Source organism: Vanessa tameamea, chromosome 26 (genome assembly GCF_037043105.1).
Source record: "Vanessa tameamea isolate UH-Manoa-2023 chromosome 26, ilVanTame1 primary haplotype, whole genome shotgun sequence".
Classification (NCBI taxonomy): domain Eukaryota; kingdom Metazoa; phylum Arthropoda; class Insecta; order Lepidoptera; family Nymphalidae; genus Vanessa; species Vanessa tameamea.
In genome coordinates, this window is record NC_087334.1 from 5,009,724 (window position 1) to 5,515,299 (window position 505,576).

General features: G+C 32.2%; 6 protein-coding genes across 16 annotated transcripts; 2 read left to right on the forward strand and 4 right to left on the reverse strand.

Annotated features, from left to right (window-relative positions):
• The first annotated feature begins 36,459 nt into the window (after positions 1 to 36,459).
• Positions 36,460 to 316,725, forward strand: LOC113393825 (latrophilin Cirl). Of its 3 annotated transcripts, none has more exons than XM_026630904.2 (24): positions 36,460 to 36,734; positions 201,553 to 201,993; positions 300,405 to 300,594; positions 303,620 to 303,726; positions 303,872 to 304,080; positions 304,187 to 304,340; positions 304,894 to 305,025; positions 305,270 to 305,411; positions 305,647 to 305,807; positions 306,483 to 306,590; positions 306,810 to 306,940; positions 307,075 to 307,234; positions 307,589 to 307,756; positions 307,865 to 307,987; positions 308,267 to 308,448; positions 308,953 to 309,080; positions 309,227 to 309,452; positions 309,914 to 310,079; positions 310,183 to 310,397; positions 310,530 to 310,627; positions 311,020 to 311,188; positions 311,534 to 311,713; positions 313,360 to 313,653; positions 314,690 to 316,725. In XM_026630904.2, the coding sequence occupies exons 2-24, from the start codon at positions 201,633 to 201,635 to the stop codon at positions 315,533 to 315,535; spliced, it is 4,650 nt and encodes a 1,549-aa protein (XP_026486689.2). In that variant the 5' UTR covers positions 36,460 to 36,734; positions 201,553 to 201,632; the 3' UTR covers positions 315,536 to 316,725. The 3 variants fall into 3 exon arrangements, with proteins under 3 accessions (XP_026486689.2, XP_026486705.2, XP_026486697.2); XM_026630920.2 differs by lacking the exon at positions 313,360 to 313,653 and adding an exon at positions 312,299 to 312,662 and having other exon boundaries at positions 314,690 to 314,961; XM_026630912.2 differs by lacking the exon at positions 313,360 to 313,653.
• An 856-nt stretch (positions 316,726 to 317,581) lies between these two features.
• LOC113393745 (growth/differentiation factor 8-like) lies at positions 317,582 to 335,062 on the reverse strand. 2 transcript variants are annotated; one of them, XM_064219080.1, is made up of 3 exons: positions 334,779 to 335,062; positions 323,784 to 324,199; positions 317,582 to 319,604 (listed from the first exon to the last, which is right to left on the reverse strand). In XM_064219080.1, exons 2-3 carry the CDS (start codon positions 323,904 to 323,906, stop codon positions 319,221 to 319,223), a joined length of 507 nt encoding a protein of 168 aa, XP_064075150.1. In that variant the 5' UTR covers positions 323,907 to 324,199; positions 334,779 to 335,062; the 3' UTR covers positions 317,582 to 319,220. The 2 variants fall into 2 exon arrangements, with proteins under 2 accessions (XP_064075150.1, XP_026486573.2); XM_026630788.2 differs by lacking the exon at positions 334,779 to 335,062 and having other exon boundaries at positions 323,784 to 324,629.
• A 23,015-nt stretch (positions 335,063 to 358,077) lies between these two features.
• Positions 358,078 to 366,419, reverse strand: LOC113393779 (glycine receptor subunit alpha-2-like). Of its 6 annotated transcripts, none has more exons than XM_026630829.2 (9): positions 366,292 to 366,419; positions 364,016 to 364,276; positions 363,522 to 363,705; positions 362,701 to 362,927; positions 362,303 to 362,385; positions 361,341 to 361,475; positions 359,886 to 360,062; positions 358,844 to 359,049; positions 358,078 to 358,308 (listed from the first exon to the last, which is right to left on the reverse strand). In XM_026630829.2, the coding sequence occupies exons 2-9, from the start codon at positions 364,102 to 364,104 to the stop codon at positions 358,135 to 358,137; spliced, it is 1,275 nt and encodes a 424-aa protein (XP_026486614.1). In that variant the 5' UTR covers positions 364,105 to 364,276; positions 366,292 to 366,419; the 3' UTR covers positions 358,078 to 358,134. The 6 variants fall into 6 exon arrangements, with proteins under 6 accessions (XP_026486614.1, XP_026486640.1, XP_026486622.1 ...); XM_026630855.2 differs by having other exon boundaries at positions 364,016 to 364,259; positions 366,292 to 366,389; XM_026630837.2 differs by having other exon boundaries at positions 366,320 to 366,383.
• Positions 366,420 to 369,647: 3,228 nt separating this feature from the next.
• On the reverse strand, positions 369,648 to 375,070 carry LOC113393520 (uncharacterized). Its single transcript, XM_026630461.2, has 4 exons — positions 374,679 to 375,070; positions 372,784 to 374,295; positions 371,478 to 372,236; positions 369,648 to 370,720 (listed from the first exon to the last, which is right to left on the reverse strand). The coding sequence occupies exons 1-4, from the start codon at positions 374,743 to 374,745 to the stop codon at positions 369,696 to 369,698; spliced, it is 3,363 nt and encodes a 1,120-aa protein (XP_026486246.2). The 5' UTR covers positions 374,746 to 375,070; the 3' UTR covers positions 369,648 to 369,695.
• Positions 375,071 to 381,177: 6,107 nt separating this feature from the next.
• Positions 381,178 to 444,971, reverse strand: LOC113393635 (endothelin-converting enzyme homolog). Of its 2 annotated transcripts, XM_026630637.2 has the most exons (15): positions 444,772 to 444,971; positions 429,606 to 429,716; positions 392,198 to 392,363; positions 387,606 to 387,818; positions 386,539 to 386,752; positions 385,813 to 385,885; positions 385,043 to 385,363; positions 384,773 to 384,870; positions 384,389 to 384,552; positions 383,915 to 384,097; positions 383,599 to 383,760; positions 382,850 to 383,039; positions 382,287 to 382,417; positions 382,001 to 382,140; positions 381,178 to 381,472 (listed from the first exon to the last, which is right to left on the reverse strand). In XM_026630637.2, the coding sequence occupies exons 1-15, from the start codon at positions 444,802 to 444,804 to the stop codon at positions 381,296 to 381,298; spliced, it is 2,376 nt and encodes a 791-aa protein (XP_026486422.1). In that variant the 5' UTR covers positions 444,805 to 444,971; the 3' UTR covers positions 381,178 to 381,295. The 2 variants fall into 2 exon arrangements, with proteins under 2 accessions (XP_026486422.1, XP_026486430.1); XM_026630645.2 differs by lacking the exons at positions 429,606 to 429,716; positions 444,772 to 444,971 and adding an exon at positions 400,540 to 400,624.
• Positions 444,972 to 445,300: 329 nt separating this feature from the next.
• On the forward strand, positions 445,301 to 502,996 carry LOC113393662 (dihydropyrimidinase). 2 transcript variants are annotated; one of them, XM_026630670.2, is made up of 14 exons: positions 445,301 to 445,515; positions 480,894 to 480,988; positions 492,606 to 492,790; positions 493,120 to 493,196; positions 496,980 to 497,177; positions 498,056 to 498,202; positions 498,454 to 498,580; positions 499,677 to 499,782; positions 499,977 to 500,125; positions 500,320 to 500,507; positions 500,699 to 500,783; positions 501,303 to 501,446; positions 502,214 to 502,336; positions 502,830 to 502,996. In XM_026630670.2, the coding sequence occupies exons 1-14, from the start codon at positions 445,474 to 445,476 to the stop codon at positions 502,907 to 502,909; spliced, it is 1,746 nt and encodes a 581-aa protein (XP_026486455.2). In that variant the 5' UTR covers positions 445,301 to 445,473; the 3' UTR covers positions 502,910 to 502,996. The 2 variants fall into 2 exon arrangements, with proteins under 2 accessions (XP_026486455.2, XP_026486447.2); XM_026630662.2 differs by lacking the exon at positions 445,301 to 445,515 and adding an exon at positions 479,159 to 479,285.
• Positions 502,997 to 505,576: the final 2,580 nt, after the last annotated feature.

Below are 505,576 nucleotides of genomic sequence, written 5' to 3' on the forward strand. Positions count from 1 at the left end.
TGCCAATATGCACGAGCTGTAAGAAACACTTACCAACGGATTCCCATCCTGCCTTCCATTAGTAATTAATACAAATATTTAAATAAGAAACAGCTTTAGTTTGATTAATTATTTATAATTATTTACATATAATATTATTTAAATATCGAATCGTTCTCTTTCACGGTGAGAAGGCTACCTTATTCCCTAGCGCGGGTGCACACGTGGTCGCAATATTTACATTGAACACGCACGCTGCATATTAAACCCTATTTCATGGGTAACTCTGGCGAGGGTCTTAATAAAGCGGTGGAAAACTATGAGCGACCTTTCTGACCAAATTAATGCTCTACAATAACTCCACTTTGGGTAATTAACGATCTTAACTTACTTTATATGTTCTTTTTCAATGATATGTAAGTCAGTAATAAATGTTAAACGTGATATTCAAACGTTACGGTTGAAAACGTCGTCCCTTAATTTGACCTTGAACTTTTTCTCCGCACCTACAGAAGTTTATCTTCAAGATTTCACACGCATGACAACAATGAATTATTTCTCAGTGCAACAATCTTGTTGAGCGTTTCTTGACTACTGTCTTGAAACCCAATTAATATATTTATTCAAGTAGGCTTGTACACACTTGTGTATATTTATTTAATGATTCCGAATGTATGTCGAATGGAGATTCTACCGCAAAGAACCGGATTGAAACTCAGGTTTTATTTACTATTCTCCACCAATCAAATAACATACTAGTATGGATGTATCTGAATTTTTTTATTATAATTTTAATTTAATAATTAAGTACGTATATTTAATTCAATGGGTACAAACGCCTGAACCAGGCCGAGCCTGTGTCGTTTCTGATGACGTTATAAATTAAATTCATACATTTAAAAGTGACATGCTAAACATACTCGTAGTACAACTGGAAATAGTCTATTGTCGGTAGTAGACGACAATAAAAACTTTTTTCATCTACGTACTTATTAAGTATTACATTTTGTTCGGTTAGACTAAAGTAAATGCGAAATACAAACAAAATGTTTTTAGATAAAATTAAGTAAAAATATTTTTTTTTTTTTTTGGATTTTATAAAATTTAATATATAACGAGATTATTACTGTAAGACTAAACTGTGTATTTCTATATATATACGTAAAAACTTTATAAATTAAATAATGGAAATAAAATACAATTTAATTTACCAGTTCGACAATCAACACAACACTCCAAGGTCCTTGCTCGTCTATATAATATTATATTTAGTACTATGCCTTATTTATTAATGTTCGGTAACATATATATATTTTATTAATTAGCAAAAGTAAGATATGTCGCGATTACGATGGAGTTAGCCGTGTATTTAGAATTGCAAGGTGCACGCCAACTTGATCGCACGATTAGCATCACATTTGCAATTGTGCCCTTAACATACCAAATATCCACACTTACCACAAAGTATCACCATTACCATATTTTGTATTTCAATTGTATACAAAGTTTTTTTTGTAACAAAGGTCTTAAACGTGGTTTACAGTAGAGTGAACTGGCATAAATCGTCACGTAAGGAAAATCGTTATGCCCCTCGAGGGGATATTTCCCTTTCTTTGTTTTCACTCTGTCTCTTTCTTTTGTATTTGGTTTTTTGTAACATTATTTAATTTTTTTTTTAAATAGCGATAGAACCTTCTAACCGGGTGATCAACGTCACATTTGTATATTTATCTATTGTTGAGACATTGTCAAAGAGTCTAACAAGTTTTCATTAATGGAACTAAGTCTTCTGGATCTACGTTAAAAATGGGTGTTTCACAAGGATCAATTTTGGGTCCTTTTCTATTTCTAGTTATATTTTAATCTGGTTGAACCAGCGATTCAATTCAAGCAATCGACCGCTATTGGCGATGGTACAAAATTTTACCACCAAGCTAAATGGTCTTTTGGCGTTAGAAAATTGATGTCGTGATTCACTTGTGATGATCTTTGAGGGCTATTATATCGCGAAGACATTTTCTTCGATAAACGTGAATCGTTCAGAAAATTATTTGTAATTAAATATCTAAATATAGTTTAAATTCCAACAGAAATATAGCGTTTAGGAGCTCTTATTCAATCAATCATAATCATAATTGAGGATGTCAAGTCGAAACGACTTCAAGCACCAAAATTTACAAACCTAATTCCGAGAAATCGTTTTGAAGAGAGATTCCTTTAGATTATAGTAAAATTGTAAAAGGTTAAACGTTACATTTTCATAGGCCATCTTTGATCAAAACGCGTCTGATGGTAACAGTTTTCATTTCTGAACTTGATACAATTTTTGCACACCTCGAACTCGAATCGGAATAGTAGCATTCTATTACACCTGAAAGATTTTCGATCCAGGCAGCTTTAATGTGATAAATTATTTGAAAAAAAAAATTACGGGGATTAAAATAATTCTACGAAATGTATGTGTGTATTAAAAATATATACAATGTCTTTAAAACTCAAGGAATTTAGATAGTTTTGTTTTTTTTTTTTCAAGTTGTAATAGATTTACCAAAATTATTTTTTTATAGATGATTTACCTTACTGGTTTGAAAAAAATTGTTCCCCTCTATATATGTTCCCTGTTCTTTCTTTGTAAATAATGACTTTATTAAATACGTGGAACTACATAATATAACTCAGTAGTTAGTTAGCTTTTGGAAAAAAAATATCGTTACTCGGTTAAGGCCAAAAGATTTAGATTTTAGAAAAAGATTTTGGAGCTGTGTTGTCTTGCAGATTTCCTTGCGATGTTTTCCTTCACCAGCACGAGACCACAAATTGAGTCCATAAAAATATCATTAGTGTTTACCTGGATTTGAACCTGCGATTATCGGTAAAGTCAGGTGTCCTACCAAATGGGCTATCTCGGCTGATAACATTGACATTTAATCATAAGTATAATAAGCATATTGCAAACTCAATAGAAGCCTTATAAATTAATTAATACGATTCTTACAAAATGCTTCTATTGGATTAGGCAGTAGGCTTGAAACGTGCCGAATACTAACATCATAAGCTTATCTTTTAATATAATAAAACTAACAAAATATACCTCCTTCGTACATATTTATATATTTTAATATCGACTATTTACGTTATGTTATTGTAGTTTTTATTATTCAGGTTAAATAGATTACTATATTGAAACGTTGTTACAGGTTCAGGCTTGAATCTGACCATTTGGATTAATATCCTCAGCAAGCCTGAGGAGCGTTCCGCTGAGGGCGGTATCAAAATTTCACCCTTAGGCCAGCTCTTCTCTGACACTTATGTAAAAACAGCAATGTTCCTCTATAATCTAAATGCGGCTTAAAATTGCAAATGGTACTCCAATGTCCCAAAGAGCGGACCAGCCACCTGACGAAGAACACCGAAAACGCGAGCGAAACCGTGGGCCACAACTAGTTATATAGGTTTTTTTATGAATTTAGAGTAATTACTTTTACTTTTTGTGTTTGTCATAGTGTAAAATTATTATTTGATATTTTGTTGATGTATTTTTAAGCATTGTATCGTAAATATCTTCTTAGCATAAACATTTACTGCCAGAGAATGCCTTGATAGATACAGGCCTGTATTTAGTGCAGTATATAAAATAATGATGACAATATCATCCTGAAATTCTTCGGCCAAAATTAGGCATGATTTATTTATTCCCACGCTCTCATAGTCTGATAGAACGGTAATTGGTAAAGGATCACCACACGATACTAACTTTATATAGAACTAAATAGACTTAATCCAAAATGTTCCTAACAAAATCAACCAACTCATTCATAGATCAACACATCAGGTCATTTTCCTCACAGGCTTCAGACACGTGAAAAACTTCATTCAACTCTCGGTCATTGACCTCGAAATATATCAAATTACATTGGGGTATTTTATTAGTTTAAGATTGTATTACGTTTCCAACCATTGATATACTAGTTCAATGATTTCATTGGGGTTAATGTAGTTTATTTTATTAGCAACAAAAATGTCCATAGATTTGAGTATGAATTCAATGTGATTTAATTTAATTTATTTATTTTTTAATAGAGTTTCACCGAGTTTTTCAGGTTAGAGTCTACATTCCAAGTCAGTGGTACGTGTATCTTAACATTTAATATAATTTTATAAAATAACGGTTTAATGAGCTTTTAAAAGTCCACTCGGATAAAGTATATTTTGATTATGAGTAGCCTGTAATTGTCCTAATGGTGGACTAAGATCTTATCGCGTTTTGATGAGAAGGTTAGTCTCACCGTTATTACCTTTTTATTTACTTAGTGGCATCCTTATTCATGTTAAAAATACGAAATTGAGTTCGTTTGTCACGCTTTCGCGTCTCAAATGTTTTACCGAACCAAAAATATACATACGGTACCTAGCATCTGAATATCCCCCACCAACTAAGCAAGCTCCAATTGTAATGACTGAGCGCCAAAAAATCGTGTAAAGTTTGATAGTTATATCTCTTTACATATTCTATCATTATGTATGCATGTGTATGTATGTATTCATGTATTAAGTATAATATAAGATCGTACATATGTATATATACATATTTATGAAGTAAAATATTGATTTGATATTCACTTAGCGATGTACGCTGTCATCGTTATCAAAGAAATAAATTTTGTCCCGCGTTCTAGTGAGATTACAGAAAGATTAATCTCAAAACATTGTTTTATTTTCGAAGTGCGCCTATTTATAAACATAGTATGGAACGGTCATTAGGTACAACGAACGTCGTTGAATATGCACACACGGAATTTTAAATCTTATAACAAACACTATAAAGACCAAAGTCTTTTAGAAGGTTATATAGCCTTGGCTTACCGTACTAGTTAAGTATGAATTGCAAATATGTGGGTGGAGCGTGGGCATAACAGACGGGGTGTCCTGTTAAATGATGTAGACTCGGCTTAAAAATTACTTTCATTTCAATCTTAGTTCTTATTCCGACGTCATAAGGCATACCACTGTACAGTGCAAAACTTGTGTGGTTTGAGAAATGTTTGACTAAATTTTGGTTACGCGAAGGACGTTCTTATTACACATATATTTAGAGAACATTTTATAATGTATCAATTTGTATGTATGTTTGTTGTAAGTCATATTTATTTGAATGCAAAGGGAATTTATAACATTATACCATTGTAACTGTGACTGTCGCTAATTTGTTTGAAGGCTTGAGATACGTTGAAAGTGTTATTTGATAGCGAGATTTATGGATAAACGATTGTATTGGAAACGAGGTAAGTGTTGCGGTATTTATACATACGTGTGCTGAGATTTATCGCGGGGAGATTGCTTTAAGTTGAAAATATTAGCATCGTACGATCTGATTGCAGGCAATTGGCTATAAATCAAACGTTTTGTATATAAGAGTTTTAATAGTTTGAATTTATGTCGGTGCAGAACCATTTTACACACATACGTCGATAAATGTCACAAATCAAATGAAAATTTCGTTTAAAATTGAACCGTAAAATTAACGGTTTTAGCGTTCTAGATTATTGTCTGGCTGTTCATAGTGTTAAAGCTCGAGTGTCCCTTCGGAATCATTTTACAAAGTAATATATAGTCGTGTCACAATATATTTACAAGAATATTGATAATTTGAATAGAGACAGTGTTATATCACAAAATTATATCACAAATTGTCCGACTTCGCAAAATCCATACTTACTTCCTGGGTTTTCTGGAGATTATATAATTTTTATGGGTCAGTCAAATAGGCCACTTGATTGGTAACCGGTCACCACTGCTCATAGATATTGGTGCTGGAAGTAATATTAACCATTTCTTACATCGCCAACCTTGGGCCTGTAGTTATAGTGGCTTGGCACGTGGGTCGCCAATATCTATCAGTTAACTAATGCGCCACCAACGTTGGCGAGAGATAATACAATAAATATAATCCTTACATGTATATGAATATTCTAAACGTGTGTATGTAACTCCTCGTTAACGATTGGACCCGATTTGGTGCGATCTGGAATTACTTCCAGTTCTATCAAATATAAGATTCTATCAACCGGACGAAGCCAGGACGGGCAGCTAGTATATTAATTTATTTATTTGTAATTTATAGCACTCCAATTAATGTATTATAGGGAAATATTCTGACGTCAGCATAACAAAAAAACATAGTTGCAATGATCTATTAATAATTATTTAGAAGTAGGTTCTATGATTTACGCAATATAATAAGATTTATAGTATAATGGAGCCTTCAGATCTACAATTTTAAATTTCCCAGCGGCTTAATTGAAGGCTATAAAGAGAATAAATGATCGGTACCCGCACAAATGCACACAGAGAGATAGCAGTAACGACTGTCCAGTGACACGCAACGCTATAAAGCGAGATTGAAGCGATTTGTTGTGCGTAAAATCTATAATATGAGCAACATTTGCGCTTCCGATGCGGTTTTAAATGTTTTAATTCGAGTATATATAAAGCCAAGATACGTTGGTTCGTAATAGGTAGCCGTCAGAAGTTCTGCACGGCTTGTAATGTTTTTGGTGTTCTGCACCCAAACGTAAACGGGACCGTATTACTAAGTCTTCAACCTCCGACCGTCGATCTGTCAGTCTTTCACCAGGCTGTGTCTCATGAACCATGACAAACCAAGACAATTGAAATTTTAGCAGATGATTTATTTCTGTTGACATATAGTAACAAATACTAAAAAACAGAATAAAATAAATATATAAGAGAGCTCCCGTTCAACAAACGTGATATTTTTGCCGTTTTCATAGATAATGGTAGTTCCCTACCATTTCCCTTCCCTTTGTTTATAGGGGACTCGCACGGCCGATTTGTTTGACTAATATACATTAGACAGATTATATCGATATTTTTAATAGAACTGTTACTATTAAACTGTTTTGTGCTTTGAAAAATTCAAAATATATCTCCAAAAACACGTCATATAGAATAATTACAGAGCAGTCACTTGTGCCGTATAGCACTAGTAATTAAAATAAGCCTCATTAACTTAATTATTAACCTCACTTATTATCGGTGAACAATATACATTTTATTAAACTATTATTGTGTTTTTTTTTTTTAGTAGTATGAAAACAGAAAAGGAGAAGAACGGGGCGAAGAATAGAAATGCAAAGAAGCAAAACATCAACCCGTGTGCGGCATACTATTTAAAAAATATATAGCACTGCACAGCTTTCTTACCAGTGGTTGGTAAGCATAAATTGTCGGTTCTGGGATATTTGAACGTAAGAAGTGATAGATGTAATCGGTTTCATCGTGATGGTCAATGATCGAGTTTGATATCAGCTCTACATCGAGAAGCTAGGTTTATATTCAATCCAAACTAACTAACATATACGTTACGTTTTAACGTTGGTAAGTATACGATCGCGTACAAATATATTCTAGATTCATGTTCCGGGCTGGGCTCGTAATATTTTATTGGGTTTCTCAGTCGTGATATTACCAGTGGCAACCCATAGCCCGCCAACTCCCAGTGTTAGAGTCTCGTGCCTCGAAAAGAACGTTGAACAGTCGGTCCTTCACTTGAACACTTTTCGGTCACGTTGGATCGTTCAGATCAGATTATGACGTGAATAGAAAGTGTAATTATTTGTAATATCTACTGTGCAGTTGATTAATCTTTCTTCAAAAAGTTACCTCCCGTTGAAGTTGAAATTCTAAGGATACTAAATCTATACTAATAATGATGATGAAATAAAGCTTTCAAGACCAAATCACTGCACGAAATTTGATGATTTTAGGTATTATGTAAGCTTGGGGGTTCTAAAACGAAAATTAAGACGTGGACTGTCACTAGATTCTCATATTGTCAATTAACAAATGCACGACGGTTTTCATCCGATGTAAAAAAATGCAAAAAATGGTAGTAGCAGCCTGTACATGTCCCACAACTGGGCAAAGGTTTTCTTAAAAAAAAAAAGACCTGGAGCCTATCAAGTTTCTTCAAACGGATACACAGTTTAACCGACACCTGAAGAATTATCTCGATGTTTTCATTCGCCACGAGCAAGAGACAAATTGTAAACAATCAGATACCAGAAAACGCTTCACGGTTGGTTACGTTTACCCACAGTTATACCCACGGCCTTAGATCTCAGATCGACGTGTTCCATCCCATGAGACACATACTTGCCTTTATTTTTTGCTATAAAATAAAAAAATAACCTTTGATAGACTACATTTCTATTGATGATTTTATTCATTTTCTTTGAATAATACCGACTCAAAACTCAGATCACGAATTTATGACGACCTAGGTATCATAAAAGTGGTATGTTATAACATACAACGAAATCCTCGACTTCGTTCGGATAAATGCGTGTTAATTTTTCACTATATAAAATCAATAAATTTGTTTCAGACCGTCTGGGTAGGTAGCCACTCATTACATATTCTACCGCCAAACAGCAATAGTATCGGTGTGTTCCGATTTGAAGAGCTGTTGTAACTACGGGCATAAGAGGTGTCAACTCATAGTGGAGCAGCATAAGGTCAAAATACAACTTCTTTTAACATACCTTTGTTACCAAGAAGTGAGAATGTTTCAGACTGAGCTTTTATATTATTCTGTTGTTGTTATTTTTACCTATGTATTGAATACTAAGGTGCCAAGATGGTCCAGTGGTTAGAACGCGTGCATCTTAACCGATGATTGCGGGTTCAAACCCAGGCAAGCACCACTAAATATAAATGTGCTTAATTTGTGTTTATAATTTATCTCGTGGCTCGGCCGTGAAGGAAAACATCGTGAGGAAACCTACATGTGTCTAATTTCAACGAAATTCTGCCACATTTGTATTCCACCAACCCGCATTGGAGCAGCGTGGTGGAATATGCTCCAAAACCTTCTCCTCGAAGGAGGCCTAATATTGATGAATTGAATGAACTCTTTATGTTATATAGATAACTCATATATTTTTAACTTTATTAACAGACACAACAATAGACGTTTGTTATATATAGATATATAAATGACCAGCAAGAAATAACTCCGGAAGGCTAATCAAGCATAACTATCTATTTCAATAAGATGACCATGAAATATAATTAAACAGGACATTTTATTATCTAAAATATTAATATTAATAAATAAGAATGAGCCCAGTGGTTCGAACGCGTGTATTCTAACCGATGACTGCGGGTTAAAACCTAAGCAAGCACCACTGAATTTTCATGTGCTTAATTTGTGTTTATAATGAAAACATCGTAAGGAAACCTGCATGTGTCTAATTCCAACGAAATTTTGCAACGTGTGTATCCACCAACCCACATTGGAGCAGCGTGGTGGAATATGTTCCAAACATTCTTCTCAAAAGAGATAGGAAGCCTTAGCCCAGCAGTGGGAAATTTACAGGCTGTTAATGTTTATGTAACTTAACCTAGCATCTGGTATGATCAGCAAACCCACCTGCTTCGCAATAAAAACTGCGTTATGGGAAGCTGGACACCGGACGAGATGGAAAAATATCACGACCGAACCACCGCAGGGTTTTCGAAGACACGACCTTCAGTGATGAAGAGAACGACCAGGAAGAAGAATAAACGTTCTTTGTAGGGTCTACATTATATATATGTAGGGTCAATTGTACTCGTGCAAAGTCAGGGCGGGTGAGTAGCATTTAATGGGGGTATTTTAATGTTTTTATCATTCTAATTCTTTCTTACTTCATAGTAAGTTTACTGAGTATGTGTGATTGCCCGCGGTTGCCGTCACGTTTTAGGGGTCGTCAGGTGTTAGGTATAAAAATGTTCTTTTTTGGAATTCCAGCTTGTTTCATCAAATTCGGGTCAGTGGAAAGGCCGTGAAAGAGCAACGTGAGTGACCGACAGAGCTACTTTCGCATTTAGTAGACGGACAAATAAGCCTCCAGATGGTAAGTGTTAACCACCACCTATAAACATTGGCCTCGTAAAGATTTTAACCATTCCTTACATCGCCAATGCTATGGGAACTAAGATGTTACGTCCCTTATGCCTGTAGTTACACTGGCTCACTGACCCTTCAAACTTGAACACAACACTGCTTGTCGGTAGAATATATGTTGAGGAGGTGGTAATTAACCAGAAAAGCTTGCACAAGGCCCTACCACCAAAAAACATTTCCTAAAACAGAATTTTCTAAAGAATTAAAAAAAAATAAAAAACAAAAAGTATTAAAATTCATGTACAAAAATGCAACCGAGCGACAAGGATAGCTAATTTAAAGGAGACAGAGACAAGAGATAAAGCTATTAACTTAATACCCTGTACATACATAAATTCTAATTTCTAGTGCAATATATAACAATTACGCTGTAAATGCTTCAGCTCTTAAGGTTCGTCTGACCTATATATAATGTTAAAAGGTAGTTTTGCTTTGTAGGAGATATTGTGATATGGTAGGTTGAACAGTCAGTGTGGTAAGTTATCTCTGCCACCTTTAACGTGCCATTTAAGGAATCCATGTCGTAGAATAACATCAGGTTGAGATTTGTAAGCCATGATGGTTAGAACACGTGATTCTTTCTCGAAGATTGCGGGTTCAAACTCGGGCTAGCATCGGTGAATTTTCGTGTGTTTGAACGTTTATAATTTCACTTCAAAGGGTGGTGGAAAAAAGTTATTCAAGTTTATATCCAATTGCATTAGACAAGTATGGTGGAATCCTCTCCAATCCTTCTCTAAAAGAGAGGAGGCTTTAACCCAGCCTCTGCACTTAATTAATTATTTATATATGAACAAAGTTGTAAATATACTTACATTAGTAAATCCTAAAACATACATGGTCACAAAAGAAAATTGTCATCAGTAGCGATCGAACCCGCGCCCATTAATACACAATGCTACTAACCAACCATCTAATAGGAATAATAAACGCACACATGCAAATAAAAAACATTATAATGAACAAACACAACCGTACTACACTGTTATTATACCTACAGATAAAATATTATTATTAAGATAATTATTACCGAAAACAATATTCAGCAACGCGTAAATAATTCATACCTATTTAATATATGAAGTAATGGACTAAGCAGTTCATAATACCAGATCTATACGATAATTAAGCCGACCACAATTCCTAATGACGTTACGAAAAAAACTTTGAATGCTATACGAAGCTTATAAAAACTTAGTAACCCCTCCGTCAAAGATTATTTAAAACTAGACGCGACGCGAGCGTTCAATACACTTCGCTTAGACTATAGATCTTTCAAATGTAAGATGCCAAACAGTTCTTGATTTATATAGCTTTGTTTATAAAATACTGTTGTACTTAACTACTTATATCTTAAACGTACTTCGATAGTCCAATAATAACTTCGACAACAATCAAATTTTTACACGAATTCATTATTAATCACAGTTTGTTTTAGATTTTAAATAATGTTTCAACAAGGTTTAAATTGTTAATATTTTTATAGGAAATAATTTATTGTTATTATATCTTAGACGAGAAAAATAATAGCTTATCATATTAGATCGATTATTCTGTATCCTTTATCATACTGTTTTTTTTTTAATTAATAATAACAATGACCCAAATTAATTAAACAGTTACTAATATTCCTTACACCTTTTAATCTTGTCACTTGTATTAGGAGTGGGGACGACAATAGCCCCTGGTCAGAATCGATCCTGCGACTTTTTAGAACGCTAGACGGCCGTAAACAATTGCACTATTGACGCTCAAAAATTATATAAGATATGCTTCTACATAAAAAAATATTATTTCGTAATTGAATAATTTCATTTTAGATGGAACTTATCTTTTCTTATATTTTTTTTTTTTTGTTGATAAATATTCTGTATCTTTTCTCTCGAATTTATATCTTACTATAAGAAATTTTATTATACTTAAACTCCAGGGTTTAGTTATAGTAAGATATACGAGTATGCTTGTGTGTATAAAAATATATATAACTCTTCGGTGTCCACATGAACGGAATATGATAATGTTATCAGTAATCTAGTATATTTACTTTGTACTTAAATACTTAACGTTGCACCTGCTCTTTATTTGAACAAGCATTATATGTTAGATATATAATGATAGTTTAATACATAAGATTAATGGGAATATTATAAATAAATTAATATTAAAACATTTATAAAGACAAGCTATTAATTTAAAAAACTAAACTATAGAAAATAAACCACCTCTTTGTAACGTTTATATGTTTATATAATATGTATTGCCGCGAGATTACATATAATGTCTTGAGACAATTTATAAGTAATTAAAAGAAAAAAATTATGAATTCTCATAAAAATAATAGACATTAAAATCTCATCTAAATGTTTCAACTTTAATAAAAGTTTTTAAAAATGTCCGTGACTATCGATCAATTTATAAATAGCAATGACTTTTGTTCATAATACAGTAAAAAAATTTCCTTCGAAGTTAACAATCTATATTAATTGTTCATATGGATAACTTACTTCTATTTTTCTATATAAATAATGAAAAAAAACAGATTTAAAAAATTATAGAGAAGATTTTTGGAAAATAACAAAAACAATTCCTTTTAATTTTTTTTCCAAAAACAAATTTATGAATTTAAAAATTAGAACATTAATTTAAAATATACCTTATAAACTCCCGTGTGATTTAATAACGCCGCATCTGCGAATTCTTATTCTACAAGTCTTGTACAGTCACAAAAAAACGGTTATTGAGTAGACTGCTGTGCGAAGATGAATCGAATATTTTTGAATAGACAACACGATTCGAAGCTTGACCGTTGCTAATATGTCGAAGGAGATAGATGAAAAAAAAAAATGTTCTATAATTAAACAAACAATTTTGAATACGTTTGATGTTACGCTTGTTTTAAATTCTTTTGTTAAATGACATGGAATATACAACAGTGACAAAAAAGATTTAAAGAATTTTTTTTTTTATTTTTGAAGCATCGAAAACTAAATTAATTTTATATACATCACTCATGTAATATCTTAAAATAGATTTTAAATATTTACAAAATATTTATTTAAGTTCCAGTTATAATTTACTTTTTTAAGTTAACAATCATATTTGAACTTGTTTAGTTAAACTTATTTGTTAAAACAGAGTGAATCATTTCAATGATCTTGTTTATAGAATGAAATTATTATTAATGTAAATTTTTGTATTGTGTACATAACCTTTTTAAAAAACATATTTAATTAATATATTTATACCTAATTGTTACTGAGCAGTTTTACTATTCTGTAAAATGTTGTCAATCGACTTACGATAATACGACAATATAATTACATACATCGATCCTTAAATTTATAACATTTTAAGGATCCACGCAATGTGTAATATAAATATTCAACATTTCATTAATGAGATATGAAGTGATATCTCACAGAATAGCACTGCTGTAGAATTATTCTAAGTAAGTGTATGAACAAAATTAAAATTCAGCAAAAAACACGGCCCTGAAATATCTGAATATTATTTGCTACATTTATCGTACTAAAAAATATTAATTAAAACATTTGACGGGTTTGGCATTAAAATAGCATTAGTAATAAGTAGGCCAGTTCATTACACGAGTGAAATACGAAGTGACTTATAGAATAGCAGCGCTGATATTTATTGATGATATAAATTCTTAATCATAGAATACTAGTACTTTACTTGTCGTACAGGATAATTTAAATTACATATAATTTTTTAGTTACTTGAATATGTATAGTATGTTTGATGCGATCGCTATGTTTTATAAAATTGTGGTGGTTTGTGATGTTTCATCACAAATACCGTCAGAAAAAGAACTTTACCATTACAGGATTTTATGCATATGCCGAGTTTTTCTTGTGCTCCGCTCCGTTAGCTGCAAATTGAAGATTTTTATTCGAATATAAAATTAATTTTATCTGTTGTTTTCTATTTTCCTTCATCTGTGATTCCTCTGTCGTTAAGTTTCACTCAAAATAAAAAAAAACTTGCAAAAACATGTTGTTGCAAAAGTATTATCTGACCACATGTTCTCGTGTACTTTAGGGCCCCGGAATGAACTAAGGCGCTCCTGTATAAGTCTGAAAAAAATATGCAATCTTTTTTTTTACTATACTGAAAAAAAAACCGAGATCAAACCAGTGGTTACAAAATATCTCAAGCGAAAGATTGCGCATTCAAACATCCACAAACTCCGCTGAGTTGTCATTTACGTAATTTATGTTATTTTTATAATATAATTCATCTCATGATCGACGTAAGGGAAAACATCGTAAGAAATATGCATATGTCGCATGAAATTTTGCCATAAATGTAACCTTCACTGTACCAGCGAGTGGGAATAAGCTCAAAGCCTTCTTATCGTGAAAGGAAATTGCGATTACGAACAAATAAAATATACAGGAATTAGTATATGTTGATTTCATCGCAGGATAATCAAAATTTCATTATACGATATAAAATCTACCACACTACATGGTATATATGACATATTTATGAATATATTATAATTTCTGATCAGAAGTTTCCTGGAAGAGATCGCTGATTCAAAGTTTAGATCGCCTGTTACATATGATGCAACTTTCGTGTTGTAACCAAGACCTTGCAATATTTTAACTAATACTACATTTTACATAAATAGCCTGTAAATTTCCCACTGCTGGGCCAAGGCCTCCTCTCCCTTTGAGGAGAAGGTTTGGAGCATATTCCACCACGCTGCTCCATAGCGGGTTGGTGGAATACACTTGTGGCAGGATTTCGTTAAAATTATTCACCGCCGAGCATGAGATGAATTATAAACACAAATTAAGCACATAAAAATTCAGTGGTGCATGCTTGGGTTTGAACCCGAAATCATCGGTTAAGATGTACGCGTTCTAGCCACTGGGCCATCTCGGCTCTTTTGAATTAATACTATACCACTGGGTAATTCAAATTTTTTTTCTTCTAAAAAACTATATTTTTGCAAAATTAAAAAAAAACCTTATAAAATGACGATTTAAGTGTTTGTTCAAGCTTACCGTTCAAATTATATTACATTAAATATCTTCATGACACTTGGTGGTAGGGCTTTGTGCAAGCCTTTCTTGGTAAGTACCTCTGACTCCTCACATATTGTACCGCCAAACATCGCTCTTTACTGATTATTGTTGTCCCGATTTGAATGAGCCATTGTGACTACCGGCACAAAGCACATAAAATCTTAGTTCCTACGGTTAGCGGCGCATAGGTCTTTTAAGGAATGGTAATCTTACGGCGCCAATATCTATGGACGACGGTGACCAGGTTATATAAAAACAAAGATATTCAGATATTCTACCGCCAAATAACAATACTCTGTATTGTTGTGTTCCGGTTAGAAGGGTGAGTGAGCCAGTGTAATCACAGGCACAAGGGACATAACATCTTAGTTCCCAATGTTGGTGGCGCATAGGTGATGTAAGGATTGGTTAATATTTCTTACAGCGCCTTTGTCTATGGGCGGTGGTGACCACTTACCATCAGGTGGCCCATATGGTCGTCCGCCAATCAATGCCATAAAAAAAGAAAAGAAAATTAATATACATATATTTACCTATTTATGGAAATATTCTAGTAGATATACACTTTGCTTTTTTTTAATTTACTATATATAGGCGGACAGTCACCATCGCCCATGGACGTGACCGCTGTTAGAAATCATAAAAGTCAAGGGATCATCGTTATACACGGAGTGATTTATATTATAAACGATTTTGGTTGGTTATTTTTTATAACGTCATAAATATGAATAATTTCTTGCGTCCTCGTGTGTACGTTATTTTTGCGTCAGTTATTTTAATATATAGATAAGGCGGCACTGTAAACACGACCCATTTATATCTGATACTATATTGTATTATGTTTATCGTGGGAAGAGTCGATTGCTGTACTCTGTTATATAAATATTGTTATAATATATTATCGGAATAGATAAAAGTTATATTGAATTCATTGTATATCGTACTGTACTTACATATTGCTGTGAGTTAAGTGGATTACATATTATTTTCTATCATTTATGTTACAGATATTTGTATTTTATTTTATGTACTGTATGTATTGTACACTCGTAATGTTTTTATTCCAAATTTTAAATGGAAAAACTACGAAGCGCGGCTACTTAAATATATTATGAGTAAAAAAAATCTCTTCTGGTATAACTGTAACAAGAAAAAAGGTCCAGGTGCTATTAATAATATCTAGCATTCTCTTAAGAATATTTACACAGCTTAAAAATGTGTTACAATAGTTAGCTGTTTGTTTTCATACTCGCTTAGTTTATGATTATTTGACAATAGAAAAAAAAATGTTTTTATCGTACGGATCACATCTTATGTATTTGTTTATTAGGACAACCAACAGTAGATACATAATATTACATCTAAATAACAATAAAATTACATTTCAAAATTATCAAGGCAAAAGTTCTACTACTTACAGGTAGTCTCACCATTCAATATCGTATTATATAATATGTATTAAAAAAATATAAGCAATAATTAGAGATGAGAAGTATAATACATTTTATTAACTATTATATAATATAACCAATAAAATATACCATAAAATTAGAAATGAGTACAAATCAAATTCTTTATTTTTCGATTAAACTGAGGGCGACTGTCGTGACATACGTCTAAATCTTTTACTTGATTACTGATGGTGATGTATAGCAATGATATTCTCGATATGATAGATTTTTTTCCTAATTGCGTTCAATATAATCTGGTATAAAAGAAATGACTCATACAACGGGAAGTTATGTGAGGGACGTTTAAGTTAGAATCTTGACAAAAGTTCCGGACCGTCAATATCATTGTTAAATAAATTAAATAACAATTTAATTGACATTATTTTTCGTCTATTCAACAGAATTTGTATACTAAAAACATTGCATATTTCATTATAAGAGTTCAAATGAATGTACATATGTTGTAGTTTCAAATTTGAACACGATTGATAACGAAAAGTAAAACAAAAAAAGTTTTGCTATTATAATCTTTATCCTCGATGGACAATATTCTAAAAAAATAGTCGATATCGAATCATCATCAGCTGTGGTGTGTTATGCTCCCTTCCTGATCAATCAAATACTAGCTTTTACTATGAATACGGCCTTGATGTTGATTATGACCTTTCTAAATGTAATACCTACCACCAACCCGCATTGGAGCAGCGTGGTGGAATATGCTCCATACCTTCTCCTCAACGGGAGAGGAGGCCTTAGCCCAGCAGTGGGAAATTTACAGGCTGATTATGTTTATTATGTTATATGTAATATAACATAATAATACATTTCGCAAAAAAAGGGTTAAACAAAACACCCATGAAGTATTCTTATCTAACCGGAATCGAACTCTTGACAACTGACGCAGAAACACCGAAGAGGTGAACGTCCTATCCTATACTTACCATAAATTATTTCAAATAACATCGTAAATATTGTGAGCGAAAGAGATAACAATATTTCTGTTTGTACTTACCTTAATCCGTATTTATGGTAACACCACAAACAATTGATAACAAAAATCCTTTAAGACAGGATTCCATAGATCAAAGTACGTAAATAAATTTTCTTACTTGGTCCTAACTAACGAGGCATTTAGAATGCATTTTATGTCAAATAAAATAACACGTGCTCCGACAATAAATAGATCCCGAGGACGATTAGGGCGGTGTGATTGATAAGCGGCAGCGGATATTCATTAAAATTATTGCACATGTTTTACTATTCGTTTGAAATAAAATAAAGCATTTGTTAACTTTTTGTTGTTTTATTATTATTATTATTTTGAGGCGTATGTATGCAATTGTCCGCTTGAATACTTGTAAAAATATAAATAAGTAATGGTAAAATGATTTGGTCTAAATGCAAATTACATAATTGTTCGTGCAAGCCAGGTGGGGTCAACATTATTCAATTATCCATTCACCATATATTCTACCGCCAAGCAGCAATGTGTATTGTGTATTTTTGTGTTTCAGTTTGAATGACGAGTACAGGCACATGGAACGTAACATCTCAGTTTTCAAGGTTAGTGCTGCATTGGCGATCCAAAAAATCGTTTGAATTTCTTACAGTACCAATATATATGGGCATTGAGGATACATACCATAAGGTGGCCAATCCGCGTACCTATACTTAAAAAAAACTATATACAAAAAAAAAATCTTACTTTTTTTTTTGGTAAAGTTTTATATCTAGCCACTGCACATTTTTGACTCGTTTAACTAAATTAAGTATTACTTGTTTATTATTTTAATTAAAATTAAAAAATATATTAAAAAAAAATAGTAATAAACAGCGGAAGTGTTTAATACGCGTTTCTATGTTATATGTCCAAGGGCTAACCGTTAGCGCGGTCAACAGCTGCATTCACTGGTGGATTAAAACAATTGATTAATTCAAGAGCGCGCTGAATGGACTCCCTGGACGACTTCCAGATGCCTTAGACATGCAACTTGTATCACCCAGGCCATCTAGCTGTGTTCATTATAAGACTCAGTGTATAAACATTATTTTAAGACTAGGTCTCGTTTCTTATTTTTCCTAATGCATCTTGCACGTAAACACGAACAATTGTGTTTTTTTAATTTAATTCTCTATTGGTATTTATGTATATATATATTTAAATAACTAAATTATATATCTAATTAGAGTGTCACGCTACAAAAGAACTGAAAAAAACGAGCCAATATTTTTATCTCGGTGTGAGTAACAGCTACGCTTGACTCTCGCTGACGTCATAATACTTTACTAGTGTGCGTGTATTTAGTGTTTAACTAAAATATTTTGTGAGATTATCTTGAAATGTTTTATATGTAAATTGCTATAGAAAAATCTGTTATGTGTAAGTCGAAATTCGTTTTGTGTTTATATGACATTTTTAAATATTTTTATGTTTGATAAAATTGATATGCGAAAAGTTTTATATGGGTCCAAAATTTATATCAACTCAGTGGTTATTTATACTTTAATTCACATAAGAATTATTAAAATTAAAGCCTTAATTACATATCTACAACTATCGACAATCAAAAATACTTAGTATTGTTGTGCTTCGGTTTGAAAAATGAGTGATCCAGTGTAACTACAGGCACAAGGGACATACCGTCTAAGTTCTCTAGTTAGGTAGCGCCAATGCGATGTAAGGAATAGTTAATATTTCTACCTAAGCCATAAAAAAATACATTAACTAGGATAGCATAAAAAATAGCACAGTATAAGTATTACAATTAAAATATTTGTTTCATTATTTAACGCTTGACCAGCGACATACTGTATCAAATACAAAATAAATAATGTATTTATATTTTCACCTTGAAACTAGTTTTTATAAGCCATTGTAAAGTTCGCGAAGTTCGGCGTATCAAATTACATGAAATTATATCATTAAAAAATGTCACTTGCATCAAAAAAACAGCCCAAGTTGTTATCTGCGGTCAACGATCGGCTTTTCTCTCGAGTTTTATGAGAACATCAATTTTAATCGATTCATTTTAAGATAAAAATCGTGTAATTATGGTAATGACGGTGCAATTAGGACGTATTAATTACGATTACCGTGAAAGGGAAGATTTTATGAAACGCTATATTGTTAAAATCTTACGTGTTATATAATGTTTATTTTATTTTCGAACGTTTGTCGGTTCTTTCTAAATACAACGTCTGTTGAATGTAATCATTTTTTTTTATAATTATCAATTCAGAACGCATAATATTTAAAATAATAATAAAATTACATTATACTAGCTAGACCAGCGGATTTACCCACGCCAGTAAAAACTTTACTTATATCACAAAAGTCCTCACTCCCAATTTTACCCCCTCGTGGGATCAATTAAAAAAGTAGCCTCTTTACTTTCCCGTGACTAAAACTACCTCCATAACAAATGTTATCTAAATCGGTTCAGCTTTTCAAACGTGAAAAGTTAACAGACGCAGTTACTTTATCATTCATGGTACAGGTTCTTATAAGCCCTTTTGAATCTACATTCGGAACAGTTCGTCGTGACGTCAACTCCATCTTTCCGAAAATTTTTGGGTTCATATCTTGTTTAATAATTACCTCATTTAATCTCGAAGGTGTAATATATTGAAGTTGATTTTATAAACTGTTGAGTTAAACTTTTGTTTTATAATATTTGATTTCATAATATGCTTTTAATTAAAATTTTATCATATATCATCAGCCCACATTCGTCCACTGCTGGACATAGGCCTCTCCAAATGCACGCCACTGTGGTCTTTCTTCGGCAACTCGCATCCTGCCGACCAGCAAACGAGGCTCTGGCGACCGACTGATGGCGGTAAAACCATTAAAAAAAATTAGGCGTTGCTAAATACCACAGGCCGGTGACGGGCAGCAGCGTCACCGGTGCGAGAAGTTGCGTCCTGCGATCGCCAACCCGCCTGCCCAAAGTGGCGATTATGGGCAATACCTCCAAATGGTAAAAAAATTATCATAGAATTTATTTATTATATATAACTGGCTTCTCGATAAAATAGTTAAATAAAATGAATGCTTGTGCGTTTGTCGTCTATGCGTTCCTTAACCATTCATCCGGATAGTGTTGAAACTTTGTTAAGTTTTTTTACGAACACCTAAAATTTTACTTGGTATGATTATCTTTGAACTAGCATTTTATGTAGATCCCTATTCTATCCTTCTGAGCCCTCGACTGTTAGCTATGTAAGAAGCTAACGTAAGATTACAACTATATACTATCGAGACAATTATTCTATGAAAAACCGTCGGCAGACGTCGTCGCCATGTCTTAATTAATTATCCTTCATAACCTTAATTTGAAGTTGACAATACAAGAGCTTAGATCATCCAGCAGTTCCAATTTCTAATTGCTAACTGAAGATCGCGGTTCAAACTCGAGCGTCACATAATCAAAATATTCTTTATTCAAGTTGGCTTATAGAATTTTGAATCGTCATGTTAGAGTGTTGAATTATATGCAAAGCTACCACCGATAGAAGAACCGGCAACGAACTCAGTAGTTAGTAGTCAGTAGTCTTTTCGACCATTTTAATTAGGTAGTATGTCAGTAAAGGAGAATTAATTTTTTATATATAAAAATAAATTCTCCTCCTGCCTAGAAATCAATTAATACTAAATCCACGCGTTTTAATCTTTATAATTTAATATTTTATTGAGTAATATGCTTTATTTATCAATGTTTTTTTTGGCATGAGCTTTAATTTTTTTAATAGGCTAAGTTAAAATAAACTGTGGTAACTTATTATAAAAACGGTAGTAGTCATATCCTTAATAAGTATTTATAATTATGGACAGCGTGGTCGAATAAGCTACGAACGTTCTCCTCGTGTGAAGATAAGGTCTTAGCCCAGCAGTGGGATATTATTACTTCGGACTTATAAAAATTCTGTTCAACGTAATCTAGTGTACTCTCCCCTTGAAATCGTCAATTAACGAATTTATTTTGGCTGGAAAAGGATGTCCTGCTCGGTTCGGTAGTTAGACTCTCGAATTTATTAATAATTTGTTAACTTCCCGAGCAGGATTTGATATTTATGTCACTATGGCATAGCGCACGGCTTTTCACGGCCGCGCTACATGAACATTGTGCGTGTGAAAGACGTGTATACATGGAAGACATATTTCTAGCGTGCTGATTTGTAATTGGTATTTGGATGAATTACACTTGTGATTATGTTAATGATAACCTATTTTAGACGTGAATGACAAACCCGTAGATTAATATTAATTTTACCACAGACAAGATGTAGGTAGGTCAAGAGCAAGTAGGACTCGCGCACGAAGTGTTCCGTACCATTATCTATAAAAACGGCAAAAAAATCATATCTGTTGTATGGGAGCTCCCTTACATATTTATTTTATTCAGTTTTTTAGTATTTTTTGGTATAGCGGCAATAGAAATATATCTTCTGTGAACATTTTAAGTGTCTAACTACCACGGTTCATGAGATAAAGCCTCGTGACAGACGGCAGTCGGACGGACGAACGGACAGAGGAGTCTTAGTAATAGAGTCCATTTGACCCCTTGGGTACGGAACCCTAAAACATCCTTACATAAAATTGTAGACGAACTTTTTGTATTATGAAAAAGCTTTCGTTTTAAGCTTTTTCATCGAAAACGCCGCTATTCTAAAACCCTTATTTTTTAACTGTTGTCAAAGGTGACTGACCAATTAAGAGTTATTTATACAATATTTAAATCTAGTATTATTAAGCATTAAGCTACTAGACTAAGCAAAAACAAAATACTCTCTGAACTTTGACAATGATAAAGAGAGATCAAAATGTCAAATTGAATGTCGTTCAAAGTGGTTCTCCATCTTTTTGCTCAAATTAAAATTTCTTTATCTATGCTTTAACCGGTTCAGGACCTGATCTGAGCAGAAAGGTCGAATGAAACTAAAATTGAGTTTATGACAGTTATTAATTATATGAAATGGACTTAAGTCTATAACTACCATTAGGCGGTTGTGCTATTTTCAAGCGAGTATCTAAAAATCAACAGTTCCAGGTGCACTGGCACAGGTGTTTGCGCACACACTTGTGCACTACATGTCCTGCGTAGTAGGCTTGTCTCCCATAAGATTGCGTGGCTGAATTCGGCCGGACGATATCATCATCATACATATGTTTATAATATTTCATTAGCGCTAATTCAGGTACATATACAGGTCAGTACTTCAGGTTCGTACATTGTGCAAAACCTACAAGTTGAGCAACATTTGTTGTACAAGTTGAACAACCAACCAGCGAGCTGAACCACCCCGAGAGGAATGGAGGCGTTTTCCAGCAATGGGACATTCATGGCATATATTCAAATCATTTGTAAAAAATACATATTATTCTATATAAGATAACATAGGAGCTAATACTTGTTGACTTCTAGGCAGGATATATTGTATGCATATATAATTGTATTCAACTAATATAACTTTATATTTTAAATGTTGAAAAATAGTAACTACTGAGTTTTTGCCGGTTCTTCTCGGTAGAATCTTCATTCCGAATCGGTGGTAGCTTCACTTAATATAGTTTTTAAAATGACGATTCAAAATTGCTTATAATAGTCTACTTGAGAAAAGTAGTTTTTTCAACAAACTTGACGATCAATTTAATACTCAAAAAACAACATGTTTCCCTTTAAACTTTAACACAAAAATAGACTTACATATAATTACACAATAATTACCAATTTATCTCAATAAGTTATTAGCTAAATTTAATTAATTTCGCGCCATTGTTTGTAACTATACAAGTAAAGTGAAATTAATTATCATCACATACCCTGCGATATCTTTGTTCTGTTGAACTGATTATAGTCAAGGTAAATTAAATGAATTAATGTTTTTGTATATAATATATTAATAATAATATGCAAACAATAGTTGATGTTTACATCGCTTTGCTCGAACTTTTTTTTTTATAATATTAGTAGACGGCCAAATTATACCTAATACATGATGGTACCTAATGGTACCACACTGCCCATAGACATTGGTGCTGTAAGATATTTATAACCTTTCCTTAAATCATCAATGCGCCACCAACTTTGAGATACTATATATTTTATGTCTCTAGTTACACTGGCTCACTCACACTTCAAACCGGAACACACACTGGGTACTGATGTTTGCCGGTAGAATATCTGATGAGTGGGACGTATCGAAGCCATTCAACCTATTATTAAAAAGGTTGACTGTATAAATATTTCAAAAAATGCTTCATCTCTAGAGGGGAGGTCTAGCTTGATGCTTTTACACAGCAGAGGGACATTTACAAGCTTTTACTTAGATACTTACGAAATACTCATAATCATGTTAATCGGCACTTAATATATAATAACGTTATAGGCATAGGCAACCGTGTGAGTTTAGCCATTATTGGATTATCTATCTTACCTGGTGTGATACGTAGACTGCTGTTGCTACTTTCAAGAATCTATATAATGTTGATTCTCAAATAAATGTTATGTATGTTAAGTATTCCCATTGAACCCATTAACCACATCTGCACTGTTCAGAGAGACTGCAGGATAGTGTTGATACAACGCATCCGAGCCTTTTGCCGTGTTGTGATCCGCTCGCGGCTCAGCAAGGCTCTTCTCAGGGGGCGAAGGTGATCTCGCCATCCCTGCAGATCGCTGGTGCGTACAACAGTGCAAGCAATCCGTTGCGGTTGCCGTCCTCCGCAGGACTACTGTTGTACTGGATTTGCATTAATTTCCAACCTTCGCATGTATCGATAAAAACTCTCGGAGTACAAGGATGCCATAAAAAATGTAATCTTCACAGTGTCCATATATCTGGTAAACTTGGTAACATATATGCTCTTACTGTCAATGCCTTTATTTATCATTCGTTCATTAATTTCGCCATTCCCTAACCATTGCTAATGAGTATTACTCTTGGATCGTAGGACTTTATATTTCCCAGAAACCGTTATTGATTAGAAATATAAATTATTTTAATTCTAAATACTAACAATCTTAACAAAGATGTTTCAACCTACGGTTGTCAGCGTAAACATTACATAAATTTCGGATGTAACTTTGCATTTCAAATGAAGATTCAAAAGTGCTTGTAAAGGCTCACTTGAATAAAGGGAATTTTGATTTGATATGTTACCAAAATATAGGTCATAAAAACAACATATCTTTATATACATAAATCTTCTGTACGAATGTATGTGACTGAATTACTCCTAAACCGATATCGATTGAATTTTTTGTGTGTATTTGAGTGGGTTCCTGTGTGGTTTGGACTGGATACTGTGAACAGATAATAAATACAATTCTTATTTAATCAGGTAGTAAATTTAAAAACAAAATCTGTTTTTAAATTTACTCTAAATAGAGTCTTTATCTGCACCATAAAATAACATCGAAATTACCGAATTAAAACAAGATTATCTTTGATGTCACACGAATTATCATATTTTAAAACAAGGTTTTATGTGATGATACCACAAAACGACTGCCCACTTATAATTAAAATCAAATAAAGACCCGTTTATAAAATATTATTAAATAGCCCGAAGCGCCCTGACAAATGTTCTTAGTTAAGAAATTACAAACTGCCATTAAATAATTTCTGAAACGAGTAGTGAGACAGCCCTCACAGGGGAAGTCTTCAAGGTTAGGTCTTAATTAGGCTATTCGTTTTAAGGACCAAAGAAATTTGTTCTGAAAGTGATTTTTTTTTGAAATTCAGGATCATATAAAAAAAGATTTAAAGGAGATTCTATTTGTTAAGCTTATAGGGAAATATAATAATTTTGCTGGCAACATTGCTCGTTCAAATGAAACGAAATATTGTTAAATGTATTCATGTAATAAATAGAATAATGACATACATAATTAATTGTTTTATAGCACCGATAAACAGTGTATAAAATCAATAATGCATTTATAGCTAGTGGTAGCTACAGGGTTTTTCTATTCCTGGTCTCTAAAAGAAAAAGAGGTTTCATATAATTTATATTATGAAACACATTATGTACAAAAAATTTAATTTAAGTTATTCAAACTGAGGTCTTTGCCTTTTCGTCGCCTCATTGCGTTCTTTATTTTTTTAAGCTTATTTTTGTCTGTATTTTACCGTGCTAAAATATTATTAATCGCCGGTTCGTACACTCGACTGAAAAGCCGTTGACAAGGAATGACGGCACAATCTCGCATGTGTCCAATATCCTACAAAACGAAAGCGGAACGAACCGATTCGATTTTCAAATTTTTGACGGTCCACTTGACGTCGCGTCGGGCGTCACTTGTGTAATTACACGCGCCTCCGCTGAAGCGCTAGTGATGGCAATCGACGACAGATAATCTAAAATATAGATCATGATAAAGATAACACAACTAAATATTAGGTGACTAAGCGAACTTGACCCGAGATGGCCCAGTGGTTAGAACGCGTGCATCTGAACCGATGATATCGGGTTCAAACCAGGCAGGCACCACTGAATTTTCATGTGCTTAATTTGTGTTTATAATTCATCTCGTGCTCGGCGGTGAAGGAAAACATCGTGAGGAAACCTGCATGTGTCTAATTTCAACGAAATTCTGCCACATGTGTATTCCGCCAACCCGCATTGGAGCAGCGTAGTGGAATACGCTCCAAACCTTCTCCTCAAAGGGAGAGGAGGCCTTTAGCCCAGCAGTGGGAAATTTACAGGCTGCTAATGCTAAAAAAAGCGAACTTAGAAACACTTACCAACCTAAAGTCTTATGAACTTGAGTATAAAAGCATTCATAAAAAAAAAACACAAGCTTTATTTATTATTATTAACTTTAAAAAAAATTAGAATTGTCAGAAAACAACACAAAATTACCCTTAAAATAAAAGGAAGATCATTTATATATACCAAAAATAGATAAGTACCTAAAATGCATTATTGTGGTACACCCATTACCAAAAGCCATTGCTATTAAGATTGTTGTTTCAATAAAAACAGAAAATAAACCCGTTTCGAAATACTTGTTAAAATTTAAGTCTTTATACTGAAGGTATACATTTAATCAATACATCACACTACTGATTAAATGGACCGAATATTTTATATGCGGAATTTTTCTATTAAGGTTTTTTTTTAATACAATCGTGCAAATGAAAATTCATTACCATGTTCGAAAATATAATATGTAAAAAAATTATCGGTACATGTTTTAAACTATCTATCTATTATATCTGTTTGATATCTTATTTCACAGATATTTTAAACAGAAAGTAATTGCTAGATTGTTATATTAAAAACATCTTTACGACAACAGACTTGTTAAAGGTTATTGTATTTTATAGATATAAAAAATTCATTCGTATCATATTTTTGCAAGATACTTTTACTTCTCAAAATGTTTGGCTGCGATGGACAGACAATTGTTTATAATTAACGCATCATATATTTCACAGTAACAAAAGACATTGTAAATACAAATGTGTTCAGTAATTCGGGTCATTTCACAATATCTGTACGTTAAATTAAAATAACAACAAAAAAGAGGCCATTACATATATATTACTTTTAAAAATCTTTTCAGCAACATCTTCCTTAGTTATCTTAAGAGTATAGTTCAACAGCACCTTCGATAGAGCTACAAAATCTTTTCGAGATTTATAGCGCACATCATTATGTACAAATATCAATGAGCCATGAGCAATGAGCCTCTGGGAATAGCATTTACCTACTAGGTTAACATTTCGAATGCTCAATAATTCAAAACGTTCAAAGATCTGTAATGAAATATTTTGTAAAAATCCAAACTAATTCAATTTCGTGATTTTTCTACCTTAAGCTTTTTCTACCTCGTTTAAACTAGCGTTTCTTAAATTCTATAGTAATTATAATAAATGTAAATTGAATTATTTATTTTTGTTAAAAATAAGAGTTATTATCCTTGTTAACTATATATATTCAATCATTTTAAACATATGTTACTAAGGTACCAATCATATCTTATCGAATGGTATTTAGTATCATCTGTCAACTCTAGAGATACATTTATTAATGTTTAACACGAAATTGCTTCTACAGCGGTGAATCATGTAATGAATTATATAAATAAAAATATAATATCAGATTTATTATAATTTCTGCATCTATATTTTATATTTATATCTCCTTATCACATTTTTATTAAATTTTATTTACTTAAGAACAAACCTTGATAATTTCAAGTTGTTTCTTCGTCTGTGAACTATTTCGTTGGTTTTTTTTTTCTTTGCTTACTTTTTCTTGCTTTTGTGTAGCTGAACGCAAAATATTCTGCCAAATCCACGTACGCACGATAATTCTTTGTTTCTATAATCTATGAATAAATGAGAAACCATTTATTTTGTATTCCTTATTGAAAAAAAAAATTAAACAGAAAATGCTGCACGTTTCAGAGGTCGTTCAAGTATATAATATTATTATATGAATACCTGCACCTCGCACTTTCGCCCGCTTTTTTAGACTATTGACGTGACAGGCGTGAATTTCATGTCCTTAAGTTTAATAAACTTGACACTAAAAAAAATAAACACAATGCGAAGACGTATCAGTTTCATTTTTAAAAAAATCCACAGATTAAAAAGAATAAAGATAATCGATATTATCACGATCCGTTTCTCGTATAACATTTACATACAACCATGTCAAAAGGAAGTCGATCTCAATCCAAGGATTAACTTCAAAGGTTCGACGTAATTCAGAAAATGCGTTTTTACAGAAATACCCGCTTTGACGTACAAGATTTCGTCAGCAAATTGCGGATGACAGAATTTTGGGGGCTGAGCCGATTATTCTCTATCTTGTTTCAGTGGGTAGGTCATTTCACGGAATTTAGATTTGACAAGTGATCGAATGCGACCTCCTTTGCGTGGAGGGAATACATAGTTTTTCATTTACATACATAATATTATAGTCTATTGATAATTTAGATCGTTGAAAGTGAAAGGCTTATATGGAATTGTTAAAGTTAATTGCAAAGTTGGTATAAACAAAAGGGGACCAAAGACATTTTACATCTAGATTTAAAATATTAGACGCCATAATAACTTTACCAGTGTAGTGGTTTGCTTCTAAGGCCATAGAATCTTTTTTTATGACATAAGTTGGCGGAAGAGCAAATGGGTCACCTGATGATGTGATGATGTAAGTGCTCACCATCGCCCATAGACAATGGTGCTGTAAGAAATATTAAACATTCCTTTCATCAACAATGCGCCACCAACCTTGGGAACTAAGATTTTATGTCCCTTGTGCCTGTAGTTACACTGGCTCACTCACCCTTCAAACCGGAACACAACAATAGTGAGTGAGTGGTATCTACCCAGAAAGGCATGCACAAAGCCCTAACACCAAGATAATCAGAATATTTTATACTATTCATTGGAATATGGCAAACAAGTAAAGTTTGGTCTTAGGCCTGAAATGTTTGCTATCGTTCACATTTGCCTTTCTCTCGGATTATGAGAGTGACGGAACAAATAATATACTATATATTATAACTATATATATTCTGCGTGGTTCGCTAGCCGTTAGGTACCTTGAGATTGACGACATGCCCAAAATTGGCCAGAAGAACAATATTATTGTCATCATTAGGCTTTCATCATATTGATCTTAGATTAATATTGAAGAAGAAATTAATTTATTTTTATGTATATACGAAACGCCAATTTAAGAGAAAACATAAGAAAAAAAATGTTGTTAATTAACTCGCTGGAAATATAAAGTTTTCGGTATTTAAGTAACTAGGTCTCAGCAGTTTAAATATTTGACATCCTAGAAATATTTAAACTAAACTAAATTACTGTAATGTAGAACATCTATATACGTCAGCTTGGCTCCAGCGAAACGAATTAATTTCCGAATCCGGTAGTTGGAGCCATGACGATACGCGTTTATTCTGTGTACGTATATATTACAATTTCCTCATATTGAACGTAACACTTATTTAAACTAGCTACGCCTCCCGGCTTCGTGGGTAGAATAGAGGGTCTTAAGTTAGCAGAGATTTGAAGTATGTACCGTATTTTTACTAAATAGTATGAAAACCAAGCCTAATCTTTCTTATGACTATCATGACGTCACCCCAGGCATACTTGAACATCATAAAAAAATATTATAAAATTGGTACAGCTATTTACGCAACAAAATTCTTACCTATGTTAATTAATACTTCCATTGACAAGTCTAGTTTGAGCCCAAAGTTTGTGCATAGCACATAGCACAAACTTTGGACTCGCTTGGTCGGACGGCTTGTAGTATCTAAAGTGGTCCAAATCTGTGAACTACTCTCGCTTTGAGGAGATTTGGAACTATCACGCTGCTTAGCGTGATAGTACTACGCTGGGACTTAGCGGAGAAACATATGAATTTCAATTAAATTAGTCACATGCGTTTTAACCACTGGGCCATCTTGTATAAGAGGTCTCAGTGAGGGGTCTACATAAAAGATTTATCTCGTAATACTTATAACTCTATTGGTTTGTGAGTCAATAAAGCTCCCAGTCGATATTATTTATTTCCGATTCCTTCAACAATCATCGTATTCAGCAAAATTTACCCAAAAACCAATGAACTATACACCTAAGCCATCCTTATAAATAAATCACTCTGTTTATTGGTGAAGTGAAGAAGCTGAAGTTTCAAAGTAATTTTCATACGGTAAAATTACTTTGAAACTTTTGGAATATATCAGCCCTAAACTAACAAGGAACTAGGCCTCGGGTGCTCAAGGAAGCGATGGCTGGATGTCGTGAAGCAGGACATGAGGGTCAATGGACTTACACAGGATAACGCTAAAGACCGTGAAAAGTGGAGTAGGCTTGGTCGGAAGGCAGAAGCTGGCAATAGCCGCAATTGATAAATGCCATGGTCAATTTCCCTGGTTTCCTTCCTCTAAATCCGGCCCTGTCTAGAAGTAACGTAGTCTAAACATTTTATAGTATGTAGGTTCACTTATAATTACACTGAACTCCACGCGGACGATGTTACGGGCATAGTTTGTACATAAAATAAAACATATTAAAATAAAACACGAACATTTGTTGAATAGTAAGCTTAATATTACATACTCGTCGAGTTACACGTATTTAATTTAATAACTTATGTAGCGAGAATTCATTTAATTGCATACAGATAAAAAATATTTTTAAAATCGGATAAAGTTATACTTGTTAGTGTTACCAGTTGTGAAAAATATCAATCTAGTTATTTCTGAATTGCTTTATGGAAGCTTGTCTGGGACCTACTGCTACCTAGTAACAATTCATAACATACTACCGCTCAACAGCAACAATTAATGCTGTTGTATCCTATTTTGAAGAACGAGTGACCCAAGTAGATATTTCTGCCCCAGGCTGTTCGCACTTTGACGATGTAAGTAATCTAATATTTCTTTCATCGCCAATGTTTATGATAGTGGTGACCACGTACCATCAGGTGATATTCTAGTCCTATCTATTATAAATTCATTAAATGGGTGTAGTGTCAAATTAAAAAAATGTCAATTAAAAATAATACTTTTTTAAAAATATTTTTGCAAAATATTAACCACTCTACTCAATAAATATAAATGTTGCCTAACGGTATTTGATTAAATATACATTTCTCCCATTCCGTCTTCATAGATTTGGCATAAGAAAGAAGAAGACAGCATTATTTCAATCAACACATCCTAAACTAAATTTATATATAGCGTCGATAAGTTTTAGAAAACAGATTTATTTAACGTTCGAAGAAATAAATACATATTTTTACTTATTAAATAATTTTAATTATTATACTATAATATTAAGTCAGTTGGTACAAATCCAGGCAAATATCTCGCTGTGTTTTCAAGTGCGTAATTAGTGTTTATAAATTACTAATTTTGTGCTCGTGAAGGAAAATATCGTGAAATCTTGCATGTATCGAAATTCAGCAACATTTATATCCACCAAAGCGTTAAGTGGCATGGTGGGTAATGACCCATTAAACAGCCTGTATATGTACGGAATGTTAGGGCGGTCCCTCACGAGTAGTAGTGGCCTATAAAGTACAATCTAAGATTCGAGTTTCAACATTTCAGCATTAAGTCACAATAAAAAGATTCGATTTTCCTTCACCTTATGGTGAGTGGTTACCACCGCCCGTAGATAATGGCGCTGTGAGGAATATTAACCATTCCTTACATCGCCGTTGCGCCACCAAAGGGAACTAAGATTTTATGTCCCTTATGCCTGTTACACTGGCGCACTCATCTTTTGAGCCGGAACACAACAACACTGAGTACTGTTTAGGGGTAGAATATATGATGAGAGGGTAGTACCTACCTAGACAGGCACAAAGCCTACCAAATACAAATAATTCAAATTCAAATATCTTTATTCAAAATATAAGAATCACACTTTCTTATTGATTCAATTACCTACTACCGATTCAGAAAAATATACCTCAGACCTGAGAAGAACCGGCGAAAACAATCAAATCGATTCTTCCCATTGATGCAATGTTACAACGTGTATGATTACTGGTTACATTGTAATGCTCGAATCTGGACTGTAGCAATACAGGCGAACGCCTTCAGTGAGGAACCTTCCTTAAGGAGCAAGTAAGTGGATTAAACATGTTTCTGTCACGTCGTGGGTCCTAGTAATTACCTAAATAGTAAAAACAACTTCAATGCGATTCTCTTGAGTTACAAAAATCTTGCTGATTTTTTAAATGGTACTATATGATGAAATAAAGTCCTCCTTTCGCGAAAAACCAATTTTTATACGGTTTTCACTAATGGACGGAGTGATTATTGAGGTAGGGATAGGTGTATAATTCATTAAGATTTTGTGTAAATTGATTGAAGTATCTAATTATTACTGAATGTTGATATATATATATTTTTATGTAGACCCTTAATATACCCGTGCGAGGCCGGATAGCTAGTAAAAGATAAAAATTATATATATTAAAAAAAAAATTACAATTAATTAATGTTCTACTTAATTCCTTGGGAATTATTTTTTAAATTTTGTCTGTGTGACTTGGTATCCTTTTCAACGAGTATCTGACAGTTTTATTAATCGTAAGAACAAATGATTTGTTAAAGCAACGATTCTTAGTAATGGTTTATATCAATGTATTGGTATTGTTACTAACTGCTCGTACCGACATCATATGCGAATAAATATATTTTAAAACAAAAATTTGGGAACCTGCCTTTGCAGTGCTATCAATCTCAACCATCCTCGGTTCCAAAGAAACAGAAACAAACAAAATCATCGTTCCAGCCATTTAAGAGTATAATGTCACTGTGTAAGTGACCTTATACTGTACAGAAGTTTTTTTTATATTTATATAGGTATGTGTTGATTGCTTCTACACTAGAATAATTTAACACATGCTAGTTCCAATTCCACGTAGTTTCATCAATAAACATGATTGATTCGTGACAAATTATTTACATTAATTTTATTTTAATTAACTTCATTATTAAATCGTATACGTATGTGTGCGTTTATGTACGTTTGAATATATAACAATAATATACAAGTATGGAACAAACTTCAATGTCAACAATTCAGAAACACAAATTACAACTAAGGATTAAAAATTTAACAATCAAAATCATCAAAGATCTAAAAATCAATAAAACACTGAATATTTTGTGATCCATTAGCCATTGTACACACTCCACTCCCCGAAATCCTACTGGCTGAATCATATTTTAAAATGGACTCTATTATCATAGCAATACGGGATATACGTGTTCTGTAGGTTGTTACGAGCCCGATGCGTTTTATCCATCCATTTAGAGGATTTCATCCGGCTTGCGTAGGACCACGCGTAAAACAATCTGCCTTTGAAATCTGGATTGTAAGCTCATTGTTCGGTTTTTGAACGTACTTAAAAAAATAAAAACGAATGTAAATGAGGTTTTAATACTTATTTTTATTATAACAATTAAGTATATATTATAAGATTTATGTTTTAGTTCATTGGTCTTGGAATCTTGTCCAAAAAATGTAGGTTTCCTCATGACGTTCTTTTAACTGCTGAGTACGAGATTATTAGAGCGTGTATTCGACACTGAGCTGTCTCGGCCCTTTTTTGGTAATGAATTTATATAATATATACATAATATATATATATATATATATATATATATATTATATAATAACAAAATAAATAATTATATATATTATATATGTTCTCATAAATTATATTAGTGATGACGATAGTTTGGTATTATGTGGATATACAAACTAAAAGTTTAAAGTTTTCGAAGGCTTGGCAGATGGGACAGACTTCATGGGATCCAATATCTCATGAAGTCTGTCCCATCATCGTAAATATGTAAAGCCAGCATTTTTTTATATATTAACATAATCTTGACTAGTAACTCCTGTCTGTCTGATACGCATTCATATCTAAACCACTGAAACGAATTTGATGAAAATTTGGTATGAAGCAAGCTTGAACCCAAAACTACATACCCAAAACCAATGACCGCCGCTCCCTAACATGCTGGCGAAAACTAGTAATAAGGAAAACCATAACTCGTACAAGTACATCACGTTATAATTATTAAGTATATAAAAAAACTAGTTGTAGCCCGCGCCTTCGCTCGCGTTTTAGGTGTTGGTCGTTAGGTGTTAGGCTAAAAGCCATACTTTCCTAGTTCATACTTGGGGTTCAAGTTTGCTTCATAACAACATTCATCAAAATCAGTTCCCCCCGTCAGTCAGTACAAACCGTAGCCTTTGTCCTTCGCCGGATTACCCCTCGAGGGGTGAATTAAAACTAGTCTTTGTCTCCCGGACTCAAACTATCTTCATACCAAATTTCACCTAAATCGCTTCAGTAGTTTTAACGTGAAGAGGGAACAGACAGACTTACTTTCGCATTTATAATATTAGTATAGATTACGTTAAAGAAAAAAATATCGCAGGTACTTATTAGTTACTTTGAGATACTTTATTGATTATTATTACAGTTGGAACGAAAGGATGCCTTATTGCATCAAGGCATCTGCTAGCCTAACTTCAAACGAAAAATATATTCATGTAGTCGCTATGTAAAAACAGTAAAAGTACAATTAAATATATATTTATAAATGTAAAATTAAAATAAATTCACAGCCTGCAAATGTCCCACTGTTGGGATAAGGAACCTTCTTTCCTTTGTTGAGGAGGTTTGGAGTTTATTCCAGCACGCTGCTCCAATGCTGGTTTTATCCCGATGTTATCATTCACCGCCGCGCACAAGATGAATTGTTTACAAAAATTAAGCACATGAAAATTCATCGGTGCTTGCCTGAGTTTGAACCCGCAAACATTAGTTAAGATGGATGCGTACTCCAATGCGGACAACTGCGCGATCTCGCCTCATTATACATATATAATTATGAAGATATATGTTATATAATTATCCAAAACGCCCCGCACGCCATCTATTCTACGATGATGAGTGTCCAGGGGCTCGGCCCAGGAATCTCATTCTGACGAGGCCCCTAAAAGACCGATATATCGGCTTAAGCTGTTTACTTTTTCTAAACCAGATGACGGTTAGATGTAAAAAATATATCGTTATTGGTCTCATTCTCCATACACCCGCAAGACGAAGGTCCCCGAAATGGGAAGAAGGTCCTGCTTCAGTTAGAAACCACAACCAAATTTCAACACAGTGTTCACTCAATGTATCTCAATTTAGTCGCGGGTTTGATCCTGACCCCTTATGCAATTCACCCCCACTTGAAAGCTACATACGCCTTCGTGTTAAGTTGATGGATGCGCTTACTACAGAGGTTGGTTTTCCCACGGCAAGGTCAGAGGTGGCAAATGGAGCAAAATTTTATTTGGCTATTAGAGGTCGACTAGCTAGTTGGCTAATCAAGGTCTCCGCGGAACTTGAAAATTTACTTGTACCTGTCCAATATTGAATCCGTAACCTTTAGCTAGGAGACACGTGTTCTATCCAATAGCCACCTCGATACTTAACAGCTAAGCTTGAGATAATACAAAAGTATGGATAATTACAAAACTCGGTCAAACGTTATTCAGGTGTTCAAAATTACCAGGCGCCATCTTGTGTGCTAATAGGGGTTTATTAATATCATAAAATTCCTAGCTCGCCTCTTAAGCTTTTTGCTTTTAAATTATTGCCCTGTATAAAATTTAATCGGCGCGCAAGCACGTAAGTGAATCAATATTGGGGATTATATTTTGGATGGAATTATTTGGTGTAAATCTTATTAAGCCGTATATCAAATAAAACTTTCTATTATGCATATATAAATTCCAAGAGATAATATCATTTTTATTTTTTCTTTATATTGTCTATGATATTTGACAGTCCCGTTAGTCACAGAACTATGTTTTTAAATATTTCCATTATCTGTACATATACACATGTGAATAGACTCAGTGATTATGATTGTCAGATGCAACTTATTTGCATGTTTTTATAATATGACGCATTTTTTTAAACGTTTGTTAAGCATAAAGTTTAATTCCTTTGCTTATTAATTTTAAAATTAAAACATTTAAACGTTGTAATAACCGAAAAACAATAAGCGAATGGGTACCACTCATTAACGAAACAAATTTCTACTTTTTTTATTTCGTAACAAAGTAGGTATTTGTCACAGTAGAATCGGCAATTTGAAACGACTTGTTACTTTATTCGCTTATATAAAACTCTTATATAAAGAAAGGTTCAATAATAAAACTAATATCGAACCACCCGTACGCTATAAGTTTGATTGCAGATAGAAATGCAACGATGCCCGTCCCGGTAAGCTTTGCTTTGCTATAGACGATGGCATCAGTCGACCACTACGAAATGGAGGCTTCTATTATCCTTATCTACGCAGTACCGATGCACTTCAATCAAAGATCCGAGGCCGCTGTAGGCCGACGCACTCGACATAACACGTGCATTACTCACGAAATATTTTCATAAAACCGAACCAAACGCACCCGACTGTCTTCCCCCTCCCTCTCTCCCGGCAAAACCAGTTCAGTTCGTGCCCGGCTGCCGTGCGCGTCGGTTGTCAAATTGGGGAGTGTCGCCGTCGCGTTGCGTTACGAAAAAACATATTTTGTACCATAACCAAACCAGTGCTGTGGATTCATTTGTGGTGCTCCTGTGAGATTGTGCCATTTCGTATTGTGATGTTTCGTGTTTCAGATGTTATAGTGTCGGATTTCTCTTGAAAAGAGTGGGACGGGTTCCGCCTGCCGCCGGACGCCTTTTCTCTCGGAACTCGGGATATCATTAAGGTATTTATTGTTACACGAATTCATTGTTATAAGGAATTCTTTCTACGACCCTTATGTAGTTAAATCGATAGCTCCGATTCGGTTTCGTATGCGAGCGAGCAAGCTTCGAGTTGTAATGCGTCGGTATTGAATCGCAGATTGTGGATAGTGTTTGTGGATTTGCATTGTAGATGCGCGGCGTGCTAGTGTGCGGTAAACACAGCCTGGCAGCGGGTTCGAGTCCAGTCCTGAGTGGGTGACTATTAATTAAGTCTCGGTAACGGTATCTGTTGGCGTTGACCCCCGGCCGTCTTGCTGTCCTTTAATAACACTTGATTATACTTAAAATATTATTCTTTAACTATTAGAAGTCTATAATATATTCTCGTATAAGTTTTAAAGTGAGAAGTTTTACGTTTTTATTTCCCAAAGCAAAAAAAGTATGACTAACAAAAAACTGTTTACTATGCAACAAACCACAATTGCTCCTTAGTGTTAGAGTATCATTACACATAATATACAAAACATCGAGGAAGATATAAAACAGTATTTACATACTTAAATACAAAATTTATTAACTTTTTGCAATAGATGGTGTCTGCGGCTTCAAAACAATATCAATGCTAAACAAAATAAAATAAAGTACGAACTTCAATAATATAATTGAATATTAAATATAAATTTGTAGGTACCTACTGATTTTTTTTCCTTTTGGTGCCTTGGTGAGTTGAGCTTAAAATAACATAATTAGTTTAAAATAATGCTGCGGCTCGCTTTGTTTTGTAATATTCAATGCCATTATCAATATGTTTTTTTTCCTCTATTTCATGACGATGGTATAATGAATTCAACCAAATTTATGTGTCGAATAATTATTTATTACTTAAATAAGTAAAAAATATTAAGTTTTAATAAAAAATCGTTATATAGATAAGTCACAAAAATCATTTGGTAAAAAGTTTTTCTGAAGTATATGATTTGATTTAGCTATAAAAAATAAAGTAAACATAAATATTCACAGCAACTCTCAAAGATAAAGTCGTGTATCTGGAATACTAAAACTCTAATAGGTATATGAAATACCTGATCTAGGCACTATTTGTGTTCAAACATTTTCACTAATAAATATTGACATACTATAACAAACATGATTGAATATGTCAAAGTCGTGACATTAGGTAATTTCGTTTCATTTTACGGAATTTTGTCAATGATCTTAATTTTAAATCATAGGTCAGTTTTAAATAAATTAAAACTACCATAAAATATTATAAACTTTCGAAATGTTACGTGTTGTTGTAAATTGAATGCTTCGTTCATTCGAATTTTTCGTCAGCTTATATTCTCAGGAAATATATTTTTAACTAAGTTTGGTTAATATTTTTGTGGGCTGAAAATTGTCAACGGAATACCAACCAAAACCTTATTAACGAAATTCTATTTTTGAAATAATGTAAATGCAATAAAATAGTCAAATTTAAAACGTCATGTTGGATTATATAATAGACTTAGCAAACGTTGCACTCGGCATGCACGTGGAGTGGATTTTCGATTCGCCCCAAGCGTTAATTTGCCGCGTAAAAAAATCTCGAATGTGTCCGGAAACATGTCCCATCGCTAGAACAGATGTCGACATATGTCGAAGCACTCGAACAGGGCTAATTGACTAGGAAAAATAAAATTGTGGTTACCTTTTCCCCGTCGCGTGTATGCACATTTCGACGTATATATTCTAAATTTCTAATCTGTTCCTCATTCTGTTAAAAACGGTCATCATAACATCACCAAAAGTTTATAACTACATGACCGAAAACATTTTTTTCACAAAGGAAAAAAATAACATATTTCACCTAAAAGTGCCTTTAAAAACAGTTATTATTCGTCAATTTTAAAAGTCAATACAACGTAAAGCTTCGTAGCTTAAATTATGTAATGAATAATTTATTTTAACAAAGGCATACAATTTTGTATTCATAATACATTGTAAAAATAATAATTAATGTATAATATAATTATATGTTAGAATTGTTCTGTTTACGAAACAACATCCCTATTTATGACATTCATTCACTATTCGAGTAGTTTTTAGTTCATATTTGGAAAAAGTCAAGATGCTATGATTTCTAAATGTATTTAAAATTTTACATTCCAAATTTAAACGTAACACTTATTTTAAAGAATGTGGGGAGCCTGTCATATGTACGATGTAACGCCCTAAGATTGATATATTGTGCATAACATTCTTATGCTGAGTTCGGTAAAATTTATGTTCCAATGTATTGGATTCCGTTCTAAATTTAAAATTTAATTTCATAATTGGAACGTTCGACGTATTTTAAAAACAGCGATTTTATTTTAAGAACTTTCGAAGAAGGTAATTTTCAATTACCAAATTTAAAAATAAAAGTGCTTAATATTATTTCAACTGAATATGTAGGTAGGTTCAATTTATGGCTCAGTTATGGTATAGGTCAGTATGATGAATGATCGCATACATATATAACAATATGTTGTAACTTTTTTTATAAATGTCAGAAGTTATAATACCGTCTTTATCGGACTGACATTTAACAGTAAAAAAATACTGGATCATCTATTACCGTTAGTCGAGCGGTCACTGTTGGCGACCACTCAAGAGATATGGCAGTGATGTGAGATATAGCTTAGCCCATGCGTTCTGTAACTTATTCGAAAAAGAAGGACAAAGGCGGTACGTTTTTTTAATCTTTAAAATGTTAACCAATATTGGTAGAATGGTAAAAAATAGAATTATATTTATGAACGAAAGGATATTTTTGTGAATTGCCTATATTATTATTGCGCTATTTTTTATTGCGTTCGCGTTCATTTTTATCTATATTTTATATAAAAATATAAATATTCCATTTGATAGACGATAATAGTGACACGGGAAATGATGGAACCAAATAACCTAAAATGGCGGTTAATATGTTCAGTTTAAATCTCATACCTAAATTATGAAAATAAAAATGTCGCTCTGAGTTACTATTACAGTTGGTTTTGTTTATACTACAGTGATAAGAAACAGATAAAATACAATAAAGCTTATATAAAATATACGATTTTATTCAAGAATAACATTCAATAGATGTTTGACATTGAATCATACGTTCATAAAAATCATAGCAACGACCAACGATCAAAAGTCCAGAAAGGGCACAGAAAATAAACAAATATAATAAAATGTATTTCGTTTAAATTTGAACCTTAACACCATCGTTATAAGGTCTAGTAAACCATCTTTGATTGCCTATATGATATTTATCATAGATTCACTTAGGTAATTCGAAGCCATGTTAAACTTGCTTTCTAAGTATTTATTAAGCAATGAAGATTTTACTACTTAATGTTTAAGCATTTTAGTGACGTCATGATAGATGTCTTTAAATAATTAAGTTAATGTCTTGTGACTTTAACTTACACGTTTGATATTGTTGTGTGCGCATTTCAATTTTTACTTTCGTGCCATAATCATACTTATTGTTATATTCTGAGATGTGTGTGCGTAGTATAAGTAAATAAATTATTAAAATATTTTAAATATTGCAACATTTTTCTAATTTTAAATAAAAATCGTATTAAATCAAATGTGATTCGAATGAATCGTCATTTATAAATTCGTTAAACGTGAAGCTACTTTAAAATAGTTTATAATTATATAAAAATCCGAAGAAGTTTTTATTACTTTCTAATATTATAAATGCGGAAAATTATTGCTCAGTCACGCCAGAACAGCTGAACGGATTTAAATGATATTTGGCACATAGATATATTGTAGTCTGGAATAGCACATAAGTTACTTTTATTTTTATACTTTACCTGCAAGACCGCGCCACCTCGCCTCTCACGCGGGCGAACTGCAGGCGGAATTTAGTATTTTATATTGATATTTATTCTTTATATGCGTGGTCGTACATATTTTAATGTTCAGTTCACTTGTTTATATTTTTTTAAATCTACATATATTAAATAATTGTCTTTTACAATTTGAGCCGAGATGACCCGCTGGGTTCAACATCGGGCAAGGTCCAATAATTATCTTGTATGTTATTCTCTGTTTTAATAATAATTAATTTCGTGCTGGTGCGTAAAACTTGAGGAAACCTGCATGTGTCGGACGAAAAAGTATAATATGATGTCCATCTAGCTGATTATATCCAAGGCGATCATTTTCTAAGGAGACTAAATAACTTCGCAGGATTATAGCGTAGAAGTTTGTACGCAAACATAAGTATATTTTATATTCTCACACTATCATTTCACAGCTTTCCGTGTCCAGGATTCTGACGCAAATATCCTAGCCAATAATAAAGTCGAAAGAGACTTTTTTATAATATGATGGATAGGTGGACGGGCTAATGGATCACCTGATGGTAGGTAGTCACCACTACCCATAGACATTCCAGACGTCCAATGCACCACCAACCTCAGGCGTTAAGTTAGTATATACTTTGTTTCTCTATTTACTTTAACAATACTAAGTATTATTATTTGGTGGTAGAATATCCGTTGAATAAGAGGTACCTGCCAAAACGGGCTTGCACATACCCTACCATCAAGTAACACTTAAAGTATTTACCATAATATTTTATTGAACAAAAAGTTTGATTCATAATACAGATTTGAAAGTAAAATTCTAGGCATTCTCCAAAACAAGTATTCCAATATGTTAAATATCGCCCTTTATACTAAATTCTCATTTAGACAATCAATACCATTTTGAATATAATCAAGATATATTATCTGTGACTAAATTAAAAAATATCGTAGATAAAATTTAAAGGTCGTTAAAGATACAATTTACATATGCGTTCAATGGTATCTCCTAATGGACCAAAGCTGGATCTTAGTTCTTTAATAAGAATATTTATAAAGATAATTATACCTCGTTACTGTGATGTTTGGACATAATATATTTTTATAAATTCCTTCTAATTCACTTCGGGAATATGAAGCCGCGACCACCCAGTTAAGATCCACGTGTTTCATTCGCTAGGTCATGTTAGTGCTTAGTACACGTAATTCAATCCATCACAATTTCATGAGCAATCTCACTGTCAACAGTCACTTGCATCCTGTGGCAGAAAATAATCGCTGCATCTGTATATAATGAATATTATATATATAAATATGTCATAATTACATCTCGTGCGTACCACAGGCATGCTTCGTATGAAAATCTACCAAATATATCCAAATGTATTATTAGGGCAATGTGGTGGAATAAACCAAATCGTCTCCCCAAAAAGAAGAGAAAGCCGGCAGAGGGATATTAGTTAATTGTTTTTTTTACCATTTAAAAAGCAGGTCACTGACACCTCTCATTGCATCGTAGCTATTTCGCACAATAAGTCTAATTTGTTCAATTTTAATGATGCAAAACAAAATATAGGTATTTTGTTTATTTTATAATTTAATAGAGTTCTCAATAAACGAAGTCAACAGTATTTCATCTGTATTCGTTTGACCTCTTTTAAACTTTCGTATCTAGATTTAACACGTGTTTGCTATCTAAATAAATTCTGCCCCGTTTAGTTTATTTGCAAGGTAATCGACTTCACCTATTAATAAATATAACTTTGTTATTTTAATTAAATTTATGATCTTTTTAATAAAGAGAAAATATTATATTAAAGTTCTAAATACTGACGAGATTCCTACAGATCCTACTTATTATTATTATTATTATATTATCGGTAGATGGACGAGCAAATGGACCACCTGATCGTAAGTGGTCACCACCGCCCATAGACAATAGCGCTGTAAGAAATATTAACCATTCCTTAAAGCACCAATGCGTCACCAACCACCAACTAAGATGTTTTGTCCCTTGTGCCAGTAGTTACACTGGCTCACTCACTCTTTAAACCGGAACACAACAATACCGAGTACTTCTGTTTCGCGGTAGAATATCTGATGAGTGGGTGGTACCTACCCAGACGTGCTTGCACAAAGCCCTGCCACCAAGTATTATGGGACCATGTAATATTATATCTTAAATATTGACAACAAAAGTGACAAACTGATTACACAGGAATCAGTGTCTATTTAGCGACCACATATAAAGTAGAAAATTATTTCTTATATGTCATTGATTTAATAGAATATTACGTACTAGTGGCTATTGGGTACGCAAAATCAACTCAGAATTTTTCTCCCGCAAAATAGCAATGCTTTCTTAAATATAGGGTGAGTCCAGTATGCGGGCAGAACATCTTAGATCCCCTGGTCAGTGACGCATTGACGGTGTATGTAACGGCATGCACTTTTCATACTAGTTTCTATGGGCGAACTACTCAGCAGCATCAGATAGCTTACTGATTTGTATTCCAAAAATAAAATAAAGACAAATATAATATATTTAACTTCAGAAAACATAAGAGAAACATGACTGACTATGAATTGACATTAACATTCGTAAAACAGTAACCACTTTTAACATTAAACAGCTTATTTCGTTCCAAAAATAAACTTGGCAAGGCCTTAAATACATGAACTGAAATACGAATTTTGCAAAATAATGAAACTTAGGGAATATTAAATAAAAATAATGATTGATCAAGGACAGGATGTTTATGTAATAGGATACACGTTGAAGCTGGAGAACACTGTTGAAGCATTACAACGGATGTGTCCCGCATTATAGCATTAACAAGTAAACTGCCTCAAGTTGTTCAGCTAAGTACAATTAAGCATACTTATTCTAAAAGATTAGTCCGTAAACGTTCACTTTCTTAAAGGTCGCATTAATTGTTCCAAGTAGCTAAATTCTAATATACTGTTTACGGTAAATTTATAGATGAGAAAAAATATTCAAATTTATATTAAATTTAACGGAAGTACTGGTATAATTAGTGTCACCCCGGAATTCGATCTTTCTTGACAAATTCTCATCCTTAATGAAAATGTTCCAGGAAATTTCTTCATTTTCCGTTAAAGATTTTATCCATTCGTATTTATAGTTTAAATTTCGCTTAAACCGATCCAGATTTGACATCTGATACAACGATTTTTAATATCTGACTGAGAAATAAAAAGGGTTAAAGTACTTTTTTGAACTTTAATTTCATCCCATAATCAACTAAACTTAATAAACCAATACACGTATTGGTTCTCACAAGTTCTAGTTTATATTGGATAACTATTGGATAACCTTTAATATAATCTATGGAATGTTCTAGAAAAGAAAGAGCCGTGTAAATAAAGTTATCGAGGACTGCGAATAGAGAGTTTAAGCTCGAAAGATTACAAAGCAAAAGCCCGATTTTCAATCTACCAATCAGCTGAACAAACGATCGATTTACGTAACGTCGCTTCACGGGTTTTCTCGGCGAAAATTCCGTCTGCAGCCGATGTTTTCGCTTACGTTAAAACACTCAATATATTGGCATGTCTCCCTACAAACTGTGCAGGATTTGCGTGTGAAAGAAATGTAACCGTGCCAGCGACAGGATCGTTAAATTCGGGAAGATTCGGCTCTCTTTGGACCATCTTGCTGCCAATGTTTTACGAGTTTTGTATGACTCCGAAATCGGTTGGAGGATATTTCCGGGAACTCGTTTGAGAAGTTTGTCGTCATCAAAGTTGGAAACTGCGACATTAAATTAGATCGTGTCCGTGATTCGTCTCAATAGTCATGAGTTCTGTTTCTGACGTTTATGATATCCGTCTATATATTAAAACGAATTATTTTTTCCTAAATATTGACGTTGGAATGCTAATATAAAATACAAGAGATTATTTTCTAATCTACACTATCGTTCGTAATTCCACTGTCATCGCGGGCAATAAACATCAGGTAAAAATTCGATCCCAACTTGTCCCTTTGGGCGAGGATATTGTATCTCTTTCGCTAATTGGCTCGAGAGGACAGAGCTAGGTATTCCCGTGGAACGAACGAAACACGAAAAAGGTATTTGTCATTTAAAAAGGGCAAAGAGCAATTCAAATACAAATTAGGCATGTTTTAAAAAAATAATCGTGCACTTTTATTTTCGCTCCGAAAAAGACGCTCTAAACGCAATCAACTCGCCTCTTCTGCTGAGTTAAATTGAGACATTGAATGTATCCCATTTTCTTTTCTCTCCAATTCCGCGCCAATAGCAAAAGTAAAAAGGTTCGCCGATACCACCAACATGGAAGGCAATATACGACCTCGTCGGAGAGAACCATTTCCTTTAATGTTTTCATGAGTCTCCAGAACTAAAGACCGTGTAACATCGTATCTGTTCGTTCCCTTTTAATAGCACAAGAGCGAACAAACTGCCAAGTATTAAGTTTTATCAACCATCTGCACGAATGTCACGTCTTTATTACTACTTATTCTTTGTCCTCATGAATGCAGCGGCCGCGTGGTGAGGATAGAAATATTATTGCGTCCTGCTCTTAACTTGTAGTTCTTTACCGCGCTTGAAAAGGCAGGGTATCTTGCGTCCCTCTCGGGCATAGGTGTTCGATTGAATAAAAAATGGCGTACCTGAACCGGTCCCCTGACATGTTTGTACATTTTTCTTACAGTTGTGTAGGGATTTTTTTGTTACGAAATTTTCGATTGAGATAGAATCGCGGGCATTATTAAAAAAGTTTCTTGTGTACAGCGGCTTTCTAGGTGTACTTGATTTTCTACCTATTTGTTGTTTTGCTTTCTGTTACAATAAACTTTCTCTTTTGATTTATTTTGCTAACGCCTGTTCATTTATTAAACACAAGATTGATGATTTACTTTTTATTTTTATATTATTCATCATAATTATTCATATATTTTTATGCATTGAAAACAATATTTTGCGCAAAGGAAAATGATAGCATTGTTCAAGAACAACAAATAAAAATAAAGAATTACGTCAGCTGACTTTGTAAGTGACCTTCGTGTATTGATTCATAATTAAATAGTTACTCTCATATTTCCTTAACACTTAACAAAATCTATTGTTAAAATTACATATATGTAATGTTAAATATAAGTAAGCCAGTAATCATCTACGATTTTAATAAAGTCGTATTATTAAATTCTTCAATGGTAAAAGTAACAATAGAATCCACACCGAATGAGATCGAACGCTTGACATGCAGCGCAATTTAAAAAGTAAAAAGATCCAACATGGCGCCCGAAGTCACAGCTGACTCAGCGTCACCTTACGCTTTCGCTATTGTCCTAACTTTTGCTAAGCGTCCAATTGTTAGCATTGTAACATGTAATAGCTTGATACCTTTCGAAACTTACGAGAATTCTACGTTACGATTGTTATTATTCTTAATTTAAAATAAAATATAATACATAATTTAAATTAATTTACATTATTCATACATCCCGATCACACGGAGTAGAGTCTATAAAACTACTTAAACTTAATTTTATTATTTCAAACTAAATATATAGAGATTTTTAAGGCGTGATTAATACTCGTAACATTAAAATATTATATGCAATGAAATAAGAAATATTGAATAATTAGTGATACTGTCTGGCTAATTTATTTAACAGCAGATAATACTTAAAGATTTACAGATAACATTCATCGAAATCATGAACTTTTAAAAGTCGGTCATTATGTTCCTACACCGAGTTCTGCCCTACCAATAGTTTCTATTCACATTGTTACAAATATGCATTGACGTTTCGATACGCCCAGCAATGACGAAATCTATACATTCAAAGGTTTCTTTAGGTGTAAAAAATCTTTTCTCTGCGTGAAACGGATCTGTGAAATAGAACGACGTATAATTCACGCCTGATCAGTCTTAGGCAATTCCATTTCTCATTTTATTTCTAACCCATCTGACTACTATAGGCGATAAGTTAAGTTTATTATTTGAAGTTCGACTTAAACGAGAAACTACATTCGAACTCATTCTATGTTTAAAATATAAACTTCACTTATTAACAGTCATATTAACAATAGAATAGATAACAATTTTAAACATCCCATTTTTTCTAGAGATACTGTAGTGTTCAAGTGTGTAACCATGTGCATTCTGAATTTCCTGGCTCCTATAGTTAGATAGAACAGCAATCCGGCACAACCTTAGAGAAACCAAGGGCAAGACCAACGGCATTGCGTGGTTTCGGGATACAGAAAAGTAACGCTGTCGTTTTCTTAACCTGCTACTGAGAATTTTTGATATTGGCACGATCTGCGACCCGAAGTGGGGATAATTTTTTTTTTTAAGATGATAAACACATATGCATGATGTGTTTTTTTATAGTGTTACTAAATATATATATATATATATATATTGTAGATGTTAAGTCTATTGTAATTGTATACGCATATTGATACGTTATTTTAATAATATAATTACTAAATTTACTTAATACTAGATTTCAAATTTAAAAATATATTATACCTCAGCCAAATTTATCGACCTCATTTGAAATAGAAATGGTTACAGAAATAAATTGCCGAATCGCTCAACATCATTGCTTCGCACAAAGAGGAGGACAACTTAGAGGTTATATTTAGTTAAGTAGACGAATGGGCTTGAATCTGATTAATTGGAGTGTTTTTTTTATCAGCTATCTTCAAACAATACGTTGCGTACTGACCTGATTTCCTTCAAGTGTCTATTGATCAATCCGATATCTTGATACGATGACTTCGGCTCTCTAATTACAAACCAACGTTTTGTAACTTTGATTATGTTGAGCTGAGGAGTTTAAAAAATAGACATGGAATTGCCGTAATATGATTAATCTTCCTCACAACTTACTTATTAAGAAAGATTTTCTTTATTTATGAACGAAATTTTTGGTTGACAATTGTTTTCTTGTAAGCTAAAATATTTCAGTAATCCATTTGACGATATGTCCTAATCTTGAGAATTCGAAGCCACATTTGAAAAATATTAACAAGCCGTTGAAGAAGTTCCATTGTCTAACCTATCCAGGTCAAGCGAGACTTAGTAGAAATCGAAGAAGGCTTAGGAACGAATGAGAGTTCCATGCAACACTTGGATCTTAGTTCCGTAAAAATAGGTTGAGGACTGCCTCTTACACACAAAATTGAGAGTGGTTCAGAATATCTTCATTCATAACGATAAATAGTCGATTTAAAAATGAATTCCAAACGTACAGGCCTAATCCGTAGCTATCGCAAATCTAGTTTTTAATATAGGCACGAGTTACGACTTCTGAAATAAAACTCTTTGTTTCTTAAAATCATTTCTTACTTGTTTATTAAACTGTTATCATTGTTCTAAATTATGCTCGTTAAAAAACGTCATTTGCGATATTAGTAGGAAGGGTAAGCGATCATTAAATTAACATGCGAATGAGTCATTTCTAGTAATTAAAACAATTGGAATGGAATAACTACGCCTTGTGTAAAAGCTTCCTTTACGAAACAAGGTAGAGCATGCTCCTTTAAGGACAATCATTTTGAAACAAGTCACTACATGTTCTTTGATTTTTCGAAAAAATCATCAATATCTGCAACTCAATTCAGCCCAAGGATTAACAAGCTAAGTTTTATAGATATTTAAAATTTTTGCAAGACTTTCTTGGATGTCAAATCTAAGACAGAATTACGTTTGCATGCAGAATTTCTTTAAGAATGTTAAATTTATAGTTCGATCCAAAAATATAAAAATCCCTATGGTTAGAGTTTATTTAAATTTTCAAACCGATATTATTTTTGCCGTTACAAGATTGAGACTACCTGCAAAGGGTTTTAAGATAAGCGCGTTTGTTTTAGAGTCTGCATTGTTTCCTTATCGGTATTATCACTGCCTATTTTTGCAGAGGATAAAATTTTTTTTCATGGAATCGATGCCGACGTATAAAATGTTTAAAAGTTTTATAATATACAATAGCTGTTATTTGAAAACACAACCAATAGAGAACTATAACAATTTAAGTTTCGTAAAATACGTTTTTGGTATAACTGAGGAATCATTGATTTTATTTTACAAAGATCCCACTTTACATAATTGTATATTATTGAAATAATTATAATTGTTAGAACTAATTATAGTATACATAGTTTTAAATGACCGAAAACCATGCTACTGACGTAAGCTTAAAAAGGATCTTGTCAAATATCTAAAAATCTTAATTTTTTTCGACATTTACACTTGAGAAGATCGAATTCAATCACTGTCTCAGCATAGCACAGTTCTTTTTTTTTATTAATACCAAACAGACCAATTATTGGTCAATTATATAATAGTATTCAAATTAGTAGAAATGCCAGTTGATTTTTTTCAAAGGTAATGTCGAGAAGAAAATTTATAATATCAGCGAAAGTCATATCAAAGGACGTCTTTTAGGTCATAGGAAATACATCGTTGTTGTCCCTTAGAGCGTAACCCACGTCTAAACAGGCTTCTATTAATCTTCGCTCGACTGCCTCAGAAAATAAAACAATGGTTTTCATTAGGTATTGGGAAAGATCTGCTACATAGTCATGTAATTACGTTCCTTTTTTGCATTTAATTACCTCACTTGTAATGGTTGTCACTCACACAAATAAAAATTGCCCCTGCAAATTGGATAATTCTTACGTTTGAATGTTCTGTATCACTGAACTGAGCATTTATTCACACGATAATAAAGCATGTTTCCTAAAATGCATAATTACTTTAACAACTTCAAATTGAGTTTCGATTTGGCAAACACGAACTAAATATATAAAAAAAACCGTTATCTAATAATCATCATAATCATTTAAAAAAAAAAAATACGATACAATTATGTATGAAATCATTCGAATGCAAATCGTGATTGGTGAATCATTTATCTGCGACTATTTCGTCAGACATTTCATTTAGATTCCAGTTACGTCAAGGTCTTATAAACAAATGTCTAAGTATTAATGTTTTGTAACTATAGGTTTAAATCAGTTACCTAAGCAAAATTGGTCTCAGCCTTTGACTGCAATTTTGGTCCTTCACTCCCCTTTTTTAATCGTCCCTAAGAACCGATCATCGATACAAACTATTATTTATTTAATATATATCCGAATCAAATCAAATCAAATGTATTTTATTCAAGTAAACTTCAGAATGAAGCGTTTTTGAATCGTTAATATTTAAACACTACCACCTTTTCAAAAAGCAGCCTCCAGCGAGAAGAAACGGCAAGAAACTCACATAGTCGCATTTAAAAAAGAATAGATTTACTATGCTGTTTTTCACAATTAGTGTGCAATTAGTCCTGTGATGGAACCCGAGCCTATATCCAGGCGTTTTTTTTAAATGGTATTCTTATAATGAATAATAAGATTTATTTATTAAGAGTAGACTAAACAAAAATTGCGAAATTGATTGTATTTTCCGTTATCTTATTTTTATAGATTAGGAAATCTTAACATACGCTGCTTAAAAGTATTCGTCAGAGTTGCAAATTCGAACTCGAATATTTAAAATAGTACCAAGTATTTCTTTTTCTACCACACCTTTTCTAAACGTGCGACAAAGATAGAATATTTGAGTATAATTTACACGGCCCTTAAATGGGCGCCATAAATCTTTTATAGACGGTATGAAACATGCGCTTGCGCAGGCATAGGAAAGATGTGCCGACGTGATAAAAGGTATAACGTTGTTGGCTATTTTTATCCTAAAATATTACCGCACATATCCTGTCTTGATAAATAATAAGCTTTTACAAGATTTTGCTCTTAGATTTTATGTAGATATTGCCCGACTTTAATGACAAGGAACATTATACCTCATTTTATTTTAAATTATATTTAAAAATTTATTTGACATTATGCCCGGATTGTTCCAGTGGATTTTACATGATTATATATTTAGAAATTTTGTTAAAAACTAGCCAAGGAATTTCATTGAGTAAATCTAATAAAAAAAATCTTTAGATTTGATGAGTTCATTTTAATAATTATTTAGTAGATCATTAGTAGAGACAAAATTAAGACATTCGCAGATTCTGCTTTAAAAAATATTGATAAAAAATATAACGATAATGTAATAAAAAGAAAATTCGAAACCTGTTTAACAAAAGAAGCCAACAACGGAGTATACTTAAAACATCACCACGGCTTAAACAAGCATCTCGTAACAGTCCACATCATCGCCTGTCAACTCGTCGTTTCAGATACTTAAGCAAAATGAACTAGACAAAGAAATTCAGGAATTTCAATTTTAATTATCATTAAAATTGTTATATAAAATACAGTTCTCAGCGAGACTCAATTTTCTCCAACTTTGAGTCTCTCTTAAATATTACATCGAGTTTAATTTTAATATAACTTGTTTGAAATTCATCAACACAATGTAAGGTTTCTTAAAAGAATACATTTCGTTTAGGGTCATAGAATTATATTACACTGGAAAATAGTAGCTGTAATGGACTTATTTTTTTATAACTGATAAAAACAAGTTTGATTCTATGAACGTCTGAGATTTACGTAATAATATAAGGAATCTCTATGATAGAAACAGCAAGTCTGAATAAAACAGACATTTAAACAATAGAATAGCGCTATAAGGATTTCTTTTCAAGTCTTCGAATAAACCCTAAAAACTGAATACGTATTGGAAGCCAGACCTATTGTCTCAGACAGATCAAGTAATCTTAAATCTGCATTAAATGAGCGTCTGAAAAACAAAAGAAAGATGGATGGTACTATGCATTGATTGTAAGGAACTATTCTATATTATTAATATGTCATTCGATTTTTTTTTTTGTCGTAGAAGTACCATTATAGTTGAATTTCAAAGCAGCGTCGAAAGATAAAATTATGCTATTGACGATTTAATCCCAGGATTATACATGACAAGTACAAATTACTTTGAACGCACCGCATGCAAAAGTTCATGACGCATTGTGGCGATTAGATTATCGTCGTACCGTCTGTTATATAATTAAACAGTGTAGGTTTAAATGATGAACTTAGAGCGGTGATTGTTTTAAAAAAATAAATAAATAACAGTGAATATGTTCAGATTAATATTACAAGTTTACCATCCAAAAATTTGTTTAAAAAGACGTGTACGTGTTTCTTTTATTAACGGCTTAGATTCAAATGCTTATTATTCAGAAGTACAGAAGGGTTGGGAAAATAAAGATTTTGATAAAGAAATACATTATCATGACATTTGAATCTTTAATAACTTGGAATATTTCGTCTTCTTTTTATTTCTAATGCTTTTGGTTAATAATTAGCGTCCCGTAAATCGCACCAACCAAAAGCGCAGACGTTATAAAGAATTTTGAACGAGGTCAAAGCATTTCACTGTTTCGGATCATTAATTTGACACTTGGCACGTCACTGTACAAAGCGAGACGCCCACAAAACAGCGGGTTAAAGGTTGACCATCTTTAAATGCTCAGAACACTTGAATAACTCTTTGTTAATGGATTCGTAATGAGTGAATGCACATAAAGAAATAATCATTAACCTACATTTTTCACTACTGTAACGACGAGCTGACAGCGCGTTTTCTTAAGAGAAGTACAAGATTTTCGTGCCCCCAGATCCCTTCTGTGGATTGGTTTTAAATTTTAAATAATCTTTACGAGGTAATCAGTACCAAGTTTTATTGTTGACCTCGACTAAAATATCTTAATGCGACCATCATCCTTCACTAATTTCTCTTTAGTGCGACCAAAATCTAGCATTTCGTATTCTCAGCATTCCGCACCGTTAATTATTTTTATGAAACACCGCAACTTTTACGAGGTTCCTTTATTCTTCGATACCCAATACGAGGGATTTTATGCCGCAGCGCCAGCACCGTTTTTATGAGTCGTTTCGTCTCATCGTCCAGTTATCGATATGTGCAAGTATTAAGTTTAACAACCGTCCTGATTTTCCACTACCTGAGGGAAAATAACCTAGATATTTTCCTTAAATTACGCAGAAAACCTATCGCATATTTAAATATCGTAATATTCAATAATAATAATATATGTAAGCTACGCCATTGAATTATGTGAATATCGTATTTCAAATAAGTAGAGGATTTATATGCCAATGTAAATCGGCCGATCATTTCGGGACCCAACCAATTTCGTTTATGTAAACTTCGAGCCCCGTCTAACACGTTCAGGAAAAAACTAGTATGTGTTAAGGAAAGGACGAAGGAATATGCGTCCTGAATGCCTAAACCTACGAAACTAAAGGGAATCACTCGAGGAGACTTGAGAAGTCGATCAAAGTGGGATTTGCGCTGAGACCCGTTCCGACCCGAACGAAGAGGGTTACTTAAGTCTTTTAAATTGAAATTTTGTTTTTGTTTATTTAGATTGTCAGGTGAGCTCCCAATCTAGAGCGTATCGGAAACAGCTTTTTCTACAATACTTGAAATAAAATGCTAATTTTTATTTAAATTAAATTCAGTTCTGTATTAGTTTGTTAGAATCGAGTTTCAGGTGAGGCCTGTTTGCGGAAACTCTTAAATTATAATTTTCTTTATTATTGTCTTTTATCATTGACATCCCTTAGTGTCGATACTTCTCGAAGTTAACCCGTAGCTACAACTCTAATATGCTCGTTGAAATTTCGCTGCACCGACTGTTTCAAGCGGGACTAGACTACATTTGCATAACTATTTTATCTGTATCTTGTTATTCGTTGGGTTGCAAGTTACATGCAATCTTGATAATTAAAGATTTATACGCCTGTCTTAAGGCAAAAACGCTTTTCCAATGAGGTCTCTATTGTAATGGAAAATAGTTATCTGGAACGCGATTGAAGGTTTCATTTCGTTCTGAAACACCAACAATTACACGTACACGAATTAATTTAATGAATCTTTAAGAAAAGACGTATTAAATTATCACTAAAATGATTTCTTTCGTTTCAAAAATAAGTGAGATTCAGAAGCGTCATTGTGCTCAAAAATAAATCAAAGATAAACATTCAAGTCGACACGTTCCTTTCCTAACTTAACCGATACTGGCACTTAATGTCTGTCGATGGGATGTTTTTTAAACAATCTTCTTCATATATTATGTTAACTAGACAACCATGTGGCACACTGTTTATATTCCATTTAGCATCATATTCTTTTTTTCACGGACATAGAGTTGAAAGTTGTGGAACAATTGCAATCGGGTCAAATGGCATAGCCAAGACTTCGTCAAGTTTGTAAACGGTGTTTTGTTCCATTGTAGTTTTTATTCCCCCGAGTTAAGAATTATAAACGGATCAACGATTGAATGGTTGGTTTTGTTAATCGGAAAATAGACGTCGGTCTTTGTTTGCTCCCAACAGATGAGTAGCAGCCGAACAAAACAGTTCGGGTGTTAACGTTTTCAAACAACAATTTTTGGTTCGTTAATCCGTCATCAGTTTGTTATCTGTTTAGAGATTTATGAAACATTCTATTTATTTTAAATTAATGAACTTAGCTATTATTAAATTATAATAACTTGTCCGAGATTTATTAGGTGAAATAATCATTCATTAGTCTTGCTAAAATATTAATTTTTTTATAAAATGTAAATAGCAATAATTTATTAGGTATATTGATTTGATTAAAGTAAATAAAATATTAATGATGTTAGATATTATTTAAATATACAGAATATAATAAAATATATATATTATCTTACAAGATGTGGTGGTAAAAAGTGTGCTAACTTGAAATTTGAATTCGCCCCTTATTACATATAAATTGTCACGAAAATACCATTTTCAAATAAAACCCCATTCACTGGCGAGTACATTACTTTTTCACAGCGTTTCCCCGATTTTTTTTGGATGGAAAAGGCTCTGAAAAGGACCACTTGAAAAAAAAAAAAGTATGAAAAAACGCGGTATCCTACCGGAAGTCTGGTGCCGGAAGTCACTAGGCTTCCCGGATGTGCTAGAGGGCTCTCTGAGCCCCGAAATTGTATTTATTCGTACATGCGACCTCTGCAAAGAAAGTGTATCGAAACAACCCCGTGGGAATTATTTATAATTAAGACCTTTTCATTTTTGAGGTCGGACCGCAATTTAGGAGGATAATGGGAGTAATTTCTGACTGTATGTGTGAAGGTATAAAAATAAAGATTAGCTAACACAATGTAGGTCACATTCAGAATCGAGGTACCAAGTTTCTAAGAATCTGTTTTGTATGAGGTTTGGTGAAATATGCTTCGACTTACAAATATTTAAATGCTAAGCAATTGAAAAAATACCTGTCCTAAGTGTAATGTAATATATGAAACAAAATAAAAAAATTGTTCTTGAAATATTTGCACTAAAGCATAAACCTTCGTAGCCTCAAACTAAATTGGATGGCGTTTGTTTTGAGGTCCTTAAACAAACAAAATAGCAGAAAGTGTGGCTTCGTAACTACCGTTTTGTGAAAGCCTATCTCTGAAACGGCCACGGCCACTGTAAAGAACTTATTTCCCTAAAGGGCAAGTAGAATTATGCCCCGTACTTAGGAATATTAAGCTTAGTATACATGTATATGGCCACAAAAAATAGTACTGCTAACGTCGGAGTTTGAATGAAAATTTTGCGGGTACCAAATAGTTGTGTGAAATGATAGTACTTTCTGTATTATGTTTGCAACTAGTGCTCGCTTATTCCGTACCGTAAAAGTTTCCGAATGCAAATTGTAATGAAGTGCAAATATAGCCACAATAAAATAATTTCTGATGAGGTATTTTAAATACTTGTTTTGATTATGTATGTTTTTTTAAATACCAAATTCGAGGCTACCTGATACGTTTTATTAGCACGAACCCGGTTTAAACCCAGAGTCGGGATCTGCAACCATATGAGCAAGCCAAAGTGGTCTTATATAAATTTCTATATATAAAACCGAAAAACATCGTTAATAGGTATTTTTCCTTCACATAAAGTAGAATAAATCTTATAAATAAAACGTCGTAATAAGGTTGAAAAACGGCTCAGCGAAACTAAACTAATTTGTCGCCAATAACAGCCAAACCTAATGTAACGTGAAAGCAATAAAACTCAACTGAAATAAAAATCCGTACAGATCGGAAATATGCCGAGTTCGGTAGGTTCGGCTTATTTATTATTTTTGTTTACAACCGTGTCAAAAGCATGGCACGACGATCTATCAGCGCTCGCTGGCGGACGGCCAAGGAAACTATTTCAAACTATTCAGGCGACCGTTAATAGTTTTACTGTTGTTGGTCGGCGAGTGTGCTCCGCGCTTTGTAATTAATACGCGGCAAACTGAAGAAATGACACGAGCGACTTTGAAATGTATTAAAAATAGAAGTGACATAAATTTTTTCGTTGATTTTATCGTTACTTGTTTTTGTGACGGCTCTGACATCTGTCCATTAGCTCTGATACGTATATGATTCAGTACTACAGGTTGTTTAACATTTTATTATTTGGGCACATGAAATATATATATTAAAATTTAATTTTGATGAAAATATATTTTTACGAGATAAATTAAACTGATGTTTTTATTATTTATGACAAACATGTTTTCGTTAGGATTATGAGTTATGGTTGGATTTATTTCATTTTCATTTCATTTATAATATTATTTAATAAAAAATCATTGCGTAAACTGTTTCATAGGCAGGTAACATTCTCTAACGATATTGTTCAAAACATCTACATATACATAGGATCTCTAAGCAACGATTTACGTTGCGGTGAGAACGTTGAGTGAGCAAGTGTAATTACAGACACAAGAGGCATTTCTCCGGTTTTACGATTAGCGATGTCTCCTTCTAACATTACCTATGCTAATACAAAGCATTTACCATTTGATGTTTTCGGCCAATGAGAAGCCCTTAAAATTAATAAAGTAAAAATTACTATAATAGTTTTTATTAAATAAGTTTAGTTAAATATTTGCCTCTAATTTTGATTTTCTTTTATGTTTTTTATAAGTCGGTATTTTTTTAAAGAATATGGTAGGAATTTTAACACTCATCATCCAATAGAATTATCAGTAATGAGTGGAGTGAATGACCTGAGGAGAGTGAATTTTGCAACCGCAGGAGATTTAAGTGTGCAGGCCTCTCGTACTAGGGCTGACATTAGTTTTATATTTCGTAAATAAGAATAACAAATGGATGATTTGTGACGTCGTTAATTTTGAATAGATAGAGTTTAAGCATTTAAAAAAAAACTTACAATAAGAAGATTTAAGAATTGCCCGAAGTACAAAACATCACTTAAATAAAACAAAAATTAAATCGTTATAGATTTAAAGACAAATGTAACGATTAAACCCTTTATCATAAAATAAATAGATTTTATAAACATATGAAAAATCAATAACTACCAAATTCAATAAAATTACATTCATATTTTGATTATAGGTACTTAAACACATAACAATAGCCGCATTTCGAGATACCTTAATAGAATGTACTCTACTACAAAATGTGCGTTAAGTAGAACAAACAAACCGTAAACGAGATTAAAATACAATCAACGCATCTGAAAATTTTCCCAATCTAATCCGCAGTCGAGGCCAAAATCCACGCGCTTTTAAGTGAAAGATCTCTGAGCACATAAAAAGGTAATCCGAAATATTGATGGTGTTTTTCTGACCGATATCCTCCACGGCGGCATTTTGTAAGAGACTACATAGGACATATAATTGCACAAGTGTGTTCTGTAAACAAGCAGGACGGCAAATGCGACACGAACCGAAACAGTACATGTTCAAGACACGGTTTCTCAGCCAAAGAGTAAATTTCTTGCAAAAACTCAATTTTTACCTGCCAGTAAGTTGGCAATTACAACCTGGAGTTTGAATCGATAACCTCAATATCTACAGCCCTATCAGCTATCCACAAGAGCTAGTTGGATATATTATCCTACTCTATTAACAATCCTAATTAACTCCGCGCTGATCATAAACGAAGTCGTAAAAATAGACACCACTTAAATACAAATACTGAACTGAGATAGAAATGACGATGGAACAGGTCTTCCAGACGAGAACCACTGAATGCTTATTTCAATGTGTGCTTACAATTAAATATGAATAACACCTTTGTTGGAAATAATGCTAAATTCTAGAGGAGTATTTATTTTAGTAACGAACGCCCCAAACAGGTTTCACAATAAATATTATGTTTAATGACGTCATATCAAAATTTCTTGTCAGGGACAGGAAATTTCTAAAAGTTTAACGACTTTTCACCTGTCAAAAACCAACTGAAAACCTTTATTGTAATATGCGAATACTTCAGGCAAACGAGGTTAATGCATTGAGTATTAACATGTAAAATAATATATTAATGTGGGTACTTAATTAAGCTTAATGGAGTAATGCGCCCTGTATTTTGGGTACTTAACGTTAATGTTATTCAATAAAGTTTATGATTTCTTATAAAACAGAGAGTTCAGGTGCAGGATCAAAGTTTCACTTGTATTCCGAGGCACAAGATTGTGACTCTGTTAACTTCCTTATCGTTATTAAGAATTTTATGGCACAAAATCTCACCAATTTTTTATAAGATCAAGCTGGAATTTGAGCCAGGATTACTTACAATATATATATAAATATTGTTAAGTTCATAAATATTGCCAAGATATAAAACATATAGAACATTTTTTTTTTATATTCCATTTTCTCATGAATTGTTAAACATTTTTTGTAACATTTTTGGATAACGAAGCCATTTCCATCATTAATGCTGTCAACCCTATTCGAAGCATTGGAGTGCTTTCATCGACTCTTTCGAATCTTACATTTACGTCCCCTTTCTGCGTGCCGGAGAACCGTGCGATGTCTGTACGTCTACATCTTAAAGGAAAACTTATGGCTTCGCTCCTACTGTTTTTATTAGTCGCTTCCGGCCATTTAGTCACAAATGTTTAGGTTTATTTGGCGCCTGCCGTTATATTGCGGAAGTCATCATTGGTGACATTTAAAACATTTCATGATTACAGTAAATCATCTATTTTAAAAAAAAAGCATGATGCTGAAAACGTTTTATTTTCATCTATAACATAATTGTGATAGGATTAGTTAAACCGATTTTTCACTAGAAAAATCGCCTAAAAAAATTTGGTACATAATATGTTACACTACGTATTATCTCTTTCTGTATTTTTTTTTCAGAAAAGTAAATAAATAGTTAATACACGTGACAAAACATGCTTAGCTACTGATAAAGATGTGCCTTATCTCGAAGGGTGAAGGGGAGGCGTGACCACTTCAGCAAATTGCTTTGTCCCTTCACAATAACGCGCATTGGTGACGTATTCGATTTCTTCTGAACAATAAAACACGAGACTTTTCTTACATTTTAACTTATGGGATAGAGGATCAATACTGAATGTATTGGGAATTTTTTTTGCTTATTCTACAAGTTTAGATCAACTTTTGTGAAGATAAATTTACCAGCCACCAAGTTAGTCAAGATGTGAATTAAATTGATATAGCGGAAATAACTTCGGCAATACCTTTAATATTTAGCCGCGGGTTCAAACTGACTTTCCACGTGTTTCTCTATTTTCAATACACGAGTCTAAAATTATTATTTTTAGATTTATGAATATTTTACAAATTCACAGTCAAACAGCGTGCGTTATTAAGTTTCATATATTTCAACATAAAAGGAAAACATAAGTTTTTTTTAAATAAATATTCTATAAAAGTAAATGTAGTATTTAGTTTTAATAATAAGTTTTTGAAAACATCAACTTTGAAGACGGAGAGCGTAGTTTAGCCCGTAATGGCACCGATAAAACCTTAAAATTCTCTCAAATATTAGCGTTGAAAAGTGTCGGTGTCGATCGAGCTGCTTTTAGTAAACTAGCGCATTCTGTATCTAATGGCAAACGCTGAGACGAGGCCCGTGATCTCTTTATTTAATATCTACTTTCGTTTTGACGTGGGTCTAATTGACTTTTTTCCATTTAAATGTCACAGCTTTTCAGCTCATCTCTGAAAGTCAATTAATGTTTTTTCGACAATGTTTTCGAATAATCGCTTTTATTGTTTTAGCTATTTTGAGGGTTGAAAGATACTTTATTTAGTGATTTGAATTCAAATACGTATTATATCAGGTTTATTTATGAAATTTATGGATATATTTACGGAACCTTTCTAAATAAATTATCATGTTGGATAAAAGCCAAAAAAGATAAATTCATAGTTCTGATAACTTTATAGATTATGAAACTGTCTATAATGTAATTAGAACATATTTTAAATATTATTTGTGTTAGATTCCTAATTCAGGCTTATAAATTTTCACCTCTATTTTATACCAATTGCTAGAATTGCTAAAACTTATATTTTCCAAGTGCAGTCGATAAAATCAGGACCTGGAGGTGGAGTGTCTTAAACGAATTCTGTCGATTTTCGAAGCCAGGCATGCCTGCCGAGGAACAGACGTAATCCCCAATCTCGCAAGTAAACACAGTTGTTTGCAATCCACTCAGGCGTTCTGATACCTGACCCTAGGTTTTCCCTTTAAATTTTCCCTATCTTGCCAAGATTACTTTATAAAGTTAAATTATCTCCTTATTTTTAATCATTCTATCTTGTTTATCTTTCTCGTTTCAGCTAAGATTAAAAATGCTTAACATATAACAAAGTAGGAAGTACTAATTATTTTGTATGTTATTTCAGGTAATGTGGCCATTTATATGCATTCAACAACACTAAAACTTTCTGGTAAGTTAAAAACATGTTGACAAAGTATGAACTGGAATGCATTTAACTTATCACTTTAAATCGAATGTCATTATCAAACAGTACTTGTCGGTCAACCGACCGTGCAAACTAAATATAATGTTCGAAACATATGAATCCTACAATAACCAGCCGTAATGTGTCTATTAGTGCGCAGGAGTTTCACACGAGACTAAATTAAAAAACCATCAGAAACGTATTACAATTCACACCTTACCACCCGTGCGTTAGATATCAAAACTATCAAGTAAATCGGAACTCTATTTAGTAGAATCTATGGTCACAATTACGTTGTATTTATATTTTCTATGTAACTAGCAGATATTCTACTTTCAATTTAATGTGAAGAGCAATAAAGTTGATATCAGATAAACTAAGATTGCCGGAAACGTCGAGGTTGAGGCTTTAAAACTGGTTTTTTGTATTGCATTAAGTTCAAAGAAGAGATTAAGGTTTGTTTTATAGGATTTCGTTTCCACCGGGATAGTTCTGAATTTAAACGTTGTTAGCCGTTAATCTTTATAGTAGAACTTCTTTATTAGATTGATTTTAATGGATTAATTGTTTGACCGTTTCAATTTAATGATGTTTAATATTTTCCCCCATAATTATATCATACCCAGAATTAGGTACATCATACATTGTAGGACCACAATTGTATCTATGTCATGTCAGTGATAAATGTATATCCAGAAATATTTTACTGTCATTGCGTTATAAAATAACACTCAACAAATATATTCGTTTCCAAGTAATTCAAGTCCAGTCAGGAAAGTTGGCATTAAGAAGCGTTGTTACTTTGCTTTGCCCGTCACGTACTTACAGCTTTATTTAGTTTTGTGACAATGTACAACTTACTTACACGTTCCATTACTTGTACAGTCTATTTTGTAACATGTTTTTTTTCCAAAACACAATAAAAACAGAATTTTTTCTTTGCTTTTAAATTTTATTTTGTTAGAATTTTTTTCCGTTCTTTCAATATTATCATAATTTATGAAATATCTCTCGTATAAAATTTAATTATGCTAACGGAACAAAATTTAATGTTGATTACATTATTTATTATTTAATTATTGATTATTTAATTATTTTATATACATAAACGAAAATATGAGATTATCTCTGTCTATTGGAAATCAGGATTTTGTTTTATTGGCATTTTATTAATAATTCGAAGTATTTAAATACATGTCTGTATTATAATTTAAATCGTTTTAATATGACTGCCACGGAAATGCCTATTATATTTATTACAAGATTTCGTAATGTTTATTTTTTTATTTAGTTTATTTACGTTACCTATAGTGGCTATGATCATATTTGATGTGTCGATATTAGTGTATTTCGTTAGCTATGACTACAAACCCAGATCAAGTTTACGCTTGTTTCAGGATGAAACCTGTATTCATACGACCTACTTGAGAATATTAGTGCCTACTTTGTACCATTTCGGAGTTCGTATTACGATCATTATTACGTTTGCTTTACGGGACATTTTATAAAACCTTGTTAGTGTACAATTTATTTGCCATATACATCCGTTCTTAGGTTTTAACTTTTACATTTGACTTATAATGTCGTTTTATTGAGTTCCTTTACATAACTTTTTTTATATTGAATTTAATTTTTGATCCTATTTAATTAATATCGGAAAAAACTAGTCTGAAAACTTATAAAAAAAAAATTAACTATCACTGGGTACCTATGCAAAGTTACAAATTCAGATGGAAGGAAGGAAGACCTTTCCAATTATATTAAAAAAAAAGACATTTTATCGTAAAAATACGCCCGATACAAAATTTTCCTTATTCTCTTAATAATATAATATAACGAAAAATTGTGTTTATTATTCGTTATTCTATCACGCAACAAAAAAACAACTGATGGAGGAAATTTTTTAAAGATAATTTTGTATAAATTTTCTGAGGTTATTTTTATCTCTAATATAATATTACTTTATGCGGATGACATGAAAATTTTCAAAATAATTAAGTCGCCTCGAGATTGTTTATTACTTCAAACTGATCTCAATAACTTAGATAATTACTGTGATAAAAACCTTTGACGCTTATACGCCAATATTATTTGACTATAAATTGCAGAATACCGGTCTGGTCAGAGTTTCTGAGATTAGAGATTTGGGTGTTTACTTAGACCATAAGCTAACTTTTACTTATCATATTAATTATATAACAGCTAAAGCGTATCAAATGCTAGGATTTATTCTAAGGTTGACTAAGGAATTACTTATTATAAAACGCATATAAATAAAATCGAAAAAATTCAGTCAACATTTTTGAAACATTTGCGATTTAGAGGTGGCTTTTCCGATAATACTGAAAATAGTGATATCTCTGGTCTCATCCCGTTAAACGTGCGTAGAAATATAAGAGACCAAATTTTTTTTACATAAAATTGACCATAACATTGTTCAATCTAAGAGTCTTCTTAATAATGTACTTTTTAAATGTCCCCTTAACGTTAGAAACCAAACTTTATTTTTTGTACCCCTTTGTAAGTGTGACTATTCAAAGAATATGTTCTTGTTACGTGCGTGTAAAAATTATAACATACATTGTAAATAATTAGATATATTTAACTCAAAAAATACTGAATTTCAATTTAGTTTACGTCATATTACTAAACTAAACTTTCTGTTTTTGTTTTTATTTTTAATGTAAGTTGCCATTTGTTTGTATTAATTTTGAGTGGAAACTTGATTGATTTATGTGTTTCTTATATTTGTTTTTTTTTACTATTAAGTGTAATTATAATTGTATGTTTCCCAAATAAATAAATAAAATAAAAATATCTCAGAAATTTAAGGGGCTGAAACCGCTGATTAATAATAGTGTGCTGTTGTTTCGTAATTCACAATTACCTCTTGTTTCTGAACCGTTTAACTAATCTGACTCTTCATTGGTAAATAACAGCTGATGACGCAATAAACGACCAATAAGAGCTTATTACGTCAGATAAGCATACCTTACTTTGCTCATAATTCAACAACTGTTTACTTTCATAGTTATAACAGAGAAAATAAATTCAACGTCAAAATATATAACTGCCAGTATTTCCAACATTATTTGACATTAAACTGCGTGTTCTTTTTTCTCTGAAAGAACTATTGTTTCAAATACCCTGAGAAATATAATTTGGACTAAATCGCTTATAAGATTATTCGTTTCTACAACAATGATTTAAATAGCAAGCGATTCTTCCTTTTCATCTCCATTTAAATTGGTAACATTTTTAAAAGCTACATCTTGTATCTCTGAAAAGACAATATCATTCCGAGTTCGCTATTACGACACTTTATAAATATATTGTAATAAATTTCGTTTTCTTATCATTTACTTCTTGGTGTCTGACTATATTCGGCAAATTACCATCAAAAAAGCGTAAAACATCAGGTTCGAAGTCCGAACTAAAAGCTTGTTCACATTTACATTAACTAATGCGTTATTAAGATATAGTATGTTTTTTTGTTATTCTTCGAACGTGATGTTTTTATCTTTGTCTTGTAATGTTTCTTTTTTATATTCTTACTAAAGAATTTTAGGATTGTGTTCAGTAAAGAAACTCTTTATTTGAAAAACCATTGCTTAAAGAGACTCATGATTAAATTAATCATTATTTTAATCAGTATACATTTATTCATCTGGAGTTGCGTATATTGTGTATCTATTATAATAAAATTTAAAATAAAAATTGTTAAGGAAAAACTAATTTAAATATTATAATAAATTAAATAACACGTAGATAAGTGTTATCAAGAAACAAATATATTAAAATGCGACTTCAAACGTCGGGTCTGTTTTTTTCCCTCTCATAATTAAAATATATAAATCACCACATTTGAGATATTGCTGTGACTAATGGCAATAGTTCACTTTGCGAAGCATGTTGGCAAATTTGCATTAATGGTCCGAACACGAAATGTGTAGACTACTTTTCCTTTATTTTATTTGCTTATTTTCACGTATATACCAGATTCGGTTTTCCATAAATTTCGCATCTTATTATTAACGTAACAGGATCTACATCAAAGGACAAAAATGCACACAACTGCCGATACTAATGTATTGCTTTCTTATGTTCTTTATCATTTATTTATTTATTTGACGACCTCCGTGGTCGAGTAGTGTGTACACCAGTTTTCGTGGGTACGCCACTCCGAGGTCCCGGGTCCGATTCCCGGCCGAGTCGATGTAGAAAGTTCATTAGTTTTCTATGTTGTCTTGGGTCTGGGTGTTTGTGGTACCGTCGTTACTTCTGATTTTCATTTTTAACACAAGTGCTTTAGCTACTTACATTGGGATCAGAGTGATGTGTGTGATGTTGTCCATAATCATAACATAATCAGCCTGTAAATTTCCCACTGCTGGGCTAAGGCCTCCTCTCCCGTTGAAGAGAAGGTATGGAGCATATTCCACCACGCTGCTCCAATGCGGGTTGGTGGAATATACATGTGGCAGAATTTCGTTGAAATTAGACACATGCAGGTTTCCTCACGATGTTTTCCTTCACCGCCGAGCACGAGATGAATTATAAATACAAATTAAGCACATGAAAATTCAGTGGCGCCTGCCTGGGTTTGAACCCGAAATCATCGGTTAAGATGCACGCGTTCTAACCACTGGGCCATCCTGGCTCGTGATGTTGTCCAATATTTATTTATTTATTTATTATTTATTTAATAGGCGGCGGGACACTAAGCATCGGTCATAAATAAAAAAATAGCTTTCTTGAATGAAGAATATTTTAAGTTAATTTGATTTGATTTAGATGGCGTCGTTGTAATATTTGCGAAAGCACGAATTTTATCAAATGATGCGATGTCGCTACGCGAACGTGCAAGGCTAAGTGTGATTTTACACATTTCTGTCTCGAGTTTGATATCTACATTTCTTAAAAACCCCTAATCTATAAACACATACAGTAATCTCAATTCCAGAGAATATCCAACTACTTAGGACATATCATAGTGCTTAAGTATGTGAGCACAGGTGCACCTCTCTATTCTCTAGCACTCATAATCCGATAGGACGGTAATATAACACGACTGGAAGGGTTCAGGTGCAGAAGCGGCTTTACGTCCTATGGAAATTAAGCATTGGCAATTTCCAAACTTCAGGCTAGAACATATCTTCAAAAAAAAATCTTTGCTTTAAATAAATAAACTTTTTCTACATCGACTCGGCCGGGAATCGAACCCGGGACCTCGAACCGGTGTACACACTACTCGACCACGGAGGTCAAAAGCTTTGACCCAGCAAAACCCAGGACTTTGGAATTTGAAACGTATTAGGCTAGCCACTAGCCCAACGGGGCAGCCAAATATATTAATATATTATAACTATACCGGTGGCTAAAACAAATGTGATTGTTTGAGATTAGGTCATTAATTACTGTTTCTTTACACATTCCATCGCTTTATATAATCATGCAACGTTATAAATTTGTAAACAACTGTTATCTTTTCAAGGCTTAACAGCTGATCCATTTTTGAAGAAAAACAACTCTCAAAGAATAAGAGATAAATTACTAATTCCAAGGACGAAGTTTCTAGAAAAAAAAAATTAGAGCTTTATTCCAATGAAACGTACATTACATTTTGTTTATAATTTCGATAATGTTATCTTGAATTATCTTGGTTTTTTGAAATTACCTGTAATTAATAAATAGGTATATTAAACTAATTTTATTAAGTTTAAAAATTGTTGTTAAAATCAAAGTGTTAGTGAAATTATCCGAATTTTTTAATTTGGTTTAATTTAAATTATTAATTTAAAAGTATAATTACATTAATATTTCGCTTATTTTAAAGTTTCTAATGAATATTAAAAAAAAAAAACAATCGCTAATGTAATTTTACATTTTTGTTCTAATTTCAAATAGCATCGAACGACCAGTTGTCGTTTAACAATAAAACTAAAATAAAAAAAGAATGAAATTAAAAAAATAATACTGTGACTAAGGAGAAAATATTTAAGAAGAGCTATTGAATTGAAGTTGTTTTACATTGTATTTAATATCTTGAAGATGAGATGTGTGAAACATAAAAGCAGAAGAAGCGACCTCGTACATATAAAGCGCGTCTTAAGAAATAATGAAAGAAGAAAAAGATGAAAGTGTCATCTCGCAAGACAATACAAGCTAAGACAGGCGACTGAGAGTTAAAGTTTTCATTTTCCCCTCCAGAAAAGTTAGTATAGATTTTTTTTTTTAAATCATTCAAATGTATGTTCCATTTTTAAAATGTGTTCACTTGAATGTGTCTGGAACTTTCTTCTTTCTTTGTTACTGCTGGATTTGAGACATTAATTAAGTTAGTTTTGTTTAGTGCACGTAAGTATTACTGTTTTGTTTTTTTTTTAAAATAGTAATGTACTATATTACGGTGCTGTTATGTTGTATACAATATGAAGAAAGAATTAAAAAGCTATTTTTTTTTAACTTTAAGATTGTTACTAGTTGCGTACTAATAGCGGATATCAGATTTCGCATGGGAAAAAATCATAGAAAAAGTCCCCTTAGATAATCAATATTGGTCCCACCACAAAACATTTTTAAATAATATGTTTAAGGAAATATCGTTTTTAGTGATTACTCGGATTACTTAGCTTTCCGCTAACAATCGGACAGGTCTCGCAAGAAAAATTTTAAGTGTTCACGAATAAAGTAGGAAACTGCTAAGTGTTGCCATAAATCACGTAGAAAAACAGCGTTGGCCGCCATCGCCATTCTGCTTTAATTCAATGCGGGCTTTTACTAACTACTAAACTATTATGTGGATAACTAAAAAATACGATTAAACTACTTCTTTTAGTATTCCTAACTATAAAATTATATATTAATATTTAATCCATTATTTTACTAACAATTTTAAATATTATTTTAACATTCATCATTATTTTGTTAAATTTATGTATAAAATAAAACAAATAAGATTTATACATTTTTGTTTTAAGCAACGTTAGGTAAAATTACAAAGGTCATACTCGAAGCAACATTTTTCTTTATCGTAGAATAATAACCTATAATACATTTTATTACCAGTTTTTTTTTGTGACTATTACGCATTGGCTGTTTTTTATAATAACAAAAAACATTATTTACGACTCATAAAGTTTCATAAAAAATAAAAAAGCCGCTTAAAAATATAATAATGTGTGTTACAGTGAACTCTTTTCCTGTTAAAAGTTATTTTGTCTAATGACATAGGTAAGTTAGTTTTGTTTCTGGTATGACAGTGTGGCTTTTGTACTGTGTACATACAGCCGTATAACACGATTCACGTCTTTAATTAAAAGCATTTTGCCTAATTTTAATAGAACGTTTAAACAAACATTGATTTTGAATATAGAACATCTAATAACTAAAGTACTAAAAATAACTGCCTAAACCTCCAAATATAATTAAATTCGAATAAATAATGATTTTGAAAATCGAACATGTTCAATTGCTCAAGGACTAACGTAACTTTTAAAAAAACTAATCATGTATAGTTATATTCAAACAAACATTGATTTTGAAAATCGAACACGTTCGCGAACTAAAAAAAAAAACATACATCGCACCTTTAGCTCAGCACTTTCACAGATAAAATACATTACGAAGAAACTACATACATTATATATTCAACTTGGAACTAGTCTCTAAGGACCGATGGGAATGAATACACTTTAATTGAATACAAGATCAGAAGAATTCTCGCTAGGTTTAAGTGTTAAAAGAAAAGACAACACGCAATGTTTTTGCATGGAATGATTTAAATCTATTGCATTTTGTACGTACATTTGTGTGTTTTAACGTATTAAGCTTTCGCTTCTTTAAATTAGTTGTATTCGATTCTTATTTTAAAATCTTTTTATTTAACCATCTTTTTTGTTCAACGTTTATCGAAAATATATTGGACTATTAATGCAAAAATGTCTTAACTAAAAGTCCCGATTTAAGATACAGCAAATAAATTTATAAGTATATAGGTATATTACTAAAAATAAGAGAGTATAGATAGATAGATAGATAATAATTGAATTTATTTATTCACAAACAAATAGCTATACAGTGATAGTGAAATCATTCTGACTCAGAATGTGTTGCGGAAAATACCGCAATGCTTGTAATTCTGCCGACAGATAATAAATGCACTCCAAGTAGTCATATAAAATAAACTATAAGTTTGAATTAATTGTAGTATTTCATATGCCTGTCTATTAGAATATTCAAATATAACCGTTTTTTTTTTTTTTTTTTAATATAATATCAATGGTTACCATCGCTTATAGACAAGTAAGTAATATTCATCCCATACGTCGCCAATCTTCTACCATCCTTTGAGACTAAGATGGTATGTGTCCTATGTGCTTATATGTACTTACTCTGACTCAATAACTCTTCGAACAATAATATAAAAATAATAAGTATTGCTGTTCGGCGTTAGAATACCTGATGAGTGGGTGTTTCTACCAAGGCGGGCTTGCACAAAGCCTCTACGAAGTAACACTACTTATTAAACATAATTAACACAAAGCAGACAATTTAAACTTACGACCTTTTGCATCCACAGTCAATGACTAAATCTTTATTCAAAATAAAATCATTACCATTTCGGAAATATCTCAGACCTGAGGAGAACCAGCTAAAGAAACTCAGTGATTTTTTTCTACAATTGTTATTTACATTGTATTATGTAAAACAAATAAAATCATTATCAAAGTTTAATCAAATAGGTTCTTAGACTTTTGAATCGTTCTTTTACAAGATTAAATTAAATGTAAAGGTACCGGTTCGGAATGTACGACGGGGAACAACCGATAAAAAACATTTACTCTGTTTTATTTATTGAAATACGTGTATTCATTGTTTATAATTATATTTATTTTAAATGTAAAAAAATCAACTTACAGTATATCCAAATTTCATGTTTGGGTAAAATAAATCTATACTTATAAAATCATATGTCCTGAATGGCTAATAACGTATAATCAAAACTGTTGTCTAAAAGGCTACACGAATCCACCAAGAAAGGATTTTTTGAACATTTAAAGGATGAGAAATGAGAGGGATCATTTTAAATGAATTTTACCCATACGGAGTCGGGATTTGTAGCTTGTCTTGTATAATATTTTTGTATATATTTATTACACATTAAACATATCATCGTATTTTTATTGGATAATGGTAAAAAAAAGTTGTATTGTAAAAAATAAAAGCTTTAAAAATACAAATTTAATCGATAATGTTAATCGACTTTTCAGAATCGATTTGTTTGTATATTAAATTCATAAAACATAAAGATGGTTGATTAAAATATGTAAATTATTTTGTTTGCGCAAAGAGAACCTATAAAATAAAACTTTTTTAATTTACTCACTAAAATTACGCAATTATGCTCCAAGGCTTGATTATTATTGTATCCTAAAATACTGCTCAAGTACCTTTTAAAACTTTCTATATTGTTTGGCGTAGAGAAAAAAATGTGCCTTACATTGTTATTAATATTAGAAGTAGATTGAGTTTTATAGTAATACCTATCACATGCTGTGGTTTCATTTCTCATGTTAAACACATATTCGTGTGTCTTGAGGGTAAAACCGACCAGCTTAGATCAAGAAAACGAAGGTAGAGACAGAAACAAAAAGTGACTTTATTTTACACTATTTATATCTTTTTTTAATTATAAATGATTTCAATAACCATAAATTTGGATACAATACTGTTGGGCGTTCCGTGACGGACACATTTTTTTGTCCTGTAAATATTTTTTATCAAAAAATTGAAATTCAAGCTTTTATTTTATTTATATTAAATCAATGAATTGTTCTCATTGAACTAGATTGTCTAGCGATAAAACTGTGTCCAAAATATCTTGATTAAATGGAACTAGTTAAATCTGGTTTTAAATTCTATAGAAAGGTTTGACACACATATTTACTGATGAAGTTTAGCTTGTGTTGTCGCTGTGAGCTATATGTTGATCTGGGCTATTAAATAATTGAAAATTAATGTGATTAATTGGCTCTTCTAATTATATATTTTGTGCAGATAACCAAGACGTGCAATTTCTCAATTTCAAAATTTTTTCTGCCGGACACTTAACGGCGTGTGTTGTGTGGACGACAAAATCCCAAAAGAATTGAACCCGCGGCTCGTGTTTACTATTCAATTATTGCTCAATTTACTTTATATCTTTTCTGATCTTATCCTTATTGAATACTTAGCTTTACCGATTATGAGTAATGCTCGTAACATAATAACCATTTATTAATTTTATTTTATAAACATAATCGGATTATGTTTATTGAGTTTCATATTGCAAAAGGCACAAGGGAAATCGGTCTTACCGTCTGTATTCGTTGACAATTATTGTATTAATTTCAGTAATGATTTCGTTTTTAATATCTTTGTAAATTCATATGTGACTTTATAAATTAATTTGATTTATTGGATAAACGTTTCTATTGGTGGAATAAATCTGTACTTTTGCACGCATTTAAAGATGATTATAATACACGCACATTACTAATACTATCGAAATCATCCATCGTCGTAATCTACAGAGATTGCCAATGACTAGAACAGCAAAATATTTGACCAATTATCGAAATCAACTCAAGGAAAATACAGGAAATTGACGAGCAAATTAACTCTTTTTATAGTTAGAAGACTTTTCCCAACATTTCGGGTAGTTTTTGAATTATATAACAACCGTGACATATATTGTCACAAGATAATAATAAAATGTTATTACCGTAATATATGTAATTCATATATGTTATATATATTAGTTTCAAACTATCTATTACTCAGCAACATATAGCAACCCGTAGAGCTTAAACTACGAAGTGCGAAATACAATTAATAGTTGTGAAGCCTCACCCCGGAACTGATTAAGGAGATAGAGAAAATAGCCGGCCCTAAATCAGTAAGAAAAAACGCTTATTGGGAAACTTTTCATGGCCACAGTTCCCTGAAACAACATTAGAAAAGGTTAAAGGTGGTTATATTGTGAGAGCGGACGCGGTCGCGTGAGCGTTTATTTTAGATTCTCCTTATTTCAAAACATCAAATGTGTGTTGATTAGTTCGATGCTAAAACCATATCATCTAAAATTTAACATCTTACTTATTTGCGCATTTAAACAACACGTTATAGAAATTGATTAATCAATAAATCAATATACCTATACATTCCTACTGAACTTATGATTATTTATTGCTACTTATGTCATAATAACATTAACTTAAAATTATAAACTTATATAACACATAGAAACATTTATATAACTCTAGTGTAAATATTAATATACAACACTATCGTAGCTTAACTCCTTCAGAACGCTAGAAGTTTTTAAGAGAGCTAAGACTGGAGGTTAAGAATCTTAAGTGACGGGTCAAAAACCACCCGCGGTCGCTCATTAGAGTGCAATGGGGTTAGTAGTGTAGCCTAGAGTTTTACGGCGATTTCCCCATGGGTGCCACGGTCTTCGCTCTTTCTCTTCGTTTAATCGTTTGTGGGTTTCGGCTATTCGTTCAAGTTATAAATAGCTCAGAACATCTTAAATCTATTTACTTATTTACGTTTATTGCTCTGCCTAGTTTTGTGATATATGTTACGTCATCCATTAGAAAATATATATCAAGTATCACTTTTGAATTATATATTTACGAAACTTAATGATGCACCTAATATAGAATAAGTTTTCGTAAGATTAATTGTATGCAATAAACAAATCAAAAGATAAGACATAAAGTACTAAAACAGTAGTAACATTCTCTTGATTAACAGACAGACCAAACTACGCTGGTTGTAAAGTTATTTTATACTGTATGGACCATAATGCTGATATATTCGAATATAACCTTTGCAATCATACAATCTTCGTATATATTTGATTGAATCGTAAACACCAGATGTAATATAGATAAGTGCAGATTATTATCAGATAAAGGAAGAGCGAGACAGATGTAACAATAAATGAGAATATTAAATATGAATAAATTTATTATTCTCTCGCACAATCCAACGATTACGTAATACAGCGAGTAGGTATAAGTCGGGACGAATCAAATGATTATTTTATTAATCATAATGTTTCTTTCGACTCTATGTATAATTAATTCAATATCATTTGTTAATGTTGAATTTAAACGATACTTGACATAAATAATGGATTTCGAATCGAACGAAGCAGATTAATCGATGTTTTTTTTTTTTATTAGGTCTTATTTGTAAAAACTTTGATTTATTAATTATTTTAATACTATTATAGATTTTATAGTTTAACACAATACGATATTCAATTCTAATTCCTTTTACTATTAAGTAACTATGTCTGTTACCTCTGAACCGATTTAGATGATATTTCGGAAATTGATATGGAGATAGTTTGAGTCCCGGGAAAAGGAAGGACGTAGTTTTTATCACGGAAAATTATCCCATAAAGGTGTGAAAAGCGGGTTAGAAGTGGGGAATCAATGAATGTTATATATGGTATATGGTGGTTAAAATGGGGAGTGGAGATTTGAATATTATAAAGTTTTTTAAATTTCAGACGGGTAAATCTGCGGATTCGACGAGTTATATTATAAATTCAAAACTTGATTTGTCTGTCACGTCTTAACTAGTAAACAAATCATCATAAGATTTTGAATATACGTTATCATAAAATTACAGAGGGTGCCTAACTCCTTCCCTGACTTATTTTGGTCTATCGATTTAAAGAAATATCACAGTCACGACAAAGACCGACGAAAGAAGTTTAATGGATTTATTTTTTCTGTCTATAATTTAGTTTTAAGTAACAATATATTTTTACATAAAACCGTGTGGCCCGTAGGCAATGATTTCATTCCCACATAGTGAAAAAAGAGAGTCGAAGAGTATTTAATAATAACAAACCAGCAATATTTAATATACCCAGTAAAAGATAACATTTGCTTTGTAAAGATAACACACATTTCAATTTAGCTTGTACAATTAAACAATTATTTCGGTAAGCCGAAGCACACAACTAAGACAAAAGCAACTGTAGCGCCATTAGTTGCAAAGCTGGTTAACGTTACCCCTCGCTGGAGAAATTTAGCAACTAATCGCCCTAAAGTTTTACCACTTCGAGAAACGCCCGTGTGGTCGGACTTTTGAGTTAGAACGTAAGTAATGATCGTTGTTTTTTTTATTCGGTTCAACTGCGGTTTTCAGCGAGAGTTAGATCTTCGAAAGGGGTTAATTTAGCAAGTGAGGAAAGTTACTAACGAAGGAAAGAAAATCGGTGTTCCTTTGAAATTGCTAATAAATGTTATTAGTCTTACAAATTTCGAATTTAAACTAAATTTAAATGAATATTTCTCTTCTAAACAACACTGTATCTTATTCTAGACAATGTAAGAATATAATCAAACTACATTTAAGAAGTGTAAATACTTCACAGTTTAAATTATGAAATAAAAATATTCTTAAAATCTTCTGAATAACAACTAAGATCTAAAAAGCATTATAGTTTGAATAGTTGAAGTACGTTGTACGTTACAAACATTCTTGTTCGCAAAGAATATTTGTGTAAGCCTAGCCATAGGTAATAGGATTTGCCTAAGCTCATTACCTGTAGCCACGGTTGTAGTTTTCAAGCTACAGGTAACAATACTAGGTAGACATTGCTTTGTGTTCTTTTATACTTTGTTATATGTACATCATTATATATTTAAAATGTGTTGGTAAATATTTATCTTTTACTTGGTGGTAGGATTGTACAAGCCCGTCTGGGTAGATACAATACCGGGCAATACTTAGAATTCTTGTGTTCCAGTTTGAAGACTTACCATCAGGTGGCACATTTACCAAGCTCAGGCGAAACTAATCGGATTCGTATTACCAGTCACGTCTGATTGTTGTTTTAAATAAGAACTTTATTTCGTGAAATCGTTTAGACGATACTTAATAATTTCGTTAATGCCTCATTGCTTTTAAAATATTAGTATTAATGTTTATTCTCGTTTACTCCAATCAAAAGTACTATAAAAGGTTTAGAGCTGAATGAAATGTTCATTTCTAGTGCTTACTCGAAAATAAATTTCGTGACAGAGTTTAAACAACTCATTAACGCAATCAAAGGTCACCTTGTTTACTCAGTAAGTATTTTGACATGTTGCTTGAAATTCAAGTTTAATAACAACGAAACTTTCAGTAATTTAACTTGGAATTTATTTGGAAAGTATTTATTTAAGTGTATCAATATATAATATTATTAAACATGACGATCGCTTATAAAATAATATATTTTTAAATCACAGGTTAAAAATACATGCCATTAAAAAAGGTTATATAAAAATGTGTGAGACTAATAATCTATTAGTAGAAAAAAAAGTTAAATTTCTAAGCATATATACATGATCACCTTGAGTTGAATTCGAAGAATTATTAAACTGTTAATTTAACGTTTCACAGGAAAACGTTCCGGATTCATTTCATCGTAATCTTATGCCCTTGATACGAGATAAATATTTTTATTACATTTAGTAGCAAAACCTGTTTTGCAATCGTATTCATCTTTGGCAAAGAACATTGGCCTCTTTCCAGGTTACATAAAATATGTTCTTTTAATACTAATACATTTATAGGATTAAAATGATAAACGATCCTGCGAGAAAATACTATGCAAAATTTATTATTCCAATTTCCATAGTCGATTTAAAATTGCATTTTAAAATGTTTCTGTTTCTTATGTACATTCATGATTTGCATTTACTTGGTCTGGGTACCATCCTATCATCGGATATTCTTTCGCCAAACAGTAAGATTTAGTATTGTTGTGTTCCGGTTTGAAGGGTGAGTCAGCCAGTGTAACTAAAGTTAAACTTCCCAAGGTTGGTGGCGCATTAGCGATATAAGGAATGGTTACTTAATATTTCTTAGAGTGCCATTTGTCTATGAGCGGTGGTGACCACATTCCATCAAGTGGCCCATTTGCTCGTCCGCTTATCTATATCATAAAAAAATAATGTTTAATATTTCTTAAAGCGCTCATTTCTCTGGGTGCTGGTGACCGTTTATGAGGTGGCACATTAGCCTGACCGCCTTTTAAAGATTTAAAAATTGACACTTAGAACATGTGAATCTTTATCAAAGATTGCGGGTTCATACTGGGCAGCGTTTTTCATTTGCTTATGTTGTTTTTAAAATTAGAAACATCGTTGCGAAATAATCTTTATTAGAAGAGCGCGGCGTTAGCCCAGCTGTTTTTTATTTACTTATACAGTGCTAATATATTTTTTCTCATCTGTAAAAATAAGTATCCGGAAATAACTCAAGTATTTCCGCACAATGGACTCGATTCTTAATACTTAAGTGAATTCAGTGCATTGTTTTAAATCTTTTTAACTAAGAGGATTCGTCTCAAAGCCCAGACTTTAACACTTCAATTGGTAGTTATAATGAGAAGCTTTCCTCGACTTTTTAATGAATCGTTAAAAATATTCGATATTTTTTTCAACTATTGAAAATACTCATTAAATTTCTCCAACAATCTTTTGTCTTATCGAATATAATTAGTTACTATTGAAACGGCTGTTATCGGTTTCATTGTTACCGAGTTTGAAAGTTCCTCATTATTCTGTACTTATATCCTCGCTGTGTTATTGATAATATAATTTATTCGTTCCATATTTTTCTGAAAGGATGTCAACAAATGTCAATATTAATAACGATGAAAAAATAAAAAATAAACTTCAATTGTTTTTTTTATTTTAAATTTATGAGGCAATAAAAAAAAGTATTATGCTTAAGTATAAATAGAATATTTACCATTTTGATCGACACAATTTAATAAAAATAATTGAAACAATATTAGATCACGAATTGACCATGATCGTGTTGCAGCGAGCAAAAAAGCGGATCCAGTATAATAAAACGCATTTGCGGCTAACCGCCTGATTTTCTCTAATACGGTTTTAATTTTCATAAAAGCTCTACAGTTTTTCTACAGAAGGTCGCCACCTGTTACTATAAAATTAAATGATTGGACTGAATCGTCTTCGTATAATTTCAAAATTTAAAATTAGAACGTTATCTTTTATGGCATTCGGTGCTATTTCGTTCGTTACTGCGAAAGAATATGTTCATATAGGTCCATGTTTTTTGTTCTGTTTTTTGCTTTACTTTTTTTAACGTGAGCTCGCCCTAGCAGGAAACGTAGTGGCGCGGTCGTTCAGAAGTGTTTACATGTTTGTGCCTCGACTGTTTGGTTTGGTTCTTTGACTGCATTTTAGGCTGCATGCGGTTTTGGCGCGAAGTCGCCGGATGAAGGTTTTTTGTTCGTGCTTTAAGTGCAGATCAAATATTAGTTAGCTTATATGATTCGTTGATTTTATTTTTGGTACAGATTATTTTTGGACTTGACAGAGGGTTGCCTTTTTAACTTTTTGATTAAAATGTTATCCATAGTTTTTCGTTTACTTCGTTCATTTGTTACAAAAATACTTACCTGCTTGTAAGTTATCTCATCTGTAAAAAATTAAATAATTATTGATGATCACGTCATCAAGTGCTAGCTAGTACATTCAATCTTTGACAACAATAATGACCTTAATATTTAAATAATTGGAAGCATCCTAAAGTTACAATGCACGATCTAAATACCAACAAACTAACGGAAACAACGTAAGTCACGTTTTTATCTCATTAATGGTTCAAACTATTTATCTTTCCATGCTGTCTCTGTAACCATTAATATATGTCAAAACAGCTCTCTAGCTTCGAGAATGGGTATGTCCAGTGTATATCGTGACGATATATTTATAGTCATCGTTAAATATATTCAAAATGATTTGAGATCTGCGTGTCTGATGATTTTTATATTCTGTTTGAATTGTGTATCTGATTGATCTTATTCATTTACATTGGTTTTGAATTCATCATCATTCTCTTTTGCTCGTATTTCCATTACATTGCCAATATTGAGACTGTCTTACAACGGTAAGACAGTATCTAGTTACACCGACTCAGTTACTAGTACAGATTGAAACATAACAATACAAATCCTTGTTCTTTAGCAAAAGCTAAATATAAATTACGATTCTTTCTAACTTTGGACAATTTTTTTTTTAAATAATCGTTTAATTACAATGTTTAGTTCATTTTATCAAGACACAAAATAATACGGCACAACGACTTACTAAAAAGTAGAAGAAACCTACCACCGAATTAAAATCATTGATTAGAGTTCCAATTTCTTCGTTATAATTATGAAATAATTCCATGATGTCTGTTATTTTATATGATTTCTTAAACGATCCTTTCAAAATAAATGATAGCTCTTGAATAATTTATTATTAAAATTTACCTGAGTATAAAACAGTTGTTGTTGTTTCTTAATTTTTTCTTATTTGATTTCATAAAAGGGATCAAATTAAATAAATTCTATCAACTTGAATTCATTGTGAGTTTCAACTTACTTATTTATCAAATATTTTTCTTTCAGGTAACAAACAATTTCAAGTACGAAACGGCTGAGACTCGATTTACGGGAAGCCTTTTTTGGCAGTGGAAACGTAAGTTTTAAATAGATTTAAAAGTAGCTATTACTCGCTCGTTTCTCTGGACATTAAATAAGGGGGGGGGGGGTCTGGAAGAATAGTTTCTTGTATTATAATTAATAAGGCACTCTTAAGATAAAATATAATGATATCAATCGACAGACTTTCCCACATTACAAATTAAAAGTAGCTGACGAAGGACAAGACAGACAGATGTGATAATTTATCTTTCGAATTGTCAATCAAAACTTTTTATATGTCAATATGTGTGATAAAAGCCATTAGATTGGGTCGGTATTATGCGCTTTAATATGTAAATTTCTTGTTAGTTCTTGGCTTTTTATACATTTATATACAAAATAATCGAATACATTATCAGTTTTAAGTTGCTTTTACTATATTTGTTCGAACTATATGAATAATATCGATATTTTTTATATTATTATGATATATAATAATCTATATATCTGTATACATGTTATTTACATATATTTCCTTTATCACGTGAATACGTCATGAGACTATTAACAATCGACGTGGAATCGTCGTCGGAATTCAATTTTTCAGATTTGAATTTTACTTAAGACCCGCGAAGCGTGCGGGTAATATTCAAATTAGAGCCGGAAACATCGGCTAATTAATTAACATTTCCAATTCATCCTATATTAATCCATGGGGTGACATGATGGATTCAAAGAAATTTTGTTAACGATTGACTAAAAAAAAAAAATTACCGAATACCGACGTATATTGGAGGCGTGTTTCTATTACCTTTAATTTTATTTCTGTCAAGTCATATTTTAAGCTTAAACTTATAAAATGCATTATTAAATAACTTTATGACGCGATATAAAGGTTTACCATTAATGTATTTATTAATGGCAAAAAAGCTATGAAAATAACGGTTAACACTATAAAATCGGATATTACGATCGAATCATATCTTTGGGGATAGAATTATGTGTATGGATGTGTAGGCGTTGATATTTCAGAGTAGCTTTATCTCCTTTACGGTGATAAAATAGACCGCCAAGAGTTTGAACGTGTTTGGAAACAGACGAAAACAATTGTCCATTAATGTAAACATATTTTATATGGTATCAATGTTATTACAAATAATTCTAGTAGAGAAGTTAATTTCAATATTTGGTCGAGTATAATTCATTTTCTCAATATTAATAAATGTATATTCGAATTCATTAATTTCGTATTTTTTAACACAATGAGAAACATTAACAATCCATATTGTGGTTCTAACATCTATTTCTTCATCAGATGCACTTATATGTACACGACTTTACAACACACCTCGCCGTCCTAAACTATCTGTTTGTTTTTATGTTCATCTAACATTTTCTTGTTCGTTTATTGCCATTTTATTGTCTACACGATTTATTAAAGATTTCGTGTTATGTTAACCACGTCGTATAATCTCTGTTAATGTTTTTGTAAACATAACTTTAAGTCGTCTTTTCTTCGAGTCTTGCAGCAAATTGTGTACAATGTATTTGTATGTATTTGTTTCTATACAAAGTATTATTACTATCTGATCTGATATTGCTTTAATTTTTATTTGTTTACTTAGCTCCGTCTCAAATTCTTGTCGCTGCAACCAAGTTTTTTTAGAGAAAAAAGTAGATCAGTTTTTATTACAATAAAGTTTTGTGGCCAAGCTCGTACATTGTTCGTTTTATATTTCCTTTGCTTCCGTTTTGAATGTCCTTACTTCAGTTAAATCAACGTCGCGACTACATTGGGAACAATTTTAGGGAGATCCTTTTTGTTCATACGTAACAATACCTACTTTTGAAAATTGACTACTATTTAGTTTCCTCTTTCTTTGTCAGTTGAACGTTCTACGCCATTAACACTTTAATTATTTTATTGTAGGATTTTTACTTTATATATGTTTCTTAAATTATATTTTTTTTGACTTCATAATAATAATATATTTTTGCTTTTATAACAAGCTATTAGTTACAAAATTACAAACATTTTTACAATTTTGTACACTAAAGTTGTCCGAAAATAATGTTAAATTGAAATAAAATACCGAATTTTATCATGGAAAGAAACACCTATTACAAAAAGAGACTAGTGTAAATGAAAACATTATGCAAATACTTTAGTACAGTCGCCGAGGAAACTTCAACTTTTTATCTTACTTTTAAACGACATTATCTTCAAAATATGATAATATTACAAGGGCAATCTATGCACAAAGCGCTCAGTACCAGGACCGTGGAGAAATTTGTCAAGGTTCTCAAAGTAAACTCTAAGGGAAAAACTACCCTCCTGCTTCGGAAAGATAAGGAGATGTAAATTACGCTCTTGGATGTTAAACGAATCTGTGAGCTGCTTTTGAAGGAAATTAATGTCACAATAACAGTAAGATCCTATGTTTGATAAACTTCTATGTGTTACGCGGAGTTACTCGATGCCATATCTCCAACGATTTTTGTCATAGTATTTTTATGAGATACATGAACGTCTGATATTATTATTGATGTAGGATTTACTATTGCTTGAGATTTACAGAATTGGACGCTGTTCGACTGAATATATTTATATATTTCTTCAGAATATGGTTTTATATTATTTGTGACACGGCGCCAAGTGGCGCTGCAGCATGTCAGGGTCTTCACTGTTCAACTGCTTACGATGACAATTAGTAATATACACATACACAACTTCCGCCAAGTTTTGCTAGTACGATATAGATATTGAACTATGAATATAGGTAGGTGCATTAAATATTTTTGATTTACAAAACTTGTGTGTATTTAAATAATTAATGTCATGTGATTTAAATTGTTGTCTAATTTTATATGGTTATTTTGAGGTGTAACGTATTAATTTTAAAAGCTTGGGAATGACCTTTTAGTGTCGTAGCCGTTACTTCTTTATTATTTAAGAGAACCTTTTGTTCAGGTTGCATAATAAGCTCCTTTTTAGTTGCTTAATTTTGCAGCGCTATCATTAAAATTAGGAGAACGTATAATGAGCCATTTATGTATGTTTAGTTACACGACCCGTTAGGTTTACTTGGTCGCGAGTTCTGTCTCTTATATGATTTAATGTAACTTTACATAAAACTTGATACAAAAAATTTAATGCTAATTTAAAATAAATCTCACGTTTATTTTTTTATCATTGGCATAGTATATATAAACAGTGTCAATTGGTGATTTAAGGTAAATAAAAACGGACATGACAGACCAAACATGTTATCCCACCAAACTAAGACTTAATTGAGTTATCCGAGAAAAGAGCTTATTACACAACATCGTGTTCACATCTTAACTTTGTCGGTTTATAATTAGTAATAATTTATCTACACAGAGACACAATTTACATTTAGGAATTTTGAATGCCGTTCGATATTTTAGAATTGCCGATCTTAAATTAGGACAAATTCAAGACCATCTATGTAGTTGTATATTTTCGTTTCCTTAATCTACTATACAGAGCCGATATGGCCCAGTGGTTAGAACGCGTGCATCTTAACCGATGATTTCGGGTTCAAACCCAGGCAGGCACCACTGAATTTACATGTGCTTAATTTGTTTATAATTCATCTCGTGCTCGGCGGTGAAGGAAAACATCGTGAGGAAACCTGCATGTGTCTAATTTCAACGAAATTCTGCCACATGTGTATTCCACCAACCCGCATTGGAGCAGCGTGGTGGAATATGCTCCATACCTGCTCCTCAACGGGAGAGGAAGCCTTAGCCCAGCAGTGGGAAATTTACAGGCTGATTATGCTTATTTATTATGCTTATATATAATCTACTATTACACACGCCTCTTCGTTCAGTTATCAACACGTTTGTTTAAATGTATGTGTCATCAGATATAATTCAATGCCGTTCGATATTACATGACTAGGTTATTGTTCCCTTATCTGCACAGTGGTGCATGATGCCCTAATGTGGGACAAAGTCGCTTTATGTGCCGTAAGATAATTTCAAAGGCAGGAATAGCGTGCAGTGTCACAGTGTTTGTCGATAAGCTGTATAAAATTTACTAGCTCTTTCTTGCGGGAAATTAGAGCTCTATCGTAAAACGCAACAGCTTGAATCTTTGATATATGTAGAGATTAAAATTTGATCAAAGACTGATCTTGAATTTAATAACAGAAATACCTGCAAATATAAATAAATAAATAAATATTGGACAACATCACAAATATATAAATAAAAATATTTGAAAATGTCCCTTTGATTTGTAGAAAGGTAATATAATTAGATTACATGAGTATAGCTAAGGTTAATATCGGTTAAGTTAAGAAAACGACTACATTTTTAATTTGTATAAAAAGAAATAGACAAAACTCGTCGTTTCTACTTCAAAAAATGTTATTATAAATCCCCTTAATCGTCAAAAATACGGACTTTATCAGATTTACTTTAATCCTGTAGCAAGAATTCCTTGCGATTGAGCCGTGGCTAAAAGTTAATGGACTATAAAAATATGAGAACACTAGGAATAACGAAGTTTTATAATACTCTTACTAAGTACCAAGTAAAGATACAAGTATATTTAATGTTATACGTAGTTTATTATAAACATTTTAACTGGTTGTTGGGTCAAGTGTACGTCTGTTCTGCTATGTAGGTACCTTTCTTTAAGTATTCTTTTTGTTACTAGTAATTCTATGTTCTATGTTCTGATCAAATTTATCGGCATGTCAGTAAAATGGAGTTTAGTAAAAAAACTATATATAATAAAGTTCATAATCAATTATACAATTAAAATCTTTAATAGATTTAAAATTTCATGCTTTACAAGATTTTATAGATGATGATGAACAATAAATGTTTATAAATATATGACTAGCAACTTAAATTAAATTTGGAGTATAAAAAACAGCCAGATCTTTGCCGGTTCTTGTCGGGAGAATCGACCTTCCAAGCTTGTGGGAATTAGCGTTAAGATGTTCGTATAAGCCTATTAGATCTACGAGAATATTTTGTTTTTTAATCTATGGCTTAGGATTTTGTGAGACTATTTCATACTAAAATAATTTGCAACGATTAATAAAAACCTGCATCGCTAAGAATATTTTCCACCGTTTGATTCATATTAAATAATATATAATATTAACATTTGATTCTTTTAAGTTAATTATAAGTTCATAAGTTGATCCGCTCGTATTACCAGTTTTGTTTCGAGATTGGTATCTGTCAATTAAATTAGCTACCGACTGTAAAACTATATGATAGCTTTTATGACGAGCCCATTAAAGATTTTCTGCTATACGAACTGTAGTAAGAATTCTTAGTAGTAAAATTTTAAATGGATATAGTTATTGAATATTTATTACCAAATTATTGTCCGTTAAACTTACTTAATTGAAATGAGATTTTCTGAAGCGTTACTTATAAGATTAACGAATATCTCATCAATTTTATCACGTTATAAGAACCTTTAACTGAGTTATCTTTTGTTATTTTTTTTTTTGTCAGTTTTATTTCTGGTGGCATAATAAAATGTTAATGAAACGAATCTTGAATGCGACTTGATTATTCTCATTCAGCAAACTACCAAGAAAAAGCATTCGTTTACTTTCGACATATATAAGAATTTCGCTCATAACTTTAAAATTTATGTCGTCAATAAAAGAGTCGCTACATCTAAATAAATGCTGAGGCACAGTGGGTGCAAACGGCCGATAGCGTGGACAAAAAGATTCCCCTGCATTGTAAGGAAGGCACAATGGCGCGCGAGAGGCAGACTTGTAATTACTATTTTCCTTCTGCCGTCTTTTCAGGGGTATATTTTTCAGAAAAATGGAATATACGGGTTTCCTTTGTATGAAATTTCATATCGGTCGGGCCAATGTTCGATATGCCTCAATTGTGTCTACGTCTATTCTTTGATAGTTTGATATGTTTATTAGAATTGTTGCTACATGATTTCTATTTGGTTTCAACAGATTCATATCAAATATTTATTTTTTTGGCCAAAATTTTACCCTTTTCGATTTACGACAAAATTTATCAATATTAATTCAAGAATGTTGTGTCTGAATGTTCACACATATAATCTTCTTTAATTTTAATAGTCAAATGGAAAATGGAGAACGAAGTACCTGACAAATGAATGCTAGTTATAAATTAGTTCAAATTGCTCAGATGACTTTTACAAGGTAATTAAGAACAACTAACACATCCCTGTCAAACATTAGCGTGATTAGTGACCCAAGTTTATTTGTCGTGTCACAAATTATCGAACTTTGAAAATATATAGGTACCATTTTTTGACAATTTATTTACATATTTACATTTTGTTTTTGCTCTGATTAGATTCTAATAGAAGGTTCCTCAAAGACCTTTAATTCAAAATAACATACTTCTGAATCAAGATCTAGAAATAGATACTTTGATTAGTTTTGATAATTTTCTTTATAAATCAAATGAAAATTTACACCAAATAATAAATTAGACTAACACTTCAAGAGTCTGTAAAAATATTTTAATAGAGTTTTTAATAATGTTAATAAAGAAAAAGATATCTTAAAATAATTATGCTCTGAAATAGCGAGCGCCAAAGGACTATTTTGTTGTAAAAGTTTTTAAGGATTATTGACAACTTCTAGCACAAGGGATATTTTTAAATTTAAAAAAAAAATGTAGTGTAACTTTATTAAAGTTGACAGAATATTTTAAGTTGAAATCTGTGAATAAACGTAGCTTATAATATTCTTTTAATATACGTAATAATGCTTTATTTCAGATTTTAATTTTCGTTATACGTAAAGTACCCGTAATCTGGTAAAGGATATGCACAATAGCTATGTTCAAGAGAATAAAGTGCACTTCAAAGGCAAATGACAGCATTGAACCGATCTCACTGCTCGGATATTTAGCTGGATGGCACATCTGTAATTACAGTGCATCGTATACAAGACTTAAAATATCTCGCCGCTTCGAATCATTTCTTGTTCCTGGAATCTTGGCGTAAATGCCCTTAAAAACAGGCAATTTTCAACCTTATTAACTATTATTAGCCGATGTTTAGGTGACAAAATGAAAAAAACTGTATACAAGTTAATAATTACAATAACATTACACGCTTTCTGAACTTACACCGAGTTGTAACGTCAATTTAATGTTCTTACTATCTTTTATTGGTGAAACCTTTTACATTTAAGAGTTGAGGTCAAATGTGATGTGACTAATACATATGGACAAAAAACATAAACACGCTACTTATTACCAATAAAAATTTGAGAGAACAACGCTTAAGTGGCATTTAAGTGTCAGTCAACTGGCGTTTAAGACGTTTCTGCTTGAAGCGTACGTATGAGGCGGACTGGTTTGGTCGAGCCGGTTGGGCTAAGTGTAGCGACTTAGTAACTCGGTACGGATACTCCTTTGTGGGCACATTCCGATAGATACGGCCCCGGCCGAGTGAAATGCGGATAATGAAGAGCGGTTATTGTGATTTGTGTGGCATCCGAGTTCGGAACTAGACATACGTTGCAGCTCGTCCTGTACTCTCGGATCACTCGATTTATGCCCCCGGCCGCGTCTTTAACATGCTAGATGTGAATAAATTGCCCGCACTTAAAGCTGCCGCTGGCGCGTTTTGTAAAAAAGTTACGTGTACAGAAAGCAAATGGAATGAACCTTTTTTTAAGACACGACGCGGCGTGAATCTTGTGTTATTCAGCCTTAAAAAACCTCGGAGCACGCGGCCCGAAATCGGGTGTTTTACGATTCACAGATAGGGTTATTTATATTGGGTGTTTTATTTAATAATGTTATCCGAATCGTTGTCGTTAAACCCGGTAATGTTTTGTCGACTGCGTATTTTAGGTTCTTTAAAAAGGAATTCCGCTTCGCACTGTTCGTTAGTGGATATTTTTCTTGAAACACCTTATCTGGTAATGATCATGATTACGCCGGGGTTTCGGGTTATATAGTGGCACTTTTAAATTTGATAATGGAAATTCGCATTCGAATTTACAAAATTAACTTTTTTATTTATTTAAATCTGAAACCGGTTTTTAAGATTTGTTTTTATTTATTTTATTTTTTATCGTTTATCATTATTACTAAAGACAGAAGGAACGTACTGTTGTAAACATCACGGAAATCTTTCACTGCCTGCATAATGTTGATTTAAATAGTGTGTTGGCTGCTGTTGCCGTGTTCTTGGAATCTCTTGAATATCTAATGCTTCATCCCCCACTGTTTCTTATTAGTGTTTTAAGACCGTTGCACTTTGTTTAATTTTAACATCATGTAAATTAGATATATCTTCGTCTAGGCCTATTCTGTGTAATTGATTTCGAAACATAAAAAGCGCTCTAAAGTAAATAAATAAATACAGCTATTTATTTAATTGAAATTTATACTTCTAAACATAAAAAATATATTTGAGAAACGTAAAAGTTTTATTGAATTGATTTAGTACTTAAAGTAGGATCATAAATTGAACGAATTCATTTTATGCTAATGATTAAGAGTATCGAATTAAAACATTTGTATGTATGTTGTGGGTGTTTTTTATATTAAATATAATTTATGTTATATCTCTCAGAGATGCATGCTATTAATATAATAAGGGGCCAAGAGTTCAAAGATGATCCGATGATAATTATGAAATGTTTACGAACAAATTGACTTTGTCTGGTTTTATCGCTTATTAACTGTATTACAGCAAGAATTGTCTTTAATATAAACAAGCCTATTGTATTATACTACAAATTTTGAATGTATATTTGCTACAATTGCTTTAAGTAATATATATTTTATTCAAGTGGAGTTTTATAATCACTTTTAATCGTCATGTTCATTGATGGTTTTGCATCTAAAGATACCATCGGTTCGAAAATTAGATTCTACCATGAACAGATAAGCAACTCAAAAGTGAATTTCACTCTCAAATGAAGTTAAATTTACTTGGTAGTAAAGCTTTGTGCAAGCCCGTCTGGCTGGGTACCACCCCGTCATCAGATATTCTACTGCTAAACAGCAATACTTAGTATTTTTGTGTTCCGGTTTGAAGGCTGAGTGAGCTAGTGTAACCACAGGCACATTGGCGATGTAAGGAATGGTTAATATTTCTTACAGCCAATACACGCCACGCTATCATCTAAATAATCTTATATTGAGTAATTATGTCTTGAACAATTGATTTAAATTAACTTATCGGAAAAGTTAAACTATAATGTGAATCTTCAAACTGATCACAAGTTTATGAGAAAAACATAGACCTAATGCTATTTGATCTGTAGTCATTTATATTTGTTATTTAAAATAACAAAACGAGAGAAATTTGAAAACATTATACTTCGGAACAGGAAATTTTAAAAAGAGAGCATCCACTTAGAAAGGATTTTGGATATTTCTTCTTTAAGAGGGTTAAATGGGAAGTCTATGATATTTAAGGGCAGCTATATAATATTCTTAATGCAATATACCTGCAGTTATAAAACAACTGCTTACACTAGATTTCATGTAGCAAATAGGAGTGACTTAATACCAATTCAGTCGTGTTTTACGCCCAGTATCATGTTTCTATTGCAACGATGTTTCCATTAAGGCTTTCCATTCCCCCTCGTGCTTACAATATAAATTATCTTTGTAATTCAATTGAAGATATATCTTGAGCTGAGGTTACCTTGGTGGTTAAAATGTAATAGTGAAGACTTGATTTTTTACTCAAGATTGTGGATTTGAACACAATTATTGGCAATTACATTGGTAGCGGAACATCGTAACGTAACCTAAATGAGTTTGATGAAAATATGCATTTGCAAATCTGCTGTGTTAAGGCCTCCTCTCCCTATGAGGAGAAGGTGTTGGAGCATATTCCACCACGCTGCTCCAATGCGGGTTGGTGGAATACACATGTGGCAGAATTTCGTTGAAGTTAGACACATGCAGGTTTCCTCACGATGTTTTTCTTCACCGTCGAGCACGAGATGAATTATAAACACAAATTAAGGACATGAAAATTCAGTGGTGCTTGTCTGGGTTTGAACCCGAAATCATCACTCACCGAACACATCTCGGCTCATCACAGTGTTGTGTTTGTTGTTGTTTGAACATAATATTATCGTTAGTAAAATAGTAGTTGTCTGTTCGGGATGGATTCCACTCGCTCGCCAAATATTTTATCGCCAACACGTCAACAGTGGATTGTTGTGTTCCAGTTTGATGGGTGAGTCACCGAGTGAAATTACCAGGCAATACATCATCATACAAGAAACATATTTGATTCAATGGTGATTGTTTAGTGCTATTGTATAAGGGTTAAGGTGACGATTTAGAATCAGATGGTATCAGGTGTACGTATATATTTAGTTAAAATAAATTTCACTTCATGTTCTAAGATAGTAAAATATAAAGGACACTTAGCTCTTTATATCCTTGTATTGCGCTATACATCCGATGAAGAACCGGCCTAAGTGATGTGGGCCGTCATAATAGGACACATCCTGTATTCGTTCCTATGTCGTAATACAATTTACTGTAATCACATTAGCCGTAATGACATCAGCTGTAATCCTTTTAACCATAGACAGAATTATGTAACTAGTTTTTAGTCTATGTTCTGAATACTCTGTGGTTAGTCCTGAGACTATGTCAAGAAATTGTTGTGATTAATTAAATTTATTTGGATATGCTGACTATGGTATATGTTTTTAAGAACGTTTATTTTACGTTTATTTATCTATAAATTTAAATAATCTAAGAATATTTTTAGATCTTACAAAATGTTAAACAATATATTTTTTTAAGAACTTACGAAAAATACTTAAATTGTTACAGAACTGTTTGTTTCTCTTACATGCAATGTTATTTATTTATTTCGTTTCAATCAACATAAATATACGCTTTAACCGTAGCGTTCAATACCAATTTTTTGTCATCATTTTGCAATTTAGACTGTGAGGCTGGCTGGCAATACAAAACAATAAGCAGGCACATTAAAACGACACAAATAAGATATAACAACGGCACGCACAGCGCGTCTATGTTGATATAATATTTAAAAAAAAAAATAGTTTAAGCGGTACTTAGAAAAGCATGACGTAGTAGAATTTCGAATTATTAACAATGGCAACATAGTTTGTAGGAGTCATTTATGAGGCTTATATAAATAAACTATAAATTATATAAAATTTTTAAAGAGTTAATAGCTCAACGGTATCCAGGCCGTCTGCGATGTAAAACTCGCAGATTCAATTTCAAACTCTTGGGCTAATATTGTACTCATTCTTATGTGTATTGTGTGTGTATCGATACAGTAATAACCAAATAAGTTCAACTTTTAATAGTGATCATATTTAAAGTATAAAAAAGGTATTTAATATCACTCAAATTTAAAACAAATTTTACGTATCAACTTAAACATAAACAAAATTGTTTACATTCAACGCGCGTTACGCCGAACCTATTGTTTTAACGTTTAAAATTCATGAGAAATATTTTGAATATATTTTATGTGTTATTCGCGTTGCATCTCAAGTTGACTGACGTAATAACAGGTGAGGATTAACGCGGCGGTAATTAGGTAAGTGTTGTATCTTAAGCGATTCGATGCTATATAATTACCATTAGCATTGAATAACACGAATGCTTACCTATCCTAATATTATAAATTCGATACTGAATTTACTAAATTGTTTGTTTCTAACGCTCTCGCGTCTTAACTAATCAGCTGATCATCATGAATTTTGCAATATTGTCAGGGTCACACAAAAAGACATAGGGTACCAATCTAAGACCTGTCTTCTCCATAACACACGTGGTCCATATTTCTTTTTTTTATGGCATTGGTTGGCGGACGAGCATATGGGCCAACTGATGGTAAGTGGTCACCACCGCCCATAGACACAGGTAAGTAAGAAGTATTAACCATTCCTTACATCACCTATGCGCCAGCAACCTTGAGAACTAAGATGTTATGTCCCTTGTGCCTGTGATTATACTGGCTCACTCACCCTTCTAACCGGAACACAATAATACAGAGTACTGTTATTTGGCGGTAGAATATCTGATGAGTGGGTGGTACCTACCCAGACGGGCTTATACAAAGCCCTATCACCAAGTATATCACGCATCGTTCGGAAACTAGGGCTATTAACTTAAGAATGTCTGAGATTTGTCTGAGATTGTCTGAAATTGAGAAAATGCGTTTCACACACGAAACCACGTAGCGCAGTATGGATTTAATGTCTCGCTATTCTAATAGTTGGGTTCAAACCCCAGGTCGAGCCGAACAAAATTATAGGGTTTTTCTGTCAAAAAAACTCTCAGGAACCGGCCGAAGTCTGGAAGTGTGCACACTCTCGCGCCTGGAAGCTGATGGTCAAGCTGTTGGTCCTCCGCCTAAACACTCCGGTCGCTTCAATTTTGCCGTTCCATCGGATTACGAGAGTAAGGGAATTGAGAATGTACTCTTGTGCAGAATAACATCCAGCTTAGATGGCTCGTCTATAACATCCAATTGTAAGGTATATATTAAATATATTTAATGTTACATATATTATTCGTTATTTGGCCAAATAAACGATACTAATATTTTTATCATAAATTCTTCGTCACTTTAAAGTGAAATCGGCCCTCTGATCGCGGACCTGTCAGGAATGCATGCCCTCAGCGACCGGACATTAGTACGACCGACGCTTTACAAGCATGTGCACCTGTTTTTGCACACACATACCTGGACGATTATCTCTTTTGAACGTGAGCTCGACTTCGTTGACAGTCACAGGCACACTAGGGAGAACTCTCTAGAAATACATAATTTATCATATCGTAATTGACAGTTGTTCATAAATTTATATTTTCTAAAACTATAGAGAATTTTGTCCTAATTATTTAAAGTTATTTTGTATAGTGAGTCATGTTTACATAGAAACAGCACGATTTGTAAATATTTAGAATAATTTTGCACACCTTGCAATATGTCGAAACAAATACAAGTAACTGCCTTCCTCGATACATAGTAATGACTGTTACCTACTTCAAACAGTACTCTACACCGTTTTCAACTTTTTTAGATTTGTATCGTAGAAATGTCGTTTTAGTTTTATTTTATTTATCAACGTTAAGTCAAATTTTACTTCATTCAATATCTAACAAGCACTTTTGAATCGTCATGTTACAAAATGCCATCGTAACTCAACATCTAGATAAATCATTTCCACCTTAGGTATGTTAAATGATTATATATTTAGCATGAAAATCAAATGAGTCATGTTTAAGCAAATTTTGCACGATTTGAAAATACTAAGAATAATTTTGCACACCTCGCAAAACATTTGGAAACAAATATACAGTCTGCCTTCCTTGATACAAAATAATGAATGTTTCAAACTTCGAACAATAGTCCACACAGTTCGATAACATTATAACCATGGGACTCTGTGCCTTATTCCGTGTGAGGTAAAAAATATTTTTCTATTAATTCAATGCGTGTGTTATTGTACGTTATTTTATATGCATATTCTTCTGGCTCTTTTATTACGGCACGTCAGCGTTCCTGCTAATATAACTTCGTTTATTAACTATTGTTATTAGTGACCTTAGTATAAGCAAGCGTGAATTGGTAATGAGGCTTTGTTGTGAAAATATTTATTTTCGAATCTTTGAAGGGTGACTTATTGGTTGAAACGGTTGGGTTTAATATTATAGATTTGTTCAGGTATCGAATATGATTCATTTATTTATTTGATGCAAGCCCAGTCTGGGTAGGTACCATCCGCTCATTAAATAATCTACCGCTAGACAGTGATAACGCATGTTGCGTTTGTCACAGTTACGTTTGTCGAAGTTAAAACTCACTGACGTTTTTTTTTTTTTTTATTTTGTTAACGACAAAGATATCGTCCACCCGAGCCCTATTTTTTCTATCTTTCAAATCAACGTAATCTTATATTTTTGTTAGCAATAAATGACGATGGTATGTTAAAAAAAATATAGGTCGAATTTCGACCAATGAGCGACCACTATATTAATACAACATTTTATTATTGACAGCGCGTCTGCCAATGAACGCTATATAATGTTACCTGCAAATGTAAATAAAAAAATATACAATGGCTCGTTTGCTAGCTGTCATATTAAAGTCAGAATATATTCGCTCCATTTGTTTCTAAATAGGGAATTTAAAAATTCATATATCAAAACAAACGCAAAAAAATTATGATGGACGAGACGTGTTACCGATATGTAGGTACATATAAAAATGTTAAACTCCGCTGTCAAACTAAAATATATTAAAAATCAGTCAAACCGCAAAAACACAGCAAATACAATGTATTCGATTGGTATTTTATTACTCGACAGTTTTATTGAACATAGTAATACAAATCGACGCGAGATGTGTACAAAATAAAATTTAAAAAAATATATTTCCGTCCTTGTTTCGCAAGTAAGAAAATATACGCGCTGGAAGGAGACGGCTTTTTATGGCCCAATGGTTCGAGAACCGATTGTTTCAGCCAAAAACATTTATTATACACCATCAAGTTTTAAAAACCCGTGTAACGTGACACCTCAGAAACAAACGAACTCGTTCAAGACAAGCGTAAATGTTTGTCCGAACACGCGCACAGTGGGCGCATAGCGATACGGCCTGGCCGTAAATTCCCTCTTGCCAAAGTTAATATAAAACGTACTTAAATTATACTCAAATTGAACGTCGAATAAAATGTTTTAAAAAAAGAACATTATTTTGAAATAAAAAAAAATTTCAGTTAAGTTTTAAACGGTTATGTGTATTTAACTAATTAATTTAAAATATTTCATTTTATTTACATAACTAATATTATTTTTGTATTTTAAAATGTTAATTGTAATGTTTTATTAAAAAGTTATTTATAAAAAATCTATTTACTTTGAAGTGTTTATAAAGTTTGTTACTTTATAAACTTATAATTATTGTAGTCGCTAGTTTAAATTTTTTATTTTAACGTCGTGAAATTTAATTACGTTTTTAAATTAATTCTTTCGATATAGAAGTACCTGTACGGAACGAAGATATCGAAAAAAAGTATTGAATTTAACAAGGGTCGGATTTCAAGGGTTGTTTATTTGCATCTAGCCCGTCAGAATATCGTTAAGCTATTTTAAACGTTAACGACATGAAAATAAGATTTATATTCGATCAATACGATATATCAGTCTTATTATTTCACATGTAAACTTGACAACTAGTGATATCGTTATTTGCGATATCTTATTTTTTTATTCAAGACTCCGTAATTTTTTCGGTACCGAAACAAATTGCTTGTTTACTAAAAAAAAAAAAAATTTTGTAAATTGGGGTTCGAAAATTGAATGAAATATTTTGACCTATTTTAGAAGTTTCATTGTCTTATTTTGAGTATTTACGAAATATTTACTTTCGTAAAATCGAACACTTTGAATCTTCTAGGTTTAAATTAAATTAAAGTCACCGTTTCGGAATGTATAATTCTATGGAGAAAAAACAGCCAGACAGTCAGAGGCTACTTTTCTCACCAATCAAATTACTTTAGGTATCTATTACTTGCTAGGAAATTAACGAATACTAACTCCAGACTTTTTATCATCTATGTAACCTTATATTGAATAAACGTTATTTATTAATGTTTTAGTGAGATTTAAATATTTATTATCTGGCATAGTATTTGCGGCATTTTATAACAGAAACATCTTAACTAATGATCACGGCCAGCGGTGATCACTTACCATCAGGTATCCCATTTGCCAGTCCGCTGTAGTTTAGTTGCCAGTCCGCTGTAGTTAGTTGCCAGTCCGCATGTAGTTAACATGAAATACAAAATAAATAATAATAGTTTTTCTTTACTTCTAGTGTACATTGCTTATAAATATTCTACTGATACTTTTTTCAGCTAAACTGTCATGCGAATTTTAGTAGCTATTCAACATTATTAAAATAAAACAGAAGGGATGGTCGCGTGCTGATATTGTATTAAAACGAATTATTTCAAAGAGCTCTTCTTGGGCCAACTGATATATACTAGAAATACACCTTTAAAATGGGTCGGGTTTTATTTTTTTAAATTCATGTCTGACGGTTTTATTCCAAGTATTAAAAGTATATTCGGTGTTGTGATTGTGTTACAAACATATTGTTTGCCGCATCTCGGTCAGTCATAAAATTAAACGTAAAAGCGTAATGGGAGCCATTACAGAGTTAATTTGCAAGACGTTTGTCAGGGAGAGTTTACGAGGTACGTGACTGCTGAAAATCGGTACCATTGACCATATATTCAATGCTACAAAGTAACTAAATAGTGCACGGAAGACTCGTTTTTATTGCCTAAACATTACGACTCAAACTGCCGTAAAGTGTTCTAGTTTGATTGATTGCTGAGTGCAATCATCCCTACAAAATTGAAACACGCTGATTTCATGGTTATGCGCTTGTGATAAGTTTCACTTTGGCGTGTAATTATAGGCGAATTTGTGGTTAACTAGTTGCGTGGTACATCTTAAAGTGTTTTAATGGGATATAATGATCGTTCTTATGTTTGTAAATGTTTTCTTAATGTTTTATTGAATAGAAAAGAGTATAAACATTTACGCAGTGTTTTTAAGAACTTCTTCCATACTTCTCTGTCGGACGTCATCTCACAAGTAAAATTCTTTCTAACCATATCGTCTTTCACACAATCCATTCATCGTTTCTTTGGTCGTCCCCTACCTCTATATCCTTCCACATCCATTCTTAAAACCTTTCTCACAACATGGTCCTCATTCCTCTGTCAAAAACTCTAAATTCGAATGAAAATAGATACGTATAACATTTTTTGAAGATTGATCAACGCTTAACGAATCTATGAACAAGTCAAGAGCCAAGTGATGAATTATCGCATTTGGGTGCAGTCGTGAGTATCTGATGATATCAAAGTTACCAGCTGCATTTCTATTAGGAAGACGAGCGAACGGCGTCCTTGATGGTCATTTATGATATATGTCTTACAGGGACAAGGTGTACCGGTATTGCCTCTGTAAAATACATAAATAATATCTAATATCGTCAATGAGCTGCCAATCAGGACACCTAGATGACTCCCTTGAGACCTATAATTACATTGGCTCACTCATTACAATTGGTGAGTGAAGTAACATCACAAGGTAAACGAAGAATAAGTATATACTTTTGCATAAAGCTAAAGAGTTTTTTCGTTAAAACGCACATTGAAATGCTGATATATCTTTGTATCAAACGACAGATCGGTGACAATATGTTAGTTTGTTTTTTTGTCAAATTACCATGAAATCTTTCATACATATTATCAGGGGTACAGAAAAGCATCCAAACCATTACCCACCCAAACATCCGAAGCGAACGAACACTAGAATATAATAATAGTTCGCACAACAAATTTTATATTTAATCATATAAAGGGATCATTGACCTAAATATGAAATCGGTCATATATTAACTGGAAGGGGCCATTACTATATAATAATGTATTAAAAGTCAACGTTTCTCAGACGTTTAATTAACTTGAGTAGGTGCAGAAAGGTTCCGTGAAGAGTCATTTCCTTGCTTTATGAACAGACGTGAGCGTATGAGAAGTAGTTGAAATGGTGTGCTTTTTTTTTCAGTCAGCTCGTTAAAATGAGATTTTCATGTTTAAAAAGTCAACTAAACTAGCACCCTTTAGCTTAAGTATTGTTAAACACGGCGAGTTAATTGTGTTAAATAGGGCAACTTTTGTCTTAATACATACAAGTTATAAAATCTCCTGATGTTTTTACTTATATTGTAAATGCGGTGGGATTTGCTAAGTTTATACTGCAGGTCGTATTTAGGTTATCAAATTGCGGGTAGATTTAGTATTTAATAATATAAATATCAGATAGAATTCGTATATATATAGTTGATGGTTATAGTTAATAATAAAAAAATAATGCTATTAGTGTTCGTTCGCGGATCCGCTCAAATTTTGTAGGATGGTCATCAGGTGTAAGATCAAAATAAGTTACCCGTGCTTGCAGTTCAACCTTGCTTCATACCAAATTTCACCAACAGACAGACATATTTTCTTTCGCATTTATAATATTACATATACTACATACAAATACTGGGCTACATGTCCACAAATCCATTTCATGACATTAACAGCCCGTAAATTTTCCACTGCTGGGCTAAGTCCTCCTCTCCTTTTGAGGAGAAGGTTTGGAGCTTCAAGCATATTCCACCATGCTGCTCCAATGTGGGTCGGTGGATACACATGTGGTAGAATTCCGTTGAAATTAGACACATGCAGGTTTCCTCATGATGTTTTTCTTCACCGTCGAGCACGAGATGAATTATAAACACAAATTAAACATATGAAAATTCAGTGGTGCTTGCCTGGGTTTGAACCCGCAATCATCGGTTAAGATGCACGCGTTCTAACCACAAAGCCACCTCGGGTCTTATAATACATATATCTACGGATTAACATGGCCATAGCTCCCCATTGAATTAGCATTATGAGGTGGGCTCCCAAAAACTTTCTTCAAAAGAAGTTTTACATTTTCATTAACAGCACAAGCAATAATGTCTGATCGGTTACTTCGAGATTTCTGGACAGCCGCGACGTCCATCCACTGAGCCACCAAGGTGATTTATCATCTCAATGATAATGTATTGAAAATTTACTCAACTTTGAACAAGGTTTGTATTTATGCCATCGTAATCGTCACGATCTCAAATTGGCAGAACGAAGTAGGTTAAACGACTTCGACTTCCCTTACGCCGTTTCCTCAAACCTATTAAAGACAAATTTCGATGTCTCAAAAGATTTCGTACGGTAAAATTTTACGAGCAATGTAATTTATCGACATACTGATATTATATGAATATAATTTCGAATTTATTATCTGTACATAATAATTCCATCGATTTCGATTTCGAATTGAAGTACGAATACTATTCGTATAATATTCATGATAAACTATGAAATGTTTTACGAATTTTCTTGGTGGTAGGGCTTTGTGCAAACCCGCGTGGGTAGGTACCCACTCATCAGATATTCTATCGCCAAACGACAGTACTTAGTATTGTTCTGTTCCGTTTTAATGATTGAGTGAGCCAGTGTAACAACAGGCACAAGGGACATAACATAACAAAGATTGTTTCCAGCTTTACATAGAAGCGATCTACATAAAAACATACATAAATCAATGCGATTCTGAATGTATTCACTTCGTATTTCACTAGTGAAATGTCGACAATCGAGTTACGTTCATACGCCATTTTGAAACCTGTATACTATTAATTTTATAATTGTTATGGTCAATATCGCATATCAAATTCTGATACGCTCATGTTCTGCGGCGAATTTCGAGTTTCTTGTTACATAACACCTTGTTTAAAAATATTTGGAACATAGGTACTTAAGAACTGCCCTTAAATTTCAAATTCATCAATTTGCAAGAAATTAGTTTGTGATCGTAATTCTGTTACGTCGTATAATTGAATTGAAGGTATAATTGCTTATTATTAATTTAACTGTTTTTTAAAAGGGGCCATAGACGATTTATTTTAATGCTTGAATACCAACCAACCAACTAGAACCTGACCCTAGTTGTTACAAGATTCGATCGTAAAATAATAATTAAATTTTATATTCTCAGAGAACGGAAGTATTTAGCGATTACCGAGCGATAATTATTCATTATAATTACTTGTAAAATATTTATGGGCTATTGTAGTTTTACGAGTTCCTCGCGGTCTCTGGACCGTTGCTTAAAATATAGTATTTATGTATTATAATTTCGTTGTGGACCCCAAGATTTATGCCCCAATAGACGCATGATTTGTATCCTGGTATACTAAACATTAAACGGAAACGTTTTAATGATAACGTTCATTTATTGATATTTTATGTATATTTTACTGTAAAAGCTCGAACTACGGTCAATCCTAAGATTTACCAATTCTTAATGGTAAATGCCCAAAACGGTTTGCGATTCGAACTTGAAATCATGTCGTAACGTGTTATAAAAAAATAACCGAAATGAAAATAATTTAAATAAGTTAGGTCAGGTTAGTTATTTAATTATTATCGTTTGATACCTAAGGTTTTGACTAATAGTTAATTGAAATAAGTGATTAAGAATTACTCATTGTTTTATTCCTACAACCAACATCTACCAGCTGACAGCGGTAAAACATATATTGAATTCAAATGGTAAAAGCCCGAAAAAATCCTCCCATTTTCAGAAATACTTACATTTACCAACTCATATCGATAAACCCTAAGACTTCCTCTTAAATCCTAGGATTTACCTTAGCTCGAGCTTTTACAGTAACATATACATGTTAAATGTATACGTTTCTCTTATAACTACACTGACATAGAATAGATACGTCATAGTAATTTCTAGAAAATTCTATAAATTTAATGACGAGACAGACAGTCATATAAAAATTAAAAACATTTTTTTTGTCTAAGTAACGATGACCGACATTAGACGACAACTCAAGAAAGCATATGACGTAACAATGCTAAATATACACGTGACGTAGACAATTCATGTGATTTCACAAGCGCGTTAACATCACTAGCCAAAGCGTTTATAAGATTAGGTATTCTTGGTTATAAATTTTCTATTATTTTGACATGACGCTACGTTTAGAAACACCGAGCAACTGTTCACGTTCACAAATAACACGACCTAGACGTCAATCACAACATTATCACGTCTAAATATTGTAAGAAATCAAGGAGGCCTTTAGCTATTTTTTATCTGTATGAGATTTGGTCCAAAGTTTTGAATATGAGTAATTAACAAATGAAAAATATTTTAATATTATTATAATTATGTCAATCTATATAACGCTTCTACAAGGTTATTTGTTACGATTTTTTGCACTCGACTTCGGTATACACTTTTTTTTTGCAATCGTTATCAGCATGTACGAAGGTGTGAATTTAATTAGATCGTGAATTTATTTTTTATTAACACTGACCGGTTAAGTTAATCCGTCATTCATTTTAAAAATTAAATTATATATTTTAAATTAAGAATGTTGTTTTATAAAAATTATAAACTTCCTATTTGACGCCCTTAGTCACTCGTGATTTGTAGAGAAACCATTTAATTTATATTCTTATATATTCTTATTTAAATAAATACATTTATAAAAAAAAAAAAACTTTCTTTTTAACTGAATTATATTTTTTAACCATCAAGATGTTACAGATAAAATCAGCTTGGATTTTATGTACTTAATATTTCATTTACCATATTATATGAGATGAAACAAATCAAACACGTACACGAAAAACAGAGAATCGAATTTCGGGGCAGGAGTGTACAAAGTTCTATAATATTATATAAATGCTCAAAATATTAATAGTCTTACTTATGTTTTTAAAAAAAATCTAAACTCAAATATAATTATTTTCATTAATAATAATTTTCATTATTTATTTCATTATTAATAAGAATGTAACAGATGTTTTAGATTCTGAACAACTTACTATTTAATAAAATTAATTGATTGAAATATGTACAATGAACTCCTGAGTCAGCTATACCGTTCAATGACCCCAAAAAAAAAAATATTCGCAACTTTTGTCGAAACATAAAAACAGTTAAAAATTATCATCTCGGCGTATTGGGCGTGTTTCGTTAATTGCTTTAGTTTTTCATTCCACGATCAAAACATTTCATTTTCATTCACGTGACTTCACGTTTATTTACTAGGATGACTTCATTGTAAAAACACGGGATGAAATTTGAATTTTAAATGTAGTGTTTTTTTTCTATTTGATTAAGAAATTATCGCTTAATTCGCAATTTTCTTGGCATAACCTAAGGATACCATATCAGTAGATTTGAATCGAACCAGTACCGACAAATCTGGGAGTCAGTTGCAAATCATAAGATATTATTCATTTTGTTTTGGGCATATTAAGTTTGCCTGCCTTTCGAAATTCATTGTCTAATATTGAATTGTGTAATTTGTAAGTACATAGATCATGATAACTTTTATATGATATAATAAATAAAGCTTTAAATATAGGTAATTGAAATATATATTTCTTTAATTTGGCATCGATTTATTGTATTCTGTGATACATAACACAATTTTTTTTTTTTCACTTCTTAGAACATTTTCTATTAATTTTTAATAACAGTTTTTTTATATATGTAGGTACTAAATAGCTTTTACAAGATTATAATATACTATGTAAACGCATAATATATGATACAACGTAAAAATATGTCATTACGTGAATGATAAATAATAGCTGCGTCGGTGATAAAATTACGTATGTTTTCCAATAAACAGACAGTGACCGACTTGCTAAATATACTTTACATGGCCGCCTGTGTAGAAATCATCAACAAAATTAGATTTATATGTTTTATTATCTGTTTTATCTGTACGTCGAGAGTAATGAGATGACTCGCTGGTGTAATGGTTACTGTAAGTTGCTGTTACAATGTTCTTGAGTTCAATTCCAACTACTGACTATATATATATATTTCTTTTAGTCTCGATTCGTGACGCAATTTCGTTTCATCAAGTTTCAAATCGCAACGATTCTAAATATTTTTACTCGAGAAATCAAAATATTTCACGAGTAAAGTAATATTACTTTAACATTTAACAATATTAAGCTGAGAACTCTTTTTCTCATGAGAATAATGGACCTGATCCGAAACATATACATAAACGTGTTAAAGAAATTAAAATAATGAATTTACTAGTATACGCCTGCAGCTTCATCTGCGTGTGGTCGTATATCCTTTGTCCTTTTATGTATGACGTGTATGGAAAATTAAATGATGATCGGTTGTGTGGTTTATACGTGACACCGTAACAAACAAACAAGCACACTCGATTTTATATTAGTTACAATTACGATACCTACTAAGTAAATATTATCAGCAGAGCTGTTCCAACGAGTTTACAATGCTCAAGCAATGTGAAGCGGAAAGTGCGTGATACCGAGATCAAAGTGAACGAGTGAATGAACGGTTGGTCTGTTCAGGCGAATGATTCGCTGGAGTGACCGTGTGCGTCAACCGACGAGGCGTTCAGACGTTAAACTTTCTAGGCTTTTAATAACTAACTTGTGTAACGTGTATTTTTATGTAGTCGTTATAGCTTAGATTTATTTTTCTTATCAATTTAATTTATGATGGATATTTAAAATTTATTCATTGTTGAGTATAATTTACGGCACGTCTACAAATTAAATTAATTTTTGTTTTGTTTTTTAAATATTTTGCACATTAAAACATGACAAACTGACATGTATACAGAATACAATTTATTATCTTTTCACGTTGACGTATGTTTGCTCTGTGAGATATCTCATAGTTATCTGGGATAATATGTCTGCATGCTCTCCGAAGCATTGACAAATATACGAAAAAAACAATCGGTCCTTCGTAAAATAAGTCTAAACCAATAAACACATTTCACATTGATATTAGTAATGTGTTCAATGATAGTAAACCTTTGTAATATTACAAAGCTCCGCGTGATATAAATGATCATAAATATAATTTATTATTTCGTAATGAAGAATCACCAAAAAGTATTACATTCTTTATCATTCAAACTCATTCATTTGCCAAGAAGAAAATATTACACGAATTAAAATTATTTATATAGTATGAAAAGGTGAGATTATAGGTAAGTTCCAAAGGTAACTTAGAACCTCGTCTAAATAGGAAAAACTTGCAATAAAATAAAGTAACCGCCCATAAATGTGACAGCAGTAGACAGAGGTCCTTGTGTAGGGTACCGAGTCTAATCCGCCATGCTGTTCTGTGTATTAGCGGGGATACACATGAATCAGAATTAAGAGAAAGGCAGGTTTCCTCACAATGTTTTCACTGCAGAACATGATATAAACTTGCAAAATTCACAGGTGTCCGGGCTTAGACTCGTTTAGTTTCCTAATTTTCAATTCGCTCGGCTATTTTTGTTACGTGTTACGTAAAGAGATATAATTGTCATACAAGCTGAGCGAAAAATAATTTTCATATTGATAACTAAGAATCTATATCTCATGCCTGTAAACACACTGGAGCACCCTTCAAACCGGAACATGATAATACTAAGTAGGTAGTACTTTTAACGGGATAAATAGGGGTTGGTTGTACCTACCCGTCTTACTACCAAATATATAACCAATTCTATATATAAACATTTGATTAATTTTATCTATATTACTAATAATAAAGACGTAGGTGTCTGTACGACGAATAAACTTTACATTATAACACTGACATATTACTTGGCTAAGTGTTGAAGTTTAAACGATTTATTTATTAGAAATTATGTGTGTGTTAGTCACAGTGTTCATTGAGCCAATGAAACGGGTTATACAGGAATGCGTTCACTTCGGATTGAGCAATATTAACTTGTTTGTTAAATTATGGTCGTTGTATACTGTCTACATATTATATATACTGGAACTAAAATAAGTGTTGTGGTAAACGCTTTATGAAAATTTATTGCGTGTTGCTCATAGGGAACAATTGAATTTATCATAAATAAACACGACTGCGCCAAAATGAACCGAAAATTTCGATCAATAAAATATAAATCAACATGTTTCAAATTGGCGTTTATAGATGTTTTTGAATTGTGTTTAATTATTTACAAGTCTAGGGTTAGTAAGAAAATAAAAAAAAAAAAAATAAACAAAAAAGTCTTCGCGTTAAATAAAAAATAAATGGTAAATAAATATTGGACAATATCACATAAATTCCTCTGATCCCAATGTAAGTAGCTAAAGCACTTGTGTTGTGGAAAATCAAAAGTAACGACGGAACCACAAACACCCAGATCCAAGACAACATAGAAAACTAATGAACTTTTTCTAATTCGACTCGGCCGGGAATCGGACCCGGGACCTCGGAGTGGCGTACCCATGAAAACCGGTGTACACACTACTCGACCACGGAGGTCGTTAATGTTAGTAGAGAATTAATTTAATGATTATGATAATTAAATAAATTGAAAAGAACATTATAATTCGAACTGAAACCGTTTTTTTTTAATTGATTAACACGCTGTCATTTCAGCTTTCAATTAATTACTTATTACGATACCAAGTAAACGAATAAAATTACATAATTTTAATATTGGATTATGTGACATTTTCTGATTCTAATCTCTTAATTACACAATCGTAATCAGTCACTTGTACTATTCAGAGCGGAATCGAATGAATGAACGGCTGATTTATTTGCTCGCCGATCCCAGCCGAATGGTTGCATGTAAATCGGCCTACAAAGCTTTGACCGGAATTATTTAGAATGCTTAAATAGATGAAACCGAGTATTTGCTTCGTTCAAACACGTCTTATTTTAGACAAGAGTTTAAATGGAGCTATAGGTGTTTTTGTTTGTGTATTTAAACATGTTTTAAATACATATATATATGCTTCAAAGTGTGTATGTGTGTGTATTTGTAAATATGTATTTTTAGATAAATTTTGATGTGTAACGATGTCGTGGTTGTACGCTTAGCAGCATAGTATATCGAGTCCATAGTTACAAATCTATTTCTCCCTTTCGATCATTAGTAATTTCACATTTGAAAGAAGAAGACAGCACTATGTAATTATATAAAGGTTGATACATAAAAGCAATAGAGAAGTTATAAAATCAGTAATTCGAAGGCAATTCAAATGTAAAGCTTGTCTGTTTATTCGGCTTTACTTTTTAAAACACCAACTTCCAAACCCCCGTTTTACCCCCTTAGGGTTGGAGTTTATACGAGAGTTGGAGATGTCTACACCCTATAAGGATCCTACCTGCCAAATTTCAAGTTTGGTGTTATAGTTTCTGAGACTTCGTGATTAATCAGTGAGTGGTATTCCGCTTTTATAAATATAGATTAAAAGGATTTTAGCAAGCCAATATAAGCAATTACTAATTTTCCTATTTATTCCTTTAATTAGCTCAAGGCTTGTGCTGGGAGTGGGGAGGACAATAGCCTAAAGGTTCAATCAGGGTCAACATCGAACCGGCGACTTATTACATCGCTAGCTGGCCCGTAAACCATTGCGCTATTAACGCTTAAAGTAATGTTTGTAATTATTCCACAAAGTGTAGGGCCAATTTTAATCCCAAAACAAAATCGCGTCTAATACATTTATAATAAAAAAAGTTCTGTCACCTACCGTGGTCGATAGCAAGTAGGGTGGACAAAAAAAGGTAAATACGTATATTGTACCTCCGTAGGCTTTACTCTCGAAATTTGTCCAACAAAAGAATCTTTTTTTCTGTTCAATGCTAAGAAGATTTCGGTTTTCTATTGGAGTACCGTACGCAAAAAAAGTCTCGAGATTATATACATCTTTTTTGCTTTTATTGTAATAGTTTTAACGTTTTACGACTAAGTTTTTTCTATTGGATTTATAAAGAACGTTATTGAATCGCATAAATAATTTTAAGTAAACGTCAGTTGCAGTAATATTTTTTAATTTCCAATTACTCAAAATGTGTTGTCAACTATAACCTCTACCTCATCAGACCGTTTATCCATACAAATAGATAAGTTCAGTTTTCAAATTGAATATTATGTTTCACAATAAGTCTTTCGACTATTTTTTTTATTTATTTGTTATTAATTCTATAATTAATTTTAATACATTCTGTTACAGGTACATACAACATTTATATAGCAACACTGAATTCTAAGGTAAAACTAATATTAATGTTTAATTAACACCTTCCACCACATAGGTATACTCGCAGAATTTTGTATTTTTGCAAAGTCGTCAAAAAATTCCTTTTCTTGCTGACCCTACATCTAACCAAAGGGACTGAGACGAATGCCGAACAAAGGTAGAGAAACCAATTTGTTACGTGATAATATGCCCCCTCCCACCTCCCTAAATACGAAATGAGACTTATTTCAACTTTACTTCTTGTCTCCAATAAAACCTACAGCGTCCATTGTTTTTGGCTCAGTGGAACATAGCATAGACAATAATTAACAATTTTTGTTTATTATATTTATTTGATTTCAGAAATATTCCTTAAACTCCAAGTTTAGTTTTCATTTTATCTTTCAAATTTATTAACGTTTAGTTCCCGCCCACGACTTGCCCGTTCGCACTTTTAAGTATAAAAAAGTAGCCTGTCTTTCCTCGTGTTAGCGATGCTGATTCTATTAATAATATTTTTATATAAAACGTTGGCGGACAGGAAAATGGGCCACCTGATGCTAAGTGGTCACCATTAGAAATATTAACCATCCCTTACTTCGCCAATGCGCCACCAACCTTGTGGACTAAGTCGCTTGTGCCTGTAGTTACACTGGCTCACTCACACTTCAAACCGGAACACAACAATACCAAGTATTGCTGCTTGGCGCCAGAATATCTGATGAGTGTCACGAAGTGCAACCAAGTAGATATCTCCTGCAAATATAACAACATCAATCTTTCTATAGAAATAAATGAGGATTTTTTCTTAAGATATAAAAATACGGGTAAATTTAATAAATATTAACAATTCTTTACATCACCAATGCATCACTTACGTTGGGAGTTTAGATGTTATATGCCAGTTACTCTTGTTCACTTTTAATCGAAACACAACAATACTGGGTATAGCTGTTGGGCGGTATGTCTGATGAGTGAGTAGCTACCCATAGAGGGTTCTCCTACCAACTAAATGTAAGGCCTAACTAAAAAGGCTAAATTAATATTAGATAAAACTGAAATTAGAAGACATAGACAAGTCACAGTTAAATTAAGACTATTTAAGTGACAAGTTTTAATTTTTGTGCTTAACTTTACAAATAAGATCTGTTTGCAATAAACGAATATAGGTATATGTTCTTTCAAATTCAACTTCATACTAAATATACATCAAAATTTCTATTTATATGAAATGATTATTGTCATATCCCTGAATTCCGAAAATTACGTTTTCACAATATATATATAGGTAATTCTCGATTCCGAGAACTCTACGAAAATCGACTTACGTCAATATTCGTTCCCTTTTCTATTGGTCCAATATTTGTCAAAGACAGAACATTCTAGGGCTATAGAAGATAATATCTATAAGGCGCTTATGTTCATGGATTTGTCTTTGAGGATTGTAATATGAGAGCAAATATTATACTTATAATATTGTCTTTGTATTAAATAAGGTGTCAATTAATCATTTATGGGTTTATATCGACTTAATCTTCTAATTAATAATAACTAGTTTCCGATTGCTTTGGAGGGGGGGGGGGTATCAGGTTAGATTTCCTATGTTCTTTTCTGTACCCTGACAACGTGTTTGAAATCATTAGCATCAATTAAGTATTTAAGAGGAAAGCGTAATAAACAAATCTATATACGCATTTCACATTTGAAAAAAGAACACTCAGTATAGTAATATTCCTTTTTCCAAAAGTAATTATTTTTTATCTGTGCTGAACTAATTATTTTGCAAAAAATTAAGTCAATTGTCAAAATACTTCGTAACTTATTTACAGAGCGAATCAAATTTTGATATTGGTGTCAATTTCAAAAGCATAAGTAACTAAAAATATATGTCCTCGTAACATGACAAAAATCATAGAATCCACCTCAATATACTTTTGAAAACTTCAACGGACGGGAATCGTAACAAACTTTTATACGTTGTAATAGTATTGATGTTCATCCATTGACTCGGTTATCAAACGAAACAAGCTTGAAATTAAAAGTAGTTCGATTTGAAAGAAGCAAAAAAAGCAGCGTTTAATAGCTTTCAAAGCACCCATGAGAACTCCGTAACCGGTTAGGGTTACTTACCTTTGAAAGCAACCGGCAGATAGAAAGTAAGAAACGATACCACGACACGCATACGTATCACGATACTAATACAACTTTTTAATTGTAATCGTATTATGTAGTATTTTCCTCCTCTCCATTTTAGGAATATATTTTGGAGCTAAATCCACAATGCTGCTCCAGTACGGGTTGGTGGATACACATGTGGCAGAATTTCAATGATGCAGGATGCAGAATTTCATGATCATTTCAATCATACATGCAGGTTTCCTCACGATATTTTCCACGATATTTAAAATAGTTCCCAAAAGCGTCTTCCTCTTTCAAATGTTTAACATTTACTTATGTTAGAGATAGAGAAACCGACGTATAATACTAACTCGCAATACATCGCCTATTAGTAAAGCGATATCACTTAACAAGATAATGATTTATGTAGCAATGTATATAAAATAATTTTATTGCACATTTCGAACAGTGTCTTAATAATTACAATACCCAATAAGTTTATGTTATTTATAAGATTATACAAAACGAACCTTTTGTATAAATAATACAATAAAAAAATATAAATTTAAGAACGAATCGTCACATTTTTGTAGTATTACAGATGGATAAAAACCTATGACGCACGTCCCTGAAAATCCTATTACATTAATTCCTGCAAATCGTAAAACTTACGCGACAGATCATCTATCTCTCTTTCCCTCGCTTTATCTCTTTTACTCTCAATAAACAGAATACTTTACTATTTAGGTCAAATAACATTTAAATCGTTTATTCAGAACCAGCCTTAAGCTCGTTCTAAATCATTTTAAATATTCACTATAATTAACCAGGACAAAAGTACTCAGTACATTTATCGTATTGCATAGTTGCAAAAATGAAATAATAACAAAATTAATACCTCGTTTCCTTGATTTTCCAATTAATATAATTGACAGCTTCCATTGAAACGCAGATCTATTTTGATTGACTTATTGAAATCTGTAACCCCTACGCTTTGATCTTTTGTAATTCTAGAAACATCTGTTCATAGAGCTGGATTAAATTATAATTATGGATGAATTTTGATTGCAGATCTGTTCACTATGGTATGTTATTTTTTTTTTATATTTTTGGTCTATGATAGTTAGTATTTGGATCAAAAGATTGATCAATACTAAGGTAATGTTGATAAACATTTATAGATATAAAAAAAAAAATTAATACTATATTTTTAGTTCCTTAAATATCGTTAATCTCGTCTAGTCCAGATAGTTCCAGATCATTGTAACCAAATGTGTTATCTTTATGCTTGATCTAACTATCATATGGGTGTCGAAAATATTTGATAGACGTTTGATAAAGTCTTAAAATTATAAAATCCAAGTCCAAAAATTCTTCAAACGTAGTTGATTAGTTATATCTTTCAATTTTTCCCAGATGTTGGTTTACGAATCCGAATATTAAATAAAACGAATATAAGCGAACTAAAGCAGTACGAACTAGTTTATTTCAATGTGTTGTTAAAGCAAATACGTAATACAATTTGAAAAACATCGAGTACATCAGATAGTACCTTTATTTGAACTTTTCCTTTGTATTCACAAAGAGAATTGCCTAAATAAATAATCATATAAACTTTTTCAAACAGTGACAAATTAAATATGCATACCGCATTAACATATTTAGCACCAATTTACATAAACGTAAGTAGCTGTCAGGTTCGGCCACTTTATGACACTAGCGCAGTCTATAATGAATACGAGTTTATTCCTATCTCCCCATGTACCCATTACCCACGATGGGGAATCGGGGAAAAACAAACACATGCCTGTGCAAATACAGTGCCCTTTTCGGTGCGTCCCATGTGGATGTTACTGTCATTGTTTGAACAAAGAACGTGAGAGTTTTTTGACACTTGAAAAAGGATCAAGCTTTTTTCGTTCCAATTCTGTTTAGCAAAATATTTTTACTAGTGATGGGTGTGATTTTATTTCATGACACTGTTGAATCTTCTGTTTACAGATTAAACAAAGTTTACGTAGCCATGTTGGCAACCAGCTTTAGAAGATTAATGTAAATATGGTATTTAATCCTCTCTGTGTTGTAATAATATTATTTTTAAAATAGCGCAATCTTAGCATACATTTTAAAAACACACCCTTACATTGACACATACACACAGATAAAGACAGATACAAACATAGACACAAAATTTAAGTGAAACTTACAATGTTTAGTTTCTTTCCTCAACATTTAGTTAAATTATAATTAACTTAAACACTTAGCTTGTTAATTATAAATCATAAATAATACAGATGGTATGTAAACTCTATGATTCGTTGTAAACCTATTTTGAAATCTTCTGCTTAAATAAACAAAAACAATAAAAAAGTATGCTTCCAATATTAAAATTTGAATCAGACAGTCCAATAGTTATTCGAATATCGTACAAAAATATAAAATAAAACTACGTTTACGAAAAATAAACAAAATTAATGGTTATCATCTTCAATATTAAATCATGGCCTCATACTTATCTCCCCTTTAGAAATGCCATTCAGCAATCTCCTATATTTATTAGCAACGATTTGCACGTGTTGGACACGTGTCAACTATATTGGTTGCTACCATATTGTATTGGGCTGTGGTGACCCAAGTGATTCAATTATAATTTCTGCTTAGCAAATATAGACCATAGGCAGTTGTTATAAAAGCAAAATTTGCTTGATAAGATTTATCATGACCAAACCGCTTGGCCCAGTGTATGGAAATTATGAGGTTTCATGCCTAACTTTTCGCACATTTACAAAACGTCCCTTAGGAGTGAGTTGAACTTAGTAATCTGCCCATTGATAGAAAGATTCTTTATAAAAGATTGATATTTGGCACTTGTGTGACGTTTCGTGGACCTATTTATCAGGCTTAGCGACAGTGACCTTTTGAAAATTATGCTTTATTTTCTATATGATATAAATATGAAACCTTTAGCATCATATCTTTATTATTATGAACAAGAAACATGCCACTGTCTAGTTTTTCTTTATTTTTATTACCGCAACATACAGTAAAAGATAAAAGTACGTTGTGTTTTAAAATTTCTCGTCGTTTGGAAAGGTCTTTACCCTTAGAAATACTAAAATAGACTCCTATATTTATATTTTACTGAAGGTTATATTATTCTTAAGGCTTCAAAACACGCAATGCATGAATGGTAATTACAATATTGGACTATAATTGGTCATTAAATTATTACACTTTTGACTGCTTCGCTGGTCTAGTTGCAAGCTAAATAAGGCAGCAGATCCCGAGTTTCTTGGTTCAAACCCCGAAGTTTTTCAGTCAAGATTTTTTTTAAGGCAGGCGTACTTTTGTCGATGGCACTGTGAACATTCATGTGCTTTGAAAACCACGTTAAACTACAGGCCTTACACTCGAACTAGCTCCGGTTAAGTCCAATTGCCATCCCATCGGATTATGAAAGTGAGAGAATGGAAAGAGCGCCAGTTGCACCCACACTTAAGCACAATACTATCTTCGCAGTTGGCCATACGCCGTCTAATGGCCGCCTTGATGAAAATCGGTTAGGAAGACATCATCATCATCATCATCATTAAACATTTCATAACGTATCAATTAACGGTACGCCTATATTTATTTAAAAAATTAAAATCCTAATAAAATTCGTTTCAGTTATTCTCTAAAACATACGAAGATGGTTTACAAAAATATCCTGATCACCATCTGTTTCTAAATGAAACTTATCAAGCGAGACTAACAAATCGGAGGTAACAAAAGCAAAATGTTTGACCTAAAAATCTGAAAGCTACGCCTATCGCCGATACAGCTTTAAGCTTGAAATAGTAAGGGTAACATCACACGTTATGACTTGATAATATATATCAAGCTTAAACAAAATAGTTTAAACAAATTGGATTAAGCAAAAGACTGAAATCAATTAATCTAAACAGTTATCACAGATTTGATATTGTAATTTCTTAGGAGTTAAATATTTTCATAAGTTATACATACATATATGTCGCTATGAATTTATTTTCCATAAGGGCTTACGGCTTTATTAGTTTAGTTAGTTATGATAGTTGTTTGTAGTGTATGTAGGAGCCCTATCCGCGATTCAAGAGAGGGTGTGGCGGACGTGGAAATTGCGTTCCGGAACCCTTTGTCAGCTACGCTTTTTTTATTTACTTCGGCAGGTGTCGTTTCTTCAAACGTCGGTATATAGGTATGAAGTATTGGGATGTGTTGCTTTCACCGAGTTTCTTCTTTCTCCCCTATTTTTGTTTGATTGATCTTGACTTTGTAGTTTTAGGAAAAACATTTCAGAAAAATTGCATAAATATTTATAATTTTTTTCTCAAATCGATTCATTATAAATTTTTTTCATCGTTCACAAAATAATTGCCAAAGCGGAGAAGTGCTAGAGAGATCGAAAAAAATTGAAACTAGTTCTAGATTCTAGACAGTAATAATGAACTTCGCGACTGAATGTCACAGCGTTCGCGTTTTGTAGGCACTGAGCGTGTCAGAAAAAAAAACTGCCCGAACCAGTCTGCAATGAAGCGGTCGGTGCCAATTATTGAGGGCGGGTTATTTCGCTTTTAGTAACGATAGACTTTTTTTCAGTGCAAAATACATCATTAGTGATACTTAAATTATTTTGTATAAAAATATATGAAAGATTAAGGACATTTTTTTAACTCAACAAACATGTCAGATATATTTTCTCATGTGAATTATTAACGTTTAATAATAACTTTTGCTGTTGTACTCCGTACCATGCGAATCTCTATTTGTTTGGCCTTTAGAAGCTACGGAGCAAAGCCAAACGTGATTTTTAGCGTCACGTCAATCTTTATTCAATATAGAAGATTTTCGTTTACTTATTGATTGTCAAAAATCTACTGCATATACGTTACTTTTTATTCCGGAGTGCATGGGATTTAAGCCACACATTACTAGTGTAAGCTTGATATTAGTAATGGCTTAAAACGGATTCCGAGTAAGAAAATATTTCTAGGATACCTATTGGCTAAATGGTTCCAACGATCTCTCCGATTTAATATTGAAATACAAAAACATTAATTAGTGAACGTTAGTTGAAGCCAAAACGAATCAGGTATAGAATTTTGTGTACACGATATTTAAATCTATATTCGTCGAAACAACTTCACTTGTAATATTTATAACTTAACCAGACTAGCTAATATTTCAGAAGTGACAGCGATAATACTAAAAATGTTATAATATTCATCTATAAATCAAAGCGATTACGATCAGATAATTGCTCTTTGTTAAATTGGTGCGGTCGACCTCATAAGAATAACGGTAGATATTTTGTTCTAGTAACAACGATTCTTGCGTCTATGCACATGAATTATTGTCTATGAGAATGATAATTTTAAGTTATTGGTAATCAATCATTTATTTGTAATAATTGTGTTTCTGATTCTAGATATCGAAAGCCTCCTATTTAAACAATCATATTTTTGAGTTTAAAAACAAAGTATGCCGAAATAAAGAAATTGTAGACCGCGTAAATTTTAATATTTTAATCCTTCATTTGTTTCAATGATTCCTTTGTTTTGTTCGCACGCTTGAATAAAAGAGTGCAAAATTCCGGAAATAGGAATTTAAAGACAATTTAAATCTAAAGTTGACAAATAACTGACTTGTAATCGTTTTGATGTTTTGATCGATATTCATTATTCATGTTAGAAATATTGTCGAATAAATTTAAGACCTTATAGAATTTAAGAGTGGCAGGAACTGTAAAGGCGCGTCACAGTAATTTTGATCAAAGAGATTTGATTTAAAAAGCAATGTCATATAATGAATTCGAGTAATCGTTTAATCGAAAGTAATATTTATTGCTTATTTTTGCGAACTAGTTCTATGTTGGTAATTAAAACAAATCCAATGGCTTGAAAGTAAGTGCTTGATGATATATATAACAATAATATTGTTCCTAGTATTATTGAAATTGTTAAGCACGTCAAATATCACATTGATATAAATTGAATCGCATTTTATGTTACATGTTTGAATAACGTTTCTTCTTAAATTAAAACAGTCATCTCGAGTTCGCATTTAAAAACAAAAAATCAAAGATCTCCTAGTTCTAGAAAATTTATGGAAATTTTAACTTTTTAAACATGTATAAAAATGAAACATTGGTTATAGTACCGTCCTTTATAGTTGCTTATTTAGATGTGTCTTCAAAAAATTAATTTAAAAGTGTTACAATTATCATAATATTGTTAAGTTAAGTTAGCGTGCTTAAACGTGCATTTTTTCCACTATGAGCTCAATATCTGTATCCACTTAACTATTGAGTTTCTGTCGTTACTTCTGCAGATAATGCGATACAAACCTGTCGTAGCCTTAAATTTAATACAATCTTCTAAAATGAGAAAAAATATGATCACAAGTGCTTGTAAGACCTATTTGATTAAACATATATGACTTTGCCGTCAGCCTTAACTTGAATAACGCACGTTGTACGTAAAGGAAAATCAAAATCGACTAATTGTCGCCTAATTGCCTTTTAGTGATCCTGATGGCAGATTTACCAAATTTAAGGATGTTAGTGATATAGCTAATTGTTGATATATGTATGTTGGTACACGTAAATATATATATGATAATATTGTATTTAATTCATATCGTTTTCAGTGATGTAATATATCGTGTAAATCTACAAACATTCATTCTATTGGAATAAATTTGACAAATTATTCTCGTTAAAGAATTATTTTGCCGAGCCGTAGAATATTTGAGGAATATCTACCGCCAAACAGCTTTCCTTATTATTGTTATTGTTATTTTTTAGTATTGTTATGTTGGATATTAGTATTGCAGCTTGAAGGGCAAGTGAGCCAATCTACTACAGGCACAAGAGACATAATACCTGAGCTCCAAGGTTGCTGACATATAGATTAATATTACTTACAGCAACAATTTATATAAAAAAAAACTTACTGTTAGTATTGTTATTGAAATCCACCCATTCATTATTTTTATCATGGCAATAGAAAAAAAATCATCACGATATTTATTGTTACATTAAAAGCTACGCTGTAATATAATATATTATTAAAGGCTTTATTAATATCGTTAAAGTATTTAAGTTGATTATGTTAATACGTGTAATGTAACGGATTGAACTTGGCTAAAAATTTATCACGTACGTTTTTCCTCAATTTATTAATAACAGGTCTTATTTATTCTTGGACACCATATTTTACCTAAAATGCATTCATGCCTAAAATTCCTCTTTCATTGTTATTAAAACACTATATCTCTCAGATATATAAAAGAAATATACACTCGAGGTGAAAATAAATTTGATCTTTCCACTCGACACATCCACTAGATCTAGGCGGAAATCATTTACGCCAATATCACCCCCTTTTCCTCCACCCCTCCAGTCTTATACAGGTTGATTTAATAGGGTGACGAGTACTTGAGGAACTTGGTAAATATAATTTTTGGTAGGAAAATATTGGCCTTGTATGTCGAATTCAAGATTGTTTGATATGTATTCATAGAAATTGTTTTTTATTAACTCTGTCTGTTAGTCCATTGTCTTCTTTTTAAGGAATGTATAAACGTCTCGATTCTCAGATCATTTCTATGTTCATCAAATTTTGATCAATATGTATTAAAACGGTTTAGCATTCACTGTATCGTTCTAATACAGTTTGTTAACAATAATCTATTAACTGAGTATCTTTAACGTCATTATAAATAGTAAATTATCAATATTGACAACTGTTGCACAAATGAGCCTCATAAAACCTGCTATTGTTTTCAAACAACTATTAATATAATTCTAATATATAGTTACGATATATATCTATATTTAAGAATATACAAATTGAAATATTTCAAGCTGAAGAGACAATTAAATAAGACAAATCCTTTTCACACAAAATACTAGTGTTCCAAAAAGCCTCAAGGCTCATTACATCACTTTCAATTCTTTTCAATAAATCGAAGCTCGTGTATTGTGCTCTTCGACTATTTTGTGACGAATTGGAACACTTGCCAATGTCAGGATGCTGAGAGAAATTGGCCGTAAGTTCAATTTCGCTAGATGAAATTGTGGTGTATGACTTTAACATGTATTGAATTACCATGCTCGAAGGTTGCAGCAATTTATATTTCGGCTGTGCAAATTTGATTAACATTTTCTATCATTTTAGTTTTATCTACTATTTTATTAATAATCATTGCATTATAAGTTTGATTATTTTAAGCTTTACATTAAAAGATAATACGATCGTCATTAAATTGTACTTTTACATGAGTAAGGAATTTTTTATTGATATTTGAAGTTATTTTATTAGTTAATATTCATCAAATCTACCAACATTGAATTATTTGACACAAATGTAGATCAACATCAATTTAATGTAATCTATCACCGTTATTGAACTCTTGGAAATAACAGTAAAATAGATTAAAAGATACCCTTTGAGGATTTTCACAACACTAACTACTGAGTTGTCTGCAGACTCCGCTCGTTAGAATCTACATTGCCAATTGGCGGTAGTTTTAATTTATCTTGTAATGTCACGTTAAGATGTCTTTAAGAGTTTACTTGAATGAAGCATTTTTGGCTCACACTGGATATAAGTGCTCATGTTAAAAGTAGTGCTTCTATCAAATAATTAATATTAATTTTACAATTAATTATAACTTTAAAAAAATCAAATGAATAGTTGTACAATTAAATAAATTCGACAAATATGAATTTAAATATATAAAATTTCATTAAGAAGTATTTGTTCGCAATTATTATTTAAAATTACAAAGTAATTAGATTAAATATTAATTGAAGCTTTAATTATCACCTCAATAGCAATATCCAATAACACCAATACTACCTTCTTAATTCTAATTAACACCAAGTTGGTTTTGGCAATTAATTTTAAAATAGGGAAAGATTATTAAAAATGTAAATAAACTGCTGCCAACTGCTGGGCTAAGGACACTGATTCCATCACGCTGCTCCAATACGGATTGGTGGATATAAAGCAGATTACATGAAAATATAGTGGTGCCTGGTCTCCGATTAAGATTCAGGTGCTCTAACCACTTGACCATCTTGGCTTAACTAAAATTGAGAGCTTTCGAACAATGAAAATGAATTGCATAAACTTTATAGTTATATAAATAAATTTATGTTCGAAGTTGAATAATAACAGGTGCCTTTTAAGTGAGCGTGTGAGGGAATGTGATTCCATTGGCTTCCATTTCGGAAAGTGGTTTTCTTAACACTTTGACTTGAAAGCATAAGTTAAGTTTCCGTTTCGACGTGATACGGCAAGACCATATTTCAAAGAGACGAGTTCCTGGGCGAAGTCGTGACCTGGATTCATTCTGTCCGGATAATCAGCACGTATGGACGAAAAATGTTTGGACATGCAAGAGATTATTGAACCAATTCTTCCATTTGCTTTCGTTTTTTATATATTTATGTTAACTTGCTAAACTTCTGCTTAACTTACGTTTTTAGCATTGATAATTGTATAATGCTTATTAACTATCTCGTTTAATGCTTGATTATGTTTTTTTTTATCTGTCCATTGACAAATATTCTTACAAAAACTAAATGTTTTTATTGAAATGCTTTAGATAGTTTTTTTCGAAAGGGAAAGTGCAATTAACAATTGTTTTATTATTTGAAACGAGGCGTCTATTGTCTGTAGTTTGTTGTGATGATAATCTTGTTTCCAATAATCCTAAAATTTAAGGTATACAAATTGGTACTTAGATCAGCTAAATGATCTCTCTTGTCGTTTCTTTCATATGAAGAAGTATGTCAGAATTTCTAACAGGTATCATGCAACGTATAAAATAACATATTTTGTACGAGATCTAAATTGACATTAATATATCCGTAGAAAAACTCATACGATCCGAAAATACCAAAAAAATATATACGCTCGTTAAGAGTACATCCAACTGTACGTTATATTTAAACATATCCGCAATGAAACTGAACGAATCTTTGACTTTCAAAGCAGGCTTGATAGGTTTTCCATGTTCGGAGTGAGTTTGTTTTTGTTGATTCATAACTCGTAACTAGACAAACATGGATACGTTTTTACGATCGGTATACAATTTGGGCACGGATAAACTTTTCAAATTGTTTCATCAATAATGAATAATGATTTCCATCGGATTATATGGCAAGTTTTTGTTTTGAAATTATCATTTATTTCAACGTCAATTGTTTTAAAATACATTTTGTATAATATTTGTATGGTGTAACTACAGGCTCAGGAGACAACATCTTACTTCCCAAGGTTGGTGGTGCACTGGCGATTTATGGATGGTTAATAATTTGTTACCGTCAGCCATTTATCTGTCTGCTTACATATTATAAATAAAATATATTAAATAGATATATATTATTTATTTCTATACATTAAATCATCTAATATTACATATATGACTAATAAAAGCCCATTATATATTCTCGTAATTAACAAACATTTCCTTCATAAATATAAATATTATAAATATTGGACAACATCACATACATTAATCTGATCAAGTAAGTAGCTAAATCACTTGTGTTATGGAAAATCAGAAGTAACGACGGTACCACAAACACCCAGACCCAAGACAACATAGAAAACTAATGAACTTTTTCTACATCGACTCGGCCGGGAATCGAACCCGGGACCTCGGAGCGGCGTACCCATGAAAACCGGTGTTCACACTTCTTGACCACGGAGGTCGTCAGATATTCATTCTTATCAAAACACAGTAAGGGATATTGTTAATATAGTATAACGCATTAATAATTTTAACAAAGAACTAAAGTTATCCGCAATATTGTTTATTAACTTATATGAATAGTTGACTTAAAATATTCTAAATATTTAATTTAGCCATTGTTCCATAATTGATTTGATATTAAAATATGTAATAAATGTACGAGGTTTAAACATTTTCAAAGCTGCCTTTTTGAATCATACGTTATTTGCGTAGAGCTATAGATGCTACCACACTTTCAAAATATGAACTTATGTACAGCGCTTACAGCGTCTTAGGATCTGAGTTTGAGTCAGATTGCTAGTTAGGGTTGTCGACGCCTTTAAAATATTTGTAATTTTATTTTATTTTTCACTGAACTTAACGAAATTGTATTTAAACTATTGACGCTGTAAATGTCATCTTCTGGATTGTAAAAATAAGTAATTACAGGAATTATAAGCATATGAAAAAGAAACAAGAGCCTATTCATTCTTAAAAGGTTGGCAACGGACTTGCAAGTCCCTCGGTGATGCATCTGTCAATGGTACACTTTCCACCAAATTAGCCTTATGCCTGTTTGCCGTCTTTTACATAGAAAAATCGGTAACTTATATAAAAAATGAAGACTAACGTAACACCCCGTTTATGTTCTACGTTTTTTCGAAGAATCAGAGCAGCAATGTTATTTTTATAGAAAGAAAAACGCTATACACATATACATTTGAAAGGAATGACAATTATGCTACATATATGGAAAACGTCGCTACAAACATCTTATACCCTTAAAATAGATATTTTATAACCGAGTTATCCAAAATATCAACCCTAGCGGCATCTTATCTCACGAAGAGACACGCTTGACGTGGCTGCGTCAATAGAACGAACCTATGGGCTGTGGCACAGCTCGATGTCTGTCGGTGTGTGCGAGGCTTTATATTATCTGACGTGTGCGCTTTTAAACCCTCGTGTAGGTTGGATCTTTATATATGGTACTCCTTATATTATAAGGACTTAGAATACACATTAGATTTTTGAATAAAATATAGAAGTAAACTTCTATGAATGATTTTTCTGATAATCTTTGAACGAAAAATGTTAAATCTAATAACATAACTTTTCAATTATATGACCTTTCAATATTCTATCACTGTTGATTAACTCGATATTATATTCAACAATATCCGAGTCCAATACTGCTAGGATTTAAAAACCTAAAGATAATTTAGAAATTAAAAATTAAAAAAAAAAATCTAGACGCTCTCAGACTGCGTCGAATCCGAATTTTAATTGCAATCAAATTTATCAATACAGAATCTATGTGAGTGGAAAGATTCGGAAGCGATCCGCATTTTTCCGACGTAGGAAAATATGAATTCGAATTTAATCTTAATTTTTTTTTATCGCGAAATAATTTTCGAAATATTAAACTTGACGATTCGATATTTTCATTTGTTAAATAATATAGTGAAGATGGTGCTTCGGAAGAAAAACAAGTTACTCCTGAAGATAACAATAATATCAGGGAGACGTATGGACCGTTTCAGATGATTAAGATGGCTGGAATCCTAAGGTATGGCGCTCTTGGGGATGAATTATAGGAATTAATGCGTGTTATCTTTACGATTGCTCAGACTACGAGTGGATCTTATACTAATATTGTTCTTGTCAAATTATTCTATATTAGCGAATCCCGTCTTCGCACGGGTGCATTAAATTAAATTTCGACCAGTGTACTTAATTTAGAGTTGTGTTATAAGTTTTAAAGGTTCCTACATACAAACAAACAAATTGTCCTCTTTATATATTACGATTAATAAAAACTATTAAATGTATAAATAATATGATAATTATATAACTAACTCCAATACTGAATTTTACTGTTAAGCGTCTTACTTTGATATAGTTCATACTTATAATTTTATATGTTCCGAGGTATAAAAAAGTGAGTCGAGATAGCGCAGCATTTAGAACTCGTAAATCTTAATCGATTGCGGGTTTGGGAAGCGTCTCGGAATATACACGTGGTCTATTCTCCTCAAAGAGACACGAGACCTTAGACTTGCATTAGAAAATTTACAGTCTGTTACATAAAATCATAAAAAAATCAAATCAAAATGCCAAAAGATTATAAAAAGGAACAAAATATACGATGAAAACATTTATAAACCCGAAATCAATTACAAAAGAACAAGAGTCTCCATTGGCACAGGACGTTTAGTATTGGTTCCATGATAACACATTTCCTCTCCTGGTCCCGCTGTACATCTGTTCGACTTATTAAGGCACCCAAATTACTGCGGAACACCGTTAAGTAGGAGTACGTATAGCTAGCGGAATTGCTCCGAGATTATCTTGAATAAAAATAAAAATTTCCTACAAAAAACCAACCAGGCGTGGGCCCGCTCAGATTAAACGCACATTCTGCAATATTTTCCACAAAAGGATACCTTAATCCTTAACAAGTGGGGAGCGAGTACGGGGGCAATTCTCGAATCGCTCTCTTCATTTAGACTATAGACGTTTCAGCCATGTTAGAAGAATGAAAAAGCGGGAATAAAAGTTTTTGATGAGGGGGATTTAGGCGGATTGCTTTGCTGAAAGCAAAAATCAGGAAGCATGAAAAATATGAACGTTCGTACGTAATCACGAGACGCTATCAATGTCAAAATGAAACTGCAGTTGTATTGGCGGAGTCTGTCCATACAGGTGGTATTGATTTAAGAACATTCTAGTTTAATGTACCTAATATTAATATTTTATTGAAAAACATATAACGTGTAAGTATATAACTTTTCCACTAATATGAGTTTTCAAATGTATCTTAAGATTTTAATTCAAATTAATTATATTCTCAAAGATTTTTTTAAAGTATGCACTTTATAAAAGTAACTCATTTAAAATAAAAATTACAAAATAAAACCAATTTTTAAATTACGAATAGAAAGTAAATCTCCAATCAATCACTTACCCCTATTTAGTTTTCTCAGCGTTTGAGTCGTGTGCGATAAGCTTATCGCGTGGTTACCTAATACCTACCGGCTCTCATTTCAATATTAATATTCCAGTTTCTAGGTACATGCCGATGAGTTTTATCCTACCCAAGCCTTTCATCGGAACTTTTTTTTTAAATTCTGCCTCTATAGGTAACAGCTGAGCGGTCAATGACCGTCTCTAGTTTCATTTCATCCACTCCTTCAGTGTTCAGGGATATTAATTACCGCTAAAGGATTTTGGAGTAAAGTAAAAATTTTAAAAGACGCTACGTTGAAAGAAATTTTTCTAGATTATTATCTTTAAAGAAATTATCGAAACTCTCATGGGAAGTTTACTATTTTCATTAGTAATTTGCGTAAATTAAATTAACATCTCTAACACAATATAAAAATCCTCCAAGAAAGTACACGACAAAAATATTTCTCGTAACATGAATGCTTTTAATATTTTGTCTGAGAACGAGACAAATTTGATCGCAAGCACTGAAAAATATGAAGAGGATTTGAATTCACTATCACTTGTTCCGTGTTTAAGTATTCTAGACATTTTAACTTCCGCTTAAAAGACTAAAGAAAAAGCATGTTTACGGTCTAACATAAACGAACTTTAAATGTATCGAAAAACGTAGGCTTGAGTTTGAATACTATACGCAAATTTAAATCTTCCACACCAACGATCAACCAAGATTTTGTTTTTAATTTAAAAGGTGAATTTGAGGTTACATTAAGACTTAATTCGAATTTATATTTTAGACGGCAATAAAAATTCTGACTCCACTTTAACATTTAGCATAAATCTGCAATGCTTAAAGTTTCCTTGGGGAGAAGCGAATGTTGTCTTTTTCGAAAACGAGGATCTTTTAAAGATGTTTTATGTAACTATTCCGAATTTTCTAAATTAATTCATATAATATAATTATTTGATATTTACTTTCTCGTCTTCAAATAATAAGATTAAATACACATCATAAATATGATAAGGCATCTTAGAATTTTGGTAGTAGACATTCGAACATAATTCTCCGAAATGAAATGTCACTTTCAAAAATACTAGTGAACATTTTAATACATACGGAATGAATAGTCTTACGTACAAATTCAATAAATATACACGAATATGACAAAATAGAAAATGACCAACAAAAGTTACCAAAATAAAATTGGTTCTACCATGAATAAAATAATACTTCGATAATAGAAGACGCGTGATGATGACGATTTTTTGAAATTTGAATTAAAGTTGAGTAATCAGTAAATCTACGTCATCACAAAATACTTTTATAGAGAAAATATTTCAATATTTCAAACGTAATTCATGTAATTACAGGGTCTCATGACAAGACTCTGAGAAAAGAAGCTAATTAGTCGTTTTTGTCATCACTTTTATAACAAAACGGTTCCTTTTTGTCATTACCCTTTAAAAATATTCTGGCTCGTTAAATAAAAACTCGAAAAGAGGATATAAAAATTTAATTACCAAAACTTTGTTCGCAATGTCCTTTTAAGAACAAAGACCCTAAAATGGCGAGTGAGAAAAGGGTGATTTTCTTATAGAAATATTATTAAACGATGGAGGATCGATTTTAAGCTTTGTGAAGACAAAGGGATGATGGTCTTTCAATTTGCTTTTAACTTGTTTGTTTGTAAAAGACCTTTTGTTGACCAGTTTTACCGGTAGATTTAATTAAATATTTTTAGATGTGCTAATATTTTTTGCCCTCAGGAGAAATTGAAACGCGTATTAAAATTTTCATTATATAACAGTTTGAATCTGATATCTAAAATATTCTAAATCATATCTAATATTGCCCAGACGGTATCTTCCTAAAATCGAAAATATAACAGAAGCAGTTATACCATCATCAAATTCTTGTCGTTTACTTTTCAGTCCCAGAATTTCATTACAAACTTATTTCTCTCCGTCCTGAATATTAATTGAGCCGTTTCTGGTTTGATAACTCGCTTTTAACTGCCTAATAAATTGTTTAATACGCCATGAACTTAAAAAGATTGCTTGAAATGGTCTATAGTTCTGTTAGAATATTGTGTATGGTCTTTATTTCATTTAGTTTCATTGTTACCTATTCGTTCATCTTTTAAGTCTTGTACTTGGTTAGCGTTTTCAGTTTTAGTTCATCAGTTTATCTTCCACTAGTTTTGTTATCTGTAATAATAGTTATGTTGATTAAAGGAAAATATTAATTTAGTTGAACTTTTAAATGATTATGTTTTTGGTGCAATGAACGATATTTTCCTAAATTAATATTTACAGAGTGGTTTTGTTTTACGAGGTCTATGTTTATTTTGTATATCTAGTTTAATTAAACAATACCTAACAAAAATAAACCCTTCCAATTCGGTATGATTATTTAAGTAATATGCGCTTTGGGGTACTAAAATATTATTGCAATGGTTAAAAATTCTTCTTTTACCATAAAATTTTGGGCATCTACGACAAAACGCAGGAGCGTCGATGCGGCGACTCCATCCTAATTAAAAATTTACATTTTAAAGAGATGTTTTAATTCATTATTAAAATTTTGTGGTCGGAGTCGCTTTAACGCGAATAATTCACATAATTCACGTCAAATAACGTATTATCGCGGTAAAAAGAGGGGCCCTTTGGTGGGGGTCCACCCACAATTGTTTTATTATGTAAACCACCCGTAAGGGTGTCCCTAATTCTTTGGTCGGAATCTTTTCTAACTTCTCCTGAATTATGGTGTTTAAGCTTAATTACTTTGGGTTCGTGACACTTCCATAAAAGGACAAACGTTTTGTAATATAATCTCCTTTAAATTCTATTAAACTACCTAACACATACATACACACGCAGAATATAATTAATCATTTAAATTTATCTTATGTTTTAATTGAACCTGAAGTCTCGTTTATGTTCCTCCTTTAAATGTATCCCTTTATTTGCTTTTTTATTATTCTTGAAACAGTTATTTACGTCTTATTTATTTTCATATCAATCAAAAACGTTAAAATAGAACTACAAGACATGATAAACAAAAAGCTAATTTTCTCTTTGAAGGTAAAGTATTATTTAAGGCAAGGTAGCTAAGTAAGTAAAATATTTCTTTAGTTTACTTAAATATATAATAAAATATCAAAAATAATTAAGAGAACGAGATAAGTATATTGAATCCATTGAATTAAAATTACCCAATATTTGTCTTAGAAATAAAATGATCAAACTTATCTGGATATCGTAATATATAATATAAAATAGAACAGACGTAAAAATCAGTCAATAAAGTTTTTAAAATAAAAATAAAAAAATCCTTATACGAAAATCAAGTGGGAAAAACTTTCTAGAACTTTCTTCAATATCTTAGCAGGTGACAAAAATCCGTAAAAGTCAATAGTAAACGTAGTTAAGATTCCCTTTACAGTTTAACTCCTTTGATTTCCAATCCCCGAGGCTGTACGAAAAGACAGACAGATATAAAAATGTTACTTAACTCATCGCGCCAAATTGGGCTTTTTCGGTCGGTCATAGAGTTTAAACTTTATTGCACCGAACGTCAATAAAACTTACGAAGTTATTTCGATCTACCCTCATGTTATGAATTATTCAGGTGGCGTTTAATAACTAGGAGTGTAGTTTGCGGATGGCCGCTGGCTGGGATAAATGGTTTTGAATTTACATCAACTGTCTCGTTCTATTCTTTTAAATTTGAAAGAGATAGACTTCAATAAGTGTAAGATTGAGCGATCAATGCAACACCGAGGCGTTACACTTTGCCTCGGAATACATTTGAATGAACAAATCCTCGTAAATCAAAAGAAGACGCTTTGTGTCGATGCCGTTGACAGGTGACAACGTCTAACTTATAAAATAGGACTAAGTTGAAATGTTGTAGGGTAATGAATTATTTAAAAAGTAATTCACATTTTTATTTACATTCGTCTAGAATTTATTAACCTAAGTATTTTAAGTGTTTAAAATTTCATATGAATAATCAAGTATGTATTTGCATTTCAGGTACACGTCAAGTTTATCCTGCTTCTAAATATGCCTAGTAAGATTTAAGATGTATACTACGATTTACAAACATGTTCATTACTACAAATATGTTCATAACTTCTGGTTACCAGATTTTGTTGCCATAATGGTCCATGAAGCCGGATATTGATTACAAATACTTAAATACAATATAAGTTGGTCTATTTTTTAGTTCTATAGTTCTTAATGATGCTTGATATATTCCTGGTTCATTTTAAACCGGTTAGAAGGCCTTTCAAAATATTATCATATTCGCTATTCAATCAAACAACAACCCTTATATTAATATCATTAAATTTCATGTCATTTATGATTCATGACAGCGTTTATTAATATTTATTCTTAAATATAATTAATATTAATGTATAAAGTCGGGTTTGCGTGAAAAGAATGATGAATATAGATGAAGGAAAGAAGTGTGTCGGGAACGTGACTTCATTCTGTCCTCGCAAGTGACACTGATATTTACATATTTTATATTACGCTTTTTAAACCGGAAAATCAACATTTTATATCATTTAAACTCGTAAGTACTTGTTTTACATTTCGTAATAAGTTAATTTATAATATTTTTTCATTTGTTTTTTTTTTTCAATCCTTAAAAGTATACTATATATAATTGTTTATCCACACACATGTTGTCCGTGCCATTGGTGCATCTATATTCCTTTTTTTTTTTGGTTTGTATATTTTGTTACTAGGCAGCAATACATTTCAATTTTCAAGTGGTGTTATTTGTCTACTTGGGATTCGGGATTCCTAGGCCGGTCTGAATGGTATTCGGTCAGTCTATTTACTATCGAATCGTCTCAATCGTAGTACAGAATCTCTTCAGTGTTTTTTATTCATCTACTTTAAAAAGTATACTTAAAAAGCTTTCAAAATTGTAGTTCCACTATTGCTCTGTTCAAGATATCAAATTAATAGTGTCTGTCTTATTGTTTCTAAGATAGTTGCTAAATTATTTTTCTTGGAGATCATACTTACTAACGCGCTTCAATATTTGACAATACGTATTGTATTTGCTAGATTTCAAACGCTCATAACGCTTTGTAATATCCACGTTTGTCAACACCTTAATATAGTTTAATTCAAACTAGTGAAGTTCTTTTAAAAGTCGATAAATAGAAACAAAACTCATAATAATTTATCGTCGCGTTTCAACTGCAGTGTGTGACAGGAACTTCTTTTGAACTTGTAAAGCGATATAACTCCCACGGTTGTGTCGGCTTGATTAATTGCTTGTATCGACTTGTTTTGCTATGGATTAGTGATGCACTCGTATGTAATATTTTATAGATTTGTTGCTTAAATTGGTTTTTATTTTATTTCCGCCTTATCGACGTAATGCGTTTAACTTTTAATTACCATAATTTGTTTTTTTTTTAATATCACAATATGTTCGTCTGCCCTATTTGTTCGTTTAACTTTTTTTTACTTCGCATATGTCACTAATATCTATCGACTGTATATCATTATCAGAATATTTATTACATAAAAGACCATTTATTAAAACATCACTAATTTTTAATATATTTGGATTGTAAACATTATAATGTCTTTCTAGATTTTGCGTTCGCATGTTTATGTTAAGGTCTTTATTTGTTGCGAAATTCACAGCTTCTAAGATAAACATCTGTTTGTTCTGTAGATATATCATATTTTCAAAGCAATTTGTATCTATCTGACCTATCTTACCAACGACATTGGTACGTAAGCTATGTTCTGGTTTCCGAGCTTTGTATTGACGTAAAGTAATTTAAAGGCACTATTCATATGGACGGTATTATGATTTCGTTTGTGTATTTATTATTTAACTTGTAAAGATACGACAGGATATGAATGGGTCTCATTATCCGTTCACTGAAAATTGTAGCCAGCGTAATTAGTTACCAAGTGTTCTGTAACTTTTGTCCTAAATGATTCGGAAATTAAAACATTACAGAAGTAATTATAATATTAAGTACTAGCTGACGCTGTAGCTTTGACGCACAAACCATCACACATTTTAGCGAGGATTGAATTAAAAAAAAATATCCTTTGTCCTTCACTGGGACTCAAACTATATTCACACCAAACATCAGAACGTGTTCTGCGATTTAACCGTGAAGAAATATTTTCGTATTTATAAATTTGGGACAGTATAGATTATATCAGTATAGATAGAGTAATTTGAACATGTTCCACTTATTGTAAGGAACTTTTTCATAAAAATTACAGTTCTCCCATAGAATTGCGGCTAAATTTGCGCACCAAATAGCCGGCGGTAATAAAGACAAACCGCGTTGGCTAATGGGATTTTATTGTTCGACTCAATCTCGCATGACTACAACCCTAAACTAGGTCAGTGTTGGTGCATACTGCATGAATGCTTGAAACCCGTTCTGTACTGAATTAACCCCGTCAATTGACTTCACATGTCTTTTATTACAGATATTATGCTTGTTTTGTGGTATTGGTGCGAGCGGTGGACGGTGTTATGCGGAGGAAGCATCAGATTAAGACCGATATGAATCTGTCATTATCATATAGTCATCATAGTTTTTGTTTTTATTAACGGGATGGAGAAAGCGCTTGTTCTGTTTACATTGCGCCTTCAACTACCATTAAAGGCTCGAAGCTGAACCATTTATTTTAATCACTTTACTGCAATAAATTCTCTATACTAATATTACAAATGCCAAGTAATTGTGTCTGTCTGTTTGTTGCTCTTTCATATCCAAATCACTGAACCGAATTTGATAGAATTTGGTATGAAGCAAGATATGGTATAACCAAGACAGGACATAGACACTTCTTTTTTTTGGACAATAAACTGCCGCCGCGAGCACTAGTTTTATAATATAGATAGGAAAAAAAAACAATTGCAACGACTTGTGTTTGGTTGGACCAAATACTTTGACATTATAAAACAAATAAGCATTTCTGTTATCGCCAATGTGACATCGACTCTGTTCACTAAGATATCATCTGTGTCTGTACTTACACTGGATCAGTCAACCTACAAACCGGAACAGAGCAATACGAAGTATTCCTGTTTTATATAGGATAATTGATGAGCGGTTAGTATCTACATGATATGCCACAGACAGAAAAATGAAGTCAACGCTAATAGCCCATAAAATTAGTACTATTGGGCCTTGAAGTTAATCTATTTAATTTATACATGTAAATAAAAGACGTATGTGTGATTTAAACGAACTCTGGAAAAATGTAATAACGAAATATTTTCATACTGTTAGAACAATATTTTCTCATTTTATATAAAAAATATTAGACTACGTAATTATTAACGAGTTCACACATTTCATTCCGGCCGTATAAACCAATGTTTCTCAGCAATAGAAGTCTCATGACATTCAACACTAGTCACATCCAACAAACATAACCCCTTAGCTCTTATCGTCATATGAATAGAGCTCATAATTAGAAAAACATGTCTAACTTAATTCTGTCAGGTGTAGCCTGTGACTGACCATTTTAGTCGTTATTTTTGATACGAATAAGGTTCATATTTATTATAACGGATATAACACGGCCAATTTAAATAGGTCAGTCTGTTTTATACATGTATATTCTTCGCGAGGGCTCTCACGCCGATTAGTACGGTAATTAGGTTGGAAAAAACCCTTAGTATTAGTCTATTCCTATTTAAATTGAATTACGAAAATTTTATATATATTTTGCAACTACTTTTATATTGAAACATTCCGAAATTGATATTTCTAGCTTACTTTCTATACTACATATAATAAAATTGGAGTGTCTATTTGTAATATTAATATAACCGCTATTTACTAAATGCACATTTATGTATACACGGTACATATACCAAAACAACATCTTCTAAAATTTTTGTCTATCTGTTTTTTGCGGCTAATCTCTGGAACGGCTGCACCGATTTTGACGGAACTTCCACTGGCAGATAGCTGATGTAATAAGGAGTAACTTAGGCTACAACAATAATTTTTTCGTTAAATTCAAACGCGCACGAAGGGCAAAGCTAGTTGTTTTATAAATAGAAATATAATCTGTGTGCATTGCTAACGGTGCATCTAACTGTTGGACGAAATTTTGTAAAATTTACCATAGAGTTCTATATTGCTTAGAGAGGAATAAACAAGAATTAAAAATAATATAAGTAAATGATATCTCTACCCTTACTATTAATATAAATGCGATTCTGTTTGCCTTAACTACTCAACTGATCATTATGAATTACAGAAAAGACCACCACCTGCAAAGTATTTCAATAACCATGACACTAATAATAAAAAAGTTTTCATATTTTATATACATTTATTATGTTACAAATATATAAGAACAGAATTTACTTTGCGTATTATCATTAGAATTAAATCATTTTATTAGTAATTAGTTGCTTGGTTCTCGGGGTGATGGGATAATTTTATTTATTAAAAACTCTTTAAAAACTGCGCGTGTTGCTCCTCAGTAGGGCTACCATAATCAAGATTTATGAGAGGATTGTTTTAATTAGAGTTGCCATTTAAAAAAAAATACTACTTCGTTTCAAAGTCACTTATTATTAATTATTCTGCTGTATAAGTTTGTTATAATTACCAAATGTAAAATATTTAGTATTCGACAACATCGCCTACATTACTCTGATCCCAAAGTAGCTAAAGCACTTGTGTTATGGAAAATCAGAAGTGTCTGGGTGTTTGTGGTACCGTCGTGGTACCACAAAAACCCAGACCCAAGACAACGTAGAAAACTAATGAACTTTTACTACATCGACTCGGCCGGGAATCGAAACCGGGACCTCGGAGTGGCGTACCCATGAAAACCGGTGTACACACTACTCGACCACGGAGGTCGTAATAATATATCACTTGTATATTTCTTAATTGCAATATATTTTAAATTCATACGGCTTTGGTCTAACTTTGTATAACACTTTAAGATTCTTATAACCGTTTATGATGAATACAGATAGCTTACATCCGTATAGATTTGATGACGTCGTCCTAACAGATATGAGCCACGGCGGCTAATCTCAACAGAAACCAGTCAACTACGCAGGACATATAATAGTTAAAAGAATGTACGTAAACTGGGACACTCTTAATTCCCTTCCTCACATTATCTGATGGTACGCCAAAACCGACATGACCCTCAGAGTTCAGGTAACGGCTTTACTTGCTTTTCCGAAACACGAGACTGTTCACACCTCCAATTTTCAGACTCCGGGCTGTTACGATACAAACAATTTATATATACACAAAAGAAACAGGAAAAACTTACTAAGAATAAAAACACGAGAGCGAATGAATGAACGAAAATTCGCAATGATTGTCACAATTATATTTCATACATGGTCACCCTCCTCGTCAGTAATAGAAGCACGTCTTGAAATGGTTACGCCGGATTTGGGAAGCTCAGGAACACTTGAATTTTTGCTTCGGTGTGATTTATTTTTCTTTTAAATGTTATTATTTATTATTTTTAAATTCTTCGAGAATCTCGACACTAATAAACTGTTCTCTTATAAACTTATTCATATAACATAATTTATATCTTTGTTGACACTTGAAACGTGATTTAGTTTGTATGCCCCACTGCTCGGCTGTCTCGTTTTGAGAAGGCTTAGATCTTATTCCACCACGCGGCTCTAATGCGGATTGGTGGATACACATTTGTAAAATTTTCATTACAATGAAGCGGGTCAGCATACGAAAATTCAGTAGCGCGTAGTAACAGTCACGTGTTCCATGACAGCAGAATGTAATGTTTTACAAAAACAAATATATTAAATAATATATTTAGATTGATTTTTCGTAATGATTATAACATTAAGTAATCAATTCTACTTTATCGAAGTTAGTCTTTATAATAGTCACTTCTGTTATAATTCAATGGCCCATACGGCGAATCTCCATCATAAATCTAGTATAATAAAGATTTCGTATTTAGGCGCAGTCACCCGTCAATATTCGATAATCTATTGCTCCGTTTACATTAATAAACGGAGCGGGGATAGAAGCGGGAGCGAGAATTCATAGGCCAGAGATTATTTTAGTTTAAATATTTTAAATATATCATCCTCATCATCCTCCTGCCCTTATCCCAATTTTACTTGGGGTCGGCGCAGCATGTCTTCTTCTTCCATACTTCTCTGTCGGACGTCATCTCACTAGTAACATTCTTTCTAACCATATCGTCTTTCACACAATCCATCCATCGTTTCTTGGGTCGTCCCTTACCTCTATATCCATCCACATCCATTTTCAAAACCTTTCTCACAACATGCAACATTTTAAATCTATATCGTATTTAATTGATGCGATATTTAAATATGTAGCTTTTTTGTATTAATACTGTATTGTAATTAGATGTATTGTGTAATATTTATCATTAATTTTTGACAATTTACTCAATTATCAATTGGTAATAAACTACAAGTATGAAACCGACATAATGAGCCAAAAGTAGTTTATCTGACTGAAACCGGTTCGAACTGACTAGAACCGCTTAGCGTTTTGAATGTAGCGTAACGTAAATGGCTTGACAATATTAAATTATTGTAAGTTGTCATCGTGATACCCGCTTTCGCTCATACAATGTAGTACCAATCTGTCGATATCGTGTGTTAATATATTTTTACGTCCCATTATTAACCCCCTCTCCCCTATCCATTACGAACGTATATTAATCCATTTAATCGTTTATTATATTTTTAATATAAATAATACTTATCTACAGTTACTGTTATATAAGGCTGTTTTTATTTATTTTGTTGTTAATATCGAAAACGAATGGACTCTGTGTAAACCCGTATATTTATAGATCTTATTTTATTTTTAATTAATTGTCTCTGGTTTTATTACTGTTTTGTAGAAAGTAAACAATTGTCTATGATGAATATAATTGTATATTATGCGTCGTCCATAAAATGACACTAAATTTAGTGAAAACCATAAAATGTACAACTAACTACCGGCACGTGACTCCTCTCGTTCACCCCTTGTGATGCAGGATTCACACAGTTAACGAGCGATGGGAAACAACTGAAAGAGCAGTGTTTAAGTTGAACCAGTGGTAGTTTTATTGCTTAATATTTTAAGTTTGATATAAATTTGAATCTACACGATTCAATGACTAAAAACGTTTTTTCTATAAAGATCACGGGTTCAAACCCGGTTTGACACTACCGAGTTTTAAGTTAAGAAAAACGTCGCGTGAGAAAACTTGCATATTTTTTGTTAGTTTTTACAAAGACAATTTTAAAGTATCTTCCATTTCAATACTTTATACATAGATAATAAAAAATAACACTGAATATTTCTTAAGAAAGTCCTAGAAATAGTTCGCGCAAAGGAGAAATTAAATAAGAATAACAACAGTGTAGACGTCATTTTTCAAGACCTATCGGGACCTCTCGAGTTTTCTTTTAAACTAATATTAAACGTAATCAACTGTTCACGTCAAGATAAGAAACAGTAGTGTAAACAAGTTCTTTGTAACACTTTTATTTCGAGAATACTGAACCTAGTGAAGTACAATCAAGTAATTATTCCACTCCTGTGAACTGAACTTTTAAATTAAATTCGAAGTTTTACACATCTTATTATTTATTTAAGTTCACATTTATGTAAATTAAATAATTAAACGAATTCGTTATCACCTGGAATTGAAGCCGCGACCATAGCTATAAAATTGTTGTGTTTAAAGTGACTACTTCTACTTTTGTTTGGTGGTAGTGACGTTCTTTGTGACCACACTGGCTCATTCAACCCTTCGAACCGGATCACAACAATACTGAGTATTTTTGTTTGGCGGTACAATATCTGATGAGTGGGTGCTACCTACACAGACGCTTCTATTAAGTAATTTATCATATTCATACTTCCAAGCAATTCAAAAGATATTCATATAATAACACCCAAAAATACTTAAGTATATTGTACATATATATATCAATATCAACTGTCGTACAAAAATATCCCAAGATAATAATTTTCTAGATAACATATTCGACATTAGAATGATACACCCCTCTTTTTGGGATAGCTATCCGTAGTTCGTAATAAAGGTCCTATTGTCCTACCCTGTATTTATTTCAAGGGAAAGATAATCTTTTATTCGGCACAATTTATTTACGTAGCATTTCATTTGTCATTGACGTTACATTGTAGTTGTACGATTGTGAGTCTATTGTTGATACGAACTTTTGGAATATTGGATTTTAGTAATCGACAGCAGATTTTTTATTGTACTTTCGAATGATAGACGAATATCGCATGAAATATGGATACGGACGCGTCAAATTTACTCTGATTTTTTTTTATGGCTGGTAATGGTCGACCATATATCTCTAAATATTAATATTTTTGTCATCTAACAAATCAAATTATAATTCAAGTATATCTTGCAATCATTTTTAATAGTGTTTTAAAAATATTATATTAAACTTACCAAAGTGGCTTTACTGCACTACAAAATGGTAATTTAAAAAAGGTAGCCTAACACTTTACCTATGGCACTCATAACGTCACCCCGTCTTACCACTTCTAGGGGTGAATTATGAAACTAAGTCTACGTCATTTCCACGGGACTATAACCAAACCAAATTTTATCTAAATCGGTTCAGCGGTATAAGCTTGAAGAGGTAACAAGAGTTACTTTCGCATTTATAATATTAGTTTAGATACAGTCAAGCTACCGGCAACAAACTCAATATTTTCTTTTGTCCACTGATTAAATTACATAGGTAAGTTAATTAGGCACTTTGCCAAAACGCCAGTTCTTTACGTTTAATTCAATTTTTGTAAGCTTGTTTTAGAGCTAAGAATCAGTTACCATGTTAAATAACCGTATCTCTTAATTTAAAAATCAACCTTTATGTATTAAAGAGACAAAATTTTAATGTCCTGAGAAAACCGGCTGATTAGAATACGTCGATTTAAACGGAAAATTGTGTTTTTAATCCAGGGAGCACATTCGAAGTAGAAGACAATATGATGAGGAATCATATGGACCTAACAAGTATTTGTCAAGTTGTGCGACGTTCCCGGGCTTTTTACTTGTATAAAATGGATGATGGATTAAAAATGATAAACATTGGCGTTTTAAGGTTTCTCTCGAGGTTCGCATCCAAAGCTCAGTGCTTACCCGGGATGGAATCCGAAATCTTAGTTTTATATTTACGTGTTTTAGCCACATCTCGGTTCAATTTCTAAGCATTAAACAAACAAACTAAGCCAAAAGGCTGTTACCTTCATTATTTATTATTGCCTGGTTGTCGTCGGCTTCGCTCGCGTTTAATGGGGTTGGTTGTCATGTGTTGGGCAAAAAAAGTAGCCTATGTCCTTCCTTCGAGTTCATCAAATTCGGTTCATTCGGACAGACAGAGTTACTTTCACATTTATAATATTAATAATTGTATAGATTTATTAAAAAGACGCAATACTGATTTTTGTTGCTTCGGTATAATGTTCCGCACGCTCCTTCTGAGTTTTGTTTTATGCATTTAGCTTTTATCCATAAAATCATGCGATAATTATTATTTTTCTTTGCAATTGTTACACCGTCAACAATCAGCATATCGATTAAAAATGAACGATTAAAGTCAGCGTTTTACGATAAAGCGTAATAACTTCGATTATAAACTATAATTGATTTTTAAATTATCGACTTTGAATTATGTGGTGTAATTATAGTCAAGTTTTTATTGCTTTAAGTATTTATTCACATCACACACTAGCTGCTCCTCGATTTCAATTATAATGATAGTTAATCAATAAACGTTTTTCGATTATTTTTATATATAGAAAGAGTGACGCACTACAAAAAAAAACTAAAACAAACGAACTAACTTTATTATCTTGGTGTGCGTGTACTTAGGACTATTTATTTTTGACGCGTTCTCCGCATCTAACTGGACATATAAATAATCAAAATGTATCACATACAAAGGTTTCAATAAAATTAAACTGGTAATCATGAAAGACTAATCAACGATATCACTCACCAAAATTCATGTCCAGTTTACCAAGTAGGAACAATGCAATTACACGAAGAAGTAATATGCGTTTAATTTATATTTTACGTACATGTATATCGACTTAATTCTCACAATTAATTGTATAACTGAACGTTAAGTCATCGTCAAATCAGACTTAAGTTTAATCTCGTCTTGAATAATAATTAAACAGACCTAATTACTTGCTAGCATATTACACAGATTTGTTAAAATAATGAGTACAATATCTCTTACATCTGGCTTAAAACAAAAATAGATTTGTGTGGGTCTCGAGACGCTTGACAGAATTAATAATTTAAGCTTTCCGAAATACGGCTAACAACGTGGGTTAGAGTGAGAAAGGAGGAGCCTACCGCTGCCGTAAGCGTAAGAGAAAACCAGTCTGGCGCCGTAACGCGTTACGTAACGAAGCTGCTTAACCTTCCACAAGAAGTTTTCACTTTAAAAAAATGACAATTTACACACATATATATATATTTAAAATTATATTCTATATTGTAATACACGTTAAAACATATATATGTTAAATGGAATAAAAGAGGTTGTATTTATTTTCAATTCGCGGTATGATGTACGTTCGTTCAGACATTATATTTAGAATGGTAATTATTAGATGTATTTGCTCCCAAAAAAAGCATTTTTTTTGTTATTTAAATACGTCTATTTTATTTTAAATACAATAACTGGTATACAGTGTAATAGTAGATTCATAATTTATTTTTTATTTATCACTGTTCTGAGAACTTACTCACGTTTCATTGTTAACGCAGATCGAAAGTATATTATTAATAAATGTCTTATGTTTGTATATTTCTACCTAAATCATAATTATATGATTTAAGTATGTGAAAGAATACATATTATTATCGCCTAATGCATTAATACCTTTTAGCGTAATGCATTAAAAAAAAGAGCGCGCGAACGCCTGTCACAGAAGGCTTGGGTTTATTTTTTGGCGCGAAATTTGAATACTTCAGACTTATTCCGAGACATAGAAAATTTGTCATTTTAGTTTTTGGTAAAGATTATTTAAAGTAATTAATGTTATTTGTAAATATAAACTCAGATAAAATCATTTTCACTTCTCGTAATAATATATTATTCTTGTAAGTTTCTCGTTTCATTTGTTATATTCTTGTTTTGACTGACAGCAGACTGTGACCACGACAGGTGCAGCTCGAAACGTCGGGCAAATAACAAAAAAGGTACGGTCGCGGTCAAAACCTGATCATAATTTATGAAAGGGTTAAGTTTAACGCGTACGATAAAAATACTCTACAATACATATTAGTAAAACGCATGACTACAATAATTGAGACACAAAATAAAAAACAAGATTTTTTTTTTATTATAATTTATTAAAGGCACTTTTGAATCAGTCATTTCACAAAAGATATTCCATTTATTGCTCTCACTAGTTCGGAGTGTAGATTCTACCGATGATAACCGGTATATTTTTTTTATATTATATCCTTATTCGTTTATATATCCTGTGTGAAAACCAAGGAATACTAACTCTACGCACTTTTATTATCTGTGTAATCTTGTACAGAATAATATTTATTTATTTATTTATTTATATATATATATTTATAATATGCCTTAATTATTCATATATTTTGATGAGTTTTAAATATATCGGTAAATGTGTCTTACCAACTACTATTTGCATGGTAGCTACCACTCATAATTTACCCTACCGTCAAACAGTAATATTTAGAATTATTGTGTCCAGTTTGAATGGTGAGTGGGCCAGTGTAACAACAGGTACAGAGGACATATCATTTTAATCCTAAAGTTAGTGGCGATTTACGGGTTTAATATTTAATATAGTACCAGCACTATATGCGGTAGTGACCACTTACAATTAGGTAAACGAAATATAAAATAAACTAAGAAATAATGTCACACTTTGAAATTGAAATTGAAAGCTAGGATTTACAATTCAAAAATTGATTATGAAATAAAACACGTTCAAACAAGCGCAGGTCAACATGAGCCTGATTGCTTCACACTCAACAATAACCTTTTGATTCCTAAGGAGCCATTGTGTCTAGAAACTTTAGTGCTCATTAAATCAATTTATGTTGATGAAAATCATTCGCAGGATCGTAAACTGCGATACGTAATTAGACCGCGACCGGTGGCCATTGCTATTGCATTTGAAATTCTAATTGAAATGGGAATGTCATGTTAAATGGTTATATTTGACGTTTTATTTAGAAGTTTCTCGGATTCCGGGATAAATAACAACGTAATCTTTCGACCAATAAACTATAACTGGGAAAAATACGATCGGTTGCTCCGTTGCAAAAGTAGGCCGAACTAACGAATATAGTTTCGAATTTGTAGTACTTTAAATTCGGAGATTTATTTTGACTTCGAATTCTTTTTCATTGGCCGGATTTAATGTGTACTTTAATATACTACCATATGTACTTTAAATCTGGCTAAAATTTAATTTGTCGATAATGTAAAAGCTGATGTCAATTTTTTTTTTATGATATCGGTAGACGGATGAGCAAATAGGTCACCTGATGGTAAATGGTCACTACCGCCCATAGACAAGGGCGCTGTAAGAAATATTAACCATTCCTTACATCAACAATGCGCCACCAACCTTGGGAACTAAGATGTTATGTCCTTTGTGCCTGGTACACTGGCTTACTCACCCTTCAAACCGGAACACAACAATACTGAGTACTGCTGTTTGGCGGTAGAATATCTAGGAGTGGGTAGTACCTACCCGGACAGGCTTGCACAAAGCCCTAACACCGAGTAATAATAATTCGAAAAAAGGATAACACAACGTCCCCATACTAAATAGAATAACAGTCGATCCAAATTGGAGTAGAGACGTTGTAGTAGGACTATGTCCATTAGTAAATCTTTTAAAAACTAGTGAAATTTCTTTATGGAAGACCAATATATATTTTATGAATTATGGTGACTCCAAATCTGTTCACTAACTTATTTTAAAATTAACAATTCGTATAACTTCTTCCAATTTTTCACCAACAAATGTATATTTATTAATTAATTATTAAAATAACAGCTTATTAATTAGTTGGCTTTTGTAAAATCAAAACATAATGAAATAGCAAAATCTAATAATGGTTTCATTCATTCACTCATTCAATAATGAAATTCCTATTTCAATCTATAATTAGTTCCAGAATGTGCGAGTCAATACAATTTGTCGTCGTTTGATCTGCATAAGCCATTTTGCGGAGTGTTAGCTATTCGCTGAAAATACAGTTATTTATACGAAATGAATGTGTTTTGGTTGAATTTAGAGTATTTGACTGATGTGTTTTCAATGACTGTGTTCGAATTTTGAAATATATTAATATTTAGGCTTAAATGTTTTAGTTGGAGTTGTTTTACCACAATAGAATATATTCACATAGCACATGCACATAGCTTGAGGATTATAATGCTCAAGCTATTTCCAAGAATTGATGGATATAATGGAGGTGTAGGGTTTTTTGAAAATAAAGCTGTGTAGTCGTAAAACAAAGCTAACTACGGCTTAGGAATCTGCAACTGGAAATGCTGTTACACGTTATTTATGCTTCTGTACGTTTTTGGTTCGGTTACCACGTTTTAGAAAAAAACCCTACCTGAAATTTTTTACAAATGAGATTTTCTGGCCTCTTGATAATCCTGGATATTTTCTGAGCTAGATAATAGGACACGTGGTTCTTATATTATGGTTTTATCAACCAAATATAATTGTCTTGTTTTCATTTCATTTGTGTTCATTTTCTTCACGGTCGACGATAACGAATATTCCTTCCATCTTCAGAAAGCCTCTTTTAGTTAGATGAAATTCTGGCACATCCACGAACCGGCGTTGAAACAGCGTGAAATAAGCTTTCCATTCTCCTTAAGAGAGCATGTTTATGCTCAAGAGCAATTCATCAGGAGGCTAAATAATCATATACAATTTTGGAGCAATTAATAAATTTATAATATCTGCGTCTCTTAAGTCTAAATTACTAGCTTTGTAATCTTTCAAAGCCGTTCAGAGAGCGTTTGACGAAACACGTGTTACGCAATAAATGCTTAGTATTATTTACTGAATTATTAACACGAATGAAACAAACGCGAATGTGTTCATTAATTTGATTGGAAACTCAACTAATTTTCATTTTTCTGGTTGATTACATTTGATTATATTGCTTAATTTTACCTTATAGTTTGATCATTGTTTTTGTGTGATTCTCTTTCTGCTTATCCTGATTGAAACGTAACTACTGGTGTCACTAGTTCCTCTCACAACTGACCATATTTCATAATTTATGTCTGATGTGAGCAAACGAGGTACGTGCGTTCGTAGCGTAGTAAGGTAAGGCCGTGTTTCCTGTCCAAAAAACACCTACAAACATTTTTATGCCGTTGTTTCATTCATAGAATTGAATTATTTCTTTTCATATTATATAGAGCATATCATCAAAATAATTCTAAATTCTAAAGAACAAAAATAATTATTAATATATATATATATAATACATAATGAATTTCAAATGTAGAAAAACAGTAACTACTGAATTTCTTACCGGATCTTCTCAGCATAATCTACATTTCGTATCGGTGGTAGCTTTACTTTTAATATAGTTCTGTAATATGACGATTTAAAAGTGCTCGTAAAAGCCTACTTGAATAAAGTATATTTTGATGAATCCGTTGAACGATTGATATAATTAGGAACAAAAAAATCATTTTTCAATAGAATTAACGTCAAAGAATGGTAATCCCACACGTATGGTCAAGGGAAATCTAAAAATCAAATATTGCACGTAAAATTTTTGTGTGGAAATATTCAACAGAGTACTTCCAGACCGCGCTGTTCTTATGGTATTTTATTGACATATAAGAAAATTCAATGAAATTGAACAAAATGTTGTAGTTTTGTTATTTGTGTATGGGTATGGTGACGAATACAAACGTCGTCATAAAACTCGAACGTGAATTGTCACGAAGTCAGATGTCGCCTCTAACTCTGTGACATTTCATTTCAGTATAATTATAATTGTTAAAAAACATATTCTTCGATTGTCAAATGTTTGTAGAAAATATTTGTAGCCCAATTTTTTAGAGTAATCTTGGGAAGGAAATTACCGAATGAGCCATATGATGATAAGTTAAGATATTTGAACTTAGACTCTACCTGCTGTTTCCATAACAACAGATATATGTTGAAGTTCGTTTTGAAACGGAGGTTTAAGTCGCTTGGAACTAAAGATATCTAGAATGCCACGAAAGAGCAAGAACAGGTTCAAAAAATTCTTATGAGAAAGTCGGTCTTTTGTCAGAATTTATTTTGATGTAATGTCTACATAATAACATAATGTGTCTATTTTTAACATTAATGTAGTTTTCATAGCATCGAGATGGCCCAGTGGTTAGAAAGCATGCATATTAACAGATGATTGCGAGCTCAACCCCAGCACCACCGACACATTTGCATGTGCGTGATTTTTAATTCATCTCGTGGTGAAGGAAAGCATTGAAATTCGGCCTCATGTTAGCCACTAACTCACATTGGAACAGCGTGGGGGAATAGGCTTCAAACCTTGTCCTTAAAAGTGGGAGGCGGCCGAAGCCCAGCTGTATGACATTTAATGACAGTTACTTTACTTTTAGCTTTAAAATTGTCAAAAAGATTTCTTACCATTTATAAATAGATTAAAAATATTAAAAAAAAGTATAAATGAATGTCATAATACAAGCAAAAAAAGTATGAATGTAAATTGCTATAAGGAAAACGAATGGCCGGAAAAAATATGGGCGAAATCTTGATAGCTGACATGTGTGAGGAGGTAAATGAGGATATGACTCGAGACGGAGATGAATTAAAGGAAAAACCTCCGCACCGACCCTAAATAAATGGGAGGAGGCCAGCGAATGATAATAATCATATAAATATTATGAATGAACGATAGATTCGAAGGTCGTGTTATAAGGACATTGTGTTTGGAAGACCCTACAATAATATATTCGATATTAAATAACTTTATTATAATACTGTACTATATATTTATTCACAATTCCCTTTTGTAATTGATCAAATGTTTATTAATTTTATATAATATAAATGATTATTATGGAAATGAATACTTATATAATCATTTGTTCCTGTTCGGTAATAAAATACTGCAAACGCTACGGAATACGAAACTCAATAATTTGTACGGACTGTGGTTTGGCAAAATTATCGTTTTTATTATATAAAATTAACGTAATTAACGTTGTTTTTTCAATAATTTTCAATTAAAAATACTGTGATTACTGATTACTAGATAAATTATAGACTTTAAATAGCCAAATATTGCTCAATTCTCATATTCATCATAGAATGAATCATCGAATCATCAAATAGAAAAAAACTAAATAAAACACTTATTTCAAATAGATGTCAATAACGCTTGATCTCCGACTTCTGACCTCGCAAAAGGGGAGTAAGATCTAGCTAGCTAAGTAGTGTCAACGGCTGTTTAATATTGATGATGTAGTTCATACGAAATCTTTCGAGAACATTCTTGGTAATATTTATTCAATCGTTGTCGATTTTCATTTGATCGTTATTTATTGTAATTTTATCTTATTTTCCAATTATAAAAAATAATATATTTGCTTTTTTGTGTGTTAGTTCTTAAAAACAAATGAGATAAAGATTGCTAGGTATGAATATATCTGAAAATATTACTACTATAAATAATAAATATTTATAATACTATATGTTACCCCACTGCTTTAAGAGCTGTAATGAAGTGGTTACAATACAATCTCAACTAAGATTGCTGGTTCAAATCCAGCAAGAAAGAGTTCAGACATGGAATATTTATACATGTAAAAAAGATATCTGCTAACAGTTTCATCCAAACGAACACCCAAACGAAGTCGAAGCAGGAACTAGAGGTTTAAATAAAAACTGCAAATCATTTTTCACACACACACATGCACTTGGACAAAGTAATACAATATATTCAATGTAACATAATTCTTTATAACCTCATTTATGTAATGAAATTTTGAACGCTAAATAATTGTAATCCTTCATTATTTTATAAACTTCAACGCTTTGATGTTGGCGCCGTGTCGAAATCATAATTTAATTCATACGTAAGCAAGATAAATACGAATGTTGAACACGAATTTGATTATAAATTAGTGAAATAATCTCCTAATCCACGCCCACATTGGAATAATTGATTCTATTCATACAACGAACGTATTACGATTCGTTTGTTTAACAAACGAATCGTAATACTTTCGTTTCTACAGGTTGCAACGGGTTTTTCTTGCTCACTAACATATGTGGGCAGGAAATCTTGTAAGCTTGTGTCTTTAGTCTGTAAAACATTCATTATAACTTTTAAAATAATTGATTTATAGTTAGACAAATGATGTAGATGATTTCAATATTTTAACACTTGGTGATAGGGCTTTGTGCAAGACCGGTTTTGGTAGGTACCACCCAGTCATCTGATATTCTACCATAAAACATAATAAACATAATCAGCCTGTAAATTTCCCACTGCTGGGCTAAGGCCTCCTCTCCCGTTGAGGAGAAGTTATGGAGCATATTCCACCACGCTGCTCCAATGCGGGTTAGTGGAATACACATGTGGCAGAATTTCGTTGAAATTAGACACATGCAGGTTTCCTCACGATGTTTTCCTTCACCGCCGAGCACGAGATGAATTATAAACAAATTAAGCACATGTAAATTCAGTGGTGCTTGCCTGGGTTTGAACCCGAAATCATCGGTTAAGATGCACGCGTTCTAACCACTGGGCCATCTCGGCTCATACCGTCAAACAGATATTCTACCGTCAAACAGCAATACTTACTTTTGTTGTGTTCGAAGGCTGAGTGAACAAATGTAAACAAAAACAACAGGACAATTACGATTATTTAACCTAACAATTTGATACATTTGGACCTTGAAGTATTGGTTCACCTCGTCCTATTGCGTCCACTGGTCAAATGGTGGTTGTTAATTTTTTGCCCAGAGGATCGGAATTGCGATTCAACAGGAAAATGATGTTAGCATTTTTGCCACCATTCCATGCGGTCATGATTCGTAATTTAACTGTTTTTAATTTTAATTTGTTTATAATGGCGTTCATGTAAATAATGATTAGAAGCTGTTGTAACACATTACCTAATTATCACTCAGATCAGAATTCACTTTATAAATTCAATACTCTCTTAAAAAATGTAAATACTCTATAGTAATACTCGTATTAAAAACACTTTTAATACGTCGTAAATGATGACCGCAATTGCAAATTATATGAAACAACCCACGCTATCGAACACAATGTTTATATAAACTAATACCATGAAGCCATTGTTTTAAAAACATGACTCCATAAGGTATTGAGTAATATTTCGAATGGAAAACAACCTACATTTCTTGCTTACTTATTTAGAACATCTTAAATTACTGCGCGTCGTGTAGAAGTATTTTCTTTATTATTCCTTCGTTACATAATATAACGTGGAAGATCAAAGCTAATCTTTGTCTTATTTAAATATTATGTACAGATCAGTCAAGCTTATCAGAGTTAGTTACATTTCTAATAAAAAAAATACATCAAAATATTCAACAGATCAACCAAAAGTTTCTAAAGTAAAATAAGAATCAAAGGAGCATCATAGTTTATTAAATATAATATATTAGATGTTCCATTTATGGCAGAATTCAGGTTCCTTTCAGATGACACAGTTAAATAGCATATAGGTACTTAGCGTTCATGAGTTCTGAACACGTAGCTTGCATAAGGAGATAGTATCCCAAAGGTGAATCTTGAGTTCCGTATGTACATATACCTAATTAACTAAAGTTCTTAATTATATTAACATGGACTGTATTTGTTGGTAATATAAATAACATTTTCTTTATTACAAAATTTACCGTTTTATAATTAGTTTCCGTATGAAAGGATAAAGATTAAGATATGGGCCATATCCTTTTGTAACCCAGACAAAATAGATATGCGAAAATTAATGATAATCGGCTGTCTAAAATAGAAACTTTCTTAGGTAGGTATTTTGCTAGTTTAAATCTAAAGATTTATGATAAAATTTCGGTTTAAGCTCCAACCAAAACCGAATATTTGAAACGTCGAACCGTCAATTTTGAATACAGTATTTACGCGTAGAATTTAAGCCACATGTTCTATGCCACTAGCAGAAACTTCAATCTAATTATTAATGAAATTTCATACATTGTTACTATATTTTGAGAGTGGCGATTTACCTGTAAATTAATTGTGTATCAACATTCAATATTACATGTGTACAACCCTAGCTATGTATAATTAGGGCTGTCGCGTGTCGACTGTTTGGAAATACTTGTTCGATTTAATTAAACGTCGCCCCTGTGATTATACTGCGTGTTTTAATAAATGCGTATGGATATCAAACTCAATCTTTTTTTTTTTTATTTGTATTACAATCTGTAGCCGTTAATTTTTATTTGTTGGAATTGATGTCTTGAAACAAATTGAACATTATTATAGTTATGGGAAAATATCGGTGACTTATATTCCGAGTAAAGATATACAATTCGGATTGTTTTTACCTCTGCGGATATTACCAGAAAATAATTTTTTTTATAGAAAATAAATTATTTCACATTGAAATGTGTGCAATTAAGATAGTTTTGAGTTAGGTAGAATATTATATAATAATATATATTTCGTTTAAAGTAGTGGTTCGATTTTTCTTGTCAGAGATCTTCTTTTTACTACAAAATGGTTTGAAACCTAAGCCACGACGCTGCTGGTTAGTGAATAAACGTTACCTCACGATTTTCATCCAGGTTTCTCGAAAGTGTTTTGCTTCCAATAACTTGAGGAAATCTCGAATTTTGTTTGTTTCGCCAAATTTATAAATATATAAATTAACAATACGTTGTAATTGTTTTGAATATTTACTCAATGGAAATTAAATATCTATTACAACAGATCAATAAATATAATTAATTAATTACTTTATTGGGAAAATTTCAAAGAATACCAGTAATTAATTTTAAAATTTTCACAGACAACCCTAAAAGGCTTCGTTCCCTAGGGTTGGCAACTTCGCCAATTTAGTTGGACAAGTTCGGCCAGTGTCCGCATAACGTATTTACTGCGTCGAAATATTAATCTGCTCTGTAACGAACCGGCGATAGTTCGGACAGCTGACACAGATGAGTAGGTACCTTCGGCAGACACGACACTTTGTTTCGTTAGACATTTCTCTAAAGTTTCGTTAAGTACTTTTAAAGTTGCAAGAAAAAGTGAAGTATCAGCCTGTTTTTGGTGTTTGGTTAAAGCCTCTCCTTTTGAAGTCAGTATCTATTTCCAGCACTACTTCAATGTATACTTTCATGTATACAAATATAAAATATTTCCACCGTATAATAACACGTTTAGTTATAAACACAAGTTATAATGTGTTCATTGCAAGGGACTGTCATGAAACTTCAACATAGATATAGGGATTCTCTTCAATGAACAGCACTGGATATTAAATCGATTTAATAACGTATAACGTGTAGGGATCTTATTCTGTTCTTTGAATGACAATTATAAATAGAATCATCAACTTCCAAACACGTTAGTTCGGTAGAACTGTGAAGAGGCTCGAATTTCAAATTTGTGCGTCTCTATCAAATATTAGTATTTCGTGTCATGATCGAAAACATCCCCAAGGGAGTCGGGCCCGAAACGACGGGCCTTCCAATTTGCCAATTAAAAAAAGAGACATCATATACTAGAGGATAAAGCTTGTGTGGCTTCTATTTTATGATTTTAGTCTATGTTAAAACTAAAGTGTACATCGTAGTATTCATTGCAGAAGTTACTTTATACCGGATCATAATAATTGCGTTTGTCGTTTAGTTTTAAACCGTTATTAACTATACGCTGTTTTATCGCGTATGTATTTTTGAATAAATTGTGTGTTAATACTATGTTCTGTTGAAGTGTTTATACGGGTTTAGTTTCAACGTAATAATGAGATTAATTTTATATTATACAAATTTGGATTTTTAGTATAAATGAAATTCGGCAAATACGTTTGACCAATTAATTAATTTAAATGTCGTGTTACGTTATAATTGATAAATAAAGCTTATTACACAATCAATTTGATTTTCATGGCAATAAATAATATTTTAATTGTGCATATTTAATTAACAAACCTATCCAATTTAATTTGTGGAAAGATGAACTATTTAGTGACTATTGAATAAAAATTAAATTAAAAAAAATATTAAGCAACGTTAATGTGTCTAGGAAACGAAATAGTCTCCATTGCACCTTCCATAAAGTGAGCCGTATGCTCGTTCGCCACCTACTCCATAAAAAAAGACATGCAAAAAAGATAACCGAAAACTATTTGATATATTTAAATGACAACGAAATAAAATGCGGGTTTTACAAAATAATTCAGTCAATTTTCCGATATGCCAATATCCATCAAGTATCAATTTAGCATAGCTTCATGGTAGACACGATTTCAATTTTATTTATTTATGATAAAAAATAATGTCTAATATAATAATCAAATTAATTGCAATGTCTAGGATAATCCAGTACAGGCTAACCAGTACACAGTGCCAGGTTAAAGACAAGGCCGTCAGACTGGCGCCAGGTCCTTTTATATCCCCTTAAATAACTTGTTATGTAGTGGGCAGATCGTATAAAGCGTGATTAGTGCTGCTTTCATTGAATATATCTAATTCAAAATATTGGTACAACTTACAACGAAACCAACAAATATAATATTTAATTTAATAACATATGAATGAGCTTTGTCGTCAGAAATAGTAAAAAAGTGGCTGTGATATACGGACAGACAGACAGACATACATGACGAATCTATAAGGTTTCCGTTTTGCGCCATTTGGCTACGGAACCCTAATAAAATATTCTAATATCTATACGAGTTTGCGAGCACAACTTCGTGTAAAACAATTTTTTAAAGTTTTACGTACGAGTCGAAGGTTTCTCGTATTCCGTTGTGACAAACTTTCCAGCATCAACGCTGAACGATGTCCTTTTAGCAAAAACAAAATTTAAAACAAATCACATTTGCCATTGTCACCTGTGAAAAATAAAACTGCATGACGATATGCCGTTCCGTTGGGACAACTTTCATACTGACCTTCCACTTGAAGCAGAAATATGAGCGTTTTGATTTTTTTGCAGTTTTATAATAAATTAATCTATCGTTCTATAAATCACTTCGTCTTATTCGTTGAAACTGCTGATATTATAAAGAAAAAAATCAGTATGGAACTCACTATAATTTTATTAAGAAGGTTCTATATCTTATTCTATTAAATAGAAAAAGTAAATAGTGTTATTTTTATTTATATAAAAATTTAAAGACACTTCCTTAAACATGGAATACATGTTACCAAAATGTGGAACAATCTAGAATTTCCTTAAATTGTTTGAATGTTTGATGACTTACTTGCCAAAGAAATATATGAACTAAAATCACAAACAAAAATAAACTTTATTGTTAATACAAATAGTAACCCAGATGGTATTGGATGTGCTTTTAATCACACAGTGACAAGCACCGCTGCCACTGCGCATGCTAATGATAAAGACGTAACAGTAGATCACGTTTATCGTATCCGTTAGAACAATCAAATATTTGTAGAATGTGATGGCAGGCAGGTATGCTGTCATTATGACAGCATCAAAGATAAAGTTTGATTGATTGCCACACGATAGATGTACGACTATTTAAGAATTCCAATATTCATTACAAATGACCCAGTAATAAGACATTCTAAAATTGAAAGTTTTTATGTTTATATTTGTTTTGGCAGTAAGTATATGTAAATGGCCTTACCGATGGATGGTCAAAAAAGCATCACTGAGCTTATATATTGATGCTGATGGAGATATCAGATGTTAGGAAACCATGAGGTAGAAAAAACTGACACTTTTATAAACCTGGATATAATGGAATTGACATAAAAATCCAGATCATAGAAAATGTTATATGACAGACAGATAAACCTTCAAGCCAGCACTTGAATACTTAATGTTTTTAAATTAATTGTTCGGTAGGTAAGTCGTCAGATGTGATTGCAGACTACATCAGTAATTATCGGGGGTTTTGGTTTTTCTAACTTTAATAATGGATCTTTTCGGTCGTTAAATGTGAGATGTTCTGTATTTTTATCGCAAAGACTATAACTTTAGAAATAATTCTAAGCAACTAATGAAATTGCAATTAGCTCGTATAATAATTCCTCCACACTCTTATTGCCTTAGAAATTATGGCTATTGCAGTAAGTTTTATATCGATGTTCATATTTTTAAATATGATGTTTCAAATTTAAGAAAACATTTTAACTCTATCATGATTTTTATATTTTCATTAAATATGTCACACTTGTGGAATCGAAGCTGTATGCATTCCAAATAAATAAAACTAAGAGTTTAAACCAGCGCCACCGCACTGCAGTGGATGAGAAGCTTAATCTTCTCTCCAGACAAACAAATAGTTCTAAAACCCAAGTGTGAATGAAATCGTCGACCAGACGTCTGCGGAGGAACATTTTAACGCTAACATTATGGCCGGGAATTGGTTTAAATCTAGAAATATCTTTAAATTTTCATTTGGATTTTTTTTTACTTTTTTTTATCTTTGAGCTATAAAGCATCTATTACTACGTACCCAAAAAACGTTTTCAAAGGAATAAATGTGTAGTATAGCAGTATAAAACTTCCTAGTGAGATACGTTGCACCTTGATATATTTTCATTATTGAATTCTGTATTCCTAAAGGTATTTCAATTCGCCTGAATGTTGTTTGTGTTCGTATGTTACTATTGTAAATATAATACATGTAACTAGCACCTGACTCTCACACGCAGGTGAAGCCGCGGACTTAGAACTAGTTTTATAGACAGATACTACATTTTAAAATTAAAAGGCACAACTGGCGCATAGAGGCGTAACTTAAGCTTAATGCACATATTAAGTGTATCGAACTACTGAAATAAATCTTGATCCTCATAATGCGAAATATAAACCAGCAAGGAGTTTTCGTATTTAAGAAACTTTGGCAAATAACATATAAGTACACAAATGTCATAAATAATAAAAATATAAGAAACAGGAATGGCTGGTATAAGGTCGATTCTTAGTCCGCGTTCAATGAATAACAAGAAATTCTCAGTTCGAAGTTTGGAAGGTCGAGTTTATACAGCTTGGAAAAAACGCAAAGCTTCTGGTCCTGTGCCAGTATATTTGTCGCCCCGTCCTGAGTATGAGAGTAGATATTTGTGTTTAAACACCTACTTGTGTACTACAGTTTGTCCTGGCCGCTGGCTGACCCCTTGAGATCATCATCATTTATGCAAAAAATATCTCACTTTATCTCAACAAGATCTCGTCTCACGACTTAGCTTTGCACAAATAATAAAAAGTTAGCAACCAACGCAGACGTCAGCGTGGTACTTAAAATTCTTTTCAATAAAACTTGAGAGATATTTCACCGAGTCAAAAAGAGACAGATATCTTAAATAGAACTTTCTAGATTTACGATGGACAGTTTTTAGTTGAATTCTGTAGTGTAATAAGTTTTGAGTTTCGGGTTATATGAAAATGTTTGTTCTATGAATATGTTCGCGTTGACTTAGTTTAGTCTGTATTGTAATGTTATTTTTAAATCTGATGAAATATATTTTATATTTAGCGAGTATTATGGCTTCGCACGAAAATAGCATTTGTTTACGGAACTTAAATTGGAAAAAGATTTTTTATCAAGATATGATTTGGCGTCAGTTTGGAACAAAATACGCTTAGCATCAGCGTAAATAAGATGTGCAATTGATCTCAGCTGATGGGATTTATTTGATTCCACCCAAGTGAGTGGAAATGGTTTAAAATTTAATTGCTAGATTTGAACTACACTTTATAAGTAAAAATAAATAGCGTTTTAAAAAAAAATCAAATATAATTGACACAAATGAAAATCATTTTCCCTCCAATTTCTTATATTAACACATTAAATTGATAAAAAAAATAATTTTAATAGTAAACTAATATCTTATGAAATAAAGTTGGCACAGATTATTAAATTAATTGCAAACATTCCGAAAACATTTATTAAAATAAAAAAAAATAAAACAAAGATTCCGAATTGCCTATACATCATGTTACATAAAATGTAAATGTCAAATCTTTACCCGAACAGAAACTTCAGCTATTACATTTAATGGCCGCTTTAATTTCGCTATAAATTTTTTCAAGGCTCTTGTTTACGTGTTTCCTGCTCGAAGCCCTTCCCGACTCTTATTTAAGCACTTTATATTATTCTGAATGATAGTCTATAATTGTTCATCGGACAAAACATATTCTTTCAAAACTTTTTGGAATATGAAATCGTTTTTGTGTTTAAACTTACTTCTAATAATTTGTTTATACTTAATAATAATAATTATAATAATAATGAAGCTGTATTTCCCTTATTAGTTATATATAACAGTTTCATCGTTTATGTGCTAGTATTTTAGTATGTTGTTTTTTTTAAATATGTTAGTATATTTATTTATTTATTCTATTTTTGTCTTTTTTTTCCTCTAATGTATATTTTCTATGTAAGGGCCGCCTGCTCCTCCCGTTTATAATTATGAGAAATAATATTCGTCGTTGAGTTCATAAAAAAGTACATATTTGTAAATAACTCTCTTGAGTGGTAAAGGTGTTTTGTCCTCTTTAGGAAGCCTTGAAGCTTATAGCCACAGTACGAATAGAATTCTAACAATGCTGGTTGAAGGAAACCTTTCGGTTTTTTGTTTATTTACCGCCGAGCGAAACATCACAATCAGTACATATTAACGCGAGGAAATCAAAAACTAAGCAACGGATTTTCATACGATTTTCACCAATAAAAGAAGTGATTTATGAGGAAGGTTTAGATGTATAATGGATTAAATTTCTGTGCGAGTTGACTGCAATATAACGATGACCGTTGAAGATGTCGAAAAAGCCTATAGTGTATTCCAATCGAAGTAGGAATAAAGATAAACAAAGATTTACGTATTTCTTGATTCGCTAATAACACAGCTATATCGTGCACTACAAAAGGTTTATGATTAATATATCTTTATTTATAATACAACACAATTACAATTAACTCCTTATATATGCTTTAATTTTACTTCCAAAATTCCTATAACAGTTTCGTCGCCGTTCAAAACGACGTCCAAATCCGTAGTTAATATCATAGATTAATCAAGGCCTCGACCATTGATATCGCTTCTATTGCTGTTTATTTGGCTTTCCTCCTCTCGTGGTAGGAATAGAGTATACGAACTGGGTGCTTTGGTGAGTGCACTGCGTACACCATAAGAGATGAAGCCGGCTCGATTAGCTAGATATAAACATAATGGTGTATGTCTTCTGTTAAGATCCACCAGTTTTATATATTGGACTATCTAAGCCTTTAAATAGATGACGCGTCCTCGGGGCGTGTCACTGCTTCAATAGAGTAATGAAATCGGCGAATGTATGTTAATACAGTTATTTTCACGCACGATACCTGTATTTTATTAGGAAAATATCGTATAGGCACAAAAGGTTACCGTTATGAATCCGCAGTTAATGTATTGTACCGTTAGCCTCTGGATATTGTAAAAGGCGGCAGCGGAAGCGAGCGCGTGTTAGGTTCTTTTTGGTTTGAGTTTTAGTTTACTTAAGATTTTTCACTGTTTTATTCTTAAAGATAGTTAAAGTTAAACTTCTTTCGAAGCTACAATCTATTCTTAGTAAAATAATCGCAATTCGGAAACGTAGATCTTTTTTTATTTTATAAGAATCAACTTGTTACCTTATTATGAAAGCGTTATATTTTTATTGTTATAATATTTAAAAATAACACGTAATGTGATTAATTCCTTAGACATATGTTGTTCTGTGATCAACGATCAATCGCTACATCGCCCGCTTTTGCGTGTTATATATCAATAACCTAATATGAGATCTACCTCATGTAGCGTACATGCCTTGACATCCTGGCCTTTGAGATCATTATATATCTAATGATCGATAGACGTTACATTACGATAACTGTAAATTAAACAGATAGAAATAAATTAGTGAAGCATGCGAATATGCAGGTCTCCTTGCCTTTTGTGTCTCTACTAAGAGTAGGCAATTTCACCGTTCAGATACTTTACTAGACTTTGTCTATATGAGCATAAGATGATGGATTCTATAGAGTTATAACTCTATGAACTGTTCCTTTTCGGTGTAAATGAAACCAATAAACGTATTTTCGTGCAGAATCTATTTAAATCAGAATACGTTTAACATGCTAACGAAAAATCACACTGTATGTCTGATATATAGATAAAAAAAATTGCACGTGAAAACATATATTTAATATATGTATTTTATATGACCAACTGGCAAATTTCTTCGCCTCTTTTCGTATATATTTTTTTTTTAATATTCATTAGCTAATTTTTTAATTAATATATTAATTGTTACTTACTTATACTTTTAGAATGAAATTTAAAAAGGTTTGGCTGTATTAAATAAATTGAAAAGCTTTTGTTTTAATCATTTAATTTTTGAAACAGCGAAACGGTAGATTTTCTAACACTTAATTTTAATTTCGGTAAATATTCATCCCCAACGACTTTCCGCCGAGATTTTTCAAGCTCCTCTGCAGATGTTTTTTAATTTTCCCAGTTTTCACTTTCGCTAATGAGTCCCCAAACTGGCTAATTACTTAAAATACTTGTTTACTGATCTGAACGTCGCTTAGCGAAATTAGATTACGTAGTTATGTAAATGGAAAAAAAAAAACTGACCAGATAGAATAAAATTATTTTATTAATACGCAGAATAGAAATTATTAAAGGCAATTATCAATTCCAGTAGAAAAAAGAGAGATCAAAGCTTTACTTAGATTAAGAGCCTGTCCCACTGCTGGGCTAAAGGCCTCCTCTCCCTTTGAAGAGAAGGTTTGCAGCACATTCCACCACGCTGCTCTAAATCGGGTTGGTGGAATATACATGTGGCAGAATTTCTTTGAAATTAGACACATACAGGTTTCTTCACGATGTTTCCCTTCACCGCCGAGCACGAGATGAATTATAAACACAAATTAAGCACATGAAAATTCAGTGGTGCCTGCCTGGGTTTGAACCCGAAATCATCGGTTGAGATGCACGCGTTCTAACCACTGGGCCATCTCGGCTCAGCTTTACTTGTTTTGCCTAAATCGGAAATTCAATACGTTTCTTTTTCTAATTTTAGTATAAAAATGTTCAATCCTAAAACCGATAAATTGAACGGTGAGATCGTTTTAATTGGCTAGTTTCAGATATACGTAAGAGCAAAAGCTTTTAATAGGTTTCGAAAAATGTACAAAAATATTAGACCAATTAAATGCGTCCAAATTTTTTCATACAAGAAATAAAAAATAATTTTAAAATGATAACATTATCACGTTTATATAGAAAATAATTAATATATGATAGAGTTTTAACATCAGTCGTTTAAAATGCTAAAGATAAAGGCTTGTACAATTTCTATAAGACAAACATTCAATGTGTGTTATATAGGAAACGAGCATGATCGTGGGATGTTAAGTGGGTCTTTCACCTGCGTGTTCGAACGTCTTTACACGACTGTGGGCGTCTTTACGTTTGATATTTATGTTTTATGTATAACATTCAGATGATCAATCTTTAATTTGATTTCGTTCCTATCAATATTTGAAATTATGGCATGTTCTAGGTTTGTTGATTTAGTTTTATTTGCTACTGTCACATTTACATCTTCAATAGTGACTCTCGTTTGTAACGAGATCTCTTTTGTTACTTTATCTTCATTATTATTATATTTAGGTCATAAAACGAATTCCGTCACCTCACCTACATATATTTTTGCATTATTTTCATCTGTAGCTTTAAAGATTTTAAAAGTATATTTCATCACATCTCTCCAACTTCTGCAGCCAGTTTTCAAAGTACCGTGTCATTAGTCCCGTAATGACAGTACGTGAGAGGGTTGGTCTAATTAAATATTCTTATTCCGACTTGGCTAAGTGAGGTCCGCTACCGATATAAGCAGATGGTCGGGATATCATATTTACATAATTAAAGCTCGTATGGAACACCTTAGTGTCATTAATTTTAAGTGGGCGTATGTTTCTCACCTGAGGGATTCGTGTTATGCGACATTCAATCGTACTGTCATTGACTTAAGGTTTATGTGTAGGTTAAATTATATTTATTATAATTTTTGTTCTAGTAATTTTTTAATTCATCATCGTCGTTACTACATGCATTTCTGTGTATATTTTTTGTATGCAATTTCAAATTCAATTTTAATTTTAACTTATTATAATGATCGTGATTCAAATAATGATTCCATGTTTTATAAATAAAAACGAAGTTTTTGATGGAAACATCTAACATATTCATTACAAGAATTATTGAAATTCTTATATTAATACTTAAATTAACACTACTGAAGTTGTATTTAAATGATGATTAGAAAATAATAAGTGCTGAATATTAGCTTAGTCATAAAACGTAATAAACTACAATTAATGACAGACGATTCTATTGATACATTTTAATGGGCTATAATTATATGAATATTATCGTTTATTAGCTCTATCAGTTATTTTAATATTTGATGCAAATCGTTTTTGATAATATCTTTAAGAGGATGTTCTTCATAAAAAAAAAACTTAATTCTTTAGTTTTTATAAATATCAACACCAAAAACATTGTTATTAAAAACTTGGTTGAGACTATTAATCAGTGTACAGTTGTCCTCAAACCTTTGTTTAAGACCGGGTACTAAAACGAGCAATAAAAGTACGGAGAACATTTTCATCTTCCTCTCTGTCCGGGCTTTTTTCTTGGCATTCGTTGGACTGGTTTTAGTATTCATTATTTGTCTTGTGTATTCGAAATGTAAACTATATGACTTATTTATCAAATATTTATTCATAGATATAATTTTATGTAAAGATGAAAGTTTATTAGGATTATAAATGTTATTCTGAATTCCATCTAGATTCAAACTGGAATCTTTAGGGCATCTTGTACGAATCACTCTGCCAAAGAGGTACTTAATAACCGGTTACCGTAATGACAATCATGACCATTACATTTAAACCTAAAATTGCCATAAATTGAACTACATTACGTATTAAAATTTAAAGATGTAACATCTGTTATTTTTTAAATTAACTTGAAGTAAAAGTAAAGTTTCAGCCATTAAATGTCTGCTGAATTAAGGGTTACCTTTTTATGGAAATGTATTGAGATTGCTCCACCAAGCTGCTCCAATGCGGATTGGTAAAAGATAACTTAGCTAGTTATGAAATCTGTCCTTAATTTTTTTTTATATTGGCCTTAACTATCAAAGGTTTTAATATCATTGTCATTACAAAAATGCAGAGTAATGCTGCTTTGTGTGAAGAATTAACATCCATAGAAAGTCCGCTGTGAATATCTTAGATACGAATTATCTCACGCCGGCGAGAGCTATCAATTTATCGATATCAATAGGTAAATTACTTTGTACATTCGTCTGACCGTGTCATTAACTCGAGTTATAACTAATGTCAGAACAATGAATGTCATTACAGTCTTAGAAGAAGAATAGAAGATGTTTAATTTTTTTTTAATTTTTTATATATACAAACTTAATGCTTCACAATTTTTAAATTTGAGACTATTGATCCGATATTCAGCGGTCATTTTCATCGATTAAACAACTGTTTAGGAGATATTATATTGCACACGAGCACTCGTACTCCCTCACTCATAATCCAAGAGGATGGCATTCCAACATGAACGGAGATAGTTCAGGTATAAGACCCATGACTTCACGTGCTTTTCAAAGAATGGGAGTGTTAATTCTGTTTACTTCCATATTTTGGATATCTACTGAGAATTTCATTAGAGAAAAACTCAACTATCAATTGGCCTGACCTGGAGCTTCAATCCGGATCTCTAGCCACTATGCCAATGAGGCAGTCAGACTATAAAATAAATGTTATATCGAGTTGCAAATTTAGTACTGATCCAATCCAATAGAGCTACGATTTAAATACAAATGCCGATAGTTTTGACTGTGTTTTCTTTTGATGAATATATATTGCATACGTACAATGTATTTTATTGAGATTATTAAATTTTTATACTTAATTAAATTACTCTTGGCGTTATTAAAATATAACATCTCGTTTTATTGCTTCTACTTGTGACAGGAGGGCTAGTTCATATTTCGCCTAGAGGATCGGAATTGCGATTCAACGGGGAAATGCCGCTAACATTGCTTGCCACCATTCCACGCGGTCATCATTTATTCAGTAGCTATTTTTAATTTTTATTTGTGTATATACTTAATATCATAACGTAAATAATTCTTATGTAAATAAATACCAATGCAAACATACACGTTTTAATTTAATATTTGTGCTGTTTTTATTTTGATTTATAATTCGCTCGCTGAAAATTAATTAATTAAATTATTGAATTATTGTAAACCATGAAAGATTGTGAGGATTGTCAATGATGTTTTAATTATTGCAAGAGCATGAATGTTCTGCGGAAACGTCATCAGCACTATCAATCACAAGTAACGCGTTCGACCAAATCGTCTTCCGGTCGAGCAGAGAGGTTTGCATATTAATTAACAGAGCGGATGCAGGCTTCATAAATCTTCACGGGTGACCTTTGTGAGTTTGGATTGCGATAGCTTTGCTGTTTGTGACCGGGTGTGCAAAGGTATGGAGTTCCGCAAGGTAAATTATTAGGGCCACCACGTTTCCTTTTATTTACATTTGAATATTTTAATTTTATTGACGAATCGAGAATATTTAAATATATTATAGATATATTAAGATCGCGCATACATATCTGTAAATTATGAACGTATATGCTTAGAACTTTTTGAAACGTCGATTTAAAAAAATAACATATTTTTTGATTTTATTATTCCTAATTCAGCTCGTTTTGTTTTTCGTAGTCATGCGGTCGTGCTATTGGGTTACCTGTTGGTATGTAGTCACCGCACCCATAGACATTAGCACTGTTAGAAATAATAACCATTCGTTACATCGCGAATGCGCCACGAATCTTGGGAACTGAGATGTTATGTCTCGTACCAGAAATTACACTGGCTCACTCGTCCTTCAAACACAATAATACTAAGTATTGCTGTTTGACGGTAGAATATATGATGAGTGGTTAGTACCTACCCAGACAATCATACCCAAAGCCCAACCACGAAGTAAAATTATTAACCACGTAAATTATTTTAAGTCTTGCGAAAACCTAACTAAACCTACGGATTATGAACTAACCACAACTATCGAATATCTAATCTTTCACTGATGAGGCTTCAAAGGTCAAGAAAGAACATACGTTAGTGGATTATTTACTAAAACGCAAACACAAATAGACAATGTCTGTTTAAATATTAACATTGGCAAGGCGTACACCCTAGCATTGATCGGTCTAGTCCCTTCATTAGAGATTACGCTCAGGAATACTACCTACTATGATGGATAACCGGAATTTGTCGGTACAGATACTTGTGATACCTATTTCTCGGCAAATAATTCATCTGTTATTCCATCGATGTTATTTGACGACCTCCGTGGTCGAGTAGTGTGTACACCGGTTTTCATGGGTACGCCACTCCGAGGTCCTGGGTTCGATTCCCGGCCGAGTCGATGTAGAAAAAGTTCATTAGTTTTCTATGTTGTCTTGGGTCTGGGTGTATGTGGTACCGTCGTTACTTCTGATTTTCCATAACACAAGTGCTTTAGCTACTTACATTGGGATCAGAGTAATGTATGTGATGTTGTCCAATATTTATTATTATTATTATCAAAATACGATTAAATCATCCTAGATACGAGTTCAGTCGTTTCTCACTGCTTGATTCTCTTGGATGTCTTTATTACGTGTAGGATGATACGAATGCGTGTTCTATATGTTGCTCGCTAACAAAGAAAAATAATTATTAAGCCAAAAAAAAAATAGAAATATAACTGTTCGGCAACAAGTTGTTATTGACATATATGTTTTAAGCGTGTAGAAATACAGTATAGATATATATGCTGAGAAATACTAGCAACTTATCAGTTGTTCTAAATCAACACTTTATGTAACGAAAGTGACCCCTCGCTATCAGGTAACCTATTTGATAGTCTACTTATTTAATTTAATTAAAAATAAAACGTTACGTATAGTTACGTAGAATTCCTGTTAGACGTTTAAACGATACTCTTATCGCTCACATACAATCTATATATTAAAAAAAATAATTAAATAAGTGGAATTGAATTGAAAACACTGGTTATTACAACTAAAATTTTTTCTACTTTTAATTCTAATTAAATAATATTTAAAGTAACTTTTTACAAACATATTTTATGTGTCAAATTAAAACTGACATCAGCAGTCGTAAACCTTTTTATTAAAATAGCTTTATTAACAGCGCGTAACTTCGTCTCATATTTCCATGCATAATGCATAATCAAGCTTGCGGCGGTGCCGGGACTAAGAATGGTATAACGTATTAAATCTAAATACTGTAATACTAAAATTATATCTTAATAACTCGATTATATAGCGATGAGGGTTCTCTATAAATATCGTTATTTAACATGCCGTACTATGACTTATAAATACATGTTACTTATGTTCCACGCATTGAAGTTTTAAGCTAAAGTAAAGTAAATTTGTAGCTGTAGTGCTATTATTTTACATCGCAATGAACTAAGCGATAACGAAGCAGCGATATATTAACTATTTGCGTAAATATTCTAAGCAATACTAGTGTTAAAAAAATTACCTCTATTTCTAAATTTAAATTTCTCTCAAATTTTTTTTGTTATTTTAAAATAGGTAGTCAAGCTTACAAATAGGTGAGCTGATGGCAAGTGAATTGGATGGAACGGTTAATATATCTTAAAGTATCAATACATTTTAAGATATATTAACGTCAAATACAAACACAACAAATTAGTGGGGGTTTCATGCCCAAACGGGTTCGCATAAAGCCCTACTACCAAGTAAAATGTCTAATCTTTGTAATTTGATTGCAGGTAATCTTCTCGTTTCAACCGACAAATCTATCAACATTTGTAAGTCATGTAATTTTTTTACTAGAAATGTATACTGTGTACACCCTATATATTAACATGATGTCTAGTCAATCGCACTTAATGCACTAAATTTCCATACATTGCTGTATGCAATTGCTTTAAATGATCGAAAATCAATTTACGTTTCAAGCCATCTGCAAAATAACAATTTATCGGAAATGGAAAATGACCTCAAACGTTGTCACGGACTTGTCAGAGCGACAGGTGCGAAATTAAATTTTATTATTACATTATTTAATGTACAAGAGACAAAGGTTCACCGCCCCTGGCTTTGATTGGTGAATGAAATTAGACGGATTCGTTTTTCACTCGAATCAAAAGGGAGGTTAAATAAAAGCGAATTGACATTTTAAATGATTTTCCTAATCAATAAATGTAATTTCGAATAATCTTAATATCGAAATCTTGCTAAAAGTTGTCATTATATATGAATCTTTTTTCTCTAAGATAGACTTCATTCAAATGTAGTTTATTTTTACAATATATTTTTCGATTTTGGCTTATATTTGTGCAAAAAGGGTACTTATTATTTCGCATACTTGTAAATTAATGATAAAAATTAAATTTTATATTCCAAGATGTAATCAAAGTGTCAAATCGTTTGAAGATATTTAAACATTCTTAATTATATTTATAGAGCAAAGTCTTGGGACTATATAAAATCACGTTACGATACTACGAGAGCCGTAAAGCAGAAAGATTGAGAAATTACGCAGAACAACTAAAATAAAAATCATATCATTTCAGAAGACTACGTTATTATAGCTAGAAGGAAACATATAAATCCTGATATAAAATTTTCGGAACGTCCTTCACCGATCCCTCACACCATAAAAAGCATCACATGCTATTTGTATCAATTATCCCCAAGTATTCGACATGGCGGCCATTATTCTTAATCGTGACCCCCATAACTAAATGGACCCACGCCTATTTCACACTAGCCCAATACTTGCCCTATTTTTACTGACTACAATGACCAAAACGGCTTACTAAGTCACTATGTATATTTGCATGTATAAAGATATGTAAATATGATTATATAATATAATCCTTTTTAGTTATATTGAAGTACATATATTAGTATTTTTTCAAGAAGGAAGGTTAATATATAACCCTATTATAATGTCGAATTTATTGTCTCGCAATCTGGTCAGTTCTACCGATCGCCATAACAATTTGTAAATACGTATCAGGCAGGATAATCTATCGGATTTCCTTATTAATAATATACAATATATTTTATTGAATTTTCCCAAAAGATATACTCAAAATGATATTGCTTAAGAGAAGCAATATTTGTAAAAGATAAATCCTTACTAATATTTTATTAAGGCGAAAGTTTGTATGTATTTTGTTACTCGTTCAAGCAAAAACTACTGAATGTTTTTTAATTAAACTTTACAATCATATAGCTTATGTATCAGATTAACACATACACTATAATTCTTAAAGATAAGACCTGTCAACGAACCCCTAAAACGCAAGCAAAGCCGCGCGCGAAAATTAGTAATTAATAAAAAAAATATTGAAAAGATTATTTATTTGTATTGTAACTCTAACTTATACTAAGATTTATGAAAGAATATCTGTATGACATATATAATATCTCTTTGATTCTAAACATGTTATTTTTCAAGAAGAACTCCTTAAATCTATATAAGATATCTTTAAACAAAGAGTGTCTCAGAAATCAATATCGAAATCAGTAACGAAAATAATTCAACTCAAATAATTTCCAAGTAGTCTGTTTTAATCAAATCAAACTTAAAACTCGGGAAGCCGCATCACTTAAGTAATTAATATTCGTGTTAAATTTCAAATTAATAGTAATGTTTCATGCTTAGTAATAATATAATATTTTATCATTTAAGTAACGTTTACTGAGATTTTTAGAGTACTCGAATTATAGTTGAACCCTTGATGTTCGCTTAGTATATAAATATGTATATCTAAGTAATATTATAAATCAAAAGTGATATGTTTGTTTGTTACGCGTTTAAGTCTTAACTACTAATTTCATTATTATGAAATTTTCCACATGCGTTGGCAGATGTACACAAAAAATATAACCCGCACGGATAATCACTGGTTGACCCCAGAAACAAGGATCTTCCACGTGTGGCGGAACTTCACACACAAACGAATTTCCTTTAGCACGAGATGAATTATATAAAAAAAAAATTAAAAAAGGCATAACTAAGCATTATATTTGACGACCTCCGTGGTCGAGTAGTGCTTATATCGGTTTTCATGGGTACGCCACTCCGAGGTCCCAGGTTCGATTCCTGACCGAGTCGATGTAGAAAAAGTCACTAGTTTTCTATGTTGTCTTGGGTCTGGGTGCTTGTGGTACCGTCGTTACTTCTGATTTTCCATAACACAAGTGCTTTAGCTACTTACATTGGGATCAGAGTAATGTTTATGATATTGTCCAATATTTATTTATTTAACTATATTTCATTAATATATATATATATATTATATAATTTCCGATATTGCCCAAAGGTTAGACGTGTGCATCTTAACCGATGATTGCTCGGCGGTGAAGGCAAACGTCGTGAGGAAACCTGCATATGTTTAATTACAACGAAATTCTGCCACCACGTGCATCCACCAATCCGCATTTGAGCGTAATAAAATAACCTTCAAATTTTCTCCTCAGAGGGAGAACCTAAGCCCAAAAGTGCGTCATTTACAGGCTGTTCATCTTACATAAATACAAGTGCTATGAGTTTTTTGTTGATCGTTTATAAAACTCGGCTCCATCAGAACTAAAATTAGTGTTACTTGTTGAGAAATTTCACGCCGGCGTGTCATTTCAACCCTTCGAATTAATATACGTCTCTTGGAGAATTTGTTTAATAGGCGTATTGATTGTGTGTATTATAAATTGGTTTCAATTAAAAAAAATTATATGCGCTTATTCATAATTGATTGTATTCGGCTCTGGTACTAATTATTAATAGAATTTTTATAACAATACATTGATATATACACCACTTTTTTAGGACCAGTGTTACCAGAACCAAAATCCAGACCAGCGCAGCAGGTATAATGGTTAGCGTTACTATCAGTAAAATGTTTTTCGGTTTTTCGACTTTTAGTTGAGGACGTAGTTTCAAACAATTTTGTTAGTAGTATCACTGGAAACCTCAATTAATTAATTATTTAATTTAATAATTATGCTCCAAATAATACGCAGACATACATACAGACTTTTATCTTTCACGAATAGCTCCGACTTTTTCATGCAAATCTCAGACTTTTCCTATACACCGACTTTTGTCTGCGCTGCTAAGTTGCACAGACAAAATTCAATAGAAGTCTGTGCCAAGTCTGTGTCGTGTAGACCTACCATAAGAATAGACCGTACTTGTTCTCACGTACAACTTTGTACACTATAGTATATTCTGCGGAGTTTGCTAGTGTTTCACACGACTGCTCAAAAAAGCAGTGTAATGTTTGCATTCATGTATTTGTGTGAGTTTCTTTATTCCATAACTTGTAAATGCCTGAACAGATACTAGGACTTCCTGTTTTGGCAGGATCATCGTATTATTTATATTAAAAACGACATAATTACTCGTCAAATTAGAATGGACACTGTGACCAAATACACCAGGAATATAAATCAACATCATAGGTATACATTAAATCTACCCACTATTTACTCTTTTCCAAACAAAAGTCAACAATATATTTATTTACTGAATAAATATACATCTCATAATACAAAAACTGCGATAATATTTCACAATTCATACGAAAATCGTGTTCTGCGGATAAACGAAAAAATAACCCTGTGAGTTTATGTATCCAATATTATAAGAAAGGCAACAAACTAAATGAAAGATTTCTCGCGAAAATATTATTTTTATTGAAATTTCTATGAGAAAATTGAAATAAAAATTCAAGGTCACAAGTCTCGAGATTCCATATGTACGTTGTCGTTGAAAGTTCGACGTTTATAATTCAAATTCCATTTTCCCACTGCTGGGCAAAGGACGCAACTTATATCTATACATTCCTCAATATCTTGAGATGTTAAATGTTTTTGATTCTTATATTGGTGTTAATGAAATTATATTAAAATAAAGTTGAAATTACTTCGTTTCTATGAAACTTAGGACACAGGTTGTCTGATGATAATCGACTAGAAATCTTGTCCTCTAAAGGATTCCATAGCTCACCAGTGGGGCATTTACACGCTGTTGCTTTTTCAAATGTATATGTTACTGTAAAAGCTCGAACTAAGGTAAATCTTAAGATTTTCCAGTAAAACCGACATGAGTTGGTAAATGTAAGTATTTATTATAAAAGGACGACTTTTTCGGACTTTTACCATTCCAACGTAACCTAACCTAACATGATGGGAAAAATTTCGAATCCAAAATTTTTATGGACATTTACCATTCATAAACGGTAAATCTTAGGCTTTACTGGAATATCTTAAGATTTACCGTAGTTCGAGCTTTTACAGTAACATATACATAATTCACTTTGATAAATTTTTGATCATATTATTGAAAGAAAGTACATTAACAAAATACCGGTACGCTTTAGCTTATGTTATTTTCTATAAGTACATTTCTTATAACAATAGTTGATCCCTGTAAATAAAACTCGTTTTACTAAACTAAAGATACGATATTGATATAAAAAGCGTTATATTTCAAAACACTCTCCTTACGAAAGTGAATTTTAACGTCTTTATAATATGATTGAAAATCAAATAGAAAATCATGGCAAATTATTTGACAGCACAATGTCGCGGCTAATTTAAACGAGACAGACAGACTGACGTCGATTAATAAGAATAAAATTCAATGGCATTAAATGATTAGAACTCGACCCTCGACGATCCTTTATTTTTAAACAAAACATTTGTATAAAACTTGAATTGTCGTAAGGGAGATGTAGGATTTATTTTTAAAATAGCTTTTGTTGAGTGAGTTAAGTTGTTTAATATTATTCGCTAGTCATTTATGATTTAGCGTTCTGAATGCGATGTGTATAAAATTCTGGTTGTGACCGGGTGCGATTTCCCCATTCACTTTTCACTTGATACAGATAAAATTAGTTATTCTTCGAGTATTTCTGGACGGAGTACCTTATCGTGCGTTACACTCCAGACACTTGGCGAATGCTAGACCGAAATAATTGTAAGACTTATTTATAATGTGTGTGTATTTACAAGCTTCTGTTTATGTATAGGTATAATACTGCAGTATGTTCGCGTGGCGTGCATAACAGCTGTATCCGTAAATGTGTTAATGATTAGAATCTACAATTTTGTTATATTTCTCTTATATACATATATATAAAGCAACTGGGCCATTTGACGGTAAGTGGTCACCACAACCCATTGACTCCATATGTCATTTTAACCATTCCTCACAGCACTAATGCGCAGTCAACCTAGGAAACTAAGATAATATATACACTTAACCTTCTTACCGGAATTAATTTTAAGCAGTCTTGGTGGTTTTTTGCTCATCTACTTTCTAAGTCACGTTCGCGAATAGCACTGGCGTAGTGAAATGTAAGAACCTGTCCTTCGGCAATACTAGTCATCGGATCAAATATATTTTGTCCTTCGAGTCATTAATCACACTGATTTTCTTTCCAAATCGGAAGCATAATATTATATTGCGAAGATATATAAAAGGATTTAAATATAGAGTTTATTTTTGTGTTAACAATTATCTATTTACAATTACGTCTCTTGTGTTTTGTAATAACACCGGGTCACTCATTAAACCGGAACCCAGCAGTACAAAAAATTGAACAGATGTTACCATATAAAATTAATAATTCCTGACTAAACTTGTATAAAATGTATCGTATAGTTTAGACGGACATTTGAATAAGTATCTAGTTGGTCGGACCTATTCGAGCAATTTGGCAACAAATTCACCGCTGCACACTATACAATACTGTCATAATGTAGGAACTAGGGTTTGCCTTTATTGAAATTTAATATTTAAATTTAGAAAATAAAAAAATAATAAAAAAAATACTTCTCGAGTATCTTAAAGTTGTAAACATGTTTGTATAATTATTAAAACTATTAAAACAATTCCTCTTTTAATATATATTCCTAGTAAAATAAACAATAAAGCTATGATATAAATAAATATCAAAGCGAATAATGCATTACCGTAAATAAACAAAGGAATTTTAATTTTTTTTTACGACTCCATAAAGTTTATTCTTCTGCAAGTTCATGAGACAAATTTAAATAAAAATGCGTTTTTAAGTATACATGTGTGCTATGAAAAATATTATTCAACGTTTATTAAACGCGTGCCAACCCTATCCTTTATTGAAGTTCAAACCCGCCGCTACGTCGCCGCCAATTTCCAGGGCTGCGTTTATTGATTGTAAGTTACGAAGGGTACCTTTAAGTTAATAAAAAAATCTATATTATGATTAATCATTTATTTTTCCAACCGCGTGAATGGGGGCAAGGATTAGGTACCCTATGGTCTTTTATGTATCACTTAAAAACTTGTATGCAAAATTTCAAGATGACCGCTTTAGTAGTTAAGACGTTACAAATAAACAAACTTACTTTCGCGTTTATAATAACGATACAGTATAAACCTTGTGAACGTTTGAATATTGTCAAATCAGTTGTTAGCGAAAATACATACCTTTTAATAAACGGTGTTAAACTGTAACATTAAATGGTTCTAATTGAAATTCCCCATTCTAATAATCGAAAATGCAACTGTCCGCGTTACGTCAACTACCGACAAATATTTTGTCGAATGTCAGCGTACGTACATTCCATTCCTGGAATACGGAATTAGAAACAAGCTTTTATCATGGATTCTGACGCGTGGTATTTGTCATATTGATTTATGACGACGTCACTTGCTGTGTCGTTATTTAACTAAAAACTCATCTCGAAATTTGTTTCGGTACTTGTAGTATTTTCAACAAAAATTCTCTTTGAAGCATTATTTTCTTTCAAATTATAGCTTCGAAAATAATAAGTTACCAGCACCTGCACTACGATCAGTACCAGCATTTTATCTTGAAAAGGATGACCGTTCATTAAAAATAATATATTATTACGAAATTGAATTTCAAACGTAAATTCTTTCCTCCTAAAGTTTCGATGAAACATTTTGAATCTTAAATAAATAGATTATCTCTGAGGATTATTGAGATTACAACAACTGACGTTAACTTCGTGTTCCTCTAAGCAGTTGATGGGGTTGATACTCAAGTGTACTCGAGACTTCATCACCGGTAGAGCGAAGGAACTTTGTGACTTTAGTCCTTCAAACAGTAAAAACTGACAGATCACTACCACGCTGCTTAGCGTTCGATGTTTGAAATAAAAAGATAATAAAAATTATTATATTACTGTGTTTCTCCCGCGAAACTTCGCGTTTATTCAAAATAAATTCGAAACCTATTGCAGGTTTTGTTTTGAATTGATTTCATTGTAAGCTGCAAGTTACTCGTCTACATTTTGCGCCAAAATGACGAAATCTTTAATGTCAAATAATACACATTAGTTTAGATCAGTGATTCCCAAAGTGGTCCAGGTGGACCCCCAGGGGTCCACGAGAGACTTGCTGGGGGTCTACGTAGGCGTGATTAAAAATGAGGGTCCATAAGATGTTAATGGGGACCACGAAAATTTATCTGCTTTTGATAGTAAAGAGCAAAAATGTAAGCATAGTTTTTATAAGGGCCTACCTACATTGTTTTAAGTACCTAACTAAGCAGATAATATTTTAATAAGGCAAGCGACTGTTACTTGTCCAAACTTGCGTATTCGATATTACGTACAATTTCGTGTACAGACTTGCAAAGCGCTATCCGCCCGACAATGCTTAATGCTTGTTCAGACGTGAACTTGATCACTACTATAAATACTTGATGCCAAAGGTACCTACAGTTTTTTTTTTTTTTTCGTCATCAGTTTTAGAGAATCACTAACAAATTCATAGATTTTAATTGCTGAAATACTTGTAGAGTTACTAAGGATAGAATTAAAAGCACCAATATTAAACAAATTTAAATTTAATTCATTATTTAGTGTTTCTCTCAAATTGTGGTTACGGACACATGCCAATAGGTGGTCCACGAGAAAAATAAGTTTGGGAACTACTGGTTTAGATAGTTAGAATTGGTGTTTGTCGATAACAATTTACTTTAATTTTGTTTATGTTTTTATTTATTTTTTCTTATCCAGCCGTAGTACCGCTCTGTGACCAGCCAGTAACTGTTTTCCGCTCTCTAAAATTAATTCTTTGTTAAATTGTAACAATTTAGTAAATTGCAATCAAGAATCCTCTTTAATTTTCTGCACATTTACGGCTGGAGCTATTCAAAATGAGACTATAACCAATTTTTTATGTCACATAATCACTTGGACAAGAATCGGTTTACGCTATTAATATATAAGATTGGTTATTAAACGAGTATTAAAATCAGAGCTTTCGATATTACAGGCGATGTTTAAGGTCGTTGTGCCTAAATTCATTGTTAATATGAATTCAGACAATCACAGAGAGCTCTTCGAAAACATTGGTATTGTATTGTCATTCACGGCGAATACCCGCAACTCTAGTATCTACATAAATGCTATCATCTTCCATACCCAAATAAACACCAAGCCGCTAGAATCATAAATAACCATTCAGTAGATAATACCCAACTAAATGGGCCTTCTTCTATCTCCAGCGAATGCCAATACAAATAATTGAATTATAATCAATGACGACATCAACAATAGCAGCAAAACTGACCGCATAGCATGCAAATCAGAATGAAACAGCTAACGCCCCTACCAATAACCGTTCGCGTCGAAATGAGCTGACCGGTTGGTCAGAGGAAATTTGCCTATACACGTAATTGCACCCCCAGGCACACCAGCTACCGTATATCATTATAGAGTAAGAGCCCATTGCTAGAATCAATATCTACTCTTTATGTAACTAGCTTATTTGAAATAGTAACGTTATTTAATAACGTACCAGAAATATTAGTAAGGTTATCGTACCTTTTATTGACTATATTTATAGTCTATTTAAAAGAAGCGGTTAACGAATAAAAATTCTGACTTTATTTTAGTGCTTTTACTTTAAAAATTACCTTGTATTCGCGACGAGTCAGACGATTTTATGAATGCTAAATTTTAAGTCGATACAAATTTTACTATCTAAAAAAACAAAACAGCTGTGTTACTTCGGAATGTAACAATGAAAGTATTCTTGTTGCTATATTTATATTGGCGTTGGATTCAAAAATACTCAAAATAATATGAGATATGTTAAAAAGTATATACAGATAAACTGAGAGGTCCTATTTTAAGTCGTTTAAGAAACTAACTTACTATAAGATACAATTACGGTAACACTTAAAGTTATAAGAAAGAAATTCGACTTATTTAAAAAAAAATATCTTCCTTTTTTAATATGCTTGAACAATAGATAATATGTCGATACTCTTTACAGTAACGTAATATTTTAATTATTCCAACGTTAACTATTTATAAGATACTAACATTTTGGAGCGGTTGAATCTAAAGTTAATAGATTCTACCTAACTCCAACCGAACTCGGTGCTTCTCCGGGATTACGTTAAACTTTCTTTAATCAAGATACGATCAAGGTTTAAACTGGACAGAGACTTGTGATTACTTTCTCTTTAAGAACTTGTAAGATGCCTTGTGAAGTAAAAATCGCAATAAAGTTTATTTTACTAAGAATTTCAACTTATGCATTATCTAGACGAAGAAAAAGATGGAATAAAATTAGATAGACTAAAGAATAACGGAATAATGGAATTACCATTTTTGGCGATTTATACTCTACTGACAAGTATCTATTTAAGTTGCTTTCTTAAATAGATAAATAGATAGATATTAAAAGAATAAAGAAATATCTCTACTCAAGACGTGAAAGCATTGGAACACTCGACACGGTTGCTCACACACGAATATGGAGTTTCGAAGTTTAATAATGTTACCATAATTCGTTCCTACAAACCCCTGTAATATTAGCACAAAGAACATTGAATCGTAACGCAATAGCGAAACTTGTAGAATCAAAGACGTTCATATAAATCAAATATATAGAATTTGAAATTGTAGGCGTGATAATTTACATACATTACGAATCAGAGCTATTCAGAAACGTCTCCCTTACGTTATGATTATAATTTTGTTTGACTTGCTTCTTTATAAGGGTGACTGGAGGGGCAAATTTAAATTTTTACGATCTTAGTACTTCTTGATGGCACTTATATATCCAATAGCTTCAGTATAGCGTCTGAGTGAAAAACGCTTTGCATAAATTTCCAAAACAACACATTCAATATCATGTACTAGATCATGATAATATAAATTCAACAAGTACTACTATGTATGCAAAAAGACCCTTCAAATTACAATGTCACTGTTATTACTAAGAAGTTTTATTACAAGTATGAGATGAATAGAATGTATTAAATATGATTTTAATATCAATACAAATGTCGGAATTGTACGGAGACATTGCTTTGTACACATTTTAACACCTTACAAATATCAAAACCTCTGAACAATAGCATTGCCGCCCCTATTGTGGAGGGTTGGAGGTTCAACGAACTCTTGTTTGAGAGGTGCGAAGCGGTGTAAACAGTAATTCAAACACACGATAAGGATTATCGTTGGATTGTTGTTATTTAAGTTCATCAGATTATACCGACTGTTATTAGATGGGGTAATAACTTTAGTAATCTTAATCAAAACAACAATACGCGTTACCAAAACATCATTTAACATAAGATCATTCACAATCATTTTGTTATCAAAAATAACTTTTCAATAAACTCACATAAAATACAACTATAATCGAAATTGCTAAAGCATGACCTCGTTACGTAATACCTAATTTACAAAGAGACCAGCATGAAATAGGTTAATTCCTTATTCGACTCAAATCACAGCCAAGTGCATTAGTATTAACTTAGCAGTAATGCAATCCTATCCCAGTCGCTTGAACCTCAAATTACTCTCAGGATTTATTTGTATCAGTCACATCGTCTGACACTAAGTCTAGACTTCCAGAATTGTAGACGAGATTGATCTTTGCATTAGCATTACATTAGGAGATAGTGAGTGATCTTTAAAGTAATATCTAATGCTAAGTGGTTATATCTCACTATTGTCGGACTATGTGCTAATCATCGAATGTATATCGTTACTTTAATTTAACCGAGTTGCTTGGATTTTACTTTGTAGTTTACTTCACAGGCTTATTGATGGTGTAGAGGCAAGGGCTATTTGTGTAGATTTAAATGAAATAAATTTTCGTTCCTCAACGCCATTCGTTTCAACTACTTTGCTTAAAAGCTTCTAAAGAAACGAAGTGTTGTGTTGTTATTTAACGGTGTTTTTGCGCTTACAATGTTTTACTAAATAACCTTCTTTGTATTTAACAAATAAGTACAGGAGTATAATTTGATAGAGCTATGTTCAAATATTGATAATGAAATGTATAGTCAATTTCATCTGTATAAAATATAATGTTTCCCTGATAATAAGAATGATTAAAAAAGCATTTTTTTTCCAGTAGCACCAAGTGATCACATTGTACCAGACCATTTACACGATATCAAACCGGAAGCAGATTCGAACGAATTCACGTGCGTAGTTAACTGAAACATGGCGCCCGGAAAGGACTTTTAGTACCCTCCGTGAACCCATGTTTCGTTTTTAGACCCGTTTTAATGTAAACTTCAGAATTCTGTCAAAATTTTAAAATGAAATCGGGGCACTCATTAATTTTTGTGGCGACTTTGTATTTATAATAGAATTATTTTGTTGGCTTTGGAATATTTATCGAGTTCAGATTTCTTTTTGAATAATTCATCATCAAAGATCGGTAATGGTCGAAGTCATTAAAGACATCAAAGTCCATCCATCAAAATAACAATATGCACGGACATATTTATAGTCAAATATTAAAAAGAATCTTTAGACAAAGTTTTTCATGCTGCATATGCATTCCATTGTCCAACCCTTTCCATATAATGCGCTGTCTTCTAACAAAGAGCCCAATGGTAATATTTCTATTGAAATCTGGATACATTAAAGTCATAAGCACGAAGCGTATATCCCTACGCTTAACTACACACCCTCATTATGCAAAATCCCAGGGGACGGAATTTTCATAGACTCGATTGCAACAGAAGGGAACTAAGATGAAAGTCATGTATGGGTCAGTATTTATTAAGTTCATCCAAAACATGATGAATTGCAACTGATATTTGATTAGAATATATTTAAATTAAAAACAAATGAAATATAATTATATTTATCTTACTTATTATAATGTGTTAATAAGGTGTTTATCAAGTTTTATATAATTAGATATTGATATAAAAATTGGAATTGAATTAAAAAAAAAGACTAAATTCTTTAAATCTTGAACTCGTCCAAGGATAGTCTGCTAAATATTCGCCTCTGTTTTGCCTATTAAACTGGTAACAAAGACACATTAACAATTTATATTTAAAAAATAAACACACATCTTCCATCGTTATTGGTAGCACAGCATTGTTCATTGTATGCAGATTCGAAAACACGCACAATAAAAATTAAAACTTGACCCTAAGGCGACTTTTATCTTTTACAATGTTAAAGCCAGATAAGATATTTTATCAATACCGCATCGGTTGGACGCAAACATATAACATTAATTTCATCATTACCATTTAAATGCGCAGTCAATGAGAAAACCATAAATATCCCAAAAACGTTCAACCGAACACTTTTCTCTCCGGTCAATACATTTAGATTCTTATCGAAATGAACAATGTCGAGTCTAAACTCTTATTCTTTGTTAGCGGCCACGTTAAATGATATCAATCGAGCTCATTTAAATTCACATCTATTCCCAGTATTTAAGGTCCATGTTCTTTGTTTAAATAAGTTTGTTTTAATTTGTATGCGTTTGGTGTTCGGTTCGCCTGATTGGTCGTACGTTCACAGAAGGGTGACAACCATAAGATTTGCCGTCTATCGTTACAGTTGGATGACTTGATTTTAATTTGATTTCAAAGTCCTTAAATGAGCATTACTATGTGTCCTGAATAAACGTCTCGCGTCCCGTTTAAATTGACTTTGAAGTAAAATATGTCTTCGTTGAAATTAAATGTTACATTCGATTTTGGTTTTCAAAAAAACTACACACGCAGTAAACACGGAAGAGAAATTGATTCTTCGTATATTTTAAATGAAATGGTCGAAGAATTAAATTTAGATATTAAAAATATTTTATAAATTCTAAATTTGAAAGCAATTTGAATGTTTTTACAATTTATTTAAAGTTTAAACCACGCCGGGGTACTACAATATCTTCAAGTGGCTTCCACACTTTAAACTCCTTCGGAAAGTTTGATTAATTGTAGGCCGGTAATTTGAATGGGACACTAGTTGTTTTGAAATCGTATGAATAGACTTGGTCCGGAGATATCGTGATTTAATTTCTCGGTGCTGGCCTGATGAGAATGCCTGTCATCGTATTTAAATTAATGTTTACGTTTTGTTGTTTGACAGTCGTACATTTGTCTCTGCTGTATCAGTTGTATTTATTGGTAGCTATTACAAAATTTCTCATTAATCATTTTCAGTTTTAATTTCTGTTTTTGCTCAAGTTCAGTTTCAGCAAACGATTTTTCATTGTAACGTAAAGCAAAATGAAGTTGCTTTTAAAGAGATCTATTCTTTAAAACTGATTTATTTATATCATTTACAAGATAGATTTTTTTGAGATTTCCTATCTGGCTTTTCACTCCGTAACTCTTAAATGGCTTAGAAATAATGAAGTACACGGGACAGTCTAACGCGACTGTCACAGACAAACTAATGACTGTCAATATCGCAATAGTAACGACTTTGTGGTTCAGCCTCTTGGAACTGATAGCTAAAGAAATAATTAACTCCTCGCCTTTGACACTTATTTCCTTTCGCTAACGTTCTAAATCCTTTGATCAGTAAGATTTCTGGATAAGCGATTGATTCGATCTAAAGCTGCGTACAGACACGTGAAATCAGTGATCACTTAGTTGCATGGTGCTCAAAGTAAAACTAAAAAACAAGTAAAACTTGGCTTATAGAAAGCGCCAAAACGTGTTGCAATTTTCTTGTTTTTTTGTCACTATCATCAAATGTCCTCGGATCGTTGCTTGCATTGAGCGTCTCAGTTAGCGTTAGCCACGCTAACTGAGGCTCTTTTAAAAACAAACATAGCTGTCAATAGGTGGTAGAGTTGATGATGCTGAGAGCAAATATAGTGATAGTAGTATATTTTACATGTAGCATGATTAGACTCAGTAGGAAAAAAAAAATTATATCACTAGAGCTGATATTACATTTGATAACAAAATACCTGCCTTATGTCTCAATAAATAATGCATAGAAGAATAAAACTTGTAATGTACTATCATTACAAGTAACAGCAAATATGACTTCAGGTACAGTAAATGAAAATTTAAATTACTATATTTGCTAACGAATTAATTGAATCATCTGCCTAAATCCCAAACGGAGGACGTTAAGTGAATATGTGGTTAGGAATCTTAAGAAACGAGCCACCCAAGAAACGAGTTACCCAAGTGATTCTTAAGTAATACGTTCCTCAGTGTGCATTGACTCTAGTTTACAAAAGGGGAAATTTGCTTACCGTTTGTTTGAACAGACTCAGGGATAAATGGGGTGATTTTGCTTTGATTTGCTTTTTTGTCTCTTTTATTTGCATTAAACAAATTTTATTATCATGAAAATTTTGTACTTAAGTCGTTTTATTCTAAAGGTAAAGTTGTAGACTTTGAATTTTAAATTTCCCATTAGATTCTATGGTCATAGAATTTTATTTTTAAATTTAACTAAAAAGCTTTCCTCAGCTAACGTTTTAACAGTTTTAAGTTACTACATAGTCACATTGTCATTTCAATTGAATATTCATAAAGGACACTATCGCTAAGGCAAGTACTGCCTTTAATCAAGTTTTTTTTTATTATAAGAGGGAAATATATTAGTACTTTAAGATAACTTTCAGTTTACATTTTATACAAATTATTTTCTTCTATTATGTGAAAATGTGTTTTTTATTTCATTGTTATTTGGATCTTCATAGCTCTTTATAATTTTTGAAAAGTATTACAATGATATGTCATTAATTCATAATAAATGATCCATTTAATAAACTAGAGATATCTCCAAAAAATGTGAACACTATAAATAAATATTGAAGTGTAATTTTAATACGTTTTGTTTTAAGAAGCAATATTATAGTCTCATTTTTTATGGCTGCTTAGGTATATTTTTAACTGATAGATCCGATTGCATTCCGGCGTCTTTATCGACTAGAAGTAACGCAATTCCAAATGATAAAAAAATAAGATTCTGTTTTGTAATATTGTATAACTCACTAGTAAACTGAAAACATCGTCGTAGAATTTAGGCGTGAGATTGCCAAAGTTTAGCAGTTATTTTACAACGCATCTGAGTTGGAAATCTTTCCAGCCATGTGATTATTATCACATTCAATCTAAAACAGATTTCAGAAATGCAAAATGAAGAGACATAGGAAGAAAGAGTGTATTATATATAAGTTATTCAAAAATTCATGAGCAGTACAAAAAGGCCATCAATTTAACATTTTCAGAGATAGATAATAAATTCGAATAGAATCTTTACCGCATTTGGAGACTTTATATGAAGACATACATAAAATATGACAAGCCCGCATGGCGAGGTGACATTTATTAAATGGTGTAAAATTTATAGGCACCGTAACCACCACTTAACTATCATGACTGTCAATTCGGAATAACTGGCGATGAGTCAATTGTCGTGGAGGGGGAACCAAGTACTTATGGCTCAGTGTTTAATGACGATATATTCCATGCGAGCAATTGGTGAATGTTTGGCACATTGGCTGCCAAACTTTAACATCCGCAGTTGATAACTTAAAACCCATGGAATCGTATTTATTTTTAGAAATTGGTTTGGATGTATTTTTATCAAAACTCCACATATATCTGACAGTGGTTTAAGGCATCGGTCCAGTAATTACGAACGTAATAACAATAATAGATAAAGAATTAATAATTTAAAGAGCTGTTACCGGTTTGGAATGTGATACTGGTTCTACCGTCACGATTGGGAAAGTCGTGATGCAAGTCACTATGTTAGAACTAGTATTCTGTTAGATCTGAATCTAGATATCTAGAACTCTAATCAGCATAAGAAATTGTACTGGTTTTATTAAAATGTTCAGAAGTGGATGTAATTAGAATCGAGAACTTTTACAGTTTAATACGACGGCTTGAATGACTCTTTATTTTCAATGATTGATAATTCTATTGATGAGCCAACTCCTTAATGTTATTTAAATCCTGATGGTTTTGTCTTGAGCGAGCTACATAGCTTTATAATTTGCTCCTAGAACTCCACCGATACCGTGACCTAATTTCGTCGGAACATTTTACGTCGCCCAATTATACGGAAATTTCGGAAAATTAAAAACTTCACCATCCGTCTACACAGAAGCAACATTTTTTATTTATAACCATCATAAATAGATTGAAATTTATACCAGGGCTGAGACAATAAAAACAAATTGCTTTTCGGTCCGTTTTATTGGCCGTCAATACGTAACAAATAAAACGACAATAACGCGGCCCGATAACTTTTCAAATAGATACACATTTATACAATAGCATAATAATCTGCAACACAAAGCACCGGTCGTTTGGGTAAGAGCGCAATTTTCAACTGTCAACCCCAAGCTCTCACAACGGCATTTGGCAACCAAACTGTAATGGCACAATAAATAGTTTGCAGCCCTTATCCATCTGTCACTTAACTAGTAAAATATACAGACGTCATTCAGCGGGCCGCGTTGAAAAATCGCGGCGCGGTTGAGCACCCCTGACGGAGCGCGACACGCGCGCCGTTTCAATTCGCACCTAAATGGGATACTTTAAAGTTCATTTTAGATTGTATTGTTCAATGAATAAATTTAAATATTTGTTAACTTAAAATGTAACTCGTGTTGCCGGAAATACAGTCTAAATTGCACGGCTGAACATTTGTTTCTAGGATTGTAGATGACGCTTTCGGAATGTGTGTTTTATTGTCAAGGTCATAAAGTTCAATGTTTTTCCGGAGGTGAATTGAGTCAACCTTACGTAGGGGTTATTTAACTTTGAAGTTCTTCAAAAGACCCTCGATTTCGGATTCTGGTGGATTTCTTTTTGGATTAAAGGCCTCATGAATTTAATGATAGTGCATTGAGGTTATTATAGGCGAATATGGCACGCGTCAGGTTTTAATAACCTTTTTTTGTTACTTCTCTCCTGGTTGAAAAAAATCGCTAACAAATAATTTTCTTTAGAAACTTGAGACATTTCTGAAACAATAACTTGCGTACAGACTACGGAGACCACTTTTTTACAAAGGCCGCGTACTTTATGTCATTGACTTTTAAACCTTTAAAGATTTTTTTTAAGATTTTATTTTAAAATAAAGTTAAAATGAAATTAAATTGTATTTGTTTATTTAAATTCTATTTATCTATGCATTCAGATAACAATTACTTATTAATATTTTTATAACCTTAAAAATATCACATTTAAAGGATAAGAAATAAAAATAAGTTTGTATACCTTATTGATAACCTCTTTTCATATGAATATATTAATTATATAACATTAGACGAAAATTAAGTTTATACACAAAGAATACACTTTCCTTTTTAATTGTCATAACTTTTATAAATTTTTTTATTTGTTTGTATACTATAACTATTAATCATAGTTCCCCTAATGCTATTGAAACTTTTCAAGGGTATATTAAATAATTATGCATGCTTCATAGGACATTGCCTAAAAATGCATTAATAATAGATTTACATTTACTTGGAGGGCTTTGTGCATACCTGTCTGGGTAAGTTCCACTTACTCGTGATACATTCCAACGCCAAGCAGCATTACGTAGTATTGTTGTTAAATTGTGAGTGAGTCAGTGTGTACAGGCACAAGGGACATAGCAACAGATTAGTTCTCAAGGTTAGTGGCGCATTGGTGTATAAGGGATGTTTGATATATCTCACCGCGCCAATGTTTATAGGCAGTGGTGACTATTAAACAAAGTTAATATTCCATGTTTGGGATAATCTTAGGAAAAACTACGTAACTAAGTTTAATTCGAATATATTTTATTTATTTTAATATACTTTATTGCACAACACATGAATACATAAGAGAAACAACAACAAAAAAAAATTAGATATGCGCAAAGGCGGTCTTATCGCTTACAGCGATCTCTCACAGGCAACCTTTGGTGATAGAAGTTTAGAACGAAAACAGGTGAGTGCAGAAATAGATGGGGAGAAGAGAACCGTTTTATATTTAATACTTTTAGGACGAATGTGTAACAAACATACATTCCAATTTATAATACCAGTGAGCGGTCCGAGTCCGGCGGGTATGTACCATTACATTGGAAATACAAACCCTTGTCAATATTTGTTCAATGCACGTCCCTTATTACTTATTTTTAATTATTTGTCCTCTTTGATGTTTGCGTTGTTTGCATTTTGTTTTTAATTAACGACCCATATGTGGCACGAATGACATGTAATTACGTACACTTAGGGCGGCCTCAGACAAGACGGCTTTTAAACATCGGTATGTAACGCGGAACATTCGTTAAAGAAAGTTACGTGATGGATATGCATGAAAAAAAGTTGCACATGCACATGTCCGATAATATCGTTTGATATTATCGACATGCGTCTCGAGCGCTGCATACTTTATGGTAATTTTCACGAGAGTAATTGATGTATAGTTTTTCGGTTATCTAACCTTTTTTGAAACGCGTACACGTGATTGTATGTTATCTGTGCAATATTATTTTTAGTGATGTACTCGCGATATCTTATTGGTCTGTATTAAGATTAATAAAGAGCGAGTTGTTGTTACTGATTATCTGACTCTTATTGGGGACGACACTATTTGCGAAAGCACTTAGCTGGTTGAAGAACACGAGCCACGGCATGGTTGATGGTATTTGGCGGAATAGACGAAGAAGAAAAGTTCGTTACAGTAGCTGACTTTAAAATGCGGTACAGCACGATACACGTCGCTTAGAAGAGAAATACGTCATACGTTATAATTACGTCATGGACAAGGAATAACGTAGCAAAACTGTGCATAAACTCTAAATATACGTAAAGTAGCTTTTTCGTTTTAGTTATTTATCGAATATTCGTCGTGTTTCGGAGAGCGCCGCAACGCGTCCGGTCCATGATAAGATCCGTAGTCTTCCCGAAACGTCAAGCAATACTCCAATATTCTTAAGGTTCATATTAGTAAAATTATCCGTGCAGCATATTATATAAATGCAATCAACGTAATTTCGTGCTAAATAATTAGATCTAGTCTATTGAATTTTTATTTACATTATCTGAAAATGCGAGTTTTTTTTTTCAAGATTAAACTAATATTAATAATCACAATTTGCTTTATTATTTCTGGTATTTAATGAATTATTTTATCTTTCCAGGTAACAGACAATGAAAGTATCCGGATTGAAATGGCATTTGTAAGGTATAGTTTGTTTTGAATTCATTGAACATAAAAAAGTTATATTGTCATATACTCCATCTTAGTGGCTCTAGAAATCATTCATTTCGTTACTGGTATATATATTTTATTATTCGCATAAAACTCAGCAAGGATGCTGATTACATCTCGAGTTAACGTCTAAATGTTCAAAGCTGACCTAGGTCTTATCTAAGGCAGCTAAGAATTAGGCTACATTTCTCTTTGGTCCAGCGCAGACAGAATTATTACACTATTTCGTGCTTAAAGAATTTATTTTCGTATTAACTTTGACAACAACTGACAATTTATACGTAGTTATTTTGTCTATTATGAAAATAATACGTATTTAAATATTTATTACAAGATCATGAAAATTGGTGATAGGGATGGTAGGGTGCAAACCTGTCTAGGTAGGTACCACCCACTCGTTAGATATTTTACCGCCAAACAACAGTACTCAGTATTCTTGTGTTCCGGCTTAAAGGTTGAGTGAGCCAGTGTAACTACGGACATCTTAGTTCTCAGGTTGGTGGCGCATTCGCGATGCAAGTGATAATTAATATTTCTTATAGCACCATTGTCTATGGTCGTTGACCACTTACCATCTGGTGGCCCATTTGCCCGTCCATAGTCACGTCCGTAGTCTAAATTTAAATCAATTACAAAGTGTATTTATTTATATAATAATATTGTATACTAAAATCTCCGAAAAAAAACAACAATAATAAGTTTTATATAAATTGGTTTAGTATTTATAGGCATTATAATATGTCTTCTCGATTATTACTATAGATTATAAGAAGTTTAATACATTTCTGTCTAGTCAGCGGCTAACCTGTTCCGCTTCAGATTATGACGTCATGAGTTCGAATCCGGACTCTTAATGGGTTTCTTGTCAAGGAACCCTACTTGGGTACTTTAAATCGTCTTCGTTTAAATGAGGATGAGTATCCGAAATCTATTAAGAACTTTATAATATCTTAAAACTACCGTATAACTACCGTATTATTATTAATAATTGTTATTACTAATTACTAGAATAATTAATAATATGAATTACGTGATAATTTTTTTATATTTAATATCGCTTGGTTTCGCTAAGCTGAGATCACCTTAAAAATTCATTATAAAGTTATTAGACGTCGGAATATTTTTGTTCTTACCAAAAGTTAATGTTTTCGTAATGTTTGATCGCTTTCAAAGTGAAATAAAATTCGTCAAACTTTTTAATCTTAAACATTGCTTAATTATAACATAATTACAAAAAAGTAAATTATAATAATTTTAATACGACTGTATTTATTTAACTCGAATTTTTGTTATTTTTATAAATTCTTCGAAATTGTAAAATAAAACTCTCTTTTGACGGATTGTAATTTTCGGAAGATAATCGGATACTGGGGAAGAACCAGGAACCTTTTTAAAACTACTATTATAGCAGACATACAGCTATATATATAATATGTACCTAAAAATAAAAATATCTTACATAATTAGAAAATAGTGTTTTGTTATTCTCAAGAAATTCCTACTGTTACATAAGACTCAATAGCGCAATGGTTTACGGGCCTAGGAATGTAAAAATTCGCTGGTTCGATTACACAAGCTTTACTAATATTAGAAATGTTTCAAAATTGATGTTGCTATTTATTTTAAAAAGAAACGACAGTATTCGTGTTTCAGTTGTAATTAAACTGAGCTAAAAAATCTGTTTGAGTTGTTGACAGGATTAAAGTTAGTGAAAATAACTTACAAATAAGTTAACTTGAACTAAAATAGTGTGTTCTGTTCTGATATAAGTTGAAGTTACTATCAACGGTAAGACTGAGTAAATCTTATATGCAAATTCTAGTCTGTGGTCCAAGATTAAAACCTATAATGGAACTGATAAAAATATTAATTTGAATTGTTTTTAATTGTGTTGTCATAAATATATTTAACATATATCATACAATTTTACACATATGTTATAAATTATTTAAAATATTTACTGATTAGTCTTGTATACCTTGAGGCTCGTTGATCTAGTACCTTATAAGGATGCAAATCCCCCAAGGTTCTGGGTTCAATGACCTCATTGGAATACTAAAAGTGATTCAGGTTTCCTGTCAAAATATTCAGTGGCAGTTCAGAGCTTGGAAGTCGAAAGTGTTCATGTATTTGTTATAAATTTTAAACAATCGATCACATATATCATAAATATGTGTATATATATTATTTAAAGTGATGTTAGAGACAGACGATAGTTGTTCCAAAAAGTATATCCTGTTAAGAAAGTTTGAAACTTGTCCCAACACAATATTAAATATAGGGGATATCTATTAGGCACTGAATAAAACGCTGTCTCTTCTAACTTAAACAAAGACACTTCGGATCATGTTTGACGATTACGCGTATTACTTACTAAGAAAGGGTAATATTACCAAGAAATAAGTCCTTTTCGGGAGTACAATGAGTAATTTAGTTTCGTCTATTGAATAACTAATGTCATTACATAAACTGCTTGTCAAATTTTGACAGTATTAAAATGTCCTTTTTAGTGGATTCAATCGGCATTTTCGAATAAGCTTACAAAGTTCAAATTGAGACACAAGAAAACATTCATTGAATATATATGTAAGTAATAAAGCAGAGTATTCGTTTTATTAATTAATGGAGACGAGGTGGCTCAGTGGTTCGAACACGTGACTCTTAACCAAAGGTTGCGAGTTCGAATTCGGTCAAGGTTTTCGTATTCGGTGGTATAAGAAAATGACGTGAAGAAACCTCTATGTATCGAAAGAAAATCTGTCACATGCGTAATCAACAATCTAATAAAACAGCGTGGTATAATCTCCAAAATCACTCCGAGAGGGGAGATCTTGGCCCAGTATTGGGAATTTACAGGGTGTTTTTAAACTAATTAATTATACATTTTTTGATTGTTGAAAGAAAACAATAAATATATAATTTTAATCATATCACATAAAAAAAAATATATATTTCATAAAGGTATATAATTAAAACCTGTACCGAGGTTTTATTACATAATAAACGAAAATGCTATTTTATTGAAATAACTTATTACAGATTTATCTTTTATAGAATATGTAAATTATTTACAATAAATAACAGCTAAGGTTGTTTATATACAAGTTAGAAAGAGAAAGTTACAATTTATGTAATCTGTTACATAATACGTATATACAAAGGTGTGACTGGTGTCGTATCTCTCAGCTGTAGGTTTCTTTTACAACATTATGACTTGGTGGTAGGGTACATGACCGTCTGACTAAGTACCACCTTCTCATCATACATTCTACCGCAAGTAATACTTAGTACAGTTGTGTTCCGGTTTGGAAGGTGAATGAGCCAGTGTAACTACAGGCAAGGGACTTAACATCTTAGCTCCCAAGGTTGGTGGCGCATAGGCGATGTGCGGAATGGTTAAAAATTCTTAAGGTGTATTGATACACATAGACATTTGTCTATGGCGGTGGTCCATATAGCCTCTATATGATAAAAAAAACAGTTAATATGTTATTAAAGTGATTAAATATCATTTTAAATTTGGAAGCACATTCGTAATACAAAAAAAAATCGAGTCTCAAAGATTTTAATATCCATGCCTTCGGGGAATGTGATAGGACCTAAAAGATACGTATTTTTTCGTGTAGGAATAATTCATTACCTCTTTTGCACAGACAAAACCGCTCTAACAAGTTAGTATCTTGATATTATGTAATTTTTGATTATAACTTAACAACAAACATGATTTGCAATGACAGAAGTATTTCGCCTCGGAAACTTATAAACAAGCATTATGCATACCAAAAGGGTAATATATGCAAAACCACAAAAGTAGCTTGTATCACGCAATCCTAACATTTTGTTAGCATAAAATTAGACCACCAACAACGTAACGACCTCCGAAAACGTCTTATAACTCGGAATATTTCCTAGAAAATTAATCCTTAATGATATGATATTAACGCATAATTTTGTTCCGCATTCGAGGCTAGTTCGTACGTTTTTCGATTTTATCGTGAGTTATGGTTAATAATAACAAATGATAGGTCAAGGGTGAAACATACAATCAAAGTAAATTAGGGAGTTGCTGAAACGTTGCTTTAAATATACTTTGTATGGAATTTTTCGGTTTATGAATTCATTTAATACCACTCGTGTTTTTGTGACATTGTTCATCTTCGAACTTCTAAATGTCGGTTTTTCGGTTGGCTCTACATCTCGATCCTTATAAAAGCCTACTTGATAAAACTATTTTTTTTTCGTACTTATTTAATTTATCGGGTTCTGGCTTTACAATAAAAAAAAAAAAAAAACAAAAAAATATCATTGTGTATTTCAACAGCTCCGATGCTATACTTTTCCATGTGTCAGAGTTGTTGTAAGAGCATTCCAACACTGTTGTTTTTCATAATAATTCTCGTCAGTCGTCGAGAAAAATTTACAAATACATGTTTTAATACATACAGACGAGGCGACCTTGTTTTATAATACGTAGTACTAATGTCGCTGAATAGGTATGTTTTATATATATCACCATCAATGTCTATTATGAAAAGTGTGTCTTATAACAATAAGTTATAAAAATACTTTGTTTAAGTTGTACCGTTTTCTTCTTTATCCAAACAACCGGAAAAGCGATTGAACTGGGGTATGCTGCGAGCATTCTTGCAACCATTCCACGCGGTCATGATTTGTACACTAGCTTTTTTTAATATTTGTTTACTATTTATTGCCGGCGGCTTCGCTCACGTTTTTAGTGTTAATCGTTGGGTTTTAGGTATCAAAAGTGTCCTGTCTTTCCTCAGGGTTCCAAACTTACTTCACGCCAAATGTAGTCCATTTCGGTTCATTCATTCAGCCGTGAAAGAGTAACAGGCAGAGTTACTTTCGCGTTTATAATATTAGTAGATACTTATTTAAGTCTTTAACGTAATTACACCAACAGCCTGTAAATTTCCCACTGCTGGGCTAAGGCCTCCTCTCCCTTTGAGGAGAAGGTTATGGAGCATATTCCACCACGCTGCTCCAATGCGAGTTAATGTAATTAATTCGTAAGTAATTTATAATATTATAAATAAATAATTTATTTTTTAATTACTAAAATGTTTGTTAAGATATATTAGACATTTAATGTTTAATACAATTCCGAACAAGATATTTATAGATACGATTACTTTCACAGAAATATGCTTCTATCAAAATCGACGCTATATACAATAAATGTCAATATAACGGTAAACTGAATCTATCATTCAAAACCCGTTCATCCGTCTTTGTGTTCCATAATCCCCTAAAGTATTAAAGTAATCCTCTAGCTGCGACTCGAGGGATATACATACAATTGACCGTAAATCTATGAGACGCCATTTTGATCGGAATTCGAGATAACAACGAAATATTAAAACTCGTTTTAATGTTGTCATTTGATATGTATCGTAATAACTAATTTAACGTTACAAAAAATAATTCCATTAAAAATGTTTCACTTTAAATTATATAGCAACGTATTTTTTAATATGGCAATAATTCCGTTTTCCAAAAAGATGTCTTTGAAATAAAAACGACGCGTTCATCATTTCAAATTATTCAATTTCATTCTAAGAAAATATGTTCAATATTATAATTCAATTTAGAATTATGTATTAATTTATTTTATTTTTATTATTTGTGCAATGTTGAGCTCATCACTATGGAATTCTCTGTAAATATAAAATAAATAAGGAAAAGTCTATAGTGAATTGTTCGAACCTATAGGCAATAATCAGTATCGCCACATTTAAAAACTTTACCGTAAAAAGGGTTCTAAAGCAATAAAGGTATACTTATCCCTCAACTTGAGCTATATATCAACTTAAGTACTACCAGAATCGTTACACGAGAACAACACAAAACCCGTATCGTACCTTTAAAATTTTATTCCCAGAATCGAGTTAGAATCTCAGTACAGTAGGCATAATTTCGGTAACGTTTTAAGGGATTAAGGTCCTTTTATATATTATAATAAGGTTTATATACGTTTGTATAATGTTGAGGGTAAAAAGGACCGAATTATCATAAGTTTGGATACGTCTTATCGGGTAATCCTCGCTTAATACCGGGTTGAGGTGGAACCAAGCCCCTTGTTTAGGTAGGTGTTACACCTGATTACAAAGATACGTGTTGCCACATACAAAAATTACTATTCTATATAATAATATATTGTTCATAAAAATTCCTGATATAATCCTAAATTTAAAATTTTAAAGTAAAATATTATTACAAAACTACAAACACGTACAAATCATAGATCACTTGATTCAAACATTACAAATTTAACCAAAAATTTAGCATTTTAAATCGAAAAATTTAGATAAAGTCGAGAGGAAAGCATTGTACTTTGCCGGTGGCCACAAAGAGTTGTTCAGTAGGATTTTCGACTTTAACCCCTCGTGATAAGGGTGTGTGTGTTAAGGTAACCTGTACTAAAATCTACTTACGGTCCCAAGACGAGTGCCGAGGCAATGCAATCATTCTGTGCCCTAAGCGAGGGATGTGTATTAGCATTTTTATCGATAGAAAATTGTAAAGTGGGGGGATATTCGTGTCACAATTACATTGATAATGTATGAAGATTACTAGATGTTCGTAATACTATAATATAATATTATTTAACATTTTCTATATACATATTTTTTGTATTTATTTATTAATGAAACATTTATTTCGGTTTAATTAAGTATATAATTTACTAATCGCTATTATATAGCAGTTTTAGAAAAAAAGGTTTTACCCGAATAATTTTTAAATTAGAGTTTAAAAAAATTAAATAATTGAAGATAAATAAAAAAAAATTCAATATTTAAAACAGTACATGATGATATGAATTTATAGTGATGTTCAAAAGAATCGATATCGACATTCGAACATAACATTACCATACGTAAATCTTCAAACCCAGGAGTTATTGGCCATCCCTCGGGTATTCAATATATTCGTATTTTTATTTACTTGAAAGAAGCTTTCTCGTCGACTAGGTCTTGCGGATACAGAACGAATCTAGAATACTTCATTTAGTTGCATTTACATATCTTCAGGGCTTAGTTTAACTTCTTTGAAGACATGTTGGCTGTATGGAATGAATAGATTGCTTTATAATCTGTGTGTTTTTTTTTATTGTGCACTATATTTCAAAATAATTTGAGCAACAACCATAATACTTAGAACCTACATCAAGGGAGGGTACAAAGGGTCAATGGTCTACTGCAATTATAGGCACCTGAGACGCAACATGTTAGTGTCCAAGGTCGGAGTAAGAATTGGTCAATATTTCTTACAATGTCGGGTGCATCCCACAGAAGCCGTTTGCACTTTTATAGTAATTATAAATGCTTAACTGTAAAAACGTTTTTCTTTCGTGCAGCGTAAGATTCTGTACAATAGCTTGGTTTAATAGCTAATGTACATATATATTAATTTGTTTATTAATTATAAATTTGGGACAAGCAGTCAGTTTTCACACGAAGCGAACATCTGAAATTCGCGACCTCTTTACTAAACAAGCAATGGCGATTAAAAACGCCGGTTCTCGCAAAATTGCAACATTAAATCCGAGCAAACATTAAGGTAACTTTAAAAACAATTGTGTAGAAAAAAAAGCGCGGAGTTTTTAATTAATAAAAATGGCGTCACAAAATGTCTGCAATTCAAACATGGCGGGTGCCCTCGGCCAATGAGCGAGTCTCTTTATGTACATATGCTAATGAGTGACAGCCCTGTGTGAATGGAATTGTCGTGTTAGGGCTGTCATTACGTTATTCCACGAGGTTACAGGGATGAGACGCCTGTGTTATTTTTGCTTTTCATTTGAATATAACCATAGACAATGTCGTTGCTTTTTTAAATTAGGCATAACGTCACTGTTCGTTTTGTTTTTCGCGCTCTAAATGCGAAGTTTGTTTAGCCTTTGCGTCAACAAGTTGGTTTTTTTTTCTATTGTATATGACTTGTTTAAAATGTTTAATTATGATTGAAGGCGACATTACGTGAGAATTTAATGAAATTAGTATAATATTTTTATATTTAAGTAAAAATCACACTTACCATAGTTTATGGTTTTATTAAGTAGATTGGCAAATGGGCCAGCTGATGTTAAATGGTCAACACCGCTCTTTGGCACTGTAAAAAATATTTGGTTAATATTGCCTTAAGTATATCGCCAATACGCCATCAACCTCGGAAACTAAAATGTTAAGTCCCTTGTGCCTGTAGTTACACTGGCTCACTCGTACTTCAAAATGGAACACAACACTACCATATGTATGGCGGTAAAATAAATTATTGATGATGATTTTATAAATGTACATAAAATATGTATAAAAACTAATTATACCTTACACGTGCATGATTTAAATTGAATGGTATAAATATTCAGGACATAAAACTGATGTTTTAAAAAAAAAGAGAGTATCTTTTGAATATATTAAATAAAAAAATAACCAAAAGTATATCTGATCAAATCAACGCATGCAAATTTAGGTATATTACACCGCCATAAACAATTCATTTATAGCCTCGTGCAATGGACTGCTCGAGATAAAATATTACTATAAGTAAGAAAAATCCCGAATACAGTTTAAATCGAGTTTGCATTTTAAGAGGCTTTTTACAGCACAAATGTTCTCCCGTAAATAAAAAAAAAAACGCTTAAATTATGTATTCATATACATATTTAAAAGCCGGTTTAATTTACAAATTTATATTTCTCACTAGCGACCCGCCCTGACTTCGCACGCACAATTTATTAATAAAGAAAATGATATCGATGTACTTCATAACCTAAAGCACTACAGTTTAAAATTGAATCGTTCGTTCCGGAGATTACTCAAATAGATTTTCTTATTAATAATATTAGTATTGATAAAATAAAATAATATACTAACAGAAGAACGGTTACCCAATCCAGATACCTGGTTTCGATTCGCTTGAAAAAACAAAAAACGTTTTTATAACATACTAAATTTACAATAAGAACTATTCAAAATCAAAATTAAAAATACTTTATTCAAGTATTTTTGAATTGTCGTACAAAACTATATTGAGTAAAAGAACCGGCGAAAAACTCACTCTTTTCCAATATTTAAATTACAAAATCATTTTGGTTAAATACAATTATTTATAAATAATATATCCTGCCAGGGAGTCAATAAGTATTAGCTCCACGCATTTTTATCAAGTATATAATTTTGTGTTGAATAATATGCTTTATTTATTAATGTATTTTTAACAAATGATTTGAATTCATTAATCGGCAAAGTTAAATTTAATATTGTATAACCGAGATAGTCCAGTGGTTTAAATCTGGTCAGACACTACGTTAGTGATCTTCTTAATTTTTCTTGTGCTGAAATACATCAGCACCAAACCACCTCAAACTTAGAGGAGGCCTAATCCCAGTAGCTCATTTACATGTTGCTACTTATTTTATTATTTTAGGTATATTTTGCATCGCAAATTTAAGTGAAAACATTTATCCACTCTCAGAAGCACATTTTTATACACGTATAAAGAAAAATTTTGGTCAAGTTACTGTAAACGAGATAGTACTATCAAGTTCAAGCGATTAACTACCTTATTGTTTTTACATAGGAACGATTATAGCCTGTACGGTAACGATAAATTGAGTCGATAGCAATCTTACCATTTTATCTCGAATGCATTTTATGAGAAGAGAAATTGTTTTTCTTTTTATCCATGCATGATAAAGATAAAAGGATGGTAGTGTTGTATTTTTCTATATTAAAGTATTACGGAAGTTATCTTAGCTCTCTGAACAGAAGACAATCTAACATTATTGATATACATATCTCGTTGGTCTATTGAATCGTTTATCAAGAATCCAGTTCCGGAAGTTTGAGGTTCGAGTCTCGCCTCGAACAGCACCCTGCGTTTAAACCTTTTCTGGCAATATTTTATTATATCGCACATATGGCTAGCTCCCTTCTAATACACCTATGGCCGAATCGGTCAGGAAAAAACATCACACCACTGAACTGAAAGCATCTTACTCGAAATTGGTACAGAAATATATTATGTTATAGAAATTAACATTGGACTCCTTTATAATACTTGGTAGGGCTTTGTGCAAGCTTGTCTGGGTACCTACCCACTCATCAGATCATCAAATAACAATACTTGTATTATTGTGGTCCAATCGGAAAGGTGAGTGAGCCAGTGTAACCACAGGCACAAGAAGCATAACATAGGTCCCAAGAGTGGTAACGTATTGATGGTAAGTGGTCTATAGACGGTGGTGACAACTTACCATCAGGTGGCCCATTTGCCCGTCCATCTATCTATACTATATAAAAATACTCTTTCAGAGAAAATAATTTTCTTTAAGGTATCGAAGCACTAACTGTTACCAATATTTCCCGCTGAAAGCAATTTAATTCCAAGCATAATGAAAATAACAAATATTTATATCCTGGATCTTATGTAATCTACCTCTAACCGAAACCAATTTCGTTTGTTTGCCGCCAACACGACAAACAAGGAACTTGTTTTTTCAATGTTGGATAAACAAACACATTGATGTTACACGGAATCGGAACGTGCCCCATCAGAATGTCGTTGTGGCATATTTAATAATCGCAAATAGAATTGTAAACTGTTGCCGCAATTATATGAATTTTACTCGAAACAATATTATTCCGACAAATAAAGAAGTTCTTCTTTACTCATAATAGCTTCTAAAAGCCTGTTTTATAATTTGTTTGCTTTATCTTCTTTTGAAAATGGCTCTCGTGTTGGTATTGCTTATAGCTTAATATTATACAGACCTTGTAGCATTCAGTCTCAAGAACTATTGTTATTCCTTTAATATTTTCGAATGCCAAGCCTTTTCGCTCACAACGTCGCTCATGTGTGAGGGTAGGCAGGTGTTAAGTACCTACCCCATATCCTTTTGTGTCACAATGAATGATTGTAGAAGTAAACGTAACACAGAAACAAAGTCACTTTCGAATTACATACAAATATAAATTGAAAATAGTTACTTTATAATCATGACTGCGTGGAATGGTGGCAAGAATACTAGCAGCATTTCTCCGTTGAATCACAATTCCGATCTCTGGGTACCTCATGTCACCAGTAGGTAAGACTAGGTATTAAAATGTTAATAATAGCTTTTATTATTTAAATTAAGGCCATAATTATTATGTAAATAAATATAATATATCTTTCGCATTTATAATGTTAGGTGTGTATATGATTGTATGAATTTTATAGTCTTGATATTTCCCTTTTCTCCGTTCATATTTCTTATATGAGATCTATTTCAACAAAAACAAAAAAGGTCGGTATCACAATAAGATTTCGCCTCGAAACCTTCTCAATCCATATATATCTCCTAATACTCTGCCAAAGTTACGAACCCTAAAAATAATACTGGTTGTTTATTGCTTTATACATATTTAAATGAGTCGGATATCCCATCCGGAATGTTACCGTATAAATCTTTTATGGTTGCGTCAAAAATGTTTTGATGGATGTAGATTTTTATTGACCGTATTAAATTCCCTTACATCCATTGCGTTTGAATTTTATTTTAATTGTATTTGATTTTCATTTCCAACCTTGAGAATTGAAATTTTATATCTCTTGTCTGCCTATTGGTACACTGACTCAATCTGGTTTTAAATTGAAAGTTAACAATTCGATTTTTTTGCGGTATCTACGGGATTAGTGGGTGGTACCTACTCAAACGGGCTTACAAAAAATGTCTACCATCAACCACCACCAAGTTAATTGTCAAATTCATACAAAAAAAAATATATAAATTCATGTATGTAATATATGTTGTCGGCAGAAATGTTTTGTGAGATTTGCAATAAAATGTTTTGACAAAGGGAAACAAGGAACCCGAAAATCCTTTTGTAACATTTTTCAAACAATAAATTCTCGTAATATTTTTAAATTGCATAGAATTTTCCAACTATAAATCCACGTTCACATAAACAAAAATATAAACTAAAGTAATTGTCAAAACGTTTGAGAAACTTACACCAAGTAATAACATAACCTTATAATCACAGTAGATATATTATATGAGCATTCAACACAGCGAATATGTCAACGTGAAGTTTAGAATTATTAAAATAATAAGGCGATATGGTCCAGTGGTAGAACACGTGAATTTTAACCGAAGATTGCGGATTCAAACTCGTCACACTCACCAAACTTGCAGCAGCGCGGAATAAACTCCAATCCTCTTCAAAAGATTCAAAAGCTTTAGCTGAGCAGAAACATTTACAGTTACTTTTAACATAGTGTTAAATTAATTTAATTATAAAAGCGCATTCAGACGGCAAGAAGTGTAAAGTATTTGTCAAACATTTCTATAACGTAATCCGTCGTGGACACTTACAAATGACCGAGAACTAGCATCTATTGTTCTATCTTGCTGGAAACCAGGTGCACAGAAACATTTCTCGCTGTCACTGCAATCTAGTTTTTACGAAACAACATGCTTTTATTTTACGTAGCTTTTAGGGAGAATACGGACTAAGATTTCGTTTGCAAACGCTTGGAATGTATTGTTTGTTTGGTTCTTGTGTTATATGTAAATCTTCTCTGGTAGCTTTAGTTGGGAGTAAAATTTGCAACGTCTTTATGTAGGTAGCAGGAAAGAGAGCTGAATGTTTCTGACGCGTTACGTCAGTTTAGTTTCACGTGCTGCAATTTTTTTACAATTATGTCTTGATGACTCAATTTATTTTACACAATGTAATTAATGTATATATGTAATATTTATATTTGTTAGAAAAAGATTTTAGAATTTTTAATAATTATTGATCGAATAATATTCTTGTGAATAATATACTCATCCTTCATTTGTTGTTATGTGAATAAAGACAATACAGACAAGTCATGTAATAATAATAGTCATACATAGCTATAATATAATTTAATATTACATTCGCTATACAAATTAAATTACAATATATAAAAAAAAGTAATCTAATTATAAATTATTTTTAACTACTAAAAACAAAGTAACTTATTGTGTAATTCTTTTAGTAGAGTTGATTTAGATTGAAGAATGCTCCACACGTTTATAATAAAATTTTGCATTTTTTTTTATTTTTACATTATTTTAACTTAATCTTCCACGATGTCATATAAATGTCAAAGCTAATATGAAAACAGTCTCAACACATTGTAACTATCACTTAACGCGACGTGTACACACAGAACATCCGCTCGTGTGTTTTCTAACTAAAATTTTAGCGGAACATCGGTTAAGTGTGATGCAGGGCCATAAATTTTAGTTTTTATGTACGTAATATCTCGTCGTGAAACCTTATGCTGCGGTTGTAAGAGGAAAATATTGAATCTGCAGTATCCCGTATTCATTTCTCGTAGATAAACCTTAAGGTGGCACAGTTCTAGAGAATAATTCGAGTCATTTTATTGGCTCGCTTATTGGAACCGTGTCAAATTATGGCTAGTTGAAACTGGGATGCGATGTTTAGTGATATGGTAGTTTAGAATGGTTTTATGATAAATAAGTGAAGGTGTTAGATTTAAAATGAGGTATTTTGCCTGAGAGTATTTTTTTAATAACATTTCGTATAAAACCTTTTTTTGTTTTATTCCAAGTGTTGTTGAGAGTTCATATTAAGATATAAGCAAGTATGTATCAATAAGTTTTCATGATCTTGCGCTAAGTATTGTAGAAATTGTAAGGAAAGCTAAACATCTGTGAAATTATATTTCGCCACATGTGTAAACACTAACCTACATTAAACTGGCGTGTTGGATTAAACTCCAAACCTTCTTCACTAAATAAGAGGCAGCCTTTGCCGCGAGGCATTAACGTTAAGGTGTTAATAAGCCGTAAGTGTCTTACAACAGTAACAGCTTGTATATTTCCCACTGCTAGGCTAAGACCTCCTCTCCCTTTGAGGAAGGCTTGGAGCATTTTCCACCACGCCGCTAAAATGCGAGTTGGTGGATAAATATGTGGCAGAATTTTGTTGAAATTAGGCACATGCAGGTGATGTTTTCCTTAACCCCCAGCACGATATGAATTATAAACACAAATTAAGCACATGAAAATTCAGTAGTGCTTGCCTAGTTTTGAACCCACAATCATCGGTTAAGACGCGTTCTAAATAATTATAAAAATTAAATAGTGTTTTTTTTATAAAGTAGGTATACACTACAAATTTCCCGAGTTTCATTAAATCTCATTAGTGTACTTGGTTTACTATTCTTGTTTCAGCTCGTTTTGGCTTCTCGAATGTAATTTTAAACTAATTATATGAATTCAGTGCTTAGTTAAACGTTAAACCGTTTTTAAGTCACAAAACTAAAAAGTTTCTATCATATGAATCGCTAGGATAGATTTAATGCGAGTTAAAATAAAAAATAACATAAAATGATTTCAACCGAAAATAACGACTTAAAATTTAAGGAACTGATAAGTTTTAGATATAAAAAGCCTTACCCTTGGGGTTGGAGCTGGGCAAATTTATCATATTTCATTTAGTGGTTTTACCGTGGAAGCGTACCAGACATAAAGACAAACTGAGTTTCTTTCGTATTTATAATATTAGCATAGATAATAAAAGTATGGATTTAGTCCGTGCGCAAGTATTCCAATGGAAGTGCATATTTATAACTGTATATATCTAACTATTTTATAAGACTAAATAATTTTATTTGTTTGTTACACGTGATGTTCTGAAATGAATTCAAAAGTGCTTGTAAGATCATATTTGAATGAATTATATTTAATTATTATATTAAACATTTAATAGACGAACCATAACAATTATATAAGCTGTTAGAATTAAAAACTTTAAGATATTTCGAATGCACTATTGAGTGTCCTTAACGAGCACAGTGCCGAGCACTTCACGTATGAAAATTCATGCATTCGATTTGAAAGGCGGATTTACCGGCCGCCGCATTCGCCAAATTGTCTTGAACAAGGAGCCACAAGTGGCTGGTTGCTAAATAATGACAACTGCAGTCAATGAAACACTTTGAAAAAAAGTTTGGAACAGTTTGTACTGCGGAACCCAGTACGGTTTGCATATTTAAAATGTATCATTTACTTGATGGTAGGGCTTTGTGAAAGTCCGTCTGGGTAGGTACCGCCCGCCCATCAGATATTCTACCGCTCAACAACAGTAATCAGTATTGTTGTGTTCCGGTTTGAGCCAGTGTAACTACAGGTACAAGGGACATAACATCTTAGTTCCCAAGGTTGCTGGCACATTGACGATGTAAGGAATGGTTAATATTTCTTATAGCGCCATTGTCTATGGGCGGTGATGACCACTTACAATCAGGTGGTCCATATGCTCGTCCGCCAACATATGCCATAAAAAAATATCACTACATCATCAATAGGTATAGGTATATATATATATATATTTTTTTAGTTCGTTAATATCAAAGCTCAAATACTTGAGTTGTAAGAACACGTGAATCTTAACCAAAGATACCTCTGAATTTTCATGTGTAAATTTGTGTTTACAATACATTCATATTCATATGTTCGGTAGTGATGGTGAAATGCATGTAACCTATAAATATCTATCACTTTTGTATCCACCAACCTGTATTGAAGCAGGGTCGTGGAATAATCTTCAAACAATCCCTTTAAAAAAAGAGGTTTTAACCCAGCTGTGGAATGCCCTCAACCCATTAATATACGCTTCTTTAAATTTTCGAAAAAATATATATATAAAATGTTTTACAACATGTACATAAATACTTGGTCCTAAATAATAGATACTAAACAGAACCGACAAAAAGTCAACAAATAGTAATTATATTATATTCATTTTTATACCTTCACCTGCCTTAACTTAAACATAATTATAATAAAACGTATAGATACATCTAAGAATTTTATAGTCACCATTACACCACTAGCTCTTTTTACATTTTTAAGCCTTCCACGATACCTTCCCATACAGGGGAAAACAAGTCCTTAACAGGAAATGTACAGACAGCAAAAAAAATTCTTCTTATCAAAATGTCAAGTATTTTTTTTTTTGTAAATAACTTTGATGCTATTATTGTTATTTAAATCTAATCGAATATTTTTATTAACATGTAATTAATGACGAAAATCAACAATCTTTTACTCATATTTAAAATGTTGTCTGGCATGTTATATACTGAAACCTTAGTAACAGCTGTTTCGTCTAACATAAGTTTCATGTACATTGATTAAATAGATTTGTCATTAGAATACAAATCAAACAACTCATAATTTATTAACATAGATATTCAACTTTAATAAATAAGTACCAGAATTATATACAACTAGATATTCTTGTATCAACACGAAGGCCTTAAAAAAACATTTTACATAACTCAACAGAACCGTACCAAGAATGCAGAGGGCAAGTCAGACTCCAAGTCTAAATTTAGTTCGTCTCCAGCGTTCCTTTTAAAGATTAACGCCAGGACTAGACTTGCGTATAAAACCTTACTAACGATAGAGCCGGCATCTAGTTTTTACCTCTAGTTTATAGAGAAAATGCATATTGAATTATTCATAGAATATCAGATGTGCTGTGTAAACAAAATGTTTTCTAATATTACGGATATCATTTTAAATATACTATAAGCTTAGAATATAAGAAAGTACAATACGTTCAATATTTAAATTTTTTGTATGCAACAATTATATTGTTGCGTCTGTCTGTACTGAGCAATCTTCAAAGAGAGTATTTTTTTTTAAATATACTATTTTCGCACGCGGTGTCATTCGTGGTTTAGAAGATGGTTGTCATGTATTATTTACACTTATAAATTATAACCTCTGCGTTATTCTGTTGTATAAGTATTGTAAAGTTTCATTAAAATCCATTCAGTAGTTTTTGCGTGAAAGATTAACATCCATACATACATACTTTCACTCATATGTTAGCGAGGAGGTAATAGACATTAAATCTAGTGAATTAGAAAATTGTGAACGGGGTATTAAATGAAGCTAATGTATATTAAAATATATTATTGTCCTTTCATTGTAACTTAAATGAGGAATAAAAATAAGACGTATATTTAATTTGTTATTGAATTAATTTTAGTGATTGGCTTCTGTAGGGGCTTAGGTCTCCTGTCTGCTATTCTATTTCTTCATGTACGTATATATAAATCTTTAGTACGTGTGTATGTAACTGAAGTCTTTCCACACTGTTGAACCAATTTCGATTTTTGTTTGTATGGCTTAGACTGGTCTTGGTAGGGTAGTGTTCGAAGTAAATAAAATTCTCAATTAACCCGGACGAAACCGGGACAACCAGCTTATTATAAAACACTTCGCTAGATTATAATATATCAAATTATTATTGCGTTAAATTGTATGCATTATGTTATAGTTCACAATCTTTCGTCAGTTTACAATCTCGCGAGATGTATTATAAATGTAACGGAACTTAAAAGTTTCACGGTTACATATATCGTCCAATAAATGCACATATATATATATATATATATATATATATATATATAGTAAAGAAAATAAATTGTTTAACATTAATCTGACGTTTAATCTCTTACGTAAAAACGTTGCAAGTGCAAATTCTCTAAAATATAAAACTTACAAAACCAGAGATAAAACAAACAATCCGTCAAGTGGGGGCAGCACCTGCGCCCTCCCTAGAGCTAGAGGAATGGACCTAGGGATTGCAAGGATAAATTACTGTTTATATTTCTTACTGGCGTCCCCTCGCAACTGTCAATGGCTGCATTATTATAAATTAATTCACTTAAAATATGAAATTGCCGTCTTAAAAACAATTATGTGTGTGTGTTTATCTTTATTCTATGAAGTAGTAAGTTTCAATAGTTTTTGTTTCGTATTCAAACGAAATAAAAAGTAGTCTGAGTAGGTTTCAACGTAAAAATCCCCAATTAATTGCGATATAGTTGAAATTCTTTCGCATAATAACAAATTCGGGTTTTGTCTACGAACTTTGTTGAACTTGATCTGTCCATATGTGTGTCTATATTGCAACAAAAATTCTAAACTACTTCTCTGATTGAGTTGAAATTTAGCTGGCGGAAGTACCATCTAGTAACGATACTAGATGGTACTTCCGTATATATATCTAAGACACTGTTTACAATACTTATATTTGGCGACCATTTCGAACAATCTACGATAAATTAGTAACAGTACTTAAGAAAGTACTTTTACTAATTTATCGTAAACTACTACGTTACTAAGTGTTTTAGTAATATATTGTTAACTTTTATAAAAGTAGAAAAAAGTAACAGGGACTCTAACATCCTTTTAACGTCCCACTGCTGTGCAAGGCCAGCCAGCACGCTACTCCAATGCGGATTGACAGATACATACGTGGCAGAATTTCATTGAAATAAGACACATGCAACTTTCCTCACGATGTTTCATAAACACAAATTAAGCACATGTAAATTTAGTTGTGCTTACTTGGGCTTAACACGGCAATCATCGGTTAAGATACGCTTCTAACGAATCGGTCATCTCGGCTTTACTTTTTACATATAACTAATACTGAGAATACAGGAAGATGTTAAACGTTTCTAATTATCAGTGTTCATTGACCTCAATATGTCTTACGTCAATTTCTTATATTAGGAGAAAAACAAACAGACAACGTAAACTCGTAACCGGGGCTTTACCGCTCATAGTGTTCATGGTCCCAATAGTGACCGTTTCGTCTCTTAACTACTCAACCGAACGTAGTGAAATTTAGCATAGCCATTATCAAGAGTACAGAAAACGACATAGGACACTTTCCCCCTCCCTCCTCCACGCATGCCAACACATGAACTGAAAGTATTATAATATAAACAATTTTATTAAAGTGATTTGTATTTATTTTATTAATTACTTCCAAATTAAATGAAGTACATTATAATTTAATTATATTATTAATTTTATGAATAATATTTTATTAAGTCCTGTAAATATCAGGGATATTGACGTAATTTCTATAGCTACAAATTTATTTAAGATGTTTAACCGTCTAATAGCTTTAATTCTGTATTTATTCGTCTTTGAACGTTTGAAGGTAAATAAGGAGAATTAGGGTACAGATGATTTTTGTATAAAATTTATAGTCGACTTGAGATGACTCAATTGTTGAACACGTGAATTTTAACCTGATGGATCTGAATTCAAATCCAGTTAAGCTACACTAAGTTTTTAAGTGCTTTAATCGTACTCATTATTAATCTTGTTCTTGCAGCGAAGTAAATATCGTAAGGATCGTACATTTGATGATAAAAATAATTTTACTTACATGATCTGTAATCGGAAGAGCAACAAATGAGCTCAACACTGTGACATGACAATTAAAAAGTGTTTTCTGATCCTACTTGAATAAAAAATAATTTGACTATAAGAATTATGTGCAGACTATAACGAACTACTCTACAATTTTTGATGTCTAACAAAATGTACTTTTATTGGAAAGAAATAAAATATAGTTCACGTAATACCAAATGCAATAAACAACATCTATCGTGGTTCCGTATATCTGTTCACAGCATTCCGCAAACTGTTCTCATATAATGGTAGATCTTCACGCGCAATGAAGCTTCTGCTATGACACAATAATTCATGACACCTGCAAAAGGTCTCACAGTATCCAATGAAACTCCAAACTCCTCCCCGGGGAGTTCTAATAATTTTCATTTACGACCTTTTTATCGTGGAACGGACAAATTTTCAAACGTTATAAAAATATTGCATCGACGTGCTGTTCGATTTTTTATGTTTCAACTTTAGTTTTATTGTTGACAAGATTCTCTTATTATTTAATAAAAAAAAAAATACGAATGTCCTTCAATCTATAGTCTATCGAAAAGTAGAATTTTATTCAAAACTATTCAGGATTTTGTACGAGATGATCAGACAGGATAATGTTTATAAAAAATATATATCAATAGTTTTTATCATTTACAATTACTCAACATGGCCCAGTGGTTAAAACATGTAAATGAAAACCAAAGATTATAAGTTCAAATCGGAGCGAGATCTCTTCATAGTAACAAAGGAAAATATCGCAAACAAGTCTATATATATCCGATAGTGATTCTATACATGCTTAACAATTTTGTTTACAAATTGAACCTCCTCAAGAGGAATCTATTTAGATCAGCATTGACACTTTAATTGGCAAAACATTTATATGAAACGTATAAACCTATTGACTATAGAGTATCATTTAAATATGGAAATTTATTTAGTTAGGTTTATAATAAAAAGTTCTGAAATAAATACGTATAGCATTTCTATCCTTTAAAACAAATACAGCGGGATAACAGAGGAGATTAATTATTCAGTCCGGTCCGCACCTGAGGCTAGGACTTAGCTTCAGGATGTACTAAATAGAAACATCTTATACACAAACTCAGTTACATTAACCACAAATACTAATTATTTTTGTTTTAATGAGTAATTGTTATATATAAACCGAAAAATACTAAAAAGTTTGTATATTAGTATTATAAATTTAATTAAATTGTAATGAGGATAACTGACTAGAATATTAGTAATTATTCTTTTCAGACATCGATACTAATGTCATTTTTTAAATATAGGTAACTAGATGTCGTCCTCGACTTCGCTCGCGTTCTAGAGGTTCGTCATCAGGTGTTATGCTTAAAAAAAACCTTTGACTATCCTTGGAGTTCAAGCTTGCTTCATGTCAAATTTCATCAAATTCGGTTCAGCTCTTTAAGAAAGAGCAACAGGCAGACAGACTTGATAGCGCATTTATGATATTGATATAGATAAATATGTTAACTTTCACTCCTAGAAAATATTAATTGTAGTATATGACACATACATATATATATCTCCCAACTGTGAGTCCGTATGTGATCCCTAACCGAATGTAAACAAACCCATAAGGATAGTGTCCATCCCATAGAAGTAATGTGGAGGGATAAAAGCGGGAGATTAATGATGCTGCGCGATCTGCACCTGAGTTCGTAACTGCATCTGAACGTGAATGTTAGGTTTTGTTACATTTTTTAATACAATATGTTCCGGAAATTGGAAACATTTGCAAGTTTTTAGGTAACTATAAACTGGGCTACAATATATATTACTAGCGAGTTTTCCGCTAAGGATGCTAACCCAGCAGTGGGATATTGACAGAACTGTTACTTTTATATTACGTTTAATGTTTATATTGAAAGACAAACGTACTAAGAAAAATATCCTCTTATTTTGGAACAGGAAACTTCGTGAGCGCATACTGATTGACTCAAAAAAGTTTCAACTAAATCGTTATAGAAACTCATAGAGATCAAACATAAAACATACATTTAATTTGTTAACAAAAGGAAAATTACGCGCGCATACTTGCGAATATACTTGTATGAATTAATTCGTATCTTTTATAGTATCCAGACCCCATTCTCATAATTGTTTTTGATGACCGTTAATAATAATAAGGCTGTCTTTGTATATCAATTCTATTTTCTGTTTTTATTGAACCTTCTTTTTGTATTTGTTTGCATTTTTTATCTATCTATACATATAACAGAGTACATTTATTTGCCTGTAACAGTTTTTATACATATATAATATTGTTGGATCACACGTTACAAAAGTACTTTTTTTAGATTGATACTCACCCAATCAAATATTAAACTCCACTAAAGCGTTAGACGTGAGTAATTGGCGCTTATCATTCACTCAGCGAATAATATTCAACACATTCAAAAACATTCGGTCATTGGCACAGGCAATCGATCAAAAATAACGAGCTCTCAACAAAAGCTCGTTAGTTCTAGACGATCGTTAATACTACAAGAACAAGTTCATCTCATTCATTCTTATCTCCTCGAAGGACGCAGGTGTGTTCCCTCCCTTAACCCCTAACACACGATAACACAATGTCACATCGACTGATGAATGGCTTATTAGATTGGCTACACCTTTCCTGTGTTTCGCGCTTATATTTTCACCAATATTCTATGAGCCATCTTTAAGGACCTTATCGTATAAAATTGTTATATTTATAACCAACGGTTATTATAGAAAAAGTTACGGTTTATTAAAAGTTATTTATTGAGGGAAAGCGCTTTAAAATTGTCAATTAATTAGGGCATTAACATCATGCATTTGTTCATATCTATACTTTATTGCTTAAAGACAATATTTGTAAGTGTTGTTCCATTATCTCATTCAGTTAAGTCTGACATTCACGGCAGTGAACAGTTCCACGAGAAGGTATTGGTCTTTTCCTTTTATGTAGAAAATAGCTACTGTATGAGGTTTGACAAAGGTTAAACGTTACTGATCCTCCCTTGTCAGTATAGCGTTATATTATATAATCTACCTTTTTCAATTAAATAAAATGAATGAATTTTTGAAATTGTATTTATAGATCCTGAAATAAGTGCATTCAAACAAATGAACTTAAAAAATGTAGTAGAAATTGGGCTAACTGAGTACGAGATTTAGATTACACTTCATATATTGTTTATAATTAATAAATTAAACTGGTGATTAGTGAAATATTTGTAGAAGACATCGAAAAATATGCGCGGCCAAAAAATCGTTCGCTGCCTAATAGGCGGTCGGATAACTGGGCTTAGGCTAAAATTTTGACCTTTCTTTATTAATAAAATTGCACCCGTATGAAGCCGCAGCAAAGGGCGGATCGCGGGTTTAAAACATACTGAAAACTTATAATATACTGCTACTATTCTAGATGTTGTTCAAATCCTAGACTAAAATTAAGTATAGTTAAATATTACATGGTCTGTAACCTGTTATAGCATTATTATTGAGAAGAAACAAAACGAATTACTTTGAAATACGGTGCAAGCGAACGGAAACATAAAAGCTTCTCAAGGCGCTTGTTTATGGTGTTGTTTCATAAAAATAAGGCGAGTTAGCGAAACAAATTGCGTGTAAGTTTTATGATAGAATTGTAACAGTGATCTTCCTCTTAAACAAACATTATAAAACAAAATAAATAATAACCGTAAAATAAATTAAATATTTTACCCAAAAATCATAAAAAATATTCTTTGTAGATGGTTTAAAGTAAAATCAAAATCAAAATATATTTTATACGAGTAGGCTTTTACAAGCACTTTTGAATCGGCATACAAAACTATATTAAGTGAAGCTACAACCGGTTCGGAATGTAGATTCTACCGAGAAGTATCGGTAAGAAACTCAGTAGTTACTCTTTGTAAAATCAACTTTGACCTGTCTACATTCTTCTGTATATATGTACATATATACATATTTCTTATAGAATTACATATGTATATGGGTGACTCTATATAAAAAAAATAGCAAATTATACCTTTTATTTATATAATAATATTAACCTATTGTTATGTTTGTTTCAGATGCCAACACAAGATGAAGCGACAATTTGACGATACAAATAAAATTAAATTTTAACACCAAACATAAGAAAATATCAACTATGACGGTTAAACCTAAACGGGTTTCAGAACCTTTAGAAAGGGTCGTGAACACCAAGAAAAAAAGCCTTCTAGATCTGAAATCTCTTCTAGAAGACAGAGGAGGAATTATAGAAGCTAGTACGAAAGGAGGCTTTAAAAGAAATGTCTTCGAAAAAGATAAAGATTCTAGCAATAATAGTCTTTACCGTTTAGACAATAATGTTAGTTTTGGTGTAACAACTTTTAGTGAAAGCAATAATACTATGAGGTTTAGTGGAAAATCAGTTAAAGGACGGTGCTGTAGACTTAAAACAATAATGTGTTTGTTATTAGTGGCCATATTTGTGGATACGAGACTGCAGGCAGAAGCGAGAAGTTCAGGTAAGAGAAATTATTTTACTTAAATGAATACCCCAACCAATATTATCAATGCAAAAGTGACTTTATTTATTTATTTGTAATGCTTTTACACCATAACTACTCAACTAATCTACATGAATGAAACAGAAAAAGACAAAGGGTACCTTAACGGGTCTACCTCCTCCATCTCACGTGCCCGCAAAACCAAACCAACATTAACAGTACGACTCTGCTACGTCTTAGCCTATTATTGAATTAGAAATCGAAGAATATACATTAATTGAAGTTAAATGAGTTATCAAGGAAAAAAACAATAATGACTAAGCTAGTACGTGAGGCATGTGAACTAAACTAAGTTTAAGAATGATGGCTTAGTCACAAAACACACTAACATACACATTAACCGCAATGTTTTAAAAATGTTTACTCATAACCAAATTTACATTTTGAGTATTTGCTTAGGAGCGTTCTATTTGATTTACCTTTGTGAATGGCATTATTGAATCATTTTTATTATTCATCGAATCTTCCATTAATTCTTTATTTAAACTTAGTGTTAATTTGTTAAACCAATGATACCATTGTTGGATTCCAATTCCATCGAATTTCACAATGTTTTAATTATTCCCTTTTAATATTTTCTTTTCCGGAAACAAAATTACTAACGTACACGTTATTAGCATTTTTAGTAATTGAAAGTCAAATCTCATTACTTTAGTCGGCTTGAGGGAAATTATCATCTCTAGCAAAAATAATATATCAAATAGTAATAAGTACTCGTTTAGGACAGCGAGCTGTCTTAAACGAGTCTCTTATCAAAGTGCTACAAGTAAAAACATTTAAATGTATTAAAATTGAAGCAATAACTTGAGTTACAAGTAGACAGACGTAGCGAAGTTACAAATAAAACAAAACTTTTTCGGCAAATGCTATGAACCGAATAACCCACATTTAAAAAGTCGATATTGTCTGCATTTAAATTTTTACTTTTAGAACTTAGTGTGTTAAAAATATTTGTAATTATTTTTGTAGTGTTTTCAACATATTTGTATGTAGTTGAGTTTACCGTTACTACGTCAGGTCAGGTAGAGCAAGATCCTGACCGAATGGTGTGGACCAGTGAACAAATGGTCCCGGATCTTTAAGCCGAAATACAACGATATTCCCGATTTCGCAGTTACTTGGAGCCAAACTTATGCCCAATAGTACTCGAGCTGTGACAATGTGGACTTTGTGCATGCCCATCTTTTTATCTGGGATGTGTCAACAACAAATTCACTAGTTTATCCATACTAAGGTACGGTACAGTATGATTACCATTACGATGATTATTGAGACAATATTTAACTCGTCTTTTTAATTTTATTGATACTGCTAATGCACTTAAATCGCTACCAAACAAAGGAAAAAAACGAGAAATCTTTACGTATGTTTATGGGCCATATATGGAGAGAAAGTTATCAAACTTCAAGAAATGTGACTACTTATACCTCAACTGTCGCCTATTTAAAAAAAGATATGTCATTGCCTATATATATATAGATACTAAATAAATCTTTCTAAATAGATTTATTGAGCATAGTTATACAACAAACGGCACAAAGTTTAGTCACTAGTGAAAGGAGAATAATTTACATGTGCCGGTTAAGTGGATAAACACTACGGGTTTTGTTCTTCATTTCGCGTGATTAACACTTTGATTATTGTATTCTCAGATGTTGCTTTACCGCATACCTTTCAATTTGTTTTACTTATGAAAGTTAAGAAAATTTAGTAGAACGAAGTCCATTTTAAATTCGGTTCGATAAATTTAAGGAGATTCACATGCAGAAGAAATATTTCTCTGGATTTTAGGTATAATTAACTAAGATTAATTTTATTTATGCTGCTGAGCCGAGATGGCCCAGTGGTTAGAAAGCGTGCATCTTAACCGATGATTTCGGGTTCAAACCCAGGCAAGCACTTTTTCAATTTTTCAAGCGAAATTCTCCCACATGTGTATTCCACCAACCCTCATTGGAGCATTTTACACCCTCAGCGTGGTGCAATATGCTCGAAACCTTCTCAAAGGGAGAGGAGGCCTTAGCCCAGAAGTGGGAAATTTACAGGCTGTTAATGATGAATTAAAATTATTTAAATGTTCTAGAATAATAGAACGATTATACTTAGGATGCAGATTACCTCATGGATTTCCTGAATCACAAACTCAGAATTATCGATATATTTAAACGTATTGATTTGAAACCCGTAGGAACAATGTCAATATCAAATATATTCATAAACAATGTCGCTAAAAGTATCAATAAAGGTATTTCATAGCCAGTTAATAATTGTGAATGAAGGTTACCTTTCCTTTTGAGTATAAGTAAAAAGTAAAGTAATAGGCTTTAAAGGCTAGGCTCAGCATTTACCACTGCCTGTCTCCTTTTGAGCAAAAGCGTTGGAGCTTATTTCACTGCGCTGCTTCAATACGCGTTAGTAGATGTGGGAGATTTTTTGAGACATACAGGTTTCCTTACAATGTTGTCCTTTGTGAATAAGAAATGAATTATAAACATAAAGGAAGCACATGAAAATTCAGTGTCGCTCGCCCAGGTATGAACCAGCCATATTCTGTTATGATTTATCACTGGGACATCTCGTTCCTTATATCGCCAGTGCAAACTGAGAAGCCAAGACATTATATCCCTTGTATCTTTAGTTACACTGGCTCACACACAATTTAAACCAGAACAGAACAGTTCTAAGTATTGCTGTTTGCCGATAGAATATCTGATGAGTAGGTGGTATCTATTCAGACGGACTTGCGCTAAATAAATAATGACTAAAACCAAATCTTGATAACATTTGTCATACACACTCACGAACCCATAACACAACATCACCTGTCAAGAAAACACTGCTACTTCCCAACTATTGTGAAACTATATGCGGAAATAAACTTCCTGTTAACTTAGTTACGGATATAGGCGAAATGTTATATAATTTATCAGAAACTACATGTTTATGGAGTATATTGTTCATGGATATCGACATGTTTAAATATAAAAAAAAAAGTTTCCAATTTCATGGCATATTCTACGACTCACTTTCATTATAATTTGGACATAAATCTTGCATCGATATTGTTTCAGAAACTATTTACAATACGAATAAGGTTTCATTACAATTTTATTATACGTATTTATTTCCATAACTACATAATGATAATAGCCATTATTAATTTCAAACAAAAACAAACATTAAACAATCAGCAAATAACATTAAACTCGAAATGAAAATGAACACGATACCGTAACAGGAAACACATAAATCAAGAAACATTTTCCGAACGGTTTAATTTTAAAAATAATATAATTGGCCGAATAAGCCAATCGCTTGCAGATTATGAAAAAAAATAGAAAACATTCGCTCGATCCTTTCATAATACGAAACAATCTGCTAATCGAACGTTTGCAAAGCTTTGCCGATACATGAAAAAAAAAACAAATTAAATCTACTGCAAACTGGTTGAAAAAAATTAAATTGTTATATTTCCTAATTGCTCGCGATCTAGAAAACACTCCTGGAGCGATGCGAACCGTTTAATCCTTTATAGAAACCAATCTACCGCGAATCGAAAAGAAAAAAAACGTGCAAAATATCCTCAGGTAAACCGAGAGGTCCAATCATACCATAATCCATTAAGATTTCGCTTCGCTCCGTCGAACACACTTCCAAACTCCCGCGAGGTAAATATTTCAACCTCCCCCCTCCCCTTTCCTAAGTATAATGTATTCTACACCTCCCCCTCAGACCTCATCTTTCCGTCCCTATTTTGCATGAAGGGGGAATTTAAATTGTGTAATCTAACTTTCAATTCATTCATACATTCAACGCCATCTCTAGGTGATAAATTGAAACTCGAATGGATTCTTAGAGTCATTTAGCCTTAGGATAGGAGAAGTTATTGATATAGAACCTAGACTTTTCTGTCACATAGGTAGCTAAACAGAATAACCGGAATATTATGATAATTCCGCTACTGAAATATGAAACGAAGCCGTATAAGATGATATTTTACAAATCATGAAAAAATTGGGCATAACGTTTTTGGCGTGTACTGTATTAAAAGTAAAACTTGTTCTATGTTGTGAGAAGAACCGCCATGAAAAGCAGTAAATGATTTTTGTAACTGTACAAAAGTAACGTCTGTTCATAAGTCTCTCAATTTTGCACATAATGAAAAAATACACTATACTCTGATGGAATTATATGCAATATATTGTTACGTACATCTCATTCATCCATTCATAGTAAAATGCAGCCTGAAATCTAGAACAATGTATAAACAAAAACAAATACATCTCAACTAAAACGAAAACCAATACAAGCTTGGAACCTAAAAGTGTCAACGTTATTTAAAAACTTGGCATCAGGAATCTGCATCAAGAGATTTTTGAACAAAAACCTCACCGAGAACAACATAACAAAGTTAGATTTTGTACTAGAAGTATTACGTAGTGAATTTCACTAATAAAAACCTTTATGAAACCGACGCTTACAATAAAAAAAAGTTATGATGAAAATTCAGTTGTGTTATCAAATATAATTCTGTCTCCAAGCTAGCTTTACACATTTCACGTGGATTCCCTTTGTCTTCATTTAGACGACCATATTTCTTGTTTATCCGTTATCTGGTTAGAAAAAACATAGCTCCTATTTACAAAAGCGTCGGAACTATATCCGGCAAGTTTCCATTTTGTAAATGCCCCGTAATTAAATTACAGTGTATGTCGATGTTTTTCGACGAAAAGTGCTTTTGTTATAATCGAATTGTGAGGATTTACAGCAAGTTTTATCGAGACTAATATCACTATAATTGAAGCGTACTGCGCTATCAATCTTTGTTCTCATACTATTGTTCTATTTTCAAAAGGATTAAGTATCATTTTATTAGTTATATAAACGCCATTAATATTACATATGATTGTAAATGAGATTTTAAAAAAGAAATCGGTAGGGTCACTTAAGTCTTATTAAAAAGATTAAAAAAAACCAGTCCCAGATAAAGCATCATCAAATGCATTCATGATGTTAATCTCGGAAAAAATTCAAAGAGATAAAAATAATACAGGCACATGTTCACCTATTATCCAGGTGTCATCTAAATGGGAACTCGAAAAGGTTCCGAGTTTTATCAAATGAGAATTGCAATCAGTGTTAATGAATGGAAGAGGGCCGTCTGAATGTGACATCATAAAATTAGCTTCTAAAAAGCCTAAAAAGGTACCAACTAAATGCATTAACCTTTTCTAATTACTGATAAAACGACTGAAGTGGAATGAGTGAAAATCTATAGTTTCGAATTTCATTTCGCTATTAATACATTTCCTGAGCTTTGATTCGAAAACAAGATTTTTAATGGAAGAATTATTTGCAATATATATTTTAATGTCGAGTAACATTAATACATCGTAGTAAAATCTTCATTTCGCAACAAAATTACGCTCAGAAATGCCAAATAGTGGAATACCACAAGCTTCAATTTTCATAATTAAACTTGGCATATTGCCAATGTTCCATCATGACGAATATCTTTGAAAAGAATCAACCAAGAATTGATATCGAATAACGAGAAAGATATTGAAGCTTTGTGTGATGTATATGCAGCATTACTTTAATGTCGGTTTATGCTATTAGGAAAAATTAAATTCAGATAAACAATTTTTTTCCACCAACCCGCATTGGAGCAGCGTGGTGGAATATGGTCCATACCTTCTCCTCAAAGGGAGAGGAGGCCTTAGCCCAGCAGTGGGAAATTTACAGGCTGTTTATGTTTATGTTATGTAAACAATTTTCAAATGCTTATGGATTCGATCATTACTTAAATTCCCTTTACATTTTTATGAACTAGAACTTAACAATATTAAATTTACTAGATAGATATCCAATCAAACATCGATGTTAAAAAAATATATGTGAAAAATTGTATATCGCTACAGTCGTATACTTTTTTGGCGATAATACAGAAGTGTCATATGAAAACGTGATGAAAACGCCAGTTTTATAGTTCCGCTGACCCGGTTCTTTTTCGTCGTGGTAGTTTTTGTTTCAGATCTATTTATGCGACAATAGCTCGATTTGACAATGCACGTTTTATGTGACGAACGCAAAAAATTAAAACAAATTTACTCTAAATCTGCTTTGAAGGTTCTAATATATCTTTGATTTATCATATATTATTTATTATTGATACATATCTCTTGAGTTTAATTGGTCATGTTCTCTTCTCTGAACAAGTGATAGTGTTTATTTTGACTATCTCCAAGTAAATGTTCAAGTGTGTTTCAATGTTGTGCAAGTGTGATTCAATATTGAAAAAAATTGAATCATTTGAATTTGGAATGTTGGAAACTTTTAATTTAAATGTTTTTATTTATTGTCCCCGCCTAATCAATCATTTCGAATCCTTAGGGTATTTCCATAATAGTGGACTTGTTATTATAATTGAAAATCAACGATTTGTTTGCATTTTGCTATCAATTATTGTAATTGATTGTTTTGTACTAATATATTTGTTCAAATTTAGTAAAGTCACTACGATGTTACGAAAATTTATTACCAGGTATCCAATTTGATTCTCATATAACCTTTAAAGGAATAATCGACCTCTGATAATGTGATAGGTGTTTTAATTACATGTCATGGGTACGGACGGTACATGACTATGTAAATTGCCTGCATTATATCATCGACAAGTTTACTAGACCCATTGTCCTCTAGGAAACAATGCGGCATAACTTATAGATTTTCTTACTTTGTCTTTGTGAAAGGAGAGCTAAGTTTCTTTAAGCTTCCATTTTGCTCTTAAAATATCTAGAGAACTAAGGAGGTATAATTTTAAAGATGACAACAGCGTACAGCCTCTTCAGGTAGACGTAATTGAAAATTGCCAGTAATGACCTTTATGGAGTAAACGAATTTGTGCCTTATGGTGACGGAAATAAAATTGAAATTACATTGAAGCTGAAACTTATTGCTTATAAAAGTATGATGTAGGACAATGGGTATAAGAAGGGTTGTGTGATAAAGGTGCAGACAAAGGTTTTTGACGGTCAGTATTGTTAACCTAACCTAACTTTTATTATTAAACAAAGTAATTTAAGCTTAAAAATTTAATACCTTTTCTGAAATTTTGTTACTCGTACATATAATAAAACTACAAAATTCTGTTTGTATATGAATTATTCTTACGATCAAAACAGTTAAATCTGTTCTCACGTTTATAAGAATCAGTTCGATTAACTTAATCAGAAAAACATGATGATACTGTACGATTATTGTCAACAAAAGACAGCAGTTTTGGAATAAAAATACGTATAAGGAAATAGAAATATAATTGTCTTATCGTTATTTTTGCAAGAATTAACAGTAGTTAATTTTGTTACTACCGTTGACATACGACCATTAAGATTTCACAGTATCGTAAGATTTTACAGAGGATACAGTTAAAGCCACATACACAGTTTCTAAAATGTATTCTTCATACAAAATTTACCATCAGTGAGTACTAATAAATCTCTCCATCTGTTTGTTAACTCTTCTATTGTTAATGAAAGAAAAAGACAGCATTGCATTTAATTATTTAAAGACCATAAATAGTGTAAAGGTAAACAAATAATTTACCCTTCGAAGTCGGTTTGCGTTGAGAAAATGGGAGTGAATACAGACAGCCACAGACATTGAAGTGTCGAGTGGTCAATAGTAGAGGTACCTTATTGGTTAAGCTGTAACAGCTATTGAATCGTTGGTCTAGTTGGCTATATATATCGCTGCAGATCCCGAGGTTGGGTTTACACACGTTAAAATATCTGTCGACCTGATGTTTCCGTCGGAAAAAGTTGGAAGTTTGAACACTCCCGTGCCTCGGAAAACACGTAAAGCCGTTCTGTGCCTGAATTCTTTCCGGTCGTGTCCGATTATAAGAGTGAGGCGAATAGAGAGTGCGACTGTGTTTGCGCACATATTTGTGCACTATAATATGTTCTGTGCAATTTGTAAGAATCCCTTGAAATTGGTCGCCATGATCGAAATCAGTACGATATCATCATCATCAATAACACTTATTTAATAAGAGAGGAGCCCATTCTATCGTGCAACTTAATTGCGAAATTGTGCCTCTTGCTCATTTAGCTTCCTTACAATATTTGATGATGTCCAAACACCAGACGATATTCTACTAACTGTTTTAATGAAAGAAATTCTTACTGAAATTCTAAAAATTTAAAGATCTTTGTCAAAACTGGAATAAACGAGTAGGTAGTCAAAGGCTATAAGATAATACTGCACATGCGCATGATATAATTAATGTACAAAAGCTAAATAAACGTTTTCAGAATTTCCATTCACGCGTTCAACACTGGACAACGCTTCCTGCTATCGCCCCTCGGGGAATCCCTTGAAGTCACCTTTTTTGAGAGATTTTTATTCGTTAACAACCTTCACAGTAAAAAGAGAAGTTCTGACCAGGAAAATTTGCCTCGAGAACATTACAGTCTGTAAACAAGACCCAGTTCATACACCAGGGAGTAATTTAACAACGCGTAATAGAGTCTTTTGATATAAAAAAGGTTGGAAGACGTTTTATTTTAAAAATATCTATATTGAAATAGATTTTAAATTTAGAACTCATTTTGTTGTATGAATATTTCAATGAGGTTTTAATCATTATTAAACGATTTTTAAATAAACTTTATCAAGAGTGTATGTTATTATGGGTCTTTTTTCGACATAATTTTTCAGCATATTATGACTCTAGGTATATCCATGATCCAAACATATGCCTTATTGGAAACAAAACTTGTATTAAAATTTTAAAATAATTATCAATATTCAGATAAATTGGAAATCCAACACAGCGTGTGTCATTTATAAATCTATATTTTTAAATAGACTTCCAAATATTAATCAACTCTATTATTATCCATATATAACTAGACAGATGCATATTGTTCTTTAATAGAAAGCAGTAGTTAAATACCTGCACTTAGAAGTTATTCCTCATAGACTACCAGTACTACTGCAATATCTACGAACTTGGTATAAATGTTGGAATATATGAGGTATATCTTTCAATCAAAAGTCAATTACAATAGTTTCAGCGAAACATAACTGCTATAGTAAACTTGTATACAATCAACGCAGCTTCATCTTGATCAAATGTTCCCAGTCGAACTAAGAACGACCCTCACGGGAGAGACCTGTATGGGAACCCTACAATACTGGAAAAGGAAATTTCAGATAGTTCATCCCACTCCTTCCTTTATTAAACTCAATAGGTCAAAGAGAGATAGCACATCGAAGGTGCATAGTGGTAGCCAGAAACAAAAGTGATGACAAAGTGAGCGTCATGGTTATCGGAGTATGAATTCTACCAAGATTATGATAGAGTCGGATTTTGATTGACAATTATTTGTAATGATATAAGCAAGTTTTAATTGGTATACGAGTAAGATGAAGTCATATGTAAGAGTTATTTCTTGTGGTTTTGCTCACGTGAAAATCAGATCAGAGTAAATTTTATAACGCTGTATTGATTTTTCATATTAGACCTTATATAAAACTGACTTCGTACTATGAGAGATAGCAATTAGTTTGATTGAATATGTGTTTATAAATAATATATAATCTTTAAACATTGCACAATATTTTTAAAACATAAAGCTGAATATTATATTAATATTTCGATATCGTGTTTTTCTAACTTTCAATGCAAACCTAATAAATATATTTCTATGAGTAAAATCATTTGATTACTTATTCGTTTCTTTTCAGATATTATGTAAAAATTGATATTTTATGTTAAAGTTCTGTTATTACTTGAAATTAAATGTTTTTATATAATTATATTTATTACCCAATGATTTGTCTAAAACACATTGAAGTAAATATTAACTTATTAGTATTATGAGAAAAATCTTCGTGACCTCCAACAAAGTCCTCTTTCGTTGAGAAACATTAGAGCTAATTATACCACACGATAAATTTAATGTATGAAAACGTAATGATGCTTTGCTCGGGTTTGAAGCCCCCAATCATCAGTTAAACTTCATGTGTTCTAGCCCTTGGGCCTTATAGGTATCATATAAGATATCATACTCTTAATAATATTTAAGTCTATTAAGTAATTGCCAAGAAACAAATTAAAAAAGTTTCAACATGTAAGCTGATACCCAAGTTATAATAGAGTTTTAATCTTTATTTAATTCCATTGTTCACCTGTCTAATAATATTGTACGGATTATCATACGAAACATAAAACCTTAAGGGATATTTGACCTTGCCATTTGAAATTAGTCTTTATAAAAAAAGGAATAAGGGTCATATGTTGATACTATTATTCTTTCGTTAGGCAATTTGACCGGCCAATGTTTCATTGTAAGGTTTAAATTTGTTTTACGCTTAGTCAGCACTGCTTGTAAGTTCCCACGAAGTGCTATGATTCCAGGTGTACTTAATTTAGGTAAAACACCAGATTAATAAAAAACAGAGCTATCAAAAACATTTTTGAAGATTCTACAAATCTGTCTATGTCTGTTTGTTATAATTTATCTTAAAAATATTTCCATGCGGATTTAAAATGAAGAATAGAATAATTTCAAAAAAACAAATCACAATCAAATATGTATAAATAATACGATTATTCTAATTTTGTTACATAAAATGCTTAAAATACCTAATTAGATAACACCTATTAAGTAATTTACTGCCATACCTTAATTTACGCGACATTTTCATTAATATTGTATATATCTTTATTAACGAAGTTTTACTACAAAAGGATTAGTGAGTCATTTGACGTTTCGTCGAATATTAACATAATTTTTAACGAAAACTTTCAATAAATATAATGGTGGGTGTGAAAAATGTATAATTATTGTATTAAATTTACGTCAACGTTGATGTTTATATTCAAATAATAATACATATTATATTTTTTATGACGAATTTTTGACGTTGCTGGGTTTTTATGATAGGATAATGTCTTAATAGGTACCTACTTTACTTAAAAATATATTCTCTATATATCATATTTGATTCATTGTTAATCCTTAAAAAAGAACACGTTTACTATTTTATTAAATTAATATATAAATATCATGACGAAAAGCGTGAACATTATAAAAATAATTTTGTTATCTTCAAGGAAACGTAAGTGGTTTTCTCTGATGTATCATTAATCTACATTGCGTAGGGCCTAGAACGCGTTGGTACGAAAATAATGGATCCTTTGAATGGCTTAAATGCTAAGGCACTTAGGCTTTGTAATAACGTTCCTTTATCAAAAACTAGGCTTCTGGTCATTATTCTTATCATATGATTTTACGTTATTATTAGCGTTATGTAGAGGGACGAATATATAATATATACCTATATATGTATTTGTCAAATTGCGACCTCAATAGAGCAAAGTTATACGACGGAATTTCATTCGACACTTTGTTGTTTCCTTTTTTCGACCATTTAACACGCTATTGATTATAAAAACAAATTAAACACAAAAAAACGGTGCTTTCGCGGATTTGAATCCTTTACCTACATTGGTACTTTTATTAAATTAATACTAAAAATATACATTTATATTAAATTTAAATACATACCCAGACGACTTAGTTAGTGGACATGGATTGGAGAATTTTTGTGCCTACGTATGTAGAGTAATAAAAATATAGAGTAATAGAAAATCAGAAACTTCTAAAGTGTCTGAGCTATCAGACTAGAGCTACTCTAGAACTATCAACAAGCCGCTACATGTTTCAGCTCTTAGTATTGATGCCATTTCCTGATTTTCCTCTTCGTTATTATTAAAGCCAATAGACTTTGTTGAATTGGTATCGAACATAATTAATGCAACTCATTTAACATTATATCTTAGTACGTTATTACATGTAGGTTAGTGATTAATAAACGCCATTTCATTTAATGATCAATATGATATCATGTTGATCATTAAATGAAATGGTACCAATATTGCTCCATATATTGCTCCAATGCGGGTTGCATTGGAGCAGCGTTGTGGAATATGCTCCAAACCTTCTCTTCAAAGGGAGAGGAGGTCTTAGCCGAGCAGTGGGAAATTTACAGTCTGCTAATGTAAAAATGTAATGATATCATGTTTAGATTGATACAGATATCCGGATATACTGTTTAAACCTTTACAATAATAAAGACAACTGTCATAATGAATGTAAACATGTGTGATTTTAAACAAAACTTTAAAAAAATGATTCCAATATTCATAAATTATCACAATAATAAAAGCATTGATAAATCTAAGACCACCCGATCGTTTAAATTAATACAGTCTTAAAGCTCGTCATAATCTAACTCATTACTGTGGAATTTAATTTATAGGCCGTAGGGCGATGGCTTAATGCGACCGGACGATTAATAGACGCGCCCAATGTGATTGGAATAAATTTACCATCAACTAATGATGTCTCCAATAGATGCAGTATATCATCTTTTTGTTTAACGTCAAATGTGTCGTGTATTTTAACATTAATGTCGCAATGCTAATGATAAATCGTATTTACAATTTAAACGAAATTGACAAATTTTTAGAATCAACATTTCCATTTATATCTCAATGTTCCGATGAGAATAATGTTTTTAGTAGGATTTGTTTTGAATTCGTTGACAATACTATAAATTTCACACATTTCAGACATTTTTTTACTCGTAATATTCCTAAAATATATTTCATCAACATCATGTCCTCTAAAGTTGGAAGATTTGTTTGAACTGAAAAGACGACAACACTTCAAAATGTTACGGCATAGCTCATCATCTTTAAAAACAACAATAATTGCAATGAGTCATTAAATATGATGTAAATGAATAAGAACGCAAAGCTCAAACGATACCATTTCCAAATCGTCCAACATCAGTCTTCGCCCCAATATACATATTTCATATAGAGCTATCAATCTTGCCACACACCCACGCACACCGAGACCACAGATTTACGGGACACCGGCTCTTTTTATTTTTATTCAAATTTAATGCCATGATGAGTTCATTTAATTTAAAATCTCAAGAGTAAAGATTTATTATTCGAATCCAACACCTACTTCTAATAATTATATTGATTAGAGAGTATCAGCAATTATCAATAATTGTTTTATGGTGACGATTTTATTAATTCTCTTAATGGAGCCTATATCTTTCTTTCGTTTCTTGCTTGGCTTCTTGGTGGAATCTATACTCTGAACTAGTAATAGTTTTATATTAAGTTGAACCTTGAAAAATGAAGATTCAAAGGCGCATTCAATAGTTACATGATTATAATAAATTTTGATTCTATCAGCTAATACGATTGTAACTTTTGATTTTTTAGTAATTGATACAACCTAAATGAATGTATAATAACTTCCTAAAACTAGATTAAAATGAATAAACGTTTCTATTTAGAAACTAAACGAGTTCACTTATTTCTGTTTTCTATCATAAAAATTAAACGAGAAAGTTAATGATTGTAATTAAGAAGGGTGTCATTTTTATGTTTTGTATTTTTCGTAATTGCAGAACTCACAAATGACCGTAAATAAAATTAATCTGTACAAAAAAATTTGCATTCCTATCGACATTCTGAAGCAGTTTTAATCGTCCCTCATTAAGCACATCGCTTCGCGTAACCACGCGGTTTTACGAGCGCCATTTTGAATTAATTTCACGCCAAACAAAATGGCGACGTAGCCGTCAAGCCAACAATAAAAATTTTATTAATCTCGAATGAGATCTGGGACCGTTAAATGAACTATTTAAATTTTCTAATATCTATGAAGTCGTAATAAGTTAAATCCTTTTATAAAAACTTAAAAAATAAATAAAATAAATGAGTCAAGTCTTCAAAGGTTTAAAAGAAAACCAATAAAAAACAAAATATTTGCAAAAGAATTAAAAACATCGTAAAACGTCATATAAAATTAAAACATAAAAAAGTGCCGTGCGAAGTTATAAAACAAGAAATGTAGTTGAAAAACAGAATAGTTTTTCTATAAATTCTAATAGCAATCACTGTCAACCGCACCCGCCGTTCCGAGCAAAACGCTAAATATTTAAGTACCCGTCTTTTCCTTTAACGTCTGTTTGCAAGTTACGAGTGACACGGAACCAATCCGTGTAATGGATGTTACCTTCAAGGTTTTAATTTCATGTATATAACGCAACACTTAACTTTGCGTCGTTAAATTTAACCCTTATCTATTATATCTAAATCATTTAAGTAATCTTAGGCAGTAACTTGTAAATGACCTACTTTTCTGCTTTACCCGGTCATAAAAAGGAGTACGTCATATTAGCTAAAGACCTGCTTATGAGGGTTTGAAATTATAAGAGTTGTATAATTTTATTGTTAATAATAATGCTAAATATTTTTGATCCTGTCATTAAAATCTATTCATATAAAACAGTCTTATTTGCCTTTAAAATTAGAGTCATAGTTCTTTTAATTATATTATTATTTCTATCAATAGTTGTAATTTTATTGTTTTGAGTCCACGAAATGGAATTGTATTTTGACAATTAACAATAATGGCATTACGAGTTCATAACATAGTTAATTTGTAATTAATTTTATCGTACTCTTTAAATAAGAAAAATCAGTTCAATCGCTTATTAAAATAATCACATTTTAATATCAAACGAATGTCTAAAATAAATGACAATCACAAGATTACACATGATATATAATCGAGGGTTCAAAATTGAGAATCAATTATATCATCAAAGACATGATATTTGACGTTAATTTTATGCCATTACACATCCAGTGATAAAATATCACTGTTTGCTGGAGCAATTTAGTTCTCAACGACTCTTATGCCTTAGACCAGTTGATTTATAAAAGATTCATGCGACAACTACACTGTTTGTCCATGTCTTTGTAAGTCACTATTAAGTAAAATGTTTATTATGACTTACATAGGCCGTTTGTGTACATTGTGTTCATTCGTTAATATTCCACGTTTGTTTTACTTCACCGTATTTCTAGAACGTCATACATTTAATAAGCAGTTTCATTTCTTATTATAGTTTTGTCTCGATCAACATTTTAATTCCGCTTAGCTTCTACTTAGCTTATTACTATTGTTATAATTATTTATACCTCGAATTTTACTGTATTATTTCATTGTTGCAATTATCTTTGAAATCAGTGAGAAATTATTAAGCTGTGTACACTCACTATCAAAAAAACACACTTCCGTAGTTTTAGTTGACATTAAATAACATTTCTTGGCAATTGCAATAAAACACAAAATTACAAAAAGATTCTATATATATATTTGATGCGAACCAAACGTTTGCGCGATTCAGAAACCAGCCTCTTCATACTATTTTTCAGTCTAACTATTAGAACTTAGCTTTTCATACTTACTACCTATATCATGTTTATTCATTTCTGTATATTTACGTACATAATCTAAAAATAAGCTGAATGCTATCAGCCAATCTTAGGAAGCTAGGGAACAATATCCGCAGGCGTGGGATATTTTATATCCCTGGTTACAAATAAATGTATTTCTTCAGTTATTCGTGACGAGCTGATTCTAACACCATGCTGCAATACTTTGAATTTAAGTTAGAAGGATGTCTTAAAGAATAAAAATAGTGACGAGCTGATAAGTAACGTATTGACAATTTGAATTATGAACTACAGTACACACACACACAGTTGTTGTGTTCCGGTTTAAAGGGTGAGTGAGCCAGTATAGCCACAGGCACAAGGGACATAACATCTTCGTTTCCAAGGTTGGTGGCGCATTGGTGATGTAAGGAATGGTTAATATTTCTCACAGCGCCATTGTCTATGGGCGGTGGTGACCACTTACCATCAGACGACCCAAAAAACACTTTTTTCAATATCATTACAATGTTGAGAGACGACTACATATCACCAGGTAGTATATCCAAAATTTTGCAATATGAAAGAGAAAAAACATAACTAAACAACTGAAAGAAAATTACCAACAAAAAAAATTACATATTCCCATTACGGATTTATTATATGCAAATTAAATTTAATTGCATGGATAAATTTAAACTTCTGCGTAATAATCCGTAAGCAATCATTTAGATACAGAATGAATTAAATTGGGCCTTTGCGAGGCCCTTGAGACACTCCAATCCTGGAAATGGATTAATATTTTGAATAAAGTTAAAGATACCGATTATGAAAATAATTACTTATGTTACTTAATTGTAATTGCTTCGATCGTGCATTAAACATTCATTGTATTAATTAAATTATTGACTATTGAAAACTATTGGTTGATATTAGTTTTGTAAATTGGAGATTCAAATAATCACGGCTTTATTTGGATCTGAATCTATGAGCAGCGCCGAGGATTAAACGAAGTCGCAAGAAATAGCTAGCAATGTGTAGAGCGAAGTTTGTAAAATGTTTCCAACTTCGGATTTCCATTATAATAAAGTGGATGGGAGGACTCTTGGAATAATTAATAAACAATTGTCTGCAGACAGTACGTGACGAGAGTGTGGGTCGAAGTTAGGAAGTCTGATTGTCGCCTAATGCCCGATAATTTAATTCGTTTGTGCTTCAGAATATAGAATTTCTAATAAATATCTTATTCTAGATACAATGTGTCTCAAACTTTATTGATTGCTTTACATTTGATAATCATTCAAATTGTTGGTATTACTAGATGAATACGATTCTTCGAAATGCCTTACTTTTTATCATTACTGGTTATCGCCCGCGGCTTGGCTCATGTTTTAGGGGTTGGTCATCAGGTACCTATAAACTATATGTACCCTTCCTTGGAGTTGCTTGCTCCTTATAAAATTTTATCAAATTTGGAAAACTGGTTTATCCGTAAAAGAGCCACAGACAGACAGACAGAGTTACTTTCGCATTTATATGTTCCTAAATAGTTCGCTGATTATAATAAAAATAGGGGAAATTCTGGTACCTCTGGAAAGATTCCTGACTCAAAAAAAAACTATTAACGTTTTATGTAAATCCTCGTTCCACCCGTGTGAAGCCGACAGGCTGTAGCTTATAAAAAATAAAAAAATACTCACATATCCTTTATTTTCAATATTCTACTAAACGTTTTTAACGTGAAGCATAATTTCACCAACAAAAAGAATTCTTTGAAACATTTCGAACGTTATATAATCCAGTCTTTTGCAGATCGTTCCACCGGCCGTTTGCTTCGCGCCGTTTTCCATATGAATGTATTAAATCCCTTATGTGCTATCCATAGTAATACAGTAAAAATATCGCGCCATTTCTCCCTTTCTTGCTGATTTACGATCATTAAAGTGGGTTGAATCGAGACTGTTTTACGCGTGACCTGAGGCATTTCTCCCAAAACAACTAAGAACCTAAAAAAGTGTGGATTCTAACGTTATAACGTAGCAATATCTGGTAAAGTTATTAAGGAATTGATTTATATCATCTATATAAACAGGATAGACAAAGAAAAGGAATATAATGATAAATGATACGACGAAGTACTGCTTTAAATGCCATTCATAGTGCAACCACTGAGAACTAGCATTGAGGTATCATCCTCACCTTCAAGAGTAACGACAAACGTGGTGGCCAATTTGTTGCGTCAAATTTCTTTGTTACGTCTAATCATATGTATTGAGAAGTATGATTCGCCTCATTTTATTAAAAAATATATTTAATTAAGTTAATTTCTTTGTCATGAATACAGTACCTTACGTTATCTTTATATGTCTAATATTAATTTTCATAAATATACACTAATTGACGACCTCCGTGATCGAGTAGTGTGTACACCGGTTTTCATGGGTACGCCACTCCGAGGTCCCGGGTTCGATTCCCGGCGGAGTCGATGTAGAAAAAGTTCATTAGTTTTCTATGTTGTCTTGGGCCTGGGTGTTTGTGGTACCGTCGTTACTTCTGATTTTCCATAACACAAGTGCTTTAACTACTTACATTGGGATCAGAGTAATGTATGTGATGTTGTCTAATATTTATATATTTATACATACACACACATATTCATACACATGTCATATGATTTTCTATTTATATTAAGCCGAATAAAATGGTAAATTAAATGATACATTACCATAATTTTAGATTGAACGATAAATTAATTGTATTCTTTCTTGTTCAGGTAAAACTTTGTTCGTACAACTCTAATGCTTTTTCATCACTGACACGCTAAGCACAAACTTATTTTCATAATATGCAAATATCCAAGGTAAAGTCAAGCATGTGAAAATTTATAATCATTGTTATTAATTTAATGTGTGTTACATCATAAATCAAGTGTCGGGGAATCCTCGAAATTGTACAAATTGACGATGACGCCGCAGGAATTTCATTTTAACGACGTGAGATACTTGTGATCTGATAACGCTAACCAATACGACACACGGTACCATTGCTATGCTAACAGTAGTATCCAACACCTTTAATTCGAATTTATAAAATCCACACCCCACACACGTGTGCGTTTGTGCATGCCACACATTCGTATGTAATATTAAAACAAATGATAATATACACTTCGATGTCCATTGATTATTAATGAAATAAACCCCTGGTTATACTTCATTTTGAAACAGCAGTGGAAATACTAATCAAAAGTAGTCGCATATTGTCATCGACAAATGTTTGTATCTTCATTTTTCATTTACTCTCATACTCATTTTCGTACTTGTTTATTTGATTCGATAGTGTGTATTATACTTTTTATATTATATATAGATAGACAGGTAAATGGACCACCTTATGTTCTGTAGTCACCATCGTACATTGACATTCAGTGAGAAATATTAAACACTATTTACATCGCCAATGGGTCACCAATCTTTTTCAGTTTACAAAAATACTTAGTATAGCTATTTGGCGGTAGAGTATCTATGTTTGAAAAGAATTTGGGCAACATTTACCCCGGGCTACCTGTCTGACTGACTGACTGATGCTATAATCTATGAAAACACTCTTGCCGTTGGTTAGTTTCCCCATCACTATAGGAGTGGTTGAGACGATTTCGTGACACCCTAACAAAAAAGCCTTAGTCAGTCCTTATAATAGCCACAAGTTGAGATGGGTTAAGTTTCATTCACCCATTTCTTATTTATAAAAAAATAAAACGGACATTTTCAACGATCATGCAAAGTTCGGGTCTTGGTATTTACAACGGTAAATATAAAATAGTGTTACCGTTTCAAGGATTACTCCAACAGTAGGTCAAATTATTTGCAAAATTTCAGAACTAAAGTTTAATCCGAACAAAAAAGACAACCACAATTGTTCCCCAGTGGCCGTTTTTAGGTTACCATAAATGTGAGGGGCACTAGAGCTATTGTTGCTATCAAACTTCGTTCCCAGCGTAATTGTAAATTTAAAAAGCTCGTAAAAATATTCAGCAGCACCACTCGCCTTGCAGCACCGAACGTCTAAATTTAACTTCAACGAGAAGGGAATCCAGCAACCTAATTAAGTCGTTGTCTGTCCCACCTAGCAATGTATCACACGCCAACCACGCGTTCTAAGATTTTAATTTGCCAGCCGGGTGAAATGTACTCGTTTTAATCAGAGGCGAGCAACACGAGGCTTGTTTAAATTTTCTATTAATTCCGTGAGATGAGTACGAAAAGACAAAGCGTATCTCCGATCTATTAATAAGGCAGTTTAATTTGGAGTAGGGACAGTATAAAAATGGGACTCGAAAACGAAAAAGTTTTAATTTATTCCGACTCGAGTTCGTTCAAACGGTTTGATCCTGAATGTTTTGAAACTTTGTTACTTTAAAACATTTTGTATTATCTAAATCATTTTATCGTATAGAAAAAAACATTTAATACACGACAAGACATGTTTTATGTCTTCTGTGAATAAAATACATTTTGATATTATTATTTTATAATGACATTTGTTGAATTTATTTCAAATATCAAAGATCGCATTCCATGTACAACGTTTGTGAATGAAGAAATCATAGTAATAGAACAAGTATGTTCAGATATAATAAATATTCTTTAATTTGAACTTCTGATAGTATTTGCGAGGTTTCGGCCCACTCATCAGCTCACCTGCTGCCAACGATCAATAAATATACCATGTATGTGGGTTGATTGAGCTAGTGTTATTAGGAACCTAACTTACAACCCAAGGTTGGTAGAACATTAAAATTTCAGAAGCGATCACAACAGATTTTGTTATGTCAAAAAAAAAACGATTTTCCTATGTTTGTTTTGCTGTCGATACATCTTGTGACAGTCGCGTACACGAACCAGATTAATGGTTATATTTTAAATTATTCTCGTATTTCACTATGTTGTTTTTTTTTTTTTTCAAATATTTTTCTCCTTTATTACGTTCCGCGCCGGCTTTAACTAGCTGTAATCTAAACTTGCATTTTTCATTCGCATCAGGACAGACCTTTGTATTACTCTGAAATACGAGTTATATGATAGTTTTTTGAATTTTATTTTTACTACATTTTGAATTGTATTTTTAAATTGGTTCGGATCTATATATTATAGTGACGTCACCTCGCTGGGAATGGAAGCGATTTATTTCTATTAATGTTTCTTTGTTTTCAAAGAACATTCTAGAAAATGTTTAAAGGTTGTCATATTCACTCAATTCAATTTTCTATCAGCTAATTCCATATTCAAATATATATATTAAAATGAATAAAATCTAATAAAGAAAATAATTTGTTTTTATTGTACTTACTTCATTAAAATATATATTACAAAAATATTGGACCGTCAATAAAATACGATTTTCAATTAAAATTAATATAATAGAAGACGCCCAAATCAATCTTCTTTTGTATATTAATAGATAGATAGGTTATATATTTGAAAGCCAATATAGATTCAGTACAAAGGCACCATCCATTACAATTGCTTTCAAATCATATCTCATAGCTTGCAGACACCAATTTACAAGCAAATAAGACAATTTCGTCATCATTAGAAGCATGGCATATTACATACGCGGAAGCGATTTTTATATTAAATTGAATTTAAATTAGCTATATTCATATTATTATCTCAAAGTATTTTATTTTAAAAAAGCTTTCATTTGGTTACTTATATCTATAATAAAATAATTAAGTATATTATGAGGAGTATTTAATGGTCCGCTACCGCCTAATCCTCTTCTAAATGGTGTAAAGAATGGCTTAGATTAAAGAGGGGAGGATAGCAATTAAAATTTGTATTACGAGTATCTATCGCCTGAAGCCACGTAGCCATCATGGTGAGATGCAATTAAAGGGGAAGAGGAATTGATTCAGATTAACACTTGTAATTAAGAAATCAAAATTGAAGACCTTGAAAATGTCACCCAAATTATTTCCCAATAATATTCTTTGTATTAATTAATTTTTTAATGGGTTTTAGCTGAATAGCTATTGCTATTAAAAAAATATTACAACGAAATAATAATTGTATTAAAAAAAAACTTTAATTTCAATTTTAATAATGAATTCAACACTTGTTACAGTTACTTACACCTCATAATACCAAGTACTATTCATATTTATTTTGTGATATTTTACAAAATAAATGTGTTAAAATCGTACGTTCTTCGAAAGCACCGAACAAAATAGTTTAAACAGCCATTTCGAGTTGTTCTCTTTCCAGCTGAAATATTTCCATGAAAAGCAATTTCCATTCAATGCTGCATAAGTTTATGAAATATATTCACACTACGTATTTATGTTAGTTTGTGTGTAATCTCAGTGTAACCGTGCCAAAGCGGCACGCTAAATGTACATTAATAATAAAAGTTCAAGAATAAAATTAGAAACTGTTTGAAGCGAATCAAGAGCGGTAGCGGTTTTTTGTTAAATTAAAAACTACATTATTAAATTAAGTATAAATGTGACAAAATTATGAACTCTGTAATTTAAAGTGTCATTTTACTGAATGTGATGAATTTGTTATGGGTCTGTGTTGGGTCGTAGATATTGTCCTATACGCGGCTGTTATCAGCTTTTAGTGTATATAATAGTTAATTTATTTTCACCCTGGGAATTAGAAGCAGTCTATATTTTCCATGGTCATGCTTTGTACAGCGATGTATTTATTGATTTTCATTCATATATAATTGCTGTATATTTCTTTGTTATATTTGATATTATTCTGTGGCAGTACTAATAACAAATGTCAGGCTTTCACTGCAAAAATATTTCACTGCAAAGACAATGTAGAAGGTAAATTTGAATTCAGCGATAATATATACCTTATTATTTAAGTATCTTACAATATAGCGAAGATAATTATGTTTATATCAAAAATAAGCTTATATAATGAACTGATATTCCGCTACCGCTCATGAACACGCCCGAGGCATTAGAACGCGACGTAGTTATTACGAAAAAAAAAAATTATTGCCAAGGCGATTTACTCGGCTAAGGATATATGGATGAAAGCCTATGTTTCTTATAAATATTACTCTGTAATTATAGTTGTTAATATTAAACGCCTGTTCACATAAAATATTACTTAGGGGCAGGGCTATATAAATTGTATATGTACATGAAATTTCAGTGTTTGTATTACCATTCGACTAATCATTATTTGAAAATCAAGTATAAAACGGTCATAGGGCTTTGTGCAAGCCCGTTGCGTAGACACCATTAACACATCAGGTATTTTGCCGCCAAGCAGCAATACTCGGTACCGTTGTGTTCCAGTATAAACGATGAGTTAGCCAGTTACTACAGGCACAAGGGAGATAACATCTTAGCTCCCAAGGTTGGTGGCGCATTATGATATGAGGAATGATTAATGGGCGGGCAGGGGTGACGACTTTGTGCCTGTAGCTACAGCGGTACCACTACGACTACCACCAAGAAATTTCTCAGTCATAATTACATCTTAAATCTAATATAAGAATATAAAAAATTGTCCTTAATTCCAACTTTTTTTGGTGGCTTCGTGCCTGCCCGTCTGGGTAGGTACTACCCACTCATCAGATATTCTACCGCTAAACAACAGTATCTAGTATTGTTGTTATCAGGTTTGAAGAGTGAGTAAGCCAGTATAACTACAGGCACAAGGGACCTAAATCCCAATTGGTGGCGCATTGGCGATGTAAGGAATGGTTAATATTTCTTACAGCGCCATTGTCCATGGGCGGTGGTGACCACTTACCATCAGGTGGCCCATATTCACGACCGCCAACCTATGACATAAAAAAAACTTATATTAGTTAATCGTAATAAGAACCACCGATTCTTCTTATAGATAGATTTGCTTAAATTTCAGTATTTTCAATCACTTCATTTAAATTTATATTTAGCACTAATCGAAGGTCTGTAATATTTTCAAGCGAATTAAAAACTCAGTAATCTACAGACTTTTTTTACTGAGTTGTCTGTTGGCTTGAAAATATACGTCTCATTCGATTTAGAACTGGAAACCAAATGGATATCTTGATTGATAAAAAATGAATGATATCATTCATTAATCATTCTTTGTCATTTTGAAATAATCGAATATATTGAATACGTATTATTTACGATTTGCTAACAAAAAACTGTAATATATTTTTCGTAATATTCCTTAATAGAACCTGTCATTATTGTCAGATCTGTTTTGTAAGAAACAATTTGAAGAGGCCTAGATCATTTTAAAGCATTCGCTGCGAATTGGCGAATATTTGCTTCATAAATCTATTCGAATTATTTTAACGATCATATTTCGCTACGTATTAGCGAAAATACGTCAATCACGCTAGAAAAATAAATGTCTATGGTCAAAATGTATATTTTAATAAAAATTAAGTAACGTCCTTACACTTTAACACGTATTGAGGAATTTTCGATGATACCTATTAAAAAAAAATCGTATACTGGCTGAATGAGAAAAAAAAAATCAAATTTAAAAAAAAATAATGTTCTTTTGTCCAAATTTATTTTTACATTTAATAAATGATTGCGTTGTTATGTAATTGACTGATGTGAAACTATGAAAGCTAGATTTTCGTAACGTCTGTCCTGTCAGTCTAATTTACGTACGCTGAAATTATTAATTCAGAGCTTTTACAGTGGATTCAAACTAAATACATTAGGTATTAAGCTACCGGTCTGTCTGTTTAATTTGCCATGAAAACACGCGATCACAGAACATAATCAGATTGGAAATGACTGAGCGCACTTGTTAACATACTCACGCGAGTAAGATTAAAATAACACATGCTCGAAATGGTTGTTTAAAATTTTTATAACAATTTAATGAGAAAATTGTTATTTAATTTTTTATAAATTATTCTTTAAGCAAATAGGGTTTAAATGATTACTTGATTTTAATCTGTTTTGGAATGACAGCTATGAACATGCTCACGCCAGTAAGTTTAAAATAACATAGTTTTTTTTAAACATTGCTTATTTACTTAAACAAATTATTATAGTAATTATCTAAATAATTACATACATGCTCAGTAGAGTAAAAATAAAAATGTTATTATAATATAATGTATTTTTACTAGGGATAGAATTTGCATAGGATTTTCGGTATATATGAGTGTCTTCTATCCCATCCCATCCTAAATATTCACTAGGGTTTGTTTAATTATCACGAGGTTTAATCAGATATATATCACTAGATCTAGTGTGGACCAAAACGTCTCAACTATTCATTTCTAATTCAATGTTAAAAATGTAGACATAGATACATTTATTATATAAAACATTAATATAAAACAGATCGATCATTACAAGATATATAAACGAAATCATAAAATACTTTATTCAAGTATACATATAAGTACTCCTCCTAAGACGTAAGACGACCTACGTGGTCGAGTAGTGTGTACACCGGTTTTCATGGGTACGCCAAACGGAGGTCCCGGGTTCGTTTCCCGGCCGGGTCGATGTAGAAAAAGTTCATTAATTTTCTATGTTGTTTTGGGTCTGGGTGTATGTGGCACCGTCGTTACTTCTAATTTTCCATAACACAGGTGCTTTAGTTACTTGCATTGGGATCAGAGTAATGTATGTGATGTTGTCCAATATTTCTTTATATTTATAAAAAAAAAGTACTCAAAATGAATTAATTATTTATATTTTTTTATCAAATATCGCAAACACCGACTTGGATTGTACAATATAGCAAACCGACAAAATTAATTAACTTTATAAAATTTATTTCATTCAATACTTGCATAATTCGTCAAATAGGTTTAATTATAAAGAATATTATACCGATGTCAGGTTAAAGAGTAATTGTTGATAATTTAAAAACATAATGACGCGTTACCATATTGAATTATGACAATTTAAAAACTGTCCGAAACATATGACAACTGATTGCGGTGATATTCAAAATGTCATTATTTTAAACACAGCAACATGGCTTCAACTTCTGCCATTAATTTCGCAATCAGTTCCCGGTATTATGTACTGTGTAAATATTATTTTAGTTACGTAAATGTTATAAATGTTTTTTTGTTGATAACAATGTTTAATTGATGAGAATTGCTTGGACAATTATTTATTTTTAATCTGTGATATAATTTACATTCAAAATAATGATTATATTCATAGTTAATTTAATATTTTATATTCATTGTTTTGGATGAATAAATTGAAGGCATGATTAAAAAAAAAAGAAAGAAAAAAACTCAGTACAAATAATACGACAAAATTAAAAATGTACATACAAATGGATATTATAACTCCTTGTCAAAGTTAAAAGGAACAAAAACATCACTGAAGTACAATTATTTATAATTATACACAACTAATATTAGTATTGATTCGATACAGTTTCCAAATTTGATATTTGGCACGTCAAATACCGCAACGGTAGAATTAAAAACAGCATTCGTAAACCATCAGCTAAATTCAATTCCTGTACAGATCTTAGATACACAATATTATTATATTAGCGGAGAATCAAACTAGAAATTCAAGTCTATATTTGCCAATATTGGATTTGCTCACGATTCGAGACGAAGATATCTCTGAGTGATAAAATTATCGTCTATTCTGAAGACGCTATATTCGATGCCAACTTAACATCGCAATACGAATGTATTATTAGTTCAGTTGGTTATTTTTAATGATATTGTTATTTCTGGTATTATTTAATTATTTCTAACTACTTTTAACGCGCTTCGTCCACGTTTTTGGGGTTGGGTGTTAGGTGTTAGGCATAAAAAGTACACTATGACCTTCTTTGGATCATGAAGTTCATCAAATTCGATTCAGTGGTTTGGCCGAGATAGAGCAACATACAGACTGACAGATAGAGTTACATTCGCATTAATAGTACTAGCATAAATTGTTATCGATTTAATTTTGAATAAGCTAGTATTGTTTTGGTGGTTTTTAGGCTTAGATTCCCAATCGAAGTATTATTGAATAAAAGCTTCGAAGTCAAAGTTAACACCGTTATTCGATATAGAAGCGTTAAACTTGTTCATTGATTGTTAATAATCTACTGCTGGTTCGGAAATAAACACCACAGACTCGAAAAAAACCGGCGAAAGAAACTCAGTGGGAATCTCACATCATGTAGATTATGATAACAATTGATTAGATGTTTTTTGCCTTACTAATACCGATATATAAACGTACCCATGAGCGCCAGACCATTTTATTTATAAGTCTTCCTATATCATGTGCTATAATATTTATCTAATTGAGTTTTAACATCAGTCTCTCAATATTGTATTGACGTAAAATATATTTTCCCGCTAAAGTCTGTTATATCGATTGATAGGACCGCAGCTTAGATTTTCTCCGATACATGGATGTTGTCAAATCATATTTCGTTTACTATTTGTAATGGAAACTCGTAAACTGCCGCAAATCATAGGTCCTTATATGTTATATCTTGTACTTTCACTAACTAACCCACCTAAAACCTGTTCAGTATATGTTGATCAATTAGTCTATTTCGATTTATTTAGTAAAGTATTGTCTATTTGTAAATGTTTTCTGTTGCTAGGACTTTATTCAGTATTTCTATCCAAACCGCGAATTTCAGAGCCCGTTTCGACTCAAATGTCTCTCCTATTGATTTTGTCGGAATAGCATCACGTACACGATCCACGGTTCCAACTAGGGAATAATATTTCCCTGTAAAACGTCGTTTAGCATCAAATGTCTCTTTAAGTTTTCGGTTCTTACATTTATTCTGTGGCTATTATTAATGTTGCTTTATTTATTATGCTTTCGATTTAATATCGAGTTTAGTTTAAATTTATTTTTGTCTTTTTCGAAGTGTTCCTTAGGTGTATTGAGAGATTAACGGTCGAATGGAAATTATGTCATAAAATTACAATACGAAGATAGCCCAATATAGCTAAATGTATAATAAACTCATAAAAGTATACTTTAAAAATTATATATTTTTTTAATTAAATTTCTTAGTTACGTTGACCTAAAGTTGACGCATATATTTTATCATCAATATAAGTAATATTTCTCTTCTTCCTACAACACACACGGTGTACACAAAATGACACAAAACTTTAATTTTAAAATTTACACCGTATCCTTAGCTAAAGGCTTCCCACATAGCTGTTCACGATTTCTCCGAATTTCTTTCGGATATAACTCTAACATCTCGGATGCTGTGCGGCCATCGTTTACTTTGTTGTGACAGTTACATATGGGGCTTAATAAAAGTGTTTTGCTGCAATTGCAGAATTGTTGGATAAAATCTTTGAGCATTTCTAGTTCTTTAAAGTGTTTTAAAAGGCATATTAAGTGAGAGACCGCGTGACGTATGACTGGAAATACTGTTTATCTTATATCGTTGTTAGTATGACTTTGCATATGGTTATTGGTTGATATATTTATGTATAATTTGTTTTACTGTATTATATATTTAAATAGATAGATAGGCTGGAAGAATGACTAGTGATCTGCCAATAGATATTGGTACTCTTAAGAAATATCTGTGTCTATACATATAATGAAATTGGAGTGTCTGTTTGTAATATTAAAATAACCGCTTTTTACTAAATGAATATGTATGCATACGCGGTACGTATACCGAACAATTTTTTTTAGTCTGTCTGTTTGGTCCGGATAATCTTTAGAACGGCTGAACCGATTTGGACGGAACTTTCACTGGCAGAAAGCATGTAACTTAGGCTGCAACAATAACATTTTTTTTAAATTCAAACGCGCATGAAGTCGCGGGCACAGCTAGTTATTCATATACTGAAAGCGCCACCAAACTTGGTCACTAAGTTTCTATTTCTTAATGCCTGTAGTACTGCCGTCATTTCTACAAATCTATCATACAGTTCTGATAATTGTGGCTTATACCAAAGTCTAAACTATACAATTAATATTACTCGAATAATGACAAATAAATCGATATGTCTAGAACACGTCAGTATAAGTAATTAGTTCTATATTCATTAATGACGAGACTTTTGAGAGTCCAAAATAAAAACTCGACTAAACCGCGATATACTTACATAAGCAGATGTTGCGTGTTTCGAAGAAAACTAAAACTTTAATAGTATCAAATAAGAAGATTTGAATTTAAACTATTTACATGACAAGCGTAAATTCTATTATATACTAGTTGTCGCTCGCGGCTTCGCTCGCGTTTTAGGGGTTGGTTGTCATGTGTTGGGCAAAAAAAGTAGCCTATGTCCTTCCTTGGAGTTCAAGTTTACTTCATGCCGAATTTCATCGAATTCGGTTCATTGGTTTGACAGACAGACAGACTGAGTTATTTTCACATTTCACAATATTAGTATAGACAAAAAATTACAACACGCATCAACCGAATAATTTGAATGTATAGATTATAACGAGTATATTGAACCCTTGATACCCTTCCTTGGAAGGAGAATATCAATCTGATTGACCTTGAATTACATTTTGAAGGTTATATTATACAGATAACATAAAGGACGTGTCTCCAGAGAGGCTCATGAAATCTTGTCGGTATAGTCATAATATAGTAATTAAATTAAGCTTATAATTACTCATAAACGTTGAATACGGTGTTTAATAGATTTATTTATTAACTAGTCTTGTCTTCCATTATCCATCCTGTCTTCGCACGTATAAATAAAACTTTTATATTGAAACGAGAAGAAAATGTCTTGGATATTTTGGGCATGATCACAATAGACTCTATGGTATAGGAATGAATTAGTTTCATTCAATCATTTTTATTTATTTATTTAGATAACTTAGGACAATAAAAAAAATATAAATAAAGTTTTTTTTTTATTTAATTTGAATTGAAATAAGTGCTGTCTCCTTGGCATCTATGTTCAGCAGTGGATTACGATTGGCTGATTATTTTTTAATTGATTGATTTGATTGGTGTGTCACAGTAACGTCTTGCAAAATACCCCATAACTGTGCCAAGGCCTTCTAGAAGAGAAAGTTTGGAGCTTATAATAACATGCAGGTTTCCTTTGGATGTTTTCTGTCAATGTCGAGAATATTACAAAAAACGAATTAATCCATTACATTCTACAAAACAAGACCTTCTTACTGGGACTTCTGCAATAATTAAAAAAAAAAAGAATTGGTCGAAATAATAGATGAATTTATGAAGAAAAGGCTTGATAATTAATTTATGGAATTGTATATTTTTTTTATTTTAAAACTACAGATAGACAATGAATACTATATTCGATGACGGGCTTTAGGTACTGCTATCGTAGCCATGTTAAAATTTTCGAATATAGAATTTTATTTTAAAGAACTCATGTCATCTATCTAAACATAAAAACAATTTATTATTGAAATAGTAAAATAAAAAAGTAATGTTGATGAAACAAATACCGAAAAACTATTGTGGAGTCCACAAAAATTTTACTGTCAATGAATATTAAACTCTGATATCTTACACTCAGCGAATATTTTACGATGTCGCGTATAATTCAGATTTTTATGTCCACGCGAAGTTTTATCTGAAGAAAGTTGGCGTTTTATTCAAGTACCATTGAAATAACCAAAAATGTTTGACTATAAACGGAAATTGAATTGTTCAATTCTATCTCGTTAACATTTGAGTGTTTCGTATTCTTCTGGAAATTTCTAGTATTAATGAAACTGATTTATTTGCAGGCGATCTTTTTTTATAAGTATAACGTCATTAGAAATAGCTCAAGCGCGAAAATGATACTTTTGGAAACTGAGTTTTAAAGTTAGGTTAGTAAATATCACTTTCCAAAAGTACAATTTTTTCCAGTTCGCTGAAAGAATATGTGAATCTTAAACGAAGATTCAAACCTGGGCGCGCAAATTTGTGTTTCTAATTAATTTCATATTTGCTGGTGAAAACAATTTCGAGAAACTTACAAGAGTCGGGTGGAATATGTTAATTTTTACTAGTATTAATATTATTGTTGACTGTGTAATCTTCATCATTAACCTAACATCAAAAGCATTAATAGACGCATTAAATATTATTATTTTAGTATAATCTACTTGTTATGTTTTTGTTAAAGAAACCCCTTTCAACGTTTGTCCTCTGGCAACTGTTTGTCATTACGAATACAAATCAGTTAATATAATTATACGTCAATAAAAATCTAACTGCTCACCAAATGTATGTACCATTGTCAAATCTATGAGCTGCTATTTACAAAAGTTAAACTTTAACTCCAAATAAAAAAATGAATCCCAGTACAATTAATTAAAATTGCAAAACACGATCTGAATACAAGATTAACAAGTTATTGAACGCTAAACAAAAATAATAATAGTTTTAAATTCCCATCAGCGTCGGGTTTGAAACATAAGATAATGATCAGAATCTGATTGTAGGCAATGCGTGTGTAAATTATACGGTATAAACCAATTAGTTCGCAGTTTCTGCGCTACGACGTAAACTTGTCGAGATTATAGCTTCAAATTTAATACCACCATTCGAGACGTTGTCTTGTAAAGGGCATTTCATACCTTATACATCGATATCAATAGTGATTAATGGTGAATTTCATAAACAATGTCGACGCAATAATTATTATAGAGGAATTTCGATGACATACGTAATTTTAAAATAAGTAACATTAAACCGAATAGTTGAGGGCATTGTTGATCAGAAATTATACGACCAAATAATTGCTTTTCATTTAACTTGGTTACCACCAAGAGCTCTGTACAAGTCCGTCTTGGTGGGTAACCCACTCAACACATATGGCCAATGTAACAAAGGATATATTACCTTAATATCTCTTGCAGTACCTTGCCTATTGTCTATTTATCAGTCTTCCTACCGAAATTTACATTAAAATATGGAATTACAACACAACGATAAAAAGTGATTAATTTGAAATAATTCTAAAATATTTCGTCAGTCTCGTCTGTCTCTCCTAAGCTTAATATGACTTATACATTAGTTCAGTAATTACTCAACAGACGCCTGTTCTTATTAAATTAAATAAGACTAATGAACGATTAAATTATAAAGTTTAGTCATTCCTTATTTCACAAAAACCTTTATAAGATATAATGATCTATAATTATTTATTGATATGTACACGGTTGCACCTGTGGTCTTGAGGTGGTTCGAAAACCAGTTTACGAGCAGATGAATAGTATACTAACCGATACATATTTTTCTCTCTCAAGGATCCAACCTAGCAAGAGTATTATTACTTTAATTCAATTAATATACATGAACTAAACGAAACAACAAAGTTAAAAAACATCTCATCATAAATCTAAGCTCAAAATTTCAACTACACATTTCGAAATGGTACCTAAAATAACATGAGAATGTAAGCAGTACATTCAACAAACTATATTTTATCTGTATCCAAACTTAAACTCAAGTGTATTGTATAAACATCAACTGTCAGAACAGTTTAATTTATCACAGTCGAATTTCCAGGAGATAGCCCAGAAACTGTAACTACTCGCTTATAATTTGGATCTCAGTGGCTACTATGAACTTTAAATGAATGCTTGTAACTTTGAGAGTTTCGACTCGATTCTGTACATTATTTATAAATTTTCTCTATATTAAAAATTCTAAGATATATAGGTACGCTTTATATAACGTAATCTATATCCATGTTTTAGAATATAGCTGCTCAATAATAAATTAGAACTTTAGTTAATTTATGAAATCTTGTAGTAAAGCCTAAGACATGTATAAACTAATGTGGCCTAGCTAAAACCGGTCGAAACCGCTTCGGTCCGCTCCGGACTGGATTACAACCGGGGCAAACTGGAATAGAAACCGGATTAGTCCGGTAAAGTTCTGGGCATGGTTACGCTGATTTAGAAACTTGTTCTTTGTTTCTTGAGATATTAGCCAACATTCTATTGAGAGTATTTTACGGAAACAAAACTTACTCAAGATTCCATTTAATGGTAATGTTTAGTTAAATTGTCGTACATTAAAAGTTTTTGTCTAATTCGACCGAAAATTGTTAATTTAATAATAATATATTATATAATTTATAATAGCATTTATGTATCGGATAGAGTATATCCGACGTATGTTAAAATCATATTATTTATTTTTAAAAAATGTTACCCAGCTCATGTCGAGACTGCGAGGCTGTCGTTTTTGATTTATTTATTTATCTATAATCGAATGATATTATTTAGTTGCCCGACAATATACAGTTACTGAGAATTTATTACTTTGCTGATAAAAAAAATAACTATAAAAACATCCCGATCGTTTTTAATAAAAAATGTAGCGCTGTAATAACTTTTACTGATTTATCCTTATTTATCAGTTTGTCTGTTCATTTCACAAATAAAGCTGAATCGTTGTATAAAATTTTAACCAATAAAACTATAAAAAAAAAAAATGTGTAAAAAACTCAAAACCAGAAACCACATAACTAGAACTAAGTTCTGATTAAGCATCAAATAGAATAATACGCTGTGCACATATTTAATTACATAAAGACAAAGTTGTAACTTCGTGCGGTAAGCGACAAGAATATTTATTCAAGAATAAAGTGAATATACGCTGCATTCTCCACTAAAACATGATTTCCATGCGAAAGGACTGTAAATAAGTCGGTCTTTTAAAGACCGGTAAAGTTGAAACCGCGATATACGAAAAGGGATAGAATATTCTAATATCGAACGCCTATAATTTGAAGAGACTTTTGGTGGAATACATTTTTGACTATGAAATTTAAGTAACAGAAAATGTCTTACTGTTGGACTTAAGCGTCTTCTCCTTTGAAGATTTGGAGTTTAATTTGAGTTGGTATATTTAAAACACATTTTATACGACACTTGATTTTTTCTCACGATTTTTGCTTTCGCCAAAGAGTATGAGCTATTATTACACAAATTGAGCACGTGAAAATTTAGTGGATGTGATGAACCCGCAAACTTCGGTAACGATTCAGGCTATAACGCCTGAGACATCCCGGCTCTTTGATATATGGTTCTTCTTCATTATGGTTTTTATTATTATAATATAAGCTGTTTAAATTAACCTTTTGTTTTACATCTTAAAACGTAAAGCGTTTTTTTTTTTGCGTTTCTTCTGTATAATGATTTTCGTTTAGGAAGGTTATATTTATAAACTTTTAGGAATTAATGAAAAAAAAAATGTTCCAATCTCTCTGAAGTAATGCAGCTGACATTAATACCATTTTTGTACTGCAGAAGAGGGCTATTCGAGCAATTTATAACCTGGGCCCAAAAGATGCGTTAAGAGGTAAATTATAAAAATTAAAATAATGACTGTCGCTTCTCAATTTGTTTTTGATAATGTTATGTATGTACGCAAAAACATAAACGATTTTCCCAGAAATTGTGGCGTACATTCTATTAACACTAGGAACAAGAATAAACTTGTTACTCCAAGTACCCGATTACACAGGGTTAGTAACTCTTTTTTGGGGCAATGTATACGTTTTTACAACAGGATCCCAGAAAACGTTCAAAATTATTCAATTATAAAATTCAAAAGAATCGTTAAAGAGCGTTTGTGTGCTAAAGGATATTACAATACTAATGACTTTTTAGTTGACTGCACAACTTGGGAATGAAATGATCACCTCCAGGCTGTTTCAAATAACTAAAATATAATTATTATTGTACATGCAAAATGGAAAAAAAAAATATCCCGCTGAGTTTTTTTCGCCGGTTCTTCTCGGGTCCGAGGTGTTAAATTCCGAACCGGTGGTAGATTTTTGACTATCAATAAGCAAGTGTAAACACTTCTATATTGAATAAAGATTTTTGACTTTGACTTTGACTTTTTATTCGTATTATTACAAAAGATTGAATTAAATTAAAGAAACCAAATTAAATACGTATGACAAGTAAATACAATTACATTATTAAATATCTTATAGCATTTTATTATTGATCGCTTTTTAAATTAATGGTTTAATATTCATGAAGGCTTTAAATATTACCTCTATTGTATGTTTGTTTCGCATGAAAGTATAATGACAGAACTTCAACGAACTTTGCTTTATTGTATCAGTTCGGAATTTCGAACCGGCACCAAATATCTTCGGTTTCTGGGTAAAATTTATCTTTGTCGCGGTCTGGAACTACTTTATTCCGTCACCTGTGAAAGGTTTTTCTTGAAAATAGGACTTGTGATCGAAATATTATTTTAAAACTTGTATATCAATATTCAATATTTTCGTTTTTATTTCGGAAGAATAATTTATATTTCAATTGAAATAAGTGTAAACAAATCAAAATTAAAAATAGGTTATTAAACCATTGAGGAATACTAAAATGCTGTAATAAAAATGCTGCAAGAGTGCTAACAGCATTTAACCGCTGAAAATGGCAATACGGATATTTTAAAAATGAAAAGTAAAATAACAGTTATATGATTTTTCAATACATTTATAAAAGTTTTCGGCTTATTATTAAAATAGTTACAAGTTAAAAGGTTAATAAACGCGAAGGTCGCTTCAGGCTTCGTAGATGCAACGTTGCAAGAATTTCATCTCTACAATTAGTCGAACATTTTTTTAATGAACAAAGAACTATGAACCTAATTACCTAAGGCTTAAAGTTCAAATGAAAAACGACGGTCGCAATTTTAATATGATTTTCAAATTAATAAAAAATCAAAAGATACGCCTGAGTAAGTTTTTTTAATAGTTTTGATGTTCTTCAATCTTGGACTAGACGTAGAAATATCACTGTGGAATTTAATTTGTCAAAATCTGCTGAATCTTTTTGGTATTATAAGCAGAATGCATAATTGCTTACTGAACCGTGAATGGATGATACAACGATTAACCAAATAAACATACTCGTGCATTTACAATATTTGTAATAAATATTATTTTTGTTTACTTAAATCTAATATTACTCGAGCTGAGTAAATTCAAAATCGTTGGAGAATATTCGCTGGAACTTATTCCATTATTCAACAAAGCGCACCATATGTGGGCAAGGCTCACAACGTGGTCCTGAACCAGAAAATATTTTAAATTTCTAACACCTCCTTCGTTTATTTCAACATACGCTTTTACATGCTCTTGTATATATCGTAGCTTTAATAATATATCAAGGTACACAACCTCACGTACAGACACTTGAGTTTATTGTTAATACGGTAAAATTATTTTAAATAAACTCTACAAAGTAATTTTAACAAACTTAAACTTAACAAAACGCCTTCGAACTAACAATAGATATAATTTTAGTTTTGTAGCTAACAGTGACAAAAAATAAGCATCAATTTTTAACATTAGTATAAATTTCCAAGTTTGAAACAATGCAATGCATGTGTATTATAACAAAGATTTTTCAAATGCATTTGACTAGTTATATCATAATGTTGGTCTAAATACATTTGATACATTTGTCGACGAGAAACATAATGAGCCAGTCTTCATCTTTAACATGGTACGATTAAATCTCATAGATATATAAACATTTCAAGGTCAAACTAACTGAAGTAATAATAATACAATTAAAAACTAGATCAAAGTTTAAACAGAGCAAGCAACAGATGTTATTCACTTGAATTCACATACCAAGTTGCTACAGAAACCAGCTGAGCGTAAATTAATTACTATACAGTAATTAGACGTGTGATCTTCAAAGGACGCATATAATGTACGTAATGTACTTAATAAAATAAAGAAATTAACTCATTTTCAGCTGTCATGTACGAGATACGCTCGAATGATGATAATGAATAATGTTCTGAGAGCTTTCAATTTTAATTTGGATTTATGACAATTTCACGATTATTTAACGCAGTGATTGTTTATTGTAACATTACATATAGTATAGTCCATCAAGACTTAAAGACTGTATATCAATTTTATACTTTAACATAGTAAGTATGTTTATATTTGAAATGGATGTGAAAGTAAAATTAATTTTTATATATAGTGTTACACTCAATACGTAGATCTACAAAAACTTACAAATCAGTACGACCAATTTTATAGGCAGCTTCTATTTGGATTATAATATAACTTTTTTAACGCCCGCGATTTGGCTCGCGTTTTAGAGGTTGATTGTCATGTGATAGGTAAAAATGTTAGCCAAGGAAGTTAAGAAAGTTTAAAATTATATCCTTACTTGGAGTTCAAGTTTGCTTCATACCAAATTTCATCTAATTCGGTTCATTGGTTTGGTTTGATGAAACAGCGACAGGCAGACAGAGTTACTTTCACAATTATAATATTAATATAGATAAAAACATTTTGACAGACATTTTTATACGCAATACAAGTAACAGCCTTTACATGTCCTCAAACGCAAACGCCTCTTCATCTTTTAAGGAGAAGGTTTGGATATTATTTCACCACGATGCTTTAATATAGTTTGATAGATACATATGTGCCAGATTGCATCGGACTCAATGCAGATTTTCTAACTATTCTGTTGAATTATAAAATAAATAACAAAATCGGAGTCTACATATTTATATATACTTATATATAAATATGTAGACTCAGTTCCTGGGCTTTGAACCCGCAGTCTTCTAAAGTCAGATTCACGTGTTCTTATCATTGGGAAATCTCGGCTCTGTATAGAAATAAAAACAAACTAGTAAATCGCCCTTCTTTGCTCAGCCATATCGGAAAAAAACCATTACAGCCTAATTGCACAATCAACTTCTGAACAAAGGAGTTTCATAAAAGAGGAACAATGTGTGCTCTAAAATATCTCCCCGTGAGACGCTCTTAACCACTAGATGTTGCTTACCCCACCGACTTCCTTCGCCATTGCGGTCTTGAAATACATTCCCCGGGATTAAATTACAGTCTGCAGCGGTATCGAGTCGCGAACATGTCGAGATGACGACACGAAGTTGGTAATAACATTATCATAAGCTGACTTGAAAAGTTTTTGGATTCGTCTTACGGAGATTAGCATGGTAATACCGCCATGCACTTCATTTTGATGAAAAAGTTTTATTGTTCAAACAGCTTAAGTTTTTTCCGTAGTTATACTTCGGAAGTTAGGGGAATAGAAACGATAATTTTTAAGTCTTCAGACTGGTTTTTTAATAATTATTTTATATGAATGAAATGTGATACGTTATTATTTATAACTATCATTCCAAATTACGCCATAAATATCAAAACTATTATGTTAAAATGTATCGATTAAGATTCATCATGAATTTATGTACAATAGCATGGTATTATACCACAAATCCTAATTATGGTTAAACAACACATACATATAACGCTAACCGCGTTGATGTAAATTCAGCCAATTTGATTTAAATTTCATATTCCAATTAATATCAATCATTAATAATTTTTAATATTTGAATGACTTTTTCAAGTAAATCAATAAAACATTTCGAAATTTCGTATATACATCTAAACAGTTCTTAAATTCGGTAAGTCGTAAAGATATATGAAGCTACAAAACCACGATGGAATTATGGAATTTAACCGAGACGGGATCGGTCGAACGGATGCGAATATCAAAACTTTACAGTGAGTTTGCGAAAAGTTACTAAGTCGAAGCAACTCCGACCGCGGCCGGTTTGAAAAATGAATTGTCTACAGTTCAAATATATAGACAAAGTTGAAAGAGAGTGAGAACTATTTCTTTCTATCAACATGTTCATAATACAAATTCAATTAATCAACTAATAATAACTGTATATTATATTTTAAATGAAATTTATACTTAGAAAACGTAATTGAATAACTAATAACATTTGGCTGTGAATGACCCACTGCTGGGCTAAGGCCATTCCTTTCGAGAAGCTTGGAGGATATTCCATTAAGCAGTTTTGGTGGATATAGATGGCGCAGATTTCCAACATATGAAGGTTTCCTCACGACGATTTCCGTAGATAACAAACACAAAGCGCATGAAAATTCAATGATCACATAGCCAGGCTTAAAACCCGCAATCTTAGGTTGATATTAACTCTAACTACTAGGCCATCTCGGCGAACAGTAAATTCATTTGAAATTCTTAGAAAATGCAAGGCACGATGGTCCGCCTTCTATTTGAATGTAAGCAGAATTTAGACCCAAGACAGGTTTATAGGCACCGTCGCGTATACAAACGGGTACTAAGTCATGTGACGACGCGCCACATTAATACTGACGACACTAATGTGTTTATTGTCAGAATATAAACGGTATGTTTATTTCACAATGTTTTCTCTTCTTTAACGGACTGTTTTCGTAAATTTGGCTCATAAACAGACAATTTCGCAACGCTTTCAACCGTAACTTCTTTTAGTATATGCACTTATATGACTTTCAATTTAACTGGTTTATATTATTTATTTTATTTCTTTACAGACATAGGCTTCGACATCTTTGGTTGCATCATCGTCTTGTTTAAATTTAATATTTGCTTTGTTCGTTTTTGATGGGAAAAAACATCTTATGTTACTATATTGCACTAAATTCTACAATTGTACTACTTATTAATTCTTGATATATACATACATGATGTCCGTCTGTTGCTGAGAGATTGGGTGCACATTTAATGGTTCCATGTAAAATAATAAGAGCAATAGTAATTGATTCAGAATCAGTTAACAACGTTGATTTGATGTTGAATATTGTTTCAAAATTCAGTTGTTGTGTAACCGCATTATTTGCTAGTACTGAACTAAGTTTGTCAGTAGGGTACCTTAAACCTCTTGCCATCTTAGCATCCGAGTAATACACAATAATCATATGCAAAGTGATCATTAAGTATGCGGGTTGCATCTAACAGTGCAGTTGAAATGTTAAACCTACCTCGAGAATAGTATATGAATTCATACTCGTTTGATAAAGGATTGCGGATCCTAATTTGCATATATCCTACTTTGAGTTTTTATTGTGATATTACGTTTGAAATTCTCTCGATGCAACGTCAAAAATATTAAACTTATGATGAATATAAATTGCTCGCTTACTGTTTAATTGTTTTGATTAAATTTTATTAAAATTTCAACAAATTTATACTTTAAAGATAAATACGTGACGTATTATAATATTCGTTTAAAGTAAAGCATTAGACAACTTGATTTCGCAACACAATCGTGTGGCCGAAGACCTTTCGTAGTAATCGATTCAACATGAATAATTCTATGTCCCATTCGTTTCGAAATTGAATTGCGAATGCGTATCAATCGATACGGTTCCAATTTTATGACACAAACAAATGCCTTCACGTCATATTCATATTGAAAAAAAATATTTCGTGTAGCAGCTATTGTTTTATCCATAATATTCAATTACAATTACTACAAAATCTAAATCAAAATATAGTACGAGTGGGACTATACCAGTACTTTTGGATTAACCGTTTCTGTGTATAGATTCAATGGAAAAAAAAATATTATGCTCTTATCATCAATATATGCCTTATTTATAGTGTGACTGTGTAAATTGTCAAAAATAACAACATTAGAACATTAAATTATTTCAAATTTGATCAAATCAATTAAATGCAAAAAGTACACAGAGATCTAGTATCGGAATACTTGGCATCGATATTTCGAGTCTCGTTCAGTTCCGCGGTCAATTGGAAGGCAAAGCCAAATTGGCATCAAAAAAGCTCGGTGTGCTCAGCAAGGCAAGACAGTATTTCACGTCGGCCCATCGTCTGAGACTATACAAGGCGCAAATTCGGCCTCACATGGAATACTGCTCTCACCTCTGGGCGGGTGCTCCCCCGTACCAGCTCCTTCCATTTGACCGTATCCAACGTAGAGCGGCTCGAATTATCGACGATCAAGCCTTTTCCGATCTGCTTGATCCTTTGGCTTTGCGTAGAGATGTTGGATCGCTCTGCATCTTCTACGGAATTTTTCACGAGGAATGTTCCGAGGAATTGTTCGGATTAATCCCGGCTGCTGAATTTCACCTTCGGACATCTCGTCAAAATTCCAAATATCACCCGCACCACCTAGATGTCCGAAAATCCACTACAGCGCGATTTTTAAGACATTTTCTGCCTCGCACAACCACTCTGTGGAACCAGCTTTCGCCGGCGGTTTTTCCGAACCGATACGACTTGGGAACCTTCAAGAAAAGAGCGTACTCCTTCCTGAAAGGCCGGCAACGCACCTGCAAGCCCCCCGGTGTTACAGATGTCCATGTTCCATCAGTTGAGCCTCCTGCTCGTTTGCCACCTCTAACATAAAAAAAAGATTAAAAAATTAAATTAAACATTGAATGAAGTTCGCTACATAATATTTGTACAATCGTAACAATTCGTTTAATATCGGAGCTTATTAAAAACCTTCGGCTTCGGCCAAAACTTCGGCCCATTTTGGTCCAAGCCAAAGAAAGCAGAAGATTCAGTCGGACTTATTTATAAACACTTTTTTTAATTTATTGGTAAATGTATATTCATACTTAATAAAAAAAAAATTAAGTCTCGGTCTAGAAGTATGGAAGTTAATACTAAACGAAGTAAGTTGGCTTATGTATACAAATGCAATAAAGCTGCTCTATTGATAATCTACGCTGTCGTGCAATCATCTCGATTACTGGAATCGAATAAATGACAACCGACCCCCTACAATTTAAGGGGAAGATGAATGTTGAGTGCAGACGAATTTGATTGATAGTCCAATAAATGCCTCTGAACTGTGGCCACGCTGTCACGGACCAGAGTTCAATTTAGATTTCCATTGTTTCGTTTTTGCGTCTATCCCTTAACGGAAATGGTACGGGTGCGCATAAATGAATAAACCAGATTATTGTTTTGTTTTACTGGTTTTAGATTTTTTTGTTTATTTTTTAATGTCTGCAGCGCTATTGGTGCCTTTGTGAACAGAAAATTTTAAATTGTCTTTACTATTAATATTTTATTGCGCGTATTCGTGCAAATCATATAAATACGTTGTGCATAGTTTAAATTGATATCGAAATAACCTCATATCGTAAGCTTGAAATAAAAACAAAGTTATGCAATTTAGTTGTCAGTATGAGTACAAAATGAGAAAATGTCATTTAAAATTATCCCTTGTTAGCAGAGCCTTCAACGTTACTTATAACTTCTATTTTCAACTTGTTAAAACTGAAAAACATGAGCGTAACTCAAGAAGTTACATTTTAGTTTTATGTCCCAGAACATGGAAGAAAACTGAATTTCGCAGAGATTTTCTAACAATATCACGAAATTACAAAGTCCCATCTTTGTTAGTAGATTCCGTGTACACAATCTACTGACAATCCGACGTCAACTAATCCGCGAAAAACCTTAATAAACATAACAAAAACCAACATTTTTTTCACCGTTGTATCATAACATGAATTATTCGCGCACGAGCCAGCAGGTTTTTCTCTGAACAATATAAAACCCTTCTAAATGCTCAAGCTATTTTGGTATTTGGGAAAACATTGTACGATGTATTTTCGTCTGAAATGCTTTGGAGTTTGCGTGAGTGGAAGCCTGTAAATTCGTTTTCCTTTTAATATACGGGTTGGGAGATAAATCGTGGGAGACATTGGGTATGATTGATAGCATGCACGCTTAAATTCGACCGGTATCGGTAACAGAGTCGGACCTATTTAAATCAGAATATTTAAAATACATCTATCAATATACTAGAAAAATTGCTTACTATAGTATATATTCTATATTTTTATAATTAAAGAACATCATTTTTGTCTAGTGTTTAAAGCGTTTTGTCTATATAAATTGAAGATTCTTCAAATTCAGTTCATGAAACGAAACCAGTTTCAATTGTAACTTTCAAATCCATTCCTTTAGGAGATTTTGTTTAATTTAATTCATTATTTTTACCAGGTTCAACAAAGAACTTTTAAAATTTCAATGTAAATTCGAGTCGACTAGATAGATTCTTCAAGATGCAAAAAGTAAATTAAAGTGTAACTTCAATGTGAAATTCAAATCGAATCAATGCTACGTCATTACAAATCTTTTATCTTTCCCCTTAAAGTCTTAATGCGCCAATTGTATAAATAAGTACGTCCAAAGATTTTTTATCCCTCATCCCGATTCTTTTCTTTTTTTCTTTATAAATTTGCATTTACGATTAAAGTACGTATCGGCTAATTTGACGAGGGGAATTTCTTTTGTTGTCTATTTAAAATAACGTCTTCATTTAGAAGTACCAAGTAACTGATATCGACCTTAATATAACTTTAAATGTATCAAATTGCATATCATTACTAGGTAATCTTCTCTTCGTCTTCTGCTTTTAATGTCGTCTTTTTTACATTGTTTGATTTTATTTATGACGTCTACTAATTTTGAAGATTGCTATCAATAATAATATAGACTCCTAATAGCATTTTTTTGTTTTTTTTTTCAATTTTTTTTTAATACATTTAAAAATCCGTTATATATTTTTTAAAGCCATCAGATTCATTCGCTCAATATAGTTCTTTATTATTTAGACAAAGGATGCAATTGTTTAAAGGAAAATCAATTAATAGTTCAATAATTGTATTGACTGTCATAAAATGATTGATCGTTGAACAAACAATTATGACGTGAATTAATTGAACATTTTTACGATTCGATTTCGCTCCCCTCCTAAAATTAAATATAATATCTTGTAATCAATACCCCCGACTCTCAAATACGTGAAGATCGTAATGAAATTCATCGTTCTTTATAGCAGTGCAGCTGAATTTGAAATGATGACGTATATATTGACATTCCAATTTAAAAATGTCAACTATTACGTCATATAGTTTGTTTACATATTTGATATTTAATTTCCTACACAAGGCATACACGTCACATACAGAAATACATTAGTGTCACATATTCATGTTTTTTCTTATATTTCGAACTGACATTCGTTATTTGGCGTAATTTCCGGGTTATCTCATACCGGTTCCGAAACATTTCGATTGGTTATTGATTTTTTTGCTTTACTAGTTTATTTTAGCTTGAATTCTGAATATTTGATTCTTGATACTCCATTGTTTATAATTCTATGTAACTTATAAACTACGCTCTATTATTTTTGACATGATTTACGAAATTTGGTTATGCATTTCAATTCTAATATCAAAAAGAGTATCTTTATGTATTGGTATCATTAACTATTTGTATTAACATACGTTTTTAATTTAAAAAATATAATTATTTTTTTATTTTTATTTATCTATCTGTCCTTTTGTTTTGTCACGTTGGTAATAATTTTTTATGATAATTCCTCAACAACAAAATTGCTTGTTGATTTACAAACAAATTTTCGTTATAATAATATTAATCCAACGCACACATCTACAATTTGCAGTAAATTACGGCGGCGCTCACTAATAAACCACAACATTGTTACGCAAAGCTAACTGTTTGGGTAATATATTAGTTTGTAGTTATGTATATTCCTTAATCCTTATCCTCGATGCACGGTTTGTCTGATAGTTCTTGTTTAAAGATTGTTTCATTTTGTTTATATAAATGTTCATGTCTTTTAAAAACCTCCAATCAAAGCACGTTATTAACATCAAGAGGCAAATGTAACCAGGGCAAGCACAATTCCTCAAATATTTGGCGGTGAAGGGAAATCGTGAAAAAACTTGAATGTGTTAACAATCTGCACATTAGTATTCACTCACAAACACAACGGCAAAGCAGTAGCGTGGATAAGCTAAAAAGTTTCTTGTGTTACTTAATATAATTTCTTGTATTACTAATATCATACTAGATATTACCGGTTTTGTCATTAAAGGAGGATCTATCAAATTATTTATAGATTTCCGAATATACAACAATATGCGATTATACAAGTTTGAAATGGGGGGGGGGGTTCCATTGATTTGGCTGGAAGAGAAAATAGTATTCGAGAAACATAAAAATCCAGGAATCATGAAGCTAGAAAATAATTATCGTATCTGGTAATTAAAACATTAAGGATTCAGACTAATAAGAGAAAACTTAAATCACTGCTTTGTGCGATTTTTAATGAAATTTTCAAACAAATTATTAGCGCTTCAAGCAATAATAATTTGCGTTATAGTAAGTACTCATTTATTAATAAGCGATAAAGCGGTTTATTGTAAAGCTTCTGTAAATTTACATTTGAAGGAATTCTCCTTATAATATATACCTTATAATGACCCAACAATACGATTCGAATGTTTAGTAAATGCGATATGAACACATGTGACACTAATCTTCGGGCCATATGCGAATCAAATTGCTACGTTAACCGAAAATCTGGAATAACAGCGACGAATAAACTATCCTTTATTGCAATGGCAATAGAGTTCAAAGCATATTGTCTTGAAATAGCGAAATTGTCATGGAATAATTAGATATTAAACGCACCTAATGTGCTTTCGGTTGTGGGAACAATGTGGAAGCTATAAACAGGATTATTTGTGCGTATTTTCAAAAATATCGTAGGAGATATTTATCTATATACCTAGCTGAGATGTCTCAGTAATTATAACATGTGAATCGTAGCTGAAGATTGCGGGTTCAAAACCATAAATGGACATACAGAGTATTTAACACCTCTTTCTTACTTCGAAGCCGCGGTCGGATACTAATATATTTGTTTGTTTCAAAAAGTATTTAAGATCTATTCACAGTTGAGTTTTTTTTATAAAACACGTGATCAATTTTATATTTTCATAAAAAAGGTTTTACTCAAATAGAATTTTACTACAGATAAAAAAAGTTTCTGTTTAATAACGTTTCTATATTTGAAGAGGATAATTATTTTCACTATATATATTTGACTGTCTCGTTTGTCTGTTCGCATTACGTGACATAAATATAATATCCATTTACGTATAATCGTTTAAAGATAGAAAAGATTTATGGAACGCGATACATTGGCTGATTTCCGATGTATTCGTATATCTGGCTCCGACATTAAATCACAGGTGTTGCTCAAATGAACGAAAATAAATGTATTATTTTACTATGAATTCATGAAGCGTTATTTTAGTTTCGTTCATTTTCTTTGTTTTATATCTGAACTAATTTTATAAATGTGTGAGATTGTTTGTTTGTTACACTTTTTCATCTAAAGTTCTCAACGAATCGTCATGACATTTTGTGCACCGAAATTGACACAGGGTACTTAACACCTTTTTTGTGTGTGTCTGAGAAGGCTCAGTTTTTTTTTAAATTTCTTATTTCACTCATACAAAGTCGGGAGGAGTACTTAGTTTAATTATAAAATATATATTTTTATTTTCTTATGTATTAACATACAATATTAATGTTTAATATTTCACTGGCTGTAGGGTCTCAGAAATTGCTTGTATTAAAATGAGTATTATAGTAATCCCCTTATCTTATATTTCATCACGAAATCATTAATAACGGCTTTACGTTGATAATTTATCAATTCAAAATAATATTAAAAATCACACCTTAAAATATATTCAGGTCATTCACCTTTACTTTGTTTGTGATAATAACAACACTTTTATGATCGAAGCACAAAATAATACTTAATCCATATTAAAGAATTATCTAGAAATTTAAATTTGTTTTTAAATAATTTGATGTTGTAACAACAATATAAACCAATGAAGATAAATGAATTCTCCAAATAATATTGGAATCCGTCCAACTGTTTCGACGTGACGTAACAAACGGACAAACTTTCACATTAACAATATTATTGTTTGCATAATCACATGAACAGTAAACAGTAAGCTGTGCGAATGTCTCACAACAAAAGATGGATGCCTGTTACAGAAAGAGTCACCACGCAGCTCCTATTTCGGTGTTGCAAATAACAATTTTTCATTCATATAAACTAACGTTATTTTTTTATGTCTTATGTCGGTTTGGTAAATAGGTCACCTGATAAGTGGTAATACCTGATCCATTGGTACTGGAATATTAATTATTCCTCATATCAACAATGCTCCACCAAACTCGGGGGTATGATGTTATGTCCCTTGTGCCTGTAGTCACACTACCTAGCTCACTCATCAAACCGGAACACAACAATACCAAGTATTACTGCTTGGAGGTAGATATGAGGAGTGGTCTACCCAGACGGAATTTCACAAATCCCATCCATCATATACGTGCGTGCTTGTTAAAATTCCACTGAATTTTTAATTTAAAATTTTCCACTGAATTCCACTGGACAAGATCATTCCCCACTCTCAGATCTATACTTCCGTGTCTTCTAACCGCTGGGCCAACGTAGCATAAACATGGATGATGATATTATATAAAACATATTATTCATCGTCACTATGAAATAATACTAAAAAGTAACATAAAAAAAACTATTTCATTATAGTTAATTCCGTTATGAAACGGTAAAGTGACTAACGTGTTAACAATCGCGGTTAAATACCGCCATTTTTGTTTTCTTGTGACGTCATACACTAGATAATAATAAAGCAAGTTATACATCTAAACCTTTAAAATATTTGGACTGCTTAGATGCCCGGTTTCGACATTTCGCATGGTTTAAAGCGTTCGTAGTAACATCTCTCTATTTGATAACATATTTGGTAATGTTACTAAAAAGATAATAAAATAAATACATTATTGGTGATGAAATATATCTACGTGTAGATCAAACAGACAAATAAGTCAAATATTTCGAAATATTTGCTTATCCCGTAGACCACAATGAGTTCGCAAGTTGACGTACACGATAAGAAGCCAAAGAACGAATTTATTGTGAAAAGAAAACATTGCGAGGAAGCCTAATGTCTAATTTCCATTAAATTCTGCCACATGTGCATTCACAAACCCGTTTTGGAGCAGCGTGGTAAAATTAGCACAAAAAAACATAACCTCAAAGGGAGAATAGGCCTTAGCCCAACAGTGGGACATTAACAGGCAGTTACTTTACACATCAAATATCGCACGAAAGATCTCGATCCTTCATTTACAATAGAAGCTGAAATACCCGCTAATAGGAAGTCATGCGTGTACATGCGTACAATCCGACGTCCGAAATCAATCTGAGCGTGTTTATTTTGCGTTTTCGTGCGTAAAAAATATAAATTGAATATCAGAAATATATCAAATGATTGAGAACACAGAATATTGCTTGTAGTGAAATTCTGTCAATTCTTTTTTTTTTTTAATAACTGCCTGTAAGTGGCAATTTTTTGGGTACATAGGGGAAGTTATGTGTCGCAAGTGCCCAAGTTTCAGTTTGTTTCATTTGACACATATGTTTTACTTCTACACTGAGCATGAGTATCAGTGGAAACTTAGCTGATGTATGTAATATTGTATATTTTTATACTATACGTGTCATCTAATTGTTTGTTTCCCTAAAATAAAAATAATAAAAAAATAAGACGAATTAAACACATGAAAATTCAGTGGAGTTTAACCGAAATAAAACATGAAAATTTTGAATTTTTTAAAATTAATGTATTTTAGGGATAACTTATCTCACGTCTACTTTGATAATGACAACACAGTAATCCGTGTCAGAAGATAATTTTATTAAGTAGAAATAACCAATCTAATTAAAAACCACCTCCTTTTTTAAGTCAGTTAAAAATGCTCCGATTAGTCAAATAACATCCGTTTTGTGTTGTAAAGAGTATAAATGAAAACAAATAATTAATTTTATTAGCCCGGTAATCGAACCCAGAACTTCAGGATCTGCAGCTCTATAACCTAGCCACTCGATTAACAGGTCAAAACCAACGAGGCTGCAATAAAACGATAGCGAAAACATACAATGCCACAGTACTAGGAACTCATATGTAATGAAGATGTAAAAATGCAATTCAATTTTTCTCAACTTTTCCTGATATTAATCTAACATCGTTTTTGTTTTTCTCCAACGTCTGAGTTCACTTTGAAAGATTTTTCTTTTATGGAATATTTTCTCGGCGTTCACTTGAATTCCTTTAATGTGATTATCAATTGAGTGTTAGTTTGCTTTGTTTGTACATTTCCATAAATAAGCATTCTAGAAATTTCTTTAAATATACTCTTTGGTGAGGCTTTGTATGAGCCTGGATAAGTTACACCCACTCATTGCTTATTTTACTACCAAGTAGCAGTACATAGTATTGATGAGTTCCAGTTTTAAAGGTGACTGAGCCAGTGTAACTGCAGCACATGTGACGTAACATCTTAGTTCCCAAATTTGAGGCGCATTGGTGCTATGAGAAATGATTAATATTTGTAGTACCGTTGTTCATCGACAGTAGTTACCACATCAGCTGATTCATGCCCTAACCTATAGAAAAAATCAATCTTTAATTTAATTTTCAAAGAGTCGTATGTGTAATTTCTCTTTTGTTTTCACGATATTGATGTCGAAATATTTACTGAATGTACATATCTAATGCTATTGTTATCATTATAATGATTTACTTAATTTTATTTACCTTTTGGATTTTTATATGTTTAACATACGATGTGAAACCAGGACCGCACTAGATGAAAGAGGCAGTTTTAATACATAATAAGACACGAAGACAGCTCTGATATCGTTTTTTTGTATGAACTCGCATTGGTGTGTGTACACATCCTGTAATTTCAAATAAACCTCGTCCGTAAATAAGACTTTCACTTAAAAACGTGTTGTTTATTAAGCCGTTGTGTGGTAAAAAACTGCAACAAGTATCGAGTAATTTGAGCTGTTGAGACTATAAAAATCATATTGCGGTTTCTACCGACCGGTGGTACCACTTGTATGCGGGTACACGCTGTGGGTGGTAGACTGTATATATTCATTTTTTTGTATTTATTTTGATAGAAGTCATTGTTTGCGATTCGTTATATATACATAAATCTTGATTAGCCAAGATATTTAACAAGTGAATTCAACCAAAGACTGATAAATTTTTGTATAATTCGTCAGGCATTTGGTGAATAAGAACATGATGAGGAGACCTGCGTGTGTCTATCTGTCATGTGTGTGCGTGTTGCGCTACAAAATCCCCAAATCTTAACCTCAAAAGTTATAAAGGCTACATAAGTGTGCAAATTAGCACTAATACCACCAAAAATATAATAACATTAATTTAATCACTATAAATACATTTTTAAACAATCATCGAAGTCCTTTTGTTTCTGATGTAGATAACGATAGAGATTCGATCGAAGTCGGAAGCCAAACAATTGCTATCTGAGGTAAAACATACTACCAGTCGAAAGCCGATAACAAAAAAAAAAATGTTTTCGATACACCACGTTTTTAGCATTTACATATTTTAATTTTAAAGCAGATTTCCTTTGTACATGGTCTTACTATTCATTTAATTTAATTAAAACATCGTACGAGTAGCCTTTAAAACAAACCATACAAACATTATGTTGACATAACGCCATTTTATGTTCATAAGTGAAGTGAATAACGCTTCAACCAATCCGGTGCGAGTTGGTGTTGCTGACGTAATAGTTTTACCAATGAATGTTAGTTATGTTATGTTAAATTGTTCTCTATTGACATATATTTTGATCAAAATAAGATTATTTATTGTGTGCTTTGTTCATATTGTTTCTTTGTTCGATTATGATATTTGCATTTCATTCAATTTGAAATTAGAACTTATAAACGTGTCTTCTCCATCGTACGTGATATGGCGAAATAATCTGTGCGATGTTAATTACAAATGAATAAAACGTAACCAATGCATACTATCAATTTAAAAAAAAACTAATTATTGTAGTTCCGTTTTTTCGTTAAAATTTATATAAAATTTACGAATAAATCAGCAGTTTTAAATTCAACTGGAGTAGTCTGATGACATAGTAACACTAGTGCGCGGGGATGGCAGCCATTTTGATTTCGTTTTAGTTCCTTTGTTTTGCCGTAGGTTAATTTGATGCGTTCGGATACTATATTGTTTACTAGACGTGAACTATTTCAGAAAAATGACCTTAATTATTATTTATTATAATATATATATATATATGTATATATAATATAATAATATATATAATTTATAATAATACACATATTTTAGATTCCAGGCTTTTTGTTCTTTTATTTTTACAATTCTCGTTCGATTACTAGCGTTTATAATTGAATTCCTTTGCAAATGCAAATGAAATTAAGTTTTATTAAATAAGAATGACTTTTGCTAATTGCTTTAGTTATCTATAAGCATTACATTATTTTGTGTATAATTTTTTTTTTTATTAAAAAGATGAAATAAATACGTAAATAAGACATATTTCATTTGTAGTGGTGTATCACACTGCATCAGTCCGTATATTTTCGATTACGTTAAAGATGCCGATGGTGTTCCATATAAATTTAATAAATATCATCATATTGTATTCTTTAACAATAGATTTTCATAGATTTATGTATGTCATGAAATATATTTGTGAAATTCTGCCCATATATACATACAAATAGAAATGCCTCTTTATTTAATAACGAATAAGTGTCTTCATTCATACCACAGGTGGCTATTTTTCGCTTAAAATAAAAAAACGTATATAATGTGGTGACCTGTGAAATCGCGACTTATAGCTACAGGATGCTGTAGTTATTAGTATGTAATTAAGTATTTACTTTTACAAATCAACAATTACGTTCAGTTATGTGACAACTTCCAACTTCAGAAACTCATTTGAATTATTACAGACATGGTTAGTGTTTTTAACTTTTTAGATTATATTATAAGGCTATCAATATATTATGTATAACTTGTATATATACGTAATATGTATGATCTTATACGTATATAATATATATATAACGCTCTTTTAGAAATTATATTCTTAAGTAATTTGTAGGATTAGTCTCTTAAATCTTTAATTATCTCTCGCACTTGATGTGATGGCATATTTTGTATATTTTCTTTTTGGGAGTGTTTTAATGTATAATGTATTAAATTTTTTTCTCTATGTTTTCAGGTATGCGTCAATTTTATATCGCGTCCAGAGGTCAGAGTAAGGTTATCATTAATTCCATACATAATAATCGTGATATAAAACTTACGACGAAAAGTATTATACACAAATTATAATAAATACACGCTGTCCAAAAGATTATTCTGTGGGTTTTGTACTTAGGAAGGCGCTTATACCTCTCTGAACTGTTAGACTCAGTCTTTGAGTCTCTTGAGTCACCAGAAACGAGACCAGAAATAATATTTATTTAAAAACATGACATGGCAATTCGCAATTTTAATTAAGTACAAGCAAATAATATTTAAATACTGGTCACCCTACTTAACGACATCGTTAGGAACAATTCGTTCGAAATTCGAATTTAGGGGTGTTAGAAGCACACATGGGGAAGACGGTGATTACAGGTTATAATCACATTAGCCAGCTCGGTAAAACTGCACAGACACATAAATCAGGCGAATTTTGGCGATTGTAACTGTGATTGCAATAGTTCAAGTAGGATGACTATTCGTTTGGTTTTTTTAGGATACGTCCTATAAATTTTTTTTTCATTTATTTCTATTTTTAAAAATATTTATCGTATCATTAAAATTATTACATTTAGATGTATTTATATCAAATGTACGATGAGAATATCCAATAATATTTGACATCTTAAAGTATAAAATATACACAATAATATCTATATCAATAATGAGTTGACAGGGATGACAACACTTTAGACAACTTTATTTCCATGATGTCATCAGATAAGGGATACGCTGAATATAATTAAACGAAGAACTGTTTAAACATAAGTAAAATATTGGTTTGTTTAACTAAAATCACATCCAAACCACTCGTTAACGAACCCGATCTTCAAAACTAGGGTGTCGAAACGATGCCTTATAATTAAGGAAATTTGAAAACCGACGTGAAGTGGGAGTTTGAACCCCGTTTGTAACAATCTGATAGGGTGGGTATTCATTAATCAAGCGAGAGACAGATCTCACGCCACATGCCTCTCCATAGATCATACCTCATCACTAGTTTACTTTGTGATGTAATCGTTTTAAATATACGTAATGACTTGTTTGTTTATTATGTATATAAGGTTCAATACTATATGAGAGGCTTTATAAATATTTCATTACTTTATTCTTAGATAATGTTGTATATAATATAGTATATAGCTGGAAAATAAAAAAAAATGTTTATGTTAAATGTACATTTTTTATATATTTTATTTGGTGCGCTTTAAAGTATAAAAGTAATATTTGTATTTAAATAGTAATAAGGAAAAAAAAACATGGCAAAACTCGAAACTTTATGCGTCATAAACGTTACTTAGTGTATTGTTGCACTAAAAGTCTATATTGAGATTCTACTCCCTTCTGAACCAAAGAAGGAAATGCAATATTTATGAGTCAAATTTGCATTTCATATCATATTTTTAAACCAAAAAGTACCTATATAACCGGTTTTTTATAACTATTTTACGGTTTTAGTAAAAGCAACATTAAAACTGAAACTGATAGCTTATTTGAGCTTTGATTGGTTACAACTGTAATTGAATGAAGTTTTGTTTATTTAGGCCTATTGGTACGATGTGACCTTTACTTTGATGGGCATTTCGTTGGCGATGGAATTTCCGTGTAATTATTTTGGAGTCTTTTGGGATTCCTGGAGGTCAAAGATAGTAAAATTCCTTTATGAATATTTACGTCTTAATTATTTGACAAAGGTTTGTTTTACGTTATAATGTATTACATCTTTTGAACTAATACTAACGGACCAAGTGACATTAAAACGTTCCATGCTTTATATCAAATTTGTTAGTATTCATTCGAAAACTGTTCATGCTATTAGAATGAATTTAAATATTTTTATTTAATTAATGTAATATTGAATATTTAATGTTTGAAATAGTGTGATTTTTTTAAAATAAATTAGTAGAGTTAAAATAAATATAAAATGAATTAAGAGTTACGAATTTCACACGTCTATAAAATGTTAGGGTCATAAGTCAAGTGAGAGGAGACGTTAATTTGATTCTTAGCAATGAACACTATTCGAGTTTGAAGGGTTTTATTAAATAAGTTTGCTATGGACCCTGTCCTGATTAAAACTTAAACGCGTGGTAAACACATAAGATACTGGTGTAACCAAGCTTATATTAAATTCTTATGAGAAATACTTAAGTTATATTAAAAAAATAACAAATTTATTCATTTATTAACTACGATAAATTACGATAAAATTCATGGTTTTTCAAACAAATATTTTATTTGAAAAACAATAAGTAACAAGATACTAAAATTAAAAAATATCTATATAATAAGTAACTGATTGATTATTTAAGGAACTAAATTGTCTCACTTTAATATAGTCGATGATGATGTATCATTTATGTTTAATATTTAGGGTAAGTCCCTACTAACAAATATTCATAAATTTGAAAATCGAATTTACAAATTACCAATCCCCATACTTTAACCATTGTGTTCGATTCGCATTACTCTATCACCTAATCTTGATCATTTTTATTCTAAAACGTATTCTTTTCTAAACACCCCTAACAAAGAAACTTTTCATTCTTGTTTCCAACACTTGTGAAATCAACATCACCCCATGCATTTGATACACGAACGTAACAAAAGTAATTCACCACGGTCTCCCTTAAATCTACTACAGACTCGCCCTCTATAATTAGTCTTTGGTATAAAACGCATTCGACTACTAATGGACGTTTTATTCCACCCCTCTCAACGATTGAGTGACCCAGTCCTTTCATTAGTGCATTACCCAGCGTTTACACCTTGGTTTAAGTGATGGTATCGGAGGCATTATTAATTTAGTTTGCACTCTATGAGCCTCTTTAGAAGTATTTATGTTCATCTATCATGTACGGTTGATTAATTTGGAAGTTCATTTGTTTTGTTTTGTATCACAAACTTTTTTTATGGTATATGTGCCAAACGGACAGGAGGCTCACCTAATGTAAAGTGACTACCACCGCCCATTGACATCAGCAACACAGAGGTGCCTGCAGATACATTGCCGGCCTTTAAAAAAGATGTAGGCTTTTTTTTTGAAGGTTCCCAAGTCATATCGGTTCGGAAAACCGCCAGCGAAAGCTGCTTCCACAGAGTGGTTGTGCGAGGCAGAAGATGTCTAAGAAATCGCGTTGTGCATTCTCAGATTCCGATGTCGATCGAATCCTACACGACTTGAAAGAGTTTAAACGCATAATCTACGGCCATACTTTGATTTTCGAGGCATAAAATTACACACTTCAATGCCCACGATTTAATTTATCGACAGCACATCCCAATATATTTTGAATCCACCTGTAGAAGATAATAATGACTTAACTGCGTGTTCAACTAACAAATATGGTTCACACGTAATAACTATAACCGACAAAAATAAACGTAAATGTATACGTATTACAATAATGATAAACGATTATGTGACACACCTAGTTTTAAAATAATATTTAAATTAAAAAAAAATAAGAAATATACAAAATCTATAGTATATATAAAAAATAATGTCTATAAACGAATATACAATTGTTATATTATTGTAGTACAGTTAGAACTGAAATTAAAAATATATATATATATATATATATAATCACCCGCGTTATATCTAACCTAACAGACAATTACACCAACGAAGTATTAAAAAGTTTAAATAATATATATTTAAATAAATAAACAAATTATCTTGCCTATTTTGGTAAAAATGTTACAGCAAAAAAGATTTCATTTAAAAAAGTCGAATTCAGCGTTAACTTACAAATTGAATCGTCCGTCCCGAAAAAAATGCGTAACATCAAAAGTGAGATGTTTCAAACCTAGACATCAGATGGAACTCGTTTGTAAACGGAACACGAACAAAATATTTGTTAACATTCAGGAAAACTGGGATCCAAACGGAGTATTTGTTTCTTTACAGGTTAATGTCGTTACATTAGTATTCTGTTCATTTAACATTTATTTGCTTCTAAACCCTGAGTTGAGATGGATCGTGTTCAACTAAGACGAAATTTGCTTGTTTATCTTTTTATACACTTTTATTTTATTTAAATTGGGTAGGTGGACTGACAAATATGCCATCTGATAGTAAGTGGTCATTTCTACCCATAAAGATATAAACCATCCCTTAAATCTTAATTGCACCACCAACCTTAGGAAATAAGATGTTAAAAGTATATCTCTTGTGAGTTTAGCTACATGGGCTCACGCATCCTTCAAACCGGAATACAACGACACTAAATTTGAATGTTCGGCTGTAAAGGATGAGTACGAACCCTGACAGGCTTACACAAAGCGTTAACACCAAGTCAATCTAGCACGTATATATTTAATAATAATTAAAAAACCTTCTATTTAATAACTTCGGCATCCCATTTTATTATATTCCATATTTTTAAAAAGCAAGGCTCTTATTTTCACTAATGGTAAACAGTTTATTTTTCAACAATTATTTAAGTGAAATGGTTATATTTAATCTTACTTTTAAAGTCTAGACGCCGTTTATTAATTTGAAATTCATTATTTATTCAACGCCATATATTATAAAGTCACCCTGTGTAAAGTTGGCACATTTACAGCGATCGGTTCTGACGCTCATACATATTAATATGGCTGACTCCGTGACGCATTGAATGACTTTCAGCAACCTGTATATTTAGCCGCTCAGTGAAGCCTGAGGTGATTGTTAGTGTGAAATAAAAATTAATTTAAATTTGGAAAAATATAAAAACAAACATGCATCTTTTATGATTTCATTATAGAAGAAAAAAAATATCTGCTTTAATGATTATTTGAAACAAATTTGTCAATTTATACTACAAATACCAGATCTTTGATTCATTTTTCACAAATTCATAAAACGTTTAATATTAAAACATTTCATGTAAAAAATACCGTCAAACCAGAAAAAAGCGTCGTCACTAAACAATATTCCCACAAAAAAATGAAAATTAATTTCCTGGCGCTACATTTCTTGTCTAAATATAAATAAGAGAAGGCTCGAAGGCTTAGCGTCTGTCGGCGGTTGTGTCCTCGCTTCATAATATCGCTGTGTTGACACCGCTCGCTCGATTCAGCGGCCATATTCGGCCGCCATTTTGGACGCGCCAAAGCGCGGGAAGCTCGCTGTCATGGCGGCAAAAATAATTAGATTTCGTCGGCGTACTTCTTCTCGGTTCATTTCTGTATGTTTTGTTAATTATTTCGTCATGATGAGCCTCGCTTTTTTCTGTTTTCATTTTCCAAGGTGTGACTTTTGTTCGTCGCTTAATGTAGAAGCGAGATCCAAGTAATAGTTGCTTTTTACATATTTTTGTTTAACTTTGAACAATGTGATTTGGTTTCATTGTATTTTAACTAAAACGTAAACGTAAAATTTTCATTTATGTCTTAAATTTTCACTAACAAAAATATACATTCATAAATATCTGAATCTGTATTTGAACGCGAATACTAATGTAAAATGTTAAAACAAATTAATTGAGAGTTCAGGTAATAAAAATAAACCTTTTAAAAATAAACGTTCACACAAATAAATTTTATTAAATTACGCTGACGGTTCGACAACAAAATGTGAGCCCCCTCGAACTCGCAAATTGATATTAATTGTATTACAAGCCCCGACCACTGTGCCCCGTGTGTTTTTCTTAACAATCAACCATTTGTACATAGTCTGTGGCATCCGCAAAATAAGTGCCATTGAATTTTTTACTCTGTTCCATTCACCGAATGTGTCTATTTCTGTGTTCAGGTACAAAATTAAATTCATCGAATATCTTTTGTCTCTTTCCACAATTTTAAATTAAATTGAATACATTCGAAATATAAATTGTGGCGCGGGAATCCCGCTGCTTAGAATATTTGTTCTAATTTTAGTTGTCAAAGTTGCGCGGGTGAACTTCATGGGGAATTATTTATTTTAATGCAATGTAACCTTAATTATTATGTGTATTAACACAATAACTTTAAAATTATCGTGGGATAATCTTGCCGATTGAAATATTTAGTTTAAAGTCACAATTAAACAGCCATATTAGTGTTATATTTAAATATGGATTGTTCCATATATATATAAAAAAAAAAACTTTGAAAATAGAAACTAATCAGAACAATGATATATCGTTTCTACGAAACCCCGATACTTTACGCGATGTTTTCACGAAAAATACAACTTCGAAAATTCGAAACGGACTTGGATAAACTCAACTTTGTTACTGCTCTTTTCCTGCTATCAACAACTATTATAATTGGAAAAGTTTACTCATTATATTTTCGGCAGACTTGTGTCACGAGTGGTACATTCAAAAAACACAATTTCCTATATACTTACATCGCCGTATGTAGTACTTTGCTTCTAAAGTAAAAAGCTTGTCAACATCCCACAGCTGGGCTAAGGCTTTGCTCTCCCATTGTGGAGAAGGTTTGCATGGATACACATGTTGTACAAATTAAGGACATGAAATTCAGTGGTGCTTGCCAGGGTTTGAACCCGCAAACATCGACTGACTACCATGCGTTCTAACCACTGGGCCATCTCGAACATCGGTCATTAGCTGTCCCGGTTTTCAAATTCATCAGACGTCTTAAAGATATTTAGATTCACACAGGTTAAGCTTAAACAGTTTTTTATAAATAAATAACTCAATAATCTTATTGAACACGGTCTCGTTACGGATATTGAGTACTATTTATTAAAAATATTTATATTATTGATGTGTAGTTCTTATAATTAAATAATATGAATGAAATATTAACTATTCTTTTGCGTTTTGCGGAATATTTACATTGAACGTAATTATTGTTTCTTTTCAAAAATAATCACGGTTTTCAATGAAAATGTTTTATTAATTTTCATCTAAAATTATTATTTAAATGCACATTTAATGTGTTCTGATATTCAATATATTAATAAAAAAATTAATACCTTATTTATTTATTAATTGAATTTCATTCTTTGTGTAGTTTACATAATGATATATATATTCTTATGTAATTAATTCTATTCGATAACGTCATTCCTTAATATGTCATCTTTGGTTATATTGGAGTACAAGTTAAGCTCAAGTAGGACTTAATTTAGGTTAGTCGCTTGGGGACCTTTCTAGAAATATCACGACATTTAAACCATATACGCGTCCGACATTTTGTGAAGGTTTCCAATATGTTACAAAATGGCTGTCTCTAAATAAAATCGAATTTTCCTTATTTCGAACGTATTATTGAAGTGGAATTAAATTATTCTTTTTTTTATTACTTATTTTTAACAAAGAATAACTTCAATTATTTTTTTAATTCATCAGGTGAATATGTGTTTCCCAATACACTTTACTTGGTAGGTCTTTGTACTAGCTCGTCTGGGTCACTCATCAGATATTCTACCGCCAAACAGCAGTACCCATTGTCGTTGTGTTCCGGTTTGTAGGGTGAGTGAGCCAGTGTAACTACAGACACAGGGGACATAACATCTTAATTCCCAAAGTTGGTGGTACATTGGCGATGTAAGGAATGGTCAATAATCCTTACAGCGCCATTGTCTATGGACCACTTACCATCATCATTATGATTTTATAACGCTTGTATTGACATTCCTATATTGTGTGTTGTTTAAAAAAAGATTCTAAATGTATCTAAGGATTAAAATCGATTGTTATTGCTTGTCGGTAATAAAAAGTACACCCAATTCCTCAAACATATGTCAAAATTCACAAGCGTTAGGTTTGGGTCAAGCGTCGAAACATGTAACCTAATTATCATTCCCAATGCCCTCCGCCGAAATGAAATTGATGATCGAATGATCTGCCAACGTGGTCTCATTTGTGAACTATTCTAGATGTTTGTCAAATAATGACATACATTTTAACAAATGTTAATTCTAATAACAATCTAGAAGTATGAACCGAGACGTTCTAGTGGTTTAAAGCCGGTTCACTGTGTTATCGGATACGTTTCCGAAGGAAAAACAATTGTGTTAGATTGTTCTGGAATATATGTGTATCCGTGCATAATAGCTAGCAAATTAGCAAAGACGCCTGAACTCGTAAGGGGTAACTCATATATGATCTAGATTGCTTGTATTAATTTGTAAAGGAAAATTATTATCATTAGTTTAAATATTTTATCTGCATATGGTTATACAATAAAATTGTTGATATATATTTAATTGATACGAATTATGAAACCGACTCTGTGCGAATTCGCGTCGATAATCAAAGATACCGCGACCGGTGTTTCTTGAGCCTTTCTCCTCCCTCGACACTCAATATCGCCTTGAGTAAAGGCAAGATGAATGTGTAGTCAGGGCTCTTGTCTCTTTGGACAGGTATATTTCCGTGTCGTCATCTGATAGAGGGATGCGCTTGTGGTACAAGTGACGGAGCGTCTATTAATTAGAACCAATTATTTATTCGAGTGTTTGTAGAAGCGATGCTAAGGAAGGCTTTGTATAGTTACATACCTGTTGAAAGTATACTAAAGTATAAAAGGTAAATAGGTTTGTAATATATGTCATATTATAATATTTTTTAGGATGATAATCACAGTCGTAAATGGTTGCGGGTTTGATTTCCGCTCGCCACAAATAATTGAAACGGTCATACGGTTTTTTTACGTAGGTAGGCAGACGAGCTTAGGCTATCTGACAGTACGTGATCACCACTGTAAGAAATATTGTTGTATAATTAATATTCCCACGTCAGAAATATTCACCATCCCATATCATCCCAATAATACTAAGTATTACTAACAGTATTGTTCACGAGAAGAAGACATTCGTAGATAATGTCGAAATATCGAGCTCCACCAAATAAAAATAAAAAACATGGTAAATATCCCGTTTTAAATACTGTTAGTAATAAAAATAACCATGTTAATTTAAAATCTTATACTAAGTATTGCTGTTTGACTGTAGAATATATTATGAATACTGGGTGGTACCTAACCTAACCTACCCAGGCAGGCTTGTGCAGAGACTTACTGCCAAATAAAAGTAGCGCTTGGTTGGTATTTAGTTGTGTGCTTTATACGGCTATTTATCAAGTGCTTATTAAAATAAACAGGTTTACTATATTTTAAATTATTAGGTTTTATAATAAAAGTTATGTATGCTCAAAATTAATGGAACAATTCGATGGCTCATTGCTTGTTTCTGTAATGTCCAATAAGTAAGAACCACTTTTGTTTGCAGTGAGTATGAATGGTACAGACGTCTCGATCAAATCCAAAGACCCACACGTGAGTCATGCACGGTGAACGTGTTAACAAAAATATCCTTCTTAATTAGAATAAATTTACTTGGAAAAATAGCCTTATCAAAATCTCTCATTACGCTGCCGAACACGAGACATGAAATTAAACACATGAAATCTCGCTGATGTTTGAATATGGAACCGCGATCCACGATTAAGCTCTAATGGGCAATGACGGTTTCCACAAGTACATTATAAAAAAGTCCTCCTGCCGCATCTGCGCGGTAAACTCAAAAACTGCCAAACGGATTTTATACGGTTTTCACTAATGAACGGAGTGATTCTTGAGGAAGACTTAGGTCTATAATTCATTATCTTTTTTATGTAAATTGTATGAAATACGACTGTAACTGTTGAATTTGTCGGAAAACATGTATATACAAATAAATATATTATGATATAAACTTATATAGACCCTTATTCTGGTAGCTAATATAAGTTAAAAATAACACTTCTGAAGACAGACAAGAGAAGCTAAACAGAAAACTCCGTAGTGACTCGTATTCATTTACCTTTAGTTCACTTTAGGCTCAATTTCTTACTTAATCAAGCTATAACCCGCTTTATCTAATGCCATGGGACACACATACTATACATATATATACCATCGGGGCAAGGGATCTAAGGATTGTGGCTAACGGGTTGACTGAAGTCCTAATTACAGACTGTAGGTAGCACCTTTGATATAATTTTATTATTCATTTCTAAAAGGTTCAATATTGAATTTATGGTCTTTGTTCTAGACATATCAAGTATAGTAAAATATACTTTATACATATAGGATTTTGAGTCGTTTTTAAAAGATTATGTTAAAGTCTCTTGTGCTCTCTGCCACCAGTTAGTAGCATTATGTGTGTTAATAAATTGCAATTAAATCAATATGTCTTAAATAAAATTTACAAATAACTCCACGCGTTTTATCATTTATACAATCTTGTATCGAGTAATATGAAATTCTATCTAACATTTATTGCGATCTGAGTCAGATCATCTGACTCAGTGTCTTTCTATAATGTTTAATTAGAAACCAAATCAGTGGTATATTATACATATTTATCTGTCTGTATATTAGAGAGTTGTCATTTTTTTTCTAAGCTCTATGAATCGTGCACCAAATTTATTTTTGACAATTTGTCGCCTGCGGCTTAACTTGCGTTTTAGGTCTAAAAAGAGTAGTCTATGGCAAGCTTCCTTCATAGGAAATTTCATCAAATTCGGTTCATTGATTTGGCAAGAAGAGTAACAGTCAGAGTTACTTTCGCATTTATAATATTCGTATAGCTGTATATGTAACCCTTAGGACGTATAAACAAAAGAGCCAGATTATCATCACGACTTTTTAAAACCAAAGCCATTTTTAGTCCTGTCAAGATTCTATCAATATTTAAAAATATTCCTAAATAAGATATCCAAGAGCATTGTCACTAAAAACATTCTAAAATGCAGCTTTTGCAGCTCAATACATTTATATTATACATAATAAAATTTAAAAAAAGAACTAATTTCTACGTAAACCTAAGCTTAGAAATCTAGACTATTAAACTGTTTACTTATTCTTGTAGTAGTTATTCTAGTAAAGTAGCCGTTATGTTCTTTATCAGATCGTTATCAACCTGTAATATGACAAGTTGCATTCTTGAAACTACATCATTTTATAATGTACCCTAATCCCTTGTAATAAAGGCGGCATCCGCCCTTTGAAACAGGTATTACCCGTCAACTTTCTAAAGCAATATCGTAGTCTATAAACAGCCTTGTCATATTTCATTAGAATATAAATTTCTTGATGTATGAAAAGTTGAAATGGAAATGTTTTCATCGTATTTTATTTATATTGTATTTTCTTTAAATGTTTAATGACGTTTTGTAGTTAATATAACATCATCTAAAAATATATATTTAAATACGTAATATTAAAACTATTGGACACAATATTGAGGAGTACTTTAATATAAGCAACTATATTCGCTTCCTATGAAATATGCAATGTCTCTAAAATTCAATTACATTTAATTTTAAATTTCAATCGTTATAAGCACAGCGTTTATCAAAACTGTTGTAAGAAGTGTTACTTGCATGTTCTAGCTGTTCATCGTATTTAAGTTGTGACAGGGTGCTGGTTTAATATATGGGGACCTATTACAGCTCCCACGAACTCCAATATATCACACACGACAAACACAAATAAGAGTTATAAATTTTAGACCGTTTAAAACAGTTATCTGGCTCAGATTTTGAGCGCTTCAACTTGATTTAAGAACGTGTCGTATGGCTTAATTAAATTTGATTCAATTAGTTAAGTATACGAAAAATATTTTAAGCATTTTTGTGGTGATCTTTATCTATTTTTTAATTAAATATATTTAAAATAGATCAAGGTGTAATTTTGTCTGCCAACTTCCTTTATAAAATCAAAAATTAAACTGTTTGGACTTTAAACAGATATCTTTCAGAATTAGACCAGTCTAATCATACTGTTCTCCAAAGGTAAGAAAATAAATAAAAACCTTTATTCCCTTCCATTTGAGGTCTTATTCAACCACTCCTACTACTTTTTGTGGATAATACATAAATTAAACCAAACAGCAATACTTTATATTGTTGTGTTCCGGTTTCAAGGGTGAGCGAGCCTGTCTAATTACAGGCAGAAGGGTCATAACATCTTAGCTACCAAAGTTGGTGGCACATTGACAATGTAAGAAATCGGAATGTTCTGTGGGCGTTGAACTCATACCATCAGGTGGTCGATTTGTCTATCTATTTATAATATATAAATATGAAACTACTATAAAATAAAAAATATATATAACATAAATCAAAACAAATCGTCACAATTTACATGCTATAGTATACCGATTACTGAAGGGCCTTTGAAGTTTACGTCTTTGATGTTTATTTTTAGCGGATGAGTAATAATCACTTGCCCCAGTACTGGGACAAAGCAAACGATGCATGGCCCGTGCAGGTCAATGGACACTCGTCATAATTGCCTACAGGGACGGGTAGTTATAAAACTCATAGGGTTTAAGCTTACCCAGCTATATGTTACTAGCCGCTGTGTACTTGACTTATATAAAAATATATATATAATAACTGAACCCGAATGGAATTCAAACTATCAACATGACAAATTTCATCTAAATATGTCCAGCGGTTTAAGCGTGAAGAGATAGATTAGGTATCGCCTTTATAATATTAGAAGGGATACAGATAGTGAGATTCTTGTTGGTTCAACTCAGTTGAATACATACTTCTATTATAACTATTTTATGTATTTAAAAGTAAGTACTTGCCTTGACCTACTAGCATGATTTGACTTTATTTTTTTCTTTACAATATTTAAATCGACTATGACGGAAACAAAAACCAATTCTATTTGACACTTGTGAACATTACGTTACAATGGTATAACTCAAATAGTATCTAAAAATATCCAACGATTTATATAGATTTATGTGAACCAAACGTTAGCGCGATTCAGACATTTATTTTTTAGAATAGACATGACCTATTTACATTTTAAATGGGTCGAGGAAATAAATATTGAAAAACTGTTGGAGTACTTATGTATTTGATTCATTACTACGTCAAACTTTTAATTTGCTTCATTTTCATTTAGTTCGAATATTTTTCGGGGGTTTCGTGAGGAAACCTACATGAGTAAAATGATGAAAAATGATCGGATTCAGATTTGCCAAATTGTATCTATAAACTCACACATAAGCAGTACTGCAATAAGTTCCTTCTCTTAAGAAGGAGGTTTTGCCCAACAGTGGAATATTTACGGAATTTTCGTAAAGCTGATGAAAAGTTTGAGATTAATTTAATGTTTTTAATATTATAAAAGCTCTTATTTTCCAAGAATCCAGCGTTTATCTTAATAGCTATACTGAGCTAAATTTTATTCCAACGTATAATACTGTCTCTTGTGAATTCTGTACCAACAGAAACCATTTCATACATAAATAAAGTATATATCTCTAAATATTGACCCAGTGGTGATATGTGAATCTTAACCGATGAACGTGGGTTCAAAGTCAGACTGAACTGAGCACTACTGAACATTCACGTGCTTAATTTTTGTTTATAATCTAGTCCTTGGTGGTTTAGGAATAAATACATCGTGATAAATCCTCAATGTGTCGAATGAAAAATAATAAAAAAAATATCCACAAACCTTGCCAGGCATAGAGCAACAGTAGAACGTTTAGTGGCTGTTAGATTTTTTTTACTATGTAAAACAAGTAGGCGGACTGGCCATCATAATCAACGTATCATTAACAATCAACAAATTCACATAACCAATGCTCCACCAACCTTGGGAACTAATATGTTGCATCCCTTGTCCCTGTAGTTACAAAGCCTTTAAGTCATAACACATAAATACTACGTGTTCTTATTTGACGTATAATGTATGAGGATTATTTGCTACATGCTATTGTACAAGGTCCATTAACCCAGACGGACTTGCACAAACCTACAACGTAACCTATTTTAAAAACCATGTCAATATATAAATGTCTTATTCAATTAAGATAGCCTTAATAAAAGTCTTCCTTTAATTAATATGTCACTATACTAAATAAGATATTTTTTCGGACTTAAGATTTTTAGTGCACTGGCTGTTCAAACTAATTGTTTAATTCTAGCTTGGACTAAAGGTTTGGTAGTAGTGATAGCGTGTATACCAGTCCACGCGACAGAAAAAACTCGTACAAAATATTTACATACATATAGACTATATTTAAAGAACATTATAAACTATATTACCTCGTATACAGAAGGGCTATTAGGGAAGTAAATTGCACATTGTTGAGCACATTGCTCCTCTCATATTAAAGAGTTTATTGCACAACACTTTTTTCAAATAAATATTATCCAATAAAACAGTATTTAGATTGTCGTGTCCATCACTATATATTAACATTTATGATAACTCAGATGTTTTTTATTATATAATTAAGGTATATAAGAAATACATTAAAATTCTTAAATAGAATTTCATCAGTTTTCTTCAAATATTGATACTTAAAGATTATATAGTGCGCTCGATACCACTTGATATTTTATAATATTGTTTTATAAAACGCTATCATTTCGACCGTTTCTTTTTAGTTGCAGTAAATCTTCAGCTACTGAAGTGTCCCCGTCCTTTCCTCGCTCCAATAAATCACTGTTCGTGCAGATGGTCCTATAGATAAAGAGGGTATTTAAAACTTTAGATTAGAACGTCTACCTGAAAACTCTTAAACGTTAATAATGGCGGCTATAAATATTGATTATTGAAGCTTCTTATAGCATTTTCGTATAGCATTTAATGGTTTGCTTACTTAAGAGCTTAAAATATATTTTAAACGATTTATATAATTTAGGTTAACCCGATTAGAAATATTATATTTGTATGTATGTAATCATAAAATGTTTTTTCCATTGCAAATCTGTCGTATATTCGCGATTGTATCCTTTCCACTTAAACATTAATTGTAATCTAGTCAAAGCATTATGTTTGATACTGATTAATTATTGATTTTATAAGGGGACGTAATATGGATGGACTAGATAGTCATAATAGTAGATTTATAGCTTACATTAACTAAATTAAGTTTTAATAAAAACTTTATCGACTTCAAGAAAATTCAACCCTAGATAAAGTAAGCAGATTAACAATAACAGTGTTAAAATGAAAATATAACCAATAATTATTCAATTATATTTTACAGTATTCATTTAGAGTATAAACGAATTATCTAAGAGATAATGATCAAAATGTATCAATCCAAGTTTTCAATTACTCGTTATCGTCACAACCTGACAGTTACAAGACTTAAACAAAAATAACCGACTGTTAATGAAACGAAAGCATTAAAAGAATAGTCGACGCGGAAAATGTTTTGACAAATATTTGAAAGAAAACCCCTTGCAATCAATCAACGACCCCTCGGTGTCTGAAGACATTTTTTATTCAAGACTAATGACCCCGTTTCTTAATATTATTTAATAGAACTAATTTAAAACGAGATTATTGTAATACAAATAAATTAAATAGAATTAGAAAACAATACGATAAGAGGAATTCTTACTTACTAACAATTATATTAAAAAAATATTATTTACAAAACACAAACGCATACTTTGCAATATCTGCCTCCCTCGTTCATACAGACACGCATAGACACACACAACACACATGCAAAATATCGAAAGATTTATTTAAATCTGAGATTCTTAATAATATTTCTATCTTTTTTTTATTCTAATCTGACAATGAGATTACAATCATTCATTTTTTGTAAAAGTTCTCAGAGATTATTTCCTAGCAAAATTTTCTAAAAACCAAAAAATAACGTCACGATACGAAAACGCATTGTATGTGATCCCTAGTTTTTTGAGCTCTAATGAGGTCGTTCAACGCTGTTCCAGTTCAGCAGATTTAGGATTAATGGGTATGAGATGCAGTTCGTTTCTTGATTGATTACGGTTTGGAGAGTATTCTTATGTCCCTTGATAGAGAACGTGTGTTGTAATGCATGACAGTGATAGAAACATGTTTGGGCTTTTATCCTTGACCACGATACCTGATCGTAAGTTCTGATGCAATCTAGGATGGAACTCACTTCCTTAGAAAGTACCGATGTATCTATCCTTTGTAATACTAATGTTCTAGTCTAAGGCTATATGTAGAACTAGATGTCACCCGCGCCTTCGTTTGCGACATAAAAAGTTTATTAAAATAGAATATTACAAATTTATTTGAATCGTAATAACAGAATTAAAATGAATGTAAAACTATTACAGTATCGAAATGTAGACACTATCAAGAAAAGCCGGCAAAAAACCTCTGTACTTTCGTAAATGAAATTCACATTCAACAACATTACTAATAAAATTATTTAGTACAATTTAATATAATTTAAGTCAAATCACATTACGAAACTAAAATATTTTCATAAGAATCTTTCTAAATTGTCATCTTACAATGTTTCAATATCATTTAGAGGGAGGTCCAAATCTTTGCCTTTCAGGAAATTAAGGCTTTCAGTGAGACGAAGGCGTTTCCAACCTTTTGTTCGGATCTCATAAATCTACCCGCCATTCACATTCCCTCAATCAGCATTGTGCAAACTTTAGTCTACTTCTTCTCCTGGGTAATAGGCTCAGGTGATTCATGGCGCTATTGTTGTATAATTAATTTTACCAATTAATGTCATTACCATTTATTCTCGGTGAAGTATTTTCTTAATAATATAGAGAAAATTTAGTCGCAGCCAACGAATTCTCGTAACCATAAATACTATACGAATGCTGAAGAGTATGTTTGTTTGAACGCGCTAATCTCAAGTCCTTGATATTTGATTTGAAAAATCTTCAAGCTCATTTTTGAAGAAGCGCTATAGACTATCATGTGAGGACGCGGAGGTATTTGTTATGTGGTCAATAGGAATTAAAGGCATTATAATTGAAGATATTTATTCAATCCGAAATATAACACTTAATAAATAAAATAAAGTTACGTAACAAGATAATTGATATTTCTTCACAATTTTAGAAAATCTAATATTATCAGTCTATTGTTAGAAGTGACCACTTACCACAGAGTATTTGCCTTGGCATTACCATACCTTTATTAAAAATAAAAACAATATACAAGAAAGTATACATTCATTTGAAATGTGTAATATTTTTTATATTTACTTGAAAAAACAATACAAGAAACTTTTTGGAGTAACATAAATGTTTAATTCATCAATACACTTTAGACATTAAAATTTCTATTACAACTAAATTTAAATTACTAAAAAATATCAACTGTTCGTGTTTGTTATTTACAAAGCAAAAAATTAATATAAAACATCATAATTATTTAAGAAGATCATTTTAAAGCGTAGGTACGTATTCTATAATATTTTTCGATTTTATTTTTGCAAATGAAAAGGAGTTTTAAAACCATTCCAATTCCCTGAATAAAAGTTATATAATTTTATACTAGCGATCCGCCCGGCTTCGCACGAATGCAAATTATTTATAAAGAATATGTTTTGTTGTACTATTATTTTTATTAAAGATTAGTAAATATTCATTATGTATTATATTAATTCAAACGTTATAAAAAAGTCTTAAAAAATTCAATTCTCTCTAAGGTACTCAAAAATCTTTAAACAAAAACATCATTAAAAGGTTCTAAAAAAAAACACGATCTTACTAAATATATATATATATATATGAACAAAATATAGAACAGTGAAGTACGTCACAGATTAAACACAGATATTATACATACGGTCGTAAACGACGAGGAGACATTATCTTTCATCCGGCTAATAAAAACTTTATAACCCACTGCTTATTGTAACTATTCTATTCTATTCTAGAACGTGAAGATTTTATGACGGGTATAACGTTCACTGGTTTCCGTACTCGTAGATTAAAATGGCTTTAAAGACTATAACCAAAGATCTAAAGTGGGGGATAGTTCTGTTATTTTACAGCGAATAAATGCTGAATATTCGTTATTAGGAATAAATTAGTAGCGCACAGTCATACTCTCAATCATTATCCTACTTATTTCCATAAGGTAGCTAACACGAGAGGGTTATTTCTGAAGTTATGTTCAGCGGTTTTCTGTTCGAATGAACGTTTGTAGCCATTTTATTAAAAGCAATTAAGAAATATAGAGATACTTTTAGATTAATATTAATTCACAGAGGATAGAAGAATTGATTATCAACCGAATGGTTTACACAGGTATGCACTGAATTTTCATGAAGTATTCATTTGATTTGTGTTTATACTTCATCCTGTGCTTGGCGATGTAACCTTCATTGATGTGATGCGTGATGTGAACTCAAAACCTACTCAACAAGAAGTTCTTAGTCCACCAATATGAAATTTCCGGCTTTCCTTTTTTGATTAATATTCTACATAATTCCTCATCCAATGGAACGATGTGTTTTATAAAACCATGCGGTCAGACTCAACTCCAACGTATCAGCGGTTACGCGTTATCATCAGTCATCCGACCTAACAATGATGTATGGACCAAAACTATATATGTTTATGTAAATCAACGCTACTGTCTTGACACATTGGGGTTTTTTTTGAACAAATGATATTAGAAATGGTATCAATATTGTGACTGGGTAAGCCTCAGTGAGACGTTATATACCTGTGAGGTACTGAAAAACTAATATAATTATGAATGTCGTAGACGCAGTAAATATACTTATAACATAATTTAATACTCATTATATAATAGTGCCCAGCAGTGAAACATTTACGGCTTTTACTTTTCTTTGTGGTGGTCTGGGTAGGTACCACTCACTCATCAGATATTCTACCGCCAAACAGCTGTGTTGTGTTCCGGTTTGAAGGGTGAATGAGCCAGTGCAACTACACAAGGTACAAAAAATCTTAGCTCCCAAAATTGGTAGCACATTGGCGATGTAAGGAATGTCATCAACATCGCCATTGTCTATGGCCGGTGTTGAACCTTATCGGCTGGTTCATTTGCTCGGCCGCCTACCTATATCAATAATAAGTAATAAATAAATATAATAATCGTTGAGTAATCATTCCAATTCTCTTCTACTTCTTGTTCTTAGTACGTCTGTTGTATGTAAATCGACGCTGCCGTCTTGGTACTTGAAGCTATTTTTATGCTAATACGAAGCTATGACTCTTAGATTTTATCGCCTGATTTTATCGTATTTGACGCCTATTGGCTCTGCGACTGACGATTATATGTAAGTAGAACAAGTTCTTATTATATTTAATCTTAAGTGTTACTCCTAGCGATAGTATTATAGAACGACAGGCCAGAACGAGAATAATACAAAAAAATTACAAAAAATACTTTATTCAGATAATTTAATTTATTTGAGACAAAATGGGAGGTATCCTCCGCCGAACAAAAAACAATAATTGTCTAAATATTTTATTAATAACGGAGACAAAAAAAAATAAAAATAAAATCACAATACAAAAGTCAATTTCTTTTTCCTTTTTTTGAAGTCAGTTAAAACGGGCAAATCTGTTAATCAGGAGTCCTCGGGGGGAGGTGGTTGATGGAAAAAGAAATGTGTAAGGAAATCCGTATCTACGGATAATTAAATCCTCTATCAGTGAGTGATGATAAGATAGAGAAAAAGAGACAAAAACACATTGCGCGGATTTCAATCAAATGGGAGTATCCCATTAGTGAATTGAGTCATTATTCAGATATGTGGATTTCATGTAGAAAGAACTATTGAAACTCTTAATTTAGCTCAGTAATAAAGGATTAATTTTCAAGCTTCTAAATGAATAATTAGTTAACCCATTGTCACAGTTTTTCTACGGAACATCTTTCAAAACGTCAATTTTATTTCTCAAAGAAAAGCTTGAATGAAAAATTTATTGTAATGATATGAGAATAATTTCGGCAAATCATTTTTTCCGAACAGATAATTTAATACGAAACCCATCTAATGTCACATTAAGTTGGTATCAATTACGAATCCGTTTATCCCTTGAATTATGCACCAAAACGCATAAGCCTATAAGCCTGTAAGGGGAATTTCAGACATAAGACAAAATTGTCGCCTTGACAAAGTAATCGAAATCGAATACGCAGCTTTTAAATATACATATTATACTATTGAGACTATAGTCCGGGAACATCAGTCATAATAAACACAATTTTTCTACGCAATTCTACAAAAACGGAATAAAGTCTTTCTAATCGTCTTTTTGGTCCTGGTAGTAAAACACAGGATATGCCAGCAGCTCAAGATATTTACAAGTGTGTATGAAACCTTTCGCTTTCGACCTCAAGTGTTTTCGAAATATACACAATGTAATTCTTTATAAGCTTATGAGATGTATCACGTGTGTAGTCACCCTAATCAGCACCTAAACCAAGCGTGACGTAACACAATTGTTTACGGGTGAGCAGGACCCAATCATTAGTCCGTCTATTTCACCCGGGCATCGAACCTGGGGCGGCAGGTGGTCTGTGAAATTTGTAACCTAACAGATATCCTCTGTACTGAAATCTAGGTCAAAGGGGTGAAAAAATGGGCCTTATTTTTATTTACGTACGCAAAAGCATATTGTTTGAATATTTTCATTTAATTTTTAAGTAAAGTATAAAATGTTCGTTTTGTTTCGAATATTCTTATTTCAAAACTGCAAACTTCCAAAAATGTGGCTACACTAAAAAAATCTAGATAATTATTTTTGTGCCTCATGTAATGGTAAAAGTACTTCTTATTGAACTTTCAACGTTTACGTATCAACATGGTGTAACCTGATCCATATATCTCATCAAGATCGGTTCAGCAAACAGATAGCATAAAAAAACACAAAATGAATAAATAAAAAACTTCGTCATATCATTCTTACTTAAAAAAAAGTCATTTAACACTTCAAATCCGACGGTTAAAAAGTGTTAAAATTTTCAACGATCTAAAAATAAATAATTTCTGTATTCATAAGCCTCGTTTAGACGTCGACATGAGCCGAATAAACCGATCGAACATTCCAATTTCGCTAAAAGCCATGAATATCTACAAAAATGGCTCGATTCTAAGCATTTTTTTTAGTACATCATCGATCAATGCAAAGCCTAAATCGATTACGTTCTACATTCTAAGATTATCCAGTTACGATATTATATTAAAAAAATAATATATCATTGAATTAAATACACCTTTATGGGAAAACAGTTTTGATATTTTGGTAACATTTAGTTGTTTCTTTAAAGAGAACATCTCTTATGTTGCGATATTGCTTACTTATGATCGATGTCTTGAGAAGGTTCGGAGTTTTTCAGCAAGCTGTGGAACAGCTTTAAGTACAGGTTTCCTAACGATATTTTTCTTCATCATCATCATTATAATCAGCCTGTATCAGTCCAATGCTGGACATAGGCATCCCCCAAGGCGCGCCACTGAGCTCGATCTTCGACCCTTCTCATCCACTTTCTACCGGCCAGCATCGCAACGTCGCTCCACCTTTTTGACCGTTTTTTTTTTCTTTACAAATAAGCGCAAAATTGAGTTATAATAACAAATAATATACTTGCTAGTTGAGTTTTGTTTAAGCCCACTGTTATAGAACCACACACTCGACACATATTCTATCGCCAAATAGCAATATTTAGTATTATTGTGCTCCGGTTTGAAGGTTGAGTGGTGACCACTTACCATCAGGTGGTCCATTCAGTCCGCGTACCTGCATGCATTAAATGCGTGTTTGTCCGGGTCTCTTTGCAGACTTACTTATATTTATTTATAAATACAAAAACAAATATACATCCTTCTAAAAAACACGGAATCGAACTCTGGACTTAAAACGTGAAGATCACTATAATTTCAAAACGAAAAGTCTATAAATCCTAAGTAAATATGCAGTTAATTCAGTGTCGTAATTCAGAATAAACACTTGAAGTATTTAACCCATTTGCATTTTAAACTAAAACCAACACTTAACTATGACGCGAAAAATATTTTCACGCTATTCTTTCTAGGAAAACCGCTATAAGCGCATAAGCTATAACTCGTTTGTAAGTTATAAACAAAAGCTGTAAGCCAATGGAATAAAATATAAATCCCAAAGCTTTGGACGAAAAAAACGGTATACTTTTATTATAACTTAAGAATTTCTGTAATAAAATAATATATATTTTTTAGAACTATGATAAAAAAATAATTGCCCTAATTTTGATATTTTCGCAATAAATTTAAATCTAAAACACTAAATAAATAAAAATCGCGATTATCGAATGCGTTCCCGCCAAAACGTAACGACATTTTTTTAACAGCGTTCTATTTTCAACTGTGCTGTTCGTTGCTGTGTATAAATTTTAAATGTAGAATTACAGAAGTATTTTATTTAACATGTTAAATTTTGACATTGTGGAATGTAATATAATTAATGATTTAAGAACAATTTGGGCGTATATTGTCATGTTTATTTCATGACAAATGACGTTAGCAAAAAGCTTTCTAATTAGTACAATATTAATAATGTTAAGTCTGTTACTTGTAATGATAAATGACCTCGTGTTTTCGCTAATAAATTTTTATTCAATCTTAGAGAATCTCATTGTAAATTTCATTTATCTGAAGTCTCATGAATTTCGTGCGGAACTAAAAGCATAAAGGAATAAATAATTTAATTGCATCCGTTTTGCGGAAACCACATACGTGCGGACGGACAAGAATTTTAATTAGCTTTTTAATTAGTATTTTAAATATATTTTTATAAAACAATTTCATGTTTCACAATATGTTTTATCGCAACTAGATATAACTTATGAAATTCTAAAGTAGATCATTACAAATTTTGGCTTGGCTTTTTTAAGTATATGTATATTAACTGGAATATCTTAAAAACATAAACGGACCGTGTTACTAAGATATTTATTCTGTAGTCACTGATAACATTAGCTAGTCATTCATTTATGGTTTCCAGAAATGTAGCTTTATCTTTTTAAACGTTTTGTCAATTATGACAAAAGTCCAATTTTAAACAGCCGCAAATTTATAGATAATACTTACCTTATAGCTGTAAAGATCATAAATAATTTAGAATTTCTATTCAATATGATCTAAGACTTTCTGAACGTAATTTGAAATCTATTAAACTCCCCCTTTTTGAATAGTCATATTCAAATAGATGATAATTTTAACTCTGACCTTATTTTATTAATAAAATGACTAAATATTTACATAATCTTAGTTTTTTTAGTTTGTTTATTTGTAACGGGTATGAATTGCCGTAATTAGTACCTATAATTTGTTGTAACAAATATTTCTCATATGATATATCAATTAAGTATTTAGATATAATAATTAAATATCAGTGATTCATTTATCTATCTCATATTCGTATTAAGTTAATCGAAGTATTAAAAATAAAAGGTAATCGTTACAAAAAGAAAAAATAATATATGCTATCCAAACGAAGTTATCTATCTATATATTACTATCTAATAAAGTAATCAAGTTTCATGCTAATTGCTGAAATAGAAATGGCACTATAAAATTCAGATCATTTTATATGCCAACTAAAAGACAGCTACTACCCTTATAAAGCAATCAAAGTTTCCAAGACAATACCGTCCTTGCTTTACTGAATTGACGGCATAGAATCGCTTGTACATACCACCGATTGATATTACCATAGAGCAGGCAAATCCGGTATTAAAATTCGATAGACCATACGTTATCCAATACGCTACATGAGAAACGTTTTAAGCTGTGCGTTCGATAATGATTCGGTCGGATCGGTTTAGATAAGCTAGGATTAATACCTTATTGGTGTCCAGATGATATTATACTTTTAATATTCAATATTCGAAATTTGAAAACCATTCGAGAATTACGATATTCTAATTTAATGTTTCAATCAATTTCCTAACGTTTTTTTTTTTAAATTAATACACCTAATTCGTTATACGGAATTCTTATTGCGCTGTTTTGTCGTTTACTTTACTAGTATTTATTTTAATAATAATAATAATATGAACATATTGCTTATATGTAACTGAGGTATTTTGGATACTGTATATGATATTTATCTTATATATGATATACAATGAAATCCAATAAATATTGAATATTAATTTGGCAGAGGAGATGATTTTAGCTCAAAATCATCACGCAGTCCGTGGCATTGAATTGTTCGTGATTAATTATAATTCGGACAGTTGCTGCGAATTTGTAAATAATATGCGGTGGCAAATTGACTCAACTATAACTCAGGGAAGAGTGAATTCCATGCCTTTAAAATTAAGTATATATAGCATCGTTCAAACAACTTGTCCACGTAGTAACCGAACGTCTTGATGATGACAGCGACATCGAGGCGGAGCGCCGGGCGCTGTCAGTCCTTGGCACTTTGGCTCGAAGGTGTTTACAAGTAAAGCTTACATTATTTAGAGCAGTAGTTCCCAAACTTATTTTTCTCGTGGACCACCTATTGGTATGTGTCCGTAACCACAGTTTGAGAGAAACACTAAAATATGACCTAAATTTAAAGTTGTTTAATATTGGTGCTTTTAATTCTATCCTTAGTAACCCTACGAGTATTTCAGCAATTAAAATCTATGAATTTGTTAGTGATTCTCTCAAACTTATGACGAAAAAAAAAAGGTAGGTACCTTTGGCGTCAAGTATTTATAGTGGTGGTGGTGATCAAGTTCATGTCTGAACAAGCATTAAGCATTGTCGGGCGGATAGCGCTTTGCAAGTCTGTACACGAAATTGTACGTAATATCGAATACACAGAGTTTGGACAAGTAACAGTCGCTTGCCTTATTAAAATATTATCTGCTTAGTTAGGTACTTAAAACAATGTAGGTAGGCCCTTATAAAAACTATGCTTACATTTTTGCTCTTTACTATCAAAAGCAGATAAATTTTCGTGGACCCCCATTAACATCTTATGGACCCCCATTTTTTATTCACGCCTACGTAGTCCACCTGGACCACTTTGGGAATCACTGATTTAGAGCATAGTACCAGGCCTTTTACATTCAGCCTGTAGATGGACTATACACAGCGGCCCTATATCTTGCGGATCATGCGTGTTCAATATAATAATGTGAAAGTGTTTGAGTAAGAGCCGAGATGGCCCAGTGGTTAGAACGCGTGCATCTTAACCGATGATTTCGGGTTCATACCCAGGCAGGCACCACTGAATTTTCATATGTTTAATTTGTTTTTATAATTCATCTCGTGCTCGGCGGTGAAGGAAAACATCGTGAGGAAACCTGCATGTGTCTAATTTCAACGAAATTCTGCCACATGTGTATTCTACCAACCCGCATTGGAGCAGCGTGGTGGAATATGCTCCAAACCTTCTCCTCAAAGGGAGAGGAGGCCTTAGCCCAGCACTGGTAAATTTACAGGCTGCTAATGTATATATGTAATGTATGCGAGTGTTACGGAAGCCTCAATATTGTAGTTCGTCAGCGATGTTTGCAAATGCTCGTGTGGATGACTTCTACCCAATCATTCGCAAGCGTACGGCATCTATAATGAGCAGGCTTGTGAACAGTACCTCCTCCTCATTACTTTACCGAATAAGCTGTACATCCCCTCTCTGGAGCGCTTGGAATAATTTACACATCTCTGTTAGGTGCTGCACGATTAGGTTTGACGATTTGGGTGCTTATTATTTACTTTTTTTTATATGATAATATACTAAAACAATAGGCGAAAATTATGTACTAACAAAATATGAATATACTGTCTAAAAAGATGATAAATTATTTTTAATTAATTAAGCACATGCTCAATTGTGTTTTCTTGTTTTAAACCCTCAATCACCGGACACGTGTACCAAATAAAGTACAAAAATTTCCGAGTTATTGATTGTCTAGACGGAGTCATAGTTTCAATGTATTTAGAATACGCGGTTCAACATTTCAGTTTGTTTTAAATCGCCGTCTATTCGCTCAGAAGTCCATTAACAATATCAAAACAATAGACAAAAGCAGGGCAGATTTCAAAGCGGGTTAAGGCAAAGTTTGAAAAGCCCGGCTCGAAGCCGCCGGATAAATCACGGGTCTCGATTATGAAATACAAACAGCGGCTACTATTGAAGGTAGTTGCAAAATGTTATGTCTAAAGTTTACCTTCACTGTAGGGCCAATATCATTGTATATCCTTGACAGAAAGTCGTTGGTTTAGGGGCTTATAAGGCCCCGAGTTCCTGAATCCCAACCCAGTAAAAAAGTTATTAACTTAGCAGCCTGGAGTCTAAGTTTAGCCTTGTACTCTTTCTGGTCGAGTAGGATCTCCTGTCCCATCGGATTATGGGAGCAAGAGCATAAAAAGTACACTTGTGGGCCATGTTATATCCCGAGTCGTGGCCAAAATTACTAAAGAGGACATCATTACCAAAACCTATTTCCGTAAATATTATAATCAATGTTATTCTAAATCCTTTGTAATTTTTAGTAAAAGAAAGCTCTTTAATTCGAACGTTATTTTTTCCCAATTAAAGCAAAGCTCATTACGGAAATCCTTTGAATAATTCCACTAGAAATCAACAAACCGAACTTCCCTAATCACAAAGCTATTTACAGGGGTAAATACTCGCCTTTTAACTCTTAACACCCTTTATTTTTTTACCTAACCCCGTTACGACAAATCCCTCATAAATCAATTATCAGTAGCCGTTTGTCAATGTAACACTAAAATACCTACGCGAGGTGCACCTGAGCCCTGAACGCTAGCAGTTCCCACCTGCTAATGTCGTGTACAGTTAAGCCGATAATTACGGGATTATGCCCCCTCTGTCTGAGTCCCCGTCCCCCACTCGAGTCCCCCCACTTCACTTTACTTCAATGCACCGCTGTATGTGTGGTAATGGTTTTTAGGGCTATAATTTTTCGACTGATGGAATTTTTCGTGAATAATTTCTGCGTAATTGTACTTCAATGTTACTCTTTCTTTGTTTTCGGGAGCACAGATGGTTGGCAGGTGCAAGGTTTTTGTCGAGGAAGCGGAATTATGCGTCTCGAAGTGCTCTCATTGACTTTTAATATTTATTATTATGCAAAATATTATTTCTAAAGGAAAAATTTTGAAGGAATATGCCGTAATTGTACAGATGTTGCAGAAGTTTTACGTTGTATTAAACGATGTATTTATATTGATAATAATTGTGGTTTCGAAATTTAAGTATAATATGTAGATTACCATGTGGTTAGAATATATGAAGCTCATCTGAAGACTGCGGATTCAAACCCGAATTCAACTCTGAATTTCCATGTGTTTAATGTTTATAATTCATAATCATCTCGTGCTCGGCAGTAAAAGAGAACATAAACAAACTTATATATATTATGAAATTCTGCCACATATGTAATTCGAATAGAGTATACGATGGTGGAAATTACTCCAAATATTATCTTCAAGAGGAAATGAGATATAATAACTGTTGAGCGCGTGAAATGGTGATACCCACCCAAACACCCAGCACAAGACTCTTCTACTGTTCTTACTCTTCTTCATATATTATTGATAACATTTATTATCTGTACTCACAACACTCAATATGAAATGTGAAATTGTGCAAACAACGAATTCCCTCTATATAGTAGACTAACATTGGACTAAAATACTTATTTATCAGTACAAATAGCCCCATAATAACCAAAGTTCTAAACGCGTCTCTTACAAGCGAAACTAGCTTGATTTCTCACATTTCCCGCCAACCTTCGAACTGGAGACATTATTTCAATTAATTTCTTAAACTGTATCCAAACTCAATTAAATTAACGGCTATCTTACATTCTATGAAATCCTGGTCGAGTCGGGACAGTGAAATCCAGCGCGTCTTATTAGACCAAGTTGGATTGGATGGTAATTTATTACAGTTATTGCAAATTCTGCTAGCCGGGTCGTTGAGACCACACCGAAATTACAAGCAGGGTTACAATCAAGGGTTTAGTTTGTAATGTTTCCTAATAGGAATATTTGAACTAATTAACTATCATGTTATATCAATGATATTAATTTAGGATGGAAGGATATAAAAAAGTATTTTTAAGCATTGTACATAATATATATTAATATTATAAATGCGAAAGTAACTCCACTAAGTCTGTTGCTCTTTCACGGCGAAACCATTGAACCAATTTTGAGGAAATTTGGTATGCGAACTTGATCTCTAAGGAAGGACTTCTTTTTATGCTTGATACCTGACAACCAACCAAAAAATATATTGATATTATAAATGTGAAAGTAACTTTGTCTGTCTGTCTGTCGCTCTTTCACTGCCAAACCAATGGTGTCAAACAAATTTAGTACGAAGCAAGCTTAAACTCCAAGGAAGGACATAGGCTACTTTCTTTGCCTAACACATGACAACCAACTCCTAAAACGCGAGCGAAGCCGAGGGCAATAACTAGTACGTAATATTGTGTATTAATGTTAAACCACAATGCTGTTTTACAAATACCACAAAATATAATAATTTTCACTTAAATCTGTACTATTATATAACGCTGAAGAGTTTATCTGTTTAAATGCACTGTTCTAAAGATACAACAAACTGATTTGAAAAATTTTGCTTGCCTTATCTTATCAAATATTTTTTAGCAATGGGTCATTTATTGAGAAAAGTTATATAACTAATAATATTGTAGTCTATATAATATTAATTACGACCCTAGGCGGTGTGTATTAGTGTTTATCGCGAGTGATACCGCACGGAGCAGCTCGCTGAAAATCAAAATCAAAATAAAATATACAAATTTCGAACAAAAAGTTACGACTAGTAATTTTACACTTTTTTAATTTTAATTAAATGTTAAATTACCACCGGCTCAGAATGTGGATTCTATCAAGAAGGACCGACAAGAAACTCAATAGTTGTCTCAATAAAAGCTCCCAATATTAAGACCAATACAGTTCGACTGAGTAATTTTGAGACGTTCAAATTAATTTATCACAGTTGAAATTAAATTTTTCTTCCAATTTGAGTGATATAAAAATACCTCCTTCATTAATTGTTAATATAATTAAGACTAAAGGGTTCGTAATTAATTTATATACAAAAAAATAAAATCTCGTAAAAGTCTTTGTAATTCTCCTGTTAAGTGGAAGGCTTGAAACTAATTTCATCACATTTACCTGATGGTATAAATTGGAACATATTGCATACCATGACAAATATAATTTGACACGTAATGGTTGCATCCCGTTTTATATTATTGTGTGAAAGTCATTGGATATACTCTTCAGGTACCTGAACCAAAGCTCTGTTCTTCGCTTTCCATATCCAGTCCAGTCCCTCCAACTCCTTCAGGGCATTGCTCCATCTAGTCGTTTCTACTGTAACAGCAATCGAACAAGGTTAATAGTTTGAAACTGTTTTAAATCAGTTCGAAAATAAACCAGACATTCAATACATTTAGTATCATAAAATGTACAAAGACTTAAGGTTTTAAAACATACAAAACCGTAAACGTGAAAAGTGTAATGTTCAGTTACTAAAAAGAGTCAGTAAACAAACTATTTATACACTCAGAAACGTTGAACGTAAAAAGTCAGACATATAAAACAAATAAATCGAATTTCGAACGATCGGTAATCGTACGATTTACCAGAATTTACGAGATCCCCGATGTTTCTAATATGAAACCTGAAACTAATGCTGCGTTAATTTTTTCATTACTTTCTTCCTCTAGGATAAACGGAATTTAGTTTTGCGAATTGAAATATACTCTAATAAGTTACATTTTGTGTTGTTGTTTTTATTATTCGTTTTATTGCATTCGTTTTGATAGATAAATAAAGTAAATAATTAAAGTCTTATGACATTTTGGACTGTTTACATTCTTTGCAATTTATAAGAAAATTAATTGTATTTTTTTTCAATTATTTTAAAGTCTACATAGAGCTAGAAATATGTAGACACCTTTTAAATATTCTAAAGCATTTGATTGAGTTTACTTTTAGTAGAGATATCAAAATAAAAAAAAAATCTTTATTCAAATAGGCTCATATAAGCACTTTTGTATCGCCATGTTACAGTGTTCAATTAAATGTAAAACTACCGGTTCGGAAAGTAGATTCTATGGAGAACTGGTAAGAAATTCAATAGTATCAAAAACTAGTACATATTAATTGCGTGTTCATTTAATCAAAACTTCCATTCAATATAGCTAAATGATAACCAAAATTACTGGGTGAAAAGAACGTATTCACATCTAAGTTTATAACTAAAAATTCCCAAACGAATTTCCTTTCATATCCAACTTTATATCGAGTCGGTACAAGGGACCGTGAGTCCATAGAAAACGCAAACAAAAACCATAATGTATTCTCCAGCTAATCGAGTGACGTACAAGAAACAGGGGGTAAAAATACAATTATTTTTATGGCAACACAATTTTCCTCGGCTCATTACGTACATACCGTGCTATGTACCTTGCAACATTAACATGCCCGCTGTGGGTAGGGCTCGGCTAATGCCCATTGGGCACGCGAGCAGGTTTTTGATTATTTCTCCAAAATTATATCCCATTTTCACACTAAAGAACGTGTGCAAACCTCAGGATAATGGCGATCGTGACCAAAAACAAGTATGGAATCATGAGTGGCCGTAAATTGGCGTGATTTTTGCACAGAATATACGTCATATTCAGTTATTATAACTGTATCGAACACTTCGACATGATAATGACCTGAGTATAGTACTCTTCATTAAAAAAAGTTGGAAAGTAGTTACTAAAACTTCACGACCTACGTAATTTCCCTACCGTTCCAATTTATATGTGGACTGACCTTAATAAATTTGTAATGTCGTAATAGAATCGCCGGATCATAAACCGCAGGATTGCCGCCAAAAATACATTTTGACACGCATTTAACATCCAAAAATCTCCAAGTGCCCGCTTATCGGCGCAGTCGAATCGGGCCCTCGAATACTCACATTAGCATCCATAATCTGGCAAATGAGCTCAACAAAAGAGAAATTTACGTAAAAATCCAATAACAGTAGTCATCAGCCGGAGTCAGACGATTTTGAATTTTACTAACACCGAAAATGTACTGCTCATTCAACGGATTATAGAACTTGAAATAAATGGGAATGGTCACGAAAAATGTTGTTATATATTATCTGGATAACGTTTTTAATTAAATTGTTTAAAAAAATAAAATTTTAAATGTTTTTTTTTTATTTATGACCAACTTTGTCATAATTCTATAAAAAATTATACTATTAAACGCGATAGGAACTTTTTTATTCCTAAATTAAAAAGAAACATAATATATAACCAGCTCGGTTTACATTCATCAACTTTTCGCGTCATTTATATTCTGTGGTAAGCAATATTTGTTGTTTTTTAATCTACATCGAATAAATTTATGTTCGAAAACGGAGACTTCTATTTTTAAAATAAAACCATCATGGAAGTGAATTCTGAATCACATATCGTTCTATATATTCGTGAGGTCTTTTATCAGGTGTTTTTATGTAACTATTTAGATAAAGATGTACAGGTTGAGGGAGTATCGAATTCGTTCAATTTTTTATTATCTGTTGTCACGCGATTGCGAAACACGAGCCAGGAATGTTGTTATGCCTCTGATTACGGATTGACATAAACGAATTTAATACGTCTGTGTTTAGTGAATATGATCAAAGAAATTGCTTTACATTAAATTATTACGAGTGATTTTTAAATATGCGTGCGAATGAAAGTTTTTTTTGACTTCATAAGTACAAGTAGTACAGTAACTTATGAAGTAAAAAAAAAGTACAGATTTATTGTTGGAAAATATTTCTCAGGTATGTAAAGCTACCGGTTTGGAAAGTAGATTCTACGGAGAACGCTATTGTAATTTTTCAATGATAAAAAATAATGAATAATGTACGTTGTATGTTTTTTTAAAAAATGCCTTAACACTAATATTTTACTCTCCATTATAAAAATACAAATATCAAAGAATATTTTATAAAACTATAAAAGATGTTTTACTCTCCATTATTAAAATACAAATATCAAAGAATATTTTATAAAACTATAAAAGATATTTTTTATTTAAAATAAAAGTCAAATGAAGTAAACGTTTGTTGATACATATATTTTTTTTTATTTTGCTCGACGTTTCATTGAATATGACTGTCGAAACGTCGTCCAAAATAAAAGATATGGTCTCGGTTTAAACTCGAATAAAATATATAAAATGCATAACATACATTATATACATCGCAAAAATTTTGAAGTGTATATAAACTTGTATTTTTGTAAATTAAAAACTTAAAGTAGTTTGATTGTACTTTTATTGGCAGACTATATCTGAAATATTTGTTTTTAAATACCATTTGACACGTTAGATTAATAACTGTAGGTTCGTTCTCTAATAACATAGACAAGACGTCGTTACATTGTAAGAAAATGATAACAAATTGGTCGCGATATGTTGACAAAAATAAATATTGGTTAAATCTCTAATCGAATACGGAATATCGCGACGAATTTCGAATGTCCCAAGAGTGAAGTTCGATTTTCAAACGTTTGGGGTGAACCAAGATGGCCGACACATGACAGCGCGCGATATCGCGCCAATTCTTTTGTGCCAGCTCGGATATATCTTCTAGTTCGTATTCCGATTCGATTTGAAAGGACAAGCTAATCTCGCAATCATTCGAAGGAATTGTACTTTAAATTTTGAACTAGAAAACGGGGAAAATTTTCGCTTTTGTTCAAAATGGTCGCCCTTATCTCACCGTTGACGACTCGTCTAGTCTTTGGTCGCTAATGGAACATCGCATTTATTGACGTTTGACACAATGATCTTTCATCTTTTATTCCCTGTTCTCAATTTCAATAATATTTACTAATATTTTATTCTACATTCACCAGGCTAATAGCGACGTTTGGACACTTCGATTTTAGTTGAACATTCTGTATTGCTAAATGTCAGTCTTTATTTAAATCGCTTTCGACAAAACGTTTGAATGCGATCGATTTTTTTTTTTTTAGTTTTGGAATGCGATTGATAAATATAATGTAGGTAATTTCTATGACAGCAACAAACGATTGTCATTATTATGACAAAACCTTTTTTAAATCTATAATGTTGTCTATACCCGCCCGTATCGCTCGGAAAGCTTAATGATATCGATGAAACTAATCAAGGTAATATTTTACACCTTGAGTCGGCATCAGATGTTCTTATCCTAAGAAACAAAGTGTTCCTTGGGGAAGGTTTGTAAATTCATGTTCAACGCCCACGCGATGCAAAGATAAAAATTACTAAATATTTAATTTTTATATTAATAACAAAATTATTAATGTCTGTGAAAATTGATTGACACATTCCATTAAATTCGAATTTAATTTTAGAATAGATAAAAAGGAAAGTTATTACAAATAATATGTATAATATAATGTATAATCTGTTTTGTTGACGTGCTATTCACAAGCAAACATTATATGTACATAAGGAGACAGAGACTTCAATATTTTTACTTTCTTTGCCCCAGAGTATATTGAATTGAATTACCGATCGCTGGATTGTTGTACCCTACCTCTCAAGACTGCCTCGGGCGCCCTCAACGAAATATTATTTCACACATTACGTGATGAGTGACAACGAAAGCAATTCTTTTCTATATAAAATACTTTTTTATTTGTCTAAAAATGAACAAAACTATATATATACTGTACAATTATAATATATTAAACAGCTTAACGGTACTTGTATAAACATAATATGTATTAAGTTATCTAACGCTGTCTCCCTCTCTCGAATGTTAAATCAATGATGACGGAAAGAGACATCAGTATTTAAGTAATGCCGCTAAAGTTAGACTTTATTTGGCACAAAATAAGGAGTGTTAGTTATACAAGTTACAGGAGTATTTATCCCGGTAATTTCGATTTAACCTCACGTCCTCTACCATTGTGGGAAAATAAACAATGTTCAACACGAAAAAAGGAAATGAAAGCGATTCAAATCGAGATTTGTTTAAGAAAATAGAAATACGTGACCCCATTGACATTTCGTTACAATTCTGTGACGCTTTTCAAGATGGCGACATGTCACGTCAAAACATCTTCCCGCCATTTTCGACTTTATATATTTTTTAACCGCACACGTAATTTCCTGAGCTTTATATTTTTTCGGCGACGCCGTGTCTCCTCGCCATTATAAATGGTATTTACTCTTGTAATGATCACTTAATCGAGGTGAAGTAAGGTAATTTATTTTGGTGTTTTTTTTTTGTTGTATATTTTCCATGAGGCCGCTGTTTCTATTTGTGCGTAATGCTAGGGTCTCTAGTGAAATATTAGCGTGATAAGAGGAATTTCGTTCGCTATAATTATAATGGCGGTAGGTTGTTTATAGTGGAAGGAACTCGTTTACGTTTTAATGGTTACCACTATATTACGCGATGGGCGTGACGTGACTGCCCAGTAAAAATAACCTTATTTTACCTTCTCGTAATTTTGCACTATTAACGATTTATTTAATATCCTATTATTAAATGTATTAAATGCGTTTTCGTGTTCATTTAGACAGTATAAACTATTAAAAAAAATGTTACGTCACATTAAAGGCTTCTAAGGAGGCAAAATAAAACACATATTTTTCGAGCAGTGGCGCACTATCTTGAAGAAGGTGGATAATGACCGCTTCAATGTCTGTTTTACCGCAATCCCGGGCAATTCCGGTGAATCCCGGGAACAGTAATGATCGCTTAGACACTCGGATCTGCCATTTGATGGCACAAAGCCTTCTGCTTTGACAATCGCTTTGCAGTCTAGTTATTTTAAAATCCCGACCACCATTATCTAGAGTAATTTTATGTTTTTTTTTAAAGATATTTTTTATGTCAGCTTTAGAATCGTATTTAAATCAACATTTGTTCGTGCGTATGCGGATATCATAAAACGCCTTATTTTTTAAAATATATTTTTGTTCGTCTACAATTAAATTCCAATTATTCCCAAATTCTTCTAAATTTATTATAGTAAACACATCTTCAAACGCCAACTCTTGAAATAAAAATATTAAAATTCCGAATACTTATACTTTTTGCGAAAACGTAATGTATTACAAGAGCTAACGCGTCTCATTAAATCATTTTCGTTTATTTTTTATTAAAATAGACGTTGAAATATTATTTGAATCATATATCTAATAGAGAAGCTATTACTCTAACCTCTATGTTTAGTAATTATTATTATTGAAAAATGTACCGTGTAACCTACGACATAAGATCTAATTTCAAAAGATAGCAGTCCGTGAATGTCCACGGCTGGGCTAAGACTTTCAATCCTTTCGAGGAGGTTTGGAGCTTATGGATACACATGAGGTACAATTTCATAAGACAGATATAAATTCTTAATGCTTGTCATCACGGCCGCGCATGACAATTTAAACACAAATTAAGCACATAAAAATTTGTTATGCTTGCCCGGGTTCTAACCCGTAATAATCGCTTAAGATCCATGTGTTCAAACCACTGAGCCATAACAACAAATTAAACAAGTAATACAGCTATTTATAAGAGATTATTAAGATCATCCAGGATCCAATAAAATTATCCCACAAACTAAGAAACATTAAATAAATTTAACACCAAAACAAAACCGGTTTCTCCCCTAACATAACAACTAAAAGCCTAATCCAATTAGATCGTGCTACATGTTTCATTTTGTATATTAAAACTGTAGTGTAATTTTACACCAGACAGCACAATCCTTGGTTAGACCGCATAATTCCGGCTATACGATGGGTGTTCTGTTACAACCGCACGATACCTTATACAGCTGCGAAGATATTCAACGAAATTATATTGAAAATGACAGAACAGGTTAATTTTGATTAAAGGTATTTTAATAATGTAGGCTTATACTATGGATATTTCTATATTTAATCGACACGTTCAGTTGTTTTCACGTAAATGACGAATAAAGGAAACAAGACCTGTATATATGGAAGAAGAAAAAGTTCAAGACTATCTGGTCGATAAATGGTACAATACTTTCAATTAATTCATGGATACCTTTGCATGAACTTGAATTTAGTTTTTCTATCTGGTGTTTTTTTTTTCATGTTTCATGTAAATATATATTACTATTTGCATGAATAATTCAATATTTGATATTTTTGTATATTTATATTTTAATATCATAAGCCTTTAAGGCAGGACGTTAGCTATATGAAAATCAAATGATATTTAATAATACCTTATTGGAAACTTCTGTCCACAATAAAAAAGAAGAAATTATAAAATGTTATTTTCTTTGCATATTCAAAACGACATCAGTGTTATTCTGAACGATTTCACTTCGTATCTCACTTGTAAAACCGACTTACAATGATACGCTATTTTGATCCTTGTATCCTTTAAATGTTATAATTATTCTAGTCGATATCGTGTAACACTGTCCTATTTTTTCCTTTTTAATATCTAGTTATTTTTTCTACCCTACATTAACTATTATTCTAGTACTCGCGTATTTCATCTCCCTCTCTAAAGTAGAACGAATACACTAAATGAAAAACCACTCAAGCGCTACACGTACGGACGTACAACACCGGATGTATTTATAGCTTTAGTTGGAACCCCACAGAACCTTAACACTTAAAAATAATCCAGCCTCCAGTGTAGGGTGTGAAGTATCTCGAGTTACTCGAATGGGAGATAAAAAAAATTGAATTATATGTCTTATGTTTGTATATATTTTGCGAGCTATGCACTTTAGGTAAATATAAAAATAATATAATATATATAATAATAAATAAATGGGAAATTTGAAAATTTAAACATTTTCAAGTAACATAGTGGTACAAAGTATATCTATTTTAAAAGCTTTTATTTAACTTGCAATGTATGTATATATGTATGTATGTGCGGGTAGAATCTTGCTACTCAATTTTGAAGCAGATATCTTTAACCGATTTGGCTGGAATTTTGTATACACGTTAAGTTTGGATGACAATACACGATAAGCTGCTTGACGTCATTATAAATTAAATATGGTGGAACATTCGAGATGGCAGAATAGTAATTTTTTATGCACTCATATAATATGGGTGTCAAATGAAAAAGGTTGTCAAGAATAAATTGAAAAATATGGATAGTCTAGTAGATTGTATTCGAAAAACTGAAACTTAGATCTAAATCATATTATACCATCAGACATAAACAAGACAGAGGGACTATCTAAGGAGCTAGAAATATTAGTTGGGGCCAAGGTGATGTTGCGTTACAATGTAGGTGTATCTAAAGGTCTGGTGAATGGTGCCATTGGGCATATTACTGAAATTATACGGCCCTGCTTCCGAAGAACACAAACGTATGACACTGATATACCAACCGTCCGTATACATTTCGGTAAAGACGGTGTTCACCTCATTCAGCCCAAGTCTGTGCATTTCCAGCAAAATATAGTCACGGAACCGTGGAACGAAGAATGCTGCCACTTATATTATGCTGGGCTTGCACAGTACACAAAATGCAGAGTAGTACTGTCGATCACGCCGTTGTTTATTTAGGCAAGAAGCTCTTTGCTTCTGGTCAAGCATACGTGGCCTTAAGTTGGGTAAAATCATCAGAAGGTCTTGTTATTGAAGATTTAGACTGTTCGCAATTAACCGGCAAACGACCTTGCAACAATGAGGCGTTGAATGAGATGAATAGACTCAGAAACCTAGACAGTCATAACTAAAAAGTAAAAAAATAATTCAAAGTAAAAATACTTTTTTAAAAAAGCTTTTATTTAAATATGTCGCGTAATAACCTTGCGTAAATTAACTAGTACCATATAATTTAGTAATATAATTTAGTAATTTTATCTGCTAAGTTGCATTTTTTTTTTCAATTTCAGTTTAATTAAATACTTCTATGTATGTACTTACAAAAACCTTGCGACAAGCTTTTATGATTAAAGAAATTGTGTATAATGAGGATATAAATTGATAGTTAAAATTTTAAAGGAAAATTTTATTTATGTGCAAATTTATTTAGTAAAATTAACTCTTTTTTTATGCAAATTTACATGAAACACATTATTTTTAATTTCAAACAATATTAATATCAAATTGTTATTATAAATAAAGAAATTAATTTATCTTTACGCCTTTACCAAAACATTTATAAAAAAAATGGTACACGAAGTAACCCAACTTTATCAGCAGTATAATATATTCTCGAAAGTTCAACGTCTCTATCGCAAAGTACGTAAACTTTCCAATACACTTCAGATCCCACTAAATAGTGAACGCCCTTACATCCTAAATTGTATAACCGGACACGAGTAGGCCCCAGGCTCCCTCGATTCAGGAAAAAATCTTATTTGACAGGCCCTTGCAATTCTCACCTCCCCCCACCCCTCCTTGAATAACGTGCACCGAGTAAAGTATTTGTAGCGATAGATTATTATGGAATAAGACTTTACGATGTGTACTAATCATTTTGTAAATCGAGATAAATATTTTATAACCTAACAATAATGTATAGGAAAATTAAAGTTTAATCCTATTGGCTGCGATACATTTAAAACTACCAATTATTTCTATAAAATAAACTACATAAAATAAAATATAAATTATATTGAAATGAAAAACAAGCGCTTACATAAGCTGAAAAATTTGTTTTGATAATAGTTTTTAATCCATAGACTTTTAACCCTTGTATTCCCTTATATATCTACACATTTGCATATAAGGGTTAAATTTTTTTCTAATATATATACATATATGCATATTAAACTAAAAATGATTTAAAATCAATCTCAGTACACGTGTTTAGATATAAAACCTTTTTGCGTCAAAACGTTTGACTTTGATTCTTGGTATCTGGATTTTTTATGTTCCTCGGTGTATTCACAGAAAGAAAAGAAAAAAAAAATCAACTGAGCGTGTTTTCCGAGTATAATACCTTTGTTTCAAAACAATGAATAATTTTTCGAAACATTAACTCGAAATAATTTTCCTTAATTTTATATAATAAAATTCGTAACGGTCATCCGAGAGTCCATCCAACAATGCAAAAAAAGAAAAATGAAAACGCTTAGGTAGGAAGCTACTTCATACGAGACGTGACCGGGGGTGCATATATCACCCGAAAACTGTTAAAAAAAACCCCTAAGGGTCCTCTTCCGTACCACGCAACCCCTCATTGTTAGGTATATACGGCGTTTCCTTATGGGATCTAGTTTTTTGATAACTTATTTCAACAAAAAACGGGCTACCATACATTGTAAAAAATCATGCTATATTTTTATATATCTGTATATTTGTGCTTGCATTACAATAAAACCAACGGATCGTTTTCGATAAAACTTTCCATGAATATAGCTTATATCCTTCGTCACCTTATATGTTATTTTTAATTAAATACATAGATAATAAATATATAATATCATTATAAAAGAAAAGGAAAATTAAATCTCTTTTATGACTAACATCTTTACACATTTAACACTTAACATCTCTTAATACCCGAATAATTTTCACATAAAAAAACACTTGAATTTTGTTTATATAATGTAAAGGCTTGTCTGGTAGATGTCTCATTAAGTACTACAAACTTAACCGACTGTTATAATCTCGTTGGACAATCAAAGGTAAGCGATGGCGTCCCTTGTTAATAGATCTACTCAATCTGAATTTGATCACACATGCGTGAAATTCTGTGATTGTTTGGTATCGAAATAGCCCGCAAACTCTAATCATTATATTTATACAGATTATAAAGTGAATGAAATTATTTTATCGAACGAGCGTATTTAAAAAATCCTCTTTGCTTTAAATTTATGTTTTGTTTAAAATTGCTAGACCAAAAATAAACTTATTAAATTAATATTGGAAATGAAAAATAATTTCAAAAGAACCATGTTCTCGCTTATAAATATAAGGAAATATTACTGTTAAATTCGAAAACGATGTCTTTCTTTATATTATAAGTTATTTGACATTTGAAATGATACAGAATCATTTGTAGCTTTAAAAAGGAGTTTTGTGTACAAATATACTCTTTGCTTTTTTTAAGTAGCGAAATTATTTCGATCTTAGAAACTTTTAATTAATTAAATCAAACTTCACTCCTCTACAAGAAGAATCAAATGTAACTTTTATAACTTACAAAATAAATTTGTAAACAAATTATCTTTTTTATTCTGGCAATACTATGTTATATAAATTAAGGCTATTTTCTATAGAACTGCTTTATTATCAAGGGATCGTGTAAACACGCAATACGCTCATTATTGCAAAGACAGCTTTAGGATGCAGTGTTTTTTAAAAATAGAACACTGGGTCGATTGTGTTTGTATTAAAAAGAAACTTATATTAATACTACAGTTGTACTAATATTGTCGGTAGGTGTGCTCCGGTTTGACAGGTCAGTGACCCTTCGTTATAGGCCCAAGTAACATGATATGATACATATATGATGATATAATGACTGTATATAGACGATGTGTGTGTTCGACGGTGATCACTTAGGTAACATCACATGGCTCATTGGAGAGTATTGTAATTTTAACTTCTGTTAGGGTATAACGATAGCATAAATTGAATCTGCAACTATAAATTACAAGACGGCCCGTATACATTGCATTAATTCAATGCAGGCTGAGGCTACATTAATTGTGAAATACAAGGAACATTTGCAATTGAATTCTATCCTTAACAGTACACACATACATACAAATGCACACACATACATGAATAATACTCTATTACGTATATACTTGTATATAGAAGTTTACTCTTGTACATCTGTGTAAAGTACCATCTTGTAACTCGTTCGATTCTATATCGACCGACTGCGGTGAAACGTCAGTCCAGCTCAACGTATCGAACCGGCCCCGGATTTACTGCCGGTTGAATCTTTTAAATTTCGAATGCGGTTCCCCTGACGTTCGGATAGTTGTACCGATTCTTCACAGATAATGTGTAACTCCTTGGAGCTTAAACTGAAATTCGGAATACATTTAAGTTTTTAAAAGTAACTAAAAATGGAATATATTTATTCTTATTTCAAAATGCAAGCGAAGATGCGAGGAATGTCTTTGTAAATGTGTTTTAAAAACGTGTTCTGTCATAGTTTTCATACTTTTAGCTGTGCGTTACGTTTTTATTGCTTGTCTTTATAGCGGGTAATATAAGTAGGAAATGTAATAACCTATTTTACGTTTTAAAACAACATTGTATGACAGCATTGTGTGAAAGTTCTAACTACAGAATATTTAAAAGTGTTGTTTTTAAAATATTTACAAAAGCAACTATTAGTTTAAAATTATCAATTCTAATAACCAGCCCTGTGCTATTTCCTTCTGCTAATTTTGCAAGCTAAGCTTATTTATCTGGTTTACCTAATTTCTGAAGCCATCCTTGAAATACTATGGACGGTTTACTCCATAGCAAGTTCAGAGACCTCAAATTTTTGGATAAGTTCCGCAGATAGTGTCTATGTTACGACAACGTATGTATGTACGCGATTCATTGGTAAATATATTTATATATGACTTAATTTAAACCTACTCGTAAATAGCAGTAAAATTAAGTCTGAGTAAATTCATAAAGGACATACATTTTTACCTCACTATTTTCTTACTCTTGGTATATCTGATTGGACGGCTAATCCAACCAAAGGACATGCTATACACTGCCAACTTCCAGAGTTCGTGTTATTACGTAGAATCAATCCCACAGAAAAACCCAGTAACTTTTTAATGGCCCGACCCGGGATGTAACTGATGATCTCAGGATCTGTTTTATAGAGCCACTAACCAACGAGGCAGTCAGAAGGTAAATAATTATACATCGCCCAATATTCCATCAACTCGGTAATATGAACACACCCCATGTCGGAAAACGTCAATAGGCCCATGAACCGTTCAAATTCAACTACACCTGAAGGAAAATTGTAAAGAAAAAATCTTTCCTTGACATCAAGTGACATGGATCCTGCGGGAAAGCCATAAATACACTATAAAAACTCTTCTCCAATTTGCCACTTTACGGAGATAGGGTTTAACGTTATAATTTATGGTGGTGACGTAGATCGATGGGGTAATACTGATAGTTTGTACGTAATAATAATCGGCTGTTATTGTCCGTTACTGTTACCGACTTCTAAAAAGGAAGAGGTTGTATATATAGTCGGGTATTACTTTTTAATTTTTCATACCGAATTCGATTATTGTTTTTGAATTGAATATATTATTATTATTGTTAGGTTTTTTGGAAGCGTATAAAGACGAAATATTATTTTATTTGTCGGAAATAAAAATATTTTTACAAGCTTTTGTTTAACTTTACCTGTTAGTATATTGTGTGTCAAATATTGTGACTAAACCAGTTCCAACCGATCTAAACCAGTTCTATGCGGGTATACATACAATACAAACGGTTACACTACATTTTATTCGTTTTATTACAGAGGTGTAGTAAACACTTGATTTTAGATTTAAATAAATATATAGGAATTTTTATTAACTATAATAATAAACTGTTAATTTTCCACTGTTGGGCTAACGGCTCCTCACCTTAAGATGCTTGCAGCTCATTCCACGATGCTGCTCTAGTGTGATTTGGTTGATTTAGGTTCACCTGTGATAATTTTTCATCCGAAAATTGTACCTACGATGTCCTTCTCTACCAAGCATGTAAAACATTAGAAACACAAATGAAGCCCAGATTGGAACAAGTGATCTTCGGTATACATTCACGTGTTCTAATAACCGGGCCTCCTCGGCTCAGATATAAATATATTTACGACAATATATTAATTTTTCTTTTTAATATCCATATTAAAATAAACAACACATATATAGAAAAATTGTATTTCCACTCGTACGAAGTCGGGTGAAGCACCTAGTAAGACATATAACTCCACACAATTAGAAAAATACAATAGTATACCATTAGTTAATCCAATTTATTTAAAAGGCTGCTAAGGTCGGTACATTGCACATATTAAATTCACAGTATCCCATTTGGTACATTTAAGCCTATTATAAAATAATACAATATAATTGAAACCATATTACAACAACATAGCATTTATATTTGAATAACGAACGAACGTAGAGACGTCCGTTTCATTCAGCGGCTGGATATCAAATGACAATACCGTGTACTCGCTAACGAGTTTCCATGATAGGGGCTTATTATCTCATTGCGGATAAATCAAGCGATTGTATACCTTATCATAAGGATATAAGGTTGATAATTCGTATTAAATAATAATTTGAGACGTGGGGTGGTTATGGCGTTTGAGGGAATTGTTTAAAAGCGAATGTAATTACAATTTTACGTGTGCAGAAGTGCTCTCGGTGGATTAATAAAACATATCTTGAATGCAGCGTTAACGATTAGTAGCGGAGTCCTGGTCCCCAAAAAAATAACCTGGATGATTGCTTAGTAATGACAATTTGTTTCCTAATTAAATTATGGCAACAGTTGCTTAGAGACGAGTTGGGCTGGTGGTTCATTCACATGGTCGAATAACGGAAAAAGTCACATGGGGCATTCACACGTGTAGGTACAGCCTGTAAATGTCCCACTGCTGAGCTAAGGCCTCATCTCCCTTTGAGGATAAGGTTAGAAGCATATTCAACCACGCTGCCTCAATGAGGGTTGGTAGATTCACATGTGGCAGAATTTCGTTGAAATTAGACACATGCATGTTTCCACATGCGATGTTTTCCTTCACCTGCCTGCCTGGGCTTGAACCCGCAATCATCGGTAAAGGTTTACGCGTTCTAACCACTGGGCCATCTCAGTTCCGTGGCATTCGCTTAAGTAAAATTATATAACGCTTAAAGGCTATACATATGTCGGTTTTCAACGTTTTACGAGAGTGTGTAGGTATATAATTTTATTTCTTTTAAATGCTGTGTCCAATACAATTATATTTTTTTAACGGTCTAGGCACAATCATTTCACACCCAAGGTTCTATAAAGGTCCTTAAAGTTTAATTTAACACGAATTACACTTTTAAAACGGATAAATGCTATCTCTGATGACGTCATGTTTGAAGATTTCATAATTGTCCACATTTTTTGTCGTAATAAATTAATGGATGTCATTGAAATCAGTCAATCCTTTACTCTGTGTATGTATTACAAATTATTGATAGGAAAGTAACTAAACTATTCAGGTTTTTCTTTGTCTTGAATGGTTCATTGTTTTAACTTTAATAAAGAAACAACCAGGAGCCGCTCGTTTATTTCCAAAGTGAGCTATTTATCCAAAATTTGTCGTTAGACCGTAAATTGTTAAACTTTAACTCGAAAAATTCCAAAGTATTTTCCATAAACGTTGAAAATAATTATCCCTTCCCGTGAATCTCGTAAATTGTTTTCGACCCTCCATACCAGGTAACACCGAAAGTACTGGACATTTGCTATAAATCATATTTATTACACACCCCTCGCTTAAGGGGGTGACTCGAGATTTTGCCCACGATACCGGTTGTTATATTCGAAAGGTTTAAAATAGTTTCGCGTATAGATTTTATCTTTAATATCGATACAAACTGCAGTTTCGCGTGCACCACTCACTTGTTAGTGTTGAGCTCGTACGAATGTCGATAATTTTCGAAAATAATAATTTATTAAACACAATAATAATTTAAATTCAATTAATGTAACCTTACTTAACTTACGTCCTTACGTTCTATTCGTCTACTTGAAACAATTAGGTCGCCCTTCGTCGAATCAGGCTCTTTACCAATTAATTAGTATTACTAAAGGTTGTAAATATACCAATGGATATGTTTTGTTGATAATTTCCCAGCACCAGCCCTAATCCCAATGTTTAGAAGTAGGCAGTGTTTACAATTTCGTACCTCAGAAAGCACGCAAAATTGTTGCTACTGTACCTAACCAAACCTGGTTGAAATGCCGTACCAACGACTTATGAGAGTGTATGATTAGATTGTTCACCTGTGTTACCACACATATTTCAGAACTGTAATATTTAATTGGCAGTAAGCTATTATCATAATATCTATTTAAAACATAAGTACACGATAATTTTAAACGATAATCTATTTGAATATAAATGTTAAAATAACCATATTGCCCTTTCAAATTATACACCTAAACCGTCAGTAGAAATAGATAGTTAGATAAGTAGCAGTAGTTAAGCCTCTTGTAATTCCCAATGGCAAAATAGAAGATATACAATACGGTACGACTACAGGGTCGAAGTCGAACCAGTTACATTTACATTTCTCTATCTATATCGTTGAGTTCGTCTTTAAAACTATATCGAACATATTTTTTCGATGTTGTGTCACTCCCTTAAATAAATACTTCATAATTGATTGGACTATCGCCTTATTAGATTACTCGTGTGTCAACTTTAACGCCTGACAAATTTCTCCCAAGATATCCCCTTTCTATATCCATTTATCAAGTTAAGCAGTTTCCTCGTAATTCTTAGACCAATTTGGAGACAAACACGTGATAAATATTAATTGTGTAATATAGGATAATTTTAACTCAAATAATTAACAATATATATTGTAATTAAAAACAAAACATTTGATTATAGGCGATATTAAATTGTCGTAGAAATTAAATACAAGCATGCTATTAGTGTTTTAAATAGTCGTTATGTTAATAATTAATTCTGTCGTTTATACTATCATTATAATTCTCTTCGTATACAACGAACACGCTAATTATCTTAACAAAAAAATACATGAAATGATTTATACAATTCTATTTTCAAAAAATCTACGTCAACAATACGTTTCGTATTTAAAACCAATTATGTAATATTCATCAAGTATTGTCCTTCGAACGATAAAATCGATATTCGATAATTACCATCACTATTCGTACTTAAATTTACTATATTCGATGTAAAAATAGTTTCATTGGGGAACTTTGATTATAACCGTGTTGTACTAATGTTTTATACTCAACGTAATTTATTATTCAGTCTTATCGGTATTTTATCGCAACATTAATTTACTTATGAACTTCAGATTAATAACTCAATTTTTTTCGTCGCTTTACGTCGTATATAAAAGGAAATTATTCCTTGAACAGCTTAACGGTTACACTTTAAGTTTATCGACACTTTTCTAATTTAGATCAGAAGCAACCCTATTATAAGATTCACTGCAGTATATTATGTATTGTTAGGGGCCTCATTTCGCTGTATGACGTAGCGAAAATGGCTTAAACGATCTGTCGGTGCTGTCATTAATTTACCCAGATTTATTATATCCTATCCAGAATATGCACACCTAACCCGCTATGAAGTTAAAACGATAAATCTTCTTAGGAACTCATCCATTGCATCTTAAATTTCGCGTTTAAAAACTAATCCGGGAAAATTGACGTCGATGTAGAGCGTTCTAGTTTGGAAAATATTGTTTCACGCCCTTGTTTGTTCTCAAGCTGATGAATCGTCCAGAAATTGATTATGAAACGTTGAGTCGACAGTTTTTTTTTTACGTTTTGTCTTTCATTGGGTGTTTGCTTTTGAATTGGTAAATGGTTTCTGGACGTAACGATCCGATGAACAATGTCGGATCCGTTTAATTGGATTTATTTTTGGTGCGATGTTTTCAATGCGTTGTTTTTCTGGAGCGAACGCTGCCAGGAATGAATAGCTATGCCGCGCCAGCTTGTTTTCGGGAAACGTAGTTAGGCACTAGGTTATTTGTGCTGTTGAATTCGCTGACCGCAAAAAGTATTTTTTTCACTGGTTTCAACAAGATAAATTGATTGAAGATATGCCTTCAAATATTGTATGGAAACATCTTTTCATGATTGTAACCTTTCAAGGAATTGAATGCTGCGCAAAAAGTTTGCGTGACTTTCAACATTTAATACCTTCTCTCATTTACTATTTGAATTGTATGTTGTTCTTTAATGTAATATATTTAACTTTTATCATTTTAAGTTTAAATTTATTTAATTTAATAATCAAACAATTTAATTTATGTTAATTAATTCTTTTTTTAATTTATTCATTTAATTTCAAGACCATAGTATATTTGACTTTGCATCATTGAAATTTATTGATACACATATCTGTTATATATACATACATATATACATACCTTAATTATTATTTAAGAATTAAATTCTCATATCATTCTGTGGCAGATAATTGTACCAAGCAAATTGTATCTACCGCCACTTTAATATTAACTTAATTAACAATACATCTGTTAGACCTATTTGGCAACATAGTATAACTTTTCATTTTAAATCTACTAGATCAACCTGCTTAATATTATAAGAATGGGAATCAAGATGTGTACCATGTGCTTTAAAATAGGTTCAATGATAAATATTGAAAGTTATTTACGAAAATATTATAAACTATTGTTTTGCACGTAGCCCTGCTACAAGTCTAAATGGTTTGATGAACACAGTAATATATTTGTCAATATTAGAAACAGTCTTGATCTATGTAATGTCACGAACTTTAGCATCAGTAAGTACTGTACTGTGTCTTCAATTGTAAAACTAAAAAGTTTAACATATTTATATTACTTTCAGAACCGAGATACGAAACAGCGTACGCGTGTGAAGGGAAGACTCTGAAAATTGGTTGTAGCGAGGGCTCAGTCATCCACCTGATCAGAGCGAACTACGGCAGGTTTTCGATCACCATCTGCAATGACCACGGCAATACTGACTGGAGTGTAAACTGCATGAGCACGAGGAGTTTACGGGTTTTACACAGCAGGTAAGAATTTTTGTTATTTAACTTAAAGTAGATATATTTGACGAAATAAATTGAATTACCGACGTGGTCTCACCGACCGTAAAACTAATAATATTAATTTTAGGTAGATAACCAGTCTCATTCACCGAGGTCATGTAATTCTAAACTTCTCGTTTTGTACGATGTCAATAATACAATGTGAGACGAATAATCACTTAACTAGTAAATAAACAAATATAAATATAAAAACTAGATGGTATTTTCAAGAAAGCAATGTTAAAATCGAATAGTAAAGCAACAAGACAAGAATCCAATCTCAAAATAATAGATAGATATCATCTATTGTGATCTAATATAAATCTCACGTAGTTAATCAAAAACCCGATAGTTCTGTCTCGCTCATTGTTCTTTTACTGCCTTTGTACCATAGACAAAAGCGGATTGTTTAATGTTAATTAATTATTACCGTTTTATATAACCAATGCATATCGATATGGCTTTTTGTTTGTTGTATACATAACATTGTTTATAGTAAAGCTAGGATACCACCAAAACAAAACTTGTTGCGTTCATTGTAATTCGAAATGTATTAATTAATTTGAATTGAATAACTGCATTGATTAAATATAGTATTATGTATTTGTTTGGTTATCAGTGCAATATCCAATTCCAAATTTTTTATATAACAAACTTTTTTTTTTATATAATTTAAGGTATTATAATATAAGGTTTTACAACTTGAATTTGGGAAATAATCTTATGTCTATCGTCGTAAGATAGTTTTTAAAGATTTAGTTTTTTAATCCGGTATATAAATACCACTTATATTACGGGATATTTTCGGCAAAGGTTCGTTTGTATTATTCCAGCGATCAATATTCATATTTATGGACATGCTATTTCATTTTGTTTTACCATAAGGACTTTTAAAAAGTTTTAATTTAAAAAACAAAAATAACATTATCCATATTGCCAAATATAAAACGTAGTTTTTATAATTAAATTATTGCTTATTTAAATCAGTGTGAACGAAACCTTACTCAAATTGCAATTTTAGCTAAAATAATGCTTGTAACTATATCGGGATTAAATGTCTATATTGCGGTTTAATTTGTTACGTTGGTATTATTGCGGTAATGGAATTGTTGGTTACATTGTGTAGACGTGGCTATATTCTGACCACAGACAAATAATAAGATTCACCAAACGATTGGTCGTGTTTAGTGATTAGCCAGTATCTAATTCTAAATATTAATACTTAAAATGAGTAATTATTAGTATTCTGCTTTTCATACAATCTCTCCATACAGAGTGCACCTAAAGTTTGTCCTAATACTGTTACTGTGATACTGGAACGTCTAGAGCAAAAGTTATCAGGAGAAGTATATATTTTCTAAACCTAACGGTACAGTTCGTAGAGTCTTTACTTTTAAGTAAAGACTGGCTCAATTGGGATGAAAGAACTGCTTATGCAATCTATCTATTTATCTATCTATCTATCTATCTATCTATCTATCTATCTATCTATCTATCTATCTATCTATCTATCTATCTTTCTATCTTTGAAATGAAATTGATTTATAAATACGATAAATAAATAATTCAATCAAATATAGATGATAAAAATGATTGTTGTTAAATAACCAATTAATCTAAAGTCATGCGATTGGTGGATCGGGACCTGGTTGCTGGTTTAAGTCCAGGCAGTATGAGCTTGGTTTCACACCTAGGTAGTTAATTTTCTTATAACCCATTTCGTTCACGATTAATAAGAAAAACATTAACATGTCGTATGTGGAGAAAACTAACAGACAGTTTAGTTTTGACGCAGAATTTTGAAGCGGAAGGATTATTCTTTGATTTTCTATACGCATTAAAATAAATAATAGGCGCTTAAAATAAAAATGACCATAACAAAATATACAGGTCAACTCAAGTAACCGATTTTTAAATAGTTGATAAAGAACAAATCGTATAACACGGAGTCAATGATTATCCCAGCGTCGGTGACGCCGAAAATTAAATATTCTCCCAACTTTATCACGTTACCAGACAGATTGCCAATAAAATACCCCTCACTCGTGTAAACGACGCCTAAATTGATTGTTGATAAATGACGCGCCCTGTAATTATGCTGTTGATAGTTTATTTCCAAATTACAAAATCATTTGCGCGTAAAAATAAATCAGTAGGTATTGAACATCGTTACTTTTAATAATATGGTTTTTGGACTAGATTCAGTTATATTAGAATTACATTTGAACTGTTCATTTAAACTGATTGATGAAAGTACAATTCAATTAAAGTTTCGAGATTTTGTAGAAAACAGATTGAGATTCATACCTTTTTCAGGATATTAAGTTTTATCACATTTACAATTATTTCTCGTGGTCGATCTTAAATTTTTTTTTTTTTTATGGCATTGATTGGCGGACGAGCATATGGGCCACCTGATGGTAAGTGGTCACCACGGCCCATAGACAAAGGCGCTGTAAGAAATATTAACCATTCCTTACATCACCTAAGCGCCACCAACCTTAGGAACTAAGATGTTATATCCCTTGTGCCTGTGATTACACTGGCTCACTCACCCTTCTAACCGGAACACAACAATACAGAGTACTGTTATTTGGCGGTATGACAGAAGGGGTGGTTGATCTGAGAGGCTGTCCTCGCCATCAGACATTATACATTACAGTCGTAAGACAGTTTCTAGACAAGTTGTCTGTTCGGCGGTTAGCACTGAAGTGTAGTGTCACCGACTCGCGTCGACCCATCTAGAGACTCCGTCGAAGCATTATCTAACACTGACAACGCTTGCGGTTCGTTATCAAATCAATTCCCGTATTGTTGACATCTCCGATAAATATAATATTTCGGGTAATAATTTTTGTTCCATTAATTTCCGATGCCGAAACCAGTCGAATTAATCTGCTTAACATTTCCCTAGCAAGAGATATAGGATCTTCTAACCCGACCAAAATTCAACTACATTTATCTTTTGAATTTGTCTAATGGGCTTAATCTCTAATGTTCTTGGTTTCAGATGTAGCATGCACCAAAACTGCAGTATATTAGCCAGTACAAACATGTTCGGTGACCCTTGTCCGAACACGCTTAAATATTTAGAAGCCCACTACCAGTGTGTACCAGGTAAGATGCAGGTTATTTATAATGTAACGAAAGGACTTAACTTGACAGGAACTTAGTTACAATGAATTTGTTTATGATATTTTAACCACCAAGAATCTTATCATCAAATTAACGTCGACTAATTCAGAGAACATGTATTTTCTAGCATCAACAACTAGTACAACGACAAGGCCATCACCGCCATGGCTGATTACCTCCCAGCCAACCGTCTGGAGGTCCACCGCACCTCCGATACCTAAAAGCCCTGTGCTCACGCAACAAGAGAAGAAGAAGCCCACGGTTATTACGCCACCGACATTTAGACCTCATATTACCCTCCCACCAGAAGTCCAGTTAGGAAATATTGGCACAAAGGTACAGTATAATCAACTTTATACATATTTTGATCATTATTTTCTTTTAATTTTGCTATGTCATTAATTGTTACAATTTGATTTACAAAGTTTTCATCCCTTTATAGAAAACAACAACAAGACAACCAGACTCATCATCCGAAAGGGAACCGCCGCTAAGTACTTTAGACAAAATACCAGAGATAAAAGAAGAAACGCCAAAGGTCGCTGAACCAGAAAGTCCTAAAATGGATAAACCCAAGGATAAGGACGATGAAACTTGTAAGAATTAAACAGCATCCACAATAATCTCTTATAGTAACATTAGTGTCATGACGTCGTCTTGACCGGTTTCGAATACAGCGAGCAATCTTAAGACCAGCCGACTACGCAGTACTTATTATAGTGCACAAGTGTGTGCAAAAACACAGATGCCTTCTCTATTCCTTCACTCTCATAATCCGGTGTGATGGTTAATCAGAGAAGACCGGAAAGATTTCAGGCGCAAGGCGAACGGCTTCACGTACTTTACTAAGCATGGAAGTGTACACACCTCCAACTATCAGACTCCAAGCTGTAACTGATTTGAATTTGAATTTTTCGACACAAAACTCGATAACTTTTTTCGCTCTAATCTAGTGTTTAAAACCCGGAAATATCGAGATCTGTGGCCTTGTATTTAGCCACTAACCCAACGAGGCAATCGATAAAATGTATCTTATTAAAAGAAGACTGAATGTAAACTAAAGCACAAAAAACAAACGCATAGTCCGATTAAGCAGTTTATATATTTGAGTATTGGATACTATTAAGACTAAAGTTATAATATTTGCAGCAGCGGTCACTGATGAAACTCTACACTGGCCACCTAAAGATGAAGATTCAGATCCAACATCGCCTATCCATATGCTTCCTAAAGAAAACCGGCCCGATCCTGATATTGTCGATGATTTTGATAAAACATTCTGTAAGTGTAATTATTAATTTTCAGATAATTTTATGGATTGCAATAACATCATAGCATCATTGAACTGATGTTATTATAGTTCGGGGCAAGATCACATTAAGTCAATATCAAATTTAAATATTGAGTTATCGACAAATGTAATATTCATTTTAATTATGTAAACGTTTCGGAGGGTAAAAATATTACTATTAAATTTACTGAAAAATGAGGCTTACTGCTGAAATGGAATATTTCTTTTTTTTAGCAACGAGTGCAACCCCAGCGTTGGGAAGAAGAGCTTACTGTCCTCAAATCAATGCTCGTGGCCTACATTGGAACTGGACAATGGCTGGAACGTACGCTGTCCAACCTTGTCCAGGCGGTGCTACTGGTTTGGCCAGGTGGAAGTAAGTATTTATATTTAAAGACTTTAATTAAGTCTCATTAAATACTGTCCTCAAATCAATGACATGTATATATTTACATGGCAGATGTTACACGGAATAGTGAGAAAAGGTTCTAAGTGTTTTTAAAAAAAATCTGAGACGCTTTTACCCAGCAATGGGATATTTACGATGTTTTACTACTTTCCTTAATAAAATCAGATGAAATGCAGCTTTTAAACTTTTTTTTCGTTTTCAGATGTACTCTAACAAATCACCAGCACGTTGAAGAAGAACGTCCTAGGCGACGAAGCTCAGGCTTGCAGTCAGGAGAGAACTATCACGATCTCGGTTTGGACCAGCCTAATGATAGACAAATGCAACTCATTAGAAGAATAGGATCAGAAGCTTTATTGAAAGGTAATATCACTCATAAGCACATAAGTAAGAGTTGAGATGACGACCTCCGTGGTCGAGGAGTGTGTACACCGGTTTTCATGGGTACGCCACTCCGAGGTCTCGGGTTCGATTCCCGACCGAGTCGATGTAGAAAAAGTTCAATAATTTTCTATGTTGTCTTGGGTCTGGGTGTTTGTGGTACCGTCGTTACTTCTGATTTGCCATAACACAAGTGCTTTAGCTACTTACATTGGGATCAGAGTAATGTATGTGATGTTGTCCAATATTTATTTATTTATATTTATTAGGTGACTCAATGGATGGAATAAGTAAATCTTAACGAAAGATTGCCGGTTCAACCCAGTTAATCATCACTTAGTTCCAAGTGACATATTTATATTTATAGTTCCTGTAATGCTGATAATGTTGAATGAAACCATCATGAGTAAGCTGCAGATGCCATATCAAATTTTACCATATATGTCTCCATCCATACCCGCTTTGCGTCGTATGGATGGATATCGTCGTATGTCGTATGCTGCAAGCTGCGAAGGCTCTTGATGAGATAAACTATGACCCAGAAATGATACATTTATAATGACTTATTTGGTTACAAATGTAAATTTACAAATTCTTCAGCTTCATAATATATTATAAGTATTTGCACTGATATATTCTCATTTTGTTTGAAATCAGGTCGTGATGGAGATTCATCTGAGCACCTTATCGACTACCGTGGTACTGCGAGTATGTCTGATACACAAATTAATCACAACCTTGTCGTCAATGGAGACTTGATGTACTGTACGTAATATGTTTATAAATCATTTTGAATTTAATATCATTGAAGATGGTGAAAATAAAATTTCAATTTACATCAAATTAATTAACTTTTTTTAATGTTAGACTATGATTATAATATAAGAAACTTCTTGCTAGACATTTTTGGGTTATACCCATAATCTAGTTGAATTTGAAAAGGTAAAGACTTACATTGTAATATGTTTTATTTTTATATTTTAGCGGATTCAATACCTGAGTGGCATGGCGCTACACCAGATCTCAGTGAATGTAGGTCTGTTTGGTTAAACAGCCTCGAAGCGAGAGTCAGAGAAGGGGAATCCTTGCTGAGCATTAGCAATGACTTGGCACAGGTATTTTAATAATTTCATATTATTTATGTTTTTGTAAACCACCTTTTTCTTCTTCTTGGAATTCGACTTCTTCGACTAGAGGTCGAAAATATTGTTTTATTAGATAAGTAGACTTACAAATCAAATTGTTTAAGGTAACGTCTTCAAAGACCCTCTACGGTGGTGATATGATGACAACGACCAGTATTATGAAGAAATTGGCGCAACGGATGTCACAGAACGTCCAAACATTTCCCGATCCGAGGCAGAAGGAAGCCATCGTCACTGATATGCTACTTGGAGTTATTAAGACTGGTAAGTCATTAGTGTAACAAAATATACAATTTTGTTCAAGTTAAATTTGAAAAGTAATGTGGTAAAACTAAATAAATATAATTCTAGAAATACATCAACAACCGAAAAAATGTATTTACTGGTTCTTCTCAGATGAGTCTACAGCCTTATCCGGTGATATGTTTACATTTAATTTAGTATCCTATAATGACGGTTCAAAAGTGTACAAAACGAACCTGAATGCAGTGTGATGTTTTTCAATATAAGTTGTTAAACTTGTAACGATTGTACTTAGACATCTGTATTAAAACTTATTGGTGCAAAGTCATAATCAAGCGTAGCTTTTAAACTTGACATTTTTAATTTTCATTTTAGGTTCAAATCTGCTCGAGGAAAGTCAACGTGCGTCCTGGTCGGATTTGAGTGCAGATGCTCAAAACCGAGTCACAAGTGCACTTCTAACTCAATTAGAAGAACACGCCTTCCTGTTGGCTGACGCAGTCACCAAGGAAAAGACTATTTTACAAATTGTTAAAAATATATGTAAGTTATAATTCATATGATTCTAAACATAAAAAAATAATTTGATTCCAAGGATTTTTTATTTTGTATGATTGGAACTGCATTTTTGATTAAATAAAATATTTTTAGGTCTCTCCGTGCGTGTTCTTGAAGTAAAAAATGTTGAAGATGAAACATTCCCGTCGATAATTGCCCAGGAACAGTGGAAAGCTTCCGAGGATACCATTACTATACCAAAGGCTGCTTTACTAGGTATGTTTAAACGTAGTTCAGGTTGATTTCATAGACTATATCAGATGGTTGTTTTATATGAATTATAAATTATTATTATTATATAGTATTATACCTTTTGATCTGAGTTTTTATTTTCATATCAAATCGTTGGTAGTTTTTAAAAAAGGCCTAAATATATCGAATATTTTAAACAAACGTCTGAATCATTAATGACTTTTTATTTTTGCAGAATCAGATCAATAACTTTTGTTTATGATTTAATAATACTTATATAACATACTGTTTTTTAAATTTCAGAAAATCATCAAGTCGACCTTGTTCGGATAGTTTTCTTCGCATTTGATCGTTTAGAAGAAATTCTGCCACCGACATTTGGGAAGAATCCTGAATTTGCTGCGTATTCTACTGATTCTGGGACATCGACTAGTATTAACTCCGAAAAAGAAAAGAAAAACGTGACACGTGTCTTAAACTCCAAGGTAGGTACACGGAGAATCGCTTGCTTTGGGGAGGTCCAGCAGGATTACAATTGGCTGATGAAGATTTTTTTAATGGAAGCTTTAACAATTTTTATGCTCCAACGATTTCTCAATTTAAATGCTGATTGGTATTTTCACTGGCATACAATATAAAATAATTCATAAACAAAGAAAAAACAAAAACAAACAATTGTATTCCTAACCCTTATTCTGCCAAACTTATTGCCAACATTATTGTATTGGTGTACGTGACCGATACGCGCGACACTCGCTAAACGTCATACTACTTTACTAGTGTGCGTGTAAGTCTATCTAGATAAATTATCAAAAACAGGCACATTATCCACCAACCCGCAATGGGGTATCGTGATAAAATAAGCCCCAAACCTTCTCCTCAACAGACAAGAGCCTTTAGCCCAGCAGTGGGAAATTTACAGGCTGTTACTGTGCTACACATTAAACCACTTAGGATTTTGGATAATCACATGCCCTTTTCCCTCACAGGTCATATCAGCAAGTCTGGGGAATGGTAGACATATACAATTATCGCAAATGGTGCGTCTAACTATGAAACATTTGAAAACCGAAAATGTCACCAATCCGTCTTGCGTGTTCTGGGACTATACGTTACAGTGAGTTCATATTATTAACACTAAAATATATTTGATTTTTATACTATACTTTATACATATTAGAAGTTGTAATTTTATACTGGTTATACTGGTAATACTTGTGAAAAACATGAAAACTATTCGCTAAAAACATGCTATAATTTCAGCGGCTGGTCTTCCGAAGGCTGCCAAGTAGAATGGTCAAACGCAAGTCACACTGGTTGCGCGTGCTCACATCTTACTAACTTCGCCATACTCATGGACGTCCACGGCGTTTCTATTGGCGCAACTCACGAGATGGCATTACGTTTGCTGACGTTCATTGGTTGCGCGATATCAGCTGTTGCGCTATTGGCAGCTATACTCGTGTTCCAGTGTTTCAGGAATATGAAGGTAAACATTTAATTTCTTAGATGAACATATAGTCTCCATCAGGATCACATATTTAGGGGAGGGCAACTGGCTTCGGGCCTCCACAAGAGTGGGATTCACATAATTCCAATGAGTTAACAATTTTAATGTAATTAGTATAATATATGTTAGGATATAGTTAACTTATAATAATATTACTGATTATTGTTTTAAAAGTTACCGATACAAACTCTAATTTGGGACTTCAGGGCCTCCACTCCTTTGTGGCCCCCGGGGTTTTTTGACCTTTAAATCCGGCTCTGGTCTATACAGTCTAGTCAATGCCTACTTAAAACAATATTAAGACAAACATTTTCATAGCTTTTTATCAAAGGCGGGAATTAAATTTGTAGTGCTGGCGTTACTTACTGTTAAGTGTCAATTTGTCAGCAGGAATAGACAAAATTCAATTAATTAATTAATGATTTTTAATTATTTTTCAGTCGGATCGCGTGCTAATTCACAAGAACCTGTGCGTCTGCTTGCTAATCGCAGAAATAGTATTCATGGCGGGTATCGATAAAACGCAAAACCAAATACTGTGTGGGGTCGTCGCTGGACTGCTACACTACTTCTTCTTGGCCGCCTTCGCGTGGATGTTTCTAGAAGGTATATTTCTCAATAACAGGAATCATAGAGATTACCTACTCACTTTCGGTCCTTACTTAGAGAATAAATGACCAAAAAAGGAATAACCAACACCCCCCCGCAGGCTTCCAGCTGTACGCGATGCTGCAGGAGGTGTTCGAGCCGGAGCGGCCGCGCGCGCGCTGGTACTGCGGCGCCGCCTACGCCGCGCCCGCGCTCGTCGTGCTCGTGTCGGCCGCCTGCTTCCCGGCCGGCTACGGCACGCCGCAGCACTGCTGGCTCACCACCGAGCGCCTCTTCGTGCTCACCTTCGTCGTGCCCGCCGGCGTCGTGCTGGCCGTGAGTTACATATACACATCTCGCGCTCGGGACGGGGCGTCGTCTCCGAGTGATTCGTTTTCAATAATAAAAGTATAATATTCTATAATACGTACGACGGTATTCGTTTTCACGGACAATTTTTTATTTCAGTTCAATTGGGTGTTTTTGAGTATGGTGATCTACATGATGTGTCGTCACTCAACGGTATCCGTGAAGACGAAGGAAAACAACAAATTATATAAAATAAGGTGAGATATAAATATAATAATTAATTTCCTAACATTACACTGAACGTCTCAGATAAATCAACTAAGACTTGTTTTGCTTTGTAACCCTGGCCTTCAACAAAATTCATGATAATTATTGTACAAATATGTGCAATAAATAAAACAGTTAAGTTTAAATTAAACTTTTTCCACAACAAAGAATTACAATCTTCTAGTAAACATTATTAATAAATATATTTTATAAATATTTTAATAACTGAATACTAGACCGCTATCATGGCGCGCTGGTGACGTTCTCATTTCTTCCAAATCAAAATGGCCGTCTCGCTACCATAGACAAGATGTGCCAGTGCCAGTAACAAGACGCTCCATTCATAAACACGCCTTCATATGTTTTTTAATCTTGTTTTCAGAGTATGGCTTAACAGTTCAATAGTACTGGCCATTCTTCTCGGACTGACGTGGACGTTTGGACTGTTGTATTTGAACGAACAGACAGTGGGCGTGGCCTACGCGTTCACCATATTGAACTCACTGCAAGGACTCTTCATATTCATCTTCCATTGTTTGCAAAATGAAATCGTAAGTTCATTTAAAACTATCTAAAGTAATATTTTAAAGTTTTAATTCATGAAATTGAAAATGTATGGTGTTGTTTTCATTCGAGATAATAATATGTTCATATAGTTATTAAGTACTGGCTTGTTTAAATTGGCTTTTACTCAATAAATAACGCCTATATATGGGCAAGCGTTAGTAATGTAAGAAACTTCTTAGAAACTGCTTGACATAAAGGACTTATTTGTGAATTAAAATTTATCAAGTAAAATATTTCCGTTTCGTTTAATTTTAATATTAGATAAATCGTATTATTTGGTTCTGTTACAAATTAGCAATGCTAGCAATAAACGTGACCTCCCCCTACAGTTCCAGAAGGAGATGGCCCGCCTGTGCCGGCGCCACCCGTGGCTGTCGTGCTGCCTGTCGCTGGCCGCCGCGCCGCCCTCCTCCAACCACGTGGACACGCGCCAGGGCTCCGTCAAGAGCCGCCGCTACCACCAGGGGCCGCCCGACGGCGACGACGTCATCGACCCGCGTGACGTCACGGTGAGTGTCTGCACGCACTACGGGTGGAGGATATTGGTTAAGTAAATACTGGTAGACGTCTAGTCGGACCGTAATGGACGGAGGGTGTCAATTATTAGTGATCCTCTTTACGTTCTGTATCCATCCATATTATAAAGCTTAGAAGGTGATCAAAAAACATCCGAATTATGGTAAGTTGCACGATTGGTACAGTCAGGTTAAACAACCCAATAATAATATACGAATATTCTACTTGTAAGCAATTGTCGCTTCTATCATAAAGACGGTTCGCTGTTACGGTAAGTATGTCATGACAATAAGGGAATATGGTATAAAGGTGTATTCACAAGAAAAATAAGGTACAAATACACTGTAAAAATAATAGTTAATTATCTAAAATCTAATGTACTTAGCTGTTATTTGATGTCATTTAATAGACACAATTAGTACAAATTTCACACAAATAATTGGATACAGACACACATGAGCTTGTTATAATATACCATTGTATGATTAATGCGGTGAAAGATTTAACCTTCAAACGCTTTATTTATGTTATGGGATATAAAAAAAATATAAAGTTATATTATAATATTGTTGCAACAGAACTCAGCGAGCACGTCCATGTCAGCGTCGACGACAAGCAACGTCGTTATCAACAATCTCAATGTTGTCGTCAATAACAACAATCACAACAATAACAATGTGATCAACAACGCCTCTGTCGCGTCCCTTGCCGCCGCTGCCGCAGCTCACAGTTATCACTCCCATAGAAACCGTAGGAATTCTCAGGATAACCAAAACTTCGGACCTTCTACCAATTTTGGTCCCACTCTCAATGCGACTGGAACTAATTTCTCTCACAACATCCCCGAAAGAGAACCTCCAGCTCCCATGTCGCACCTACGGAACCCATTGAACGCCGGCAGCGGCAGATACCCGCAAGGATACCGACAAAATGTCCAACAAGGTTCGTACGTATTCCGTATATAGAGATAGGATTATTCAATAAATTACTTTTTTTAAAATAAACCACCAAAAACACCACCCTGGCTTTCAATTGTGACTAAAATTAAAGACAGCTCAATTTTTGTCGTTTTTGTTTAACGTTTTATATTTTGTGTTTTTTTTTTTCTGTGTCACTAACAATTTATTTATGTCCGAATCAAAGATAGAATTTCGATAAATGAATTCGCTTGACATTGATATCTACGGTAAGTCGAAATGTTTTATTTTATTATATAGAAAATTCTTAACCGCAACTAATGCTTTCAGATGACTATACTAACAAACTTCTATCACGATTAACAATTAGTGGTGTGGTGGTTTTAGAGAAATGTAGTAATGCATCCGCTAAATGGTATTCAAGTATTTTAATATCGCTTGTAATATATTAAAATACTTAATCCATTCAAATGAATAATAAATTTAGACTCAAAAATCCTATCTCTAGATGACGCAATGCGTATGACCTTGAACTACGCTATCTATAGAGTTGATTATCTGTCGTATCTACTATTAGATAAGCGTCTTCTCTTTCAGCATCTTCCGTAATTTTTCCACGTGGTCTTAAATATTTATAATATATTATTTAAAATGTATTATTATGTATTATGTGTAAATGTATGTAGATAAATCTTTATGCAATCTTTCCGACTATACGACAGAGTTACAACTTACAACCCGAGGCGTCTCGCTGGAACCTGCGTCCGACCGCTCCGATATACGTACCCAACGAAGACGTAAGGAACCCTCGCGCGCCAACGCCTCAAAACATCCCTCATAGCTCGTCTCACTCGCACAGCATCGCCTCGATGCATAGCTACAGAAACAATATCGAAGTGCCGAACGATTACCAGAACGTTCGGTCGCGGTCGCCATCTTGTTACTCGAACAAAATGGCGACTTCGATTGGCGCGAACGAGTGGACGCTCATGGCGAATACGGGCAATGTGTGGAAGGTGAGGGGAGGGCGACACTACTAGAGTGATTTTCGATTAGTTTCATCGCTTTGGTAAGATCTCAGAGTATTCTCGAACACTGTCAAATGAAGTTGTTATTGACGATATTTGCAGTTGTAATGATGTCGATATTCAAGATGATATAATTATGTCTTAAAAAACATGGTCTTGTAATATTAGTACATATTATCATCTGTTCTTTTCTAGTGATGTACCGATTGCAGAATAAATTAATTAATATAGCAAGCTATAGAAATAATTATATTCCATTTATATGAACAATTTATGTATTATGATATTATTAATAATTAAATTGTGTATTTATTTATTGAAACCTTTCAGGTGATGGTTTGGATTAAAGAGATCTTACTTAAGTGTAAATTAACTGCATGGAACCTAACATAGCGTGCATTGCATGATTCACCTTGACACGCACAAACTCAGTAGCCCATCCCACCTCCTTCTAATTTTACTCTCATAAAACTACATTATCTGTGCATCCGTCATGTCTATCGATTAGGTATTCGACACAACGCGTATCGATATCTAGTTGTATTGTTTGTCATACCTTATTCATTAGAAATCTATCATATTTTCGAATCAATAGATAATCAAGAAAATAATCTTTATGTTTAGTACTTGGTTATTGAAAATGACTTAACCATGTGTTAAAATTCTATAAGTCGATTTGACATAACTTCTGGATCTATAGATTAGTGAAAAATATCATTTTTCTTGTCATTATATACCAACATTACATTATATTTTTTGTTTGTAAACAATATACTTCGAGCAAATTATGTAATAGTTCCATATCATGCAAAATGTAAATATACACGCTATAAATATCGGAGCAGAGTATCCGAGTAGCAAAACAAAAATCGATCGTTTTCGGTTAAAAATTTGAGCTGTCTTTTGACTATTTTCATGTTTGACTAGATGTTGCTTCTATCGTTCTTGATATTTTCAATAACAGTTTTGTACTTAAACTTGACGAAATTTATTATAATTTCTCATTTTTATTTTTAATTCACAGAACACTTCTTCTAAACATCATTCGGTGAACGCGTCGACCCTACCTCACCACGACACACTCTCGCGTCAAATAGCTCAGCAGAGTCATATTCACAGTCCTTATCCTGAATGCGACGGTCAACTAGCCCCTGGTTCTCCAAGACACGTGATAAAGGACGAGGAAAGTCCTTTACATCACTCACAGGGCTATCAGACTACAAGAAGCTACAATCACGATTTTAGAAATCCTCACGTCTTCATGTCCCAGCAGTCCCCTGGAAGCCAGGAAATGATCTTTCGTAAGCACTACAAGGATGAGAATCGACGCAAACACCATCACCATCACGGGAGCCAGAACGTGAATCACACGTATTCGGAGATAGCTTCCCAGCAAGGAAGGATATATAGACGAGGATCCGAAGAGTTTCGAGTGATCCAGGACGATCCTGTTTACGAAGAAATTGAACGAAATGAAACGCTTATGTCTGATATGTCTGACGATAATTCAGGACCAGATAATTGCAGGCAGAACCCTGGTCACCACGGATCGACCAGCTCTAAATTTTTTGGGGATCATCGACCTCTAATCTCCTATAGTCCAGGAGATAGGCATCACCACGAGCAAGAGCATTATGGAAAATACGGAAAATGGGACACTTTGGAAAGGGCGTATGACCCGAGGCACGCATATGAGAGCGGCAGACTGATGCATCCATATCACCAGCCCCAGGAGAACAATATGAGGGCGTTGGCAGCTGTTCTCAACGGAGAGAACAACGTGGTGTGTCACTTGGAGCCCCACAATTCTTACGACGTGTACCAGCCCCAAGCTGGCAACCCAAGAACTGTTTCACAGCCCAGTTTCTAAATATCCGATGTTTGGATCCGGCCGGTGTCGTTTATTTTCGAGTGATAGTGATTTCGATGACTTTTAAGACTTGCAGATATTGTACAGATATAGCGAATGAATTTTTCTAAGAATGTAGGCATAGAAATTTTAGTGTCACAATCAAGTGATAGCGTTCATGTAGAAACTTGCCATAACGTGGACTTTACATAACATATATGATATTTATAGACGGTTAGATTAAAACGTAAGTTTATCACTTTTTCCACTGTGATCCTTTTTAAATATAACGGCTCAAGTTTCAGTGTTACGACCACGTTTCGTTTGTGTCGCTGTACGTAGCGATTTTGTATATACTTAGCGTTTAGAAATAGATTTGTATAACTTCCTGTGTGACCTTACTATTTCTATCGGAGATTCGGTTGAGATCATGGCATTCTTTCAATATCGCATTTTTTAATTATTAGGTTTAAAAATCTGTGATGTTTCATTTGTAAGGTTAAGTTTTTTTTTTTACGCATTCGACAAATATATAACACTGCCATACCTTGTGCTGGTTTTTTATAGCTTTTTCTCGGAGACATCGTGCTGCATCATTACCTCTTTTAAATGGAACTCCAAAATCCATCCAACCTTTTATAGACTGACGCTACTCGATGTTGTGCACATTCAGAAAATTAGCCTAGTGTGTAATACTTAAAGTAATCGTAATGTTTCCGTTTCCGTTGAAACGTTCCGTTTTAATGCCATGAACTTATTTTATATCAACTATAAAATAAGGAATTGTTTTTAGAATTGATACAGGTACAATAATAGGGAAAAAAAAGAAGCGTTCATTTCTTGTATATTTTGGATCGATTAAGCAATATATTTAGACTGAAGTATTTAATAAATCGTTGGCTTATTTCTTGTAACACAATTATTTATATATCTTATCTTCGCCAACATTTATGAAATACTTTTAGAAGAAATATGATAAAAAATACGTGGGGACATTTATTTTTTCTAATTGGGTATACTAGTCCAACTCCCACTCTCGTAAATGTAATTGTACATGAATCTTTGTCTATTTCTGTTATATATTTTTGTTTTGATTGTATTTAAATAACGTTGAGTATATTAATGTAAAGTAGGAAAAACAGAATGTGTAAATAATTTAAAGTTTATATAAATAAAGAGTGGCTGTTCTGAGAGAACGACCGCCAACGGAACGATGTTTTTTATTATTCCTCATTCGGCACAGATAACAAAACATAAGTTACAAACCCAACATGACACATTGTTAATTTAATTTTTGTTTCATAAATAAATTTAAAATTGATTCCAAATTCAAATTTGATTACCTTCTGTTGTAAATGACAGTATTTAAGGAAACAATGTTTTTTTTTATTCCTTTAAAGCACAGATAATAAAACAACATGTCACATCGTATACTTAATATTTTTGTCATATTTTTTATCTAAAGGATTTTTATAATATTTGCGTAGAAATTATTTTGATGACTTTCTTGTTACCTTAAAATACTTTTAATCATATTCAAGAATGTAAAATTTTCTTTCTTCATTTTGGATGTTGAGAATTAAAAAAGCGATAATTACCTATTATTTCGAATTCTGATTAACTATTCACCTTACTTTCCACCTTGAATGTAGGTCCATGTCAAATCTAGGTATCCACCATAAGCATTTTGGTGCACACACAAAAACTATGTCCAGAACATATTCTAACCAGCTTTTAGCTAACCCAAGTTAATACATCTTTATTAGTACGCTTGTTGTCATTTGCCTATAAGGTAAAATACAAATAGTTTGTACCTAAATATTATAAGAATTTTATTTTTGCCCCTTTCGTTCAAAATGCAACTTCAAGGCAAACTATGACAACTCGAAATCGCATACATTCATAATTTGTTTCGTTCATTTGTTTGTTACAATTTCACGTTGTTACTACTCAACGAGTCATCACAAATTTTAATATAGGATACCTAACCACCTCTCGCCCCCCTCACCTACAAGCGACGGATACTAGTAAATAAATAAAAGGACGTAATAAATCATAACAAAACTATTTGTAAATGAATTGAAAATTTATTTCATAGATCAATTATGACAAGAGTTTGTTAGTTAAATTTTGACAATATTTATCATGTTTACGGATATACGGAACGGTAACTTAATGCTAAAATGTTTGTAAAGAAACATTACATAAACGCAGTTCAAAAACCTCAAAAGCGACAGGAGATCTATTACAAGGCATTTAGTTAAACGGTTGCCTCAAAATGAGATCCAATTTTGAAAAATTCTAAATCCAACCTTTTTTTCTAAAACTTACGAACGAAATTAAAAAAAAAAATCTCTCATTCCTTCAACATAATACGCTTAAACATTTCAATGGGTAGGTACTGGAAAATAAAAAAAAAACATACATTTAAGCACCACCCGCTAAACCTAGTAAAAACCACTTTTTTATAAAAAATATAATTTTGATCGAGATCCAAACAATGTCGAGAGAAATTTTCACAAAATACGTTACATTTAGAAATACATCAAATTACATAGACTATCTACTTAAAATTAGAATTTGATAGTTTTCGTAAAAAAAAATGCTACCAATGATAAATCTGTACAGACAATATACGCATAAAACTTTTTACACTTGCAACGATGTTTTATGAATATGTATCATTTTTTAATTGTAATACTTTTATAATTAGCAACGTAAAAACAGATTAAATTTAATTGTTGGTAAGTATTTTTAAAAGTAAAGTAAAACTCTTTGCTTTTACATTTAATAAATTTTTTATTTTTTAAATTATATTCTGTCTAAGGATGAAATGTCATTGGCGAGCACTTCGTTTACATTCACCTAACTAACAAGGCGACAGATTAAAAAGATACGAAATTTTAAATCACAGGCACAAAAAAAAATATTTAAAAAAATGTAAAACAATGCTGATTGTGTTGGTTCATAAGCCTTTATGCAATTCCTTTGATGATTGCTAAGGAATCTCTGTATGGTTCTCATTACCATATCCTATTGTTGCTCCTTAGTTCAACGCTCGAACGATGATAAGTTTAATGTAATTATATTACATACTGCATTCAAATTAAAACAAATATTGTGCCCGCGTTACATTTTTGCTACTTACAATTGAAAAGGTCTCTTACTAACTAAATTTGAATTAAGATCTAATTTCGAAAATAAATGCCATTTTAAAAGAAAAGTAAATTGAATCGAAAATACCTGACGTATTTTTTTTTAAGGAAATAAACAAAATTAAAGGACATAAAAACGTAAAAAATATACTTATTTTTTTTTTAATGTACCCTTAAATATAGGTATACAAAGACAGTATAAATAATTAATCAACTACACAAATACATAAATAAAAAAAATATATAAGTAGATTATAATGGTTGATCGATTCGAGTTTATTTTAAAACAACTTTACGTAATACGAATAAAATTCAAAATTGTATGAATCTAAAAATCTGAAAGATGAAATGAAATTTACGCTAGATGTTACTACAGTAGTAAATGTACATAGTCACACTCACGGCACACAGCACAAGGGTTCGCAGTCTTCAACCGAATGTATCACAATAGAAACGAACACTACACTTAAAGCCCCAAATAATTATACGAAAGAAGAAACAACCAAAAGAACTTCGAATGTCCAAGGTACCTATCGTTGATGACGCGGTCGCTATGAGCAGCCACAGCTCTCGACGACCATGCCAGGAATAGTTCCGTAGATGATGTTCAAATCGTGGTCGAAGTACAGCATAGAAATACTGCTCATTCTTCTTGGGGCGCAGCACGGGCCACCGCTGCCTTGGGGAGCGGCCAAATGGACTAAATGAGTATGGGGATATTTCTGCAGAAAACTGTAAGGGCATTCGCCGCTGCAGTAGTTGGCATCGTACTGCTTGGGGGCGATAATCCAGTCCCAGCCGAACTCTTCGAAGTTGACTGAGAGCGGGTACCTGCAACACCGAGCCTCTTTGGAGTTTTCAGTGCAGTCCATCCCGATCATTCTCCGGGTTCTCTTGTGCGAATTGTCTCTTAGGCTTACTTCTATATATGGCATCTGCAACAAAAACGTTTTCAATAAGTAACATTTCATGTAAACTGCAACCGTCTATAAGGAAATAATGCTCTTTCAATTATTATTTTTTGTGGTATATGGTATAGGACGAGGAAATGGGCCACCTGATGGTAAGTGGTCACCGACGCCCATAGATCATAGCACTGTAAGAAATATCAACCATTCCTTACATTACCAATGCGCTACCAACCTTGGGAACTAAGATGTTATGTCCCTTGTGCCTGTAGTTATACTGGCTCACGCACCCTTCAAACCGGAACACAGTAATCCTGAATACTTAAACTCAAAGTCAAAAATATCTATTCAAAATAGAAGTGGTTTTTTTAACGTATTTTTTTATACAATTACAGCTTTCAATAATTCAACACAACACAAACGCTCTTTAACGATTATTTTAAATTTTACAATTGAATGTTTTTGAACGTTTTCTGGGATCCTGTTTTAAAAACGTATACATTGCCCCACTAAAGAGTTACTAACCCTGCGTAATCGCGTACTCGAAGTAACAAGTTTATGCTTGGTCCTAGTATTAATAGTATGTACGTCACAATTTCTGGAAAAATCATTTGTGTTTTGCGAACATAATAACAATATCAAAAACAAATTGAAAGCCGATAGTCATTATTTAAATTTACATCTTAACGAATCTTTTGGATCAGATTATAGATTATACTGCTGCTTGGCGATAGAATATCTAATGAGTGGGTAGCACCTACCCAGATGGACTTGCACAAAACACTATCACGAAATTAATATAATTGTTTAAAAAAATTATATTTTTTTTATATATTTAGGGATATGTATTATCCTTAGAATACACGAGAAATATCTAATATAAATAAATATTTCAAGAGTCCCCTGTATCAAAATATCTTATAATAAATTTATAAGAATTTATTTTCGCCGTCAATGTAAGATGTGCAAAATTCGCAACAAATTAATTATTTGAAAGCCAATTTAAATGCTTATTTAAACAGATTGAAATAATGACAATTAAAAGTTTTTATCGTAAAATTAAGTGCAATTAGCAATAATTTTAAATTAGGTTATCGCATTTTTTTTTGCGTTTAAAAATTATAGTCTTCGTATAATCAAATCACATTTACGTCATACGTTTTCTGTTACTACTTCCTTGATCATTTTACGCGTAGTCAACTAAAATATTCCTCAAAACTTTCTTTCAATAATTTTAATACATTAGGGTTAGACGCAGATCTCTTTGGGTTAACTTTTATTAATTACTAGATTTCGTCCGCGTGTTAGGTGGGTTCCGTCGTTTTTAGGTATAGCAACAGTAGCCTATGTCCTTCCTTGGGGTTCGAGCTTGCTTAGTAGGTTTAGCCAGACAAACTAACCAGTGAAAAAGTAACGGACAGACGGAGTACTTTCGCTTTCATTAGTTTAGTGTAGATTATTTTACCGCTAATTTGATCATCATGACTGTGTATTGCTCTATACCGGTTTGAAAAGTGAGAGAGCTTGTTTAATTACAATGACAAAGGATGTTAGATCTCAGATTATAAGCATGGAACGCATTTTATGAGTTGTTAAGAAATCAACAATTTGGATTTACAAGGGGCTCGAAATTAATCATCATCCTCCTGCCCTTATCCCAATTTTACTTGGGGTCGGCGCAGCATGTCTTCTTCTAGCATACTTCTCTGTCGGACGTCATCTCACAAGTAACATTCTTTCTAACCATATCGTCTTTCACACAATATCGATAGGCTCGATATTAATATAATGTAAAATGTTTGGTCACAATATTTATTGCTGTAGGATTTTGCACCATAGATTATGTACACTAAACACTGATTTGCAGGCTACAAAAGGGTTCATATAAATGGAGAGAGATGGGGCTTCGGTAAATGTGGGGTCCCTTTGGGATCTATTCGAGGTCTATTTCTCCTCCTCGTTAACAAAAACGACTTATTTCTATTAGTTAGTAAGCAAGAGAACGTTAACAGTGTTAATTGTAAAATAATAAAAAAAGGTAACTTTGTTTAATTTATAAAACATAATTTATAAATATATAAAATTACTGTACCTATAAATTGCCCTTAATAAGTATTGATAAAACAGAATTCCTTAATATATCTTTATAACAATATAACATTACGTTTATAAAGATATAATATTACATGATAAACTACAATAGTCGATCATTTTAATAAGTTAATTTGATTCAATACTGCAGCTACTGACGGAAAAAAAGTCTGCGGTGGTGACGTTTTGGATGTAAATTCGACTTACCTTATACAAAATTTTACTTCAATGTAATGCGGCCAATATCAAGACGGTTTTAGTTTTGCAGAGGAGGGCTACTCGCGCAACATATAACATGGGCCCTAACGCTTCACTAAGAAATTCATTTAGGAAAATAAAACTTATTGAATTGAGCTTATCAATAGATAGCGTAACTTTTTTTCTAAAAATTGTGACATAAATTCTTACTATAGTATATAAATAACAGAGTCCTACAGTATCCTACCTACCTAGTAAATCTTCGAAAACATTTTTATCGATGTAAAAAGTTATTTCTACTCCTTGCAGTGCAAGAGACTGCCTTCATCTATCTAGTTATAGAATTTAATTCATCCTGACTCCTCAGAAATTTAATAGAAAACATGTCTGAGTGACGAAATCTGCTCTCATTGTTTTCAACAATGCTCTATCCAGGAAATATTTAGTAGATAAGAATGCTTGGTTAAAGATAGACATTAAAATAATTAATAAAAAGTAATTAAATACAAATTATAACATCACTAACACAACTGTTTAACGATATCTGTTACTAACGGCTTAATATGTCAAGAGCGATTTTATGTCAAGGAATCAAAGATATCCATTTAAAGTATAATAATTATGTATGAAAAAAAGTGATGTATACGCGACTGTACTCCGTACACTATATTTCATTAGGCTTTTCTCCTTGACAGTACATAAATACAATCGTCTTCAGATCCCGTCGATTGACCCAGATATTGACCTGCTAATGGGTCAATTCGATATAAAGAGCCAGATATGAAAAAATTATTCGAGCTTCAAAAACTTAATTTATGACTTTTTTATTGCCATTATCTTGTATGTTAAAATTGAAATTTATTGAGAACAATGTAATGATTCATGATTATAAAACTCATTATATATCAATTCATTTTAATTTAAACTATTTACCCTTGAACAACAATGTTAGTCGTTTACATAATAAGACGTAATTAATATTTATACATAAAAGTAAAGTAACAATCTCTAATCATCCCATAGCTGGGCCGAGGACTATTGTTCCTTTGTTGTAGATTTCGAGATGATTTTATCAAATACGGATCGTAGGAGAAACGTAAACTGTTCATTTGACACATACAGGTTTCCCTGCGAGGTTATCCTACTACGCCTTGCAATAATGGGTTATAAACACATATGAAGCAAATTCAATAGGGTTTGAACGCGCAATCTTTGGTTGGCAAAGATTCATAAGTGCTAAATCGGATAACTACAAATGCTAGTCTTTCCCGAAATCTGAAGAATATATTTCTAAATTGTACAACTCTACATATTCACTATTCCTGTAGCCGATAATTCGCTGTCACCATGACAAAAAAGATATTTTGTGATTGTAAATACGCTGACTCACTCCCAAGAAAGGCTTTTACGAGAACTTTGAAATCGTCATTTTACAGAATTGTATTAAACGAGAAGCTATCACCGGTTCAGACAGACAGCTTAGATTGTACAGAGAAGAACCAGCAAGACATTCAGTAGCCGTGGCAGAAACGAGCAATACAAAATATTGCTATTAGGCGGTAAAATACATTATTTGCACATAATCAGCCTGTAAATTTCCCACTGCTGGGCTAAGGCCTCCTCTCCCGTTGAGGAGAAGGTAAGGAGAATATTCCACCACGCTGCTCCAATGCGGGTTGGTTGAATACACATGTGGCAGAATTTAGTTAAAATTAGACACATGCAGGTTTCCTCACGATGTCTTCCTTCACCGCCGAGCACGAGATGAATTATAAACAAATTAAGCACATGAAAATTCAGTGGTGTCTGCCTGGGTTTGAACCCGAAATCATCGGTTAAGATGCACGCGTTCTAACCACGGGGCCATCTCGGCATTTGCACAGCTGAAATAAATTTTATAAAAAAGTGTTCACTCACCAACGCATTATTTGATTCTGAGCTCGGATGCGGCACAACCAAGCTTATCCTATTCTTCGAGTCTTGTACTCTCACTACTATCGCTAGATTCTCCCTCGGCAACCTAAAGAATTCCGCAACCATATTCGTCACGTTGACCTTCACCCACTTCCCAATCTTCAAATCCTTCCTCGACAACTTGATCGAACTCTCCGTGTATGGTACAGACGCTTTATTCCCTTGACTATTACGAGTTACTCTATTTACTTGAAGATTTATAGTAAAATGATCATCAGTTATGGTAATATTATGTCTAGGTTCTAATTCCTGAACGTGAAGGTTCAAGATTGCTTCGTCGACTTCGTTCTGAAGTACTTTGTTGGTGAACCGAAAGTTGATCACTTTGAGACCCTTGAAGTGGTTGTGACGCCTTGTATCTGTAATTTTAAAAAGTCAAATTAAGAAGTATGAAGATAGACCTGTCTTAGATTTATCAGTACAATGAATAAAAATGGGTAAATTATAGTCAAATTCGATATTGCCCAGTTGATTTTACTAATATTTAAGATCTTAAACGTTTACGTTATCACGAATTCCTTATAATTCTATCTTTTCTTAAATTGATGAGTAGTTTGACCTCAATCGTGTATACAGAAGTAGTTTCCTTATTTAATAACATTGCAAACACCATCCAGACTTTAGCAGAAATTCGTAAAGTTATAGTGATTAGAGCCGCCACTCTAAATACTATAACCATGTTCTGTTTTTCATCACCTTTCATACATTTTGCAATGCTATAAAACAATTAAACTACCCCCAATAAGGTCTTATATATTTTTTAACATATTTTATACAATATATCGTGCTTTATTGGTTAAAATATAATTAAATAAAATATTTTGTTTTGTGCGTAAATGGTGACATCCGTGGCAATCCTGGACAGCTTAATCGACCTGAAACAAAAGAAAACATTGACTTTAAAAATTCCACTTATAGAAAAAAAATGATATTACTAAGAATATATTCATGTAATTCTTAAAAATCATTCAAATATAAAAATAATGTCGACATTTCGATCCCTGTTATCGAGACAGGAGATTTTTATATAAACTCTTACTATAATTTCCAAAACAACACTACAGTTACAATGGACATAATACCTTTGTCCTCTAGGTTGGTGGCGTATTGGGGATGTGAGGAATGGTTAATATTTCTTACAGTGCCAATGTGTATGAGTAGTAGTGACCACTTACCATAAGGTTTGCCATTTGCTTGACAATCATTAAAATAAATAAGAAATATAAAATGATCTAATCGAAAAACTAGTATAAATTTTCAGCAATATACCCAATATTTTTAATAGTTACGGAAGATGTTCGGAACGTTTGTTTCCTGGATTCTCAACTAATACAATCTTATATCTGATCAAGTTCCAATCCAAAAGTTCGCGAACTGGGCAGGTGTTAAAAGATGTTTAAAAATAACGAGTTCGTTCATCCAATGCAGAAGGCCAGAGCCACCCACTTCGAAGTAATGGCGTAATTTTTGCAAACTATTTAAACGTGATCACGCGTACCAACAGATATTTATTTTGTTTTGACATAATGTTTACAAATCCATCGTCGACTGTTTAGGATTAAGTTTGAATATGTTTATTTCCTTAATCACTCTCGAAGCTGTTCGAAACAAGTCTTGTCTGTTATATTTTAAAATGGAAGATGATCTAGGTTTTGAAAACTTTCCGTTAGTTTATCAATGCTTCATTTGTTTTATTAACATTCATCAAATATGTCGATCCTTAAATTAGAGAAAGCATTGTACAGAATTTAGTTTATGGCTAACTCTTACCAAACTAATGTTAGCTTTGTAAGACGTATTATTTTATAAGAATATATATTTTCTAATATTATCTTGTGTTTTAAGAGAGTCTTAAGAGGAAACAGAATCTGTTCTTTTTGCAAGAATTTTCACAACATTCAATGATTTCAATAATCCTTCTCATAATTCCTTCCAACACCAATCTGCCACCAACCGTGATGTCTAAGATGTCATATTATTTGTGCATGTAATTACGCCAGCTCACTCATCCTCTAATTCGGAAAAAAGCAATACAGAGTATTGAAGTTTATTATTTATATGGTTATTTATTTATATGGTTCCGAAGAAGCCAACATAATCGTTTCTACACCATAAACATTGTTGACAGAACTAGGACATGTTCACTTTAGATGGATCACCAATAAGTATCACAATGGGTGTGTGTCTTCCAGTTTCTTTAGCGTTCTCTCTGCTAGCTTTTACTTCTTCTAGTATGTATGGGTATACATTAAAATTGGTCTCATATAGATTTAAATATTTACCTAAATTCCAATGTATTTCTTATTTTTAATATTTTATTCGACTTGACCGTAATATTTACGGATGTACGAGTACATGACCTAGGTGTAGTTGCGTGGATTGGGCAAAATTATTGTTACTCTGAGTAATCCGGTGACATCATGACGCGCGTCTGGCTTAAACATTAACATATTGTGCCTTTAAGTACTGATAACGTTTTTTATAAGTATTATCTTTAATAAAGAAACGAATTTATTAGTATTTAAAAAGGAGAATATAAAAGTGTCCTTGTAGAATAAGACGGGGATGACGATGTCAGATTGCCATTGAAATATGGAAGTGTGAGAAAAGAGACAGTGTACATATATATGTTTACGCACACACTTGTACAGTATAATATCTCGTGATCATTTAGTTACAATTTCAGATTGCGAAGACTGAATTTCTATCAGGACTTCATTTTGATTACACAGAATTTTATTAATATTATTATTTTGCTAAGTAAAGGACTATCTTGTTGCTCGAATGATTTTTGATTATACATAGAATAAAATTCCTTTTAACGTTTCTTTACTTCAAAAACTTTGACAGATTCTTTCATTTCTTTGCTGTAACATGAGAACGAGCGTGCATAGATATGTTTAATATGTTTTATCAATTTTAAATTTACAAACTATTTTAAAGTTAAAAATCAAATCAAAAATATCATATATATATATATATATATATTAGAAAATACATACAAGATTCTATCTTGAAAATTTTAACAATAAAAAGAGAATACGTTTTATCAATCCGACGCTCGTAAACTTTCATTGTCATTATTAGGCAACCGGAAAATTAGATTAATCATAAAAAATTAGGGCGAAGTGGTACATAAAAGATTTTATTAATAATTTATTAGATGAGGTTTATGTCAATCAAAACGAAAACTCTCTAGAAAAACGTAATTACGAATAGGATAATCGATCTCAAATGTCCTATGTTACTTTTAACTATGTCTGTCCTTTTAAGAAGTAGAGCGTGCTCTGCCACACTACACTGCATTTCGTTAGATAAACGATTGTCAGAAAATCTTCTGTACATACCATAAAACAAAGTCACTTCCCACCGTCTTTAAACTTGGAACTTTTAAAGTATGCAACGGATTTTGATGCGGTTTTCACCAATAAACAAAGTGATTAAATAGGAAATTTTATATATATTATATTTATACATGCATATTATAGTAGGGAAATGCTGAGAATTTCGAATTTCCTACCCGGATAAAAATTGTATTGTACCCATGTGTAGCCGGGACGAGTAGCTAGTCTTGGATAAGTATATTCCATGGATTTTTTCCTGAGTATAAAATCTATACTAATATTATATATGTGAAAGTAACTCTGTCTACTTGTCTGTGGTTTACGGCTAAACCATTGAGCAGAATTTGATGAAATTTGATATGAAGCAAGCTTGAACTTCAAGGAAGGATATAGAAATTAGCTGTTTCGTCCGTGTGCCATCTTAATATACCTTAATCTTGTCCAATTAGTAAACAATGTCCAATTCCTGAAGACATTTATATGTACGTCAGTCATGCACTGTAACAGCTTCTGGTAGTAAAAATAACCATTTGAAAATTAATTATAAATTAAAATAGCAGCTTGAACCATGTGAGAATATCGAAAAGACCCTAATGATGTTCTATTTTTAAATATGATTATAATATTTAAGTTATAAAAAAAATCAGCATGTGTAGTAAAGGCTCGTTCATACAGGAGCCGAGGGTTTTCCATCCTCATATCAAAGTTACTAGAATGTTTGTGTAAGCCTATCTAAGTAAGCTCTTTAACAGGGTGTACTCATAAAATTTCCTACCGTCAAAAAGCAATACTTAGTAAAACTATGTTCCGGTTTAAAGCGGTGATATACTGATTTTCTGCTCCTGAACTCCCCCCATTCTTGTGAAATTGCCGTCCCGTTGGACGTTATGAGTGCACCTGATACGCCTCACATACTTGAGTAAGATTATTAGTTTGAATGGTAAAAAAATACAGTCGAATTGAGATCCTGCTCCTTTTTTGAAGTCGGTTTGTAAGTTAGTAAAAAAAACTGACGTAACGACTAATATCCCATGTTTGTTGAACTTTGACGTTGAAGGAATGGCTTAAATTTCTCACAATGCTTATGAAAGTTCTATGGACGATGCCGACCACTACTCATCAAATTGTATAAAAATACTAATACGAATAAAAAATCCTAATACAGAAAACTACTAAAGCCATAGACATTGACGCATTTTAAAGCGGATTTTATCATAAAGGGGGGGGGGGGTTTGATCGTTTATCTACTAAAAACTTCCTCTTACTTTCGTTTATCGTAATAAAGATTTTTTTTTTCATATTGGTATAGATTTTTACATAATGATAATGTACTCACATTGTAGAGTTTAAAGTGATCTATTTAATTAAAAATACAATCATATAATTCGTCGCCATGCGGTAGTGACACGCGCTATTTCGTTCAGAGAAACGTCCTTGTCCGAATGTATATCGTTATAAATTGCTCACTTGTTTCTCGAAATAACCTACATTTTTCACACAATCAGATGTTTTAAATGTGTGCATTACTATATCGCGTCTTAACGCGGAATTACACGAAAAAATTGCCCGAAAATCAGTACAAAGGTTTTTTTTTTTATAGCCTCATATGATTTAAAAAGGAAATTTATTAAATCATGTATGTATGTGTTCTAGTATTAGAAGAGTTTTAAGTATAGTTGTAGTTGTAAGTTTGCATAAATAAATATGAAATATACAAAATGACGTAATTGATATAAGTTTTTTTTTTACCGTTTAGGGACAAATTTTCACATCACTTAAAACTTTATTGCGTATATATTTCCTTTTTAACTTTTAGAAGGTTATTTTACGAATATGCTTTTAGAAAATATGATTCGGATGTGCGAAGAATAATTTCATATATTTTTTAATATATCGGCGCTGAATAATGTCGTGACGGAATCTGTTCCGGCACTGGTGTAGTGTGCTGGAAAAAGTTCAAATAAACTTAACTTATCATGACTTATATTATATTAGTGTATATGTGTGTGTACATATATGTTCATATGTAAATGTGTCATTGTATTAGAAAACGTCAAAGTCATAAATATTAATGAAAAGCAATTTATCTTGTTGTTTGTCAGTTATATATTATGACCTTCGTTTGTTTTACTATTCACTGTTTGGTTCTTAGGGCTTCTCTTTTTTAATAACTGAAAATTCACGAAATTATCTTCCGAATATTATATTATAATATATTCGGTAAGAGCAAACTCGCAAGTTACCGCGGAATATGGTCATGATATATCAAAAACTTATATGCGAAATTGACTCCAATAATTATAACATTTAAAGGATACACGTATCATAAATCAACTTTCAAGATTTCACGAGTGAAGTACGATGTTAGTTCATACAAAATAGCACTGCTGTAGTATTCTGGTAGAAAAAACTAACCGCAGAAAGCGAGCGTGAAATGTCCAAATAATATGAGAACCTGTCTATTATAATTACAAAAATTTAATATGAGATAGGATTTACGTATCAAAATGAAGTAGTCTCTCGTATCTCGTGAGATACGAAGTGATTTCCTACAGAATCGCACTGTTGCCCAATAATTCTAGCGTGATTGAAACATCCAAACGCAGAAATGTTTGCTAATCTTATTTATGACATTATCTAATTTTTTAATAAAATGTCACAAATAACTTGAAGTATTACGATTACTAAACATGAAATCCGCGAGGTTTGTCAGTGAATTTGTGATAAAAAAAAAGTACCAAAGTCTTTTATAGGATCTAGCCGGAAAGTCAATTTACATGTATTTCAAGGGCTCTAACAGTAATTAAACATTCTTTAATCATAGATATTATTCAAGAAACAAATCAAAATATCAAAATAATTACGATAAATATCATGACCGAGTGGAATGTTGGCAAGAAAGCAACATTTCACGTTGAATCGCAGCTCTGATTCTTTAGACGGAAATCAAGCCAGCTCTATCTGTCACCAGAAAACAATTCAAGTAAATGAAGAAAACATTTACAAAATATCGTTCGTATAGATTACGATTGAAAGGGAAATTAAAAGAAAAATTTAAAGAAAAGGAACAGCCCGTAAATGTCTAAGGCCTCCTTACCTCTTGAGGAATACATATATTTAATGCTGATATACCACGACGTTTCAATGCGGCTTATGAAGGATCCATATGTGGCAGGTTTCCTCACGATGTTTTCGTTCAGCTCGTCGAGCTCATGCATGTTTTATAAAGTTGTAGCATGATTTATAAACACAAAGCACATGAAAAGACAGTGGAGCTAAAAGTGGTTTGTTCTTGCAACCATCGTTAAGATTTACGCGTTCTAACCGCTGAGCCATCTTGGTTCTAAAACAAAGTCAGAAAATAAGAACAAAATTCTTATAAATAAAATTCGAGGCCATACTATTTGCACTCGAACTTCTTTCAACCTCAGGGATGATATTTATAATATAATCTTTAAATATAATTGAGACTAAATGGGAAGTATACCCCAAACCTAAAAGCCTTTTTTAAATCTGTTTATTAATGAGGTAACCTTCGTTTTTGTCATCATTATCATCAGTCTTTACTCTACCTATAGTCCTATTCCGAACCAATCCAATTGAAAAAGGTCAAACACAGGACTCATGGACTCATCGGGCTTTACGTATTACAAGACAAACTATTATTATTATATTTATTGTAATAGACTATGTGTAATAGACTTGCTCAAAGAGTTTTATGTAAATAACAATTGCGATTTTCATATTGCAATTGCCCAAAAAAGTTTTTGCAATATTCAAAGATATTTAAAAAAAAGTAATACTAGATATATGATGCTAATATATTCAGCCGAGTATATACGTTGTTTTTAACAACATATAAATAAATATATATATATATATATAAATTATTAAAACGATTCTACATATCCGTTCGTAAGATAAGAAGTCTAAAAGTGGTTGATTATTTTTTGACTCGTACACAATAATAATGCCTATTTTTACTTTGATTATGCATGTTATTGATATAACAATACCAGGATTTTATGCCAATTGAATACGTCATCGCATTCCTCCTCAGGCGTTTCTAAAATTCGTTCAATCAGAATCAACTTTTATCTTTGCTGATAAAATATTTTACAAGTAAACTATACATGTAATAAAATTGGAGTATCTGTTTGTAATATTAAAATAACCGATTTTTACTAAATGCATATGTATACACGGTACATATTATACTAAAATAACATTTTTTTTTCAATTTTTGTCTGTCTGTTTTTCGGGCTATTCTCTGGGACGACTGGACCGATTTTGACGGGACTTTCACTGGCAGATAGCTGATGTAATAAGGAGTAACTTAGGCTACTTTTATTTTAGAATTATAATTAAAATTAAGTCACGCTGCAATGACCAATTAACTTAAATTCAAAAGCGCGCGAAGTCGCGGGCACAGCTAGTATAAAATAAAATGCTCAAGGAATATTCAATTAATACAATGGACCACCTGATGGTAAGCGGTCACCCCTGCCCATGAAATTTGCACTGTAAGAAACATTAACGACTTCTCATATTATCAATGTGCCAGCAACCTTGGGAGCTAAGATGTTATGTCCCTTGTACCTGTAGTTACACTGGCCTTCACCCTTCAAACCAGCACAGAACACTTATTATTGCTGTTTAGCGTTAGAACGTATGATATGTGGCTGGGAAGTCTAAGTGCGTAGAATTATCCCTCTTTGATTTTCATGAATTTATATTTTTTATTTAATTATAATAATGTTCGATATACATTGAATAACGGCTTTATTATATAACGGCCTATAAATTGCTATAATATATAAAGGCCTACAATTGTCTATGAGTTCAAATGAAGTACGTTGATATAAAATTTTGCGGAAACTCTAAAAATCAATTGTGTCAACAAATATTAAGTAGGAGCACCAATTAAATTCAATTAAACTTTCAAATCACTAAGCACGTGCGGTCCTTGGTTTTGGTGTATCTTTTTATTATTTTGATAAAGCACAAGGGACGTATCTTAAATCCCAAGGTTGGTGGCGCATTGGCTATCTAAGGAATGGTTAGTATTCCCTACAATGCTAATGACATAGGGCCGTGGGCACCACTTACAATCAGATGGACTATTTCTCGTCCGCTTATCCGTCAACCGTCAGCTTAAAGAGTGTAGGACCAACGCTTTTACTTTTAAGGTACGCGGAGTGTATACACTGGAATTTTGAAATTACAGGTTGCTACTAATAATTTATCTACAGAACAACCATATAACTTTTTTACTCCAACTCGGATTTTTTATCCCCTTCCATAAGCTAGTCAGTAGAAATACGAAGCAGTTAGAGGAACTATACGTAAAAACGAAAAGCCACATCGTAACTGGGATGATAGTACGTGAAGAATCTTCACCGAAGCACGGATTTGACTTAAGTCAGATTATAAAAAAGTTAAAGTATAGTATGTCGCGTACTAGTAATATTGAGGGAAGTTTTCTCACGATGTCTTCCTTCAGCGCTGAGCTCGAGATGAATTATAAACACAAATTAAGAACATTCAACACAGTAGCATGGCGATTCAAAAGTGCTTTTATGAGCTTACTTAAATACATTTAAATAAATAATATTTTTATTTGATTTGATTTGAATGAGCCAAATACTAAACTAAAGGCTACTTATTTTGAGTCACTCTCAAATTTGAGTGATTCTAATGACGTATGCGATATGAATTAACGGCTTCTCAAATAGTTGAGTTGGACTTAAATATTTTAGTGACGTTTCAATATTCGGCCGTATAAATCTTCTTTGTAACTTGTCCAGACTTTAATTTTTTTTAAATATGTTAGTATTAATTAAGATAATAGTTTCATTTTAATTAGTAACACTGCTTCAAGTTAATTACTTACATTACAAAATAATTACGGTTTGCGAAAAATGATCACGGGGAGTTTCTTGTAATAATCGATATTGAAATCGATATTGAAAACGGTCGAAAGGAAAAGAAAAATAAAGTAAAACCCTGTTAACGTCCCACTGCTGAACAAGTGTTTGGAGTACGCTCCACCATGCTATTTCAAAGCGGTATGGAGTGTATACACGTGGAAAGAAAGATAAACATTTAAATTAATTTTTCAAAAATACGAATCTCGTCGGTTTAAAATATTTTGCAAATATTAAAAGTAATATACTATTATTTTATAGAAATAACGTTTATTATTAGCTATTTATGTAAAACGCAAAGTTGAACTCAACTTTCAAATGTATTTTTTTTTATTCACTTTACAATAGAAAAAAGAGCCGAGATGGCCCAGTGGTTAGAACGCGTGCATCTTAACCGATGATTTCGGGTTCAAACCCAGACAGGCACCACTGAATTTTCATGTGCTTAATTTGTGTTTATAATTCATCTCGTGCTCGGCGGTGAAGGAAAACATCGTGGGGAAACCTGCATGTGTCTAATTTCAACGAAATTCTGCCACATATGTATTCCACCAACCCGCATTGGAGCAGCGTGGTGGAATATGCTCCATACCTTCTCCTCAAAGGGAGAGGAGGCCTTAGCCCAGCAGTGGGAAATTTACAGGCTGTTTATGTTATGTTATGTTTTATTACACAGTTTAAATTTGAAAATTGGAAAGTACAGTCTATACAGATAAATGGTACTTTTAATTGTAGTAACGCAACATTTATAGCAAATGGGATAGATTATAAAAGTAAGTTAACACAAATTAATTACACGACGAATTTGGCAATGGCGCGAATAAGTAATTCGTGATTGCTTACATCTTTTAAATTTAAATACACATACAAAATACTTTTGTACTTACGTACGTAAAAATATTTAATTTTGTATCGATAATAACTTCCATCACTACTTAACCGTTTCAAACATATCTCAGAGATACGTTTGAAGTCGCTTTAAAATTTCATGGTAAACGTCAATTTGTAAATACTTAAAAAAAATACAAAAGTACAAAATATTAATCTTTCAAAAAAAACGTATATTATTTGTTTATAGTTTTAATAGATAGGCTTTCTAATAATATATGTGTATTTGTAGCATTATAATTACATTACAACATTTACGATAACATTACAATGTCAAAATATGAATGATAGAAAATATGTCTTTTTATCTTCATTAACAATAACTGTTGGAGCCTTTGCAATGTTAAGTTTTTTTTTATTTAATTCACTTTCGATAAGGTTTAATAAATATAGTTAAGGCTCTTTTATATTGAATATAAAAGGATTCAAAAAATAGTGCTCATCATATTGTTAGGTTTTTTTTTGGATTGAACCCTTCTTCAGAGAAAAGATCTTAAGTTTTTTTTATATATTCTGACTATATCTCAAATGATAACAAAGAAAGAATATTATTATAGCTTTTTTGTGTTGGTAGTATTGTAATAAATAGTATATTGTTAAGTCCTTTGAAATTATAAAATTAATTTAATTTATCAAAAAAGAGATTAAAGCGAGTTGTCACAATTTTTAATAATTTGCATGCAATTAAAAGTAAAAATTATATTGAATTTTTGATATTAACAAACTTAGTTTTTTTTTTTTTTAATTTAAATATCCATCAATAAGCATACATTACCCACCCTCTGCCACAAAACAAAGAAAACCAATAATTTATAAAACACAAACTTTCACTAATTTTTCAGTCCGCATTATTAACGATTCTAAAATAAAATTTCTTACAATATTAGAAAATTTTGAAAAAATCATTTCTATCTTTTTTAATAAATCAAATGCTGTCAAAAATTTAAAATGTTCTTTTTCGAATACTTTTTTTCGCGCCTTTCGGAATGGAATTCGGCTTTCCCGGATTCCATTTTTGAATTATCGAACGCGCGCGCTTGATAACCGCCAGTGATCAACTGCGTTCGGGAGATGGACCGACTCTGTACAGAACTAAAAGGCGTGGGTTAGGAATATGTTTCCATTATTATCGACCGGTTTTATTTCGGAAATCCAACTCAACTGAAACCCAAAAATATTTATATTATATGCATATTCTGTCTCTTCCATAATCTTAAGAATTTTAAATTCTATTATTAAATTTATCGGTTTTTTTTAAATACGTAGCTACTTATAAAAAAATTCACGGATGTTTTTATAGATAACAGCTGATAATTTTTTGTAACATCATTTTGTCACAATAAAAACCATTCATTAATTAAAAACTTATAAACATTTTAATGAAAAAACACTTTATTACGATATCATACATAGTTTGTAAATACAAACTATGTAAAATAACAATGACGTTAAAAAGAATACATAATATTAAATTCTAATTTAAATTTCACTGATACGTCATCACCTTTTCTTTTTAAACTGATCATGTCAATGGAATCAAACTCAAACGTTAGCTCACAAGGAGATTCAATCATTGTACATACATTTTTAATGTGTTTTAAAATCGACTCTCTTTATTTAAATTTAAGCGTCAATTTTTTTTGATAACACTTAGGTGCACTAATTAGGTATTTATTCATGATAAGTTACTTTAATTATTTGTATAATATGTTTTATCATGAAATGCCAGCTATTTAATTTGTGTCTTTATTATCTGTGTAACCATGTTAAATTCGGTGATAAATTAAATACGTTTTTTCGATTGTTTATGCTTTAATTATTTTAATAAAGCTGTATCTTTTTCGACATTTGCCTGGTTTGGGAAAATGTTAACAATCTATTATAGAAAAAAAAAATTAAATTATTATAGAAAATATGATAATCCACATCCATCATATTCCATTTTTATTCCACGCTTTTTTGCACTTGCAACAATTGATTTATTTATTTTATAGCTGTTTAATAACAATCAAATAGTTTATTAATAAGTTATATCTATTTTTAAGCTTGATTGAAAAAATCTTTAGTGTTAGCTTAAATATCTGTTTTCTTTAATTTCCCTCGTATTCATACGTCACTAATTATGAATATTTCCCCCCTCTCCACGTTTAGAAACTTTAACAAATTTTGAATTTGTTCAAATTATTAAGTCATATAAAAATCCAGTTTCCAACATATGTTGTTATATTAATTAATAATTATAAATATACTTTATTTTTATAATATTAAACACATGTTTAAGCTAAACAATTACTTTTATCATCACAAACTCATCTATAGACTTTGTGACGCCACAATACAAATACAATAACGCACACTTCCACGTTAAGTACATACGTACTTAGATTGACAGAGCACTACATACGCGTCAGATGTGTGTGTTAGTGCGTTCTAAGGTCATTCATACCCCAGGAACCCTAACAGGACGAACGCCAATGACCTGGGAAGCGTGTGGGATTTTTTTGAATCTCCCCCCATTTAGTACTTGTCATCAACGCGTATTGTGTACCTGTGACTCTTATTTTGATTGCAGTAAAGTCCATATTGTTAGTTAATTTTCTTGAAATGTACTGCACTGTTGTTTTAGTAGGTATAATAATTGTATGTATGTCATATTGGATTTTTTGTTAAGATCTCACTGTATAGAGGATACCATAATTAAAATGGTTCGATCAGAATTATATTATTAATTGTAACAAGATTTTAGTATTCTATATTGTTTTTTTTTTTTATTTTACGAATATACTTATTGGCACCAGTAGTATTTGTTATTTTATCTGTTAAATAAAAATCGTCCAATTAAGAAAGTCAATGTCGTCCGTTATGTTATCTAGATCGTTTTTGATAAAATTAATTTATTGTTAGAAATATACAAATCTATGAACAACAGTTAATATATTCAAGAAGGATAAATAAGGCTATTTTTTGCTACGTGTGTAACTCTTTCGAGTGAAAAAATATCCGTAGTTTAGTTTTTCTACATTTGAACGGTAAATTATTTTTTGTTCGAGTCTAGACCGAGTTATTCATATGAATATATTGTTAAGTTTTAAATTAATATTAATTACATTAAGTAAATTATTTAATTAATATCTGATGAAAAAAAAATATTAAGATATTTTAGACGTTAACCACAGACCATTGCCATAAGATGTAAAGTAAGTAAAAAAGTTATATTAACTACTAGCTATGCCCGCGACTTCGTGCGCATTTGAATTTAACAAAAAACTTATTGCTGTAGCCTAAGTTACTCCTTATTAAATCAGGTATCTACCATCAAAATCGGTCCAGCCTTTCCAGAGATTAGCCGGAACAATCAGACCACAGTAAAAAAAAAATTTGGTATATGTATATACATACATATGCATTTACTAAAAAGCGGTTATTTTAATATCACAAACAGACACTCCAATTTTATTATATGTATACATTTAGTTTATTAGACGTCAGCCCGTCACTAGTTAGTCATCAACATCGTTAGTTACCATACACTCAAAACATATTCTACCAGTAAACGGCAACAGGTTCAGATTTGGAAGGTGAGTAAGCGACTACGGCCACAAATCTAAAGGAACATAACATCTTCCCAAAGTTTAAGTATTGACGTTGTAAGGAATGGTTAATATTGCATGTACCTAGTGCGATTGTAACCGCTCACAAGTGGTCCATATGCAACTATGCCTACCTATTTAAATTAAATATATATATATATCATAAAAATTGCAATCTAAAAATAAGTAGGCACGTAACAAAACAAACAAAGCTATCAGTTGAACTTAACAATTACTGTCGTGTTAACAATAACATATTTATAGAAGATTACATTTTAATTATATATATTTTTTTTTGGAGTTCGCGCCTACATTTCGGCTTCCATTCGTCTGTTCCGTCGTTTATGAGTGATCTTCGTTCCAGAAAATTTAATCTATCTTTTTTAAGAATTAACTCCTCGGTACGCTTTTTTCGATTGATTCGAGCACCTTTTTATCCTAACTAACGTTTTGGGGCTTGGTTTTCGGGGATTCGACTTAAAAAAGCCTATGTCTAATACCAAGAAAGGCTTGGTGTTCAACGTTGTTCATTGAAATCGGTTCAGTAGTTTGGCCGTGAAAAAGCAACTGACAGACTAACAGACTGACAGACAGAGTTACTTTCGTATTTATAATACTAATATAGAATACTATAAGTGTTCTTCAGCCAATATAAGCTAATAAAATAGCTTTTTTTGACTGGAGAACAACATTTTAATAGTGGTCGAATCAGTGGGAAATTCGGTCGCAATGGTCATACCCCATTACAAATTTTGCTCCAACGAATCTTGATTTAAAATAGTATTCTAGTTTAAAGGTATTTTAAAAAATCAATTAGAATCAAAAGATTTGAAAACAGAATCGATTATGTACACTTCCTAAATCTGTCTTGATGTGTTTTATTACGTCAAGCATTTTTTTTATACTATTCGGGTAGGTATATGGTAAGTGGAAGTGGAGTCCAAACGCGAAGACGACCAGTACAGTCAGCAAGAATAAGCTGCACTAGTCGCCCTCGCCATGCCGGCCCACAAGATGTCTCTTCACGCCTTGTTGTTTAGCATGGTGTGTATCTGAATCTATATATCTGTGTAATATCTGTAAAACCTATTAAAATATGTATATTTTCTCATCTTCTAGCCTTTTATAATTTCGTATTAACATGTTAAATTCAAACGAATAGAAATGCTATTGTTGATGATTGCAATTATCATTATCTTCAAAAAATATCGGCGAATTTTACCCACGTGTCATTTTTAATATATTTAGGTAAGTTAAAGAGTTATTTGAACGGCCTTTGTTCGTTCATTATCGCAATATTTGTTTCTCATTTAAAAAATGAGAAAATATAAAATGGTATTAATTTATTATCAAAAATTTTTCGTATAGCGCTGGAGATATTAAACTATATACACTAGGATAAGATAATTGTTACTAACAAAAAATGGACATATAGTTTGAAATAAATGATTTATTATTATTATTATTATATCGTTTTGTAAAGGTGCAATCTCTTCTCCTTTATTGTCCAAAAAGTTTACGAACATTTCGAGGAGCGGAGGTGGAGAGGAGTATTACACTGCTTAAAGAAAAAACCTTGACAAGATTTTTTTTTTCTCCATCGGGATTATTATTTTTCTCCAAGTAAGCGAAGTCGATGATACAATATAAAATTTATATTAACTATTTTTTGTACGGATACTAAGATGCGAGAGTCCGACTCGCACTTGACCGGCTTTATTTTTAGGTATTACATAAATGTCGTGTCAGTTCTAGATTATTTATTTTAATGTCTGGTTTCTGTCAGCGATAAACTCGTATTTTAATATTAATGTACGCACTTTCAAAGTGTTTTTTTTTTATAATACACAGACGAACGATTCTCGAAATACATACCAGGCAAAATATTAGAATTTGCTTTTATAACCCCTTGTAGTAATTTTAAAGAATTCAAATTTATGTAAAGCTACCATTTATGTAATGTTACTTACATTACAAGCTTAATACCAAGAATAACCGAGAAATTTAGTAGTTATTTTTCTCTCAAATAAAATATACATTCAACTATGTACAATAAAATTTATATATCCTGTATGGAAATCAACGAATTCGAACTGTACTTTTTTATCATCTATATATTGTGTAATAAGCATTATCATTTATATATATATGTATATAAGATTGTTATGTGTTAACATGCAAATTTGAATACATCTGCAGACTTCGTGGTAGGAGTGCCATGATCTTCGTCTTGTAAACTTCCCTTTACTTATATTTATACAATGATTGTCACCGTTTCTTGTCAAACGTTACCACCTACAGAAAGTTAGCTAGTTAGTTTATGAATTGGAAAATTATTTATGTAGCTATAGCCTATTCCAATGGAAGAAGGAAAAAAGATAAACAAACCTTGAATTTATGTATTTCATGCGATTTGCTAATAACTCAGCTATATTGTGCACTAAGAGTTTATGATTAATATTTTCGTTGACGTTCGAGACGCCATTTTTTCCCGCAAATCCATAGGGAATATCATAGATTAACCAAGCTCTCGACCAATGATATCGCGTCAATTTGCTGTCAAATGTTATTTATTTGGCTTTTTTTCTGTTATTGTTAGAATAGAGTATACGTACTAATGTATACATTAAATAAATTGAAAGTTATGCTTATAAAAAATAAATTAAACGAATTAATTTATTGTGAGTTCTTATTTTAAATTACGTATTCGAATATAATTTATGTGAAGTGAAAAGGTTCAGTGGTCAAAACTCTTGAGTTTTAACAGATGATTGCGTGATCAAAAACCGAAATACGTAGAACTGAGATATAATGTCTAAATTTGTGTTTATAATTCAGGAAACTAAATAAAACCCCGTTACAGGTATTCCTACCTATTTTAATACAGGCCCCATTTTATATATTTAAACCCTAAGTTCCAAATTCCATATTAGAAATATTTAAAACTTTTTATCATTTGTCACAAGCTTAGACCTCGTGTAATAATTCGTATACAAATCGGTTTGATTTAAGTGGTCATACAATGTCCTGCCAATCCTTTATAAATGGAGGCCTGTAGGAGAGCTAGATTTCGGCAGAAAGGTCACGGACCCCGAATGACACAACCAGGACATTGTCCCTCTAACTCGCTTCAACGACATTTCATTGCAACTAAACGAACTCAGATTTGTTTACAAGATACTTCTCGCTACAAACGAAATATGATCATCTATAATAATCATTCTTATCAATGAACATTATCTGTGAAAACTTTTTAAATGTTTGCTTTATCAATTAAAACATTCTAAAATCGATTAATTATGTTAAAGTTGATCAGTGGTCATTCTTTACTAATAAATGAATGCTTTTTTATAATGCCTAACAGAAAAGACTACTGAGGCAATATACTTAAAACTTATACCAGATTTCAGTGCGTTTCAAAGAACGTATTTAATATATAATTTCAATATGACGTGATAAGCATGAGTTTCATATTCTTGTTTAATATAAATCGTATTAATATTTCTATCTCTTTTGTATTGATAATCGGTAGAAATAAAAAGTCTTTGATAGGAATTTGTATTGAAGGCTTAATGTTTCACAGACAAACCAACCCAAAGAAACCCACGGTTGACCTGTCACCGAACGCCGAAATGTCGATTAAATTAAACAATTACTGACCATATTGTGAATCGCATACGTGAATATAAAACTTATTTGTGAAGCGGTTGACGAAAACTCAAGCATTTATTTTGAACCTTAAACCATAGATATAAAAACGATTGTTGTAAGAACTCCTGCACCGCTCTTTGGTTTTCCTGTGCCTAAAGTTCAAAGTCACCGCTAAGGATCGCATAGTATTGGCCAGAGATAATTTGTGCTTCCAAGAAGCGTTTTGCCGTATTATGCATACACTAATTTTATCATAAGCCATTTTGCGATAAACAATATAATATTAAAACTCTTTGTAATATGCTATATTAAGAACTCCTTAGATTAAATTCTATTCGTGGTCTCTTTTCCGAATATTATAATAGATTTCGTTTTTTTTTTAAATCGCTAATCACTTTCCTGATATATCTCAGTATGGGTCAAGGGATGCGATTTCATTCCCACGACGAAAGCGGATGCCCGCGGTCAGTACCAGAGATGCTGAGCAGTGTTGTATATTTAATCGATATAAATTTATCGATATTAAATTCGTTACGTTATTTATGTAAAAATCGTTCTTTGAATAAGCAAGTATTTAAGAATGAATTGACCAAATCGTTGAAAAAGCATAATAAACTGGTATCTGTTTGAAAAATACCAGCATTGATAAAAATCCTAATATGAACTATAGTTCGAATTTCGCTTTAAAATTATTCTAGATAGTCAAAAAGTTTGATTAGGAACTAAAGTACGAATACAACCTTGTGACAGGAAACCAAACCAACTAATTTGCATATCGTTTTAACCGTGACGTAACCATACAATCATTTATGGTAGATAACCGTTACATCTAAGGTTAGCCAGCCATTTGCTTTATCGACGCCAGTCTGTCTGGTGTTATATAATGAATTATTAATGTTATACAATAATTATAACAATATTTTATTTATTCCATATGGTAAGTGATTACCACAACCAAACGCTCCGACACAAACCATAAGATCTAAGATGGCCCTTGTCAATTTATCCACTGACATACAATACAAGCCGAATTAAAAATTATATTGACTAATTTAATTATATGATTAGCTACATACACGACGTTGATCTGCCTATGTGCATATCGTCAGTGTAAAAGAAGAAAGGCTAAAGCGCCATTATGGTAGTTTCAGAAAATGTGATTTAGTAACTTAGCATTATAACTCAGTTTCGAAAAGTAAAATTTTGACACTTTAACCTTTCTTCCTTTCTTATGACGATATATTTGTCTCTACGATTATTAGTGGCGAGTTACGATTATGTGGATAACACAAAGATAATCTCCATAAAAAAATATGGTGAGTGGTTAAACTCTGTTGAAATAATAACTTCAACATATACGGAAGTTATTTTTTTATATAACAGATAATTGACATACTAGGATACAAAGAAACATAATTATTTTATGTTATATTTTTTTTTATACAGTTTAAATTTTAAATAAGAATTTTTATCGATGTCAAACTCCAGCACTACTACGAGATAGGGTCATTCGCCCTCCGCAATAAATCATTTTTAATTATGTGTGTATACTTCAATCTTTCCATTACTTTGCAAATGGTTGGTCAACGAAGTCGGTCTTTGACCTTATTTCTCCTTTTTTGCGAGAGGATGCGAACGATTTCGGAAATGGGTCAGAAGAAATTTTTTTATCGCATGAACGGCGATTTTTGAATTTGGGTCAAATGGTTTTTCAACAGTGATTTACAGTCTGAATCATTTTATGACTTTTGATGTTCCTTAATCAGATTTTGTCGGGTCTATTTACGCTGATGGTACTATGTATTATTATCTATGTATATATGTATGTCGCAGTTGTAATATTATAAATATAACGAATGTATTATATTTGAAAGAATGCGTTTTAAATTCCAATGTCATTAATAGACAATAAATTCTGGTTCTGTTTTTTTATCATTACCAATTATAAGTCATTGTATTATATTAGTACATGATGCAGAGTATAAATTAAATAAGATATATATTTCAATAAATACTTTTTTGAAGACTTTTTTAAGCAATGCTATAACGATAAATATGTGTAGTACTAAAATATTTTTACGATAAATAAAATAGTATTAATATAATAAGAATGTACCCGTATGTCAGCCCTGATTGGCACAATTGTTGCTATAAACGAGCCAAGGCTAGCGAAGGACAATGTTCACATCCGGTGCGCCAGAGTAGGGCGTCCATATGACCACTTTCGCCGGGAAAGTCCTTTAAATTTTATATTTTAAAAGTTTTCGGGAGAAATGAGTTAGATTTCATTCGGCTAATCTACATATGGAATTAATCCCTTAGTAGCCGTAGCTTTACATCATGTTCACCATATTACCGTGGTAAGTATTAAAATTGAGATGTTCTTTAATTTCACTTTAGTTGTCATTAGGGCAATCCTAGTTAAAATAGTCATATTATCTGCAAAAATCTATTTTTAAAATAGTGCAAAAATGGCCACGTGGTCACATACATATTTTTTCATGAATATCAACCACTCGTCTGCAAACCTGCGTATATCAGTATTCGTTAGAGAGTGCATTCAATCAATAGGACACTAGTGATTTATTAGTTCATTTTATTTGTGCGGATTATATACGTAACATTGATATAAGTTTTGCATCGGAAGGCGTTGTTTTTTTAGTCGTTGTGTATTTAATTAATTTTAATTAACTTTTAATGAGAATATTTATAATGTACATATAAATATGTAAATAAAAATTCAGTTACTAATTATTATAATATAGGTATATATATCTCAAAAATGCAGATTAATGGATGAAGTTACTTTATTGCAAATGAGATAAAGTTTAGATAATTTGAGCACACCAAAACGCATTAGTGCTGACCCAGATTTGAAATTAAAATTTTCGGTTAAGATTCTTTGTACCCAATTCTAGTTTATTAATATTTTTGTATAGGGTCTATACGTCCAGTAGAGATCAGAATTATTACACACAAAACGGTAAAACGGAATGTCCCACGTACGCACCCAACGCATGGTATCAAGAGTTACAACGTAATACCCGTGCATTGCCAATGCCACGGCGAGAGAGAAAGAAGATTAATCAAGGGTTAATGGAGTGGACGGAATGGAAACGCATGCGCAGAGGACATGGACCATTTCAAACGTTGCCCGACTATTATAGTGAAAGTGACAAAAGAAATAATTGATTAAAATAATAATAATGTATTCTAAACTTTCAAACACGTCACGTGTAACATTATCACAAATTCAAATATAGAATGCAGATTTTTTTTTTTAATTGACAGGTATACGTTTTTTAAATCAACAGAAATAATAATAATAATAATTAGTTAAATGAAAATACATTAAATTATTTTAAACGATATAATTGTAATTAACAGCAACTACAATACAACAATATTAATTAAAATAATGATATAAATTTTGCTTTAAAATAAAGTTTAATTTAGTTTATTATTTTATACCACAAACGCCTCGTGTAGGGCTGCTTTATAAGAGTATAAGGAGTGAGTATAATCACAAGCACAACTAACTAAAAGTCTTAAATTGTGGACACGATATTCATTGTGTAAGGTATTAACTCTTACAGCTCGAACGTCATGAAAAACCATCCATGGATAAGAGTGACCATCAGTTTAGCCCATCAAACCGGATCAAAGCAATACACAAATTGATATTAATAATATTTTACGATAAAATAAACGATACAGCTGACGTTTTAATAAAAAAAATTGTTCGATCGAACTCAAGTTTAGTCATTGGAGCTTCGTATGTTTATAACTGACCAGTAATTGCTGCAAGAAACTTCGCATCGCGTGGTGATTACGGTGTTACGTTATTTATATATTTAGAATTAGTGTTGCACTACAAAAGAGCTAAAATAAACGAGTCAACTTTATTTCTTAGTGTGCGTGACAGCTACCTTTAACACTCGCCAAACTTCACATTTCTATACGAGTTTGCGTGTACGCAGTATTGGCCACTATTTTTTTCGACAAATTCTCAACTATCAGTCTATCTTGATACATAAATAATCAATGCTTGTTTCTTTTAAACGTTATAATAATGATTACATTCGATGACGCACTTGACATATCACAATCGTGATCTGCTGTTCGAACAAACTCGTACTCGAACTCACCATTTCTAGTTTGTTCGAACAGAATACCTCTACTGTTAGGAAAATGTATGTTTCTATAAACATCAAGAACGAAAGTAGTACAAGGACAAGTAGTCAGTTTTTTTTTTCGACTAATTCTTAAAATTATAAATGTTTTATTAAATGACAATAAAATATCAATTAAAAAGAATACTTCATCATAAAATTACGAGTAAGTTTAATTAATTATTTTATTAATAAATATTAATTAATTAGTCACGTGATAAAAACTGCCATAATAACCATAGTAACTGATAGAGTAGGAAAGACAAAAGAGGTCCGTGGTTCTTGGCTGGCCTCCTTTGACGTATTACAGTATAGTCATGTAATTTTATTAATATTAAAAATTGGAAAAGTTTTCGTGTTTGAAATTTTTGGTCAGTTTCATAAAATATTATAATTATAGACGTCAATAGGTCGAGCACATTTTTTACAATTCACACAATATCTTATCTTTATCTCATAAATAGCCTATGTATTATTCTAATATATAAGCTATATAGTATATAATATGTTTTAGTTTTCGCGTGAAATTATATTTAAGTATTAGTATAAGGTAATCACTTCAATAGTTGAAATGTCTCAACGTGAAAAAAGTCTGCTAATGTCCCATTGCTAACATAAGTGCTCTCAGTTTAAGAAGTACCTTCCACCACGCTGCTCCAATGCAGATCGATGTATACACATAATAACAGATTCATATCCAACAATTGCGGGTTTTTTTTTCATATAATATATAGCAAATGGGCTACCTGATGTTAAGTGGTCACCACCGCCCATATACATTGGCGCTGTTAGAGATATTAATCATTACTACGCCATTGCTACACCAACCTTATGAACTAAGATGTCACGTCTCTTGTGCCTGTAATTACACTGGCTCACTAACTCTAACCGGAACACAATAATACCAAGTAGTGCTGCTTGGCGGCAGAATATCTGAGTAGGTGGTACCTACCCAGACGGACTTGCACAAAGCCCTACCACCAAGTATACTTTGTTTACTCGCGATGTTTTTCGTCTCCGAGCAAGACTATATTATAAATACTAATTAGCACAGTCATGCTTGACCGGACGTTACGGTTTAGATGTTTTCTCTGATTATATATATAAAAAAAACCCTTTGAGCAAGTCTTATTAAATTATAAAATTAATTACGTTGATCTGTATTGATTATTAAAACCTCTTTACCAACCTTAATAGGCTTTAAATAAGGCTCAGAATTGAATACTTCGACATTAATTACAGGAACGATGTGTATTGATGTTATTTGTATAGGTAAGTTATCAATCACAGGAAATCGTGTGGGGTCTAACCCACCCCCATGATAAAACCTGGATTAACATCATGCGGGCGACCGCACGCAAAACGCCTTCCGTTATTTTTAACCTACTTCATTGAAAAGAGGCTAAGGTTTGTACACTGCGCATATTAAAAAATAATAATTTAATTAATTAAAATTTTCGTTGGAAGTTAGAAGGTAAATAGTTTTACGTTTAAAAACTTCACTTTATCTTATCTAAAAAATATTTAAGTTGTATCAAAATCAGCTTAGACATTGTCATCCCTTCAAGCGATATTACGAGTCCTTAACGGATTTTAATCGATACTAATATTATAAATGCGAAAGCGACTCTGTCTGTCTATCGCTCTTTCAAGGCCAAAATGAATATCATCAAAATCGGTTCAGTGAATTTGTGTGAGTAAGTTCGGTTCGTATTCTTAAATAAATGAGCCATTAGAGCTATTTGTATTCAAATCAAATCAAAATATACTTAATTCAAGGAGGATTTCACAAGCACTTTTGAATCGTCATTTAAAAAACTATTTTAAGTAAAGATACCACCGGTTCGTAATGTAGATTCTACCGAGAAGAACCGGCAAGAAACTCAGTAGTTACTCTTTTCAACATCTAAAAATACAGTCGTGTTAGTTAAATACAATTATATATGTATGTTATGTCTCCTGCCTGGAAGTCAACAAGCATTAACTCCACTCCATTTTACCATCTGTATAATCTTGTACCGAATAATATGCCTTCTTTACCAATGTATTTTTTACAAATGATTTGAATTTATGAAACGGCAAAGTTAAAGTTAAAGTTAAACCGAGAACAACCGGCAAGACTCAGTAGTTACTCTTTCCCCACATTTAAATTAAATACTCTATGTATTTCAGTAAAGTAAAATTTATATGTTACAACAAATATTAAGTCCACGCTTGTTTATTTGATCTGATTACGATTATAAACAACAATATCGATATTTTTTATAGAAACAGTGAAAAACTGTCGTCTCATAAACTTGAGAACGTTTTAGCTAAGACGTCAAATACATCAAATACTTCATGAGGTATTCGATCCTATAATAGAATCCCGCCAATCTATTTACATTTAATAATGAATTATAATTAAAGCTGATGTTAAAACAAATTTAATAAATAAGATATACACTTAAATATCAAATCGTGAGTTACATATAAAAAAAAGAAAAAGCGTAACTAAGCCTTTTTTAAATTGGTGAATTGAACCGCGGCTGCAGAACTGTACCAACACAAAGAAACAATAAACAAAAGTCGTTAAGATTTAAAAGAGAAAAGCTAAGTTGTGAAAAGAAATGTTATGTATATGTATATAACATATTACATTAACAGCCTGTAAATTCCCCACTGCTGGGTTAAGGCCTCCTCTCCCTTTGAGGAGAAGGTATGGAGCATATTCCACCACGCTGCTCCAATGCGGGTTGGTGAAATACACATGTGGCAGAATTTCGTTGAAATTAGATACATGCAGGTTTCCTCACGATGTTTTCCTTCACCGCCGAGAACGAGATGAATTATAAATACAAATTACACACATGATAATTCAGTGGCGCTTGCCTGGGTTTGAACCCGAAATCATCGGTTAAGATGCACGCGTTCTAACCACTGGGCTATCTCGGCTCGTAATATAACAATAACATATATTAATAGTATATTTTATTTTGCGAGACTGTCAATGTGTCCCATTTGACCATCCTAAAAAATTCTCGTAAAAACCTACTTAAATAAAATTGATATTTAATTTGAATTTCGAATGTCTTAGCCCAGTTTTTTAAAGTGAAATATATCTATTATAATGTTTACTTAAGAGTCTTATCGAGAAAACTACTAAACAATGCCCTAAGTGATTGATTTATCGTTTTGTTTTTCAACATAACTCAAAAGCTTAAATGTCCTTTTAAAATTTGTGAGTCAATGTGTTCATACTATACACGAGTAATTTATGTATGTGTGCCGTGAGCACACATCATTGTAACTTTTATGTATATTTTCGGATCAGACTTTAGTCAGACTACTGCGAAGACATAAAAAGCTACCGTTTTCGGTATTAAAGGGGGTGAACACACTGTTAAAAAAATGAATTTTGCAAACTTTATTCGATGGTAGGTTTGTGCGAGCCCCTCAGTATATATCTCGTCAAATATTCTACCGGCAAATAGTAATATTCAGTATTATTATGTTCTGGTTTGAGGGTGAGTGAGCACAGGCTCAAGGGACATAACATCTTTAGCGGCGCATTGGCAATTCTTATAGCGTCGTTGCTTATGGGCGGTGGTGACCACATACCATACAGGTTGGCCATATGCCCGTCCTATATAAAAAAATAAACAAATAAATCTATTGATGATTAGGTTCTTAAAATTCTTTTTTTCGATGTTTTCAAGTGTGAAGGATGAGTGTATCAGTTTTTATTACAGATACAATATTGTTATATATTAAAACACATAATGCAAGGACTGCCTGCCTATCAACCGATTTCGTGGCGTGAAATTATATTATCAATTGAAAACATTGGATCTTACCAAAACAAATAAAAGTAAATTATTATATATTTTATTATTGATAATATAAATAAAAAAAAAAACATTAAAAAGAAAAACTTTTGAGTAGCCGTTTTTACCAGCTTTTATTTAATTTGTAATGTTTATTTAACTAACCAATTGGTCTAGTGGCTAGATATACCAATGTAAACCAAACGAAAGAAAATCAGTACCAGCCTCGGAAAACGCGTAAACCCGTTGGTCCTGCGCCGGAACTCGGATCATTTGAGTGCACCTGTGTGATATACACACACACTTCTGCACTTTAGTATTATGTACTGTGTAGTTAGGTAGTCCTTGAGATTAGCAGCCGTGACCGAAATTGGTCAGGACGAAATCAACACCATCAACATGAAATGTTTGTTTAGGTCAAATGTTCCAAGCTAATGTAAACTACTTTTTCTTATCGTATGGAGTAAAATTTTTACTTTTTCTTTGAGGTCCGATGACATTTTAAATGAAAAAGAAAATATATTTATCAACAAAAACGAGAAGTGTCATGGCACCTGGCACCAGTCGGAACGAAGTTGCTGTAAAGTAACAGCTTGTAAATGACTATACCCAATGCTGGGCTAAGGCCTCCTCTTCCTCAGAGGCCTTTCGCTATATATCATTTATTAAATAACAGACACAATAATTAATTAATAACTTTTGAAAATAATTGAATGTCATTGACAAAATTGTTACTTAATTAATTGAAACAACAAAAAATACGTTTAAAATAATTCATATAAAACCATATATTACAATAGACAGAGAAAGTTAGGACAAGGTCGTCTGGACATTAAGAATTTTTCCTTACGTGACGATTTCTGCCAGTTCACTGTACTGTAAAACGCATTAGAGGACTTCGTTCCAAAAAAAAAACAAGTTTGATACATTCTATGTTACCCACACTAAGTACTGATGTACTAATGTTGGTGCCTATTTACAATTCAAAAGCATTTGTTGACTGCTTTTCTTTATGTGATAGGTAGCAAACGAGCAGGAGGCTCACCGGATGGAAAGTGACTACCACCGCCCATGGACATCTGCAACACTGGGGGGCTTGCAGATGCGTTGCCGGCCTTTAAGGAAGGAGTACGCTCTTTTCTTGAAGGTTCCCAAGTCGTATAAGTTCGGAAAAACCGCCGGCGATAGCTGGTTCCACAAAGTGGTTGTGCGAGGCAGAAAACGTCTTAAAAATCACGCTGTTGTGGATTTTCGGACATCTAGGTGGTGACGCCTTTCGCTCGGTTTACAAGAACATTTATCGAACAATCCCATCTTAAATTATTAACATAATAAAAAATATGTGTATATATAAAATCAAAAAATAGTTCTTATCTAAGGAAGCGAACCAGGAAATCATTCTTGGTTTTGCGGAGCGGCGGTCTGACGGAGTACATAACATAACATTACAAGCATTGGTATAAGGAAATACGTCAATGAAAATAATAAAGCAACTAGTGGTAACCACGACCTGATACGAATTGACTCCAGACAATGGAACTAGCGTTGTGCAATAATAAAATAAACTAACATTAAATGTGTGCCCATAGCTTTATAAATATAACATTTATAGCTCTCTGTAAGCTGTCACTGAGGCTTACGACCATTTCCCTTGTTCGTTTGTTTTTATTTTAACGTCAGACTTTAACTGTCATCTTGTATTATAACTAGCGGTCAGCGTTTGGTTTTGTATACAAATAACATTCATATATTATAAATACGAAATGGAGTTTATTTGTTCGCTGCGCTGTCGTCTTAACTACTCAACTGATAATGATATTACTGAAACTAGTATTTGAATATTAACTTTTAAGCATGATCAATACTTATTGTTGTTGCGTTCCGTTTTGAAGGATGAGTGAGTCTGTATCTACAAGCGCAGGAGAGATACCATCTCAGATCCTAAAATTGGCGTATTGGTGATCTAAGGTATGATGGCACTTAATCAGGTATATGCTCGTCTGTTTACGCCTGTATTTACTTCAGGTCAGGAGGTCTAAGTTCAGTGGAACATATATAGACTGTATCATTTCATTTTTATTGGTATTCCAACTGTTTGGTTATGTCGGTTTGGATTGGCTGTCTCATCTGATCATGTGGGCGGAATAGAGAGTTAACCTGTGTTTGCACGGCACTTCTACGCTATAATATGCTAGTATCTGTTAATTAAGACATTTCCATCACCTCTGGGCCATCTCGACTCGGTATGCTGTTTTTTCTTACTTCAGTCTTACAGCTTGAGTAATTTTAATCGTTATTTAGATCGATAAAATTGTTCCCAACTATAACTTACAGACTTTTAAAACTTCGGTAAAAATAACTGTTTTGCGTTCTAAAATTTGATATTTACGACTTAGGTAAAATTTAACTTATTTTGAATAAAATTCCGCAGTCTAAACTTGAGCTGAGCTAAGTAGGGTTAATTTTTTTTTATTTTGAATAATATCATTCGTAAAGCTTATTACTCTTTATCAAAATATGTATAACATGTTTCCGCCCGCGATTTTGCCGGCGTATAGGATAAGGAGCCATCAAACAATGAACTATTCCAGATCATAATCTATCTCTGTGCCAAATTGCATTCTGATCCGTTCAACCGCTTTAGTGCAATCGAGTAACAAACATCTTGAGATTTCAGAAACTTCGGCTAAATAAACACGTTTTCTTGCCATAAAATTAAATTAAATTTTAAACCTTTTTTATTCCCGCAAAAACGCTTTCAGTCATTTTGGTGACGTCACAATGATAAAAACAGTTGTGTATATAAGACTGACACTCGTTCAACGTTAACAGTTATAAATATTTGGTGTTTTTTCGGAAAAATAATGAATTACTAAAATCAATGTACAAATACTAGCATTAAAACTGTAGAAAGATTGTTCATCAAAGTCCCAGATTATATTGAAATGACAGTTTTTGCAGTTTCGGCGGCTCGTGTTTTAGGTCACGTGATACAGACTATAAATTACGACTTTTAATTTCAATATAATAAAATAATAATGCGCTTTTATGACTCAAAATCAAAATGTTTAAGTACATTTACATATATTTTAATTTTTATGAAATGTCATAATTTATTTTTCACTACCGAACGCGAAACATGAACTTTGTATTAAAAAACAGTTTAATGTCAACAGGAAATATGTCAATAACAGAGAGAAAGATCACCATAAAACGAACGAACCGAGACTCCCAATAAATTATTGCAATAACAAGCCGTATTAATTACTTTTATCAGCGCACGTCTGTCCGTCTGTCAATAAAGAAATTTACGCCGTATCTCGAGACATTTGCAATTTATAACGTCAACATAATAGAATCTTTGTTGAAATTATTAATAAATTGATAACTAAATATGGCTCGGTGCGTCGTATTTATAGACCCGTTATCGTTTACTAATTTTATGAAAAAAATATTCATTCGTTCATTCATTCCGTAATGCTTAAATTCTACTATTGCTATGTTTTTAATTTTAGTTCATTGTTGGACTTTTTGCAAGTTTTGTCACGGCAGCATGCGAAAGGGATCCTGTGGCGCCCGCCGAAGAGACAGAGAGGGTAACGCTGTTTTGTTAGTGGGTATTCCGGTGTACTAGGGCGCACTAGGTGTCCTGGGCACCGGCACTATCTTATAAGCATCCGATGGTTCTGGTTTCAATCAATAAAAATAGGAATATACAGAGCACCACGGAATTAGCAAATTCTTAGTGCGAAGAAGCGCTCTCCACTTCAACCTGCCGAACACGTGCGCTGAGGTGACGATTTAATAGAAGTTCTCAAGATGTCATTCAAAGTCTGACAAGCAGCCATGTCTTAAGCAGAACTAGTGTTCGGTGAGCAGTGTTCTCGTAATCATCCCATCTTCTAAAAAAAGATCTCTAAGAGACCATCTTAGGTGGCTCACCGATGGTCCAAGACTTGACGATCAAACGAGGCGTCCTACGACGCGCAGCGCTCTGTTTTATAATCCCCACTGCAGCCTGAAATCCTGCTGACAATCTTGCGTCTTGATCTAACCGGTGACGGTTTAAGACCAAAACAGCATTTACACAGTCAGAAAAATATAATTTGCAATACGCAATGTTTACTCAAATATAAAAATAAAAAAATATATGTCTCGGAAAGTACGTAAAGCCGGTTGTCACGTACATCTAATCCATTTAGTGGATTACCGCCCACTTTGTGCAAGTCCGTCTGGGTAGGTACCACCCACTCATCAGATATTTTAACGTCAAACAGCAGTACTGTTGTTTTGATCCGGTTTGAAGGGTGAGTGAGCCAGTGTAACTACAGGCATAAGGGACATAACATCTTAGTTCCTAAGGTTGGTAGCGCATTGGTGCTATAAGGAATGCCTTCCTGCGTCCACTGGTGACAGGAAGGCTGGTTCGTTTTTTTCCCTAGAGGATCGGAATTGCGATTCAACGGGGAAATGCTGCTAGCCATTCCACGCGGTCAAGATTAATACAGTAGGAATTATTTTTAATTCATATTTGTATGTATTTGAGGACCTTAAGTTAATAATTCTCAAGGAATGGATAATAATTATTTTGGAACCAATGCAGTGGTGTTCATTTACTTTTAAATCTTTGCGCTCTTTTAATCGAAAAAAAACTAGTTATTTGAGAATCAAAAGGCTAATGATGCTTCTATTGAATAAAGATTTTGACTTGGACTCTGGCACCATACAAATATTTTAACAAAAAATCGAAATGCATCCGCTTTGCATGTACAATGGATAGCTTATGTAAGTCACTTCACGTAACGTCTAGACGTTTGCTTGTATGCAAATAAAAACAATTGACTTTCGGCTATTCACTTTGTATTCGCCGTTCGATTCGGATTAAGGCTAAGACGCTTCTTTAACTATTTAAACAGCTTAATAGATTTTATGTTGAGTTTTTTGAACTTCGCAGAATTCGAGATTCTGGGTTTAAATCTTGACCCAAGCCAATCAAATAATTTCTTCTTCTTTTTTAATAAATTACCAGTTGGTACTTTTTAAACTCTCGTGCCTTGGAAAGTACGATTTTGTACGATTGCACTGAAATATACTTAAATAAAATTATAGCAATCTACCATCGAAATGCAGTGCGATTCTGTAAGAATTAACTTTATTTATCACTCGTGAAATTTTAACAACTACCTTACTGTGATACGTCATTTTGATACGTGTATCCTATAAAATTTATAATTATTGTAATCAATATCGCATATCACATTTTGACATTCCACGCTTGTCTTCTCCGGTGAGTTTCGAGTTTCTTTTTATAGAATACTTCTAAAGATAAACAAATTAGCTGTAACAGTTATAATATTAGTTAAGATAACTTTAATGTAATTTTGATATTCCATCTGAATTCAATTATATTGATATTATGATATTTTTAAATGCCAATAATCATTTAAATAGTTAAATGTCGTGCGAAATTATACCGCATGCTACTACGAACTAAAAGTGCAATAAGTTTAATTCTTTTAATGCATTAATTGTATGATTATTTATTTATTTTTTAATTTGATTTGGTGATAGGGTTTTATGTAAGTCTGTACCACCAAACAACAATTAGTACTGTTGTGTTTCGGTTTAAAAAAAAAATAAACCAGAGTAACTACAGACAAAAGATAGATATATTACATCTTAGGTGTCCACTTACCACCAGATAGTCCATAATTTGCCAGTCCGCCTACCTATTATAAATAAAAAACAATAAAATAAAATTAAAGAACTTCCCCTTAAACTGCCTAAAATCGAAGTCTAGACTTCAAATAATAATGAATACGATTTGATGCCTATTTTAATACACAATTGTGAACTCTAGGAATCTATGCTAATTATAGACGTAGCAATTGAATGATAGTTAAATGTGATTTCAATACTAAAGGCAATTTTGTGTGGACGAAGAATTTGTAATGTATTCCTCTATATCTATACAACTTTGGCTATATCTAAAGGCTAAGCTATGTTTTTTTTTATTTTAAATAATACCAGTGATGCCTCATATTAATTAAAGAATTTCTAGGTTATCCCTCCTTTTAAGCTTATCACTGGTATTAGGAGTGGGGAGGACAATAGCCCAAGGATCGATCCTGCGATAATTTTACATCACTAGACGGTGTGTCTGTGTTTACACTGACACTTCAAATTGGAACATAACAATGTCCCGGGTTCAATTCCCGGCCGAGTCGATGTAGAAAAAGTTCATTGGTTTTCTATGTCGTCTTGGGTCTGGGTGTTTGTGGTCCCGTCGTTACTTCTGATTTTCCATAACACAAGTGCTTTAGCTACTTACATTGGGATCAGAGGAATGTAACATATATGATGTTGTCCAATATTAAAAACAAAAATAGTATTGCTTTTCGGCGATTGAATATGTGATGGTATCTACCCAGGTGGACTGTCATATGACCCTATCACCGATTATAATAAACTAAAGTTAAAATATTTATATTTTATATGATTCTTAAGACAAGTAGATCTAAAATAATAATTAAAGGATCAAATCGGGTCCTAGTACTTACAATTTCTTATAATTCCGATTGCCTACATCCTAATCTCTCTTCCTAGAAATATTTAAAAAAATCGGCCAAGTGCGAGTCGGACTCGCCCAAGAAGGTTTCCGTAGCAGCAAGTAACAAGGTATATGATTATGAAATTATTTTTTTTATTTTTATATTTGATTCGATTGAATGAGGGTAAATTGCGGTTTACGATTTATGACGTATTAAAAAAACTACTTACTAGATCTCGTTCACGATTCTCGTTCAATCTCGGTTTGATATATATTTTATTTTAGTTCTAGATATGGGAAAACACCAAAATTTACTGTTTTTTGTGTGAAAATCTTAATGCGGTTCATAGAAAACATCTACTTAACAAGTTTCAACTGTATAATTCTTATAGTTTCGAAAAAAGTGGTTGTGACATACGGACAGACAGACAGCCAGACAGACATGATGAATCTATAAGGGTTACGTTTTTTGCCTTTTGGCTACGGAACCCTTAAAAATACACATTTAAGCGTTTAGAGCGTTTACAGTCTGTCACATTTATTTATTTTTCATTAAATTTATATTTCATTGCCTAGTATCTAATAAAAAAAAAAAACTTTAGATAAAACTTATATTTATTTTAAAAATACACTCATTTATATTTTTCTACATATTCGTAACATTTATATTCTTATATCTATTTATTATATTTATGCTCAAAATTGATAAGTAAACCTTAAAACTAAGAACGGAATAATTTAACACAACTTCAAACTTATATATGTATATAAATATATAATAAATATTAATAATCTGTTCGGGCGTTTTGGTGTAACAAACATCCAAGTACGCAAAGAGACAATTAAACATTCCTATTTAATTTATTACAGCCTCTACATGTATAGCCGATTCCATTAGCAGAAGAAATATATAAACTACTTTGACCTTGAATTGACATGGCACGATTAGAGATCTTTATTATCTGTGGTATTTGTGAAAAAAATGGCGTTTTTAATGTCACCGAAGTTGTTGTCGGAACTTTTTGAGTAAAATTTAATTGGATATAAAAATTGTAATTTATTATAAAACGATATTTTAATCAGAAATGTTTGTATGTATAATATAGCAGAGCTTTTAAATTGCATACTAATGTATATTTCCAATAATATAGATCTTCTTTCAAAGAAACACATAATTTCCGACTTCGCAATGTAGAGCACGCTACTCGTTTAAGTAATAAGATTCCACGGTTATTTTTAACTTGCCCTATTAATAAATTTAAATCTAATGTCAAAAAAACTTTGATAAATAATGCATATTACTCAATACAAGATTATATTAATGATAAAAATGCGTGAACTTTGTATTTTTTTATTTAAACGCACGACAAAAATGTCTACATAAAGTTGTATTTTATTGACATAAACTCTGGAATTGAAATGGTCGAAAAAAGTAACTACTTAGTTACTCGTCGGTTCTTCGCGGTAGAATCTACTTCCGAACCAGTGGTAGCTTTACATTTATTTAACTGTAATAAGACGATTTATAAAGTGCTTTGTTTTCATTCTGTTTTTGTATAGAATATGTATTTCTAAGGTTTATTCATATTTACTCCTCCTTCCGTTGACATTACACAATATTGATCGTTCTACTCTTTACAATTAATGTAATTACACTAGCTCACTCACCCACCAAACCGACACACAGCAACACAGAATATATACCTTATATATATAAATAGCAAAACTACATGACAGAACACTAAGGGTTAGCTTCGAGTTGTGAAATATTTTGAAGATTTTAATTATCTTAAATTTAGTAATTATTGAAATGTATTTTATTAAATTGAATTTATATAATGGATTAACATTCCAAGGTTTAAGACGCAAACTTTGGACGTACTTTTTTGTCATTTGAACTGATGTTAAAGTACAATAATATAACTTTGAACATTATAAATAAATCCATACAATGGACTAAACTTACGTAACTTAGTATTATGGTTATGGACTAGAGTTTATAATAAATATATTTTATTATATATTCAAATACATATCAAACATAATTAATTATATTCGTATTTATAATCTCATATATAAATAATGTATGATTAACCTCTTATTGAAATAGTTTTAATAATATATCGATCAACTTTTATTTGCACAGATAAAATAAAAAGGAACTACTTAATAATAGATGACAAAATTCTGATTAAAAAAGTAACAACAACAAGCTGAGTGAAAAAAAACTAAACATAATTAAAACTATGTTACTAAATATTAATATGATAACTATTTTTTTTTTTATTGCCAAATTTTTTTTTTATTAGTTTGTCTTATGAATCAAGAAAAGGAACTTTAAAATGGTTGATAGGATTAATGTATATTTACAAAAAAGTGGACCAATATACGACGTTTAAAATAAAGAAAGAAAAAGGAAAGAAGAAACGAGAGAACCGATCTATGTATACAGCTGTCTCCCTCCCGTTGCAGAAAGTGTCGTATTGAGGGATCGAGGCGGAGGTACTGGCACGAGGGTCCACGGAATTTGGAAATATGTGCTGAAAAATGGTTTCATAATTATTTATTTATAATAATAAGACTATCTTATTGAACCGACAATAAAACTTTTATAAATACAATGTGGACTGTATTGGATTCAGCTCCTTAGCTTAAGCTAACGCAATAGATTTCAATAACAATTATATTAAGATTTTAAAAGAGAACGCAGGATCGATCCTGACCCATTGGGCTATTCTCGTCCCCACGCCCTAACACAGGTGATAAGTTTAAATATTATTAATTCCTTAAGTAATTCCTTAAGTATTTTAGAGAATTGCTAATATTCTTTTTAAAAAACAAAAATATATATTGATCCAACAGCGCCTTGTCCGTACAATGTTTAAAATTCTTACAATAAGCTGACAGAGATGAATCACCAATAGGCAGCCCACTTGCCTTTTCATATTCATAACATACATCATCATCCTCCTGCCCATATCCCAATTTTACTTGGGGTCGGCGCAGCATGTCTTCTTCTTCCATACTTCTCTGTCGGACGTCATCTCAACATATATAAAAAAAATATATAGTTACCTTATAAGCATCTAACTCTCTACTAAGATCCTCGTCAGAGTAACCCTTCATCGCCTTAGTGGCTACTGGTCCCATATAGTTGTTGACCACCGCGAACTCAAACAGCGATAGAAACACGAATACGGAACAGGAAGACATCCAAACGTCAATCGCTTTGACATAAGAAACTGGCGGTAGACTCTGTTGCGATTGGGTGTTTTGTGTTGCTGGAAAATTAAAAATAATAATCATATTTATATTAAGAGCCGAGATAGCCCAATGGTTAGAACGCGTACATCTTAACCGATGATTGCGGCTTCAAACCCAGGCAAGCACCACAAAATTTTCATCATTAATTTATTTTTATAATTTATCTCAAGCTCGGTTGTTGTGGTGGTTTATTTGGCTTTTGTTCTCCTGTGGTTGGAATAGACTATACATTTTAAAATATAATTATAATAGTAACAGCCTGTAAATTTCCCACCGCTTGGCTAAGACCTCCTCTCCCTTTGAGAAGGTTAGGAGCATATTCCACCACGCTGCTCCAATGTGACAGAATTTCGTTGAAATTAGACACATGCAGGTTTCCTTACGATGTTTTCCTTCACCGGCGAACTCGAGATGATTATAGTAATGACATAAATTATACACATGAAAATTCACCGATGCTTGTCAGGTTTGAACCTGCAATTTTCGATTCAGGTTCACGTGTCCTAACCACAAACCTTGTGCTCGAGTTATCGGAACGAAGTGCTTTTACGCGGCTTACAGTTAACTAGAAGAAATCGTCACGTAAGTCAAAAGCATTTTGCTCTCACTAGAAGATAATTTTTGTTAACAATTTTATTTGTTATCATTGAATTATTCTCAAACGTCGATCATCATGTTTCCTTGTTACCGTCAAAACACAATATATAGCACAAGCAATTTCATTCCAACCTGCTATCCCGGGACACCTATTTTTATTTTAATATATTTCGATATTGTTTTAAGCTTTTCTATTCATATTTGATTCTAAATATTTAAATTAGTCTGTTTAATTGCTGATATTGAAATTGCTCACCTAGTGTTAAAAGCGATGTCACTCCCAAGGTCACTCTGGCAGGTATTGCTTCAGGTTTGATCCAGAAAGAGATCCAGGACATGACAACGATGAGAGCTGACGGTATATAGGTGTGAAAGAGATGGTAGCCGAGGCGTCGTCGCAAGTTGAACACGACGGCTAAGCACGTGAAATTCCCTGGAAAACGTAACAATATATTTAACTTGTATACGTTACATACGTTACAACATACGTCTTGTGCACACAATAAATATGTCTAATGCAAAAAAAGTGTCACAACGCAACCTCATATATAAACTGATTTGATTTGATCTAGAATAGAATATAAAATAAAATTAATGCAATAAAAAATAGTAAATCAGATTAAGAGTTTTTTCAATTTTTTTTTAAGATAAACACTACAAGGAGACTCATTAGAAAGAAACGAAATCAACATTAAAAATATACCTCAAAGGCCTGTGTTTGACAATTAAAAAAAATACATAAGAAAGTACTTATACATATGTATCTTTGTAATTCCGAGCCTCTATGTTCTAGAAATGTTGAGTAATCAACGATCGTCACATCATAGAACGCAACCGATGAAACATGACTGACATCGCGAAGTTTTACTTCAAAATCATGTCAGAACATTTATTTGGTTGCAATAGAAAACTATTGGCCCGGCAAGATGTTTGTAAAACAAATTATTCTTAATTATTATTCGGATCGATTGTTTTTAAAGACTTAATAATATAATATTTGAATTCAAAGATAGCGCTATTTGAGAACTAAACAATGGCGTCCTTACAATTTTATTATTTGTAAAATACATCGGTCCTTCTCAAGTCTTCTTATTCGGTAGTAGGTAATTCAGGAATAAGTGAATTCTTCTATTTTAAATTATTTACGTATCTAGATAGTGTCGCACTACAAAAGAACTAAAACAAACGAACCAAGTTTATTATCTTATAGTTCGTGTCAGCTACGCTTGGCATTCACCAAACACCATATCACTTTACTAGTGTACATGTACTTAGAGGCTAACAGTTGGCCACTATAGTTTATTAATAGTCTATAAATAAAAAATCAAATATTCTAGCTTCTATGTAAACGATAAAAAAACAAATTTGCATATCAATCGAAATTTAGAAATAAGAAATTAACTCTTGACGGTTTTCACAGCTAATTGGATTAAACCATTTTATATATTTCATATGACGATAGTCGATAGGTGACCCGGAAGCCGAACGAAGTTTCAGAAAAAGCCTATGATAGAGATTCTTAGACTTCATTATTCTTTTAAATTTAGAACGGTCTTCTTTATTTTTAATATTTTCTTTAAAATCGCTGATAACCTGACTTAGGTATAATTGCATAAATCCTAATAAATAATTTTTCAATAGAAAAAAATATGAAATTATATATCTTAATTCATAATCAGAAATATATAAAATAAATAAATAAAAAGATTACCAGTAGAATATTCGATGGTGCAATCTGATGTGTAGTTGTTAGAAATATCAAGCTGTGGCAGTTCGATTTCTGGGTTAACAACGAGGGGGTCAGTCAGATTCCAAATAAAGACAAGGTCGTGAACCGTGTGTGATACTGAAAAGCAACCAAATACATTTGTAACGCATAATTAAATCAATTTATGAACATTTATTTTAACAAGTTTTTATTTAATTTCGGCTGCAGGTCACGTCTTACTTTATTTTAAGCTAGATCCACACTAGCGTACGAGCTAACATTTTGCACACATTTTTGTCGCTGGTAATATACTGCAATGTAAAATAAAGTACCATATACTTTTTACTGCTTTAGTTCATGGAATAAATAAAAGCTTGTTTTCTTATGACATTTATAACAAGGTAAACGGACGGTTACCTGATGGTAGTGGTGACCACGTAGACGTTGGAGTCGTAACAAATGGTAACCATTCCTTAAATGTATCACTAATCTTAGGAACTAAAATGTCATGTACCATATGCCTGTAGTTACACTGGCTCACTCACCATTCAAACCGGAATACAACAATACAATATATTGCTTCTTGGCGGTAGAATGTATAAAAAATATGATGTTAATAATACTATATAATTGTCATTTAATATTGGATAAGATTGCAATTACATGTACAAATTCATATTGTCGTTAAATTAGCTAAATCTCAATGCTCAAATCATATAAATATAAAATATATACCTACTAATTATATATAAATTTAATATTTACAAAGTAACTACCCGTCTCGACTTCGTCCGGGTAGAAATAAGAATTTTATTCACTTCACGATCGCATCGCCTATGAGGTACAATCTCAACCATCCAAATACATACAAAAAAACCGTTTAGGAAAAGGTCAATTACATAAACACGTACAGAATAGTTATATAATAACGATAAAAGATCTGTATTAAACGAATTAACACTTACAACTCTCTATCATCATGGAACAGCTCTGTGTGTCGTGAGGATATGACTCGAACTTCATCGCACAAGACAGTACCAGCGTTAACCTGGAAAGACATAGCATTACAGAACAATTTAACAACATCCCGCAAAAGTCCCTCGGCTGGGTAAAACACGGATTCTGTTAAGACACTTTTAAGTTAATTACACCACCTTTATCCAGTGCAATTTCATGGCTTTAAAATCTAATAAACTTAAGTTAATATGTTACAAAAGTTTACTCAAAAATGAAAGTTAAAAAATTATAACCGTAATATTCAGGACGTATCTTACGATAATTCATACATCAAAATCGAAGTTAAAACATTTATGTAACAAGTTAATTTATATTCAATCAATATATATTTTTGGGGAGTACTAACTTTGACATATAAAGGAGAGTTTTATCATGATATAACCATAGATAATGGTTTGGAATGCTCATTTCATGGAAGGTGACTTTCTTGGCGTTTTTGAAGAAGCAATCTGGTCGCCAGATCTTGTTTAGCCAGTCCACATCGAGGATCCGGTATTCTTCGTGCATATTCTCCGGTAGACGAAGTCGAGGATCACGCCATGATTGGGCAAGAAATATATCGGCTACATATGTCTGGAAATTACAAATTTGTTAAACATTGTCTATTTCATTAAATTACACCTTTAATCACTTTTATTTATTTAAAATAAGTAAACAAACTGGCAAATGAGCCACTTGATGGCAAGTGATCACCACCGCCCATAAACATTAGCACTGTAAGAAATATCAATCATCCCTTACATTGTCATTGCGCCTCTAGCTTTGAGAACTAAGACGTTATGTCCCTTGTGTCTGTAGTTACGCTGGCTTATTCACCGTTCAAACTGGTACACGACTATATTAGGTATTCCTGTTTTGCGATAGAATATTTGATACCTACCCAGAAGGTTGCAAACTCTACGGCCAAATGATATTATTTTTATTAATGTTTCTGTTTATGGCTCAATTAAAAACATTACATATATTTTTTATAAGATTGTACGAAAAAAATAGGCTTCAGCAAATACTGTCATGAAATAGAGATCATAATTATAATGAGTTTAACCATAAGAATTTGCCCCAAACTCAAGACATATTTCTCCAAAAACCAAGAATCCCCTTAAAATTAAATCACTAAAAAAATTTCGAAAATAATTAAAATTCTACGCTCAATATGAGATAAATTACCATACTCTCTTCATTAATGGAATCCAATGACAAAACAGTCACGTGGAAATAAACAATAGTGGGCTGTCCAGAGAGCTTGGGTGCTCTATTTTTGTCATAGTATTTGGCTTTCACTGGTAGAATATCACGTAGCGATAAACTTGATTCGGACTTCAATTCCACCTCTTGATACGAAGAATTGGTGCTGAAATATGTAGAAAATAATAATGAAGTTGATATTTTTTTAACATACAGAACTGAAAACATTGATTGAACTTCTCTGACAATGCTCAAGTGTCTTCAGTTTTTTTTTAATTTACAATTAGAAGGCAGTAAATGGACCAGTTTGGGTATGTGCTCCATTAATATCGTCACTATTGTTTTTTTATTTATCTTTACATCGTCTACGTTCGACCAATCAGCAAGATGTTATGTCTCTTGGACCTATAATTGCACCAAGTCTTCTAATTACTAATTATACCATTATTTTATAGATGCTAAATATATGAACTCACAGAAAACTGACGGCGTGTACCCGACTAGCGTTCGCCACCCTCAAAAGCAGAGGCATGCAAGAGAACATGGTGATTACAGTCCACTTCATTTTGTTCACTAACGTTCACTAAATCCTCGTTCCATTCACTCACTATCACCGTTTTGGCATTTCCGTTTTTTTCTAACTTTATTTTATAAAAGTGCTTTACTCTTGAACGAGTCCACACATCTTGTTATGTGAAGACTATTCGACCTTTCTATAATCTTTTTAAAGGAGTTACCTAACGTAATAAATGCATTAACACGTGTAACAGAACATGCAGAAAAGATTCTATTACAGCTATTAACCATAATGCACGGAGAAATCTTGCAAAAAAAACATGAAAATTGTCTAAAATCTTAATTCATTCCATAGATCGAATTACAGTTGTTATAGATTAGGGAATACAATGAGAGAATTACTAAAAAGCTATTAAATAATCATTATGTAAATAATTATTAATTCTATAACACTTCTGAAAAGACCTTCTAGTTGGAACGCCCAAAAATTAACCGAAAATTGCTGATTCAAATTCGGACTAGCACCACTGATTTCCATGGGCTTAATTTTTTATAAATTCATACTCTGCTCTCATATTTAGTAACATACAAAAAGGCGAACGAGGCTGCTACTCCTTATTACAGATTATTTTATAACCTAGCTAGGCTAATTGGAATTCAATTGTAAGAACCTATTTTACTACTATTAATTCATTGTAGTAGGTAAATTGTGTCAATAATTTGAAAATGGAGAGTTTTGTGCTAGCTACACTAAAAAAACTATTTGATAGATATAAATGGACTGATTGATAAAAATAGGATATTTTATTACGATAAAAAAAAATTAACAGCTCTGTGTCTATTTGGTTTAACAATTAAATTAAATATTATCAAATATAAAATGTCGAAAAATAAAAAGTTACAATTATTTCATAGAGGATCGGTATTTAGGTATTCTTTGATACGTTAGTAAGTAGTAGCATTGTGTAGGTACCCATGTAATGGAAAACCCGACAGACAGGAATGATGATGACAATTATGTATATGGAAACAGTGCTATTCTTAAGAACTTCGCATCTCACTCATAAAATTGAAAACTTAATCATTATAGCCAATTTCGTACGTCACTAACTTAGAGTTTTACAGAAAAAAAAAACTCTACAGGCAAGAAAAATGTTACGTAGTCGCCTGCCGCAAATAATCCAAGCTATAGAAATATATCAATAAACACGACCAATTCTTTACTAGGTATATCCGATAAATAATTAGAGTTAAGTATAAAACATTTAAAACCATGTTGACATAACTTTTAATAAGATAGAGTGTATCAATGATTGAACCAAGATGTTTAGCTTATCATTTTTATAAATATCGAATTCGATTAATTTCTCTTTTATAGGCATTTTAGAAACACCATAGAGTATAATATACCTAATAAAACTACTTATTTGATACAGAATGAAAGAAGCTCTTTAATACAAAGTTGCAAATCCTATTCCATACAACGCAGATGTTCTAATTAAGTATAAATATTTTTCGTCAGTATAACTACTTTTCTTGTAGGTCTTTGTATGTCTAGATGGTGCATCGCATAAAATATAATAGATATACAAATACCTAATAAATATACTAGATGTATAATTCTCTTTAAATATAATTATATGAAAACCTTTAATATAATTTTTCAGTCAATTTGTATTCGAGTTATTTTATATTTTTATAATTTTTGTATAAAAAAAAAACATAGCAATGTATGTATTATAACAATGACTGCAACCAAATTGATTCTACCTAACATTGATAATATCATTTCTAAGGTTTCATTACCTACACAAAATGTTACAAGCGAATGTCACTATAAAATTCTAGTAGAACATTCCAGACTTCTATATTTATTAATTTTCTATTTTTATATGTATAATGACATCGCTAAGGCTGTTTATATTAGTGCTTTAACTCACATATTTAGATTAATAAAAAAATGTATTCAATTAATATCCCGTAGAAATCTTCGTATTGTTGAAAACACAAAAAATAAATCACTTTAAATGCAAGAATTTCAATAAAATAAATTTAATTTAATTCGTTATATATTTAACCTGTTAAATAAGCGTTTAAAAACACATCACTTATCGTTTTGAAAAGTTAAACTCAATAAATTTATGCTCAATACAATTTAAATTATCAACACGTTTTTTTTTAAACAGAAAGTCCAGTAGATGAAAAAACGAAACTTAATAAGCTGACACATTTATACTTAATTCCACGAATCCACACGTTATCACCTTTTTAGAACTATTTATATGAACAATTCGCAAAATGTTTATAACACATAGCGATCATAGTGAGTTGTAAGGAACGACTGAAAGTGTCGCATGAAATTCGTTTAGCGGTCTAAGTTATAAGCGGAGCGATGGGCGATTTATCTTTTGTTGTGGCTGGTAAAAATTACAGGAACGAAAGGACCGCTTTGTTTTTGTCTTTGACAATGTTGCGGAGGTAATAAATATTATATCTTACGATAATTCTAGAACTTGTCCCTCGTGCCTGTAATTACACTGACTGAGTCATATACAAGAAAACCCAGATCATTGTGGCTTTCGATTCTTTCTAAGACTTTTCTTTTTAAACGGGTAGTAGATTTATTGACAATCAATAAGCAAATGTAATTACCTATTTGATTTTGAATACACGATAAAATAACTGTTCAGAAACTTAAATTTTAACATTATAATGTTTAATAAAATATTAATATAATTACTTTAGATACTTCTAAACTCTTTATAATCTTATAAAGTGTTTAGAGTTTAGTTATATTTTATTAAATGGTTTATTAAAGAAATCGATTCATATTTGTATCGAATAAATCTTTATCGTTTCTAATATGGTTGTAATTAAATTAATAATTATTTAAGTTCTCAACTAGCCAATTTTATCAGTCAAATTTCATCGTTTTTAATGCATTCACTTGGAAAAGATTCTATTAGTGATAGCCAAGTTCACTAAGGCTTAATTATTTAAACATATTTATCTATCATTGAGCGGTGCCGGGTAATAGGATTAGCGAGACACAGTAGGCCGAGACCTTGAGCTGTTTGCTGTATCTGCCCCTATTAGTTATTTTATCAATACATTTATAAAACAATTAATACAAAATTATGCTATCATAACATTATAGTATGGTTAAGTAAGGCAGGGCCGAACCGTAAGTTCGCATCGCAGGGCTGCAAACCATGTCTGGTTAATTTAATAAAGTTATGGATTATTTCGCATTATCGTCTATTTTTGACTTTGACTTGACTTAGCTGGCGCCCCTTTGAATCCACGGAGCCCCGGGCTGAAGCCCAAAAAGCCATATGGTAGATCCGGCCCTGAAGTAAGGGGTTGTTTACCTTCTGTATGTATGCACATATAATATATACCTAACTATAATAACTGCATGGGTCTTAAACGTTTGCTTGATTAAATAAATAGAAGTACAGCTAATTTTTAGAGTTAAATTGATAAAAGAAAACATCATTAGGATACTTGCAACTAAATAGCGATTCAAGTTCCAATCCGTAGCCGCCGCCTGGTAGGCCATTTTATATTCCCTTTATGAAAATATTGGATATAGGTTACGTATATTTTTTATGTTCTGTTTTATGGTCTATTAATTGTCGTAAAAGGCTTCGCTCGTTTTAGAGGTCAGTCGGCAAGTTAGGTATAAAAAGTCTAATATAAGACTATGTCTATCCTTAGAGTTCAAGCTTGTTTCGTACCAATATTCATTAAATTCAGTTCAACAGTTTGGCCGTGAAAGAGCAACAGACAGACTGACATACTTTACTATAACATTTATAATATTTGTGTGTGATATTTTCTAAACGTTTTTGACAATTTTTACTTAAAAGTCAAGTAATATTCCAAATATATGCTTTAGCCTGTATTATATTTATTTATACTGAACTTAAATGCTAAATAAGACCATGTTTCATATTCAATGAACAATATTTTCAGTCGCAATACTGAAAAACTAATAAATAAACAAAATGATGTAAAAATCATCGTAATAGAAATGTGTCCATGCCAGACTAAGCTGATAGCAACCACTCATCAATTCTTCTACCGCTGAATAGAAATATTTTTTATTGCTTTCTATGTATTTTTAGTGAATTGAAACAAATAAAACCAAACTGACATGTGTGATCTGATTACATTAGTTAGGTTAGGGGCATACAAAATTTTTTTTACCTGATGGTAGGACTTTGTGCAAGCCCATCTGGGTAGGTACCACTCACTCATCATAGAGCCTACCGCCAAGTAGCAATACTTTGTGATGTTATGTTCCGTTTCGAATGGTAAGCCAGTGTTATAAAGGAGATGACATCTAAGTTACCAAGGTTGGTGGCGCTGGGTGATGTAAATAATGGATAAACAAAACGTCACGAAATTCTATGGGCAGTAGTCTATGGTGAGACTGGTGGACTGTAAAATGGGTCACCAACAGGCCCATTATCCAGTCCACAGTATAAAAAATTAACATTAGTCGAATATCTTGAATTGTATTTGGTATTAAATGTTCATTATGGATTTGTAAATATAAGCGTTTTAAAGTTGAGTGAAATAAATTTATAATTTAAAAAATATATGCTAACCAAAAACTGTTTGTGGAGCATAATTAAATTAAGCTATTAACAAAACGCATGGAATATATACATATATTATTAAAAATTTGCTCAACTCATTCTTTGATTGCTATTCGTTTATGCGGGTTTTTATAGATATATCATCCCCAAACTATTGTCATTGAGTGCGTTCTGTATATACAAATGATCTTAATAACCAATACAAATTTGTGTCTTTAAATATATACTAATAATACCAGCCAATTCCAACAGCAATTCTAAACCTAGGACTTAGTCACCAAATACACATATGTCTTTATAATACCAGATAATTCCGCCAACAATTCTAACCCTAGGACTTAAAAGTAGCGTCAGTATGTCGCCAGCAGGTTCGTAGATTAGATTAATATTATTTTTACCGCTAGTTTTAGAATCTAAAAATAACCACTAATTCGTTAAACTGACTTTGATTATCGATTTATAAACTATAGGTTAGCCTTATTAATGTTTAGGACATTTTAAATAAAACTAAGTAAGTGTATATGCAGTTTTTATTAAATTGATAAAGACAGAAGCAATGAACACTTACACTCGAAAAGTCGACCAGAAAAATAATCAAACTGTGTAAAAAAATTTTTTTTTTTTTTCATATATACTTGACCTCACATGTTATCAATGCGCAGCCAAATTTGCCGATTGAGTCTGAAAAGCTAAAACTTTTTCATTAATATTTAATTTATAATGTAGCATTCGATCAAAAATACTTTTCTTCAACTTTAAAGGAGATAATGGGTAAGTACAAATACATATTTGTTTTCTCATATTGTTTATTTAACAAATACCCTAAACTTCAGAGAGTTTGGTGTTCATTCCTAATGTCGCAGTATGTAATTATACGCTAAAAAATTACTACATAATTGTAATATTTACACTAAATGCCTCGTCAGATTTATCTGACTTTGTAAAAGACTTGATTTTGTAAAAGTTTTATTATAATAAGTCCTTGACATTATTATCAAAATATTGATTGAATTTCAATTCAAAATAGACTATTTTATATATCTTCAAGACCCTTGTTACTAGTCGAGCTCTTCTTCCCAGTTCCATAAATTCTCTGACACAGATTGTAAAACTTCCAATTGTCTAATTCCTCTGGATTTTCTCTAACCATTGTTCTATACTGGGATCGTATTTCGGACATTTTCTTCGAACAAACCAGTGGACTCTTCTTCAATATATCGGACGCCTCCATCCATAGATAACTTCGAACGAACTTCGGATTCTTAAACTTATCCAAATGGGCTAAGTACCATGTTAGAAGTCGCTCAGTTTCAATATCAGACCATGTTTGCTCACTATCCTCCTCTGTTATTGGATCAGGATCCTTATTTATTTCCTCTCTGAGTGCATTTTCCTTTGTCAATATTTCATGCAAGATCTCCTTAAAAGGAGTATCTATTTCACTGTCAAATGTTTGCTTCAAGTAGTTAATTTTACTGAATATTTTGTTGACTGGCTCAGAAATGAATTTCGCTAGTTCCGTCCAAAGATATTTCTGCTCAAATTTTGGGCTGACAAAGTCTTCAAGATTCTGCAAGTAATAATTTAAAGCATTGTAAACTTTCTCATCGGACATTGGTATATCTTCGTAAGTATTGATTTCTTCTAAATCCTTGTTTTTGTTTGATTTGGCAAATTTAGGTTTGAAAGTGAGGATTTTCTCTAAGAGGACACTATACGGAAGTTTGAAGTCAGCTTCGTTAAGTTGCTTGTGTTGATTTTTTAGTTTTAAGAACATTTTCTTGCATGAAATGGGCGTTTTTTCGTCTAATTTCGACGCAATTTCCGTCCACATTTCTCTTTGATTAATCTCCTGTCCTTTGTGCACCCTTAGGTAATTTAGATAAAGGGTTAGAAGTCTTTTTTTACTTCGCTTATTCCATTTCGTTATGATCTGCTTTGAATTTGTTATTTCTGTGGCCTCTTGATCTTTATCTTGTTCTTGTTCTTGAATAATAATTTGAGTATTATTAATATCTTCGCCTTCGGGTATAACAATGATACATTGATAATCATCATCTGAAAACATATCAAAATTTTTAATATACAAAAAAATATATAGTTGTCTATGCTTGATGTTTTTGTAATATCGAACGTAGCTTCTACACAAATCTTATTAAACAAAAACGAATGCTTGTTTGTTTATCCTTTGTGTTTATTGTGATTGCCTCGTTGAGATTCAAAGCCCAGGGCAGGCCCATAAATAGTTATAGGGTTTGTTTAGTTGGCATGTTGTAAGTGTGTACATTCGTGGCCCTCGAAAAGTACGGAAAGACGTTGGCCCTGCGACTGAACGCCTTCCGGTCGTGTTGATTGTAAGAGTGAGAGAATAGAGGTGCTCTCGTGTTTGTGCAAACATGTACAACCAGTTGTCGCCCGAGATTCGCTCGCGTTTTAGGAGCTGGTTGTCATGTGTTAAGCATAAAAAGTAGCCTATTCCTTGGAATTCAAGTTTGCTTCATACCAAATTTCGTCAAATTCGGTTGGTTTAGCAGTGAAAGAACGACAGACAGACAGCGTTACTTTCACATTTATAATATGAGTGTAGATAATATGTCAAGCAAAGTTGGCTATTCTCCATTGAGATTTGCCGCCGTGTCCGAAATCGAACTTTAACTATTTATCCTATTACGGGGAAACTTTGGTAAGGTATTCTATACATGTGATATTGCTATTAGATTACGAAGTATAAGCTAATATGTTTTTTTACACTTTGGCAATACAAAATAATCTATAGAATTATAATTATCCTCAAAAAAGCCTATTAAATACCAACCTTCCTGCATTTCCAGCTTTATTTCATTATCATCATCATTGCACTCATCAACTTCCATATTTTCCAGAACTTCACAGTTTTGTTCACCATATTTATAAATGTCATCGAGCATATTAAAATATTTCCAGGAGACTTTGACATCTGGATTACGGGCTTTCATCGTCTTCAATTTTCTATAAGACTTCCTTAACTCAAGAAACTTATCACAACAACTTGTTTCGGTCCTACTGATTTCTTGGGCTATTTCTGTCCATTTGCTTCTTGCTTCGATATTTTCTTGGAAATTGCTGAAGTTTCTAGAGAAATAATTGATCAACTGCTTGATTTCCTTTGCGGACCAGTCTTCTGCGTCGTCGGAATCCATCTTCCCGTTTTTCAATTTCGATTTTATGGCTCTATAGCCGAATACTTTCTTGCAAAGGTTGTAGTATGGCCAAAGTATGGGCATTTCGGGCTTATTTATTTCCCTTTGAACGTATCCCGTGTATACTTGTTTGAAATTGCGGAATCTGTGAGCGCATTCCGTTGCTGTAATGCCTATTTGTCGTGCCAAGATTTCCCATAGTGCCAATTTCTTCTGCTGTGATGATGCAAATTTATCTTTATTTTTTAAATAGAATTCTAGTATTTTGAAAGCTTTTGCGTCTCCGTTGCGTTTTTTGGAACGCTTTGTAAAACCTCTTTCGTCGTAAAGTTCCTCGTCATCTGTTCCATTTTCAAGGAATTTATCATCATTATCTTTGATGGTGACCTTTTTAACTGTAAATATAAAATTGTATTTACATCAATAGCCATGTATGTAGTAAATACAATATATATATAATTTCTTATGCTTACTGATATAGAGCAATAAGGAAATATTTATAAATGTAAATATCAGTAACATTTCATAAATAAATTATTTATATTAGTGTGTTATGTACAATCTACATAAAAACTTTTAATAGAAGTCAATAATCCTAATTTAAACCTGTGTTCTTAAGTTCTTTCAAAGTAAATAGCAAACTAACTAGTAAAACATATCAAAGCCAAAATATACTTCACTGAAGTAGATCCTTTGAATAGACATGACACAGGATTAAATTGAAATGACTTTCTCATTGGAAATATAAATATTACCGATAAGTATAAAACTTAATAGTTACACAATGTTTTCAAATGTAAAACATAGTGCAGTATATACAATTAAATTTATATGTCCTGTATGGTATCAAGAACCTATGAAGAATTCAAAAAGAAATAAAAAGAAGGAAGGATAATTCCTGGATTGAAATCAGCAAAACATACCATTTAATGGTTAACTTACCTCCCACTTTATTAGATTTATTTACTTGCCCGAGTTCTTTCAATTTCTCATAACCGTCCAGTAGATTGCTATCCATACCATAATCAAATATTCTATCAAATAAGTCAATATACCTCCAGTCTATTTGCATATCAGGATTTTCTTTTTTATCATCTAAAATGTTCTTATAAAGTGTAGTCAGATCGTTCCATTGTTTCCGACAAGACGTTACGCTTCTTTTCAATTTCCTCGCAAGGGATGCCCAACTAACATAATAACACACAGGATCTTTTAACATATCTATATTTTCATACAAATACTGCACTAATTCATCAATTTGTTCGGTCTTCCATAGATCAGGACCATCTTTTTCGGGGTTATTAACTTCCATTTCTACTTCTTTAGCTATTATGTTATCAAACAAAATTGCTAACGGTATCCGATTTGCTAAATCATAGTCACCTTCTATGAGTTTACCGAAATGTTCATTCTTAAGATCTTCAAATTTTTTCTCACAATTTTCCGGTGTCTTATCTATTAATCTACCAACTTCTTGCCATAAAAAATTATTTGGTATGCTCGGATCGTGGAATTCATTGAAACAATCGAAATAATACTTAACCAAAAATGTTATTTCAATATCATTCCAGGAATTTGGATCATTTTCAATCATTATAGAGACTTTAGTGTCATTTTCTTCACTGTATAAATATTTACGTGAGAAATCTTCGTCATCACCAAATATTTGATCAAAGTATTTCATATATGGCCAATTAATACTTTCAGCTCCACTTTCCTTACGTTTGTAGATCATCCTTATATAGTGTTGCTTGAAGTTTAAGAAACGTTTGTGCCAATAATCAACATCCTCTTCTCCAAAATCCATAGCAATAGCCTCCCATAAGCCCCTCTGTGTATTATACTGTTTCTGAAAGAAAGTCTTGTGTTTGATGTATGAATTGAGCATTGCTTCAACTTGCTCATCTTTGTTTTGACAACTGTTGACTTTTTTAACAACTAATATACCATCTTGGTTGACAACATTTTTAACTGGCATATTCACAGTAATTTGATTATCGCTACTATTTTCACTAAGGCACATTTTAACAAAGTTGTCATCGTGAAATGCCTGATTACACAAATTGTAATAATTCCAAATTATGGTACCTCCGTTCTGATTTTCGAGGCACACTTGAACATAATTTTTTTTTAATTCTCTTAATTTTACTTCACATAATATCGGAGTCTTACCAGCCAGCATTGTTTTACACGCAACAGCCCATAAATGTGTTTTCTTTGTAGCTCCACTAAGAAATGTTTCTTTATTATCAAGATAGAAAACTATGAGTCGTTTTATTTCATCTTCTAACCAAATATCATTGGAAACATGTTCTGTTGCCTGAGCTATATCCAGTTCCTCAGCTGACTCCCCTTCACCTAGGTCTTCTTCAATGATGTACTTAGTATCTGGCAATAATTGTACATTATTTTGAACTTCATTTTCCAAACCTCGGAGATCAGTTTCTTCATTTTCTGAGAATTAATAGTTTATTTTATTATATAATGAACATTTGTTAAAATATAAATTATTTTTCTTAATTGTTACATTATGGCATTCAGAAATAAGCATTATTCCTTGCATAAAGGCATTTTAAAAAATATGAAAATTTATGTAAATCTAGTAGCACTTGAACAATGGTATTACTTTTTTTTTCTGATTCAAATTAGCTAGGTCAAATATCAAGCCAATAAATCAATCTAGTTTTTTAATTTTTTCTAGGTATTGGGTAAATTTTCTCCACTGAAACCTAAAACTGGGAACCAACTTAAGTAGTTATAGTAAATATAAAACCTAGATAATGTTTTTAGATAATTATACGCTTCACATACTATATTAATTTTAAAAAAGTATTTACCATCGACGTAAAAGAGCAGTATATCTCCATTTGGTTGTACCTCCGTTTTAACTACTATTTTTTCCATAGTTACCGAAGTTATTCTGTTAATATATAATTTTTTAACCAATTTGTCGTCGTCTTCTGATGTAAACCTGGTCCATTATAAAATTAATCGAAAACACGTATCTATATACAATAAACCAAATTCTATCATATTTTTGAAATCATTGTTTTAGTAACTAAAATTCACTTTAAACTTTAATTAAAATAACCTTTCTTATTTTAGTATTTATTAACTATTTGTTTTGATAAAAAAAATTTGACGTTCCCGGCAAAACGATCGGAAAATTTTTCGAACCACTTCAAAGTTGTAAGCGCAGCAATGCTTGTTTACGATTTCTTCGATCCGCCATTTTATGAACGTTATAGAAACAGATAAATAAAGAACGACGTATTTCACATATCATAAATCATTTATTTTTTATCTGTGTATCATACCCAATACGCGGTAATTTTAAAAAGCCAAATATTCATAAAATGTAACTATTATTGGTTTTATTTTATTTATATGTACTATTTAATAACATGTCATGTTTTTTTAAAATATCTACTGATGTATTACTTAGTTTCTACTCATCATCTCTTTTATATGTGACATTGGCAGATTATTTTGCCGGTTAACTAGCGGTAATATACGACAGAAAATATATAATAATATATTTTTATATATTTATGATTTTAGCTTTTCAAGCCATTATTATAAATTTTACTCGTAATTTTAGCCGTATTAATTATAGGTAACAATTTACTTTAAAACTTTGAGTAAAACATTAAAATCGATTGTCACTTATAGTAACAATAAAAATTATGGATGCTTACGATTTTTTGAGTAATTTTATCAAATTTTGGCGTCAAAACTTGTGTATGATATGCAAATTCTACCAAAACAATTATTTCCCTAATCTTTAACGATACAGGCTGTTTAATTTTAAATTAAATTATAAGTTCATAAATGAATACAATAAATATAAAGACACTAAGGTTACTTTTTTTTTTAATTTAGTGTGGGTGGTTTTAAATTTACCGAATAAATGTGTGGCAACTGATTCTAAATAAACAATAATACAAAATAAAAGTCAATAAGTCACAAGTCGGTTATAATGTATTGTCATCAGAAGAATAAATTTTTTTATAGTTGAAAATTTTAAGATAAGTAAATTAAGAGAGGCAGTTTACGTAGAAAATGGTGTATATATATGTGTAGGCCTGAGAATAGCCTGCGGCGACGAGCGATGCTTCCCTTAAGTCTTTTTGTGAGCGCTCGGCGTGGAACGCCGATTTGGGCATTACTTCAATATCAATAGGTAATTTCGGAAAAAATATATAGATAATAATTAATTGTAATTTAAATTAAAAAATATCAGTAATCAAAGACTTAAAATTTATGGTTGCATAAGTATTAATTCAGGTAGCGATTTAGTTTTGTAGAAACAACATGAAGTTTGAAGTTTAATATTGGAAATTTACCCTAGTTTTCATTCCTTTTTTTCTCAAAAATTATATAAGAATACATTTTTTTTATCAATACATTCTAGAGAAAGAAATCTGGTCTTTTATGTAGTATTAACAAAAATAACTTAAAAGTAATTTGGTGGGTAATACAGTGTTCAATTTACACTGAAATGTACAACAACAAACAACAACAATTTGAAAATATGCATTTTTAAAAATATTGTCAAATACCAGTAATGTTTATTAAGGATTAAACTTTTATTCAGTATTTCTTGTTTAAGTATGAATATTTGGATCACAATCCCTATAAAAAGTCTCGTGAAAACGACTAATTCGGCATAAGCGCTCTTAAGACATTGACAATTTAATGAATATGATATATTCTTAACAAAAATCTTTCGTAATATCAATGATTAATTTGATCACTACAATAGGATTTTTATCAATAGATTCTTCAATATAATTACAAAATAAAACACACCCAAAGAATGTTTAACACAAATTTAATGAGCATACATAGATTGAACGCGTACAACCAGTCAAAAATAAAGTTTATCATTTATTATGTCTAATTATAAATATTATGTTAACACTACATAATTTGATGGTAACATAAAATATGAAATTCTCATACTATATGAAATTTATAAAAATAATACAAAACCTATATATATATAAAGCAATTAATATGTCAACTGAGATGTAGATATATTTGAAATAATCTGTATACGAAAAAAAAAAACCATGATACGTAGTTTTTTTAATAAAAATATATTGTAATAAGAATACTTGTTTTATTCGGTTATTTTACATAACTACGGATATGTGATCATTACTAGCAGAATACATTTATACAGTAAAGTCCTGTTAAGTCGAGTCCTAGGGTAAGAAAACGTTTAAAAACACACAAACCAATGATGTTCTAGTAAATCTTCTTTATTAGAATATCATTGACACAAACATTATAATAGTAACTTTTTAAAGATCTTTTGACTCATCCATAACCAGATATGTATAATAAAAAAATATATATTTAGAATATAAACTAATGGTAATGGTGTAAGCATTACCAATAATTTATTTCGGGAAATGATGCTGACAGTAATCCCGTATGACGTGTAACATCATCAAAATATGTTGATACCATTTGACAGCCTACTCCCGCATATCGGTCAAATAAAATAGCGCGCGCTTCTCTAACTTCCTGTTATACACTTCCGTTTTTACGAAATAGTTCCTAAAGATTTCAGGAAGGCGAGAGGAAAATAAATACATAAAAATCGCTTTATTTCTGCATATTCTTATGTTTTTATTATTCGATTGATATTGTGCCACATGAGTATTCGTCGAAGAAAAAGCTCTCGCAGAAGATCTCCCTAAGAGGAATTTAGTCAACAGTGGGATCTTTTTGGGCTATAAGTTTGTATCTATAGTGTTTTTACTGTTAATTCTCGAATTTAATGACGAATTCTCATCTCTTCCGAATAAACAGGACTTTACTGTATGATAATATAATCATAATGAATTTATGAAAAAACGTATCTGCAGTTATTCTAAAATAAATTAAATACACAATCCTTAAGATAGATATACGCTTAAATTTCGTACAATATTATTAATTAAAATATAAATATAAAGCCAGGGACCTGTACTTCAAGTGCGGGTTTTATATATGTTTTTTTTTTAAATCCATAAACCTTATTGAAGGAGTAAAGATAAACAAGCATTAAATTTAAATATACATACAATTTGCTAATAGCTCTGTAATATATGACGTTACGAACAGTTTTGATTGATAAATATTTATTTAAAATACATCTCTGTATAATTTCACTTAAATACTCGTTGTCAATATTCGAATTCACAGATTATACAAGATCTAGTCAATTGTAACGCGTCAGTTTAGTGTCAAAGTTGTTTATTTGTCTTTACTCCTGTGGCACAAATAAGCTTAAAATTTTATTTTACGTTGGACGTTGATGCATAGACTGAAAGATGATTTACGGTTTAAAAAATTTGAACGCAGTTATTCTAAATTTACCATAGCCATCATCGTAAAACAAATTATTTTTTCTCGAATAAATAGAATATATAAATACAAAATAAATTAAAGAACATTAGTAATGTGAGTCAACACATTTAATAAATAATAACAAATTCGTGTTTTCAACCATTTATTTAAATCAATCACAAAAAAAAAACAAAAAATAAAAAAATCTTGAAATTTAAATGTAACTGGGTTCAAATTTAAACAAAAGTGTCGAGTGTGATTGTGTCTAACAAAGACAAAAACATTGTTACAAAATGTCAACTAATGCATAAAAATATGAAGATTACGTCGACATTACGGTCCCCACTAAAATTATTATAATTTTGTTGATTAATGACTAGTTACACTTAACAGCAATTACTGCAAATAAATATCTTATGATATTATCATCTACTATTATATAAAACCGTAACACTAATACTGTTTAAAATCTGCACTTGTTCATAATAATTAATATATATAATTTTTAATATATTCGATATTACTTAGAGCCATTTAAAAGAAAAAATAATTTTAAACGAAGAGTTTGACAGTTGACATTTGTTAGTTAAATTTAAAAAGCGGCGGAGGAATATAGCTCTTGATTTGTCCTTTAAATGGCTCATCGTAAAAATTAAATACAACATCTCTACTAATAATATGTGCAAATGGTTCTAGCTACTAAATGCTGTTTTTATGACTTTAAAATATGTATGTAAAGGCACGGCCCATAAATTAATTAAGTATGCGGTAAATGATCTGAATACCTTGATTTACAAAACTAAGATATTGACAAAAGTCAAAATCATTATATAATTATTAAAAAAAAAAAAAAACGAAACAATGAATAAACCTGGCACATTATGTATATATAATTTATCTTATAACATATAAGAAATTTGTATAAAAGGATTCGAAATGTATGACAAAGCAACATACTTAAACCCAGAATATACGTAAATAATAATTAATAAATTTTAAATTCGTAACTTAATAGATAATTTGCTTTTATTCTACTTGTACATACTTATTAAACTATGTAAGAGGAAGAACGGTGAAGATGTGATATTTGTATAAAGATGTAGAAAGTTGAATCTTATTGTCAACTCTATAATCAGCTTTGATTACGTAATTATTGCCCAACTACAGGATAGCTAACAACGACGACATACATATTAACGTATGTTGTTTTCCCGAAACAGGAGAGACTATTGCACCTTTTACCGGCTGCTGATTATTTTCTAAATCATAATTAATTAATTAAACACGATGTATTATGTGACGTCACTATGAATGTAAGATGGCGTGCGTGGCCATTTTGTATAACCTTTCGAAAAGGTTCATTCCGTAATTACCTATTCTGTATTTGGGTATATGTTTTACATTTTAATTTATGTCTATGTTAATGTTATGCAACATAAAATACATATTTCAATATTACATCTCAAACTATTTACGAGATTCATTACATATTTATTATTCTACTCATATAATTATTGATAAAATCGGAATATAACATTCTTTAAATAAAATTTAATACGTGTACGTAAGCATTTGAAATAACTGTTATTAAGAGTCGATAATAAAAGCGTTTTTACTGTTTTGCTAATACTTTTAACGTAACAAATTCAATAATAATATTTATTGTTTTGTATACTTTTAAAACATGGATGGATTTAATTTAAATATTTTACAATAAAATAAATAATAATTTTATTTTGTTTTTTTTTTTAAACTACAAATTATTGTGCGTGACATTGACATCTAAACGTCAAATTATTTAGCGCGCACATTACGATTGTAAACACTTGAATATAATATGATATCACACAATATCTACTTTTATATTTATCTAATATTAACGTAACTACAATTATAAAGTTAAAATACAGACGAACACTATATATAATGCTGTGCGATTATTTTTTTATATATAAAAAAACTTTTATAAAATAATTTATTTGATATCGTTACTAACTAAAAATATAAAGTTTTTGAACTAATTCATTTTATGCAATTTAGTACTTATCACGTCAACCTGTATCACTACATTAAAAACATGTACTTATATCCAAAAAGCGATAAGAATTGGAAGGCAAATAATTATTAGTTCAGTTGGTCCTTTAAAATGATTATTTAATATGAAAAATATTTCAATTAAATAAATACCAGCAGTTTTAAAATATTCGATTATTACCTGTATCCATTAGAGATTACTATTTGGTATAAGGTTGCCATTTACATAAAATAAAGAATGAAATAAATAAATTAAAAAAATATATTTTATATTAAATGGAAGATTCTTAAAAAAATCGGTGATATTACGAATAATTGTACACACATTTAACGTGCGCGATGTGATGATATATTATTCTATTAGAGAAAAATATTTTTTTTTTAAAAAAATATTTAAATATTTTTTTAAAAAATATTTTAAACAATTCAAAAAAGACTCTTTTTAAGCTTAACTCCAAATACAAAATCCGAAACCATGTTAAGCTTGAGTTAAATGCTCTGATTTAAATTATTTTGTAAAAATAGTAATCTCTTATAGAATCAATCGTTACCAAAATAAAAAATAAAAATCTGTTATTATGTAACAACTGTTGATAAATTAAAAAGTACTAGATAAGAATTGCTTAAAATAAAATAAAAACCAGCAATCGGTTAGCTCACATTAAAAAAGTAACGATAAGGTTACACGGTGTTTTTAATAAATATATCTGTCAAAGATCTCATTTGATTCAGATCTACATATTTTAAACCATAGACAAAACTAGACGCTCTTTGTTCTTAATTTATAAATCATCATTACATACTACAATATACCCGTTTTAACATTGCTAAGCTCTCGCAACTCACTATTAAAATTTTATTTAATTGAAACATAGATTATTATTCATTTGGCACTTTATTAATGGTTTTTATATGAAATTGACGATTAAATAAATACTATTTCCGACATGAATTGCGGTAATATGCAATAGTATAAATCTTGTCTAATCTATGTTACAACTTTTAAAATTTTGTATGCATTACGCTGCACGTAATCAGCGTAGCCGAAGCATTATTTACACCATGGCTTATGATAAATCTACCATACTTCACATTTGTATTTAGGATTCATTTTTGAACCTACGGGACAGTTGAACTCCTGCGAAAAGTCTGGAAGATTCGATATCGGTCCAATTACTCTATACTTGGCGATGGTGTGATCGTCTTTTTCGATTTGCATCTTCGTAGATTCTTTGGTCATAGCTGAGCACCACACCTGAAAATTCATTTAACATGATTATTTTTCATATTCTAAATTTATTTGTTCACTTTAAACTTTCACGGTATTATAAATTTTTAATATTTTCTTTGACGTATCGACAGAGTTGCACTCGTCGTGGCCACGAGAAGATGTTTGTTTGTGAGATCATGTATGGAATTCTTAATTATGTTTATAATTTAAGTCAGACCTAGTTATAATAATTGTCTAACGAAAATATTTGAATTACGACCTTTTGTTCAAAAGAAGCGAGGACAACCTATACACCTCGTCCACGTCTCGTAAAAATAGCAATGATAATAAAGAACCATAACTACAAAGATTCGTTATATGATAGCTGTATTAAATTAGGTGTTTGTATTGTTATTGTTGGTGTGCCTCATGGTTCATTATTGAGACCAGAACTCTATAACAGCTATATAAATGAGAAAAATTAAAAACTGTATAAAAATTAAGTTTAGATAAAATAAAATTACGATCAAAGTCAATTATTTTAGTGAATTCGGTACATTTTATTTATATTACCTGTGCGAAAGATATAAAGAACAATTGACGATGATTGTATTTCAGTCCAGGTAATGTAAGGTTGACTTTGGCGTTCTTGCTGTATTCAAGATAGGCGTGGAATGACGCTTTCAGACCGCCGTTGTCTGCTATATTTTCGCCTGTAAATGGAAATGTTCATGTAATAATAATACTTATACTATTAAAACTATCATATTATTGATAAAATATAAGTTACTATATTATTATTTGATCAACACTTTTCTACATTTGTTTTGGTGTTAGTTCATATGGAATTGCAATTTACCGAGTGTTTGTTTGCCATTTAAATTCTGTCCCTCCATCTTGTATTTAGAATATTGTTCTTGAATACATTCAGTTCGATGTTTGAATTTTCCAATGGTTGCGTTATTCCACCAACGGTTAAGATTGCCAAACCTAAAAAAAATTATATAATTGATCAGTGGTTATTCATAGGTAATTCATATTCAGAGAAGTTCGAGGATATGTATTAAAAAAATTAAAACGACTTTCTAAACGTGAAACATATCTGAGGTTTTAAATAGTAACCGTTTAACAGGTAAGTATGACTTCAAATATGACTATTAGGGTAAGGTTTAGATTTCAAAGGTTGGTAATTAAATGGGATCAATAAGGCTCAATTACCACTATATTTATATCTAACTAAGTTACTAACTCAACTAAACTAATCACTATAAATACCTTCCTAATATTTATACCTACTTTAAAAAGGACAAAATTAAAGTAAAATTACAAATTTTAAAAACACCCCGACACACAACTCTAAAAATTAAAAAATAATATTTAATTCATAATAATTAATTAGGTGATTTAATATTTGTAATTTACCTATCATACTCCCGCCCTTGATCGTCGAAAGCGTGTGTCAATTCGTGTCCCATAACGACTCCCATAGCGCCATAATTGACACTTTTCGGGTTGTCGCCATCATAGAACGGTAACTGTAGGATACCAGCTGGAAATACTATTTGATTCTTCGTTGGTGTGTAATATGCGTTGACGGTGGATGGGGTCATTCCTATAATAAAAAACACATTTAGTGAAATAATAAATACAAAAAATGAAAGCGCGTGTAACTCTTGATGGGCAAGAAGAAAAAATTGTCTCTTTTGGTTACTGGCTCGCTTAAAAAAAACTACTACAGGTCCTGAAGATTCAGAGATAAACAGTTTTCGATTTTTCTGTTGAAATACTCAGCAGCAGCTCCGAGGCTGGAAGTTGGATGTATTCAAACCGTGTAGTTGGTAAACACATTGCGAGTCGTTAGTTCTGCGTTTAAACTCGCTCCGGTCCTGTCAGATTGCCGTCCCATCGGACAACGGGAGCGACAGAATAAATTGTTATCCGTTATTGGACAAATTTGTGCGCTTTCCTAGTCAGTCCGTTGATCTCCACCCGCAGACACTTATATCCCCAAGTTTTGACTTGGTTCGCAAACCAGTGTGTCCTGGCAAGGGACTGGTATGAATCCAAGATTGAAGGCGTAGCTCGGTTTATATTTCATACAGTGTCATGCCATAAGGTAACTCGTTTGACAGTCAATTAAAAAAATAACCAGATATTATTATTATATTTACCCCATTTGGTTTTATTAACAGGCTGATCCAATTTACTGAGATCGTGTTTAAGACTAAAAACGTTGAAAGCGATATTATTGGCGAAGTATTCGTTAGGCTTGACTTCCAACTCTTCGTACTGCTTGTCTAAATCTTCTTTGTTTAATATGTAGTCGGGAAATCCTAAAAATGTTAATTTTTCATGACCTTCCATCTTTACTCAATACAAATGTTGTTTCTCTGTTCAATGAACTGAATATTGTATAAATATGACTATTATCTGTATATAAAAGTTTGCTTAAATGATTAAACTTATTACATTATAAGTATTGCTCACCTATCATGTCAGTAATAGCATCAGCCTTCGTTTCAGCTGCCTCTCTAGTTTCAGCGTCCATCCAATCCAGTTCTTTGAGATGTTTTTTAAAAGCTGCTCGTATATTATCTATCATTATTTCACCTTGCGTCTTTGCTTCTCCATGAAATACTTCGCGGACGAACATTGCGCCCACAGCGAAACCTAAAATAAATAAATATTGCACGAAATTGATACGCATCGTATGCATAATACTTCTATTAGCATAATTCAAAGTCGAACCAATTGTCGAATGAAATAAGATTGTCGAATTGAGAACAAAGCTGATCCATGAAGAGAATGTAAAAGCAGGTCTGATTTAGTCTTGCACAATATCGGAACTATATTGATTAACAAAAACTTAAATATTGCTATCTCTTTTTAATGTGTGAAGTAGAAATGGATATAAAATGTTTGTAGTATTTTTGTCAGTATAAATTACTTTTCGAGACTTACCGATAGCATTATTGGTATCCGTAACACAATAACGCCAAGATTCCTCCGTGCCTTCAGAACCAAAGAGGGCCTTCCTTAGAATTTTAGTGGCATCTCGGAAGGACTTGGACAAATAGGTGGAGAGAGATCTGGACACCTGCCACATCATGTAACTAGTGAGTGTTCTGAAATTTATGAAATAAACATAGTTAATAATTACATATGTCTTGTTTAGTCCATCTGAATTCTATTTAATCCTTAAAACAAGCAAAATTTGTAAATATTCAACGATTTTGAAAATATTCATGTTTAAAATTATGGTAATGATTTTGTAGGAAAATATATTTACATACTTTTCAAGTTAAAAGGATGATTTGAAGAATTATACATATTATTTTAACCTACTTTTGATCTTCTTCCGTTTTACTGTATTTTCTCAAAATTCTTGTTAGATTTTTAAAATATTCTGGAGCGTATACAACTATTCTTTCATTATCAGGTATCTGCAAAACAAATTAGTTTAGTCAATAACTTGATAAAAAACATTTTTTTAATAAAATGTATTGAAACCTTAATATTTTATGAGGCAGTAAACGCCTCTAGTAGTTATAAACATTACTTTACTTCTGTGTCTAGTGTACTCTTCCTCAAAATGTTAATGTACAATGAACTTACACTTCTATTGACAAGTTTGAAGGCATCGTTAAAGAACATAGACCAATTCAGGAATGGTGCTTCTTTCTGCCACTGTTTCACTGTGTACGGATTATACAATCCTTCTTCATCCCTTCTATCCTCTGCCGGGATAGTTATATTGGCTAATTCGGATTCGAATAGAATGACTTTGTTCATCTGCACACGCGCTTCGGTTTTATTCGCTCCCAGTAAAACACAAATTCTGGTCATATAGTCTAAGTATGCATCAAGAACTTTCTTATGTGCAGTCCTGTTGAGATAATTATCGCGAGTGGGCAGATTTAAACCACCTTGATCGAGCTGTGAATGTAAAAACATTTTTTATTTACTTTAAGAAGGCGATGAGCAATTTGGATTATAAGGTCACTTTTGTCAAAAGAGCCACTGCTGAAAGTATAAGCAACTCCTTGCGCCATCCGTGCAACGTCTACCATGGGATTTCAGATGTTATGTCCCTTGTGCCTGTCATTTTGTTTACTTTCACATCATTAAAGCCACAACAACAAAAACACAGCTGTTATCGGTAAAATTACTGGTAAATGGACTAGACTCATTTGTAAAACCAGTGAAATAATCGTATTTTAGTTTTCCATTGTTTTCAGTTAGTATTCACCGATTAAATGTTCCGAAATTAAAATGAATCATTTAAATAAAAGGTTGCATTAAACAATTTGAAAATAATAAAAAAAATATATAATCCAATTTGGACATTAAAAAATTTCTTAGTCTTAATCCGAAAAATCACTTACAACGATGACGTGTTTAGATGAATTCCTGTCATCCTCTGTAACAGCCCAATTAAAAAGTCCACCTAAATTGTATCTGAAAACGACCATTTAAAATAAATAAAATAATATAAACCAATCATTTCTATTAAAATGAAGAGAATGTTTGAACATGTTAATATTTCTTTAAAGCTTAAATGTCCTATTAAATATCCAAGCATCGTAAATTTACTATAGCAACATATACCAAAGTCATTACTTGTTATAAACAATAGAAACGACTCCATTGTTATCGTTAACATTGCAAATAACATTGCAAATAAATTAGTATAAAGCGTACACGGCAGTTTCTGTAGACTATTACTGTAATTGCTATCGGTCTGAGTCACTATTTATATCTCTTTAAATGTCTTATGTATGTAATTTATTAAATAATCGATAATGACCATTCTAAATAATCCGATTAATTATTTAAATTAAGTCTACAATGCGTGTGTACATCTCGTTAATGTGAACAGTGTCGTATTTAACATTTCAGTTTCAAGAAGAAATAAATCATCAGAATTGCATCTAATATATACATTCCTCGATATTTTACTTCACTGCTAAGCACGAGATGAACCATAAGTACTAGTTAGGCAAATGGGAACTCAATGGTGCCTAGGTTTAAGTCAGCAATCTTTGGTTCAAGTCTATTGGACTATTAGTATTGGAACTTAAATGTGTGGAAATTATTGTATTATGTCTTACGTGTTCTGCACATCTTGAAGCAACTTCTGTAAGTCCCATTTGTGCTGTTTGATCAAAGTGTTCGGTAGTATGTGCCAACCACCTAACTTCTTTATAATATTCACTAGCGGCTTCTCTCCTAATTTCTCTATTGTTTCGTTCGTGTCTATACACGCGTCATAATAAACACGTGCTTTGGCTTCTGCGTCTGACGGATCAGTTATGTTGATTTTTTCTGCAATAACAAATCGTTTTTGAATCTCTATAATAAAATTAGCTCAATTTTCCTTGTTACGATTTTTTTTCCAATGATATCTAATATAATACAAAAATTTAGGTATACGTTTAGCACGTAACAAACATAGGAAATAATATATATAACAATACAATCAACACTTCTTAAAAAATAATGTACAGGAATATCACCTGTAAAATATTTGATAAAAAGGCAAAGATCGCGTGAAAACTTTTAATCAATACCGTACCAATCTTTTTACGCATGTGCAATTCCATTATAAGCCTTATAACTATGTTACATTGAACTAAATATGCTACAAAATATTTGCTAGATTTTTTCTGAAAGTCGGTTGTGTGACAAATAAATTTGCAATAAGATTCTAATTCTATAAAAATAAGCCATCGTGAGTCGAAACTTATCATAATAAAGTAAGAAAATATTTAACAAATTTTGCAAATAAAATGTTAATTCATATTCCATTTTGTATATAATATATTTTTATATTATAGCTGAGATATTATATGTTAATAAAATAAAAATAACAATACAATAAATCAAGTGTCATATCGTTTCGTTTTAAAGTACCTAATAGCGAAACGGGTAAGTGGAATGCTTCATGTCCAAAGTCTTTGTTTCCATTTAAGGAGACGTTTTTGAGGATTTTTAAGTGTGCTCTACAGTTATACAATTTAACGATTCATATATCTGCAATAGAATTTGATGTGACACATGCAGACTGTTTTCTTCTTCGAAAACTTGTCCCCCTTTTGTGAAAATTCATTACAAAATACTTAACGAATTTTATTTTACAAGTATTTTTTATGAGTAGTGCAAAATCTCAAGCCATTACCTATTGCCGATCTGATGATAAGTTGATTCTGAAGTTCGATTTTACTGAAGATTCCCCAGCTGGATTTACCCTCGGGTATCGGATTGTTTCTGATCCAACCTCCGCATGCGAAGTCGTAGAAGTCTTCACAGGGATCCTGAGTTTCGTCAAGAGCTCTGATAACTTCACTCGCTGTGTAGATACAAGAACTAGACAAACAGACACTGCTCTCTTCTGAAAATATTCCAAATTATTTGTTACTCCACGTTTTATATGCGTAAGAATTTTAAAATAGTAGTGGAAATTATTTAATTAGTATTCATGTTTGGGCCCAAAAATTGCACTAGTTCATTCGGACACTTTTTATTTATATAATGGATGTTTAGACTGGCTCAATTCCCTAATTTATGCACGTTTTAAGATAAATTATTAAGTAATTCTATAAGCTAATGATTTTACCGGCTTACTGTTTACAGAGTAAATAAAAAAGGCTAATAAGTTTTGATTTTAAGAATGATAAGTGCCAACAAATTAAACAACCGCTGCATGTCTATTAATTTTTTTATAATACAAAAAATATTTGGGTCGGCTTTGTGCAAAGCTCGGGAGGTAGGTAGCAGCCATTCATACCGGCAATACCACTACCCCTAAACACTAATATTTGGTATCGTTGTATTCCAGTTAAAAGTTTCGAGTGAATCGGTGTAACTCCAGGTACTACTGTCATAAGAACTTATTCAGCTTTCCCACCGATTACAAATACATAAAAAAGAAACAATATCATATTTTCGTTATGATCAAAATAAGAAAAAAATGTTTACAGTGCGATGTTACTTTACAGACATGTAAACAGCACTATAAAATTATGTATGAGGCTATAACGAATGTTTGCTCAGCGATCGTACACAAGCTTATTATTTAGGCAAACTATACAGACTGATCCAAAAAATATCGTTTGTACCAACTCTCATCCATTTTTTTGCTAACTGTTCTGGTAGTATTTTTTAGTAAGTTCAAAACATATAACAGCACTTTATATGCAATTTAAAAAGCTATGTAAATCATATTTAAAATTGTGGGCGTTGTCCCCAACTCCGCACTAGACTTGCCTTTTGGGACAATTGGTTTACATTTGTAATATAAAGGCTATAAAGTTACTGGGCTCGGCTTTTGATGGGTTGGGTCCAACAGATCGATATAAGATATAACAATGACCAATGACCTACAATCATACAACAATAACTACACAGAATCCCTGTTAATATTGCGAAAGTAATTCTGTCTGTCACCTCTTCACGCTTAAATCGCTGTACCGATTTTGATGAAATATATTGATAGTCTGAGATCCGGGGTAGAACGGGTGCTTTTTTTTTCTTTCAAGGAGGAAATGTTATAATGTGGATGCTAAAGTTTTATCTATTTCGAGCGGGTAAAACTGCGGCTTCGGCTAGTACTAATATAATTATACATGTAAATAAAACATAATTAATTCAGCTAATGTAATTGTTATAAAAACGGAAATAAAAATTAATTAAAAAAAGCGAAAGGTTCGTGTATTTGTATTTTTAGTACTCAACACGTTTGAACGACTGGAATCAAATGAAATTTGGTTTAGTTTGCTTTACGTCGATTGGATCTATAGCCTATTCCAACCACAAAGAGGAATAATGAACGAATAAAGTGAACAGCATTCATTGATATCGATTTGATCGATAACGTTGGTCGAGATCTTGATTATTCCTTGGTATTTATTATGGACATCAGCTATCTACCAGTGAAAGTCCCGTCAAAATCCTATCCGTTCCAGAGATTAGCCGGAACAAACAGATAGACAAACAGGTATAAAAAAGTAGTCTTCCTTCGGTCTCAAGCTTGCTTCATATCAAATTTCAAATTCGTTTAAGTAATTTAGTCGTGAATGTTTGAACAGACAAACAAAAAAATATACAGACGGACAGAAATACTTATATATCAAGAACTGTTTGTAGTGCATTTTTTTATATAAGGAAACGAGCATATGGGCCACTTTGGGTACTTAGATGTTATGTGCCTGTAGAGACACATGCTCATTCACCATTTAAATCCGAACACAATAGTACTCAGTATTGCTGTTTGGCGGCAGAATTCCTGATGAGTGGTTGGTACCTACCCAGTATATGTAATATATATGTAAATATAATATTTTTATTACGATACGAGTTAAATAAATACATTATATACTTTTAATTTAAAAACAAGATTGTTTTTTGTATTTTAATTATGCCTAGCAAATATGGAATTTATTTATGGATAAACTCTAAAACTTCTGAATCGATTTCAAAAAGATTATAACCATCGGAAGGCAATTCATTGTGTGTAACATAGCTATACTTATTTATTTCAGTAATGATAACATAGTCTATTGGTAGTTTTTTGTTTTTTTAATTTATTTCATAACATTTATTTAATTTATATTCGCAAATCCAAATTTATTTTGATAGTATTTAGTATTTTTAGTTTTAGTTTTTACTATATTTAGTTATTAATTTTTGTCAATTTAAAGTATCTGTAGAAATTTTATTGATTTGTTTAATAAAAAAGTTGAACAATTTATTTAGGAATTACGTAACAGTTTGTTTCCAATATAAAATAAAGTCAAAAATATTTTATATTCACATATTCCACGCGTGGACAGCCTTGAGCACAGCTAGTCCGTTATAAAACAATTCCAATGTTGTCCAATATAGTACGACATTTTGACAAATTGAATTAGAATTAACTATAGGTATTACCATATCTGGATACAAACAGTTCTAAATTTTCGTGTAACGTGATCTCATAAACACGGGGTGACGTCGAGACTGCGATGACCTTCGTAACAACCCCGAGGCTCGTTTATATTTCACTTAGCCCGTCGCTTTACGACATAATAAACTATATTGTTTTGTTTCGATCTCAATTAGGTATAATCATCGTACTATATACCAATAAATAAATATGTCTGTCTGTGAATAAATATCGCGTGTACATATACTTTTATTAATCGTAATTTATCAAATTTCACGACGATCGGTTGAGTAATTAAGACGTGAAAACTTAACACAGCAACAAACACACCTTACTATTTATTGTATTAATGAGTATTACTTAAATAAAAAATAGTACAACAACGTTAATTAATAATCAAATGATAAAGTTTTATGTTTACTGAAATTGTTATCTTCCATAGAAAATATAAATTATATCATACGAAATCTAGACACGCGTTAGCGTGTCAGCCAAGTTCAAGTAACAGAACTGGCGAGCAGCACCGTGTGTAATATTACACGAACCATTTGGAGCCACTTTTGACCTCCTCATAACTCAAAAACTGTTTGACATAAACGTATCAAATTTCGCTCATACATTGAGACTCGCGAGATACATATGTGTTTCAAATTTCAGAAACGCATCTCAAACGGTTATCTAGATATTAACGTCTAAAAATCGTCATTTTTATCACTGACTAACCTATAGATCAAAACTATAACCTACTTCCAGGTGACCTAGAAAGTTCAAATTTGGCATGCAGGTAGATAATTAGGCCAATATAAAGGAAAAAATTTAAAATTGGTAAATTTTTATCATTTTATTATAATTTTTCATTTTATTGGGTCTATTAGGAACACTTATATAATTAGTTCCTGTAATAACTGTAAAAAAATGATGTAAGAACCAGCAATCAAAACTTATGGCAGCCGGTCTTAATGTGGATTTTAAGTATTCACGTGAATATATAACGAGTCGAATACCACCCTTAACTTTTTTTAATCCAAATAAATCCGTTTTAGTACTTATGAGTACAGTCGACTTTCGTATTTATTACGTTATTAACTGGCATTTAGCGCGCATCAATGATGCAAAATCATTATATTTAAAAATATAGGTAGTATACTAAAAAAATATAGGTTTCGTGAGACTGTAGTAGAGTATGTATATCGTAACTGAGATGATTTAAGTATGTACTGTAGCGCTACAAACGGGGATCCTTATTGCTTGGAAGAACAGTATCGAGCAAGCATGCTGATGTCAGCAAAATGACTTGGCTAGTTCTCATATACGAACTATATTATGGCCTTCGTAAGTTCTAAGCCTGTTACAAATGAATTATAAACACAAATTAAGCACGCAAAAATTCAATGGTACTTGTCTGGATATGAACTCGCAATATCTGGTTAAGATTCATGTTTTCTAGTGACTGGACCATCGCAGCTCTTAATTTACGTTAATACTAACTAAGCAATATTGAGCTGTCCTCCATACTTCTTAGATGTTCTGAGTTATAATTTGTTATTATAAACACAAACTACAATTTGTGTTTATAAACATATAAAACTAGCCAAGACAGACCTTAGGCTACAATATATTATCCTAAGTTATAAGAAGAAATGATATTTTATGTACTTATAAATAATTTTCAGGAAGGACCACTGAACTTGGCACCCATTTAGATCTCACTTCTTTTGTCGTTGAAGTCAACAACCAAGGTATACATCATAATATTGGACTTGGCTCTCATTTTTACATTTATGTTTTTGATGGGATTAAATATTTAATCCCTAAATGTTCGTATATATAAAGTTTCAAGATCTCACCTTTATGCTCAGGTTGGTAGCACGGCGGTACTGGAATATACGACGGACCACGTAGAGTCAGCAGAACAGATATAGTCAATAGTACAACTACGAGGAGGATAGCACTCGTTACGAGAAGCACTCTTTCTAGCTTGGTTCTCTGATGCCATCCTATAAACGAAACGCCCTGTAACAAGGAAATAAAATTGTTATTATTATACAGTTACATATGTCCAATCATTACTATATGTTATAAAACAAATCAAATCTGTCTGCCTAAATACCTCAAAAAATACCAAACAGATTCCAGACGGTTTTTCACCAATGAATGAAGTGATACTTGAGAAAAGTTTAGGTGCACAATTCATTATAGGTTTCTTGTATATTGACTGAAATTTGACGGTGATTGTTGAAAATGTCGGAAAGAAAGGTCGACGGGTCGGGAGCTTTCTGGTGTGCGCCGCACAAATCAATTAAATTTCGTGTATTACGAATCGAAACGTAATCGTTGTCTATCTACTAAGAACACGATCCGGTTGCGATTCGTTCGAAGTTGAATCGCAGTATAATCGAGAATATATTTTGATCGTTATAAATTAGTACAATTTGCCCTAGTTACAATACAGTAAGGTTTGTTTTGTCAGGAGTAGATAGTTAACATAGAAGCCAATAAAAGATGTCTAAAATTAAAATTGGTGCTAGAGATTACCGGTATTGTTTTAGAATTTAATTTAAAATACTTGGAATTCCAAAATACAAGATGTTAAAAAGTACGATTCTAAAGGAATGTTCGCAAAAACACTCGGGGTAAGACCGACAAGACCACATACAGTCTGAAGTTAACAGAGTCGATTCGCTGTCAATTTTCCTAATAAACATATGTAAATACATAAGATTTTTCCCTCAAAACATAAGGCTTTTCGGATTTTTCATGCCGAGTGTTTTACGGTTGTCCTCGTTTTTTAATTTTATCTCATAAACAAATTCATAATTATGTTCTTTATTTAAAAATATATTGACAAAAAAAGAAACGATTTTTTCGATTTTAGAGTATCGATATATCGGAAATTATCGAAATCGTGGCCCCCCACATTTGGATTTATGGCGTATCGTTAGGATCCACGAGCGACACAGGCTATTTTAAATTCAATTCATTATTCATTCAGGACAGTCGTGTCTTTTAATTTTATTTATGTAAATAATGTCTTTATTGAGTTAAGAAATTAGAAGTGTTATTAAGAATTTATTAATATTTTTAAATTCTTAGTCAACTTAATTAATGATAAGTGGTTTCTTTTCTTGCTAATATTCGCGTGCGCCACTTCGAGATTCCTTTATTCTTCTATTGTTCGTTTCATTTTAAAGGCACGGTGACTTTTGTATTATAAATTAACTTTTACCTAAATCTATTCAATTAGTTTACTAAATTAGCATTTACAAATTACCGTAACATATAATAATAACCGTATGAAAATCAGCCCTAGTCATGTTTGTAAAAAAATATCTAAATAATATTTAATATTTATCACTATTAAACTAATAATAATACGTTCATTCATTTGAATTATAAGACTAAGAAAATAAATTAAAACAAAACATCACTATCAGTATCACTATTTTTATCGGTTACTCGATCGTAATCGCTTTAAACTTGACCGAATGCGCTGTAAACAAGATCAAAAGATTCAGTATAGCACATTAAATGTTTTGTAGGTCACTTTGCTAAATTTAATCGATGTTGTTGTTAATCCTGCGTACTAAAAACGGCCCGTAAACTACCGTGGGGCAATCGTCTTTCTCTTCTTAAGAAGAATTTTTAGAGGTTATTCTACCATGATTTCCCTAAATTCCAATGGGCGTTATACCTAATTCAGTTTACTTTGTATATGCCAGCTTTCTACCGCCAGACATTATAATTCGTGTTGTGTTCGAGTTTGAAGAGTGAGTAAACAGTGAAGAATCGACATTAAACGAATTTGACATGACTAAAATCATGGATTTTATCTATTTATAAAGGATAACAAGTAACATTTTGAAAAAATTAACTTAACAAATTTTATATAATTTGTATTTTTTTGCTGTCTCTACTCTTGGTTTTATGCACACTAAGATATCTTATAAGCAAGTGTCACTCACACTAATGCAAGCTGATTATTATTTAACGCTTTCGTAAATGAATAAAATACGTAGCAAATGCAAAGTTTTGTGGGTATTAATTAACAATGCAGGATTTATATCAATACAACTCGTTTCCTCACACTGTTTTCTTTGAAAGCAGATCATGATAATTATAATAGTGCTTAATTAGATTTGATTCTCCGATCGTTACATAAGATCTACATAATTTTGCACATTATATTAAATAAGGTATTTTACGCAATAAAATATAAACATAATAGAAAATCGAGGTGATTTTATAAACGTATCTATTAATTTGGAAAAGAGTAACTTCAGATATTTTTTTTATAGTTCCCCTCGATTTAATCTACATTTCCAACTAGTGAAGTAAAGTCAAGTGTACGAATAGCTTTACATTAATATATTAACATCTGATTCAGACGAATTAAATACCTATTCTATCTATCTATCTTAACTCCCTCCGGCATAGACCCTACTCATACAAAGTCATCTGACGTACTGTCAAATATAATATATACTAGACTAAATACATAGACAATGAGATTTAGACATAGATAATTTTACTGGATTTTACTAATATCATATATTTTTCAAAATCATTTTCTTTAAACATCGCACTAGTATTGAATCGCAGTACATGTATTGATTACCGGTTGTCATATAAAACGCGACGATAGATTGAGACGTACGTAACTTGCCCTTCGATCCTGCAATTGTATTCGCCTTATTATGTATTTGCATAGTCATATTGATTAAACGTGTAATTATGATTAATACATCTATTACGCTCTGCGGTGTTATTGTGGGAGAATTTCGTATAACACTATGGCGAGACTACCTCATCGGTCTTACGGCTAAATATAAGGACGCAGATCCCGAAGTTTTAGGGTCGTTTTTAAACCCCCTGTAAATTCCCCACTGCTTGATTAAGGCCTCCTCTCCCTTTGAGGCGAAGGTATGGAGCATATTGCACTGCTCCAATGCGGGTTGGTGGAATACAAATGTAGCAGAATTTCGTTGAAAATAGACACATGCAGGTTTCCTCACGATGTTTTCCTTCACCGCCGAGCACTAGATGAATCATAAACACTAAAAAAAAACAATAAACGAATATATTGGGTTTTTCTATTGTAATTTTTTCAGTAAAAGTTCGAATTTTGAATGTAGGGAATGTGGCACACCCGTGCCTCGAGAAGCATTTTAATCCGTTGATGATCCGCATGGACCGGTCCGGTGGTTCCGGTCGTGTTGCTGAACACTTATGCACCATTATATAACCTGCGTAATTGGTTGGTCTCCCTTGTAAATTGTAAATTGTATAAGCCGACCGACAAGCTATTTTGATACGTGTAAAATTTAAATATTATAATTATTTAATAAACAGATGTAAATCACTTTATAACATTTCACGATCGTATTCACCGTTGAGTTTACAGTTTAATTGTGCAATACTGTTTTGTAACAAACTAAATCACTTCGTATCTCACTCGTGTAATGTTGAAAACCAATTAACAATGACACCATATATATCTAAGGTGATACTTTAAACATTATAATTATCATGGACAATGTTGTATAACTTGTTTTATATAGAATTTCTAGTTTGTTCTTAGAGAATGAGTATTGTAGATAATTATTAATTAGTGTAAAACTTATTATTTCTGTCTTATTTCTTCGAAAAAGATATAAATTAGAATATGAACAGTACTTATTTATAATAAATATTCTAGTTTGTACATAAAATCATTATTATTATGTAAATGTTTTAATATAATTTTAATTAATGTTAATAATCGTCACAAGGTGATCTGCGCTGTACCCGCGTGTATCTTTACTGACAAGCCCGTAGGACATAGCGTGATGTTTTATAGGTATACAGCCTTTTCCAACCATAAGAGGAATAAAGATCAATAAATTACTTTAACATTGAATTCACGCTATATCATTGAGATGTCGAATAAAATCTATGACATTAATTTTGAATTCGCGAAGAAATTGACGTTTGATTTATGCGAAAATTTCGAAATTTGTGGAATTAAATTAAAGTAGTTGTAAGTAGTCAAGTAGAATATTATTAACCGAGAACTATTTGTAATGTATAAGATAGCAGAGTTATTAGTAATCGCACGAAATAGTTTAAAGTAAGTATCGTTGATGAAAACCTTCTCTTTAAAAAAAATACAATCGATTTTTTTTAGACGTATGTAGGCGGACGGGCAAATGTTCCACCTGTTGGTAAACAGTTGCCACCGCCCATAGACGATGGTGTTGTAAGAAATACATATATTCACTATTCCTTGAGGCGAGATGACCTAGTGGTTAACCGATGATTGCTAGTGCAAACTACGGCTAGCACCACTGAATTTTCATGTGCTTCCGTTGTGTTTATAATTCATATCCTGCTTGGCGATGAAGAAAACCATCGCGAGGAAACATGTATTTGTCTAATTTCAATGAAATTCTGCCACATGTGTATCCAGCAATCCGAATTGGAGCAACGTAGTGGAATAAGCCTTACCTCAAAAAGGAGAGGAGGTCTAGTCCATCAGTCGGGTAATATTTTTATGCCTGTAGTTACACTGATTTCACCCTACAAACCGAAACTCAACAATACCGAAAAACTATGAATTAGATTATATTTTGTTAATCCACAACGATCATTTAACGAGAAGCCGCGTCTTTGTGAGTGAGCCGATCTATAATCATAACTGTATTCAAGGTTTATTTTTGTAGAAGGTTGTAGCTGGTTCAATTTTCGCGCATGGGATCAGAATTGCGATCGAACGGGGACATGCTGTTAGCATTTTTACCACAATTCCACGCGGATTGGTACAGTAGGTTATTTCTAATTTTGATTTCTTCCATATGTTATCGGACCGTTTGTTTATAATAAATCTAAGGCGTATTGTAAACTGTCGGAAAATGATGAACGGTTATTGTTTTTAAAATAACGAACCGATTTAATTTCTATTATAAGCACACTAATTTCAAAATAAACAAAATTAAAAATGTTTATTTCATAACTTGCAAAGTATTTGCGTTACGTCATTTCGAATCCCCAATTAAGTAAAGAATTTAGCTTTTATTATACATTATCTATTCTACTGCCAAGCGGAAATACTTAGTATGGTTATGATCCGGTTTGAAGAGCGAGTGAGCTAGTGGGACTACAGGCACATGGATCTCTAATGGCGGTGCTGAACACCTAGCTGGTGGTCCATTTGTCCGACCACCTGCTTATATCCGTTGAAATATAAAGGTCTGTAACACTGCGCAAATGCTTCTTCGAGCTTATCCCGTATATTATCTAACGCTTCCCCCCTTATACATACGCTTAAGCCACGATCGGAAACAAGTCGCAGTCAGTCTTCCATGCTCCACAATTTTTACTTTTTTTATTGTAATTGAATGAAATAACTTAACCTAAAATTTTCCGTCAGTTTATAATTAGTCTAGATTCATTATAAACCACAGTGAGAAATTATTACAGTTTTACGGTGACATACACAAATTCAATTATTTGCTTGAACAAATTCCTTATAAGTACCTTATTTTCGTGGCTTTTGTGGTCAAATATTGCAATTGCAATTATCCCTCTTCCAAACAACTTTTTACTCTCTTTCTCTTTATATCTATCTCTTTCTAGGATATACGGTTTAAAATTCCCAAGAGATTCCTAATAACATTTTATTTCTTGTCATTTAAATATTCAATTTTAGGGTTAGATACCTACTTTTTTATAGGCGGACGAGCATATGGGCCACCTGATGGTAAGTCGTCACCACCGCCCATAGACAAAGGCGCTGTAAGAGATATTAACCATTCCTTACATCACCTTTGCGCCACCAACCTGGGGACATAATCAGCCTGTAAATTTCCCACTGCTGGGCTAAGGCCTCCTCTCCCGTTGAGGAGACGGTATGGAGCATATTCCACCACGCTGCTCCAATGCGGGTTGGTGGAATACACATGTGGCAGAATTTCGTTGAAATTAGACACATGCAGGTTTCCTCACGATGTTTTCCTTCACCGCCGAGCACGAGATGAATTATAAACAAATTAAGCACATGTAAATTTAGTGGTGCCTGCCTGGGTGTGAACCCGAAATCATCGGTTAAGATGCACGCGTTCTAACCACTGGGCCATCTCGGCTCCCAACCTGGGGAACTAAGATGTTATGTCCCTTGTGCCTGTGATTACACTGGCTCACTCACCCTTCTAACCGGAACACAACAATAACAGTGTACTGTTATTTGGCGTTAGAATATCTGATGAGTGGGTGGTACCTACCCAGACGGGCTTGCACAAAGCCCTACCACCAAGTACCATATATATAATAAGTAAATTACGAACAAGGTTACATTCGATATGACCTAGTCACATTCAAATAGAAACAGATGCTCCGTTTATCATTCTATTAATAGTATTAAACAAAGTCCGATCACTTGTGTCTTTGTGTTAGATTAAGTATATTAACTGCGTTATATATTTCGTTACGGATTTTATTTATTTACTAGCTGTGCCCGCGACTTCGTGCGCGTTGTCTGAATTTAAGTTATTTGGATATTGTAGCGTGATTTAATTTTTATTCTATATATAATTCTAAAATAAAAGTAGCCTAAGTTACTCCTTATTACATCCGCTATCTGCCAGCGAAAGTCCCGTCGAAATCGGTTCAGCCGTTCCAGAAATTAGCCGGAACAAACAGACAGACAAAAATTGTAAAAAATGTTATTTTGGTATATGTACCGTGTATACATACATATGCATTTAGTAAAAATGGGTTATTTTAATGTTACAAACAGACACTCCAATTTTATTATATGTATAGATTATATACGTTGCAGATGCCGTCTGTTGCTTTATCTGACATTTAAAAGAATGACAATATCATCTTTAGTAGGCTCGAGTGAAGTATATATGTATATACAGTAGATGGAGCGGCGGCGACTGGATCGGCTTCGGTCACGATTTGATAGCCGTCATTGAAAAAAAGGAATTAACAAAAAAATATAAAAAAGAGAATAAACGATTTTAAACAGTAAAAATATTATTTGAGTTGCTACGATGTCACGTCCGATCTGATAACGATGGTCCCCGTCTACCTCCGTTATATATACATAAATATTAGCGAGTATATTGTCCGTGATCACATATATATATTATTTAACCCACAGATTTCCGATCGAGGCTTAGGCGTAGGGGGGGGGGGGGGGGGTCTTAGATAATTTACGGGATAAGCTCGAAGAAGCGTTTGCCCAGTGTTACAGACCTTTATACTTCTACGGATATAAGCAGGTGGACGGACAAATGGACCACCCGATAGGTGTTCAGCACCGCCCATAGAGATCCATGTGCCTGTAGTCGCACTAGCTCACTCGCCCTTCAAACCGGATCATCACAATACTAAGTATTTCTGCTTGGCGGTACAATATATGATGAGTGGATGGTACCTACCCAGGTGGGTTTGTACAAAACCCTACTGCCAAGTAAAAATAGTAGTCCACTCAATACAAAGAAAATTTGTTTTTAAAAATATTTATTTTGATTGAGTGCATGTAACATGTTTTCATTTTTGGACAACATAACAATCGAAATTTTAGGACCTACTGATGTGAATTTACAATTGTATAATTAAATTAATTATTATTAGTATCAATAGCACTAGTAACACTTTATAGGTAGCTGAGACAATAATACAAAAAGGAGAAATATCAACGTACTTTAATTGTCATATAGAACGTATATTATCTTTATATACAGCTCAGTTTCTAACTAGAAATAACTAGAGATAGAATAGTATGCGTTCTCTACGACCTTTAAGGTATGTTGATTTTCAACAATATCTAATGTAAACAAATGATAATTATTTGTAATATTTAAATTTAGAATACTAATTACTTTACATTTCGAATCAATAATAATGTACATTAATGGAATCGAACGTTAATTTTTTATATCGATTTATGATGTTAATATTTCATTATCTGTGGAATAATCCTATACAAGCAGTTTTGGCGGGCTTTTTAAAAAATATTAGATTGGAGAAAAATAATATTGCGTGGGTTCTCTAACTCATTACAAAGATAAATATAATTCATAAGTTAATTAAATTACGGTTAAGAGTGATTTTATAAAAAAAATAACAATTGAAAGGGGTTTTCTTGCACTAACTAGAAAGCTAAGATACTAGCTTAAATATAGAGTATCAAAATTAAACAAACCGTTATCGTCATAGAAAATAGCTTATCCTTCCTTGAGTCACTTGTATATATATTATATCACTTGTAAATGCTTAGAAGGTAACTGAGGCACTAAATCCGATCATCGAATAGTTGTTATCCTATTGTAGCCCAATAAACAGCTATTGAAATGTTTAGGTGTAGACCGTCACAGACTAGAATATATGTGAAAATGTGAGTATATCAGCTTTGATATAACGAGATTTGTATAAAAAAAAATTGTTAGCTGTAAATGTGTTGGGAAAAGGTTTGGAACTTAACACTGTATACAGTATACGACACAAAATAAATGTAGCATCAAAAAAAAAAAATTGTCAATTCGTATCGTCGAATGCATTTGGTTATATGATAAAAGTTATTACGTTTGCGTAAAGAACATTTTCAGATGAGAAATTAATAAAGATGGATGATTTTAAATAGGTACGCACTTAATTCGGATGTGATCGATTTTACGAATTGATATAGCTATGTTGGGTCCTATACCACACTTCTCTAATGCTGATTGGTGGATACGCGTATGATATATTTTTATTCGATACTTTACATAGTTTTGGATACGGGATATGAATTAAAAGCACAATTGAATCATATGAAAACAAACGTTTTTTAATCAGTAATCTTCAGTTAAAATTAACGTGTTCCAGTATCATAGTTTTCTAGGATACCTGGACTAGGATTGTGCAAGATTATAGATTATAATTAAAACATATATTATCCCATTAATTATATATATGTATATAACGTATACTTTGTGTTCTTGTGTGGCAATTAAAAGAGCGAGGGAGGAGATAATTCATAAGACTAGGGTGATGACATACTGAGCAAAATACAGAACATTTACGATGTAGGGAGTGCATGCAGCTTCTGTGTCAATGTCATACTTTGTGTAAATTGTTCCCATACCAAAATGTGGCCCATTTGCTCATGAGCGGTCTTAAATATACTAGTTTTTACCCGCAGTCCTCTCACGTTTTAGTGTCTGTCGTCAGATGTTAGGTTAGCTGCTGTATACAAAATTTAATCAATTTTGTTCAGTGGTTTGGCCGCGAAAGCGTAACAAATAGACAGTCAGAGTAACATCCGCATTTATAAAAGTATTAGTATAGATATATTTATTATTGTAACACCTGTTAGAAGTGATCCTCATCCAAAGAATCCTGAAAAATATTATACACAAAATAAACCTTACATACTGATAAATTTATCCTACGGTCACGTTGTACGTCATAAAACTAAATGCGCACTTTATATTTGAATTTTATTGGTGTATTGTATGTCCTCAGACATAGAAGCATTATAGTCTAATATATTATCTACACCTTGTTCCATTACACTAATGGCATTCTTGTACTGACTTCGGTGTAATATTATTTTAAAAATAAAGTTAAATATTTAAAAAGATTCAATGATATTATAAATTAATTACTATTATAGTTATTTACTTGGCGGTGCGCAATCCTCTGTGTAGGTACCACTCACTCGTCAGATATGGTGACCATCGCTCATAGACATTGGCGCTGTAAGAAATATTAACGAATCCTTAAGTTAATGCACCACTAAACTTAGGAGCTAAGATGTTATGTCCCTTGTGGAATACAACAATACTGTTTATTGCTGCATGATGATAGAATATATGATGAGGTGGTGACCAGATAGGCTTCCACGAAGGCCTTAGAATATGTAAATGTGCCCTATAAAATATGTTTTATGTAGAACACTATTTTACGCATGTCAAAACGGGTCCCGTGTTGTCCCGATGGTCCACGATTGGAACACGTGAACTCGCTTTTTTATGTGCTTTGAAATCATATACAGGATTGCAAACGTTATTTCTGAATTGTTTACATACATCAATCTGTATTGGAACAGCGTGGTGAATTAAGCTCAAAGCCAAAGGCTCCTGGTGAGGAGGACTCAGCCCGACGGTGCGACGTATAAGTTCAGATTGCTACTTTGTAAAATTATTTAGTATGTTTCCATATCAGTACCTAAATAACCCTGAACATTAAACAACACATTCTGACTCACTCACTCACTCACTGAAAACTACAAGTTACTATTACAGCCCTTATTTATGGTCATCTCTATTTCTAGCCATTGAAGCTATTTCTCTACGAAAAAGTTTCAAAGTTGAATGAGTATTATTCATTGTTGACATCTAAGAAGTAATATTTAATCAAGTGTGAAAATGAGTTCATTGACCCGTGCTGTGCTTACTTTTAATTGATTAATGAAGCAACAATCTTCAAAGAAGTTTTCTATTAGTATCTACATTATTATACCATGACTGCCCGCGTGGTTTAGTGGCTAATTTATAGGCCCTGAGGTCCTGGGTTCAAATCTCAGTTTTATTGGCCCAACTAGAAATTATTGGAGGTTATAACTATTATAATAATATACCACAATTATTTTGACTTGGCCTATTATAAGAAATTTAAGCTCATGTCAAAAAAGCTTTGATTAATAAGGCATGTTACTCGATACAGGATTATATTAATGATAAAAAAGCGTGGACATAGTATTTTTTGATTTCTAGGCAGGATTTATATATTATAATTGTACTTTATTGACATACACTGTAATTTTAATGGGGGAAAAGAGCAATTACAATGTTTCTTGCTGTTACTTCTCGGTAGAATCTAAATTCTGAAGCGGTGGTAGCTTTAAATTTAAGCCTATTTGAATAATGAATATTTTGATTTTGATTATCAATACGATCCTGGAGTATCGAAGTTGGTAGTTTAGATTTCCGTGCCTCAAAAGGTACATAAAGCAATCTTACGAAAATACTCTTCCGATCATGTTGGATGCTGCTGTCTCGTCAGATATAGGTCATATAGGAAATAGACGTTACGAAGCAAACCTCCAAAAAAAAACAACTTAATTTATAACAACCCATCCAGACACATTTTTGTTTGTTTATCTTTTGTTTTGCATGTTAATCTCAAGTTACCGATTTTTGATATTTTCGGGATATCGCAAGGTGGCACTGGTGGTGAATACGAGATGACGGTATCATTAGTGCAAAGTCAAAGTCAAAGTCAAAAATCTTTATTCAATATAGAAGTGTTTACACTTGCTTATTGATTGTCAAAAATCTACCACCGGTTCGGAATTTAGCACCTCGGACCTGAGAAGAACCGGCGAAAGAAACTCAGCGGGATATATTTTTTTGTTTTTTTTTTTAACCATTTTTTTTTAAATAACTTTGTTTCAGAAGTGAGTTTGCCTAGTATTATTCGCTGATTAAACTTAACTACAAAGTATTACCAATTCATATCATACAAGTAGACGTAATAAACCGTTTCTACTAAAACACAGAAAGCCACGTATTTACTCCATAATGTGTAATGCGCTGATAAATAGTACAGAGTTAGTTAGAAGGCCATCATCATATTAGAATTGCAAACCTGCACAATTACATATTCGTATATCTTCATGTATTACTATGAAAATAATTAACTATATTTTTTTTATTGTGTTATATATGGTAATTAAATTAAAACTCTTATATAGAGTTAAACTCTTTATAACGCTACAAAATACCCTTATAAAATCTTGAAGTGATTTATTTAAGCGTCATGAGAATACAATTTCAAGGTCTAATTTGGGGAGTGTCCAATAAACAATAAGTAACACGGAGAGGAAGAAAGGGGTAAGACGCGGGTAATATACATCGATACATTATAATTATTTTTTGTAATAAGCGCCTGATATAAAATCATAGCAATATCTTGTATTTGTTATACACATTGCTATTATTTTACGTCAAATTATGGTGATTTTACGATACATGGGAAAATTATTTGCTGAATGATGGAATATAATGTATACGATGACTGGAGTGATTTCCTTTCGAAAAAAAATACATTTGAAAAAATAAAAATAGTTGATCCTAATGGCCTCTAGAGCATCAACGGGCGAGGAGGCGAGTTAAAATACTCTAGTTAGATGTTGGGAGCCCATTTAAAGTTTCAGAGTAGTCGCGTCCTAATAGTGCATCCTGTGAGGCCGAACGTTGTCACCGTCGACGTAAGGATGATGGATATAATACTACTTGGTTGTTGATACTATGTAGCAACATATCGTTAAACATATAGTAATTCTTAACATATAAGATTTTAAATGAACATGGTTATTTTTATTACTATAAGTATTTGAAACGGGATATTTACCATGTTTTTTATTTTTATTTGGTGGAGCTCGATATTTCGACATTATCTGCGAATGTCTGGTTCACGAGACTTTTTTTCTTACCATGTTAGGACTCTTCGATTATATGTTCCGAGCTGAGCACGATACGAATTCTAAACAATGCCATTTCAATGAGTCGAATACATGTTCTTCGGTTAAAGTAACCAAATTCCAAACACTGAACCATCTCAGCACTTTTTGTAAAAATGTTGATTTTATTTCAAATCGTGACAAACATCTTTGCTTTTGCTGATTGAACGAGTTCTCGTTAATCTCTGAGTACACAAATGATATAACAAGCAAATACATTAACCAAAAGTAAATTGACGTATACATAGATTGACTTTTTACCATTCATCATATTTTATTCATGTAGGCTATATGCCTATAATATAACTAGTTGAACCTGTGGCTTTCACCGCGTTTAATTTTTATAATAAACACAAAATTTCAACCCCCGTTACCCCTTTCCCCTAAAGGGGAAATTTCAACCCCCTTTCCCCTAAAGGGGTAACAGGGGTTGAAATTTTTTGTTTTCCACCCGTATAAAATCTTGAAGTGAAGCGATTCGAAGCTAAGAATTTTACGAAACTCCTTTCGTAAAATTCTTAACTTCGTATCGCTTTGATATATATATATCATATTCCGAGATTCATATTACGAGATTAAATTAAATTAAATGTTACACGTTCGGAATGTAAATTCTACCGAGAAAAACCGATAAGAAAATCAGCAGGTAAACTTTTCTGTCACTTAAATTACATATATGTATGTGCTAATCAAAAACAAATTACAATTACATTATTATTTAGCTTCCACGAATCAACGAATGCTTACTCCACTGTTTTTTATCATCATAAAATGATAACAAATAATTTACCGACTCCAATTTTTTTTCTTTATATTTAAATGAGACCATAGGGGCCATTTTTTTATTACGTAAGACGATTTAGGGGGCGAGGGGGGTCGATCATGACTTATGTTTTCTTACGTACGTACTTCTTACTTAAGGGGGTGAGAAGGAGTTTCGATAGTTCTTACGTAAGATCAAAAAAAAAAAAATTATTTGAAAAAACGCGAGAAACCGCGCGATTGCTGAGTTTTGCTCGGATGCGTACCTTCAGAACCTTTGAAATTACACATTTCAAAAAGTGTTCTTTTAAAAATAAACAGTAAAATAAACCAAATGTGTATTAATTTTCTCCTTTAGATTTTTACGTAATAAATATTAAACAGGGAGGGAGGGGGTCAAAAACTAGCGAAAATAGTCTTACGTAATAAATGAATGGTCCCATACGGGAAGAATTCCAAACAAAATCAAAAAATCTGTAGTGATTCATAAATGACGGAGTTTTTAAATAGTTTTTCGGAGTCGGTCAAAAATCAAAATATACTTTATTCGAAAAGGCTCTGAGCACGTGTGAATCTTTTTTTTTGTTAACAGATATGCGGACCGGCAAATGTGCTACCTGATGTTAAGTGGTCACCACCGCCCACAGACATTGGCGCTGTTAGAAATATTAACCATTCCTTACTTCGCCAATGTGCCACCAACCTTGGGAACTAAGATACTATGTCCCTTGTGCTTATGGTAACACTGGCTGGCAATAAAATACAATGAAATTTATATATCCTGCCTGAAAATCAACATATACTAAGTAATATTAACTACTCTTTCAGTTTCAGCGAGAACGAAAACAGACACAAGGCAATATCGTATTTTATATGTTTTCTTTGTTTCCTGTCATTATTTTGTAATTGCAAATATATATTTAAATATATATAAAGGCATTTGTTTATATATAAACTGAACTTTTTGTATTTAGCACAAAATATAACTTTCACTTAGTAAATAATAGCGACAGTTTCCTGTAAACAATGCTATTGTTTTGTCAAGTAACTTGAATTAAAAATGTATATTACACTGTAGTACACTGATATAGAACTCACTATATTAAATATTATATAACTAGATGTGCTCCGGGATTTCACTCGAGTTTAATTTAGAATTTAATTTTTATTAAACATTTAGCTCATCTAGAATTAACACGACATAATCCATAAAACTTGTTTTTTGGCAAATTCGTAAAGCGTAATGACAGTGATTGAACTGTAATATTTTTATCTTAGATTTGATGACTTTTATAATTTTTTATGAATTTGATGACTTTTAAATCATTTTTAAGAGTAAACTGTTATTATCTTATTGTCGGTAAATTATGTTTGTTAATATTATTTAGCTATAACGTTAATAAAGATATTTCTTTTCACATTTGATTTTGTCCTTTCTTTTATTTTTTTAAGCAAGGCTTTTTTTTTTCTGATGTTATAATTTTATTTGATGACTATTCTAGAAATTAAGTGCTTGCCTTAAATTTCATAGATTTGTAAATTTTTTTGGTTACAATTACGCTTTGGCTGTACAGATATAGCTCAGTGGTTAGAACCCCTGAATATTAAACGAATATTTCGGGTGTAAAATCTCGACAAGCACGTCCGAGCTATCATGTATATTACGTGATCGACAATGAAGGAAAACATCGGATGAAATGTTACCATAATATGTTTCAATACTAAGATCCAGATTTTAGTACGCCTTGAGTTAAGCGTATTGAAATAAATAAACTCTTCGACTTTACGTATAACAATGTCTCCAAGTTTGACGCAGACAGCATCGTATTTTTTAGTCTCGCCGTCATTGGTCAAAAATAATAATCAAGTGACCTATTTCCCAAGTTAACCATATCGTGGAAGGAATATCCTAATTCGATGAATAAAAAAAAATCAATATAGTATCTGTGTCTTCCTCTTTCTAATAGAATTAATTACTCGATCTCCCTCGCTCACTAAGATCGCTTTAAGAGATAAGACCTCCTGTAAGTACATCTTATTTCATTATTTCATATAGAGGAGTATTGTGTTGTGTTGTGTCTATGTTTGATAACACGAACTATAATAATATTCAACCCTCACATTGGAGCTGCGTGGCGGTAAGAATTCCAAGCTTTCTCCAAGAGAGATATACTTTTATGCTTTTACTTTTTAATATACAATAGCAAAGGTCACATATTAGTTCTCTTATCAGACAAATCACTGAACCGAATTTGATGAAGTTTGGTATAAAGGAAACTTGTATCCCAAAGAACTACATACTTTTTTATGCTTAACACCTGACGACGTCTAAAACGCAAGAGAAGCCGTGAGCGACAGCTAGTTGCAAATACAATGTACGTAAGAAATGTAGATAAATAGTAACAATAGTTTTCACAAATAAAGGCCGGTCCGTAACTGAGAAAGATTAAATAATCTTTCTATTGTATATGAGGTCAATGACATTCAAATAGCGCAATATTGTGAGGTTACATCCTTGATAGATAACGTTTGTATACCCATTAGTAGTATTTTAAGGTATAAAATATTCTAGTACATAAATAAAAGACATAATATCTGTTTATAAACAAAAATGTTATACACGAACACTTCGTTAAACATGATTACGAATTGAGAATCATTAAAAATGTAAAAATGTATTATTTAATACAAAAATTCAAATGTTAAAGTTTACCTACATAGTAGGTATATAAGTTATGATCCAGTGATTTAGACGTTAAACGTTATAGACAGATATACAGACAGAGGCTATATATTGACGGTCACTCAGAACTTTCCGTTATACATACATATATAATCGTATTATATTACATAGTATTGACAAAATGTAAAATTAAATATTGTAATCATTATGTTTCTAATAAGGTTTACTAATCCTATGTTCGCCAATAATGAAAGTACAGTCTCAAATTAAAACCTAAATTCAAGCAGAATATTTGATCGTATTTCTTACGAATTTGTTTTATCGCAATGATAGATATTCTGTCCACTATTTATAATAAAAACACATCAATATATACGACAAACATTATAATGTGTTAGTTTAATTATAAAACATTCAATTTAAAAAAAAAAACAAGTATAGATATCGCGATTGGCCCAATACAAAACAAAAGGCCGAAAACACTAGCCCAAGTACTCGTTGAAATTCTAATTTTAACATAGAAATCCCACCACTAAGACTTAAATATAGATCTTTTACATACATGTCGATATCATACATCTAATGTTATTTGAAATTCCATTCGATAGCGCCAAAATTAGCGATTATTTTGAGTCAATTTCTCGAAACAATTCGAAAGAAATTTGGGAATTTGCGAATTTTGGGCTTCAGCCTAGGGCCCCGTGGATTCAAGAACCCTCAGCTAAGTCAAGTCAAGTCAAAGTCAAAAATAGACGATGATGCGAAAGAATCCATCATTTTATTAAATTAAACAGATCGTATGGTTTGCAGCCCTGCGAATTCTGCAATTAATAAAACCCATTCAATTCATTTCATTCAAGTCTACGCACAGGTGTGTCTTAAGTGGGGCCCCTAAGTAGTATTAGCCCAGAGCCCCCTAAACTCACGGTCCAGCCCTGCCACTGCCCCTAGACATTGGCGCTGTATGAAATTTTAATCTCCAACGCGCCACCAACGTTGGTAACTAAGGAATTATGTCCCTTGTCATGCACAAGTTAGTTATTCATTCTTTAAACCGGAACAACCATACAAAGTATTGCTGCTAGGCGGTAGAATAGATGATGAGTGGGTGGTACCTACCCAGACGGGCTTGCACGAAGCACTACCACTTTTTACATCTATTTTGTGGTTATTATTCAATTTATATTATGGATAAAAAATACAATTAGTTAACGCGTGAAATGGCAGGAATGCCAGTGAAATTTCCCGATGGAATCGAAATGATTATCTAGGCAAAAATAAACTAGCTCGCCTGTCACCAGTGGAAGCAATTAGACACTATTACATTACATATAATTAGGCGCTATTTACACTTGGATTACTTGGAGTATTCCAAGTAATCCAAGTGTAAATAGCGCAATTATATAAACACACATAACCTCATACTTATTGCAACAAATATATTGTAAGTACGGCGTTTGTTTGTGTATTTATTATCATTTTTATATGTGATGTCTTCCTAAGCCATTCCGGCCACGGCGCCCTTTTTTGTCAGAGACACAGCTAGTGCACGAAATTTTATAGTCCATTAGTATTTGCACACATAGCTGTGACTACTGGAGATTTCGGGAGAAGGACCGACGGCCTTATTTGATTTCTGGGATGCAGTGAGGCATTGCCAAACTTCGAGCTGCAACTGAGTATTTTCCGAATACCCAATTTCGATCTCGTGACTTCGGGTATGTAGCCTTGTAATCGTGTGACTAGATCAGCAAGGTAGACAATTTCCGTTTTTATATTGTACTTATTATTTAAAAATAAAATATAATAGCCAAATATAGTGTTAATGATAGAAAATCAAAACACCCTTGAACTTGTTTGTGTCGTGACGTCATATCTGACAAACCGCAACGCCGAAACTACGAAAGCCGTGTTTTCATAAAAATCTTACACATTTTTATACAGAAATATCGCGGAAACATTTTACCTCAGTGATGCTCAACCAACTGTAAGCAATTTTATTTATTCCAGTTAGAGCTGGTTCGTTAATTTTTATTAATGGTGTAAGAACAGCCCCATTAACTTATTGTCTTGAATCTATGTAGATGACATTCCAGACTGTAGATTAATATGATTACGGGTTAAATTTTAAAGGAATTGGTGAAAATGTGGCTGTACGACGCAATTCCTTTATATTTTCTAAAAAAAAAAAACAATTGAACCCAAAAGTACCCTCTGCTGGTTGTTTAGGGATTTGCAAACTAACCTAAATCCTCTGTTCAATCACAACTCAAATCAATACTACAAACTGAATCTACCACGCTTTTTAATAATGTTTTTCTTAATTATTTTAGAAAGACAATCGAGAAAATTATAATTAAAGATCTGTGTGCCTGATATTACACTGACTGACTTACCGTTCATGAAGTAAAATACAATACTACAATGAATTACTTTTCGGCGGTTGAATAACTGGTGATTGGGTAGACATGCTGATTAAATTTTGCTTAGTAAAAGGGTTTAGTTTGAGGCCAATCAGTCCCATACGTGTCTTTATCATCACACGTGACATTATCATAATACTGCGTGCCTAACTAGCGTAAATATACACCGTAACAAAAGAGAAAAATACACTAAAGGACACTTTAGCTGTCGACTTTGACGTAAGCTGATGTCTGACTACAATTAAACTTCTACAAATTGGACAGTCATTTCAATTCAAGACTATAATGACTTAATTTATATCTCAATAGTGCAATATGCACTTATTTTATCTGAAATAGGTGGGTATCCATTGCATTATCAATGTGCTATCAATCTTGGAAATGACGTTACGTCCCTTGAGCCTATAATTACATTGACTCACCCTGCAAACCGAAAAAGAACAATAATAAATATTTCTGTTTGGCAGTAGTATATGTGAGTGGGTTTTGTCCCGGATTTTTTATAAAGACAGAGAACTAAGGATGTACCCTTTACACATCGCTCTGCATCATCTACAGAATTTATCACGGGCAATGTTCCGAGGAATTGTTCGGATTAATCCCGGCTGCTGAATTTCACCTTTGGACATCTCGTCAAAATTCAAAATATCACCCACACCACTTAGATGTCCGAAAATCCAAAACAACGCGATTTTTAAGACATTTTCTGCCTCGCACAACCACTCTGTGGAACCAGCTTTCGCCGGCGGTTTTTCCGAACCGATACGACTTGGGAACCTTCAAGAAAAGAGCGTACTCCTTCCTGAAAGGCCGGCAACACACCTGCAACCCCCCGGTGTTGCAGATGTCCATGGGTGGTGGCAGTCACTTTCCACCAGGTGAGCCTCCTCCTCGTTTGCCACCTCTAACATAAAAAAAAATGTAAATTGCAAGATGGATTTTAATGAAATATTATTCTTGTACTTATGGACTAGATAGTTTTTATTGCCGTTAATTTGTTTTTTTTTCTTTTTATACTCACATATGAGTTATAAAAATATTCACGAAGGAAGCCGGGTCAGGCAGTTAGTTAAACTACTCAATGATAGCAATCAGCGTAATTGATATTTTAGTCATTACAACCTCTTTGCAATATTATTAAAAGCTTATGTACTAAGTAGAAATGTCATTGTAATTATTCGTTATAGTATGGTGTATAATTTTTTCCACGTGACTGCGTCCTTACAAATTGTAACATGATTCTACACGTCCATATCGTGCAAACAGTTTTTATTTAAACTCCGAGCTCCAACTCCAGCGAAGGTCTGCTGTTTTGTCAATAAGAAAAACTGTTAACACCTAACTAAAATAAAAAAGGGAAAAAATGCAGTGAGCCGTACATTATGTAGTGTAATTTAAAAAAAAAAAAAGTTCAATGAGTGGGTGGTACCTATCCAGAAAGATTTGCACAGAACTCTCTACCACCAAGTTAAGATAATACTGAGACTAATATAACAAAAACATGGCAAAAAAACCTTAGAAGCATCTCTTTTATTAAAAATAATTTAGAGTTTTATGATAAGCCAAGAGGGATTATTAAAAGAATCTGAGATATTTATAAGAATATAAGGACAGTTGGTAATCCTGTCTCGTCGCACTTTTCTTTGCAGATGAAAATAAACAAAAAGGTTTTATATTTTCTTATAAGTTCTTTCTAAGATCTTTTAAGCGTGATCATAGACATAATATTTATTTAGATATTATCCAACGCCTGCATTCATGATGTTCCAATTTTAAATTATTAAAATGTATAACCATGTTTTTTTTTCTTTATTTAATTTAAATAGACGAATAATTGATGCTAAATTTACCGATGATTTTCAATTAACTCAATTGCGATAATGGCTTACCTTAATAAGCCATTTGTCTTTTACATAATGACCAAGAAAAATAATTAACGCCTTTTTTTTTGTTTTTTTTGTTAAAGACACTAATGTTTAAGCGTAAAATAATTGCGTTAATGGTAGTCAATACAAATATTAGTAATAAATGAAACGACACAGGCAATTTAATAAAACAATTGAAGTAAAAAAAAGAGATGTTTAACTACAAAACGTTTTAAATTCTAAATTTAAACTATCTGCTTCTTAACTTACAAAGAGATAACGAAACTCTTAAAACTAAAGATAGTTCTTTTAGAGAAAAAACAGTCATTAGTGGTTGATAATAGGTAATGATAAGGTGCAAGGAATTTAAATCGTTCTTTTCTTAAAAGATAAGCTATCTATCTATTACATAAGAAATCACCTAAAACCAAATAGATTTTCTTCTAACGAGCTGAACCGGGAACATTGCTCTCGTAAATATTAAGTCAAACGTAAATATGCTTACAGCGAATAATTCTACTAACAAATTGGCTCCGTATCGCAATCGAATCGAATTGTAGTGGTCACCTTTTAATCGTTTTCTTGTACTACCACAACGATGCAGTTGCTCGGAAAATAATCGGGATCGAAGCGTCACTTAAATAAGTAGAATTGCCCTCAGTTACGATCAAGCTAAGGTTTAAGGTGAGAAATAGATAATCTTGAATCGGAATAGAATCGGAAAAATATCGTTACCGTTTGAGAATTGTCCCCCGGCTCTATTTAAGATTACACGCGTAACGAAACTGTAAACACTTTTAAACGCGCCATTACTAATCATGGCGTCGCGTTTAAAACACGAAAATACATTTGCGAAATATACTTGCATATACCTTTAAAACCGATTTACGTGTATTCAGTCAGATACATGATTTAAAAAGCATAATGTAAGAAATAAAAATTAACGTAATATTTAGAATTTTCGTATATAATAATGACCACGTGAGCGAATTTCTTCTCAGGTCAGGGGATATTTTTAATGTACTGTGCACAAATACATATAAGTGCGAATATATAATATTACTTCACTCCCATAGCCCGATGGGACAGCAATCAGATACCGGAAAGAGATGACGGTACTAACATATTTATGTACTTAGCACGTAGTTCGAGAAACACAGAACTAAAACACGTTTTGAAAAATATTGTCCATCAGACCGTGAACTCGTTTCATTGAAACCAACATCGGTTTTAATGACATGCTTATAAAATTATTGAATATATTGGGCATAATAACAACCGACCTTGGGATGCAATGCAAAGTACCTTGGAGTAAAAAAAGTTTATATCAAAATAGCGAATTATGTATGTTCGTAGTTTACTGAGTAGTAGGGTTTTATGCATAGGATAGATACCACCCACTTAGGTAGTCCATTTGTGCGTAAGTCTATCTATTTTAAAAAAAAAAAACCTTATTATCAAAGAATCGAAAGAAGTAGCAATCGCTCATAATATATGTACAAGAACGCACCGCTGACGCACATATAACGTTAAATAAAAATATATTTACATAATTAATATTAGTAAAGACGTCAGAAAAGATTTTTGAGTTTTTATTAAATGTTTACAACGAACGGCCTTTATTCCGATAGTTCTAGTTGTAAATAACAATTATAATAATAAAAAAAAAACATGGAAAACTCAAACAAATGCCTCATTTTGAGAACATAGAACAGACAAAGAAGATAAATTGTCATAGAAACAACGAACGCTCAACAACGAGACAAGTCGAAGTCACAAGCATCATCGGGACTTCAAGGACCACGATAGCAGATATTTAACTAGTTTTCACCCGCGGTTTTCACCCGCGGTTTCCACGTGTGAGGATGAGGACGGAGAGGTGTCCTTTTGTCCGTTTCGGTACATCTGACGTGTATGCAAAATTTTATCAAGATCGGCCGAGGAATGGAAGCGAAACAAACTAATAAATAAAGTCATTTTGGCATTTATATTATTAGTTATACTGTATACAGTTAATGAAATATAACTTGACATGATTGGTATAATTATACACGGACTAGTTGTCGCCCTCTGCTTCACTCGCGTTTTAGTATTTGGTCACGAAAGAGTCAGGTGTTAGGTGTGAAAGAGTATATGTCCTTCCTTGGGGCTCAAGTTTGCTTCATGCCAAATTCCATCAAATTAGTTTCACTGTTTTCCCCATGAAAGGGCAACAGACAGACGGAACATACTTTTCAGATTTATAATATTAGTATAGACATTTGGATAGTATAAAAATAGTCATCAATTCATCTGTAACAATTACCTACTGTATTTATTAGCATTAGTTATATTGTAAACGAAAATATTGGAATAAATCATACGTTGGTGATTTATAAATGAGATCCTATAAAGAAAACTACTATTTGTTTTTTATTTCACGAACAACTTTTTGCTTGATCGTTTCTCATATTTACACCTTGAAACAAACTAGTGTTGATATAAATAATTTCTAGACAAATGCTCATTCCATAAAATATATTTTATCACACGTTCTTTAGAATAAGACTTTTGTCATCTCTATATTTTCTGAAGAATTTTTTGTCAAACATTAGGGAAGTCTTTATAAATTAAATGCATGGATTTTTTACCTTGTTATAATATCCTTGTGTGACTTCTGGTTTAGGCGCAGTGTCGAAAAGATTCAGACGTGAATTTTGAAAAAAATCAGAACTCGAATTTTCGCGCGAGAATAATTCCGCCGTTGAACTCTCTCTGTTTAAAGTTGGACGGGCTCTCACAAATGGGTTGTTCCTTGCGTTCTTAGCATGTTTTAACCAGTTGAATTTATTCACAGGTTCCGGACCAGGTGACGGTGAAGGGTTCTCTTCGGATGCGGAGCTAGATGTTGGCGAATCGGGGGAAGATGCCATATTTGTTTTTGAGCCAGCTTAAATTTATTTTGTATTTAAGTTTAATTTTATGGATTATAGTTATAAATACTATTGTGATTAGGCTTTTTTGTTTCTTTGGTTGTGATGTATACTATCGAAGCAATTATGTCTCTATACTAATAAAACATTTTTAATCTTACGCACATATCTAAGTTCACTTATATTGATAATTCACTATAATTTAGATCACATTATTCAAACTATATATTAGTTGATTATTAATAATTGCCGCCAAAATTATTCGAGAACAAAATATATATTTTTATCCCAACAGTGTTTTTTTAAATAATTATTATCACAATGCGTTATTTGAATTTTCTATATTGATGTAAATTTCTATGTTTATGATGGCGTTATTACTAAATTGTTACACGTCCGTGCGCGTTTAAAAACGACGCGATACTGTAATGAGATAGATTCTGAACGACCGCCACTGCGCGTGCGCAATATACATATACAATAAAACATTTCAGCTAAGTATCGAGATAAATTTATATCATATATTGCTCACTGACCCCCGTATCGTTTCAATTTATCTGTAACCTTCGAGTTCCAAAATATTTCCAACATTTTTGGTATACGATATTATATTCATGAAATAAATTAAGCTAAATTTGATCATTTTTAAATTATTTGTATATTTTTTATACTTCTTAACGTCATATTTGCAGCACAAAGAAACAATATGTCTCTCAAATTGAAATGTTATAGTTGAAATCGTTGTGAAGTGGATGTTAAAATGACAAAATTTGGAAAAGCAAAAATAAAAAACATTGCATATATTCCTAAAGACGTTTAAAAGTAAAGAGAAAGTACTAGCCATAAATATCCCACTGCTGGGCTAAGGCCTCCTCTTCATTTTGAGGAGAATGTTTGGAACCTTTAACTAAAGACCTTTAAGATGCATGAAATTTAAGTTTATAATCCAAAAATTTAAACAATCACGTTTATAGTTTACGCCTTTAATAAATCTTAGTAAGTCTTTCGAATCTTACAAGAAATACGATTATACAGCATTTGCCATTTTCTTAAAGATTAAACAATGATGTTTTCTGTATAGAATTTTCAATAGATATAAGTCGTGATCTGACGCTCGCATTCACCACTGCAATAAAGTTAAACATGAGCTTGTTAGAATTCTCATGGTAATTGTCATTATTTAAACACGATAACGTAATCTCTCATACAGTTTTATAGTTCTCATAACTCACTTTTACTCTCACACTCTCTGTACTCACTTATAGGTATATATAATATTTAACTAACATAACTTTGTATTTTCAATGTTGTAAAAGAGTAACTAGTGATTTTCTTGCCGGTTCTTCTCGGTAGAATCTACATTCTGAACCGATGGTAGCTTCACTTGAATAAAGTATATTTTTATTTAACGTGTGAGTTGTTCTATCTATCATTCGATATTTGAATTCTATTAGATGTTATTGAATAAATTCACATCATCATCAACAGTCTTCGGAATGATGATTTTGTCGAAACAAATTGGCAAAGAACTATAGAACTAGTTACTCATTTTTAAACAAGCAACCCAAGGGCTTCACATGGGTACAATGGTGTCAAACGAGCAGAAGGATCACCTGATGGACAGTGACTACCACTGCCCAAGGACATCTGCAACACCGGGGTACTTGGAGATGCGTTGCGGCCTTTAACCCAGAGGTGAGAGCATTATTATATGTGAGGCCGCATTTGCGCCTTGTATAGCTTTAGGCGTTGGGCCGACGTGAAATACTGTTTTGCCTTGCTGAGCACCCCGAGTTTTTGATTTGGTTTTACCGTCCTATTCACCGCGGAACTGAATGAGGCCTGAAAGATCATGACCAAGTATTCCGACAGCTAGCTGTGGCGACAAGAGGAATGATCGCAAATCGTGGAGACACGACAAATGGTGATTTTAGCGGTTAACGCGAAAACTTGTGTCTTTTTGGAGTTAAATTGGACTACGCTTAGCCGACCCCCAATCCGAGACTTTACCAAGATTACCCTCAAAATACAAACAAACAAAACTTACCTGTTTATAATAAATAAAGAATAATGATATACGTTCAAGGAAAGAAGTAACTTATAAAAGTAGTACATTACTGTTGTGCTCTATACCTCTCCTTTTGTGGTATATCTCACTGTGCATATTTTTACATGCCATATAGTAAGTGGCTTCATTACACAAAACGCTCATCCCGTCCACTTTAATAAGACGTTCAGCTACTAATGGGATTGTCTCGCTTTTATAAAACCTGATGATGATAACGGAGATGGAATTGAAGCTAACGTTAATTTCACATAGTTATGCAAAAGATCAGCCGTAATGATTATAAGATTATTTATTTCGGAATTTAAAATTTATGGTACCCACTACCCACTATTAATATTACAGAGAAAATATTTTTTCTCGTGTCAATAAGAATAATATGTAACTTTATCCCTATATAAGCTTATAATTATTTATTTGTAGTCAAGGATATCACCATAATTATGATAATTTCGAAGAAATTATTTAAACCAGCTTACCTTAATAATCTTCTCGAAATGTAAAGGTTGCTATGCCGTCAATTTATAACTCACTAGTGACGATAATTGTCCGAAATTTTGTCATTAAATTGAATTCAATTCAATTCAATTATAGTTGTATAAAATCAAAAACGCTTTATTCAAGTATGCTTTTGCGAGAAATTAACGAATACTTAGTACAGAATGTATAGGAAAATATTTTGACGTTATATTTATTAACACATTTTTACATTCCATTTATGGTATCTCTGACTGAGTGTTAGACTATTTTCTCCTTTCCGGCTCTCACAATAAGGCGCTTCGGGATCGCTTGCGCAAGCCCTGATGTTCGGGATATATCAGTTAGCCTACTTCACCTTGAAGCAGTTTCAGGATATCGGGAGCACGCTTAGTGGGGTTATCTATTACAAACAGGAGAAGTTTAGCGAGTAAACGGGGGATTTTTCTCTCAAACTCTCAGCCTCTTATAGTGCGACTGTTTGAAGCAGAAAGAGGCCATAATCAACAAGCATCTTTTCTCCCCAAAAGTCAGTAGTGACCATAGAGACATTAAAAAAAAATCTCTATGTGAAATTTCATTTATATAAAGAAACTATTTTTTACCAAGTAGCGTGTAATTCTAGAGACACTTTATTGTGTCAATGTCAGGTTATCGTAATCAATTATCTGATTACGGAACCGTGAATCATCTCGAATTTACCATTGTTGCTTTTTGGTATCAAAACAAATATTACGTGATCCTTGTTGTTACTTTGTGGATTTCAAAATTGAATTCAGTATATTCGTTATAATTGAGGACTGCGAAATATGTATGTACGTACAAGACTATTCTAAGGAGATGGAATCAAGGAATTAAGGAATGGAAATATAAAAAGGAAACATATCATGTGCAGGACCAACGGCTTTACGATCTTTTACAACCCAGGCGGCTCCTGAGAATTTGTGAGAATTGAAAACCCAATTGTTTACTGAATCGACGCTGGATTTGAACACAGGACTTTTTTTTAAATTTTGCATCATGTGTTAGCCCCGAAACCAACGAAGCAATCAAGCCAAGGGGTATATTATTTTTCTTACGCCACACCTGATGTGAGCATCGGAATACTATGCAAACGTTGTATATTTTATTTTTCGATATCACAAAGCCTTGTAGCCGAATAGCATTAGACACGATAACAATATCGCTTATGGGTCTTTCGGTTTTCTTCTAAAAGCCATAACATGAATTTCAAAATGTGAATATTTCACAGTGACCAGAACAGGACGTTCTTGATGTTCAGTTATTTTTTCAGTCAATGAGCATTTCGTTCTTTGAACCTGGCATGGTTACTTATAAATAAGTATTGTGCTATCGTGTCTCCGTAATCATATTGCTGTATTGCGAACTACATCTGTTGTTGATTGAACAAAATGTTGGTCTTATTGAATCAATTATTTTTTAATGCTAAGGATACATGTATTTTTTTTCATAAAGACAGACAATGGTCTATTATAAGTACTTTTCGTTGAAGATCTAAGAGGAATATTTTTGTGAATTGAAACTAGATGAAACAAATAAATTATATAAAATTAATTATTAAGTTTCACTTGTACCGTGTGTGAATCACAGCTAAATAAGTATTTTTTCATATATTCAGGCGAACTGGCAAATGAGCCAACTGATAGAAAAGATCACCAACGCCCATAGATAAGAAACATTAATTATTCCTTACAACGTCCATGCGTCACCAAACTTGGGACCAATGTTATTTCCCTTGTACTTAGACATTGGCTTAAACACCCTTCAAATCGGAACACACCAATAACAAGTACCTATTGTTATTTGGTAGTAGAATTATATTATATTGAGACAGGCTCGCATAAAGCCTTTTCACAGACTAAAACTCCACTAATTAACCGTAGGTATATTAATTAAAAACAATAATATTATTACATATCATAAACACTTAAATACATTTCAACATATGTCGTAGGAATTTATAGAACTGTCCTTAACGTAATTTGTCCCGCTCAGCTTGACGTCCCGATGTGTAATATCCAATATAGCGGACAGTACACGCAGTATTATATTAACGCATGGTTAAGTTATTTATATCAACGTAATATATATCTGCACAGTTACACATTTATTTTAACTAGATTGAAACAACTATTGTCAATTCCAATCGAAGACGGAATAATGAGAAACAAATCTTAGATTTACGTGTTCTACGCTATTTTCTGATAGCTCTGCTGTATTGTGTACTACTAACAGTTCTCAAGGAATATATCTTTATTTATAATATAACGCTATATCGCTTAACTAGTTATATCCACTTTAATTTTACTTCCAAAGTTATGAACGAAAACGCATTTTTTTCCCAAATCCATTATTAAGATCATATATTATTTAAGCTCTCGAAGCAATCATCGCGTTAAAGCGCTGTCAAATGTTACTTATTTGGTATTTTGTCCTCTTGTTGGAATATACTACACTTACAACATTTGAGTATTTTTCTAATAACGTTGTGACTGCATATGTCCAGAGATGTTCATTTTAGTCACATCAGCAATGTAACATCTCAACTTATTCCATATTATTAATGTATTTGTTTATATGCGAAGCCGTAGGCTGATGTTAGTAATAATGTATTTTTCAAGGCATTCCGTACACAAAGTGAGTAATGTTGTAGACGTTGGTCATATTGGCGTCGACAGCATTAACGGATGGAAGCGAGTAATCAGACTCAAACCAGATGTTGGAAGTCGACTTAAAAAATCCAGTCCAAGGGTGCAAGGGAACACCTGTATAGTTATCAATCACCCTATTTTATAGGATAGGAAAAGTAAGCCGTCGGGGAATTTAACCACCTGATGGCCACTAACACCCATAGACATTGGCGATGTAAGAAACATCAAACATTCCCCACATCGCCAACCTTGGGAGATAAGATGTTATGTCTCTTGTACCTGTATTTTTTACCAAACACCATAGATTGTACTCATGATATTCAATGTGAAAACTTAAATAAAAGAGTGCTCACAAAATTTTAGATCCCAAAACGAATGTATGTAATCAAACCTGACTAGTTTGATCAGTGGTAAAATGTACCTACTAAAAATTTCTTAAAAGGTCTTCTCATTACCGTCTTTACCATAAGGGCAAACGGGGCACGTGCCCAGGGCCCCCATTCTGAGAGGGCCCCGAAGAACCAACAATTTCTCTCACACCTTTTGGTAAACGATGACTGTTATGTATATGTTCGAAATTGCCATATTTGTAAAAAATAACTAACATCTTTATATAAAAGGTAGTGACTATAGTCGATATTAAAAGTTGAAAGTTATAGACGTGCTCTTCATGATAGAAATAGATATGATGATGACATATGATTGTACCACCAATCAGAATCCTGAGAATTTACAAAAATTACTGCACTGTTTATTTGAAACTAAACTTAATGCCTGGCTATAAGCAAATTATTTCTACATGGAAAACGATTTTTTTTTAAATTAAAAATATATTGTTTCATTTTTATTTTGCTTGATATTTAATTTTAGTAAATATCTAGCATAAGGGCCCCAAATTCATGTGTGCCAAAGGGCCCAACTTGAGATTGCTCTGAGTCTTCTGGTTAGAATCTAAATTCGGAACCAGTGTGAACTTTATATTTAATAATACAAGTTTGTAAATTGATTGATTCAAAAGTGCTTGTAATAGCCTACTTGAATACAGCCTATTTTTGTTTTGATTTATTTACCATCAAGCGAGATGAATGCTCTCACTTTTGCATTTCTGCTTTTACAAAATAACAATTTCGCTAAACAAATGTTTAATTATGCTGCATGTCCAGGAATACAAGCCAATCAAAATTAGTTTCAAAATTCATTGCTCAATAAAACAATTTCCGTAATGTTTTCGAACCAGTCGTAAATATCACCTTCGTAGGTACATGTAAATCCATCTGCCGTGAACGATGACGTATACCTACGTCAATGAGTTGATTTCGTGCGTTGAAGATCACGTGACTGGAAGTTGAACCCAATGCTAAACCACTTCATAAGTGATATTATCAATATGTCAAAAAATATGCTATTAAATTTTTCATATTTCCTTAAAAACGGTTCAGACGGAAAGATTGTATACTCTTATAATTTATTTCATTATTTCGGCGTATTGTCTCGAGGCTATAAGAAATACAGACACAACATTGATATTGATGACGTTTCAAAATATTCACTAATAATAAATAGGTATTAGGTATCTGTCCATATAAACACATGGAAAAATATAGAAGTATTATTTATATTTTATTTAAACGAACCGGAGAAAGAAACTCAACAGGGTTTTTTGTTAATTTGTGTTCGTTTACAGGCTGGTGGAATACCGCCCAGACTATTCTAGGATTCCAGAATCACATTAAGATGAAATGACAACAACACAATTTAGACAAGTGACACATAGGAACAAAGACAAACAAAAACAGTAAACCTTGAAATCTTGTGTTGTATATAGTGTTGCTTACGGTCTTATATAATATAAATATTATATAGCGGTTATTTAGTTAAGCAGTAGATTCATTCTTTCTGTCATTATTGATTTGATTTCCAAAACAAAAGGACGCAACATTGTTTAACTAAACAACTTTTAGGAGTAGGTTAGTGACGAGTGACTTTCAAGAAATATTTATGTTAGGATCACAGACATAGCATTAAAGACGTTAGTTGAAGTTTAAATTACAGTACATACTTCTTTTATTGTGTTATTATACCAGACTCCTATTCGAAATTTGAACTTACTCAGGTCGTCTTAAGTGCATCTCTTACGTAATTGTTCCTTGGCAGTTTTACCGTAAGTCCTCCCTAAAAGTAACTATCCCGCACAGCGAAAGTTATCCTATCGTCATTATCTTGCAATACGTGAAGGACATAAGGACGCCTGAATCTGTCTGGTCGATGACCTCTAAGCGATTTTCTTGAGATCTGTTATCAATGGGTAATCTGTTGTTGTCTGGCTCTCAGAAAATACATTGTCTTCAAGTTTATTTTTAATTATTTATTTATTATTATTTGTGAAGTCTTTGATGATTGAAACGACGTCAAACGACGTCTTTATAAATAAATAAATAAATAAATAAATATTGGACAACATCACATACATTATTCTGATCCCAATGTAAGTAGCTAAAGCACTTGTGTTATGGACATCAGAAGTAACGACGGTACCACAAACACCCAGACCCAAGACAACATAGAAAACTAATGAAGTTTTTCTACATCGACTCGGCCGGGAATCGAACCCGGGACCTCGGAGTGGCGTACTCATGAAACCGGTGTACACACTACTCGACCACGGAGGTCGTCAAAATTTAAACTTTATGAAGGTCGATAGTTCGAATGTACCACGGTTAACTTGAACAATATGAAATCTATTTATTACAGGCTAATATGGGCAAAGGCACCTACGTAAATGTCATGGAACTCCACAGTTTTCTTTTTAATTTAAAATCAAGACACTAACAAAGGGATCACCTGATAAGTCTTCACCAACGCCCATAGACATTGGCGCTGTACGAAATATTAACCAAATCTTACATCGCCAATGCGTCGCCAACCTTGGGAACTAAGATGTTATGTCTCTTGCGGCCGGAACACACAGATACTTATACTTTATTCCAATGGGAATAGGAGAAAAGATAAATAAACAACTTTGACCTTGAGTTGACATGACATTTTAGTTACACTAGTGAGGAGAAAATTATTCAGTGAATGGGTAAAGAATGCTAAGGAACGATATATTTTATTGGTTTTACGTAATTTTTTAAATAAATTTTATATAAATTGCAAGAAAGGTACATATTCAAATTTTTGATAGCAGCATTTTTAGACTTAAATAAAAATTAGGTCGTACGTTTTGATTTGGATCGTGGTATTTCGCAAATAGCCTTATTAACTTATAAAGAGGTAGTTATTTTCAGTGATAAGTCATAGAAACACACTCACAATTTCATTTATATGAATAGATTTTTATTCCATCATTAATAAAAAGAAACATTATATGTTTCAATAATGAAGTGGCATTTTCAAGACATATAACGTATTGTATAATACTAAGGTTTTGAATAAATAAAATTTTATATATCTTTCAAAGAAACTCTTACTTTGTCTTATATCTAAAACGACCTTGAAATAAGCATTACATTTATTGAAAAAAAAAAACAAAATGTAATTAAAAATAATATCTTATCTTAATCTTCAAACCGAAAAAGTAATGTTCAATCAGCGTAGGCCGTGTTGATGGCAAATCAAAAGTCAGTAGGCAAAAGCAAAAGGTCGTCAATACCAAATCGGTTACAATTACAGTTCGCTTAAACAAAGCCAGGTCGTAAGAAAAAAACTTTTGATAATTCCGAATAATATCTTACTTTTGTATTATTTTCAAAACTATAAATGAAGTGTTGCTTTGCATAAAACTGATCTATATTTTAAGATTTTTAATTTCTGTAAAATGAATTAATTATTTTAAATTTTTCTCTATACCTTGCTATATAAAATAATTACATTTTTATCGAACAATATGTAACTTTCTATCTTAAATTATAATCCATATTATAACCAATTAAATAAATATATATTTAAAAAAAATCTAAACTGCATGTTAAAATTAAAATAATATATTTTTTATCTGTACAAATTTATTCATTCTCCATTCGGTTAGCGAACATCCTTAGTGAGGCCTCCATTTTAATTGTTCGTTCATCGAAAAATGGCGTTTTGAATGTAGGCAAAACTGTTTTCGTTACTTTGAAAGTCAAATATAAGTGGATGTACGTAGTTAAGTGAGATACTGTTATATTAAAAGTGAAGATATATTAATCAAGAACTGTTTGTAGTAAATCATAAAGCGGACTTATCAACAAAACACTCGTGATATTGAAAAGTACGGTTTGTTTTGGTTCTTTCCTATTCCCATTGGAATAGAGTATAGTATTACTGTTTGGCGGTGGAATATGTGACGAATCGGTGGTATCTACCCACATGAGCTTACTATGGCTTGCACTGGTCATTGGGTTGATTCGGTTAAGTAGTTAAGACTTTTTATAGTAACAAACAAACTCAGATTCGCATCAGTGACTGAGCTAGGTGGGCAAGGGCTCCGGTGCATTGGAAAATAATCAGGCCTTCACCCCCTCTCTCCAGCCCTATTTAACTTATATTGCCCTTCAAAATAATAGATAACATTAACAGACGAAGACGAATATGCAACATCATGTAAGGTTTATTTTAATAATTGTCCTAAATTTAAAGTAGCTTTACCGGGTGAATGATTTTTTTTATCAACTGGGCACACTGGTGGCCGCTCGGTGGGGCGGGGCATCAAAACAAGATGGCGGTTGGTTACGAAGCACGGGAAGCGTCATTTTAAAAAGTTACCGAATTGTATTTGAAGAAATATAGTCCTTGTCAGCTTAATAATTTCGTTTAATTATAAAATATAACCTTCGTCGACACATTCAGTGACATAAAGGGGATTTATTTTTACAATCATAATACGAATTGGATTAAATATTTAGAATGATGAATGACATTAAGGAGATCATTATTTCGCCTTGCATGTCAATAATTTTAATACCGAATGGAAATATACCGAAGAACAATAACGAATCGTATTTATACTAAGTGATAAATAAATAATTCCCGCTAATAAGAACGAGGTGTCTGCTCCTAAAATGAGTTTTGCAAATATACCGTGCAAATTGAATATTTTTATGCAAATAATTGTCATTTTAATGTGAGATGTACGATCATGGCGCCGGTCGTGTTTGTCTGACAAAAGGAGACGTTTTTTTTTTTTGTTATTTTCTAATGCTGTAGTAAATAAATAATGGACCAATTTTGTTTCATTTATTTACTTTTATATTATAAAATAATTGAGATTTTATTCAGTCTTTTAATGTAAATATTATAAAAATGTACACAATTTAGAGGGGATTCTTTAAAAAATATTATAATTGTATTTTTGAATTAAAAAAAGGGTGTGTATGTTTACGTACGCGCTTGAGTTTTTTCTCTTCGGCGTACTAAAAACAACTTAGTTTTTATTTGCACGCAAACTTAATTAAATTACAATAAATAAATTCTTCTTTTATCACAACTAGGTATTAACACTCACTTAAAAATTCACATTCACAATTTTGTATATAACATTGTAGAATAAGTTAAATTGTAAAGTCGTTTATTTCGAGCATTTTAGTTCGACATTAATTAATCGTCGGTTTAGCAAGCAACGTCATCATGTGCCATGATCCTATACGCGCACATCATAGAATATCACTCTAGTATATTTTCATAACACACTGAAATAAATGTTAAAAATAAGAAAAACCTTTCTATATGTATATTCCAATATTCTTTTCAAATAAACATCTATTTAAAACCGTATTGTTTCTATTATTTTATCGAATTTAGTAGTTCGACATGAATATTTGTTTAATTTTCAGGCAGCGGTAATTTTAAGACTAAGTACTGGAATATAGTATAATAGGATGCAGGATTAATTATCAAAATTTTAATTGCCGTCCAATCATGTAACTTTTTGACTGTAACATGATGTGATCATTTAGTATAGTAAATATTGTCTTTAATACTTGGTTAGAGCAAATACTTAATTAGTGTTTCGAATGCGGATTGCACTATAAAAAAACATTAATGTTTCATAATTCATGCATATTTTGTTACATAATTCAAAATGCTCCTAACTAAAATTAACACGCAATATTACGTGCAACAGATTTGATTAATTGCAGCTATTATTTATGTAGGCGTTAGTGATTATATCTAAAACAGCATATTAAAGCGTTTCATAAAATCATTATATTTCTTTCAACGAAAATAGGACAATAGACAGCAATTGTTTCCGTTCGTCGACTGGTTGTAAGTGGTACTTAAATAAAAAAATGTTGAGTTGGGCAATTTTCAAATTCAACTTATAAAAAAAATATAGATGTAAATTACAATCATCAATTTAATTCTCAGTTGGTTTCAGGAGTCTGTATCACTCAATGGATTTAAAAAATAATTATGGCACGCATGTGGCAATAATTCACACAAATGTGTGTGTAGGGGGGAGGGTTTCATTTTTGTTAGTGCAGAGTTGCCTAGATATTTGGGTAAGTTACTCTATTTTCAAATATCGTTCATTTATTTTATTGCTAAAAAATTTGTCTGTATGTCTTTGTCTCTTAAGTCTAAAATTATATCAGATAATTTGTATTTTTGCCTGATGATATTTTTAACAAGGAATTTTGGGGAATATTACATTTTAAGGGGTTAAATGTGAAATGCGAGGTAGTGAGGAGGAGGAAATAAGGAGGATGGAACTTATTCCATGGAACTCATTATTGAATATTCCCAAAAATCCTTGTAAGCGTCTAAGTCGCGAAAGGATTAACTGTGATAAATTTCAAGTCAATCGAACATATGGTTTTAGAGATCTCGTGATGAGTGGTCGTTTATATAAATATATAAAGGTTTGGTTTCAGCGCAGTGTGTATGTACAAGAAAAGCTATTTAACAAACATTTACGTATATTAGTCTGATCGCTTCCCTGAGAAAACTCCTTGGGAATGCTTTAAGAGGACAGTCCTTGCGGAACGCCTAAATAGCGCTTACTGTTTTCGAAATATCTTAAAACTGGAGCATTGATTATGGATGAAAAAAAACATTCAGTATCTTAATAGATAGATCTCAAGTTTCACCGCATGATATTTATAAAATTTGTATAAATAACTCAGTAAATTCATCGTCAACATCACTCCAAACACTGAAATCGACCTTTTCTATTAACGTTTTTTAAGCTATTTAGCTGCTAGTTTATACATGTATTTTTGGTTAAATGGGGACACAAAAGTGTAAATAATAAGTTCACCGTGTTAAATTTCTATTATATCACATAATATTATAGTAATTTTTATTTAAATATTGCTTACTTTTTGGCATTCGTCGTCCATACTTTTTAGTATGGAGAAAATCATTTGACGGTTTTGACTTATTATTCGACATCGCTGTCAATAAATTTTCAGTCCCTCCCCAGATCTCAAGGTGGGAGCACGTCAGTTTTTATTTCGAGCCGAGTCTTATAATTTCGCGAATCGTCTACGCACACATAGACAAGTTAGCATAAGGGTGGGGCGCGAGTGTCGTGGGATGCAATTGTTAATTTTTACTTTTCAAGATTTATCGACTATTGGTCAAGTCACATATTATTAAGTTAGTTCTTTGATAAATAAATATTTTTGTAATAATTAATAAAAATTGAACGATTTTAATTGGCTTTTTAATTACCCTGTATGAATCTACCCCATGGCGTACGAATTTACCGCATTTACTGTACGAACGTACCCCTACGTGGGGTACATTCGTACAATTATTTTCTGTAGAAAAAAGCCTATAACCCTTTAACCTTTTGTCATAAGAATTTTGGACTTTTTTGTAACAAACTATAATATATTTGTTACACTTAAGCACATAAACTAGGTAAATAGGACAATTAATCACATCGTAAAAAAATAAAATCGGAAAAGTGTACGAAGGGTAACTATTTTCCCCTAATGTCGAATTAAAAGTACAAAATTATAAGGATGAACATAGTGAATACCCGAATGAACCTGAATGTAATGTAATTTTTGCACTATCCTGCTTATTTTTTTCTCTTAATACGAAATTTAAAACAAACGCCAACTCATACCCAAACTCATGTCGTTTAGTTCGTCTGCTTAATTCCTAATTATTTAAATGCTTAATTAAAATAGTGCATAGTGCTAAGCAAAAACGGTTGATATACATTCCATTTTGTACTGATGCTATACTTAGTTAGTACCTTTCATGACCAGATACCGTCAGCGGGCCGCCCCCCTGATTTTTGTGTAATATAAAATAATTTTAATTGACTTGTTTAACCAAGAAGATTTATGTCTTTAGTTAATTAAAAAAAAACTGATTAATATTTACCTCCATTATTTTTATTTATAAAATTTAAGTAAGTGATTATTTAATGTGTCTTAACGCCCTAATTCGTTATACCTACCAACCTTAAAATATCCAGAAAATAATTATTTAGTTAGAGGAGAGCAGTAGAATCAATAAAAATCATAATGTATATGAGGCATCTTAATGCACTCTGACCGCACCCTATGCTAACAAATAATTTATAATTGTGTTTGCGAGTGACATCCTTATAGCTAATACATTACTCATAAATAAATGTATTTTTATAAATCCTACGTTATGAACGCGCAATGAAAATTTAATTTATTCGTTGCAACGAAAACAAGCAACTAATTGTCTAGGGGGTGCGTACGATACACTGCACAATGCAAGTGTATTATTGGAAAGTACCTATGTGTGTGTTCTAAAATAAATTCCCACGCTGACAAACTATGCTCTTAAGTGGATTGGTTTTCCGCCTCGAAAGAATTGATAAAAATCCTTAGAAGCAGTTTTAGACTCATTTGGTTTTATTAAACCACAAAGCTATGGAGTAATACCAATAATTTTCACTGCACATACAATAAAAAACCCAACAAATATCACTTACCATGTGGTAACGAATATGCGTGCCTCCAGAACGAACCCCTTCATTGAGTTGTATGGAGCTAACACTGCCCGCATCGTCATCCATAAACCCTGTCTTCTTGTAACGAGCCATCTGAAATAAAAAACAAAATGTATGTCAAAATAAGATGACTTCCAAGATAATATTTTTGACACGGAACATATTTTTTTTTTATATGTAGAAATTATTAAATTGATTTTAAGAAAACTTGAAATTAGGTTAGGATAACCTGACATGAACCTAATTCAGAAGAATGAATCCAAATAAGTGCAAATTCACAAAAACAAAGGTAAATAAGTTTTCAAGTACTAAAAATAATTTTTTTTAATAAAACTCTTTTTTTAAGGACTACTTATGGACCGATGGAACGTCACGTCATGAATCCGTCACGAAATCAAAAAATAACTATTATTTTCTGGTCCTATATTTTTTTACAAAAGAGCTCTCAAGATTCAGGAGCTACAGCTTGATACGCCAGCCATATTTAATTATTTGACCGTGTGGAAAGCATCAAATTCGCGTTATACCTCACACAGTTTCCAAAACTACCGTGACCGGTCACCTACGTAATTCAAAAGACTCAACACTGTCGTCTCTTTCTGGTTTGGAAGACCGATAAGCTGCTCAAAATAAGTTCAAAATAACCTAAGAATGGTGATAGCAGAACAGACCAAGGCGTGGACATTTCCTAATTAAGAATGCCAACCAAAATTTGCAAAATTCTTCACAATGTTTCTTATAATTAAAAATCAATTCATAAACTTTATTTTAAGAAATATAGCCTATAACTGATTATTTATTATTTATTCCTACCCAGTGGGCAGGTACCAATAAATATCCTACAAAGCCCTAACACATTAAGAACTCCACCTCGAAGTCTATCTATACTATACTAAATATTGTAAATGTGAAAGTAACTCTGTCTGTCTGTCTGTCGCTCTTTCACTGCCACATTAATGAACCGAATTTGACGAAATTTGGTATGAAGCAAACTTGAACACTACATAGGCAACATTTTTTGTCTAACGCATGACAAACAACCCTTAAAACGCGAGTGAAGCCGCGGGCGACAACTAGTCTTCGTTAAGTCGAAGTTTCAAACTATAGAATTGCACATAAAATTAGGTCATGACGGAACATCTCAATTATAAATTTCATTGGACGGAAATAAACAATTAATTTGACATGAATTATATTTTAACTGCTAAAGTAAGCGATACGGTGACATATTTTTATTCTAGTGATTTATTTTTATGATCAATGTTCAAATAAATTTTGACCATAAAAGATTAAGTTTCATCGCCATCGTTGATTTAATTGTACGAATATAAAAATATATATGTATAGTTGATATATATTTCACATAAATCGTTTTTAACCGGTTCATTTTAGTAGAATCTGAATTTCAAAACCTTTTTTTTTGCTGGAAAAACGCATTAAGCGTTTCCCTCGCGTGCCGTGGCGGTATATGGGTCTTACCGGTACCCAGGACGCCTAGTGCGCCCTAGTACCGGAATACCTTCGATCAACAATACCACATTGATTGAAGCGGAATACCCACTAAAAAAACCAGCGGTACCCTCACCGTCTCTTCGGCGGGTGCCACGGGGTTGGTTTCGCATGCTACCGTGAGTACATTCCAAAACCGGAGCCAGGTCTAATTTTAATTAAATTGTCCTTCCCCTTAATTTGAAAGCGCCTTAGAATGGCCGAACAAATGATCATCGCCATTTCTTCTACCACACAAATTCAATGTACTAAAGGTTACCTTAAATTTAATAATAACAATTTAATCGAAAATTTGTGTGTTATATATACACACAGAAATAAAACATCCACCCACATATTTCAAATATTTACTATAATGTAAACAAAAACAGGCGTTACTGGCGTATCCCATAATAAATTTTCATTGACGTCCGCTAAGAGCTATAGTGCTTAATAATACATTGCATTCTTTTCTAAAGTACCTTCATAAATTAAATTGATAAATTGCTACTTAAATGTATAACTACCATACAGTCCAGTAAAATTCCCAAATCAAGTAATTTGTCGGTAGAGAAGATTTTAAACACGGAAGATACGTACGATGGCAGACTGTGGCGCCGTCATCAATCAAGACTATCAATTTTTAGTAATTTAGATTTTACACTCTTGGCTGTGAATGTCACTCTGGTGGAACTTCAAAAGGGTAACCATTTTTTTGGTTTGAAGTCATGGACGGATCGCCGTTAATTGTGATTCCGTTTGAATCGTAATAAACAAGAATAAGATATAATGATAGAATTACCTATTGAGGCGACAGATATATACATTTTCAAAAATTAAATTGCCTAAAGTAAATAAAAGAAAATTGGGAAGACAGTCTAACAAAATTCTAATTCACCTGATCGTGGTCACCTTTGCACCCCAACCACATATGGATAGAAATTAAAATACCTTCATGAAGTTTTACAGCGTAAAGTCACCTCCGACCTTGGAATCTTTTCCTAAAACGTTACTGCCCCTGTGATTGTAACTAAAATTATACCATAAAATTTCCAAAGTAAGCTTGTTTACTGGAAAGCTATACGTTTAAATACATATACACAGAAATAAATAGTAGTTGTATGACGTAGTCAAGTCTTTATTCTGGTTGTTGTTGAAAGATTTGCTTATTTGGGTGAAAATGAGAAAAAAAGATCCATCAATTGTTTTTAGTCATTCTTCATCATATTCTTAAGATAGTTTTTTGCCCGGCCCGGATAAATAACTGAAATATTTTTTACAAATAACTTAACAGCTTTGTTGATTTAAGTTATTATATAAATTCGTATATGATTAGGTATGTAAGTTCTTACATGCCCTCAAAATATGTAAGATGTTATATTCTACTATTTGTCGTCCGCGGCTGCGTTCGCGCTTTAGGGGTTGGTTGTCAGGTGGTAGGCATAAAAAATTAGCTTAGGTCCTTCCTTGGAGTTCAAGCTCGGTTCATACCAAATTTCAACAAATTTGGTATTCAGACAAACAAAGTTACTATCGCATTGATAATATTAGTACAGATTAAAAAAAAAAAGGTAACCATTAGATAAATGAACTGTTAAAACAGCTAGTTTATTAAAACAAACATTTCTAAGCCATCAAATTCAAAATGGTTACAACGGTTAGAACTCAATATCCCGGTGCGGATATTAAAATCCTGCATGTAGGCATTGACTGCAATAAAAACATAGATAGAAGCTTATAAACAGATAGAAAAAATCTCACTGAAAATAAATATTTAAGATGATAAAATTCTTTTTTTTTTTCATTTTGATTTGGCAGAAACTTTTACGCTCTTCACAACAACAATGTGAAGCTTATTCCAACCACAAAAGAAGTAAAAACAAATAAGCAAGATTTGTTATCAAGTTGACGCGATATCATTGGTCGAGAGCTTGAATTATCTATGATATTCATTATGGATTCGCGAAAAAATTGCGTTTATATTATCGACGTTACTGTTATCGGAACTTTGAAAGTAAAATTATAGTGGATATTTGTAGTTAAGTGCAATAATGTTGCATCATAAATAATTATATATTAATCAACAACGGTTTATAGTACACAATGCACCATAGGCATAGATTTATCGTAGGCTGGATACTGCACGTTTGAAAACGGAGGTTGACAATTTTATGCCTACGATGACGTCACCCCAGATATACTTGAACATCATCGAATTAATTAAAACTTATTTGAGAAACATAATTACTTACCGATTATAGGCAATACTTCGATTTAATACCCTAGAAGAGTTATAATTTATACCGGCACAATTATACGAACACAAACTAAAGTACGCCTCAAGCACAAAACTTCGGGCACGCTTGGTCAGAAGACTTGTGATATCTACTCTATATCTGACAGCATAGAATGGGAAATAAGTAAATTTAAGGATTCTTTATCTTTTTTATTTATTTTCTTTTATAAGACTTAAATAAAGAATATTTCGGTTTTTATTTTATTCCTACTTCGATTGGAAAAGGCTATACATAGTATGAAATAAAAGAACCAGATTTTTTTATAAGGCTTTTTTTTTACAACTAACGACATAATATTAAATTTACGTATGTGCATAGTATTTCTTAATACAAGATACTGGGTATGAATTTCCAACGGCTATGTAACCTTTACTTCGGTTACGAAATATTCGGGTTAATCCTACCCTCCTTCATTGTCGACATATTTATCATGTCCGAGATTAGTTCTTTCATGATGTACATAATTCATCATAAGCCAAAATATTAAATTTGAGGAGACGACCTTTAATATCCACGCGATGATTAAGTCTTAGATCTTAAGCACGGTTACTGTATTAAAAAAAAAACAATTCGTTTTGCTTACCGAAGAATTGTCTAATTGGAGTTTATAATTTTCATCAAAACACTAATATCTGCCATACTTATATATGTATCCTTCTGGTCTGTAAATATCAAACCTATGGTAGCTTCTGAAGTACGCTTAGTAAACATGCGTACTAATTATAAGTTTTGCTTATCGATAGTAGAATAAATGATCTTTTAATTTGTTACGAGTACATTTGTAATTGGACTACTATTGTACGGTGTCTTATCAATAATATATTCAACATGTAATGTTATTCTTACTATATCTAAGCTTATCTACATATCCAAAATCGCCTTGTTATTTTGCGGCTGGCTTATAAGATTGCAGATTCCAGGGTTCGAGTTGGGATGGTAAGGTTTTTTAAATCAAAATATATCGAGACGGGTTTTAAAATTTCATGAGTTTTGTCAAGCAATTATTAGGATAATCATGGAGTTAGGAAGCTGGCACTATACTGGTTTCATGTCACGGAAAGCTCGATCTCGGATTGGACAGCTTTGCATAATATCTTGGATACTAAGAATATCTCTTACATTTACTAATATTAGTGTTGACTATAAATATTACTTGATTTCCTATTAAAGATTATTATTAGATAGTAAATTTATAATAATAAAGATAGTAAATTTATAATAATATTGGACAACATCACATACATTACTCTGATCCCAATGTAAGTAGCTAAAGCACTTGTGTTATGGAAAATCAGAAGTAACGACGGTACCACATACACCCAGACCCAAGACAACATAGAAAACTAATTAACTTTTTCTACATCGACTCGGCCGGGAATCGAACCCGGGACCTCGGAGTGGCGTACCCATGAAAACCGGTGTACACGCTACTCGACCACGGAGGTCGTATTGATAAACTCGTAAAATATTAAAATCTGCCTCACAAAGAATCGAAGGCATGAAAAACAAATCGCTTTTAATATATTATACAACTTGAACGGATTGAGCGACAAAATTGGGAACGAAATCCTTGACATCGTCCCAATTTCTGTGCTCGACGGAACAAATAAGGATTAGGTGGAGGGACGTGACTTTGTGAATATTTGCTTTATAAATAAAACTAGAGTATTGCCAACTTCAGATAATGTTCAGAAATACCTTCGAAAATAACTTAACTTGGAAAAAAAGCTATATTTCCAAACGGTGGCTCTTGACGATTGAAATGTTATTAAAGTATAGTAAAACTGATCCTAACAGTAACAGTAACAGTCTTGTTCACAAGAAGTTGAGTCTCGTGAACAAGACATTCGTAGATAATGTCGAAATATCGAGCTCCACGAAATAAAAATAAAAAACATGGTAAATATCCTGTTTTAAATACTGTTAGTAATAAAAATAACCATGTTAATTTAAATATTTTTAATCTTATATAAAACTGATCCTGTCCCACTGTTGGGCTTAGGCCTATTCTTCATTTAAATAGGAGGCTCGGAGTTTATTTCACTATGATGCTTTAATGCAGATTGGTTACTCATGCAGTAGATTTTCGTACGACAAATACGGGTTAGCTCGCGATGTTATCCATACTGGCAAACACGAGATGAATTATAAACACATATAAAGCCCATAAAAATTTGGGTGCTTGCCCGGAATTGAAGCCGCATTATTCGGTCAAGACTCACGTGTTACCTCTTGACCATCTGGGCCGTGAGACCATCCGGGCTTATGTACTGTGTACTGAATTAAAATGGCAATTTTTGTTCCTTAAATCCGTGATATGAACCTTATTAAACCGTTTTGTAGTATCATATACATAATACTCAAACCATTCAATCGCTTATAATATATTTTATACTTAACACTTATAGTAAACAATATTAAAATAATACTATAATCATTTGGGACTTTGATTTAACTCCGTGGACATATTACAGTTCCTAATTATATCAGTATTCCGTTTGCATTTAATATTCATACCTAACCCTTATACTAATTTCCTCTTTCCTTGTTTATTTTTCCCCCAGATAATGGACATTGCGATTGAACGGGCAAACATTTCTGGCATTCTTGCCACCATTCCATCCGTGATGCCGCAAAACGAACACACGTTTTATACGTTAGGTTTATATCCACTTATTTCAAGAAATCTTATATATATTCTTAAGGAATTAAATGGATTTGAACTATTAAGAAAAATATATATTATCAGCACGTTAAATAGAATACAACGAATTTTAGAATCAAAGCGTAAGTTATCAATAGATTTAGAAAGTATACTAATAAAAAAAAAACCAATCTCTCCTTGATATCAAAATACTGCAATCAAATCGAATTAAAAAAAATAATTTAACATAGTATATGTAAGGTCCTACCTCTAGAGAACATAATACACATTCGTGTCAGAAGATGACACTCTTCAATAGCATAGTATGTTATATAAAATCAACAAATAGGCATTTTAATTTTAACAATAACGATCAATAGAATCTCAATATTCTATGCTCGAATAACATTATATAAAGTAGGTATCTGTCGAGCTTACCGATGGCTGTACGAGATACGAGAAGAGAAAATCAATACGACACCTACATCATCCTACGTTTATATCTATATGTCGGTCTGCGGCGGATTATGTGTTTTAAACTTCGTTACATATACTTTATTATGTTATGAACAACACACACACATATAGAATGTCATAGACAGCTTATATCGTAATTTTGTTCTGTTGGTTACAAGCAAAGACTGTTCATATTTGAATCCTAGCTGTTGACTTGGTTGTAGGGCTTTATACAAACTGACCTGGGAAGTAACCCACTCATCAAATATTCTACCACCAAGCAACAAAACTTATTATGTTCCGGTGAGCCAGTATAATTACAAGGTCAAGGCAATTTTAGGCACAAGGGACATAACTCTTAGTTCTCTAGGTTGGTGACGTATTGGCGATGTAAAGAGGGGTTATTATTTCCTACATGGCCAATGTCTATGGACGGTGGTGACCACTTAGCAACAGGCGGCACATTTTATTTTAACTATTTTTTTTTTTTGGAGAGCCGAGATGGCCCTTTGGTTAGAACGCGTGCATCTTAACCGATGATTTCGGGTTCAAACCTAGGCAGGCACCACTGAATTTTCATGTGCTTAATTTGTGTTTATAATTCATCTCGTGCTCGGCGGTGAAGGAAAACATCGTGAGGAAACCTGCATGTGTCTAATTTCAACGAAATTCTGCCACATGTGTATTCCACCAACCCGCATTGGAGCAGCGTGGTGGAATATGCTCCATACCTTCTCCTCAACGGGAGAGGAGGCCTTAGCCCAGCAGTGGGAAATTTACAGGCTGATTATGTTATTATGTATTATGTTATTTTTTTTTTATTTTAGTGTGTCTGCATTTTTTTATTACCAGCCATCATTAAGATTACCGCTAGATGCTGCCAGGCTAGATTCTACTAGATCGGCTCCAGACGGAGGATCTCGTCAATAACCGATCCACGAATTTTTGTATATTAAAAGCTTGGTTTTTAAAACGGGATATTCCTATTAGTTTATTTTAATAAAATCTCAATCGAATGTCAACTAAATTTATCGCTGCTGTTTCTAAATACTAAATTTCTTAAGGATAATTCTAAACAGAATCTACATTTTACGAGTAGCTTTATATTTAAATCTTGTAAAAAGACGTTTCTAAACATTAACACACACATTACATATGCAGGCTTTTAAGTCTACGGAATAAAGTATATTTTAATGTAAATTCATACATTTATGACGTTGAGTAAGATATAATTCCAAAAACAATGAGCTGGATGAACTCTTGGCACAGACTATTAAACCATTTTTACTCCTCCCCATAATTATTGGCACTATAAGAAATATTCATATTCACAAAGCGTTTCCAAACATGGGAACAAAGATGTCTTCCTATATACTGGCTCACACTAATTTCCAATCCAAACAATGACGTGTACCTCACAACGATGAGCTACCATAAAACTGTACCAATAAACAGTGGTCCACAAAAAAGATAACGGTAGCATATCATAGGATGTATATAGAACTTTATTTCGATATATTTAAAATAGACTATTAATCCTTACCAAGGTATATTCACTTAGAAAGGAGCATCATTCCATATTTATCAATACTTCGTTTTTCCTTCTAAAATCTATGTATACTAATATTATAAATAAAGTAACTCTGTTATGCTTTTCTTTGAAGCAAGCTTGACGGTTCAAGCAAGAAAGCACATAGACTATTTTATTATAACTAAAACCTACGAGATCCCCCTCCATAATGCCCAAGCAAGTCAGACGAAAAGTACTGCACAAATAAATCCAATATTTTTACATAGAGATAGAAAGCGTCCAACCGTAACATGAGTGTTCATGGCCGATAGAGTTTTTATATTCATCATTATTATTTGACTGCATCACGATCATAAATAAATACACACGCATTTTTTTTTCATAAATGATAAATATAATGTTCCTAAAATCTATTATTATAGTTTAAATTGAGAGCCAAATGGTTAAGTAGTTAGACAAGTAAATTTTACACGGAAGCTAAAACGGGTTCAAACCCTGGTAAGCACCAATTTCAGTTTATAAGTCATTTCGTGGTTAGCTTATGTTAGATGAACAACATTTTGGTTATTATATATAGTATACGCTAATATGAAACAATTCTTGGCGCTAACTTTAAGCAAAAAGGAAAGTATGTTAAGTAAAAAAATTGCTAAAGTCATTTTAAGTAAATAAGTTTTCGATAAGTTTTGGTTTTAGTTTCAATTGCTAGGGCCAATGCTAAGCCTTTCTGCCGGACTGATCGTATATTCTGCCGTCAAGCAGCAACACTTAGTACTGTTGTTTGAGAGGTGATAGTATAAATATAGGCAGAAGGGACATATCATCTTATTACATAAGGTTAATAGCGCATTGGTAACCATCATTTGCCAAGTAAAGTAAAATTACGAGTACAAGTACTTTTATTCTTCAATTTCATTGTTCATAGCGGATTGATTGCAAAAAAATGACATCCACAATGTATTAAAGAAATAAAACGGCAAGATTTTAGCAAAGTTGTAACATACACAGAACAAGTTACTCAAGTAGGTATTTATTCGATTCTGACCAGAACTAATTGTTTTGCACTTACAAAGCTACCAGGTTCACTTAGCAGTTAATCAAGTTTAAAGGTCAGATGAAATTCCCTCGTTTTAGAAATTAGATTTAAGCTTTGTCTCGCTCGATTTAACAAACAGAATTTTCCGCTCGAGGAACATTTTCAACGAAATAAGATGGGTGTTTTTTAACGTACAATACCAAAACACAATACCAAGGTTGTCTCACTACACAAATGTTATTACATTGTTAAATATTAATCTATTGTTGGTAGATTCCATTGGGGGTAGGGTTTTGTGCAAGCCTGGGTAGGTACCACCCACTCTTCATATATTCCGCCAAGCAACAATATATGGTATTCTTTTTGTGTTACGGATTGAAGTGTGAGTGAGCTAGTGTAGGGTACCTACAAGGGACATATGGTACCAACTTAGAAAATATGAATTACGAAAGTGTGATTTCATTAATATAAATAAACTAGCTTTCACCTCCAACTTCGCCCGCGCATGAGGAGATTGAAGACGCGAGGTTTTAGATACCCTTTCTGTACTCACATGATCGGTTGAGTAGTTAAAACGCAAAAACATAACACACAGACGAATAAACAAACTCACTTCCGTATTTATAAATTAAGTTAGGATAGTCATTTAAAAATCCATCACAACATCATCATGGAGTTTAAATTATAAATTCTAACGAGAGAAGTGACCTTGGGGCCAATAGGGTATTCTACTATGTTTATAAAAGTAGGTACTTCAAAATGTTGATTTTCCTAATAAAAAAGCACATAAAAATATATTTCGGCTAAATAAACATGTTTTCTGGCCATAAAATTAAATTAACTATTAAACCTTTTTTGTTCCCACAAAAACGCTGTCAGTCATTTTGGTGACGTCATATTGATAAAACCAACAGTTGTGTATGTACGATCGGCACTCATTCAACGTTAACAGCTATAATAAATATTTGATGTTTTTTGGGACAATAATGAATTACAAGCGCTACGTTGGTGGATATTGTACAAATACTAGCATTAAAACTCCAGAAAAGTTGTTTATCAAAGATGTTACTGAAAAGACAGTTTTTGCCTATACACACACCATGGCGGCTCGTGTTTTAGGTCACGTGATTACAGACGAAAAATTACAACTTTTAATATAATAAAACAATAATGTGCTTTTATGACTCAAAATCAGAATATTTAAGTATATTTTTATTATATATATTTTTATTTTTTATCAAATTTCATAATTTATTTTTCACGGAAAGTATTATAGTATGTTATAACGGTTCCGATACGTTCCCGATTCCAGACTTCGAGTATTCTTCCTGAAAAATAATTCTCATTTGAATCGTTATCTGTTATAATGTTCATTAATTTTTTTATGTTTATGTTGTTTTATTTCCGATTCTTTTCCGATCTGAATTACAGTAGAACCTCTATTATCCAAATTAATTGGAAACAAGACTAGTTTTGACAATCGAAACGTGGGTACCTTGGGATAAGATCGAAGAAAAATAATACCTTTTCACATAAACAATAGTCTATTAAAATTTGACATACGTTTTAAAATATTAAATATAAAACACCCAAAACAAATCCAATGCTATTTTTGTATATATTTTTTTATAAAATTGTCAACTATTAATTGAGAAACAGCTGCAACGCGCCAACGTTCGGATAAACTAAGTCAGCGTTCGGATAATTGAGATTTCGGATAATCGAATTTCTACTGTATATGCAAAATTTCGCACTTACGATATTGGTTAGAAAATGCTTTTGTTTGCTTTCGTAAACTACCAAGTTTCCCCGATTCTGTGGTTTCCGCTCAAACATATTATTTAGAAGAAAAAAAAACTGGTTTTGTTTATAATGTTATTTAATTTCCGATTCTTTTCCGATCCAACTTCGACGGAACCGCAACTGAATTGTTGTGTAAGTAGAATAGTAAAATGGTTCAAGAGCAACGATTTGATTTTGATTTTTGTTCGTAGAATTGGTCCCTTGATATCCGACGCAATTACTCTGTATCGAGTGATGCGATCCGGTTTGAAGTATCCTCTCTGAATCAATTGATCAATTTGACTAAATTATATTAATCTTTATCTCCCTAATTTATGTTACTGAACTGGAAAAATTGTATACTTGAATGTAATATTCTAAGGAACTACTAGATCGATTTGACTTATTATTTTTCAGGAAAGTACTATATAATTTCATATGATAACTTCCATGAACGGAGCAGATTAACTGTGCCGGATTTAGGGTAGGGCAACTGGTGCAGCTGCCCTGGAGCCTCCACAAGAAAGGTGCCCAAGCAATAGAGATTCCAACGAGTTAACAATTTTAATGTAATATATGTTTAGATATCTAGATATATATATAACAATATTATATTATAAAAACCACTGAATCAAATTTGTGAAATTTGCTATAAAACAAGCTTGAACCACCCCTAAAACGCGAGCGAAAACTATTTAAGTTCTTCGGCTTTTACAAGGCCCATAGAGCTGTCTGATTATTGATTTACAAAAGTAAATAATATTAAATTAATATTGTTTATAGTTGAGACGGTTTCATATTGAATAAAAGAAAAATGTCTACACGGTTCGAATGTCATCAATCTGAATGAATACAGAATGCCATCAGATATTTGTGCTGGCTGCGCTCTATGTTCATTTGTAAAATATTTTTTACCATATAAGCTTTACCTAGGAACTATAAATAATAATCACTTCATATATTTTTGTCTCAGGATTAAATCTTCTATGCATATCGGGTGGCCTTAGAGTGCGAATGCCATGTAAAACACGAGAAAACCAAAAGGCAAAAATTCCAATAATTTTTGGTAAACCAAAATTGTCTTCACGATTTAAAAAACTACCAGATGGTAAATAATGGCACAGAAGTGAAATAAAAACGTGTTGTTTTTCAGGCCAACCTATTAGAATATTTATACTATATTCCTTTAACAAATAGCCCGCATGATTTAAGGGGAAAAACTCTACACGTCCGGCTGGATACTCTAACTTAAACAGAAAGACACTTAATATTATACAAATAACCTTTATCGGCAAGGTTTTCACAAGGTTTTCAAACATGTAATTTTCTATAATGGGATTAGTTCTGACGTTTCCGTCCTTTTTTCTTGGATGTCGGGTATGTAAATGTTTTTATGATTATTCTCATAAAACTGATAAAAAAATCAATATAGAAAGATTCTATGCTAGTTTCCACTCGCGACTTGATCCCAGCAGAGGGCTATCTTAGGCTTTTTAGGTGTTTTCATTCCTGTTCCCCTGACAAAGTTTAAGCACAATTTCAGGAGCAGTTAAGACATTAAACCAAATCACTTTTGCACTTATAATATAATTATTTATTTTTGTTTACACTTTCTTAGCATAACGTTTCAAACGATTCTAGCTTCTGTGGTTTGCGCTAAAACTGATTGTTTTGAAAAAAAACCGGTTTTGTTTCTTTAATATCGGTTATTTATATCTTGACGATATGACACAATCAATATTACGTGTAGATAAGATTGACATGGCATGGCGCCATGAGAAAAGTAAAGTTGGACTTTCGAACTCGCGTTACTAGGAATACCATTGGATCGCTTTCAAAAATACACAACTTGGTTATAGCTGACCCGGGTTAATGATAAAATATTTTCTTATACGAAGAATATGTAAATATACCACAGCTTAGCAAAAACTTCATTTTAAAATTGCTGGAGTATTTATCCCGTCACAATAACCCAGTGGATATGACATGTCACTGAATTTATTTATTTTTTATTATATCTGTAGGCGGACGAGCAAATGGGCCAACTGATGGTAAGTAGTCACCACCGCCCGTAGACAATGGCGTTGTAAGAAATATTAACCATTCCTTACATCACCAATGCGCCTCCAACCTTGGGAACCAAGATGTTACGTCCCTTGTGCCTGTAGTTACACTGGCTCACTCACCCTTCAAACCGGAACACAACAATATGAGTACTGCTGTTTAGCGGTAGAATATCTGATGAGTGGGTGGTACTTACCCAGACCGGCTTGCACAAAGCCCTACCACCAAGTAAATTTGACAATTGACAATTTGACCAATTTGACACATACAGATTTGCCCTAGTCGTGTCCTGGGTTCGAGCGACGATATTTTTAGTAAAATATATTTTATCAATGTTGTTGTTGTGTTAACTAGATCCAATTGTCGTATAGGAATTCGTATTATATAAATATCATATATTACAACGCAAAATGATGTATACACTCTCATTTTAGGAAATCAAAATAACCCTAAATAATATAGCATATTTAACTATACTTTTTTTATTTGAAATCATAATTATTTATTGTGCTTGTTTTCGTCCTATTTATTTGGTGTCTTTAAACAACTCGGTAAGGATTACGTTAAATTTTATGGCGGCCCGAAAGCGTGAACGCCAACCCCCCTTGGACATGCTTTCGTCCGTGGAGTGTTGCCCCAAATTCATTTTGAATTTAATTTAATTTTACTGCTATTATTTAAATAGTGCTAAATAAAAAGGACGTGCAAGTAGGAATTTATAATATTTATATATAATTTGGTACATACGTTAACGTAATTAAAGTGAAAAGGTGTATAGTTTGTGTATTTGTTTGTATACTGTTTTACTGCTTCATTTAATGGAAATTTAAAATGTTTAAATTACGCTCCCTATATTAATATATTAAGGGACACCTATATTTTTTCCATATATATTATCCACGTGACTGAAACCGAATTCGATGGAATTAAAAATCTATGTCATTATAAGTAACTACTTTACATGCTTAATTATAATTATTGTTTTCTGCTTTGAAGGGCGAATGAGCGCAATTACAGAAGGAACGTAACTTCTTAGTTCCCAAGATTTGTGCCACATTGGCGATACAAGAAATTTTCCAATATTTCTTACAGCGCCAATATCTATAGACGACGGCAACCACATACCATTAGGTGGTCCACTTGCTATTCTAGTATATCTGTTAAAAATAAATCAAGAAAACGATATTTAAAACTTAAATTTAAAACTTAATTGTACCATTCAACATATTTACCTACCAATCGCGAGTCTTATCTAATAATTCGATATTTAAATTTTGAATAAAAGCTTACTCAATCAATACTTTTGTTTTGATAATAAATTTGAATAAAATATACGAATATAGTAATTATTATTAATTTCACATTTAAAAGGAAATATTTGTTAAAAATTTAAAATAACATTTAAAAAGCAACTTGATTATTTTTAAAATCTTGCATTCACAAAATGAATTAATTGCTTTTGGCAAAATATAATTGTCCTATGTATCATCAACCAAATTTAAAATATTTCGATATTAAAGTTTAGGATTGGAAAAGTTAATAAATGAAAATACTTTAAACGCCACCGGTAATTTTAATTTTTTACAATTAAATAATATGTCAGAGAACACATTATTTTTGAGTGACAAAATTTAAAAAAAAATATAACCCGCGACAGTTAAGAGTTCTAAGTGTGAAAATTATAATATATATTTATTCCACAAATTGTAACATTTTATAGCCGATTAACTGAAGAATCAAGTGTATTTTAAGTTTTCTTCATAAACACAGCCATAAAAGAATTCATGGTTATTTCTGTAACAAAGCCAAAAATATACTTGTAATATTCGACTGAAGAAAAAATATTTTACCGTCAATCCTGGCTTGAGGTGTAGTGTGGGCATTAGTGCAGAGTAAAATATTACACGGACACTTCACTTCACATTGAAATTAAAAAAATATACCGTCTTCTATCATTAATATCGTGTAATGAAACGGGCGCCAAAAATCGGTATCACCCGACGCATGGTTCGATTAAATGTTTTGGTCGGGAAGAGTCGGCCCAATCCTTCATTGTAATTTCGTATCGACTTTTAAATTTCGCTCCCAGCGCCATCTATCGCAAACGTGCCTAAGATTCGTTTTCGTCGTGAAAAATATATGCCAAGAAATTTATGGCTAATCAATTTTAATATTGAAAATTACTTTTCATAAATTAACGCACATAATTTTATAATAATATAGTTTATTTTCTATTAAGTATTAATGACGGTTAGTAGCTACACTAATGCCACCTAGTGAAGCGTTAATGCAACTATAAATTTTACTACTTGCAACAATATCAGTTTTGACCGCCCAATCAGATTAAAATGATTTTTACACATGCGTATAGGAGGGAAGTGTTTTCTTTCATTGAAAATAATCAGTAGGTTGGCTAACGTTCGTTGTATTAGTACGTATATGTGCATTTCGGCTAAATCAGTTTTGCGAAAGAAATAATTTGCGAAACCTCCTACACATTTTATAAATAAATTTACTAGTTTAGTGAATACTGTGCTTGGATTTTTGTGAAAATGGCCAACGCACCTGTGAAGAAAGTCCCTATCCATTTGCAGGTACGTAACGGTTTTGCACAACCTGTTGTTTTTACGATATATAAAAATATAATAATAATTCAATGTAACAAAAGAGGGAATCTGTAAAATACGCCAAATTTACTTATTATTTGCTGTTCTAATATATAATTCTAATTCAATTCTAGATATACATATAAATCGTGCGTATATGTTTGATCCCCTGGGAAAATTTTTGACCTATTTTTCATATAGAATTAGGTTGCCGGCCGGTTCTTGGCAGTTATATTGCTTCATGTCTGTTAAAGCGATAAATATTTCGAGAGTTAAAATGAGAATTAAAGTTAAAAAATGTCTTTCGGTAGATTATAACAAAATTGTAATAAGCTATTTATTATAGATTATGTAACGTTATCGTTTTATTTGTTATTTGAACGCTTATCGCAATAATATTCATTAAACTATATTTTTATATTTATCGCTTTTTAAACAAAAATATACCGATTGATGTGGGTAGGTAGAATTATATAAGTTGACGTGAATTTTAATGTGTTTTTGCTAGCACGGTCTGCTTGCTTTGTGAACAATGTAATTGTTTCCAATGCGATAACTTCTTATTATAAAGTACTATATAAAGTAAAAAAAAAAACAAGTCATATTATTTTAAATGTTACTTTAAAGAATCAACAATTATTCGTTGAAGCAATTAATTAATGTTATAATTGTAAAATTGTTTAATTATAAAACACCAGTATTATAAATTATGTAACCGAAGTGGTTTGATATATATCTCTGATATAAGTTAAGGGTGAGTCGGGTTCTGATGGGTGAATGACCCTATAACGTACCCGCAAAGGGTCTAGGTTGGCAACAGTACGTGACATGCGCAATACACTTTAGCTTAGAGCAAAAATCGACAAACATTTTGTGTGCGAATATTATAACTATTAAATTTATGAAAACGCTGTTCCTTTTTTTGAAGAAATAATACATTTATGAATAGTATTACATTTTGAACGCTCATCCCGTAGTACCCAGTAATTATGAACAAACCTTCCAATACCTTATTCCGATATTAATCATGAGAACAAAGCGGGTACTGGAATACTGTATTAATAAAGACCCAAGAACTTTACAGTATAAATATATAAGATTACCATAAGAATTATATAAGACGACCGCTGTCTATTTAAAAAAAAAATCATGAGTGTCTTTTTTTTTTTAATTAATTTAGTTCAAGTGCTAAAGGCAGATATTTGTCAGCAATCTCAAACGATCGTCATAAGATAGCATACCAGTGTGTTCTCTAAACATTAATACCATTCGTCTTTAGTACGAACACAGATTGTTCTGTCTTGTATCAAGTAAATATTTGTAAACAACTCATTCGATCAGCTGGAATGGTATCTTGTTACTGGGAACGTGAATACTCAAGATACTTACCTTTATAAATTGCATGCCTCGAATGCATAGCAGCGTGGTAGTTCTCTAATACAATAATAATATATAGTAACTGTACCTTTTATGACTTTTTTTTCTGATAAAATTAAAATATGCGAGGTATAAAAAGAAAAAAAATCTGTAAAGTTTTTTTTTTAATTATTCTGGCAAAGGCAATCAAGTGATAACTCCAGCTGATGATAATTCGTCTCCTCCGTTTATAGACTTCTTAAACCATCAATGCGCCGCCACCCACGAGATCGTTATGTCGCTTTTAATTACACTGGCACACACCATGCAACCGGAACACAGTGGTACTTTGTTTTACTATTTGGAGGTAAAGTAACTGTTAAGTTGGTGGCCGAGATGTTCCAGAATATTAATTAATCTACGCTGAACTTAAACCCAGACACCACTGAATTTTCATGTGCGTAATTAGTGTTTACAATTCATCTCGAGCTCGACGTTGAAGGATAACATGTTTCGGATGAACTTCTATAAAAGTGTATCCCACAATCCGTATTGGGGCAGCGTGTGGAATAAGCTATACTCGAACTCGAAACCTTCTCCTCAAAAGCAGACGATACATTATTTCAGCAGTGATATTTTTTTTTATTATTAGGGACTGTTAATTTTCTTGCCTTGGTGGTATCGACTACGATCTTGCACAACGTCGCCTGAAAAGACATATTAAAAAAAAAAGAAAACATTCAACCTCACACTATATCAAATAATATCAGGTAATCTAAATGGGAACGCTCGGAAATTCCCAAGTGAAATATTCGATAACGATCTTCTAGGGGATTTAATGCACTTAAAACCGGATGTCTTTATTTATATTTAATTAACCTAATTAAAATTAACCGGCAAAATGTACCTTTCCACAACATTATAGTCCGTGATCAAGTGAATTCCGATAGTAAGTCGCTGGCATGTTCATAGACTTGCTCTACTTTTGAGGATTAATGGATTTTGATACGGTTTTCACTATAGTACCATTAAAGATTGGATGGTCGTTAACACGATAACGATGTTAGGTTTAATTGTTTTTCATTAACGGTATATGGTCCAATAATATGAGCATGTTTTACTTAACCTCATACACTCACAATGAACACTCGATACAAATGTAACATGTTATATAATTAATATATAAGTTTAGTACATTATTCTTCTGCTGGTGGGTTGCCCGCGAAACTTCGAGTTTAATCTGCAGATTTTTAGGAATATCGAAACCTATGACAGGTTTTGTTTTGTTTTATTTCATTGTAAACTGACGATGTCTGTTCGCACGTTTTATATTTGTTGTTTTTTTTATACAGCCATAGCGCCGCTCTCATCCGGCCAGTGACCTTTTTCTGCTCTCTAAAATTAATTATTTGTTAAATCGTAACAATTTATTCAATTGCAATTAAGAATCCTCCTTATTTTTCTGCACATCTACGGCTGGAGCTCTTCAAAATAAAACCATAACCGATAGATGCACGTAGAAAGGTGCATCTATCTCATAATCACTGAGACAAAAATGGGCTTACGCATTAATACATAAGAATATGTCTGACTTTCTTTTTTTAGTTATCAATAAAATTGGGCAAGTGCGATTCGGACTTGCGCACTGAGGGTATCCGTAACACCAGACAGATAGACAAACAGACACGAATGTAACAACAAATTAATGGTTTTCGGATTTTACTTAGACCTCAGTATTGGTTATTTATTTAAACTTTATACCTGTAACGTTTCTGGGAGAAAGGGTCTTAGAAGGGTCAGTCATAGACAGACGGACAGCGTAGTTCGATTATTCCTTTAGTGGTACGGAGTCCCAGAAACGAATTGAACAGAAGACGGAACGCCACTTACAAACATTGTTTAATATAATGATTAATCAAGACGCCTAATTAGTAAAATTATTAGACTTACGCGAATGAAAAGTTTTTTTCTCGCTGGCAATACGCTTGACGCGTTCCCCCACATGACGTGGTGTCCAAGACTCCTAGTGCGCCATAGTACACCGAAATACTTACTAAAAAACCAGCGGTACCTTTACGTCTTTTCGGCGGGCGCCACAGGATCGCTTTCGCATGCTACCGTGACACGCGAATTAAACCTACTATGATATTTAAATGAGCCTGTACATAATAACAGAATTAATCGCAATATTATGCATTCCACGATCAATAAAAAATATCGTTCATATAGACAGTCGCCATTTTTTTTTATACTGGTGGTCAATAATTTATCAAGTGGCGTGTATAATTAATGATTAACGGAGGGTTGTTTTGTTTAAAAATTGTATAAAGGTGCCTCTAGCTATTTAAACACTTCCGGCTTAAACAAGGGGAGCCGAAGGTTAGATGGTAATCTTAGCCTGTAGGCTTTTGCGAATGTTAAATGTCGAGTTAATTGTGGCTTACCACAAGTTACACGTAACATAATTTAGCTTGATGTAAAAAAAAATTAAGATATTTTATACAGGTGATAGCAGACGTGTGACTGTCGCTTTGAAAATTCTCCTCTGTTCTTTAGTGATGAAGATTATTTCACAGCGCTATTACACGGTGTTTTGCTTCAACATTGAACACATGGTTTATTAACGTAAGAGACGCTCATGAGATTTTTGAATGAAAAAAAAATTAAAGGTAATATATTACACACACATTCGAGACGTGATGTATTTTTCTTAATTTAGAATACCAATGCCGTTACACGATGACGCTTTCATGCCTCAACTTCTCAACTTATCATCATAATAATTTGCACACACGTCCAGATTAAAAAGAGTACCTAAAGCATGCACCCAACACACAACGCGGGTGAATCCGCAGCCGGAAAGCAGTTAAGAATAAACCCACTTCCTAATAAAATAAGATAATAAATTAACAAATAAAATCTTAGTATAATAAGCGTGTTGAAGCATTAACCTAGTTTTGTTCATAAAATTATAAATCCAACAGCGATCTAAGTGTGAGGATACACACACGAACCAACTATCTTAAATAAAAAAAATATAAACTCACACCATTGCTAAGAATGAAATCGATCTTTTTTAAAAGTTATCCCTAAATCTATTTTCGCTGCGGAGGGCCCGTCCCTCACAAAGGGCCGTAACAATGATTTATGTTAAACTGTTAAGTCCAGGCGTTACTTACGCTTTGCGTTTAAACCACATTTCCAAGAATTAACAACAAGGCAACAAGAGATACGATAAATTAACTCTTATAGTTATTAGACTTATGGATCAAAATTGTAAAATCTATTGAACACAATATGCGGGTTTTAATTTAAATTTTTGCGAATAACCATTAATATATTGCATATTATAATATGCGTAAACTTTCTACTGTGATTGATCTTTGCAAGAAATAATAATTTTATTATTTATTCCGAGATCTCGATATCGAGAAAATTTCATTCAACATTACACTTTTTTATCTTGACAGTCACAACACTACCGGTCGGAAAGAAGCACCTGAGAAAAAATATAAAGCGAGTTTATTTTTATCAGAAATGTGTTTTTACGATGATAAATTATATATTTCTGAAACTGTTTCAAACGGTTTTATCATCTATAAAATAATGAATGTTATAAGATTTAGCACACAGACCCAATTTGTATGGGAATTTATATACTTGTGTAACTTTGCATGAATTTTACCCGTACGAAGTCAGGATAAATAGTTAGTTATACGTGAAGTAATACCATCGTCTCATTTCCATTGAAGCACCTATTGAGCGTTATGGAGTGCTTAATGTGTTGAGGTGTCTGTTATGTACTGAGTCATTTTGCTGTAACGGTTTTATTGCGAATTTTAATTTTGAAAAAATAAATTACATGAAGTTCAAATTAATAATTTTTTATATATTTTTTATTTTATAGTCTTAAAGAATATAATATTAATATGCATATCGCTTTAGTTACAGCTTCATATGCAGACGTCTTAGAGAAAATAGTCGGTCTAGATTTTGAAGTGAATGCTGCCAAAACTATAACAAAAACACAATATTGTCTAATAAATTTATAAGTTTCTAAACACTCATACGCATAATTTTTTGTGATATTGAAAAAAATCGCAGGGCGTGTTGTACGACGCCAAACAGACATAAGACAAAACATACATATATAATTGTATTTAACATGACTGTATTTTTAGATGTTGAAAAAGAGTAACTACTGAGTTTCTTACCGGTCCTTCTCGGTAGAATCTACACACCGAACCGGTGGTAGCTTTACTTTAAATAGCTTGTTAAATGACGATTCAATAGTGCTTGTAAAAGTCTACTTGAATAAAGTATATTTTGATTTCATTTGATTTGATTATGTCATTGGTTAAAATATACCTAGAGATAAAAATCTTTGTTGTAGTCGTAGGAAGACGGGGAAGGCGGATAGTTTAAATTTCGTGTTGAAAGATGGCGATTCAACAGAGCTTGCTTATGGCCAGTATTCGAATCTAATGGTATAAAACAAAGCCCCCCCCCCCATCGCCCCACGCCGTCTGTACGCTTGGATCTTTTAAAGTACGCAACGCATTTTGATGCGGTTTTTGAATATTTCAAAAGTTTATATGTATAATACATGCATATTATAAAAGTGAAAAGCAGTAAATTTCAATTTGACTAGCCGGAAAAAAACAACATTTTTCTTTTTATTTTTTATCTTGATCTAAAACGAAAAACTAAATTTTGCTAAAGTAACATAGAACTCGGTAGATTTATTGAAGAGCTATAAAAAGCCCCTAGTAGCTATGCTTTGGAGTAGACATCTTAACAATGGGGAAGGGGGAGTATCTTGAATAGAGTGGATTCAAGATACAATTCAGTATTGATTTTTCTTGAAAACTCCTCGTGTGGTATTCTTCGTAGTTGTTCTTCGCACGAATTTAAACACTATATCAAACCATTCTGCTCTGCTCTTAAACATAAATATTTATTTTTATCTGTCCTTGTCTTCTTAATAAAAAACCTTTTTGTCTCTCATTTCAAATATATCTTGCAAAATACATCTTTTATTAAATTCTGATCTACTACACATAGTACTTGGAAACTCATTCGTGTTTGTCAGGATTTGAAGCCATGATTTTTTTCTATATAAAAGTATTGATTTAGTTATTACTATATAGGAAGAGATTATGTATTTTTGAAAATATTGATTAGATATGTAACATTCGACACATCGAATGACACTAAAATATTACTAATTATATTAACGATGTAGTTAAAACTTCCAGTATTCATATAAAAACGTAATATATACCTAAGGTCAACGATCACAATAATTACATTCACGTAAAATGTAATAGTTTAATGACCTAATAAAAAAACAAATTATTAAATCTGTTTGTTACATATTTAAACAGTTATGCACGGAACACACTTGCGCGATTAAGCGAAGCTAAAGCGACCGCGACGCTGAATCATTTCTTCATTTGTAGAGGTATACAATTATACATACATCTGCCAGTCAAAGAGAATAAACTATATCAAAATAATAAACTTAGCAGACGTTTCTGCGCAGAGGTGTTACCGTAGCTTCCGCGTCACGGTCGTTGTCGCTTCGCTTCGTCGCACAGTTCGCGTTTGAAACTTAAATCCGTAAAGCTACGGTTACATATGTGACCAAGCGAGATATATGTTATATTAAAACCATTATAAACACTTATGATTGTGAATAACCTATTCCAAAGCGATTGGCTAATGATTCTGCTATATTATGCACTACAAAGAGTTCTAGATTAATATACATTTATTTACAATACAACACTATTCTACTTTATTTCTTGGTGGTGGTCTTTGGTGGTAGGGCTCTGTGCAAGCACGTCTGAGTAGGTACCACACTCATTCTACCGCCAAATAGGAGGTTGCGGTGCTATCAATATGTTTTCTTTTATACAAAGTGACATTTACGAAAAGATAAACAGTTCATAATAAATAATGTTATTGACTGACAAGCAAGAATTGTTAGAATATCGTCGTAAGACCTTTGACACTGAATAGGTACGCAAAATGCAAAAGCGGAATGAATTACGTCGAATGTTACCATATCGACCGGTTTGTTAAAAATGTATTCCAAGATTTTTTTCTTATCTTCCAGTATAATGTTTGTATACACAGGTATGAATCTATAAAATATATATTGTATTCAAGTTTAGCCGAAAGGTTACTCGTATATTCGCCAGTCAATATTGTTAACTGTTTCTGAGGTTTTGACGTACATTAAGTACCACTAGTATCAATTATTTTCTTATATAGAAGCACATTATTTAAAATGTTTTAAAATTAAATGACAGGTACTATTTAATAAATTAACAATCTTTGCGAAAGTAACAGCCCTTTAACTTCCCACTGCTGGTCACAGCAAGTTGGCGTTGCCACGCCTCTCCCTGAAGAAGAAGGTTTGAGAGCAAATTAAATTAATATACAATAAAGGAACGGATATAAAATTTAATAAAATTATGATTAATATTATTTAATCATACATGCTACACATATACAATTTCAGTTTAAAAGCACGATGTAGATATATACTGTACTAATATAACTATGCACAGTTATATACTTATAAACAAGGAAAGGAACATCGTACCACCAGCTTCTTAAAAAAAACTTAATGTACGCAATTTGTGTTCCCAAATTAAGCCTTTACATTGAAAGGATCGGTTCCCGTATTTTGTATGCAAAATCCCCCTACGTCAGTTACAAAGTTAAAATGATATATTGATGACGTGAACGCATTGCTTCCGGGAGGATTTCGTCGCTGGCGAATGGAATTGGAAATATCCATGAAATGAAGTGCACACAAATTAATCATTCTTGTATGCTTGTTTGTATATATATATATATCTGTGATCGTTTAATGAGAGAAGATATAGAATAGTTCATGTATTCTAAAAACGTACGATACATTTAGAACGAATGTTCCTCGGACGGACAAGTTGAATCTTTTTCTAGTGTACATATATATTGTTGTCTGAAAAATGTAGAACCTTGAGCACCGTCTTTAAAAGGAAAGTCTTTTGTTATATGTGTTTTAATTTCAGTTCTTTGTATTTTTTTTTTATAATGAGACAACTCTTTGTGTTAAACTATAGTACGTACAACTCAGATGTTTTGAAATTAATGATAAAATTAATTATTATACTTGATGACTGATGTTTTACTCGGTGGTTCGGCTATTTGCAAGACTGCCTGGATAGGTATTCTATCACCAAGCAATACCTTATTTTGTGTTCCTGTTTGAAAGGTTAATGAGTTCGTGTAACATAGGCACAAGGAACATAACATCTTAGTTCCCAAATTCCTAATTATATAGTATAAGAAAAGTACTTTGTACTATTAATATAGTACCTAGTGGTCCTATACCTAATTCGTAAAAAATCTTAGTAATAGCCCGAAGTAAGGAAGTTGTCAATGCAACGCTGTCGTGTCTCGTGACGATGTAAGTCCTGATTCTCAACGGTCGTGTGTGATTGGCGTTCCATAGGATTAAGAGAGCGAATATTGTATTTTGAGAATACACTCGTGCATTCTAATATTATCTACGGAGTTAGCTAGTTTTATTTGATGATGTCTCCAGAGGCCGAAATAAGATATCTACATATAATATATATGGGCGAATTACCACTAACTCACTCTTGAATTTTGCTCCAAAGTAAGATACTAAAGGAGAACCTTTAGCGACGTAAACGCCCAATTTGAATTTTTTAATAATGGATTTTTTAAAATTTCAACTTCAGGGGAAATGGCATGGGTAACTGTATATGATTATTTACCAGTAAAAAGTCGACATGGACTAGTTATACATGTATTTATTAGAGTGAAATCGTACACGTAAATCTTAGCTGAAGATCGCTGGTTCATTCCTAGATCTATTGACGCGCTTCGTTGTATTTGTTATTCAATTTATGCTTAGCGGTGAACGTTAAGAATGAAGAAACTTGAGACAGAAACACAAAAAATGTACAATGAACCGTTCATTGACTGAATTCATCACTGATAGAAATCGAGTTTTCCGCACGTAACTACGTTAGTTTCGCAACAAGATTCTTTGATAATGCTTATCATTTCCTACTAACGAAAAATCTCCTTATTGTTTCAAAATATTATACCATAAATTATGAAATTGTTTAAAGTATCTATGCTATTAAGATTATGCTAAGAGAGAAGACAAAAAAGAAGTCAAAAAAATTACGTCTCATTTAAAGGTATATATATTATCCTGCATAATATCAAAATTTTCATTATAATTGTATTTTTAATATATAAACAATATTTTTTTCCTCACAATAGGAAGCCTAATACATTTAAAATTACTTAAAACAAATTTGAATCAACTTATTTATGAATAATTTTATATGAAAATGTTTGGAATCGTTCGTGTCTATTATGAATACGTTCTTATTAACACCAAGAGACGCATAGGTATGTGCTTTTGTTTTGTAGGAAGTACCCTGTCACAGCAACTAACTGTACGTCAAGTAAAGTTATGACCCCTTGCAATTGTATACGTGTAAAGACTACTATTGAGGTAGGATAACTGCGTTAGGAATTCCTTTTATGGCGTTTCCAGCATATACGTAATTGGTTTACCAATTTGAACATCATTTCAGCTAGTTTTTATTTTAATCATATAGTCGTATTTAAAGTCGTTAGGTAAATTAATGACAATCTGTAAATTGCTTTCTTCTGGGTTGAAGCGTCATCGAAGCTCGTTAGAAACCTCATTGCAAATTAACATCCGACACTTGATACCGAAATTATAAACTTAATTAAGCACATCAACACTCCGTAATTCTTACCCGGGTTAGTACCCGCAATCATCTGTTTGTCAAAATCACGTTTGTCAACCACTGGGCCATGTTGGCTTTTAATCATATAACTATCCAATTCGTTATCCGTGTTTTTTCTAACTTATTCATGTTTATGTGTCAATAATCTGGATGCCAATTTGATTCATCATTCGCTAGTTATATAAAGAAAAACATGCTGCCTTTATAATATCACAGGCATCATTGTGTATCGAGCCTAGCTATTATGAACCCTTCCTTAGCTACAACCGGAAACGTAGAAGTCTAGTGCAATGACACGGGACTACATGTCAAGGAATCCGTCACGCGAGTAACCATAGTCATTCGTTCCCTTTGTGAGTTTATCAACGGCAACACTTGCAACGCAATAAATCTTTGCCTTGCAACTTTTCAACCATAGTTTTGCTATTGGGGTTATGCATAAATATTAACTATAACCACAAGAATTATATTATTTGCTAGTTTTCGCCGGGGTGTTTGGGGGCGTAGGTTTTAGGTATAAAAAGTAGCCTATGTCCTTCCATGGGGTTTAAGCTTGCTTTAAACAAAATTACATCAAATACGGTTTAGTAGTTTAGCTTAGTTTAGCGTAACAGACAGATAGACAAAGTTGCTTTCGAATTTATAATATTAGTATAGATAATTTTTTAAATAGAAGTATAATTTTTTCTTATACAATCATTCTAGAATTGTATTCTCTCACTTTTAAAGATCAATCTCTAGATGTTACTAAGACGTTACCTGGGTTCGAACCCCGTGTGCGAATTCTACTAACAAATTGTTAATTTATCGCAATCGAATCTAAATTCAAAATCAACCTTATCGATGCCGTTTTCCTATTCTATTAATTTCGTTCGGTCGAAGTTGGACGGACAGTCCAACGTAAAACTTATAGTACAATAACTTATGTATAATTACGTTAATAATTTACATATAACGGATATAAATAAGCAGAATTAGCCCTCAGTTAAGATTGGAATAAAATTAAATAATAATAAAATAATAACATAATCAGCCTGTAAATTTCCCACTGCTGGGCTAAGGCCTCCTCTCCCGTTGAGGAGAAGATATGGAGCATATTCCACCACGCTGCTCCAATGCGGGTTGGTGGAATACACATGTGGCAGAATTTCGTTGAAATTAGACACATGCAGGTTTCCTCACGATGTTTTCCTTCACCGCCGAGCACGAGATGAATTATAAACACAAATTAAGCACATGAAAATTCAGTGGTGCCTGCCTGGGTTTGAACCCGAAATCATCGGTTAAGATGCACGCGTTCTAACCACTGGGCCATCTCGGCTCAATAATAAGCTTTATTTATATATAAAATGAAATAATAAGCTTTATTTTTTGGTAAGCAATAGTCAAAGGTGGATCGAAATAGAATCCGGGATATGTCATAATCGTTCGTATTAGTAGAATCACCCCCAGATCGAGCCGATAAAAAGTTATTCTTTTCTGTAATGCGATTCTCTGTAGTAGCCGAATTTTGGAAGTTTTATTTTTTCCTAAACGACTTCTGCTTTAATTTGTTTTCGTTTTTATGGTTTTAATAGATTCAAAGTTGCTCAATTAGTATATACTTTGAGTCTACGAACGTTTTTGTGAAAATATGTTCAGACCTAATGATTTTAGTGTCTTTTAAATTTTTTAATTATTCATTTTATTTAATTATACGTATTCCTCTATAATAAACAATATATACACGTAAAGTTGGTCCTTTGTATGAACTCTCTCAGATAGTGTCGAATTGCCGACCGGACTACGAGATCGAGAGAAGGGCACACATTTGACCAGTATATCTCTTGCACAGTTAACTGTTCTCCGTTAAGAATGGTCGCTGTGTAAACCGTCTGGAGGATATCATCACGATCATAAAATAAACATAACAATTATTTAAATTATTCATTAAAGTACGCATTTTTATATGAATCGCAAAACACCGCAATGCGCTTTTTTTTATTGCGACTAACGTCTGGAAACTTATATGAAACATTACATATTAAAGAAGTGCCAGCCATTATAAATCAAGTCAGAATAATTTTTAAATTTGGCAAGAGTTAACTTAATACCCCAAGGTCATTGGCAATATGAGAAATAACTCATGGTTAATAGGCAGAGTTGTCTGGCAAGTTCATCTCCCCTCCTATCAATAAAAAAAAAAACTTGCAAATAATATTAAACTTAATTGTGTATGCATAAAGGATGATATTGACTTTGTAAAACATACAACGTTATAGTTTCAATACGGTGCCTGTTTTGGGTTTTATATTTATATACATTTTATAAAGACCGGGCTTGGTCGTGTGCTTGGAACCCCTGAAATCTTACCCGAAGATTGCGGGTTCCTAACCTGGAAAAAAATTTGATTCTTTATATTGCATTTTATTATCGTTTTTTTATATATAAATATGGCTTACTCATTCCTAAAATCTTAAATAGGAAAGCGTTCTTACTTGGGACATAAATTAACGGTGTTAAGACAGGTTTTCTTTTTTTTTAACACAGGGAGGCGAAATGGTAATTTGGTCACCTATTGTAATAGGTCACCACCGTATATAATGGCACCACCAACCTTGGGAACTAAGATTTTATGTCCCTTGTGTATGTAGCTCAATCTTTAAACCGATACACAACAATACTATCGCTGTTTAGCGGTAGAATATATTATGATGAGTAGTTCGTATCTACCTCCAAATCTTATCAAGGTGATTTTCATTTTCCGCAGATATTCATAAATTCAAATCATTTGTAAAAAAAACATTAATAATAAAGAATATTATTCAATACAAGTTTATATAGATGACAATAAATCGTTGATCTTATACTTGTTGACTTCCAAGGAGGATATATTATATAATTGTATTTAACTAACATAACTTTGTATTTTAAATGTTGAAAAATAGTTACTACTAAGAATCTATTCTATTCTATTCTATTCCGAACTGAAATGAAGATTCAAAGGTGCTTGTAAAAGTCGACTTGAATAAGTATATTTTGATTTTGATAATAACTGCACCTTTATAAGTATATATATAACACACCTCGTAAATAGAATAATCCATCTTCATCCGGGAATTTAATGATTGTGTATAGTTTATCTAATAATAACTATTATATTGCCACGCACACGTTACGTCCGTCTGTATCCCCTGCCATTCACCTTCGGTCCCCTCTGACGTTCGCTCACCTTAATATTATAGTTGCTGTCTCAATATGAATTATAAGTAGATCAATTTTATAACTTACTTACCATACCTTGGGTATGAAAAAATATATTTAACTTCCGGTTAGACCTTAATACTACAGCTTATTAATATTTTTTGGTTTCCTTTTTTAAAAACATAAATAGTTTATTATTTAGTAAATAAATTAATCCTTACAGCTTATCTGGTGACAAAAAAAAAAACAATATATTCTTTTTGCGAGTAGGCTCATAAAAGCACGTTAGAATCGTGTTTAAATATTGAAGCTACCACCGTTTGGGAAAGTTGATTCTACCGAGAAGAACCGGCAAGAAACTCGACGAAGTTATTCGTTTCCACCATTTTAATTACAGAAAGTATCGTATATAAATAATATAAATAAAAGCGAGCACTTAGACTATTTGACTCGGTTATATACTACTATGCTACATATTATACGGGAAATTAAAATTGACATTGTTTTGTATACAGCAATAAGAAAGTACCTTTCTTTCTTTCGGTCTAGGTAGTAGTCGAGATGAATAGTAAGAGCCGAGATGGCCCAGTGGTTAGAACGCGTGCATCTTAACCGATGATTTCGGGTTCAAACCCAGGCAGGCACCACTGAATTTACATGTGCTTAATTTGTGTTTATAATTCATCTCGTCCTCGGCGGTGAAGGAAAACATCGTGAGGAAACCTGCATGTGTCTAATTTCAACGAAATTCTGCCACATGTGTATTCCACCAACCCGCATTGGAGCAGCGTGGTGGAATATGCTCCATACCTTCTCCTCAAAGGGAGAGGAGGCCTTAGCCCAGCAGTGGGAAATTTACAGGCTGTTTATGTAGGTAGTAGTCACAAGATTGGTGGCGCATGGACGTTTTAATAATTAATATTTCTTTCATTTACATATCTATGGACGGTGGTGACCACTGCCGATTGACCCATTTGCCGCCTTTATTTGGAAAAAAAAAATGATCGTAATTTGCTTGGCTAAAAACATCAAGATTTTACATTCCGAGTTCTATATTTAATTTAATCTTGGTAATTAATTCGATGTGATTTTTAAAAATGATTTTGTGCTTATTACTAGAGTAATACCTAATACTAGATTTTAAGATAAATGGATATACTTTTAGATTTAGTCATGTAATCTTAGTACAGGTTAGATTTTATACGCAGAAATTAAAAATAATTTACGTATGAGGAAGGCGAGATTGTAATGAAAATTAAACGTCTTATCATTGAGGTTGAAAATATACAAGCTGTTGATGTATTTACGTATTACAAGTTGTATGTTCGATATGGAGAAATTCCAGTCCATTTAGTGGTTTCCGTATATTTCTGGCCTATTGTTAGACAAAACCATTATACATGTATATATAAAGAACAAAATATAGGTATACGTTGAATACAAAAACTAATTCTTATTATTTTTTTTTTAATTTCAATGGTAGCTAATCGGTAATATAACTTCATAAGCACTGTATGTAATTAATAATTACAAATAAAAATATTACATATGATTTCGATTCTTTAATTAAACTCAATTTTTACATACGTTTATGTTTTACCTTTAACAAAACAGAAGCGATTTATAAAAAAATATATAGGAAAACTCGACTTTGTTAAGGTTTTATATAAAAATATCGCTATATTATTTTTATTATTTATGCAGTGAACATTGAAGTCATGGAGTAAACGTTGTCAATTATGTCATGGTAATCCGTCACCGGATTGTAAATTTTCATACTAACGGTAAAAATAAAATAATAAAAGTTGTGAACGGTTACATTTAATTTTTAATAAAAGTTACGATCTTTTAATATCTTATGATCTTAGATAAGTTTAGTTATTTAATATTATTTACCTATAAAATTCCGTATAATTTTACTGAAATTTACCCAGTGACATACATTTATATAAACTTATATATAAAAAATCCTAGAAAGGTCTATTTAGAAATCAATAAATACTAAGACCATGCTCTTTTATCTTCCTGTCTATAAATAGATAGATAAAAAAGCGTGGACGTGTTATATAAACGTTGTTATATACACGTTATGATATATGTATATATAAATGAGAACAATTAACTAAGTATATTGAACTTACTGTTCTGTAAGAGAACTTCGTATATCATTCGAGATTTTTTGGCTTACATTGGTAACGTTTGATCCGTATTATTATAGTCAAACAGCTACCTGACCCGCCTTCACACGTTACAATAAGGGCTATATACAGCATAGATTTAAGAACAAGCATAATAAGAAAAATTATATTTTATTTTCAGGCTAGGGATGTTAAAATTTATTGGCTTATCTCTAGTATGTATTGTATATGTAAACCTTCCTCTTGAATCACTCCTTGTATTGATGAAAACTGCAATAAAATCCTTTGCGTAGTTTAAAAGCGATTTTTTTTTATAATACGTAGAGATGTCGCGTATCACTCTCTGGTTAAATACGATTGTGTTCTGCGGTGAGTTTCGAGTTTCCTCTAACAGAAGAGTTATACTGATTTAAATAATTCTTACATAATCATATATTCTAAGCTTAGAAGAGAACAAATTATTTTGAAATTTTTTCCTTTAATTACCCCCCTTTCCCCATATAAATGTAGTAGAATTAAACTAAGTTTGTTAACAAAACTCTCACGAACCTTTCTAATACCTAAACATGCAGAGTTAAAGAGATGTAGGCGTTACGAGAAAGTAGACATCGAAATCAATATAACGCGATCGGACACGTTATCTGTTATCACTTGTTTAACCGGATCATGTTATGTAGATTAGCGTAACGTATTATTTTTATACCTACAGAGCAGTGGTTCTCAATCTTTTCATAAATAATCCTTATTCAAGTAGACACCCCCACGAGCATGTTACGGGATTGAACCAAATGCAAAGCTAACAACGGTTCGAAATGTAGATTCTAGAAAAACAAGCAAGAAACTTGAGTAGTTACATTTTTTCTCAAGTATAATTTGTCATAAAATACATAAGCGTTTGCGCAGGATGGTCTTGGTAATCTGAAATTGATATTTTTATAACAATCTGGTAGGTAATCTGAAAGTGATATTTTTATAACAATAATTTATATTAATTTTGATGTACGAAGTGACTTTATAAAATATGATTTGTAAAGTTTGATTATACGGACACAAAATAATTGTGACTACGGAGCTCTGTGGACGACGGATTGAGAGCCACTGCTCGAAAGTGTATCAGAGATCACATTCAATCGAGTTTTTATAGTATATGTATTTTGTCCTTGACTTTTGAATACTTATCGACTTAAATGGTTTTGATATAAAACAAAAAAAAAATCGTTTAAGAAAGGTAGCTTTGTTGTAATGTTAATTTTAATACTTCAATTACATGCAGGTCACGTTACACATACACACACATTTGAGTTGTATTTAGACTATAATTGGCTAATTGTGCTATATTCCGGTTTAGCTTATGACGAATTTTCTGGAACGATAAGAAATAAAAAAATTAAACAACACTTAAAAAAATATCTTTAAATTGAAATGGGACATAATCAAGTACTTAGTACCCGCCAAAAAATAAGTTGAGATTTCTGAGAAAACAAACATAAAATAATATAACCGAATAGATGACCTCCTCCTTTTTTCAATTCGGTTAAAATGTATGAAATATTTAAGAATATTTAACAAAATTCTTACCAACTAACAGTTTAACATGTTACCTTGCACTTCAATAATAATTTGTATTTCTTTAATATAATGTTTTTATTTATGTATCCAAGGAGATAGTTATTGCGTTTGTAAAGTCACAATCTCATTAATCGTAGTCGTTAATGAGATAATACATCGACAATAAACATACATTATTATGTAATGTTGATTAAAAAAAAAAAGAAATAAACGCGCATTATGCACACAGAATATAATGAAATTAGGTAAGTATTTTTTTTTTTATAATTTGTAACAAAGCCAACCGTTGCGCTGATGCACCTTTGTTTGAGAGTGTTGCCATATATATGACAGATCAAATAGACAAGGTTTATTTTAAATATAAACAATGATGCTTATAAAATAAATAAAACTAATTATACAATTCAACTTATAATTCATTTATATCTTTAGGGTTCCGTACCCAAAGGGAACCCTATTGCTAAGACTCCGTCCATCGTTCCGTCCGTCTGTCCGTCTGTCACCATGCTTTATCAAGAATAGTGATAGTTACACACTTGATGTTTTAAAGATGATGTATTTTTATTGCCGCTATAACAACAAATACTTAAAACAGAATAAAATAAATATTTAACTGGGGCTCCCATACAAGAGACATGATTTTTTTTTGCCGTTTTTATAGATAATATTCTGGAATCCTTCGTGCGCAAGTCCGATTCGCACTTGACCGGTTTTATGTTATTATGCATGTATTGAAAAATCATAAAGAATGCAATCTGACAAATTTATTAGATAATAACTAATATCTCTCTAGTCTCTTAACACATTCATAATTGGCGAATCAATACTATGTTATCCTACTAAGTAAGTACGACGACCGTTAGAGCTAGAGTGGCGACTGCGGCACGAAAACCGAAACCCAAAGAAGACGGAGAACAGGGATCTTTCGCACCTTTTTCGAGGCCTATGCCGAACAGTGGATTGCAATTTGCTAATGATTCATTGATTGAAAAAAAAAAAAAACATGCTTATTTTTTCGCATTCAGTGCACCATTTAACCAATTGAACCTGATGTTGTTAGTTGCACTTGTGTCAAGGTTTCTCACTTAGTACTATTACCGTTTAATAGATAGCGCGCGAGTCGTAATAAACATGTACATACAAACTTTAAGAGATATTGCCACCTTTTTTAAATAGTTTTTTTTATGGCATTGTTTGGCGGACGAGCATATGGGCCACCTAATGGTAAGTGATCTGAGTGATTAAGAAAAGTGCAAAATTATTCCATAACATATAACCCATTTTATCACCTCTACTGGTGGCAGGTGGGCTGGTTACGTTCGTTGTGATTTTTATTTAAATTAAAAACTCATTTAATTTTCCTTGCCAATTTGCATCTGGCATTGAACGAGATATGATACCATCATTTTAGGCGGGCATGATTTCTTACACTATCTTTATTTTTTTTAATAAGCATAAATAATAAATAAGGTTTTATAATTAATACAAACAATTTTTTTTTTATTTATGTGACCAAATACTTGCAACATTATGACAATGATTTTTATCTAATACAAAAATACGGTTATCAAAGTTTTCGCAACCTCAACATTATTCAGACCATAAAAATAACATACTACGCTAGTATATTATGTTTATGATTCAGACATAATGTATTGCCACAACTGACGTGTTTGTTTTGTCCAGAAATAGATAAAAATCTTGTAAATGTATTTTTATGCAATAAAATAACTTTAGGTATATTGATTTCAAGTTTATACATTTAATTGTACTTTATGACATACTTTATAAATAAAATAGTGCAAAAGAGTAACTACTGAGCAGAGCTGTCTCAAGCTATGCTGGGGCCCTTGGTCATCCATAAATTGGGGGCCCTTTTGGTATATATTTACTAGCATATACAAATAATTTGCTCATAGTCAGGCCTTAAGTATAGTTTCATATAAACGGTGGGAATATTCGTAGGAATCTGATTGGTTGTACAATCTTGTGGCTATAGTATATTTATTTGTATCAGGAAGTGCACGTCTATAGCTATCTACTTTTAATATCGACTTTCGTCACTGGGCTTTTGATAAATATATTAGTTATTTCTTACAAATACGGCCATTTCGAAAATATACATAACAGTCAATGTGAGCACAAACGTGTGAAAGAAATTGTTGGTTCTTCGGGGCCCTTACAGGATGGGGGCCCTATGGTAAAGACGGTAATGCTAATGAATAAAACGGTTCTTTTTGGTAGAATCTACTTTTAATTCAACAATCTAACATGACGATTAAAAGTGCTTTTATGAGCCTACTTGAATTTAAATTGATTTAATGTATTCTTTTACAAGTAAAGAAGCGAAACACGAAAAATATAACAGCCAAAATTAGGATCGTGTAATATGTAAAATTCGCTTATCTGTTTAGTCCACACAGTTCCATTCCAAAGATAATCGCAAGTTCATTGTAACCGCATCTAAAACGCAATTTTATAGTCACACACGCCATAAAACAAACATCTCTCTCGATATGACCACAGACTGACAAACATTGCGGCACAGCTTAACTAACCTACTTATTATTTGCAACTTAAGATAAGATTGCCTTAAGATGAAGTATTTTTAAACTTCTTATTCAAATAGTAAATGAGAGTGTTGTGTGTTTTGATGCTTGTTACACAATCACACTCGAACGCTTGCGTGGATTCTCATGCAATTTGGTATATGAGATCCGGGTTGGTGGAATACACATATGGCAGAATTTCGTTGAAATTTGACACATGCAGGTTTCCTCACGATGTTTTCCTTCACCGCCGAGCACGAGATGAATTATAAACACAAATTAAGCACATGAAATTTAGTGGTGCTTGCCTGGGTTTGAACCCGAAATCATCGGTTAAGATGCACGCGTTCTAACCACTGGGCCATCTCGGCTCTTTAATTATATTATCATGACATATTTTTGGTATCATTCTGTACTGCTGTAGGTGTCCTTGAAAATACTGCATCAAATGATATATTTACTGTTTCCATTTTATACGGTTCTAAGCTTCATTTAGGGCAGATTTTACAGCAAGACAAGTGATTGACGTTACTTGGTCACACCGCCGCAGTCTCTTATTCTTGAACTACCACAATCAGTCTGTCAAGATTATCTAGTTGTCTTCGGCTTAATAAAATGACTAAACTGCTGAAGCTGTTTCTAGCGATTCAGTTCATGTATATTCCATTTAACGTTGTTACTATAATGTCTAAGTTCTCAGTCATGTCCTACTTCAATCACAAATTTCACGAACATCAGCTCAGTCGCATAGCCTTGGTTTTAACAAAACAGGTACTACGGTTTTTTTATAGCATTTATAATATGAACTAACTAATCCTCGTTCACTCGTGTGAACGTTTCTTGCGTAGGCAGCTTGTACAAGTCTATAAACTTTCTCAGTAAATGGTTTATCTAACGCTAAAATATTTCATTCAAATCGAACTGATAGATTCTGATATTAGCGCGATCATGCAAATAAATTCTTTAGCTTTATGTTAGTATAGATAGATGTAAATAAGCTCTGCTCTTGTTTTCCAGCTTCAGACACGATTGTCTAACAAGGTGACTGCAGACTTAACATTAAAACGTTTTTAGGGACTGTTCAGTTAAACACTACTCCATCTCTTTCAGTCGCCATGGATGTGACATTCGAAAGAAGAAGACATTGTTTAATCACTCTCTGAAAATATATAATTGAAGCCGTCTTATATTAAATTTTCCTGGCAACGTTACGGTATACCAAATATCCGTCAAATTACCGAATGATGTCATCAACATGGGGGACTGACTCACGCACGGGGTGAATAACAACTTGAAATTACAAGTACGATAACATGTAACTTGGAATATTGCTGAATGTCTGGCTTTTCATGGGTTGGATCGTTGCCAGACGACTTAGGTAATAGAATAGGGTTAGGGTTCCTTCGCGTCTTATTTATAGCATTTCCCTTTGCCAGATACAGAAGTTGATAAATGGTTTTGTAAAAAGTATTGGAACGAAGTTCTTTTACGTGGTCTTTTAATGATATAGGTTGGCAACGAGCAAAGGGCCACCTGATGATGTAAGTGGTCACCAACGCCCATAGACAATGGCGCTGTGAGAAATATTATCCATTCCTTTCATCGCCAATGCGCCACCAAACTTGAGAACTAAGATGTTATGTCCTTTGTGATTGTAGTTACACTGGCTCACTCACCCTTCAAACAGGAACACAACAATACTGAGTACTGATGTTTGGCGGTAGAATATCATCGTCAATATCATATAATCCAAGAATCCTGGCTTTAAACAGTGATTATATCATTTTCACCATTACAGTCTTTAATGCACTGCTAGCGATAGGTCTTCTCTCTCACGCGAGAGATCAGATACCAATGGATCGCTCGGTCCTGTCTTGAGAGCAAGTTTTTATCATATGTATGACATTTTTCAAAAAATATCATACCAACAGTTCCGCTTACCAGTGATTTATACATTTTTAAATAAATGAATTTGAAAATAGAATTCTTTTCAAAATGATTCCAAAAAGTTCTTCATAACTAAATTTAATAAATTACTAATGAGTTTAGTTTTGATTTATCGAAAAGACGTTTGAAATAGATAGTGCACTTGTATTTGCGCACAGACTTGTGCAGTATATGTCCTGCGCAGTTAGTTAATCTCAATTGACATAATCACATTATTATGCTTATTATTATTTAAATAATTTATAATGAAATTAAATCAAATCAAACGTAATTCCATCGTTTTAAACCGAACACGTTCGTATTTACAAACAACACAAAGCGCTCGTATATCTATTGTCAAATGATTTAAAACGATTAGTTAATTCAATTTTATCCACAACGGACACAACAATCGGTTAAGTATTGCATGACCATAAACGGCGCATCGCCTTTATAAGTTGACCTTGCTGTACAATTACAATGAAATAATCTTTAATTCTCTACAAGGTTTACAATAAAGTTGACATTTTTGGACTTAGATTTTTTGGGTTCTATACAATAGAGTATTTTCAAGCTGTAGATCTTTTTTTGTATCAATATGAGCTATGATACAATGTATTCATGTATATGAGTATATCTCTGAGCACGAAATCCAATACATAAGGTTCTGATTTGGTTTATCGTATGACTTATCCAAACGTTGAAGTTTTTCCTGATTGATTCAATTAATGCAAAACTCGAACATTTCTTATGTCATCATCAGATATTTAGATAATTTGGAAAAACAAGCCAATGCATACAATATGGGATAAGTAATATAAGTAATTCACTTTCTAAATGTAGAAACAATGAATATTATTAAGTTTTATAATTAAAGACGTAGGCTAAGAAATATTGTTTTAGGCAAGGTGAAAAAAAATTCAAGCAAATTTGAAGCTGAAATTGGAGATTGGCCCATCGTGCTAAGCGTTGGAGGAAAATATCATCAGAAAACGTGCATGTGTCTAATTTCAATAAATTTCTACCACATGTATATATCCAACAACCCGCATTGGAACAGCATGGTGGAATAAGCTATAAAAATCCTTTGGATTCTCTAAAATTAATTTTTAATAAAGATGGGGCGACCATGTCTCGCCCCATTCCCTGGTGAAAACTTGTGGTTAGTTCCGATAGTATTCCAATTAGGACATCGATTATAAGGTTTTACTAGTTAACTTAAATATATGATGTATGTATATTTTACGTTTACATAAAAATAAACAACAATATTAACGCCATATTTTCGTCAATCCATAATGGATTCCATAGATTATTTAAGATCTCGACCAATGTTATTACGATATCACAGTGAACGTTATGGTTATTATAACCTATAACCTCTAATTCAAGGCATGAGTGTCAATAAAAAAAAACAAGCCTCAGACTAATTACATATTTATTGTTTTACTAAATAAGCCTGTTAAGTTGTCGCCCGTGTTTTAAAGGTTGACCGTCGGCAATTAAAGTAGCCTACATCCTTCCTAGGAGTTCAAGCTTGCTTCATATCAAATTATATTAAATTCTGTTCACCTTTATAATAGATGATGAATCATATAAAATAAGATAAGAAGACAGACAGACAATTTCTTTCGCATCTACGATACGTTACGTACTTAGATCAACCTCTATACTTTATGTTCATAACATTTCAGTAATGTGATACGAGATATCCATTAGTTCATCCATAGTTGTCTTCATAAATGTCGAAATTAAAGTAGATATTCAATCCGTACGCTTTTAGTTAACCAAACATTTGCCCTCTCACGTAATTTTCCTCACTGTATTCGAGTTCTACGCTCTGAAATGAAATGTATAAAAATAAAAAATTGTTTTAATTAAAAATAACGTTGGATTATTAATAATACGAAAGACAGTTTTATACCTCGTTTCTGTTCCTCGTTAGCGCTTTAAGTTGAGGTTTCTAAAGTGATGTCGTAAATAAACACTTTTTTTTGCGCTTACATTGCAAACGCTGGCTGAATCCTACGAGATAGATCAAAATAATGTAGTACAGTATAGTACACCTTCAAAAGGTCTTGTATGTCTATCTCTTAGGGATAACCCACAATAACCATTTTTTATCCTTTACTTTTTACGAGAAATAATGGCTTATTTTCAAAGCTACATATTTTAAGCAATACAGCATTAATCCTTATCCAATTTAGTACCTTAAATGCATTTTTCATATAATATAGATCAATATGGCCCTTTACAGCATGTAATTTAAATGAATATTTTCGAAGATATTACAGATTTAAAACGGCTTGTATTGTCTAATGACTGAAAAATTGTGAACAATGTATAAAACATCTTTCGACTCATATAATCCAAAAAAATATCCCTGTTTTCGTTACGTACTTACGTTCAAGTATTAATATATACAATTAATAATTCCGATAAATAGGTTTAAAGAATATTCCAAACATTCATACAAATTATATTAAATTATTATACATTGCTACAGGATGAATAAAAAAACTCTTTTTGAACTTTGCTGCAAAGTTGACATCGTGAGTTCGCTCAGACGGAATTACGATTCAACAAGCAAAGCTGCTACATTAATATTTTTAAAATTTCATTAATTAATATTTATGAAACAGAGTATTTAATTCCGCTAGGCGAGCCGTATTTAATTGGGCTTTTGAGACGCTTAAATAAACTTAAATTAACTTAATAATACTATTCAACATCTCATAATATAATTATGTAACCTCTTCGCCAAACAATTGGAAAATTGACAAACTTGGATACTGATTGGTACACATATTTGACACATCGCGATTACCGACACTATAATATACACAATACATAGATACTAGATGAAAACCCGGCTTCGCTCGAGTGAAATAATTAAAACTAAACGAATACAGTTCATCATTTACTTTTCATGTAACTATTTTATAAACGCTGTGATTATCAGACATCTATATTTTCTATTTAAGTGGTAAAAACTAACAATAATCATTCTTTACAGCTAAACGTCAAACCTGGCCGATTTAATATCGAAATATCTCGTATATGCGAATTTTGCGGATATATGTTGTCGACTAAAAAATAATTATTTTTTAAAGATCTATAATTGTGGACAGGTTTCGGTTGGGGCTATCTTAGACCTGCAAGAAATTATTAATATAGAAGATATTTTATTTCTTTATTAATTTAATGTCTTAGAACAATAGTACGAATTCGATCATTGCGAAAATTCAACAACAGAAACAGCTGTAAGGGACCATATAATCGTTATCCAAGGAAGGTTTTCACAATCGTCCCGAACTATTTTACTATCATTGCATTGTCATTGAAATTGCTTATTATTCAACCAAATATCCCACGAAATAAACAATATATTACATGCCTCAATTTTCTTTTAAAACGACTTACTTCGCATTGTAATGCTAACGTAATTAGTAATTGAGATCTAGCGTGAGATCCAGTCATACTTTTGGTGGCGTCATGGCGTTACGTGTTACGTAATGAAGCGTTTAAACACATTGTACATACATATATGCCACACTCTCTGCATCCATGACTATTTTTGACGGTGCTTATGATACGCAAATTCAGTGATGATTTGAATCTTAAATGGGGGTTCAAATCCACGAAAACACGATGTACTAATTAGCTGTTAATAATTTTTCTGACCAATGCTATCGAGAAGCGTTATAGAATAATCTTAAATATTTAGAAGAGGTATTACTTTACATATTTAAATACGTATTAAAAATTTATCCTATTATATTATAAATGTATACGTTTTTAAATGTACAGAATATTACATACGTAAATTTATTTGTTAAAATTTACATCTGTTCGCTTTACAATACACATGTTTGTAATTTAACAAACGGAATTTATAAATATTTAAGAACAATGACCATCAAGTCACCTCGTGTTAAAGTACATTTAAATTCATGACAAGTATTTGAATATAATTATTATTTTATAAATCGTACTTGATGTAAGAACATCGGTTAAAATATTTTGACACCAAATTAATAAAACTCGTACAGAAATATCCATGATACTAATAATATTAAAAAAAAAAAACTCTTATAACATCTATTATAGTTGAGCGCTTGATATTCGACACTGACAAGACATTGACACTAGTAACAGATTAAATAGTCTATATTTTGAATTTTATATTAATAACTAATTGAAGCTTTATTTGCGCAAAATTTATAAAACCGTACCTGTAGCCCACAAACCCTAACTCCAAATGTGACCCCCTCGAGGGGTGAATTAAAAGAAAGTAGCCTATGTCCTTCCCATAAATTCAAACTATCTCCATACTACATTTCATCTAAAACGATTCAGCATAAAGAGATAACAGACAGAGTTACTTTTGCATATATAATATTAGTATACATATGAGTAGAAATATTAGGTATATAAACAATTCGAAAACATTACACTATTACAAATACAATGAAAGTCATAGAATATAAAATAACGGTTAGTTAAATAAGAATAACATAGATAAATAATCATTACTATAATAAAACATGATTACAAACAGAGGTGGTGAAATCAATTTTAAACACTACAGTACGTTAGCTACCAGCATCACTTTATATTCGCCACCGTAATTTCACCACCACACTTGAATCACTCAAACATACTTTAAGATGATCATCTACTTCTGTTCAATTGTCTAAATTGTTTAAGGTTAAGATTATTTATTTGAAAAAAGAATGTTCTGTAATAAGTAGTAATCTGTAAGAAGGTTATTTCTTTGGAAAAGAAAGATCGTGTTCTAAAATGCCTTATAATATTGCATATTATGGACCTACCTAGAGGTTGAAAGACGTGAATCTTAGCCTATGATTCTGAGTTCAATACCGGGCAAGCTCCTCTGTATTTTCATGTGTTTAATTTGTTTTTATAATTCATCGTGCATGGCAGTGAAGGAAAATATTGTAAGGAAACTTGCAATGGCGAGTGAGAATAAACCACGCAAATCAAACACACATTGAAGCAGCGCCGTGGAGTAAGCTCTAACTCAGCTCTAAAAGAATAAGTCGTATCCCAGCTGTGGATTACATTTACTGTTAATTCTTATATGGGAATATCCCGGCAAACATTGCCCCTGTTATAATATAGGTAAATCAATTGTCATGGCGATCGTGTGAACGGTATAGCTGTTCACGTGCTGTAGCGACGTTGGGGCGATTGACGGCAAAGTGAAACCGTCGTCATGAACGGTTAAGTCTTAATCTGAAAAATATATTTCAATTTCAAATATTATTATAACGTCTATATTCATTATTATAATTGGCCTCAATAGTTATAATATGTGGACTGTACAGCGATGTCATAGTTGCAAGTTCGATCTTGGCCATTGTTAGCCCCACTCCTAACACAAGCTTTACCCTTAACCGTACAATATGAATATTATTATTTTATATATTATACAAATATGTATGTTAATTCATTCTGGAAATAATCATTGTTTACTTTAATAATAAATATTATAATCTGCTTATTTATTCTATTTATAAAAGGTATTAAGTGTAATTTTGTAATTATACTTGTCTATGGAATAGAGACGTACAATTAAACAATACATAGATCAAAGACCTCACACATAAAACATCCATACATACGTAACTATTATGTGAAATGTCAACGTTTCTTTCGTTATCCAGTTATAAATACTGTAATTATACGTCATTGTTGCAGTTTCATTCTTTCGTGTCTGATGTTTTTGACGGATAACGTATATTCTTAGTTTTTGCTGTGTCTCAATTATAAAGAAATCGATTTAGAGGAGAACGTGTACAGATTCTTTTGTTTATGTGAAAGTTTGATGAATGCGATCGTAGTTTTTTTTTAATATAAATTTTATTTATAAAATAAATAGTTTAGCAGATTGACAAATGACATGACTGCCCAAAAATATTCGTCTTGTTATAAATATTAACCATTCCTTACAGCAAATGTGCCACTAACCCTTGAAATCAAAATGTTATGCTTGTAATTTCATTGACTTACTCACACAACAAGTATTTCTATTTGGCAGTAGAATATGTGTCGATACCCACTCATCACAACTATAGGTATATATCTATAGCTTATTCAAATAGAAGTAGGAATAAATATAAACAAAGCTAAAATTTAAGTATTTCATGCGATTCGATAATAATATAATTCGGCTATATTATGTACTACTAAGAGTTTATGATTAACATATCTTTGTTTATAACAGAACACTATTACACTTAACTACTTATTTCCGCTTTAATTTTACGTCCAAAATTCCTGTAACAGTTTCGTCGATCCATAGTATATATCATAGATCATTCAAACGGTCGACCAATTATATCACATCAATTTGCTGTCAAATGTTCCTGTTTTTTTTCCTGATATGGTTGGGATAGAGTATACCCAGCAGGCAACCCGTACTACCATCAAGTACAATTTTAAATTGCAATAGTTTTCGTTCCTGTATCATAGTAAAAAGTTTCGGTCGCAAATATGTTTAACTATTGTGATATGTACTGAGTTTATTTAGATTATGTACATTTTTTAGAAAACTTAATGTGTTTTATTCGTGGTATTAAAAAATATTGATGGCACTTGAAACGTAATCGTGTTCAAGAGGCTGACTCAATAACCGATAACGCAGATCTTCATCGAAGGTCGCGTACAATCGATGATGAACTACTTTTTCAATTGCTCAACATATGTTTACAAATTGTCCCGTAATTGGTTTGCGGAAAACTTACAAATACTAATGGTCTAAATTGTTAGATCACAAGTTAGTGTGACTTTTAAATGAAGATTATTGGTTCAAACCTTTGCAAATACTACTGTATTTTCATGTACCTAATTTGTGTTTGTAAATTGTTCGGCGGTCAATGAAATGGGATCATAAAACTGCCACACGTGTATCTATCAACGCGCATTGAAGTAGTTGGCATTAAAACATTATATTATTATATACTATTAAAATTTAATCAACACGTTACGTACCCTCAACGTCATAGCCGACAGGGTAGATTTGTTTTATTGCAGCCTGAGTGAACTCACAACTAGCCACTTGGACTATATCATATATAATGTAGAGATTTATTTTAAATATTGTTAATATACGTGCTGCAATATCGAATAAGGACAACCATGACCGTATTATAAATAAATAAATTTAGATGGAGAAATCATAATTATCATTAATAAACATTTATTTGAGGTGTAAGCCCAAATACAACTTTTTGATGTATTTTATAGACTCAGCATATGAAAGAAAATGTATATATTTAACGATTATATGACAGTGATGGAATACAAGCGTGGCCGTATTCCCGTATTCTTTATATATAGATGGGCTATGATTAAAATACTTGTAATTCTTTCTATTATGAAAGTCATCAAACCAGCTGAATCCCGAAAGGCTAAAACATCCAATCAATGGAAACCGTATAAAGCGGGAAAGTGGTTTTATTTTCTTTCGAGTTTATCAACATTGCAAATGAAATAGAAATTAATATACATTAAGATATATTAATGACTCATGGCTTCGCTGATGTGCAATTTAATAATTAAAGAAAATAATATGCTATGAATATAATTAATACCGTTTAGCACTTACGTCACGAAATCCAAAACAGGGCCATTTTTAATAAATTTCCTGCCTCGCACAACCATTATGTGGAACTAGCTTTTCAGTGCAATTTTTCCGAACCGATAAGACTTGGAAACCTTCAAAAAAATAATCTACTCATTCGTCAAAGGCCGGCAACGCAACTGCAAGCCGTGTTGCAAATATCCATGGGCGGTGGTAGTCACTTTCCATAAGGTGAACCTCCTGTTCGTTTGCCACCGATGCCATAAATAACCCAGGAGTAATGCTGTTACCAGTGAAGAATTATTTTGTGAATTGGATCATTAGTTACGGCGAGCCAAGATGGCCCAGTTGTTAGAACGTGTGCATCTTAACCGATGATTGCTGATGATGGATGTTTAAACCCAGCCATGCACCACTGAATTTTCATGTGCTTAATTTGTGTTTATAAGTCATCTCGTGCTCGGCGGTAAAGGAAAACATCGTAAGGAAACCTGACTGTGTCTAATTTCAACGAAATTCTGCCACATATGTATCCACCGGACCGCATTGGAGCAGCGTGGTGGAATATGCTTCAAAACCTTCTCCTCGATGGGGGACCTTCTCCTCAGTTGTGGGAAATTTATAGGCTGTTAATGTATATATGTTCCGGAGATTACCCCCTACATACAAACAAATTTTCCTCTAGTAGTAAACACGGATACTTAAGCTGAGTTACCAAATACGATAAATTGTCGACGTTTGTATGGTCGCGTTGGTACTTTATTTTAATCGGTAAACATTAAACTTCAAGCGTTAACAATGGGTTAACGGTTTACGGCCCATGAACATCTGCAACACCGGAAAGCTGCAGGTGCGTCGCCAAACAGCAGGTTCGATGGTGACCAAGAGGTTGGACGACAATCGTCGTAAGTCACATCAAAAGCTATGAGCATAATTGGATATTAGTGATTATTAAAAATTAGTGCATTTTTATTTTACGTGTACAAAATAGAAGTTTGGGTTATCTTTAAACTGGTAGTAATCACCACCGCCCATGAAAACTGACATTGTAAGAAATACTAACTAGATTAAATCTTTAATGACCCTTGTTCCTGAAGTTACACTGACTCACCGTTCAAACCCGACCACGACCATATTACGTATTGCTATTTGGTAGTAGAATATGTTTTTAATGGGTGGTACCTATCTAGACGAGCTTGCACAAAAACCGGAAACACGGAAATTACCAGATATTTCAATGGATACACGTCAACATTGTACGATTCAACGAAATAGTTAAAATTACTTTGTAAGATATTCTCGTATATTTGACGTATTCATGGACATTTATTTATAGATGAATGAATACTGTACAGAGTCGAGATGGTCCAGTTGATAGAACCCGTTCGTCATATCTGAAGATTGCGGGTTCATACCTTCTATTACCTATCCTGTATTTGTACAGATGAAGATAACCTAAAAGATCTGTAACTGTCAAATAAAATTATAGTTATAAAGGATACGGCTTTCCGTATGTATGTTCGTTTATTTATTTGTTTCGGTTACTTTTGCTGAACAATAAAATATGATGCGGTTGAAACCACCATTTAGGTAATATGTTAGAGAATGATTCTGTATATAAATATGAATATTTAACTTAATAATAGTGGAGATGTGATGATAGTACATAATTAAATCCAGTACTACTAATACTAATTAGTATTAGTAGAAATTTCCAGACGCGGCTTCGCTCACTTTAGTGGACTGGGCTTGCAGGTGCTAGCTACATTTTAACGGTTTAAAAAGTAACCTATGCCGACTATAATCTACTGCTGAGCCAAATTTCATTCAGATCCGTTCAGGCGTTCCGGCGTGATTTACAAACATCCATCAATCGTTCACATTTATAATATTAGTGAGATATTCATCAGCAGCCCATACTCGTCGACTGCTGGACATAATCTCCAATTGCACGCCACTGTGATCTCTCTTCGGCTACTCGCATCCAGTTCCTAGTATATTGCCTCAGCATATTCATTTCAGGCGATTTCTGTAAGCAAAAAATGCAGTTGGCATTAAATATGTTACAATTAATATATGTGAGAAGTACGCTGGAGTAGGGTAAGGTGAGTTAATAACATACTTAGAAGCAAATAGAACGCTTGGATCGATACTAATTATAAATTTAATATTTTTAAAACCATACTGTTGCTATACATATAAACTTAACTCGCAGTAAACTTCATGAATTCAGAATCATTCTCTTTCAAATAAAAATATAGAGCCATTACTTACATACAATATTAAATAACATACGCAACTAAACTGAGCCATACATTTAGCAGTTACTTCATAAAAAAACGTATCATATTTTGTATACAACATGGAATAGACTTTTTAATAATAAAAAAAAAACAAATTGAAAAAATAAAAATGTTATCTACGCCGAGCGAAGCCATTGGTTTTTACTTATAAACGATGAGTAAATTTAATTAGACACGAATTTCTCTCTTTCCGACACCTTTGATTTGTCATTCGCAAGACGAGGACGCAGCATTGTTTAACTAAATCACTCCAAAAATAATATAGTATTAGGAAAATATAAGTATAGGAGATTAATATTTATTTATTTTAGGATATCGGTAGGCGGACGAGCATGTTGGCCACCTGATGGTAAGTGGTCAACACCGCCCATATATAAAATGCTTCTAGAGAACTTATAATCAGTGTTCGGTACTTTCCTATTATCACATGTGAAGTGTTTATTACTCATTGCGTGGTGCAAGCACGGACAAGGGCAGCTATATTTGTTTTGACTAAGTACGAGAGAGACAGCTAACCCGCGCGACTTTAGGCTTATTTCAAATGGACAGTGTAAACCGGATACATATTATATTTAAATATAATTATACTTACCAATTACAAAGATAATATATATGATGTAATGACAGAAGTAAATATATTTATGCCGATACATACATATACTCGTATTTAATTTTCTTAATTGGTAGTAGGTTTTACAACCAAGTACTAACGTGTAGTAATATTTAGTATTGTCGTGTTCCGGTTTAAAAGGTGACATACACGTAACATCTTTCTTCCCAAGGTTGGTGGCGAATTGGCGATGTAAATATTGCTTAATATTTCTTACAGTATCAAAGTCTATGTGGAGTCGTAAGCACTTTTAATGTGTCAACCTATTTGGTTTAAAAAATACTAAGAAATAATTAAGGAATGAAACTTCATTAAATAATTACAATGTATAAAACAAAGTCGCTTACCATCGTCTGTCCTTATGTATGCTTAGATCTTTAAAATTACATAACGGATTTTAATGCATTTTTTTTAATAGATAGATTGATTCAAGAGGAAGGTTTATATGTACAATATAGTAGAGGAACATTGATAATTCTAGAAGTTTATAATATGATGTAAATAAACACATTTTTTGCGCTTACATGGCAAACGCTGGCTGAACCTTACGAGAGAAATCAAAATAATATACTAGTATTGTACACCTTAAAACGGTCTTCAAAAAAGTCCGCGATGGTATATGTCTATCTCTTAGGGATAACTCACATTGCACCCGTGCGAAGCCGGGGTGGGTTGCTAGTTAAAAATATAAAGATTTGTTTCAATCCAGCAATCAATTCGGGTATTATTTTGTACAAACTACAATTACTCTAGACTCAAAAGTTATCAGCACTAAAAATAAAATTGTTCAGGTGAAGTGGTTTTAAAGTCAATTGCAAAATCATACCCGCACATAAACAGGTAAATTATCTCCAACCGCAACGATATAATAAGTAAATTAATACATGAATACACTAGCTGACCCTCCCAACTTCGTACGGGTAAAGTATGTCGTGGTATTTATTAATCAATGCGATATTAACATTCGCCAACCGATACAATTATATGGTCAGTACATCGTGTAATTACTTAATAGGTACTCATTACACGAATTACTAATTTGTTAGAGAAGTCGTTATTTTTCTTACTTTTAATGCGAGTTATCTGTAAAGATCTCAAATTGTTAGTCAATTAAATTATAAAAAGTTTTTGCACCACGTTCACATGTTCACGTTCGAAAGAACCTGGTCTGTTTTATCTCAGGAAAACGTCAGCATGTTGAACTATATCTCAAAAATATGCATTATGTTTTAACTACTGAGTTCATTTACATCCCGAACCGTTTAATTCAATTCTGCAAAAGATTCAAAAGTGCTTGTACAAGTCTACTTGATTAGTGCATATTTTAATTTTGATTAGAAAAGTTACATCTGTGTTGTTTTTAAACTCGACCTTGGAACGTCAACCCTCACCGAGCCCAAACAAATTTAAGCTCGAATCAAACGAAATGTTATTTGATACATATAAGTAACAATGCTTGTACTAATGAATGTATTAACGTATAAAATGTCGCATGTGTGCGGACTTTCTATTACAATTAAAGTCGCTAGTGTGAACGAATTCAACTTCTATTTTCGGCATCACATTTTCAGTTTCAGCCATCGCGGCGCGAACGGCGCGACTCCATGTTGTTGACGCGGTACAGTTTTTACGTATTTCGCGGTATTTTGTGGCAATGGCGGGCCCAGTCGCGCAATCTCTTACCGGGATCAATATTAAAGTAAGGTTTCTTTCATCTTATGAGGTTTTATCGTGTATAGAGTTTTATTGTTTAATCGATAAAAATATTATTTCAACTATGTCAGACGTTAATCAGCGTTGCTAATTTGGAATCGTCTTACGCGTAAGGGAAGTGATTCATGTCCTTTTTGCGCAGATAAAAAAAAAACTTTTATTTTTTAAATATATTCAATGTCATTCTCTTTTTGATTTTAAAAGCGAACATTTGTATAATATTATTTTAATGCATGCAGGATGCATCGATACGCCTTTTTGCCGATACGATACCGATACCGATTGGAATGTGAATATTGATGATTAATCTCAGTAATTAAGGTTCATTAATAAGAGTTAGTAAATAAAAAAACATTAATCAAATTTTTGTTTAAAAAACAAAATATTATCTCGTTTGCAACGAAAATGACAAAACAAGAGGCGCGTTTACATTACTTTTTTACATGTAATATGAACAGTATCGTTGTATCTGCCAGAAAAATATCGCCGATACCGATGTATCGGAAAACCTGCTGTATCGTCGATATATCGGTATCTGTATCGGATGCATCCCTAATTTTAAAATAGTTTTGAATCTGGAATAAACTTATATTCATTTTTCATTACTTTTTTTTTTTAAACTTAGCCAACATTTGTTTTGTATATAAGCCAATAATCCGACGTAGCGTGATGTCTGAAGGGGTTTTACCGGTCTTTATAAGTTTAGATGTATATATAGCTTGCGCTTTGAACTTAAAAATATATATTACTGCGAATATTTTATCATCTGTATATTTTTCATTATGAAAATACAAATAATTCGCCATTTAATATATTATACACCCTTCTTAATTTAGCCGAACGGGCTCCGTTCCTGTGGACGTGCTCTCAATGTAATAAAACTATTCCCATTTGTGGTATTAAATGAACCGCGGTATATATACGACTGAGAAATTCTAAACATTATTAGCAACTGATATAAAATAAGTAAATTTACGTGAACATCGAAAATAGACTCAACAACTCAGCGGCCGAGAAATTTGAAAGTCGTAGGTTGGAACTCATTTGGCTATTGTCATAAACACTTGATACAAGCCGAACACCGATTTTTAAAAGTACTTACTATTGTAAAACATTTGGGTTTTGGAAAACAACAGACATTGTAATATAAATAATTTTATTTATATTTTTGATTTCAAAGCTGACTGTCGAAGCTGAGAACGTGTCGAAAACCAACTACTGTTACTGTAATATACTTACTGGTATAGTAATTAATGGTATTTGTAATATACAGTGTAATCATAGACATCAGTATCATATCTTAGATCCGACGGTTGTAAGATTTAATATATATTATGTGCTCACGTATCAAGTACATGAAAACAAACTGCAAAATAAATGAACGAATTAATTTTAAAAAAATCTCAATATTTATACAACGTATATTATTGTCAATATAAACGGAAAAAAAAAATGAGCAAAGTGTTCATATCATACAACCATAATTTATATTTTACGAAGCGTATATTTTTTTTACTTAATCTCTACATAAGTGTATCTTCCGTTACTTTATTAATTCTACGATAATAATTTAACATGTATTTATTATTTACAGAGCTCCCAGAACCGACTTCTCATAAAGAATGGTCGCGTTGTCAACGAGGATGGCATGGAAGATGCTGACGTTTACATCGAAGATGGCATTATTAAGTGAGTACTAACACATACAGACACACGCACACAAACACATAGAAAGAAAAAATAATAGAAACGTTTGTTTTTCTCTTTGCACAGATACACGTGGAAGGTGTTACTAGTTGAATTTATGAGAATAACACTAAGAATAGGACGCTTAATATTTACTGCCCATAATATTGATAATCCTATTAAATACCGTCTATATGCAAATAGCTAAGTTGCCATATAACCAATCATTCAACTTCCAAACCCCAGACTACTACTGAAAATTTCTTGAAAGTATAACTCGATGTGTTTTTATTAATTCGACCCGGATTTTAACCCATGACCAGGATCCATATTAACCACTAAACCAACGAGGAAGCTATAATATAATACGAACAATGGCAGCTATCGAATATTTTCTATAAATAACAATAATAAAACTTATAAATAACATGTTTGTTCGTAAACCCGTCAGTCGATAAGTTAAGTAAATATTTTAAAAGCTTGCCCCAATTGAAAGCGTTCCTCATTACTTATCAAGTTAAATCATTATTAATATTTATATGAAAATAGTTTTTCATATAAAATAAAGTATTTTTGTGTTTACATAAGCTATTTTAAGAGGATTTAGTATTGAAGAGGTTACTGAAATATACCGTTAGGTCAAATTGTTTTTGTTCATATCTCAGATATAATGGTTGTAAGATTTCTTATATATGACCTTACGCATGAAATACATGAAAACAAACGAACGAATTAATTTTAAAAATAGTGTCATAGTTTGATTTTAAAGTTAATTTGAATTTGGAACTCTTTATCGATCTATACAATCGGTAATTTCATAGAGCTAATGAAGCCAGTGCCTAAGGGCACTGTTGATAATCTTCCATCCTTATTTACATCTGGGAAGTTGAAAATTAGATATACAATAATTAATTTTAATTACTTCTGTACCGTTACAAGTTATAGCTTATTCCAATGGTAGTAGGAAAAAAGATAAACAAACCATAGATTTACGTATGTCATGCGATTTGCTAATAACTCAGCTATGTTGTTCACTACTAAGAATTTATTATTAATATATATTTATTTATAATAATTGTATTGTTATAACATTGCAGTTAACTACTTATTTCTACATTAATTTTACTTCCAAAATTCCGATATGTTTCATCGACGTTCAAAAGGCCATTTTTTCGCAAATCCGTATTAAATATCATAGATTAATCAAGCTCTCGACCAATGATATCGCGTCAATTTGCTGTCAAATGTTATTTATTTGGCTTTATTCCTGTTATGGTTGTAATAGAGTTCTTTACCAATCGTTCACTAAAGTATTTATACAGATAACATTAAATCTTCATACTAATTATCATTCACGGTAGATCAATCTCCTAAACCCATTCATTTCAACCATAATCTAAAACGATATAATAAACTCATTACCTGCTAATAATAAGTTTCGTGATTAAACAAGCAAGTGCACATTTCCTTAGAACACTTTCATTGTTTTTTTCATAACATTTTAATTAATTCGTTCACGCGATATAGTTCTATGTTTATTCATTATGTAACTAGGTATGTACAACATGGAAGTCGGTTTTATTTACTAGACTAAATTATATTTGCGTGTAAACTGTCACTATTAAAACTATTATAAAGGTGAAGAATTTGTTTGTTAGAACGTACTAGTCTCGGCCTAATGCAATTTAAAGGATGATTACGGGTTCAAATCCAAGCAAACACCACTGAATTTTCACGTGCTTACTTTGTATATAATTTATCTCGCTCGGCGGAAGGAAAACATCGTGAAGACATTGCATGTTTCTAATTTCAATGAAATTTTGCTATATGTGTATCCACCAATCTGCATTGGAGCAGCGTGGTGGATACACATGTAACAATAAGCTCCAAACCTTCTCCTTAAAAGGAGACGAGACCTTAGCCCAGCTGTGAAACAATAACAAGCTGTTTCTATATTTATATTAATCTCGATATCAAGCGGTCCAATTAAAAAAGATCTTTTTGCGTTATATATCCCTTCTTGTTCATCCTTAGGGCTCAATCTTGTTTCATACAGTGTTTCATTAAATTCGGATCAGTCGTTGGACCATGAAAGAGACAGAAATACTTTCACATTTACAATATTAGTATATATTCTATACTTTAGTTTTTTATAATCTGTACGCTACCTATTCAATTCGTCACACCTCGTGTATCTAGCGAGTCACTCTAATTTGGTTTAATTTGTTCCATTTGCAGGGTTGGTGAAAAATTTGTGTAAAGTATTTAATAGACAATGATCTTAGACACATACGACCTTATTGAACTCGTATGTCACTCATGATCATTTCAATTATTTTGTTTTTTTGTTATAACAGTGAAAAATATATTATTCTTTACTAATTCGATGTAAGCGCTATTTATTATATTTTTATTTTTCACTAGCGTGTTTTTGATCGTGTTGTTTTTTATATGATTATTACTACTCGGGGTTAAGTTCATTATTATTATCCTAAGCGCAGGTTATTGAAACAGATAAAATGCAATATATGTTGTAATTTATATAACAACTAATTATTACTTTTTGCTTAATTTTTCTATATGCATATAGGTATATACATGCCTAATAAAGCCATTACATTATCAATGTTTCAAATAAATATACAGTTCGGTGTGAAAGTTATTAAACATTGCCAACCCTAGAGTGAGTCATAATGACCTGCCCTGTTTTCCGTCGAGCCCAGAAAAGTTAATTAATTTCAGCTTTATTCTGTCGCCAAATTTTAATGTTAAACTAAGTAAAATGGTTTCGTGATTCAGTGGGTAAAATAAACGGATCTTAAAAAAAGATCGTAAGTTCAATCTTCCATTAAACCCATTGCTGAGCCTTTTCTTCTTTTGACGAGAAGTTTTGGAGCCGATTCCATCACGCTGCTCCAAATGTGTTGGACTCGTATATTACTGAATTTATTAGGCATATAAAGGTTGCCTGACAAAGTTTCCCTCACAAAGAGACACATAGATAGCACATCGATTATTATAAGTAAATAAAAACTCAATAGTTCTTATCCGGGTTTGAACCGTAAATCTTTCTTAAGATTCAGGTGTCAGCTTGGATATTCTTTAACTCTCTCGTGTTTGCAATATTTATGTCAAGTCGTGGGCCGTAGCCGTACTCCGTGTAGTTATATATGTAAATACAACGTAAGTTTGACGCGATGAGGTGTGAAAGCAGAACAAACAAACTCACTTTCACATCCACAGTACCAAAAAGGAATAAGAATTGTGTTTAAATCGGGGTTCGAAAAAATCCGATTTTTATAATAAATATCAAAAATCCGATTTTTTTTATATATATCCGATATATATCTGATATATATCCAGGCTAAGAAAACGAAGCGAATTTCATTCTGTAAACACTTAAAAATGTGAAAGGTATTTATAAAATAATACAAGTGTCGAAATACGACATTTTTTATTAAAAAAAAGTAACAAAGGAATTAGTGTCGATCTAATTGAGAAAGAAAATTTTAATGAACACTTAAAAAACAAGTACCTTTTATTATTATATCTTCATTTGTTTGTGAGATAAATCAACTAATTTTATTTTAATATTGATTTGTGATCGACTAATCATAAAAAGTAATCATTCAGAGTCAGGCCTTAAGCATAGATCTATGAGTGTTGTTCAGAAGATAGGAAAAAATCAATATATCCGCTGATATATATCCGCGAACCCTGGTCTAAATGTAACATGGTAAAAAAAAATATATATCCGGTAAATAAGATTGAATTGTCTACTAGCTGTGATGTTCTTTGACCGTGTTAAATTTATATATAAAAACCGAAAACGAGTTTTGTCGTATCGTATCCTATTAAGTGAAATATAGATTTTATACTATATTATTATTTTAAATAGCCGTAACTAATGTTTGTGTAAGTTTTGTTTTATATATAAAATTTGATAATATCTATATGATAATATCTTACTTAGCTCCCAAGGTATGTCGCGCGTTGGTGTGATGTATTCCATAAAAAAATTACATTATTATTTTGAAATCACAAACAGACACTTTAACAGTATTTATTTGTAGATATGAAACTTAGTGTATATAGTTCACCGTAAAATTTTAAATACCGTTAGATTATAATCTATCTCGCGAGATTGTAAACTTACAATTTTTCATGAAACTTTCGTTCGAAAGGTTCAATTTATGAAGGTTGCAAGAATTTGAGAAAGATTCATGTCCTTTAATATTATGAAGATTCTTGTTACAATTAGTTTAACACTTGGTATTCTTGTGATTTTTAAATCGGGTTAATTTCAGCTACAAATAATAAAATGTTTAAGAAATAAATTTCGTTCTTATATATCTTTCTCCCCATAATTCTTGGTTCAAAAAGACTCATGCCGTGACGTTCATGTTGCGTGATGCCCTCGTTACGTCAATGTACTTGAAATATATAACATTGGAAGTATTGTTCGTTATAAAAACGGTAAAATAATAAGGAACCATGTTATGTAAATTGATGGAACGAGTTGCGTTTCTCGACTTTGGTGCTTATTGATAGAATCTTTGTATTTTGTGCAAGCCCGTCTGGGTAGGTACAACCCACTCAAGGTTGGTTCCCAAGGTTGGTAGAGCATTGGCGATTTAAGGACCATGATAAGGTTAATATTTCTTACAGCGTCATTGTCAGCTTAGCATTTTATTTAATAATGTAAGATAACGATTTAAAAGTTGGCAACGCTTAGAAGAATCTTGTATAGACTTCCAATTTGAAAACAATTCAGGGTACATACCTTTTAAGTCCTTTTTATACCCATAAAAAAATTAGCGGGTACCCTTTCCGTCTCTTCGACGGGCGCCCCGGGATCTCTTTCACATGCTATGTGAAATGCGGGCCACTAATTTCAAGGGGGGATTCCCGAGGTCCTAAGAACTACCCTAGTCTCTGCGGCACCTTTTAAAAGTCCTGGATTGAGGTTGAACGTCTTGACAGAACCAATGTAATTTGTTAGCATCAGATATAATATTTTCTTGACTAATATATTGTGTATTTAATATAGTATCATCAACAATATGGCGCGCGAATTATATCGGATACGATGGTGAATTTTTTATTATGTGAAGAGACTATTGACGCGCCTTTAGGTTGCGACCGACTAATATATCTTGACGTCACCGTCTTGTGCCGTCATGCATCCTCTCTACTGACTCTGTTTTCTCCCTTCTGTCCAGCGCTTATATTAAATACTTAGTAGCCAGTATATAATTATAATAATAATCAAATCAAAATATACTTTATTCAAGTAGGCTTTTACAAGCACTTTTGAATGGTCATTTAACAAACTATTTAAAGTAAAGCTACCACCGGTTCGGATAGTAGATTCTACCGAGAAGAACTGGCAAGAAACTCAGTAGTTACTCTATTTCAACATATAAAAATACAGTTATGTTAGTTAAATACAATTATATATGTATGTTATGTCTCCTGCCTGGAAGTCAACAAGCATTAACTCCACGCACTTAAATAAGAAAAAAAAATATTCGAAACGAAACTATATTTTTATTTATTTCCGTGAAAATTTATTTATTTGTTTTCTTTCATTTTATACTCTAGCAAGTATCAAAATTATTGATTTTTATGTACATATCCCCGGCGATCTGTGTACGATAATAACAGCGAGCAAAGCGGAGGAGAGTTACATTTGGTAATATTGTCTTAAAAATAGTAAGCGATGGCAATATAACACATTTGCAATAGTAATAAGATCTGTATATTGAAATCCGCCATTTTTTACATCATGATGTCATAGAGTTATTAAAAATGAATTGAGTTACACCCACATATAATGAATCTTCATAAATACTTCATACCGCGGTATTTATAAACGAGATATTACCGTTTGTGGAAATCTAGACTATTTAACTAAATCCTATTAATGTTAAGCGTTACTATGGCTTCAATGTATTTAGATTATAGAAGAGTTGATTTCATTGTTGCTGACGATTATAGTCTTTTTACTTTAAATTTTTTATCATATATTGTGTAATAGATTTTGTACCTACTTTGGTATATGCCCAAAGTTCGTCATCTAGACATATAAGCATTTTGATTTAGATAAAACGAACCCATTCAGCAATTAAGTTGATTAAATTTTTGCGTCCAATAATCTTTTTACCGACCTTCATTTTTTTTTCTTACAATAAATTACATTAAGTATTGTGTTGAGCCTTTGTGTGGAGAACACTTGAATTTAATACAAATATCACGGGCTTAAATCCAAAGCCAAATCGTGGGGTAACTCTTGCGTATACCAAGTCTTAAATTTGCGGAAAAGCACAACATCATTTGGTGATAGGGCTTTGTGCAAGACCTAGAAGATTGTGATCTAGGTAGGTACCGCCTACTCATCCGGCTACCTATATCATACAAAAATGGTATACGTGATTTCCGCCTGCTTGTTACAGATAATTCCTTGACTGGAAAACCCATTTTTGATGAAACCCAGCCTTTGATTAACATATCTTAGATGGAAATGTTTAATAGAACCTTACATAAAAATTTGCCACGTGTGTTACTTTACTTTACTTATTGACACTTAGATAAAAATAATATGGCTTATTAATACCGAGTGATGTATACCGGGAACATTAAGAACCATTAAAATCTAAAATCTATCTTCGGTCTTGACACTTAAGGTTGATACTTAAGATTATTAAAATAGTACATACGACGTTTCCACGAAAACGTTAAACGTGTCCAGTATACCTTGAACAAACATAGCGACATAATAAGGTACATTTTGTTCCAATTAAATCGATTCTAAGATATTGTTACATACCTTATATCTATTCTAATATTATAAATACATCACGCTTAAACTGCTGAACCGATTTCGATGTAATTTCTTATGGAAATAGTTTCAATCCCGGCGAAGGACATAGACATTTTTTTACCCCTCGAGGGATTATAATGACGTTTGACGATTTCTGTACTATAGATAAAGTTTTATAAATTTCGCGTAAAGCTGCAGGTTGAACTAGTTATATAAAACTATTTGTCTATTAATCAATTAAATTATACTCGAATAATTGTTCCATAATAAAATTCCATATACAAATTAAAATCGATATAATTTTGCACATTATAAACATAACTTAAGTAAACATAAGGCGCGGTACACATGAAGAAACTATATATTATGCAATCCTTGTGATTATATCTTGAGAATTATCTTTATAGTATCTTAAGATGTACGCGAATAAATACGATAACATATGACACATATTCATACCCTTGAAAGTTTTATCTTAACAGTACACAAATCGTACGCTATATTTACTTAACAAATATATTGTTTGTTTATTTAATTTTTCGCAATTTACGGAAACATTACTGATTATAGTTCATAGGATTTTAGGGCAAGCCCCCTTTGGGTAGGTTTTATATATATTCTACCGCCAAACAGCAATTCGTATTGTTGCGTTGCGATTTGAAGTATGTGTGAGCCCATGTAAATACAGGCACAAGGGACTTGACACCTTACTTCCCAAGGTTGGCCGCGCATTGGCGATGTAACCATATTTTTACATTTCTCACGGCGTCAATATTACCATTATGTTATTTTAATATTTTTTCGTACATATTAGGAGACATAACTCATCATGACAAAGTATTATTAAAAGAAAATTGTCAATTCGGGGGATTTCTAAGCGACCTATTAACCTAAACACGAAAACGAACTATGAAAGAATGTAAATCTCTAAAATATCTCTAAATTAAATGACTTTACATATATCTTTATGACACGTCAGTAACCAACTGTATGTTGGAAATAAGATAAATAAATAACAAAAATTCGTATTTATTTGTAAATAAAGTATGAATCCTTGTGATAATAAATAATATGTTATTTTTTATCGTAATATGTAGATACGAACTTTTACAGTTTGGAACTTGAACCATCTTAGAATAAAAATTTATTTACTTTTAGTAAAAAGTATAAGTGTCCATTGCTGGGCCTCTTCTCCTTTTTTGAGGAGGTTTTTTTAGCTTATTCTACTTCGCTTCTCTAAAATACGGCTTGGTGCTTTTAGGAATTTGACGTGATATTTAAATAAACCCGTCAAAAAATACGAGTTGAAAATACGTATTATACGCACAGTATAGGCGAATAGATAAGTATAGGTATTCTGTAAGAAAAAAACTCAAAACTAACTTCAGAACACTAACGTGATATGCGACATTGTTTATTATATTCAAGTATCAAAATTGCAAGTCACCGTAGGTCGGTTGTCAACATTTCTCTTGTGAGATACGAAGCGTATTGCAATTACCGAATGTTTACGTTCATACTCGTATCTCATTGTTGAAAAAATCCTCATATTGCCAAGTGGAGTCGGGACAGTTATTAATATCAAACCTCAATATCTTTAGAAATAAAAATATTTTATCTTAAGATAAAATATTATTCACCGCATGTGACGCGCTTAAGGCCACATTTAACAAGCTATTGCGAACGTTTCTTAAACGTACGGCTTCCGCTAAGAAGTAAAATACCTTCGAGGTTCTATTAAATAACAACACTGCGCTGAGCGTTGGACCTGGCGACCATTGTTTACTAACGAACAGAACGTAACAGTAACGTATAGAACAAGTGACCGGAATCACTTTACGATTACCTCGAAAGTTTTACATAATAAGATACGACGTGACTCTTATGTAACTGTATCCTTGGTTTAGACTGTTGATCCCAAGGTCCTAGTCCTTTCAGGTTCAAATCCCGAGTTGTTAAGTAAGCTGTGCAAAACAAGGCGATGTTACAATCGTCGGATTGAGCGCACGTGTTTTGCGCATACTTATGTTTACTTTAATATATTTTACTTAGATAATAAATTTAGTCAAGGTTCCGTACGTTACGATGATTACTTAATATATATTTAACTAGTTATCGCACGCGGATTCGTTTTTTTTTTGTTTTAGGATTTGGTCGTCAACTGTTATAATAAGCATAAAAAGTATGCATATCCTGAATTTCATCAATTTCAATTCAATGGTTTGACCATGAAAGATCGACAGACAGGCAGACAGATAGAGTTGAATTCGATTATTTCACGTTAGTATATATAATGTCTCATCAGATAAGATACGAAAGAGATTTTAATTACTTACTTCTTAAAATATATACAAAAATTCAATTCCTTATAAAAGGGTATTTCATATATTTCACGATCCATTCAAAGAATTTTAGTAGACCGAAGTCCTTGTTCTCGCGTCGGCTCTCTGACTGCCTCAGTCCGTTACTAGACATCGAATATTTGTTTACGGTTAAACCCATATTCACCCTATCGGTATTGCTTGACAAGGAAATTACAATAGTGTTGTGTGTAGAATTTTGTTCCGAGTTTATTTTTCAACAATGTTAATAGTTTTTCTAAATGTTGAAAAATAAAATTAATTTCCTCTATAATTAACTTAAATTTTTTATTTGTAAATTAAAAATATTTTTCTCCTAATTAAGGGTTTCGTAAAAAATACAATACTGTTCCATAATCAGGTTAAGAAAAAAATATACAAGTCATTCTAACGGATTGATAAGCCAGGTAGCCAAGGGCCGAAAGAAATGCATTTAAAAAGCTTGTCTTCGCCTTTACTTAAATGACCGAAAAGATTAATTAATTTATTAATAATACTGAATAAAAATAAATTAAAAAGAAAAACAAATAAATAATATCATTCGTGTTAAACTTCTTTAACGAGGAAGCGTAACCATATTCAAATATTTTCAAATTAAGAACATATTCGATATAATATTCATGCGCCACACAGGATGTAACTAATGCGGTAACAAGCACATCCGCACCACCATAACTGCCACTTCCATAAATGGGTGCCAGTTATTATCATAGATTATAGACGCATGTCACTCGAGAACAGACTTCAAGGAACAGATAACGTGACAAAAATGTCACGTGCGATGCCATTCTATTGTCCAATATTTTTCATTCGAAAATAATTTGACAGATGACGAACAGTTATTTTGTAAACAAAATCATGAATCACGTTGATGAATTTTAAAAATGGAATGTCCGAATGAGACGCTTGCGACACACGATGGAACTAAATGGGAGATCAATTTTCTTTAATTATTTATTAAGGACGTTATCGGAATCCCTAAAAATGTTTACCTCAGTATCCAGCAAAACAACATCGCAAGGCCGAAGAGATTTAGATTAAATGTCGCGGTAAATTGACACTGATTTACGTTTATAGCTTCAACGACCTTTTGTAAAATATCAGTCAGGAAATGTTTTGTTTTTATATTTTATTTTTCTTTTAATTCATTGATTGAGTTAATTGTTAAATTAAAAGATTATCGTTCGTCGAAACGTAACGTATGATTGATATAATCTCTCTTTTGTCCTTTGGTTGAAGATTCGTACGGGTTTGGATTGGTCTAATTTCAAATATTAATAATATTACTTCGAATTTAAAAAAAAAGTGTTTCGTTCTGAGTGTTACTGCCCTAGCTGGGCAAAATCCCGGTAAATAGTGAACCTGGTGGGCCTGGGCCTCCAATACGCTGCTCCAATATACATCTGGCAGAATAGCACTCGTCCCATGCAAGTTTCCTTAAGATATTAGCCTTTACCTGTCAAGTTCAAACACAACAAACGAAAGCTCAATGGTGCTAGCCACGATTGAACCCGTAACCTTCGCTTAAGATTCACATATTCTAACCATTTGGCTATGTCTTCCGAATAAAAATTTAATGGAACTATTTATATTAAAAAAAAACCGTAACCATAAAAAGTCCTCTATCGTTATTAGGCCGCTATATCGTATTAAATCAAAATCCCGCATTCCTATATAACTTAAATAGATTCTATTAACTCCAATCAACGCTGTTATAATGTTCCTCACAATTGGGTAAATTAAATGTTTTTGTATCGTAAATAACGCACGTTGAGTCAGCGGCATTTTTATTGGATTTATTACTATTAATATATTTTTGTAATTCTATAAGTCTTCACAGTTTTGATCAGTTTCACCGTTACGGTAACGCGGAGAACAAAACCAGATCCTTCGAGGATATAATGGCATCAAAACTTTAGAAATTTATAATCATCTCGCAGATTTTTTTCGCTTCTTTTCTTCAGGTCTGAGATATTTCTCTACGGGATCGTAAATCATTTTTTTAAAAATAATATTGTCTATGCTTGTTTGAAGCTAAGTCTGAGCGGTGGTGACCACTTACCATCAGGTGGCCCATATGATTGTCCGACAACATACACTATTAAAAAACTTCGACCTTTTTAAGAGTTGATTGTCAGATGTTAGGTTTAAAAATAATACCCTTTATCCTTCCTTGGGGTTCAAGCTTGGTTCATACCAAATTTTATCAAATTCGTTTATGTAGTTTGGCCGTGAAAGCATGTGAGACACACAAACAGACAGATACACGGATCTACTTTTCCATTGATAATTTTAAGTATAGATTTGTAGTATATAGTGTTTTGTCAGGCATATAATTACTTTTTTTATTTGACTTCATTGGAGTCAGTATTTTACAGGTCCCTTGCGTATATTAAGTACATAAAAGTTATTTAATTAAAATATTTTTGTTATTTAGGCAAGTGGGACGCAACCTTATAATTCCTGGCGGTACCCGCACCATCGACGCCACCGGCTTGCTAGTGATGCCCGGTGGTATCGATCCTCACACCCACTTCGAACTGGAGATGATGGGAGCGAAGACTGCTGACGACTTCTACAAGGGTACTCGCGCTGCTGTCGCTGGTGGAACCACTACTATCAGTAAGTGACCTTATATAAATATTCAATGGCCTAAATCCGCCATTAAATATATTTTTTAATTGAGAACAGATTTTACTATCCTGTCTAACATAATATCTTTTTAAATTTCGTATATGAACTTTTATGATTAATCAACTACCCATAGTAACGTCTCAGTAACGCTGCCCCGTTTTTTCATTGCAATAAAGGCCAAATTATCGTACACACCTCTTTACTTATAGGAAACATCATTATTATGAAAACGGTATTTAATATTCAAATGCAATTTAAATTTTTAGTATTAAGAAATTTTTTAATACGTTTTTTACATAAATGTCTGTATTTTTCAGTTGACTTTGTGCTTCCCGAAAAAGGGCAGTCGTTGGTGGAAGCATATAACCACTGGCGTCAGAAAGCTGATAATAAGGTAAAGTACCATTTATGTCGATCATCGATATATCGTAGTAAGTAATGTTACAGCCTGTAACTCTCACCACGCTACTCATGCGGTTTGAGACAAATTGCAAATTTTCATCCTTCATTATTATGCATAGACGGACAAAAATTCGTTCGGTCACCTGACGGTACGATCTAAACTTATCATAAAAGCTTGTCGCGAGATTTTCGTAAGTACATACATAGAAGTATTTAATTAAATTAAAATAAAAAAAAAATGAAACTTAGCAAATTAAATTACTAAATGATATAACATAAAACATAATCAGCCTGTAAATTTCCCACTGCTGGGCTAAGGCGTCCTCTCCCGTTGAGGAGAAGGTATGGAGCATATTCCACCACGCTGCTCCAATGCGGGTTGGTGGAATACACATGTGGCAGAATTTCGTTGAAATTAGACACATGCAGGTTTCCTCACGATGTTTCCCTTCACCGCCGAGCACGAGATGAATTATAAACACAAATTAAGCACATGAAAATTCAGTGGTGAAATCATATGGTACTAGTTAATTTACGCAAGGTTATTACGCGACAAGCTTTTATGATTAAAGAAATTGTCTATAATGAGGTTATAAATTGATAGTTAAAATTTTAAAGAAAAATTTTATTTTCTTCTTTTTAGAGCATTTAAACAAAAGCTTTTTTTCAAAAAGTAATTTTACTTTGAATTTATTTTTTACTTTTTAGTTATGACTGTCTAGGTTTCTGTGTCTATTCATCTCATTCAACGCCTCATTGTTGCAAGGTCGTTTGCCGGTTAATTTCGAACAGTCTAAATCTTCAATAACAAGACCTTCTAATGATTTTACCCAACTTAAGGCCACGTAAGCTTAGCCAGAAGCAAAGAGCTTCTTGCCTAAATAAACAACGGCGTGATCGACAGCACTACCCTGCATTTTGTGTACTGTGCAAGCGCAGCATAATATAAGTGGCAGCATTCTTCGTTCCACGGTTCCGTGACTATATTTTGCTGGAAATGCACAGACTTGGGCTGAATGAGGTGAACACCGTCTTTACCGAAATGTATACGGACGGTTGGTATATCAGTGTCATACATTTGTGTTCTTAGGAAGCAGGGCCGTATAATTTCAGTAATATGCCCAATGGCACCATTCACCAGACCTTTAGATACATCTACATTGTAACGCAACATCACCTTGGCCCCAACTAATATTTCTAGCTCCTTAGGTAGTCCCTCTGTCTTGTTTATGTCTGATGGTATAATATTATTTAGATCTAAGTTTTCAGTTTTTCGAATACAATCTACTAGACTATCCATATTTTTCAATTTATTCTTGACAACCTCTTTCATTTGACACCCATATTACATGAGTGCATAAAAAAATAACTATTCTGCCATCTCGAATGTTCCACCATATTGAATTTATAATTACGTCACATTATTTTTCGAATTACTCACATCGAGCCCTATCATTTGATACCCATATTGCAGAAGTGCATAAAAAATAACTATTCTGCCATCTCGAATGTTCCACCATAATGGAATTAGAGTGACGTCACATTGTTTTTCGACTTACACTCAACAAGCCCTATCATTTGATACCTATATTGTAGAAGTTGTCATTCAAACTTAACGTGTATACAAATTTTCAGCCAAATCGGTTAAAGATATCTGTTTCAAAATTGAGTAGCAAGATTCCACCCGCACATACATATATACATACATTGCAAGTTAAATAAAAGCTTGTAAAAAATAAATCTTACTCTGTATATAATAACATTAAAATATTTCAGCAAACGTTTTTAGTTCGCACCGTTTGTTCATAGATGGCGTTGGGTGTAACTTAAATCGCGCTATCGTTAGATTGTTTCGATATAGTAGGGTGCCGAGAGACATCTTATACCAATGACGTCTTGTCGTTTTGAAACAAGATTTATCTTGAAAGGGTGTTGACTGGCTAATAGTCTGGTCAAGACCCAAGAAATGTACTAATAAATAATACATACTATACGACGCGGTTATACTCGTTATGACTTTTGTTAAAATTAACATAAACTTGTCTGAAGTTTATAGTTTTAGTGGTTGATGATCATTCCTATAGGAGCAAAATTCTTTTAGAGGCTTACACTAGAGGCAACTGGCTGAATTCACATAAGGAAAAGCGCTTTACTTCTCCGGGCTACCATCCCTCTCTCTTTCTCTTCTTACTATATATATTTGGTTTTATATAAAATTACAACTATTACTGTTTATTTCACAAAGGATTTATTCCTGTAATTTAATTATAGTTTGTTAATTTATGTTATTGTGTCTATAATTTAATACATAATATATAATAATATAATACCTCCACTTCGCATACTATAACTATTCTCAATAAACAGACTAACGATCTGAATTGGACAGATTGCGTCTGCCTCCTAGATGATTTACGTGTTCCGAAAAAGTAAAAATTTTGAATATATTTTTTTTATTTCAATTTTTATGCCTGGGTGTCCTACCTCCGTAACAAGTTAAATTAAAACATTTCTACTAATGTTATATATATGCGAAAGTAACTCTGCTTGTCTTTTGTTCTTTCATTGCAAAATACTGAACCGAATTTGATAATATTTAGAATGAAGCAGGACATATGCAAAATAATATATAGTTCACCTCATTCATTTGAAACCATATCACTTAAATCAAACTAATTAAAATGCATACCGTGTTTCAATTGACCCCTCTTTTAAGTTCTCGAGTGTAATTTTAGTAGTTTTGTATGTACGTGTTAACATGCCTTCTCCCTAAACTAAATAATTACTATTCAAATTAGTGAAAGTCTATTCATTAATTACACAGTTAGTTTTGTTATTGACCGTTAAAAAGAACCACTTTTATATGATGTTGTTACTTTAAGTAAAGCAGTTCAACTTTCATAAATAGAATTGTGATGAAAGGAAATGATAATAATTGATCACACTAAAACGTTCTAGAACCTTCTAGAAATTTTGGAATGTCATAAAAATATCTTCAGTTGTTCCACGAGGACTAAATAAATAGCTATTTTATTTAACAATTTGTGCAAGCCTCGTGAATAGGTACTACTCACTAATCAGGTATCCTACCGCCAAACAGCAATGCTTAATATTTTTTTTTGTTCCGGTTTGAACGGTAAGTAAGTCAGTGTAACTACGGGCATAAGGGACATGACATCTTAGTTCCCAGAATCGCATTGGCGATGTAAGGAGTGTGTTATATTTCTTACAGCGCCAATGTCTATGGACGGTGTAAACACGAAGGAAAACAAAGAAATAAATAAATGGTACACGCAAACAGATATCGTACAAAAGCTAAATTACTACGTACAATAATAAAAATAGATATAAAAAATGTAATTTAAACAAATTAAAAATAATGCTCTAATAATGTAATGGTTTCACCACTTATTTTAAGAGCACTACGCTCAGTAGGATCTAAAGCCGTATCTCACTTTTGAAAATAGGCTTACGACTTATGGTGATAAATGATTTTGATGCGAGTAACTTTTAAATGTATATCATTGTAGCCAATGTAACATATCACTCTGACATTTCACGATCGTGTTCTGTAGTGAGTTTTGAGTTTGTTCTTACAGAATAGTACTAATGATTTATATATCACTTCAAAACAGTGATTGATTAAGTATAATTGCTTCGGGGACATATTAATTCCCTTTACTTTCAAAGCAGTCATATAGGGAACCGATAATGTTTCTCATAATGCATGTATTTATGGTCACCGTCTTCAAATCTCTCATCTTTTACTCTTCAGGTGTGCTGTGACTACGCACTCCACGTCGGTGTCACGTGGTGGTCGCCATCCGTGAAGAAGGAAATGCAGCAGCTGGTAGAGGAACATGGTATCAACTCGTTCAAGATGTTCATGGCTTACAAGGACGCTTGGATGCTGAATGACTACGAACTCTGCCAGGTTATGGAGACTTGTGTCGAATTGAAGGCTTTGCCTCTAGTGAGTATAAAATAAGATATTATTAATATCATCATTGCGAAAATGAGTTTGATTATTTGTTTGTTTGTAACGATTTCAAGTCTTAGCTTCTCAACCAATCATGTCTGTGTGTGTGTCTGTAACTAGTGATTAATAATTATAGCCAATTAGAGTTTAATGTTTTATACAATTTTCCGATTTTGCTCAAAATCCAATGTTGTTTCAATTTATTTTCGTATTTATTGTTTAATACCATAATAAGTACATATAAATAATTGTCATAAACTTTAAAATATTTTTATATAAAATATATTTATATGAAAAATACACATAAAGATTTAAACGATGCCCTGAAACATCTTTGACGGCACTAGTTTTTCGGATAAAAAACGTTGATTAATTTACGAAATCTATTAATAAATAATATACCCTGAAATATCCGTGCGAATCACAGACAGATATGGGGACAGACTTTTATTAATATCTGATAAGATAAATATTTTATCCATACTAATATTATAAATGCGAAAGTAACTCTGTCTATCCGTCTGTCTGTTGTTCTTTCACGTCCAAGCCACTGAACCGAATTTGATTAGATTTGATATGAAGCAAGTCTTAACTCCAATAGGCTACTTTTTAATACTTAAGACCTTACGACTAACTCCTAAAACGCGAGCGAAACCGCGGGCGGGCGGAAAGATAAAAATAAGAAATGTTTTAGATAGTTAAGTTGCCACAACATTTCGACCACAGTTACCATCTATTTAATAAATACCAAATTTTCTAAACATAAAATGTTTAATTAAAACATAAATTCCTCTCGGTAAAGTATAATTATAATTTAAACTTTGCATTGCGTTTAAGAATGATCTCTATTAAAATTAACGTGACAATTTCAGATTCACGCTGAAAACGGCAGTATAATAGCTCGCAATACCGAGAAGCTGCTGGCTGCTGGAGTGACTGGACCAGAGGGCCATGCGTTGTCCAGGGACGAGGAAGTGGAGGCTGAAGCTGTCAACAGAGCTTGTGTTATCGCTAACCAGGTAAAATTATAAATACAGACAAATGTACAATATATTTTTTAGGTCTCTGATGTTAGCTCGGATAAACACTAATTCAAAGGGTCTTCCAACAATAACGCGGACCCTATTATTGTTGGAAGACCCTTTCATCACCTTTCATCATCTGGGTTAAGAAAAAAGTGAGATCAGTCAGCAAAACAAATTGCAATGTCCTAAAATCTTAAGTTTGTTCTATTTGATGAAATTAAGTTTGACCTTTATTAATTTTTCAGATGAACTCTCCTCTCTACATCGTCCACGTGATGTCTAAGAGCGCTGTCCAAGCTCTCCGTCTCGCTAGGACGAGGCAGAAGCAGCCTTTGTTCGGTGAAACCCTGGCTGCCACCATTGGTACTGACGGTAAGTACAAAATCTACTCCACAAGGCTTTTTTTCCAAAAATAATAATTATAGAGCATTTTTGGAAGAAAATTTCGCACCTTTTGCCTTTTACATTTTTTTTTTAAATTGTATGTTAAATTTTGATACTTCGACAAGTCAACGTCCTTGCTTAGAAATGTTGTTTCGCGGGTATTTAGGTACACAGTGTTGCCTCTCTTTTAGTCATCATTGGTTTGACATAAGAAAGAAGAAGACAACATTGTTTAATAATCACTCCCTGCACAATATAGTTTTATTCAATAATAATTATTGAAATTAATTTATTATGTAGATACAAAATACATATATATTAAAAATTAACTGTATTACACTATTGATGACAATCCTTTCTGTTTCAAAACTTTAATAATTTCTTCATTCAGTATTTAACTCATTGTTTTCATTCGTTCCCTTGTATAATTTTAAATGTTTTATTTTTTTGACAAACCATACATAAAAGATAACTTTTATGTATGATTATCGGGTTTAGCCAATATAAAAATTAACTAATTTTATTATATTAAATACATATGTTATAAAATAACTCCCTCAAAGAATGAAAAAAGTGTCATAAAAATAGACATAGTTCGTCTGGTTACTGTGTTGGGCTTTGTATAAACAAAGACTAAATATAAATACTTGGTTCTGCCGGGTGTCGTCTTTAAGGACGAATGAGGCGATATAATTTATAGTCTAAACAAGAAACAAAAGACCTTAGTTCCAATAACTGTAAACGAATAATTATCAGGAATCCTTAACACTATTTTTAGTGTCAGTTTGAGCGTAGGTGTCCACTTACAACTTAAAACTTTAAAATGTTAATAATAATGATAAAATAAGTAAATCGAACGAACCAACTTTATTTTCTTGATGTGCATGACAGCAGCGCTTGATACCGGTCGAACGCCATAGTGCCTTTAGCGTGCGTGCACTCAGCGGCCAAACGGTAGCCACTATTTCCCTGATGCGTACTCTAATTATAAATACATATAAATAACAAATATATGTTTTCATGTCATAATGATACGGCGAGTCCGCTGTGGTATCGGAGCTTGACGCGCGTGTCGTTCCCGCAGGCTCCCACTACGGCAACGCGTGCTTCCGCCACGCGGCGGCGCACGTGCTGTCCCCCCCGCTGCGCGCGCGCGACACGCCCGCCGCCATCGTCGACGCGCTCGCGCAGTCAGTACCGCCGCCCCGCCGCACCCCGCCACACATACAACCCAATAATACACTCACTACACCAATACACTTCAACATCACCATTGCATTACTCAGTGCTGAACATTGATATCGAACAGATCATAACCTCATCGAATTTAAAATGTGTTAGCGATATACTACTACAATTTATATTGATATAATATTGTTTCCAGTGACGACTTGCAAATAATTGCCAGCGACAACTGCACTTTCCACGAGAAAGACAAAGAGCTTGGGAAAGACAACTTCAGCAAGATACCCAATGGCGTCAATGGCGTTGAAGATCGGATGGCTATTCTCTGGCAGAAAGCGGTTAACACGGGTACGTGCGTTTGATTGATTGTAAATTGGAAGGTGGAACCATCGTATAATCTCTTATAGTCACCTGTAAAAACGACACAAGGATAAATTGTTCTGGCCGAGCATTTAATGCGAAAAATGGAATACCATAGCCGGAGCCCAAATATCATACGCCGACTACGCTATCACCAAGTGACCCCAAGTGACCGTCCGCAGGCGCGATGGACCCGTGCCGCTTCGTGGCGGTGAGCAGCGCGGCGGCGGCGCGCGCCTTCCACCTGTGGCCGCGCAAGGGCCGCGTGGCCGAGGGCGCCGACGCCGACCTGGCGCTGTGGGACCCGCGCCGCGAGCGCACCGTGTCCGCGCACGCGCACCACCACGCCGTCGACTTCAACATCTTCGAGGTAGTGACGACAAGCCTCGGGAATTAAACGATCAGTTACGATATTGAACACGAAAATAAGACAAAAAAGATTGTCCCGCTGAGTCTCAAGTCTGAAATCAATATATATTGATCAAAGTCATGTTATGGAGACAACATTACTTTTCACTAGCTTCAAAAAGTCACAGCTGTAAAAACTTACTATATTTTCAGGGTACTCACGTAATCGGTAGCCCCCAGTACGTTATCGTCAATGGTCGCGTTTGTCTGGACGACGGCGAATTACGAGTCGTCGAAGGTAACAAAATATTATTAGTACAACACTTGTATTGTTACATTCGGTTTATTTTTAAATATTAAAAGTAATATTGTATTAAAGTTATATCCATTAGCAGGACGATGAATGACATCATGTATATTGTCTATTCCAAGCACAAGAGGACAAAAAAATATATAAACATCCTTTGATCGAATGGAAACTTTATCATTGGCCGAGACCTTGAATAATAATACATTATATTATGGAATTGACAAAATAGACTTGAATTACGACAATATTCCATTTATTTATTTATTTATATAATTGGAAATCAATGTGATATAAAAAAAAATAACTGATTGTTTTCAATTATGTATCATCATGTAATACATTATGTTTAAATTTTTCTCTTAAACTTCCAAACTTCCTAAAAAAGTAATATACTATATAATATATAATATATTCACGAACTCACGACTACCACAGATAATATCAATTCAAGGTCATCGTTGTTTGTTGTCATTGAAGTCGGCTATAGCGAGTGTGTTGTCGCGGCAGGGTTCGGCAAGTTCCTGCCCACGCCGCCCGCCGCGCCGGCCGCGTACGGCGCGCGCGAGCGGACGAGCGACGCGAGCGACGCGCCGCCCGCCGACACGCCCTCCCCGCGCGCCTCGCCCGTCTACACCAACGGGACCCCCACCGGTGAGGACGTGACGCGTTACGGCGCCTGTCTGTCTGGCTGCCCTTTCTCTTACGCATGCGATTAGTTTAAGTTACCACTTCTGTCGGGCGTCCCGATGCGCAACGTTTTTTTTATTGTTAAATAGGTAGACGAACGAGCAAATGAGCCGCCTGATAGTAAGTGGTCACCACCGCCCATAGACATTGGCGCCGTTATAAATTGGACGAATATCTCTTGTACCGGTAGTTATACTGGCTCACTCACCCTTCAAACCGAAACAGAACAATACAAAGTATTGCTACTTGGGGGGTAGATCTGATGAGTGGGTGGGTGGGTACCCAGACGAGCTTGTAAAAAGCCCTACCACCAAATAAAAGTGGCCTAGTTTATCACTATTCTATTGACATGTGACAAATTGTATTTGGTTTTAGATGGTAATATTTAAACGTGGACATCAAGCGTTTGGTAAAAGAGTATCACATATTAATTTGTAACTTAAAAAAACGCTTTTGAAAACAGAATTTATCAAACAAGAATATTTAAATAAAAGACTCAATTAAATACAGTTTTAAAATCTTATTTAATTTTATTAAAATTATTTAAAAAAAAAACAGATTGTATTAAGCGCACTGCAAATCTCTAAAATGTTTGATGTAGGTATACAGGTTATAATAAATATTTCTTTTATCAATAAATTATTTCTATTTGTAATTTTCAGTTGAACTGATTACAGCTTAAAAAATTCTGTAATTGAAATACTAACGTTTAAATGCTTTATTATTTGCAGAACTGAGCATATCGAACAAGCAGATGGAAGGACTGTCGGTGTCCGGCTGCAGCACTCCCACCGGACGTAAGATGCGGGAGCCTGGCCAGCGAGACTTGCAAAACTCCACCTTCTCTATCAGCCGTGAGTCATTCTTGTATCTTACAAATAATTACACGCGATAAATCTTACAATGTCGTGTACATACTCAATCAAAGTCAGAATATACTTTATTCAAGTTGTCTTTTTTACAAGCACTTTTGAATCGTCATTTTACATAACTGTATTAAACGTTAAGCTACCACCGGTTTGGAATGTAGATTCTACCGAGAATAACCGACAAGAAACTAAGCATTTATTTAGTTTAAAGATACATATAATATACTGCCTGAAAGTCAACAAGTATTAGCTCCACGTTTTTATCATCTATGTAATCTTGTGTTGAATGATATGCCTTATTTATTAATGTCATATGGTTAAATACGATAAACGTTTTAATAAAAGTATATTCTATTGATAAAAAAGAAAATAATTTTAATACTTCATAAAGTTAAGTTTTTTTTTTTAATATTAATGTAATATAATTATTCTTTCATAACATAACCTTCATAACTCTTTATTAATTTCCATTTCACAGAGGAACTCGAAGGCTTGGACACGAAAACATCAGTGCGTGTCCGAAACCCACCGGGCGGGAAATCATCCGGCCTCTGGTAAAACGGTACGAACCGGTTACAGCCGGAACAGAAGATTGCTTTGCAGCGGCGCTAGTTATGCTTGTTTGTGGAAAAATAAAATATAAAACATTAAGGTAATGTAACTGACAGTTAACTAAAATGACAGTTGACTTTATTATTTATTGAATATACATTTTAAAAGATGTAAATAAAAATCTTTACATATTGGTACAAATTTTGATCCAGTTTGTTAACGAAATACATTCGATAGATTTGATAGTTGTGAATTAATCATTTCACTTTTCTACGATACAAAACTAGTAACTCTTTATTCATAAATATTTATAAAACAATATCGACCAGACAAAATTGCCGTATTTTGTTGAAAGTGTATTTTGAATTGGGACGTTTTAACTAAAATTTGACCATTATCGAATTCAATACAATACATAAACAAAATTATGGAATTGTTTTGACAGATATGACTTTTTTATTTTTTCACAAATAAAGCGCATTTTTGTTTGAGCTTGGAGCGTTCAGGAACCAATCTATGTTATCTTTTATATGCTATAATCACATAATTTAACATAAGATCAGTTGATTTATATCGAAATATATATTATTTTTACAATTTTTAATTAGAAAAATTGTGTTTTTTTTTCATTATATTATTTTATTGTAATTTTTTTTAAATACATACAAATAAAAATATTTTATTTAAATGTCAATTGATATAATACAATTTGTGATTTATGGTAAATGTTAACCACAAATGCAGTGACAAAAATCGTATCACAAATCTACACAAAAAGTTATCTAAACTCCGTACAAGGACTTAACATTACAACATAATACCAAGGAGGTTTTGTCCTCTTAAGACACTCCCCACTAATAATATAGTGCTATACATAGTACTTGTATAATATACTTTAATTTCAAGTGATTAAAATGGTTTCCACTGGACAGCAGGTACGACCTTACTGGGTCCTTAGCCCAGTTGTGGGACATTTACGGGATATTATTAATACATATATAATTTAGACTTACAATTAATGTTACATCAAAGCATTTCTATTGGACGAAATTTGTCTAATTTCATAATTTAATGGCATTTTTTTTACATATGTTATGAGAAATTATGTAACTATAGCCTCGTATTAGAATGCTTACTTTGTGCATGTAGCTCTAGGAAATTTAAATGGCGTTAATTTATTCAGTTCTCTAATCTATAGACTGATTCTGTAGACAAAATTAGATTTAGACGAACATTTTTACATCACGGTAAAAAAAAATATTTTTATGTTATTAGCGATTTAAGATGTTTAACAATATTTTGTATTGGAATTATAATTGACCAAATAGTGATTGTGGGGTTTTATAAAGTTTAAATAAAGTATGACTATTGTGACAAAGTTTAATGGGTTAACTTAGAAGTTGTTTTAGTGTTACAGGTGAACCTCACACGGGCTCGGCTGTATCATAAGTGTAAAACAATTAAATTATTCAAGACTCCTTAGCTCTATGGTATTTCCACCTCTTAGCCATGTCAAGTCACAGGTTCAATCCTGACACTATATTTTACTAATATCGTGCTTACATCTAACACAATTTTTAAGCTTCATTAGAAGAGAAAAAAAATTGTATTTATTTGAAAATTTGAACAACTAGGTTGTATTTTTCAATAGAGTGAACTTAAAATGGTGTTAACAATATTAAAAATATTTAATAATTTAATATTGTTAAAACACCATTCAATATGACAAGTCAATTTACTTTTAATTCTCACAATTTGCATCCTCTCAGTAACAGATTCCTTTATTATTAAGATGTTTAATTTTACTTGTTATATTGTCACTGCGTTAAAACATTTATTTAAACTTTATAAGTCACTGTAGCCGAGTAGAAAAAAAAAAACGATTTTGTAATTTTCTAGCCAAAGCATACGATAAAAATTAAATTTTAAACTCGTGTAGTGTCAAACTGTATTGGTCTAATATTTTACTGTTAATTAAGATTATGAAAAATAATATAGTTAGTAGCTTCAGATATGATTGTGTTCTTCGTTTGAATGATATATTATATGCTATTATATGTTATGTTTTTTTTTGAATCAGATGTCACAATTATTTTTAACTTTACAAGTTAGCCCTCTCTGTAGAAACATATTGTACTTATAATAATGTTATTATAAAACCTATTTGTGTGTTCCAGTTGAAAATGTTATTTGACGCTATAAGTATAAATTATTTTAAGATTATTAGAATTATTAGCACTTAAAATTATTTCTCTACTCTCTAATGACATTCTCTGTACAAGTGACGCCATCTCTGATCATCGATCGTAATTAATATTTTTAAAATACTTCCTACAAACTTTGTGTAACCAAAGATCTTATATCTTGTATTAGACTCTATACTATAACTTTGAAACGTTGTTTGTCTTTGTAATCGGCATCATATTTTATAGTGTTTTATAATTTTTGTATGTCTGTCCTTTACTCTGCATTGTCACAAATAAACAATGTAATCTCACACAGACGTGTTTCATTTATGCCTTTATTTACAATTAAAACAGATAATCAGCTGCTTGTCTGTGTCCTTAACTCTGATTAAAATAAGATTTATTCTTTAAACTAAAAATAAAATATTCTAACAATTCCACTACTAGACAAAATAGAATTTAAGAAAAACTGCAAAATCTGTATCCA

Coding starts and splice junctions, on each gene's coding strand:
- LOC113393825 (XM_026630904.2), top strand. CDS start 201,633: ATGACGGTTAAACCTAAACGGGTTTCAGAACCTTTAGAAAGGGTCGTG. Junction 201,994..300,404: donor GGCAGAAGCGAGAAGTTCAG/GTAAGAGAAATT, acceptor TATTACTTTCAG/AACCGAGATACGAAACAGCG. Junction 310,398..310,529: donor CCGCCGGCGTCGTGCTGGCC/GTGAGTTACATA, acceptor TTTTTATTTCAG/TTCAATTGGGTGTTTTTGAG.
- LOC113393745 (XM_064219080.1), bottom strand. CDS start 323,906: ATGGTTGCGGAATTCTTTAGGTTGCCGAGGGAGAATCTAGCGATAGTA. Junction 319,605..323,783: donor CAGAATCAAATAATGCGTTG/GTGAGTGAACAC, acceptor TTTTTGTTGCAG/ATGCCATATATAGAAGTAAG.
- LOC113393779 (XM_026630829.2), bottom strand. CDS start 364,104: ATGAAGTGGACTGTAATCACCATGTTCTCTTGCATGCCTCTGCTTTTG. Junction 362,386..362,700: donor ACTCTCCTTTATATGTCAAA/GTTAGTACTCCC, acceptor ATGTCTTTCCAG/GTTAACGCTGGTACTGTCTT. Junction 358,309..358,843: donor GAGAGTTAGATGCTTATAAG/GTAACTATATAT, acceptor ACCATTTTTCAG/CACATATTTCCAAATTCCGT.
- LOC113393520 (XM_026630461.2), bottom strand. CDS start 374,745: ATGGAAAAAATAGTAGTTAAAACGGAGGTACAACCAAATGGAGATATA. Junction 374,296..374,678: donor ACTGCTCTTTTACGTCGATG/GTAAATACTTTT, acceptor ATTAATTCTCAG/AAAATGAAGAAACTGATCTC. Junction 372,237..372,783: donor TAAATCTAATAAAGTGGGAG/GTAAGTTAACCA, acceptor TTATATTTACAG/TTAAAAAGGTCACCATCAAA.
- LOC113393635 (XM_026630637.2), bottom strand. CDS start 444,804: ATGCCCACACTACACCTCAAGCCAGGATTGACG. Junction 384,098..384,388: donor GGATACCAATAATGCTATCG/GTAAGTCTCGAA, acceptor TATTTATTTTAG/GTTTCGCTGTGGGCGCAATG. Junction 382,141..382,286: donor AAATGGCAAACAAACACTCG/GTAAATTGCAAT, acceptor TTCCATTTACAG/GCGAAAATATAGCAGACAAC.
- LOC113393662 (XM_026630662.2), top strand. CDS start 479,241: ATGGCGGGCCCAGTCGCGCAATCTCTTACCGGGATCAATATTAAA. Junction 493,197..496,979: donor GTCAGAAAGCTGATAATAAG/GTAAAGTACCAT, acceptor TTTACTCTTCAG/GTGTGCTGTGACTACGCACT. Junction 498,203..498,453: donor CTTGTGTTATCGCTAACCAG/GTAAAATTATAA, acceptor TTAATTTTTCAG/ATGAACTCTCCTCTCTACAT.